The sequence below is a fragment of the Acanthochromis polyacanthus genome, chromosome 1 (genome assembly GCF_021347895.1).
Source record: "Acanthochromis polyacanthus isolate Apoly-LR-REF ecotype Palm Island chromosome 1, KAUST_Apoly_ChrSc, whole genome shotgun sequence".
NCBI classification, from domain to species: Eukaryota; Metazoa; Chordata; class Actinopteri; family Pomacentridae; genus Acanthochromis; species Acanthochromis polyacanthus.
This window is the reverse complement of record NC_067113.1, coordinates 40,548,984-41,019,404: the sequence shown is the minus strand read 5'-3', so window position 1 is coordinate 41,019,404 and position 470,421 is coordinate 40,548,984. Positions and strand designations below refer to the sequence as shown.

The 470,421-nt window shown below is 41.0% G+C and overlaps 5 protein-coding genes and 1 long non-coding RNA gene across 11 annotated transcripts; 3 read left to right on the top strand and 3 right to left on the bottom strand.

Annotated features, from left to right (window-relative positions):
• The first annotated feature begins 16,378 nt into the window (after positions 1–16,378).
• magi2a (membrane associated guanylate kinase, WW and PDZ domain containing 2a) lies at positions 16,379–330,250 on the top strand. Of its 6 annotated transcripts, none has more exons than XM_051952786.1 (23): positions 16,379–16,891; positions 119,377–119,493; positions 225,462–225,581; positions 232,640–232,855; positions 236,115–236,325; positions 243,201–243,280; positions 267,980–268,037; positions 269,128–269,249; positions 271,849–272,031; positions 280,876–281,559; positions 295,342–295,373; positions 298,663–298,870; positions 303,197–303,238; positions 303,339–303,454; positions 303,746–303,938; positions 308,730–308,990; positions 309,999–310,184; positions 312,057–312,276; positions 313,073–313,298; positions 315,454–315,606; positions 320,501–320,639; positions 320,964–321,052; positions 325,760–325,961. In XM_051952786.1, exons 1-23 carry the CDS (start codon positions 16,591–16,593, stop codon positions 325,814–325,816), a joined length of 4,014 nt encoding a protein of 1,337 aa, XP_051808746.1. In that variant the 5' UTR covers positions 16,379–16,590; the 3' UTR covers positions 325,817–325,961. The 6 variants fall into 6 exon arrangements, with proteins under 6 accessions (XP_051808746.1, XP_051809175.1, XP_051807476.1 ...); XM_051953215.1 differs by having other exon boundaries at positions 320,942–321,052; positions 325,760–325,884; XM_051951516.1 differs by lacking the exon at positions 320,964–321,052 and having other exon boundaries at positions 313,079–313,298; positions 325,760–330,250.
• Positions 181,644–190,125, bottom strand: LOC127532992 (uncharacterized). The gene is made up of 2 exons (XR_007940605.1): positions 189,462–190,125; positions 181,644–184,003 (listed from the first exon to the last, which is right to left on the bottom strand). It is a non-coding gene; the product is annotated as an uncharacterized LOC127532992 (long non-coding RNA).
• A 7,214-nt stretch (positions 330,251–337,464) lies between the features above and the next one.
• On the top strand, positions 337,465–423,379 carry si:dkey-97m3.1 (fatty acyl-CoA reductase 1). Its single transcript, XM_022203707.2, has 12 exons — positions 337,465–337,675; positions 366,537–366,824; positions 391,814–391,989; positions 401,020–401,199; positions 402,998–403,175; positions 407,244–407,288; positions 407,368–407,486; positions 408,161–408,228; positions 417,229–417,400; positions 417,496–417,625; positions 418,844–418,971; positions 420,348–423,379. The coding sequence occupies exons 1-12, from the start codon at positions 337,667–337,669 to the stop codon at positions 420,508–420,510; spliced, it is 1,656 nt and encodes a 551-aa protein (XP_022059399.1). The 5' UTR covers positions 337,465–337,666; the 3' UTR covers positions 420,511–423,379.
• Positions 423,380–425,093: 1,714 nt separating this feature from the next.
• Positions 425,094–435,276, bottom strand: LOC110957601 (endoplasmic reticulum-Golgi intermediate compartment protein 2-like). Its single transcript, XM_022203708.2, has 14 exons — positions 435,138–435,276; positions 434,219–434,352; positions 434,024–434,132; positions 433,871–433,917; positions 433,705–433,772; positions 433,555–433,595; positions 432,435–432,536; positions 431,154–431,249; positions 430,960–431,015; positions 428,274–428,372; positions 427,922–428,019; positions 427,668–427,830; positions 425,667–425,746; positions 425,094–425,557 (listed from the first exon to the last, which is right to left on the bottom strand). The coding sequence occupies exons 2-14, from the start codon at positions 434,322–434,324 to the stop codon at positions 425,477–425,479; spliced, it is 1,146 nt and encodes a 381-aa protein (XP_022059400.1). The 5' UTR covers positions 434,325–434,352; positions 435,138–435,276; the 3' UTR covers positions 425,094–425,476.
• A 3,108-nt stretch (positions 435,277–438,384) lies between these two features.
• kdm7aa (lysine (K)-specific demethylase 7Aa) lies at positions 438,385–463,044 on the top strand. The gene is made up of 18 exons (XM_022203709.2): positions 438,385–438,526; positions 445,340–445,425; positions 445,923–446,040; positions 446,890–447,050; positions 449,726–449,867; positions 450,672–450,858; positions 451,246–451,408; positions 453,084–453,171; positions 453,269–453,375; positions 454,413–454,504; positions 454,685–454,771; positions 455,435–455,680; positions 455,846–455,973; positions 456,599–456,738; positions 456,818–456,912; positions 457,398–457,579; positions 457,660–458,009; positions 460,414–463,044. Exons 1-18 carry the CDS (start codon positions 438,429–438,431, stop codon positions 460,500–460,502), a joined length of 2,559 nt encoding a protein of 852 aa, XP_022059401.1. The 5' UTR covers positions 438,385–438,428; the 3' UTR covers positions 460,503–463,044.
• A 101-nt stretch (positions 463,045–463,145) lies between these two features.
• Positions 463,146–465,802, bottom strand: ndufb2 (NADH:ubiquinone oxidoreductase subunit B2). Its single transcript, XM_022203710.2, has 4 exons — positions 465,590–465,802; positions 465,267–465,411; positions 464,484–464,559; positions 463,146–463,229 (listed from the first exon to the last, which is right to left on the bottom strand). The coding sequence occupies exons 1-3, from the start codon at positions 465,673–465,675 to the stop codon at positions 464,485–464,487; spliced, it is 306 nt and encodes a 101-aa protein (XP_022059402.1). The 5' UTR covers positions 465,676–465,802; the 3' UTR covers positions 463,146–463,229; position 464,484.
• Between the last annotated feature and the right edge of the window lie 4,619 nt (positions 465,803–470,421).

The following is a 470,421-nucleotide window of genomic DNA, read 5'->3' as shown; positions in this document are numbered from 1 at the left end:
CAAGAAAAAACAAGCCCAACATGCTTCTACCAAACTGCTAGCTGGTCACGGCAGGAAACGTCTTTCTACCCACCAGATGATCGTCACTCATCCGTTCCTGTCAGGAATCATCCTCAGACCTCCAAGGACCTTTAAAAACGAGTGGGCGCTGTGGAGAATTGTGACTTGTTCGGTGAGGACAGTTGGAAAGCGACTTCTTGAAGCTGATCTGAAGTCACACAGAGCAGGAAGAAGCCCTTCATAAACAAGGAAAGCCTGGTTACTCTTTGCTGGGGATCACAAGGATTGGACTGTTGATGACTGGGCTCAGGTTCTCTTCAGTGATGAATCCAGTTTGCACTTGATGTCCACTCCAGCCAACTTTTTGTTGTGTTCATTGTGTTTGTCCGAACAAATGCATCTTTAGTTGTACCAGGCATTAAAGCCCGTTGCGCTTCACCGGCCCGCCCACGGGACTCTTTGAGATCTGGATAAGCATTTCCTTAAATGTCTGAAGCTGCAAACGCGATTATACAAACATTATACACCCATGGAAAGCTTAGATTCTCATGAATTCGCCGGTATAAACCACTTTCAGATGTGATTACCACAGCGGGTAATATAAACACATTTGTCCGACAAACAACAAATAACGTAAACAGCACAACTCACCTTTGAAGGCTCATAACTAGTCACAGATGAAAATATTCCACAAAAAACGGCCATAATCCAACCTTGGAGATCCAGACAAAACAACCCAGTAAAATATTTTGTCCAAAACATGTCTTGAAATCAGTAAACAATCCACAAATAGCTAGTTTTCGTGAACGTGCACCTCGCGCTGCGCGTCACATATTTGGGATAGGCTACAGCACCCCCCGCAACCCCAGTGAGGATAAAGCGGTGTATAGAGAATGGATGGATGGATATTAGCGAACTTCAGTAGAAACTTAAGGCGGAATTGACTGCAGTGTGTAGGGCTACAATGAACAAGAATGGAAGAGAACGAGGTTGGTCTAATCATTTTTTCGATGACTGTATATGGAAGCCTGTTAAGCTGTGCGTTAGTAATCAATTATTCTACTGAATGAATACAGCAGACAAACCATATACATTGCATTTCACTGAGAACCCACGTGCATTCACTGGTGATGCACAAAATCTATAAATATGCATTAATGCTTTGTCCTGAATTACCAAGTTCATTTACACCGCTGGTACTGCAGTTAATAGAACACTGATTAGTCAATTTGTATTTATCACATAGAATATTAGATCAGTAACATTAATTTCACTGTAATTTGGCTAAAACCTAAAGTAATTTCCACGTCTGCTGTATTATGGGACAGTGTCAGACCTAAATGCACTTGTTGGGTGTCATGTTTGATTGAATGAGGTTTAAAGTTTAAGAGCTTTAATGAGCAGCTTTCACTTTGGATATTAGTGGATGCACTGAGTGGTAAAATAAATATATTAACTTACACCATTAGCAATTTCCCACCAGCATTTCTCTCCTGCATCATTTGCAGTAGATGGGCTTTATATCGTGCGAAAATTTTTGACATTCTTCATAGCCCTCTGCTGCTTCGGAGTTCCTCTAAACTAAATTAGGTGAAACGTCCATCCATCCATTTTCTACCACTTATCTGGGACCAGGTTGTGGAGGCAGCAGGTGAAGTATGCCGTTCCAGACGTCCCTCCCCCAAGCAACGCTTTCCAGCTCTTCCTGGGGGATCCCGAGGCTTTCCCAGGCCAGATGAGATATATAATCCATCCAGTGAGTTCTGGATCTGCCCTGGGGTCTCCTCCCAGCCAGAAAAAACCTCCATGGGAAATAGAGAGCTTCGCCTTGCAGCTCAGTTCCCTCTATACCATGATGGTTTGATAAACTGCCGGCATTACTGCTGCTGCCGCATCAATCCCCCTGTCCATCTCTTGCTCCATTTTCCCATTGCTTGTGAACAAGATCCCGTCAAACAACATCGTCCTATTTTGTGGAGAAGACGAGTCAAATGACGGAGGAGCACCAACAGCCTGAAGAAGAAAATAAGGTGTTTTAGGATTTGTCAAGCCAGCTAACACAAAGAAAGCCTGGCTGTGTATGTTGAACCGCCTTTGTTGTATCATATCCCTCATGACTGAGATCCACTAGGATCCACAATTACAATACAAACAGAACAAGTAGGGATGCACAATAATAGTGGCCTATCCACAAATTAACAACCTGCCCAAAATGAACACTGACGGGCAGAAAACGCGTGTCGAGCTAAAAATTTACAATTTAGTTTAAATGGTTACATAAAAATAAATATGGCATGTTTAAACAGTAAGTTGAGGTAGTTGTCTTATTTTGTGCAGTGAATATGTTAATTTGAAAAGCATTGTATTTTATGTCTGCACCTGCCGGTGGGTGATCGGGGGAACAGCAGGCATAATCATATGTTAATCCCACTACAGGAGAGACTGCACTCTGCAATTAAAAATATGTGCATGCATATGGCATTGGCAGCCAGCCAGAATGAAACAGATATCGGCAAAAATCCAAAATCTGGAATCCCTGCAAAACACTCAGTAAAGCTCTATACTGTATTTACAGTACATATAAGATGGGCTGTATATGGCTTATGTGTTAACAAGCATTGCTGTGCATAATCATCTACTTGCGACCAAGAAACTGAAGACACGACACATCTTACATGCATGCAACATGCGTGAATAAAATGCACATGCAATTTACAATGACATTAGAAAATGACGGCAACATGCGCAGTCCATTAGCTCAGTGTCCTTCACAGTCATACAGGTTTTTGTTTGACTTTCTGCCCTGCAGCTTTATCCAAAAGTTTTGTTCCAGTTCCTGTTGTGACTTTGAAACTGACCCTCAACTGAAATTTCTTAGACGCTTTGTAACATTCTGTAAGTTGAAGTTGTTTAACAGTTTTCACTTGTAGCAGTAATGAGTCTAAAGAAGAACTGACTTTAACTCTTTGATGTGCAGTGTGGACCAGGAAATACCCATTTTCCATTTAGTTTGTGCATGAAAGGGTTAAAATTAGTTATAAAGGGGGGTCCTCAACTTACCTCGGAGTTCCGCTCCTACGGTGTGACCCAAGTCATTTTTGGAACTCCTGTGAAAATGAAAACAAAGTTGCTGCATGCATCATGATATCGATCAGTTGACGTATTTGTACACCTACAGTAACAAAAGCGGTCATTAGCTCACAGTAAAACAACTCGGTAGAAAAATACCGGTGAAAATGTAAACCAAGCCCTTACTTGCGTCACATATCAGTCAGTTTACTTGTACAACTACAGTAACAAAAACAGTCATTAGCTCAAACTAAAACACAACAAGAGTCTGACTTACGCTTGGGAGCCATTATGAAGTGAGCAAACATAGCATAATCCAATGTGGCGGCAAATGTAAACAAAGTCGTCTCATAGCGCCGCGTGACTACTGTACATACAATATTCATCCCCTCCGCTCACCAACTAGTTCCACTGAACCAGTTTCGATGTAATCACGAAACGCCATACGTTAAACCGAGGACTGCTCCGTAATCAGTTCTGACGTAACGGCGAAATGATGTAAGTCGAGGACGTCGTAAATCGAGGACCGCCTGTGTAGTTACATCAATGTAGCTATATTTACTTTGTTTCAATTTAATGATCATGTCTTTTTTGCTGATGGATGCCATGACTGTTGCATAAAACCGCACATTTACATCTAACAGCATTATTCCGACCATAGCTGCAGTGGAGTTGGAGAGATTAGCATGCCTAATACAACAGAGAAATACTGAGGACTAAAAGTTAACTAATGAAGGACACGACAAAGACATATATAGAGAAGTGGGACGTAGGAGCTAAATCAGTCACAAAAGGATCAACGTGACCCAACTTCTCATTAGAGTTTCTTATTTCACAGATGCTCAACTTATAGGAAAGTCTGGCCTCCTGTTTATCCCCATATGATGTTCAGGCATAAAGAGCATTATATAGTCACTTACTGTGCTGCCATAAGGATGTTAAAGTGTGCCAGGTTTTCAGAATAGCAGTCTGACAGCATAAATGTGCCCACATGTACGGCAGAGATAAGGAACCTTATGTATAAATGTATGTGCAGATTGGACAAGGTAGAAAGCAGATTAACTAATGCTTTGGTAAATCCAACCAGAGCTGTGCGTGATGTACTTCAAAGATGTGATAATTCTGCTGCAGAAAAAAACTGAGAAGGTGTGGTGTTTTTCAATCACAAACCATTTGAAGCTGTGGGATGTTGAAATTGTAGTTTTTGTTTTTCGTGAGTGAGTGGCCCGATATTAACCACTTCTTGAGTGATCAAAGTTACATATAAGATAAAGACAAAAAATGCAACATAAAGTACTGTATTGCCACAATCTTCACGTTAAGACTTCTTATTGTCAAACCTCATCCGGATCAAACAGCAAGTCAATCTGCATCCAGCCCATACCTTGTGTAATGACAATTCAGAGTTCTGTCCCGAGACGGATTTGGTTTTTAATGGCATTTATTTCCCCCTTTGCTGACATTGTTTCCATGGAAATGTTCACTCCGGTAAAGAGTGTTGTTGCTTCCGAGTTGTTGCATTATTGTTAGACCAGACAATTTTATTATCACTACTTAAATCGCAAGAACAGAATGTGTCCTCCGGTGCATAATGTCTACAACTAATGGAGAAGTAAAAATACGTCAGAGATAAATATGGACTAACTGTCTGACTTGTGTCTAAAGCTGCTTTGTGCTGACATTTGACATCTGCTGTGATCACATATCCAAGGACTGACAAACAATGTAATTTATTGTATAAGGCTCGTATGTGTTTTATCCGTCTTTGAATTTCAATGGATGTTGCTTGGAAATAATAAGTAAGTTACTTAAATGTTACTTTGTGATCATCCCTCGTTCCACACCTTTGACTCTGATAAAAGTCCATCCATTTTCATCCATTTATCCAGGATAAGGTTGCAGTGGCAGCAGGCTAAGGTGGTCATTCTAGACGTCCCTCTCCACCAGTGCTTTCCAAATCCTCATAGGAGATCCTGAGGCATTCCCAGGCCACATGAGATACGTCAGCCCTCCCAGGTCTACCCTGAGGTGTCTTCACAGCTGGGAGTGCCTGGAATACCTTCAAAGAAAGACGCCCTGGAGGCATCTTATCAGATGCCTAAACCGTCTCTGCTGGTTTCTTTCAACATGAAGGAGCAGCAACTCTGCTCCCAGCTCCTCACGGTTTTTAAGACTGAGCCCAGCCCATGGAGGAAGCTCATTCTGGCTGCTTGTATCCATGGTCTCATTATTTCAAACACTACCACAGGTAAGAGTGGGAACATAGACTGACTGGTAAATCAAAGACTTTGCCTTCCAGATCAGCTCCCTCTTCACCATATCTGTCCATTTCACACTCCATTTTCCCGTCATCCCAAGATGATGCTTTCAGTTGAGGCAGCAACTCACCCCAGAGGGAGCAATCAGCCGCTTTGCAGCAGAGAACTGTGGCTTTAGACTTAGAGGTGCTGACTCTCACTTCACACTTTGCTGCAAACCGCCCCGGTGCACACAGAAGGTCACGGTCTGATGAAGTCAACACAACAAAAAGCAAAGACACAACTCAGAATTCTGCAAATGAATATGTGTGTATCTTGGCACATAAACACTGAGATCCAGCATATTCCTGCCCTTGAAGAACATCTAAACTTCTCAACTACTCATGTCCTACAGCACCAATGTCAAACACAGCATGCAGACAAATAAATCTCTCATTATGTAACAAATTTACCAGTTTTATGAGAAGTTAAAGGCACATTTTATTACTACCAATATAGATAAAGAGCTGACTGATTCTGTTTGAGAAGCTATCAGACCTGATCTCTAATAGATTGCTGTCTTCTGGTTTGATGACCTGTCTCTGCTGGTTTGTCAGATTGGCTTTGTGATGGGATATGAGAGGAGGCTTGTGAAAGTCTATCAAGCTGTCAAGCTGTTGATTGCATGGCAATAGTGTCATTGCTCCACCTGCGATGAATGATGGAGCCTGTGAAGACAGATGACTGACTGTGATAACGGGAATGTAACTTCACCCCCAGCGAGAGGGAAGCAGAGGAGCCTGGTGTTTGCAGGACTGAGCGCTCGGACTCTTTGCAGGCGTCGAGGCAGTAAAAAGCCCTCAGTGTGGTAAAAGGTGCTTATCTGAGCTGGTAGGGTGGGAAGAGTGATGAGGGGAAGGGGAGTGCTGGTGCACAGGCCAGGATTTGTGAAGTGACGGTCTCGTGGGAGCCTGACTACACCACGATCCAGCCTAAATCACCCCACGTGAAAGCCCAGAGTCGACATAAATTAGCAATCGGACAGCAGAGCAGAGAAAAGACCAACACAACACCGGTCACAACTGAGGGTAAAACAGCATAAAAATCAAGCAAAGTGCAATCAAATCAAACCCGGTGATGATAGAAGCTCGGAATTTCACTTTGCGGTTCTTTGATTTACGGCTGGTGTTATTAGGTGCATACAGACTAATTCATCAGCTGACAGAAAGCAGCCAGGGGCCCTGCAGTGGACCTAGCTCTCGTTGTGATTTCACAGTGGTTTTGCACTTTGTTTTGTGGCAGGGCTCTTCGTCCTGCAAAAAAAACAAAAACAAAACACAAAACACTGAAAGGTCACTGTGCTGCTATCATTATGCCATAATCTTTTGTTCCTAATCAGCGGTGGGTGCTCATGTTGTGCAGATTTTTTAAAAATAATGACAGAGGGCCACTTTCTAGAACTGTTAAACAAAACCAAATGCAAATCATTGTGAATGGAGGAAGGGATTTAGGGGTGTTCTCTCAGGTATCACTTATATCTCAATTAGATCTCAGTTTTACATTTTTCCCCCAGTGCGACCATTCTTAAATGTAAATGGATATGAATAATAATACTGTTTTGTTCTGGAGCTTGTGGGGCCTTAATTCCCTTCAGAAGCATGCAAGCACTCCTCTACTGAAAGAACATTAATGTTGCATTTAGGAAGGAGCTCCACCACCTTGAGACCTGGTTTATCGATTTTAGAATGAACACTACACTAATGTTTTCAATGGTGTCTTCATTGCAGCAAAAGTTATACAATTTTGATGTCATAAGGTAGCTTACAATAAAAACAAAAAAAACCCAAAACAACTTCCATAAAAGCTCTTCCCACCAGATGAGCGCAAGTTTAAGTCAAGCTAAAAGTCAACGTTCATTTCTGGCTTCTCCCAAGATTGTCCAAGTGAGACTCCTTCATCTAAGTCATTGTGTCATCACATATTGCCCTCACCTTGGACTTTATTGCTATTTAAACAATCTCATCTGATCCCTGCAAAGCCCTGTAACCGGCTAAAATCTCCTGCCACATGTTGAACTGAAATAGCCATCTCTACACAGAGTAAAAGGTCTAGGGCACCATTTACCAAGGATGGGAGGTGAAAGGCTTTCAAGGACCTAAAAGGGTTGCTTTTTACTGAAGCCTTTTAAACTACGACCTGGATGACTGAGAACATACTCCTGTCACATGCTACATCTTGGAAAGCCTGAAAACCAAACGAGGATGGGTTGCAGAAGTAAATTACAACATGCTGAAAAGTTAATATGAATCTTTGCTACTACATTAGCGACCATAGCTGTACGGATAGTCCACTCATTACCATGACTTGAGGCTATTTCATTAGAATGAAGTGGCATAACATGAATATACATGACTAATCATAATGTGAATGTGATTTCTGCCATAGTCAAGCTGGATTGATTTTCATCAGCAAATGGGATGTAGACAGCAACTCCCATGATCCCATGCTACTTCAAGATGCCATCACACCACATCTTTTGCTATTATTTAGATCAAGAGACTCCTAGCAGCAACAACTACATTTAATTGATCAAATAATTGATTAACTGAAAGCACGGCCATCAGATTGAAGAATATAATAAAGTAGAGGAAGCACAAACTGGCACAATACCTCAAAATTGTACTCAAACACTGTACTTGAATGGATGAATATAGTATCTTTTGCAAAAAGAAGTTTAAGGTCAAAAGGTCACAAAAGTACATGGTTATACAAAAAGTTGTGAGAAAAATGTCCCAAAATAAACCTTAAACCTACAATATCTGAAGTGGTGGGTTGAAAACTCAATAAGCTAAAATCCGTACTGAATCCAGTGAGTAGGATAAATGAATAGGTTTTTGCAGGATGTTCTCTTTTACCCACTCATTTTCTAACACCATACAATGCCCCTGGTTTCTCTCCATTTCTCTGCTACTTCCAGCAGAGCCAGAGATGGTTCTGCCAGTGTCTGAGACTGAGCTGCACATCTCTTGGCACCTCTTTGTCTGTGGGGGTCAAGCAACAGCATAGTCTGAGTGACGGACTGAATCTTTCCTGGGCTGCAAGGTCGAGCAGATGGCAGCAAAAACAAACAGGTCAGATGCCTCACATGGAATCAGCCCGAATAAGACAAACATCAGACCACATCGATTGCTTAGAAAGAGGAGCTTCTGTTCAATCATTCAACCTCGTATCGAGCATCAGTGACATTGTGAAACAACCGGCCAAATCGCCAGAAATGATTCTGCGGGAGCTGGAATGACAGCATTCGCTCGAGCGGAGAGGATATTAACTTTCCCTTTCATTGGCAGTGGAAGCCATCATCAGGCAATTATACTTTATTCCTGACCAGCTTTAATTATCTTGCAATGAGGCCTGTCATCAGGCCCGGAGTGGCTAATCGGGAGGACCGGGACAATACCCGGTGGGCCGGTCTGATGTTTGGGCCGTGAGGTCTGGTCTTCAGTCATGGCTCTGGGTTGATCATTCTGCTGCTACTGCTGTTCCTGGGCCGCCTCCACTGACAGCTCTTTTTTTATTTTTTTTTGCAGACCCACCGTGACGTAACACGTCCATGCACACGGTCAGAGGTGTTTGAAAGATGGAAAACGGGAAGAGCAAGGGTGGTGTGGAGAAGACAAGAATTAAAAATGGGAAAGCTCTGGAAACGGACGCAGCCGAATGTGCAGAAATTGGAAACTTTTTCACTAAAGCTCACGGTTTGAAACAACAAATGAGGCCAAGGAAACGGATACGGACTTTGTTGAACTTTGTAAACCACCGTTCAAGTTAATGATCACATCAGTTATAGTCCGTGACAAAAGTCTTGTCGCATAAGGGTATAGTAACCTTAAATGGCACATAACTTTATTTCTAATCAATCAGTTCTCACAAAAAATGGTTCATTTTAATGTCAAGGGCTTTCACATTAATAACTGGGTGCAAATTGACCCCATCATAAAGTGTCCTGATGTTCACGTCTTGGTAAAGCCCATGACATCTGTTTTTGCATGGACAAAAGTCTTGTCATGTCTTTAAATGATTCAGCCAATCACAGATTAGAAGTTCACTTGTGACAAATACTGTAACTGACACATTCCCAGGTGTATATAAAAAGAAACCCAAGACACAAGACCTTCCAACCCGGTCTCACGGCCAACCTGACCCCGACAGCATGCCAAAGATCCAACCACAGACCAAAGTGCTGATCATCAAGACCCTGAAGACCAAGTCTGCTGCTGAGGTGGCAGACACATTTAATTTATCCAGATGTCAAGTAGAAAAGATAAGAAAAAGATCTGAAGAAACTGGTGACGTTCATGACAAGCCCAGGTCAGGCAGACACCTGTTAGAGAAGAGCATTTGTTGCTTCGACAGTCCAGGGCCAGCCCTTTTTCAACTGCAACAGAGTTACACGTGAACTGGTCGCCAGAAATCCCTGTATCTACAAGAACAGTTTGTTAAATTCTCTCACGCTGTGTTCTCCACAGTCAAATTAGTGCAAAGAAACCAGCATTAAACAGAAGACAACAACAAATCGTGTTGCATTTGTCAAGGTCCACAGCTTACAGGAAGGATGGACAATGAAAAGTGGCAGAAGGTTGATTTTTCTGATGAATCATCCATTGAACTGCATCCCAATCAACGCAAATCCAGCAGAAGCCGCACTGACCCAAGATTCACCAAGAAAACAGTCAAGTTTGGAGGAAGAAAAATCATGGTTTGGGGTTACATCCGGTATGGGGGGTACGAGAGCTCTGCAGAGTGGATGGAAACATCAACAGCCTGAAGTATCAAGAAATTCTTTCTGCCCATTACGTCCCAAACTATAAGAGAGGGCAAATTCTGCAGCAGAATGGCGTTCCTTCTCATACTTCAGCCTCCACATCAAAGTTCCTGAAAGGTCCAGGAGCTCCAGGATTGGCCAGCTCAGTCACCAGACATGAACATTATTGAGCATGTCTGGGGTAAAATGAAGGAGAAGGCTTGGAAGATGAAACCGAAGAATCTTGATGCACTCTGGGAGCCCTGCAAGACTGTTTTCTTTGCCATTTAAGATGACTTTATCAATAAGTTATTTGAGTCATTGGTGAGACGTATGGATGCAGTCCTCCAAACTCTGGAAGTCATACACAATATTAATTCTTTTTTGCAAGACACCATGACTTAATGTTCTGATGTTTTTATAGCATACAGTATTTGTGTATGCAGAATGAAATATATGTGTAATTTCAACATTATTTTTGTATGTGACAAGACTTTTGTCCAAGCAAAATCTGACCTTTCTGTCCTAATTAAATGCTAAAACTCAATGAATGACACAAAACTTTATTTTGGCATAGTAAATATAGAGGGATTTGTCATTCATATGAGCCATTTCTGATTCCAATTGATCAACTACAAGTCCAGTTATTTGTTGTTCCTACAACTTATGAGAAGCGACAAGACTTTTGTCTGTAGGTGTGAATGTGAGAGTGATTGTCTGTCTGTATATGTAGCCCTGTGACAGACTGGTGACCTGTCCAGGGTGTCCCCTGCCTTCGTCCAAGTCAGCTGGGATAGACTCCATCACCCCCCATGACCCTAGTGAGGATAAAGCGGTGTATAGAGAATGGATGGATGGACACTGAATTACATGATTGTAATAGTAATAGGTTGTGATCTAAAGTGGGCCGGTCTGAGGCATGAAAATCCAGGGCTGAAAATGAGTCCCACTCCGATCCTGCCTGTCATAACCGTTACATCATGTAGCAGAGCGGTGTAGCAATCCCAGGGGCAGCATCAATGGCTGAGCCAATGAACTCCCATCTGGTTGTGTGGATGTGACTGATTGCTGACCGGAGTGATTTCCTGCAATCTGAATCTGCAGAGAAGAATGAAAGCTGTTGTTTGCATACCGCGTGTCATGTCTCCGAGAAAAATGAGAGCTATACGAACAGGAATTTTGAAAATGCTGCTTTCTAAACATATATATTATGTTTATTGGTCGTAAAAGACATTCTCATCAAGCCACCCTTATGGGCTCATTGCGCCAGCCTGGAGCCCACCCAGCGAATCTCGCACAGTTTAATCCCACACTGTTTTTCCAGTCCTTTTCATTCCCTGAACTGTTGATGTTCGGATCTCCTCCCCAGCACTTATTGTGCCACGCGCAGAGCATTCCTGTCCCTGTTCAAACACTGCCTCCAGAATTCCTGCCCTTGTTCAAATACTCCCCTTCCCTTTTGCGTCGTTTCTCTTTTTTTAATTTTCTCCCACTGCTGGAATGCAGAGGCACTTCTCCAAATCCCGTCAAGAGAAGAAAATGATGCATTGTCTGTCGCTTTGTTATTGTCATGACTCAAGAACAGCAAAATCTGTTTTGTGGAGAAGCTCAGTCTGGATATCTGTGTGTCTCTCAATGCTCAGTCACTAGACTCATTAAAAAGCTGTAGTTATTACTCAGGACACTCAAATTATTGGTATGTTCCTTATAATTTGGGGCAACCTGCAGGACTTTATCTCCCATAGTACTTAACTGAAAGGTTGGCTCCAGTAATTTTACATTGAAAGAGCAAGACATTTTGGAACATATTTACTGTTTTGCTGATGGGTAAATGAGAAGATCAATACCACTCTCATGTCCGCAGGATAGATATGAAGCCACAGTCAGCAGTCAGTTTGCTTCACTCAGCTTTGCAAAGACTAAAGACTGGAGGAAACGGCGAGTCTGTCTCTACCCAAAGGCAACAAAATCCTCCTACTACTACTAAAGTTCACAGTTTAAGTGTTATATGCGGTGTGATTAAACCATACAAACAGTGTAATGTGTAAAAACAGAGCTATGCTGTTTTATGCTTAGCTTATTTTCAATATTTAGCATTGAGACAAAAGAGCAGCATCAGTCTTCTCAGTGAACTCTTGAGTGAATGAGCGAATTACGTTTGTGAGAAAAAAATGTATTGAGCTTTAAGTGCTTTTGTTACTTTCTTGAACCATTTTATCTTTTAAGTTACTTCTTTGGCCTTTTTTGTCGGCTTTATCAGATAGGTTAGTCGATAGGCAGACAGGATAGTAGGGGGAAGAATGGGGGGGAAGACCAGCAGCAAAGGGCCGTGAACCGGAACTGAATCCAGGCTGCTGCGGACTATAGCCCCGTTTATGGGTTGCCTGGTCAATCAGTTAAGCTACCTGGATACCTGAAACCATTTTATCTTTTAACTGTTTAATATGTGACACAAGTTTTCCTCCTGAAACCTCAACTAACTCACAGACGACTGAGCTAACTCTGCAGATGAGGTGTGGTTGATAGCTAATGAAACTGATCTTGCATTGGGAATATTTAGTCAGTTCAGTAATGAACTTTGGCATCTACAGCAGGATTCTTGCAGTGGAAATATATTGTCCCTTCATCTTGCCACACCTTAGACTTAGGGATTGTTCTGATCGAGCACCTGTAGGATGTGGTGGAAAACATGTCTGATACACTGCAACTTCCACGACTTTAAGGATCTTTTGCTAAGATCTTAGTGCCTGGTACCACAAGACACCATCAGAGGTTTGTGGAGTCCAAGTCTTAAAGGGTTGGAACTGTTTTGGTGCTACAAGAAGGACCTACACAACATGGGGTGGTTGTATACAAGCAGCCAACACTTCTGTATGAACAGAATGTCCCATGCTGATCCTGAGTGCAGAAAAAAAGTCTGGTTGAGTGTCAATGCAGACAACAAGAACCATTTCTGTCTATCCTCTTAGTGTCCTTATCAAGTGGCAGTCTTTCCTGTCTTACGTCGCCATCAATGTAAAGTTTGCCAAATATCAAACCTCTGTTCTTTAGTTTCCTAGGTTCTCACGGACCTAGAGTGATGGAGCATCCAGTAGTTCACCTGGTTGACCAAAGACCCATCTACCAGAGCTTGAGTTCCTACTGCATCAGCCTCGGTTTGAGTCCGACTCGTGAGTCTGGAAATATGCTCAGTAAGTATTAGTTGATGTTGTTTGGGTTCTCACAGCTATTTTCACAGTCAAAGAGGCAGCATTCTACACTGTAAGGGAAACTGAGAGGCTGAAAAGGCTGATTACGGGGCCGTTTGTGTAAAAGTTTGCACCAAAGTTGGAAAGCCGGCTATAAAGCTGAGCTTGCAACACTGATTTTGTTTGGGGAATTTTCTCTTTAAAAGATGGAATAAAGGACATAATGATACATATACAAGCCTCTGAGTGTGGGAAACAAGTGCACCTATCTTCTCATTGCTGGAATTCTTTGTTTTGTTATGAGAAAAAATGTATGATAAAGCTTTGAAAAGGATGAACAATGCATAGCACAGCAATTATCATTGTTTATCTGTACAGTTTTGGCAGGAAAGTAGCAAACTATCATTAAGGAATGTTTAAGGAGAGATGTTAGAAGAAACTGCGTCACAAAGACCATTGAAAGTTTTAAAATTGTCAGCCCATGAAGGAAAAACCCACGTTTTCTTGTTTTTTTCCCCCCCTTTTTTGAAGATGGATTATTCTCCCCTTGCTTGATGTCCTTTCTCTCTATTTGAGATAAACACAAGGGGATTTTCCCTTTAGAGCCATTTCTTCTGGCGCATGACAAAACTATTTCACTCAAACTGACTGCTGTGTGTATAATAAACGCTGTTAGACGGAACAAAGAGGCTTCAGAAATCCGAGTACTATTAATGAGGAGAAATTCTCCGCTGATAAATACTCGCGCGTGGTCCTTGAAAGTGGTTTATAAAATGCAAACTTCGCGGAAGACCTTGAGGCGGTTGAAAGCGATAATATCTGGCAGTCAAGTTCACCTGGAAATAGACTTTGAAGAAATAATAAAATAACTTTTAAAGGGAGTAAAATGTTTGACTCGGGTAACCTTTTGCAGTCCAGGAATAGATTGAAAACTTCCATTCAAGGGGAAATAAATGACAATGCGGCTGGAAACAAGCAGCTGAGTTGAGTCTGCGGATGTAATTTTTTTACGTTATGGTCTGATGCTCTGACTGACACTTCTTTTACCAACTATAACACTTGAAGTGTCTGGAATCATATGTGAAAAAGATAATACATATTTGTGGTATGTAAAAAAACCCAAAACAAAACAAAACCCTCATCATCGCTGTTCTTCTGAAATACCAGTGGAAATACAGCTGCTCTGCCTCTCGCTCTCTCCCTTTTCTTTTCCTTTCCTTTCCTTTTTTTTTCCCATGGAAAGCTGAATTTGGGAAAACCCTGTTCCTCTCTCCTCCTCCTCCTCCTCCAGCCTTCACATCCGGGTCAGTTGGGTTGGTTGGAGCTGGATGATGCCTTCAAATACCCCTTGTAAACTTGCAAACTTGGAAGTTTGGAAGTTGTGAACGGGTCTGAGTGATGCAGTTAGAAATTAGCTCAAAATTCGGATGAGAAAGACATTTAAAAATAATGTAAATTTGTGTTGCTTAATTCATTTGTTCATAAACTTCAGTGATGCATTCGCATGCTGTTTGAGAGGTTAAATGCTCTTTAAAGTGTGTAAAAGTACATTTTCAAATGAGAATTAGTGATTGCAAATAATTTGAAAGTCTTCTTTCGTGTATTTTATGGATAAATGTCCAAATTTTTTCTTTATTAAATAATAAAAATGTTGTTTTTGACTCATTTTTAACGTTTGGTGGTCTTTTTGAATGTTTTATTGTTGCTATTTGCTGTAAAGAAGAAAATCTTCATTTATTAACTTAAGTGATGCATTCAAATGCTATTAGAAGGTTAAAGGGAACTTAGAAATATGCAAAAGTACATTTTCAAATGAGAATTAGTATCTGCAAGTAATTTGAAAGTCTTGTTTAGTGTATTTTATGGATAAATGTCACATATTTTTCTTTTGAAAGAATTTTAAAAATGTGTTTATTGCTCCCTTTTTGACAATTAATGGTCTGTTTAAATGTTTATTGTTACTCTTTGAATGTCTTGTTGCTTTTTGCTGGATGGATGTCAAACATTTTGCTTTAGTAAGCAATAAAAAGTAGTTCATTGCTCATTTTTAACATCTATCTTTTTGAACTTTCTATTGTTGCTTTTTAATGTTTTATTTTTTCCTTTTGAACATCTTGGTGCTTTTTGCTGTACGTTTTATGGATGGAGGTCACACATTCTTGTTTAGTAAGCAATAAAAAAGTAGCTTTGTGCTCATTTTTTATCATTTAACCATTTTTTAAAAATGATTGTTAATGCTTTATTGTTGCTTTTTGCTCAAGACTCCAGTTGTGGAAGATGTTATCTGAATAGAGTTTATCTTCATCATTGTTTGGCTTTATTAATTGCTCCATGAAGGAACCGCAGAGTTATGTGACGATTTGCATATGTCGACTGACTGTCTGTCTGTTCGCAACATTGCTCAAAAATGGAACAATGGATTTGGAAGAAATTTTCAGAGAAGGTCAGAAATGACAAATGGACCATGTGATCAGATTTTGGCAGTGATGCAGCTTATAGTCTGGATGCACATATTTGTTAAAGATTACTGTATCATTGCGAGATAGCTGCACAACGTCACTGTAACTACGCCTGCTGCCTGCTGACAATCACATGATTGTGATTCTACTACAAATTGACCACTACAGACTTATCAGAAATGACGCAGGGAACAACTGTGGAGGTGTTTCCGAGTCCCATCTATTCCTGCCTCCTGAAACATATGCTCTTGCGTGATTTAGTATCTGTACATAATGTACAGAGGCATAACACACACCTGTGCTCAGTGCAAGGTAATTTTTTTGTGGGTACTTCTATATTATTAAATGTCTGCATTCTATGGTGCCGCAATGTCTGCCATGATTTTGTTTTCAAGATTTTAGCCAGAAGAAACAATACATGCTTATTAAGACAGCTATGAATCCAAGAAAAGTCAACTTTAATGTTTTTGTGCTGAAAATGTAGTGGCTGCTTTCTTACTCTGTTACAGTTCTGTACCAGTCGTGGGTTTTTTTTTCGTGCAATGAGGTTTGTGTACACGGAAGCTGTCAATTCCGATGATTGGGGCGGCCCGTGAAGGCACCACAAGTTGGGCAGCTCTCAGTTATTCCAAAGGCAGACTGATGATCCAGCTGCTGAGTGTGTTCGCTGACATGGATACAACTGGCGTTTCGCTCTGAAACTGGACTCATTACCGGCTCACGGAGACACCGGGAGGCTTCAGACCAGCGACTAAACTTCTTCCACGGCCGCACTCATGTGATTTCACCCCCCCTACCCTCCCACCCGCCCGCCTGCCTCACTTTGTTTTGGAGCCATGTCCAAGAGCCTGAAGAAGAGGAAGAACCACTGGACCAACAAAGTCCACGAGAGTGTGCTTTGCAGGGACGAGGAGGGGGAGCTGGGGCTGGAGCTGAAGGGCGGCGCGGAGAATGGACACTTCCCGGTTATCGGCGAGCTTCTGCCGGGCAGAGCGGCGTGCCACAGCGGCAAACTCTTCCCGGAGGAACTCCTGCTGGAAGTCAACGATACTCCCGTGGCCGGACTCACCACCAGGGACGTGCACGCTGTGGTCAAACACAGCAAAGACCCCGTCCGACTCAAGTGTGTCAAACAAGGTGAGCTTTTGCAACTTTTCCTGCGCGTGCCGTAGTTTTTTGTTTCTTTTTCTTTCCTTGAAAACCGTTAGAATCTTAAAGGGCTTTTGTGTTTTGACAGCACTGCTATTGTCTCCAAAACTGATACTCTGCCCCTGCGCTCGGTATTTCAAGCCAACCATGTGAAGAAGTGTGAAAATATTTGTTATTTTTGTTGTACTTTTATTTGTCAATAGTTCTTTGTGGTTGCAAAGAGGTGTTTTGGTGCTGCTGCTCTGTTTTGGCTCTTCAGGGGGTGTGTTACAGTTGTGGCAGACAGAAAATACACATTCCACTGTTACCCATATTCAACCGTTATTTTCATGCTCCCCCCCCATATAATTCATTAGAGACTTACTGTAATATTTGTAAATGCCATGCAGCCACATGCCAATCCAATATTCTCACTACATTCCCACTCATATCTGAACGTTGGAGCAGATTTGACTTTACTTTCCTGCAAAAAATTCCAAAAATCTCAATGCAAATCAATTTGCAGCAGGTATGGCATTCAAACATGCACTTTCTGGCTTTTATGCATCAAATTTGCACATAGTGTATGATGAATTGATGTAGATATGTTAATAAATTAGCAAAACATTAACAAAATTTAAAGCAAAAGTTCTTTAGTTTCCGTTTCTAAATTATAATTAAATGTTTTTCTCTTCCACTGAATACATTTGGATGTTGTATCGTTGTTTAACCATAACAAGACGTCTGATTATGCCACTTTTCCAAGTGTTTTTTTCTTGCATAAAGGATTTTCCCCTAAAATTGTGAAGAAAAAATGCATTTTTGCTAGCTTATGCTATTTAAGGTTTCATTTATTTAAGCATTTTTAGTCATCAAATGATCAGAAATAACAGGTACATGCATAGATTTCTCAGATAAGGCAACACATACCAACTGCCTTTCACTCTACGCAGTAAAAATCTATAAAAATAAGTATTAACTGTGTGTTTTAATGTCTAAACCTGTGATTTTAGTTCTGCCATCTACCCACATGGAACCTCTTGAGTTTACTTTCTTTCCCCAATACTAGAAAATTGCACCACATTTTCAGTTTAACCTTTTGAAGCGCATATATAACTTCTTTTATTTATTTATTTTTTTGCACAGCAGACACTTAAGCATGCAATATTTATTATCCAATTTGTGCTACATTGAGTGGACTAAATTGGATTTGGAAAGGATATTGTATAAATATTACAGCAACTCCCCAAGTCCCTATTTCAACATTATAGTGGTGTCACGGAAAATGAAAAATACCATAAAGCACAATAAGGTCGCCGTTAGCTCAGGAGTCCTGGAGGGAGGCGTTCGAGTGGGAAGTAACGTGGATTGCTTAAGTGAGCGTTGTGGTCGGAGGCGCTTGAGGACGTGATTGTGCCGTTTGCTTAGTAGCCAGAGCACGCGTGGTGTTGACTCTCGCATGTGGGAAAAAGTCGTTTAAATTTCGTCCAACTCGCCCAAACTCCACTCCGTCTTAATTCTCGTCAGCTCAGAAACTCGGCGTCTTGTGTTGAGACCGGGATCTGTTGGATCTCATTTTGGGGTGAAAAATCAGCCCTGTAAGAGGCTTTGGATCAAAGTCTTAGGTCGTGTGTGTGTGTGTGCATGTTCAGCGTCACATCAGGGATTTATTCAAAAGGCAGCCGAGCCTATATCAAACTAATGTGTTACTTTTTTTTTTTCATGAAATATTTATATCCCCCAGCGATTGCCCAAGTGATTGATATTCTCCCCCATCTCGGCTCGTGTTTGCTCCATCGCTTGTTTACAGTGTCAAGCTGTTTTTAATGTGATTGATAAGTACATTAAATAAATATTATGGAGGAAAAACATACTTCTTTTCCTTGCCCTTGCAACTGTGTGTTCAATAATGGATATTTTTCACCAGGAGCAGAAGCGTATTAGCTCCTGTAATCTGTCTCAATAGAGTCCTTATTGGGGAGAGCGGTTCAGTCCACTAGTTCTCATGCTAATATGAGTGTGTAATTAAGAAATCTGTCTTTATCCTAAGCAGGTTATGGCTTAATTTTATTTAATTTTATTTTTTTTATTTACTTCGGAGCTAGTTTTCCTTCATGCTCTGGAGTCACAGAAATATTTGAAGAACTTTACTTTGCGACCTGAAATGATCCATCCAGAATACACAGTAGAGCTAGAAGCACTCAATGTTTCTATAAGCAAACAACCAACAAACAAACAGCAAGGCAGGGTGTTTTCGTGGACGTTTTTTTAAGGTCCAGTGACAATGAATAGTAATCAGGTAGACTGATAACTTGGTATTTGAAAGTAATGCAGTAAAATGAAAATCTTTATCATCATTTTTGTTCTGCATATGTTTCATTAAAGTTCCCTGATGGTTTTATTGTGTTCTGTATGTCCTAAAAGCTACAATAAAAGCTGTAAGAATATGATGGCACTTACGACTGCCGTTCTTCAAGCTTCTCTTCAAATAGATGGCCACCCAGCTTTACAAGTCACGTGGAATTATTTCAGGTTTAACGTAGAAACTGACAAACCAATCGTTGTTGAGCTGCAGCCTTACTGTCCACTGCTTCCACTGAGAACAAGAAAAGCACTCAGAGAGCAAAGTACTCCACCAAGGCTGCTTGGTCGTTGCAGTGTTTCCGACAGCTGAAATCTTGAAAAAAAAAAAATCGTGGCAGAAGTCACAGCACTATAGAATGTGTCCATTTCATATAGATGTACCCACAAACAGCATGACCTTGCGCTGAGCACAGGCGTGTGTTATGCATGTGCACGTTATGTACAGATACCGAATCGCACGACCTAAATATGTAGCGGGCGGCGGGAATTGATGGGACTCAGAAACACCCCCACAATTTAATCAGTTGTTCCTTGTATCATTTCCAACAGATAAGTCCCGATAAGTCCACAACTTTCGATTAGGGATGCACCGATCCACATTTTTTCACTTCCGATCTGATCCCATTACCTGAATTTGGATATCTTCCGATATGATTCCGATACCAGAGCTCTGTTTGCTTTAATTTTATTATTATAATTATTGTTGATATTATAGGAGGCTGAGCTGCACAGTGCAGTAGTGGTTAGCACTTTCGCCTTGCAGCAAGAACATCCCCGGTTCAAATCCCGGCCTGGGCCTGGGATCTTTCTGCATGGAGTTTGCATGTTCGCTTCCCTCTCTTAGCTCCACTCTCCTCACCCTAACTTCTTCCTTTCTCCTGATGCTCCCACACTCCAGAGGTCTCTTGCTTTACTTCTCTTAAGTGTAAATGCCGTTTTTCCTGTGGAAGAACTTGCTCTTACTGTAGCATGCACAGCTCCTTCTAGCAGGTTTCCTATTCAATCATAACCTTCAATGCTTGAAAAGCTACAGATAGATCAGAGCCATTAGATGAACAATGTTGGGGATGTTTTTCACCATCAAACAAACTCCTGGGGTTCTTCAGCTACATGTAGTTTATAAAACAGGGCTTCATTAATGTAATTACTGCAAGTGAATTTAAACACAGACACCTCTGATCTAGTAAAGTTTTATTTTCTTAGAAATGGCCAGTTTCTTGTTGTCTTTTTTGTCTTTCTAAGAAAGACCAAAAACATGCTGAGGTTAATTGGTTACTCTAAATTGTCCGTAGGTGTAAATGTGAGTGTGATTGTGTGTCTGTATATGTAGCCCTGTGACAGACTGGTGACCTGTCCAGGGTGTCCCCTGCCTTCACCCGAGTCAGCTGGGATAGACTCCAGCACCCCCCATGACCCCAGTGAGAAGAAAGCGGAGTATAGAGAGAATGGATGGATTATAGGAGGCTGTAATAAACTCCTTTACATTCAAGTATGATATTGATTTGTTGATGCTAGAAGAGCCAGTGTACTTAATTTGTGCTGATCAGATTTTATTTTGTTTGGAGACAGGTAGTGTGAGAGAAGTTCACGCTTTGTGCATGTCTGTCTGGGATTTAATAAATATTGACAGTCAATTTGAAATCCTAAAGGTACTACATGCATTTTTCTTGCATGTAAAGGCACTGCATCTGAACATCGCCTGCATGTGGGCGGTCACTAGTGGACCACTAAGTTGACAGACAGACAGACAAACGTACAACGATTGTCACTTACCTCCACCTCCTTGGCGGAGTAATGAACAGCTTCTTTTCCAGAGCTCCTTCTCTTAACTCTGAAAAGTCTTGGCCGTGAGAATAACACACCAAATGTTCTGCTGTTGGCTGAGAGAGTGAACACAAGAGTCTTCCTGCACCTCCAGCACCCGAGGAACTAATGATCCAGTGCATTTCGTATGTTTTTGATGGCTATGTTCCTGTATCAAAAGGAAAACCCTAGTCGATGTGTAGCTAATGTGGTTAACATGGCCACCAGCATTCAAATGTTCGTCTACAGATCAGAATTCTGTGAAACTGTAAAGCTGAGGAACATTCAAAGACGTCAGAAACTTGTAGGCTACTGTCTTGTCATGTCACGGGTTGAGCTTCAGTGAAAACCACACAAAACAGTTTTTATTTATATGTCTGTTTCTGTTGTCAGACAATGAGATGAATATGAAATCGTGACTGAAACGCCGCTTACTAAGAGTTCATTTTTCAAGTTGTGCCTCTGCAAAGCTAAACTACTGATTTTATAAGCGAAAACCGTTGTCTAATAAACTCACAAAACACACAGGTTAAGAGCAACGGTAGCGCTGTAAGTTCTGTAATATTTCCATGCCAAACGATTGCTCATAAAGTTAACAGTGATGTCTGTTAGCTGCCGAGTGTTCAACTGGATGGAACTTGGATGGAAAGTATTCATCAGCGTTTTCTGTTTTTAGAGGCAAAACCATCATTTAATCAAATAAGTACTCAGCAGATAATTGATAATGATAATCGTGGTTATTTGCACTCTGTGTGACCATTGCACAACACTACATAATATTGGAAAGCTTTCATGGCAAAAAAGCAGCTGCAGAACACATCTGAATTTGAGTTGCAGCTTACGACCATCAACAGAGCTTTATCTCTGCTGTGCGTGGACTTAATGCTGCTTCCTCCTCAGATTTATAGTCCTCCACAAGTCACTTGGGAAATATTATGAGCAGAAAAATGCAATTTTCTCTTTCAGTACTGGGTTTATTTAAAAATTGTTGCATTTAAAAGCACAAATATGACTCAAGTGTGAATAACATCCGGCGCTAATGATAGCGTACTAGTCCTCTTTCAGATTTGGACGGTGCACTTGAGGATAAGCGAAGGTTTTGGTCAGACTTGGCTGTAAGCAAAACCTTTGCTCTCACAAACAGCTGCACGGTATTTTGGGGGTTTGAGTTGATCCGGGGCGACCAGAAGGACGACGTGTTCACCTGTGCACGACTTCTATTCGAGGACTTTGTGCTCATTGAAGAACATTTCAGACATTATAGCCGTCCTTAAGCGAAACTTCTATTTTATTCTTTAAAAAGAAGAGCAGCTCCGAGCAGACAAAGTGCCAGCAATTAAACTCTAAACCCTCTCAGATATTGGTTTACAATAGACCAGTTACTTCACAGTGAAACACTCATAAATTGCTCTTTGTTTAGCTTCCTTTTTACCCTCCAGTCAAGGAGCAGGGTCGCTGACCGGCTTATGGTCGATCTCCAAAGGACGTTCCTGGCCTTTCTGAATAATACATCAAATTCTGTTTTGCAGTGGTCGGCTGCTTTGCTAATGCCACAACTCTGAAAGTGCTGTCCCTTTCTCTTGGGATATCTTGTCTAGATTGCAAACTTCCATCATAATCCTCTCTGTAATTAAACGTCCACTTCCTGATTCGTACTTTTCCTGTTCTAGTGAAGATGAATCATGTTTATGCACTTTGGCAGTTCATTTTTTTTTCAGCACAATGTAATATGACTTTAATTTCTCATGTCATCTGAAATCCTAGGGCATGGTCCCGTGTTACGCTCAAGCACACGTCTAATGCTGTCCTTTATTAGTCTCGGAGGTGAGGATTAGATGAGTTTGCCATCAGCAACCAGGTTTTCCCTATAGGACATAATTAGGATCTCCTCAAAACACTAATGGGGGTAAAAGAGAACATAGGGCACAATTACACTCCCAGAGACGTGATGAGTTGTGCTTGGAGCGAGACATTATGGCTAATATAAGGATGGTATTGAGACTAAGTCCTGTGGCTACCGAGGCCCCTGTGGATTTGATGCCAGGAAGGGATAATGATGCAGTTTTTCATGGAGCGTCTCCAGAAAGACACTCATGTTGTTGCAGTAGGTATTTCACAGTCACGTTAACAGAATCGGATGTTTAAAAAATGAACAATCTTTGTCACTTCCACCTGGCTGGACGACGCAATAGCAAAAATTTGATGTCATACCTGCCTAAATATGCCGATACTGAAACAATACCACAGGAAAAACCTAAAACATCAGTACAAAATGCAGTGCTTTCAATTGTTTTGTATCCATCCAGCAGCGCATTTTCATTTCCAGCCACCTTTGCATTTCACACTGCTGCTTGTAAAAGCTTAAATCATTGCAGAGATGAGCTGAAGCAGTACTCCAGTGCACGTTTTCATTACCGACTTTCACCCTTTCTGCAGGAATTCGGAAGATAATTGATTACGTTTGTGTTGTTAATTTGCATAAATGTGAGCGGCTAATTTTCAGCAGCGAGGAAGTTACCAGTGTGACCTCCGTGTTTGCGTGTTGCCACGTCGGTAAATTAGCTAAAAAGATAAATTAAACAATTATCACTGCCGGTAATTCGCTAATCAAACTGAAATGGAGAAAAAAAGTTCACATTTGCACTTTTCATCGCCTTGACTGTCATCTGTAAGTGAAATAACAGCATAATTAACTTCATGTGCTGCCAAGTTATTTGTATTTGCAACCGTGCTTCTCGTTTTGTCACCATGAAAGCAGCAGTGTGCTTACAGGAGTGGAAAAAAAACCCCGGATTTGTACGCCCACTATGCCTACAGGGAGCTGAAGCATGGTGCTGCACACACATTACTCTGCTGCTGCACATCGAAGCAACTCGTAGACACGGCGCCTCTTAAAGCGCTGTCATTCTTAAAGAACCGGTAAATAAAATAGTGGATAGTACTGCTTTTAATGGCAGCTGTTAAGAAATGGAATACTGTTTGCTGAAAAGAACTCTCAAGTCAACGTGAATGTTTTACTTACTGCAAGAAGGCAATGTGAACAGAATAGTCTGAACAAGTGACTGACAATATGTGGAAACAGTTTAGCTTTTATACCAGCACATAAACAAATTACATTACCAAGAGTTACAGGATTTTTTGGGTTTTTTTGCAGTGGTATTATCAGTTTCTTAGCAGCCAGTTTCAACCAGCTCCTTGCAAGACCAACTTGTCATATCTTCATAGCCAAAGTTAATCATTTAATGTACTGAGTGCGTCATAAAGATAATTTCTTCATAACATTATTATAATTTTATATCAGCAGTGTGTTGTGATGCCTTTCTAGTGTGGCTATAGCATGCAACTCGACTGGCTATCGTGGCAGAAAGTGGCAAAGAATTTCGAATCATTTCAGAAATTACTTTAATGGTCAAACTCATCCGTTCCAATCCAATGCCAAAGAGGTGCTTTTCTGAAGCTATGCCACTGTCCAACAAGCACTTCAGAAGGAGAACACCGGTCCCTGAAGGCACAGCTCAGGCACTGCATGAAATGAAACTCCCTTATGTCCAAAACCATCCTAGAAGACGCACCTCGAAACCTGCAAGACCAGCGTATGAACCCGAGGAAACGGGTCAGTAACAGTCCACGAGCAACAGTAATAAGATTTTTTTTTTTTTTTGAAGCAAGGAGCGTGTTGGAGGTGTTGCTTGGAGCTCACATAACCACCACATTGTTGTTTCTTCCTTCACTGCTACTTCTTGCATTATTTATAGCGGATCCCTGATAAAAATGGGCTTATTGCCTTCATAAAGTAGGAGCGAAACAAAGCAGTGATGCATGCTGAAAGTAGAAGAGCTTTGAATTAACACAGCAGATGTAACCAGTGAATCTGGATTGGTAGGTTGGTCGCCTCAGTGCTGTAGTAACCCCTTTGTGATTGTCGCCGTTACATTTATACGAGGCACAACCAGACATCAGAATATTTTCCCGATGATTCAACCATCATCTGTTGCTCCTTGTACTTCTTTTATAATCCTGCAGGTATGTAAACAATGCCCCTCATATCGCAGCTGCAAGCAGAAATGATAAAAAAAGGCACGTATCTGCATCACAATCCATCCTTCCTTCACTTACCTAAGGTAACACCGAGTAATTCAGAAATGCAGCTGCTAAAGCATCAAGATAAATTAGCTTTACTTCATATTGAATGCTCCTTCCCCTCCATCTCCCACTCACACACACACTTCTTGCCCCAGTTCGGTTTCCTATTTCAGCTCCAGTCAAGGATTAATGCAGGCTGTCGCTGCATCTTTCACTGCCACTACAGTGAGAAGCTCTTACAGTAGCTATACTCCAGCGTGGCTGAGAACCGTATGCTGATTGAGCTTCGCTGAGTGGTGTTGGGTGCAGGTGAGAGCAGACGTTTGCAGGTCAGCCGAAGGCAATCAGTGTGCTCGATGGGTGCCCACTTAGTGCTTGCTGGTGTTGGGGAAAGTCATTACAGCGTCCGGAGCTCAGGCAGCCTCAGCAAGGCGGAAATGGCAGCCAGCATGGCAGCAGCTTTCTACATTTAAATGGTTGTTTCAGCCTGACTGCCTGACTCCGGGCACGGCGGTGTTGGCCGGTTCTCTCAGCCCAACACTTAAGTTCTCAGCGAAATATCTCGGCAAGGATGAATCGCCATGAAATTAGGTTAGACGTTAATTGCTCCAAGAGGATGCACCGGAATTAGCTTTGATGATCCCCTGACTGACTTGGCAAATATAAATATGTTTCAGGTTCAAAGTTCATTTTGAAGATTACACAAAACAAACAACAATAGACAAATCAATCTGTAGTTCTTTATGATTAACATTCTGGCTTATTGTATGATCCTCCATTTTTGACAGGTTCAGTTTTCATGAAAATAATATGATAAAAATATTCTTTTCTCTGAACATTCAAAGAACGTCTTGACTGTGAAGTTGAGGCTGAAAATCATTTTAGTTTTTACACCAAGTTATTAAACATGACTGCATGCTTTGTATTCATTTTATTTCAAGATATATTTTTTGCTATTTGCATAAAGTACAAAAGGAAAATAATGGGATTTATGGCTTTTAGATAGATGTATATGTTTATCTATAATATAATTATATATATGTGGCTTTTAAGATGTATTTTTCATTAGTTAAAGTACAAAAGGAAAATATTGAGATTAATGGCTTTTAGGGATCAAAAGTCCTCATCAGCATGTGCTCTAAATGACATTAATTCCCAAAATATATTTATAGAAACACTAATAAGCCTGTAGTTGGTTAGAAATCAACTTTATAGAGCTGATCAATGTGTGACCTGTGTTCAACTCATTTTGGAAGAGGTCAACTGCGACAGTGTAGTGAAAGATCATTTAAACGCACTCAGAGAGCCAGAAGGGAGAATCATAACATGACAGTTTTGTGTTTCCCTGAACCGAGTCTCTACGACACTTTTCCTGTGTCGAGCACTTTGTAGAGATTCTATATGTGGCGAAAAAAATTCAGTTCTGTTCCATTCTATCTCTATACAACGCTTTATCCTCACGAGGGTCATGGGGGGTGCTGGAGTCTATCCCAGCTGACTCGGGTGAAGGCAGGGGACACCCTGGACAGGTCACCAGTCTGTCACAGGGCTACATATACAGACACACAATCACACTAACATTCACAACTACGGGCAATTTAGAGTAACCAATTAACCTCAGCATGTTTTTGGACTGTGGGAGGAAGCCGGAGTACCCGGAGAAAACCCACGCATGCACAGGGAGAACATGCAAACTCCATGCAGAAAGACCCCAGGCCCAGGTCGGGATTTGAACCGGGGATCTTCTTGCTGCAAGGTGAAAGTGCTAACCACTACCGCACTGTGCAGCCCCAGTTCTGTTCCTGCACAGTGAAATCGGAGCTCCTGTGTAAAATTCAGACAGGCTTTATTGCTGACATTTCAACCAAATCTGGTCTCCCTCAAGTGTTTGCCTGAGGATTTGGTTTGAAACATTGCTAATAAAGTCTAACACCGTGTCTACACAAACGTGGGAGCAGCATGTTAGTAGAGCAGCAGTTTCAGTCTCCATCTGTGTCTGCAAAGGATGCATCAAGGCACAATTAGTGCTGCTATGTTCATAAACCAGAAGAAAATCCACTCAATGCTTAAAAATACACTACTGTAGGCAATTTCATGCTATCCATGAAAACTCACGCTTTTATCCATGTGCTAACATAACTGCATAAGGGTTTTCTAATCATCAATGTCTAGACTGGATTTCTGATTCATTGAAAAAAACTGCTTTTCTTTCAAAAATAAGAACATTTCTAAGTGATTCCAAACTTTTGAACGGTAATGTGTCCTTCTGGTCACATATAGATGCATAAACTGTGAGTAAATGGGTAATACACTGCAAAAACTCCAAATCTTACCAATCTGTTTGTTTTATTGTTAGTCAGAATGTCTCATCGCACTTCATTTATCATAAATTAACTTAAGTGGCATTTCAGCAAGACGGAAGGACTTGTTTTAAGAAAAAATAAATATCTTGTTAAGTCAAACATTCTTGAAATCATCTTGTTTTGAGTTGAATTTTACAAGAAAACTCAAAGTAAGTTTAATACATCTCAAATTAGGAGGTTACATGAAAGCAAAAATCTATTTGTGAAAATAAAACTGCTATTTCTTTTTTTTTTTTTTAGCATGTCTAGCTTATTTTAAGACACTTAAGCTTGACAATTCTGGTAAAATGTAGCTAAAAATAAGTTTTCCCAGCTAATTTTGAGATCTAAATATTCTAAATATCATGTCTTATTTCAAGAAATCTTACCAAGCCATTTTTCACTTGTTCTATTGGCAGATTTTTCACTTATTTCAAGGTAAAAAGTTCCTTGACATAAGTTTTTCTCTTGTTTTTCGAGGGGCATTTTTTGCAGTGTATGATCTGGGAAAAAATTGGAGAATATCTGTTCTACCAGATGCCTGTGAGTCAAACAACAGGGCTGAAATGCTTTGGGTGATGGATTGACCTTCCCCATTTTACTCATCATGCTCTGATCTTTGAATCCAGCACCTGTCTCTAAAGGATTTCTGGTATGACTATGTTTGTGTGCGCCAACACAAAAGTTGAGCATCAGCCAACTGTGCTCAAAGCGGAGATGGTTTAGTTATTGAAAGATGTGTTTTTGCATTAAAATCTTGACATTCTTGTTTTGGTCACATGCTGTTTTATTCATTCTGCTTCTGGCTAAACAAGGATAGCACATGACCCCAACACTTGCATAATGATGTCTCACCTCCTCATACTTACTGTACAGTGGTTGAGTCACTGTCCTCAGCTCTGCATAAGCTCCATGCTGCATAGCGGGAAGCCGTGCGTTCTGTAGGATAATGTTATTTGTATAACATGAGCCGTTTTCGGCAGACACGGAAGGCTGAGGGCGGCTCGCTGCGGAGAATCTCCAGCATTAAAATCCATCCAGAGAAGCTCATTCCAGGACACCACGCGGGCTATCCAGTGACGCTCAAGGGAAAGCCAGTATGTTATGACACCATCTAGTCAATGGCGCGTGCCCAAGTAATGAAATGACTGATGTGAGCGATGATGAGTCTGGACTGGTCACTGGTCTGCTAGGGTTTTGAAAGATGGGATGGGGGGGGGGTAATCCCTGAGAAGTTGTGTTGAGTCAGAGAGACACACTGTTGTTGGGAGTGCGGTAACGATCGTCAGCGCAGTCGGACTCATCAGTCTTGTTGTCAGGGTCCCATTGAGAGTGTAAAGTTGCACCGGCAAGTGCAATGCAGAAAGTGTGATACACATACGGACACATGCACTCATAAAGAGCTGCTATCTCCGACTGTGTGTGTGTGTGTGTGTGTGTATGAGACCATCCCCGGGGCCTTAGCACCACTTACCACATCCTGTCCAATCATGCTTGACAGAGGTTTGGTGGAGAGATCCTGTTGTCGTTGCCTCTGTTACACTGTCTGGCTGCCAGGCTCACCTCTGGGGACAGGTAATAAGGTACATACACACACACGCATGCACGCACATGCACATGCTCACTCACACATATAACTGTCTCTCCCTCCTTGTCAACATCAACCATCTGTTGTGGCAAGGTGAAGTATTCCAAGGGCTGAGCAGCAGGAAGGCTGTAAACTTTTGTGAGTGCACTGTACATGTGTGGTGCTGTGCATACCAAACGAGTCTGGGGTTTGTGTGTGTCAGTGCCTGTGCAGAGTCAAATTAACATTAACTGGATGCATCAAGGGGAGTGTGAATCTGTCTCTGCGAGTGTTGAAAGAGGGCAGAAGGAATGTTTAGGACGTCAGATGCTAATATATGGATTAGTATATTGGTTTGTTGTCATCTAGCACGGAACCCAAAATACAAGGGATGCAGGGAGCGGCTGATGGAAATGTCATTAGGAAACAAGTCTCACACCAAAATGTGTAGAAGCTACAGTGGTCCACGGTGCAAAACGGATGTGTTTCACGATACAGGGGGTCCTCGGTTTACAACGTCCTCGACCTATAGCATTTCGTCGCTACATTGGGACTGATTACGAGGAATTAGTTGACTACCAGAGCAGACAAATATGTCGTCATGCGCAATAAGACAGCTTTGTTTACATTCACCAGTTGTTGGATTGTGCTACATTCGCTAACTTTTTGTCCTTCATTATGGCTCGCAAGCCTAAGTCAGACTTTTCTGATTGCAGTGCTTTGAAGAAAAGGAAAGCCATCTCCATGGAAGTGAAATTAGATACAATAACACGCTGGGAACAGGGCGAAACACCGACAAACATTGGTCAAGATGTAAAAACAGTGCAACATATTGTAGGCACCCCCTGTGATGAATGAGTGAGACTACCAACATAACTACAAAACCCTATAACGTAGCTCCAGAATTAGCTATCGGTCCCAGCTCTCTGTCAACACAAACACCGCCACCGAGCAACACACACTACTGCTGACTCTCAACCAATCAGAGATGAGCTAACTAAACATGGCACGTTCACTAGGGATGTCCCAAATGATGCATCGATGCATCGTCTGAGCACGACACGTCATCAAAAGCAGACGTGAGTGCGCAATGCAACAGAAATCACCGGCCGACTGGAGCACGAAACACGGCCGGACATCTGCGCTGCATCGTGCACATATTATGTTTGCACGATGCAGCGCTGATGTCCGCGTTTAGATACAGCTGTATAGTAAACGCTGACATCCGCGTTTATGATAGATCACAGGTGTCCGCGCTGCATCGTGCGTACATAATACATGCACGATGCAGCACAGACGTCCGGCCGTGTTTCGCGCTCCAGTTGGCCGCTGATTTCTGTTGCATTGCGCGCTCACTTCCGCTTTTGATGACGTGTCGTGCTCAGACGATGCATCGATGCATCATTTGGGACATCCCTAACGTTCACTGACGTTAGGTAAATCTTGAACTGAACAAAACACATTGAAACCTCAACATCGACAACAATATCAGTCCATTTCAATATTCTGTTGTCTTCTTGGAAAGCGACTCATACTTGCGTGAAAGTGGTTGGTATTCATGAGTTTTATGAAGAACTCATCAATATCGTGATGCACGGAACGGCTTTGTACGCAGCTCACGATTTTCCAGACTTTTTAATGAAAATACTACTTTCTGCACTGTGAAACAACATAGCTGTTGCACAGTTTAGTTTACGACTGGGCTGCCTTTAGTTTTGCAGGTATTTAATTAAAAATAACTGATAATGGCTCAATATAAAACATTAGGAGTGTACCAGACTCATTGCAATTCATCTTGAGGGTGAATAAATTAAAATTTCATGGCAGTCCGTCCAACAGTTGTGATATTTCAAATCAAAGTGTGGACTCGCTAGACCTGAAAACTGAATTAACATTGCCATTCCAGGAGCCATACCTCTAGAAAGCCTCTGTAATTGCGAGCTATACCCGAAGAAATGGAGCATCTTTACTTGAAACTCTGGGTAGGCAGTATTTTATGACAACATTTTCACAAGAGACTTCTCTAGCTTCTTTTGGCTTTGGGATCAGATTTCGACCAGATTGGCTTTATCAGAGAGGAAGTGTTGTTCCTCGTGGTTATTTTACAGAAGCAGATGCTTGTGTTTCTGACTTTAGATGGTAGGTGATTCAGTGGTGCAATGAGTGCTCAGAAAATCTGCTGTTCCAGCACCGGAAATGGTTGCCTACATTGCAAAGCACCTTAAATTAAGGAAACTAATCTGATAAATGCACTAAAGCACGTCAACATTGCCAAAATGTACTTGTACAACCACTATATTCTGTTCTTCTCCTGGACTGATCAGCTGCTAACTTCATTTTCCTGTAATATCTATATATCTTCTAGTGGTTGGTCAGGTTGTGTCTACCAGCTGGTGATGAGTGGTTGTTGGTAAATGCTGCTAGTCTCATCTGCTAACTGTAGCTTAAGGACCACGACTGCAGCAGTGGCTAATCCAATTTCATGTTCACGATCATGCGTGTGCGAGTTTTCCAGATTTCTGCCTATCCTATCAGCGCATAAGTCAAATTCATTTTCTCTTGTTTGCCTTCGAAGTTCATTAACTAACAGGTGGATTTAGTGCTGTAAACAGGTGTAATCTTCTCCAGAAGGCCCAACATATTTCGCTGCGTGTCTCTTTGAACTAATGATTCTGGCATTCTTGGCTCTCTAATTAAAGGAGGGTTAAATTCTGTGCACCTTAAACACACCTAAAACCCTTCCAGAGCAGCACTAGTAATCATGTGCCAGCCAAAATTAAAGTGGGAGCAGGAGGATGCGTGTTTATCTGTGCAGATGTGGTGGGAGAGAGAGAGAGGGAGCTTGCGGAGGATGATCACTGATTATTTTGGCAATCCAACAATTAACGAGGCTGCTCTTGCAATGAGAGTCTTTGAATTTTAATGAATAGTCGACACAGCCAGTACAAGTCTGTTTACTAGAGAGGTTGTATCCTGTTAGCTTTTTGTCTCTGACATTGACACCAAAGCTGTAAGTGTATTGTACAGTATTGAGCTCTAGGTAGTGAATGATGTATGCGCTTCATACTGTATATATACACAGATCTGCTTTGAGAGACACTAGACATGTGCCATTTGCTTTACGGGAAAGCTCATTTGTCAAAAAATATCTGCCCGTGATGTTTGTCGTCAAATCTCGGTGACACCTCTTTTGTCCCAGGGATTCTTCTCATCTTTGCAGCAAATCACTGCTGTCATCTAACGCAGAGGAGGCTTATTTTCAGCCTCTTTTGAATCTCTTTTTTTCCCTATCAAAAGCCACCCAAATTCACAAAATGAAATAGTGCAAGCCCAGCAGCCCCGTAGGCAGATGATGAACCAGAAGAGGAAACATCAGATTGTGATTGTGAAGCTGTGATGAATCACGAACCGGCTATGGATTACTGTTGCGCAACCTGCGAAATGTGATAGATTTCCCCTCCGGATACCGTACGAAATTTGCAGAGGGAGATATTGTAAGTTTTCACATTTCATGTTGGGGAAAAGTTCACATTTTGATACTCTCAGACTGCCAGTGGGATGAATATAAACGAGATCTAAATGGGATATTTTGGAGCGAAGGCATTGGGGAGGGTGGAATTGACTGACCTGCTCACTGACAGAAGGGAATATTAAGCAAACTCCTCAGCCCACACCAGTTGTTGCTGATTCACCAAAAAATAGAGAACAATCAATACGAAGCGATTAAAGCCTCTCCAAGAGCCTCGGCGGTTGGTTCGTCCTTCCCTGCCCATCTCTTGGCAACGATCAAATGAGTCTTGTCTTATTCTTCTACTCGAGTGCATGTTTTGTGTGTGTGAAAGTGTTTGCATTTGTGTCTATCTCAGATTGACCCTTTTTTTGTGGATTGTGGCTGGACCAGGATAGATTCTTTTTAAGTTGCTCACAGTGGAAACCTGCTTTTTTTTGGGTGGTGGAACAACACTAAAGCTTGTTGTTTGGTGACGTTACGTCCAGTTACTGTTGCTAAGGCCTGGTAATCTAGCAACGCAGTTTCTGAAAAATTTTCGGGTCATTCCCATTTGGTTTGCTTTGCTGTAACCCAGAAAATGGAGGAGAAGCTTCAAATATGTAGTGAAAGTATTGTATTTTACACAAAAACATGGTTATTTTCCCAAAATAATGTTGGTGCCTCACCTTCTAAAACTAGTTCTTGTGTCAATCAAACCTCGCCACGTAGTTTCAGGGCTTAAACTTAACCAAAAGTAAACTTTGACAGTAACATCAGTTGTACTTTACTAAAGGCAAAACCTGGTCTCATGGATGGTTTTTGGCCGCTTGCTTACTCCTCCATCCTCCCTTCTTACCACCTTATGCGAACTTTATGCCTCTTTCCAACTGCATGCTTTTCTTACAGTGATACAGGTGAGAAAGTGCATTTATTTCTAAACTGAATTACCTCAGAATCTAACTGAGAATGCAGTTTAGTTGCATAGGAACATCATTTTGTGGAGATTTACTCGGTATAAGATGGTGTCATTTACTTGTAGATTGACCACTTAATGGGAACTGGAAACCGTGATCCTTGACTTTAAGATTAAAAGAAATTAAAAATAGAGGAAAAATAGGCTGTTTTGAATTTGTTGGTGGCCACTGATTTGGCTCACTTTTGCCTTTGGGTTATTTTATTAGCTGTAGCTTGCTCGCTATAGTCATTAGCAGTAGCTAATGGTTAATGGAAATAGCAAAAATTGAAGGGATGGGGTCCAAACATAGGGTTAGGATTCTAACATAAATCCCTTACTTTACAGCAGATGAATGCATTGTCGGTCCATTCATTTATAATTTTTCACTAGAATTTTTGATTTATACAGGCAGTTGAAACAAAAAGGTAGAAACCTTCCAACTTTTTGAGTCCAGTCTATCACTCTATGTCAAATCTACTGGACACTGATTTGGCATGTTTAGAAATCCAAAGTTAAACAGACCTGTCAATTAGCAGATGACTGGACTCCCTACATTTTAGGAAATAAGCTTATTTGCTTTCTTATGCAGAGATCGATGGGAAAAGCACCACAATCTCCTGTGCTTTTTCAGCATTAAAGATAGACGAAAAAGACAAAATTTGATTTGATTAATTATTGAGGATAAGAGGTGGTTGTGAGCATGTTTGGAGCTTGACAGAATCCGGGTAGGTGTACATGTTTCCAGCCTTGATGTGAGGTGAAGCTATTCACCTTCTGACAGATCATACAGGAGAATGATTTTGATGTTCTTAATAGGGCTGGACCCGAATATCCGAATATTCATTCGCTACGGCACTATCCAGATATTAATTTGGAATCCGAATATCCCCGGTTTACACTGGGTTCAATCTGTCATCAGGAAATGGTGCCCAGAACTGTCTAAAAATGAGAAAGGATCCGAATTTTTGGGCCGTCTCTGCCACAAGCCGCCGCTGCCGCACCGCACCCCCCGTCGGACGTTACGGGGCGGAACGAATATTCGGATATTCGTCTTTAATAGGGCCCAAATATTCGAAGGCCAGAAACCACTATTCAGGCCAGCCCTAGTTCTTAACAAGAAAACAGGGAAATGTCTTTCCCAAAATGTTGGAATAATTCCTTTAAACAGCATTAAACCAAGACATTATGGAATCTAATAAAGATCCCCCTCTGGTAGGAAGTATTGATTGACCATGCCGTGCGTATGTGATCAAGGAAATGACACCGTAGCCATGTGAGCAGTGCCTGACGAAGAGTACATACACAATACAGAAGACAAAGCTCCTGGACGTCTGCCTGATGTATTGATCTCACTGTGTACAGTGCAAGAATTGCAGTCGAAAACTGACAGAGCAGCAGTTTCTGACAAGATAAAGAGTCTGCAATAAGACTGGTAACAAGACATTGATTTAGCGCCGCGCTGTATAGATTCTACAAGGAACGACGAGACACTTTATTAGCATGCGCATTCAATAACTGTCTCTGTGTTGTAACAGTCTAGCAAGTCTATGTATGGACCACATCTGTCTTACTCTGTTCTCTCCGAGGATTCCTGATCTTAAGGACAGAGCTGTCTGAAGATATTTTTTTTGGGATTCCTGTCAAGCTTCATACTAGCCTTTACCTCTCCTTTAGCAGCCCTCTTCTTGCCCGACCCGTCATGTTAGTTTTGCCTGGAGGGAGGTCACCTCCAGCTGCTTTAAGCCAGCTCACATCATCACTCTTGGGAGGTCATTACATATGCAACGCCGTCTCTCTCAGCTTTTCTCTCTCCCACCCTCCTTTTCTCCGTCTCCCTCCCTTCCCATTCATACACTCATTTCATCCCGCTCTCCGCTGGGACCCGAGAGAGAGGCGCGTTTAAATGGGTTCAGGAGATGAACAGACTGGCTGCTCGGCTCGCTCTGTCTGTCCCTGTGCTCGTAGACATTACTCATGCCCTCCGAACTGTCAGCAAGAAGAGCGTGGGTTCTTCTGAAAGACAGGTTGGCCATAAGAGAGACAAACACCTGATGCTCAGTAGATGCAGAGGAACCACGAGGAAAGAGAGAGGACACGGAGTTGACAGACAGTGAGAGGAGAAGGCCTGGCGCTCTGCTTTTCACACTATTCTGGCGTAATTCGACTGACAACCACTGTGCGGTTTTCTGTGTTTTGTTTCGTCTCAATCCGTTGCATGAAGGACACATCTTTGGGCTTATACACCAGATCCTCCAGCAGCTTTTCTTCCTTTTACATCTTTTCTTTCTCTTCACCTGAGTAGAAGTACCATTGCATTTTAACTCACTCTAAAAAGAAAGGATACAGTAATCCAAATATCTGTTTGACAGATGGTGCATGGTTTTTGTGCACTGAAAAACAATAAAAACTCCCTATTGTTGGATTTTTTTGCCCTGATCCGTCAGAAAAACTGAAATGAGATTAAGTTGTCTCACTAACAGACAATAAGACTCGGGTGACAAGTTGAAAGGGAGCCAAGACTTATTTTTCGTTGATAGCTTTAATCCGTTTTCTGGCTTGTTTGTGTCATTTTTGCATCGAAGTCATTTGGCGTACTACAACACGCACATGCATCAATCCCAGATACTGCACATTGTATATTCTAATTCAGTTCTATGCAGGGAAGATGGGGTTTGTGGCCTTGGCACTGAGTCAGAGAGATCATCTTTTGCTATTTAACAAGCAGCTGGATGACTAATCCTTCAAATGTGTCACATCTGTACCGCACTCAGACCCTTTATTCTACATAGATCTTCAATTTTTCCCAAACGCTCGGCGCTCTTGACTACTTGAGGGAAATGACGCATTAACGATTCCTACGCATGTCACGGGTTGTAAGGATTGATGCATTGTGATTAGATTGGTCATAGCTTTGGTAAAACTTTTTTTATTATCCAACTAAAAGCATGAGAAACAAGTTGGAAATAGATGAATCGCTGTCATCACAAACATCGTCAGCAGGTTGCCCTTGGTTATCGTGATTACGTCCGTTCCTTTGGGGCTGCAAAGGCCACTGTGATTGCTCTGCGTTCGAGTGCAAGCGTGAACGGTTGTATGTCCAAGAATTCCAAGCAGAACTGCAGCAATAAATTCATTAATGGTCAATAGGGATCAACTAATATGTGTTTTTATTTTTCACGGCCAATGGTGATATTGATTAGTCGAGATCAAGAAAGGCCAATTATTGATATTCGGAACCAATATACATTCATTAGGTGATTTATTCACAGCATGTGATAGCAGGTAATACGTTATTATCCCCCGCCTCCACAAAGTGGAAAAAGGGGATATAGGTTTGGCCTCCGTCCGTGCGTCCGTCCGTCCGTCCGTGCGTGCGTCCGTCCGAGATGAAGGGGACAGCTTTTGTCGGAAACTATTACAGCTAGGATTACGAAATTTAGTGTGTAGCTTCACACCATGGACACCTTGATCAAGTTCGAAAATGAGACCTGTGCGATTATATTTAACAGAGTTATGGCCCTTGATCACTATCTTGGATATAGACACATAGACATCACATGTGGCGGGGGATATTGATGACCATGTCGTCTTGTTCATAACTAGCTTTGTTCATTAATAGGGATAGCTATTACTTAATAATACTACTCATAATTAATACCACTAAATTGTACATGTGTAATTTAAATGTTATATATTCATAGCATGTAACAACAGGAAGCCTGTCATTCATAACTAGATTACTCTAGCCAAAGTCGTGCATTTAGCTGATTTTGCGATAATCGGTCAATGAAAATTAGAGCTGTCCGATAATATTGGCCCACCGATATTATCAGCCCGATATTGGCATAAAAATGTAATATCAGTCAATATCGTTTTTTTTTTTTTTTTTTTTTTTAACCTATCATAAAAATCAATAAAATAATGCCTTGATTTTGCCGGCATTTACAGGATTCTTAAACGGAAGGAGAGTGTGAACTGTACAAAAAAATTAAAAAGGCATAAATTTGACATTTTTTCCATAACTTAAGTTAACCCTTTAAGCTTCAGTCAATTCCAGCCGTTTTCAGTACAAAAAATCGCTAATATTCTATTTTTAAATAAAAAAATTACGAAAAATACGGGGAATATTGGACGGGCATCACGAGGTGCATTTCCTTGAAAACGACCGATTCGGGGATTTTATACGACTTCAGGACATGTTTTGGACAAAACAGTTTACTGGCTTGTGTCGTCTGGATGTAAAAGGTTGGATTATGGCCGTTTTTTGTGGTATCTTTTTTTTGTGTGTAGTAATGAACCCGGAAATGTGAGTCGCGCTGTGTGCGTTGAAGCCGTGTATAGAGAACGGATGGATGAATATTCGTTTTTGTCGGACAAATGTGTTTTTCTCGCCCGCTGTAGTAATCGCATCTGAAAGTGGTTTATACCGGCGGATTCATGAGAATCTAAGCTTTCCATCGGCGTATAGTGTTTGTATAATCGTGTTTGCAGCCGTCGGACATTCTTGAAATTCCTATGCAAATTAGTAGGTGTACCGCCGGCGGTACACCTACGACGCACTGAAGCGTAAAGGGTTAAAGTACTTTTCTTGATTTGCACAGACAGTGTTTACATTTGAAAAGCCTTGTTGCATTTGAGAATGCATCCAGTGAGGTGCCACAATAAAATTGGACATGATGCATTAATTCCTTTACAGGAAAATTGTGGTGTTGCCTGCAATTGGTTTTCGGTATTGGTTGATATCGGAATTGGAAATGGAGAGCTGGAAAATATCGGCATATTGGTTGTTGGGGAAAAAAGCCAATATGGGACAGATATCCCTAATCAATAGAATGATACCAATAATTGTAAAAATGCCAAATATCGGCCTCAATAATCGCTCTGTCCCTAGCTGTCACCCATTAAATGAAAAACCAACTCTTTACCTGCTTTATTTAACAAGTTTGAGTGTTTTTTTAAAGCAATAAAAGCAACATTCTCTGATTCCAGCTGCTTTAAATGGAATATTTCCTGTTTTTTTTTTACTCGTATATAACAGTAAGCTAAATATCTTTGGGTTGTGGACAGAACAAGATATTCAAGGCCATCTCCTTTGACTCTCTGAAACACTGATCAACATTTTCTTTTGCCATTTTCTGACATTTTCTAAAGCAAGCAATTAATGAATAATTAAAAAAGTGACAAGAATATATCAACAGCTTCATGGTCAAGGAAAATAATTGTTAGAGCAAGTTAATGAAACCAATTTGACTGTCTGGAAAATGACTGCAAATTTAAATATTGTGTGATCTTCTATGATTCATTATATTTGTGTTGTTATAAATTGATTATCCTTGGGTTTTGGAGTGTAGCTATGGCAATTAAAAATAATAATATGATTACATAACTTGGAATGGAGTTTAGTGAATGGCATTTTATTTCTTTTGCAGTTCATTTTCAGGAACTCCAATCATCTCTAATGTTCACTGGAGCTTTTCAAATGAAAGAATTATTAATATGGCTGATTAATGGGAAGTTTAGTTTTACTATGGGTGCCTGAATGGCGCTCACTGTGTCTGTATGAAAAGATAGTTAATTATTTAGTGAGTTCTATGCTTTCTGCTACATTGTGGTTGGGAATAGTTAATGTGAAATTTGTTTCTTTTTGGTCTACTCTTATGCTTCAAGTTGGTGCACATTCAGAGGTTAAAATGGATCGTTTGTATTAGATGGCTGTCTTGGTTGTCCTGATGCCAGAGCAAAATGTGCAAGACTCTTTGGGCTATCGGCCATGCAGCACCATGGCCGTGCACTGTTCTAAATAACCCATGGCCTTTGGCTGTTATTTTCTCCTCTGTGCTTTTCTTTTTGAAACATTTATTTTCGGCTTCAGGAGCTTCACACACACTGAAAATATGCTATCCAAAATGTGCCCTGTATGACATCATCCTCGCAGCGTTGTTGAGTCAGACGTTCTGAGTTCGGTAGCAGAAACTTAGACCCAAGTGTTGATTGAAAACTCACCGCTCTCAAGCCTACAGCGAGAATTGAATGTTAACAATTCGTGTCTCTGCATTCGATACCAGGGAAAAGCGTGCCTTTGCAGCTTGCGACGAGCAGAGTGGAGAATGTAGAGCAGATAGATGCACACTTGCGCATGCATTCTCCCCACAAGTTGCCATTGCCCCGGGGCAGCAGAGACATGCTGTGCTGCTTTTTGAACCACAGGGAGGTACGGAGGGGACTAGGCAGCCGTCTGGCATCGCATAGTCCTCCTCTCTGCTACAGTCTCTGCAGAATTGCTGTTATTCACCACAAGGTATGCAGTAATTAGACCGAGGTCACGGGAGTGTTTGGCCTCTCGCCCTCCTGTACCAGTGCAACATACTTTAGAAGTTGATGGCAAGTGCTGCCTGACTTCCTTGAACAATTAGCAAAAAAACAAACAAAAAACACTCTGGGTTTCACTCCTTTCTCTCCTGCCCTGCTGTTTGCACTCCACCTTGATTAATATCCCTTTCTCCAGCCCCCTCACCCTGATTTCTCATTCTGCTGTTCCTTTTGATTATTTTCTTTGCGTGTAAAGGCAGTGGGGAAAACACATTTTAATGAGATGAAGAGAATGAAAAGAAAATTGAAGCCACAATCATCCTCCCTCTGTTGAAGCTATTGAGTTCATACTCCTTCGGCATAAATATGGGATTTGGACCTTTTTGTCTTTTCATTGGAACTGTATTGAAAGGTCACCGTTGACAACTCTCCTGTTGCTCATGTAGAATTAATCCTTTTCTAACCTAAACATTTGAAAATGACTTTGGGAACTGACCGCAGAAGTGGCTGGAGTTCGTGCTCTGAATAACAAGCTTTTTCCATTATCTTCTCAGGAAGCGTTATTTCTCGGACTTTTTTAATGAGCTTTTTGTTCACTCTCTCTGTACGCTCGCTTTCTTGCGGATTCTTTTGTCCCTGGAATCGAGAAGACTTTCCTCTTATGTTACCACGAGGATGCATGATCCTGTTTGCGTACTTCCTGTGCAGCGTTTGATTCAGATTGTGCAACATTTCTGCTCTAAAAGATCTGTTTAAATTAAGCTGAACTGACATTTGAATTCCCCTCACGAATTAAAATGATGTCACGGTTGTACTTGTTATTCAAAAGAGGCTGAGAAAGTTTTTGGCGTGGGCGTTTCCCATGACAGCAGCTGATTGACATTTGAAGGCTTAAGGTTCTAGCTGACGCACTGTCAGCTACTATGGTGGATGGTGCATAGACTGAATTTTGTTTTTTTAGTTAGTGTGTTTTTTGGGGAAGAGGATAGACTAAGGATGTCACAAAACCAGAAATTTCATTGTCTAAGCAAATTCCTTTTGAAATTCTTTAATTTTTAGGCCAAATTTGATCGCAAGAATAATACATCAATCAACCAGAATAGAAACTCTTTCATCAAAAAACAAAGGAAAGAGGGTTCATAAATGTGTTTTGATGCTGTAATACCAATGGCTGGGGCTCATAAATGCTGCTGCAAAAACAAAATTACAACTTTAATAACTGTCTTAATTTATCGATACCAATATGGAAACAATACCACAGCAAAAGCGCAAAACACCATTAAAGGTAATGTAATAATATGTGACAAAGCAGATGTAATAATAAGACATAAAACAGCAGGAGTGAATTATTGCACCACAGGGTGTTCATACATTTTCATATCCAACCAGAACAGGACAAACTCTTCACTAAAATCAGCTTTTTAACACTTTCATGTGTTTACATGTTGTATCATTGCCAGTGCTATAGTTTAAGTGCACAGTTTAATGTCGCACTTTCGCTCATTCTGCAGGGATTCAGTTGATCATTTGTAGCTTGTGTTGCTAATCATGATAGATATTTCTTTTTTGGCAATATGTCAAATTTTATATGGAAAATAACAACTTGTGTCACTTTCAACTAAGTTCCCCATTCCAAAAACACCTCAAGGACGTGTGTTAATTCCAGATCACATGACCTGCTCCACATGATGTCATTTCCTCCTGAAGAAAAGACTGGAAAGACTCCAAGGCTTTCTGAGTTATTTCATATAAAATAGTCAACAGGTTTACTACAATATCTTTATAAATAACTTTCAATTTTACTCAATTGTACATATAATATTTAGAAGAGTCTTTGTGTAAAAATGCCATGTGGTGTTTGGTTATAGGCGGGCATGTTGATTTTCGGCCTGAAAACAGCAAAAATGTCTACTATGATACCTGCCAGCTATGTTACAAATAGCCTTGCAATTATATATTAATCCGGTTCATGTTTTCAGTGTGAATGGTGCATTTGCATATGGAGATTTTTGCCACACTAGTAGGTAAGCTGAAACAGTAAAGCTAAATTAAACTGTTGTTATTGCACTTAGCTGTCTCAAGGTTCTCTGTCACATTTGCTAATCCGTCACTCTTTAAAATCTTCAGTCAGTGAGATGCTTTGCAAAGTCGGACATGTCGACTCCTATAGCCTGCGTGGATGAATGATCTTTTTACAGATGGGCTCTGTAGTGTCCGTCTCTCCCAGAGCTGGCTTTATGTCAAATAATGCCACATTTTGTCTCATGGGAGTGCTTTGTGGACAATCTGAGGACGTTAGATTTTTGCAGTCACTTGTTTTGTAATCATGAAAGCTACAGCACGCGCACGAGAGAAGAAAAAGCCTTTGACATGGCCACTACATGTGCAGAGTGGAAGCAGAGTCCCGCTTTAACACTGCCCTGCTGTCGCACATCAAGGAAATAAAGCTTCTAATACAATGCTGTCATTCTTAAAGCACCATTAATGATCAAGTGTGGAATGGTGTCGTTGGTAATGGCAAAGCATTGCAGTAGCTTTCGAGTGTTGGTACACCGTACAGCACTACTACTGCTGATATTAGAACAATGAATGACAGGGAGAAACGAGACGAATGATGCCTTCATCAGCTTTCCAGCCGTGGTATCTGGGAGAGACGAACTGTGTACTTGCACTGCGGTCCTTTGATAGAAGCTCAGAATAACCTGGAGGGAGCTTCAATAATGAAACTGGTGTTCAAACAGACATATACAGTGATTTAATGGCATGAATCTGTAGCCCCCAGTTCAACCCGGTGGACAGAGGGTTAGTTACACTGGAAAAAATACCCCTCTCAAAACAAGAAAAAAAAAACTTATTTCAAAGAACTTTTACCTAGAAATAAGTGAAAAATCTGCCAGTAGAACATGCGAAAAATGCCTTGGTAAGATTTCTTGAAATAAGATATGATTTAATATTGAGATCTTAAAATTAGCTGGGAATTTTTTTAAGCTTTATTTTACCAGGATTGTCAAGCTTAGGTGTCTTAACCCTCCTGTTGTCCTCATTTACAGCACCAAAAAATATTGTTGCCTTTTCTGAAAAAAAAATCCGAAAATTCAGCAAAAAATTCCCGAAATTAATAAAAAATTAAAAAATCTTCAGGAAGAAAATTCTTTACAAGTTTTCCTTAAACCTTTTATTTAAAAAAAATAATTTGGCAAGAAATAAAAATTGTAGAAAAAAATTAAAAATGAGTAAAAAAAATCTTCCAAAAATTTTTAAAAAAATATCCAATGTTATTACATATTTATCAGTAAAACTTCTAATATTTTCTTTCAGAACATTAGGGAAAAAAATGAACCAAAATCCAGCGAAATTCGCTGGATTTTGGTTCATTTTTTCCCCCGAATGTTCTTAAAGAAACTTTTTTTTAACATTTCTTTTATCCCATCAAAAAATGTCCAAAAAAATTTCCAAAAAAATGTTGAAAATGTGGAAGTTTTCACTGTTAAAATATTTTTTTCCCACATTTTCAAATTTTAAAATGGGTCAATTTGACCCACAGGACGACACGAGGGTTAAAACAAGATCGTCTTAAAACAAGTGCCTCCATGTTGCTGAAATGTCAGTTGTCACTTGTTAAATCAAGTGGGATGAGACATTTTGACTAAAAATAAGACAAACAGACCTGGTAAGATTTTGAGTTTTTGCAGTGTATAAGCTATGTTTGCCTAAACAGGATAATGTTAACCTGTGTGTATCAACAATGCCTGCTGAGTGATGGGAATTATGTGCAATGAATCGATGAATTTCTTGAAGGAAAATATAAAACTGTCCAAACAAAATGAAACCAAAGAGTTGTCTGAAGTGTCTAATGCTGATGGACTTCTCGAAGCTGGTCTACGTCTTGCTTCGTGGGCTTTCTTAAAAGTGAAACCTGACTGCTGTGGTGGAATTTAACGCTGCGCTCTTGTAACTCTAAGCTCGTTAAAACGTCCCGTAGCCTCTGGCTTCAGTCCAGTGGCCCAGACCGTTGCCTCTATTAGCCGCTGCTTCAATCCACGGGCTGACTACTCTGTGAGCCTCCGCTGGCTCATGTGGCAGACTGTATGGGTTTAGCCCGGGCCAGGCCGAGCTTCTAGCCATTATGATGAGTGATGGCTCTCTATTATTCCAACATGAAAGCCCCCATTGTTATTCTAATTAGGCGTGGCAAATGAGGGCTGCATTGCTAAGCTTCCTTTCTGCCTCTCCGCTCGTTTTTCTCTCGGCCGCTCTCCGGCTCTCCGCTCATTTCGCTCCCCTGCCTCTCTTCCTGTGCCAGTCTGCATTGTAGGTGTTGTCGTCCGGTCGCTGCAACACCCGGACGTCATGCAGAGAGGAGCTGTGTGGTGTTTTTCTGTATCTGTGCTGCAGGAAAAGCCTTTTGCGCTGAATTAGTCCCAAATGGGAGCACACGTTGCTACTGCCATAGCCGCACTAGATACCAACTTGTTTAAATTTTTTTCTATCACACTTTCTCCCCCAACCTCGGTTTCCAGTCAACTTTTCTGCCTCTGATCTGCTTAAATATTGAGTATCTGTCAATACAGATAGGTATGATGTACTGTAGTTATCTAAAATATCTTCTATCTGTGAAGTGTCTGATTTAGAAAGTGTCAAATACAGCCTTCAACCAACAACTGCACTTAGTGGTGTGTAAGTGTCACCGAAACGCACACAAGAACACTTTGTGTATCCATAACAGCTGCGTTTGCAAAGCTGAGCGAGGCAAGCTGTCATGTAATCAGTGTTCTGGGGATTCACAGGTCACTTGTTGGATCACTCACATTGTAGTTGCGATGTTTTAACTTTAGTAGAGTTCAAAGCTGGCCTAATCCTAAGCAGAAATGACAAAAGAATCAGAAAATGGCTGTGGCTTTGGGTCAACTTGGTGCATCCTTAATTCTGGGCCTGATTTAGTGGAAGTTTTTAACAGCGGGGTGACAACTCTGGGTGAATGCCGGTAGCTTAATTGGGTACCGGGGTTAAATTGGACTGTTGTTCACTGCGCGGTGGCCCTGAGCCGGCAGCTGGGGCCCCCAGAGGAGAATGGAATCGGTAAAGTATTTTAGAGGACGCTATCAGACAGCGGCCCTGTAAATGGATCCACTCGGTAGGGCATTGCTGAGCACAACATCTACAAAGCAGAGTGACAGTTGATGGCGACTGCATTGAGAACGATTCTGTGTCGCATTTGCCTTGAGCTCGCTTTACTGCTAAACAACTTCCCTCCTCGGCGTGGACACAACACTGTAGTGGAGGCCTTTGATGTGGTTCCAGGTCCTTCACAGAAAATTAGCTTTCGGGCATGTTAATGACTCCGTATCACTTTCAAAGACACTTGGCTTGGAGTTCTTACTATTCACAGACGTTGAATCTCCTCCTTCAAAATCCATGAATATGAAATACAGCCGACAATGCAGCGCTTCTGGCCTACTGTACCTGCATTTCCACTTCCTCAAGGATGTCAGAGCCAGTTTGGCCTCCTCTGTTGCACCGACCTGTATCAACCTGACGGCGACACACTGAATGTGCCCTCTCCTGTTAAGTCGTACGCTGACCGCCTGTGCAGAAAGGCACTGAGACATTTCTAAACACTCGGAAACAGAACGCTCTCTTCTCCGCATTGGATCGCTGACGGATGAATAGGAGTCCTGGCCTCTTGTCGTCACGCGTTAGTCTCGCGGTTACAGTTTCGCTGGCTGGTGAGGGAGATGTGGTACATGTGCAGGTTTCATGCGTAAAGAGTGCTTCATGGAAGAGTTGTTGTGCTTGTTTTTTTTTAGTTTTCATTTGATGAAACAAGCGAAAGAAAATGCAGTCCCTGGAATAATTTGCATGCGCTTCTATTCCCCGCTATCAGTGCATGCTTTGCCTGGGCACGGTCACAGTTATTCCTACGTTTTTACATGTTGGATGCTGCGTGTAGCGTGTGTGTGTGGGTTATTTTTGCTGCTTAGTTTCTCATTCTCCTGCTCTAACATCCAAATCCTCTCATCTTACAACTGCGGTGCCCTTATCAACATGCCAACAGTGAAAGTTAATCCCTGTGCAAATAAACACACACTGTCTCTCTATCCCCTCTATCCTCCTTTTTCGCAGCCGCCTCCTAATTCATTCCAGCAAACGAGCTTCCTTCTAGTGTGTATAAAGTAGTGGGGAGAGTACAGACTTGGCACATGGACAGTGCGGCCCTGGCCCGCGGTGCTAATGAGGTCAAACAGATATACACAGTTCCCTAAACAGCTCTGTCCAAGACATTCCAACGCAGCCACTGTGCAGCCTGGAGGCATTTCTCCTTGTTGTAGGAAGCCATGTTTACTGTAGTTCGGCAAATTATCATAGCAGCTTGGCCTAAGGCATGTGGAGATTTTTTGCCTTAACTCTGCTGGGAAAGATGAGAATTTAGTGTCGTTGAGTAACTTATCAGACCCTCCTCCTACTACAGCCGCAGGGCGGAGAAAGGGCCACTCTATGCACATAAAACTCTTCATACGGGAACCGTGCTACACCGTTTACAGCCAGCTGATATTGACTACAGCTCCCAGTCATTGGTGGTGGTTATCACGGGCTTGAAAATATGTAGACAGGCTTGCTGCTGGTTGTAGCTAGCAGATATTTATGCTGAGAGGCTGTCGTTTAACATAGTAATGTTTTGACCTTTTTTGTATGTTGGTAAATCAAGATGCCACAAAGTTGTAGAGTTTTATGAAATGCGTATTAAATCACATACACACGTGGACAAAATTGTTGGTACCCCTCAGTTAAAGAAGGAAAAACCCACAATTCTCACTGAAATCACTTGAAACTCACAAAAGTAACAATAAATAAAAATTTATTAAAAATTAAATAATCAAAATCAGCCATCACTTTTGAATTGTTGATTAACATAATTATTTAAAAAAACAAACTAATGAAACAGGCCTGGACAAAAATGATGGTACCGCTATAAAAGATTGAAAACTATTTGACCAGAGTGACATGATTAACTCAGGTGTGTCATTTAATTGACATCACAGGTGTTTCCAAACTCATAATCAGTCAGTCTGCCTATTTAAAGGGAGACAAGTAGTCACCCTGCTGTTTGGTGAAAAGGTGTGTACCACACTGAACATGGACAACAGAAAGCGAAGGAGAGAATTGTCCCAGGACATCCGAAAAAAAATTATAGACAAACATCTTAAAGGTAAAGGCTATAAGACCATCTCTAAACAGCTTGAAGTTCCTGTGACAACAGTGGCTCATATTATTCAGAAGTTCAAGACCCACGGGACAGTAGCCAACCTCCCTGGACGTGGCCGCAAGAGGAAAATTGATGACAAATTGAAGAGACGGATCGTTGGAATTGTATCCAAAGAGCCCAGAGCAACCTCCAAAGAAATTAAAGGTGAACTCCAAGGCCAAGGTACATCGGTGTCAGATCGCACCATTCGTCGTTGTTTGAGCCAAAGTGGACTTCATGGGAGACGACCAAGGAGGACACCACTGCTGAAAAAAACTCATAAAAAAGCGAGACTGGAATTTGCTAAAATGCATGTTGACAAGCCACAAAGCTTCTGGGAGAATGTCCTTTGGACAGATGAGACCAAACTGGAGCTTTTTGGTAAGGCACATCAACTCTATGTTCATAGACTCAAAAACCAAGCATACGAAGAAAAGAACACTGTCCCTACGGTGAAACATGGAGGAGGCTCAGTAATGTTTTGGGGCTGCTTTGCTGCATCTGGCACAGGGTGTCTTGAAAGTGTGCAAGGTACGATGAAATCTGAAGACTATCAAGGCATTCTGGAGAGAAATGTGCTGCCTAGTGTCAGAAAGCTTGGTCTCAGTCGCAGGTCATGGGTCTTCCAACAGGACAACGATCCAAAACACACAGCCAAAAACACCCAAGAATGGCTGAGAGAAAAGCGTTGGACTATTCTAAAGTGGCCTTCTATGAGCCCAGATCTGAATCCCATTGAACATATGTGGAAGGAGCTGAAACATGCCATTTGGAGAAGACACCCATCAAACCTGAGACAACTGGAGCTGTTTGCTCATGAGGAGTGGGCCAAAATACCTGTTGACAGCTGCAGAACGCTCATTGACAAATACAGAAATCGTTTAATTGCAGTGATTGCCTCAAAAGGTTGTGCAACAAAATATTAGGTTATGGGTACCATCATTTTTGTCCAGCCCTATTTCATTAGTTTGTTTGTTTAAATAATTATGTTAATCAACAATTCAAAAGTGATGGCTGATTTTGATTATTTAATTTTCAATAAATTTTTATTTATTGTTACTTTTGTGAGTTTCAAGTGATTTCAGTGAGAATTGTGGGTTTTTCCTTCTTTAACTGAGGGGTACCAACAATTTTGTCCACGTGTGTACATAGATGCTCTCATCTAGTGAAATATTATTCAGATCAGTTTAGTTTCTTTTTGTTTGTGTTTAACCCTGTAAGATCCAAATATAGTAAAAAAATAAGAAAAATAGCAAGAAATATGTATAGAAACTCAAATATAGAAAGAAAAGCAAAAAGAGACATATGTATAAATCCGAATATAAAAAAAATAGCAACAATTTTATGTATCTATCTAGCTGTCCGTCTGTCCATCCATCCATCTGAGAAAAATTGTGTATATATATATATATACAGTGCCTTGTGAAAGTATTCGGCCCCCTTGAACTTTTCAACCTTTTGCCACATTTCAGGCTTCAAACATAAAGATACAAAATTGTAATTTTTTGTCAAGAATCAACAACAAGTGGGACACAATCGTGAAGTGGAACGAAATTTATTGGATATTTTAAACTTTTTTAACAAATAAAAACCTGAAAAGTGGGGCATGCAATATTATTCGGCCCCCTTGCATTAATACTTTGTAGCGCCACCTTTTGCTGCAGTTACAGCTGCAAGTCGCTTGGGGTATGTCTCTATCAGTTTTGCACATGGAGAGACTGAAATTCTTGCCCATTCTTCCTTGTAAAACAGCTCGAGCTCAGTGAGGTTGGATGAGAGCGTTTGTGAACAGCAGTCTTCAGCTCTGCCCACAGATTCTCGATTGGATTCAGGTCTGGACTTTGACTTGGCCATTCTAACACCTGGATACGTTTATTTGTGAACCATTCCATTGTAGATTTGGCTTTATGTTTTGGATCATTGTCCTGTTGGAAGATAAATCTCCGTCCCAGTCTCAGGTCTTTTGCAGACTCCAACAGGTTTTCTTCCAGAATGGTCCTGTATTTGGCTCCATTCATCTTCCCATCAATTTGAACCATCTTCCCTGTCCCTGCTGAAGAAAAGCAGGCCCAAACCATGAGGCTGCCACCACCATGTTTGACAGTGGGGATGGTGTGTTCAGGGTGATGAGCTGTATTGCTTTTACGCCAAACATATCGTTTTGCATTGTGGCCAAAAAGTTCGATTTTGGTTCCATCTGACCAGAGCACCTTCTTCCACATGTTTGGTGTGTCTCCCAGGTGGCTTGTGGCAAACTTCAAACGAGACTTTTTATGGATATCTTTGAGAAATGGCTTTCTTCTTGCCACTCTTCCATAAAGGCCAGATTTGTGCAGTGTACGACTGATTGTTGTCCTATGGACAGACTCTCCCACCTCAGCTGTAGATCTCTGCAGTTCATCCAGAGTGATCATGGGCCTCTTGGCTGCATCTCTGATCAGTCTTCTCCTTGTTGGAGGTGAAAGTTTAGAGGGACGGCCGGGTCTTGGTAGATTTGCAGTGGTCTGATACTCCTTCCATTTCAATATGATTGCTTGCACAGTGCTCCTTGAGATGTTTAAAGCTTGGGAAATCTTTTTGTATCCAAATCCGGCTTTAAACTTCTCCACAACAGTATCTGGGACCTGCCTGGTGTGTTCCTTGGTCTTCATGATGCTCTCTGCACTTTAAACAGAACCCTGAGACTATCACAGAGCAGGTGCATTTATACGGAGACTTGATTACACACAGGTGGATTCTATTTATCATCATCAGTCATTTAGGACAACATTGGATCATTCAGAGAACCTCACTGAACTTCTGGAGTGAGTTTGCTGCACTGAAAGTAAAGGGGCCGAATAATATTGCACACCCCACTTTTCAGTTTTTTATTTGTTAAAAAAGTATAAAATATCCAATAAATTTCGTTCCACTTCACGATTGTGTCCCAACTGTTGTTGATTCTTGACAAAAAATTACAATTTTATATCTTTATGTTTGAAGCCTGAAATGTGGCGAAAGGTTGAAAAGTTCAAGGGGGCAGAATACTTTCGCAAGGCACTGTATATATACACATAAATAATAAAACTGTTGTATTTCTGCAACAGTGGGTTTTACGTTTCTTTGAATTTTTATTGTTTTTTGTTACTAACATATACGGAACCATGTGTGGTAACTTTACTGACCTTGAATCTCAACATTAAAATTGAAAATTTTGAAAAATCACAAAAGTAAAACGGTCTTCTGTCCTCCAATAACGCTCTAGGGTAGAAATTTAAGAATTTTGAAGCATTTCAATGAGTGCTGTTCGAAGGATTAAAAGAAATAACCATACAGATAACTGGGAAAATGCTACATTTTTGCTCTGATAATCTGTCAGGTTGGTAATCAGTTGAATCCTACCGTCTAGCGACTTGCCCTCAGATTCACGGTAAACATGTTGCGTATGGTTTTACTGTGGAAGGAATCCAGATCATACCAAGGAATCTCATGCAGTCACGGGGAGAAAACTCCACACAGAATTCCTGTTGTGAAAAATATTTATAGAGTTGTGAAATTTGAGATGTCTTTTTGTATTTGCAGCATCTAGCGGGCCCTGGGTTGGCCTCATCTTCTCTGGTCGGCTCTTTTAGTTCCAGGAAGTGGAGGGTGGGTCAGTGTAGTCTGGGCTCTGGAGCCTATAAATCAGACCTGCTCCTCTCCTTGACTTTACCTGACCTACCAGCTGACATGTTCTTTTTGTTGGCGCTTTGAGTTTCTCAAACATGCACTCAAAGTCTCCATACCTCTTTGCCAGACCGACTATCCCGCTGACATTCTCCATTTCTATTAGATATATTAAAGCTGCTGTCCGGAGTTTGAATCGCAGCGTCTCCCAAAACGCTGTTGGTCCCTCCCTCTGATTTCACCCCTTTATTTGTGCACGCGCGCAGTGCATGAGAGAAGTGCCCGGAGTGCTGCAGCATCTCGCCTGTTTTGCTGTTTTCCCCTCTTCTACATTTAGTACATTTAGTAAATAATAAAGGAATTACGTTAGAATGCTGTATTGAGTCTAACTTGTCCTAATACCAAAATAACATGAATCTGCTAGGACGAACTAGTAAAGTTTCAATATGTGATTACACTCGTGTATCCCTCTCGATGACGTTGTTTATCAAACTTAGTGCATTTACGCGTGTATATGTGTTACATTGTTTATTTATTTCTATCTAGAGTTCAGAATTGCATGACTCCTCTGACGAAGAGTATGTCCCAGACGCCCCAACATCTTCCTCCAGAGGTCGGGCATCTAAACGAAGCCGTCAGGCGGGCTATGGAGGCCGTGGTCGGGGAGCGACGCGAGCACCCCGAGCCAAAAAACGTCCTGCAGTCTCTTGGCCTGACGAGCCGTGGGATTGGTAACTTTTCTGGAAGTTGCTGAGCCCTGATGCTCTCTCCTCCACAAGCAAAACAAATGTGCGCGCGGTTGCGTAGTGCGGAGCTCGCCCACCTCTGCATGGGCTTGCTTGCTGTGCGCGTAACCGTTGATTGACAGCATGACAAAGCTGAAGCTTGAACTTGATTGGTCGGCAGCAACCGGCGCTTTTTGGAATGGTAGTGTCTACGGATACGGGTCCGTATCCGTAGCCCACAGGCTACGGGTACGGCACTTTCCATTTGCCAGACAGATACGGACCCGTACGCGAGTCTCGCGAGTCAAGAAGCTGCTAACCACTGCAAACTGTTGAAAGGTAAGCAAAGGTTAAGGTTAGGGTTAGTGTTAGGGTCAGGTTTAGGGTCCGTACCTGTCGTACCGATGCTACAGGTCCATACAGCTAGCGTCTACCGGGAGTAACGTGACCAGATCTCGCGTATCTGATTGGCAAATGGCAAGTGCCGTATCCGTAGTCCACAGGCTACGGGTACGGGTCCGTACCTCTAGCAACAACCTTTTGGAATAACATGGGGGTCTATGAGAGGAAGGCGGAGCTCAGGAATAAATTTTCATATCGCGTTATACTAACTTTATATTATAGTATCGAACTAGACTAACACATTTAAGCTTTGTTAAAAAATGATACATAAATTGAAAACAAACGGAAACTCCGGACAGCAGCTTTAAATTAAAGCATTTTGAGCTTTGCCATCTACCCGTGACAGCATTTTGATGAGCTTTCAGTCACACTTTCATTTAGTAAAGGCATCGTCATGTAGCCTAAATGTACTTTCATCAGATCCTAAACTGTTATTTGTGGAGGTGAAATTATAACTTGCCAGGAGTCAACACACTGAAGTCATGTAATAACACCTTTGTCAGCTGCACTTGCTGAGATGCACTTGGGAGTATTTTTCATATTTGCTGTCTCCTCATGGTTGCAGAAGTTCAGGCCACTTCTGCCCTACTAAGCTTCTCTTTTCTTTTTTTTTGCATGCAAATATGATCTGCTGACCTCATACATTCACAAAGCTTCAGAAAAGAAGTTCCCGGCATCTTCTTCACACTCCAGCGTATTCCTCACAGCTTCTCACCCCAAACCTTAACAGGAGAGAGGCTGTGAAGCACCTCTGGTTGAGGTCAACAGCATACCCTTAACCGACAGTTTTAAAGAGCTCGAGCTGTTGCTGAATGACGCTTGAGGATGAGCTTTAAAACAAGTACACAGAGCGAGCCTGGAGGAGTGTCCTGTCCCCTCTTCCCTCCTTTCTGGAGCCGAAGGGAGTCGCAGCCGCAGGAATGTAAAGTATGCAACTGGAACGAAAACAATGGAAAGTAAGGGCTTATGACAGATGTGCAACCTCATCTAAGTGGTAGAGAAAACCACTCATTGTTTCACTCCTCTTTCCAAAGAGTAGGTCTGAGGAGGCTTTACATGACGGCAGCGGTGCCACAAGTGCCTGCAGCAGCGCTACGCTGAGGCTAAACGACAATTACTCTGTAGCATCTTTGAACTGAACTTATGTTCTTAGAAGTAAGGAAAAAAATATTTCAGCCTCTGAAGCAGCTTTTATATTTTCAGATTTTCTGCCGCTTTGTGACTTTAAGTCTTCCAGTAATGAATCTCTAAAATCAGGTCTCCCAGCCAGGAGGTAATGATGAGTCATTTTTTAACAGACTGTTGAGATTTAATGAGGTTTAACAGATTGCACGTTGAATGAAAGTTTTTTTTTTTTTAAACCTTACTGAGTCTTTCATAATAATGATCTGACCTGAAATTGAACAGTATCATATCTCCATTTGAGTGCTGATGTTTAAATGGCATCTAGGCGTGCGATGAGCTCCCCGTGTCTTTAGATGTACAGTTACAGAGGCTGCCTCAGTCTTTACGCAATCTGTAATACTTAAAAAAGTGATGCTGAGGACACTAGTTGAGAGAATCATCATTAGGTTAATTATTAGTGGAAAGGTGCTATTGTTGACATCATTAGACTAATTGGAAGTCATCCATGTCATAATGGAACCACTGCTGCCATTTCATTCTTTCGTAGCTGGACTGGATTTTATGGTCAATACTGAATTTTAGCAAGTGAAAAATTCAGATAAAGACATACAGTACAGTTGATGCATTGGGGTAATAAATGAGAGGAAGCATCAGGTGCCTTAGTTAGTCGTTGGTGTGGCGTTGATTCTCCAAGTCTCTGGAGCTCTCCTAAAGAGATGGAATATCATCGGTTCACAAGATTGTTTTCTCTCATTTGGTGTTGTCATGATGATGTTGGTGAGCGCTGTCTAACATGCCTGTCCAAAATGATTAATATTTGTGATGAATTGAGTAACTGCTTGGTCTGTAAAATGTCCAAAAATGGTGAAACATGTCCATCAACGTTTCCCAAAGCTCAACATGTCAAAAAACAATATCTTGTTTTTTCCGCAATGTAAAGATATTCAGTTTGCTGTCATAAATGAATAAAGAAACGAAAAAATATTCACATTTAAGGGAAAAAAAAATCAATTTTTCCATAAAAAATTATTTAAACTGATAAATCTATCATCAAAATAGTTGGCGACTCATTTTAAAGTTGACAACTAATCAATTATTTGCCACAGCATCTTTGTAATATTTTGCTGTGCCTTAAACGGGGCCCCTACAGCATAACAGAATAAATGATATTTTCCTTTAATTTGCCACCTACATGTACACACAGTATAAATGTTAGTTTGGAAAGAAAGGATGATGGACTCATGAAACTGGTTTACTCATACTGCTTATGTTTCCTGCACTGTCTGCTCAGCTGTTTTGTGTTCTCTGCTACATGTGCTGCACACAGCACTGAGAGTGTTACAAGCAATGGAGTCACCACCAACTATGTGACGACGACATCTTTTCTTCGTCATGTCTTGTGTAGAAAATAAGTTTTTCTATCGGTGCTTTTTGGACGACATATATGTCAATACAGTTCAATCTGTGACGGGCTCAAGCTGCCAGGCTGCTGATTCACTTCTTAGTGCCACAACAATCCCTGTGCATTGTTCATAAGTACTCACAGTCTGGATGCTCATGACTGATCAGGTGGCCACGTGGGATCAAGCTTGTGGCTTGCTTATGACTGATTAGCTCTCTTCTGGCCCAGATGGCCTCACCAGGGTAAGCAAGTGGCAAAAAGCCCTGAGACCTAAGACTGATCAATTCTGCCTCCACTACCCCCAGATGGGCAGATTAATCACCAGCAGAAAACTAGAGGGTGTAAAGTCGTTAATAAGTTGTGGGAACAGCAAACCAGTCACCTTACTTGCTGTCCCTGCTCTTTTGTTCGCTTCTTTGTATGTTTGTGTTAAATTCCGGTGGTGTTGACTTTGTTCCCGGAGTCTCAAAGCTCTAGACGTGCGAGACTGACTACATTGATTCAGACTGAGCAATTGTCGTCCTGGGAGCAGCTGTATCAAAATATGAATTTGCTCGCTCAACTTTATCTCCCTTCTCATTCTCAGTGCTGTGACCTCCCTATCTGCTGTTTTCACCCAGGAGAGAAACAATGAGACGGTCTCTGGGATTTAGCTGCGAGGAAATCTGTGTGAGCAGGAGGGTTTGTTTTGCTGTTTAGCCTGGGAAGCGGCACAGAAGCCATTCATTCCCCACCTCGCGTTTTCTTATTGGCTTAAAGCAATTAAAATGTCTTTGCAGCAGGAACAGCTCTGTCCAATTCAAGTCTGAGAGAATAGAGACAAAGGACTGTGCCTTACTGTCTGGTAGTAAATAAGGACTTACCTATGGAGCAAGGCAAACGGTATGAATGCAAAATACTCTTCATTTCTGTCTGCTTAGAACTGCTTAGTAGTCACTTCATGAGCTGCTAGTTCAGCTTAAATGAGCCTGAACTTATCTTTTAAATATCTTAAAATGTTGAAAGATGGCAACACAGTTCTTCTACGTGAGATTTTGCCTGTGTTTGCGTGTTGATAATGATGATAGAACATGCTGTCCCAGCTGAAAAAGCTGTCCTTGGCATATGGTTTCCATCACCTTATGTCATTATTTTTTGTGCTCATTAAATCATTCACTGACACAAAATATCATGCCCTTTGGATTGGATATTTCAATCTGTGAACGGAATAGACTGTTCCCGTCAAAATGAATACACTTCACTGTGGAATGAGGGCAAGTTGTCACTATGTGTTTGAATTATTAGGCATTCACCATTCCTGTGGAGGGGTTGTACGGACTGAAAGCACATTAAGATGCGCCCTGAAATTTTAGAAGATGATTAATTTTTTGGTGGTTGGTTGGGTTTGGTTGGGTATACAAAAGGTATCCACCCAAGTATAGTGCAGATTGACAGACCTGTCAGAAGAAAATGTTATCAAGAACCTTTGAGACTTGATCTCTAAAAAATACAAGTCCCTTAGAGTCATCTATAGGGATACAGCGCTCCCAGTGTTCCTGCCACATTTGGAAAGATCGCTGGAAGAGCTGTCTGACCACTTGCAGGTTTGTATTGGGATTTCACCATGGACCGCAAACATCAAAGTAGGGCTGAGCGATATGGCCAAAAAATAAAATCTCAATTTTTTATTTTTATTTTTTTAGTCATCTTGGACGATTACGATTTTAATCGTTTTTTGTTGTTTCTTTGCGGTCTGTTTGCTATGACTAGTGCTAGCCATGCTGCACTCCTGTAGCTGTGAGCACTCTTCCCATTCTTTAGGATGCCTCTGCTGGAGGTGCTGAAAGAGGTTAGTTGTGCTGCTACTCTTCGCTTTCAGAGTACTTTTGCAAACCTTGCACATGACTGTAGTTTGCTCTGTGTCAGTCTTGTCAAAGCCGAACCACTTCCATATAATCGATGTAACATGAGGCCCTTTTCTCGCGACCAACTCTTCATCTGCTGTTCTGTCCGCCATGACGGGGGTGTGAGTGTTTTGGCGGAAGGAGATGAGAGGCGGAAGCAAACGCCAGTGCACAAGTCGTGAAAGGCAGAAGAAGAATCTGTATTGTTATATATTTAAGCTCGCCACGATTTTATGATTTGGCAAATTTTCAAATCGTCAGGTTTTAAAAAGGCGAATTAATCAAACTAATTCGATTTATCGCCCAGCCCTACATCAAAGTCTACGTCAAACTGGCCCAACCTTCACGTTGAGGATCAGTGACCGGAGATGGATCTATGGCTATGACCCAGAGGCCAAACTCTCTTCAGCAGGAGAGTGTGCAGTTTTTTAAACTGAAGAAGGAAATGAAGCTTTAGTTAAAGGGTCACTGTTGACACAATGAAGGAGATCCAGCATGTGTCACAGATTGTGTTTGATGCACTTAGCTTCCCTGGAGTGCGCTATATGTAGCAGGAGCACTTGAAGCAGTATATTGCTGTACAAGGTGACTACTCGGGTTTTTGCTACCTGTCGGCACAGAAAGACTGAGATGCAATCAAGAAGTCTTGGAACTTCTGAGTGCATGTTGTATTAGCAGTTTGTTTGGTAGGATAAAATGGATAGTGGTGCCAATTGTCCAGTCTTGTGCGAATTAACTATAACACAAAGAGGGTGCAATGACATAATGCAATTGAAAAGCTGGAAGCCAAATGTTAGAAAATAGTTTGAAAAATGCACAGGAGACGTCTGCAACTTTTATTAAATTGTTTGAGGAACCTCCTCCGTATTTCCTCCTTCCATTGTCCCTTAAAATGATGTCAGTAACTGCACACAGCACTCCCTTCACACATATTTTACCAGCTTTTGACAGTTTGTCATGATTTGTACTCAAAGATGGCAAAACAATGACAGTGATAAGAGATTTAATATTGGTAAGTCCAACCTGTTTCTGGAAGAACAGTCCAGGAGACAGTTTTGTTTTTCATGTCAGAGTTTTAAATTGTCCTCTTTCTGTGTACACAGTTTCCTGCCAGTGTCCAGAGGAGAATTCATTTGGGAAAATATATACCTGTCAGTATTACCTGTGAGGCTCTATCATAGCTGGAGACTGAGGCTGAGAAATAGAAAAAAACTCACAGATTGTCACACGATCAAAGAAAATTAAATGTGAATGTTGTAATCCTTGTTCATTTATAAAACGGTGAATCACCGCAGAGAACCTGCAGTTGCTGTTCCCCTGACAGTGCTGTGAGTAGAGGTAATTATCATGCTGCCAAGCAGTGAGAGGAGCTCAGGTTCAGGATTGTTATTACTGACCTCTAAAGCGATCTGCACAAAATGTGTTGGTTTTATGGTGTTTCAAGTTCTACATTTAGCTCACATCTTGTGTTTTATGTGTCTTCAGAATGTTGATAACCATCCCGTCTTTTTTTTCCCTCTTTTACAACCTTGAAGGTTGGGGTATGAATCTCAGGTTATGCTGATTCCTGCAGGTTTTCCTTTTGTAATCACCTTCTACGCATTTCCATTACTGTTAATGTGACAGGTATGCAAATAGATCAAATCTATGGAGCTTCAATTAGGCAGGGGAAGATGATCTTCTCTGTTGAAGCTGCTCTTTGTGATTAAGGCTGATGAGGCAGGCCTATTGTAGCTTAAAATCCACAAGGATCTTTTTAGCTGTACTCGCAGCATGGCTCTGTGGATAATGATGGCAGTTGGACAGTTGGCCCAACAAGCACTTTGGTCCAGACTGAAATATCTGTGTAAATACTGAGTGGAAGACCATGTAAATCTCACAGAAATCCATGGCTCTGTGAATCCTACTTTGGTGATCCCCGGGTTTTTTCTGTAGCACCACCAACAGGTCAAAGTTTTTGCAGACTTTTTTTTAAATGTGATGCATCCTGTGGACTTTGGTGATCCCTATCTTTAGTTCAACTTTCATTTATAATAGGGATCTTAAGGATTTTGCCATGAATATTTCAACTGATTTGAAAATGTAGTTAACAGATAAGGAAGAAAACAATGGACATGCATGCCAGAATGTCAAACAGGTGTTGTACAAAAAATCCAACAAAAACAAGACAAAATATTGCAAAAAATCAGACGCAAAATGACAAAAAATGAGACAAACGACGCGAGACAAAAGACACAAAAATGTTACAAAGCAACCAAAAAAATGGACAAACGACAAAAAATATTACAGTGACACAAACAAAACCATAAATGACAAAAGCGAGAAACAAAGCAACAAAAAAATAGACTAACAACACAAGCGAGACAGAAAAATACTCAAAATGACAAAAAATCGAATAATGCAAAACACAAAATGACAAAAATAATACAAAAAACACAAGTGAGGCAAAAAAAGAAACACAAAACAAAAAGAGAGAGAAATAAAACAAGAAAAACCTGAGACAAACGACAAAGCAACAAAAACAAGACAAAAATTACAAAAATGAGACACAAAGGGACAAAAGAACAAAAATGAGCAATCTTGTATTTTACTTTGTGATGAAAACAACTTGTCGTGGTCAGGAAATTATTTTAAATGTATAGTTTTACTAATGTACAATCTGCAGATAATGTCGTCTCTGTAATTTTTACACTTTGCAAAGTCGTCCCACGGTCTGGATTGGACCCTCTGGCGGGCTGGTTTTGGCCCTCGGGCCGCATGTTTGACACCCCTATGCCAAACTAAGATAATGAACGAAATCACGATTCTACCTCCTGAATATTATCATGTTGCAAAAAGCCTTCTGTGGCTCAGTACAGCCTCACAGAGCCACAAGCATGATTGGAGACTCTTCATCTTGTTTTTGCTTCTATTGATCTAAATAATGTTGATGGAGCTTGCTCCTTTTTTACATTTAAAAAAAAATCTCAAAACCCAGTTTCACATTCACACCTGGGAGACGGCCAGTAAGGTAATGCACTCGAGCTGCTGGCCTCGCTCCATCTGTGGCACAGTTGTGTCCTTTGGAACGAAAATTTGGTTTGAATTCAATCAAGTCGAGGTGCTGTTCTCAGCACATCCGATTAAGAGAAAGCAGTGCATTCCAAAGTTTGTCTGACACACAGAGAAAAGGTAGGCAGGCAGGAATGCAGAGCTCGGCTCTGAAGAAAGTGAAAATGAAGGTTGACGTTTTTCAGGACTCTCACAGTTCAGAATAAGTTTTCTGAGTAATGTCAGATGGCTGCGGGCTGTTATCTTTCCATGAATACTACATTTTTGTAACCTTTGCTGTGGCCACTGTTTTGCTGGGTTGAAGGAAGGTCACACTCCCAAAAGCTGTCTTTGTGAGGAAGACTTGGTTTCTTACTTCACCCATGCACACACTCACAGTTAGAAGCATTACTATCCCTTGATGTCAAACTCTGCAAAGTGGGCAGGACATACCTGAGGCCATCCAGGGTTCTCTCTTGCCCCCTTTCCTCCTCTTAAAAGATAACTATTCCTTTATGTTTACGGTTTCTACTGTTGGTAAAGCATTCGATGTGTTTGCTTCCCCTCCCTATCGAGTAAATCTCTTGTAATCCAGGAAATAATATCTTCTTTTAAAGGCCAGCATACAGAACACTTTCATGAAGCAGTTTTGGGTGCATATGCCGGTGATGCAATTGTATTATATATATATATACATATATATATATATATATATATATATATATATATATATATATTTGAATCTTTTCTGATATGACTCCTAGCATCTTTCTTGGAAACACATGCTGCATATAGCGGGGGTGAGACTGTATTGTAATGCTTAGGAAATATGTTTTTTTTCACAATGAAACATCCACTTTCTGAGTCACCAAGCAGCTGGCGCCATCACTCAACTGCTTCTGGCCCATGTCATAGCAAGGCATGGCTAATTATTTTAACTCGCTGGTAGACAAGTTTTTTTAAAGTAAAAAACAGATGGGCGTTAAACACATGCACACACTTACAGATTTATGCAGACTCACACTCGCCCACTCCGTCTCCGTGGATGATCACACGGCAGACCTGGGAGCCACAACCCTAACTCGACCCCATCTCCACACTACAGAGCCAGGCAAAAAGCCATCAGACCTTCACTTCCATACCGGTAGGAGTAGAAATCACAAGCCTTCTGTAAGAACAAGGCCTTCTTGGCATATTTCTTCTTTCACTTTGTTGAAAAGAATCCATTCCTTTCACTTATTCCTTTGCTGCTGTGAAAAGCTTTTATTTGACTGCTGAAAAAAATGTCTTTGTGTGCCGTACACCAATCACGCTGCCTTTAGAAATTCACAGTGATGGTCTCCTTTTGCGTGATTTGCACTCACCTATAGTAATTTTTTGATGTTAGAATTCCACACACGTCACCATTTGAATGCGATGGAAATGTACTTTTCAGAAAAAAATCCTGCTTTCATTTTGTCATCTTGGATGTAAAATCATTCATACAAAGACAAGGAATAATGTATACATTTGCCCCTACACACTATCTGTATTCAAATTTGGCCCTAAGCTCCTCAGAATTCATATTCCATCCGCACCAGTCAGAGTGCTGTCATCTGATGTATTGCGTGCTTTGACACAAACACAAACTCATATTTCCTTCGTGTCACATGACATTACGCAGCTATTTATTCTTTTCCTAGTGACTTACACTACTCTTTACTATAATCGCTGCTTGCCTAAACCTAATTGCCCGAATGTTAACGTATCTCCAACCTAATCTAACCTTAAAACAAGTCTTAGAAATAAATTATTTACACAATGGAGGCTTTTTTTGTCCTTAAAAAGGAGACAAGTCACTACATTAACTTACAATACACACACACAAACACACGTATGTGTTAAATTACTATGCTTTCAGTGGTGATGTTTTGTTGGGAACATAACACTTCAATATTTGCTTTGCTCTCCAACCATAACTGCTCCCTTGAGCCTGCCTGAGGCATCCGAATCTGAATGTATAATGTCTCACTGTGCGCCGCCGCCTCTTGCATACAGCATGGTCAGCCGGATCCATGCATTTCCATAATCTCCCCGCTTTGTCTGTCAGCATGTTTGTACATATATCACCACATCATCTGTGAGAGCTGTGGGAGTTAGAAGCGATAAGAGGCTTGTATCGCTTCTTGATTCCGTAAGTAGTCTCCCGCAGAGTTGCTACAAGACGCCATTCAAATATATCCAACTGTTTCCCATGTGTGTGCGGTGTGTGTGTGTGTGTGTTTATTACAGTGTGTGTGATGGATGTTGAGTCGCTCCAGATGTTATCATTTGCATAGCTGCTAATGGACCGTTATAGTTGATGTTTGGGTAACAAGAGGCTTTTAGCCCGCAGTGGTTTATGAAGTGGCATTAACATTTTATATTCACTTTTGCATTAGAATGTGAATGCAGTGGGTTCATGCATGCGACCATGATTGTGTGGAGGTGCACGTTTTCATGGGTTTGTCAGCTGTGTGCATCAAAATACACCAAAGTTGCAATTCAAATGTTATTTTTTTCCTGTTAGTTAATCTGAATTTTAGCTTTTATTAATGCTGGTGTGACTAAGCCACAAACGCCACAGCGGCAGGAGATAACAGAGGCAGAAAGGTATTTTATTTTTTATATGAGTCCATATTGAGCGCTATGCAAATGTGTTAAGCATCAAAAGTGAAATGATTGTTCAGGTAATCCCATACTCAATCACTGATGTTCAGATCTGGGCTCTGTTAGGGCCATTTTTTATTTTTATTTTTACCACAGAATGACTTAAAGACCCCTTCACTGTAGTTTCTGATGCATCAGGACTGAATTAAGCAATCAGTACCATGAGTGATCACTTCCACCTCGAAGTTAATATGGACTGGTATCAAAAATATGGATTCAGAGACAGGTTTCAAATGTGGCAAGCTTAAGGAACCAATCATGTCAACCTGCAGTGCGTGTCTTTCTGTATTACAAACTGTTCTTAGAATCAGTTTGCAGTTCAGTTGTCTAAATTAACCCGATATTACAATTTGTTAATCTATGCTTGCACTAGGAATTTGAAATGAAGAGCAACTGTGGCTCACTCATAAGAATAACAATGAGCTAGCCTAGCTGCGCTAGACAACCCACGGCAACGAATTTAATTCTCTGCCAGGGTGGGTCTAGTTACCCTCCATAAGGCTCGAGGCTGGATTCTCCTAAAACTGGCCGGACCAATCACCATGAAGTGTAGAGTCAGAAGGCGGGCGTAACGAAGTGACGACAGAGGCGTGACGATTCTGACAGAAACAACTGGCGCACAATAAACAGTTATCTTTTGACTCGGCTTTGGCCACAGCTCTTAAAGATTTGAAGCTAAAATTCAACTTGAAAGTAAACAAAGGACGGCACTGAAGTGTTTCATTGAGAAGAAAGATGTATTTGGACTTATGCCGACGGGATATGGCAAATCCTTAATATACCAGTTGGCTCCGCTGGTTGGGAAGCTAATGGGACTTAGCCACAATCCGCCGGCGCTCTAGGAACTACGTCAACCTATTCGTTGCACTGATTGGTTGTATACCTACCCAATTGCTGCAGAGTGATTTGATAGACAACCTTTTAGCCCGCCTCCCTCCCTGCCGAGCGGTCCTAGACCCTTGTGTCTTCAGAACATGGGTCTAGCGCGGCTAGGCTAACAATGAGCCACAAAAAGCCACAAATGTCTGTGTCAGTGACAGCGGAAAAAATGGAGTCTTGCAGGCTGGTTTGCTACATGTTGCAATTAAAGTATTTAAAAACATATATGTGAATGTTTGGGGGGGGGTCGTCAAACCCCCCCCCCCCCCCGACACACACACACACACACACACACACACACACACACACACACACACACAACGTGAAACGTTTAAGTCTAAGTCCTGAATATAAATATCATCACAAAGTGTGAGTCTATGTCATTTTGCTAAACCGTCAGATCCAAATTTAATGTTCTTTTCGTAAAAACAGGCAGTCGGGTGAAGACACATTCCCATGTATATATGCATTCGGCCATTTAAGAACCTGAAACATGTTCATGATCAAAACTTTTTGACCCATAAAAATATTAATTTCATGTCAAATTTACATTCTTTTCATCCAATTCTTCAACCCTCGCTATGTACCATATCTCACAACTGTAGCAAAAACTCGACAAAAACCTCCTCTTTCTTGCTTTTCCTGACTCGCCTTGTGGCACACCGTTCAGAGATTTCACGCAGTAAAAATAGCATGCTTATCTGTGATTAGCCGAGAGCAGGTCATGACCCGGGAGCGTGATCAAGATTCAGGTCACTCCGACCATTTCCGACGCCTGCCCAGAGAAAAAGTTTGTTTTTCTTATATTATCGCTCAGGCGTTTCGAAGAAAGAGTAAGTCGAACCCTTTTTTGTTGCTTTTTACAAGAAAAATAAAGCACCACTGTGGCTCACATGGTTCAGAATGACTGCACCATCAAGCAAAACGATGCACCAATGGTGCTGCGGCGATCGGCTGGCGCAAGCATAGTTAATATGTGGCGTAGTGTCGTTTTGCAGTGTTTGAGCAGCGTTGCAGGTGAGCTGGTGTGCTCCAGCTGCAGTATTGTAGGAGTGGGTGGAAAGAGACGGAGGGTCTACACAGATCTGTACATTTTAAAAGCAATTTTGAAGCATGGATTATTTTTATAGGCTTAATCGAGGACTGCAGAGGGACTTCAAGGACCAAATTATGTATCTTTGTGATGGATGAGAGTCCTAACTTCTACATTTGCATAGCACTATGTACTTGCCACAAAGTCCAAATTTAGACGGACGGTACTGACCTTGTAACTGAAATGCTCAACAGAACAGTTTTTGAATGAAAAATGCATCTTTGACAGCTCTTTAAAAGCTGGCTTGTGCATCGCTGAGCCTCGTCTGCTATCGTCGTTGAAGATATTTTAATTACTAAAAACTGTGTTTGAAGCACTTTGTCAGGTGTTTGCTTCGATTGATGAGCCAAAAACAGACACGACCATTGCTATTTTTAGGGCTCCAATTTGATTTTATAATTTAGTTTTAATCTCCCGGTGTTTTTCTCAATTAGTCGTTTGGTGTAGAAATTGTCAAAAATGATCACCATTCTCCAGAGCCCACGAAGAAATGATTGTCGGTGGTGTTGTTTTTCACCAATGAACCACCCAAAACTCCAATGTATCTAATATTGGTGTCAAATCAGACAAGAAAAATCAGCAAACATTTGCATTTAAGACACTGGAGGAGTTCTGTGACTCCACTTACCAGGTACTTGTGATGCAGTCTTGAAATCTCCCACAGGAAATTTGACCATCAGTGATGTGGCGTTGATAATATATATCTTTGACTCACCATTAATCAATCACTTGGATAAAAGCTGAAATGTCATCAAGTACCAAAAAAGAGAAGTCCAACTGTGTTTTACTGAAGCTGTAATGACTGCCATGATGTGTAGACTTCCTGTTGCAGTCTCAGATCTTCTCAGGGTTTTTCCACTGAAATTCCATTAAATTTAGTGTCTAATGACAAATAAAATAATTGCATGTGCATAAATGAAGATTTTACAGTCTGACCCACCTTCTGTAGTTTTTGAGGAAAATGGGTTCAAAGTTTTGTCTTTTCAAGAATAGTCTAACATTAGAAACGCCACTATCACGCTGGATTTGGGTTGTGGCTTAGAGTACTTTGCCAATAAAATCTACAGAAATTATATTAAACTCACTTTGGATTTTTTGTGAGTTACACCACTCTGCTTCTCACACTTCTAAACTTGGATTTTAAATTTTTTTTGTATTGAATCAACTTCGATCAAAGCCTTACAACATCAGATGACATCATTTTGATCCCTACAGTGAAAGTTCTGTTGTAACTGCAGCTCAAAAGCATAATAAGATAATAGTCAGGTAATGAATATTGCACCCACCTGTCACACACACAGATTTGACCTGTAGCAGGAAAACACACATGTTGTACAGCATTATAATGAGATATTAGACTGGAAATTAAATTATTGTGCACACAAAAGATATAGTCTTCCTGTTCAACTACTGTTAGTAAGTATGGCTGACATTCTGATGGACGGTACCTCTTCCTTTTTACAAAAGAAGCTGCGACAGGCTCAGTCTCATGCAAGGCTCGAGAGGTGTTGTCTAATGTTGATGATGGCTTGGCAAACACAACCCACCTCCTATATGGAATCTAGAGGACATTTTAGGACAGATTTAGCCCTCTGAACTAAGCAATTTCACCTTTTTCTCCCCTCTGCAGACCACTGTTTAGAAGCTTTCTGTGTCAAATCTGTTTACCGATTCAGATTCAGATTGTATCCACCTAAATTGGCACCGTATTATGTGAGACTAGCAGATCAACGCTCCTAGTTTTGTTTGTTTTTGTGCGTATGCTTGGCCTCCTCCTTCAGATGAATGCTCGCGCCGCTCTCATTGCCATGGTTACTACCTGGGGGGAGAAATGGAAGGGAGGGGAAGGGGTCTCATCATCTTTGTGAGTAATTAATCACCCAGTAGGATGAATCCTGGTCATCTAATTACAGACAAATTAGATGGAAGTAATGCCTGAGAGGGATACGAAGGCTTGTGACTGGCTAATATGATTTCTTGTGATCTCTGTTGCAATCTGCTGCCTGTGTTTTAATCCAGAGAGTACAATGCAGTGTGCTATTTCTGTGTAAGCCTCATCCAGATATTAAGTATTAGTACCTCAAACAGGACAATTTCAGAAAGAAACGGCTAATCTTGCAGCTAATTTCTTTATTCTTTTCTGTGAAGAATGACATGTTCATACAAATTGATGCCTGGTTTGAATGAAGTGGCATTATTGACGCGTTGGCCGAGTGCTTTTTGTTGTGGTACCTGAGATAAAAAAGAACAATAATAAGTGTTCTCAGTATTGATCAATTCTTCCGTTTTTCTCGTGGTTGCATTTACTTCTTTTTTCTGTACAGGAAATGTTTTCGGTCATTTCAACCTTTGTGTCGGAAATGGGAGCAATTCATATTTTATTTTTCGTGACATTTCAAAAGCTGGTTGTAAAATGAGCTTGACAGTAAGGCGAGAAGCAAAAGTGGAATAAGTTCAGTCTTTCCCTCCAGGTGCTTTCCTACTTTTCTTTGACTGGCTCACACATTTTTCTTTCATACTCGCATTCGCTAATGTTTCTTTCCTCTCTTTCTGCAATAGCTGTTTCTACATTGGAGCTCATCTGGAATCTTCTTTTCTCTCACTTTTCATGTTCCTACATCCTGCCATCCCTTTCTGCCCGTATGGAAGAATTTCCTGGGAGCACAGGAGGGAATTTACTCATTGCCAGCGTTTAATAATCAAATTAATGCACCAAGGAGTCTGTCAAAGACTGTGCTTGTGTAGCAAAGGCACCGGCAATTACAGCAGATCCTCAGCCTTGACTACTCCTCCCAGAGAGAGAGTGTGTGTATAGTGTGTTTGGGATTGTGTGAATAGATGCTGTGCTTTTGTTTGTAGATATGTGTTTGTTTGCGTCTCAGCGTGTGTGCATGTGCATTTATCATGCCAGACACTCTATGCTGTGCTCATCCCACTATGAAAGCCCTGCAGAAACAGGGCAAGACGCCCACTCTTCCACTAAGAATAGTTAGCAGCTTCAATAATGTGCCATGCATTTAGTGTACAGTTGTTTCTCAGTGCACAGAGGAAATAAAACTTGATGCTTTGGCATCTGTGTCTATTACGGCAGCGGTTGTTCATGCTGTTGGTTGTGTTTAGTTCTGCCTTGCGGTTTTGGTTGTTACAATGGCTATTAAATGTGGAATACACAAAATGCTGAGGGCAAACTTACAGTGACACAGGAGACAGATGTTCACATCCTATCTTCTATGGCTGTAACTTGGCTTTTATCCATCCATCCATCCATCCATCCATCCATCCATCCATCCATCTTCTTCCGCTCATCTGGGACCTTGTCATGGAGACAGCAGACGAAGCAGGTCATTCCAGACCTCCCTCCCACCAACAATGCCTTCCACTTCTTCCTGAGGGATCCCGAGGCCTTCCCCAGCTAGGCGAGATACGCAATCCTTCCAGCGGGTTCTGGGTCTGCCCTGGGGGTCTCTTCCCAGATGGACATGTTCAGAAAACCTCCAGAGGAAGTCTCCCCAGAGGTATCGGACTCAGATGTCCAATCTACCTTAACTGGCTCCTTTTGAGCAGCGACTCTACTCCGAGCTCCTTCCAGATGTCTGAGCTTCTCACCCTATCTCTAAGGCAGAGCGCAGCCACCCTGCAGAAGAAGCTCATTTCAGTCGCTTGTATCTACGATCTTGTTCTTTCGGTCATGACCCAGAGCTCATGACCATAGGTGAGGGTTGGGACATAGATGGATTGGTAAATTGACCCTCTTCACTACGATGGTTCGGTACAACACCCTGCATTACTGCTGATGCTGCACCAATCCACCTGTCCATCTCAAACTCCATTTTCCCATCACTCGTGAACAAGATCCCAAAATACTTAAACTCCCTCACTTGGGGAAGTAATTTCTAGCCATGCTGGCAGCGTAACTGTAAGGATAAGTCAGTCCGTTGTTTGGTCAGTCAACAATTTGATCTAGAATGAAATACCTCAACAACTATTGAACAGATTAAGATGGCATTTATTACAGACTAGGAATAGTAATCATAGTCTGTAAATGATTAATTGCCATTAAAAATTTAACAAATGAAAATATATTAACCAACAAGGCATCTGGTAGTACCTGGTTGATCCACCAGGTAGAGTCTTTTAAAGAAATGGAAGCTGTAGCTTGATTGTGAATAGCACTGCAGGGAAATTAGCAAGCATTGAAGAGATTTAGCTAGCAATGAGCCACCATGACAGAGACTTCTGTGGCAGGTAATGGCTTCTAGCCGGATCTCATACTTTGAAAACATGCCGAAGAACACCAGGATTTTTTTTTTTTTTTTTTTTGTCGAATGCCTAATTTAGTTTAATGCAGTATGTTGTTGTTACAGGTGCATTAATGTTAAAGCAGGATTTTTGTGTTTTACAAACTCTATCTGCCTGCCTCTGTTAGAAAATGCAAAAAAAAGAAGAAAAAGAAAATCCTCAGCTGCAGTTTGAATTCAGGGTTCTGGTCATTAGCAAATACAATTGTCCTCCACCACTAGGTTAAGATGGAGAACATAGTAACGTTACACCTGCTAAACATTAGCATGTCGCCATTGTTATTTTGGCTTCATGTTTTCATGCTGATGTTAGCATTTAGCTCAAAGCATTGCAATGCCAAAATACAGAAGCATAGAGGATCTTGCTGTTGTCTTCTTGACGAGTGACCGCAACCTTTTTCTAATCTTAGTTCTAGTTGCATTGATGTAAATAAATAACTGGCTGTTCAGATCGTGGTCTGTGACGGTTTTGGATGTTACCCTGCCGGTAGGGTCATCAGATGACTACTAATGTGTCTTTTTGAAGGAAAATGACAAAAGGATGTGTTTTGTCAGTTGTTTCCCTCTCTTTGATTATTAAAGTTCGATAATTATTCTATTGATGCTCCAAAAGTTGTTGCATCCTTCTGCTGCTGCACAACACAGAAGTAAACAAACTCCTCTTCCAACAAGCAAATCACAGAGAGTCTTCTGGGAATAGAATCTGAAGAGCAAAAAGGGAAGGGAAGGAATGCATATAAACTCTTCATGCACTATGAGTCCTTATAGCAAAGGTCGATAATTCAGTTGAAAAAGTCAAGCTATAGAGAGGCTATAAATAGTGTTTCTGAAATCAGTTTTCAATCACATTATATTACAGTCCTGCTTTCTTTCATAAACAGTGTGTAGTAAATGTTTTAACCAATCATTTTCAACACCTTGATAAAAGAAACGAAAACTCAATAAATCACTTAAATTTGAACACAGTCTCCAGAAAGATGAAGGTAAGAACAAAAGACTGCTTGAGTTCCTTGTCTGTAGAAAAGGGACAGAAATTTCCAAAGCTGTCAACTGTTGTTCCTCCCCTCTGTCTTCCATTGACACTTTCACAAACAAATTTGGCTAATTTCCAATGAAGCAGTATAATTGAATTTCTCAGTGCATGTCTGTCATTCTTCCGCTCTGTTGTATCGAGCAGGGCTTCCTTTATCCAAATAGATAATTATTCTCGCACTATAACATCTGACTTCTCGGTCCTCGCCAAATCTAAATGACAAATAGATGTCATTATTCCGCTAATGCTGAAATTGAAAACTGAGAGGATGTGGAAAATTGTCTCGCTCCGTAGACTGAGGCAGACATATCAATGTGTCCCAGTAGTCAGGTGAATATATTAGTATGATTTTTTTTTTTTTCCTTTTTAGATCTGAGAGTTCTTATTGCCTCCAGCATCCGTCTTAGTGGAAATTAAGCTGATTTGTTTTCCGGAGAAAAATGCGTACGCTCGCTCACCACCGAAGAAACTCACTTTCTGCTTAACGAGAGTTTGGGATATGAAGCGCTGTCAAAGAGAATGTTGGCCGTCATTTGTCTGGAATATACACACTGCCTACCTTAGCAGTGATGAACAACGCAGCCGTAACTCCTCTCAGACCATCAGACGAGATTCCCTCTTCTGCAGTCTGCTCAGGTGGAGAATTTGGGGCTTATGGAGGCTCTGTGTTGTAGACTGTTGGCTTGTGTGGGAATGAATCAGAGAGACACTTCACTTTTGAAGGTGACCTGAGAAAAACAACAGCTACTTCAGCAAAGCTTAAGTATTTACAGGCTGACACAATAGCCGTGTCTAAATCTTTCCGTGAAAGTGGTCAGTTTTTCCTGAAACTGTTGAATTGGCCACCCTTTACCTGCTCTCCTTATTAGCCTACATGAATTATTAATAAATTCAAATAGTAAGTCATTACAGCAAGGTTGTTTTATAGTGAAATAATGGCTTTGACGAGCAGCCTCTGATCTGATCAGCAAGCACCTGCCGTGTTCATATTAGAGCATTTCACCTGGCGATCCCAGCACGGGAACTACTATAACACAAAGAAGTTTACATATTCCTTTTTGATGGGATGCCATGTGGTTTGTTCAGCTGTGATAGGCAAATTACTTTTTGCAAAGTTTTCACTTGACTGTTTGACCGTCGTTTTAACAAAATACAGATGCACCAGCGTCTTCTTTAACATAGTGTCAGTTTGACAGTAAATTATCAGGTGCAAATGTGCATATTAAACACTTTTCTTAACTGATAAATGGCTTAGTATCAACCAGTAATTGATTAATTAATTAACACGATTTTAACCATGTACACGTGAGCTTTCAAGTAAAACGCCTTGGTGACATTGAACAGTTGACCTAAGAAATGTGAAGCTGCACCGAGAAGCTGCTTTACCGTCATTTAGCATTGGTATACCACAGACTTGTGGGCTGCAGTGACCTCTGGCGTCAGCGTTAGGGGCTCGACACACGGGGAGCAACAGTTGAGGGGAGAATGCGAAAGTCATCGCAACAGGAGATAGATTCAACACACGGTGCACGATACTTGGCAGTGGCAGGCGACACACGGCGCGCTGTGCAAAAGCACAGATAGCTTGTCTCCCTCACTTCTGATTGGCTGTGAAATTGGAGGGATTTGTTTATGTTTTCAAAGAGTTTCATGACAGAAAAGCATAAACATGATGAGACAGAAGATATTGCTTGATTTAGCTGAAATTTTACTCTTGACATTGGCTTATAAAAGAAAGAAACGACCCTGGGTCCATGCCATATTGCAAACTTGGAAAGAGCATGGAGAATACCACCATTTGATGCCAGATCTCAGAAAAGATCCAGAAAAATTCCGGGCCTACTTTCGCCTTAGCCCAGAACTTTTTCCAAAGCGGACTGTACTGTGTAACATGCTGTAAGCTCATTGGTCAGTGAGTGAAACCTTCGCTGATTGGTTGAAGCTCCAGACGACAGCGACAAAAGTTGAACATTTTTCACCTTTCTTTTATCGCATCGCAAGCCAGCGGGTCCACGTCTACGTGAATGCACGCGAAATTTCACATGCACAAATGTCGCCGTCGCGTTGTTGGGAGGGGGGAAAGCGATGTTTGTCACGTCGCACAGCAGCCATAGAAAATGAATGGAGCGCGACTGTTGTCGCCTCCCGTGTGTCGAGCCCCTTACATTTCATTGGCCAGTTGCTTGGCTGTATCACGCAGACCTCCCAACTCTGGCGTCACGCTTCACTTCGCCCGTGTTTGAACACAGAAATGCCGAAGATGAAGATATTCACGCTAACATGCTAATGCTAATGCTGTCAGACTCCGATGACGAACACCTCCTCCTCCCTCCCTTATTCTGTTATTATTCAATTAACATCCCTACTTTCAGCAAAAGTAGCCTAAAATTTACACGTGCCAGTCACCGTAAGATTGAGCAAGCTTTAAGTTGTTAAAATGCATGAATCTTCAAGGTTAGTCTGTTCCTTCTGCTACCCAAAATAATAGATTATCACTGGAAGGCTGTGGATGTAGCACTTCTGTCCTTATGAAAGTAACACCAGTTATCGTATGACCATTGAGAATATATTTACAGGAGAGCATATCGGCCAACTTGGAGTTGACTTGGAGACTTCAGCTTTGCCTTTTGGCCTCATCTTTTGCATCGACTTAGAAAACTCTTATCTGCTGATGAAGGCCACAGCTGACATTTTGTGCCTGGTTATCTCCTCTCTGTTACAAATACAGCCACAGTTAGCATTTTCTGAGCTGCTGTGTTTTGTTTTTTACTTATTTTTTTGCTGGAAAAGCAAAATGGTGGCTTTCCAGGGACTGAAAACACCGCAACTCGGATGAAAAGTGATTTAAAATATCCATGTATGTGTGTGCATGTATTTACAGTTCACCTGTTATGTGGTTCTAAAGCCGTTTATTGAATGGCGTGTATCAGTGTGTGTATATCGGCAGAAATGTATGCAGCCTTCAGATTGAGTATAAAATCTGCTTTCTATAAATTCTATGGGCGCAGTTTAGTGTGTGTCGTCCAGTTGTGTAAACCTGTCATGAGCTTGTGCACGTAGATGTAAAATTTGACACACATTCAGTTCATGACGATATGATTTCTTCTGTGTTTTGGGGAGTTCAGAGGTTATCTGGCTGACGAGGTGAGTGCTGAGCAAGTGTCTCATAGCTTTTCTCCGCTGCCTCTGGGGGATGAATAATCTCACCGCTGTGAGGCTGCGAATGTAAGCTGCTCATTTGTGAACTAATTGCGCCGTCACTGCCGAAAACCGAGCCTGGGAGAGTCGAGCAGTGACTGTTTATGAGCAATTAGGATACAGATGTCACATCACCACTGGAAAACACTTGCTTCAGGTAATTGAACGCGACAAGTTTGACACAAAAGGAAATGGAGACTGCGTCTGGGATCTTGGGGTCAGATTGAGATGTAGCGCCTGCAAATAACTCACGCGTTTATAAGTGTCTGTCTTTTTCCAGTAGAAGGATTTTATGCTATATTCGCTATACGGCCCATTGACTTTGAAAGGAGGACACCTGAGAGATGTTGCCTGCAGTGACAAGAAGGGAGTTACTTGTATTTCCTAGGCTGAGTCCTGCTCATACACATGTATACCTGAGCACAGCTGATACAGCTGAGAAAGTAAGTGTGGAGAGTGATGATAAAGCTGAAGAGGAGACATCAATAGCAGACTTGTGAGAAGAGAGAGTCTTATTTTTATCAGAAGTGATTATTTCACTATTATAAATTCCTTTTTTTTTTCACAGACATCGGTATGAAATAATCTCTCATTTTTCCTTTGGATAAGAAAAAGACATCAAAGTCTTTTCGGGGATGGAGAGAAGGGCTCTGCATTATCACGTCTGCTATGTTTTACTCAATAAAGACCCCGCTTTTAGAGCTCCTGAATAATTAAGAATGTCTAAGAGTAGCTCTCTAATAAAAGGTAGAAGTCTTCTCTGGATGAGTGAAACAGCTCTCTGAACTTCCCCTACACTTCTCAACTTCGAGGCTTAGCAGGCCATCCTAATGGACATGTTCAGGCTTTTGTTAAGTTCTGCAATCGCACCGCCACCGCCCATTTACAGGGCAAGTCTTGCAGTTATTCTGCAGTAACAGTTGATGTTTTGATTAAAATTGCTGTATTTATGGAGAGTGAGACATTGTTTCGTGTGCTGCATTTGACAGACGGTGATTACTGTCTTTAGCGCTGGCCTTATTAGAAATGACTCAAGAGGTAATCCTTAAGTAATGAGAAATGGACACAGGGTGGCTTAATAAAATGGTCTTCTCGGCGACACTTGTGCAAATGTACTCATCTAAAATCAAGTCACAGCTATGGTTTTCCTGCTCACGGATTCGAATTAAAAACGAGCCGTTGGTTTCTCTCCGTAGTTCAGATATCTGGAAGTTTTTTGGGTTTGTTTCTTCCCCCCCTCAAAAAAAATCCGACTTCCAAAAGTAGCATGACTTTGTAAATTTGGACTTTCATGTTATCCTTTGAAGAAAGCGCTGTTTATTCCTTTCTGTGAGACTCTCAGATTCAGCGCTGAAAATTGTGTTTCAGATCATGGCCCGGCTCTCAAAGCCAAACTGACCGTTGCCTGTGGTGGTTTTATATTTCCAGTCAAATGATTTCCTTTGATTGTGCCATGCAAGTGTGCAAGGTGTTTTAAGACTGTGAATATGCTCCACTCTCTTGAATGTTTTATGTCTCTCTTATACCTGTTCAAAGCTGCAGTTTGATCTTTTTTTTTTTAACTTTTACTGAGATGAAATTAAGAATCTTTGGCTTTTTTTTTTTTTATCCATGATCATTTGTTGGTTCCATTAGCATATCATCATGTTGTTGACAATCAAATAAGAAACTCTCAATTTTGAAAAATTTGAGGTAGATGTGGAAGATGTGCACCAATCTGTTGCTGTTTTGAGGTCTTATTGACTCATTTAACCCTTCATTATACTCATCTTGTTCTTTAGAATATCAAATAAGTGTGATCAAAACTCTCAGAACCTTGCAGTTTCTTTTACCTACTAGCTGGATCTCATCATCTGTCAGTCCCCATAGATGGCAGTCTCGAGCTGCAGTCAGTTACCCCCCCCATCCCTGCCTTGCAACAGGAAGACACAGATATGATGTAGACTTTGAACACAGAAACACACACACACACACACTCCGTCTCCCGTGCTTACACAGCCTTCTTTTACACAAGCACACACCTGCATGCAAAAATAGCGTTCACCTAAAAACGGAAAGAAATGGGACGTGAAACATGAAGCGGAAGAATTGCCTTGCCTCTACTAATTCACTGGCCAAAATCAGAGAAGCAGAGTGGCTCAAAGCTCGAGCAGAGTCTCAGTCTTGCATAAATGTTTAATCGTGTGTGCTCACAACTTGTATTAATACGTGATTGGTCACTATAAAAGGAAACAGCAGTGACAGGCTTAATCAATCCTTGTGAATAAAGCTCATTGTGGAACGTATTTTGCTGTTTTACAACAAACAAATGAGTCCTCTGGCCTCTGTTGTAGCTTTTATGAGAAGAGGTTATATAAAAAAATGGTGATTTTTCCCTGATGACCCGACAAACATCTGCACCCTGCTGACGCGTCCTTGAACGTGACATTGAAACATGCATACTGACTCTGGGGTGCTGTTCTTCTTCTTTAATTTGAGCTGTGGAGCCGGTCAGGCAAAACAAAAAAGACAAATCTCCTCTCCAGAGGATCAATAGTGTGTTACAGAAGCAGAGAATTTCCCAGTTATTTAATATGTGAAATAGGGCTGGCCCGAATAGTGGTTTCTGGCCTCCGAATATTCGGGCCCCAATAAAGACGAATATCCGAATATTCGTTCCGCCCCGTAACGTCCGACGGAGGAGGGGGGGGGCGGTAGTGGTGGCGGCGGCTGCTTGTGACACAGACGGCCCGAAAATTCGGATCCTTTTTCATTTTTAGAAAGTTCTGGCCAACATTTCCTGATGACAGATTGAACCCAGCGTAAACCGACCTTCGTTCCCTTCGTTTTGTCTTTAGCAGAGGTCTTCGGCATCTTGTCTTGTGTTTATGCAACGAAGTGAAGCGCGACGTCAGTCGGCAGCCACCCGGCCATTCGGGTGGTGTTTACAAACACGAATGGAGGAGCCGAGATGAGCCGAAGAACACGGCGGGATGAGCCGAAGTGGGCCGAAGGCGCAGGGAAGAGGCGAGCTCCGAATATTTTCGTCTGGGGGCAGGAGGGAGTGATCACATCGACATATGTGTATATGTTATAGACATATGTGTATATGTTTATGTGATCACATGATGAGATGAGCCGATAAGTGTCGATGTGGGCCGAAGGCGGAGGGAAGACATTAACGTGGCATATTCTTTCCGCCCGGTAACGTCCGACGGGTGGGTGGGGCAAATATTCGGATACCAAATTAATATCTGGATAGTGCCGTAGCGAACGAATATCCGGATATTCGGGATATTCGGGTCCAGCCCTAATGTGAAACAAGGGGGTTTTTAGTAAAATTGGGCTTCGACAAAAAGGCAGAATCATGTAAAATGTGAATCCAGTTAAGGAGGGAATTTAACGTACATTTATAAAAAGCCTTCTGATCTCTTCTTAGTTTCAGAAGGTGAAGCAGTGCTGTCGCCTCACTTAGTTCAGTTACATATGTGGCTATGAGCCAAACACATAACTGAATACGTTCATAAGTAAAACATTTGGCTTAATAACGAAAAGACACTTTTCAATGTCCAGATCAGATAGATTTTCACTTCACTGATAGCTACTTTCCCTGGAAACACAATGAGTAGCATCAGCCTTTTTAGCCAGCTGTTTGGCTGCAGCTAACTGTCAGCGTGGCTAACTCCATCAGCATTTTCTTTTCCTTCCAAAACACTTAAATTGCTGTTACAGATTTTATATAGTTTATGGTACAGCGGTATTCGATCAAGAAAAAATTGCATTAGTAATTAAAATGACCCTTTCTGCTGCTTTCAGGAAGAAAACTCTCTCTGCTTGTGTCATTGACAGCCTAGAGGAAGTCAGTTGAATGCATGGCAGCTGTCATAGACGTGAATGAGTGTGTTTTCTAATGATTGCTTGACATGGAAATATCTCCAACTTCACCGCACAGCTCTTGTTTTTAACTATACATGTGTGCACAGTGAGTTTTGTCAGACATCAACGCGATTATAAAATCTGCAGGTTAGTGACTGCTTTGTAATAGATCTAAGTGATTGCTGGCTGACACGTAGTCTTAAAGGGCTGCATTTCATTCACCATTTCATACTCAATAGAAACAGAAAAATATGTAAATGACAACAAATTTATTGGGAATTCAGTGATATTAAAATACAGTATATATATATATATATATATATATAAGCACAGAGAGCAGGAGAGATGCAAACATCATGCATGTTTAAGTCCACATCTAGTTCTTATTTATTGGTTTCAAATTGGTTGGAAAGTTACCACCATCTCTGAATGTCCCTCAGCTCGACAACTTCAGCAGAGCTTTCACTTGTGGCTATACGGTCAAAGCAAACGTCAATGTTAGCGACGTTAGCCACACAATGTGCAACACTAACAGCTTTCTTGTTGTTGTGTTGACGTCGCCATCAAAAACAAAAGTATTCCACCGGATCTTCAGTTCCTCAGATGCTGTAATTGCATGAAGACTCTTGCGTTCACTCTTACAGCCAACAGCAGAACATTTGGTGAGCTTTGTTCATCTTGTTCATTCTTCATCTTTGTGGCTGAGACATTTAAGAGTCAGCAGAAGCAGCTCTAGAAAGTAATAAAACCTGGTGGCTCACCTCACAGGCAGCTGATGGCGAGATGGCAGGATTCTACTGATTTTTAGCTCGGTGACTTTTGGTCCTTCAATTCTGATACATTTGTAAAGTTGGGAAGCCATGTGGTTGAGCAGGGAAGCTTAAGAATGAAAGAAGTAAGCATCTTCATTTCTTCACAGCTTTTTAAAATTTTTACGGCATGCAAAAAAGTCAAATAAAATTAGATTTTGAGTGGCACGATGTCACCTCACAGTTTAAGGTCCCAGATTAGGATCTTTGCATGTTCTTTGGTGATTCTAGATGGTCTGTCGGTGTGAATGTGAGCGTGCTTGGTTCACCGTCTGTGCAGCCCTGTGATGGACTGGTTACCTTTCACCCTAAATCAGCTGAGAGAGACTCTGCCATGTATAAATAATAGATGGATGGATGGCAATCAATATGTGTATATCATACATTAAAATGCTTACATTTAATTTAAGAATCAGCAGTTACATTTAATATATTCTATGGACACGCAACACTGTTATTTCTTGGCAGTGATGCTCCGATAGATTATGCTGAAACGGCCCGTTGGTACCGTAGTTGATTGTGTTTTATTGTTTCCTGGCAACCGATCTGCACATTTCAATTGTATCTATTAGCGAATGCATTTTATAATGTTCGATTTAGTATATCATTACTTTTGAAACAAACAAGTATTCATCAAGAACTTATGTAGCGTTTATGTACAAACTTAAGCTTGCTTAATTGTAATAATCTTAACCCAGGAAATTCAACTTAGTTTCATAGAAGCCAGTTGATTTAAAAAGGTTTTCTGAAAGTATACTTGTAAAGTACAGCTGTCCTTTTACCCTCCCCTTTATTTATTTAGCTAACAGTTATTAATAATAGATCTGTTGTTATATTTTTGACTCCTGTTAACCTTTCACTGCCTTTTGTTGGCTTCAGGGCTCCATTAAACATATCCAGCCAATGAAATATTGCTTTCAGCTCTATAAATGGCACGCAGCGTTTTTCCCTCTTTATTTGCAGCCGTTGACACTGTGACCACCCCGCGGGGGGCTTGTACTCCCACCGTGGTGCTATTGCAAGCATGTGTCGGTGGCATTCACGCTAATGTAATGTGATTGGTTCCTTCTAATGAGGTGAAATGAGATGACATTTTGCTTGACAATCAATCACGAGCCAGATACCCATTTGTAAGGCTGTCTGAGAGCCCATGTGTCGACGGTTAACAACAGACGGCTAGTTAATGATGCAGTCGAACGCAGAGTCCGATGATGACATGTTGAAAACTAATTTATAAGGCCTAAAAGTCACTGCAGCAGAATTAATAAACAAATATTTATTTCATTCTTATTGGATTTGATTGTTTAAACACTTTTCAATCTTGTCCTTCTGTGATTTTTCAGGTTGTTCTTCATCTGCAAAACCGCTGATATGGTGGTAGTCGTGGCCTCCACTAATGCCTGTCTTCATAATAATTAATGACTTGTTTATTCCAAGAGAAAATACGTGTTTCAGCATTACTGCAGAGTTTAGCAACACACAGCTTGATTCATCATCAAACATGCTAATGCCCGTTGAAACGTGGCAAAGTTAAATCTTCTCTAACCACCCGTGTCTTTTTGCCTTACTGAAGTTTTATAACCACCATTTTAAAAACTTGTAACTATCAATTAAGTTGTAATTATGGCTGGGGAGAAAGCTCAGGGAAATCACTTTGCGCTTAATTATATTGAAGGCCTGCAAACCAAACAAACATAAGATCAGATTCCATCTTTCAAGCTGAACTATTTTGTTTGAGATTGTTGATTGATATTGGTTGAACATACGACACTCATTTTGTTCTTTACATGACAAATCTGCAATTTTAATATCCTCTTGAATCACGCTGAGCTTGCCAGACATCTCAACATTCCATCTCAGATGGATTCCTCTTCATCATATGGTAAATTTATATTTTTCAAAGCATATAAACATGCTGCTGGAAAGACAGTGCATGAGTGGTAACGCCCTTCCACCCACGTCGACCCGATGGCAAGAAACAACATTTGTCCGGGAGGCTGAGGGTCCTCTTGGGCTGCCTAGGTCCTGGGCAGTTGAGAGGGGCTTGGGATTGGAGGATGCTGGTAGACCTTGACCAAAAGTTCTGCTTTCCACCTGAGATTGCATCCACCAAGCTGTGACCAGACCTAGTGGTTTGGACAGCTTTGCTTAAGTCTACGTCATCGAGCTCATAGTGCCCTGGGATAGTTCTGTTGAGGTGGTATATGAGTGCAAGAGGCTGAGATATACAGAGCTTGCCACTGATGCAAAACAGGGAGGCTGGAAGGTGAGGATCCGACCAGTCGAAGTAGGCTGCAGGGGCTTTGTAGCCACCTCGACATCCAGGCTTCTCCAGGAGATGGGAGTGCACGGGAAGGCCCACCGGCAGACAATCAAGGACCTCCCCAGAGCCGCTAAGAAGGGAAGTCAGTAGCTGTGGATGAAGAGCACGGACTCCACCTGGGTCTTCAGGTGAGTAGACGGCATCTAGGGGGTGAACCTGATTCACTACTGAACCTTCTTGGAGGTGTTGTGGACCTATCAACGAAACACTGATGAAGGGGGGCGCCCACTTGATAACTCAGAGGATTTTTTTTTAAGTCATCTTGGACATTTACGATTTTAATCGATTTTTGTTGTTTCTTTGCGGTCTGTTTGCTATGGCTAGTGCTAGCCATGCCGCACTCCCGTAGCTGCCGGCACTCTTCCCATTCTTTAGGATGCCTCTGCCGTAGGTGCTGAAAGAGGTTAGTTGTGCTGCTCCTCTTGGTTTTCACAGTACTTTTGCAAACCTTGCACATGACTGTAGTTTGCTCTGTGTCAGTCTTGTCAAAGCCGAACCACTTCCATATAATTGATGTAACATGAGGCCCTTTTTTCGCGACCAACTCTTCGTCTGCTGTTCTGTCCGCCATGACGGGGGTGTGAGTGTTTTGGCGGAAGGAGATGAGAGGTGGAAGCAAACGCCAGTGCACAAGTCGTGAAAAGCAGAAGATGAATCTGTATTGTTATATATTTAAGCTCGCCTCGATTTTATGATTTGGCACATTTTCAAATCGTCAGGCTTTAAAAACGTGAATAAATCGAATTAATTCGATTTATCGCCCAGCCCTAGTCCTACACAACACATTCAAAAATGCATATTTTGAATGTAACAAGTAACTTTTTTTGCTTGCAAACAAGGCTGTGATCTCGAATGTGTTTTTAGTGAGCCTCTTATAGACTTATTGACTCTTCAGCATTTTTTCGTTAGCTCTGTTTCGAAACCCTGATTATCTCTTTGTCAAACATGTCCACTGCCATATTATCTATGCTGTGTCGTGTCCTGTCATTGTCATGCGTTTCACTTGGCGTTGGAGGAGTGCTGGTTTGAACAAGCCACTTTGTGTGTGTGTGTGTGTGTGTGAAGTGGAGTGTGTAGGGTTAAACGACGCTGGGGTTGATTCTGTCTGCCCCGAGTGGGCCCGGCTCTCCACTCTCCTCTGTCCACTGAAGCTGAAAATAGGACTGGAGCTTGAGGCTCTCTCCCTCTGCACAGCTCACTGCTGGAGCGCAGCACGGGACGGCTCTGGATTCTCCACATAACGGCACACTCCCACTGCTGTAGATGCGCATCATCTACCGAGATCAAAAATTTAAAAAGTGATGTAAGTGGTGAGGTCTTAAGGCTGCTGATCCATGTGTCACTCACTTTGTGCTGCTGGATTTGCGTCACGCCGTATTTTTCTATTTGAAATAAATTGTAAGAGTAGTGGCAAAAAAGTGCTTTTTCTGTATTTGATAAAAGAATGAGCGGTTCCTCGTTCTATGAAGGACATGGGCCACTCAGTACTCATTTATCTTGACAGTTTCTCCTAGAAACAGTTAAAGGCCAAGAAATGCAGCAATGTGCCAGAAAAACGTCAAGAAAAAAGAAGAGTTTTAGCTGAAGCAAAATACAGAAATAACAAGAATTTGCAAATGCTTTAGGACTTACACGCTTGAAGCACGTACGGTTGGTTTTCAGTGAGAAAAACTTGATTAGAGCCTCACTGTCTCGGTTTACATGACGGCGTCGCAAGCTTCGTATAAAACTGTTAATTAATTATAGAATTTCTTGCCAGCTAATTTCCAGACAGTCAACTAATTATGCCGGCGTCTGCACAGTTCATCGTCACAAATGTCTCGTTCAGACCAGAACAGGTTAATAGATAAACAGGTTATTAAAACAGAACGGCGCACAGCATCCCTATTATGCGAGTGACTTTCACAAATAGCAGCTCTGGAGACTTTTCACATGTCAGGAGACGTTGTTGCTCCGGCTGAAAAAGATTTTTACAGCAGCAGCAGCAGAGTGTGTTGTGTCAGCGCCACACACAACAATATTGTGACAGCTCAGATGACTGATCCCAAATCAACAGGAACTCTCCCTCTCACTATTCTGTTGTTTTTCTATAGCCTGTGTCTGTGGCGCTTGAGCGTATGTAAAACGAAAGCATATGTTCCCCCTCTTCGTTTGAAATGTATTAACTCTGTTATTACGGTGACAGCAGCCAGCTAGAGCCAGGCTAATTAACGTCCCTCTAGGTTTACGAGCTAATGATAGTCACCTGCAGGCTGGTGGTGATTTGATCACGGGCCTGATAGCAAGCTACATGTCCGCACAGCAGACAGTCCTTTGGATAATTAGACAGGTAATTCAGTTTGAAGAGGGCAATAATCAGAATGATCTGCAGACATAAAGTATAATGTCAAATCTGAAAATTAATCTTTGATCCTAGTTGGAATGCTGAAAATATGCATTTATCAATAGAGCTCTATATTAGTCCACTAAATCCATTTTATTCCATTTTGTGGTTGTTGTAAATTTGGAATCATGAAGTAAAAGCTGCTAAGATATGAAGATGTTTACTTCTGCCGTTCCGAAAGAGCAGGTGTCAGCAGTCCATCAGGTTTATTTACTTTCTAGAACTTCTTCTGGTAAATTCTAAACTATCTAGTCCTCGAGCAAAACACACCAAATGGCTGCAAGAGCGACCATAAGAGTCTTCGTGCAGGAAATGAAGATTCAATGGATTTCCTTTAATATTGTTGACAAAGTCCAAACAACAGTAGGGAAGTCCTTGTTGTTAGCATTTAGTGTGGCTAGTGGCTAATGTCATCATTGGCTTTAATCATATGTCTGCAGATCAGAATTATGTGGAAATAGTTAAGCTGAGAGACATTTAAACTGATTTGAAATCAATAAAAAAAAAGGGGCTGGGACGGTTGTACTTCACTGCAACCTACACTCAGCCTGTGTTTACATCTGTTTGCTTCTCTCCTGTTTTTATGGCCACATATGTGTCATTTTAATACAGCAGAAGTACTAATTAAGCTGCTTTCATTTACATATGTCTCTGTTTCTATCGTCAGACAACAGAACAAGTATTAAATAGTGACTGAAAAACAGCCCACTAAGATGGCATGTTAACCAAAAGTCATTTCAGAGTAATTTCTTTAATTTCCTTTAAAAAAAAAGTGTTTCCCTTTATTGGACAGACAGTTAAAGATATAGACAGGAAAGCAGTAAACAAAAAGATAGCAAAACTACACTATTTTCTGTAAAACTCTCTGTACACATACGTTATGGTGAATGACTTTTGCAATATGCTCATTTAATATGTTCCTTCAGAGAGAAAGTTAGAAGCAACATAAAGTCGCGGTCTTACGGTTATTCCCATTTGTGTAGACCGGTGTGTGGTCAGATGTTTTGTTGTGCTCTATCAAACACAGAAACAGAGAGAGTCTTCTTCCTGAAAGGGCCGTGGACAGCTGCAGTTCGCCAGCAATATATTCAGATCTCAGAATAAATATTCGGATACCACCTTCACTGCCGAATATTCGGGTACTCGGCCCTAATAGGAAGTAGCTGAGTCACAAGTACCATAAGAATGTTGTCCGTTGAATTAGTTCCAAACTCAAGGTAGAGTGGAGGTTTTTGCAGACTTTTGGTTAGAATAAATGATCATCAAGATGAATTCCTTGTCTGACTGATATGAACATGTGGATCAAATTTTCTGGTAATCATCCATCGTTGTCGTAGAGATATTTCAGGAGTGGCATCCAAACATGCAAGAGGTTTAATACACAAAATGATCACGACGAAAAAAAAATTACTTGCAGCTGTAAAGGCGTTCTACTTTATTATTTGGTGCACATGCTTCATCCCAGCAGGACGGCAGGGCTTTGAGATCTATTATCTGTATTCTCCACACGCCCGGCCTTTCCGTGAATCATCTCTCTGTTCTTGTCCGTACGTCACTTCACTTCATTTGTTTGCGCTGTTTCAAGAGACTGTGTCGTGCTGTCCGTCTGTCCGCTCACTTTAAGCGCTTGCGCCGGCTTTGCTTTGTCTGCATCAAGTCATATCAGCGAGCAAGCCTCCTGCCAATAGTCATACCTAGCGCAAGTGATACAAGAAGGCTGGCATCAATTAGGCAAAACACGACAAGAGCCTGGCAGCGCATCAATATTTATTTCATCTGCATATAAATGAGATTGGGTTTTAGGGAGCCATTTGCTGATGAACCTCTCCCCCTCCAGAGTTGTCTGCCGACACCGCTCTTGTTTTGACAGGGAGGGTGGGGGTAAGACGGTGGGAGAGCAACAGGAGGAGGAGGAGGAGAAAAGAGCCGGCGTATAATAAGATTCAAGGCGAATGTCTGTGAAGATTCTCAGTCATCCAGGTCATGATATATTTAACTGCTAAAATAAAGGCAGCTGGACTGGCTTGAGTTGCTTGACGAGAGGTCAGACGTTTTAAAGGAGCTCGATTTATTTTAGCACTTAGGCAAGATTAAGAGAGGAATAAATTTCAGTGCTAAAGGTGTTTATTTCTCTCTTGCACATTAGGCTTTGTTTAATTTTCACTGAAACAGACCCAACATTTCTGAAGAAGATACTAATTTGGAGAGGTCAGAGGTCACTTCCTGGCAGCTCACACTGGAAGTGATGTCAGGGGTTTGACATTGAAGCTGATGAACTGTGGAGCAAGAAGTCACGTCTGTGGAGGGCTCCGGGCTGGAGACTCAATCGCATGTCGTGCTGCGTGCTCCCGCTGGGCCCCGGGGGTGACTGGGGCCGCGGTCGAAGCCAGCATGGGGTGTCTCTGCAAGACTGCATGGATTTGTGCGTCTGGCTGAGACTGCAAGAGGAGGAAAGACAAAAGAGTTGTTTGTTCGGAGAGGAATGGCGGTAAACCAGTTGATGGAGCTGTCTGAGGAAGTTCCAGTCCTCTGCAGCCTTCAGCTACTTGGACTACGTGAACCAGCATGCAACAGTGATGGGACGTGACAGGTGGAATATCCCCTAGTGGTGCCCAGAAAGGAACAAAGAAACAGAATATATACAAGGAAACGCATGCAAGCAGGCTTTTCATAAAGTAATGATCATTTTCTGGGGATGCACTATATTGGATTTTTGATGATACGCAGTGTTTTCCAACTCATTTTTGCTGATTGCCAATATCGATGTCGCACATATTTTTTTTTCATCTAATTGCCGAGAACATCAGTGGAATGAACGTATTATTATGCATATTGTTATTATGCCGACCCATTGGCAGGTGCAGATGGAAATTACAATGTTTTGCAAATGTACACATTCCCTATGCAATGGAGGAAAATTTCTCCCACTGTTCAGGTAAAACAGAAATAGAAACTTTTAGCCTGGCAGTCATTATTTGCCTGTCAGCGTTTAAATCGTGGCAATGCAGATACTTAATTTCAAAGCTTACAGCCTTCATATTGAAACGAAATAATTCTGTTCGGTCTCATTTTTTAAAAAAAAGTGAGATACTCCAGATAAGAGACAAGTATGGAAACAAAATAACAAACGAGTGGTGAAATGTCTGTAATATGTTGAGAACTGACATATTGAAAATATCAAGAGTTTATTTTTGTTAGTTTTTCTTGTAAACAGTACAGAAAAAGAATATCATTTGTATTTGTTTGCGTCTGTCTAATGCAGTCACATCTTTTGAAACACGACAAAATATTTCAAGCTAATATTTGAGATTGTGTAAAATTTTAAGGGTGTCCGTAAATGTTTTTCCATCGCTGCACAGGTTTTTGATTTGGACACGATGTGCACTTTAACCTTTTTATTACAGTCAATGTGTAAATTAACACTTTGTTTCAGTGATTTCATTGGATGTTTTATGTGATTTAACAAAATAAGGAAAACCCGTCAAATTAAAAGTAAATTGTTTAAAAAAATACAGTAAAATACATGCTTAAAAAACATGCAATTTTCACAGTGTTGACCCAGTAATTACTGCTTCCAATGAGCTAAAATCAGCCCAAAAAATCCTGATGGGAGCTTTCTTAGTTGTTCTATCTGTTTAACATTTACACATCAGTCCTTTAACAAACGTGTTTTCCTGCAGTATCAAAGCGTGTATTTCTGCTTCTTGTCATGGTGAACCCTCTGTCTGAATAGTGCTGTGCAGCATCAAATGGGACTGAGAACATGGGAAACATGCAAGGCTCATATGGAAGACGAGCTTTGAAAGCAGCTCCATATCGAGCTCCTTTCTCCCCTGCTCTTGAAGTCATGAAAGCCTTTATGTCGAGTGCCGTTTGCCAAAATACCCTCTCCTGCAAGAGCAAAATCAAGCACTTACACAGTAAACGGCTAGTATAGATCAGTGGCGGAAAAACACAGTGTTTCTTTTTCCAACAACTGCCCTGCTGTAGTCCTTCAAATGGAGTTCGGTTTCTTGTGCCAGCCGAATTGACCTCAAGTTTATGGGATGAAAAACTTCTCATGCTTTTTTTTCCTTCCACACAGTGTTATCCAGCCTTTCATCATCGCCCACAGACGAATGAATGGTGTTGACCACTTTTGAGATTGTAATTAACCTCACACGCCGAAAAATCAATGAGATGCTCTGCACAGTCAGTATTGGAAAAATAGACCATGCAACACAGCCCTGTTTAAATGGAGATTTTTCTTTAGTCGACCACACTCAGTATTTGAGGGCTTTATGGGTAATTGTTTTGTACTCAGAGTAAAAAGCCTCAACTGATGAAGTGGTTTTCCAGTTCTGTTTATTACTTGGATTCCTTACATGACGCTTTACACTCAGGACATTACAAGTCGAAGTGCTTCATGTGAGTTAAAAAATGAACTAATATCGGAAGTAAGTTACGGATACAATCCAAATAAGACTCATTTTCACAGATTTTTCCAGGAATCAACATAAGTCTGATAGAAATATGCGAATCCAGAAACTGGATCTTAAACATATAAGACAGTTTCCAAAAATGTGAAATTGCAATAATTAAGAATGCTCAAAATGCCCAAAATAAGGCTCAAAATGACCAAAATATGATGCAAAATGACCAAAAGAAGACGCAAAATGACCAAAATATGATGCAAAATGACCAAAATAAGGCGCAAAATGACCAAAAGAAGGTACAAAGTGACCAAAATATGATGCAAAATGACCAAAATAAGGCGCAAAATGACCAAAAGAAGGTACAAAGTGACCAAAATATGATGCAAAATGACCAAAATAAGGCGCAAAATGACCAAAAGAAGGTACAAAGTGACCAAAATATGATGCAAAATGACCAAAATAGGATGCAAAATGACCAAAATAAGGCGCAAAATGACCAAAATAAGATGCAAAATGACCAAAATAAGGCACAACATGACTAAAATATGGCACAAAATGACCAAAACAATATGCAAAATGACCAAAAAAAGACGCAAAATGACCAAAATAAGACAACATGACTAAAATATGGCACAAAATGACCAAAACAATATGCAAATGACCAAAATAAGACGCAAAATGACCAAAATATGGCACAAAATGACCAAAAGAAGATGCAAAATGACCAAAATAAGGCGCAAAATGACCAAAATATGGCACAAAATGACCAAAAGAAGATGCAAAATGACCAAAATAAGGCGCAAAATGACCAAAACAATATGCAAAATGACCAAAAAAAGACGCAAAATGACCAAAATAAGACAACATGACTAAAATATGGCACAAAATGACCAAAACAATATGCAAAATGACCAAAAAAAGACGCAAAATGACCAAAATAAGACAACATGACTAAAATATGGCACAAAATGACCAAAACAATATGCAAATGACCAAAATAAGACGCAAAATGACCAAAATATGGCACAAAATGACCAAAAGAAGATGCAAAATGACCAAAATAAGGCGCAAAATGACCAAAACAATATGCAAAATGACCAAAATAAGACGCAAAATGACCAAAATAAGACAACATGACCAAAATAAGACAACATGACTAAAATATGGCACAAAATGACCAAAACAATATGCAAAATGACCAAAATATGGCACAAAATGACCAACATATGGCACAAAATGACCAAAATAAGACACAACATGACTAAAATATTGCACAAAATGACCAAAATAAGATGCAAAATGACCAAAATAAGGCGCAAAATGACCAAAACAATATGCAAAATGACCAAAATAAGACGCAAAATGACCAAAATAAGACAACATGACTAAAATATGGCACAAAATGACCCAAACAATATGCAAATGACCAAAATAAGACGCAAAATGACCAAAATATGGCACAAAATGACCAAAAGAAGATGCAAAATGACCAAAATAAGGCGCAAAATGACCAAAACAATATGCAAAATGACCAAAATAAGACGCAAAATGACCAAAATAAGACAACATGACTAAAATATGGCACAAAATGACCAAAACAATATGCAAAATGACCAAAATATGGCACAAAATGACCAACATATGGCACAAAATGACCAAAATAAGACACAACATGACTAAAATATTGCACAAAATGACCAAAATAAGATGCAAAATGACCAAAATAAGGCGCAAAATGACCAAAACAATATGCAAAATGACCAAAATAAGACGCAAAATGACCAAAATAAGACAACATGACTAAAATATGGCACAAAATGACCAAAACAATATGCAAAATGACCAAAATATGGCACAAAATGACCAACATATGGCACAAAATGACCAAAATAAGACACAACATGACTAAAATATGGCACAAAATGACCAAAACAAGATGCAAAATGACCAAAATAAGGCGCAAAATGACCAAAACAAGATGCAAAATGACCAAAATAAGACGCAAAATGGCCAAAACAATATGCAGGTTAGAATAAATGTCAGGCGCAAAATGACCAAAACAATATGCAAAATGACCAAAATAAGACAACATGACTAAAATATGGCACAAAATGACCAAAACAATATGCAAAATGACCAAAATATGGCACAAAATGACCAACATATGACACAAAATGACCAAAATAAGACACAACATGACTAAAATATTGCACAAAATGACCAAAATAAGATGCAAAATGACCAAAATAAGGCGCAAAATGACCAAAACAATATGCAAAATGACCAAAATAAGACGCAAAATGACCAAAATAAGACAACATGACTAAAGTATGGCACAAAATGACCAAAACAATATGCAAATGACCAAAATATGGCACAAAATGACCAAAACAAGATGCAAAATGACCAAAATAAGGCGCAAAATGACCAAAACAATATGCAAAATGACCAAAATAAGACGCAAAATGACCAAAATAAGACAACATGACTAAAATATGGCACAAAATGACCAAAACAATATGCAAATTGACCAAAATATGGCACAAAATGACCAACATATGGCACAAAATGACCAAAATAAGACACAACATGACTAAAATATTGCACAAAATGACCAAAACAAGATGCAAAATGACCAAAATAAGGCGCAAAATGACCAAAACAAGATGCAAAATGACCAAAATAAGACGCAAAATGGCCAAAACAATATGCAGGTTAGAATAAATGTCAGGTAGGAGGAAGCAACAAAGTCTACTAAGACAAGTGACAGAGCAGCAGCCACAGGAAGCTGTAGAAAAAGCCAGAAGCAGATGTGATTGTTTGTTGGATAAGAACTCTGTGTGAGAAATACTCAGCGCATTGACTCTGCTGTCTTCATTGGACTGAGTGAATTGCTGGACTGTGTCTTTGGGTTGTTTGAGCCACAGTTTTATGTGAGCCAGAGCCGGCGCTTTGAATCGAGCGCAGACGGCCATGGGCAGCCAGTTGTGGGGATGTATCCAGAGGGGTCTGACATGGGAGAATTTGAGACGGTTGACCAGTTGTGGCTGAGTTGTGGAGGCTGACCTGGATGAGGCCGTAGAGCTTTTCTTGTGATGTTGAAAGATAATAGTGTCCAGACACAAAGTTTTGAATCTGTCTAAGGGGTATTGAAGTTAAAATGAAATGTCACTGGATAATCTGTAATTAATTTCTAATTGGAAAACAATTATGAATAACTTTGTGTTCTTCCTGAAATTAAAAACCGTTTCAGGCTGTCAGAGTTAAAAAAAAAAAAAACAAAGAAGCATTTAAACATGTTATTTTTTTTTGGTTATTGGCAATTTCCTTTGTTTTTTTTTTCGCTTTCTTTCGAGAAGCAAAAACTGAAGTCACGTGAGCGGTTTTTCGTTTTTTTTTTTTGTTTGTTTTTGAACCATCGATGAAATACAAAAGTACATAGTGTATGATTAGGTTTTTGATCCTAGTAGAAAATTTTGAAAACAAAGCTGGAAAAAAAAGCTCAAAGTTTTTTTCACCAATTCTTTTGAAAAATGTTTCATTTGGGACAGATGGTAAAATAGGAAACTGAAGTGTAAATATGTCATCATAAGTCTATACAAACAAGTGTTTTTTTGATTTAAAATTAATATACAAAAATCCTCAAATAACATCTACTTTTGTTTTTCAGACAAAGTTAAAATTCAGCATGACTGATTGTGTCTTTTTTTTATTCTAACACCTGAGTCTGCTTATTTTTTGGTTACAAATAAATTATGTGATAATGCCAGACCTGTAACCTACACTTACTTTAACTGAGTTTGATTTGAATTAGAGCCTAAACGAACAATCTATAATGGATTAGCTGACTGATACAATATTAGTTGGCAACAAATGTGTAATATTTGACATCTTTAGGTTATTTGTTTAGGATTTATTTGACCTTTTTATGACTAAGAGACGAAAACAGTGAGATAAAACATAGATTTTAAGACACTATAAAGAAACAGGATGTGCTAGTTGGACAAAACAAACAGTTTGACTGTATAAATTTGGGCGTCATTAAACTGGCGAGGCCCATTTTTCATGAAAATAGATTAGGAAATCAAAGGCAAAAGTCTTGTAAACGTGATCTCAAAAAATAATGTTGCTCAAATCAGAACATGTTCGGCTGAACACTGGCATATTTACACATTTAACAGGCATGGAGCAATATTAGCATTCATTTGAAGTGTTCCTTAATAACTAAATTTTAGCATTTGATCTCCACAAACTCTTTTATCTTATCTGCCTCTGTCTGTTTAAATGCTACACTGTGTTCACCACTGAGTTAGTGTTTGGTGCTGGGCAGTAGCATAAAGTCACTTTACCTGAGCTGCCTGCAGGGTCTGGAAAATGTTTCAGCCGATTGGGACTGCGGTGTTGATAAATCTTGATGTTTTGGTAATCTAAAAAAATGAAGGCTGCAGCTTTGATTTTTCCAGCAGCTAACGTTAATACAACTATGTCAAAGTATGTCCACTACAAATGTTGTGCCGAGTTAAGACCAAACTTGAACATAACTTCATTCCTATGCAAATGTGAAGCAGCTGATTTGCATGCCGCGTCTTCAGAGTATGCAGATGACCTTTTACACGGGACCACGTCCCAGATTCTGGCTGCTTAATAAAGCACTGAAGGCATTCAGGCTTCGGAACGCATTTCCCTCGCAAAACTTCCCCTGCACACCGAAATGACTGCTCATTGAGTGGTCCCTGTACAACTGTGAGGAGCTTTAGACGGATTCGTGCTGAAGTCCTGTTGAGATCTGACCTGACAAGGGTCCCTCTTGGAGTTTGATTACCTCGGATGATGCACACTCACTTCATCTTCCACACCAAATGTTTTTATCCAGAGGGTGCAGGGCTTGTGTCGTCTTGTTTGTGTTCCTTGTGCTTGTATTTGTGTGCTTCCCCCCCCCCTGTGAACTCTCTGTTGCATCTCCGTTTTCTTGCATGTATCGGTTTATCCATAAAAGGCATTCTGCCGGGGGATGTTAACTCAGAAACAGTTCTCCACTTTGCTCAGTAAGCTGTGATACGGAGTCGGGCTGCCAAATGCAATTGGGCGAAAAGGCTTTTGAAGTGCGCCATGACTGGCTGTGTGTGGCGACTGTTTTGACAGCGCAGGTTGTGACGGCGCTGTTGAAGCAACAGTAACTCCGTGGGTCAGACTGGGCCAGCTTCCCATAAATCTCAGATATATACTTGTGTGTGTGTGTCTGAATGTCAGAGAGAAAGGCCTAGTAAATCACTCTAAAGCTGAGTGTGTGTATATGTGTGAGAAAGGTTTGATGGATTGCTTTCAGCTCTTGTGAATGCAGCATGTTTCTGGCTGCGCGTGTGAAATCAGACAGACAACATCTCTGAGCATCTTCTCACCGCCCTCCTACAGTTCCCCCTCTTTAAAATTAAATTTCAAGCAAATGTTTCATCGACATTTCCCCTCTGAGCCTCACATTGTCACAGTTCATTAAAACATAATTGAACGGAATATTCAACGGCTCACTTTGCTCGTACACCACTTTACCCCGTTACACTTGCTAAAGAAACATTTACATAGAATATCATCTCAGCTCTGTTTGCTCTCAGAAAGCTGCACGAGCCGCTTACACTGCTGCCTTATCATTTCCCATAATTCATCTCTGCCAGCGCAAATAAACATAGCAGGGAATGTGGGATATGCAAAGCGTGATTCAGCAGCAATGTTTTTAATCTTTCTTCCATCAGCTTCTATTACCAGCGCTGCTGAGATCAGCAGACCGAAGCGCTCCTGGTCTCTGATTGGGTTAGTTCAATTAAACCAGCCCCAGCCAGGTGTAATGAGAACTGTGCTGTATCAGTGACAATGCGTAGGAGTAAACCCAGTGGCGGCCATTATGGCTAGGCTATTAGCTAGTGACCCATTAATATCAATAAGCCCTGTTTTCGTGCAATTGCGTTGGAGTCACCCTGACTCTGCCATCATTCAGGGCTAACAGACACGTCACAGTGTTGGTCAAGCTTCAGTGAGATGGTAATGTACAACACCATAAACTACGGCCTTGTGTTCAGGTCACATTCAGAGAAATAAAAGCTGCAAAGATGTAAGTAAATGACTTGTGGGGATATTGTGTGCGAGAGTTCCCCTCTGGTGAATTGCAACTTATATCTTGTTTTCATAGTGTTGGCCATTGCCTTACCAGTTTAACTCAAACTAAGCAGCAAAGTTTTCCCCGAAGAGCTGTGAGAGAAATGAGCAGTGAGGTGATGAGACAGGTTATAGACCAGCTAAACCTTCAGCTTGATTATCTGGAGCCCTTCATCTGGTGGGAGAAATGAGTGGACTTCACTTCAAGTTTCATTTTAACTGAAGCAGAAGAAATGTGTAGTCTGTGAGTAATATTTACTATAGACAGGTGAGATATGAATGTCAGTGTGTTAATCTACGTTTTCTCCTTCACATAAGGTTGGCTAACTTGCTCCTTACCAGCATCAGTCAGGCTCTAGCCCGACTGATGCCGGGTTTCTTGGGTTGATACAGATTTTAAGGAAAAAACAGTTCTGATATCTATATATCGGCCAAGATTGTGTAGATATAGAGTTGTATTGAAAAGGGAAACTGATGGGGTCATTGTTTAGTAACTTTCCAGCAAAATATTTAAAGTAACTCGAAGGGCCAACCTCCTCAAAGACTAATGACGCTTTTCTACTAGCACCTACTCAGCTCGACTCGGTTTGTGAGGTTTTCCGGTAGGACGTAGTACCTGGTACCAGATACTATTTTGGTGCCCGAGTCGAGCCGATAATGTGACGTCTACAGAGTGCAGACCACTGATTGGACAGGGAGCGAATGAAGAGGTCGAGACTGTGGTGGCGGACCAAAGAATACAGACGGAGCTGGACGCCACAACTCGCAACAAGCAGTGTTGGGAGAAGCTGAAAAAGCTCAAAAATGACTATGGGACCGATCGAGGACCACAACAGCTGGAGAGGGTCAAACCAGAGGTGTTGGAAGTGATTTAGCCAAATAGATGTCATTTGCGGGCACCGACCGGTGAGTAACGGGAGGGAGAGTGGCCTCGACTCCACCGGTGCATTATTCAAGACCATGTTCGAGGACGGTGAGTGTTTTGTGACTCCACCCAGAATGACGCGATACTAAAGTGCAATGGAAAACGACCTTAACTGAGTTGAGTCAAGCTGAGGAGGTGCAAGTGTAAAAGTGCCTTAATACCATGTCTTGCTATTTTTATTAAGAAAGGGATCCAGACCTTTCCAGACATAGGAAAAAAGTCTGATGAGTAAATGTCACTAAGCATATCTCCACTGCCAGGTGTGCAGTTGTAATTTCAGCATAGGCCTCAAAATGAGAGAACACATCACATCTGTGTCCGTCAACAAGGCCGGGATGAGCCAACCTTCCTGTCAAGGATTCCATTAGTGATCACAAGGCTGTGCAAGAACAGCAAGTCACTATAACAAAAAAACCATTCCTTTTCATTGGAGATCATTCTGGTTACAAGAGTTGGGTCTACGACTACAGCGGTCATATGGCAGCCTTTGCGGTCTAAGTATCTGGAGAAGGTGTATCAGTTCAGAAACACACCAAGAGCATGCTCGTAATATTTTTTTTTGACATTCATTTAGTTGTTCACCAGGATCAGATTGTCAATGTTCTGACACTCTTAGTTGTCTGACAGACAACTAAGAGTCCACACCACCTAAACTATAACATGGTGGTATTAGGTGCTTCTTTGCAAATTGCTCATGGCTCACTGAACACATCTCTCCACCAACCCTACTCACCAGATTTGGCTGTTTGCTGCTATTTCCTTTTCCCCAAAATACAATTCAAGTTCAAGGATCGTCATTTGGAAACAGTGGAACAGATCTATCATGTGTTGCATCTGGTGCTTGTCCTGACAGAACGAGACTTCCAGACAGCATTCAAAGTGTGGCTGGACTGTTGGGAGCAGTATAATGCTGCACAAAGTGTCTGTTTTCATGGGGATGGCGACAAAATTTATATGAGGCCCGGTTCTTACTTTTTAGTGGAGTCTCTGAACTTTTTGATCGTACCTCATATAACTTTTTATTGCTACGTAGACCACAGTTACAAGCTTGTGCTTTAATCTGTGTAATGTAAAACACCACTCTGGTCAGAAAAATCACAATAAAATCATCAAAAGCCCTCCACCTCGTCTCTTTATGGATTTTCACATAATTAACTTCACTTGAACTGGTGTATCGTGGGATATCGCTGATTAATAGATGCTGGTCCTGCCCCTAAATTAAACCCCAAAGACGAAAGAAAATATCGATCTCTTTTGGTTCCTTTTCCTCCCAGGCCTTTGTATCTCTCAGAGGGAAATACCTCTGGCCAACCATGAAATTTTCTTTTTGTCTAATTTATTTTTATGTCCCTTTTTGGGACAAGGAGGGAGAGAATAAAACTGGTCTTTTCAGCACAAATCACCCCCAAACAGGCCCTCAATGCTGGGGTACATTTTTATGTTTTCGTATAGCTGCTACAGATACAGCTACCACTATGGAGACTGAGACGTTTGGATCACTGGGTCTGTTAGTGCTGTTTACTATGATAGAGGTGATGTTGTTGTCAAGGCAAACACAATGTGAGGCATTGAGTTTGTTCGGTTGACCTTGCTGCCACTTCGTCCACTGCCACGTGCCGTAAAGACTCTTAGTGGGGATGACTTATTTTATTTCTTCAAACCGTGAAGCTGTTGCAGGCAAATTACTTGTTTTTTAAGGCAGTAGTTTAACAGGAGACAACAGGAGGGGCGAGATTGTCATATTAAGTGAAGGGAGTTTTCCTCTCGAGTGAGCTACTGGCACAGTGACATTAGCATGTTCAGCTGGGATTCCACTCTTCACCTGGCCGACCAAGGTGAGGCTATTTCACACTCTCCTAGACATCGTTTAGGAGTCGTTTCGATGTTCTCGCTCTGTTTGCACTGCATCCCTGTTGTTGATTGCTCTCCGGAACGGCACACCCAATGGCAGTTGGTATCCCATTTTGAAATAATTTTATCTCGATCGATTTTATTGACTTTGTTGTTCATCTGAAACCCTTTAAGATGAAATCTGCTATTCTGGAGACAGCCTGCTGATGTCCAGCTAGCAAATTTAGATTAGTTAGAATGTGCCCAACTGTCTGAGGAGGACTAACTGTGTTTGGATGATGTAACGCAGGTAGAAACGCTTGTCTGTTTTGGAGTGTCTGGCTCAGTTCCGACAGACAGACATTATTGCTTTATTAATCCTGAGGGAAATTCAAGAAATTCTACACTCTGAGGCTTAAACACTATGAGTCAAGATATTATCAACCTGGCTGATCATTAGATCGAATTTTCTTCATTTGCAGATTGTCGATGTTGTTATTTTATTTTTTAAACCAATTATTAATATTGTAAATTTGGACTTGAGGAATGTCCCTCACACAGCATCTATCTAATTATTTACATATCACGAGTAATTATCGAACAAAACTGAGGGATACATGTTGAATATTCTCTTCAAATCAAACATGTGAAAAATATAAATAAACATACGGCACTCTTAAAAGTTTTGTGGTGTAGTTTGTAGGATTTTGACTGCAAATATTTAACAGTTCCAGATATGTTAGCAGTCTCCTTAATTAGACCCAAGACCCACTAAGTACTAAACCCCAGCTGCTTATGGTAGTTCATGAGGGCATAAATGGTATAAAAAAAAAAAAGAGGAATGGGACATACAATAGCGAGAGCACACGTGGCTTGGAAACAAAGAGGAGGAGATTTGGTGATTAGCTGCTGAGATGATTACTCTCTGTTCATGACGTTTGAGTGGTTTTACATTTTTGCAAACTACTAAAAGTTAGAAAATCAACAACGAACATCCAAAACTTGACTGAAAATACAAACAATGCTACAAATATGCAGTAGAAAGCCACAACAGTGAGGAGAACCAAACGTTTCTATCCATGCAAAGTGGATGCTTGGTTTGCGTACACTTAACGGGATGCAGGACAACCGTACTTATTCATCACCAGTTTCACTGTAAACTGTTAGCAAGTCCATCATCAAGAGCATATTGTAGTGTTGAAAAGACTGCATCAGAGCCTTCATGCACTTGATTTGACAGTGACACAGGCCTGTATCCTCAGAGTTTACAAAACTCAAGACTCAAGCTGATTTATTTTGCCCTTTTAAATTTATCTTATTTTGGAGAAACATTTTGCATGCATCATACGTTACAGAAGGATTTTGACATACCTATCTATGTTATCTTCATTTTCATCGTCACTTTTCAAACCAGTTTTCATCAACTTAACCTGGCAAACAAAGACCTTCCAGTTGCTTCTTGAAAGTGCTGATACCACACACGAATAAGTAACACAGTTTGAGGATTATTATGTTTCCTCTACAAATATAGAATCCAGGGGAAAGGGGAGAAGGGAGAAAACGGGAGGTGCATGGGAAGAAAAATTGCCTGAAAGAGGAGAAGGTGAAGAGGGCAGGAGAAATGAAGAGGGTAGCAGAGAGGACTAAAAGGAAGCAGAGAGACAAGTGAAAGTCATTACACAGTCGTGTTCAAACGGTGACTGGTTTTGAAGTTTAATTCTGTTTAATGCATTATTGGCCGGCCACACAGCAGTAATTTTCGGCTGCCGGAGAAGTTAAGGCAGTTAATAGCCTGGGCAAGTGGCCTGATGCAGTTTGTAAGTGATAAGGAGCAGTTCTAGCACTTAAAACACAACCGGAGCAGAGCGAATTCAAGCTTCTATCGCCGGCTTAAAGTCGCTGGAAACTCACCGTTGTGCATTTGTAGCTAAAGGGGGGGTTAATGGTGTCTTGTTATTTGTTATTACCATTTAATCATCTCCATTTTCAGCTATTTGAAATGAAGTCGTCGGAGCATTAGGGGTGTTGGATACATTGGACGGGCCATGGGGCTTTATGCAGTCGACTGCAGTGTAGAAGGGAAAAAATAGCTGTTGAGATTCAGAGGCAAGAACATGCACCTATAGTAGATGTGCAAAACAGTCTGTTAACAAATGAAGAGTAAGTGGATGATTTAAAAAAAAAAAACAAAAGAAGCTCAGCTAGAGTAAAGTGTGGGATATGAGGGTAGGTAGGGATGCCTTTAAATCTGTTAATCTACAAACTAGTTTATGTATTAGTCTGTTAATCTAACTTTCGTTCACAAAGTAAACTGAGTCTTTAATGTAAATTCCTCATTTTATTTTTGAGTTTGAAGCTTGGAATGTATTTTACAGCTACAATGACTAAAGTTATCAAAAAGCTCTCCGTATACAGCATTTAATCTAATCTGAGTCATTTAATACTTAGTACCTTCCAAACATTTTGCTAGATTTGCCACATCTTGTTGATTAACTGGAGTACCTGGTTGCACCACCTCTGACAAAGACTTTAGTGATGGTTAATGTCCTCTGACTAGGGCTGTTTTTGTTGTTTCTTTGCGGTCTGTTTGCTATGGCTAGTGCTAGCCATGCCGCACTCCCGTAGCTGCCGGCACTCTTCCCATTCTTTAGGATGCCTCTGCCGGAGCTGCTGAAAGAGGTTAGTTGTGCTGCTACTCTTCGTTTTCACAGTACTTTTGCAAACCTTGCACATGACTGTAGTTTGCTCTGTGTCAGTCTTGTCAAAGCCGAACCACTTCCATATAATCGATGTAACATGAGGCCCTTTTCTAGCGACCAACTCTTCGTCTGCTGTTCTGTCCGCCATGACGGGGATGTGAGTGTTTTGGCGGAAGGAGATGAGAGGTGGAAGCAAATGCCAGTGCACAAGACGTGAAAGACAGAAGAAGAATCTGTATTGTTATATATTTAAGCTCGCCTCGATTTTATGATTTGGCAAATTGTCAAATCGTCAGGTTTTAAAAAGATGAAATAATTGAAATAATTCAATTTATCGCCCAGCCCTACCTCCGACCAGAGCTCAGTGTTTGGGAAAAGCTAGGATTTACTACTACAATGTCTTATTGTCCCAGTGGCATAAGTAACTAAGCTCAATTTGTGCTAGCAATCAGCTATTGATTGATTATTGAGTTACTTTGCTTCCCGAGTGTCTTGCCAGCAACCATGGTTGTGAACATGCGTTTAGGTAATTCTATTAAAAAAAACTGCAGGATCAACTTTGATTTTTCAGATTAGATTGAGACATCCAGAGTGAGTTACTAAGAAGTTTGCCAAATAAATTTCTAGAAATTTGATAATCACCTCCTCCTTTAGTTCCCTTATTCTAACAAACAATGAATGTAAATAAATGATATTGGCTGATTTGTGAATATCAGAATGTTTGGCTCTCTTAAACTCAGTATCGGCATCAGCCCCCAAAATCCAGAAACGCTCAGGCTCTACTTTGCACTGTGTACAAACCACTTTTTTGGGATAATTTGAAGTACACTCATATTTTGAAGACTCAGGACTTTGGAAACTTTTGCACTGAATGGAATTGGACTACCATTTTCTAAAAGTGTGTGATGGGGAAGAAAAACTAAAGCATTACAAAAAGAAAACTATTTAATGAAAAACGTGTTAACTTAAAATACTGATTTCAACGCATTTTGAGCATCATCGGTTACGCCGACTGTTTTTGGCAGCTTTTAGCTTTCGTAGTCCAGAAATGGCACGTGCATTGTGTTTGGGCAAAACTTCTCTTGTGTGTGAAATTAGCCTTTTTAAGGGTGGCGCAGTTGGAGGCCTGACAACGTTTTTAAGCGCTTCACAGCAGCCAGGCACTTGTAGGTAAACCTGCCACTCAAGTCAATGTGGGCAGCCAAATTTATCAGCCGGTAGAGACAGTGTCGATATGTGCTCAGTTTAACCTGCCAGATATCTCGTCTCTGTTTGCGAAAGGGTGGGATTCAGAGGTACTGAGGCTCAAATTGAGTTTAGCGCTGGAATGGAGAGTGCTGCTACCTGTTTGATGGTTCAGGTGATTCATGATAGCTCAGCCTGATGTCTGCTGCAGAGGCCAGTGACGGGTCAATACATCATTTAACATTAGCGTACGGCTTCGGCAGGAATTCTCACCCGACCTCTGGCACATATCACAGTGTGTATTGATTTGCTATAAATTACAGGCTTCCCTGTGGTGCAGCAAAGTCTAACTAAAGAAAGCTTTGGGGCATGTACTTGTACTTAGAATAAGCATGAATGCAACATTTCTCCATTGTTTTAAAGATCTATGTAAATGAAAACAAAAACAGCCGCAGTTACTTTTGAATGATTCCAGGGATAAGCAGTGCTGGATGTGTGCTGCTTTTACAATGCAAATGGGCATAAATCCATAAAAAATCATGAAATCCTATGAATTTAGTGCATGGTCCACACTGCATACCTGATCTGTGTCTGAATATCATTATCACTGGAGTTTCATGTGTATCCGCAAACAAACAGAAAACGCAAACATTGTCTTTCTGACGACATGCAAATTCCAGCTGTGGTTTGCCTCATTAATGCTGCAGCAGGCACATCGTCGGCGCTCATCTATTTCTGAGCCTGCATGCAAATCACAGCTGGTTCTCGCCCAATAGCGTTCATGCATGCAAATAATTTGCTCAGTGGAGGTAGAGCACTTTGTGTAATCACATGCTTTTATGCAAAATCAGGTTCAAACCGAGTTCAGCCAACTTTGTAGTTCGCCATTGTCGCACCAGCAAGAGCACATTTCCATAGGTACAAACGGAGCCGTATGTGCTTGAATGTGCGCCGGGTTCAGAAATGTGAGGCAGCACTCTGCTCTGCCACGCTGCTCCTCATCAATCCGCTGCATGACGGCACGTGAAGAACGCATTCCATTTCCTGCTCCAGCAGCACTATCGGCGTCCCGTTCCCAGGTTAAAATAGACCGGGCCCTCCCTGCCAAGAGACGGATGCTGCACATCAGAAAGGCACACATGCTCGCACACAGGAAGGCAGCTGGTGGGCCGAGTGAATTTTCCACGGCGATGGGGTGAACTGGGGCTGGTCAGCATAAAGCAGCGGAAAGAAGGTACACCACGTAATCACCTGTGAGGCTCGGAGACACTGTGTGGGGCTGGAGCTCATCCTGGTGTCCTGTAATTTCAGGAAATGAGCACAGTGTGCTATTAGGCAAATATTGTGTGTGTTTATCTGCGTTAAAATTTCACAAGGGAGGCACATTAGTGTAGTTTATATGGTATCTTTGTTTAAAGCTCTTATCAGAAATACTGAGCCTGCTTGGGCTCCTCATTTCAAGCAGCAATCCCTCCAAATAAACAACAACAGAAAAGTATTTCCCACCACCTGTGCCACGACACACAGGTGTTTTCTTCTCTGAGGCTGATTTCATTTGTCAGTTCTTTTCAAATCACTGCTGGTGTTGGACATATAAATCTGCTTTATGATGTGGCAGTGCTGTGGTTATGGTTTGGTTATGGTCTGTCCATCCAACCTGAATCCCTCTTTATCTGAAATTTGTGGCTCTGTAATACCATCATTCTGCTTCCACCTGTGCTTCACCACAAGGATTTATTGCCGCAGCACCAACACATGCTGGTTTTTTGGTGATGGGCTGGGCTTTTTTTGTTGTTTTTGTTTTGGTTTGCTTGGTTTCTTCCAAAGCCATGACTAAAGACACCTTAAAATCTCTGTGGTTTGTAGCCAATTTAATACAATACAGCTAATCTTTTTGCAAACTGCGTTGCTGTATTTTGGAATTTTGGTTGTTGCAGCTACAGGTTCAACCGGTGGACGTGCTAAAATAAAGAGGATGTCGTTGAACAGCATGATGCCTTGGTGGTGACTTCTGTTTATAGTAACAAGTAGTGGTTGACAGATATGGGTTTTTCAACTGGCAATGCTGATATTTCGAGAGCAGGGCAGCCAGTGACTGAACTTGAAATAATCATTGTCAACCAGTGCTGATTCTGCCAAAATGGCATCTTGTAGTTCACTTTTGCTTCTAATAAGAAAAATAGAAAAAAAAAATCAATCGGAGTGACACAGCAAAAGCAACAGGACCACATGCAACTAATATATATGGAATAAGTGGAATACCAAACAGTTATTTAAGCATGCAGGCCGGCCATGAGCGATAGAAACACCTGTAAGTCAAAGCTCAGGGCACGTAGCGGAGCACTCAGAGCAGATTGGCAATCTGCAATGTAAAGCAGATTACAGGTAGTGAAAATAGCACTGCATACTCGCACAGAAAGAGCGAAATGCTTGTGTTCTGGCAGCACTGCCTCTACAAAATCACATTCCGATCCAACGATCCTTCTTTTTTTTTTGTCTGCAAGTCCGCTCAAAAATGACACCAACCACTCATGGTGTCATTGCTTAAGCTTCATGTGCAATTTTTTTTTCTTCTTTGTGACTGTGACCATCACCGGCCCTCATGGCAAATTAACCTATCATGTTTATTTCAAGCTGTTTCCTACATTATGCCATTGAGGGCTGTGCACACCCAAGTGAAACATAAAACAAACACAGGACAGACAGAAAGGTGAGGCATAGACAGTGTTCTAAGAGAAAAGGTGCATTTTATTTGTTTGTACTCTTTAATTCACACCTTAAAACCATTTACAAATCTAAAACCCTTCACAAACGCCTAATACGACAAAGTCCCAACTGGATCAATCATGAAGATGTCAGGAGGCCACAAGAAGGATAGATAGAGCAGAGTGAGATCCACAGACACTAACCCAGCAACCTCCACTGACTCAGCAACCGGAGGAACACACTCTATTGAGTTTTGGTAGGTGCCGGTGTGGTGGGTCTGGCTGCATGAAAACCTCCACCAAAAGGAGGGAGCTGTCCCCTCCAGCCCAAGGAGGTCGACCCAGCCCCCCCGCAGGAGCCACCAAGCGGAGACCCAGCCCAGGAGCCCGGAGCGACCCCCACCGACACAGCCAGAGCCCCAAGGCCCGCGCAGCAGGACGGGCCATAGCGGACCCCCACGGCGCCCCACCGGCCCACAGCCCCACTTCCCCCACGACCACCCGCCCCCCCACCCTCCCCCACAACCCGGCCCCCCCCGCCCCCCAGACCCCAAACCCCCGCCCCCCCCCACCGTCCCACCCCCCGCCACCCACCCACGCGCCACCCCATGTGTATATTTACAAGTTGTGTTGTGCGAAGCTTGTGAAGTGAATTAAGAGGAGCGATCAACGGGGCCCCACCCAGCCAGGCGGAGGGAGGTGCGCGCGCGCCCAGTGCCCCCCCATACACCCCCCCACCCCAATCCCCAACCCCCCACCCCCCCCCAGCCCCGGCGTCCCAGCGGGCAGACGGCGCAGGCCAGGCCAGAACGCCCCCGCGCACCGCACCCGGTCCCCCTCCCCCTACCCTCCTCCCCCTCAGCCCGGGGGAGGAGGGTAGGGGGAGGGGGATATCCCCGGTGTTCCCGATTACCCAGCACACCACCCAGGGTGTGCATTTCCATCTGACAATGGCTGTGGTCTCCATCCCCCCCACTTTTAAAAACAAACTGACGCCCTTGGTTTTAACCCTAACCATAGAATATTCTTAAATATAACCAAAGAACAAAGGAAAATGGCATGTAAACACAGAGTGGAAATGAAGCAGTTGTATAGGACTGACTGTGGCAACATTTCTATGCGATGGAACGCAGTAGAAACGTGTCACTTCATGCAAATTTCTTATCAGCCGCTTTGCGTGGCAGGAACAAAGATGTCGTCCCAGCATTATTTAATTCGAGTCTTTGTGTGCATGTGCATGTAGCTCCATCTGAAAGCCAGTTGGTGTTTAAGCATTCCAGCGCTTTCACCGCAGAGTTGGCATCGCATGCGTTCATTGAAGACTAATCAACAGAGCGCAGTGTGTGTCTGGTGAAACTGGCAAAGTTTTAAGCCCATCCTGATCATTTAATTAGTCTGATTATCCAAACAGCTGTCTGCTGGCGCTCTCTCTGACTTTAATTCACAAACACACACACTCGCGCACACAGTGTGATAATGCTACATATGTGACTGCTGACGGATGCCCTCGGAGCGGCTGTGATAAATATTGTCAGCAAGGCTCTGATGATGCCGCCCCGAGCTGACTGGCTGTCACCACAGCCTCCACAAGTTTTTAAGGCATCTGCAGGAGACTTTGGAGACTTTACTGTCACAGTGCTGCTCGAGTATTTGTTCAGCGCTCTGTGTGAATTTTAGATGTGCGTGTGATGCATCGAGTCCAGCATGATGACCTTGTGGGCTTGTCTTGTGTGAATTACTAACCGTGGAGCTCCACTGTTTCCCTGCATGAACTGTTGACACAATCAAGTGTAAATTGGTTTACTTTTATGGCCTCTGTTTACGAGCTCTACTCTATAGCCGCGGTAAATCATTCCATGTTGTAACACTGAAGCACCATAGCTTTACCTTTGAGGTGGAAGCATGTGTCCACCAGCTACAGATATTAGGAGTTGGGAGGATTGAGATAAACAATCCTCTCAATCGAACATGTAAACCATGTACTCCAGGTCGATGAAGGGGTCGTTGATGGCGACGATCCGAACCTTCTTGGAGGTGAAGGCAGCCCGAGTCACCGAATCCCTTGATTCCGACTTTGACCATTTTGTCCGGTTGTTCTGTCCTCTTCAGCTAAACCAGCATTTAAAGCAAGAAAATGAAGCAAAGACAATTAGTTTGAGCTTTCTGAGCACATGGCTGAATCAGACATCAGACTGGGTGCTGTCAAACCAACAGAAGAACCCAATGACATGGGAAAAAGATCCAAAAGAACTTAAAATGATTAAAAATATGACATTTGTACAAAATATGTATGTATGTTTTCTTCAAGTGCTGTTATTTCTCAGCTGTCCACTGGAACAGAAGCTCAGTAGATGTTTCATGCGTGTCGGCATTCGTTACTCCGCCAGGGAACGTGGAGGAATTATGTGACAATACGTTTGTTCTTCTGTGAATCTGTTTGTCTGTCAGCAGCATTACTCAAAAACAGACTCACGGATCTGGATGAAATTTTCAGGGAAGGTCAGAAATGACACAAGGACCACCTCATTAGATTTTAGCAGTGATGTGGCTTTTAGTCTGGATCCACGGATTTGTTAAAGATTTCTGTGTCATTGCGAGATAGCAGTACGACATCACCTGTATTCACCGTAAGGTAATTTTTTATTAATTTATTTAGTTTGTGGGTACATCTATATTAAATTGCCATATTCTATGTTGCCATGATTTCTGAATGCACAAATTGAGGAATAAACAGCCTAGGCAAAGTATTGCGCTGTCTAAGTGCTTTTCTTGTTACATTTTGCTGTAATCAGCCAAGTGTAGAGACATTTTACAGTAGTTTGACTATGTTTTGTATTTGTCGTGCTTCCGCTCAGATTTTTTTATGCGCACACTAAAAATGAGCATAAAACAGGTGGACAGAGAGGGAGTTGTTTTGACATGTGAGAAATTTTCTGTGGCTGCGTTTCCATTACCCTTAGATATGCGCAAAATGTAAATAGTGCAATAAAAAACTGGTAATGGAAACATCTGAATTTCGAAAAAGGACTAAAATATCGCTAAAAAGTTTTTACGCTCTCATGAGGTGGTTTTTCAGACGTTTCCATATTGAAAAATATCACAAAAGCGCAACGGAAACACTTTTTCCGCAATTATACGTCACCGGACGTGACGTATCTGGTCACATGACCAGTTCTCTCGGAGTAAACATGGCGCGGTACGTGAGCACAGAAGAGGAGACCGAGACTTTTCTTGCCATTATTCTTGAGAAAAACATCACTGCCATACTAGACAGGCAACCGCAGTCGATGTAAACATAACACCTACACGCAACAGGTTTTGGGCGTCCATCTTCCTGCAGTGAAATCTCGCGGGATGATATTTTACGAGAGTTACGATGCTTCTGCCCAGAACAACCTTCAATGGAAACACGTTCAAAGCGCAAATATACTTTGTCGAAATTTTACAAATATCGCTTTTATTTTGCGAAAAACTGTAATGGAAACCCAGCTTCTGACTGTTGCACCGAATTCAGCTGCTCTGTTCTCAGAGGAACAAGATGGACCTAATGTGGCCGTAGAGAAGTTGCCTGAAGTGTGACCAGCTGTTACCAGCATGAGTATGAAGTGTTAATAAGCAGCCAGGGATGAAAGCAGTTGTTTACAGTTACCGTCATTACTGCAACAGAACTGACTTCACTTAAACTTTAACACTGTTATTTTCCTTTTGTTTATTTCAACACAATTAAAAGTGCCTCTGTTACAGTGTAGAAAATAGTCTGTGATCTCCTAACGCCAAGACAGCAAATCAGTTGTTCATTCAGTGCCAGGTGGGCAAGATGAAAGACCAGTGGAAAAAAAAAATGGGCAAACAAGATTGAAAAGCAGACCTGAATTAACCTGATTCCCAGTCACACATGTTCATTTGAAGCTGTGGCTGAGCATGAAGAGAATTTGAGGTACCAATTTAGCTTTAAAGCGAAGCAGTGTGACCGTTTTGTTGTGTTGGTGTCGCGGGACATGCTCAAAATGTGGAGAGAGCCTCTGACAAAATAATCAGTTTGGATCCAAAATCTTGCATGCATCCTACACGAGCATGTGCAGGAAGTTAACTGATCGTCACCTCTTAATTTCAAGCGCATCTGTGATAATAACCAGCAGCATTGCAGATGTTAGTACGCAGGGGATTGGTAGCAAATCTTTCATGTTTCTGTAAAGCTGACGACTTGCTTAATCTATATCCACACCAGAGATAGAAGAGGTGCGTGCTGCATTCAAGAAAATAACATTTTAGACAACGCAATTTAATCTTTTTTGGCTTTTTATAGCTATGACTTGCTCAAGTTTTTAGTAGAGCAAAGAAACTGCAGGTCTTCATGCAGTACAAAGCTCATAGAGTGACATTTAGAGACGTGAGCACCGTGGCAATCTCACTGATTGTCATCATTCATTCTCCACGAGAATACAAAAAGCACTGTGTTGCCTAGCAATGTAGCTCTCCGTTTGCTTAAAAGTTTTTGCTTATGAACTGCATCTCTGTGTTGTCTTGCCTTAGTGACAGTCGCAGCTGTTTATTCTGCTGTAAATGATGTGCATGTGGCTGGTTATGCAGCTGAATATTACTACATAAAGTCTAGGACCACCTGCTTTGGTGTCGTAGTTTGTTCAGGTTAGATAAATTGTTTGCACGGGTAAGGCAAATAATATGCTGTTGTTTTGGACAGAAAGGCTCATTTTGGCTCACCCAAAATCTTGTGATGTAATATTCTACAAGAATATCCAATTTTGTTACACTGATATTTAAATGCATTTTATTTTCTCGGCTGAAAGTGTTCCTTAGAGTTAAGGCATTATTACCACTGTATAGCAACGTTTAATATAATCTTTTAAAAGTGTAACAGCAACATTTCCTCAAAGTACATTTTAACTGACCTACTTTTTTTTTCTTTTATGAATAATAATATTTAAATAGTAGCAGTACTTGGGTACTAAGTACACCGCATAGTATATAGGTACAATTTTCTACACTGTAAAAAAAATTGTTGCTTTTACGCAGCTGTGGTTACCGTTAAGTTACAGTGTAACATTTTCTGAATTTACTGTAAAGAAATGTATTTATTGTTGATTTTAGGGTGAAAAAATTGTGCTTCATTTCATAATTTACCATAAAAAAACAGTTTTTACCTTTAAAAATGTTAAGATTTACGTGAAAATAAAGTTCATATGACTTATCATTACAGCATTTTTCAATTATCAGCACAACAATTAGTGTATTTAATATTTGATGTGTATTTTTAGCAAAAATAATGGTTAAAGCTGTCATAAATATTAAAGCATGTCCGTTATTTACGCAAAAGTAGATCAGTCTGATCAGTACAAACTGCATTATTTACATGTAGTAAATGCAGAATTTGCCACATCGCCTGTTACAAATGTTTCCATTATCAGCACAACAATATGCACATTTAACTGTGAAAAACTGTATTCTCTTCAAGAAATAAATGCAAAAAAATACAGTATTGTTATACATATTATTAGTCCATGAGCCAGGGGCGATATCGGTACCATTTTGAGGGATTAATTTTCATAGTGATTTTTATGAAGGTACATATCTCTGGTGTTGGGAAATGTGTGATAGCCTTCAATCCACGGTAGTTTTCAGGAGCTATCACCACTTTAATAGAAGAAAGTCAGCTCAGTCGGATACGGGCCTGAGACCACCTCTTGTCTGACATTTTTGTCAATATCTCAGGAACAGAAGGTGATAGCCACTCACTTCTTTTTATTTCAGAAACTACACAATTAGACCTTTACAACAAGCTCTCCCACTACCTTCTACGCCTCCTGGGCGCTGTACACGACTGCTGTGAATATCTGTCAACTTTTTCAAAATCAAAAAAAAGTGCAAAATGTTTTATGACTTTAAGTATATCTTAGAAACAGAATATGGTAGACACTTATAGTTTTCTCTTTTGAATTCTATGGGTTTCTAGCTTTCAATCAAGCCCACCCATGACCCCCTACCCCACTGGGAGGCTGTTCAAGACTGCATTGAAAAATTGTTCGGAGGCGAAATTTAAAAAAACTAAAAATACAAACGTTTTCAAATCCAAAGATTTTTGGTTGAAATTTTGCAGAAGATTAATGATTTAAGTAGGAATAAATTATGTTTTAATTATTTTGTCATGGCTTAAATACCAAAATAAGAAATTGTAGGTCCAAAATTTCCAAAATTCCCTGCATTTTCATTTAACATATTTTAATTGCATAATGTAGTCACAAAGGTATATAATTTTATTATGTTATTGAGTAGGAATGTTTAAGAACAAAAGCAATAGCATTTATTCACACTTTTTATTTAGAAAATACATGAACTTAACCCTTAACACACGGGATGCAAACTGAGCAAAAATGCCATGAACAAACATTGTTTAAGTCCAATCTAATCTGTGCTTTGTGGCATAGGATACATCTAGGAATCACTCTCCATGTCTTCTTCATCCCCGTTCTCATCATCATCATCATCATTATCAGTGTCAGAAGTGCATGCCTGATTTTCACAATCTGGCAGCCGACACATGTCTGTGCATTTAACTCCATTTGCCACACAAACACATTTAACAGCTGACACACACTGCCGAGGACAGTTGCAGGCCAACAGATCTAAAAGAGCTTCAGGTGCTGGTTGGCCATCCATCCAATGAACTACAAGCTGGTCAACTCCACCAACAGACTCCATCTTCCATCCATAACCAACGGGATTGGGTGCCTGTGGGTTCCTTTCCAAACATCTTCTCCATATGGCAGCCTGGTAGTTAGCTCTTTGGGCATGCTTTTCCAGGCAGTCTCTGCAAGGTGGAAGCTGATGACTCTCTATTTCACCCTTCTTAGCACAAAAAAGGCGGTACCTCAGGTCATTGACCTTAGTCACTGGGGATTTGGGAGAGTATAACTGGCAGGTGAAAGCTTCCAGTTTATCCATTAAATCTGATGGAAGATCCCAGTTTTTGCCAAGCTCTTGAAATGAGTCTTGTACATCTCTGTTTGTGGTCAAGCATTTTAAAGCGCTGGCTTTCCCTCTCCCTGCAAAAGCACTGACTGTGTCACATCTTGTATATGCATGCATTCCTATTAGAGCTTTGCAGATTCCAGTACCAAATGAGGCTGCCACTCTCCTAATGTCAGTCAACTTTGTTCTGGTTCTTGCTCCACTTTTTTGGAACAGAGGTGCCACAATTGTGTCATGGAAAGCAAGGCACATGATGAAAACATCGGTGTCCTCCGAGCAGATGACAACAGCTTTATAACCTTCTTCTGCAGCATGGTTGGCATGGAGAAGAAGACGACCGTCTGCTTCTTCTTGTTGGCACTGGAGTGTTGGGAATAATTCGCTGCCCTGAGCTGTGATCTTAAAGCACTTATCACCTGCAGTTGCAAAAAGAGTTTTCTCTTTGAGAAGTTGTCTGTTTTTGGACTTTCTCCACTCCTCCACTAAGAATGAAATAAGATTAGTTTTGTTACTGACTTGTGCCAGAAATCTCCTCCACTGTCTCACTAGCTGTGTATCAGTGATACTCACCAAATGATGTCCTGTCTCCTCACCCCTCAAGGATCTTTCATTATTCTTGATAGAGTTCTCCATGTATGTGTCAAAAACAACATCGATTCGGCAACTCTGTTTACCTTCACTCAGTGCCATATACAAGATTGTTTTGGCAACATCTCCAAATGTAGCTTCATCACCTTTAACTCTTTGTACCAAGTTCATTCCATCTATAACTGTTGCAGAGTTTTCTGGGAATTGTTCTGTCACTGGCACATTTTTTTGTAAAGCGGTGGCAAGTGCAGCTTTGTTTGTCTTTCTCAATTGCCCATCTGGCGTGGAAAGGGCCCAAGGCAATGGCCCAAGGGGATGGGAGAAAACCTCTTCCATCTGAAGGCTGCGGCTCTGAGCCATGACAATGATTCTTCCGAATAGAGCTCTGTCTGCTTTCAGGATAATAGTTCTCCCACTTGACTTGACTTCTTTCTTTTTGCACATAGTGCTGAACGTTTTCAGCTTATTGGCTTTTATTGGTTCATGGAACTTCTTCAGTGGTGGGTCAGCTTCAAGTCTTTCTTCTTTAAAAGAGGTGTAGATTTTCTCCCCTATCTCAGATGCCTTCATGAGGTCTGACGCTATGTCCTTTGGGACAGCCTTAGCAGTAGAGATGCTGATAAGGTCTTGGCTACCAGCAAAGGGGTTCACCCATCCCAGAATGAGACTAAGAATTGCTGACACTGCTTCTTCATCCTTTTTCATTCTTGATTGCTGCAGCTCTGCATGTTGAAGTTGTGACCTGTTACCTTGGATCATGTCTCTCAGTTGACCGAGGAAAGCACTACGGTGTTCTGCGGTTAAGTAGTATCTTTTGATAGCTCCTGCTTTCAGGCTGAATCCAGATGTGCCCCCAGGAGTTTGAGTGTCTTTATTGACAGTGACCTCTATAGTTTGATCTACAGGGATTTTGCCAAAGGGGTTGCTGCTGGATAGTTGCAGTGAAAACTGCCCAGCCTGGAAAGCATGATAGACTTCAGGATATTTCTCTGGGAGATTTGTCATCTCAGCATAGTATGAGGAGAGATATCGAGCATAGTTCACCTTGTCATATGCGAAACACCATGGTAGAAGTGCTCTAATGGCATGAAGATGCAAAATCCAATTGCCCTCACGCGAGGATCGTAAAAGACCAAGGATTACATCTTCCACAAAATCCACGTATGACATCCAGTAAGCTGAGAGATCACCATTGCTGTGTCGGAGGTGCTCTAAGAATTCCTGCCACATGGTCCATAGCTCTGACAAAAATGGGTTGTTCAAAACACTGTTGAATGTCTCCTGGTTTATATTGCTGGCCAAAGCAACTGTTTGCTCTAAAAAAGAGCTGACCTCATTCATCTTAGTTGAATTGTGGGTCTCTAAATGATTTGTGAATTCTGACCATGCCAGTCTCATCATCGCTTCATAGATGCACTTGTGCACTCTGACTGCGCGGTTGTAGTGCCTCCCATCCATCAGCAACGATCCCTGCTTCCATGCAGATATCTCTCAGCCCACCATCCTGAAATCTCTTGCCAAGAATAGACAAAGCATTGCAGATGGTGTGAAATGTCCCCATTCTTAAGATGACACCACAGAATTGTTCTTTATCCTTCCAAGCAATTTCAGCAGCTTTGGCATACAAGGCTTGGTCCAGTACAACGACTACTGAGTCCAGCTGTAACTCCTGACGAATAAGGTTTGACTGCTTGAGAATCTCATATACAGTGCTCATTTCTGTTGCCGGTGCATTTATAGTGGGAAGGTATGCTACAACATCCTTTGAGATTTGTAGTTTGTCACGTGTCTTAATGTTAAAACCAGTCCAGCTGGGGACAATTTGATCTACAGCTTGTGACTGTCTTGTAAGAATCCACACCATGTTTTTCAATGAGGCATTCTGTTTTGATCCTGTCATCTCTTGCACATGGTCATTCTTGGTCATGAGGAGATGTGGTCCAACACGTGTCCCACCCAAATAAACATCTAAAGCAGCAGGTTCAACCTCAAGTGACCTCTGCTTTAACTTTTCAACCCGTGGAAGATCAGCACCAGGCAAATGGGGTCCATGAACCTTTGCCTGCACTGCAATGCCATTAATTCGATGTGATGTCCCTTTTCCAGTGAGCGTCTCCTCTAGTCGATCAATATTGTCCCATGCAAGGTTGGTAAAGACATGGGCTTTAATAGATGCTGGAATCACTGCCTTTTGATTAATTCCTGCACATAGCTTTTGAATACACAAGGCCGTATCGTTCTCTTCAAGTATTGTGTAGGACACTCCATGTCCAAGGTGGTTCAAGATCTGAATAACCTCTGTGCTGCCAGTTAGTGTTTTAACAGCACTTGTAAGTAACATATGCTTTGGGGTTTTTTTCTTACCTCCTGTGACTGCATATATAATGTCCTGGCTAAAAGACTGCACAAGTGTAGCAGTCTTTGATGTCTGAGTTTTTGTGTCTGGGTTTCCTGTCAGTAGACCCACAAGAAACCTTTCCAGGTTACTTGGTATGGAAATGAACCCAGAGTTTTCAATATCAGATGGATGTATTGGCCATGGTGTAGGCACTGCTTCTTCTGTAATGGCTGATCTGATGTATGATGATGCCTGATCTATTATCTTGTTTATAAGTGATGACTTGCTTTTCCATACATTAAGTTCTTCACGCATAGTCTGGTTTTCGATAATAACACTCTGAAAAGACACACTCTCAGGAACCATCAGTAGCTTGCCTTTATCATCAGGGAATATAAGAACTGAATCTTGGAACTCAATTTCCAGAATACGGCGCAGGTGTTTCTTTGTGGACTCTCTCAGAGTAACAGATTGCATAAATGACTCCAACTTTGTTGCGAGGTCAGTAACTGGAGTAATAATCTTGTTAGGAATAATTTCACTCCTGATGAAATGAAAGAAATTTGCAAATGCCTCTTTTTCAGCTTTTTGGTACATGTCATCAAGTTCACTGACACTTGTTGGAACATATTCTGGCCTCTGTCTTGTGTAATCTTTGTAGCATGATGCATGATAGTGGGCTTCAGCAGCAACAATGTCTCTACTTGTTACTGCCATTATTTTTGTATCCCTTTTCTGCGTTGCACACTCTCTCAGTCTTTGGTCTGCCCTCAGTTCCACGGCCTTAACAAGTTTTTCACGGGTTTTAGTCACCTTCAGAAATTTCTCCTTGTTACAAAAGATACATATTGGCTCATATACCCTTGATTCTCCTTCGATCGACAATCTAGTCGGCCTTTTGCTGAGAGAAGAACTACATTGGGGATTGTCATTGGTGCTTTCTTTCTTTCTGATGGTCTCTAAATCTTTTTTCATTGTAAACAAACTCCTGCATTTCCGATGATAGTAAATGTTTGGAATCTCTTTCTCTCCAAGGGATTGTGCTACATCTAGGACTGCCGTATGATTCCTTACTTTTGCGGCTTCTAGTAAGGATAGCCATGATTCATAAGTCTGAGGACAAACTAGATGAGTATCAGAGTCTGAGGAAGCATGGTGTATGATACACTTGTCTTTTGGCATCACCTTCTTCTTTTCCATAATGAAAGGGAAACTGGCACTCTACATATATTGTACTTTGATGTAGCATGACCACCACAAATCCTGAAACAAAATATAGCATTTGATCACATCTACAATAGAGAATTTACACAATATTGCTTGTAAAATATAAGAAATACTCTTTTATTTATACACTTATGTAGTAGTGCTATTCTTAGCAAGCCCTTTTCTTATATGCATTTTGCGTTAAGCTTCAAATTGTATCTTTCTTTTAATGTCATTACTTACTGCAGGTGTGGGACATGGGAGCTTCCCGTGCTTAATTAGGCCAACGCGGGAAAGGAGCCGTGCGGGAGAAGAGAAGGAGAAGGAGGGGGGCTGAGGGGGGAACATTGCAATGACAGCAAATAAGGTTTTTTTTTTTCTTCTTTTTTTTAGCAAAAATCAATAGGAAATGCATATATAATAATGTGTTATGTAAAAGATAGATTCCCAAAAGAAAAACTGTAGGTTTTCAAAGCACAAACGTTTTTTTTTTGTTTTTCTTTAATTTCGCCTCCTAACAATTTTTCAATGCAGTCTTGAACAGCCTCCCAGTGGGGTAGGGGGTCATGGGTGGGCTTGATTGAAAGCTAGAAACCCATAGAATTTAAAAGAGAAAACTATAAGTGTCTACCATATTCTGTTTCTAAGATATACTTAAAGTCATAAAACATTTTGCACTTTTTTTCAATTTTGAAAAGTTGACAAATATTCACAGCAGTCGTGTACAGCGCCCAGGAGGCGTAGAAGGTAGTGGGAGAGCTTGTTGTAAAGGTCTAATTGTGTAGTTTCTGAAATAAAAAGAAGTGAGTGGCTATCACCTTCTGTTCCTGAGATATTGACAAAAATGTCAGACAAGAGGTGGTCTCAGGCCCGTATCCGACTGAGCTGACTTTCTTCTATTAAAGTGGTGATAGCTCCTGAAAACTACCGTGGATTGAAGGCTATCACACATTTCCCAACACTAGAGATATGTACCTTCATAAAAATCACTATGAAAATTAATCCCTCAAAATGGTACCGATAGGCCAAATTTGGGCCCTCGGCTCATGGACTATATGGCATGTTTCCCTTAAAAACTGTGCACTATTTTGGAAATGTATTTTTTCAAGAGAAAAAATCTACAAAAACACTTTTGTCCAGATTAACCTACTTGCAGTCATTCAGTATTATATAAACTGCATCAAACTGTTTTCACAGATTTCTATCACAGTTTCTCATCATAAAATGTACAAACATTTTTTACAGTGTAGTACTGTTCCCATCCCTGTTAGCAGCCATACTCAACTCAAAAAAGCTGATATTCTCTAAAAACTTACAAGGAGACCAAACTAAGTAATTAATTACAGGTATAATATCAGTTCTTGAAAGCAAATGAACAGAAAGACCCTACACGTTGTGTTCAGAGCTGCCATCTTCTTAGAAGTGGGTGCTGCTCCTGTACGCTTCGCCTCCACCTTCTCATCTCGCTGTGAAAGTCGGAGCTCCTCGGTGAGCTCGACTGGTTTCTGTCTGGGTAGGAGGCAGTTAGCTGTTGGAGCACCTCTATCCTCTGGAGGAACCAGCTGCTCCCTTGTTTTTTGACTCTCCACAGGCTGTTCTTTCTCTCCCTGCAGCCTCCCAGGGGATTTACATGACACCTGCTGAGCCTAAATGGGGGATTCTCCTCTTCTTCAGAGCAACAACAATTTTCGTTCACCCATCTGTTTAGGAAACAGTTATGATGCCTGCTTTTGACTCTAAACATGCCAGAAATGCTGCCTAAACTGCAAGCATGAGTCTCTTTCATCTCACATCTTGTGAAGATGTCTTTTTATGTCTTATATGGATGGTGTCATTTGTTACCGTTCCTCAAGGTTGAGTAGCAGCAGTAACAGAGGAATGGGAGTGAATGCATAAATTATCCATTCCTTTAGGACTGTGCTCGTGTTTAGCTGATTGGCTCATGCACCAGCGAGTGGATTTTCCCCAGGTACCGTCAGTCCGAGGCCTTCTTCTTTCTCCACCTCCATCCTGTCTTCTCTGTTCTACCTCCATCATTCACCTTTCCCCGTTGGCAGTGTCACGTAGCGGCGATAACATCTCTGTCAGAGCAGGAGGAGCTGGCGAGGACCCACCTGGAGAGGCAAACGTGTCCGCATCACATCTGTTCAAATGACCTCCTTCGGCCTCGCACACCTCACTGACTCCAAACCAGCAGAGCTGTTGCTGGAATTGAACCCCTGTGCACTGTTGCATGTGCACTCAATCTATTTTTAGATCTGTTTTTCCAAATATTGGGCCATATTGCAGAGGGGTGCAGTCACCAGTGTTTGCTGTGAGTGTTATTACTAAATCTGAGCTCCTCTGATGGTCGCCTTCAGAATTGGATTCATTACTATGATAGCAGTACTAATTAGGGCTGGGACTTGAATGCATTAATTTCTGTTAATTACAGAAAAAAATAACGCATTAAAAACATAACACATTTAATCGCACCTTTCACCAGTCACACTGATGAACACTCCAGCCCTGTAGGTGGCGGTAAAGAACCTAAAATCTGTTTACCAGCCATGAAGAAGATACACAGGACGCACTGTAGTGGGCTGCTAGCTGGTCACATGACAGTGCTTTAGCTTTAGTCTGGTAGAAATGTCGGCTCAACACGGCGACTTGTTGCTCTTTTATGGCACAAATACTTTAGCAAAAAGTATTTCTGAAAGCATTTTAGGTGAGAAATAAATTGTACAGTTGCTAAATCTGTCCTTATTTTAGTTCAGCGACGGCTAATTAAGACGTTTAACGAATATTTCACGATAGGTCGGACCTCTGCTGCTCACACCGAATTTGCATCAAGTCTGCTTCATGCAAATGAGCTCCGGAGAGAGCACCGGATCGCAGCTCAAAACGTGCTGCAGCGCAACCAGCATGCAATGCGGTGCGTTTCACACGGACAATGAACGGGATGCAAGAAATTGACGATCCTGTGGGCACACTAGCTACGACAGTCGTGGTATGTCAAAATTAATATCCAGATACCGCCGTAGCGAACGAATATTCGGATATTCGGAATTTTCGGGTCCAGCCCGACTGGATAGCTCAGTTCGCTGGGCGGCGACCCGTGAACAACCCATGTTACCCGTCTCTCTCGCCCTGTCTTGTCTATTAAAGGCAAAAAATAACATTTGAAACGTGCTTTAGTTTCGAAAAAGTCTTAAAATGTTGAATATAACAGCTACAATCTGTGAATGTAGCAGACAGATTAAAAATGCAGATAAATATAAATGCAGCATAAACGTTTCTGTCGTTTAAGTTCACGCATATTCATCGATTAGTCATCAACCATAATTTATTTGAATTGTAAAACTTTGTTTATTGTCTCAAATATTGCTATTTGACAAAATGTGATTGTGTTTAATTAACTACAAAGCCGGTAATTATTTAGATTGATTTTCTTAATTGCATCTCAACACTACTGCTAAAATAATAAGAAGCCAGTGTGTATAAGCAGGAGGAAAACCGTTCCAGTTCATGAGCAACAGTTTTAATCTGATTCCTTTAAATTCAACAGTGGTAAAGAATTAACACACATTTTTCGTTTTGGTAAAAGTACTAATTCCACACTGTTAAAATGTTATGACAGCTTTCGAGTAGAATTATGCTCGACCAACAAACTTGTTTGCTGTATCATACAGTTTCCTCTACAATCAGGTATTTGTTATTACCTCTCTTAACCATCTAAAGTTGACCAAACATGAATTTAGGAGAGGGAACTTGAAATCCTGACCTCAAGCTCAAAATAAAATGAAGTTATCAAGACCATTTTCCCCATTTATGTTAATTTTAATGTAATTTTCAATCAACAAATCCAAAAATTTAGGTTTAAATTACATACAGTATGAAGTTGATGCAAATATGTCAACTCAAGCCATCAACGTAATGTTTGCAACTGAAAATAATAGTATTGATGAATCAGATTTGTTTAGTTTGCAATCATGCATTTAATGGTGGTGGGAATATGTCCCTTGAATTACTTTTGAATGTGTTGCATGTAAAGTTTCACATGAAAATGTGTCAAACTATATACATGTTTGCATGAAAATACACTTTCAAAAAAAGTAAAAAAAAGAGAAACAGTATATCATTATTTGCAAAAATTCTGAAAATGGTGAGCAATACTGTCACTACTGCTGTCATATTTTCAGTTTTTATTGCTTTAAAGCCAAAAACGGATCGACTTTGAATTGTTGCTGCTATTAAAGTCAAACTGTGTTTGTTTGCTGTAAAATCAACACACAGATGTCAGAGAGAAAGAAAGAGAAGCCGAGGGAACAGATGAAAAGGTTGCACGACCAAAAATGGCCGGTTTCTCCACACACAGTGAACAGACAACAACTTAATTACTGTTCTGCGGGAGCATCGTGTTTGGCTTCACCACGTGGCTGCTGACGGTGGAAGCGGGAGAAGGTCACGGCCGGGCCATGCGAATGCTTTAAGCCGAGCGGGGAGTGAGAAGCGGCAGGAGATGGTTTATAATCTGAGACAGGCTCGTGAAGCGGGTGCAGTGCTCCGTGCTGCAGACGGGGGGCATTGTAGGACCTGAGAATCTGAAGGGATCCGGCAGAAACGGTGTGATAAGGTCCCCGCCGCCAGAGCTTCAGCGGTCGCTCTCCCTCACGCTCACTTCTTCCCATCTCTCCTCAGCCGCTCGTTCCGCCGCGCTCTCCTCTTCCATCTCTGCTCCGTGGAGTGCTCAGAGAAGTGATTCGGCTCGTGGGCTGGCTGGCTGGCTGGCTGGCTGGCTGTCAGTGTCTAGATTGGGCAAACAGAGGCAGAGTTGAGGACCTGAGGGACAGGACAGTTCTGTATGTGTTGGTGGGGGGATTCCAGCGGGGAAGATCCGGCGCAAGATTTCCTTCAGCGGAGAGTATTTGCATCACAAAACCTGTGGAAAGAGGACTCTGACACTGTACTGGCTGCACAACCGCTGTCCGCGCAAGAGGTGCCATTTAGTGTGTTAATTTACTGTGTGTGTGTGTGTGTGTGTGTGTGTGTGTGGCTTTGAGTGTTCTCACCTTTTCAGTATGCAGATTCATTGGCTTGGCTTCTTTTCTCATGCAAATGCAAATTGGCAGGTTGCGCTGCTCCACAGCTTTGACAGACACAGATGCAGCTGGTGTCTGCAGTTCAGGTTTGCATGATTATAATGCAACGCTCAGTGAATTAGTTTAGGATTAATGCATGTCGCTGGGTGTTTGTGTGTGTTTCCAGAACACATGAGCGAGGAAGCAGAATGTCCTAAATAATTGATCCCCCTCAGTATGACAGAAAACTTCCAAACTGGGTTATTGTTGAATTAATGCCCCGCTCATTACGGATCCTACAGTTTCACCCGCCTTCTGTCTCGAGTGCCTTTCCAGTCAATCGCATGTTTGCATGCGTGTGTCTCTACATGTGTGTGTTGTTGGCATGTACGCGAACCAACATGTCATTGCCTAAGGATTTCATGGGGAAAAAGGAGGAGGATTGGGTGGGTGGGTGGAGGGGGGCTAAATGCTGCGTGGCATGGAGCCAAGTTGCTGATTCAAACAGGATATTGAAGGTGAGACGAACGTCTCTCCAGCCTGGGCACACACTCCGTCTGCCTCCCTGCTTCTTTACTTCTATGCAGAGGAGTAGCGAGAAGCACAGCTGTGTTGGTTAAAGCAGGAATCCCTTAAGTAACATCAGTCAAGAAGCCCCCCACCTCCTCCTCCTCCTCTCATCCGTCCTGTCCTGCCTCCATTTCAAATGTGATTATATGAGTTTGTGGTAGAATAGATGGATGGGGTATTTGTTGAGAGGGGGGGTGGAGCTGGTGCTTGTTTTAGCTTGCCCCTTTCTACTCCCCCGTGGGATTTGCCCCGGCCTTCCGTCTCTCTTATCCCTCGCCTCCATTTCTCTGTCATCCCTCCATCAGTTTTTTTTTTTTATCCTTTATCGTGCTGAGGCAGCGAGATTTACTGGTTTTAAGGGGAAGTCTATTCACAGAACTGGGACTGCTGGAGAGACTTGAGGGAGGGAGGGGGTGAGGCCACTCAGGTGAGGGTGAGGAGGAAGGATGTAAAAACAGCCCCCCGAGGGGAGGAAGGGGGGGGGGGGGCTGTGGGTGATTTATGCGTAGACATTTCTCCGCACGTGTTTGGCCACTGCTCCAATTAACACCTCCACCAATCCGTGGCTGCGCTTGACAGATGCTCAATCTGAGAGAGCGCTGAGTCTGTTCATTAGCGTTGGCTGTTTGTTTGTAGGATTTGAGAGAATTCTAATTGTTTACTGTGGTTTTTCTGAGATTCTGGGTCATTTTGTCGCCGCAGCGTTTGGATCTTCCTCTGCTTCTTGCAAAGTTTGGAAAAAACAGCAGTTCTTCTCTGGATAATTCACAAACACATCCAGCTGTCCCCGTTCGGAACGAGGACTGATGAGGCTCTTTAATTCTTCAGGAATATACATTTTCCATTACTGTCAGAGGGAGTGATTTGGATTTGATGGTCAGATGCTGATTGCTGGTCTTTGTGTTCCTCCAGGGGGCGTGATAGACAAGGACCTGCGCCACTACCTCAACCTGCGCTTCCAGAAAGGCTCCGTGGACCACGAGCTGCAGCAGATCATCCGGGACAACCTCTACCTCCGCACCGTCCCCTGTGAGTTCCCTTGTCCTTACTTGCCCTCCTTTTGTCCCCCCTTATCTCTGCTCACCTCCTTGAGTGAGACGCTATTATTTCTCCTTTTGCCAAGGCTGGATTATCAATAAAGCCGTGTGTGCAATTACAAAGAAGGTCCATAGACTCCAGGGGTGCTCAGAGCTCCTGTGAGGCAGATTGATTGTAGTGATTTGATTAATGACCAAAAGACACATAAAGGAACAAACGGTGTTAATCGAAGCAGCAAAGGCCAAGATATGAAGATATTAAGGATCTTCTGTTTCACAGAAAGCAGCATCTTTCTTTCCACCCTCTCTTCCTCATAAATCCCCACTTCTGGTAAACCACACACCTCCACTTTGGGCTTTCTGCCATAAATTATGGCGCCTATGATACTTCTAACGTTGCTGCGGCATCTTCAGGGTTATATTTTAAAAATTTGAAAAGCCCCCACTGGAGCTCCAGAACACAGAGTGATTCTCCTCGCCACAAATAAAATGAGGCAAGAGAATGCAAACAAATAAACTTAAGCTGGGCTCACACTACAGGAGCTTTAAATCCTAACAGATTTCAAACTCAAATTACATCTTGCACATGAGGAGAAAGTTAGCCGATATTCTTCTCTGTAATCTCAGATATGCACACAAGATTTGAAGATAATGATACTCCACACACTGCAGGATATTATTCTAATTACGGTGCCTCGGGGAGCAGAGCACCACATGATCTCATGGGGAAGCAGATGTAAACATAATGGAGACTGTGTTTCCAGCAACCTGCAGTGAGAAAAAACAACAGCACGAGCATAAACAAGTGTAGATGAGGAAATGTTTGGGATAAAGCAGCAAAGATGGATGTTTATTATTCAGTAGAACCAGAGGTGAGATCTTAGCTACCAGTATCTGTAGCTAATGATACCCTCAAGAGCCAGAATGTTTAGCATGATAATCATAACTATCCTGATTTTAACTTGTAATTAGCTAATGTGTTTGCTATTATCAGGGTGGCTGCAATGATCTGGGGAGGTTTAAGACTGAGTTAGTAAACCCCTCACATTACTAAATAATGCGCGCCAAACATTGGATCAGACCTCCACGCCCGACTTCCCTTTCGATTGTCTGAAGGGGTGGTTTAAATCAGTCAGAAACTCCTGTAGTGTCCAGCTTTTGTGCTGAACAGAATGGAATGGTTAAATATCCACTGTGATCTGCTGATTAGCACAGTCTGATGTGGTCAAAAACATGCAACTGAGTGAACTTTGGGTTGATGCTGTCAGGCTCAACCTGTTGGCACATTTTCCAGTCAAATCGCCACTCACTGACATAAATCAAGCATTTTGGTTGGTTTCTCCATAAAAACATAAACTGGTAAGTTGCTGTGTGCACTGACTAGAACTCGAAGGCAGCAAGTACAAATACAAGCACAGACGTTGGGAGGACTATGGCATCCTGACGGGTGGATCCAGACACGCTTCCTGCTTGTTTTCCTTTGTTTTCGATGCTCAGGATTACTTGAATACACTAAACTTTTCATCCAATCAGAGTCTGTGATGTGACGTTTTCTTTCCCTCTTTGCTTTGTCCTGTTGTTTCCAGTTTCAGAGCTTCCAACTATCTGCCTGTGTGCTGGTCGATCAGCTGCTGGGAGTGTTAGTTCAGCCGGAATCAGTCTTGTCTGGAGGTTTCGACTCTTTAAAATCAAGTGTTGACTGCAGCTCTCTGTCTCTAATTAGCTGCATTAACTGCCTTACAAGAGCACACAATTGTTACTGAGCGCTGTGTAGACAATCAAAGATAAGACTTGGAGGACTTTAAGCTATCGATGCTTGGTGTTTTTAGTTCGCATTTCAAACTGAATGCTTATCTAGGTCTTGGGTGCTGCGTGTGTGTGTGTGGTTTGGCCTTTATCAAGCTTATTAATCCCTGCAAGTGCTTCTACTGACTCAGACATGCAGATGTTTAATCCATACTCTTGTGATTCCTATTTGCCATTTATTTGCTGAATATATGCTCATTGCCGTCGGTCAATAAGTTGTGATATTTAAGGGTATCCGTCTGTGTGTGTACAAGCTCTTATCTGTGTGTAGTGTGTGTTAGCCTAGCTGTGCCATTAGGCCCAGCTGTCTGGTGGCTAACTCTCCCCTGAATCCCTAATGGAGGTGCATTCTTCAAGGCCAGGAGCGGGCAGAAATCCTCTCTCTGAACAGAATACAGCAGGAGAAACAAACAACAACAAAAAAACAAGCTATTTATTTGCAACACAAGCATAATTTTCTCTGATAACCACTCATGGAGCCGCTGCCGGTGAAGCACTGAAGATAGAGGAAGAGGTGAAGAGTAAAGGATGAGAACAAATAGGAGAACAAACAGAGGTAGAGGAACACAAAAGGGAATTGGAGGGGGGGAATGGGATGAGGAAGCACGATGATAGGGACACCGACTATAATAACCATGAGTAAATGGACTGCAGATAAACCATTGCAAAGAAAGAGAGAACGAGAGGTAAAGGAAGGTTAACTGGTGCATTAATGAAGCCTCAACAATGAGCCTCAGTGCTGCCGAGAGGAACAGGCTTAGTCATGACTGAGCTGGGCTTCTTATATATGGATGGATGGATGGATGGATGCATGGATGGATGCATGGATGGATGGATGCATGGATGGATGCATGGATGGATGGATGGCCAAAACGAATGCTTGAGCACTGTACACAAAGTGCATTGTGAGTATGATAACAAATCAATCAAATTGGACAGACGACATCTACACATTGGGTCTCAAGTATAATTCCAGTTTCTACAGCACTATCATCTTCCAATAAATAAATTCTTCAGATTTCACCTCAGTCTGACTGAATACCATTGTCCAGATTAGGCATTACAGGAGGTCCTCGGTTTACAGCGTCCTCGACCTACAGCGTTTTGTCGTTACGCCAGAACTGGTTACGTGGAACTAGTTGGCGAGTGGAGCGGACGAATGCATCATCATATGGTGCTATAAAGACGACTTTGCTTGCATTCTGTGGTTGTACGCCACCTTGGATTGTTCTACATTTGCTAACTTTTTGTGCTTCGAAATTGTAAGTCAGACTCTTCTGATGGTAACGAAAATGGTGATGGTAAAAGCTGCAGCTGTGCAACCAGTTAAACTCCTGCTTGCAAAATGAATCGAGAGTCATAGCAAACTTGATTTCTGTAATGTGGCTTGTGGTACTCGTTACAGAGTGGAAACTGCAACAAAAACAGATTACAACAACATAAATACATGTAAATAAATCCTTTTTACTTAACCAGTCAGTGTAAAAACAAACTTAATTACATACGACATTGCCTCTGTGGTGTTTACAGAGTAGAAAGTCATGCATCTAGAAAAGCATGTACGTGTGCATAGCTAAACATCTAAATAATGGACAGGAAGTGACGACTGTAAACGGACAACTTCAAAATAAAGACATTTTGAAAATAAAAGTATATAGATAATTCTGCCTTAAGGGCAACACACCATGGAAGTGAAATTAGATTCAATAAAACACTCAGAACAAGGCGAAACACTGACAAACATCAGCATCATTAGATCACGTTATGAAAACAGTGCAACTTGTTCTTTTGTCTTCTTGTAAAATGGCTCATACGTGCATGAAAGTCATTGGTGTTCCTGTCTTTTATGAGAAACTGATCGATACTGTGATACTCGTAGTGGCTTTGTTTACATTTTGTCTGGAGTTCCGACTTACGGTGAAAATTGACTCATCAATCTGTAGGAACGGAACTCCAACGTAAGTTGAAGACCCCCTGTAATGACTAATTGTGAATCAATTAATTGCTCTTTGTAATTTCATCAATAAAAGCTATATTATCCAGTACTCGTTTGCACCACTAGGTGGAGTCTCTTACTGTATAATGAGATGGAGTTACAGGTGTGTTGCTGACCGCCTGTAAGGGTCCATAAAACAAGCACACCTCCCTGCTGTCTAACCACTGCCTGGTGACTGGTGACTAATCTAGCTATCTTGGGCTCATGCTAATGCTAAACTTCCCAACGCTAACACAGGCTGGGAGCTGAGCTGCTAGTTGCTAACACGGCGAACGCTCGGCAGCAGCAGGGCTCCGATTACTTGCTTCCAAGAACAATAAAGCTACGACGCTTAAGTGTACAAGCGACACCCTCTTCTGAGTTTAAATGCATTCTTGAGGCGGCTCTAAATACTGACAGATTTGTCGGACTGATACAGTTGCTGTAACAGTATTTGTTGACATCTGTTGCAGCTGAGCATCTGTTTCCAGCAGCTGGACTAACGCTAAGTACAGTGAACAAGTCACTCCATCATATAGATCAGGTGTGGGGATTATTTTTAAGTAGAAACATTATGACTCAAGTGAGCTGTGAAGTGATAATTAGCATTTACTGTGAAAGACTGCTCTGTCTAACCCGGTGTTTACTTTATTTCTTCTTCACAGTCTGAATGCAACCAGGCTGAGGCTGTGGTGAACATTGTCAGTGGTTGAAGCAGCTTTATCAGCATATGGAAACACACATTTTAACCATGAATTATTTACTGATTGTTCAGAAAACTGACTGTCAGTTCAGGAGATTATTTAAAATTTGCATCTTTATTCTAGACAAAGTGTCCTAATAGTGATTGCACGTGAGGCTTTGGTTTCGATGACTCACACATGACGTGGATTTTCAGTAACAACACCAGACTGACCCACAGCAAGTTAAAACACATCTCTTAAATTGATAAAGAAAGGGCTACATTGGAGCATGCTGACATGTATAAGTGATAAATCTAACGGAAGCTAAGGAGCGAGAGGGAAAAGAGAATTATAAGTGATAGACATGAAGTGCTTCATCATAGCAATTTAAACATAACCCTTGAGTGGTAAAGAAAAGACATTGTTTGGGGGGGAGGTGGCTGACGGACAGACAGCAGAGAGTTACTGCCACTCATACCAATCGTGAAGCTTGGAGTCAGTGAGGGCAGCTAAGGCTGTGCCAGCTCTTAGACAAATTGCCTGGTTGGAATCCAAGGTCAGAGCGTTAATAGCCTGAGCCCATGTGAAATCAGGCCTATCGTCTGGTAATCCACATAGATTTGATGGGGGAGATAGAGAGCGCCGCGAAATAAGTGTGTGTGAACCACTCGCGATACCTATGCGGGTTCCACTGATCCGAAATGGTGCAACAGTTTAGATAGAATTGAACTAAAAAGACGGCAAAAACCGTCAAAACCATTTAAAATATTTGAAGTAACTGTAAAGCATTTAAACATTTAAAGTAAATAAGTCGAAGGTCAATTGATAGATTAAAAAAAATAAAAGTTAAATTCTTTCCTCAAATACTAAATCTAATTTAAACGTGTGCAGCGCCTCCGCTTGCAGGGAAATAAAAATAAAAATATGAAGGTCATTAGGATTATATGACTCATTTCCCAAAAGAGTCTTTCATTTACTCAATATGTTTGCTCCTTTGTTGTTGTCCCTCGCTTGCCTATTTTTCTCATCTCCTTCTTCTCTCAGTTCTCGCTTCACACAAGCGAACACACACATATTCTTATCGCCGTCGTGCTCCGCCTTGCCTCTTAGCTCCGTCGACACAGCAAAGCACTTAGTGACGAGCGAGTGGGATGTCTTTGACAGGCTCTGAATAATAGAGCTGATGATCGGGAGACCAAACGCAGGTAAAAAGGTGAAGAGGGGCTCTGTCACTTTCTTTCTTTCAACTAAGTCTCCCTGTATGTAAATAAGAAGACTGGCATGGCCCCTTAAAGGAACAATGTGCAGTTTCTTCCACTATGGATCATTTAATCAAAACAGAAGGCATAGCTTGAGAGCACCTTGAAGTAGCATTGGATTATGGGAGATGGTGTCTTTGTTGCATTGCACAAGAAAGTCTCTCCAGTGTGATATAAATAATGCTCACAGATCGGGCCATGCATTAAAGCTTTATTGAATGCTATGTCATTTCTTTCTAATGTGATAGGTGCAAGTAATGTCAGCTAATGTAACTGCTAACTTACAATTACACGAGTCGACTACCTTTCACGCTATGGAGCTAAAAGTATGTGGCAAATTCAGTCAGAATAGCCTACCTTGTGTTCAAAAGACTCTTAAGAAAATAACCCGCAATGACTGGTCAATACAATAGAATACAGGGTGATATGAAACTATTGACAGGCAGCTATTTGTTGGAAACATTAGGGTTGATCTAAATCCAGTATATTACACAGATCCAGTCGTTTTCAGACATTTCATGAGTAAAAAATTACATATTATCACATTGAAACCGCACCATTGCATGTACATTTGACAAAATTTTGGAAATTTGAAAATCTTGATATGCATGAAATTATCCAAAAAATCACAAGTAAAGCAAAGAGAGTCTGAAAACTTCTGCTTTCCACTCCTGTTGCTAAACTCTCAGTCCCTCCTTTGACACTTACCACCCCCTGGAAAGGTCTAAACTGCTGTTTATTATGTAGGAACAGTGAGAGGATCAATGAGGGAGCAATTTCGGACGCGGCGTACGGCTGTAATAGGTTGTGATTTATGGTATCGACTGTGCTAAATGTAAAAAACAGTGAGTGCTATGAATGAGAACTTCCACAGTGTCAATATAGTAAATTTGCTGAAAGCTCTACTGATACATATTCCAGTCATATTAAAGTCATTTGTCAAACTGATGCAGAAATCCTGTGAATCCACAGTTTCCAAAAAACATAGGTTGCAAGTGTTTTAACCCTCCTGTTGTCCTCATTTACGGGCACTACAAAATATTGCTTCCTTGTCTGAATTTTTTTTTTTAAAATCAGCAAAAAAATTCCACAAATTTCTGAAAATTTGCAAAAATCTTCAGGAAGAAAATTCCAATAATTCCTTAAAAGTTTCCCTGAAAATTTTTATTTTAAAAAATTCCCCAAATGTGGCAACAACATTCTTGCAAATATTTTCAGAAAATGAGTACAAATCTTCCAAAAAAAAAAAAATCCTAAACATATCTAAAGTGATTGCATATATATCAGTGAAACTTCTAATATACTCTTGAAGGACATTCACAAAAAGGTTTTTGCGAATGTTCTTGAGAAACATTTTTCTTTTTTCTTTTTTTACCAAAAATGTTCAGAAATTTCCCAAAAATGTTGAAAATATATATATTTTTTCTACATTTTCCAACTTTAAAACAGGTCAATTTACCCCCATGACAACATGAGGATTAATGCAACCCTTAGGATGCAGGATGGTTTTGTGTGGCAAAATCTGAGCCATTTCACCATATATTACACGGGACTGCTGGCTCTGTTGACCATAGCTTGACTACCATGTAAAGAACACAAACAGTGAGATGAACCCCTTAAGCAGAACATCCCAGTGAACATAAGCTAATAGAGATGTAAAGTTTATGAAGGGTTTCCACATCTGTCTTTAAAGTGTGCGAGTGCATGTCTGCTCTTAGCGTTTATGTGCTCTGCCCTTTACATACATGCACAAACAACATATGCTTAAATGGCAGGAAGTAGTGGTTGAGACTGCGAGTTAATGGGGAGTTTGATGCCCACAGGGACACTGAGTTTGTGTTAATGGCTGGGGCAACCGTGCACAATGCTTCTGCCGTTTACTAATGAGAGAGAGACGGGGAGACTTCAAGTCCATCTGTCTATCTGCAGTTGTTGCTTTTTGTCATCATGAAGTCTCGCAGCACAGCAGAAAGTATGAATCCCTGCCTCTCCTCTCTCTTTCTACCCCGCTGCTCTGCTGCACTGTCCTTATCTTTACTTCCTTCGTTCATTATCAGTTTTCCTCCCCGCGCCCGATTTTTCTTCTTTTGCTAATTACTTATCTGCCAGGTATCTGCGATTGGCCTTACCCTCTTTCCTTAGGTTGTCACATGCTTGGGTTTCTGTTTAATCGCCTGATGTCTGATGGATGACAGCAATAATCAGGATAATAAAAAGACAAACAGCTCCCCTGTGCCCCACCATTCATTATTTAGCATCTCTGTGAGAAACCCAGTAAACGACAGGGCCTCATGGAGGAACCCAGAGAGAGAGAGGCCTCACTGCGGAGCTCTGAGCTGAGGCCCAGCATGGTGATGAATGAGGAGCAGATTGAGGCTTTTAATATATAGCTGGACTGGAGGTGATCCCGCATTGTAAGCTGTTTTTGTGTTGTTTATGAGGAGCGGGAACACCTGCTGTTTGTTTGCGTACTGGTTTATTTCTCTTTCCGAGAGAGGTTAGGCAGATCAGACAAATACCTTTAGTCAAAAGCTGACTTTCTCTCATCCTTCCATTTACACGGCTGCCTTTTTTCCTCCCCTCACTTACTCATTGACTCATTGGAGGCAGGGTGGGGTTTCCATGGCAACCATTTCCACTCCCCGTCTGCGTCAAAGGCTCAACTCCTCCTAAAAAAAAAAAAAAATCTCAGCCCCGCTTTCTTTCCCTCGCCTTCCATATTACCCCTCCTCTTCGACGCCCCTCTCATGACTTCTTCCTACTTCCTGCAAATTGAGACTGCAGGTCAGAACAGTCTGGTAACACGGGGTCAACGCCCGGCGCGCAGTTTGTTAGAAATAGGCACGCACTGGTGACACTTATTAATCTAATAAGATGGAGTGCAGCGTCATCCGTATAATCTGTGACTCTTGCATATGGAGGATGGAGGAGTGTGTGCGTTGGGTGAAGGTGAGGGATCCTGGGAGGCGCTGACTGACAAGGCGGGACACAGATGTGGATGCGCCGCGTGGTGAGCGCGACTCAATGCTCGACGCTCGCCGGCAGATGTGGCCGCGAGATGCGAAGGGGGAGAGGTGTGAAATTTGCTCACTAATTGGCCTTCATCAACACAACTCTCCCCCCCGACACTCACCCCCTCTACTCCTGCTGAGCATATCCTGCCCTTGACTGTACAGTAACAGTGTCAGAAAGACAAATCCATCAGGTGTTCCGCCTGCGGTTACCTCACAGTGACGCTCGCTTCAGAGCTTCCGGCGTCGTCTTCGGTATAATGATCTCAGTCCTTTGGGGAAATGAGAGAGAAGGCAATGTGAAACCCTCTCAAGAGAGGTAAAGAGTTGACAACACACCTGTAATAGTATCACCTATTATTGACAAACTTCTCTTTACCTAAAGCCATTCTCAACACCTTTCTGCTTGCATGCCACTGCAGTAATTTAACAGCTTATTTGTCATACTAATAGAGAACTAAAGCGGCTCAGAGGTGGGAACTCAGTCCCTCTGCAACTCATCGCTGCCCTGACATGTGACAGCCCGCTGGATGTTTCTGGAATATATCTGTGAGCGGCTAATGATTGAATATGACAGCTTCTTGAAGTCGGAAACTGGAGATAATCAAAACTGGTGGGTAAGACAGTAAAAATGGACCTCGGCTCACTTAATTGTGTCCACAAGGAGTAGTCTAAGTATGTCTTATTCGCACAGCGCTGTCACCAAAGAGCCCTTGGCGCAACTAGGCAGGATTTAGCTCGGTCAATCAGAGGTGAGACAGATCTTTGGAATATGCTCTGCCCAATCACAAATTGGGCAGAGTTTAATTGATCAAGGGCTGCACAGTGGTTTATTGGTTAGCACTAGGGATGGGAATCTTTATGCACCTCATGATTTGATAACAGGTATGATTCAGGGGCTACGATTCGATTATAAATTGAATATTGATGCATCTTTAATTCATGTATATTGTAGCGTGTCGGGATAGACATGTCGGTGAAATAGCATCAGGATGGGATGGTGTATCTGGTGCATACATCATATATATAACGTGGCTCTTGTCCAGTTCGCTTCCACCGAAAACGTTGTAGAAGCCAAAGTGTTTCCACACATTTGCTTTTAACTTAGAAGGAGCTGTTCGAGTCTCATGGACAGCTCAGCCGGGTTTCTTTTCCTCTCTGTGAATGTTGGCGGTTCCGCTTCAGGTGCGCATCCCAAAGTGTCCTGGGGATGATGCTTACCGCGCTTCTTAAGCTTGGTTTATGCTTGCCACGTCTGGATAATTGATCAAAAAAGACATGATTTAGTAGTTTTACTGAAAATATTTAACTAATTCTCTTGACACTGCAACAGAATAATACAGTACATCTTGACAACAAATGGTCCCTAGGACTAGACAGTACTGGTGCATATCTGAAACGTTTGAACTTTCCCTGCTCTGCTGTCGGCTAACTGCACTTATTGCCTCCATCCTTATTACCCACCTGTCGAAAGAAGCCATCGAACCAGCACATAGAGGAATCCTTTTCATTAAATGTGCTGTGTTTTTAGTCCAGCCACTAAAAAGAGCTGAAGGTCCAACTGGATTCTTCTTCACTGTCTTTCCTCTAAACACTCGGTATCCTTTTTTACAGCGCAGAGAGCAGTACTGTTGTTCACCACTGAGCTAAGAGTTCTCTGGTCTTATCTTTGGGAAAGTAAATGGAGCTGCAAACCCTGGGCTATACTTTAAACCCAATCTTTAGTTGACAAAACACTCCTCTCCTCCTTTTTTTTTTTAAACAATGACATCTCACAGATAAAAATTTAGGGTATTTATCAGGAACAGCTCGCAAGTTCTGGTACGTCTGCGATCAATAAATCTTGAACGCCAGCAGAAATGTGTGCACAGTGTGCGTTGATAATGCTACTGGCACTGAAAAATAGGAAATGAAGAGAGGCTTTTTAGTCTCACTTATGCTCCCCTAAAGTGGAGGGGAGATGTGATTTTTTTTTTTTCTTTCATCAAGCACACAAAAAAACTGCCACACATGAGAAATGAATGGGAAAGAGACTATGGCAGTGGAAACTTCTGAACAGTGTTTGCTGCTGTTTTCTCTGTCTGCTTACAGGTGTGTTGGGCTGAGTGGTGTGAAGGTTGATAACAGCACAGAGAAATGATGGTTAATTCCCACCTTTCCTTAGTTACTGTTGCTATGACTGCCAAGCTTTCTGTTTTACAGCATGTGTGTGGTTAACTCAAAGCTTTCAAGGCTTTCTCTGACAAAAAATGGCAACTGTAACTACTGGATTTTATCAGCTGTGGCTTGCTAATTAAGCTAGTAGTGAATTAAGCTAGCTCCATGAACTGAAAACACTGTCTACTACAGCGTCATTTTAAATGAAAATCTTGTAAAACGGTGAACTTCTAGTTGATGGCGTCTTACCTTCTACTGTGATAGAAAACTGATGCTAAAGCTGCATATCTTTGACAAATATCTGGCCGCTAATGGATAAGACATGCAATGCTAAAGAAACAACAGACTGTTATTCATCCTTAGATCGCTCTGTTTGGGTGGTTATCTTACACACAGGTTCATATTTTAAGAACACTGACTTGTGTCTGCCATGTTACCTCTGGAGGTGTCCTGTTGCGTCTGGCACCGGGATGTTGGCAGTGGATCATTTGCGTCCTGTCGTTTGTGGGACTTCCATTGATCAGGCTCGTTGTTTTTGAGAATTTGGAGGCTCTTCGTCATGTCCCTCAAGCCGTTCCTGTGCAGCTTTTATGGTCTTGCTGAGGAAGGTTGCTAGTGTTGGGGACTAGTGTTTCCAAAGTGGGTACAGTCAATGTTTAGGTATGTGTCAAAGTAGCATCCACATGCATCCAGGAACCAAGATTTACGAGCGTAGCATCACATTTTGACACAATAATCACTTTACCTGTCAGAAGTTTTAATGTTGTGGCTGATTGGTGTGTGTTGTCATTTCTAACTACACAAGAGAAAAGACTTAGCGATGAGAACTAAGTGAGGTATATGATTATCTCTGTCAGCGTTGGCAGCTGTTTCCATAATGTTAAGTTCACATAACAGAGCTGCTATCGTGAACCCACTCACAGCTTCTAGGAAAAGCTTCGAAATATTGCCTAAAGTATGCGCTCATGAGTTTGCCTTTGTATTTTTGAGATCAGCAATTCCACAAACGTCGAGGTAAGGCAGGATTACAGCTAATGTTTGCAGCCTCCGTCAGAGCAGATGAACACACAGTTTAATCCATTTCTTCTACATTTGCTCTTGTGTTTTTTGGAAAGGCTAACAAACAGACACCGCCTTCCACACTCTTTGTTCTTCGAGCTTCTTACTATGGCCTCACGCACACTGCTTCAGCATATGGAGAAACTCGAAGCTTGGCGGGAGGTACAGTTGCTTTGCCATGACTGTACAGGGTTCAGCAAACGGTCATTTAAATTTTGAATCTCGAGACAGGTGCGCCAACTATTCCACTTTTCTAGGCTTAAATGAAGTCCTCATGCTTTCAAAACTCATAGTCAAAGAGCAACCCAGCATGTGTGTCGTTGGAGATGCCTGTCAACCTTTTTCCACCCCTGTATGGCTGCTGGTTCAGGTCGCTGCCTGCAGACTGAGGACAGCGAGGTGTGTTTGATTTGGTCCACAGAGCAGCTTGGGGACACGCCGACCCACAGTCTTAATATTCATGGCCAGAGCCTTTGTGGCCAAAAGGACTTCTATTTGGGCCGACCGTGGACCAAATCTCTCCCTCTTCAGAGCTGCTACACACACACACAGACACACACAGCCTGATAACAGTTATTCCATATTTACTTTCACTCCTGTAATTTTATTATGACCAGAGGAAGGGAGTACTCTAAATTACAGCAACTGTCAAATAAACATCTTAATCATGTTATCCCACTCATATCAAGGTCATAATCAGAGGAAGCATAACTCGATTACCGGATCTGGGTTATTCATCAATATGTAGGATTCATCCTGTCGCTAAACAGCTCAGTCTCAGTGTTGTCTGTCAGTATTTTGATTCTTGAAAGGGCGTACAACAAAAAAGAGCATCTATTTTGATGAAAGTAACAAAAAATGATAAAGTCGGTTCAGTAAGATGTTTAATACATTTGAAAGTGCACCAACAATTCACCTCTTTTCATCTATATTTCTTTTAAAGCTTGTTGCGATGATTATTACATGATTCTAATATTTGTGAGTGATCTTTTTTGAGGACATTTTTTACTAACTGTGAGCTCATTTTTACTGCACTATAAAATCCTGCACCTCTTTGGAAACAGCACAACCATGGCTAGAAGTAGACTAAACTCAAACATGTCTTTTATGTAGTACAATGTAGTTATAATGGCAAAAACAAGCTGGAATCAACACGTACGAGGTATTTCAACGTTTTGCCAACACTGGGAACAATATGGTCACTGTATATAATGTACAGGGGGTTTACGTCGTCATCAACTTATGTTGTTTTGCTGTTTCGTTGGAATTGGTTATGGGGCAGTCTTCAGTTTAATGTACGGCATTTCGTCATTACGTTGGAACTGGTTATATGGAACTAGTTGATGACCGGAGCTGATGAAAAGATGGATTTGTTTACATTCGCTGGTTGCATGCCACCTTGGATTGTGCTACATTTGCTAGCTTTTTGCCCTTCATTATGGCTCGCAAGCCTAAGTTAGAATCTTCTGTTGGCATCTCCATGGAAGTAAAATTAGATATAATAATAAAACACTCGGAGCAGGATGAAACGCCAACACACGGTCAAGTCGTAAAAACATATTGCAGTGACCCTCTGTGATGAATGAGTGAGACTTTATCTCATTCTCAGGTCGTGTATTGAACCTTCACACAGGCTATGTGTCTGGGCCGTAGCCAACGCCAAAATAACTACCAAAAAACCCGATAACTTAGCTCCAGAATTAGCCACCGTTCCCAGCTCTCTCTACTGCTGACTGTCAGCCAATCAGAGGTGAGCTAGGTAAACATGGCACGTTCACTGACATTAGGTAAATCTGGAACTGAACAATAAACATTGAAACCTCACCATCAACAACAATATCAGTCCATTACAATATTCTGTTATCTTCTTGTGAAATGACTCATGCATGCATTAAAGTCATCCGATTTTTTTGTTTTTTTTTATTCTTGTTTTTTATGCTTATGTACAGCACCTTGGGTCAACTGTGGTTGTTTTAAAAGTGCTTTATAAATAAATCTGATTTGATTTTGATTTTTGATTTGATCCGGTATTCATGACTTTTTCAAAGAAATGATCATAACGTGATGCATGTAATGGCTTTGTTTGCATTTTTGTTCCGAGTTATCGCAAAAATCGACTTGCATCACGCTGTAAGATCGAAACTCCGACGTAAGTCGAGGACCCCCTGTATGTATTTTACTGTTTGAGTCTTTACAACCTCTGCAAACAACAGCATTTTTCCTTCACTCACTTCAACTTTAGAAAGATGTTTCACCAAGTTGAATGTCTCCTCCAACAACTTGCTCCTCTTTGCATTGTTTTTGAATTAGCTGCATTTACTATAATTAATTTAGTAGACTTTATTTTCCTGTCAATCTCTCTGATTTGTTTCAGTCCTTTAACTGTCTGCTCTGAGTAACCACAGCCTGCAGTTCAGCCAGATATTCACAGAATTTTTGCCATGTAAATGTTGGTCACAGCTGAGCCAATAATCTTGCGGAGGAGCGAAGAATCTGTTCAGCTCTAGTTGTTTATTTTTGCCAGATTTTTAAATGAGGAATGTAGAATAAAGTGGTTTTGCTGACATATTTTCAGCTCGGATTTGGTTCATTTTCCTAATGCAACAGAAAGTTGAATCTAATTAGTTTGAGGACTGCTGGAAAGTTAAAAATCCAACGATTGTTCCGATTTTTCAAACCCAAAGGCGAATTCTTGGTTTCAACGGTTTATTAAAACACGGAGAGCATGATCAGCGTGGCGCAGCAACATTTTGTGTTCTCTTTTGTAAACCGCTCTCAGTAAACATCTGCTTCCGTGGAAATTCCTTCATAAAATGGGATGCTTCTGTCACTGCCACCCACTCGCTTTCCCGCTGTTGTACGCGGGGCTTCAAAATGACACAGCTTCTGTTGTAGCGATTAGCGCCATCCATCGCAGGGACCGGAGCAGCCGACGAGGCCAGAGCCGAGAGAAGAAGAGAATCCCCAGAGTCTGTCTCATTAGAGACAGTTTCTCTGTCACAATTCTCCAGTCGTAGCAGCATTAAGCTTCGCCATCCCTCATGTTAATTACTGGGACTGAATGAATAATTGGCTCCTCTTGGATGCTAAAGCTAAGGAAGAGGATGGGACTGAGGAGGAGAGGAACAGAGTAGAATCCATGCTTGATTTTTTTTCCCCTCCAAAACCATGACCAGGTTTCAGTGCTTGAGGCAAAGATTAGGGATCAATCTTTCTCATATCGAGGTTCTCACAATAGGAAAAAATACCTTGGTGATTACTTTTTGAAGATAATATTTGTTCTGTTCTTCATCTACCATCCCCTGTGTTTTTCCATCAGGTCTGGCCAAATGAGCTGGGATGCTGCAGAAAGGTGTGCAGTCACCCTGGCTGACCGCGAACGATGTCCAGCGGCTCGTCTGAGATGGCGTCATGCAGCTTGGGCCGATTTTGGCCGTCATGTCCCCCGTAATATTCAAACAATAATTTCGCCTGGGAGGTCTGTGCAATCAGAGATCCAATCTGTGCAGCCTCTGCTCTCCGTGGCTTTAAGTAATAGCGAGACAACTGCTTAGTCTGCTGAGCCGGCCTGCTCACACAGACATATCAAAGCACTCATTCTGTTTATCCAAGCCCCTAATGAAATATTCCATCTTTGCCACATCAGTGGGATGGGGAATTGAATGTGCCGAGGCCGCTACGCTATCTGAAATTGTGACCTGCTGAATGAGGGAAAAGCCATCACAATGTCAGATTGTCTGTATCATTATTTGCTGCGATCAGCGCGTGTAAGCTCGACACTACAAGTATTCAATTTGAAAGGTAATGGTATTACGGCGGAAAGTGTATGCACTCAATTCATCTCAAATAGCAACATTATGCGATGATGTGGACAGATTGAAACAAGGTGCAACCTATTTGATGTCGAAGCCGAGGTCTCGACTGACACCGATACAGTCAGGCGTTAAATGTGGCAGATTTTCTACGTGAGGTGCAGGTGTGTTTCATTCTAAAGTGTGTGGTGCAATGCAGCAAACGTCTCGGTCAAGCAATCCTCAGTGGGTACAAAACCATCCGACACACAGATGGCAAACATTTTTTGCTCTCTTTGGTTACTTTTTCATGCTGTCTTAGTGCTTTTTATTTGCTTTATAATCAAGCACATCCCAGTTTTTGCTTCTGAAATGGCCCGCTTCCCCGACAGGGGCGATTAAATTTTCATTTACTCTTCAAACAAGATTACAACATACAGTAGATCTCCCACAGGTTGAAGTGCTAATTCAGGTACAGCAAGTTAATAAAGCTACCAGTGAACTCTTTTACTTACTTTTGTCGGTGCATATTCTCAGGGGAAAGGATGAGAGTAAACAAAGTGTTAGTTTGATAGCTGTTTTTGTTTACTCATTATGGTGACGCATAGCAAGAGGGATTTTGCAGACGTCTTTACTTGTAGGTGGCAAACAGACGGGCTCGGTGTTATCACTTCTGATCCGTTTCATAGCGAAAGTGTCTTGAAAAGAGGCAGGATGTAGTTTCAGATGCTGAAACAGAGCCGTCAATGGAAACAAATAAGGTGCAACAAGTGATTCTGGTGGGAGTTTGGGTTGAAACAGGCTGAGCTGCTCGTTTTGGAGTTTTTGATGCTTTAAAAAAGAATCTTACCATCCGATGCTGGTTTGAGATTTTGCTCGCTTTCATGTTTCAGTGCTCAGATTTGTCTAATATCACATACTCATGCAGAAGCACAGAAATGGATATAACCTTTTTTATTTTCTTCGACTTTTTTCATCTGTAGGTTAAAGAGGGCAGATGAGCATGTCAGAGGCAATGCACTTCCAGTGAAGACGACTCAGCCTGTGTATAAGAAGTCTTCTCTGTTGGAGCTTTTTCTAAAATCTGGTAAAAATATACTCAAATTGCCTCACTTGAATAATATCATGTTTGCTGAGGTGCCTTATAGGAAGTGTAGGATCCAGCTTGGTCCACAAAAGGGACTAATTTCAACATATGTTTGCTTTCGCTTCATCAAGTCCGACTTGTTTCAACATAATCTGTCGCCTACAAAGTATTCAGAAAAAGGAGACTTTTGGTTTCCTTCAGCACGGTGTGTTGTGTCTGCACTTGTTGCCTCTGTAGTAGAGATTCTGAGAAACAGCAGTTTACTGGTTGGTAATTAGCATGAGCTCCCTGCAGCTAAATGTTTGTTTTGGAGTCTGACAAAAAATTAGCCACTTAGAACAGACATTTTCCAAACTGTATTAACTTTTACTTACTGTACTGAGCATTTGGTCTGAGGGCTGTTGGGATTCCAGTTGATTTTGTGGTAAAACACTGTCTGCAGGACAGCAATATTTATAAAAGATGCAGGTTTATTTGTTTCAGTTGGGATTCACCCGTTGACACAAAAACAGATTCTACTCTTTACAGAGACAGTTTTCATCCTCAGTCGGTAGCAGAGCATTGAGCACAGGAACACCAGTCGTTTACCAAGATCCAGGGGGTCCTCGTTTTACGATGTCCTCAACTTACAGCGTTTCGTTGTTACGTCGGAACTGGTTATGTGGAACTAGTCGGCAAGCGGAGCGGACGAATACATCGTCACATGGTGCTTTAAGACGAATTTGTTTGCATTCGCCATTTGTACGCCACCTTGGATCGTGCTACATTTGCTAACTTTTTGCTCTTCATTATGGCACCCAGGCATAAGTCAGACTCTTCTGATGACAAAGAAAATGGTGATGGTAAAAGCTGCAGCTGTCCAACCAGTTAAACTCGTGCTTGCAAAATGAATCGTGAACAGTAGCAAACTTGACTTCTTTGTCATGGCTTAACAAACGGAACTAAACAACATAAATACATGTAAATAAATCCTTTTAACTAGGGCTGAACCCGAATATCCCGAATATCCGAATGTTCGTTCGCTACGGCACTATCCGGATATTAATTTTGGTATCCGAATATTCGCCCCCCCCCCACACACACACACCCCACACCCCACACCCCACCCCCCACCCCCGCCGTCGGACGTCACCGGGCGGAAAGAATATGCAGCGTTACTGTCTTCCCTCCGCCTTCGACCCACATCGGCTCATCTCGTCCTGTGATCACATAAACATATACACATATGTCTATGTGATCACCCCCTCCTCCCCCCAGATGAAAATATTCTGGGCTCGTCTCTTCCCTGCGCCTTCGGCCCATTTCGGCTCCTCCATTCGTGTTTGTAAACACCATCCGAATGGCCGGGTGGCTGCCGACTCTAAAGTCACGCTTCACTTCGTTGCATAAACACAAGACAAGATGCTGAAGACCTCCGCTGTTTGGGAATTCTTCAGTTTAACTAAAGACTAAATGAGGGCAAAATGTGGACCCGGGAGACCAGATGAACGGATCCGACTATTCGGGCCGTCTCCACCGCCGCCGCCGCACAAACCACATGAACGAATATTCGTCCTGTCGCGCCCCCCCCCCCTCCCCCCCCCCCCCCCCCCCCCCTCCCCCCCCCCCCGGCCCGGTCGGACGTTACGGGGCGGAACGAATATCCGGATATTCGTCTTTATAGGGCCCGAATATTCGGAGGCCAGAAACCACTATTTGGGCCAGCCCTACTTTTAACTTAATTAGTAAGTTCAAAAATGAAGTTAATTACTTATGTCATTGCCATCGTGGCATTAGAGAGCCGTGCATCAGTGCTTCAGCCGTCAGGATTCATGTTCTGCTCAGGATTCAGTAGCTCAAAGGAGGCTTTGTGGTTCCAGACTTTCAGATAATCTCCTCACCCCGCTATCCCAGGTGCACGAGCAAATCCAAACGCACCAAACGAGTTATGGTGCTTATTCACTAATATGATGTTCCAGACCTCAGATACCTCATAGATATGTCATAGTTTATGCCTTTGTTGAAGAGCATCCAAAGCTGAAGGATCAATTTTTCTCACTGTGTACGGCAAATTATCTCTCAGTAGGGTTTTTGTTTAGCTATTTTTCCCCCCGCTTCACACTGTTCTGCTGTGATCCTGCCCTGCCCTAGAATCTTTTCACTGTACGATATTAAAAGGCAGGCAGCTGTTGAATTTACATGTTATCAATTCTTTAAAATGCAAGCCAGCACTTGTACAGTTCTCACACTCACAAGTGAAATTTGCTGTCTTTTTGTTGTTGTGATAAACTACACATTCTCCCACCTTAGTAAAGCTTCTTTTCCTTTTCTAGTGGTCAGTTTACCAAAAAGGAGGGGGGGAAAGCATTCTATTTTATTTGAATCAGTCCTCTTTTACCTCCCTCCCTTACTCTCTCCCTCCTCTTCTTCTTCCGTGCCTCCGTTGTGTTTACTTTGTATTGCAATTCGCTTCGGTGCACAGGAAGATGCTGTGGTTGCTCAAGGTTAGATTGTTATACTGATCAACAAAGAGCAAGCACTTGTTTCCTTTTGTTTGACATGAGCAGCACACCTCCCCAGACATGCAGAGAGTAAACTCACCTACAGACATGCACACAAATGCGTAACAGACAAATGCAGACACACTCGTGGTTTTTAGAGCACTATTTGGATGCTATAGCTTGGTAAAACTATGATATGCTAAAGAGATTAAAACCCCTTCCGTTAATTTGTCACACCTAAAATGTGTCGGCTTCAAGTCTGAACGAGCTCCCTGGTCACTTTTCTGTCCTCGGTCGAAACTAGTAGGATTTACGTATCACTTTGAACACAGCACATGTCTAAACTGCAGGCATGCTGAAGCAATTTTGGCGTCTATATCCAAATTTCAGCACCCATACTAGTCCAAGAACATCAGGGCAGCAAGCATTTTTACAAGCGAAAATTACAAAAAAAAGAAAAAGAAAAAACACAAAACACCTTTCTCAATCACATTTCCCTTCAGTTTCTAAACAAATTGAAGTGTCTGTCAAAAAACAGCTTTACTGCTATGAAGACAGAGTCAGCAGGTCGGATTAATTCAGATTCACTTGTACAGTATAAAGTTATAAAATTCAACCAAAAAACTGAGGAGGCAACACTTACTGTGGGACGCTTCTTCCAGTTTATTTTAGGAATGTGGATAAAGGTCTGCAACACACCCTCATTCAGGAGTGCAGGGAAGTCATTATGATGTGTGATGCAGACAGAAGCTGGCAAGCTGGCCTCCTCATCAATTGAAAGGTCTTGCATCTGTGGCTTGATGAGATCCCATTCTCATCTCACCCTCTGTCGGCATTATTTCGCACTTGAAACAAGTACACCACCATTTATCAGTCACCCGGTGTCTCACGGCTCCAGCTGTGGCTCCAACTTCAACTTGTTCCACTTCTCTGTCCACCCTCTCTCTCTCTCTCTGCCCGTTCTAACTCCATCTGGTGAATTTCGGCTTCAGTATATTCGGGTTCATAAAGATATCCCCTTGGCTGAATGCTGAAGTCAATATATTCATCGTCGCTGTCGTAGTCAGACATGTTGATGTTAACTTTACGAGCAGTAAACAAAGTGAAACCTGCCAGCTGGAGGCAGCGTGGAGTGATATGAAGGGAGAGAAAATAGTGCCAAGCGTTTACGAGGTCTGACTTTTTCGTGGACAACGGTTTTGTAATGCAAATATATCACTCTTTTGAACACATATTGGTTTGAGAAGAAAACGCTTTATTTTCGTGACCCCAGCAAACTTGCCGGACTACTTTCGTCTGGACCAAAACCGGACAGGATCTCTGCTCACTGGACGCTGTCGGCAGTAAGTCTGTGTGAATGAACAACACTGCTGACGGGGATGCCATACAGATTCATGTCAAAAATCCCGAACTATCCCTTTAAAGGGGAACTTCATTTTTTTTCAACCTGGGGTCTGTTTTTCATATGTCATTTCATACATGTCAGTGATGGAGAAATGAATTTTCGACATAGCTCCAGTATTTAGCCAGGCAGGCAACTTAGCAGCTCAGCTAGCGAAACGTATGGGGCAACTTGCCCCCTACGAAATTGCGCGATAGCTCATGCCAAAACTGGTGAGCTATCACGCGATTTCAGAACGAGATTTGCTTTCTAACGTCCTGAGATTTGGATACAGACCACAACAAATAGCGATCGCCAAGTAATGTGGAGGTTTTCGTTCACTTCTCATCTCTAGTAGGTTGTGGGACACTCGTTGAGACTATCCGAGCCGGTCAGTGTGGGGAAAAAAGCACATTGGGGCAGACTTTGATGCGGGGGGGCAAGTTGCCCCATACTTTTCGCTAGCTGAGCTGCTAAGCTGCCTGCCTGGCTAAATACTGGAGCTATGTCGAAAATTCATTTCTCCATCACTCACATGTATGAAATGACATATGAAAACAGACCCCAGGTTGAAAAAAAAACAAAGTTCCCCTTTAAGGCTGCATTCTCCAGGGAATGGGAGGCCTACCCCAAGGAGGATATCAGGAGGGCCTGTGCCTCTTTCAGAGGCTGTGTCGAGGACTTCATCATGGCTGATGGAGGACATATTGAATAAACATGTTCTGAAAGCTTTAAATTTGTGTTCTTCAAGAAATCAGTTCAAAATTCCAAAGAATAAAAAAGTTATACCCATTTATAGTTGTTTTTACCTGACAGGACATTTTTGCTTCCCCACCCTGTAAACAAAAATATAAACGCAACACTTTTGTTTTTGCTCCCCCTATTTTTTATGAGATGAACTCAAAGATCTAAAACTTTTTCCACATACACAATATCACAATTTCCCTCAAATATTGTTCACAAATCTGTCTAAATCGGTGATAGTGAACACTTTTCCTTTGCTGAGATAATCCATCCCACCTCACAGGTGTGCCTTAGACTGCCCTGACATGGAGACAGGATAGATCAGGATCTTTCGGAGAGTCACGCTGTGCATTTTTCTTCACTTTAGGCAGACGAGCCACTGTTTATAAGCTACAGTCAAAACCTTTCTCACCCAGCAGGTTTAGATTTATTCTGTTAGTGCATCATTATGCATCATGTCACTTCATGTACCGTCCAGTCTTGCGTAAATGAAAAATATCGCTCACCTGCTGTGGCCCTCTGTCACTTTCATGGGTATCTCTGAATGATGCTGTAAGGAACATTACCGTCAAAGCGACCTATGTCTGAATGACAGAATGCCGTCACTTTGACAGATGGATGAAGCCAACAGTGTCGACATACCTATCATATCTTGAGCTACTCATCTGCGCATATTTCCAGTTTTATTTACAGGTAGTGAACGTCACTCAACTGCGGTTCTGCCTTCACTTAAGAAAGTCTGAACAGATTGCACAAAAGATTTGGATTTCATAGTCAGACTAGAATCGGATTCATTGCTGCATCCTGCTGCTGGAGCACTCGTGTGTTAAGTGGCCAACGTTTCTGCTTCAGCGGCCATGTTAGCGCTCCGAAACAGAAAGCCCAGCTCCCCGAGGCAACGCGCATCTGTCACAGGAGTGAGGTGTACATGTCTGGTTTCATTAGTCCTTTGTCACACACCCACCTGCTCACATGCATCCCAACACGCGGGTGCACGTTCATACGGGCACGCTGTCGCAGAAGTGATTGAATTCTGTCACCGCCGCTCTTCCAAATCTTATTTTTGGGATACGTGGGCAGATGTCTGTTTCTGGAGCGTGCGGCAAGTGTTCGTCTCAGCACATTATTTCATCGTGGCCTGTTTTCCGGATAATAGCGTGACTTTTAGCGAGATTGTAATTCGCTGTGTGTCGCACGCGTTGTTGTGTGCGCGACGGACTGTTTCTCCCCCCTGTAACAGCAAGAGATTAGACCAAACCTGTATCGTCTCTCTGCAGGGAGACTGAGCCAGTGTTTCAGATGTCTGGCAGTCATGTTGAGGCTTGACTGATGGCATCTGTAGGGACGTGATGAGAGCCAATTATGAGCCAATTATGCTGATTAATGGGATTATAGCTAGTACCTCTCTTGATAGATACTCACAAATGCAAATAGGTCCCTTCCTCCTCAAACTTGAGCAGATTGAGGACTGTGAATGAAATAAACATGTTTGGCGAGCGTGAAGCCGGCACACAGGAAGGCTTAAATGATCCGTAAGCGACTTGTGGCTGTTTTCCATCGAGCCGTTTGACTTTGGAACGATTCACAAAAACCCTAAAAGTAGTCTGATGAGCATTAGAGGCTCAGCTCACGTTTGGAAGCTCTGTGACAGAGAAACAAGGACAGCAGAGAGTGGCCCTGTCCTCACATCTCCTCCATCCACTCCCTCTCCCCGGGGTCTGCTTGAGAGAAATGAGCTCTCGACGGTGCATCGCCTCCCTCACACACAGAGACCTCTAGTGACGTCCTACCTGCCTGTTTGCGCTTATGCGGGTTGCGTGGACATGTTGGTCAAATGTGTCCTTCATTTCTGTCGTGCCAGTGAGTGAGAGCGCATACAGACCAGTGATATGTGGCCTGTTCCGCTGCCAAGCCACGGCGGCTCTGCCAACAGTCATGTGTCTGTCAACCAACATCTAAAGCTCTTTTGCATGCGCTGCCTCCTCCAATATTTATGAGGCAAAAACAGTACAAGAAATAAATAAATAAAGCGCACGCTTAATGTGTGTGTGAGCGGCTTTTGTGCGTCTGTTTCGAGTGTGACCCGAGCTGTATTCAGTGTGTGTGTGCTTATCCCCGAACGCAGCACATGAAGGAAATTCTCCCATCTTGCAACAACCCCGCAGCCCCTTTTTTTGTTTTTGAAATTTGGCACCGCAAGCAGTTATGCATCGATTCTGCTTTTCCTCCCCCAATTCTACAAGCTAAACTCGCCGTATTGATTGATACAGGTTCAATGCCGCAGCTACTTTGTCTCTCCCACTTGAGTAGCTGGTATATTTTAGTATTTTGAGCCGATCAATTGTCAGGATACTATACCCATATATTAGAATTTATTTTAAAGTAGAAATGGATGTACTCGTTCAAAAATTACCCCTGAGCCAAGGATTAGTAATTGCAGTCTCATTAGATAGCGAGCAGGGGCTTTTAAAGTCGAAAATATAAATGTGAGGTTTTATTTGTCTCGTGGTTTTTTTTCTCGGTCCCACTATTTACCCTTTATAGGCAGAACTGAAGCATATGAACAAGTGCTTTATAGCACTCTAAAAAAAAATGTTGCAGACTGATCATAACAAGAAACATTAGCAATGCACTTGGCAATGACAATAACTGACTTTAATAGTGTAGAATATGTCTTCATAGGAGAAATTTTATCTGTTTTACAAATGCTTCACATTAGTGGGCACTTAAAATGTCCTTACAGCTGATTCACAGCTGCATTACAGTTCATTAAAAGACTTTTATTAATATATATTGCTTAGGGCTGAGCAGCAAAGCAGAAACATTTAGTTGACTGATGATTATTGATTGACTTTTTAATATATATGTTTTAGAAATACAGGTAAAAAAAACCCTTAAGTTTGAGGTCAACCGCTCTAGAGTGTTTATCAAGGTGCACAGGCACTAATTTTAATGTTAATACAACAATCGAAAACACAAATTTAAGAATATATACACAATGAATTGCACTTGGGTGTATTTGGATATGATGGTTTGCTATCATTAAGTGACTGACTGTCATTATGATCTCTAATTGATGCACTTTAAATAAAACCCAGGGATGCTTGAAGGGGACCAGGGCAAAGCTGCAGCACCGTGTTGAAGTTATTTGGCAGGAAACACAAGATGGAGAACCACACATCCAAATGGCATCCATGCTGATGTGAAGCTGTCAGCCTCCAGAGCATGGTGGGGGTGTCACTTAAGTATGCATGGGGGTGGAGACAGCATGAAGCTGGCCGGCAGTAAACTAGCACGCCTAGGGAGACCTGCAGGAAAGCCATGAGGAAAGTGTGAAGGGACTCCATTATCAAAGTATGATAGGCTGTTCTGAGCCAAGGAGGGAGCACACTTGGGGTTTGTTGATTCTAAGTAACTTATAATGTGCTTCCATGGTGCTTTGCATCATTTAAATGAAAGTATCGAACATTCCATTGAACAGTTTTCTTATTGTCTGTTGTTGGTACATATTGGCCTAGGGTCGCTTCTGAATGCTACATTAGGAACTTAAACACAGTGTTGCATTTCGTCACTAATCTGTAGGTTTGCTTTTGTGACACTAAACAGTCATCTACTCTTTGAAATCCAATAACAGTGTAAAATGTGCCATAATTACCAATTTGCCTACCTCATCTGATGCTAGTTTTGTCATAAGGCTCTGAAAGCTAATATTAGACCCTCCAGAAAAACGCGGGCTAAAATCCTTGATTATGCGAATAAATATGCAGAGGTTTTATGCCATTTTATGCGGGGAAATTGCGGAAAGTTGCAAAGTATGCGAATAGTTTAAAGCAGCAAAAATATGCACGATTCACCAGCCGTCTGGCCGCAGAGTGATGTGTCCTCTAATCAGACACTGGGACTGCTGCGGGGTTACTGGACTGACAGTCTGTGCTCTGGGAGGGGGAGAAGCTCACAGCAGCACCTGCTGCTTGTTGAGGACAGTAACTGTAGAATGATCCCAGTTTTCCTGTCAGTCTCCAAAACGGCAGAAAAGTCGCTAGATTTGTGGCGAGTTGCTTTTGACAAAAAAAGTCGCTAGGACGCTTTGGAAAGTCGCTAGATTTAGCGAGAAAGTCGCTAAGTTGGCAACACTGGCGCCGCGCTCCGCATTAGCTCGTGCTTCTAGTGTGTGTGTGTGTGTGTGTGTGTGTGTGTGTGTGTGTGTGTGTGTGTGAATGCGTGAACTGATGACGTCAGGCCGGGCGTCACGTAAAAACTCACTCACAACTCCATTTATATCGGTTATAGTTTTCTCATTTTATGTGGAAATTGTGAAATCAAGCGGGACCCGCATATTTCTCGTGGAAATGTGAGATTCTTGCGGGAATTATGCGCTGTTTTGCGGGGATTATGCAGCCTTTTAGGAAATAATTGACCCCCGCATAATCAGCGGCGTTTTGGTGATTAATGCCGGAATTCATGCGATCGCATAATCGCGTTTTTCTGGAGGGTCTATAATATAATAAATTTACAGTGATATTAAAGAGACAAACCCAGCAAATCCTCCCTTATGAGAGGCTGGAACCAGAACATGCCTGCCGCTTTTGTATGATTAATGACCTGAGTAATATAAACCGATTATCAAAATCATTGCAGATTAATTTCCTACTAACTGATTGTGTAATAAGCCGCTGTCATTGTTTCAGCTCTTATCCAGACGCTCGTGCACCAGCACTAGTTAGAGGCTTCTGAAAACTTTACAACCAGGTGACCAACACGTAATATTTCATGCGAATCATCTGGCCAGTACTCAACTTGTTGGATAAGGTTGTTATCGTTGCTCGTGCGTCACATCTGCGCATCGCTGATTGTGACGGTGCATTTTTAGTCCCTTAATTAATCAATCATCGTGTCTTGCGATAGCTGATTTTTTTTTTAAAGAGCTAAGAGATCAAGCTTGAGAAGGATTGCTGATGCGCTTCTTTAATACTGCATTATGAGCCAACAGCAGAACAGCGTAGTAGTAGTGTCAGAGGCATTGTGAACAACATAACTGGGTGTTTAGCTCCGGGCTGCATTCATTATTGATACTTACATGAGGGCAGGACGTCTCTCCGCTCCAGTCAGGTAGACTCAGGTGAGCGAGTGCAACTCTGGAGCACAGCTTTGCAAGGGGGTTGACGGGAGTGTTTCAGAATGTGACATCAGAAACCTCGAAGTCTACACCTTATGCCGGCTAATTTCGTGGCGAGTCTAGCTTTGTGTATGTGTGTGGGCGTGTTCCATCTATCCCCTTTGAGAGACGTTCTACCCACAGCGTGACTCATTTAGGTGCTGGGCAGCTCAGAGAACACCCCCCCCCTAATCTCCATGCTCCCCAGAGCAGAGAAAATGGCTGCAGTTAGCCAATTAGAGCTGTGGGACTGGATTAGGTGGACGAGCGTTGTGCCTGGAAAGAAGCAGCATTGATAGAAGATGTACGTCTGTGTACAAGAAGTCTCACAGCAAACATTTGTACGACTATCTAGACACATGCACGGCGTATACTATTCATGCACCCACACTGAGAAGCAATGCATAAAGCTGCCTAAAGTGCAACAACTCTGTATAGAAGGAGGTGTTGTTTTATAAAGAAAGGCTAACAAAGCAGCTGAATCAATAGCTCGATGCTTCTGGAAGTGCACAAGCAGAAGAAGAGACAGCCTGCGGAGGACACTTTGATGAACAAGTGTTTGGTGTGGTAAACAGGTACAATACAGCCTCCATCTGCTGAATTCAACATTCTCTCCCAAAAATGGAAACATAATGCTTCAGATGCCGTTAGCCGCCTGCGAAAACAAAAAAGAAGAAGAGAGCGAGACGGAGAACAGGTGAAGAAGTGGAAGCAGGGAGAATGTGCTGCAGTCAAATAGCATACGACACCAACCAGGCCACCGTCTTCTGTCGGGGTTGCTTGCTCAGCTAGCTAATTAAGCCACCTCCTTTTTTCCTTTGCCTTGCTTTCCCCTTGTCTCCTTCTTCTCCACCTCTCACTTTTTTGTGGAAAACGTGGATTTAATTCGCACTGAACCCAACCAGAAAGCGCTTTGATAATTCTGCCTCCTCCGCTTCTGTCTCTGCTCCCCGTCTCTCCCCCCCGATGCCTATATTTAGATGGGTGACTTTACCAAGCAAATAGGTCAAAGCTGTTGAGAAATACACAAGAAGATCACATTGTGCGGGATTCCTCACGACTCTTCTGGAGGCTTAAGCCAAGCCTGAATGGCTGGCCTCATTCCCCCCCCCCCCCCCCCCCCCCCCCCCTCAGCATAGCATGTGTCACGGCTCTTGTGTGGATACATTCAGGTTGAATCCGAGGTCCAAACATAAATCTCACTGTATCTCTAGTTCAATCTCTGTTATTAAATCCTTTTTTATTAACAGCTGCCAAGATTCATAGTCAAATCCAGCCAGAAATGAACTGACAAAAGGAAGATCAGTATCCTGAAATGGCCCAGACTTAAATCCTGTGGAGGAATCCGTGACGCTCTGCAATGCTGAAAAATATTTACGTCTGTGATAAATGTTGCTGATCTGCCGCGTGAAGCTCCCACCATCCACATCCACACACCCGCTTGGATAACAGATATATGGACGGGGTGCATTGGCGTCAGTTTCTTCACGTGCTGCAAACCCCCTCATCGCCACCGAGACAAAATGAACCACCTATAGCTGCAAATGAGGGGAGAGTGTTCATACCAGAGGAGAACAAAGTAATATCTTTGAAAATGGAATCGACAATTGAAGTCCTGCAGCCTGCTGTGCAGCCGGTGGTCTTCAGACATTCAGATGTGTCCTGAATATGTATTATGGCAGCATGCTGAATTCATAGTGTGTTGTTTTATGAGCTCAGTTGCTCATTCACTCAGCCTCAATCCCTCAGGTCTGACTGTTTGACAAGGTTGATTCTATATGACTGTGTGTGATAAACTTAGCTTTTATACTTGGACCAGCATGACAAAGGCTGAATGCATGCTTTATTGTGGCTATTTTCAGCTTAACCTTACTCAGGTGTTACTAGCTGCGTTTCTGTATTTTTATTAGCATTTTTGAAACTCCTGCATAGGAAAAAAATGTTCATGAAAGCAGCAAAATCTGAAAGAACTTCCTCAATTTAGCAAAAAAATTTTTTTTACTTGATGTCAGTTTTGAATTTAGCAAAAAAAAAAGTTTCTGCGCTTTATGGGAGGAGGAAAGCCTTTCTCTGAATTAGTTATGACGTAGTGAACCTCACATTACCTTTGGTTCAGCACCATGGAACACGTCCATAAAGAGTGATTCAAAATTGCCTGATTGGAAATAATTCCTGAAGGCTTTTGTTCAGTTTTTTTTTCTTGTAAATGGTACATTTTTATTTGTTTCTTGCCCTTCGGCTAGCCACATTGAATGTCCCAAGATCCCAGCACAAACATAAAGTTGTTTAAGCCTTTGAAGTAGCTGCTTCTAATCTCTGGAATGCAGAACTATTACAACTTCAGAAAGTTTTAAATCTATGGACTCGCCTCGTCTTGTTGGTGTTTGTTTGAACTAAAGCTTGACAACGTGACCTCCTCTCTTAATTATTTAATGCCATTTTAATTCAGATTTGTCCTTTGGTCACTGTTTTTTGTTGTGTTTCATGGCCTGAGTATTTTAAATTTCACAGCACCTCGGTTCAGCTGTTGTAGTATTTAAATGTGCCTTATAAATAACTTTTCTTCCAGGTGTTATGGTGGCTGAAAAAAAGGTTTTGATTCCAGCGTCTTCTACTTTATTACAGCCATGCAAGATTTGTCTTGCATGGCCGGTTTGTCTGATGAAGGTCTAGTACCGAAACGTCACAACAATAAAGGATATATTGCAAGTTGGACAGCGTGCGGTGGCCTCTTTTTGCAACTTTATGGTCTGTTTTTCCTCTACGCACCTGTTTTTTTGATAGATGTGCGAAGTGTTTACCTTGTATTGAAGCCACGCAAGATTTAACATGGCATTTCCAAAGCTTGCTTAAATTCACCTGACACTTGTATAAAACTATGACTACTGTCTCTCAACTTTTCAATGAACAAAGAAGCGCTGCCATCGTTATCCAAAGCTTAGCATCCACCACCAGCCATCTATTATGCAGTGGTTGTTGCAGCTGCTAACCCCACCGAGTATGAAATGTAACTCAGCTTTAGAAGCAATGCCAGGCTAGATTTTTACTGTTCATAGAAAGCTAGTTCCCAGAACTCCTATTTAATTCATTCTTGCCATTTTTAACCTTGTACTTTCTGTATTTGGAAAAGGAAAGCAGCATACTGCAAACTTGGAATGTAAAATCTAAGCACCTTGTCTAACCGATAGTCCGGTAATCGTTTAACCGTTGTCATCAGTGGAGCTATTTTAAACCACAGATTTGCTACGAAGGTGGCACAGCTCATACTAGCATAGGCATTTCCCCCTGTCCTAGACGACCACGCCTCATTCAGACTGCAAAAGCTCTGATCAGAAGTGATTAATCGTCACACAAGCCTTTGTCATGGTGGCCTGATGGTAGCTAAACCTATTAACCCTTAGTTATTAACATCTCTACCTTTTCAGTGTCTCTCTTACCCTCACATTCACTGCTTCACCATGAGGAGTAATCAAAGGCTTTCCAGACCTGCTGTGCCTGGTTTGAGTTTCTATATTATCAAAGGACCACAGGATAGGATAGCAGTCTAGCAAATGGTCGGTTATTTTGTGCGGATTTAATTAGACTGACTTCTCAGGGGAACTGCTGTAGAGCTGCTGTAAATTCACTAGAACAGTTATCGGCTGTCAGGTATACTCAGTGCAGAGCCGCAGGTTCATCTAGAGATGACGGTCTCCTCCTTGAGTGGTTCTAGAAGAACCAGAAAAGTAGGAGAAATGTTTGTTTTTGCTTTTTGTTTTTGTATTTGAGTGGCTCGCTGAAACGATCAAAGATTCTCATTGAATAGATTAAAGTGATGGATGTTATGTCATAGGCAAAGGAAGTTGGCCCTGTTGATATTCATAACTGAAAACTTTACTAAGTTTCTGCTTCTGGAAGTTGACATTTACAGCGTATGCAAAGGCTGCGCTCAGTCAATAATATTGTTCACTTGCTCTGAGACATATTGCACAGCTACTAAAAGTAATACAACACCAGATTTGTTTACCTCTGATGTTTGTGTTTTGAAACCAGATTCTGCTTCATCTAAGGACATTTTTCTCGAATATCCCCGAGCTTCAGTATTTCCTGTCCTTTATGCATTCAGCTCCAACCCACACAAAATACAAAAAAGAAATCATCAGGCTGCGTATGAGTGGCGAGGGTCATTGTTTCTTATAATTATTGGGCTGGAATTGAAAGAAAGGCCCTTGAAAATTTAATGAGCTTCAACTTTTTCTGCAAAGATGAATCGACACGATACCGATATTCGTAGCCCGTGTTTTTAGTATAAAAAGACTTTCTGGTTAATTAACTTGAGGCCGGAGGAAGGTGAGGTTTAGTGCGTTTGAAGGGTTTTGAAATGACCCTCAGAGGAGTTTTTTTCCCCCCCACTCACAGTTGTGACACAAAGCAACTCATTTTGTGACCTGAGAAGAGGTTATCATATTCATCTGTTGTTTCTTTTCCACCCGTCCCTCTCTCTGCTCGCTCATCCGGCGGCTGTCGGCTCTCTGTGGAGGGAGCAGTCTCCAGCTTTAGTCCAATAGGCTTTAATGTCACCGTTGGCTCCGGTGACATTTGTGCTCAAAGGCTATTTTTCACTTGATACCGTCTGTTGACAAAACTGAGAGAGACACCGTGGCAGTGAGCATGCCACTGACTGGTGTGTGTGTGTGTGTGTGTGCACGTGCTCGCCTGTCCATCTATAGCCCCCGATATTAGTATTCAGAGCCGCTAGCTTCCTGACACTATGTTCCTTCACGCCTCTCCTAGAGGATTTCCGACACTCTCTTTCTCTGTCTGTCTCCCTCTATCTCTGTCTATCCTCCTATCCTCACGCGCTTTGCTTCCAGATACCAGCAGCCTACGTTTCTTCCACATCGCCATGGAGACAGACGTGATGTCAGCGCTGGTCTGCGGAGGTTTGTCAGACTATAAACTCATTCCCCCTCCGTAATCAGCGTCGCCCTAAAGATTATTAAAGCACGCATTACCTGGACCACCTGCTGCAGAAATAGAGCCTTTTCTCAAGGACAATCGATAAACTCCCAGGTGGGATAAAGCATCTTATTTGCTGCGAGGGGAGCCAGGCGTCGGAGACGTAGAGGAAAGGGGCGATTAGCAAACAGGACAAGCGGTAGAACACTATTATGCTTGATGCTGAGGGACAGAAATCAGAGCAGATGCAACAAGACTGAGCGGAGACTTTTTGATTTCTAGTCTTATGAAGCGACACACACAACTAACAAGAAGTTGGATTTGGAGAATAAACAATTGTAAATGAGTGGGATTTGGAACACACACATATCTATACACTGGCTTTAATAAAAGATTTGATTTTACATGCCATATTGTCACTAAATCTGGGAGCTCCTTAAACAATGAACACTGCATATTAAGGCATTTTAAGTAAATTCCTGGAAAAAAGTTGTTTTAATTCCAGCTAGCGCTCTTCTTAAGCACCCTTTATATTAGATTAAATACATAAACATCCCAAAAATCTTTGTCATACTGGTGTCAAGAATCAGTTTAATCCCAAAACTTAAAACTGCCACAGTAGTTAAGACTATAAGTGTGTGAGGTACTAAACTGCAACTAAAATTGGAATTCAAAAGACTCATTTGCAAATTTTGCTCAATTTAAAGTCTGTCTTGTGTTTAAAAGTATCCCAGCCTTAATTCTGCCATTACGGTTTGATTCGTCAATAGTGACACAGAGAATATCACTTTAAAATACACTCAAGTGTGGCTTTTGAACAGCAACAGCTATTTCATGTATTTGTTTGCAGAAAAATGGGAGTTATTATAAAAAACAGAACTCAATAGGAATATAAGAGAGACCCAGTGCACCAAAAGTGAATACAGGGGGTCCTTGATTTACGACGTCCTCGACCTTCGGACACATTGGAACTGCTTATGTGGAACTAGTTAGCGAGTGGTGTGGACGGATACATCGTAATGCGGCCCTGTCAGACGGCTTTGTTTACATTAGTCAGTTGTACTCCACCTTTTTATTGTGCTACATTCGCTAACTTTTTCCCCTCCATTATGGCTCCCAAGTGTAAGTCTGACTCTTCTGATGCTTCCAAGAAAAGTTAAGCCATCTCCATCTAACTAGTTAAACTCGTGCTTGCAAAATGAATCGTAGCAAACTTGACTTCTTTACTGTGGCTCCTGATACACATTACAAACAGTGAAAACTGCAACAAAAACAGAACAAAACAACATAAATACATGTAAATAAATCCTTTTTACTTAACCAGTAAGTCCATTAATGAAGCTAATTATTTATGACGTTGCCTCTGTAGCGTTTACAAAGTAGAGAGCCGTGCATCCAGAAAAGCACGTATGTGTGTAAAGCTACACATCAAAATAGCAGACAGGAAGTGACAGCTGTCAACAGACAACTTCACAATAAAGGCTTTTTCAAACTAAAAGTACATAGATAATTATGCCTTGAGTGCAACACACCATGGAAGTGACATTAGATTTAATAAATCGCTAAGAACAGGGAGAAACACTGACAAGCATCGACATTATTAGATGAAGTATTAAAAACAGTGCAACATGTTCTTTTATCTTCTTGTAGAATGATTCATACTTGAATGAAAGCCGTTGGTATTCATGACTTTTATGAAGAACTGATCAATCTGTAGGAACGGAACTCCAGCGTAAGTCAAGGACCCTCTTCATACCTGTGATCACTGACATACAAGTTAATTAAGTCCACCTGTGATTTCCAGTTTGTTTTAATTGCATGAACATGATTCTAAAATTACCTATGGCCCCACAACTTGTTCATTCTTGAAATTACTGTTTAGTCTATCTGCATGCCAGCATCACGGCTTCACGTGGAAAGAATTTCCAGAGAAATTGAAAAATCTGATTGAAATGCTTCACAAAGATGGCAAAGGATACAGGAAGAATGGAGACCTAAAAATGAATTGGTAATCACAAGGTATAGAAAGAGCCATAGTTTGACTAATCAGAGCTGCAGAATGACACCACAGACAGTACAGTATCAAGCTCCAAAAACCAAAGGAAAGTGCTTCAGACTTGACGAAGGGGTCGTCAGTGGAAATAAGGGTTTCTGTGACAGTTTAGACTGTGTGAGGGGCATTTCATAACAGTAACTGCTATGGTCATCATACAAGGAAACATGCTTGTTATTCATTCAGTAGAAAACTGCAAGATTAACTTCACTAAAAACATGAAAAGAAGCCTGATAAATATCGGGAGCACATTCTTTGGTTGAATGAAACCAAGATAAATGAGCTTTTCTCAGGAGGGATCCAGCATGTTTGTCGTGAAACTCATCAGGACTACCACAGTGAATGCAGAGGCCCAACAGTGAAGCACTGAGCTGGGAGTGTGACGATATGGAGCTGCATAGTGCAAAAGATGTTGGAGGGGATGACATTTGTGCATTTCTATCTGTGGATGTGAGAAAACACTGCTGACAAGATGACTCCCAGTGTGCTGAATCTTGGCAGAAGAAGAATATCCAATCATGATAACGATCCAGAACTACACAAGAGTTCCTAAAGACAAAAAAAGGGTAAGATTTAGTCTGGCCAAGTGTGTCGGATGACTTCAGGCCAACAGAATATATGTTTGGGGTGTTTTAAAGAGACGGGCAGAGCAACACAACACCTCCAATCATCAAGTCTGCCATCAAAAATATAGGTGGATATGTGACGTAAAAAATAAAAAAAAAATCAAAGATTGGAATCTCAGTAATAGAATAGAAGTTTTTCCTTTTTCTACGACCTGGATTTTTAATCTAGAAAGCATAAACTGGTTTTAATCTTACATTAGAGCAAATGGTCTATGATTCTACTTAGAGGCAATGCAATTACTTTAAGTGATAGAATTTGGAATCATTTTACATTTAAGTAATATTGTACAAGGGCATAAGCACCTCTGTTTAAAGCTATTCCATGTACGTATAATAGTGCTAGTTAATTTGCAACACCTATCCTTGGAAGGGCTTTTATGAGACTAAGTGATGAATACAACAGAAAAAAAAGGAAAGGAGTGTAAGAGGAAACAAAAAGGCACATATTTTAAAGACATTCTAGTTTTCTAGCTCTTGGTCTTTGGAGCGACTGCATTTTTTCGTGTCATTTTTGCTTACCTGATTGAAAAACATCTCAGTACAATGGGATATTTTGCTTTTTAGTCAGAGAGTAATGCGTTTTTCTTGACCCACTTCCTACTCTTGTCTTAGGATTTATCGAGCCATTGCCCAGCTTACAGTGAAGGAGCACATCTTGTCCATATAAAAATAAATCATGTGTCAAGCCGGCTTCCGCACACCTCACATTGGTCCGTATGTCTGGCTCTGAACCTCCACCGCTTCTGTGTGATTTTTAAAATTAGCCTAAATGTCATGGAAAGTCTCCTCGGCCTCAGAAGAGGTAATTGCACATTCTACCGTTAAGTCCCAGATGCCGAGGTAAAGATGTTATCTCAATCAAAAAGCGGACTCTCTGAACTTCAAACTAAATCAGGAGACCGGTGCCACGTGTTGGAAAAATGCCTCCAATAAAGAAGAGCTCGTCATACTGTCATATGGCGGTTTGGGAACATTTCTTCTACGTGTTTTTGGGTATTTCTCCTGAATTTTCCACCAAACCAGTTGAATAGGTTTAGCTGAACGTAGCAAATTTCCACACCTTTGTTTTGACCCCGAGATGATATTTAACCTGTGCACGTTCTCCTCTTTTCAGACTGATAAAAGCCCAGCGCAGTGACACTGTCCTCAGTCTGCTTTGTGTCAGAGAGCTTTTAGATCAACCTTTTAGAGCTTTCTTGTAAATATTTCTGAAGGTAAACTAATTAGACAACAAGTGGCATTTTCACTGCTGAGGAATGCGCATTGAAATTGTAAATACCCCTCCAAGGCACGCTTAAAATGTGCATAATATCTAAGCGCACTGCAGTCGCAATCAGTTTTAATAACGCGCGCAGGCAGCCTAGCCATGGAGTGTCAGAGATGCTGTTGTTTCTTGTGTTTGTTTAATGGGATCACAGGTTCAAAGCAGCAGTAGAAGCTGCATTGTTAACTAAACAAGACAATACACACGATACATAATGAGTATGAACTCGCGCAGCAAACAATAATGGGCTGACGCTGTTTCTCTCCGGAGAAACAACAGCATTAGCAGCTTGTTTAAATGCTCGCAATAACCTGCGTTTCCGTTCGGGAGCACAGCTGGAAGTGTGCGTAGCCCCCAGTTTGTGCCACTCATCTGCCGCTATCGCATTCAAATCAGAGGATGAGCTTCTGTTCTTTCAGAAACATGGAAGGTCGCCTACTGGTGAGGGTGTTCTCACAATCTTCAAAGACTTCTCTAATCATCACGATGAAAAAAAGCACTCCGTTTCCTGCATAATTAGAAAAAAAAGATTTTTAACCGAAAAACCCCTTCCAGAGAAAGTTGATGATGTGAAAAGCATGAATCAAAACCAAAGACACTCTGTATGCTTGATTTAATATCATTTGCACACACAATAATGCTTTCATAGCTGAATAAAACTTGTCATTTAAGAGTCAAATAACTTAAAGTATACTTCTTTGGAATGGTGGACGGTCACAAAGAGAAGAACTAACTACACACTTAGACACTTAGACCTACACTTAGAGTCAAAACCAACAGACTCAAAAACAGCTTTTATCCCCAAGCTGCCAAACGTCTGCTCCCTCCCCACTGAGTGACAATATCACATACCTACAAGTGCAATATTTATGTCAGTGCAATTCACATTATGTGCAAAAATCATGTGTAGAGCAGGTCTCTAGCCACAAACCATTTCCATACTGTGTATTTGCTCTTACGAGGGGTGATTGATAAGTTTTGAGCCTGACCTGAAGAAAAAAGTAAAAGTAAATTTAAACAATGCTTTATTTCTCAACATAACCCCCTTGCAAGTCCACACATTTCTTCCAGCGTCTCTGTAGTGCCTTGATCCCGATCTCATAGAAGGTCTTGTCCTGCTCCTGTAGGAAGTCGTTTACCGCCGCTATGACGTCATTTGTGGCGTAGCGGATCCCAGCAAGGTGCCGTTTAATGTTTGGGAAAAGATGAAAGTCAGACGGAGCCAAATCTGGGGAATAAGGTGGATGCTGCACGAGTTCAAAGCCACATTCGTGAATGGCAGCCATGGCGACAACTGACTTGTGAACCGGAGCATCGTCCTGGTGGAACAGGACACCACGTCTGAGCATTCCACGGCGCTTTTCTTTAATTTTCTCCCTCAGATGACGTACCAGGGGAGCATAATATTGCCCATTGATGGTCAACTGATGGATCACAGCACGGTCACCAATTCGGTCCATTTTGCTTGAATGACCGACCTCACTCTACTTTACTCTGGTATCATACACGCATTGAACTCAAACTCTTCTGACATGTTGCTCTCTCAGAGAACAAAAGGTTTTCATTAACAAAGTGTCTTTTCCTGGTCAGGCTCAGAACTTATCAATCACCCTTCGTATGTTGTATTTTTGTAGGTTGTCATATAGTTTATTTCTAACGCTGCTATTCGGAGAGCACCAAACCATTTTTCATTGTTTTCTGTAACAGTGACAATAAAGATCTGTTCTATTCTACTCTATTCTACACGTCACATGTCCGTACATCTACTCTCACTGAGGAGGAATTTAGGCCATTGCCATAGTGATGTGGATGTCTGGCTGACAGAAGATGGCTCTAAAGGGTCTGTAATGATTAGCGCTCAGAGAAGGTCTCTCTGATGACAGTGTTTGCAGGATGGTGGGGGTGCAGGCATTGTGTGTAGTTGTGTGTCTGTTCCCGACTAGAAGCTAATGATGAATATATGCCGCTCTTCACGACTCCCGTGAGTTGATTCAACCGGCTGCTGTTCTTTGATGAGCCCACACACACTTTCAGTGTTTGTCTCTCTCTCACACACACATTATTTTAAACACTTGAAGACTTTGCAGCACTCTCAGGCATTACACACTGATTGGCACACGCTCAAACGCAAACTAAAAACGACTGCAGACAGGTGGATATGACGGGTGTAGAAACCCACACGTGCGGTAGAATAGACTGAATACTGCAGAATCTTCAGCGCTATCTGTAACTGGTCTTGTTCAATTAATGAGAAAAGCGCTTCAGAAAGGGATGTATGGAAGACTACGTTCCATTTACATTTCTCATTCACCTGCTGAAAACGTTATCGTATGATTTAATAAGGGCTATTATAGCTCATCGTAGGGAGCTCCTTCACCTTCTCCATTATCACCCTACTCAGTGGCGTATTAGCTGTGATTTTCCACATACAAAATAAATCAACGCACTCTAAAGAGTTGAATCTGAGTCCTGTCTCGGACCAAATTGTAGTACATTTTCTTCACCAACCTTGCAACCTTGTTAAAATGATTGTAGCCCAGTGGACATTTCTCCATGTGTTGACTAAGCCATTTGTAACTGCAGACACTTGAGTTCATTGTATAATCAACTCAGTTATATTGGCCACACAGCTGCAGAAATGCTGTCCCAGTGGATTTTCACTTGTATTCTGCACAGTAACGCTGGCCAGAATCCATCAACTGCTACAGAAATCTCCGTCTTGGTGAACTCTTACTAGCTAAACCCTCACCAAAAACTGCCTTCCACAACAATCAAAATGCAAACACAACAATCAAACATACTCGTTTAGCATTTTGGATTTGAGCATTATCATTCCCAGAGTTCTTTGCACCAACACAGAACCAGTCCAACAACAATTAAACATTGTTACTCCTGATTATTACTATAGTGGTATTTTCTGGCTCAGGTTTCATTTTGTTATGCTGTTTTCCAGTCACTGTTTGGTTAAATTTAGCTACCAAAACTACTTGGATAGTTTTACAAAAGGATTTGGATTCAAATATGCCCTGTTGCTAAGTTCACCACATTACCAATATCTGTTTAGTAAATTTCCAGGGTGACACCTCCTCCATAGATTTTATAGACACCTATTGACACAACTGCAAAAGGTCACCTGTGGTTCCACTCTGTGTATCAGCGAGCAGAGTGGATGATGATGTGTCCTGGCCCACATATATGGGAAAGACGTGCAATGATAATGGCTATTTAATGGGCTAATAACGTCTGAATTGGATGTCTCATTACAGAAGAGACTGTAATCATTCATCTTCATCTCTGATATGACAAATTATAAAATCATAAATCCATTTATAATAGTGGCACTAGTGACAGAGACATGAAGCAATGACTGAGTAATTCATCATTTTACACTGAAATTGATATTTGACAGAGTACAACCTTTGGGATGCACCAACTACTGTCATAACTAATACATATATGGTGATATCTGACATGTTGTTTTGACTACTGGTGAGTTTTCAGTACCTCCCAATCAGACTGTTTAGGATGTCCTTGGCAGAATCTTATCTTTTTTAATCCAAGTAAACCACAAACCACCAGTTGTTCAATTCATAGTAAATAATCTTGATCTAAATCGCAATTAAAAAAAGAGACAGGTTGGGATATTTTCCTTCAGACAGGCAGTGTACAAATCGGGTTTACCAAACTCTTCCATCCTCAAGAACAGAAGTGATGGTAAACGTTGCTGCTCGTTCTCGCCCTCAACAATCACAAAATCTGTTTTCTTGCTGCGGAGAATCCTGGAAACCAAACACGACCTTGATGTCCAGTGCGCTCGTCAGCCTTTTGCTTGATAGCAATCTAAAACAGAGAAAACAAGACTTTTCTTTTCACCGCACCAAACTGTTGTGCAAACAGAGGAGAAAAGCTTAGAGGGAAAGCAAACAAACTCAAGGATATCATGATTTTCGGGACACTTCCACTTTGATCTGAAGTTTTCAGATCAATTCTGAGATTGAAGCAGTCCATTATGTGCACCTGATAGTCTGAATCCAGCATGCCTCAGGACTGTAGCTTAGCTGAAACTCATCCACAGGCAACATCTTACAAATTCACCCTAATTTATGCAGTAAAAGTTACCCCATTTGATTAGAAGTTATTCAGCCCTGCTCTGCTTTCATTTGAGCTGAGCCTGTTTATTATGGGGATGGTCCTTAATTCAGTCTCCAATTAAAAACCAGGCTCGCCCCACAGTAGCAGAGATTGCATAACCGCCCGGCTCTGTCATTATGTAATACAATGCAGATGAAACGGAGAGCTACACTGTTTGACGTGATTGCTGGCACAGATGCCTCGCTGCATCATGCATGGTCATGAGTCCAAGATCACAACGGCTCCACGCTTTTCATCAAGCGCTCCAACACAGAATGCAATTCATGCTTTTATTTTCTGGCACGTTTACACATTTCTGCCTTTGATTCTCAGATTGAAAAGTTTCATGGACCTCTTTCTGCCACAATATTTTAGATTCTCTCACAATCAATAACTCAATCATTTCAAAGGAAGGGTTTTTTTTTGTCTATTCCTTCACTTCTTTTTATCTGTATCACCTTCACTGATGTTTTTTAATAAGGGAGATCGATATCGTATCACATTTTTTGACATTTACATTCAGTTGGCATTGTTCAGTTGATTTTATTGCTTTTTTTTTAGGGTGGAAATGTTGCGCTTTGAACAGGAAGCCAGGCTGAAATAATCAGCAAACCCCCTCTAGCTGTTCTTCACAGAGCCGTTTGACTTTCTGCCGCCTCCCAGCATTTTAAAAACCTTCAAGGAAGTCTTGGTTTTGCTGGCATTAGCCGCTCAGCTCACGTTTGACAGAGAAACAAGGACAGCAGAGAGTGGCCCTGTCCTCACATCTCCTCCATCCACTCCCTCTCCCCGGGGTCTGCTTGAGAGAAATGAGCTCTCCACAGCGCTTCACACACAACACAGGGACCTCTAGTGGCATCTTACCTGTCTCTTCTTTGTCTCTGTGACTTACGTAGGTTGCGCCGACATGTTGGTCAAGTCCGTCCCGCATTTCCAAAGTAAATCTGTGCCAGTGAGAGCATCGCATCCTGATACAGACCAGCGATATGTTGCCTGTTATCCTGCCAAACCACAGCAGCTCTGCCAATACTTATGTGCCTGTCAAACAACATCCAAAACTGGCCTGCATGAGCTGCCCACTCCAATATTTGAGAGAAAAGGATCCTTGTAGAAACTGTTTGTATTAGCCGTGGCATATGTGCGCAACAAAACAAAACATGGGATTGGAAATGCTGAGCACAAATATGAGTGGTCGAGTTATCGTTGCTGATTTTTCTGTCTTCCTTATCCAACCGCCAGTGGAAATACTGTTGTTGTTGTTTACTCTCCTGGAGTTGACTGTAAGAGCTCTTTAGTGTAAGTATTTAACTGAAATTAGATGAGGTGCTCCAATCCAGATTTGATTTCCCAGCTTTTGACAAAGCTAACTTTGTATCGTACTGTAACACCCTCGTTTTACAAGACGATCCACATTGTTGCACAAAACAGAAATGAATTCTTCAGAGAAAGAATCAGTCCAAATAGTAATGTTCAGTGTTCACAATGCAGGAGTGCTGCAACTAATGATTGTTTTCATTACTCAATAATGTCAGTTGGGTTTATTTTTGGCATTTCTTTCAAATGTCACAAAGTAATGAAAACAATCCCATCACACCAGGGTCCAAAGTTTTGATTAAAGTGCGACTTAGCAGCTAATTGTTCTGGCTGGTAGCAACGTTAAAAGTGACATTTCTGCCACTAAAGCAGATTCTCTTGCTGTGCCTGAATAATAATAAAAAAAAACAAAACTCGTGTATGACCAGTTAAGCTAAAGCGAATTTAATCCAGTTCATTTAATTAGCAAAGTTATTGGACATTTTCTGCATAATGCTTCTCATGTATATTTAAAAAGCTTTGAAGCTGCCCCTGCAATTATTTTTGTAGTCACAATGGATCAAATCACAGTGTTCTCATTTAAAAAGTTTACACCAAACTTTGCAGTTCCTCTGAGCTGTACAGAGCTTGTTAGCCGTTGCACAGCTGCGACGGTTTGTCTTTTTTCCACAGAGTCTGGTTCCTCATCAACCCTGTTTCTAGTAGAAAAGGTTTTACTGGTAAATTTGTGATGCGTCTGGTGGAGACGAATAAATGGTAATGTTGGTCTGTATGTGCTTATTACGACGCAGCTCTCTAGGGTCCACGGCATGTGACAACAAACCAGACGCTACTGGTTGGGTAAAGCAAATTTAACAAAAAAAATAAAGCAGTCATACTACCACTAAGGAAATAGGAAGGCTAACACAGCTACATGAAACCATCCAAAACAACTGAACTCTGTAGCCAAACTTAAACACAATAGCATCACCCGCAGCTAAAAGAAGAAACTAAACGAGTGCCTCAAAACACATACCAGCAAGAGACAATGAGTGCCTTTTACACTAAGTCAACAGTTGCTAACCGAAGCTACAGAGATCACAAAGATGCGAGAGGTACCGACTCGAGGCGAACTGTTCACAATAAATTCCAGCTTAACTGTGAGGTTGGCTGTAGATTTATTCTCCAGGTTTGATTGGATGAAGACGGAGGGAACTGGGTGGCAGTGGTTGAAGACATTTCACTCTTAGTTCTTCCAAGTTTGCTGTAGTGGGGTGTTTATTGGTAGATAATGAGTCTGTGATGGTGATCCGACCAAGAACATTTGCAGAGTTCACAGTTTATGGGGATGGTCAGAGAGTAGTGGTTAATTTGCATACGTTTCCTAATCAGTAACGGAGGGTGAAACATCAAAAACAAAAGGCTTTCGAATCAAGAGGTCTGACAGACAACAAAAGGTAAGAAGTGAGAAGTAGGCCTGGCCCGAAAAGCGGCTGTGGCGGAGACGGCCCGAATATTCGGATCCGTTCGTCTGGTCTCCCGGGTCCAAATTTTGCCTTTGTTTTGTCTTCAGTTAAACTGAAGAATTCCCAAACAGCGGAGGTCTTCAGCATCTTGTCTTGTGTTTATGCAACGAATTGAAGCGTGACGTCAGAGTCGGCAGCCACCGGCCATTCGGGTGGTGGTAAGAAACACGAATGGATGAGCCGAACACGGCGGGATGAGCCGAAGTGGGCCGAAGGCGAAGGGAAGAGACGAGCCCAGAATATTTTCATCTGGGGGAGGAAGGGGTGATCACATAGACATATGTATATGTTGTGATCACAGGACGGGATGAGCCGATATGAGCCGATGTGGACTGAAGGCTGAGGGAAGACAGTAACGGCGCATATTCTTTCCACCCGGTAACGTCCGACCGGGGGGGGCCGAATATTCGGATACCAAAATTAATATCCGGATACTGCCGTAGCGAACGAATATTCGGGACATTCGGGTCCAGCCCTAGTGAGAGGTCTGACAAACAGTAGCAAATAGCAAAGGTGCGACAACACAAGGTAAGAGGGTCTGACAGACGGTAGCAAACAACAACAGATGAAAGAATTGTGGATAGTCATGGGAAATGGATTAAAGGAGTGACACTTGAAGGTATTGCTAGCAAAAGGTGTGCTATTTTCTTCAGCGTGGTCCAATTAGGTACAGCAGGTGGGGAGAACAAGTGCTGGAGTGCAAGTCGTCTCTCCACACAGAGGCCACAAAAGATCCGCCACCGCAGAAGATGGCACGCAAACCCCAGGGGCTCTAACAGTGCTAAATGTGAAGCAACATACTTTTTAACACATTTGCCATAGCAACTTTATAATGCAGTAAGATGTCAGATTCTATTTCATCGTCTGCGAGCGTCAAAAACAATCAATTAATGCAACTTTAGTTAAGCCTTAGAACCCAACTGATGCATTCGACATCCAGTTTCACATCCATACTTCACTGAATCGCTTTCAAACTTCTCATTACAGTGAAGTGCAACGCATATCAAAGAAAACTTCACGACCTGGCCTTTTCAACAATTCTAGTTGCCGTCTTGTGCAGCTAACAATTGGTGAGACAAATTGTTGTAAATTTACATTAGATTTAATCGTAGTTCATCAAACATTTGCCTGCTTTGCACCCTCTACAAAAATGTGCACACTTCATTGAATAAAATAATGATAGTTATTTCCATAGGGCTCAAAACAATCTCTCTCACACAATTATGAAAAGCTATCTCTACTGCCAGCATTTTGCGGTAAGATGTATTTAAATACATTATAATATTTCATAATACGATGTATTTTTCTCCCTTGACAGAAGATAAGAGGTTTAAAATAATAGCAGGGAAATGATCCTGAAAATATCTGCAGGTTCACAGGGGTAGGCCTTCAAAAGTTTCTGTTTTTTTGTTTGTTTGTTTTTCAGAGAATAGAAATGAGAAGCATCTTTTTCTTAACATGAATTTTGTGCATTTTTGATGTGCATTGTGCTGCACACCAGCTAAAAGGGTTTTTGAGTTGAGACCTGTCTTATGGTAGATTGAGGGCCACCGCTGTTTTGGTTCCTCTCATGATTAGATATTCTTCTCAGAGGCGTCTACATTTTGCTCAATGACTCCCAAGGTTGGAACCAACAACGTAAAGGGACACTACTGCGAGGACTATAAATACCGCCATACCGAGAACTGTTGTAGGAGTTTCTGTGAAATCCCTTCTTTCTTTCCTTTTTTCCTTCCTTCCTCCCCTTCATCTGTTTCTGTCTGTTTTGCACGACGTTCACCTACTCATCTCTCGCTGTCGGATTCAAATGAAAAGAGCATCAGCCATCAGGGACTGTGAACAAAGTGCAACATGAACATGTGTTCCTGTCCTGTGAAGACAGACGCACATATGCAGTCTGTGACCCTCAGCACAGGGTAAACAGGTCTGTTTAATAGCAGCTCCCAGATGAAACTGAGGCAGTGACTCATTTGTCTGAGGCCCAGGTTGGTTCCCACAAGGTCAGCTGCTGTGCGTAAACCAATACCGTCTGTGTTAAGGGACGGAGAACAGAACGGAGACACGAATGCGTCTTGATTCCCTGCTGAGGCTCGGAGCCAATAAGCTGCTGCTCAGGATGTATGGGAGCATTGCTGCCGCACACGGACAAAACAAAGGCACTCAGCTGGTGTGTCCATGTGCTCTGCTATCTATTTATGTACTTAAGTGTCGCTTTTGTGTGCGTCTATTTGTTTATGTGCGAGATTCTTTGATTAATCCTTTTATTTTGGCAAAATTACAAAGAACGATCCTTGTGTATTCGTAAGAATTCACAAGCGGATAACGCTACGTAATGCAGACTGGCTGACAGTGAGGAGGACAAAGAAAAAGAAAAGCAGCACAGAATTGGACAGTCATATCAATCTAAACAAATCAAGAGAAGAGATGACATATTTCTCATAAACGGGCATTTATGTTTCTCTTAAGCTACTGGTGCCGTGAACTGTGAAAAAATAAATGAGCATATTGTTTTGATAGTTTGCTGTAGCTCATTCAGATTGGTAGGTGAATAAATGTAGAACTGCATTTTGCTTTTGTTCTGCTGATGACAGTATATTTCGGTAAGTGATTATTTTTCAGAATATAGAGCTGTAGTGGTGTGGTAATGTCTGCCGCGGTACTGAGCAGTTGACAGAGCAGATCTCTGCCCACATCTCAGAAAGAAAATGTGGCAAACAATGGCTTGATTTGATATTAAAATATAAAACCTAAAGAGACCCAGAGGAACTGTAAAGAATATCATCGGAAAGTGCAACTTCTGGTTCGACAACTGTATGGGTCTTTTATAAAACGCATGTACACCAATCAGCCATGCCATTAAAACCATCTGCCTAACATTTTCTAGCTCCTGTTTGTGTCGCCAGACCAGCTCTGACCTGTTGAAGCAGAGATGCGACTCCTTTGAGAATAGGGCTGCAACTAACGGCGCGTCGACGAGTCGTCTGAGCACGATACGTCATCAAAAGCAGAAGTGAGCGCGCAATGCAACAGAAATCACCGTCCGACCGGAGCGCGTAACACAGACGGACGTCGGCGCTGCATCGTGCATATATTATGTATGCACGATGCAGCACGGACGTCCGCGTTTAGATACAGCTGTATAGCAAACGCTGACATCCATGTTTAAGATAGAACGCGGACGTCCGCGCTGCATCGTGCATACATAATACATGCACGATCCTCCGACATCCGTCCGTGTTCCGCGCTCCGGTCGGAAGGTGATTTCTGTTGCATTGCGCGCTCACTTCCGCTTTTGATGACGTATCGTGCTCAGACGACTCGTCGACGCGTCGTTAGTTGCAGCCCTATTTGGGAATCCTGTGCTGTCTCGATCTGTAGCGGCAGATCTGTTTGCGAGGTAGGGCCTCCATGGATCAGGCTTGTTCTGGTATCTCACACAGATGCTTGATTTGATTGAGACGTTGGGAATTTGGAGATTGGATCAGCACCTCGGATGCTTTGTTGACCCATCTTAGCAGTTTTTTGCGATATAACGGGTCATATTGACCTATTTGGAGACTCCACATGGATTCCAGTAACCAGTGTGGTCACAGCAGAACAAAATGATCAATGTGCTCTTCAAAGCTGCTTTTATCCAATATGTTTTGTATGAAATGTAATTTCTGCTCATCAGCAAGTGTGATGTTCCTACAGTGCTTTTCAAAAAATGGAAAATACTGTTGTGGACTCAACATAATAAGCAGAAATGTGGTTACAGCTGAGCTAATCATCGTGGCGGCTAAGTGTGATGTGAGCCCACAGAGAATTATCACTCCGCTCTACAGTTCCTCTCTGCTCTATGTAGCACTTTAGCATCTTTCCGCTAATTGTTTTGGTTTTATGGAGCCTGACTTTACTGCTTTGGTTCAGCCTCACTGCTGACACTAAGGCAGCTGCTTACAGTTAGAAGCTGACGAACAAAGCTAGCGACCACAATGGAGCATTTATTAGCTAAAGAGCCAGATATTTCCCTCAGGATTCGGTGGAAGCAGCACACAGAGGTGAACGGACTTGACTTTATCTTGTAGCCAGAGAGACGACACCAAGATAAGATAATGCTTTATTAATCTCACAGTGGGGAAATTTGCAGGGGATGGTGCAAAAATTTGGGACATCAATACATAAACTAAATTAAACAATAAATAGATATAAGCGCTGCTGATATTGTACAGATTCCTCCAAATTTGGAAAATAATGATATTGCACTGGGTTATTCTGCACGTAGAAAAGCACTGAAAAGCAACAAAATATCCTTAATGCACAGGTTTCAATGCACTGATGTTGCTCCAGAGTGAAATGTGACAGTTTTCCTGTCTGGCCTACTGGGTATGGTGCTGGTTGTAAAATTTAAAGTTAAAGAAAGAGGTTGTGTGGATTGGCTTAAATATTGAGAAAGTCTTTCCCCAACTTCACTTTCTTAAACAGAATTTCAAACTTGAAAAACTTAATAATTTACTTACTTTTCAATTTATGTCGACACACTTGAGCTCCCAGGACAAAAAAGGAGTACGAGCTTCACCCAGAATGTTTTGGCATTTTTAGATGTCGGTCATCAGTTTTAACGTCGTCGTAGGGTTAACGCCCTAAAAGCTAGAACTTTGGACAACATGTACGATGTGTTAACACACACTGTACATTGATTTTAGGTTTTAACCAGCCTTCCAGATTCTGTAACTTCTTCACTCACACAGCATAGATTCATTTTTTGGCACATGTTAAGAGATTTTAGCTTCTCATTTTGCTAATTTCATTTTCATTTGCCCAAGTTTGATCCAGCTTTGTTTGTCAGATGGTTCAAAATACCAAGAAATGCGTACTTCTATCCATTCATTTTGCATTTATGAATGCTTCATGAACCAATCGGTTTACAGTTGCGTGTCTGGATACCAAACACCCAACTGATTTGTCCAGTGGCAGTTTGAATGCATTTGTACGAGCAAGATGCAAAGGTAGCCTTACCTTGTGTAAAGCTAAAAGTGCGCTGCTGGCTTCAGTAGTCAATTAAAGTTAATTATGAATGTGTTGCACTTGTCTTAATGGACATTTATGTATTCTATATTTGAGAGTAAACAGCTCTTAGTCCTCTCTTTCTGAAAGTCTTAACTGTTCCACTAAGCCGGCACTTTTGAATACTTTCATGTTTTTGAAAGCAAGTGGGGGAAAAAATGAGGGTTGTTGTTTTCCTGCTTCACGGAAAGCAGTCCAAACCACGCGGTTGGTACCAGACTCTGAATTTTGTCTTTTGTCTGGTATTATTTTAAAGGAGGCATTATATTTTCTCAAAGTGGTGTTTGCTTATTTATGTAAAATCCAAATTTTCATTTCGCTTTTGTGAGCAATCCTGCTCTCTGTTGGTACATGATAATTTATATTCTAAAAGAGTGCATTTGCCACTTAAAGGTTACGTGATGAATGAGATCCAGGTTGTTGTGTATCTTTGGTGTTTGCCTTCTTTCTCTTAAGCTAACAAGGCCATCCGTCACAGTGATCAGATATCAGTCTGCTCACCACTTGAGTGACTCTCAGATTGACTGGACTGCTGAGAATGATGCTGTGTGAGTGAGTGTCCAGATTTGTGTGTTTGTTTTGAACCGGAGAGGACTGAGTAAAGCTGGAAATGCAACAAGGGAGATACTAGATGGCAAATGAAGCGAGCAAGAAGGTAGGTTAGCTGGCAGCAGGGAGGAAGTAAAAGGCCGGAAATCCATTGAAGAGAAGGATGAAGGAAAGGCTTTTAGAGAGAGGAACAGAGCCAGAAATGTGAACTAAACATTTTTAATGCAGGTTACAGGGGACCCACGATTAAATGCTCCTTGTTGTGGGTTCCTAAGCATTCGTTATGGCTCTTTCATCTGCAACCAATAGAGGACCAAACCTGATGTTCATCTGCCATCTACAGAAGCAGCTTGGGGATGACTGACTCTACTTTTGGATAGTATAGACCAAGTGCATCGAACATGCGGCACGTGGACCAAAACCGGCCCTCCAGAGGGTCCCATCCGGCATGTGGGACATCTTTGCAAAATGTAAAAATTACAGAGATGGCATTAACTGCAGATTGTAAACTTGTAAAACTATAAATTTAAAATAATTTCGAGACCATGAAAAATTGTAATATCAAAGTAAAATACTGGATTGCTCTTTTGTCATTTTGTGTCTCAGTTTTCTCATATTTTGTCTTTTTTTTGTCTGACTTTGGTCATTTGTGTCGTGTTTTTTGTCATTTTATTTGTCTTTTTTGTCTTTTTGTGTTCCCTTTTTGTCTCGCTTGTGTTTTTTGTCTTATTTTTGTCATCTTGTGTTTTGCCTTATTCAATATTTTGTCGTTTTGCGCTTTTTTTTGTCTCGCTCGTGCTGTCTACTTTTTTATCGTTTTGTTTCTCGCTTTTATCATTTCTGGTCTTGTTTGTGTCATTTGTCCATTTTTCCTCACTTTATAGCTTTTTTTGTCTCATTTTTGTCTGTTTTTGTTTTTTCCTGTCGTTAGTCTAATTTTTTTGTCATTTTGCATCTGATTTTTGTAATAGTTTGTCTTGTTTTTGTTGTTTTTTTGGTCTTTTTTGTCTGATTTTTGTCATTTTGATCATAAAGTAAAATACTGTGTCATTCAGTTCCAGACAGCTGTGACTAAATGTTGTGTTCCTTTGTAGACACTGTGATCTGGAAGTTTTAATGTGTAAATGATAAACTGAGGCATAATATTACTGAAATTTAACTTATTTTTCTTAAGAAATTTCAGGTCGTTCATGATGTTTTTAAAAAGATAATTCCATAGATATGAACCTTTTCAGAATGTACTTTTTTTGCACTAAAACAAAGGAAAATATTGGAGTTATTATGCTGTGATTTTACTGGTCCGGCCCACTTGAGATCAAATTGGGCTGAATGTGGCCCCTGCACTAAAATGAATTTGACACCCCTGATATAGAGTATACTGTGCAAATATTTAGGCACTTCAGATGTCCAACCATTCACAGCATTACTTAAAAAGCAACCTGCCTTCTAGTGCCTAACACTTTTGCACAGTAGGTGAGTACAGCTATGCTAAGCTTATCTACGTCTGCCTGTACGGTGGGAGCAAGAAAAGAAAGAGTGGGACTAAAACAGACCAGCACTGAGGACCTTGCATTATTTATATCGACAGCCTGGGGAACTGGGAGCATTGTGTGAAACGATGTTTGGACGCTCCATGCTATAAACGAGCTTGGCCCACTGATTGGCCCAGATAAAGGTGGCAGATTAACACCAGCAGACAGCCCCGGATCAATTGGCTGTGTGGAAGATAAAGCTGGGCACAAATTTTCTCTTGGGCTGCAGGATAAAGATTTTTTTTCCTCCAAAAGAAATGAGTCACTTTGCTGATGAGGCTTTTTTTTTAAGCATTTTTGGCTGCATTTTATGCCTTTAATAAACAGCCGACAGTAGAAAGATGACATGAAATGAGGGGGATGATGGGAATGACATTCCATAAAGGTTAAGTTTGGACTTGAATTTGAGTATTTTGAAAGGTTGACTGACTCAATATTTTGCCCTCTTGAAGCCTTAACCTGACACAAGGTTTACATCACATCAACCTTTGAACTGGAAATACCATCGGAGCATTGTACTTGTGACCTCACTGTGGAAATCACCAATAAATCCCAGAGCTCTGCAATATGTTGGGACCAGTACTATTCATCTTGTTGTGACCGCTGTCATTTGTGCATTTGCAATTTGGCTATGAACTTGCAGAAGCCGCACTGTGTGAAAGTCTGCGTCACAGTTGGCGTCAGTAGACTCCGGATGACCTAACCTTCCTGTCAAAGGCCAACCCTGCAAGCAAGCAAGCAAAGTTTATTTATATAGCACCTTTCACAGAAAGGAAATTCACAAGGTTGTTGCTAGAGGTACGGACCCGTACCCGTAGCCTGTGGACTACGGATACGGCACTTGCCATTTGCCAATCAGATACGCGAGATCTGGTCACGTGACTCCCGGTAGACGCTAGCGGTACGGACCTGTAGCATCGGTACGACAGTTACGGACCCTAAACCTGACCCTAACACTAACCCTAACCTTAACCTTTGCTTACCTTGCAACAGTTTGCAGTGGTTAGCAGCTTCTTGACTCGCGAGACTCGCGTACGGGTCCGTATCTGTGTGGCAAATGGAAAGTGCCGTATCCGTAGCCCACAGGCTACGGGTACGGGTCTGTATCTGTAGACACTACCAATTCACAAAGTGCTTCACAATAAAATCAAGAGGAAAAAAAAAAAAAATCAGCAGTGAACAACAGGGAGTGACACAGCCATGTGCACAAACACAATAACAGCAAACAAGTTATCACAACACCACCACCTAAATAAAAGCCGGACTGAAAAGCCAGGTCTTTAGCTGTGATTTAAAGGACTCCACAGAGACTGAAGTGCGCAGAGACAGTGGCAAAGCATTCCAAAGCCTAGGAGCCACTACTTGAAAGGCTCGATCCCCTCTACTCTTCAAATGGGTCTGGGGAATGACCAGCAAACCTTGGCCTGAGGATCTCAAAGAATGTTTAGGATAGTAGCGTTTTAAAATGTCTGAGCAATATAACTGGATGTCATCTGCATACAGATAGGAAATGTCAATAAACTGACTAATTAATTTCTCGAGAGGGAGAATGTACAGTAAAAACAAAATTGGTCCTGAAACCGAGCCCTGTGGAACCCCACAAGTCAAGCGTGCTGTTTCAGAGAGAATCTGATTAGCAAGGACACTAAAGCTTCTGTCAGAAAGGTAAGATGAAAACCATTTTATGACAGAACCAGATAACCCTACCAGAGAACCCTGGAGTTGTGTCTCCGGCTATGACCCAGAGACCAAACCGTTGTCTTTGCAGTGGAAGAGCCTGAAGTCCTCCAAAAGGACAGCAGCCAAATTTTAATCAAATACAGGTTTTGCTTTTTAAGGGCACAGTCTCTGAACTTTTTGACTGCACCTGCACTGAACAAATATTGAGGTCAAAAACACAAAAGATGTCTCTGACTGTTATAAAAAAAAAAAAGGAACTGTAACTGAAAACATACACTACCGTTCAAACATTTGTGATCACTTATAAATGTCCATATTTTTTGACAGTTTTTTTTTTCCTATGAAGTCAACATTAAATGAATCAGAAATCCAGTGTAGATATTTTTAATGTGGTAAATGACTATTCTATCTGGAAACAGCTGATTTTTAATGGAATATCTACATGAGGGTACAGGGAAATGCCATTTGGAGTGATTGTGGAAACAAGACTCACCTCTAAGTGTTTTCTGTCTTCATGTATCTACAAATGCTTTTCCAGGGAGAGCTGTAGGGAATGGGGAGGTCATCTTATAATTAGGGCTCTTATATTTAATCCAGACTGGTGGAAGGCCTATTCATTGAAAGAACCTGAGCATACTATCAGCACAGCTTTTTAAAGTGTCATTAATAAAGGTTACTGCTCAGACCTAAAACTTGTATCTTGAGTTTGGAGTTGCTCCAAGAGACTCTGTGAATTTAGGATTGAACTGAGCGTTTCAAATAATCCCTCTAGAATCTTTTTGGGTCACATTGCAGGCTCAGTGTCCATGTCTTTCTAGTATCTAGGCGCTCTCCTTTCCGTATCTAATTATCCTTGTCTGTTTACTGACTGCTGTGTGGCTTGCCTGCTGATTTTCTCACATTTGATGCAGTGTAGCTGGTTTTTGGCGAAGCAGTGCTTTGCTGAGCAAATCTATTGTGATGAAAAGGTCTGTGAAGTTCTTACAAGCACTGTATGACCCAGTATGTGAATGCTTCCATCAGCAGGGAGAGAGAGGGGAAGCAGAAGTGAGAACTGGAGAATGGAAATTGACAGAAAATAGGAAAGGAGATGAAAAAGTGAGCGAGCAAGATAAAGGAACGAGAGTGAGCATGGAAATGAGCGAGGGAGGTTATTACACCTGGCTGCTTGCCCCATCTGAATCCATTTAAAGACAGTCAGTCAGTCAGTCAGATATCTGATGAATGATAGGGGGAATGAGAGGAAAGAGCAACTGGAGGATGAACTCTTGCATCTCGAGATCCAAACAGCATGTTTTGGCGCTGTTTTGATGTCTGTTGATACTGGCGTCTGAGGTAAAATTGGTCTTTTTAGAAGTGGAGATGAGAGAAAACCTTCATCAACATGCCGCCTGTGCCTCCACCTCCTGTGCTACGCTCTGATTGCACCCAGGATGGGATCGCTTAGGCTGGGATGTCCTCGCTCCTGCTCCCATGCAACAGTCCGCCACTGCAGAACTGACATGCTCCCCTGCTATTCTGCCCACATCAGGAGGGAAGAGCAGCAAGGAGGGAAAGTCCATCCAAATGTCAAGTAGTTTGTGCTTGTGTGGAAAAATGCATGTCAAGCCTAGTCTCTGCTGAATGCAGCCCTGGCATTGGTTCCGGTTATGTCTCTTGACAACTGAATCCGCTACTCCCTAACACTCTCTGACTCACACTCTTTTCTGCTTTGCCTGTGACAGCGGCAGCTCAGGCCCAGTAAACTCTCAGTATGAACTGATTGTGGAAACGCAGGGCCGTAGAGCCAGTCACATCACAAGAGAAAGATGAAAGAAGTGGCAATGATGCAGTGTAGTGTAGCAGGGTGGAGGACTGGGGGAGGAGGAGAGCATTGAAATCTTGGGCTGAGTCTCCTCTGGACAGTTTAATATAATAGTTTTTGCAGAAAAGTTATGGTCGTATTTTATGACTCTTGTGAGGAAGATCAATGAGCCTCATTAACCAAATAACTTCTTTAAGGGTCCTGTCCTGGCATTTGCTCATGAAAATTGGGCTTTCTTACTGTTGCTTGAAGATGTCATGATTTTAAAAAGGTCATTAAATTGTCTTTTTTGGCAGTATTTAGAATGGAAATGTCACAGACAGATATGTAACAGCCGGTGCTTGGGCTTGAATTCGGCTCATAATGCATTTTGAATTTTGCTTAGTGATTACTTGGTGTTGCTAAAAACTAGACTTGAAAAGATGAATTGATTTAGTTCTAGCAAATGTCAAACCTTCCCTGTTCGCAGCTTCCCAAATGTGAGGATTTGATGTTTTTCCCTTGTCATATGAAACAGTGATGGACCGATTACCGTGGCAGATATTTAGCATTGATGCTGGTAAATTATTGATCGATTATTGATAAATTTAATGGGCTACTTTGGGTCGGATGCAGCCTCCTCTCTCTGAACCAGAAATAAAAGCTGTTGCCACAAACCAGGACATTAGCTCCTCTCACAGTGGCTAAAGCTATGCTAATGGCTAGCAGCTAAAGTAGAAGGCAGTCGCAGATTAACCTGAAACAGCAATAACAAATAGTACAATAAGATATGGGCCTTAGCGGACAATAAAAGTAATATAGCAGTGAAAAATCAGGAAAACAGAAGGACCGCTGCTGTAACTGCAGAAAACAGACTGATCGATCTCAATCGATCCCACATAAACACAGAAAAGTGACCTAATTTAATCTCTCTTGTTTTTATTTTACATTTTCAGTTATAATTATGAAGAAGCGTAGTTATGAATCATAGGTTATCTGCTGTCACATGCTGTTAAAATGTCACAGGTAATGTATATCTAATTATCAGTTATCAGCCTTTATTGATTACCAATAATTGCCATTGGTATCGGCCCTTTAAAAACACAGAAAAAAAAATCCAGCAGCAACAACCACATCCATATGATCGATCCCTACTGCAGAAAGCAACAATTTAAATATGCTATTTTTTAAATTTTAGACCAAATGATCAATTAGCAGATTGCAGCCCAAGGAGGAACCAATCCTCTTACATTTCCAATACTGCTTTATTTTAAACTTTACTTTCAGTGGAAATGCCCATTAGTGCTGCTCCTGATCTTTGTAATGTTAAACGTGTATGCGTTCTCATTTTAAGCCGTCAGAGTGACTGCTCATTATTTCATTTGTGAGGATATTTTGGAGAGGTTTGGATTTGAATAAATGCCAAATTAAAAAATGAAGTCATGCTCTTGGAGTGATTCCAGCGATGAAGCAGAATTTGTTAAAATGATAAAGTAGCAAAAATGCGAAATGATAATATTTTAATAGATTTGGCTCCCCTCGTAACCCAAATGGCAAGATGACTAATGAGAGAGGCTGATCAGCAGTTTCAGGTGCTACTTTCCTCTGAAACAACAGTCTACCTCACGCTGACAACGTGCCAGTGATGCACTCATCTGTTCCTGAGCTCTTATTTAGCATTCTGGAGCCTCCTTCTGAGGTGTATTGTTTTGCCTGCATGTCATTTTGTTCCTTTCAAGACTAACGTCAAAACCGTTTTAGCTTCACCTCTTGTACACTGTAATTTGTGACCTCGTTTTTATCTTGAAGCACAGCAGAAACCTCAGTTTTCAGGCTGCTAAATTCTCCCTTTTTTTTTTGCTTATTCGTGGTTGCGGTAGCTCTTTTTGATTCATGGTTTGATCAGTATTTATTCATAAATGTGTATAACCAACGTCATGTCTCTGTTTTTGTTGTATTCACGATAAAAGGGGGCACTGCCATGTCCAGATTTTTTTCTTTCTTTTTTGTTTGTGCTGTGTGATCTTTCACTTTAATCAAAAGCACTTTGGCCTTGTCACTCACTCCGTCCTTTGTGTTTTTGAAGAGATTTCCGATCTCTTTTATCTGGTGTGTATTGCGGCATGTTCATCAGACCATCGCATAACAGTTATGAAAACATGGCTCGTTTGATCAACGCTGTCGGGGGAGGAAGTGAACTGAAACACACGAGCTAACAGTTTCGGCTCGTGTTGCTTTTAACGTTTGCTCGTGTGGAAAGAAACCGTCTCCAGAAGAGTAATTGTGATATTAGTTTAACAAGCACTTTTGGCTTTCATCCATTTTCAACCTTTGAATCTGAAGGAAAGAGAAGTGAAGGGCCAATAAAGAAGGAAAGTGTCTGCAGAGACTCCATCAAAAGAAGTTTGCGTGTACAGGCCCGTCTGATCAACTACGACCGATTGCTTCCTTTGTTTTTAGCTCAATGCTACGTCTTCATCTTGTTCTCGGCTGTATCTGGGTTGCTCAACATGTGCCAGATGGATGTTGATTTACCCTGTGGTTGGTTGTGAGAATGGTATTAGAGGTAGTGTTGTGCTGCATTATACTGAAAAGTGTTTTTGACGTTGTGTCCATCTCATGAATGTAAATCGGGGCCCAGAAGCGTTTAATATTCTGTCCTGATTGGGTCGGTGCTGAACAAACAATGTTAGTCCACTTACATCTTCTTGCCTGCCATGACTCCTTAGAAAAGAGAACTTGATTGGAATTTTGATATGAATACTGTACTATATGTAGACTCCAGCGTATTGTCGGTAAGAAATAACAGGAAAAAGTCCACTAACCTTGATCATCCCCTGACTTTTCCTCTAGTGAACACCGGCAGCTCGGTATTTCTGGTTGTATTAATGTATTGCCAACTATCGGGTGGATTGTTGTAACAGAATTGACTACAGGATGAGCTGGGTCAACAAATAATTGTTGGACTTTTTGTATCTTAGTTGACTTTTTTGCTATTTTCAGGCCTAAAATCAACATGGCCGCCTATAACCAAACACCACATGGCATTTTTACACAAAGATTCTTCTAAATATTATATATACACTTGAGTAAAATAGAAATTGAAAGTTTGTGTTCAGTAGTAATTATGCTAACATATGTAACTAAGATGACCAACATGGTGAATCTTATTTTGAATTGTTAGTGTGTTGACCATTTAGCTCAAAGCGTTGCTATTGTATGTTCCTTAGACTGGTATGAGATTAAGTTTAGTAGATTTATTCATTTTGCTTTTCTTTTTGGACATCCTAGCTGCTGTTTGATGTACCACTATGATGGTAGACTGGAAGAGACAGTAGAGAATATCAAGCAAATGGTCCAGTATGCGCCCATATGGTCTGTGCTTTAAACAGTTGGCAGCCAGAATGGACAGGAGGCAAAATTACAAAGAGCAGCAACTCTTGTAATGTACAGCGCATACTGGCATTAAGTTACCCCTCCCCTGGGTGTTTTTTTTGCTCTTCACTGTGGGCTCATTTTTCACTGCAGTGTAAAGTCCTGCACCTCTATGGAAACACTACCATGACTAGAAAGTAGAGCGAACTCAAAATGTCTTTTACATACCCAATTGTAATGCCATGAATAGTAAAAAGAAAAATCTAAGTTGAATATCTATGATTGAGTATTTTACAATATTATAAAAAATATATCTAAATTATTACCTCCGCCAAGGAGGTTATGTGACACCTGGCGTCCGTCTGTCCGTCTGCCTGTCTGTATGTTAGCAAGATAACTCAAAAGCGCCTGGGCAGATTCACATGAAATTTTGAGGGGATGTAGACTATGGTAAGAGGAAGAGCTGATTTAATTTTGGTGGCAATCCGGAAAGGATCCTGGATTCTGGATCACTTTGGATTTTTTAGTATGTTGTAGTATGTGGTCCAAAATATGACGAAAACATCACAGGTTAGTATGTCATCCAACAAATTAGGCCAAGGTGTCCAGATAGCTCAACTGGTTAAGAAGGTGATTCCTAAACAGAACTGTGTCAGAGACGCAGGTTCAATTCCAGCTCATGATCCTTTAATGCATGAGTTTCCTGTTTTCCTCTCTATCCTTGGTGGAGGTCTGCACTCTCTGAGTGCTTTTCTAGTTTACCATTATGTTCCAGGTGTCAGCAGATGTTCCTGCAGTTCAACCAAAGAGTCCCTGAATTCTTCTCACATAATTACAGGCCACTAATGGCTTCCCAGTTCATTTTTGCAGAATCAGACACAAACAAGTTTTTTTGGGGCAGATTTTTAACTGAGATGTGAAATACAGTGATTGTGAAAGCTCAGATCTGGTTAATTTTCTGGTTAATTTTCCTAATAAAGCCAAAAGTCATACATGATAAGTTCGAAGTCGAGCAGAAACTTAAAAATCTGATATCTGTTTTTACAATTCCTGCCTCTGATAAACGGTTTTTAAAAGTAAATGCCTTTTAAACCCACCAGCAGGGGAATCAGAGGGTGAAGATACACTTGAAAAAATATGAATCCATCCTCAAAAGTGCAAATAACACAGAAAATATTTTTATTTTTAAAGCAAAAAGACAAAAATAGAAAAAAAAAGTACTTCGATTGTCAGGGTTCCAGTGTTATGATACACTTAGTTGTACTGAACAGTACCTGAAAATGTCACACTCGACCTGATCATTCATTTGAGCTATCCATAGACATTCTGTGTGTTATTGATTAGTTCCAGTGTTCAACTGCACTGCAGTATACATTATGCATTAGATGCACAGTGACTCATAGTGACTGGCTTTTATTAGATTTGTAATAACAGCTCCATATTGATCTAAATCCTCTGAGCAGACTGTCGTCGATCAACACGCTCAACATGCTGCCGTGTAAATAACTGCATTATTAAAGCTGTGATATTTATCAAGCAATCTAAGGCCGGCAGGAGCTCCATTAACCAGTCATGAGGAATAACCTTGGGTGTATCTCGTAAATTAGCATCGTTAGTAAATAGGAGTCACCGCCTGTAAAATTCAAGTGTATATTCAGTTGTCAAATACAGCACGCCTAATACGGATTGTTTCCTGTGTAATTATTTGTCATTGTTTCATCCCGGATGCCTTGGGGTGGAACTAGCCTTAACACTGGATATCAATCCTGTCTGGACTTTGTAATGGAAAAGTCATATTTCTTCTCCCGGGGCCTTTTGCTTTTCTGACCAACAATTTCAAACCTGACGGTGATGAGACTGTCGCAGTGGCAGCGACGGAGTCGGCTTATATCACACTGAGGCCGAGGGGTGAATCGGTAGCCCAGCAGGTGAATTATTCAGGTGATGAGATGTAGACCTTCAGCTCTGAGACCTGGCCAAGGCTAACATTCATTTAGACCTGTCAGCCTCTATTCAGCTGTGCAGCACTCTCACAAGCTGCTCCCTGCATCTTTTTTGCTGCCTTTTTTTTCCCCTGGAATAGGAGCTTATTAAATTGTTATTTTTTGCTTTCTCACCTTCTGATCCGCCACCTTACCTCCTTGCGCTCTCCTCAAGAGCTGTATTGTGGAAAAGGGCCAATCTTTCCCGTGAGTTTTTGCTGTAAATTGGGCTCGGACTGCAACGTGATGCGTGATCGCCATGCATCAGCTACCTGCAGAGCTTGAACTGTGTTTTACCTTCAGGTTATGTCTGCCTTAAAGAAACGGATTGTTGCAGATTGTCAGTCAAACACGTCAACGGAGAGCTTTCTTCTTGCTTCTTGAATAGCTCTAATGATCCGTCTGCTTTTTTGCTGACTACTAAATAATCACCTAACAACGCAAAACTTTTGCTTTTCACTTTTCGAGGGGATGCGAGGTAAGAGCAAGAGCACGGAAATGTTTGGCTTGATATTTGAAACCATCTGGCTCGCCGCAGCAGAAGGTCAGAAGTGTGGAAAATTCAATAATCGTTATCAAGTTCTGTCTGCAGGTGTAAGAGCCTGCCAGATTTAGCTAATGAAATCAATGACACAAACCTGTGGTGTGACAGTGTGTCTTTGGACATGAGCTTAAAACTATGGACAGCCATTTCTGAAATGGTTAGAGTGGGAATTAGCTTGGCAGAACAGATTACGGCTTCTTTCAGGCTTATTTAAAAGACTGCCAAATGTTCTATAACCGCACTGGAACGTACTAATTTGCAAATATTGTATTCTGAGACGTCTTGAATTTGGGTTTCCATAATTAAATGAAGTTGATCGACTGTGATATTGATGTTTAAAATGCTCTGCTCTTAGAGAACTCCCCTTCACTTGGTTTCAACTTGGGTAAATCTGACACAAGAACGCCTTAATTCAGTCTTATTTAACGGAGTTTTGTGTACTGCATGCATTCAGTGGAGACTAGAGGCTTGTCTGTGCATAGCTGACTAACTAGCATCTTCCCAAGTGTGCATATGAGGCATTTAGGGAACATTCGTAAACTAGAGTGTCTGTCATTGAGGTTCTTTAGCAAGTAGTGCTTTTTGGGTAGAATTATGAAAAATATAGAAAGCTATAGCCATTTTGCTCTACTAAATGTGTTAATTTTTCTGCTACACAATATGTTACTAGTCTACACACTAGCTCTTACAGAAAGTTAGGGCTGGGCCCGAATATCCAAATATTCGGTCATTGCGGTGGCATCCAAATATAATTTTGAGATCTGAATACGCTCACGTCACGCTTCACTTCTCCTGTGTTAGTAAGCAGTAGACAAAAGACGAAGATGGCGATATCCATGCTAATGCTATGCTAACGTTGGACACTGAAGCAAGATTGAACTTCCCTCCGCCACGCTCCACTCAGCAGCCAATGAGCAGTGGGGAGGGGGAATCGAATATTCGGCATTAATTGGGACCGAATATCCGGATTCCAAAAATTGCTATTCGGATCAGCCCCACTTTCAACACCATTAGTCCTACAGAAAGTAAGAATGAAATACCCCGTTTAGAGACAGACCATGTCTGGAGAAGCTGAATACTAAGCATGTGAGAGAAAATGTTTGCCAGCGAGTTCATTGACTGTAGCATCCTGGCTCTGCTCTTATTGAGGGTATTAGTTTTCATGGAACATGAGAGACTTGGTATAATTGTGATTTAGGGGCTAGTTACCACACAAGCATGACACTGACAAAAATAAAACTGCATTCATTTGCAGTAATCAAACCAAAACCATGGATATTGCACTGTGCTGAGGGGTTTGTACGACTTTCAGACCTCACCATTCTGGGACATTCGTTAACCCTGCCCCGATTCAGTTTCGCTCCTCACCTGCAGAAGTAAAAGTTAAAGCAACACAATGAAATCTTTTTTAATTTAACGCCCCATTCCTTTTTAAAATAATAATTCTGAGTGTTTTGCCAATGAATTCTTACTTTAACAAAGTATTTGTCACCCTCTACTTCATCTTCAAGTTCCTCCCCACTAATTTCTCAGTCAGTCAGAGTTGACATGTATGTCATCAGTCTTTTTTTTTCCTGACGCCTTTAGTGTTAGATATATGGAGACAGGCAAAAGAGACTATCTAGAGAAGTTGAATGAAAGATGTAGTACGGGGTTCTTTTCCTGCAGCTTAATAAGCTCATGTATATGGTAGTTGCCTCAGTCGCATCGCTTCAAACCTGAGATTAGTTTAACTTGGTGTTCACTCACTCCTTGTTGCTGTCACTGCTCCATAGTGCCAGATTTAATTGACATTCCACAGTCTCTGATCACTGCATTGCTGCTCGTCTTTTCCTTTGTTTACATACCTTAATGCATACCTTTTCATCTTGTACTTGTTTAAAACTACTTTCCAATACAGGCACTGTGGTTTAACACAAATCGTGATTGCTGGAAATCATGAAAGGAAGGAATCCTCTCGTTATACAGTAACTCTGCTATTGTGGGCGTGAAAAGCATACCATCCTTCAAATGCGCCTGCTCTTTTATTTTGACTGCATCAGAAGTTATTTGATGCAGTCGTCTCTCACGGTGAATCTCAATTTTTACACGTTTCCTTCTATGTGTTTTTATTTTTCATCCTCTATCTCCCCCCCTGTCTCGTCCCTGACACGTCTCCTGCAGGGATTGCAGGAGGCTCGGATTGATCTACGACTCTCGCTGCGTGGTCAGCCCCATAGGAAATGTTTGTGTAATGGTTTCTATATGAGCGCTGTCAAAGCAGATGAGGATCCGGGGCTCTCGGCGGCCAGCGTGAACACTGTGTCGACAAGCCCCAGCAGGAAGCGATAAGCCCCCTTTTAACCCTTGCCGCTTTGCCACATCCATTGGGCCTTCTCATTAATTCAACATGACTGTGTGCTGTTCGTACGGTGAATCATGAGTTTTAAGTTGACAGATGATGTAGGTCTGGATTTAAGCGCGGATGTAACCCCTAAAATATGCATGTGAGGGTATTTAGGCCATGGCTTATGTATGAGAGCTATGTTTGTAACTGCTCCTATGAATGATTTAAATATAAAGCTAATAGTTTCCCAGCAGCCGCCCTCTTTTCACAAACATGTTTTTTTTTTTGTCTTCTCGAGGCTGGTGTCATCTTTGTCTTCCTTCCTTCTCCTCGATCTCCTGTTTTCAACGCCGACGCTGTGTGTTTACAACTCGATTCCCTGTTTATTTTTTTGTTTTATTCCTTTCCCCCCCTCACATCCAATGTTGAGATGCAGAAATCTTCAACGCCCGGCTGCTTGCTTGCCATGCTGAATCATTTTCTGCTGTGAAAAGGCTGAAAACAAGACATAAAAATACTTATTGCAAGCAATGTTTCCTCTCCTGTCATCTTCTTATCTCGGGTGTTTCTCATCTGCTATGCATCTATCTCAAAGACTTCCTCTCTTTTTGTAATTCCCTCCACGATATTTATTTTCTTCATCTTGGTTCCTTCCCCCTGTTTTCTTTCCCCTTTCCTGTCTTTTCGAAGTCGATGGTAATATGCCAGTGTAGTCTTGCCTTGGCCCTGTCCATCACTCCACATCAAAGCCTCACTTGTTCCCCAGCTCTCTCTTCTTCATGGTCTATTACTCTAGCCTCTCTTGTTGACAGGGAGATGCTGTTTAGTGTGTGTGGTGTGTGTGCGTTTGCATACTTAAAGGGACTTCTCTGTCTTCATTTGCATCCCTTGAAGGACTAGTCCCCAGGCTCTCGAGATGTTTTATTTCCATAGCTTACTGTGGACTTAGTGTGCAGGCAAAATGGCATCAGTCAATACTGCATTTCAGCCTTTGATTAGCATCCATTCACTCCGAATGAAAGAGGAGAAGCAAAGTTATGGTATAGAATTAGCAGCCGGAACAGCTCCTGCGCTTTGTTGATGTCGTCCTTCCAACATAATTCATGCTTAGTGGAATCTAGGACATAATCTTTCCACTCGTTTCATCCCCCAGCTGTACAGATAGCAGAGTATTTACAGCGGTGGAAATCAGGAGTTACAATAGTCTGCTGCCTTGTTGCCTCTGTCCAGAACATCACGTCTGGTCTCAACACTTTTTCTAAGAAACAAGAGTTTTTTTTCCATCTATGTCACAAACTGAGCCTCACATCATCACTAATGAACCTTCCCAAAATCCTGTCAGCTTCACATACACAACCGAATGGAAATATCCTGACTTTTAAACACACATTGACAGTTAAATTTAGTTCATAGAGTCTATGATGCAAGGCCGAGCGAATGAATGACACACGGAATACATGATGACTAGATTTTCCGTATCTCCATAAATTGTACATTCAGCTTGAGGTGACACATCATTTGTCTCTGGTAATGTATTTCTGAAATATTTGCACATATTCCCACCCTACCCGTCTGGATTTTCCCACTAGTGGAAGTCAGTCTGGCGTCTTATCTTTATTTAGTGAGACATTTTCATCATGTGTCGTCGTGAATGGCAGAGCCTTATAAAAGAGACGACATGAATATTGTGACTTGCTGTGAAGAGAAGGATCGAGATTCAAAGGATTCGTCATCACACCCTGACTGTTTGTTTCCACTTCTCCCCAAACTGTGGTATAATCTGCCTCGAAGAATGAAAATCAAGGAAGCGCATTTAGATGTGCTCCCATTGACACAGCGTTCGTCAAGCTCTCGTGTAAATGCCTTCTTAAAATCAGGTCCTTTTCTGATCTCTTTCAAGATTTTTAAGAGCGGAAATTTCACATTTTGTGACCTACAGCGTTTCACAGCATACAATGGTGCAATGTAAGTCTATCTGTCACCTATTCAAGTGATCATTATTAATGGTTCAGGTCATGGTGTCTTGTTTTTGATGTCAAAAAGTAGTTTCAAGACAACCTGTCTTCGCCCTCGTCACTTCACTACTAAATTTAGTTTGATGATGACAGCTGTCTTATCTGTCATATTGCAGCTCAGTCTCACATCGAAATGTGTAAGAACTCCATTGGTCCACAGGGAAAATGTATGGTTTCCACAAAAACTGCTGTAGAAGTTGTTAGGGGCTGTTCTTGTGATGGTACCATCCATCATCTAGCAAGACATTTCATATGTACCTGACTCATGTTTTCAACTTCAATTGTTGGACCAAAAAATGGATTCTTCAAATGGTAACATGCAACTGAATTAAGTTTATCTAAAGTAATTACAATCAACATTAATACCACCAGTTTAAGTAAGCTCTACTTAAATCATTTGATCGCTATCCAAATAAATAGTTTGCGTTGGAGCAAACATAATTCTTGAAACTTTTGTCATTTCCAACTTAAGTATTTACCCAATGTAGAATGTAAAACATGATCGTGTCATCAGCCTTACTGTCGTTTCCTTTTCTTTACTCTCTAGTCGTACTCGAAGAAAACTGTTTTAGCTGCAGCCAAAGCATTTGGAAGAACGTTGACACTAAAGCAGTAGTAAATCCAATTCCAAACAGTACTTTCCTTCAACTACACACTTAATGGTCTACTCCCGGTTGGACGTGCCTGGAAAGCCTCTAAAGGAAGGCAACCAGGAGGCACCCTGTTCTGATGCCTCAACTGCCTCATTTGGCTTGATTCAACTACTACTTTAACTGCAAGTTCACTCCGGGTGTTTGATCTCTACACTCGTTCTTTAGGGTTGAGCCCAGCCATCCTACAGAAGAGGCTATTTTTGGCTGTTTGTAGACACAGTCGCATTCTTACAGTCATTACCAAGAGCTTCTGGCGATAGGTGAGGGTTAGAACGTAGATCCACTGGTGAACTGAGAGTTTCAGCTCCTTCTTCACCAGAACAGTCCGGTATGCCCACATTACTGCTGACGCTGCACCAATCCATCTGTCCTCCTCACGCTTCATTTCCCATCGTTAATGACCAGTGATCCCGAGATACTTGAACTTTGCTTAGGGCAGCAACTGAACCCCAACCCAGAGGGAGCAATCCACCATTTTCTGGCAGAGAACCATGACTTCAGACTTTGGGATATTGACTCCAGTCCCATCCGTTTGGTGCACAGATCCCCAATGCATACTGAGGGTCAGAGTTTGACGAAGCCAATAGAACCATATCATCTGCAAAAAGAAGAAAAGCAAATCTAAGGTTCCCAAATCAAACAAATGGTCCCACATGGAATTTGTACTTAAATCTTGGTGAAACTCCAGTGTTGGGTTAATGCTGCCACCTCTCAAGCCGCTTCACTTACTATATGTGCAAAGTGAAAGGAATTCAGAAAACACCAGATCAAACCAGGTCAAAAAATGGTGGTATCCCGCAACTTTACAGCCTTTATTGTGAAACTATTACGTCTTGTGCTGTGGACTAAAGCAGCTGTGGCACATTTTAGTGTGAGACTGTATTCAAGCTGTGGTTTGAACTGAATTAAACTGTCAGTACGTGTTTCAAGGTCAAGATATCACCAGCTTATTGTAGGGCTGCACAGAAAGCTGTGAAAATGGTGGGAACGTTTTTGTGCAGGTTCCTTCGGTGTCATCAGAAGCTCTACGAAAATCTGTGAAGAGAAGAAGGATTTTGAAATATTTGGTCACACATGCACTTGAGGTTTTAAATAAATATGCAACTTCAATATTTGTCATTTTGTAGTATCTCTTTGTAAACTTTGGTCAGGGTTGCAAATTAATACTAACATAAAGATTTAAATGAAGATTTCTACTATAGTCTAATGTTTTAATAAATCGATCATGTTGTTTACATCCCATATATGTCGTCTGTAGCCTGTTCTATTATTATAGTGATAGTTGTTTGATGTCACCCACACTTAACTGTGATTCTGCGTGTGTTGTCTGCAACATATTTAGAACTGAAAACTCTATCCTGTGACTCATCAAGACTGATCTTGCTGTGACATTTTGGTATAAAATGTATTTATTCACACCGGTGGCAGGTTTGGGTTTATGCTACACCTGTAACTGTTTAAAATTGCCCCTCAGTGACAGATGAAGCCAAATAACAGGTAATGGGCATCCATCTGTTAGACCTCAGACTTTAGCCCCCACTGAGGTAATGGCCACACTATATTACAACCTAGAGGGCTGTAATAAGGTTAAACACCACGCCTTAGAAAATAACCCCACATGGCATTGTCCCCAGTAGTCCACCAATGGAAGCTAATTGGCTAATATGGGTCTATTTGCCTCCAGGGTGCATTTTGCTCCTTTATCATCTAATGTCACAGAACTCTCTTTGTCCCCTTCTGTGTGGATAGTTTGACCCATGTGGGCTGAATGGGCTCAGCGCTCCATAATCGCTACTCAGCCGAGCATCAAAGATGGTCCATCAAGACATTTAAAGTGTTACATCATTTGCGACGGATCACAAAAAGCCAAAGCACCTCGCCTCTCCCCCTCTCCGCTCTCAGTTAATGTTACATCCGTCGTCCAGAAGTCATCCAGCCTGATGACTTTGGGAAAAACTCTTCACCTGCACTTGATGCTGACTCCACCTGCGTTCTTATACTTTTCAGAAAAGAGGCACTCTGCAAAATGGCATGCTGGCCCCTTGGCTCCTGGAGTGCTTTTGCATAATTTGCTCTCTTCTTTGAAAGCAGATACTCATCAAAGAGAGGCAGATAATGAACAATGGCCTTGTCAACCATCAAAGCTCAAGCCCACCCTTCTCTTTGATTCTTATGTCTTATTTAATGCAGCGCACCAGGGTGATGCGCTGCAAGCAAAGAACAAAGTTCCCATCTTTTTCTTCCCACCTGTCCGTCTTCAATGCATCTCCTATAGGATTCATACATTTCTTTGTAAGCCCATATAAGTGTCTGCTCATATATCAGCGCTGCTATTGATGGTTTCTTCCTCTTGTTTGTGGGATTTTGGAGGTTTTAACAACCTGTGAAATGGTCAGTCAGTAGAAGATAAATCTAACAAAAATGCTAAAAGAAAAATTGCAGCCCAAATACAAGAATATTTCTGGCTTTCTTTGGATTTTGTGATGATGAACTCTTCTTTATTTTTCAGTTTTGAAAGTGCAAACAAATATTCCTTTCAGTTAATTAGACAAAAACATTTTAAAAAAGGTTTCTCGAAATTCACGTATTTTTTATAGACAAAGTTTTGAACAGATGAATTGATTTTGACAATAATAGTCAGTTCTGGCTCTAAAAAATACACTTTGTGCCATTTCAAGACTGCTAATTGTTTTCCTTCGTCTTACAAGCTTTAAATATCTAAATGAAAATTAAAATCACTCATCCAAAGAGCTTCAGTGAAGAGAAAAGAGATTTTTGTTTTTCGTGCTCTTATCCAAGAGGCCTCTTCAGTTCTCTTCGGCTCAGCTGTAGAACTGAAAGAACCTCTGGGTTGAGAGGTGAAGCATCTTCAAGAACTGAAAAGAAATTGCTTTTAACCCTCATCAGTACACGTGGCAAAGCCTCCTTCACCTGTAAACTTGGGGTCCAGCTGGACCCCAGTAATCTTTCATCTATTTCACATTTCTGTACCTGTCCATGTACTCTCAATGTATAATTCCCTAAAACGTGTGTCGTCTCTAGATCTAAATATGCTATTGATGGTTACTGACGTGTATTGCATACATTATTAGTATAAGAACTCCTGAATTGAAATGCAACTGAAGCAGTCATCACAAGAGCAACACAACACAAACATGCATAAATAAAAGAAGCGCAGTCCGCCTGGGGTCTGACTGGGGTCCACATGTACCCCAAATGATTTTTCTATATATACACCACAAGCCTGGTTGGAATCAAATAAGCTTTGGTCTATGGGATGGCAACTATGTGGGTGACAGCTGCCTAAAAAGACTGGAAAATCCAACTTAAAATAAAAAAAATATGACAAGTCGTATACCCCTGGTGATGAGGGTTAGCTAAACTCTTAGGGTGACTGTGAATCTACATTGACCATAATAAATGCTTTACAGTGTGGAACAGTTTAGATCAACTTTTAAAATAATGAAGAATTAGAAAACGGCTCTACTTGTCGACTAGTTATTAAAACACTTTGGGGTTGGTGGAGTTTGGATTTCTGACGCCAGTGTTTCTAAAACCCTGAGTTCATTGGAATCAAAGTAGCTGACCTTCACTTGTACACTCCCACTCGACCTGTGGATGATTTTTTTCAATGCGACGGCAGCCTGTAAAATGCCACCGTATTTCAATGTCTTTAATGAGACGAGCAGAGCGGGCAGTAGCTGCTCCACCAAATGAAGGACTTAGTGGCAGAAGGGCTCTAAAAGAGATGGATTAGAAATACATGATGGAGGTTTATTTCATCATTTTAATCTCAGACTTTACTAGAAGTGTGCAGCTAAATATTCTTTTCAATATCAGTTAATCAGACAGAAACCGCTTTGGTCCAGACGTGAATGTCTCAACAAATATCACGTTTATTGTCAGGACATTTCATGACTGCCCCTGACTTTTCATGACGCCATAAGACTAACGTTTGTGGTTTCAAGTGAAAAGCTTCAGCAACTATGACACCGGTTGCTATGAAATTCAGATCAGACATTTATGTTCCCTTCAGAATGAGTTCTAATCGCATTAGTGACCCCTTACCTTTTCATTCTGAGCCAGCATTAGATCTGAATTTCCTTTTACTGCTGAGGCCAGAGTCATTCTGATAAGTGTTGACTGTACTCATGTATTTACACTTATGGAATTATGTTGTAAACAAAAAAAGGGTTAATCCGCCATATTAATCTACAATGTAGAAAATAATGTAAATAAATGAAAAGCACTGAATGAGAAAGTGTGTCCAAACTTTCGACTAGTTGTGTATATCCCAATTTTGTGAACAGAACTGAGGATGAACTGATTAGATTTCCATGATCAAAGGTTGCTGTGACCTTCCAGGAGAGTTTTTGGTCATAACTCATGAATATAAACAGTAATTATGAGAACATTTCACGGAAATATCTATGAGGATAAAATGATTAAAGGGAGGCTTTTTATATCAAAAAGGTCAAGTTCACTGTGACACCATAATGTTCTGCAAAAACATTATCCTGGCAATTAAACAACACCATAGCTGAGAAACTGAATGTTAGATGGATGATGTAATCTTCATTGATAAAGGCTAGAATTCTAGTTTCTTTGGTTTATGCTCCAATTCTTGGACGATGGATAATGTTTCCATCAGCCTGAAGGGGTCTTTAATGTTATGAACACTAGATTTGGTCAATATGAACATGTTTGCATTGTTATTGTGAGTAGGTTAGCATGTTGATGTTAGCATTTAGCTCATAGCATTGCTGTGCATGCTCACTGAGACACTAGCAGGGCTGCAGACATTTAGTTCTTTCACTGCATGTGTTGATTATTCCATCTACAAAATGCGCATTCCGCACTAATACTTTCACGTTTTTAGTCCAGGTAACAGTCCAACAACATTTTCAGCAATAAGCTTCAGGTTTGCAAAGATAGAAATTGTTGCTTTTTGTAGTTTTCTGACATTTTTAAACAATAAAATCAACTTTTGACTATATTTTATTCATAATTTACTTAATATTGAAGCACTTATCAAAATCTATCAATCAGATACAGGAAGTCCTCGGTTTACAACGTCCTTGACTTATGTCGTTTTGCCGATGTGTCGGAACTGATTACGGGTCGGTCATCGGTTTAACATGCAGCGTTTCATCGTTACGTCGGAACTGGTTCAGTGGAAGTAGTTGTCGAGCGGAGTGGATGAATACTGTGTGTAGAGTAGTCACATGGTGCTAAATGACGGCTTTGTTTCCGTTTGCCGCCTCATTGGATTGTGCTGCATTCGCTAACTTCATTATGGCTCCCAAGCTTAAGTCAGACTCTTGTCTGATTGTTTTCGTTACTGTAGTTGTACAGTGCAAATATGTAAACTGATTAATATTGTGATGCAATAACGGCTTTGTTTATGTTTTTGCTCATATTTTTTCTCCCGAATTGTGTGTCAGTGTGAGCTAGTGACTGTTTGTGTTACTGTAGTTGTACAAATATGTAAACTAATCGATGTCGTGATGCGCGTAACGGCTTAGTTTACATTTTCACCAGAGTTCCGACTTACGACGAAATCGATTTACATTACATCGTAGGAACAGAACTCTGACTTAAGTCGAGGACCTGGTGTATATGAAAACTAAAATACAAAACAATACAGAAAGCATTCAGTGGACTGTGCTTATCTTCTGTCTGCCAAATCTAATGAACTCCATTTTTAAGTATCAACCGTTGTTCGCTGGTCTGGTGGCCGAGACAGCTGCCAAAACGTTCCCAAATGTGTACTCAGCATCCTGTGGTTTTCTTTTTTTCCCTCACAAGCTCAGTAACACTTACATAAAAGTACACAAAAGCTCTCTAACACACACACATTTGAGCATATTCCTCCCAAAGCTGGAGACATCCACACATCTTTGCTGGCAGACTAGATAGCAGAAGCAGACGGGTGAAGAGGACTTGTGTAACTTTCCCGATAAAGCCGCGCAGCATGTCGGAAGCACGAGCTTTATTCACGCAACAAGACTGCGCACACTCACCACATATGCTTCCACACATGTACACACACTTACTAAATAATCATGGCAGAAGCAGACCCACGCTGACACAGCATGGTAAAGTAGCGATGACAGATGCTCTCCCTGGAGTAGACATCATGGTATAGTACAAATGAAGACCAGCGTAGTGTGAAAGCCCCTGAAAGCACAGCAGCGCCTGCCTCGTTTGCAGGAGGTCGGGATGGAAAGAGCGCTCGGCTCGGTGGTGGTTGCAGGATGGATTAGACTGTAGTGAAACTGGGTCGGAGTGAGATGCGTGATAGCTTTGGAACAGATACGTCTCTCTGTCTTTCTCCACGTCGTGTTCGCTCGCTCCTCGTCTCCCGTTTCCTCGCTCAAATTCACACACATCTTCTGCTCTATAAGAGATCAAAAGGAGGGGAAGTGATGATAAACCAGTTCTCCTCCCCTTGTTGTCTCCCCCTCTCTCTCTCCCACCTCTCTCCAGTGTTGTTTGCGTATCTCTCCTTGGCAGTGTTTGAGTAGCCTCTCCCATGACGCAGAATGTCTCTTACAAAGCATTTAGCCTGAAGTAGATTAATGGAAGATAATGAGGGGGGGCACTGAATATGCATTGCATTCTAGCTGCAATAAGCTTAATGGTTTTTCCCTTTATTTAGACACAAACGTCCAAAAATAGCATCTAAAACATCTTGTTCTTCAGAGTAGGTCTTTTGGAAATTCAACAGCAGTTGTTTTGATAGTCAATTAATTGTTCTAGTTTTTTTTTTTATCAAGATAAAACTCCAGTCATCTGCTGATTCCATCTGCTCAAATGTGACTGTTTTTGTATCTTTGTGAAACTAAATAACATTTGGACTGTGGGCCTGGATAAAGCAAGCAAATAGAAGACAACCTCTAACGCTCTTGGAATTTATGATGGACATTTGTCACTATTTACAGACATTTAGTAGATTTAAAGATTAATCATGAGGTGAATATCATAGTTTAAATGAGGAACGTGCTGACTAAAATTCAGTGGTTGAGGAAGAAGAAAAATAAACCAATTCAACAGATTACAAATTCTCTCCCTCCTCCAGATGATCACCAGAATAACAAGACATTGGGTGGCATTTGTTGACTTTGATTGTATGTTTCAACCCACTAGACGGTTTTCTATGAATTTTTAATGTAATACTGTGTGATAAAATCACAGTGATAGAGATTTCATTCAGAAAACTGTTTGATAGAATGTTTTAGAGTTTACAAACTCCCAAGAAAGCACAGAATGAAAAGTCTTTTGACTTGAGCGAACTCAAAGCGTGCCGTTTCCCTGAATCATAAACTGCCTCTGTCGCTGTCCCCGTGGCTTCAGTACAGGTCTCCCAAGGTATGCTAGTCTAAGGTTCACTTCTGTTTACAGCCCCAGACCTCCCCAGCTAAAGACTGTAGCCACACAGTCAAAAAAATGGCCGCTGCGATCCGTTCTCCAACATCTGTCCATAAGTGATGCACATAATAAACCTCTTTGCACCTCCCGGATTTACTTTCTTCTTTGTTTAATGAATATTCAGGCAATATTAGTATTTTAGCCCCTTTAGTAGGGCTGGGACTTGAACGCGGATTTTCTCAGTTCCCTAATTTCTGGCACACCAGTAACACTGATGCGCTCTCCAGCCCAGTAGGTGGCGGTAAAGTCTGTTTGCCAGACGTGAAGAAGATTCACAGGAGTGACGTCAGCGCAGAAGAAAGTTTGGTGAACAGGAAAGGAAGACGAGACCGCATTGAGCTTGTCGGGTGGAAAGTTTTCCTTTAAACAACCTCCCGATGGCAGCTTGGATAAAAGCCTGGTTGTGTGCAAATTGTGTAACAAAGAGTTTTCTGAGCACCGCAGCGTTTCAAGCCGTCACCTCAGTGCAAAACATGTTGCTGTTAGCAGCAGAGCTAGCAGTTCTGGTAACGGCTAATGGTGTAGCCATCCCATGATAGATCACTTTTCAAGACCTTGAAAGTGCTCGAGTTTACAAAAAAATGTTAGATTATTGAATATAATCGCTATAATTGCACTTTGAGTTTGCAGTAATCTGTGAATGCAGCAGAAAATGAAAAATCCTGATAAATATAAATGAAACAAACACTTCTAATTTTATTGGAACTGAGATGTTCATTAACCTCTTCAACAAAATCTGCAAAAAATATCTAAATAAATAATTTGCCATAGAATTGAGAGTTTTCTGCCATACAAAGCACAGAACCTCAGGAAGAGTTTGTGGTTAAGTTTAACTACAAATTAATTTCTTTCTATGTTTAGAAATGTAGCACTTTTTCCACTGGCAGCTTTTTCACGAGACTACAGCATTAACTAGCAAAGCTGTAACCATGAAAAGCAAGAGCGGATGTTGCAGAGAAAGCTAATGAAGTGCACGGTCAGTGAGCGCTGAGCAAAGTAGCATGAACATCTTTTCATTATGTCAGAAAGCCTGTACATGTTTGCCGTTGCAAATTTATACATCATGAGTTTGTAAGAGACACTTTAGTTGTGCTATTTTATAGATGAAATGCTTCCTCTGTTTAAACGATGACAGATTTACTGAAATGAAGTGAAGTGTTGGTGAGTTCGTAGTCGCTGTAAATAATTACTTGCATATTGTGAGTCTGCTGCATTAAAGTACTCCTAATACATATTTGTCAGTTGTGTTTTCTCTTCTATTTTATCTGTGAACTTGCACTAGCCGGAAGCCAAAGTTTCAGGCTCACTGTACACTTCTGCATAAGGTACAGTGACAATTTATTTGAATTGGATTGGATCAAATTAAATATCCACTTCAGCTTTTCTCCAGCGCTCACATGCTTCCTCTTCTCTTTCATCTCCCTGTGTATTTCCCAGAATTTGTCCTAATTAGTCTCCGCTGTTATTCTGGCCTTTTGTATGAGTTTTTTTGTTGGAAAAAGATCAGTGCAGCAGAGAGACTAGGAGGCACCCACAGGAAATAAAGACACACACACACATACACAAGAAAACAATGGAAAAAAACATCAAGGCCAAGATTTCCAACATCAAGGGCACAAGATGCTAACAGGCTGAGCGCGAAATAAATCTCATGCACATGCTTTCATGAATCCGAGTGCTCTTCATGCATGGTGTGTCCTCCTTTTAGTTTATCCATTTTCTTTATTTTGTTCAACTGTGCTTATTTATGTGAGCAAATATCTATGCATTCACTTTGACAATATGCACACTTTACGTGTATTTTTGAAGCATGCTTTTCTTTGCAATTTGCCTGACAAAGATTTGTTTCATCTCCATATAAATTGCAGATATATTCACCACACTAGCCAGTAAAGTCAACTAGTTTTCATCAGTGGGAAGAGTCTGAGCTTGATTGAAGTAACTTTACAACGTTGTTTATGAGATGTTCCATTAATAATGCAGGAAGTAATGGTACATTTCATGATGGAGAGATCCCTGTTATCATCTGACTGTTTTACTGCACAACATCAGTTTGGCTGCCCTGTAGACGGATGTCAGGGCTGACAAAAATTACACATAAAAACCACAAAAAGTTTGAAAATTACAGAAAATGAGATGAGAAAAACAACAAAACGAGATTAAAAATGACTGAAAATTACATGAAAAACAACAAAAAATAGATTAAATTGACAAAAAATTTGACAAAAACCACAAAAAGTTTGAAAATGATAGAAAATGTGGTGAGAAAGCAACAAAAAGAGATTAAAAATGACTGAAAATGACACTGAATAAACAACAAAAACAGATTAAATTGACAAAAAATTTGACAAAAACCACAAAAAGTTTGAAAATTACAGAATATGAGACAAAAAAACAACAAAACAGATTAAAAATGACTGAAAATGACACGGAAAAACAGCATAAAGTAATTAAATTGACAAGAAAATTGACATAATGACCATAAAAAGTTTGAAAATTGCAGAAAATGAGACAAAACAACAACAAAAGTGATTAAAGATGACAGAAAGTGAGACAATAAAACAGCAAAAACAGATTAAATTGACCAAAAATTAAACATGAAAACAACAAAAATTTTGAAAATTACAGAAAATGGGACGAAAAATAACAGACATTCAAGATAAAAGAAAATTAGATGGAAAAAATGATTAAATTGACAAAAAACTTGACATAAATACAACAAAAAGTTTGAAAACGACAGAAAATGAGATGAAAAAACAAGAAAAAGAGATTACATTGACAAAAAATAGACATAAAAGCAGCAAAAAGGTTGAAAATGACAGAAAAAGAGACGATAAAAAGTGAGGAGTCCCATCAATTCCCACCGCTCGCTAAATATTTAGGCCACACGATTCAGTATCCACACATAACGTACACATGCATAACACACACCTGTGCTCAGCGCAACGTCATTTTGTGTTTACATCTGTATTAAATGGACACATTCTATAGTGGCGTGACTTCTGATCATCAATAACTAATAAAACATGCTGCATTTCTGACATTGCCATACGGGGGAATGCGGGAACGCTTCTTCTCATTCTTGGCGCTACTTTCCTGAAGAGAAAACCTTGAGCGCTCAACTTTAAACTCACCCAACTTAATGCAGACTGTTTGGTCCAACTTATTCAATGTTTATATGGGCTGAATGTTTTCTTTTCTTTGAGTAGCTGTTCTATTGCATTTCTTTTCTCAATGCGTAGTTCCCGTGCTATTAACCCTCCGAACCTGCATTTCTCTCACTTTAGGCTTGTTCTTCACTGCAAGATGAATTCCTCCACTTTATTGAAAACAGCACAACCATGGCCAGAAATTAAAAAAAGAAAGAAAGAGGACGAAAAAATGTCTAGAAATACTGGAATCAACCTGTAAGTGCCTGCAGTTGTTAAGCAATCATGGAAAACAGTGGTGGCTCTACATACTATAAATATTTTAGTTCTTGCTTAATTTCTTCGGTGTCAACACGCTTTACAGTTTAGAAATTTAACAAAACTTTCAAATGAGACATGTAGAATCGACAGATTTTGATGAAATATATTAATGTTAGGCATAGATTTGGTTATTTTACACACAGAAAGTGGAAAGTCTGATGTTTCATCCTGTTATTACATTTTCTGACTCTGAACAATTGTTTATTTCTGCAGATTTATTAAAAGCAACATTCTCTTCATACAAGTTTGCTGTTTATTCTGTTAATCTGTGACTTTAAACCCTCTCAATCAGTTTGACTCGTGCCAAGTTACATGCCTGTTTCTGATTTTAAAGCCTTTTTATTGACGCTTGTGCAGTGAATTGTGCTTTCACATCAGGCTTTTGACAGGACAGGCTATAGACATTAATTCCACAAATGTACCTTGAAATAAAAAGGGATTACTTGTCAACAATATTTGTGAGTTCAAGGCTTTTTGTTACTAATACAAGAGGACCAGCAACATTTTAACAATCATCGTAATGCATATATCATGTTATAGCCGCTTGTCAGTCAGTGAAGAGGTCTCCCAAAAGGCTCATGGATGCACCTCATGTGTTTGTGTTAACTGTAGCTGGTATTGTAACTGTAATTTCCAAGGTTTCCGTTTAACTGCTTTTTATGCCTGTCAGCCTGCAGGATCTCTGGGGATTACAGTTCAGCTATTTTTCCCACCTATCCGTCAGTTTTTTTAAAGCCATTCCCATCTGTCATTCAAACAGACAGCCACCCATCATGATGCGCTGTCAGACTCCTCCGACCTGGTTTATATTCTCTGGATAATCAGGCCAGGTGTGCAGGATGTTGTATTTTCACGCCCTGCCTGCACCTCTCCATCACTTCCCTACATCCATCACTGGAGATTTGTCTGAGAGGAAGAGTGTTTTGGCATTTACAGAAGTGCTTCTTTTTTTCATTAGAACACTATTTTTTAGACCAATCAGTATATAACTGAGGGATTTTTGAAGTCCATGGAATACATCTTGCAATCCCTTTTTCTTAATTTTTTTTTTTTTTAAATCTTCATTATGATCATGTCTTTACAAATTCTATAATTATTTATTACGGAAACAGTCACTTATTAATAAAAGAAATGACTGGATATTAGTAAAAAGTCAACTAAATAACCGTCGGAATTTCACAACAACCACCTTCTAATTAGCTCAACAATAATAAAATGTGTTTATTCAAACATTGTTTTGATTGTTTTCTTTTTATTAAGTTGAGATAATCACAACAGAGATTTCTTTTTTGGCAAAATATCAAATTTGATATGGAAAATAACAGATGGTATCACTTTTAAATAAGTTACCCATCACAGAAACACCTCTCCAGGAAGTGTGTTAATTCCAGATCACATGACCTGCTCCACATGATGTCATTTCCTCCTGAAGAAAAGACTGGCAAGACTCCAAGTCTTTCTGACTTATTTAATATGAAGTAGCGTGTGAGTCAAGTGTGGATTTATGGCATGTCAACAGGTTTACTGCAATATCTTTTTAAATAACTTTCAATTTTACTCAGTTGTATATAGAGTATTTAGAAGAATCTTTGTATAAAAGTTTATAAGCTGTATCTATACCAAACTGTAAAAGCAACAAGTTGTAGTGTTACACTGACTGCTTTTTTATTAACTTGAGTATCTTGGGTATGATCGAGTTTTGGGATTAGGATGCTTTTGTGCTTGGTTTTAAAAAGCTAGATAAGTCTGTAACCTGGTTTTGATCAACCAGACCATGCTAGGTGGAACACTCTAAAAGAAACTGTGATACTGTTGCGTGTATACACCTTATCCTGCTTTATGACTAGAAAAACAAACCAAGCGGCATTTTCCACAACTTGCCAAACTATACCACACTATGGCCGCTCGTACTGTTGTTTTCTCTGGTCTTGTGAACAGTTTAACAGGAAGTTCACTATAGGGTGCTGAGCTCTATTACGGTGACCCCGTTCCACCTATCATGGCTACGTACCTTCATCCACCATTCCCCTGTCACATGTGGTGGCAGCGCCAGCCTGCCTTCGGTCAAAGTGACATTTAATATTTCTTGTCACTCTCCTATAGCTGGCAGTAAGGTGGATGAGCCAAATCCGCACCGCAATGCTGGCATTTAATCATGCTAAGCCCGCTATAAGCTTAAGTGACCTCATTTTCAATAGCCACATTCAAATTAATTTTAAACATCAGGCTAACAGGCAGGGCCGGCCGCTGGCATAAACACTGTATGCCATTGTTTATAGCCACATCCACTAGAGGGGGCCACACCACAATAAGTGTGTGATTCGCATTTTGTCCCTGTCTTTGTTCCAATAAAACATAAATCTGTTAATGCTGTTAATCATGTGCATGTGTGTTTTAACCCAATTACAAGCTGTGCATGTGATTTTGGTAGTTGCCCTGTGCATGTTTTGGGGCCACAAAAAAAATCTTGCTTAGGGCCACCAAAGTCCTAGGGCCGGCCCTGCTAACAGGTACAGGAATGTCAGATTGGGCTGCAAACATTGCAGGCACCTGTACAAACAGTAATTATTAAGTAGAATACTGTTAGTTATCATGCATACAGGGCTGTGAATGACCATGAAAATACCATATCCAGAATATGTTTAAAAGTAGGATAAGCCTCATAACCGGGATAGTGGAGGAAGAAATAGTCAGACACATAGACATTAGTAAAACTGCAAGTTATGTAGACATTTCAGCTATTCTACTGATTAAACAAACAAAATACACGATGCCAGTTTGTGGCACTTGGAGCCACTGGTTGGAAGTTTCATTATCGCTGGATGCTTATTATGCTAATGCAATAGGTTGTGTCTTCATATTTACCATGCAAACCTGCGAATGACATCAATCTTATTGAGGTTTAAATGTGAATCTGTTTTTTTTTTCCCACTAAAAGTCCTGTTCTAAGTACAATTTTTTAAATAACTGACTGAAGAAATCAATCAGGTAAATAATCAGTTTATTTTACCCATCAGTTCATGAACTCATCCTCACAGCATCATTTATTGTGATTTATTGTGGTTTTCCTCTATCCCTCGACCTGTCATTCCTTTAAAGGCTGCTAATGTCAAAACCACTCAGGCAAACCATCAGAACTGAGGACTGTTTTGTAGCCACCGCATCATCTCTTCCTCTTCTTTTCGTCGTTCGAGCTCTGGGGTGGAAACGAGCCGTCTGGTCCGCGGGGACTCGGGAAGAACACGTCCCACGATTCTCAGCTCTATACCGCCTTCCCCGTGGGATTATGAGCAACAAAGAAAATGCCTGACTGACCTCGCTTTATTCTGCCGCTCGCACACATGAGAACACTGCAGTTCCATCCGTGCATTGACTGTCTTCAGACCCCATCCTTGCATGAAGACAGTCTGAGGCTTTTTAAGCTCCCTCGGCAGGCATTTATCACCATTTTCTTCTTCCTTCTATTATAGGAATTCTGCTTTTTTTTATTATCCTGCTCCTTTTCAAGCTCCAGCTCCTCCTTGGCTTCCGAGCACCTTCCATTACCAGCTGGTAATAACTTCATTGTCTACCAAAAACCAAGACTGATCATTGCTCTCCACTGCTCGTCTTCCGCTCCGTCTTTCTACATTTTTCACCCGTCCAGGACATTAAGGTCGAGGGAGACACTCTCATAAACAAACAACAATGGATGGCACATCGGCACTGAAGAAATATCAGTATCTCAGAGGGGGGACCTCTTTTTTTTTTTATTCCTTTGCTGCATATTTTATTTATTTTCGCCTCACTTTTCTGCGAGCAGTTTGAGTTGAGGGATGGGGGGCTCTGAGGGTCGGTGATAAGGGGCTTCCATCGGCTCCACGCAGGGACAGGCTAGATAAGTGAACACTAAGCTGCACACTGCATGGTTATCTGCCTGCAGACACACATACATGGGCCACGTTTTCATGCACACATGCACTTTGAGACACACATGAGCTCACAAATGTACAGTTTCACAGCGGTAAGGACTCATATCAGATTTCATTGTTTACGTTTGATGATAATTTTTGATTTTTAAGAGTACAGTTCGCAGCAAACCCAACCTCTGTCCTCCTACTCATCCATCACTTCCTGAGGCTCTTATTTTATATCTCCAAAATAAATGTGGAGAGTTTTCTTCATACCAGACCGCTGCTCAAATACAGAAGGCATGTTCAGTCCAACACAAGCATGAGCAGATGATGATCTTTACAATAAATGGACTAAAGCTATAATTTAGACTTCACAACTCTGTATGAATTCTAACTAAGGCTACAACTACTTATTATTTTCATTTGTCAATGAATCGATTAGTTGTTAAGTCTGTAAAATGTCAAAAAATGGTGAGAAATGTCCATCAGCATTTCCCAAAGCCCAAGATAACGTCCTCAAATGTCTTTTTTCAACTACAACGCAAAGATAGTCAGTTTACTCTACCAGAAGGGGACAGAAAATATGCTTATTCTAGGAGCTGGAGTCAGAGGATTTTGACTTTTTGTCAATTAATTGATCACCAAAACATTTGGTGATTCATTCATTCAAAACTACATGGATATTTGATTAATTGTTGCAGCTTCAACACATCAGATCATTTTGTTCTATTCTTTTGCTTCATTTCTCATTAACTGTGCTTTTTATATGTGAAAACCGCAGCAGTCGCGGCAGCATGATTTGAACACGCTGGGAATTGCAATTTATGTTCAAAAACATGTTAAAAAGTCATCACAAGTATGTAAGTCAACATCTGTGAATGTAACACTTTTAAAACTTGACATTTGAGTAAATTTATAAAGACCCTCTGGCGTAAAGTCCATTTTTACCGTGGAATCATATCCATATCTAGAAAACACTGCATGTTCAAAACTGCAATGACGGTCTTAAAAACACAGATTCAGATTTCCAGGGTTTGATACACCAAACCAAAGGAACATATCCAGTCAAAATGCAGGATGGTATTTTTCTTATCAAAGGACAATTTGTTTTCAGTCGCAAAAGGAGAAATTGTAAACCTTCATCTAACGTTAGCTACTTGTTATTAGCTGTTTTGCTAACACAGACAAAGCACAGGCTCATGTTATCGTTCACCGTTACTTTACTACTATTGTATAGAGCAATACATGGGTTATATTATTTTTCTGATACATAGATTGTAGGCGGTCCTGTACAATTCGCTGTGGCTGAATTTCTCAGATATTACAGTTTGCCTTTGGGTAGTTTAGGGTAGTTTTACAAACTTTGAGCAGAGTCGAAGGTGAACAGACGTGCTGGAGCTGCAGAAGAGCCAATGACTCGATATTCTCCAGATATTAGTGGCGGTAAAAGTGGAGAGTTACATCTGAGCCATTTTTAACCAGTAATGAACTATTTTCGAGGAAAAAAGAACCTTCAAAATATGTAACTTTCATACACAGAAATGAGTTTTTAGGAGTTGAATCAATGTCAGGAGAAGGACTCTAAACAAGTAGAAGTTATTAAGCTGCAAAATCCAATTCAGGCAAGGAAGAATAAATAAGTTTTGAGTGACGTTTTAAAACCCTCAAGAAGCAGGAAGGTGCCCCTGGAAGGTTTGTGGCTTTGTCCTTTGCAGAGGATGGCAGCAGTAGATCCTCTTCACACCAGAAAGTGGCACAGCCAAATTCATTCACCATCATCCGTGTGAAATACTTGGTACTGCCAGCTTGGTGATGCACCGACTTCTGACCGAACAAGGTGAAACAAATGTATTTGTGGCCTTCAAATCCCGTCTTGCTTCTGACTTCAAACCACGCTGCTCTCTTTCGGGAAGCGCTTTCCACAGCAGCAGAGCAAAGTTGTGTAAAAGTGGATGGTGAGACACGGGTAATGTGATAGCTGTTCTTTGCATCTTCTTCCCTTTAAAGGTCAGCACTGTTTGCATTTGGGGTTTTTTGATGCTAAGCTCGGTGGCAAAGTTCACCAAAGTCGAATCCCTTCCAAATAGCTCTGCTCTGATTTACTTTGACTCCACAAGCAAGTCCACTGATTGAGGTCATTCTAGGGAAATTAATTAATTGTGTCTGAACTTTTTGCTGTGTGTGACTGGCCCCGAGTGCGTGACTTGGCAGCAGATTGGCTCAGAATCAGATTTTAAAGGATGTTCGTAGATCTCTGCAACTTAATTCACATTTCCACAGTTCATTAAAATGTTCAATATGTTGTAAAAAGTCTCGACTTCATCATATTTTATATAGAGATCAGCGATTGTGAAGGATTATGCACAAAGTATAACATTTATTCTGTATGTATACACAGGGTTATTCAAAAGGAATGAACTGATTTCATTACACAGTATTTTAATGAGGAAAGGCAATGGAAAACTCCAGCCAAGTCACAAGTATTTTACTCGCAATCAATTTTGAATAAGCCTGTTTTTATATACAGAGGGCTCTCGGTTGATGATGTCCTTGATCTACAGCGTTGTGTCGTTGCGTCAGAGCTGGTTACGTGGAACTAGTTGGTTGCCATCATGCGTCACTGTAAGACGGCTTTGTTTACATTTGCCCATTGTACGCCACCTTGGATTGTGCCACATTCTCTAACTTTTTGCCCTTCATTATGGCTCCCAAGCGTAAATCAGACTCTTCCGATGGCAGTGTTTCGAAGAAAAGGAAAACCACCTCCACAGAAATGAGATTAGATGAAATGAAACGCTTGGAACAGGGCAAAACACCAACAAGCATCGACCGGTTGCTTGGCCCGATCAGAAAAACACACAAAGGGACAGTATGAGATCAAGCTGTAAAACCAGTGCAACATATTCTGTTCTCTTCTTGTAAAATGACTCATACGTGCATGAAAGCCGTTGGTGTTCATGACTTTTCCAAAGAACTGATCGATATCGTGATGCACGTAACGGCTTTGTTTACACTTTCGCTGGAGTACCGTCTTAAGATGAAAATCGACTTACGAACTCCGATGTAAGCCGAGGATCCGCTGTATATATATCCTAGCTGTAATACACTTTTGCAGCCATTCTTGTCCACACTCTCTCACACCGTCCCGTTTATGAGCTACTCATACCTTCATTCTGCTCACCTTCTATTCACAAATGTGTGTTTCACAGCCTCAACACGCCTGCTCTCCATTCAGCCATCATTAGCTCCTACACAAGGAGGCAGATTAATTTGTGAGGTTTTTCAGCAGGTGGGAAGAGGGAGAAAGGTTAACATAACAGGAGTGATGAATGAATCACTTTGAGCGCCATTGTTTCGTCATACTCCACTGTTGTGGCGCTAATGATTTTTCGGTGCCGCTCAGAAATTGTCCTTTAGTCTTAATCAAAATGGATTTTATTTTTGTCTCGCCCGCCCTGCTAAAGCGCTGTGGCATATGAATGTGTTGCATATGTTGAATGTGATTAAGTGTATTTAATTAAGCCGCAGCCAGATGGTCCTGCTGGTGATTTTATGCTGCTGCATGTTTTATAGTATATATTATAAGACCATAATGCTGTGGCAGAAGGGTGACTGTAAAGTGTGTCATATGAAAAGACAGTCCTTTTACCTTATTGCCATTTCGCTTCTTTTCCAGCCTTGCTTTTTCTCTTTCTTCTCCAGATTTCTTCTTACGTCTCTATTAAAAATGCCACACAGCATCAATTAGGTGATTGAAATACACAGGTGATCTAGAATTCTCCGGTCTAACTCCCACAGAGACACATATGTTCTGATGGAGTCATTACTCAGCCTCCCTTCTCCCTCAGATATACTCTGCAACTGCTGCTTTGAAGTTTTTCCTTCTTCAGATTTTGCATGTGGAGCTGATTGTGGCTGAGACTAACGCTTACTTTCATTTGATCTTCGAGATTAATCGCAAAAGATGCCTACACTTCTGACTTTTCCAATCAACAATCAAAGGGTTTGCATTCAGTTTGCTGCGATATAAAACAAAGAAAAGCAGAATGTCATTAAAACTGAGAAGCAGGAACAAGGGGATGTGCTCCATTTTTATCCTGCTGCACTCACCTGTAGTGTCAAAGTCTTTCATGATAACCTGCAGGTGTTAATATTATCAAACAGTTTAGTAAGGTGGCATCATTGCAGACTTTGTCATCTGAGAGTTTAAAAATAGCTAGTTTGGTGAACTAGGCATTATATTGATTGAATTATTGTTTTAATATCTTGAACACTGAGATCAGGCACTCATCTGTGTCTACTTACTTAGGCAGTTGTGTATTATTTAAAGAGCATCGTAAACCCCAGCTACAAAGTATGTTTTTATTGAACTGTAGCCGTTGTTGTTTTAACTAAACTGAAGTGCAGAAGTTATTCTTCCTCTGGTGTTTTTGCCATCAAACTTTTTTTTAGTTGCACTTTTAACGGGAGAATAGTTATTTGATTGTTAACTATTAAATTAATCATCAACAACTTTAATAGTCGGTTTCCAGCGTCTTCTTTCTCCAATTTCTTTTGTTTTCTATGACAGCAAACTGAATGTCTTCAGGTTATGCACAAACCAAGATGTTTCAGGATGTTAACTTGGGCTCTGGGAAACATTGATCGACATTTTCCACTGCTTTCAGACTTTTTAAAGATTAAACTTTTTTTTGCAAAAACCGCCTCCGGTGAGCATAACAACTTTTTTGTGCAAAATCGGACAACTCTTTCATTAAACTTTTATGAATGTAGTCCTTTAAAATGTCATCCATGCTAGTTAGCTTAAATGTGAGAGGCTGACTTTCTAGATACTGCAGTTAGATGCACAAATGGGTTACCATAGAGACCATTAAAAGGATGACAGTAGGTCTTCTCAGTGTAATTGTCGGTGGCCTTTGTTGGACTGGAACGATGGAGGCAGAGGCAGAAAGAGAACAGGGCAGTCTTGGAAGACTTGGAGGGTGGTGCTGTTCCTGCATTTTGTGCTTTGCTGCTAACTGAGGAGGAAAATAGTTGCTGCAATGACTGGGACCTGCCAGACTCAGAAAATCTCCATTTGTCTCATATTTGAGACTAATTCTCTCTGTGGGAATACTGGTAATGAATCTGCATGTTAGATGGAGATGATGTTTCACCTTTCCATAATCAAATGGAAGCAAAGACTCCATGTGACAGGTAAGCCTGCGTGGTGCTTATCTTGCCTCGTTTGATACTACCTCTCTATGGAGTCACAGGAGTGCCACAAAATATAAATAAATTAATTAATTAATTAAATTAATGTGGAAATATAAAGATAAATAAATAAATAAATGTGGAAATACAAAGAGAAATAAATAAATAAAAAGAAAATTTTGTCTTTGATTTTACCTTTTCTGTTTTTCCTTTTATTTATTTATTTATTTATGTATTTATTTCTCTTTATATTTCCACATTTATTTATTTATTTATTTATTTCGCTTTATATTTCCATATTCATTTATTTATTTATCCATTTATGTATGTATGTATGTATTTCTTTATTTATGTATTTATTTCTCTTTATATTTCCACATTTATTTATTTACTTATTTATTTATTTCGCTTTATATTTCCTTATTTATTTATTTATTTCTCTTTATATTTCCACATTTATTTATGTATGTATTTATTTATTTCTCTTTATATTTCCCCATTTATTTATTTATTTATTTATTTCACTTTATATTTCCCCATTTATTTATTTATGTATTTATGTATGTATTTATTTATTTCTCTTTATATTTCCACATTTATTTATTTATTTATTTGTCTTTATATTTCCACATTTATTTTTTATGTATTTATGTATGTATATATGTATTTATTTATTTATCTATCTATGATGTGGCACTCCTGTGACTCCATACCTTTCCAGTGCAATCAGACACTAAAATAAAGCTGTCCACAACATGACACATAGCAAATAAAGCGGCACGTGTTGAAGAATATGTTGTTGATTAGGTCAACTGGCAAGTATGCTGGATGGAGATCCCCAATGAGCTGACAAAATGCCCATTCCAGGTGGCTAATTTCTTTTATTACGTTTAGAGAGGCTTAAAAAAATAAACATTTGAAGTGATTTATGAGAAATCAGCTCTTTTGGAAAACTCATTCTAATGGTCCCCACGTTTGTGCAACTGCACATTTACCCTGAAACAACAGAGGTGAATACTTAGCGAGTCACAATGGCCACGCCATTAGGAAATACTCTAAGTTGGAGTACAACAAAATCCTAATGACTACCATTGGAGATGTGGCCTCGTGGGTGGTAATGGCTTGGACTGCGGCCATTTTTAAGGGCAAGATGATCAGTCTTCTCGAGGAAAACAGTTTGGAATCGACTTCTGGGTGTAAACAAATACTCTTGGCTTCCCTTTGAGATATGACCTGTCAGAACAGTCACGTAGAATTACTGAAAGTCCTTTCTCACCTGGACAGGTGAGTGACCTATCCCTCTACTGTACATCCATGGTGCCTTATTTTTTACCCCCTTCTCACTCTCCTCTCCACTTTTGTCAGTTTTCTTTGTCTCTCCAGAGGGGTGTCTCTTTGTGTTTATTGTTATTAAGCTGCTTACTGTTCTCCCGTCATCCACTCATCCGTCCATCCCTGCGACTGTGCCACTGCCTTTTGATAAAGCGCTTATAAATATATTATTCATTTGATTGACTCCCTCTAATCGCCTCACAAGTGGAAGAAATGAATCATTCCAGAAATCCCGTCATTTGCATTCTGTTCGGGGAGTTTTGGCGACGGCGTTTGGGGAACGTTGCATTCACCAGGGGAGCTGGTTGGAAAGGTGCAAGAAAAGAGAATCACTGAGACCAAGGGAAGACCACTTTTCTCACAGCCAAAAAATCAATGAGGCTGGATATTCAACACTAGTCTATGGTTTTTATGGTGGCCCATAAAAACCCCATTGAAAAAGTATATATGGCATGAGATGATTTCTCTGTGGGTGAAATTGGATTAAGCCTAGTGTAAAACGGAGAGTCTGGCCCTTTTTTCTTCTTCTGCCTCTCTCTCTCTCTTGCTTGACTTACCCAACTCACAACCATTAAACCCTATAGGAAGAGAAACCTAATTACATGGCTGAGAGTGGCCATAGTGAGCACTATTAAAAGGATCCAATTAAAGTTTGTGCGGAGCTGGCAGCAGCATTCTGGTGAGGGATTATTTGTGGAGGTGGAATTTGATCTGTCGCACGCAGAGTCATACATTGGCTGAGCGCTCTGAGATGGATGGCTGATGGGAGGGGCTTAGAGCAGTCCAAGTAATTGGATCCGGAATTAATGGACACTTGTATCAAAGAGGGAATGAAATAACGTGACAGTGAAAGAGAAAAGGGGAGGCAAGATGGTATGGAAAGGGAAGGCGGACCACGTGAATTCACTGAGAAGATGCTATGTCTTTATCCTCTGAGGGTCAGTTTGTTGAGGAGATTCTGTTCTGTTTCTCCGGAGAAAGCTGCTTTGTGTTGGACTTGTGATTCCAGCAGCATTTCTTGGTGGATTATCGTAAAAATTAGTTGAACAGATTGAAAATTGTTGCTTTTGGTGGTGGCCCAGGCTGCATCTTGGGCCGTTAAACAATTACAGCTTTACAGGCAACATGTGAGACGGAGAGATTAAAAAAAAAAAGAAACTTTACTGGCCACGTGGGTTTTGTTGGTATCAATTCAATTTAACACTAATTGCCAAATTAGGATCTGGGAACACACTCCTGCAACAGCGTCTATATCAGTAAGAAACAACAGTGTTCAACTAATTAAATAACGAGCTAAAAGTTCAGTCAGGCGATCCTCTGCATGCTAATTGTGCACTTTGAATTCATATCCACTCTAGCCCAAGCACAGCAGGGTAGAGTTAAACTTTAAAGCAGCTGTTGGACTTTTTGAAACAATTTCTTTCTTTTTTTGGGGGGGGGGCTAGAGTTGAATAAGTTAATCACTGTACAGTATTTTTGTTTTGAAACTTGTGTAGTAACAGTGGCTGTGTTACAAAAAGATCAACACCAAGCTTAATCTGGCTTAAAATAAACCAAAGTGAACAACTCACCGCAGCACGTTTTAAAAAGAAAAAGCACATTATAAAAACACTACAGTCCAATCAGTTCATACTGAGGATTAGCCAAACCTATACTGAAAAGAGAGAGGAGATAATATACTGTATATTACTGTTGCAATCTATGCTGTGCTTTTATACTGTATCAATTTTTCCATCTTTTCAAAATTTAAAAAGTGCCTTTATATGTGCTATTTATAGCCCCAATTAAGCTCTTCTTTTCCACTTAAATGTTTTCAGTTGTTTCTTTTGGCAATGTTTTCTGAAATAAGATCTTAAAACTTAAATCTTAAATCTTTACATATTAAATTACAACCAGAAGATGATCTGTCTTAACTTGTGAACTCGATTTTTAAAAAAGATCCATAAGAAACTTCATATTATTGAAGTGCCAAGCAGCCGCTACATCAGTGAAAGGTGATTGTTTATTGGGTCAATATATAATTGAGGGGACTTTTGAAGTCCGTTTTTACTAAAAGTAAAAAATGAAGCTAGTGTTTTTTATGTTCACTATGATCATGTTTTTACGAATTCCATAATTATTTATCATGGAAGCAATCATTTATTAATAAAAAATGACTCGATATCACAAAAATGTCAACCAAATAACCATCTGAATTTTATAACAACCACATTCTAATTAGCTAAACAATAATAACATGAGCTGATTCAGAAATAGCTTTTTTTAAATTTTTTGTTCTTTTTATTTCTTTTTTAACAATATATCAAATTTTGTATGGAAAATAATAAATTGTATCACTTTCAACTAAGTTCCCCATTACAAAAACACCTCTCAATGAAGTTTAATTCCAGATCACATGACCTGCTCCACATGATGTCATTTCCTCCTGAGGAAAAGACTGGAAAGACTCCAAGGCTTTCTGAGTTATTTAATATAAAATAGTGTGTGAGTCAAGTGTGGATTTATGGCATGTCAACAGGTTTACTACAATATCTTTATAAATAACTTTCAATTTCAATTTTACTCAACTGTATATATAATATTTAGAAGAATCTTTGTGCCAAAATGCCATGTGGTGTTTGGTTATAGGCGGCCATGTTGGTTTTAGGCCTGAAAACAGCAAAAGGTCAACTATGATAGAAAAAGTCCCACAATTATATATCGACTCAGCTCATCCTGCGATTCAGTTGTTACAGCAATCCATCCGATAGTTGGCAATACGAGCATTAATATAACCAGAAATACTGAGCTGCCAGCGTTCAACTATACCTGTCAACTTTGTTACAAGAAGTCCCTTCAATTATATATTGACTCTGTTATAATTAAGCACAATTTTTAGTGAATATTGTGCTATATTGTGTTGTACTATCAATGCAATATTTTTAACATTGGCACGACTAAATCTGCAATTAGAAAACTGTCTTAAGTTGTTAAGCATGAGGCTCTCTAATGGCTATAATCACGACCTGAAAGTAACATTATTGGTGCAAAGAGTACTCAGTGTTGTCAAAAAGAAGGGCGGTGTATGTGCTTGACTAGTATTTTTCCATAAACGGTGATTGTCACGAGTTTTTGCTGGTTTTCTGGGAACCGAGTGGTGACACCAAGAGCCCAGGTTAGCTACCCTGACTGATTCGTGGCTGTACTTTGATGTTAAGGAAATAAATATATTTCCCAGAGCTGTTCCTGTGACTGATGTTTACAGCCAACAGTTCAGGTAATTACTGCTTCATTAGGCGAAGTTGTGGGAGTAATTTAAAACCTGTATGATCATCCAGCTGCTCGTTTGCTGCTCCGTCGCACTTGTTTTTAGTGATGCTACTTGCACAGATCTAAACCGTGAACTTCTCATCTATATTGTTGCTGATGAAGTAGGAATGACGGTGATAAGTGCAAAATAATAATATCAAACCAAAATTTCAAAGTAAACATGTAAAAGGCAAAAAAAAAATAAATTAAAAAGTGTGTTGATTTTACAATGTAGCACATGGAGAAAGCTGCAGCTCTGATAACTAGTTTTCTAGTGTGGCGGTTCATTTAATTACAGAATAACCATGTAGAGATATGCAGTCTTCGTGCTGAGTAAATTCATTGGTGTAATCTGTTATAAAGACTCCACAAGTCAAGTTTATTTATATCGCACATTTATTGTGTATGTTTAATAATTCCAAGAAAACATCATTATTCTGTATGGAAGAGCTCATTTCTGTCCTTTCTGCACTTCACAGATCCTCTTTGTCCTTCTGTCCACCTTCAGAGTGGTGAGATTATCTAAACACAACCTTCATTATTATTTATAGAAACATTTTCCGCAAACCATTATTTACCCTGAGCGTGGCATGTTCTCCGGAAGCTTCCAGGAACATTTTTTCCTCTTTTTTTTTTGTTATTTGTGTGCCTTGAGCAACTAACAGAAAGAAAGATAGAATTCATGAATAATTTGCAATCATTTTTTAAAACTTAATATTCATTATTCATGGTTTTGTATTAGCTTGGATACTTAAACAATCCTTTTGGACAAGTTTGGAGTGGATTTTAGTTGAAGCATGAAAAACCCCCGATGCCTTAAATGCAACACTGACGGAAAAAAATCAATGCTTGTTCTTTTTAAAGGGTCAGCTTTGTTCCCCATAAAGCCACATGAATTTTTATTCTTTCATTTATCACAAGTGCTGTTCTTAGGACTTTTTTTTTGCAAGTCTCACTCAGTGTACACAAACGGCACTGGCAGTTGAGAAGGAGGGTTTAGAGAAAATATTTGTCAGGGGCTGAGGTCATGCTCTTCACTGTCGCACATTAATTGCGATGCAGGGGAGGCTTCCAGTGACAGATCTACAGACTTTGTGTTTTTAGTCACTGCTGCCGGTCACAGTTATGTGTCCTTGAGGGGAGTCACCCTTAGCAATTACAATCTGATTGATGTAATCTGTATCTAAATCCCGTGTGTGCTCTTCAGAGTTACGACTAAGTCAAACAACAACGCACAGACATAATACACAAAAACCAGACATGAAACAACAAAACCGATTCACAAAACAAGAGCGAGACACGAAACAGCAAAATTGATCCACAAAATGACAAAAGCGAGACACAAAATGACAAAAACGAGACAGAAAACAACAAAACTGATACATAAAATGACAAAACAAGACAGAAAACAACAAAAACTGTTCACAAAACGACAAAAACTAGATACGAAACAACAAAATTGAGACACAAAATGACAAAAGCAAGACACAAAACGATAAAACAAGACAGGAAACAACAAAAACGAGACACAAAGTGACAAAAACAAGAAACAAAATGACAAAATGAGTCAAGAAACAAGAAAATCGAGACACAAAATGCCAAAAATGAGACAGAATATGACAAGACAGAAATGCAGGAATTATCACAAACTATTTTATCCGCAAATTTCAGGTTTTTGTTCAAGGGACATTTAGAATTATGATCTATAAATTAAATTAGAAATCATCTTTTACAAATTTAGTTATGCTTTGTCTTGTGTGTCACAGTACAGTATTTCAGTATCTACTTCATTATGACTTCATGTGTTTTAAATTGCCAAAAGCTTTTTCTTATTATCAGAAACGGCTGGAATATGTTAGTTCGCCAAAATCTGACTCAAGGAAAGAAATTCAAACTTGCATCTTTCATTTCTCAAGTGATTTGAATTGGACTGGTGTTTGTTGGGCCAGCAGTGGTCTGTACTGTCACCTCACAGCAAGAAGGTTCTGGGTAGAAGCTGCTGGTCAGCTGGTGGCCGTTTTATGTGGAGTTTGTTCTCCCTGTGCCTGCATGGGTTTTATGCAAGTTTTTCCATCCACAATTTAAATGTGTGTTTGGTTATTTAGTGATTCGAAGAGATCTGTTTGTGTTAGCCCTGTGATGGATGGATGGATGGATGGATGGATGGATGGATGGATGGATGGATGGATGGATCATCAATAAACACCATCCAGTGAACACCATCCATACATCCTTCAATGGATGGATGGTGTTTATTGAATTCTCACAGTTTTAGGTAAGAATAGCAGACATAATTTTCCCATGTAGCTAGCAAGCTAAGCTAGTTATATCACTGATATATGAAGAGCTGATAAAGTACTGCCACTCAGCCTTGATGCCGGTTTGTCCCAGTGGTCACTCATGGTATTGCAACAAAAAGAACAGAACTGAATCGTCTGCAAAACAGTTGACAGAGTTTGCTTTTACTCTAAATTCATTAACTTTCAAAACATAAGGGTTTCATTTTTTGTAAATCTCCCCATGTGCATAGAAAAATAAGTGTTATTATGATGGCATGTTAAGTGTGTGGAAGCAAACATAGAGACTAGAAAACCTTATTGGCTTGTGTATAACCACAGGACAGCCACTTTTATTTTGATTGTTATTTGTTCAACTGTGTGTCTTTAAGTCTCATGTCCAGTGTTCTCCAAGGCCTTGACTGTACTCCTATGTGGATCAGACATCTAGTTATTATTTTACTACTTTCCGGTTCGCTTGTTATCCACTGGCAGGACTCCATTCCACATATGTGCGGTCGGTTAACATCTGCATGTTTAGTGCATGAACACTACTGCTCTTGTAGCCCAGTCATAAATGTTGGACGCCTGTGGAGGTATCTGCACTGATTCTTGCAGACTTGGGGAGATGACATAAATGTGGAAAGTGTAACACTGGTTCCAGATATCTAAGGGCTACGTCCATCCATGCAGCAGCAAAATGGTAAAAGTTCAGACTTAAACACATTTTTTGTTCGAGTCATTCTGACTTGAACTAGCATTTCCTGTCAAGATGCGAAGAGATTAATCCCTAAGCCTCTAAGTGAAACAACAGCGTGGGAGTCAGAGGGTTAAACAAATTAATGATAGTGTGTGTGTCGGGGGGGAAAACACGGCCAAGCTTTTAAACTCCAACTGAAGCGGCGAGGCTTTGAAAGCGTTTCTACACATCTCGCTCTCACATGCTGAGCCGCCGTACGTTCAATAGCAGGAAAGGGGCAGAGGTGATGGCAGTGTGAGATAGCTTAGCCTCTGGTATTAAAAGACCAAGAGGTCCCAGTGTGAGATGATTATCACCATGCGGAGTGTGATGATTATTCCCGCCTCTGCGACCCACCGTCCTGTCGGTCCCAATCCCTCGCCTGATCTGCAGAGGTAACCGGAAACACACAAATTGGCTCGCCTGACGTCGGAGCTGTTGACGCTGGAGGACTCAGAGGGTAGATGGTGCGGGATAAGGAGGGGGGTTGAAATGGGGGTTGATGGGTTACATATTGGGCCGGTCTGAGCCTTGGGGCTAAGCAGTCATGACGGGGCATTATGAATGAATAAAAGCAGCACGGGCCGTCCTGACAAACAGATTGTGTCATTGAGTGGTAATGTGCTGGAGCCAGCGCAGCCCTGGCTGGGGGGATTAGGCTGACGCAGCAGCACGTTCACATCCCTGATCGCCACACATGCACACCCTGAAAACAGCCACCCCAGGGCCACACTTCCAAATGGATGACATCAGCTTTCCCTTAATCTCTCTATATCTCTGCCCTCTTTTTCCTCTTTCTTCTTTTTCCTCTTCTCATTGTTGGCTCTGTGCGTGCATGAGGGCCGCGACGCTCCCCGGATTCAACCGAAACACCGGAGTAGCTGCGAAGAAATTAAATCGACCTTCTTGTTGTTTTCTTTGATATTTTTTCGGGATCTCCCCAGATTAAAGTTGGTCGTCGTGAACTCACGCTCAGCCGCTGTCTGTCAAGGGTCTCCTCCACAGCTCTGAATTATTATTAGGGTGTTCTTTTTCCTCCTTTTTCTCCTATTTTTTTTCTTCATTTCAACATTCTCCACCCACTGCAAATGCGAAAGCTTTGATCCTCGTGGAAGTTGAGATGCACAGCAAGACCAAAGGAGATCTCTTTTAGTGGATGGAGGAGCAAGAAGGAATAGAGGGAGCTTGAGATGCAATGAAAGGATCCATTCACATCTTCCCACGAGAGAAACCGGGATAGAGGAGCTTTCTCTGATTCACTTCTCAATGATAACAGCTTTCGTGATGACATCCCTGTGTAGGGGTAGGTTGTCTTTACACTTTGTGTGTTTATTTTTCCTTCATAGTGTTTGACACATGTGGGAAAGTCTTTCAGGTACTTGCATATGTTACATCCTGAATGTCAGGCTTTATTTGTCGGTGCCAACTTTAGAGATTCGCTGCTTGTCTCCAATGTGTTTGATGCAGCACTTAATCAATACCAAGAGCTGTTCAGCATGAAAAGACGATACGTCACTGTCACGGACTCTGTAGTAGTTTATGACTAGCTTAAGTGTTTCTACGTGCACTGAGCTGGTTCTCTCACAGCATCAAGAGAACAGGAGTTAGGCGTCAGTATTGACCATTCACAAGAATATGCTGGGTGTTTTTCACCCCATGTGTCGTCGTCTGCATGTGTTGGTGTCAAGTGTAGAGCTACAAGTCACTACTCTTTGGGTTACTGACAAATGGGTAGATTTTCTCAATGGTTCTATTAATTATTTTATCAATAAAGTGTTGGAAAAATAGTGCCATGTGAGTCCCAAGTGTAAGTCAGGCTGTTATGTTAAACCGATGACCAACCCGTAATCACAGGGCTCCAGACTGCGACTAAATTTGAGCGAGTGCGAGTAAATTTGTGCGACCAGTAAATTTGCCGACTTTTTAAATTACTATTGAGTATTTTTTGTTGCTTACAAATTTCTGCTCCACACTTCAGCCCAGTATACAGTAATGTACAAATGAACCGGTTTAACTGACATTAACTCCAAAAGAAGAAGAAAGAAGACGAACACCAAAGAAGAAGAAGGAAAGCCAACATGTGTGAGAGCGGGGGAAGAATGACGGTGAAGCTCCTGATGTTTCACAAAGCCTCTATTTATGTTCAGCCTTATTTTGAACACAAATTCACCTTCCTTTCCTTCCCTCCTTTCTTGTCTCCATTCCAGCTGCTTCTAAGTTTAGACACATCCTTTGCTAGACAGCAACAGCGTGGAACCATTTTCTTTTGTCTTTACGTGGATTTTCTTTGTCATGTCAAGAAACCTCTTCTTAGAGAACCACTTCCTGTGCGCTGAATTGTTCACAAAATAAAAGCCCGTAGCATTAAGAATACACCTTCAAAATAAAAGCCTGAAGGGAACAGTTATTTTAATTGCTGCACTATAAAATGTTAATTGAAAACATAGTTTCTGCATTTATTGTGCAAGTATTTATCAGTAATACAGTGAAAATGAGAGGAAATGTGAATATTTGCTTTGCAAGTCGATTTTGGTGTGCACCCCTAAACTTTCTGCTTGCACTCCTAAAATTTTATGTTCGGGGCCACTGTGCTCCTAGGAAAAAAAGTTAGTCTGGTGCCCGTAATCAGTTCCGACACAACAGCAAAGGGACATAAGTCAAAGACGTCGTAAACTGAGGACCTCCTGTATAGTGTGTTTAATCAATGTTTTTGTATTTTTGTTTGGCTAGGCCTTGAATATTACAGACTCTTGTGTAACAGCTTTTAGTGTGAAATTCAAATGTTTTCTTTGACTTCTTTCTATCAAACTGTTCGTACAAACGTCAGATCTGCTGAACACGTAGTCGGTGCTCGGCGTACTAATACATCACATCATTTAACCGCATTAATGCATTTTAAACCCATCTGCAGGGAAATCTTATCACAATTTGACAGAGTATTACATTATCTGATGTTACGACCTGCCCGAACTTGATGTAGTCTGGCAGGATTTTGAAGCTTGTGCTCCGGCTTGGCGCTGACATGTGTGATTGAATAAATTAGATCTCAAGCAGCCCTCCTTGATCTTCTCACAGGAGCTCGCAGCAACTGTGTGTCTGTGATTTTTGAAATTATAATCGCCTTCGCAGCTTCGGAGCAGCATTTGTTGAGTCTATACATGAACGTTCCGTATTTACAGCGGTACTCAGGAGGGGATGCTCTTTTGAATATGTGAGCTATGTTAATTCAGTTTTGAAAATGCCCACTGAGAGGTTTTTTGGTGGAACACAAAGTATTATTACTGTGTTTGTAAAGCGGCGAACGTTGGATACTGCAGGTTGACAAGCAACAAGAAACAGTTGCAGAGGGAATATCATGCAAAGTGCTTTGCAGAGAACAAAACCCAAGTGACCGTTTACTCAGAGGAAACATGAATAAATATGATTTGTTAAGAACTAAGTGCTTCTCTTATGATTTCACCCCCTTCTGCTGCTTTATCTCTTTAATCTCTTGCAAAATATATGATTTAAAGGATGCTTGTTAGATTTAAAATGTTGATGCATCCCCCCCCTTGAGTGGTTCTACAGTTATGTCGCGATAATTATATTTAACTTATAATATACCGGCCTCTATAATTATTCTCTCCATGCGTTCCCTCCTTTATCTCTTTATCAGCCCTCTCCAGTCCTCTCTCCTCTCCTTTGGGGGGAGGATGCAGCCATCAATATCTCTGGCTGTGTTACAGGCGGTCCACCGAGCACCTCCTGGAGGGCAGAGCTATTAATGGAATTCAAGGGAGGGCAGCAGAGGGCCAACAGGCCGGGGAGTGTGGTTCAGTGCCTGGCTTTCTCCAATCTATCCCACATTACTGGCTGTCAATAAGCCCACAGTCATCCTCACTGAACTTGACTGAACTCGAATGAACCTGAAATCTCATTAAGTGCACTATAGGACAAAAAAAAACAAACAAACAAAAAAAACTAATCTTTGGACAAGTACTCTAAGTGAATTTTTTGTATCTGCACTTTTCTGGCGAACCAAAACGCTCAATATGATTAAATGGCGAAGCAGCTCAGTCGGCTTTATTACCGCTTAAATGATACGTAATCACACTTTATTAACACTCTGCTCAGTGAAAACAGTGAATAAGCGCATCGCCACGTTCACCGTCTCTGCAGGCAAAGTGCAGTGAAAGCAGCTTTGGGTGGCGTTGTGCAGCCGCTCACTGTCCTCCATCAGTCCATTTGCCCAGAGGCGGCAGGCAGGCGCTGAATGGGAAACTAATCCATCCTCCTAATGCAAGGGCATTACAGCTGCCCGTCACTTCCTAATTGGCTAATGGCTAGATTAGGATGGTTACAATGGGCCATGCTGACACTGTCTTGGCTGCTCGTCACAGAGGGGTTTAAAGGGCAGGACCTGCCTCATACGTCCGGCCTGAGGCTATTGTCCACTAAACTGTCCTGTTATGACAATATAAAGACCTGGTGGACACTACTGGAGGCTATAAACTACCTAATCCTGTCTTTAGCCCTGACCTCTAAACATGAGTGCACCTGACCTTGTTAGTTTTTCTTTTTGAGCAGAATCATGAACACAAAATGTTCTAGCTGTAGCTGTTATCTCATCTGCACCAAAGTTTTAGGGGCATTGCTTCTTTGGCCTTTCTTTGAAAGTTACAAATAAACCCACAGAGATAAGTTACAGAGTGATTTTCAAGCTTTGACACAGTGAGATTGTGCAGAAGAGGCTGGATGAAATTGCTGTTAGTTTGTGCATTTGAAATTTTTGTGAGTAGAAAATGAAATGAACAAGAGGGACAATGGAACGAGAGGAGAGACTGTAGCCAAGATGGTGCAGTAGATAAATGAATAATCTTATTATATTTTTTACGTCCTCGCGGTCTATCACCTCGCTGTCATTGCTACCTAGACTCCATATTTTCTCCTACACCACATAGAAATTGACTCAGCAGCATTCAGATACGGTGCACCAAATTGATTCAAGACGAGCGCTCAGTGAGCGGCTAACAAGGCCTGTGTTTTACTGTGCCTTTTTTGTATTTAAACCAGAGGGAAGGAGATGGACCCATTAACATTTATGTCCACTGAAAGCTACTGTAATAACAGTAAAACATTAGTGGTGCTGCAGTTGTGTAATTAAACTGTACTACCACTGCCACCGCTTTTCACTACGTTACGGAGAGCAGTCACATTTTCATTTTAATTATAGCTTCACAGATGTCGGCAAGTCAACCGTCTCTCAAGCTAGCTAGCTTATGAATCAATCAGTCAGACTAGCATGTTAACAGTGTTAACAAGCTGATACAGTAACATTTACTGTATTGTATGGGCATTTGCTAACTACATAAAGAACAGTGAAAATAGTTTTGCATTTGATCATAAATCAGAACATTAAAGGAGTGAAAATTTGGATCTGATATGTTCAAGATGAGGATATTAACGACTGCCTCCACCCTCCCCTAAAAACGCCCCCCAGAGGCCCCTTTTACTGCCCCAAGTGCCAGAAGAAGGTATTGCACTGGTTGTAGCTACAGAAATACTTTCAAACACACACCTCATGTATGTAGCTGCAGCCTGCTGCAAATTAGCTTAGCATAAAGACTAAAAACGGTAACAACAAAAACATTTAGCTGTGTTGAAGAAGCTATGCTAGCTGGCTGATTTCAGCTGTACTGAATAGATGTGTGAGTGGTTTCAGTTTGAACATCTGTCTCTGAGCTGAAGTCAAGCTGTGGTTAGCTTAGCTTAGCATAAGGGCTGGAAACAAAGGAAACCACTAGCATCAGTGTTAGAAGTGTGTCAAGACAACAATTAGCTGCTTTTAAGAAGCTAAGTGCCTGTTAATCACCTTACTCTATGGAACAAATTTTGTCTCTGAGCTGAAGTCGAGCTGTGGTTAGCTTAGCATAAGGGCTGGAAACTAGAGGATCTGATAGCCTGGATCAATGAAAGAGTGTAAAAACAGCAGTTACAAAGAAGCTAGGACGCTAATAGGCTGTTTATTCCATTTCTACTTTTCTGTCTCTATTCCATCATGAATTATGTGTAAATTGAGGCTATTAGTGACAAACAATTTATGCATGAGGGTGTTTCATCACTAATTCACCTCAACAAAGTCACCAGCTTGCTGTTTTTGCCGAGCAACTTCGTTTTCTTTCTTGCCTTTTTGAAACTGAGAATACAATAATTAACCGTTGTATGAACTGTAGCACTCATGAATACGAAGGTGTACTTGCTCGAATGCATCACTCCTCCAAAAAACCGAGGAAAACAAACTTATAGATCATCCACGAGATCAACTGGTTCCATTCAGCAAACTGAGATCGGTACAGGTGAAATTACTTCCTGTATTGATTCAGAAGCTCCACCCACATGGGAAGCACTTAAGAGCAAATCAAAAGAAAGATTTAGAAATGCCTCTCCCTTACGTATGCATCAACATTTTAAATCTAACAAGCTTCTTAGGACCCCAGAAATGAAGACATAGAGAGACGCTGCTGACCCAATTTTAGTTTGAAAACTCCAAGGCGGTGTTGTCGTCTGGACGGCCAGAGATAGAAACTCATGGAAACAATGATGCATGTTGGATTTTTCACACTTCTATCATGTGACCATTTTCCAATAGCCTTGATTATCAGAAGCTAATTCAACACAGATAATGAATTACGGCCGTTGCTGACTTTGATGTCTATGCTAGCAGCTGTTGTCTTGCTTTGATCTTACTTTCCACCATTGTTCTTCTTCTTCTTCTGTACTATTTTTTTCTGTAACTTGACAACCATTCCTCTGCTTTATGTTTACACCGCCTTGAATGAAACTGAGCTACAATGCTTATCTGGATGTAGATAAATTTGTGTTAAAATTTTATCATAAAAGTGTATTAATGTGGATGTTCTCTGCATGAAAGACACACGGCATTGATCTGTTTTCTTATTTGTATTAATTCATGCTTTTGATAACGAGAAATAAAAGCTCAATCAAGTGCTGACTACAAAAATGTACGCTTGCTTAAAATCGATAATATAGTTCACACACCGGGCAAGGTGGAAAGTGAGAAAAGATGTTAGAGTTCACTGTGAATCCATCCAATAGTTGCCAGGATATTAAACCAGAATGTGAACATGGATGAGAATTCGCCCTACTGAATCCAATAGTTGTTGAGATATTTTAGTTTGAATCAAAGTGCGTTGCTACCTGGCTAAAAACAACCTTTTTGACAAGGGGATGGTTGGCATGGCCACCAAAAATTGCAGATTTTAAGTTTCTTTTGGCATCCTTTTACGTCCAGATTGAGCCGTTCCAGGTTCTAAAAAAAGCCACGGTGTCATATATTACCAGAGGAGCCACATTTGGTCCCATTTCTTCCTCAGAACGTCTCTTTTTTCCTTAATTTTCTCCCTAAAATAACAAACACTTACCTTTCAGCCCATGAAAGTGCACTTACATCATATTTCTCCTTATTAGACATGCATTATTTATTCACTGCTTGCATCTATATTTAGTCAGAGGACATTACACTACAGGTTCTCCTGTTTGCACTCAGAATAAAAGCATTAAAAAGTTCCAGTGCTCTTTTTAAAACCCCGCCTCCCCCATGTTACTGTATGGAAATGATTAGTTTGAATGCTCATGGAATAATCTTTTCCTGCGGCTGTGCACACACGCCATGATAAACACACAGTACAATCTCTCCCGCTGATGCTTTAGGACATTCTCGGGATATAAATCCTTTTGTTTCAAATAGAGGCCAATGTTTCTGCTTTCCAGAGATTGTCTGGGTCCCTGTTGAGCCTTTTTTTCATTTTGCCTACAGTTAAGTTCAAATTGCGCTCAGGTTATAGTGATTTTACTTTTCAATGTGCAGCCGTGGAGCAGAACGCAGAGGTCGTGGGTTTAATCTGGTGTATTTTATTAAGGTACAGTTAGCTCAGAGCGATGTTAATGTGTTCTGTAGGAGCACTCGTCCCGGTATGAAACCACTACGGGTGTTTTCGCTGTAACCGGGGCTTCCGGTAATGGTGCTCAGGCTGCACCAAGTGAGAGCTGGGCTCGTGGCCCGTGGAGTTGAAATCTGGCTCGAGAACGTACCGGAGAGCAGCAGGGTGGCTGTAGGCTACATGAGCTTCAGCCCACGCTACAACTTAAGCCGCTCTCTCATCCGTTCCTCTCTTCATACACCTGTACTCACTTCCCATTCTCACTCAGCCCACTCCTACCACCACCATCTCAATGAGACACAGCCCTCTATATCCTTTCCTGTCCCATTTCTGCTTTTTTCTCCCAAGAGGAGAGACCGTGAATATTTTCTACGTGCCACACTTCTCCATTTGCATCGTCTGTTTGTGTTAGTTTGCCGTCTTTGAAGACTCTTACAAGGTGCCCTGAAGTTTAAAGGTGAATCGGTGCTTGTGTTCAGATTCCTCGGGTGTAGGAATTAATTAAAGCTTCATGCCATGTTTATTCTGCGTACAGCACCACTGAACTGTGCCATGTATTATCATGCTTTAATTATACAGTATACCTCAAAGTTCAAATTGTGATCACATCACTAACTGCTGTAAGCCAAACAATTGCAATGAAATTAATAATGGCTGCAGTCGTGATGCACTTCTTCCAAAAACAACGGGCGTGTTTACAGTTCTGATCATGCTGGTTTTCTTAAAATGCTTCTAAGGAACATAGAGGTGAGAAGTAAACAAGAGCAAGTAAACTTTATAAGGAGGGAAACCCCGAATCGATCTTTTTTTGTGTGTTTTGTGCCAAACCCCAAGGTTGCATTTTCAATTTGGCAACACCAGCTGTTACTACCGGTAGTAGAAATATTAATCAGTAACTGGGGGCATGAAGTGTGCTTGGAGCTTGGATCATATTTTCTGATAAACGTGACGTCCTCTTTGTAAATGACTGTAAACCGCTGCTTATACCAACACAAATACATTTACTTTGCAGCTTTCCAGAGGCAGGAGAAATGTACGGATCAAGTGTTGCATTGTGGGTGTGTGATTTGTTGACTGCAAATCTCCTCCTTTGAATAAAGACTGGTGGGACCTTTCACTGACAATGCAAAGAGATGCAACCAATTAGTGAGCAGAGTAGATTCTGTCAAGGCTGCAAATTTGCAAACAGGTGTCTGTTTTCTGTAACTGACTATGACAACAGTCAATAACCAATTCATCATTAAATTAAATGCAATGGACATTCATCCCTTTTTAGCCATTTACACTGAATGTTCTTTGTCAAATAGGCTCAATTGTAATACAAATTCTTTTTTTTAAAAATCACTGAACTGAAATTGCTGTTCAGTAATCTGCCTGACAAAATCCAAAATATTAAAAATACCAAACAAGCAGCAGTCTTCCACAGTTAATGAATGGAAACTTTATTAATCTCCTCACAGTGGTTTGATATCAAAATAATCCTCACATCTAAGCTACATGATGGAGAGACTAGTTCACTGTAGTCAGGCCGGCTGCCAAAAACAGCTGCAACAGATGTCCACAAACACTGTTGCAGTGACTTTATCAGCCCAGAAAATGTGTAAGTATTTACCGTCACCTCTAAGATGTATTAATACTCAGAGCAGAGCATCTCAGATACATTTCATCTCTTTATTTTGGATGTTGTTGGAAGCATTCTAATAGAACCCTGATGCTCCAGAATATTAGCAGTGTTAGCAGCTGACAAATACTCTGCTTCCAGCCCATGTTAGCATCTGAAAAAGTCTAAGGAAGAATGTTTTTACGAAATATTATGAACAACCTGAAATTTTTTAAGAAAAGCACATTCAATTTCAGCAGCATTATGCCTCAGTTTATCATTTAAACTGACAGATCCCAGAGTGTCTGCAAAGGAACACATTTAGTCACAGCTATCTGGAAGTGAATGATACAGTATTTTACTTTAAAAAGACAAGAAAACAACAAAAAGAAGACAAAATATTACAAAACTGAGACACAAAATGACAAAAGAGAGAAACAAAATGACAAAAGAAATCGACAAAAACCACAAGCGGGACCAAAAAAAGCACAAAACAACACAAATGATGCACAAACCAATGGAAAAAGTGAAATACAAAATGACAAAAATGAAACAAAAAAACACAAGCAAGACAAAAAGGAAACATAGAACAACAAAAAAGCATGAGACAAACCACAAAAGTCAGACAAAAAAACAAGACAAAATGTTACAAAAGTGATGACAAAAGAGCAATGAGCAATCTAGTGTTTTACTTTGTGATCAAAACAACTTTTTAGGGTCAAGAAATTATTTGAAATTTATAGTTTTACAACTTTACAATCTGCAGTTAATGTTTTCTCTGTAATTTTTACGCTTTACAAAGTCATCTCGTGGGCCAGATTGGACCTTCTGGCGGGCCGGTTTTGGCCCGTGTGCCGCATATTTGACACACCTGCATTAAACAGTAAAAACTCCACCTAGTGGGGCTATGAGGTACTGCAGCAAATCTGCAGTATATTGTCTGACATGCAAGTCCCCCGTAATCTTCCTCATCGGTTAATAAATGTTTAATTAGTTAAATTATTACGAGTAAGTCATGAATCAACAATTAATCATTAATGTTCCTAACACTGACCATAAGTAATTCCAAAAAAAATCGTTTAAATTTGATTATGACGACAGTAAGAACTTTAAAAGCTTGTAAAGAACTGAAGTTGTTTTCGTGATACTGTGATTATTTGGTATTTATTAGCTGTCTGTTCTCCTATATGCTCTCAACATCAGAGCATCTCCTGGTGCTGAAGCAGTCCTGTTTATTTCCTTTGATGTCTGCATCAAAGTATTTTAGGTCCGGTGTTACTCAAAATGCTAAAATAATTAACCGATGTCTTCAATATGACAAGAACGGCGTCCGTCACCATTCTGAAGTCTGTCGTCTCCTCGTGGATTCTCTGTAGCTGCTGTAGCCTTGTTGTGCAGTTCTGTTTTGGAGGAGGTTCTCTTCAGCTCCAGCATGCACAGGCTTGAGGCCGTGACCTCCAGTAAATCTGGCTTAATGCTGAAGAAGATCTAGGTTATCTGGCAAGGGCTATCGCTCTTTGTTTATTTCTGTTTTATCTTGTGTCCCAACTGAGCAGGAACTTGGCAGATAGAGAGGATGTCTGTGCTATTTAAAAAAAGAAAATACAACAATGCAGTTGTATACAAAAGTTTGGACATTTTTTTGCTTGTTGTGCCAATGAACTTCTGAGACTTTACGGAGTAGAAAGGCGTCCGAACTTTTCCACATGCCACATGAAGTTTAGAACTTCAGAATCTGAAGGGGCTGTAGCTGTTTGCAGTTTGTTTGTGCACACGTTATTGGATACAGCGATGCCTATTTTTAGCGAGAGCTTCCCACACGTCTGAATTGGCCCAGAAACACACCTGAGGGGATTTGAGAATTCACGCTTTGGTAAACCGACAAAATGATAGACACACTATTTAACCTCAGTCCTGCTTAATTACGGTATTGTAACTAAGGATTGCATATCTTGTTTTGAAAAAATTATTTCACACTTCCGAGAGTTTGCTCTATTTTTCGCGGATCTGCGCTACAGGATCATGACCCACATACAAAGGATTGAAAATCGAGCGGCATTATGGTTGCCTTCTTTTCGAAATTGTCACCCCAGAGAAGTCCCCACCAGAAGATGCTGCTAAATATAGTTCAGCAACATCAAAGGTCCTCTTTGAAATGTGTGTGTGTGCTGCTCCGTCAGTAGCGCTGCCTCTGAGGGAGGCTAATCTGACGGGTACACAAGCCCCCATGCAGACAGACACAATCAAGAAGCTCTCCTCTGGAGGTGCGAAACAAACACACAGACGCACAAACATGTTCGACACAACTGTTGCGATCCCTGCTGCTCATTTGCTCTTATAAGCTTTTACAAATTACTCCGTCAGCAGGTTCCAGTTCGATGTTTGAGCTTTGAAGGTTGTTGATAGTAAATTTCTGTGTATTTGAGAATTTGAGAGGGTGCCACTTTGTTTCATATGATGGTCGAGATCGTGTGCTGGAGAAATAAAACGGCTCTTCTTACACGAGCAAAGAAACGCTGCTTCATTCTCCATTAGAAGAGGTGATCACAAAGCTTTTTTTCTGGGTTAAAAAATCCACAAATTAAGCAACATATTAACAAGAAAGAACCCCTTAATGACCTATTTTGGATTCATTCCAGTGCATTGTTTAATGCTGTCCACAGAAACTGTCTGAATGCTTTAAATTAATCTACATTTGTGGGGATTTAATGTCTTTATTTGACAAGAACATTAAAGAAATTAAAGATAATAGGGCCGGAAAGAGGCTGGGGTAGAAGTGGAAGCTAGGGTAAGTGTGGGAGTTTACATAGAAATCCATTACACGCCAAACAACTTCACACAATGCTGGTTAAACCTGTCAGCGCCAGGTGTATCTCTCTATATTTTGCAATAAACCAGAGTTTTTAATGTGATTTCTGTGGCAACGTTCCCGTGGCTGGTGCACCGGTAGCGATTCAGTTCACATTAACAAACAACAATTGGTTTGGCAAAGCTGAACAGCTGGCAACCATAGCAACGGAGACAGAGTGGGCTACAGCAGCTTGTAGTTTGGTGGGATCTATAGTGGAAATACGAAGGAAGCGTCCAAGAAAAATTGTGATGATTGAAGACAAGACGCTCAACATTTAGAGTGGGGATTAGAGTTTGAAATAGAACTGAATGGATGGCGAGGTCTACGTTATAAGGATGTTTTGATACTGACTGTGTCCGTCTTTAACCCGTCAACAAAATGTCAGGAAGATTATTCCCTTTAGACTTGATACCTGGAAGCTTTTTCAATTTAGAACTCTAAAATATGAGAATAAAACAATCAAAATCTGAGACGTTTGATTTATGTTTAACTGACGATCTGAATCATGCTGCCTAAAAACGACACATCAAAGATATAAACAAACTCATTTAGCTCATATGCCCCTTGGAGGTGGATGTAAAACTTGACATGAGCTAGTTTTAATGATGCCCTGCTACATCTGAAGGCAAAGTTTGAATCTGACCCAAATCGCTGCACTTCAACATAGAGATGGCGGTTTGCACTTTGGATAGTTTCTCCTTCAAGGCATTCATGGTGTTGCGCTTGTTTGTACGTAAGAAGAGCGATGGAAAAATGAAAATAGATGACTGCCCGGTGCTTAAACAAATGCTCAAAGTCACAAATCTGTGATGGGGGAAGTTTCATACTTAGCATAGGTTAGCATCTCTGCAAACCTCGTGCAAATATGCCTAAAAGTCTCCTGTTAATGTTCGCCAACTTGCAGTCTGAAGAACTTCAACACTTTCCCAGCCTTTAATATAAAGTATACCGAACCCTGTAGGGATGGTAAGATGAAGAGAGCGTGCCGATCCCGTCCCCCTTTCTTCTCATTTTTGAAGTGAACCAAGGAAAACGAACAATTTCATCCTCCCGGGCTCTTAAATGTACCCGTTTCCCCCTCTGGGTAGTTTTAAGAGCAGCTCGTTTCACTGATGTAGAACTGTTTGTACAGTTAAAAGAGCGGTAATCAGTAGTTTATGGAAATGGAAACCTGCACCAAAACACGGACGCTGTCGCTTTTGGCCTGCATCCACGCCTGTGTAGCGATGCAGAGGCGATGTCAGCTGGCCCTATATAAAGTCAAACCAAGCAGACACCACCTACCAGGACTGATCAGTGGCACATTGTTCCCCTGCTAACTTTAAAACACACAGATGGATACTTTACATGCCGTAATGAGGGTCTAACAAGTGTGTTTTACAGGCTCTGCTTTTCAGTGTGAACTACGCTCTCTCAGATGTGAAAACCCATTCGGCCCCTCAGGGGTAGAGTGCTGCGTGTTATCACAGCTGGGATCACTTTTAACAAGTCTAATTAGCACGCAGCCATAAGAAAGTATTTACCAAGTCATTTGTACCTCACTTTAGCATTGTAAACACTTTGACACACTTTTGTTTTAGTAGCTGGAGCAGAGATGACGGTGGCGTCAGCGAATGGGACTGGATGTGCCGCTGCGACAGGGGAGAAAATTTTCATCACTCCTGTTTAGCTGGCAGGACCGCTGCTCCTGTCAGGGAGTCCTCGACATGCTGTCAACTCCATGCAAATTGACTTGATTTCTCCTCTTGGTGTCCAAATTGCATCACTTAGCTCCTGAAATGGTACCTTGCCACTCCTCCCCCTTGAAAGCGCACTGCTCAAATATTCCGCCTCAGCTGTGCAGCAGGGGAAAATGACACAAAGGAATAAAGAGGGCACCTAATGAACACAGCCGGGTTGGGGTCAGCGTGTTTCCACCTCGGCGTGTTCTGATCTTTTCCTAAAACACTGACAAAGACTCGCTCTTACTTTTGAATCTCTTTCGGCAGTAACGAGGCGTTCGAATCTCCGGCAGCTCTAACTCTTCTCCCTTATCTCCTGCAGGCACGACCAGGCAGCCCAAGGAAGGAGAGGTCCCAGGGGTGGATTATAATTTCGTGACCGTTGACCGGTTTATGGAATTGGAGAAAAGTGGAGCCCTGCTAGAGAGCGGAACATATGAAGGTAAGGATTTAGTCCAGTCATGCTTAACAACGCCTATGATTGCGGTCATTCTTCTTAGTGATATTTCTCAGTTTTTAAGGCGTGTATACTTCATTGTGACACACACATTTGTCTTAATGAGTGACAGCAGTTTGAATAAACGCTGAGACATCGCTCCATACTCTGCACCCATTAGCAGGCTTCCGTCCATCCATCTTCTGCTTCTGCAGAGATGAGAGTGCCATCAGTCTTGAAGGACATCTTCTGTTATTTCTGAATGACGGAAAAAAAAAACAGCACATATAGGCACACTTGCACATGCTGCTCGTTCACGTTGGTTTGCTCTTGGCTCAGTCCTTGAGTCGGAGCTGCAGTGGATCCTCAGCCGCCTAATCAAAACAAACAGACACTCTCTGTCCAATCTCTCCTGTGGTCAGACGGGCCCCAGGCTTGGATTTTAAAGCACTCACAAAGTGCAGCCGTGGTCCGTCTGGCCACCTCCAACTCTCAAGAGACCCCTGCCATTATATAGATAACACATAGCAGCTAACTTTCTTCTCTCCCACCTGGCTCCGGTCTCAGTCAGCCTGCTGCCACTGCAGGAAAGAGGAAAAGATTGAAATTGCAGATGGCCAATTTAATGGTCGGTTGCCAGAAGCGGCGCTGGATCCTTTTGGTGATGCGAGCCGCGTTCCACGGGGAGACGGGGGGCACTAGAGTTTCTTCTGCGTGGTCGCTCGGCCATCGTTCGGCGTTTTATGTATTTTAATAATTTAATGGCCAATTAGAGGGAGAAGTGAAGAAGGAATGAAATTTAAAGAGCAGGTTACAGTGAGGATCAGCTGGCTGGTGCACCGGCAGAAAGGTGTGAGTCGCTCTAACAAAGAAGTGGAAACTGTCAGGTTCAAGTCTGAAGACAAGCTTCCAGGAGAGATACAATGAACTCCTGACTTCTCTCTGCTGTCCTTTGGATTCAAGAAAACTGCTATTTTTTTTTCTCTCACTTTCGGTTTTCCATTCAGGTTGTTCTCTACAGTACAGACACGCTTGCTCTTCAGCTTCTAAACTTATCAACACAGCAGCCTGGGTGGTAAAAGCTACAGCAATGAATTTTAATGACTTTATCTTAATGTCTACGAAATCTTTTTTGATTCTGGCTCTAAATTCTATAATGACCATAAGCCTCAGCTGCCAATGCTGATAAACCCTGATCCGAGTTGATTGTACGGTCTGCTTTAACTGCTAAGTTTTAACTAATTACTTGCAACTAATTGTTCACTGCAACATCTCTACTTGTGCTAGAACTCAACTAAGTTAACCATAATCTAATTATTGTTGCAGAGCGTGATGTGTAGAGTGAAGCGTTTGGACAAAATGTGAGACAAAGTTATGTAAGTTAAGATTACAAATGACAAATGTCTTGCAAAAGGTTATCTCTGCTATTGCTCTGCAACCAGCCATTGCAACTGATCTTTATCATCTCCACAATGCTCTCAACCCCATGGAGTTTCTTTGTATTTATGCTCCTGTCACATTTTCACTCACTGTTGGCTAATTTTCACTGACGTATAAAGTCCTGTACCTCTGTTGAAACAGCGCAACCATGACCCGAGTGCCCACCGGTGTTACCAACACTGGAAAAAAATGAAGCTACCACATAGTGTTATTAATCGTTTTACAGTTTGCAAAGGTAATGATGATGTATCATGTCACAAATGAGTTGTTCAAGTGCTGTCAGAAAGTTGAAAATCCACTGATTCCTTCTTTTTCCGCAGCTGTGTTTCAAACCTGCTAACAAGTTGTTGGGTTCAGAGGAAAATGATAGTTTCACCACATGCAAATAAATAATAATGTCAACAATAGTCTGAAATACTTTAGTTGACATTTTAGTGATGTCAATTTTTTATTAATAAATGATTGTTTCCGTAATAAATCATTTTGAAATTTGTACAGACATGACCATAATGAACATAAACAACCTTGTTTTTTTTAAATTTTAATATTAATGTATGCAAGATATATCCCATGAACTTCAAAAGTCCCTAAATTATATCTTTACCCTATGATATGATGTTAGATTTGTTGATATCTTCCCCGGCTATGAACACATGCGTTGTGATTGGTCTCGAGCAATGTCACAGCACAAGAAATAGCGAATCAGCATTGAAGGATAAATGCTGAGACTTTCACTTTTATTTAAACCTATGTAAATCATAAATAAGCACATATTCAACGAGCTTTTGTATTGGAGTTTGTTTTGACTCGTTTTATCTGGGATTTGCAAATGTATGGCAGTTCCAGATATTCACGATTACTAATAATCTGGGTCAGTACCTGCCCTGCAAAATGCACACAGATGAACCCCTGCTTTACATCCTCCACTGTAGCTGTTTTTATATTGCAATTTACAGTTTGCACTTTCATTTAGCAGACGCTTTTATCCAACGACACACACATTCTTTCACTCACAAAGTGGCAGTGAGCTGCAAAGGTTAATAGCAGTGGAGTTGCATATACAGTTATTTCATCTGAACAAGGGAGTACCGCTGAGCAGAAGATTAGCAGTGTCATCACTTTGTTGCTTTAAAGCAGACGACTACTGAGACTTAACTTTCCTTAATGTTGTCTTCACTCCTACCAAACTCCGCGGCTCCAGAAACCTCTAAGAGAGAAGCCGAGGGAGCCGAATGCAGCTCTTTTAACGCCTAAATGGTATCTCCGTTGACTCCTTGCTCATGTGGCTGCACTTTTAAAGAGGCAGAAGTCAGCAGCGGCGTAGCTCACAGCGTAACCTCAGAGGCTGTGCACATAGCAGCCGTAGGTACAGCATCGCCTCTGAACACAGAAGTATGAATTCAGCTTGTCATCAGATTTCTGCTCAGCACCATCTTCAGCGTCACCTCCTGTTGGGAAGCGCTGTTCTTTAGTCTTTTAAGTCTGCTCATCTTTTTTTTTTTCTCCTTTTCATTCTCCACTAAAACCCAAGTCAGCTATTTTGTGAAAAGCCCAGCGGATCAGTGCACCGGGCCAATTTAACAGCCAGTATTTGCTCATAGCACATATGTTGATGTCTGTTTAAATTCACGCTGATAGTAAAAAGATTTTGCACGAAAACTGACATCGGAAATGTCGGCGAGAGTGTGGAGAACTTGATCACTCACTCAGGTTTTTTTAGAAATAAATGCATTTTGGGAAACCGTATGTGAAGAGCGACAGCAAATAATGGGTTATAAGATCCCTTTGAGTTGCAGTGTGCTTTATCATTGTAATTTCTCTAAAGAGAGTGTGATGGGAAATGACAGATATTTAGTCAAAACACTGCTAGTGGCATTTTAAAAAAGCCATAACGAGAACCTGGAGGAAAACAGGACCACCAACAAAGGAGCAATGGTTGAAAATTACTGAGGAAATCCACATAATGGAGAAACTAACTCACAAACTGAGACTACAGGAAGCACAAATGGACAGAAAATAGACAGAACACGGGACTTGAAATGTCGTCGTTGGAGGGGAACAAGGGGAAAATGATGATTAACAGGACTGAAGGATGATGTGGATGCTCTGTTGCTGCCCAGGCTTTGTTCAGTTGTTTTGTTTGTCTTTGATGTTCAGTTTAATTCTACTTCTCACTGTAGAAGAAACTTCAACTTCCCAGAAATAGCTTCTGCTCCGTTGAGCAATAACAACTCATGACCCTAAATGTTCGAAAATGCCATTCCCATCATGATTCGGCGTTTCCTCTGAAGGTTTCATCTTCCCAAGAATTAGTTTGTTAATTGAGACGGTTTTATCAGGATATACGTGAAATCAGCACGGCTGTCGGACGTGACAGCAATTCCACCACTTGCTCAAACTTCAAAGCGCAGGTTTGTGTGATCCCGCGGGTTATTTAGGTTCACGCATGGAGCAGACTTTCTTCTCGCGGGCAAATATTCAGCTCGTTAAGGCTCCAGGATTTGTGTCTGTGGTTCCAGGGGCTGTAATCCCGACAGTCCTCGTAATCTTGTTACAACTGCTCTCCTCTACTTTTCATCGCCAGCCTTCATGTTTCCCTCAGCGCGAACATGATGTTTCAATATGTCTTCCCAACGCACAAGGAGACACCAGGTGATGTATTTTATTTTAAAACGCATCTACGACTATTCTTCACGCTCTCCCGCCGTCTGTGTTTGTCTCTAATGCCGGAACCAGCTGCATTAAAATAATCTCTGTGGATTTCCGCACACGTCTCATGTATGATCTTTCTACCAGGGACGCTCGACTGGAGCCGAGGAGATAAACTAATCTAATAGCAAACCTTCCAGGACAAAACTGCGCCTGATGTCTTTCTCTGGATTTGGTTTCCTTCACGCTCTCAGATTTAAAAAAGAAGAAGAAAAGAAAAGAAAGAAAAGCCTCCCAGCGAGCACTGTCTGATCTTTTAAAAGATGTATCTCTCAGACTGTGGACTTAGATGATCTTGCATCTCACTCCCACATCTGTTTGTTGTGTGAAAACCTCTAGTTATTCCGCTTAGTTTGAAAATGTTCTTTAAACTTGAGAGTCATAGCTTGTCCTTAAGCCACAGCCACTTTCTAAATCAAATGGTCAGTTCACTCCTACGAAACAGAGCACAAAGTCACTTTTAGCTGCTCAGGTTTTGAGATACCGTCCGCATAAATTACCCTACATAAGCTACACTTAACTAGCAGCAGCGTTCAGCATTTTCTACCTGCTTGGTTCGTAAAAATGCAATCTTAACAGCGCACCAAATCCCGAAACATGAAGTTATGAGGGTTTCACGCTGACTGATGGAGGCTGTCAGAGACACTGGACGGCTGCCAGTATTCAAATCGAATGACAGTAAAATACAAAATCAACTTCGTAGACTGTGGAAGGGGCCGCTGGGTCAGAGCCAAGCGAAAAACTGCAGCTCCCAGAGGTGTGTAGTTGGCTCGGACCATACACTGAAGCTGAGACGGAGATGTGGTTATTATTCAGTCCGAGCCACACGCAAACGGCCGCTTACATGCCAGGGAAATCCAATCATGGTCTGCTAAGTGATTGATGCGCCGAGGAGAAGGTGGACGAACTTGGCAACGGCACACGTTCTCAGAAATGGTTGAAATTAGCTTGTGGTGTCGTGTGTTCGTGTCGAGATGTCTTTGTTTTTCGTGAAGCAAAGTGTTGTCATATTCTAAGACTTGATGTGATCTTGAGCTCCCAGCTTGTGTGCTCGTTGGATTTGCTGGATTTGACACGGAGCAGCATGACAAATGCACAAAAACCACCTCAACCAGCCTGTGGATGTTACCGCGGTGTCACATCATCCTTCAGCCCACTAGTCCCATTTCACTCATCCCTACTTTCCTCACTCTGTGGGCGTCTTTGCTGTATTTTTCTCTCCGTTTCTTTCAGTCTTTGACTCTTTCTCGGCCTCCTTGCATTTACATGGACATTATGAGCATGGGGGTTATTTTGAGTGCGATTTCCCTTTATTAAAATTTTATGGAAATGCAACTTTTATTAAAAAATCTCACATATCATTGTTGCCTCTTGGGGTTGTCATAAGCTGAAATATTGACTTTTGACACACCAGAGTACCAGAAGCGAGTCTAAGAGTCGACAGAGAGTACTTTTGCCAAACGGTGCTTTGAGCTAAATGCTAACATGCTAACATGTCCACAACATGACAGTGTCAACAAACTTTGTAGCATGAGTAGTTCTCAGCATTCAGCTTGTTTGTTTATCATGATCTCACTCCCAGAATCCATGAAGCTACTGTGAGATAGATAGGAATCTAAAGTCCATGCTAACTGATGCTACACAGCTAGCCTGCTCTGGAGGAGGTTAATATCTTCACAGTTTTGTGATATAAACCAGCTGTAAGATGAACCATCCCTTCATAATTATTTTCCTGATCATGTTCTCTATGAGCAATACAGATTCTCAGCTAAGGAAATGTGTTATATCTGTACACCTGTTGACTTGTAAGTTGCTAAAACCACCGAGTGAAGCCGTGTGTCATTGTTTTGCCACGGAAAACTGCAAAAAGGATAAATATGCTTCAGTGCGTGGTCCTGATTTGCTGCCAAGTCTGATAGAAGACAGAGTAGGAAATGTATTGCCTTAATGGCATCTCTCACAGAGAATATTCAATCAATAACATTCACTTAACTTTGATGTGGCCAAAAGCTAAAGTGATTTTCTCACATCCTTCATTAGGGGACAGTGTCAGACCGAAGTGTTCTTGTTGGGTATCATGTTTAAATGAAGTTGAAGAGCTCTCGTATGCAGCGCCTTGTTAGAAATAAGCAGCTGTTTTAACAGTGGAAAAGTACAGATGAACTTAGTGAACACTACTCACAATTTTGTGTCATCATTCCTCTTTGCAGCAACAGTGCTATTTTTGCTCACAGTTCTCATTTTACAACCTATACCTGCTGACCTTGTGAAGAAAAACCAGTTGGCAAAGAAAGTTGATGAGTATTGTTGAGAAATTTCTCTCCTCGTCCTTCAGAGTTTTCTGAAGTGGGGTGTTTATTGGTTTTCCGGCATACGGTGGGGTTATCAACACAGAGCACGAGTCTGTGAAGGTAAGCCGACCAAGAACGACTGCCACAATTGATAGAGATTGTCAGAGAGTAGGCTGGGGGCCATGTGTAAATACAAGGGCGAATAGTGGTTAATTTGCGTATGGTTGCTAATCAGTAACAGAGGGTAATGGAACAAAGAACAAATGGTGGTTGAATCAAGGGGTCTGGCAGACAGATGCAAGTAGCAAAGGTGCAACAACGAAAGGTAAGAGGAGGTCTGACAGACAGTAGCAAATAACAGAAGATAAAAGAACTGTGGATAACTGGGAAATGGAATGAAGGAGTGACACAAGAAAGCATCAATAGCAAAAGGTGTGCTATTTTATCTGTGATGGTTTTGAGGCGTTTTTAGGCCATCTAACACAAAAACAAGCCTGGCTATGCTGAACTTGCTTCATAGTGCAGCCTTCAGTGCATCCATGCTACTAGTGTGACTTTACAATACAAGAATGCAGCATATTCTAAAGCTTTGGTGAACATTTCTGTCCGTTCTTTTTGTTCCAGATAACTTCTACGGCACTCCGAAGCCTCCGGCCGAGCCCAACGCTCTGCTGCTAAATGTAACGGACCAGCTGCTGCCGGGCGCCAGACCCAGCTCCGAGGGCAAGAGGAAACGCAACAAGTCAGTCAGCAACATGGAAAAAGCCAGCATCGAGCCCCCCGAGGAGGAGGAGGAGGAGAGACCCATCGTCAATGGCAACGGCATCGCTGTCACCCCAGGTCAGACCCCGACAACCACCCCCGCAGACGCTGAGGCAGAGTTCACTTGAACCCGAGGCTTCATCACGACAGCCAGGTTTAGGGTCACGCCTGTACGATCCGCAGGAGGTGATGGTCTTTGTTTAAGTTACAGCGAGACTGTCTTCCAGAGTGGTTGCCTGGCAACAGGGGAAGTAACAGATTGCTTTTACATGGCATTCTTGGAAAATGATTTTATGGCAGATTATCACTTTTAATTGGGTACACAGATATCTTTATATCCAATTTAGTGGTACGATATACAAACTGTGAATTCTAATTTCCAGTGATTAGTCCGAGCAGTTTATCATTAAAGCATTAGTGCTGTTGCTCTCCAGAATTCGTCATTCATTAAGCATCATTATTAAACAGTGTTTCAGAGCGGATAGCCAGGGGGCATACTCATACTGTACGCTGCTCTCCAGTCCAACACGAGCCTGCAGGCTGTTTTAAAATCAAGAAGGACATTTTATTTAATGCTTTATCTCTTGTGTGAATCATCCCTTTTCAAACCATTGTTGTTGTTCTCTCTGTAAATTCAGAAAATTGGTAGAAAAGGGTTTATGGTGTGCAACAAGGTCAAACTAGAGGCTGTTCTTATTCATAAAATATATTAAAGAAAGGCATTTCTTTGTGCAGATATTAGCTTTCAAAAACGCTATTATAAGTAAGACACTTCTGAGTGTATGTCTTAGATTGCGTGCACTTTGTGTGACAAATTGGCACAAACACTTCAGTGTGCGTACACGCTTCCACACACACACAGAAACCATTGAATGCATCCCATGATCACATGAAAAGACGAACATAAAAGAGGCATTATGACTTTGATTTTTGCGATACCAAATCCAAAACCACGCATCGGTCCTGTGACTGTCTAAGCTGTTTTATGGCTTCAGGAAAGTCTTTCACAGTTCAGCATCAGTCAGAACGGCACAGAGACTCAGGGAGCCGGGCGCTGCACCCAGCCGACGCCTGCAGATACTTGCGTTTTTGATCAGCTGCTTTATTTTACACATACGTGAAAGGCTTTGTTTAGAAAGAGGAAGGCTGGCTGAAGGATGAGATTCTGGTTTTCCTACCACAAGGAGCTCAAACAAGGTAGGACTCTCTAATTTGCAAAAGTAACGTAGAAAAATTTATCACGGCGGCATATTGTAAACTTCACAAGAAATCTTGGTTTTAAACGGCACATTTAATAATGTTCAGGGGACTACAAGACTGAATTTAATTGCAGGAAATAAAATAGATAAAGAAGATAAACCTTAAAAACATTTTAATAAAAGTAATCAAATAGAACTAATTACAAAACATGGCAAATATAGCAAAGTGTTGCACTAATAAAATGGGGTTTTTGCAGAGTATTGAGCTCTTGTGTTTGTTTTAGAGTGGCTTTACTTCCTCTTTGTGTGTAAAATGTAAATAATAATCATTTCTGACATCATTACAAACACCAGAAATCTACTCAAATTTAGAACAGCTACAAATAACACGTTAAATCCATAATTGTTGCAAAAGATACTCCTACTCCAAGTACTAGAATTTACACCTGGAGATCACTGTGACTCGACGTATTTTGCTAGTAATCTGTACTTGATTAATAATAGAATAACATTGCAGATCTTGGGAATGCTGTATTTGGACAAACCTGATTGTGAGTATAACTTTTATTTCAACCACCTCAGGGGATAGTGAAGGTTTGCGAGTCTCTGGGACAGTTATTTTACTGGTCAGAGGGGTGCAAAGTTCAAGAACCAATCGTCTAAGTGTGGAAGTTTTGTCAGCACCAATTGCAAATATGTAACATGAAAATTAGCTGTATTTGATAATTTTAACAGTTAAAGACGGCATTATTTCAATAGCAGATGTTGAAATTGTCCTAATTTGATGTTTATAAGGCAACATGTATCAAGCTGGACAGACATGTAAGGTATGTTTTTCAAGCTCCTGAAGACAGTTTCTGGACCGTAAAACAACAAAAATGGAGTTATAAGTTGACATTAGACAGTTTTCAGCTACATTAACTCCAGTCAGGCGTGAGACTGTCTTCGGAAATAGCCTCCAGATAGTCTCTTTCGGCCTGTTTGTGTTGCTTGTGTGCAGGATTTGACAGCTTCTACTGCAGGGTTCATTCTGAGTGCAACAACACAAAGGGAAGTAGTAGTTATTGTCCACTTCTATGAGCATGTAAGGAATCAAGCAAATGAAATTAACAGCAGAAGTGCTACTTGATTTAAAAAAAAAAAGCCATTTGTTGAGTTTAATCAATAAGCATCAACCCTCTTACAGCGGTTTCTTCAGTGCTAAGTACCTGCCTTGAAGGAGGTGCTATTTCTCCCTGACTTGACCTCCTCAGCTGGTTTATTCCAACACCCCTTGGGGCCCTCGTGGCAAAAACAAAATCACTTTTGCTGTTTACACTCAATTCTGAATGTACTTGAGAGGTTTTGTATAAGGATGAAAAGTCTCACAATGAATTGGTTTCAAGTTCTGCATAGTTTCAAGGAAAAAACTTCAGTGTGATGCAAATTCTCTGAGCGATGCAGATGGCGCCGGGCGTACTCCTGTGAGCTAACAGACACTGCAGGGAGAGGGAATATTTTCCTATCAGCCGTCTAGAGATGCTCGATAACTGGAGGCTCTGGGCTGCACACTGAGGCGTGCTGGATGTTAAAGTGGGGCTGCTGCTCTCAGCTCAGGAGGAGTTTTGTCTCTGCGGATGGACAGAGTGTGGGCTGACCAGGAGAGCTGAGGGGGAATCAATAGAGCACAGCAGGCTGTGTGATCTAAGCAGATCACTGCCTCGCTCTTTCCCTCCCATAGATTATCTCTCAATCCCCTGCTTTCATTTGTCCCCTCTTCACTTCCCTCCTCCAGCTCACACTTGCCATCTCTTCCTCTTTCCTCCCATTTTTCTCTCCCTAGCTCATTCACACGCTGCCACAACTCAAAGTAGGGCATCGCCGCCTGCTTCAATCTCTATTGTCTCCTCTGCTTTATTCGTCTTTCTGTCTTGTTAACCTCAATCACTCCCTCTCTTCTTTTCAACTCACTCCTCTCTTTCCCTTGAGTCACCACTTCCTCACACCTTCTTCTAATCACTCCTTCCTGTGTTTTTTTTTTTTCCGCCTCTATCCTAGCCCTGACACTCAGTCAGTCTCTTCTCCTTTTCCTCGCTTCACCTCCTCTCCTCTGATGATAATGCCATGCCTGACTCATCCGGCCCTGTTTGTCCCCTCAGAGTCGAGCGAACATGAGGATAAGAGCACAGACGCTTCGGGGGACATGGCCCCACAAATCAACCCGGCGGAGCCCCCAGCTGAGGGACCCAAAGAAGAAGGACAGTCCCCGAAGATGGCAGTGCCCAAACCAGAGGAGAATGATGAGCTAGGGCCCCTGCCAGACAACTGGGAGATGGCGTACACTGAGAAAGGAGAAGTCTACTTCATCGAGTAAGTTTGGTGATTATATCTGACCCTGATCCGGGGACACGTATTCCAGGCATGTTCACTTATTCCTACGATTTAGAAAATGGAGAACCAAGAGAAGGTGTGCAATCTCGCTAGAATGTAACAAAGCGACAAAGTAGCAAAACAAGAAATACAGTCAGAGAGCGCAGTACCCCACCAAGGCTGTTCAGTCCCCCATACGGCATTGTCAGAAATGCAGCATATTTCTGTAAAAATGCAGCTTTTTTAATTATCATTATTATAGATAATCAGAAATCACCGCACTATAGAATGTGGCCATTTAATATAGATGTACCCACAAACAAAACGACCTTGCAGTGAGCACAGTCGTGTGTTATGCACATGTACGTTATGTACGGATACAGAATTGCTTGACCTACGTACGTGTAAATTACTCTTATAAAGGTCTGTTGATCAGTTCATCACTTTTTGCAAGGCTTTGTTTTGCTAGTGTTAAAATAACCTCTGCCTCCATGCTTTTATTTTGAAGGTGTATTCTTTTAATGTTAAAAGCTTTTATTGTTTGCACCATTCAAGCGGCACAGGAAACGTTTATCTAAGGAACGGTTTCTTGACATGAGGAAGACGCTGCCGAAAAGTCCGAAAATTCCCGCAATGTTTATCCACTAGATGCGTTGTCTCGTAAACGCGCCGCATCTGAAATTAGCCTGCTTGGTGGGCGTGTACTTGAGGCCAGTATCCAGTGTTCAACTCCTGCCGACCTTCTTCTCCAACTATCCTGCCTGCTCCTGATTGGACAAAAGCATCGACTCGGACAGGAGCTGTCTGCTCCTGGATTTCAAGCCGGACCAACATGGCGGCTCGGTCGCAAATTTCTCTTTTATTCTGAAAACAATTCAGCGACAAGTATTTCTGAAATCATCTGAGGCGAGAAATAAGCTGAGTCTGTCCTCGTTTTAGTTCGACGATGGTTGGCTTAGACGTTTGACGAAAGTTTCGCGATGCGTCGGATCTCTGCATGAATTTGAATTTGTATAAAGTAGAAGCCAAGTCTGCTTTATGCAAATGAGCTGCGACGCGCTCCAGGGAGACGCACCGGATTGCAGAAATTGCCGGATCTGGACACGTACCTTAAGGATGGAATCTCGTGTCTCATAATTGGAAATCCTTAACAAATCCGTGAAAACAGACATTTCTTATCTTCGGTGAAAATTTCCTCCAAATCTGTTTGTCCATTTTTAAGTAATGCTGCTAACGGACAAACGTACACTGATCGTCACATAACTTCACGGCATTCCTTGGAAGAGTAATAATTACTTCAACAGAGAGAATCTTCGTCTGTTAAAGCACTGAAAGCGAATTACACTTAATGAGCTGTCATTTCCAGCTCCGTTTTTTGTCCCTTAACACAGCAGGACCTAATGATTTGATTTTAATGTCAGTGCCAAAGCAGGTAATTATGAGAGAAATGGCATAAAGCCCCCGAGTAAATTAGAATATACCGCTTCATGAGTATGTATGCAAACATCTCTTGTAGTTAATCAGATGATGAATATTCTGGTATCACATAGTTTTGCTTGAAGTTCTTTAATGTGTCGGATTATTACCGTGCAAAAGATTTTCCACCAGCTCTGTTCAGAAGGTCCAGCTCAAAAACTGTCAGATAATGAGCAGCTTGGTGACACTGTAAAGAAGCAGAAAGACAAAAAAAACTCATTTCCAAGTATCAATTCTGACTTTAATATGCGCTAATGAGCATCTATTAAAAAATGAAGCTAAAAGAGCCAAACTGATAGCAGCTGTGGTCTGGAAAATAACAGTTCAGTAACAGCTTTTAGTAGGTCTAGATGGATATTTTTTTACTCATTTTTAATGATGGATTTGTGCTTCTGTCTGAGTAAACTATTTCTTCATAATTTTATATTTTCCTCGCATATTTTTTTGTGCTGGGAAGATTTCCAATCATCCAGAAAGATTTTTTTTTTTTTTTTAGCACTGTGCACCGGTAAGAAAATCTGTTTTAAAAAACAGTAATATGCCAGCATCTGTGGTGTCAAAGCAATACGGTAAAATAACAGAAAATAAAGACTTAAGAATAAAAAAATTGATAATAACCAAAATAATTTTCTAGATTTAAATTAACATGAGATCACAGGTATTTTGGGGCTTTTTTCTTGTTTAGTAAAGGACATTTCTATGCATAAAAACAATACCATACATAGAATATATAACAATACTCTATATATATAATGAAATAGAATCATTTAACATTTTTATTGTAAAAACTTGTACACAAATCCAACAAAAATGACACAACCAATACTTATTTTTTTAAGTATATATTTAATATTAAATATAAATTTAGTATATTTGCTATTTTTATAGCTTGAAATTTCTGAATTTGTAAAATCTAAATTTTATGATGTCTTTTTTATTTTTAAAAAAATCATTTTTTTAGTTCAATTTCTATATTTTTACTGTATTTTTTGTGCATTTAAAAAAATCTGTAACATAAAATGATAAAACTTAGTAAAAGTACAGATTTTTTTTCTTTTTTTGGACACATTTTCTAATCCTTTCGTGTTGAAACACGCACACAGACCGTAACTGATGCATGGTGGTTTAATGAGATTTAAAGGTCCCCAGAAACACCTCAGCTACATAGAAGCCTGTTGTAAAAGCTCTAAAGTTTAATTCATTGGCGTTGTTAGCGTTTTACAGCGGCAGTAAAACCGTGGAGGTGAGTCTTCATTACATGATGGAGTTGCGCTGTGTTTGTAGCGGAGGGAATTGTACGTAGACGTGGTTTCCTGGACGGCATCGTCTAATGCAGCCTAACAGGAAATTATTTTGCTGATACCAAAAGTTTCATTGCATCAACGGATCATTTCAGTCTTGAAGCATTGATTGAATCCCAGCCTGCTAACTGCTGGAAGCCGCAGAGCATCACCAGACTAAGGAAAGAGACGGCGCTGTCATCCAGCCAGGCACGTGTTGCCTTTTAAGTCTATTTGCCACAGAGGCAAACTTTTAATTCCCTCCACTGCAGACGACTCACCATATGTCTCCTCCCCCAAACAGAGAAACCTCATGCTCCCACATCCATCAGACCCAACTAATTCACTTAGCCTACTGAATTTGTAGCTTCAGGTTTTTCTTCTTTTTTTTTTTTTTCCCAAGCCGCAAGTGATGCCGTGCCAAAGTGATAGCGGTTGCCAAGAGAGGATGCTTGGCTTTGATTGGCTTCCATACGACATCAATTCATTTACCTACAACCCTTGATGTGAGGCAGCTGTAGAGAGGAGCAGACGACGGAGGAGGGAGGCGCAAGGAGAGGCGAGTGATATGATTAAAAATAGTGAAGACTAAAAAGTGAGAGGGTGAGGGAGAGGACAAGAAAGGGAGAGAGGTAATACTGTTTTTAATACTATTAATAGTAATAGATGGCAATAGAAGAAAAGAAGACCAGGGAAAAGGGTAAGAAGAGGACAGGAGACAGAAAAAGGAGGGCGAATGGAAAAGAATCAAAAGGAAAGTAAAAGAGACTTTACCTTAGCCTGAAGTGCACTTCATTTGGCTCTGTAATTGGTGTGGGCCTATCATCTCCTGCAATTATCTTCTTTTATGTGTCTCCATCTTATGCTCAATATTCTGTTTTTAGCTCTGGGGACATCAGTCAGCTCTCGGTCAGCCCAGCAGCTCTACAACTCTTGAGTGAATTGGCGCAAAATGTTTTTGGCGATCTGCTGATCTCTGGTGCCAGCACGGGTCAAAGTTTTCACTTAACCTGTGAAATGAATATTTTCAATCTCGACTGTCTCAAATGCGTTACTCCCATCAGCTTCAGATAGACTGTGTGTTTAATGCAAATTTGCACAAGATAGCACGCTAACACTGAGAAAGACTGTACCTGACTGTGTGCGTGTGTTAGCTTACCGACATTAGCATTTAGCTGAAAGCAATACTGAGGACACAGAGAAGACAAAACTCCAGACAGATAGATTAAACTTTTATTGATGTCACAGTGAGGGAAATTTGCAGTGTTACAGCAGCAAAGACAGAAAAAAGGAGTACAAAAAAGAGCAGCACACAGTGCACAGATATAAATAGATACTTTGATTTGATTTGATTTGATTTTTGAAAGTTTATTTTAAACATTTCAACAAAGAAAAGAAAGAAAACAACAACAAAAGACAATAACTTGCTGAAAAAGGAGTGGGAAGAAGTCTAAATTTATATAATCCCACCCCTTCTTCCTACATAAATGATGGTAAATCTATTCTTCCTACTTAAATATTACTATTTCTAAACAAGAATAATAATAATAAAAAAATAATAATGATGATGAACATGATTTCTAATGTCCATCTACAAGTGCTTGAGTTTGCGAAAAGTCATAAAATGTTGAATATGAATGTTTTTGAACCGAACTGAATTGATCATATGCAGACTCTAATAAGATATCAGGTTACATCAGCATATATCACACAAATTCAAGTTAGACATTATGATGTTCTGGACCTTTGCTTTCATGCATTTTCTCTGACTGGACCTCTTTGAATTTTAACTGAATACCCCTGCCATGTAGGAAAGATTCCCAACAGTTTGGTTTCAAAAACAAATCTTCACAATATAAAAAGAAAAAAAAATGGATTTTTTTTTAAAGCATTTTGTTATTTTCATGCATACATGTCTCTACTATCACCCTAATCATTCTAGAATGATTAATTCTTTCCAAATAAAGTTGTGCAACTTATCTGCTGAAAATGCACGTTTTTTTCATATTGCAATATTGCAGAAAACAGTACATTGCAATCTCAGTTTTTCCAGTAAATGCTTGGAGAGTGAATGAGATTAGAGGAAAGGGTCTCTCAGTGCATCATGGGAAGTCGTCCAGCAGCAGCCTCGTCCTGGAGCAGCGTAACTGTCAGTCCAACTTTGGTTCTGTCACCAAAAGGAACCGTTGAATTTGTCGGGTTTCCCTTTTATAATATATTGCTGTAAGGCCTTCGCCTTCCTTTGAAGTGCCCTGAGATGACTGATGTCGTGAATTGGCTCTATACTAATAAAACTGAATTGTGCTGACCTGAATGCGGCGCTTCTTGCACGCTATTTTTCCAGTTTTTAGGTGCATCCATGTTTTTAAAGCTACACATCGTATTAGATTATTAAATAAGTTTGTGTATCTTTAGTCCTCCTGTTGTCTTCATTCACGGGCACCAAAAAAAAGTTGTTGTCTTGTCTGAAAAAAAATCCCAAAACTCAGAAAAAAATTCCCCAAATTTATGTCACTTTGCAAAATCTTCAGGAAGAAAATTCCAAAAATTCCTTAAAAGTTTGCCTTAAAAGTTATGTTTTTTTTTTTAATCCCAAATTTGGCAAAAAATAAAAATTTAAAAAATAAAAAAAATGCAAAAACGGAAATATTTTCAAGAAATGAATAAAAATCTTCCAAAAAAATTCTTAAAATGTCTAAAGTGATTCCATATGCCGGTAAAAGTTCTGATATTTTCTTTAAGAACATCAGACAAATAGGTTGAGCAAAACTGAGCGAATTTCGCTGGATTTTGGTTGATTTTTTTCTGAATGTTCTTAAAGAAACATTTTTTTAAGCATCTCTTTTTTTGCACCAAAAAATGTTCAAAAATTTCCCCAAAAAGTTTGAAAATATGGAAGTTTTCACTGTGAAAATATGATTTTTTTCCCCCCACATTTTCAAACTTTAACACGGGTCAATTTGACCTGCAGGACGATGGGGGGGTTAAAGGTGTCTCTCAGTGACAAACACAGAATCAACTTATTGAATTTTTTATCCTATTTTAAGCTGTTTTAACTTGTTGTCTTGGCTTTGTGCTCTCTTCTGTAACAGGCAGCTGTTTTCAGCTTAAAGCTCTTATCAGCCAACTCTAATTGTCCAGCTCCAAATGGCAAGCTGGCAGAGTTAGCATCAGGCTGGCAGCTAATGAGCCAAATATTTTACTCAGGAGTTAGTAGAAAGAGCAGAACAGAGCTAAAGGGGAGTAAACATCGCACTTCAATTAACCAGCTGTCAAAAACATGACTCGAGTGGGATGATAATCCTGCTCATTGTTTGTTAGAAGTGTAAATAGTCTATTGTGTGCTTTTAGTTTGTTCTTCTGCTCCTGAGAGGCCAAACAAAAATCAATACACGCGACTTTATCACAGACTTTATGTTTTGACTAAACACTGTTGTTCTACCTACATGTGTTGAACGCCCAGTTGCAAACACGGCCTCCTTTGGGAAACAAAAAAAATAGCTGGATAGAACAAAAGCAAACAAAGAGGCCTTTTGCTGCATCCTCTTCCGTTATCTTCTCACCTCGGTGGATTTTTTTAAAATTTATCGTAGGCACTTTGTACACCTCCCCGGCCCTCCCCCTCCCTACTGTTGCTCCGTCATCATGAAGGGAGGCCATTGTAGCTCCAGAGCTTCAGACGAGGCGTGTAGATGCATCAAGTTTCCCTGGCACATCATCATATCTGATCTAGATCCAGCTCTGTGCCTGGAGGCTCTGGAGGAATCTGCCAAGCCCACAGCTGTTCCTCCCCATCACTCCCCTCAGTCACCCCTCTATCCTTTTCTGCCCATTCTCCTCCCCTTCTCCCCTTCCTCTCCTGCCTGCTAATGAGAGACAGTAAGCAAATTAAAAGTATTGATTGCCGTTTTGTTACCCGAAAGCTTTTTTTTTTTCCCCCGTCTCTCTTGTCACCTTTTCGGAGGCAGGCGCGCAAGGGAGCCTCATCTTTCGTGTCTGAAATGATTCTCTGGCTGAATTAAGAATCCACCAACCTCCTCCTCTCTCTTTGTGCCAAGTCTCCTCTCTCTCGCTATCTATCACACTCCCTCTCACACTCTCTCTGTCTCTTCTTCACAGCCACAACACTAAGACAACATCGTGGCTGGACCCGAGGCTAGCCAAGAAGGCGAAGCCGCCCGAGGAATGCAAAGAGGATGGTGAGTGCTGCATATCTACCTTCTATTTCCTTCTCCTCTTTCACGCTTTTCTGCCTCTCACGCTCACTGATGTTAATTACATAGTGTAAGTTGCTCACAGCATCGATTTTACAAATTTAAATCTCGCCTGTTGATCTGTCGAGAAGCATAGTGAGATGATTTTGTTTGAAGTGTATGTACCGGTTTAGGTTTTTTATTATTCTTTTAGGAGTTGTGTGGTGATGGTGTTTATATGTGCTGCAGCCCTGGTTGCTCTGAATAGGAAGTCCCGTGATATGTGCTTTTAAAACCGCGGTCCAGAGAGACCGAAGGTTACAAAGACTTCTTTATGCTCAACTGTGACAGATCTGAAGTGTCCCTTACCCTCCCACACACTCGATAAACGCACAACAAAAACCAAAGCAGAAGGATGAACGTCAGAGCATCGAGTGTTTATGGACAAGCATACATAAAAAAAATACACGAGGGTGCCCTCCCTCATTTTCCCTCCTCCCCACTTGCCCATTCATCGTTTCTTTATGTCCAAGAAGAGATTTATCAAGCAGAGTCACGGGCGGCGAGGTGGTGAAGCCGAATAAAAGGACCGGAGCTGAAGATGGACGGAGACTACATATGAGAAATGACAGTCGGCGCTTTTTTTGAGTGTGTGCCTGTTCATGGTGGGAGGGTAGCGCTTTTTTTTGTGTGTGTGTGCATATTCCTGGAAGCACATCACCACGAGGATAGTTTCCTCTAAAAATACATTCAGGACTCTCACATAGAAACACGCAGTCAGAGATGGATGAATAAGTGCACTACTGGGTCAAATAGTGTTTTCTAAATAACTTTTAGGGTTTCTTTTAACGTGCCTCGTGTGCGCGTTATGTAGAACCTTAGGGCAGTGCTGTGAGCAGAGCTGCTGGTTTTTATTAGCAGTTATTCTTTCGGTTTTTGGTTTATTGTTCAATCTATAAAATGTGGCAAAAGACCCAACAGTGATAGTGTCAAAGCGGTTATTAAATCATAGCAACAGTCCAAGAGCCCGGATGATTCGATTTCTAGTTATAGGAAACAAAGTTGGGCCAAAATCAGAGAATGAAATGCCTCAGCTGTTCTATGTGTTGATATGTGGTTCCCTGACTTTCTGAAATTTAGGGTGGAAGATCCTTTGTCCTGGTCCAACGTCTAATTTGTTAAGGATTAATTATTAATTGGTTAAAAACTTGTACTATACTTGCACTTTGTTTTCGTGTTGCAGTGGTATTGATTGAATTCAGTTACCATATAAATTATATTAACTGATACAACAGAAGACAAAGAGCATGCAGGTTTAAAAATGTATTGTATATTAGTTGGGCTACCAGGTTGAGCCTTTTGCAGTTAGCTTAAATGGAAAACTGCACCTTGTTTATTTTGTTTAATATTGGAGCAATCCAAGGAGGTTGTCCCACGGGAATGGTTGGTTTAGTGTTAGAGCAGAGTGCAGTAGTCTTGCTTCGCCAGCTCATTCTGTAGTACAGAAATCTGCTAAACCAGGGGAAAAAACATGGTGGCTTGTATTTCTATAAAACAATCACAGTCGTGGGCAGAGCTAAGCGAAAGATGCCGTCGTAGTGAAATTGTTTTGATGGAACATTTGTGTGCAGGGAGATAATATATCAAATCAATCCAATCCCATAATAAATAAAACGGTAATACAGGGGGTCCTCGACTTACACCTCCAGTATTGTTCCCACGGTGTGACGTAAATTGATTTTCCCCGTAAGTCGGAACTCCAGTGAAAATGTAAACAAAGCCGCTATGTGCATCACCATGTCCATCAATTTACAGTATTTGTACAACTACAGTAATGAAAACAGTCAGTAGCTCACACTGAAACATAACTCAGTAGGAAAATACCAGCGAAAATGTAAACTGTAAGTCTGATTTACGCTTGGGAGCCATAATGAAATTAGCAAATGTAACTTAATCCAATGTGGTAGCAAATGTAAACAAAGCATCTTATAGCACTGCGTGACTACTGTACATACAGTATTCATCTGCTCAGTTCACCAACTAGTTCTAATGAACCAGCTACAACATAACGACAAAACAGCGTATGTTAAACCAAAGACCGGCCCGTAATCAGTTCCGACGTAACGATGAAACGAAATGTAAGTCGAGAACGTTGTAAACAATCCTGTATACAGATTGTGGAAGGGAAATACAAAGTGACCAGAAGTGAACAGCCAACCGCCACCTTATAATCCATCCTACATCTGGTGAGTCAGACCAGGACAGCATTGTGGGGCTTTAACTAACAATGGGCCACCATGACAGAGACTTCTGTGTCGCTTAATGGTTTCCAGTTAGCGCTCACAGATTGAAGAACAGCCAAATGATTCGCATCCGGGTTTAAAAATGGCTTCATTAGCATGTATTACTTCACTCATGTTGACAATTAATTGAGTATTGATTAATATAATGGTTGACTGTTGTTAAGAAAATCGCTTACCCTAGCTTAGCTAACTATTAGCATGTTAGCATTAGCTTTGTTCACTATCACCTCTGCATTACCTCCAGTAACTAACACTTGCAAAAATAATGGCATGTTAGCAATGTTATTGTAAGAATGTTAGCCTCAAATATTGATAAATCATTTAGTGCATACCAGAAAGTTCAACAGCATAAACCAGAAAGCAGTTTGTCAAAGTCGAGCACAGAGTACTTCAGAGTGCTTGAACTCCTGTGCATGTCTGTCACTGTGAGCAGAGTTAAACAAATATTACCAGATATTTGCAGATACGACTTGACTCCAGCAAGATGAAAGAAGTGAAGAAGAACCTCCTCCATAAAAACATTTGCACTGTGCTGGCATTAAACATGAGAACTGCATCTTGCTTGATGACATCTTGCATGTTTTATCCTTCCAAAAACATTACCATTCTGATCCTGCGTCTTATTTAAAAGGACCCCCATGTAGTCCCTTTTCTCTCCCAGTGTTCAGACATTAAAGGCAGAAAGATCTCCACGATGATGAAATGACACAGAAACAAAGACAGAGGCGCCTGTGAGGAATTAGTCAATATGTGATTGCACTTTTATCTCCAGCACTTTCAATCCTGTTTATCCACCAAGGACGCTTCACATGAGGAGACGCGCTGATATTTGTGAGAACTGCTATTGATCTTATTGGGCGTCTCATCCAGTCAGTCCCAGTTGGACAAATCAAAGTGGGGCAAGGGAGTGTGTCACTATCCAGTGTGAGTCTCAGAATAGCCAGCCAAACAAAAGGTTGTGAAAGGGTGCATGCATGACTCACATTGGGTAGAACTTTTTGGAGGTCAGAGCAGTTGAATAGAGATAGCTACGACTCTATGTAACAACTCTGAGCTCAACAGACGGAATTGGAAAAATAACATTTAGGCTGTCAGCAGAGCAGACTACTTCATATATTGATTTAGCGTGTATATACCCAGCTTAATAGGGATTTATGTGAATTGCTGCTACAACACTGCAATTTCCAATACCCAGCTCAATCATGTAAGTAATTCATATGGAGGTTACATTCATGGGGATTTGTTATTCTAAAGCAGTGACTATGCATTTCACACATTTTTGGGGTATTTTATTTGAAAAATAGAGCTTGCTTTGAGTGGCACCCTATCACAGAGGTGACAGATTTGTGCCCATTGTGTAGTCCATCAGTACTTGGCACATTTTGTGTAGTGAGGTCCAACTCTTTGCCAGTGACAACTATAAAACTGTTCAAATGTCAGATTTGCATTGCTTTGCTTTTAGCATTTTTTAAAATGCTGTTTTCAACATCATTTGTGGACTCCGTGTTTCTGGTTAGTGATTAACCTAGCGACCTGCGGTTTATTCTCCCACATGATCCAAATCCCAATGCAGTCCTCAAAATATCACAAACGAACTCCCTTGGAGCATTTTGCTGGCTGCAGGTCTGTGAAGGGGAGAACATGTGACAGTTATTGGTCCACGCTGAAGTACCATGACTCCGCTGCATGAATAATAGCAGACAAAAGGAAAATATCATTCTTCATGTGATGTTTGGTGGATGCTCGGTGGTTAGCACTTTGAGGATCATCGGGTCGCGTCCCGCCCTTCTTGGGATTTTTCTGCATGGAGTTTGCATGTTCCCCTTGTGCAGGCGTGGGTTTTCTCCAGATGCTCCGGCTTCCTCCCACAGTCCAAAAACATGCTGAGGTTAGTTGGTAATTCTAAATTGTCCATAGGTGTGAATGTGAGTGTGATTGTGTGTCTGTATATGTAGCCCTGTGACAGACTGGTGACCTGTCCAGGGTGTCTTCTGTCTTCACCCTAAGTCAGCTGGGATAGACTCCAGCACCCCCGTGAGTCACGACCCTAATGAGGATTAAACGGTGTTTAGATGATGAATGGACGGATCGATGGATGTGGGCTTTGGGAGATTGTATTCTTTAGCCTTTTGCCTAATTCACTTCTGAGGTGAAATGCAGTTTCTTGGTGCAAATTGCTGTAAAAGGCTCAATATTTTTAGCTGTGGATCACAGGTTGGCAATTCTTTTAAATCACTTCTTAAAACCCAATTTTATAGACTCGCATTCCAGTAAAGTTCTCCTTTATTTCTCATCTATCACTATGTTCTACCTGTCAAATCATTTTGTAAATGTTCTTCTGAAAGGTGTTGTACAAATAAACTTATTATTATATTGTCGTTATAATTCTGGTTTAATCCACCGCTTTATTATATCACCATATAGCACTGAATCATTGCACGTTCTGACACCTCACTGGTAGTCTTTTGACTTTTCATTTAGTCTAGCATCACCATGAGGTTAATATTTGTGTCTTTGTGTAAATTAACAAAAGCTAATACTTCACCAACTGTTCCCACGAGAAGCAATTTTGGTATCTTTGGTCATATCTTATGTCACACAGCACCATCAAATGAATAATGTCATTTAAAAGAGCTTCGCACTTTAAGAATAAATACTTGCAACGCTATTAATACAAATGAGCAAATGGTGTAGTGCCAACAGCCCAAACTAAGACAGGAAACGTTGTATCTGCCAAACGTGAGTGTGTTTGCAGCCTCACAAAGCTGCTGTGACTGTCTCAGGCCTTCAAACTTTATTTATAGAGCACAACAAGGCAAATGAAACTCAGTGATTTATCGGTGGTTGATGTGAAAATAGAGTTAGAGATTAATGCACACCAAAACAACAAAACTGACAAAATATATGATATAAATAAGATTAGAAAACCAATAAAATACTAATAAAGATTGCGATGAAATATGGCACAAAATACATAGATTATAAAACAGTAAAGTCTCAATCTAGACTTGATTTTTTTGTTTGAGTCGTGTTATTTTGTGCCTTCAGTGGTTTGTTAGAGACACATTTGTCATTTACTCTCTTATCTTCTATACTAAGTCTTTTTTTCAGATACGTTTTCTTTTGACTACCAGATCTATCAGGGGGAAAAGCAGACATGAATGGGGTGTCTTTGCCTTTGTAGGTTTTTAATAACTTAAAGTGTGTTTCCGTCTTAATGGCTCCGTGTAGTTCAGTCCAAACCTCGGCAGCCCGGTGACACCAGCCACCCCTGAGAGCTGAGCTCAGTTAGGAGAGAAAAAGCCGCCTCTGTAAATTTGGTATTGATTGGTGCAAAGGCGTGTGTATGTATGTGTGTGTGTGTGTGTGTGTCCACGTTTGAACCTGAGCCTTGCTCTGATAAGCACTAACAGGATCACAGGGTGGAGTCTGTGAGGTGTGACGAGACAACAGGCTGAGAGGAGGAGGAGGAGGAGGAAGAGGAGGACAGTAATAAGTGGAGCTTTGAGAGTGGAGAACGTACACAGTGAAGACGAGACGCATTTAGACGCTTTACTGAAGAAAAAGTGGCACTACAATGAGCTAAACAGGGCCGGCTTTCAGTATTTAAGTGTGGATCTGCACTTTATTGCTGCAGAATAAACACTGCAAAATAATAATGTTTTGCTGAAGTGATTAGCAAAAAAATTACCCAGCACAAAAGTTGTGATTAATTGCCGCTGATTTCCGTAGCTGTGGGTATCATTTCTGTGGAACAAAAGAGACAGAACAGAAAGCCAGGATGAGTGGCCAAAGGATCAGACAGGTTGCGAACAAGCCAACACTTAATTTAATTTATCCTTATTATTAGTAAGAGTAATTCCCCCTATGGGTGTCATCACTGGCACCTACTTCACTCTTCAGTTTTAAGACCTGCCAGACAAAGTCAGACTCTGAGGTGGTTTCTGGTGTTATATGTGACCTTATCTGAGAGAATGCAAGAGAAAGGTTTATACAGGAGCCTGTCTGTAAACTTGAATTAACATGATTCATGAAACTTAAAAAAAAAAAAAAGGCAAAGCTGTAGTAAAGCCGTTTAATTGTATTTGCTGAACGTTTACTGCCTAATGATGTATGGGTCAATATATAACTGCAGGACTTTTTCTATCATAGTTGACTTTTTTGCTGTTTTCAGGCCTAAAACCAACATGGCCGCCTATAACCAAACACCACATGGCATTTTTAGACAAAGATTCTTCTAAATATTATATATACAACTGAGTAAAATTGAAATTGAAAGTTATTTATAAAGATACTGTAGTAAACCTGTTGACATGCCATAAATCCACACTATCCTCACACACTACTTTATATTAAATAAGTCAGAAAGCCTTGGAGTCTTTTCTTCAGGAGGAAATGACATCATATGGAGCAGGTCATGTGATCTGGCATTAACACACTTCCTTGAGAGGCATTTTTGTAACGGGGAACTTAGTTGAAAGTGATACAATTTGTTGTTTATCATGTAAAATTTGATATATTGCCAAAACAGAAATATGTGTCATGATTATCCCAACTTAATAAAAAGAACGCAATCTAAACTATTTTTGAATAATCTCATTTTATTATCTTTTAGCTCATTAGAAAGTGGTTGTGATTAAATTCAGATGGTTATTTGGTTGGCATTTTAGTGATATCCAGTCATTTTTTTCAAATCAGTGATTGTTTCCATAATAAATAATTGTGTAATTTGTAAAGACAAGATCATAATGAACAGAAAAAAATATTTTTTTTAACGTTTAATAAAAATGTATACAAGATACATCCCATGGTTTTCAAAAGTCATTCAATTATATATTGACCCACATGTGTATATATGATTAAATGGCAATATCCATGACTGTGTAATGCCTTTTATGAGATGTCCATACTTCATAAATAATGATTTTCAGGAGGTCACGTGTGTTTTTTTTTATCCTTCCATTGTTTTTTCACTTCCTCTGGTGATGCTTTTCCACATGGAACCATGGTGCAGACATGCGAACAGACTCAAGCCCATAAATCCAAAGCTGAGAATGTTAACAGCTGATTTCACCATGCTCATGTAGTAAGACTAATTGGTAATTGCAGGTTCACTCAATTTAGTTTCAGGGATCGCAGGTTTTCTAAGCTGTGCGTGTGTGATCACAGGTGAATTGAGCTTCTACTATATTTTCAGTGTCGTCTCCCTGAAGTGTTTGTTTCTGACTGTTCACCTTAGAAAAAAATGGAGTTATTGACAGGAGATGCAGTTTGGAGGTGATATTGTACATCTATGTGCTTTTTTTTTTGCTGTTTACTGTAAATGTCCGGTAGTAAAAAGTCCAATAAATGTTCTGGAGTGGACATGTATGGTGCTATAAACCGGAAATACTCACTTAAAGCACCCCAGCACTGTACCTAACAGTCATAGTTGCGTAAATGTTTTCACCTCTGGTAAAGACAGCTTGTTCCCTCTTATGTTTAAAGTCGGTGGCAACACATACAACCACATTCTGTCAAAATATGCAGAGAAATGCGTGTTCGGTTTAGCGCGTTCATCCCTGCATGTTCAAAGCGGCGTCGGCTCCAGTGAAGACGGAGCAGTTGACATCACAGGCACCTTGTAGTTACGTAACTCGCTCTATATTCTCGCTCCCTCTCTCTGCCTCCATTTTTTCTCACCTCCCTCTACCTCTATAACCATCTTTGTCCCCTCTCTCCTCCCTCCCTGCCTCCCACCTGTCCTCGTGTCTCCTTTTTGTTTCGGTAAAAAGAACTAGGACAGGCTCTTTACAGAATCTCACTGTTTGCTTTAATTCCCTTCTCTTAAAGTTGTCCCCCCCCCCCCCCCCCCCCCACCACCACCACCACCACCACCAATCCTGCCAAATATTTGTTGGCTGTGAGAAAGGCAACTGAGCAGGCCCCCGCTGTTGTCTCACTTGATTCTTTACTTATTCAGCCTGTTTTTCACCCCGCGAACGCCAACCCAGGTAGAGAGAATCCCCCTGATAAGTAAATTAAAAACAGACAAAACTGTAAGATGTTGTTCGTCACTATTTCAGCGTGTTTCATCAGACGGCAGCGTGTCCTAGCTGCAGAAGCGAAGCACGTACAAAACCAGACGTACAGTATGTGAATGAACACAAACACAGAGAGGGATTAGAACTCTCGTGACGTTCAGGTTTAAAGGAATTTAATTGCGTTACGGCGCCTCTTTGTCTTTTGTCTTTATGAATCCCAGCAGACACCATTCGTCTGCATATAGAAGGAACCAAACCTAGACTAGTAATTACATTCTGGTCATATGAGGAGCTTCACGGGTAAAGAGACAAAGTTATTATCATGTCTCACAGGCTGGCATTGGACTCCCTTCCTGTCCTCTCTCCGGGGGAAAAATAGCAGGACTCCTGTTTTACTTGCTTTTCTCGCATCTGCAGTTAAGGAGGAGAAGAAAAAGCCATCCGGTGTGTGTTTGCATGTTCCACCGATACTTCATCACTCCTGTCCAGATGGGCGTAGCGAGGCAAAGCTCCTCCTGCCTGGAAAATGTCCTCTGTCCTATTCATTGTCTTATCCTTTTAGCGTCTCAGTGGGGCTTCGGGTATAGATTTTCCAGGATGCAGGATGTTTTTTTTAGGGGACACTGAATGTGAACATCGTGCATAGATGGAGAGACGCAGCACCCTCCTTCACCTTGAGCCTCCTGCAGCAGTCAGGAGTGGAGTGGCGGGGAGGGGCAGGCGTAGCTGTCTGCAGCATGATTGATGGGTGTATTTTTGAGAACATCCCCGGCAGAGCATGCCTGAGGCCTGGAGATTGGACGCAGAATTCGCAGGACTCTGTGTGGCAGGTGTATGTGTGACAGGTGGCTGCTGAAGTAACTGGCAGTGTGTGTGGAAGTCTAAAGTCGACTAATAAACCAAGCAAAGTGGGCACCACAAATCAGTCTATTATTGATATCATGTTTTTCAAGGTTTTAGGTCTGTGTTATGGTTATAGGATATGAAGGGCGATCAAAAAGTTCCAAGACTGCGTCTGTGACAAGCAAGAATACCACCTGATTTACACCCCCTGTCAAAAGTGTTAGGACACTGTCTCATTCAAATAGGTAGTGTCTACAGATACGGACCCGTATCCGTAGCCTGTGGCCTACGGATACGGCACTTTCCATTTGCCAGACAGATACGGACCCGTACGCGAGTCAAGAAGCTGCTAACCACTGCAAACTGTTGAAAGGTAAGCAAAAGTTAAGGTTAGGGTTAGTGTTAGGGTCAGGTTTAGGGTCCGTACCTGTAGTACCGATGCTACGGTCCGTGCCGCTAGCGTCTACCGGGAGTCACGTGACCAGATCTCGCGTATCTGATTGGCAAATGGCAAGTGCCGTATCCGTAGTCCACAGGCTACGGGTACGGGTCCGTACCTCTAGCAACAACCATTCAAATAAAGTAGAACCTGTCCTACAACTTTTGACAGGGGGTGTATTTCATCATATGGATGTGATCAGGGCAGGACTCTGGTCATACATGTAAAGTTTCAGGCAGATTGGAGCATGTGCAGGGCATTTACACAGCATTTGAAATTTCATGGTGAAGGATCAAAATTCCAGAGGCCACCACGGACACGCCCTTTGACTTTGGAAAAAGATTTTAATAACTTTGGATCATTAAGGCCTCCTGTATGTACTGGCCCAATTTGAGGGGAATTGGAGTTTCCCCCTAGGAGGAGTTCGCTCTAGAAAAAAATGAAAAATGGGCAAAATCTGACATTCAACGCAAAATAGCTCACTTCCTGTTGGGTTTGGAATGTGGCTGTCACTGACTTTTTTGTTCAGCCTGATGTGCTGCATATGTGTACCAAATTTGGTAGATACACCCCCTGTCAAAAGTTGTAGGACAGGTTCTACTTTATTTGAATGAGAAAGTGTCCTAAAACTTTTCACAGAGGATGTATATTTGGCCGGTTCCCCTTTGAAGTAGTCTTTTTGTGCAGCGGCGTACTTCTCTCAGTGCTCCTGTTATGCTCTCTAAAACTTCTTGTTCTGTCAATGCATGTTCTTGTGTTGCAAACATATGAGTTAGACGTGGCCATCCAACAGGCCCGGGGGGGTCTGGCACCGTCTACTTCCTAGAGCACCTCCTCTTTTTGCATTCTTCATATAGGATGGAAATAAAGTAACGTTGGTTTAGCACGTCCATGAAAGGCCTGTAGGTGTAAAGCAGGAAGCTTTCCACAATGAGGAGGTGAGTCTCCTCCTCCTCCTTCGGGACGTTCTCTGTGTCCAGGGTGTTATTAACGCCATGAGACTTCTCAAACTTCACCGGGTTCTCCAGCCACGTGTAGATCCTCCTCATCATGGCGTCCATGTCCAGAGCAGTGACGACATCGTACTGCTTAAAGCCATCTTCACCAACTTCAATCTGATTTTGGGGCTTGAGGAACTCACCCTGAGTTGGACAGAGTTCTTGATCAGTCGGTTGGTGAGGGTGGTTTTCCATCCATTGGTTAAACTGCAAGTGCAATTTACGACGCATGAAGTACATTCTGCATTGTCAAAACTGTGACCCTTTGACTTGAATTTCCTTTCGGGGTGGAAGAAGGAGTCACAGAAAGCAAAATCTGGCAAGTAGGGTGAGTGGAGAACAAGAAACTCAGTAATTTTCAATATGCTGTAAGTGGCCCATATTGGTACAGTGGAACAGTGTAGGCTGTTCGCTGTGATCATTCTCCTTTAGAAGCCTCAGGACATTAATACCAGGAATCTGGGTCAGCATTGTGAACCTCAGGGACAAATTGATGATACACAACCCTGTGAATGTCAAACAAAACAAGGAACGGTTGTGCTGCTCACCTAATGCGCCTCCTTCAGACTTGAAGTCTGCCTTTTAGCCTCTGGATAATGGCTGAAGACCCAACTCTCATCATCTGATTTGGTCGTTTAATATGAAGGTTTGGTCAGTTTGACGCAGAAGTTGGCATTCGGTGCGACACAACTTTAAGGTGCATGGTGAAATCACAAATGCACACTTGGGAGTTGTTCAGAACAGGACTTCCAGAGAGAGTTGTGAATGTGGCAGGAGCACTGGGAGCAGAGTGTCGGTGGTGTTTGCTTTTCTAGTTGCAGTCTTGGGCACTTGTTTTTTTCATTACTCAGCAAATCCAGTGAGAAGGCAAAAATCAACAATGACTTAATCCTTCTAATAAATATTTACCAGAAACTGCTATTCTGCAGTGCCGTAGAGCTTCACTGCTGTCCAAAATCTATCAAAAATAATTGCAATCAACAGGTCACATCAATGTGTCTTTGCATGATGAACGCTGTTACTGTGGTTAATTAAGCACTAGAATCAGACCATCCGGCTGCAGGAAATGCTCACTAGAGCAACATATGCATGTTACTGCACAGCTAAAAATAGCTCTGAACAAACGCACTGTTTGCTTCTGTTTGAGTAGCACATGCTACAAACTAGAGTGCTCAGCTCAAATGAAGTGAGATTATATTAATATATCTGTTTGTGAGTATTTTCTAGAAATGTACATCTTCAGTAGAAACCTTTGGGTTTTGGTTCTGGAAGTGTTGGAGATAAACTAAGAGATTGTCTATTTTTTTTCACGCTATTAGTTTGATATTTCATATGATGACTAATCTTACTTTAGTGTTCTTTCTCTATGAAGAATTAACAGTAAATGTGAGACTTATTAATGTCATGTTCATAATTATTCATTAGATAGCATCTCTTTCTATTTTCTAATTCGCTGTGATTTGACTGATTTGGATATCTAGTTGTTAATAATTTGATAAATACCAACAACTACTAACAGCTATTACCATATTGATTAATATGAAAGCTGTTTTCTGAATATACAGTAAATGTATTCACCATTAAACTAAATAAAAAATAGACATTGTAGATTAGCAGATCACCAGTAGTCCTGTCCAATCAACAGTTAATTTTCCTATTATAGGAAAATAAATGCAAGCTATTTAGGATCAAGTTATGTGAATTAATCTACACTGAATGCTATAGTTGCTTTTTACAACCTTGGTTAAATATTTGATGGATATTTTCATCTTTTTTTTTTAAACATTTTTGTGTCTGTATGGCCTCCAATTGAAATTAGTTGAATCTAGTTAACCTTAATACATAATTTCATCTAATCAGCGTCATCCAGGAGTTTATTATGAACGACGCTGCTCTACATAATTACCCAATTTCGCACCGAACAAAAGGGTCTCGCAAAATAACACTTTCTCTGACCTCAGAGGGATGGGGAGGCAGTTTAATACTGCAGTGGCAAGAAGAAAAAGAGCGTTTTTCCACAAAGACCGAGCCAAATAAACCAGAACTTTGCAGGGAAAGAGGAGAGAGTAGTACCAGGTCACAGTTCAGTGCGTCTCTTCCTGTCCCTGGAATGTCGTGATAAGCTACAAGCTTGTGAATTCGGTTTTTCTTCCTCATTTTCATTCTGTCGCTTAACTGTTGTCTGCTCGCTCGGCGTCAGAGACTTTACGCAGGTGCATTTAACGGGAGCACAAGCTGTGGAAAAACAGAAGCTCATTGAAATGGAGAATAATACACCAGAGGAGAGCACTGCAGCCAGCAAGTGACACAATTAACTGATTTGTTGTCAAAGCCATGGCTGCTGCTTTGACTTTTCCTGTCACTGTGGAGATATGTTGGTTTATTAATCATCTTCTAAAAGATGAAATCAAGAATCTTTGCCCAGTTGAAAAAAAAGTGTATGCACAGCCGCTGTCAGTTTCTCTGTGAAGTGAAAATATGGCGGTGAATCTCAGCACATCAATCTCTGTCAAACTCCTGTGTGGTTCTATCACACTCTGAACACACTCGGCTGTACGATTACCTGACAGCTGTTAGTATGGCTGAGCTCGTGCGCTTTTCCTCAGGGAACCACGGCACGTTGATCGTGTACTTATAGTAACATATGCGCATACTGAGCATGTGGACCTCATGTCAAATCAATACATTTACAGTCATGCCAAGTCTTCGTTGGTACACTACACGTTTTACCCCAGGCAGATTTCTGAATGCTTACTACTAAAATGACACATTATTGCAATTTTCACTCTCATAGCCGTGTTAACAGTATATTGCACTGCACTGGTAGTCTAGGGCCCAATAAATATAAATATTTAAGGACCTCCTCCACTTAAAATCAAGTTTGTTGGGTTTGTTAAGCCACAATAGCATGTCCCTATGGTGTGTATGCTAAGCAGCATATCACGACTGAAATAAACAGTTCATAGCATGGTATATCCACCACGAAGCTCTATGTAGCGATGATAGCCTCAGGATTCAGACTTCCAGGGTTTCACTTGTGACAATCCTGTTAACTTGCGGACTGGCGCTTTTTGTGTCGGTAGTGCCTACAGATACGGACCCGTACACGTAGCCTGTGGCCTACGGATAAGGCACTTTCCATTTGCCAGACAGATACGGAACCGTACGCGAGTCAAGAAGCTGCTAACCACTGCAAACTGTTGAAAGGTAAGCAAAGGTTAGGGTTAGTGTTAGGGTCAGGTTTAGGGTCCGTACCTGTAGTACCGATGCTACGGGTCCGTACCGCGAGCGTCTACCGGGAGTCACGTGACCAGATCTCGCGTATCTGATTGGCAAATGGCAAGTGCCGTATCCGTAGTCCACAGGCTACCGGTACGGGTCCGTACCTCTCGCAACAACCTTTTGTGTCCTTCTTCTTCTGAATCGTTTTCCAAGGTCAAACATATGCTAGCGTTGCTTCAATGCTACAACTTTGCTTTATGTATCGTGGAGTACATCGAGTTCTAGTTGAACTGATGAGCTGGAACTGCAGCAAGTAGTCGAAGGGTGGAGATAAAGGATGCAGCAGATCTGGGCATTCTAGAAAAAGCAACAATGGGTTTATTTTTTTAACCCGTTTTAGACATGAAGGGGATTGTTTCATTGAAACAAAAACTTCTAAAAATGAAATTTTGATACAAGTAGATGAACTTTTGAGGTTTCTTCAGTGACAAGAGAGAAACATTGATGTACACACCCCCTGTCAAATGTTTGAGGACACTGTCTCATTCAAATAAAGTAGAACCTGTCCTACAACTCTTTACAGGGGGTGTATTTCATCATGTGGATGTGATCAGGGCAGGACTCTGGTCATACATGTAAAGTTTCAGGCAGATTGGAGCATGTTCAGGGCATTTACACAGCATTTGAAATTTCATGGCGAAGGATCAAAATTCCAGAGACCGCCACGGACACGCCCTTTGACTTTGGAAAAAGCTTTTAGTAACTTTGGATCATTAAGGCCTCCTGTATGTACTGGCCCAATTTGAGGTGAATTGGAGTTTCCCCCTAGCAGGAGTTCGCTCTAGAAAAAGATGAAAAATGGGCAAAATCTGACATTCAATGCAAAATAGTTCACTTCCTGTTGGGTTTGGAATGTGGCTGTCACTGACTTTTTTGTTCAGTCTGATGTGCTGCATATGTGTACCAAATCTGGTAGATACACCCCCTGTCAAAAGTTGCAGGACAGGTTCTACTTTATTTGAATGAGAACGTGTCCTAAAACTTTTGACAGGGGATGTAAGTCTATTAGGAGCATTGCTATATACATGTATTGATGATTGTCATGCTACTGAAAAGGTGAAATATTCTTCTTAGGTGTCTTGCGTAATCGTGTTGACAACCATACCTTTCCGCTTTTCTCTGTCATACATTACACATAGTACAGTGTTGATGTTGTGAATATATTTCATTCTCTGGCGTCATTTTGCTTTCTTCCCGTCTATTTTGCCTGTTATTACAAGATTCTCTATACTATTCCTCCTCATCACATGCCCTAGGAATGAATTTCTTCTCGATTTGACAGCTGCCATCATGGTTCTTTTCACATTTGCTCTCGTAAGCATCTCTTCATTGGTTGATCTTTCTACCTAGAATATCTTTAGCATTCTTCGTTGGAGCCACAATTCCATTGCCTGGAGTCTACTCTGCATATTGTTTGATATTGTCCACGTTTCGCATCCATATATCTGAGGATTCTTCGTTTTGTCGGCATGCTGATGTGTCCATTCATAAGGATGGTCTTTTTTTAACCTGTTCAAAGCATCTTTGGCTGTGGCAACACGCCTCTTGATCTGCCATCTGTGAATAAAGCTAATGAAAAACAGTGTCGGCCACAATGTTAAATCTTATTTTTCTTCATTTACAAAGCGGTAGCAGTGCAGATTGATGCTTTCTAATAACACTGCAGTCCCACAATTCACCTAATGTGTTTTTGCTTAAGAAAATCCATTGCGTGTTTGCTTGAGAGTTAACAAATACCTTTAATGCCTTCCTTTCCTCATAACACATTTGCAGTGCTCAGTTTTATTCTTTGTGCTTTTGTTGGCACATTGGTGTATTTCCTGGCACATTATCGCCACACTTCATGATGAAGGGAAAAGAATTAGTCAGCAGCCTCCGCACACAAGATAATCGAACCCTGCTGTTCCAGCCTCTTTTCCTTAAACTATCTTTTATTCTCCGCCGCGCTCGCTCTGTAGTGAAACAGAAGATGGTAAATTGCCCTTGTCTTCCAGGTGAGACTTTCTCTTCAAAGTCATGTTTACCCATCAACAAGCCCAGCATGACTCAGATAAATTTGTACCTGACGGGGCCAGTGAGCATCCTTCAAAGCACACAGCATCCTTCCTATGACTTTGATTGTGCTTTTGATGATTATGACAGACAGGGTGGTGATTATCGCTACAAAAAGCGGAGAATGTTTCACTGTTGATTGGAGAGGCAGCCGAGTTTATGAATTATAGGTTAGAAGGATTGAGGAAATATCGAGTCTGAGTTCATCATCACCTGCAGATCTTCTGGAAATATCATGTCTGAGTAATTTTAGCTCTCTTTGTTTTGTTATACAAGAATCCAGGGAAGAATACTGACAGTGATGAGTATAAAAAGGTAGAAGATTCAAAGAGAGCTTCAGGAAGCACTTTGTTTCTTTACGGTTGAACAAGTGAGGGTTTTTTTTTTTTTTAGATGTTTCAGAATTGAGGTTTTCACCACCGAGCTTTCTGCTGATTTGCACAGCAGACCTAGAACCTCGGGTAATCTTAAAACAAATAGCTTCATTTTTCTGCAAACACCACTATTTATCATTTTGAACATGGTGGGAGTTGAATTCACAGGTGGTCTGAGTGTATTAATGCTCAGTTGAGCAAGTGGGCAGCAGGTTCATTCTCTGCTCAGGGAACACATAATGCCTCAACTAATACCTTTTCTCACCTGGTGGCATTTGCTGGTTTTATAGACCTTTGGATGCTTCCCCCCCCCCCCGTATCACCTAATATCACTGTATTTACATTTCGTATTCACTGAGTGGAGAGCGCCATCCCTCACTGGATTCAAGTTTCCTACTGAGGCACAAGGGAATCATAGGAAATGAAGCAGAATGTAATAGAGCTTTATTGTTTGTAACTTTATCTCGCTGATATCAGTGTTTACTGTTGGCTCTCCTACAGCGGCATCAGAGCTGGATTACTGCTGCTGCCTCACATTAAAAACATTCAGCTGATAAAAGAGGCGACAGAAAATGCAATGCGTTAGTCGTTGAGCTGCTCGTTCATCTAAAATGGATCTAAAAACAAGTAAACTGTGATTTTCTGATTTGTTTTTTGTCCATGGACAAGTTTCAAACGTTGCTAGCTAAACAGGAATGAATACTTGCACATCTCATTGGACATTAAGAAGACCAAATTTACTTTGTTTTGCTGTTGTGTGAAAAACCTCATGAACCTCACCCAAGTCAGGCTGTCGCTTGTTTCCATAATGAAAAAGGACCAATCTTTATTAAACCAGTGCCAATTTATTTGCTCCTGGATGGTATTCAGGATAGATGAACCCTCCATGACGTCACCTACGATGCTCAGTGGTCCCTGACTCCATCTAACTCTTGGCTAATCCAAAAATTAGCAAAGAGGTGGAGTTGAGCGAAGGCAGGTCATGAACTGTCCTGTGACAGCATCAAAGCTGCCACGCACCCAGTCATGAATAATCTTATGCCTTAATACAACTGAAACTGTTAGGTTATATAACAGTTCACTCCTTGAAGAGTTGGTGTTAATGGGAACATAAGCTATAGAGACTAAAGCCGTTATTTTTTACCAGGCTGTAAACGGCTTAATTTATGATGTAAAGCTTAAGATTTTAACATGGGCGTCTATGGGGAATGACTCACGTTTGGAGCCAGCCTCAAGTGGACATTCAAGGAAGTGCAGTTTATAGTGCTTCCATGTTGGCTCTATGTTTTAACCCCAGATGGTGCTACTTGGTTACACAGTACTGTAAAGACGCATGACCAAATAGTTGCTCTAAAATTGCCTGCATTTTTAAATTTTATTTTGAAGTACACCTAAGATTCAGTTAAACTAACGAACTATTGAAATTGAAAATGTAAACTTAAATACACCTAATGTCGCCTTGCCGCAAGAAGATCCCTGGTTCAAGTCCCGGCCTGGGCCTGGGATCTTTCTGCATGGAGTTTGCATGTTCTCCCTGTGCATGCGTGGGTTTTCTCCGGGTACTCCGGCTTCCTCCCACAGTCCAAAAATATGCTGAAGTTAATTGATAACTCTAAATTGCCCGTAGGTGTGAATGCGAGTGTGATTGTTTGTCTGTATATGTAGCCCTGTGACAGACTGGCGACCTGTCCAGGGTGTCCCCTGCCTTCACCAGAGTCAGCTGGGATAGACTCCAGCACCCACGCAACCCTAGTGAGGATAAAGCAGTGTATAGAGAATGGATGGATGGATGGAATGTGCAGAATTCTAAATAGAAGAATACTCATTATTTGCTGTGGTCACTTTTTGCTTTTAAAACAGCACGAGTCCACCTCCATGCACTTGCGTACACTTCTTCAGGTATTTGGTAGGTGAGATCAGGGCTCTGTCAGAACTATGCTGTCTGTTACAGGACTTCCTCTTCTTGTCCCTAAACATAGTATTTAAAGAGTTGTTCTGGAGAAAAATCGAGCTTTTTACCTTGTTGACATGTCCATGTGGTATATTTGTACGTTAAAAGATACATAATGAAGAAATTAAACAGTTAACACCATGGCTAAACTGCAATGTCTTGCAGTGTACAGGGTTTCATACACAGCGATCTGAGCGGTAGGTGAGCTGGTGTGCTTGAGATACAGTAAGTATGGAGCGTTGAGTGGAGAAATGGACAAGAACTTTATCAATCTGCCCATTCTAAAGGGAAAAAAACAGTGTGGTGTAGTACATTGAAGCTATTTTAAATAACAAAGGGATTATTCACAAAAAATCGGAAGCCTAAAAATACGACTTTGATGCACTGAGATGAGTTTTCTTTGTTAAATCAACTTTAATCAGAGAGGTACTTTGTTATTTGTGGTCACTGTTATATTGCACAATAAATTTAGGCTCAGTCAGAAGCCTCCCTGATGTTACTGTGAGATTGATAACACCCAAAGCACTTAACTCCAGAACAATGTGTCTGTGAATACAATGACATTTCAGAACAGAAAGATAATTAAAGGCAGTATTGTAACTCAGTGACAGCTTCTTTTGTCCACGGTGGCATTTCAGAAACTTTCCAGCTCAGGTTTGAAGTTTAGATAATTGAGGTTGGACTGTACTTATAAAGAATTGTATCTGCAGTAGGCCAGTATGAACCCGTCACAACAACAGCCCGCTGAACTCCATTTATTCCTTCAGAAGCCTATACAGTAGATTTTATATCTCATTGAACTGTGCAGCCAATTGAGCGCTCCCAAAGCCTTATTTTTTCAAAATCGTATCTTCATTCAGTAGCTTTTTTTGTGCCCGTGTTGACCAGTAGAAACTTTAATAAATCAGCGGAGAGAAGTTTTTCTCATTGCTTGAATGTGGGCTGCATTCACTGGTGGCATGATAAATGAAGCCCGGCGCGGTGCACTATCCAGCAGGAAGGGACTTTAATTTTTGGTGACTACAAAGGGCTCGAGGCACCGAAAATGATTCGGTTCAGCCTGTTTGCTTTTCAAAAGGTGGAAGAAATGAAAGAAAAGGGGGGAAAATGGAAACGGGACACGGGTAAGTCTCTGCAGTGTCTGAGGGCTGTGCGGTTCGCCACCCTGGTCCGAAGACCGAATTAGAAAAAGCAGAATAAAAAATGCAAAAGAGAGTGAGCATGAAACTCCACTTCCAAAAAAAAAAAAAAGGCCTTTTCAGAAATCCTGCATATGAGAATGTGGGATGAGAGGCCACTTTAGGGATGACGAGATGGAAACACGGGGAAATAAGGTGCCGGAGAGAGATATTGAGTGCTACTGGTGGGAGAAAATGTGGGGAAGATGCCAGGATGCCTCCTGCTGGTGGTAAGAGGCCCTCCACCTGTGACTGCAGGGTGGATGCTGTGGCACGACGAGAAGTCGTAAACATTTTCCCGCTCGCTTCAGGGCCCCATCATAAGAGCTCCTACCTGAAAAATCCACGCCGGCTTGACATTTCCTTCACGGACGCATGCAGCATGGCAGCGATAAGCGGCGTCGGCTTTGTACGGCACACATACACACTCTTTCTCGCCTCGTCCCTGGGAGTTAGTACTCCATTGCAGGCTGCTGACAGAGAGGTTATGGACTGCTCTCAGTGGAGCCAGACAAAAGAGAGCGAGCAAAGAGACAATCCTCCTAAGTTCAGCATTTATCAACACACTGCTCAGTGAAAGAAACGCCATTGTAGTGTGTGTGTTTATGTGTAGGTGAGGCACTGCAGCCATTGCACCAGTGAAACATCTTAAGGTAATAGTAAATACACGACAGTAACAATGCAGAAAAATGATTAACACAGATTTTACCAACACGTCCTTGAACTACTGGTCAAATCAGATTAGTAAAGGCTGTATCAGTAAAGCGCATTATTATCATTATTGCTCATGAAGTCTATTTTGTAGTAATGAAACAATAGCGCCCTGTCAGAAATGGTTCCAGAGAAGTAAGACATCGTTTTGCCCTTCGTTTTTATCAGTTATTATATTTTATCGGCCTACTGAAAATGGTTTGTCCTTTTGGGAAATGCTCAAAGATCGATAACGCTGTCATGTCATTCTCTTACAGCAAGCGGCCTCATTAAAGTGAGAGCATGTAACTCCTGAAAGAGCGTTCATTTTCTCAGAAATAAGCAGCTAACCCGGTGCTGCCTGATAACGGAGAGGTTGGGCTGCAAATCATGCGGGCATCAGAGTTCAGTTCCCAGCTGACTTGACCATTTGTTGCGTGTCACGCTCCTACTCTCTTTTGCTGTCTTTTACTCTCCGCAGTTCATATTAAACATCTTACAAATGCAAAATAAACATCTGAATTCAAAACCAACTACTTTCACACAACATTTCCGAGGTTTTCATTATTCTTCAGTCGTCATTTGTGGTTTTTCTGATTAATGTCACATTTTCATTCAATGTGAAAGACAGCCTAATATGCAGTGAATAAGAAAAATGACTCTTTTTGCACACACAGTGCATTCAGACTCAGAAAGTGGATATTTGACTGATCAGGTGCATTGACACCATTTAACCCAGCAGGTGAAGCCCCGGCTAGCATTCAGTTACCCTCAGATTAATTAATGTCATTTTGGTGGCGGCTGCTAGAAAGGAGCGAGGAGGATATAAAGAAATGTTTTGTTAAACTGAAGAGAAAATATTTTAAAGCGATCGGAGGGAATTAAATTCAATGTCTTATTTAAATTACTATTATTTTCAACCGGTTGGGCTTTCACAGTACAGTTTGTTTAATTAAAGCATGTTTGAAATCATTTCTTTGTTCAGGAGGAATTGATTATTGTGTATCTATTTAGCTGAACGACAGAGGGTAGTAGCTGTATAGTGAATTCACTTTTATATTTCTATATCGTGGTATTGTTATTGCAGTATTGAACATTCGTGTCACACATTGCAGATTTTCCTCAGATCGTGCAGCCACTGTTCAGTGGTAATTAGCTTAGCTTAGCATTAAGTCTAGCATTAACTCACACCTGTAAATGAGCTAGCATGCTAATCACCTCCTAGCTTTAGCTCCATACACAACGGGGTATCAGTCTTTTTCACAAAATCTTGAACGGTTTCTCTAACTGAGGTTCGGAAACATAGCAGTTTTGCTCAAAAAAATAAAGCATCAAGGCAAGAAACATAAGCAATCGAGGTTTGAAAGATTTATTGTCAACATCTGATTCTTTCCAGTTATTCCAATCTGTCTGATCATCTGACCACTTGTGTCTTTTATTCGCTAGACTTTTAGCTTTTGATTTGATGAGCGCACCGTTAACTGGCAGAAATTACAGTCGAAAGGATGAAAATGAGACCAGAGTTGTTATAAAGTGCAATTACCCTTAAAGAGGGTGTTTTATAGAGTCCATCTGCGTCCTTCTTGTTACTGAAAGCAGAGGAATTTCAGGCTTCCTGCGGCTCTTTTTTTTTTTTTTTTGGACGTTTTAATAGAAAAGCTTTTCATTAGAAGACTGCTGAGATACATGACAGCCCTTTGATCTGCTGTATTTGTGTGTGTGTGTGTGTGTGTGTGCATATGCAAAGTGATAGAGGAGGGGTTAGTGCGCGTGAAAAGTAAGTACCATAATCTGTATGTATGTGCATGTGTGTGTAGCACCCTGTAAAGGTGAGAACATGAAACATTCTCTTTCATATTTAATGAGTGGAGATGGGCTAAGGAATGTTGCAGTGTTCACAGGAGGTATTCCCGTGGGCTGTCAAGCTGCTCGCAGCACTCTGTTATATCACTCACAACCATATGTGTGTGCGTGTGTGTGTGTGTGTGTGTGCGCGTGGGGCAAATATGCATTTTAGTGAGTGTGCAGGCAAAAAATAGTGCATCCTACTGAAACTTTAATCGTTTGTTTTGAGGGGATGGGGGCAGGGGTTCAGAGCAGCATACGGCACGTGCACAAACGGTACACCAGCATTGTTGCTATCTTCCCCCTCTCGCATGGGAGGACCAGGAGGGTTGGGATGCTGCACTGTTGAGTCTGTAAACTAGGTCAAGGAGTATTATTAAATAGATGACCACACAGGGCATTGTGTCTCTCTCACAAGCTGCAGCTGTGATCTTCAAGCAGCCGCAGGGTCTTCAGGAGCCCGAGGTGCTTCAGCGCTCCCTCTGGTTGCTTCCCTTTCTGATTGGAAGCGTTTTCTTCGCTGTTATCTCTGCTCTCATCCTGATTAACTTTGCATTGTCACCAATCAAAGCTAGTCTGAGGCTAAGCCAAGCAGCACTTGAACGCACCGTCCCTGAGCTCTGTGCTAGATGCAGCTTAGATGCTATTTCAGCTGCAGCCTCTCACAGTATGCGCCCAACTTAGCTTTGAATGATTACACTATTATGCTAAAACACTACATGTGGGAATTTGCCTTAAGTGCTAATTGCTCATATCCTGGAAAGCAAAGGGAAAACTCCTAGATATGTTTCTTTCTTTCTTCTTCTTTTTTTTAAAAGCTGTGTTCTGAGCTGGAGGCAGAGGAAAGAGGAGAGGGCAACTTTGACAGTCCAGTCCAGGATGACTGATGACTGTCAGGGTTTGGAGAAGGATGAGCTGTGATCACTGAGAACAAAAGTAGCACATACTGCAGTACCATCCACATACAGAAAGGAGCTGAGGTAGCAGAAATACCTGCGACTTTGCAGTCAGACAGAGCTGTTGAAAAGTTCCAGGCTACTTTGTGGGATAAGTTAAAGCTCTTTACTGTGGCAGGTAGTTGTAGGTTAGTGAGAGAATTCATCACTTTGGTTCAAAGTAAAATGTCCCAAAATCTCATTGATGGATTACTAAGGAATTTTATACATCTGTTCATTGCTTGAGAGCGATATTCCTCAACAACTATTAGATGGATTACTATGACATTTGGCAAAGATTCATACTCGTATAAATTATAAAATCTTTGGTGCTTCCCTGGTCTTTCATCTAAGTGACATTGCCAGATCAAAATTTCAATTTGTCTTATGCTGTGGTTCACAACCTATTTGCTGATTAGCATGCTAACGGGCTGACATTATGTTGGTATATACGACAGCTTAGCATTAATATGTTTGCATTGCAATTGAGAGCATACTCTGAACCTGGCTTTAGTCTTTATTTGAAGGCGGTAGTGTGGTGCACAGACCAAGAATCTTTTACTAATCGATTGGTTGAGGAGAAGAAAATCTGCATCTTTTCCCCATATCAACAAAAATGGTCATGTTGCACTGAATTCACTCTGTGTGCTAGCCACAAGTCATGCACCAGCGGTTGTTTGACCTGAGAGAATTTGGTCAGATGAGAACAAATCAACCAATCAGTTGGCCTGAAAACTGCAACCCTCATGCTAAACCGCTCCCGTTTGTGAAGCAATTTAGTTACCATGAAGTACTCCTGTGACAGAAGCATGACCAAAAACAGACTGTGACATTTGCAGGATTTTTCAAAACTAGTCTTCCTACTTTTTTAGCAGTTTGACAGATCGAAGGCTGGCATTTGCTTGACAAATGTGGATAAATTATATTTATTTGCAACTGTCTTCCCAAAAAGCATGCCAATCCGTCCCGATTCAGTGTCATGACAGAAATCAAGTCATGATATTAGTGATTATATGCAAATATTTGACTCATTTTGTTCAAGGATTGGAGTGAAAAGTGCTTTTTGCACACATAGACTCTCTATGTCGTTGTGCACACTTAATTTTGGACTTTATTTCAAGCTCTGTCATTTGTACTTGGATGTGTCAATCAGATTCCCATCTCAAGTGTTGTGTTGTTTCATGTGTCTGTCACTGCCAGTCATGTGCTATTTACTGTTGGAAACTTGGAGACGAACTGTAAAACCAGCAGAAACATGTACGAGTTGAGGCTGTGAAGTTAATCTATGCAAAGTTCCCACATCAAAACCCAATATTTACAGCTCGGAGAGGATGCAGGGCATGAATATTTTATTGATTTAAATTCTGCCACTAGATCTATCAATATTTGGGGTTATTTTGCGGCGCTTTCTCGGCGAAGGCCCGCGTTTGATGCGCAGCTTTAAAGAGCCAATAGCCTCTTTAAATCAATCAGTGTCGCAAGTTGCCGAGAAGACTCGGTTGTTTTATTTATCTCGTGTCGTGTTGCCATTAATTTTTTACAAAAGATGAGATTTTTAAAAAAAAAACACTCCCGAGTCTGAACGCACAGCCTGCTGAGAAGGAACAACAATCCTTCCAGTCAACATGTTAACAGTACAAATCTAATTCTCGGTAATTACCGACAGTAAAATGATCCCGTAAACTAATCCCGCCGCGAAGATGTTTTCATGCCAGATCAATATACTGCTGCAAGTTCATTGAATAAACAAGCTCTTCATTATTGTTCTCTCCCTGCTGTTGTTTTCTTGCAGAGCTTCCGTACGGCTGGGAGAAAATCGATGACCCCATTTACGGCAGCTACTATGTCGAGTAAGTTGGGTGCATCTTTAATATCTAATGACTTGCTTTTGATTTTCAGCGTAGCCTGCCGGTGCTGTATTAATCATCTTTATTAGGAGCACGCTTCCGATGTAGCCTGGAAGGAGTCACTTCTAATGTCTGCCTGCCATGTGCTTGTCCATATTTTCCCAAAGTGTCATCTATATCCGCTCAGAAGAAAACATGTCAGTTCCTCTCTGTCCATGCATGTGTGTCAGTGCTGCAGTGGTCTGTCCTCTCTATTGAACTGCATGTCCCCTCCCTGTTCAGAGGTGTCATTTGTTTTTTGGCTGGATGCTCTCTACTCTGGGGCGAAGGGACGTGGCTCTATTTTTAGATGGGCAGGGGGGTGTCATTTGGCTCGACATTGCTTAAGAAAACCTGCAGAATGACACTCGACGGCACGCCGCCTCATATACAGAACTTCCCTCTCTCGACACGCTCTCATTGTGGGTCTTTGTCGTCATGTAAATATCATTAAAAAAAATTTAAAAAGTTGCCAGACCTTGAAATTATGTAACAATGTAAAAATAGTCAAGCTGTTTAGTAATTAGCCCTGATACTGGGGTGTTCATTAAAAGATAAGGAGAGGAGAGAAAAGATGGTGTGTGTGTGTGTGTGTTAGTGCACAATGGAGTTTCAAAGAGTGAGAAAAATATCTAATGATGACTAATTATTTCACACTGGCAAATTACAGTATTTGTAGTCATTGACTATCTCCCCTCTTACAAACTAAATTAAGAACAACGTGGGACGTTAAAGAAAATCGCTGCTCTGCGTGCAGGTTTCCTCTCCCAGCGTCTGATTCACATAATTCTGGCTATAAGACACTCTGAATTGCAGAAGAAAAGCCCAGAATCAATCGTTTGTTCCTTTTTTTTACTCGGCAAAGCCATTCTGCGGCTGTTACGCAATCTGTGGACCGGCCGTTTAATTAATCATCACAGGAATAGCTGCTGGAGTGCCAGGTCTATTAGATGTGATGTTAGCCGAGAGGGGGGCTAAGCTAAGTGTAGCAGGGTGGTGTGAAAGCTGAAGTCTCTTCTCTGTGTGTGTGTGTGTGTTTTTTCGACCATCGTAGTCATATAAATAGAAGGACCCAGTTTGAGAATCCAGTCCTGGAGGCTAAGAGGAGACTCCAGCAGCAGCAGCAGATGCAAAGCCAGGGTCTGTCCTCACTGCCCCTCCCCACCATCTACAGAGGTAAGAACACCTGGCTGCTCTCTTGCCTTCTTGCCTGTGTGTTTTAGAGAGCATTCTTGCAGTACATGTTGTTATACCCTCTAGTTCCTTTTCAAAAGCAATGTTTTCACATCTAATTACAGATGCAGGTGCAGAATAAGTGCCGTTTGAAAATGAAACGTTTGTAGCGAGTAATGTGAATCTTAATTGAGACTAAAAGTGAAGTCAAAGGGCAGCAGAATGCTTCAGCTAAATCAGTACTTGCCTTTAAACCAGCACCGATTCTCTGAGGTACAGTTGCACGCGGTGCTTGGCTGGTGGTTTTAGTCTCAACCGTCTTTGAGGACACGGTTGTAGGATTTAGGTTATCTCAGTTGCTTCTGTCTCTTCATGGAATCCCAGACTGATTCCACGATGTTGAGATGAGAGCTCTGTGGAAGCCAGGCCATCTGTTGCAGGACTTCTAGTGGGTTTTTTATCTCCTAACTGATGATAGTTGGGGGATTTTCACTTTGGCTGTATCGTGAAGAGTGAATCTGATGCCTCTCTGACTTCCAAAGCAAACCCGACTTTTGTACGTTAAGTATGTTCTTTAACAGTTCTGATGTGGGCTGACAGATTTTTTTGTTGTTTTTTAATAGAATCTGGTTCGTGCAAATCTTTTATTTTAAACAAATTTTTAATAAGACATGTAGAAAATTGTAATTTTGATGAAATAGCCCAATTTTTTGGGGTTAGATTAGCAGTGTTTTTCCCTGCAGAATGGCATGTGACACCTGAGTATTACAAGGAAAGAAAACAGTTTCTGTACAATAAGCTCTGATAAATAGTCTAATTCGGGCTATTAGAAAATAGCATGCCCTTTCAACCTGTGTGAGGGCAAGGAAATTGATCTTTCCATATTTTCCAGGGTTTTGAGACAGCTAATGACTGAACATTTCCTTTTTGATCATGTGTACCAGAATACATCAGGGTTCTGTTTAGCTAAAAGACAAAAGACACAAACTTGATGTTCCAAGCAGGGGTACAAAGAAGCACATGACTCTTGTGCAGAACAGAATTATTGTCATGCTCGTGTAAGATGCATCAGTCAGTTCACACGTAGGCCTCATTAAAACAGTGAGCGGAAAGCTGGCATTTTGGTGATGATCATACTTATCGGTCGTATAAATAGAAGCAAACATGTGGCTTTAAATGTGATTCACTGTTTTGTTTAATGACTGGTTTGCTGATTCCAGTTCTCACTCTCTACCAGTTTGTAGCAGAAGGATGTGCTGCTCGAAAAAAAAAACTGTCTGGACTGGTGAAGGTTTGTTTCCGTAGTAACGTAGTAGCCCACAGCTCTGAGTCGAGAGACTGTCTCCGTGGTTACGCTGTGTGTACATTCCATTGAGGCTCTCTCTCCTCCTCTCTCCCTCCTCCTCCTCCTCCTTTTCCCTTCAAACTTTGATGCCAGTGGAGGATGCCAGCCCCTCTGCCACCCTCCCCAGATCCCCCCTCGCTCAGGTCGGCCTGGTGCCCGAGCGCTGCCACAGCCTCAGCGACCTCTCCCGCTCGCCAACTCTTGGTCGCAGGGCCGCTGCGTGTGCTACATCCTCCTCCGCCAATGCCTCCCCGCTCCGGCGTGTTCTGACTCGGCGGATGAATATGTGCCCCCATCAGCAGCAGCAGCAGCAGCAGCAGCAGCCACTTCACACCTCCGCCTGCACTGTGGTGCTTGAGCAGCCTGTCTGTAGCCCCTTCTCCCTGTGGCACTTTGTCAGTAAGTAGGCCAAGAAAGAAGCAAAGGAGGCCGACTGTCCTTCTCATGGCTGCCTGCGCTGGTTTGACTTACTGTAAGCATGCTAACTCGCAAGCAAGCTTCTCCCCCGCGGCAACTGAAGGATTTGTGCGGCGGCCGTGCACTCTGACCTGCCTTAGCACCAGGCATAAGCAGGCAGGGAGGGTAATCACTCAGTATAAGTCTGGACCGGTGACGGCAAACAAAGGATGTAAACGAGCACGCTAGCCATGTCTCCTTTCCAAGGTGAAAAGATGGGAGACTTGGCTGAGTGTGACTAAGCTTGTTGGCTGCGATTCTCTCATTCCTACTCGTGGCGCTCCTCCTGCAGACATTTCCCAGCTCTCTCTCCTTCACAAACCTCCCACTTCTTCCCTAACCCTCCCGACCACCTTCTCTGGGAGCTGATCCCTGATTGACAGCATGACATTTGCTGATTTTGCTGCTTCCTTGGTGGGACTGAAGAACTGCACCGCTGGTGCTGTCTGCACCCCCTCTGCCCACCATACCCCAGCATGGGAGGAGAGGAACAGATAGTTTCCTGTGTTTGGGGGTGCTAGGAGGGATTTTGCCTTTGTTCCTTGCCAAATCTATTGAACCACACCTGCATCTTTCAGCACCACCGCCCCACTTGTGTCCAAGTTTGGTGTTTTTGCTACTGAAATTCATGCCCTGCCAGTTTTTTCCTGTGGCTACACCCATATTTTAACGGATAAGCTTTGCCCATGCCCCCACCCTGTCAGCACTGCCCCACACCAGCTTTGAGGTCCTTTCAGTGATTGCTATGAAGCACTTTTGAGGATTGCGTTTGGTCAACCTGTTTGTTTGTGTCCTTTGTAGAAAAGCCGCTGTTCACGCGGGACCCCACTCAGCTGAAAGGCAGTTTCTTGTCCACGTCGCTCCAAAAGAGCAACATGGGCTTCGGCTTCACTATCATCGGAGGCGACGAGCCCGACGAGTTCCTCCAGGTCAAGAGCGTTATCCCCGACGGGCCCGCTGCAGCTGACGGGAAAATGGCCACAGGTAAGCCCGAGGCATGTCTGACACACCACCTGAGACTCGGTCAAACTGAGCCACTCGTACAAAACAAAACAAAAAAAACATTTCTCTGCCTTTATCTCACTGGGAGGTCTCCTGAGATAGCTGGCGGTGTGAAGCACCAAACACATTCACACACAGCCGACGAACAATAAGCTTCACTCAAGAGAGAAAAGTTATCCTCGCATATTAATACAATCCTCATGACTGGCATGCATTTGAATTGTATCACACTTTCTGATAGTGCAGATACATGCAGAGCTGCTGTTTCTTCTTGCATCCATATATCGACAAAGAGCCAAAAAATGATGCATGTTTCCAAGACCCACATTTTTCCACATTGGCCCTTTTTTTTTCTTGCAGTGTTCCCACATGACACTAGAATGGTGTGGTCCGATCAAAAGCAGACACCTCTGAGTACATGAGTTCATACCTGGCATTGGAATGCATCTCGAGTGACAGTTTATTATCGAATCTTACGTCCCATGTCCCAGATGTGCACACAGTACAGTGTTGAGCTCACATAGAGATATACAGGGTTATTCAAAAAGAATGAACCGATTTCATTACACAGTATTTTGATAAGGCAAAGCAGTAGAAAACTCCAGTCAAGTCACAAGTACTCTACTCACAATCAACTTTTATTTCCTCTTACAAGTGTTCGATGTGGCCTCCACCCGCAGCACGGAAACATGAATGCGATAAGAGAATTCCTCCCTGACGAGTATCAGCATATCACCATCCACTGAGTTGATTGCTGTTTTTATTCATTGTCCTTCGATGACCTTAAACATCAAATAAAAGTTGATTGCGAGTAGAATACTTGTGGCTTGGCTGAATTTTTTTATTGCCTTTCCTTATTAAAACATTGCGTAATGAAATCAGTTCATTCTTTTTGTATAATCCTGTATAAAGCCTCCGTATCATATCCACAAGTGCGCCACATTTTCTATCTCTTTCCACTGTCACAGGTAAATAAAGGCAAAAATGCCAAATAATATAAATCTTCTGTTTTTGTTCATGTTTGCAGGTGCAACTTGCATAGTGTTAGCTCTAGACTCATGCACGTCTGTGCACCAACTGCGGAGTTTTGTTCCTTCCATTAATCATGAAGGGGACTTTACGAGCCCCATAACTCCTGGCTGTGGTCACATGGGGGTGGAACTGCAGCACACATGCACTAATACACTCACACACACACACACCGAGACAAACCATCTGCACTAAAGGTCAAGGGAATAGAAGCAGCAGGCTTGTTGGCGCTCTGGCTATGCAATGATATGTCTATCTGTATACGCCGGAGCAAACACGCAGCTTATAGTGGTCATTTATCACACGTAAAGTAAGCTGGTCAGGGAGTTTCCTGTGTAGTAATTCTAGTCCTCTCCAAAACACTTTTACTTACTAGTGCTTTAACAGATTTCTGTCAGAACACTGAGTCATAAATGTCCCCATGTTTTTTACAAACGTGTGGGTGCATCAGCCCAAAATAGATCCCTTGGTGACTAATAAAGCTCGTCCTGACAATTCTGCGTATAAAGCGTTTTGGGGTTCTGTCTTCTCATCCCAGCCTCCTCCTTTGTTTTAGAATTCCCCCTTTTTTTGTGCATTCATTCCCCAGAAATAACAGCAAACTCTCTCCCACTTCTCCACTATCCCACCGCTTTCTCCCTTCAGCTCATCTCCATTCCTATCTCACCATCCACGCTCCTTCCCCCACTTTGCCTCCCCAGACTTTGTGTCCTACTTCTGCAGCAGCAGCAGCAGAGCTGCTAACAGTAACTCAGAGCTCACACGGAACAAACCCAGGCCTGCAGAGGTGTGAAATTCATAATTTCAGATAGTTAATTTTTTTCCCGCTTTCTCCTCATGACCCCTCCTGGCTGTCTCCACTGCTTCATTGCACAACCAGGGAAAACATGTATAGATAAAAGTTCTATTTGTTTTATTCATTTATTTTTTCATATCTGATTTATAATTGCAAGGCAGAATGCAGTGCTGTTGTGTGCAGTCAAGACAAAAGGGGTTTTTTGTATGAAATGCATTTTTCCTCTCAAGAAAATTATATTTTTCTGTTTATGTAAAATGCAGAGTTATTTTAACTTAAAGCCGACAGGCCTATTTATGTGCCAGAGGCATTTAGAATGTAAAACTAAGTAGGTCTGTTGGTACAGTGAGCTTAAAACTGGGGTGTCTAACTGCTGGAACACTCATTCAGCACCAGAGGGTATATTCTGCTGAACTACATCCACATAATATAGTATGTGTTCTTTTTGGATAAAACTGACATTTTCACTGATTCAGAGCCATAAATTATTTTACTGTACAGTCTGTATCTAAAGCACACGCAAAAAAATAGCAAAGATGAGTAAGTTCTTCCAATGGATTTAATGCACCGGCATTTGAAGGGTTTGATCTGGAGCAGTCCATCTACTTTAAAGGACCAAAAAAGAGCTCTGAGGTCTTCCTATCAGCGGCTGCTAGAAGTGTCCACGTCTGAATATAAAGTTGGGGTGACCGGGCGTTCTCTGTAGCTGCACCCAGGCTCTGTTACAGGCTCCCACACGACATGCACCATCACTGACCTGGATCTATTTAAATCAAAATGCAAAACCTTCATGTTTAATGTGGCTTTTAATATTTAGCGCCATATTGACATTTTATTACTTTTGCTTCTTTTAGATGTTATATTTTATTGCTGTTTTATTGCTGTTTATTTTATTGTTTTATTGTATTTTTTTACCGGCTGCACAGTGGAGTGGTGGTTAGCACTTTCACCTTGCAACCAGAAGATCCCTGGTTCGCGTCCCGGCCTTCCCAGGGTTTTTCTGCGTGGAGTTTGCATGTTCTCCCTGTGCATGCGTGGGTTTTCTCAGGGTACTCCCACAGTCCAAAAATGTGCTGAGGTTAATTTATAATTCTGAATTTGCCCATAGGTAAGATTGTTTATCCTGTTTTTAACTTACTGTTTTAAAGTTTTTCTCTTGTTTTTCACCGTGAAGCACTTTGGTCACCCTTTGGGCTGTTGTGAAGAGCTAAAGAAATAAATTTTGATTGATTGATTAGTTGCATCCATTTCATCCTGCAGGGAGCCTGTATCCCAGCTTACATTGGGTGAGAGGCAGTGCACAGGTCACCAGTCCATCACAGTGGCAACGCAAACATAGACTGTATATAAAGATGGACGTAGCATCTGGCTCCAAAAATGAAGCCCACCCGGAAGTGTCAAAAACTTGCAATATCACACCGTCCGCTAGGGTTGGCTTCAAAAAGCTTTTTCTCCATAGACCCCAATTCATTTTTGGAAAAAATAAAATTTGATAGACTGATGTTCTACAGCTCAGGATTTTTTTCCTGTTAGTTTTCATGGTCAGAATGAGAGATCAGGTGGCCGATCTTAAAATAAATCAATACTGAATTTTAAATAAATCATTAAAGTTGGCGGAGCCAGGGGGCGTGGCTATACTTGATTGACAGTCTTGTCTCGAATGATAAGAGATTAGAGAGTTTTCAGCTCTCAGTCTGGCCCGCCCACAGACTGGTCCTGTAGTTGCTCTCCGGTCCAGCCTGTTTGATGACGCTTTTTACGTCACTGGCTCCAAAAAACCCAAAATGGCGACCAGGAAGTAGCAAAATCCTGGCTTCATTTTCTCGGCGTTGAAACCAACGGGTGACGTCACGGTTAGTTCACGCTTGAACGCAAAGAGACAGACAACCATGCAAACCTACAGCCAATTTAGAACCACCAATTAACCTACAATACATGTCTTTGCAGCCATTGCACCCAAAGTTGAAAGAGAGAGAAGGGCTTTTCGGATTTGTCATGTGTTTGCAAGATAACTAATTCTTTTATTCAGAATTTGGAGAGCAAGTGACAGTAGTCCACATTCAAACCATGAATAGGCCTTTTTGTGTGTCAGCTGTCCCTACAAACAGATCCAGTTAGCCAGTCAAAATGCCCCATGGCTCCACTGAAGTAATGCCAGGTTACTTTAGCATTGTAGTCAGTCAGACACGCTTACAACTCAAGCTGTTGTGTTGTTGGAAAAACTTAAATAAGCCATCATCCTGCTCTCACTGCAGCCCCTTGCCTGCCACTTCAACTTGTTTTTACAAGCCTGAAAGCCCCACTCTTCCTACTTATGGCTTATTAGACAGTCAGTTACATTATGTGCCTTCTATCATTAAAGTTCTTTATTGGTTTTGTTTGCAAAATGGCTAAAATGCCCTTTTGACTACAGGTCACCTCAGTCACACTCGAAGCACCCTGAGAACAACCTGCACCCTGCTGAGAGTCCAAACTGCTCCATTATCACACCTTAATCTTCTCAGAGGGTTCACAAAGTCTCCTTGTTATGTTGGCAGACTCTTGAAGTCACCATTAGATGAAAATGTCGTCAGGAATACGTAGGGTTGGACGGTGAAAGACGAAGCAGCGAGGAGCTCAGGCCTTGATCCCGGTGAGAGTGGTGTGAGGTCAGTGTGATCTGGAGAACACACGGGGCTGCAGGAGCTTTTATGGTGGATGGAGAGAGGGCTGTTGGATGGCTGGCAGTCTGTTGATGCATCCATTTCGCTTCCCTTTTATCCATCCTCATGATGACCATGCGTGCTCATTTGGGGTTGTTTTACTGAAATTACGAAATGACATATTTTTCTTCTGGTCCCTATTAGTATGTAGCCAGGAGTGTTTTCTGAGTAAATTTCAGTTGGATTTAATTTGTGGTGCTCGCAGTAATGGGAAATTGCTTTCTTTTTTTCACAAAATCAACACTTCGATCTTGAGGCGTTTAATAAGGTAGCAAGATAGAAAAAAAAATAGTTTTGTTACTTGAAATTACATTTTGTTTTAAGAAAACTTTCTAGTCTTTCTCTTTTTTTTTCTTGTGGAAAAACTGGATAGATTTACCTCCTCGGGCCTCTGAGAATGATTCAAATTAAACATGTGAAGGTTAATTTAAGTGCTCAGTTCACTGAAATTCTTAGTTATGTTTGAAACAATGGGTTCTTGACTTCATTTACTTCTCATTTTGCCAACTGAAATGATTTCATTAACTGCATTTTTGTTTTAGCGGAACACAAATGCCCAGAGGGCTGCACAGTGACTCGATGGGTCAGACTGTCACCTTGCAGCTAGAAGATCCACATTTAGCGTCACGACCTGGGATTTTTCTGCAAGGAGTTTGCATGTGGATGGATGGATGGATGGATGGATGGATGGATGGATGCATGGATGGATGGATGGATGCATGGATGCATGGATGGATGCATGGATGCATGGATGGATGGATGGATGGATGGATGGATGGATGGCTGCATGATGGATGGATGGATGGATGGATGGATGGATGGATGCATGGATGGATGGATGGATGGATGGATGGATGGATGCATGGATGGATGGATGGATGGCTGCATGATGGATGGATGGATGGATGCATGGATGCATGATGGATGGATGGATGGATGCATGGATGGATGGATGGATGGATGGATGGATGGATAAATGCTAAGGAGAATTGAGCAGATTAATCTCCAGGAGGTTCCATAAAGCCCATATTAGTAGTGAACTGCATGGTAAGGGTTACTTTCTCAGTGATCCCACAAAGACAGAGCCATAGAACGACTGAGGCTACTTTCTTTTGTTTGCTCTGTTTTACCAACCACTCGAGTTGCAGTTTACATGCATCTCCTATTAGATATGTGTGTCAAGCTTTGTCATAGTTGGATGAATGAACTTATGCACAAACATGTGTTTTGTAAGGTGACAGTGACCTTTTAGAACCACCAAAATTAAAGTAAGTACACTGAGTGAAAAATGCCGTTAATTGTAAGGAAACTCTCCTCACAGATATTGTTTTCATGAGAACGAGACGTGCGGATGGACAGACAGCCTGAAACTATCTTGCCTCTAACCCTGGCTGTCAACAGCATGGAGGGATAAAAGCACCTAAATGACTGCTCTTATACACAACATTTATCCAGCACAAAGCTAAAAGGAGTTTATCATCTAAAGCTGCAGTGGGTGGCCGATTAAGCTCTCCAGGTGACTTTTCAATTTCAGCTCACTTCGTTTGAAACTAGAACTTCCCAATTCTTGTGAACATAATTTGTTTTTTGAACAACTTAAGGGACGTTCTTCAGTTTTCACTCAAGCTTTTAAGAATAAACGAGTCAGAATTGGGTCTTTAAAGGTTACTATGACCTCACAAAAATCCACTTTTGGCCATAACACAATAATTTATGCTTTAGTTATTGCAAACCCAGACACAGGTGTCTAATAAGATGAAAAGGTGAAGTTGTGACATTTCAAATCCAGAAGGTGACATGGATGGAAACTGGAACTTGACTGGTTGGCAGAAGCATCCAAACACAATGCAGTGATGCTAGATGTGCTGTACTGAATTCCTCCTTTTCAGCCCTCAGAAACCGATTAATTCAGTTCAGTTATATTTATATAGCACCAATCCACAAGAGAAGTCATCTCATGACACGATGCATAGCAAGGTGACGACCTTACAATATTAGATTAGAGAGAGAAGTCCAGCAAATGCAAATATTCCCATGAGCGGCTCTTTGGTGACGGTTGAAAGAAAAAACTTGCCTTCAAGAGGAAGAACCAGGCTCATGGAGGTCAGCCGTCTGCCTTGACTGGTTAGAGTGGGGTTAAAGGGGAGAGAGAAGAGGATAGTGGGTAAGAAATCTGATAAGAAATGCAAAGTAAATGAGCAACAATAGGTCCTAGAAACATGTAACTTTTGATCTGGAGTCATGAGTGGCATATAAGTTATTTTAAAGGATTGCCAGCCATAATGTTTGAATGAACAGTGATCCAGAGTAACAGGGGAAATCTATACTTCTTTTGTAATTCTTAAATTCTGCTACTATGACAATTTGTATTCATATTGTTCTCAGCGAAGGTGGCTGAAGTTTCCGAGGTAGACATCACTAAACTGTGGCCCGTTGGAAAAAACAGTGTGAAGCAAACCCTTTAGGTATAAGTACGCAAGGTGGATCATTTGTCTATATGCCAGTTCATAGCATTCCGTTGATGCTCCCAGTCTCTGTGCATTTCCTCTCCAATCATAAAGAATGAGATACATGGGCACAGCCAAGGTGCTCTGAGGTCACGGCACCATCATTTGTTTTCTGCCGGTGTGCTCAACTATTGATTCTGACACCGGCGCTCAAGGCAAATGTCGGCCACGTTTACCCGGATTAATTAAAAAGTCCCTCACGTCACGTTGCCTCGAGGTGTGAGCTCGCTCTGTCAATACCAACGGAGCGTTAAAAGTCGGAAAGCGTTTATGTGCAACACAGCTTACAATAGGAGGGAACATTTCGGTGATATCTTAACTTCCATTTACCTTGGGTGCCGTGGTACGGAGGAGTCAACTGCACTCCAGCAGTCAGTCCAGGAAATCAATGTGAATTGCCTTGTTGTTCTCGAAAAACGCGTCAGCAACCGAGCCATTAGTGCCGTTATAGCGTCCAGCTCACGTTTTAAGAGAAGTGGATGGCGTGGAGCTAGCGGTTAGCAAGGTTAGAGGCAATCTCTACAAGCACATGCGTTGCTTATTAATCACAGAGGATCCTTGTTTTGCATGCTTTCCCTCTGCAGTCTCACCCTGCCCTCTCCCCCAAAAGAGCACGACAATCATGTATGCAATTAGAAAATAATTGTTTTCATTATCAACCCAGGTGATGCTGTTTGTCAGACTTTAATGTAGATCGTGCCTGGTGTTCCCAGAGTTTTAAGAACCCGCGTGGCGCCTCCACGGTGGAGCACAAATCACTATATTTAGTAATCCGGTTGAGACAAAGATAAGCCTGGATGTGGAGTGCTTTTGTGTGGGAACATTTAATTGTCAGCCAGGTTTTATCTATAGTGCAGCAAGCAAATAAAAGCACTTGGGCCCATAGAAGGCAAACATTTTAGCCACTTGTCATCCGCACAGTTTTACACTGTGGTTCTGATTATCTATAGAGGAGATTGTTTATGACATTAAGGGGAATCTGAGGAGAGACAGTGATGATATCAAGTACAGTTGATTGAATATTTGAACAGGTGTTGGATCTTAATATCAAATCTGGACCGGCTGCTCCTCCTACAGCATTTGTACCAAAGTTGTTCAGTTAAAGGCTTCTTTCATTAATTTTCGGGAAAAAATATGACATCTTTCTCTCCACGAAACAAATATGTTGTTATCTTCCATCATTTGCAATCCAATTTGAATTTACAAAACTACAGCTTGCGTTCAATGTTTACATTTCATTAGTCCGTTTATGATAAATTATGCCCTGTAATGGTTGATTCTCCTTCATCTGTAATATCCAGCCACAACGTTTCCTTTCTTCTGTCTTTATTGCTATCATACTGACATCTGACAAGCTGTTTTCTGTTCACTTGTAGGAAATGTTGTCTCTCCAAGGCTGTGTGAATCAGAACCATTAAAGGAAAAAAAAGTGCATTACATTGTTATTCTGCCCAGTTAGATAAATAGATTGAATCGCACAAGTTGAGCAAGGTTGTGGCGCTAAAAATACTTGCTGAAGAGAGTCTGCACGTTGTTGCTCAGCTTTGCCTCCTTCTGTTTCTGGTATTTTGATTAAGTGCAATTTTATTTTAATTGTAATTTCATGTACCATTACAGCACAGTATGAAATCTCACGATAAAAGCCTTACCGTGGGTTCTGCCCATTACCTGATCTGGAGGTTAATCGCTTCTAGTCGCCCATGTCTGAGCCATTATTCCTGATGTTCCAGCCATTACACCTGACCATTATGTGTCTGTTTGTCTGTCTGTCTGTCTGTCCTTTTCTCTGCAGGTGATGTCATTGTCTACATCAACGACGTGTGCGTCCTGGGTACCACCCACGCCGATGTGGTCAAACTCTTCCAGTCGGTTCCCATCGGCCAGAGCGTGACCCTGGTGTTGTGCCGTGGCTACCCTTTGCCCTACGACCCGGAGGAAGCTGCCAACACCAACAACAACACCACCACCACCATCATCTCCCCGCTGGGCATCATGGAGCAGCGGCCCATCATGGTGAACGGCAGGACGGGCTACGACAACTACCTGGACTATCTGACCCGCACGGCGCGCTTCGTCACGGACCCCAGCCAGGACCAGGTCAACGCCCAGCAGCAGCTGCTCACCGCCCACCCAGGCGACACCCACTTGGACGGCTCGCTTCCACCCACCACTGGGACCACGCCTCCCGACAGCGTCTCCATGGCGTCGTCGGGGGCGACCCAAGGGGAGCTGCTGACCCTGACCATGGTGAAGGGCGTGGATGGTTTTGGCTTCACGATTGCGGACAGCGCGACGGGCCAGCGGGTTAAACAGGTCCTGGAACCTCAGGGCTGCCCGGGTCTGTGCGAGGGCGACTTGATCGTGGAGATTAACAAGCAGCCCGTGCAGGGATTCCCACACACACAGGTGGTGGAGCTGCTGAAGGAGTGTGCGGTGGGAGCTGAGACCAGCCTGGTGGTTCAGAGGGGTGGAACAGGTAAGACCAGCGGCTGCAGGTAGGGATGGCGTTGAAGATTGCTGAGCTCAGCAGGAGCGCTCGAATCTCTCCACCATGTCTGTCCTTCCAGCTGCATCTGTCTGCCTATTCATCTCTGTCGTCTTTTGCTGCTGTAGCTAAGCGTGTCTGTATGTGTGGTCCTGCAGACACCGACAGTCCTGCAGTGCATAGCAATGGCTGACTGATGCACAGCTCCTCTCAAGTGCCCTTTCTAGTCCTCTATACTCTTAGCTCTTTCCTGCTGGCCAGCTTCCTTTCACTTAAGTGGACACCACTCTGCTCACTGAGCCATACCTCAGAGCAGTCAACAATACCGTCTGATTGAAGTGTGTGCTTTTTTGCAGGGCTGAGTTATTTTCAAAGTCACTTTATGATTTTTTTCTTATCACGTCATTCTCATATGTATGGAGAATTTTACCGTCTTTTGTGAGCCCCAAATAAAAGCCCCTGAATCAAAGCGTGTCAAAAGTAGCGCCGTTTTTCCTTGAAATACTGGTAAATGGCTCTGAAGTGCTTTCAACCCTGTGTTTTTCAGAATGTGAAGCCCTCTGACAATCATAATTATGCACTGCACTCTGTCGTGAGTCACACACAGGGCTGTTATTTGCAGAATCAACAGGTAGCTGACTGTTTTCTGCACTTTGAGTGCGTCTGCAGCATTGTGGGGACGTTGTGCATCAAGTGTGTGCAAACGTCTGCAGAGCCACAACCCTTCAGACAGCTTACTTCTAATAGCAATGCGTTTGACACTGAAAGAAAAAGAGGAAAGAGCCACAGTGTTGCTTCTATAAATGTATACTGAAATGGCTAAACATAAGCTGAGTGTAAGCCTGCCTACAAACTGTAACTGCCTCCTTATTGAACAGTGGAGGTAGCGCATCTGTCAGCAGTGACTCAGCCAAAGCTCTGACGTTGAAGATTAAAACGTTAGCGATTTTAATTAAATCTAGAAACAGCAACAGTGGCTCTTCATCAAAAGAGCAGATAGGATCTGCCTTTGGAGCCTTGTTGTTGAATGTTGTTAAATGACTCCTGTCTTTGCGTCTACCTGTCCTTGATTTATCTTGGCATCCTCTAAGTGACGGCACATGAACTTTAGCGCTCGCTCATTCGCAGTGTGAGCTGGAAGCCGAGCCAGCTGGGTTGGAAAACCAATCCTGCTGTTGCTTTTGTGAGCGACCAATTTGTAGTTCTGTATTTTTGCCCCTTTGTGTCGCGTAATGTCGCATACCAATCATAATGCCAACTGCCTGTTTGCCACAGACACCGCTGAGACTCACCCACAAAGGTCAGCAGCGCCCTCTGAATAGATTTATCGCCATTTAATTCTTTATTAGGCTGCCCGTGTTCCTGTCAGTGCAGTGAGCAGGAAGCCAACACACTGGGAGAGGAGGAAAAGAGGGGAAGTTCTAGGAGTGGAAATGAAGATTATTATCTAAGTCAGAGAGGCTACAAAAAAAAAAAAAAAACACCACCATCTCATAAAAACACTGTCTCCTATCTAACGGTAAAGTGCTCCCTCCATCTGTCCGGGTTCTGCTCTCACAGCAGAGTTTTAGAAAGCAGAAACAATTGCTCCCATCTAAAAAAAAAAAAAAGGCCTCTGAAGGCAATGGCATCCTTGCTTACATGCTGTATTTCATCTCATTATTCTAAATCTGGATGTGGTTCAGCTCCACTGCACTGCAGTACGTCAGGGCTCGGTGTCACATCTGTTGGTGTTGATTTCTTGTGACATGACAAGCTGTGGGCACGAGTGGGGGACAGTAAATGTCAGTGCTACCGAGCCTCGTCTTACAGTAGAATGACCGCATGTGGCACACAGAAGGGTAGGAATGAGTACGGCTAAGAAAAGGTGCAGTTTTAGGTCACCTGGGTCTCTTGAGGGTATTTTTCAGTAACCCCTTACAGCCTTTGTCATTTTCCTTTTTATTTTTGGACTATTTTCATTGTAATGAGGATGAATTGAGCTAAGTTAACCAAAGCTAACCATCTTTAGTTCTTCATTTATTTGACCTTCATTTTCCCAGGTAAAAATGTTTGAGAACCGGTTCTCATTTGCACACACGACCTGGCCAAGAGGCACCAGCAGGAACAAATACACATGTAAACTACAGACACAAATAGAGGTGTAAGCACGACAAAGAAAAACAAGTGAACAAATAAGAAGCATGGGAGCGTATGCATGTGAGTGAAAAAAAAAATGTGCACGAGGTGTAGAAAGTGTATGTTTAAGTAAAGTCCAAAGTGATCAGCGGGAGCAACAGTCAACGAGGGCGGTGAGTGGAGGCAAAATCTTTGCAACTGACTGTCAACAAAATAGGACAGAGTTCTTGACTTGGCTAGCATGTTAACCCCTTAAAGCTGCTGTCCGGAGTTTCCATTTGTTTTCAATTTATGTATCATTTTTTAACAAAGCTTAAATGTGTTAGTCTAGTTTGATACTATAATATAAAGTTAGTATAACGCGATATGAAAATTTATTCCTGAGCTCCGCCTTCCTCTCATAGACCCCCATGTTATTCCAAAAAGCGCCGGTCGCTGCCGACCAATCAAGTTCGAGCTTCAGCTTTGTCACGCTGTCAATCAACGGTTACGCGCACAGCAAGCAAGCCCATGCAGAGGTGGGCGAGCTACGCACTACGCAACCGCACGCACATTTGTTTTGCTTGTGGAGGAGAGAGCATGAGGGATCAGCAACTTCCAGAAAAGTTACCGATCCCACGGCTCGTCAGGCCAAGAGACTGCAGGACGTTTTTTGGCTCGGGGTGCTCGCGTCGCTCCCCGACCACGGCCTCCATAGCCCGCCTGACGGCTTCGTTTAGATGCCCGACCTCTGGAGGAAGATGTTGGGGCGTCTGGGACATACTCTTCGTCAGAGGAGTCGTGCAATTCTGAACTCTAGATAGAAATAAATAAACAATGTAACACATATACACGCGTAAATGCACTAAGTTTGATAAACAACGTCATCCAGAGGGATACACGAGTGTAATCACATATTGAAACTTTACTCGTTCGTCCTAGCAGATTCATGTTATTTTGGTATTAGGACAAGTTAGACTCAATACAGCATTCTAACGTAATTCCTTTATTATTTACTAAATGTACTAAATGTAGAAGAGGGGAAAACAGCAAAACAGGCGAGATGCTGCAGCACTCCGGGCACTTATCTCATGTACTGCGCGCGTGCACAAATAAAGGGGCGAAATCAGAGGGAGGGACCAACAGTGTTTTGGGAGACGCTGCGATTCAAACTCCGGACACGAGCTTTAACGCCTATTGTGGCAAATTCACATCATACCACTTTCATTCAGATTGCAGCCGAGATAAAGTATCCATTCCCCCAATGCCGGTTTGAGCATATTCAATACGTACCTCAGAACCTTCTGCAAGCACCGGTTTCTCGTGGGTCCGGTCAGAGTGGGACTTAATTATTATCCATCTGCTATTATTATGATGTATCTATGTATCTATGCTCTATGTGACACAGATAAATTAGCGATCTCCACTTATTTAGCATCCATTGGAAAGCAAAAACACACACAAAAAAGTGTTTTATTTAATTGTAAATAAATCCAGGCATCAAGGGGTTAACTGGTGATCACAGTTGGTTCCTACTTGTGGTCGCCCCTGATAGGACTCCTGTAGTACAAGATGAACCAAGTGGGTCAGACGATTAGGTCAGTCAGGAGTTGAAGCACGTTATTATGCTCCTGTTGCAGAGTTTTTTCTAGTCTTTGCTTCTCTTGTGTGAAATCCAGTGTGGTTTAACCTCTTCAGGCATCTTGAAATGAGCTGAAAAGGGAAAATCAAAACCTACAACTCTGCCCTGAGGGAGATCAGCAATGAAGTATTATTGAATATTAAGTGGTTATCCCCCCCAAAAAAAGATGCACAGAAGTAGAGAATGATGCTTTGAGTAGTGAGTTACTACAACCCTGTGCTTGTGCCGGACCAGTTAGAAGACTAATTGGCAATGATCTGACCCCCTTCTGCAAATAAGAGTGTCTGCCCTCTCGCTTTTATTATATCAAATACAATATCTTCTTTGGTGCCGGACTGTTTAGTCAGACAAAAACAAAGTATTTCCAGATGTCACGCTGTGCTCTGAAAAATTGTGATGGGCATTATTTTTCCTTTGAAATTCTTTTGAAAGGGGTTTCCATGCTTGTGTTAGGCCTCCAACCTAGAAGTGAATGAATAAATGAGTCTCCTGTCAGAGCCCTGTGGTTCACAGGCAGCACTTTAACCCCTGCTTGAATCCCCTTAATGGCTCATGTGTATGTAGCTCCATGCTAATAGGCAGCTACCAGGTGTATATCCTCGTGCACTTTGCTTTAGTGAGGGTCATTTTATTTCATTCAGAGATTCGGCTCCGTGTGTGAGGTGAAAATTGATGTGTGAATCGGTTTAACCCTCCTGAACCCCAAACAGTTTGTGGGCATTTTATTTGCTTCTGTCACATTTTTATTCATTCATCACTGCAATATAAAGTCCTGCACCTTGATGGAAGCAGCACAACTATGACTAGAGGTAGAGAGGACTCAGAAAAGGCCTTTTTGGGGAGTATAACTATGGTATAATGTGTTAAATTTTAAAAAGGAAAAAAAAGAAAGAATGCTGAATTTCAGAAAATGACAAAAAAAAAAAAAGATTTGACAAGCACAGTGCTCAGGTGTTATCAGCATTGGTGGAAAATGATGACTCCACTTATATTTTTCATTTGTTTCCTGCCTTTTCTGTGTAAACACTGCCTGCAGTTCAGCTGATTTCTGCCAAAAAGTCCCTGAAGCTGAGTTGAATGACTGCTGGTCGAAGCTGAGTCTCTAATGGCTTCATGGTTGCATTTTTTTTTCAGAATCATGTGCAAACGGGCTGTATTTGGCACATTTTAAATGAGGCAAGCAGGATACAGTCATTTGGATTCAGTGTGGTGCATATGAGTGGCTCAAGAGCTGTCAGAAATGTGTAAATCAAAAGATTGGTTCTGCAAGTTTGTTGGTCGTCATACGATTATTTTACGTACATAACTTTACATTTTGTATTGTTTGTAAAGCTGATTTCATGGCATTCGGACAGGGGAATTGGTGTGATAAGTATTTGTGTTCCTTCTCGCAATTTTCACCAATATAAATGTGGCAAATTTAAGATTCCCAGCACCGACTGTGACATTCGAAGTGCAGCCGAGTCTCTTTTCCTACCCAACTTCTTCAAAAAAGACGAGCCCCAAACATTTAGCCAGGCTATTACCCGTCAAAATAAAACTGTCGCCACATTGCTGGAATCATGCTCTTCCTCTTAGCACACCACAGTCTGGCCTACACCTCAGGACCACTGGACACCGGCCACACACAGTAATTGAACTGGCCGTTTCTGTTGTTCAGGACCACTAGGCAGACTAGAGAGCAGCCACTGACTGATGTCTGTCACCAAACAACTGTCATGCTTCAGTCTCTGGCACATTCTCCAAATATTTACCAGTTCAGGAGCAGGCACACAGCTCATCACTTTGACTGAAAACACGCTAATCTAAAGCAGAGGATTGAATGAGCGCCACAAGCCGGCTGAGTTTAAACGTATGCAAGTGTGCGATTTTTTTATTTTATTTTTTAATGATCGTGCAGACAGAGCTCCCACCTCTTTGCATCCGATCTCGAGGAGAACACACGCGCACAGTCAAACAGAGGTGGGATTGACAGCTTTTATGCTTTCTTAACTCCCACATATTTCGCAAACTCCCACCACCGCCATCCAGCAACACTGTTATTTTACGGTGCAGTTACTATGACAACACGCTCCTGATGTCCTACATCAGAGATCACAAATGACTAGCAAGGCAAGGAAGGTTCACAGACTCAGCTTCATCAATAATTAAAGGTCTCTCTCTCACACGCACACACACACACACACACACACATCCTGTTTGTGGCTCAGTGTTTTAGCTGCACAGAGACACTGAAAGCAGGTAGAAGTCTGGGAAAGTGACTCAGTGATGTCGAAACATGAAGGAGCAGAGAAGAAAATATGTCACCACACAGTAAGAATTAAGAACAAAGAAAGTCAGCGTGCTGTATAGTCTCTTTTCGGCGAGCCTTGTTTTGCTTGGCTTGGTGTTGTCATGGACACAGTAGAAAAGCCAAAGAGTGCAGCAGTGAGCTATTGTTGTAACGCAGAGCGTGCACGTGCTCGTCTTGCATCGATAAGTCATTACCACAATCATTTGGAGACATTATCACCCCCAACAAAAGAGACAACCATCAGGAAAAGCAACTCCCTCTGCTGTCACCGATGCTGCTTTTTACATTCAAAGCATCAGATTCAGGACAAAAATCCGGAGATTTGCTAAGAATAAGAGGATTTAGCAAGGTTTTAAGTCTCTTCATTCAAAAAAGAATGAACCTTGATGGACTACCTATGAGTCCTATTAGATCCTCAGCTATGAGCTCATTTTATTGTTAAGGGTCTTATTTATTTTTTCCCATGCATTTGTTCTACCAAAACCATTTTTTTAATATGTTTTAGCAGTTGGTAGCAGCAGTTAACTCAATGCGCTACATGTTGATGAAAAAACTGTTGCTTGTGAGCCGTAATTTTATTATTATATTGTATGTCAGCTTACAATATAGAATGCTGCATTGATTTCGTTAACAACTGCTGCTGATTTTACTCCGCCAAGGAATGTGGCTGAGCTATGTGAGAATCGGCGTACGTTTGTCTGTCTGACTGTTAGCAGCTTCACTCAGAAACGGACCAACGGATTTGGATTAAATTTTCAGGGAAGGTCAGAAATGACACAAGGACCAAGTGATCAGATTTTGGCAGTGATGCAGCTTATCGTCTGTGTTAACAAATTTGTTAAAGATTTCTGTATCATTGCGAGATGGCGGCACGACGTCACTGTAACTATGGCAACAAGTAAAGTCTGCATAACCTGCCTGCTGACGATCACACGATTGCGATCCTACAACAAATCTACTGCTGCTGACTTATCGGGAGTGCTTTTCTTGTTTGTACGCATCACACTAGCTGGTAGGTGGATATGTAGGAAGATGACATTTCTTGATCTCGTCAGATTTGTCCAAAAGTCGGATGTCGGCATCATTAGCACAGCTCTGTTTGGATTGCTGAAGAAATCTTAGATAATCAGAGTACTTACAGACTATCAAAATAGTTTTCGGTTTCTATTTATTTGTTGTTGTCGTGTTTTTTTTATTTACTTAAGTGAGTATTGTCATCACTGTGAGGTTGCCAGCAAACCGCCAGGGACTTCAGGAAGTTATTAGCACATAAACATTCATTGCAAAATACAGTTTACATGTTTTTCCCCTGTTCGAATGCCATGAAATCAGCAAGCAGGATTACTTGATTATCCCTATTTCCAGTCTTGGTGCAGAGCTATGCAAATGCAATGTATGTTATATAGCATTGTAGCTAGCAGACATAACCAGTATTGCCATGTAACTGTTGGCAAGAACGCAAACAAGAACATACACTTGCCATATAATTATCCTTTAAGGACGGCGTTTTGTGTTCTCTAAATCTGTAAGCTGTAGGCATATAGCTCCGCTAAATACGATTATGTTTGAAATCTTGTGCGTTTTATTGTTCATGACACTCAAAAAACTCACCATCAAAAAGCGAGATGCTTTAAGCACACTTGCCACCAACTCCCCATGCCAAAATGAGGCCATTTAGAATCAAACCTTCCAGTCAATTAAGCCTCATCACCTTGAAAAAGCCCACACTCATAATATAGTTATGATATTTAGTCATCCCTTAAATTCGAGTTTGACTCCCGAGCTGTTTTGGCCCAACAAATGGACACTCTGCCTCTCATCACCAGTAATTATTGTGTCTCTGTGTGTGTGTGTGTGTGTGTGTGCGCGTGTGCGTGTGTGTATGCATGGCAGACAGCCTCATTAGTAGCCATCCGGACCATTAAAAGTCTGTGTCCTCGTTGCAACAGCGGCAGAGATGCAGGGCTGTAATTAGCGGCGGAGACTTTCAGCTCTTTTGCATGTACGTGCTACCATTTAACTTCCACTAACACGCCGCATTCTTCCCCACAGCCACCCACCCACACTCTCACACCACATGGTTTGATTCACACAGGTTGCGCGCACACCTACACGACAGCCAGACATACACTTTCCTCGTCTTTATTTCGCTCACTTCCCAAAGGCAGACTTCTGCACACAAGCCTCCACACACTTACATAAAGTCCCCTCTCTAGTACTATCATGGGTAAATCGTCCGTTATGAATCAGCTGCTGGGTTTGACCTTTCACCTGACACGACCCGAGGCGGCTTTAGAAACCATGCAGACCTCAGGTGAAGGTCTGCTTTGTGGAGAAGGAAAAGAAGGAGGGTTTGATTCACTGAGCCTTCTCCAGCCTCCCGGGGAAACGGTGTGCAACTAGACAGTGATTCATTGGCTGTGTGTGTACAAGATAGAATAGTTGGAAACAAAAGAGAGAAAGGGAAGGGGAGGAAGGAGCAAGAGAGTGATGAGTTCGGCTCTCTGCCAGTGGACCACAGACTGTCGGCCATGTTCACACTTGCAGCTCTTTCCCTACCAGCTCCAAAGCTGCTGAGGTGCTCGCCAGGGATCGATATCGAGTCCTATCAGCCCCCTGGGAAGACAGCCAGGGGCTCTGAGCGATACCGAGGTCAAATCATAGTCATAAGAGAAGGGGTTAAACAGAACGGGTGGTGTTTAGCTTTAGTGCCATCAGAATTAGATCAGAGAGCTAAAAGTTGTGCAGTTTGCATCACCTCCCTGTGTGTGGGAGGAGTGGAATTACTAACCTTGGTTGCCTCTTAAACAAATCAGGCACTCCTGTTTGGGATTTAATGGGATGGAGTGATTACCCGGTGATTGCGTGAGCGTGGTTAAATAAATTGTGCTGTTTTGAGCTTTAATATCACGCACATTCAACCGTGTACCTTGCAAATAATTAGTTCCTACACACAGCTACAATGAGGCTGATTTTTGAGAACGTCGAGCGAACACGGAACGGGCATTTCAGTAGAGGTGGATAGAATCCGTTTTCTGCTGCGGTTGTTGTGTGACGCTGCCAGCCCTCCTTGGTGAGATGCATATTCATAGAGGGCCAGAAGATTCACACACACACACTGTCATCCATTCTAGTGTCGCCTCATTTAAACAACAGAAGGACTAGTGTTAGCCTCTTATTACAAAATTAAACAGATCTGGTTTTGTGTTGTTAATGAGCCCTTGTGTGTGTCCAGTGGTTAGATGTATGTGCGCGCCTTTGGCAATTTTGTGTGTTTTTAAATGCTTGTTGGCTTTTTTCTTCCCCCACGTGTTGATATTTGATGAATTTGTTCATTATGATGTACAAAAAAAACATATTAGTATCTGTGAACATTATTAAATTGATTAGATTTGAACTGACAGAACTCACTGAAGACAGTGTGTGTGTGTGTGTGTGTGTGTGTGTGTGTGTGTGTGTGTGTGTGTGTGTGTGTGTGTGTGTGTGTGTGTGTGTGTGTGTGTGTGTGTGTGTGTGTGTGTGTGTGTGTGTGCGCGTGTGTTTTTACACTTTCCAGTTTTTCTCCTCTTCTATTGTGACTGTATGCAGATTTATAAAGCCCCAGGATATACACACTTTTTGAGGCAGGTGCAGATGCATCTTTGTGTCAGTTTGTGCTCCTCCAGGTAAATTTCCATTTAACCCCTTAAGAACCCAACGCAACAACACAATGGCACCAGTATAAACAGAAATGTGGTAAATCTTAAAGGGGTTAGTTAATCCCATCTTTCTATTGGCTTGCCTCTAAATTCATTTGCATTTCTTGAGCACGCAGTAGAACTTAAAGTCCCCAATAAGTTTTGTTTGTTTTATGGCATTCAGCCAGTTATTTTTTTTTTTCCCGTAAGAATCCTATTCTGACACCAGTAGATTTTAATATGAGCCCACATGCCAGATATAATTTGGTGCTTTTGAGAACTAGTGCTTTCTGTGAATTCCCTGCCAGAAATCTCCAGCATCTCTGGAACTGTTTCCAATTCCGAACTGTTTAATTGGAGGTTTGACCAGAAACTGAAAATGAGGCACAGCTTCATGCAGTCTCATTCTGCATTAGCTCAAGCTGTGCCAGGACTGGAAGGTGAAACATGTATGAGCGAATACATTGCACACAGAAGAACTTCTTATTGTGAAACTCCAAAAAGTGAGATACTTCTCGTTAGTGGTGTTATACTGGTCTTGCCTGCATCAGTAAATAATGCTACTTACAGTAGGACAGAGTACTGGTTAGCTCAGAACTTCACTTGGACACTGCAGGGTTCATGTAGATCTCTGCTGTAACGCTGACAACTCTGATTAGCACTCGATCCGGGAGCTTTCAGCACCACGGACAGCTCCTTTTGCCCTCCTTCTCACTCTCTCTCTTTCTCCCTGTCTTGTTCTCTGTTGCTCGCCCAACTTTAAGCCAAGGGGCAATCTGACACCCATGTCCAACTAAATGTCCGGTATGCCTGAGTTAACAGTGGTTTTACCCGGTGTATCACCTCGGTCAGTGATGCCCTGTAGCGCTCCTCCCTTCTGTCTGTCCGGCTCAGCTCAGGTTCTGTCACCCACTTTGCTCTGTCGTTTCCTCCTTCGCTCACTGTGTCCTTCACACCGGCTCAGACTTAGATATTCTGGAAAGCTTTTCATTGATCGACCGTCCTTGGAAAAAAAATCCAAAATAAGTAAATAAAAAATAACTAAAAAGTCCTCTGTGTCCTTTGCAGTTATCATACTTCTCAATAATCTTTCTCGTTTTGGTGCGATAAAATATTCCCGTGTGCATTGAAAGTGAAATTGGTATTGAGTTTTAGATAAGCCGCTGCAACTGTTTTGTTTCTAAAAGAAAAAAAAATATATTCTTATTTGATGTGTTTTGACTGAGAGAAGCTCTGAGAAACGTTGCTGGATTTCTTCATGTGGCTTTTGTTTATTTCCACGTTGTCACCGTTCCACTGGCGGCTCAGTGAGACGGAGGTTTTTACAGTGTGATTGGAGCCTCGCCAGGCCAAGACTAGGAAGGCTGGCGCATAATGCGAGCAGTCACCCCATAATTTGATCCCTCCATTTGCATACGGTTGTAGCTTCCCAGAGGGGAGACGGTGGCAGCACTTGAAAGACAAGAAGGAGAGAAATTGAATCAGAACGATAGAGCATGCACCTCTTTCACATGCTCCTCTGAACCTGACTAAAGAAATACTGCTTCATTACTGTGTGTGAGCGAACGCATATATGCATGTCAGCTGCTGTTGTGCTTTTTAATGATCGCTTTCTTTCATCGCACAAGATAGATTTGTGGTTGTTGCGCTTGAACAATGTTGTAAGCAGCAGAAATGTGTGGAGTACCTTTTTAAAGGTCAAACCGAGATGAATTGGAAAGTCAAAGAAGGATGTGTGCCCTTTACCTTGCTACACTGTATTACAAAGTGAAACCACTTCATTGTAACGTGCAACAATACGGCAGCCTCTTCATTGCTGAGGACCTTGACAGATTCGTAAATAGCTACAGTATGCTAGTGATGAAGCGTTGAAGTGTGTTGAAACCAGATGGGAGATCTTAACAATGCCATATTCAAAACTTTAAACAAGGATAAAGGATTGATTTAGCAGGAAACAACTATCTGCTATGTAAAGATATCAAAGTCAATTGCATCCAATGAAATCGGTGACGTGAATAAAGTTCTTCCTCCAGCTCCTACTGTCCGGCATTGCAGTCAAAAGTTCTTAGCTTTCAAGTGTCTTCTTCTAGCACCTTCCTTAATGTTGTGCTAGGCCTGTCATCCCTTCCTCGGGTTTCCATACCGGTACTCGACCAGCTGCTTCTTGTGTCTCACCGCATGTCCATCCAGGGCTAGTCTACGTTGCCTAATGATGGTTGACAAGCGTGGATGTGGACCATATAGAGACTTCTTGGTGAGGTGCAATTTCCAGGAGATGTTTTGTACCATCCGTAGCATTCTGGTGTAAGTTCCATCAATTCTTTTTGAGAGAGTTTTTGATAGTGACCAGGAGTCAGATCCATAGAGTAAGATGGGTTCCACTGATGCCTTGAATTCTCTCATTTTGGTTGTTGTTTTTCATTGGAGATACTCATATTTTTGACAGGGAGTTTAATGCTCCCCAAGCTTCATCAATTTTTGTTTCTATATCATGTGCTGTGTTGGTGTAGCCTCTAAGATATAGGAAGTTGTCAACTTTTTTCGATTTCAGACCCATCTAGTCCATGCAATGTCTCTTCGGACTTCTGCGCGTGCTGTGATCTGAGCTCTGTTCTGTATATTTTGGAATGTGCATGTGAATCCCTCCTGTTGAAACCGTTAGCCATCGCTGCTTTTATAAACAGGCTGAGTGAGCTCCCACATTGCACTGGAAAAGTAAAAGTGCAGTCAAGCGTTCAGCCGAAGCCCTAAGATTCCAAATACAGGGAGTCTTCGGTTTACGATGTCGTCGAGCAGCGGCGTTTTTGTTGTTACGTCGAAGCTGGTTACATGGAACTAGTTGACGAGCAGAGCGGACGAATACGTCATCACGTGTCGCTATAAGACGACTTACATTCTCTGGTTGTACGCCACCTTGGATTGTGCCACATTCACTAACTTTTTGCCCTTCGTTATTGTTCCCAAGCATCCGTCAGACTCTTCTGATCGCAGTGCTTCGAAGAAAAGGAAAGTCACCTCCATGGAAGTGAAATTAGATAGAATAAAACGTTCAGAACAGTTTGAAACACTGATAAACATCGATCAAGTTGCAAAAACAGGTCAACATATTGTACCAACTCTCTGTATTTTATAGTGCTAGTGGTTGTAGCTATATTATTTTTTATTTCTTCTTATGTAAACGCTCCTTCTGGTTGTAAATGAAAGTGAAGGAAGTGGAAAGGCGCCACGGTTCAGTTTGGGCTGAGATGCTGGTGCTCCAGCAACATCCAGTGGTTCTCAAAGGTTTTTTTTCTTCGGGTCACGTTAAAACTGAAACAGTTAATTGATGCTAAAGCTGCATTTTTCATCTAAACCACAGCCTGCATGACTGTTTGCTTGACGTAATTTTCGCTTAACTGTGCAGTTCCCCTCACCTTTACAAAGAATTTTACTGTCTTTGTTTCTTTCTTTCTTTATAACCCACAACTTCACTATTTAGGTTCACTGCTTTCATCAGCAGTGTTTCCAGCAGCGTTTTCAGCAAAACACCTCTGTGCACAACCTGCTCACAGTGGAGCATTTAGCAGCTAAAGAGGCTGGTCTTACCTTTGGGAGTGCTTGATAGGTAAAAGATAAGGTGTTAAAATGTGAGTGTTGTGTTTACAGTTTGTTTCCCAAGTGACCAGAAATCTAATAATGCGGATTTAGGATGATACTATTTATTTTAATGCTTTTTTGCTAATTGATTGTCCACTGATTTCCCTAAGTAATAGCAGAAATAATTAATTAGGGCATGTTTATTTTAATTTCACTCTACTTTTACAGCAACTCCATGTAGATATTTATTTGCCATTTCTGCTTTTATCCCGTCTTTCTCTGCCCTTTTCTTTGTCCTTTCTCCCATTCACAAACACTGTCTTCATGTCACATTATTATCCTCATTTGACTTCTACGTAATTTGGATGTTTTTTTTTTATTTTATTAGCTTGAAATATAAACAGGCTTAAACCAAACCTCACATCTCATGTTTAGTTTCTTCCATCTTTTTCAGTCTAAAACATCTTTTTGTTCTCTCAACATTACAGGTCACTATTCACCCTGGAAGACCCCTAAGCAGGTAACACGCATCAGCCTCAGAAGTCTGGGCTGTCCTCATTTTTTCAGCTTTGTAATCATTAGTGAACAGTAGATTTTCACTCTAGCACCAGTGGCTGCAGTGTGCAAACTCTATGTGCTAACCGGAATGACTCTAATCTTGTTTTGTACGCGTTTTTACAATTTAGAAATGACTTTCCTCCCCATTGTTTGTGATACTAACTCTACTGATGGCTCACTGTAAGTCAGAGGCTTTTGCAGCGGCGAGCCTTTGATATTCCTTATTGTTATGAGATGGCAAAAAGTCCAAGTGGCCCACTCATAACAGCGCTAGACTTTGATCCTGCAAGTCAGACTGGATTTATAGCCTGATTCTGTGCCATAAGGGTAATTTACACTCGGGGCATTTGCTTTATGCTATAGTGCTGCTATCCATCTGTAATCAGGCTGCTTTGGCATGGCCCAGATGCATTTCATTCTCTTTTATCTTCATTTCATAACATTTGCTCATTCTGATATTTTAAAAAAAAGCTTTTCTGCACTTTCATACCGTCCCTTTCCTCCTTGGTCATTTATCATTCACCTTATCTGTAATTTTATGCATTTCTTTCCACATTAGAGCAAAAACCTTCATGTTGTATCCCTTTAGCTTATTCTGTTATTATTATGTTTACGCTGCCATCGTCCACCAAACACCCTCTTAGATCAGATTCTCTTGGTCCTGTGTGTGTTGCTCACACTCACATGCCTGCACACATGTGTTCCTCTGCACCTCCCTTTGTTTCTCTCTGTGCGACTCTGTGTGTAAAATCCATTTCATGCCTCAGCATCCTCCCAGCGATGCTCTGACCAGCCGCTGTCCTCGGCTCATGTTGTCCCCATTCCAGATCCACACTAACAACAGAGGAAAACCTCCACTGTGTAGCTCTTAAGACACTCTGTCCCCTGAAATCCCTTCATTGTTCGTCATTTCCACTCCCTCTCGACATAATCAGTCTCCTCCATCTCTCTCGGCATAATTGTAATTCTAAGCTCTGAGCTTTGAACATCATAAAGCAGCAGTCAGCATGCAGGGCCTCCCTCTCACTTGTCTCGTCTGTTCTCCATCTCTTTCTACATCCCGTTGTTCATTTGTCGGATGCCCCACCCTGACCTGCCCTCCTCCCCCAGCTGCTGAACCCCCACACACCAGAGTTCAGTCTCAGTTTAATTGGGTATCATTCGTTACAGGAAGACTTCCTCAGCTCAGAGAATGAAATATGAAGGAATCTGACTAATAAGGGAAGAACGGAGACTCGCCTAATTGTCATATCGACCTACAGTCCAGTTGAAGCTCAGCCAGCACCTCCCCAGAGCTTTTTTTCGCAAATGAGCTTATTGAGATTTGTCTGTCAAATCCAGTCAATACTGTAGATAACAGCTACTTCATGATGCCGCATGTGCAGGTGTTTGTATTCACTCATACTATTTTAAAAACGCTGCCAGCCTGCGGCGTTCTCGGTTCATGTGACCAGCTAGATCATCGGCAGAGCGGGCTTCTTCAGCAGTCTTAATCACAGACAGAAAGAGACAGAGTGAAAGAGAGATCAGGATGCAGTCGTCTACGCCCAGCCTTAACAAGGTCCCCAGTCTCAGCAGCCCGCCCTGTGCAGACGTGCTTCACATCAATAGCAGACACGACTGGAACCACAAAGAGTGGAAACGCTTTCCCTTCCTGCCCAGAGCTTTTATGAAGCTGATATTTATTCTGGGTACATCTTGAACCGGATGCCCTGTATTTCTCAATATTAAAGTGTAGCATATGCATCCAGTCTCGCCATCTATATCAAAAAGCCTGTCGCTCCCTTCAGATCCATCTCTCACTCTTTGTGACATGTCAACATGTCATCTTGGCTATCGGCTTAGTGTCGCGCCATGACTGGCACATCAAGGCTGACGCTCTGACTGACTGGTGTTGTCAAAACTGCCGATGTCACCTCAAACACTTGCCAGCGCACTTCCAAATGTGTTGTTGGATGAGCTCAATGCAAATTAGGTATTATATAGCACTCTGTACCTCAGAAATACAGAGTCGCTTCTGCTCTGACTGACGGAAATAAACGTCTTCTACTCATTTATAATACACCAGATTGACTTCCCATCCTGCGTTCTTCTACATGTTTTCCTCTGTGCACACATCCTTGATGAACACTTTAAACAGACATAGCTGGAAATGCTTTTTTCAACTACTAACCTCACTAACTGTTTGACGTCTTGCTTGAATTGACAGTTTGCTAAACACCACCGTCCAAACAGTGATTATTCCTAACTGTACGTAGGTGCAGCAGACCTGTCAAGCTTTGGATTTCTCCACAGGCTGAAGCGTGAACACAGAGTACTAATTAGAGCGATGCTTTGTATGTAATGAGGGTGGAGTCTGTTGTTTTCTCACCTCACCAGAACCAGGAGTAGAAGAGCAAAGGTGTTAGGAATGCATTCCTCTGTGCTTATCTGCTTTAGCATAAGCTGCCCACTGTAGACTGTCTGTAGCATTAAAGATTATGTCTGAAAAATACAGATAGAAGAGGAATCTATGCAATTTATGCAGCTCCAGCAAAATTTGTGTTTTGCAGGGTCACGTTTTCCGGACCCATTGATTATTTCTAAACCTTTTTGTCTGTTGTTGATCACAGAAATAAATATTGCATAAATTAGTCAGCTTTTTTAAACTGTTTTTTATTTTTTAACGTAGCACTGAACTATAATGCCAGATCTAACCAGTTCTGCTCTGAGCTTTTACACAAATCATCAACTTGTGATGGCTGATTGTTGCCATTTCAGCAGAGCTAAAGACAAGTACAAGTTGTTTTCCAGTATTTTATATTTGTGGCAAACATTTAAGCATTTAAGCCATTTTTTCTACCTTTTTTAAAAGATAATCAATTGGAAATGTAATCAATTCAGACTTAGATAGAATTTACGGTTCTAAAAATTTGTATTTTTTATTATTTTTGGCTGGAAAGGAAGAGTTTGCTACATACACCCCCTGTCAAAAGTTTTGAGACGCTTTCTCATTCAAATAAATGAGAACCTGTCTCAAAACTTTTGACAGGGGGTGTATTTTGCGTCATGACTGTAGACTGCATGTACAAAGCTTGACAGGTGTGATTACCATAACACGGTGAGGTGGGGTTTAGCAGTCAAAACTCAGTCAAGCAAATTGTGTTTGGGTTTTTACTGTTGTTGCCATGGTTTCCGAGCTTAAATCGAATGTCAGGATTGGGCGAGCTGGAGAGGAAAATACTGACCCCTCATGCCGCTGTGCTTTGCAGGTTCTGGAACAGTGGGAGTCCCAGCAGGGCCAGAGCAGCCCCGCTCAGACCAGCCTGTCGGCTCCCGTTATAACCCACAGCGCCCCCTTCCCAACACACCATCTTCACAGGGCCTCGGTCCCAGACTCAGCCTCCGAGGCCTTGGCCCTGGCTAAACCTGACCCCTATGACCTTTATGAGAAGTCCAGGGCTATCTATGAGAGTAGGCGTAAGTACCAGTGCTGATATTGCAGCTGTAGTGCTGTAAAAACACACACACACACACACACACACACACACTCCTCTCATGCAGTGAAGCAAGACGGGTTCCACACAGGAAGGTGGAGTTATGGAGATTCATCACTTGCTCTTTTTTCGCACAGACAAAGGAGATTAATTTTGCAGTTCCGCAGAAAACCTAAAAAGTTTGCTGGAATTAGCTGACCTCTTTCTATCAAACTGAAAGATCTGTTGCTGAATTTTCAGCGCAAACACCTCAGCTTTAAACGATCATCAGAAGCTTTTCAGATATCTTCCCCCATTAAGCATTTGCAGCAGCTAATTGCTCATATTATCTCTTTTGATCTTCCCTCCTTAAACGCTCACACAAGCCGACACAAATGAAAATCTCTCATCGCCTGACAGGTTTTCTTTATACTACCTCAAAAGATCTTTACATCCAGACGCTGACATTCTGCCAGCTCATATCATAAACTGAGACGCGTCCATGAATAAACACTCCACATGGCGGCTCATCTTTTTACTATGGGGACATAATGCTTCAGTGCAGCAATATTTCCGTTTTCTGGCTTGTCAGATGTCAAATAGACAGATTTTCTCGTTATGATATCATCAGAATGCATCATCGCACTTGTGTCCAATGGGAATTTTGTGGAGAAAAAAACAGGAAACATGACTTCTATGTGCATCATTAGTCCATGTCAGCAAAATGCTCTCAGATTAGACAATTAAAATAAGTAGGTCTTTACATTTTTTCATATTTTTTTCATGTATTATTAATAGCTTTGTGCAGCCAAGCAGTTTTTGTTTGTTTGTTTTTTCTCACTGTGGGTTCATTTCATTCTCAGAAATATAAACTCTGGTGCCTCTATCGAAACACCACAACCTTAACTAGAAGGAGAGAGGATTCGGAAATGTTTTTGTGCAGTATTAAAAAGTTATAATCTTTCTAAAACAAAAGATGAATTTTGTTGATTATTAATTTCTGCAAAAATGTAAAAGCCAGGCATAAACATGTACAACATTTTCCTTATGCCCACAGATATTACCAGTTCTGGGGGAAAAAAATGTAGGCTCTACTGATATGTTCCTTTTTACCTTTTTAATTTGTTTCCATGCTCGTGTCCTCTGTGCTCCGTGTAAACACAGTCTGCAGTTCAGTCCAGTTCAAGTCCTTTTTATTTTTTACTAAACTGTGGCTCACAGCTCATTCAGTCATGGTTTTATGGTTCGGCAAGGGCTGCAGAATTGTTTTGCTTTTTAGAAAATGTAATTAGAGACTAAAGTTTCCTGATTAAACAGCGTGTCAAGGATAAGTAGTTCAGCAGCTGTCAGAATCATGATGTAATTTTGGTGATTTTTTTAACGGTGACATGCCTTTTGAGCTCACAGGTGGGTTTAGGGGTTCTGAGGGGTAAACTATTGTAACTTTAAATCTTTTCTTCCCATATGATGGCCTTAATGAAATAATTCCCTAACTATAGACTGTCTATTAAAGATAGATGTAATACAGATGTGTCTTAAACCTGCATTCTCTCCAATGACCATCAGGGGGCGCCTCCACTGTTGCAAAAACAAACCAGATTGTACAGAAGTCGATGACAAAAAGACCCTGCTTCTCATTTCACTTTTTATCTCAGTAAACATTGTCTGAATTACTGTATGGTCTCAATCACTAGTTTAATATCTACTTCAATACAGCATGAGGCTCATTTTGTACATTATGGTCTGTTTTAGAGTAAAATAGACAATAAAGCCCAAATTTAGGGCTTGAAATGACTTTCTGCTGATTATCCTTCTGTTCTTATTCAGATCCTTCTCTCGCTTGATGTCCAAATTCCAAACTCGAGGCCTCCAAGCGGTAGTGAAAAAAACAAATGTTGGCATTGTTGTGGCGACGTCCATCTTTTATTTGCAGTTTATGATTTCAAGGCCACTCACCTCTGGCTGCGTTCTTGTTAGTGTTTTATTTCTCAGTCCAAAATGAATCTTAATTCATATACTGTAATCAAAATCCTAGCTGCGTGTAAACTTTTAACAGTATAATTTAGATTTTCCACAAGTTCCTAAAACTAGTATGTTATCAGAAAATAGTGACAAAATTGCCCTAAGTGTTACAGTGAATATGAAGTAGTTATTCTGAACATGTAAGCTCCTGCAATCATCCTGTCAGATCCCCCAAATAAGGAAGCTTTTAACTGAATTAATCTTGCATAAAGCCTCTAAATTCACAGAGACAGGTCCTGTTGTTCAACAGAATGAATATTTAGTTGTCTTTTAAAGCGTTCTTGGCGTGGTTGTGGTAATTATCCTTCCTCTGGATTCTCTGAAGCCGCCTTTGCTAACACAAGATAATAAAGATTTCACTGTGAGGGCTGATCATTCTTATATAAGGCACCTGTTATTCAAGAGAACGTGGCTGTCAGAAAGTCTCCTTTTCAAACCCTCTTTGTCTTTCTGCGTCTCTCTCTCGTCTCCAGTGGTGGACACAGCGATCAGCGTTGCATTCGCTGTCGCCTTCCTCTCAGTAAAGGTCAGGGGTTGGGTCTGGTGAGGCTCAGCGGGGAAAAGGCACGGACAGATTTTAGCAATGCTCCATTTGCCCCTCTCACTAGTGTCGGTGAAGTAGGGTGTGACCTTTTCTGCAGCGTTACAACCCCACACCATTTCCCTCCCGGCATTCACCGCGTGCGCGCTCTGCAAGCGCCGGTTAAATTTAGTTTTCTTTGACCCTTATTAAATTGATGCCAGCAATTATGCAAACGGATCAGGGTCAGGTCAACCAAACACGGGAGCATTTCTTCTCACTTACTCCTGTTAAAGTCTCACAGAAGACGTGGACCACAACAGGAGCACCGTTTCTGGAGAGAGGTTGCTGTTTTTAAATCCATTTTGTCAGTGAGCAGTGCAAACAAATCTATTCTTCTCTGCTCTAGCGTTTTGGAAGCAGACATTTCAAAATCAGATGTCTTAAATCCTGAGCAAATAAAACCAAAACAATGTGCCTGGCTGGAGATCACGAGAGGTTTTGCATTTGTGTGTTTTTTTTTTTTGTCTCTTTGATGAAAATCATGTAGATTGAAACATACACAGATGCACTGGCAGTGAGAGTTTTTTTAAGCCAACATACACAAAACAACCTGTTAAAACGAGAGAATGAGCACCTGTAAATCTTGGCAATTGACCAATCTACCCCTGGTACTTTAGTTTTGGAATCATTTCTTGCTTTCTGGGTGTTTTTTGAGTCCTGCTCCTCTCTGAAAACAGCATGGACAGAAATAGAAAATGCTGAAAATGTCTTTTATGCAGTCAGATACAGTTATTACAGAATAAATAATCGTATTTTTGAATTGGTAACAACATAAACAACATTTTATCCAAGTGTCTACAGGTGATACCAACACTGGAGAAAAATGATTGCATTAGATATTTACTAATTTGTTCACACAACCTGCAGTTCAACCTAGTCCAGCAGAATGATCTCTGCTGGTTGCAGCTTCTCTGTTTAGTTTTTTTTTTTTTTACAGAATGTGACGCAAACTGTTTCTTTTTAATGACTTCTTGATTGAGACTGATACAGAATAAAGTGATTTTGATAAATGATCATGATTTAAGCTTAGATTTAGTTATTTTCCCAACAGAACTGAGCATCACATAATTAGCTCAATTACTGCCAGAAAATCTCAATTCTCTTGGTTTTTACTGTTTCTAGCTCTATTAAATGGTGCAATTTTGGCAATTCTTTTTAAAGATAATGTGCCTTTCAACGCCGCTGGCAGGTTTCAGGCTTCAGAGAGTTAATTACCAAAACAGATGATCTTATATTAGTTTAAAATACAACATGTGTGAACTGTGTGTGATGATTGTGGTTACAGCTGAAGTCATTATTCTCTTTTCGTCATCATCCCTGCTGAGCTCCAGCAGAGCGTTCACTGTGATTAAAGCTGTTGCAATTGGAATCAATTCTTCATCCGCAGCCACTTGTCGGCGGTTAGCTTCATTTCGCTACTTGCAGATCACGGCGTCGTGTGAACCCCTGATTGCAGATCAGCGCTCGCATCCCACCTCACACTGTAAATAAGCGACGGGTTTATTACACGCTGTAAGCACTTCCTGACTTTTATGGATGATGCTGAAATTCTGCAGTGACAGTAATGCTGAGCCAGATCCTTTCTGCCTTGTTGTGGCCTTTATAGGAGCGTCTGTGTTTGCCGCTGTGCTGTCCACCTTTGTGTGCATTTGTGGATGTCTGCGTGTGAGCACTGTTTGTACAGTCTGCATTGTTTATGGGGGCTTTCTGTCTCTTTCTATCCAGAACCTGGCCAGCCAAGGACTGTTTTTTCTGTGGACTCTTCAGGTAAACACATAATCTCTGGTGGGACGCTTTGAGGAAACAAACTGTTCTTCGACTCCAGACACACAGGACAAGACTTGAATTCTTTTTTCTGTGTTTTCAGGAACAGAGTACCAGGACATGGAGGTCCATCTGCGCAGACAGAAGTCTGGGTTTGGTTTCCGGGTGCTGGGCGGTGATGAGGCCGGGCAGCCTGTGAGTCCGGAGACGCGTGAGAAGGCTCGTATGGCGATGGGCGTGGAACCCTGTCATCTTCTCCTCTCTAACCCACTGCACACACACTGAACACCTAACCCTGCCCTCTGAACCCTGAGAGAGTGCTGGCTCTGGCTGCTTTGGTGTTTCTTTGCCGTCTGTTGAAGTAACACAACAAATTCAATCATATTATCGAGCTATTTACATAACAGCATAACACCCACCTTAACACACACTGCATGCGCCGCTAGTCAACATCTAAAACCTCTTGTTCCTCCTGCTTCCTGTGTGTAACGACAGTGTGTTTAAAAACAGATCCTAATCGGGGCGATCATCGAGAAGAGTCCGGCAGATGTAGACGGGAGGTTGCGGCCCGGCGATGAGCTGCTGTTTGTGGACGGGATCCCGGTGGTGGGGAAGCCGCACAGATACGTCATCGACCTGATGCACGGAGCGGCACGCAACGGCCAAGTGAACCTGGTGATCAGGAGGAGGGTTCAGGCAGCAGGTGGGAAAGCATGAACGCTCTGTTTCTGTCGAACTTCAAACAGCACAGCCATGGACAGAAGTAGAGGGAAATTCTTTTTTTTTTTTTCAAGCACTCACTAATGTTGCAGTGCTGTTAGAAATGGTGACTCGACATGCTTTAGGTACTTATCTACTTACATTTTTAATTTGTTTCTATACTTGTGTAAACACAGCCTGCAGTTCAACCCAGTTCAGTCAAAAAGTCCAAGAATTATTTGTCACAGCTGAATCAGTCACTGAAGAACACAGAAGGTTTTTCTGTTTGTTTTTTCTTCAGAATCTGGTCAAACAGTTCATTAAAGGCATTAAGGAGATTAAATATTACGATTTTAAGCTTAGATTTGGTTAATTTTGCTGATGGAATGAGAGGTCACATATGATTGCTTCAATGACTGTTTGAAGGTTGAAAATTCAACATTTTTTTCTGTTTTTACAGTTTCCAGTTCTGATAATAAAATATAACGTGCCTTTCAAACCCACCAAAGTAATAAATGCTGAAGAAATATATCTAATTTTTGACTGAAATGCAGAAATGTCAGACATTTTCCTGCTTACCAAGTGTGAGACTTAGCTGCTGTTTTAGAAGGTTTTGCACTATTGACCAGACAAAACAAGGCACTCAAAGATGCCACCTTTGCCCCCCCCCTCCCTGGTTTTAAAGGGCACGGTTAATGCAGCACAAAGCAACTTTAAAACACTTTACTGAGTTGCAAAATAAGTTTGCAGGGTTACCTTTCTTCTATTCCTCTGTCATCTCCCCTTGTTTCTCTCTTGCCTCTCCTGTTCACTGCTCCCATTCTTGTCCTGTAATGATTCAGGAAACAGGTTTAATCAGTCAGAAAACTGAAGCACTAATCTCTGAGTAATTACACTGAGGCCTCCTCAGAAAACACACTCTTTGCTGTTGCTCTCTGCTCCGTGTTCGGGATGCTTTACCTTTGTAGCCGCGAGCCTGCAGAGTGGGACGGCGCTTCCTTGTGTGAACGGCGGCCTCCCTGCTCTCATTATTACCGCCTCCCCACACACACACACTCACACACACACACACACACACACACACACACACACACACACACACACACACGTGCACAAGCTTTTCTCACCAATCCAATTCTTCCCACTCTATTCCGCCCTCTCTGTCAATTTCCTCTCACCAAAGGCTACTGTCTGACTCATGCCTGGCCTCTTCTGCAGCCCTTACTTCCATCCTAATTGTCTGACTCCCACTGGCACTTTACGAAGTGTCAGACTCTGCTCTCTGCTCTGAGCTCATACTTCTGCCTGCACCCAGTGCCCCACATTTTACACAATTCCTTTTTCTTTTTTTTGACTGTTTTTTGTTCTTCTCATGAGATAACAATTTGTGCACTTGTTGGTGTAAGGAAATGCCGCGCTGGCATGCTTCCTATCGCTGTGGGAAACCTCGCTGTAGCTTCACATTAGCAAACCAAAGTTGCAGTTTAAATTCCTGCCTGTTAAACAAGAGCAAGACGGCTTACCTGTGAGCTATCAAAGCAACACAGGGTTTGATCGCTCAGTATGCCACAGAGCATATACACACACGTAAAGCTGGAGTTGCAGGAAGCAGCTTTCGCTGTGGTTGGATTGACGTGATGCTGCATTTTAATGACGCGTTTCACCACATTGTGACTGCTCCTGAGCTTTATTCCGCTTTTGAGTCGTCGTGTTGCGTTCGCTTCGATGTTTCAAGGGCGGAGCTGCGTCTCCAGCTCGTCACATTTTAGTGAGGGTGATAAAAAATAAAAAGTATGTTGCCTGAAAACTTGATTGTTTTTGCTCACGCAGAATAAACTGAATTCTACCGGAGTAACTAAGCAACACATGGATCATTTTCAGAGTGTTAGGAGGCTTTAATTTCCTTAATTTATAAATGAAAAGATGTAGTACTGACAAGCTGTGTTTTATCTGCTAAAAAAGCAGCTTACTTGCAGTGAAAAATGTAAATTTGCTGTTTAAAAATGCAATTAACTGGAGCATTTCCAAGTTGACGTAGGACAAGAAGCAACACTTTTAGGACTGACACAAAGAGGCAGACAATCATGCACGCTCCCATTCACACCTACAGTACAGTTTAATTAGTAGCTAACCTATCTTGGATCAGCCAGGCATGGGGAGAACATGCAAACTCCACACAGAGCAGCTTCATGCCCCAATGTGAGGCAACCGCTGCCCCGCTGTGCTGCTCTGTGTCACCACATGTCACAGATTATTAGTGTATTCTTCACTGTGCCGCTATGATTTGACAGCCTCAGAGTGAGCAGTTACTTCACACATTTATAAAGCACATATTGTGCTCTTTTGAAATGCAGCACATAGTTAAATATTAAATGGATTATTCACTTTTTCGATTCAGAAGTCTGAGTTGTTTGCTTCTAGTTGCTAAACTTCTTCATGGCTTTGAAGGTCCAATAATGTGTGCTTTTCAGTAAATTATTGAAGAAAAAAGTCTCGCATGTCCCCATAATGTGTCTTATTTTCACTCCGTGAACCACAAAGACAAGACAAAAAAGACAAACGAACAATAAGCAATTTAGTATTTTACTTTACGAACTAAACAACCTGTCAAGGGCTAGAAATTATTTTAAATTTGGTTTTACGGATTGCAGTTAACAGTTAATGTCTTCTCTGTAATTTCTACACTTGACAAAGTCGTCCCGCGGGCCGTTTGTTTGATACCCTTGCTCTAAATTGTCTGTCAGTGTGAATGTGAGTGTGACTGTTTGTATACACACGTGGACAAAATTGTTGGTACCCCTCAGTTAAAGAAGGAAAAACCCACAATTCTCACTGAAATCACTTGAAACTCACAAAAGTAACAATAAATAAAAATTTATTGAAAATTAATCAAAAACAGCCATCACTTTTGAATTGTTGATTAACATAATTATTTAAAAAAACAAACTAATGAAACAGGCCTGGACAAAAATGATGGTACCTCTATAAAAGATTGAAAACTATTTGACCAGAGTGACATGATTAACTCAGGTGTGTCATTTAATTGACATCACAGGTGTTTCCAAACTCATAATCAGTCAGTCTGCCTATTTAAAGGGAGACAAGTAGTCACCCTGCTGTTTGGTGAAAAGGTGTGTACCACACTGAACATGGACAACAGAAAGCGAAGGAGAGAATTGTCCCAGGACATCCGAAAAAAATTATAGACAAACATCTTAAAGGTAAAGGCTATAAGACCATCTCTAAACAGCTTGAAGTTCCTGTGACAACAGTGGCTCATATTATTCAGAAGTTCAAGACCCACGGGACAGTAGCCAACCTCCCTGGACGTGGCCGCAAGAGGAAAATTGATGACAAATTGAAGAGACGGATCGTTGGAATTGTATCCAAAGAGCCCAGAGCAACCTCCAAAGAAATTAAAGGTGAACTCCAAGGCCAAGGTACATCAGTGTCAGATCGCACCATTCGTCGTTGTTTGAGCCAAAGTGGACTTCATGGGAGACGACCAAGGAGGACACCACTGCTGAAAAAAACTCATAAAAAAGCCAGACTGGAATTTGCAAAAATGCATGTTGACAAGCCACAAAGCTTCTGGGAGAATGTCCTTTGGACAGATGAGACCAAACTGGAGCTTTTTGGTAAGGCACATCAACTCTATGTTCATAGACTCAAAAACCAAGCATACGAAGAAAAGAACACTGTCCCTACGGTGAAACATGGAGGAGGCTCAGTAATGTTTTGGGGCTGCTTTGCTGCATCTGGCACAGGGTGTCTTGAAAGTGTGCAAGGTACGATGAAATCTGAAGACTATCAAGGCATTCTGGAGAGAAATGTGCTGCCTCGTGTCAGAAAGCTTGGTCTCAGTCGCAGGTCATGGGTCTTCCAACAGGACAACGATCCAAAACACACAGCCAAAAACACCCAAGAATGGCTGAGAGAAAAGCGTTGGACTATTCTAAAGTGGCCTTCTATGAGCCCAGATCTGAATCCCATTGAACATATGTGGAAGGAGCTGAAACATGCCATTTGGAGAAGACACCCATCAAACCTGAGACAACTGGAGCTGTTTGCTCATGAGGAGTGGGCCAAAATACCTGTTGACAGCTGCAGAACGCTCATTGACAAATACAGAAATCGTTTAATTGCAGTGATTGCCTCAAAAGGTTGTGCAACAAAATATTAAGTTATGGGTACCATCATTTTTGTCCAGCCCTATTTCATTAGTTTGTTTTTTTAAATAATTATGTTAATCAACAATTCAAAAGTGATGGCTGATTTTGATTATTTAATTTTCAATAAATTTTTATTTATTGTTACTTTTGTGAGTTTCAAGTGATTTCAGTGAGAATTGTGGGTTTTTCCTTCTTTAACTGAGGGGTACCAACAATTTTGTCCACGTGTGTATGTAATCCTGTGATAGACTGGTGACCTGTCCAGGGTGTCTCCTGCCTCCACCCTAAGTCAGCTTAGACAGGCTCCATGTTGACGCAGCCATGCTTTGTGTAAGAGTTGGAATAGCCGGTAAAACGGAGGAAAAACACAACACTCAGCCGACATTACTCTTGGCCTGCATGCTCTGGTTTTGTGAATGAGCTGCAGCCATTTATTGTAAATTGTGTGTAGCCCCGCCCACACCCAAAAGTAGGTCAGTTGAGGACAAATAGATCAATATCACAACACTCCAACTCCCTTGCAACCCTGATGAGGATTTAACGGTGTACAGATAATGGATTTATAGAATGTGAATATCACCTGTCAGTAGATGTGCAGCTCAGCTCTCCACCTCCCTCTACAGGTGAGTCTTGTCCGGAGAACGGCCGCAGCCCGGGATCCGTCTCCACGCAGCACAGCTCCCCACGCAGCGACTTCACTTACGGCAACAGCACCAGCACAAGCCAGCCCCCCAGCGCCGGCATGGGCAACGCCGCCGCCGCAGACGGGACGCTGACCCCCAACACGCAGCCCAGCGACGTCATCATCAACCGGAAGGAGAGCGAAGGCTTCGGCTTCGTCATCATCAGCTCGCTCAACCGGCCCGAGGCGGCCGCAACCAACAGTGAGTTGTTGTTTATGCGTCATCAGTCACCCTCCACTCTGCATAACAGCCGCTACAAGTGCTAGATCTGGTGTTGAACCTCACAGGTGCATGTAAGCCATCAGGTAGTCTCCATAAAGAGTCAAGATTAGGGCCTAGCTTAACCCTCGTGTCGTCCTGCAGGTCAAAATTGACCCGTTTTAAAGCTTGAAAATGTGAGAAAAAAATATATTTTGACAGTGAAGCTTCTGATGTCCACATTTTTAACATTTTTGGAAGATCTTTGAACATTTTTTGGTGGGGAAAAAAATGCCAAAATATCTCTTAAGAACATTCACATAAAAATCAACCAAAATCCAGCGAAATTCGCTGGATTTTGGTTGATTTTTATGTGAATGTTCTTAAAGAAAATATTACAAGTTTTACTGATATATATGTAATCACTTTAGATATTTTTAGGATTTTTTCTGGAAGATTTTTACTCATTTTTTAAAAAATATTTACAAGAATTTTCTTGCCAAATTTGGGGGATTTTTTAAAATAAAACTTTTAAGGGAAACTTTGAAGGAATTATTGGAATTTTCTTCCTGAAAGTTTTGCAAATTTTCAGAAATTTGTGGAATTTTTTTTTTTTGCTGAATTCTTGGATTTTTTTCAGACAAGGAAACTATATCTTTTGGTGCCCGTAAATGAGGACAACAGGAGGGTTAAGGTAGTTAAGGTCACAGCTTACTAAAAAGTCTTATTGTAGCTACTCAATTATACATGCCCTCCCACAGCACGTCAGTCTCACACGTCTCTGTTAGGCTGCTGTGAGCATCAGTGCATCGCCCACACATATGAAAAAAAAAAAAAAAAAAAACCTGGATGCCTTACGTAAGCCTGGGGTGAATAGCAAAATGAGAGAGACAGAGACACATCCAGTCAGTCAGTCAGTGAGTGTTGTGTGAGCACAGACAGGCGTAATCCTCCAATCTGCTGCTGAGCGCATCTTCACCTGCAGCGTGTTGCGTCTGAATCCTCCAACAGCTGTGCCCCATAAAATCGGCCGCATCATTGAGGGCAGCCCGGCCGACCGCTGCGGGAAGCTGAAGGTGGGAGACCGGATCCTGGCGGTGAACAGTCAGTCCATCGTCAGCATGCCGCACGCCGACATCGTCAAACTGATCAAAGATGCGGGCCTTAGTGTCACCCTGAGGATCATACCGCAGGAAGGTGAGAAAAACACGCTGCACGTGGACACGACAGGGCTTCAAACCGCATCACTCTGTGGAGACGGTGATTTACGACGGTATTTAAATTGGCTCTGTCAAAATGAAAGTTTTATTGCAAGTTTATCAAATGTGATTCTTCTTGAGATTGACTCCGGTTTGTCATATTCACAAAAGCAGGTCTGCAAATCCTCCTGCAAATGCTCGTCTCTTATTATAGTAACACCGGATAGGCAGGGGATGGTAACGCAAACCTGTGTGCTTCTGTTTCCTCCTGATCAAATGCTGCAATCATGGCCGCATCGCTTTCGAAAACGAGATTTTATTCCCCAAGAGACTTTTGCTTGGTCATCTAGAACAGATGCTCTTAATAGGCTTAAAATTACGACGGCAATCAAGGCCGACTTCATTACAAAGAACAAGGAAAGGCCTGTGTTATGCATTAGCAGACGGACAAAATGCCTCCTCCTTTCAGTCGTATTCTTTGCCTTTAATAGACATTTATAATCTCATTATTTGGCGATACAACAAAGATACCCTGTGGAGTTTTGGGATATTAGTAGTGCTACAGAGCCTTACAAGCGAGCCGATGTTTAATTTGTGTTGTGCGCTTGAAACGCACGACTGCCGTCCCGCTGAAAGCCTCACGCTGTTTCTCTGGTCAGAAGTTGGTGGCAGTAGTGTCTGAACAAAGGCAGTAAAGAAATGAGAAGTCACAGAGATGTAGTACCGATAAAAGAAATGGGGAAAGCAGCACATACTCTCTCCAGGAAGAAAATTATAAAGTTAGTTTAGAGAGACAAGACTGAATCCACCACTGCTGCCCGAACGCAGCACGAAGCATTAGAGAATGTAAGGTAGTCATAAGTTTATAGAAATAGTTTGTCTTGTTCTATTTAACCCTCATGTTGTCCTCATTTACTGGCACCAAAACATATAGTTTCCTTGTCTGAAAAAAATCCAAAAATTCAGCAAAAAAATTCCCCAAATTTCTGAAAATTTGCAAAACATTCAGAAGGAAAATTCCAATAATTCCTTAAAAGTTTCCCTTAAAATTTTATTTGAAAAAAATCGCCTGAATTTGGCAAGAAAATTCTTGTAAATATTTTCAATAAATGAGTAAAAATCTTCCAAAAAAATCCTAAAAAATATATAAAATGATTACATATATATCAGTAAAACTTCTAATATTTTCTTTACGAACGATTTTTATGTGAATGTTCTTAATGAACTTTTTTTTAAAAAAATATTTCCACCAAAAAATGTTCAAAGATTTCCCAAAATATTGAAAATGCAGACATCAGAAATTTTTTTTTCCTCCCACATTTTCAAACTTTAAAACAGGTCAGTTTTGACCCGCAGGACAACACGAGGGTTAAATCTAAAAATAAGGCTGTACTGATCAATATTTGTAGGTTAAAAATGAACAAAACTGCTACTTGTGTGTGAACTGCTGCAAACCTTAGAGTTCCATCAAGCTTCAGGAGCTGTTTGAACCCCTTTCAGCTTTGGTTTCACAGCTTTACCATTGTGGTTCTTATCAGCAAAATAAAACTTCTCGATAAACCTGCCCAGCAACAAACAAACAAAGTCAGCAACTTTCTGCTGGATATAATGAATCGCCTAAGAGTTCTTAAAGTTGTTGTCGAAAACCTCCTTTAAGGTTGAATATTGGATTTCCTTAGATCTAAATTGTTGCTGCAGCAGATCAATTTTATAATGAGACAATAAGTTTGCTGTGCTGCCCTCAAGTGGCCAAAAAATCAATTAATGCAAATTCAAGCATCAAAACAACGGATTTGCCGGGGTAAATAGAGACCTTAAGTGCTCGCTTTGCTTTTGTTTCTAATAATTTTGTGTTCTTTCTGCATCCCAGAGATCAGCAACCCTCCGTCAGCCCCCAGCTCAGAGAAGCAGAGCCCCATGGCCCAGCAGCACAGCCCCAAGACCCAACCCAACGCTGCAGCCTCCCAGTCTAACCAGGCAGCGACGGAACCAAACCCGTCTGTGGCCCAGCCCAACCCGATGCCCCACCAGAGCCCCGTGACCCAGCTCCCCGCCCCTCCTCCTCCTCAGACCTACACCCACGAGGGCAGGTAAGACTCGGCTGGCGAGCTGTTCTAATAAAACCCGCTCCGTCCTCGCGCTGTGTTAAACACCGGTTTGCAGCTGTCTTCATTTTCTGATGCAGTGAAGCATTTTTATAGACCAGCCCTCTATCTGTCTCTGGGGCAAAACACTGATCCACTGGGAACACAGGTAGGAGTGAGTCATATATACCCATCCCCACATCCCCATTCTCTCTCCCTCTGCTACACTTTTTATTTCTCTACATCTCCTCTTAGTCTATTCCTCTCCTCCTTTCTCCACTATTGTCCTTTTCTCTGTCACTGTTTCGCCTCTTCTCTCCCTCACACTCTCCCTCTCTCCCCAGTTTATTGTATAACATCACTTAACTCTTATGGACTGTTAAATTATTTACCTAAATTGCTTCTTTACAGAGATCTGTTTAATATTTTACCAAGAACTGCAGGGGTCCAAAATCCAAAGTGTCATTGCCGTTCCCTGCGCTTTCCACAGCATCCGCATGTCTTTGTGCTCAGCGCCAGCCTCTGAGAGAGCTTGTTTTTATTATAAACATTTTATGTGATGTGCGGGGAAAAACAGTTTAATTTCCACACTTAAGTCGTGTTTAATGGTTGTCAGTGCCAACTAAAACAAGCCATTTCTGTCAGCACCGGGTGACCCAGCGGTTTGTCAGAAAGCATTATTTTCACAGCGCACTAAGTGCTCCGAAAAATAACACGAGTCATTTTTTCATTTCCAAGCGCAGCTGTGACCGTAATAGAATTCCTCCTAGAAGTTCTTTCGTCACTCTGATTGTTCTGTTAGTTACAGGTCTGAAGTGAAGGCGAGGCAAGATGTGAAACCAGACATCCGACAGCCGCCGTTCACAGACTACCGGCAGCCACCGGTGGATTACCGGCACCCTCCTGTGGCGGACTACCGGCAGCCGCCCACGTTGGACTACAGACACCCACCGCTGCTCGACTACAGACAGTTGGCTACTGATGCCAGACAGTTTGCCATCCCAGACTACCGAATGCCACCAGTTCAGGTACATTTCAGTGTTCTTTCACAGACTTTTATCTAAAAGCCGACTGATAGCAGGGTCATTTCATGTGGTTTCAAAAATGGGTGTTGCTGCACCATCTAGAAATTGGCTACATTTTCTTGTGATGGAAGAAAGACACAAAACAACTTTCCATGCAAAAAATTAGAGCTCTATTAGTTCCAAACTTATGGAGTGTATGGTTGACCATGAAGGAGGAAATAAGCCAAACCGGAATTTTGTAGGCTTGTAGTAGCATGATGGAAGATATTTTATACAAATTTATAGATCTCTACCACCTGTGCCACATCGCCTTCCGGCCTCGCCAAAATTGGTCACTTTTTGTGGGGTCCATACTTTAGCAGCTCATATCTTTCTATATGATACCCCCAGAAGTGTCCAACTTTGTAAGTTATCATACAATTTTGTTTAGAATAGGACAGAGCGGTCCTTGGGTCAACATTTATAACATTTCTAGTTATTTTAGACCCATAAAACCTACTGGTGAGTGTGTTTTTCTTAATTTTTAGCATTTTTAGAAGGCTCCTGTAGTCTGTAGAGAGTAGCTAGGAGGCTGTGAGGCTACATGTGACATCAGATGGTTGCTGTGAGCCTGTCTGCCAAATTTCAGCCATCAATAATGTCTAGAAGCTGAGAAATAAGCAGTTAAATAGTGCAACATCCTAGGCGAGGATTTAGGGGGTGGGTTTAGGTCCAAATTCCAGAAATTTGAAGAGGTCATAACTTTGGAACTAGTAGAGATAGAGACCTATAATTTTGCATGGAAAGTTCTATTGTAAGTATCTTTCAGCACATAAAACCCTGAGAAAATTGTCAATGGTGCAGCAACTACTTTTCTGAAAGTTGTGTGTTTTCACATGAAATGACCCAGTAGTTTTGGAGGCCATTTAAGACTAAGAAGACAATAATCCCTTAAAGCTGGACTCATCAAGAGTTGATGAGTAGAGTTTTAGCTCATTGTTTTGGTTTTTTTACAGCCTTGATTCAGTTTGATTCAGTCTCAGGACTCTCATCATTGCCAAACCCAACAGACAGCTCTGTATGTTTTCTGCCAGACACAAAGTAGAACACTATCTGTGGCAGTTCGTAGCTGGATGCTAGCTGGTGTCTATTTAAAGGAGCATTTTGGCATCTTAAGAGCTGCATGTTTTCCTCAGGAGCTGGTGGAAGCCAAAACGGAGCAAAAAGAAGAGCAATCATTGGACTTAACACTTGCCAAATGGTCAATAATGTGCCTCAAAATAGCTCATACTTGTCCACATATGCGAGATTTGTGAATCTGTTTGTTAACAAGTCAGCTTTAAAATGGATCATATGTCAATTTCCAGCTCAGCATCGGGTGGTTTTAAACAATTTTTTTGCCAAGTAACAGTAATTCTTTTCAAATGTGTTACTTTTTTGATAATTTTTGGCTGCCTGACACTGTCTGTGGACATTTTAAGGTTAAATATTCACAGTTGTGCTCTCTGCTGGAACAACGGTGTGATGCCTACATTATTAATTGTGTTTTTGAACTGTAGTTTCTTCGCTGGCCGACTTTTATACAAATAGAAAATATCCGGGATGAGGTTTTGATCTTATATTGTTAACCAACTGCTGCGTATTTACAGATTACACGTTTGTGAAGTTTGGAATTTTCCATTCTTCACTCCAAAGTCGATGTTTAAATATTATTACGGCATAATTGCTTTCGTATAACCGGAAGCTTGTTTGCAAAATTTGCGACATCAATCTTATTTCTCTACAGTCGAGCACTTTGACTCAGCAGCTGTCGGAGCAGTGACTAGGTTTAGGATTGGGATCTTTCATACAAATTTATGACAACAGTTTTTCAGTTTCTGCACAGATGTAATCCAAATATTTGTGTCTATGAGGTTATTTCCTAACTAACAAAGAGTCATGCATGAAAAGTAAAATGTTGGACTCATCAGCATACATTTAATTTTGCATCAGCAGTTCCTGTGTTTCTTTCTAAAGGCTTTCATACAGTTCTCGGTTGTATTATATTTACCTTGCATTTGCAAAATTTTCATTCACTGCTTTTTCTTTGCTGAGTCCTGTGACTATTTTCTGCTGTAACAGGGTCTTTTGTCCTCCAATATCTCTCAATCTAATCGTGTCTGATCTCTGCTTGTCTCAGCTTTCACAGGACTTCGACTTCTTCACAGTGGAGCTGGAGAAAAGCGTGAAAGGCTTTGGTTTTAGCATCCGCGGAGGGCGGGAGTACAAGATGGACCTGTTCGTCCTGCGACTGGCGGAGGACGGACCCGCCATCCGCAACGGGAGGATGAGGGTAGGTTTCATGACGCTGTTTCCTTAAAGGAATCGGCTACACGCCCTTTAAAGGTTAAGCTGCTTTCTATCTTTCTGGATTACATGGCAGACGCTCACTGTAATTGTATGATGTTATCAAAGCTTGCAACAGCAACTTTTTCTGAGCCGGCTGAGACGTAATCTGTCAAAATAACTTAGGAGATGGTTCGTCCTTTTGACGTTGGGAGTTTTTCAGAAGTTTGTCTGCTCCCAAGTTCCCAAAACTCATCTCTCCCATGTATTTAGTAACAGATGATATTCAGCAAGACAAAGATAGAGAATTCTTAAAGTGGGCCAACTTAAATTGTACTTAAGTGTTTGCACAGCTGTGCCCCCCTCCAGCTATAGCCACTTAAAAAAAGCAAAGCAGCTCACATATTTTCTGAATTTCTAAAGATGTAATAAAAATACTATTGAAAATTAAAACAGAGCGCTTGACTTGGCTCCTCCGACTCGTCGCTGCTGTGTAAATTGTGGGTGATTTGCTGCTCGTAAAATAAATTCCAGAGCAGCTTTTCTGTATTTGTCAGTCCTCTCGATCCTCCACTTTCTTTTTCTCTTTCCTGTACATTCTCCGAGCTTTAAGTCTGGGGCTGATAGCCTCAGTATGCTCTACATTGCTTATCTGTAATGAACCTGTCAAAGATAATGTGTGCAAAATGCCCCTGGGGGAGGTATTACTTTCTCTGCTCGCTGGTGTAGTCGATGGAGTCCAGTGGGCCCAGACGCAGGTGGAAGAGGAGGAGGGAATCCCACTTGAGCTCTACTTAAATTCAGTGTATAAGCTTCTGTGAAGTCTGATTACTGCTGGAAATGTATGCTGTAGAAAAAGAAAGTAGAAAATTAGTAGTAAAAATTCTGCACTCGGAGTCTAACTTTAAAGGTCCCATATCGTGCCCCTTTTTCAGCAAAATAAAGGCATGTATCCAGAATGTGTCTTTCACTTTTTCAGCTCAAAATACCATAAAAGCGGCTCATTTCACCATAACTGTATAACCCCTGGTGCTAGTTCTGTTCTAAATAAGCTGTTTCGGTGTTTGTAGCTTTAAATTAACCTGAGCTGCTGCTGCTGTGCTTGCTACCTTCAGGAAGAAAACTCTCTCTGCATCTGTGATTGACAGCAGAGAAAACCACATGGCAGCTGACATATGAGGGAATGAGCATGAGACCAGGACTTTCTATCTCTCTGAGCGGTCCTTTAACCTGGAAAATTTGCAGAATTTACAGCATAGGCATTGTTTTAAATCGTGTATATACAGTGTGTTTGTCAGACGATTTTGAAATCAGTAGTTTAACGGTGCACAGCAGCAGCCTGAATATGACTGTGAAATGACTTCTGGTTAATATTTATCTTATTGGGCTCTGTTTCAGTCGCAATTGGTGGACGACAGAAACACAAAATATGGAATTGAGCTTTACTTAAAATGGGAACTGACGTGTTAGAATGCAGTATACGTGAGCACAGAGAGCAGGAGAGAACCACGCAAATGTAAACACGAGCCGAGTTTAGCACAGTAAACCACCCAATTATTTTGAGTTTAAGTCTCCACCATCTCTTAATGTCCTGTAATGTCCTCTCTTAAGGTTTACAGTTTCCACAGAGCTCCGACCTGTGAGCATACGATGAAAAACAACGGTCAAATTAGCCACATGAGCACACAACATGCCACCACTAAGGATTTTCCTGTTGTGCTGACATTGTCGTCATTAATAAAAGTAATTCATTGGTAGGCCTTTAGTTCCTGTGATGCTGGGAGTGCATGAATACCTGATGTTCACTCTTGCAGCCAACAGTAGAACATCAGGTGTGGTTTGCTTGAGACAATTTAGATTAAGCAGAAGCAGCACTAGAAAACAAAAAGAAGAAAAAAACTCAGGCATTTGTGGTTCCTCGGCTGGAATATAGAACCTAAATTCTTACTAACTTTTAAAGCTGTGAATTAGTCTAGTTGGGTAGGGGGCTTGAGGAAAGGCATGGGTGATTATCTTTATATCTGGAGAAGTTTTGCTTTACATCTCCAAATTTGTAACCACACAACGCACAAAAAAACGCACAAAAAAAAGACTTTCACCACAGGGGCATTTAGAAGTCATGGCAAAGTGCATGTAAAAGATCAAATGTACATTTTTTTTGCACTACAGTAAATGATTCCTGTACCTAAATAATTATTTTACATTCTGTAATGAAGTATTTTACAGTTTTTTACTGTTGAGGTGGAGCTAGTTTTAACCCTGTTGGTCCCAAAAACCTGGAAGTAGTGTCTGTAAACGTTCAGATAATTATAGTGAAGTAAAAGCTGCAATAGTTCCCAGTGTGTGAATTAAATGTTTGAAGTAAAAGCGCATAGAGTTAGTTAAGTTAAGCCCAACTGCTTTAGAATTGTACTTTAGTAAATGCGCTTAATTACATTCCTCCCTTGAGTCTAATTTGTCGCAGATGAATGGCCAGACAGTAACACAGTTGCTAGCATATCGAAATCAACTCGACACCGTTTTCTTGAGGAAGCCACAGAGAGCACTTTGATCCCTCCTCCAACAATCCTCGATCCATACTGCTGGGAGCAGAGAAGAATCAATCTGCATTTAGCTTAAGTAAATGTGAGACATTGGCTCAAAAGCGTTTGTGACATGGCTGTCACTTTGGATTTGAGTGCTGCTTTAACACACACTAAGGTGCAGAAACCAAAAAGCCCACTTGCGCTGCGACTCCCCGCAGTCACTCTGACATTTTGAGTTTCAGTCAAGTCATTTCTCCTCAAACAGGCACTTTGAAGCATCTCTGCAAAAAAAAGAAAGCCTGTTTTTGACTGTAATAGCTAGAAAGTAATCAGCAACAAGGAGCGCTAACACATTCTAACAAGTGTCTTTTCGGTTCAAGTGCAGAGGCTTTTAAGGAAACCATATGAAGTGATTGGTTATTACAGATAATCATTTTGCCCATTTAATTAACTTTCGAGGATTTAAACTGTTTAAAACAGTTTTGCATAAGCATCAGGTGCAGGAGAAACAACTCTATCTCCAGCTCAGGCTCTCTGGGCTCAGCAGTCACGTGCCGTCCATTCAACTTCAGGTGCCTCTTTATTAACGATGAAAATGGAGATGGCTCTCCTCCGCTGTTAGGAGGTGAGGATTAATGAGCAAACCGTCTTGCCTTCCACCTCTCTTCAGACCACTGTAATGACACCTAATGACTCCCCCTCTGTTGATTCGAGTCCGCTCCTGACTTTCAAATTACCTCCACCGTTACTGGAGGACTTCTCCATTTGTTAGCGTAATTGGCCGGCACGTTTCGTCCTGTTCCCCACCAATCCTCGCCATTAGTCAACCTCGGAGGCGACTCTTGAAGGGCGGATAAGTGTCTTATATTTGACTCAAGCTCATGTGTGTCAGGGAGCGGTCCACTTAGGATTTACGTGCTTCACCCCATTATAATTGTGGTCTGAACAACCTCAGTGTAGGGCGATATTTCTTAGAGATTGCATCACGTAGGACTGACGTGCACAGGTGATGATGCACCACTGCTTTAGGTGTTACGTTCAGTTCTAGAAGTCATTCTACAAGAGCTGCAGTCCATCCTGTGATTGTGTCAGGAAGGCAGCTGGTCAAGATTCCATTTAGTTTTCTGTTTAAAATGGAAAACAAATGTGTATATTCACCAAACTTCTATAAAGGTTGCATTTTGGATCAAATATTGGTTAGTTTTGCCTGACTTCGTTGAAAAAAATGGTTCGAAATTTAAAGTTAATGCACCATCCGTGAACACCAGACGTTAACTGAGCTACGTTTGAGGTTGCTTTATACCTGCAGGACGCTGGTATTCATTGGGGTGTAATTATAAGAACTTCAGCAGCCTCCTGACAAGCAGTCGGCCGTAATTCCATCCAAATGACATTACTGCCAAAATGAATCATATCTGACACCAGTTTATGGCCGGTAATGCTCATTAATGCTTGCAGAAGCTTAGAGGAAAGTCAATGAATTATAGATCTGTATTGATCCTAGTAAATCACAGAGCAAAAGTCTCATCGAATTGCTTTTCCTATATACATCCATTTCCTTTTTATCGTTTTGCTCCAGATGTACATCGGGAACATTAGCCCTCTTGGTTTTAGTTTCCTCCCATGCTTCACAGCCACTGGTCAAAGAGCTTTATTGACACTTTAAAATCTACAAACACAGCCTCGGTACCGATTCACTGCTCGCTGTACGTGGCTGCTCTCAACTCACAAAGTATTTATCGGTCTCTGAATAAAGCTGCCCAAAGTTTGGGGTTGAAAAAAGGCTATTTATTCCCTACCAGACAATGTTTTGTGGAATGGTTTAGAAAGGAGTCATTTCTGGACTCAAAACAATTGCATCTCGAAAATTTAGAGCGATTTACCTGACTTCCATATCGCACAGTAATATTACACATCCTGACTTTGATTTATTTCCATTTTATGTGGACGTTAATTTAAACACAAGACGCTTGTGCTCCAAACAACAAAGATGCACACTCAGTGAAGGACCTAGGATCCCTGAGCAATGATTCCTAACACGTCTCTGGGGGTCATCAGGTGGAAGCCTCCCTTCAGCTGTGTTTCACCTGTTTAGTCCCACAACACCTCCAGGAGGCGAGGTGATGAACTCTGGCGTCCCAGATTCACCCCCTCTAGTTCACACTGCTCCTACACAACCCAAACAGCACCGCCACGTTCAACTGACCCAGGAGATTGAACAACAAGGACACATGTACGTGAAATGAACTGGGAGCTTCTGATTGATTCTACTTTCACAGGCAGCTCCAAACTGTTCCTCAAACCTTCCAAGCACCCCGTCGTCCCTCCTCATTTTCTTCCCAGACAGATGTTTACAACTTCTTTTTTGTCTTCCAGGTCGGGGACCAAATCATTGAGATCAATGGAGAGAGCACTCGGGACATGACACACGCCAGAGCCATCGAGTTAATCAAGTCTGGAGGCCGGCGTGTTCGTCTCCTCCTGAAGAGGGGTACAGGGCAGGTCCCGGAGTACGGTAAGTATCTCCTCTTTTACGTTCAACGGCAGCTTTCTTCTTTGTCTTTACAATCATTTCTCTCTTAACACTTAAACTGTAATTTCTTCACTGTTACCTTCAACTCTTGATAACATTAATCTGGCATGCGTTTATATTCACGTTATATCTTTATTCTCTTCATGCTCTTGTATTCTTTAAACTCTTTAATCTGAATTTCACGATGCTGTTAAAAACAACTAATTGTTTGTCTCTTCTATCTTGACTAACACTAGTTTATCTTCTGTCCATTTCAGTGATCTATCACTAATTGATTGGTCTAGGTTGTTACTTCCCCTTCTATAGGAATGGTATCTTCCAGTCTCTCCATGTGCATGAAAAGTGACAAGCATGGCTCCCCCTATTTCTTCCTAATGGGCCACTCTAAAGACACGGTTTGTGATCATACGAATGTTTTTTTCTCTTCACGTAACCCTGGCTTTCTGTGTTGTGGTTTTGTGTGTTTTGTTTTTGCGTGTGTGTAACCACTTGATCTCGAGATGCACAAACAACTTGTTTTATAACCTTGAACAAGCCAAACTGTTGGAAGATTTTGTCTTTTTTTTTTTGCTTGTGGAATAATCACCCCCCAAAAAAATCACTTCAAGCTGCGGGAGGTTGTAAAATTAGTCAGCATAACTCTCTCCCCGTCGGAAAGATAAATCAACCCCCAACAGCTACCTACAGGCCCGAAAATATCGCAACACGAGCATCCACCCCGAGTCAGCCGAGGGGAGATGAACGTGAAATATTGCGGCTGATTTTTTTTTTTTTTTTTTAACCTGCAAAATCTCGGCGCAGCGCGAATCAAGCCTGGAAGGGGACATTTATTTGTGTGACACCGCGGGTAATAAAACTCTGAGGCGTCTCCGGCTCCTGTGCTGCTTGAGAGACAGTCGTTTTCCCCATTAGACCCCACCGGTGACACATATTGATCAGCATATGGCCTCAGCGGTCACCCTCCAGCCCTTAAACACAGGAAATAGAGGCTAATGTCCTTCCCCCGTGGCAGCCCTTGTCTGCCATCCCCCTTCCAGCCAGGGATTTAATCTCTGTCTGTGTGGAGAGCTTTTGTAATACTTGCCTTGAGGTGGTTCTCCAGCCTTGAAATGTGCACACATGGAGGCTTAGTGTGGTCAGCCAGTCACCACAGCGCTCCATCATTACAGATCTGCTCCTGTGTTCTCCTCTCTGCAGTCTCGAGGCTGAAGCAGCATTTTAACCCGCATGCTCTCGTCCGTGTGGGTTTTGATTCAGCATTTCATCACTCGTAGTTTACAGGCGCTTTATTTGCATACTAGGAGGTTATGCAAATCGTGCACGGTGATTAACTTGGCTGTTTTGCGACATTAGCATGCTAATGTTCAAAGGAGCGAGCTATTTTCGTCTCGGGTCGTTGCGCGCTTTGTAGGCAGAGCTCAATGCAAAATGATAATCAAGATTATAAACCGAGTTGTGTTGATGTAATATCGTTGTGGTGCATGAATGCTGCTTTGTGCTTGCCTGTGTGTGTTGTTTTTTGACATGTTGAGTCCCTCTATGTAGCTTAGTTACACTCAGGAATCTTTCTAAAAGCTAATTAGGAGTACAAGTTAGAATAAAGCGACGCTACGGCAAACCAAAATAATAAACTATAGACATGCTGAGAGAGGAAGACTTGTGGATCAGATGTTATAAAGGTGAGACTCCATAAATCAGGATAGCAGCAGTAACACAACTGACCCAAGTAACTAGCAGTCAGTCACGTTGTTGCGCTGATGCATAACAACAAATGTGAACTGTAAAAATAACCAGCAAGACATTACCTGCAAATTATGCAACATTAAAACTATAAATTAAGAATAACTTCTAGATCATGATACGTTGTTTCTATCATAAAGTCAAATACGAGATTGCACATTGCTCTTATGTCGTTTTGTCTCATTTTTGTAATATTTTGTCTTGTTTTTGTTGTTTTTGTCTGACTGTTGTCATTTGTCTCATATTTTTGTTGTTTTGTTTCCTTTTTGTCTCACTTGTTGTTTTTTGTCTATTTTTGTCGTTTTGTTTTTTGCATTATTTGTTGTATTTTTGTCTCACTTCTGTTTGTCTACTTTTTTGGCATTTTGTTCCTGGCTTTTGTAATTTTTGATCTCATTTGTGTGTTTTGTGTAATTTTTTGTCAAATTTTTGTCTCTTTTTTGTTTTATTTCATGTCGTTAGTCTCATTTCTGTTGTTTTTGTGTCATTTTTATAATGTTTTGTCTTGTTTTTGTTGTTTTTTGTCATTTTGATCAATCCTATTCCAAATACCTGCGAGTATAGGTTTTGTGTTTTTGTGTTTTGGAGTAAAGTCACCAAATTTGCGAAGTTTTTTTAATCAGATTTTACTGGTGACATTTAAAACTGCAGTTATGACTCTCTCCCTCTTCATTTAGCCTTGTTAGTGCATATTTACACATAAAATCCTTACATTTTCTCATCTGGGTGTTTTTCTTTAAAAGTTTATATAATTTTTATGGTTTAACTTTCTAATTCCTGAACTCACTTTCCGAGCATTGTTGCTTTTGTCTCATTTTGAAATATGAAAGTCCAGCAATTCTCTGTTTTTATAGTTTCTTCTATGATAAACAGTGTCATATGGATTTTTTCTCCCTTTTTTTGTGTTTTTTTTTTTTTTTTTTTTTTTTGCATTTTACGTCTTCCAAACCCACTGGTGGTGTTTTGGAGTTGAGAGGATTAAAGCCAGTTTTAAATATCTCCAGTAGCAATTTAATTTATACTCTTCAAATACTCTTGAAATTTTGGCCTGCAAGAGGGATTAACTAAAGATTGATCAGAATCGATGCAGTGAAAACCAAAATAACCTGTTTTAAGCACTTTTAGTCCCTCTGAATCAGACCTAGATAGCACTAAATACACGTCCTATCATGCAGCTTTCACTTTTCATTACATCCTATCTGCCTGATAAACATATTTATGACTCTACACTCATGTTTGCTCGGATCTCCTTGGTTTTTTAAATGACTTTCAGGGCTTTTCAAAGTTGAACGAGCTCCTTCAGAGGGACAGAGAACATTATAGATACTGTTTTTATTGGCTGAATAACACTCCCTCTGAAAAAGTCCCAAAAAAATCACTGTGTTCTACCTGCTCAGCAGTAAACTCCACAGATGAAGTTAGTAACTGGCTGGTGAACACAGTGTGTGTTTAGCAGCTAAAGAGCCAGATATTTCCCTCAGGAGTAGCAGACAGTCAGCCGGCGCTAAAAATGTACCACAGGGTTTTCCTGCATGGATGAAAGAGGTTTTAAGCAGCGCCAAAATGATAAAAAACCGAGAATAAAGTAAAAGTTTCACTAGGTTTAGTATTGGGGTTTCATTCCCTTAAGCATAATAGACATTTTTGTCAGGAAAATGCACAGATTTCTGTCTGAGTAGGTAGAACAGACTGACTGCATGCTCACTGCTGTGCATAGTCACCCCCCGAGGGCCCTTTCTGAGCCAGGAAAACCCTGCACCATATCTGTGTGCTAACAAGTCAGACACATCAACTTAAAAAACGACCATTTGTCCGCACTGTATCTCCAGCTTGTTCCTGCTGCCGCCAAGCAGCCAAAAATAAGCTCCATGTGTCCTCTCATATAGAACAAGATTCCATATTTTACCTTAAAACGTGTTTGGATGACTCAGCAGAAATGTGAGGCCACCACAGCTTCAACTGAGCTGACAGTAGGCATTAGCACAGCATGTGATAATCGCAGTTTCCTCACACACACAGAGCTTCTTTACGGGGCGAGTGTCACCTCATTGCAGCAGGCGTGCTGCAGGTAAAGCACTGTGAAGTTCCAGTGTACTTAGAAAGGCCTCCTTCTCCCTCTCGGCGCTGCATCTAATGTGCTCCAGCGCTGCAGGAGAGTCTCCTTATAATTGGGCCTCATGGCGCTTGTATAGCCTTGCTAGCCTCTGCCCCCTGCCTGGACCACTGGAAATGACTGATGGCCGAGGGACCGGGGCTCATCGGTGCAGAAACGGAAGCTAACAGTCCGTGAGAGTGGAGAGTTTCGTGGAGGAGCGAGCCTCAGATTCACTGCTGCACCGGATGCACACTTTCTCAGGCTTAAAAGAGAGAGAGAGAGAGAGAGAGAGAGAGAGAGAGAGAGAGAGAGAGAGAGAGAGAGAGAGAGAGAGAGAGAGAGAGAGCAGCTCGGCCCCTGAGGTTTTCATTCTCGCTAAAGCACCACCCTATTGGGCACATCATCCATTTCATTAAACCCGTTTTCGATTTTCCGTCAAGGTTTTAGATTGGCCGAGGCATTAAAGAGAGCTATGGGAGGCAGATTGATGTTGTCTAAAAGCAGAGTTGCGATGTGACACGTTGGGAAGTAGGTTATAGTGCTGCTCGGATATTTACTTTAATGCTTCTGGCTTGTAGAATAGGACTGATTGCTGTGACGATTATTGTGTTTATTTTTTTCGTGTTTGCTTGTGCAGTGGTGTGTGAGTGTTTAACCCTCGTGTCGTCCTGCGGGTCAAAATTGATCCATTTTAAAGTATGAAAATGGAGGAAAATATATTTATTTTGATGGTGAAACTTGTAATGTCAACATTTTCAACATTTCTGGGAAATCTTTGAACATTTTCTGGTGGGAAAAAAGAAATGTTAAAAATGTTTCTTAAGAACATTCACAAAAACATCAACCAAGATCCAGTGAATTTCGCTGGATTTTGGTTGATTTTTGTGTGATTGCTCTTAAAGAAAATATTAGAAGTTTTACTGATATATTTATATGGAATCACTTTAGATGTTTTTAGGGGGGGTTTTGGAAGATTTTTCCTCATTTTTTGAAAAATATTTATGAGAATTTTCTTGCCAAATTTGGGGGATTTTTTAAAAATAAAACTTTTAATGAATTATTGGAATTTTCTTCCTGAAGGTTTTTCAGAAATTTGTGGATTTTTTTTGCTGATTATTTGGATTTTTTTCCAACGAGGAAATAGTATTTTTTGTTGCCCGTAAATGAGGACAACAGGAGGGTTAAGCGGTGTGTGTGTGTGTGTGTGTGTGCGCGCGTGTGTGTGTGTGTGTGTGTGTGTTACTGACTGTGTATCTGTGTGTTCCAGACAATGCCGCCCCATGGGATGCTCGCCCTTCAGCCTCCCCAAGCCTGTCGGAAGTAGCCCCTCCCATCGACAGCCTTTCCATGTCATCGCCTTCATCTCATCTGGCCCCGGCCCCCGACCCTCCTCACCTGCCACCTCAGGACGTCCCTCGAGACCCGGTGGCACGAGACAGCAGGACGGAGCGTCCCAAGAGCCCCCAGAAAGCCGAGCTGCTGAACCCAGATCCCACCGGCCCGGGGAGGAGAGTGGCGACGCCCGGCGGGAGCGGCAGAGCCAAGAAGGAGGGTGGCAGGTCCACCCACAAGGGGCACCGGATGCAGCCCGCCACCGACGGGGAAGGGGGCAAGGAGGGGCAGAGCGGAGAGCCCAAACCTTCCAGGAGCACCAGAGGAAGGTCCAAGGAGAGGAACACTGGGGACGCCAACGAATCCACCCACTCTCCCAGCGGCTCCAAGCTCCCGCACACCAACGGGAACAGCAGGGAAGACGCGGAGCGCTGGAGCGGCGGGAAGCAGCTGGAGCCGGAGCAGAGCAAACCCAGGCACAGGGAGCCGGACAGGGGCCAGGGAGAGAGCCGGCCCAGCCTGCCCAGCAAGAGCACCAGCGGCGGCATGGCAGCGGGGAGGAAGGTGACGGTCTCCCCTGGGCCTTGGAAGATCCCCGGATCGGACAAGCTGCCCAGCACGCTGCGCACGGGCACGTCCAGGCTGAGCAGATAACACCGCAGCTCCAGCAGAACACGGTGGCCGCGCTCATCTGGACCCAACCACCGACCACCTCCATCCGGACGACATCCTCACACCATCCTGTGCTCCGACAACACCCCCCACCTCCACCCCACGAGAGTCCAAACCGAGAGGGGGCATGGTGATCTGGACCACGTGTTTTTAAAGTTTTATTTATGATACTGTGTTTTAAATTATTTTGAGAAATATTTTACACCCACCACCTTAAGAACTGGAAAAATCATCCACTTTAAAATGGAAAAAAGAAAATAAAATAAAAAGGAAGAGCAAATCTTTGTGTAGCGCGGCGGGGAATCATTTGGGAGGTTTGAATGAATTATAAAGACTATTTTAAGTTCTCCCCCAAGCACAATTTGGGGGACAAACATGCAAATATTCACGATTCGACAGGACGCAACTGTTGGTTGGATTTTTTTATATATATATCTACACAGTGGAGTCTATTTTATGAAATGGAATGTCAAACAGATGCCTGTTTTTGATGGAAGTGAATGGATCAAAGAGATGAAATCTGCTCATCAACAGAACATTGCCTTAACAGAGACAGTGTGGGCCTGAATGATCTATCAGATGATTATAGACAAAGATATATTATAATGAATATGAATATGTGGGAACATTTTGTAAATAAGATCATCTTTAAGTGAACAGAACCTTATAGTGAAGCCGCTGGAAATTCTAGTCCGCCAATAAGCGAGTAAAGCGGCGCGACGTGGGCCAGAACTTCCAGCAACTTCTCCCTCCCGTTCAGCCCTGTGATTGCAGTTTGGGAGGCGGAGTTTCAGCGGCAATTCCTGCCGCGGTTGACTCTCTGTTTGGAGTTCAGTGAGGCTGTCTCGCCAATCCGTTTCTTTCTCGTTTTTGCGCTTAACGGACACGGCAGTCTGCGACGGAAGGAGCTCGCGTGAATCCGACCGAGGGGCGGAGTGCCTTAGACTGACACAGAGGTTGGCTTTTTAACTCCAAAACACTTCAGAGGGTTCAAAACAGGCTGCTATACAACACCGACTTCACAGATCGAAATATAAACTGTATTTTTTCAGTGTGATGTGGTGAAATATATAATTTATTTCACAAGCTTATGTATGAAAACTAGTCCATCACCAGAGGTGTTGACGGTCCTTATTTGTGCAAGTGGTGCATTCGGGGTCACGATGCTTTCATTTCTGATTCTTTAATGAGGTCTGACACTAATAATTTCCATGCAGGATCACTTTTGTGAGACGGTGCAATCAGATGGCAGCACTCGGCAGGACTTTGCACCCAAACCAAACCAAATTAGTCAAACCTGGAGTCATCGGAGAATCGGTCTGCTCCCGGGCTGAAAGAGGAACGTTTGTGTCTGAATTTGATTTGTTTTCGGTGATTCTGTCGACACTGTGTGATAATGAGACGTACATATCCATGCCAAAGCTGCTTGTAGGTTTTCTCATTTTTCTCCCACCCGACCCAGAGTTTCAAGGCTTTGAAGGCTGTTCTCTTGTACATTTTTTTATATAATAACCTAACACCTGACTGTTTGCTAAGCCCTGCCACCCTTAGTTACTGTTGCTGCTCCCGTCAAGCTTTCCGTTTGCAGTTTACTGTGATTAAACCGAGACAACAGAGGGTCCTTGAGTTTAGACCGAGGTGCTTCACCCTCCTGTTGTCTTCATTCACCAAAAAATATTGTTTCCTTGTCTGAAAGAAATCCAAAAATTCAGCAAAAAAAATCCACAAATTTCTCAAAGTTTGCCAAAGCTTCCTTCAGTATTTCGCTTCAAATTTTTATTTTTAAAAAATCCCCCCAAATTTGGCAAGAAAAATCTTGTTAATATCAAAAAATGAGCACAGATCTTCCAAAAAAAATCCTAAAAATATCTAATGTGGTTACATATATATCAGTAAAACGCCTCATATTTTCTTTAACCCTCGTGTCGTCCTGCAGGTCAAATTGACCCGTTTTAAAGTTTAAAAATGGGGGGAAAAAAAAATATATGTATTTTCACAGTGAAACTTCTGATGTCCGCATTTTCAACATTTTTGGGAAATCGCTGAACATTAACGCAAAAAATCTACCAAAATCCAGTGAAATTCAATGGATTTGGTTGATTTTTTGTGAGTGTACCTAAGAAACATTCACAAACTGATATATATGTGATCATATTAGATATTTTTAAGATTTTTACTCATTTTTTGAAAATATTTGCAAGAATATTTTTGCCACATTTGGGAGATTTTAAAGAAAAAAACTTTGAAGGGAAACTTTTCAGGAATTATTTGAATTTTCTTCCTGAAGGTTTTGCAAATTTTCACAAATTTGGGGATTTTTTTTTTTAATTGAATTTTTGGATTTGTTTCAGACAAAGAGAATATTTTTTTGGTGCCAGTGAATGAAGACAACAGGAGGGTTAAGAACATTCACAAATTATTTGTGTGTGTGTGAATGTTCTTAAGAAATATTTTTAACTTTTTTTTTCATCAAAAATGTTCAGAAATTTCCCAAAATTTTTGAAAATGTGGACATCAGAAGTTTCACTGTGAAAATATATATATTTTTCCACATTGTCAAACTTTCAAACTGGTCAGTTTTGACCTGCAGGACGACACGAGGGTTAAAAGCAGCTTCTCATTTCACTTTTAAAGGCTTTTAGGATGAGCGCTGACAGATGTGTCTCATCGGCTGAGGTTGGTGGAGTATAAACTTCCCACATCTAATTAAAATCCCCACTAATGTTGCAAACATTAGAGCAGATAAACACACACGAATCCAAACCTGTTTAAAGTTCTGAGGTGAAAATGAATCGACGGTTTCCAAACTCGTCCTCCTGCCAAACGTACAAGACGTCAACAACGGCATAAATCCAAAGCTTGACAGGCCTGCAGGTGCTTAATGTGATTGAATGGCTCTTCAGGGGAGGAGTTTAGCAAATGGTCAATTTTCAGGTCTACAAATCTCTTCACAGCATCTAAATCCACATGCAGATGCTGTTAAACTTCTGAGTGGTCGTTTTTCCTCCAAATAAGCCAACGTCAATGAAAAACATGTCCTCCTTTCCTCTGCTAACAGTGTTTAAAAGAGCAAAGGGAGACAAGTCATTATGTTTGCAGCTGTAATCCGTAATTACACAAAGACTCAGCAGACAGACTTTAAAACACAATCCAACACAGAGGGACTGGGGTTTGAATCATTGTGACGGGAAATAGAAAAATTCATCAGCCCGGCGCAAACGGCTCAGTCATTCGTAGACGGTGTGTGGGGTGATTAAAACGACGTCCTGTATCATCATCATCATCATCGTGCCCATTTGGCCCGACTGCTCCTTTATTTTCTTATCGAGGCAGAAACTAAAAATACGTGCGTACTCTTTGCTCATCCTTTGCACAACCCACGTCTGAGCTGTCTCCGTCGAGCCAAACTGTAAGTAGTTTTCTAAGGAAATCAAAAACAAGAAAAAAGATCATGCAGAGGTGTGTTTGCAGAGCGTGTGTGTTGAAACGCGCACGGCGGCAGCATCCAGTCCAGCACCAGGCGGCTCAGTATCACTGTGTAGTGCTATAGCAGTGTGTAGACCCTGAACAGATATCTCTATAAATATGACTCGGTGTACTATTGATGGTCACAAAGACTGTAAGCGGAGCAACTATTTTTATGAAATGCAACATTATGGATATATTAACTTTTGCAGAAATCTTGTTTACCTGTATGATATTCTGAAACGCTGTCAAAATAAAAGAAAAATCTTGACACAACATGAAAAATTGATTTAGGACACGCTGCTGTGTGGTTTATTGCTGTGTTTATGGCATCAGTTTACTTTCATTTCTTGTTTAAGCAGTATCTAAACACCGAATGCATCGTTTGTAGCTAACTATAATCTGCAGGCAGGTGACAAATTAAAGGGAAAAACAGCAGAGAATGTCTTTGTAAGGAGTTGGGGTGCCACAGCAGATTTAATGCTGCATGACATTTATTACACCGCACAGGAACATGGCGGAGTTATGTGACGATTGGTGTACGTTTGTCTGTCCGTCTGTCTGTCTGTTAGCAGCATCATTCAAAAACGGACTAACGGGTTTGGGTGAAATTTTCAGGGAAGGTCAGAAATGACACAAGGACCATGTGATTATAATTTGGCAGTGATGAGGCTTATAGTCTGGGTCCACGGATTTGTTAAAGATTCCTGTACTGTGAGATAGCTGCACATGTCACTGTAACCATGACAACAAGTGGACAGCTGCCTGCTGACAGTCACATGACTGCAATCCTGCTATAAATCAGCCACTACGGATTTATCAGGACTTATCCGTCGGAAATGATGCAAGGCACAATTGATTAAATTGTGGGGGTGTTTCTGAGTCCCATCAATTCCAGCCCACCGCTACATATTCAGGTCACGCGATTCAGTATCCGTATAGAACATATGTCAAGCTCTACTGGAGGGATGAACACCACGCTTTCAAAATATGTCCCCTCATTTAGTGCTTTGATGATGCTGGTAGAAAGCACTGACTTACTTGTTGCTTCAAAAATCTCCTTGGATGTTCAGTTGGGTTGAGGTCTGATGACTGTGGACCCAAAATGTCCTCACAGCTTCACAGAGCCACCAGATGCCCTCCCTGTAGAGGTCAAAGGCTCAGGTTTTGCCTTTATTTTGTCACCCGTGTGCAGTTGTGTGTAAAACAGTTGTCATCTGTGCACTTCTTGCACATTTCTCACCTTCAGTTTGTAGCTTTTTTTGTCATCAGCCTCCTCAACGACAAACTCCTCCAGTGTCAAACCTTACACAGCTGTTTTTACAGGCTGACATGTATGTAAAATACGTGCTATGTCCCTTTAATCACGCCTGATTTCTTCTGGAGATTGTTGTCATTTCAATCAGCAACATTAAGGGCTGAAGCTAACAGTTATTCTCACTATTAATTAATCTGATGCTGATTTTCCCAGGTAGCTAATTAAGCAGACTACATGAAGTCAAACATCTATGGATTTTTGCTTAAAAAGATCTGTTGGTTTCTAAATTCATAGAAATGAATCCCACAGCTTACCAGAGGATGAGACAGCTCATTTTAACCCCGTAGATTCAGTAAATATTCACTGTGCGGAGGCTGCGAGCAGTGCAGTTTAAGCCTCCTTTCATTAAATTCCCGGATAATTAAGTGATTTTCATAGTTGCTTGATTGTTTTAGCTCTTTTAGCTGTAGTAAATAGAAAACACCATATTCAGATGCTTCAACAATAATATTCTATCATCGTTTATTACACATTCTTGTTCGCTTGCTGCTCATATATCGTTCTGTACGCGGTGTCAAACAATATGTGCGTGTTATATATGCGACTGACTCCACAGGCCTCTAATCGAGATGCTTTTATCACTGCAGTGTCTCTGTTTGGCCACATGGAGGCGACTAATTAATGACTTACATTCTGCACACACTACTATATATATTTTTTTTTTTTAAACACTGTGCTGATAATGATTTTAAACGATCATTCTAATACATGCAAGTGATCCATATTTACTAATTCTTCATTTTCTTTCCCTGCTTGGCTGATAAAGGAAGCTTTTCTCCCCGGTGTGCACGTTCCTCATGTGTCCACTAGATGTCAGCACAGACCAGGCCTGTGTTTTCAAGCTGCTTGGTTTCATAATTGTTGAACTTACATAAAGTTATTAATCAGACGTTTCCTATTATAAAATGTTATGAGGACTTTATCTTCCAGTGAGATTATATACTGTGGATTGAGACGCTGCTGAACGTCACGTTATGTCTCTCATGATCAGAGGAGTTGAGTATTCTTGGTCTGTTTTCTGAGGTCAACCTCTTCCTCTGTTTGATATTGTGGTTTTCACCCATGCATCCTGCGGAAACTCTGACGAAAAACATCAGAAGTAAACAGACACATGGTGCAAACAGGTGCTTGTATCGTCACATTAATAGGGCGTCTACATGTGCGTGGATGTGCAGGGTGTAAATAAAGTCGATTTATAGTTTTAAGAATTTATTACAAAGGCAGTTGATCAGATATCTTAGCCCTCTTGTTGTCCTGTGGGTCAAAATTGATTAATTTTGAAGTCTGAAAATGTGTTTTCACAGTGAAAACTTCCACATTTTCAGAAATTTTTTTGAACACTTTTTGGTGGGAAAAAAAAAGAAATGTAAAAAAAAATAGTTGATTTTTTTCTGAATGTTCTGAAAGAAAATATTAGAGCTTTTACTGGCATACATAGAATCACTTTTTTAGTATTTTTGGGAGAAGATTTTAATATTTTTTGAAAATATTTACAATTTTAAATGTATAATTTTTAACATTTTTATTTAATGCCAAATTTTATTTTATTTTAAGAAAAAATTTAAGGGCAATTTTTAAGCAATTATTGGAATTTTCTTCCTAAAGATTTTTTATTTATTTGGGGATTTTTTTTTTTTTTTTTTTTTTTGCTGAATTTTGGGATTTTTTTTTCATATAAGGAAGCAATATTTTTGGTGCCCATAAATGAAGACAGCAGGAGGGTTAGTTGGGTGTCTACATGTGCATAGATATACACTTAGATCAATGCATCATGCAGACAGGAAAGAGGCTCAAAGGAGGGAGAAACGTCGCACTGCAGGAGCAGAACAACGAGCTCTCCTGCCGAGTCGGAGCTGCTCGAGGCTGCGTGCTGCCGGCTGGTGCCTGTACTCTCCACAGGAGCAAATCAATCCAGAGCTGCACTCATGTCTCCACCGGGAGAACAACCGGCTTAGCGGAAGCCTCGACAGCCTGCTCCGGTTCATCCTGAGGAGGCACCGAGGACATTAGAGCTGGAAAGTTTCTCAAACAGCACTTTGCACGCTGTTAGTCTCAGATCATTAGTGTTCAGAGGAGAGCCCATCCAGTCAGACAACGCAGTCATTTAGACCTGAAAGTATTCATTTAACACCCGTGTTGACCTGCGGGTCAAACCGACCCGTTTTAAAATTTAAAAATGTGGAAAAAAAATATTTTTATGTCCACATTTTCAACATTTTTGGGAAATTTTTTGAACATTTTTTGAGGGGAAAAAAAAAGAAATGTTTAAAAAAATGTAACTTTAACCCTCCTGTTGTCCTCATTTACAGGCACCATAAAATACTTCTTCCTTGTCTGAAAAACACCAAAAAATTCAGCAAAAAAAAATCTACAAATTTCTGAAGGTTTTCAATACCTTGGCTTTGGTTGTTTTTTGTAATGAATGTTCTCAAGAAATATTTTCAACATTTCTTTTTTCCAACAAAAAATTCCCAAAAATGTTGAAAATGTGGACATCAGAAGTTTCACCGTGGTAATATAGAGTTTTTACACATTTTCAAAATTCAAAACGGGTCAATTTTGACCTGCAGGACCAGACGAGGGTTAAAAACATTCTTAACAAATCAACCAAAATCCAGCGAAATTTGATGGATTTTTTTGTGAAAGTTTTCAAAGAAAATATCAGAAGTTTTACTGATATGTATGTAATCACCTTAGATATTTTTAGGATTGTTTTTGGAAGATTATTGCAATTTTTTTTTGAAACTACAAGAATTTTCTAGCCAAATTTGGGGGATTTTTAAAAAATAAAACTTTTAAGGAATTACTAGTATTTTCTTCTTGAAAGTTTTGCAAATTTTCAGAAATTTGGGGATTTTTTTGCTGAATTTTTTGGATTTTTTTCAGACAGGGAAACAATATTTTTCGGTAAATGAAGACAACGGGAGGGTTGAGCTACAGATGACTGTTTACCAGCAGGGCTTAGATCTCCACACACTGCTCTGATGTGTATCCGACACACACACACTAATGTAATTGACAGCAGCGATGACTCAGATTTTAGCAGCAGGGTTTGATGGATGGTTTTACCTCCTCCACCTCTTCATTCCGTAGCATCTCATCGGCAATGGAATGATTGCAGTGCAAAGACAAGTGCAACGAGTTCATCCTTCATGAAAACTTAAACAGCATCACTTCATTCATACTGGTGTTGTTTGGCTCATTAAAAGCAGCTTCCTCCTTTATCTCACCCCTTTCATAGGAATCCAGAGAGGCAGACTCACAAAACAGGAAAGGTCTGCTCCCTCCATGTTAGGTGGGGCAGTTTTTCCAGGAGCAGTAGGAAAAACAAGCAGCTCGTTTGGGAGAAAAACGTCCAACCCTGGAAAGTCCTGAGCATGCACCACGCCGTGAGATCTATTCCAGCAGCATCTGTAAAACATCAGCAAAAAGCAACGGCCCGGATCACTGCAGAGAGCTGGCCTCTGAGGAAAACACAGAAAAAGAGAATAGGTTGCACAACAAGGATTACCAGAGGCAGATAAAGGTTGTCCTGCTCCTGTGCGCCTTTTATTTTGAAAGAAAAGAGGCTGACTATCCTGTCACTCAGCCTCCCCTGTCAGCATGTTCGGGCCACTATGAGGTTTGTGGGTCAAAGCCCAGTTTGCAGGCTGCTCTTATTCATCCTGACACAGTGTCTTTAACCCTCCTGTTGTCTTCACTTACGGGCACCAAAAAATATTGTTTCCTTGTCTGAAAAAAAAAATCCCCCAAATTTCTGAAAATTTGCAAAATCAAATAATTCCTTAAAAGTTTCCCTTAAAAGTTTTATTTTAAAAATCCCCCGAATTTGGCAAGAAAATTCTTGTAAATATTTCAAAAAATGAGCAAAAATCTTCCAAAAAAATCCTAAAAATATCTAAAGTGATTCCAAATATGTCAGTAAAAAGTCTAACATTTTCTTTAAGAACATTCACAAAAAAATCAACCGAATTCCATGTGATTTTTTGTGAATGTTCTTAAGAAACTTTTTTTAAACGTGTCCTTTCTTCCATCCAAAAATGTTCAGAAATTTCCCACAAATGTCGAAAATGTGGACATCAGAAGTTTCATTGTGAAAACAGTGTTTTTTTCCCCACATTTTCATTTTGACCCGCAGGACGACACGAGGGATAAGTCGCTTTGTCTTCACATTTTCGCACATATCACACATTCCCAGGACTGTCTGCTCTGCCCTTTGTCGCTCTGCTTTTGTACTTTCACTATTAAACCAAGATTTACTAGCACAGCCTATTGTAAAGCGTGTGCCGGGGAACACACACAATCATAGCTGTAAGATGTTCAATGATGGCTCGAGCTGCCATTATTCCTGCAGCAACAGGCTGGATGTAAGGGCTGACATGGTGATATTTGATGCCTGGTACTTGATAACTTTAATTATACATAAGGGTTTGGTTACCAACTTCCCCTGCGTATCAATAATAAGGGCCTGTGTTGACATGATGAACACTGGGTTTGTTTTAAGGAGGATCAATGAACCTCTTGTTTCAGCAGATAGAACAAGTCGTGTCGTGTTTCAAATCATTTTGCAGATGCTTGAACTTTATCACGGCATTGACCGGACATGAATGAAATTCGTGACGCAAAGGATTGACTTGGAAATAGTTCATGGATATTTCTGAGATGCGTCATTTCCCAACCAAACCACTGTTATCTGAGTTGTTTCTTTACGAAATAAGGAGTGACTTTAAACCAGTGTACCAAATTCATCAAACCTATGGCCAGATGTTTTGCCGTTTAATAGCTAGACTGAATTTGAAAAACTAAACTTTTCAGATCTCCTTAGAAACTTTCAGGGAACATTTCCTTATAGGTTCCCTGAATGTCACATTTAATGTCAGAATAAATTTAGGGGAACTTCCAGGGAATGTTCAGGTTTACTTAGGAGAAAAGTAGCTGTAACAAAACACAAATCCCTGAAGGTTCCCTCAGTGTTTTCTTAAGGTTCTCCAAAAGTTACTGTTGGCTGAGGGGGGTGAGGAAATGGAAAAGCAGCTAACAAACACATTTTCCTTGAAAACAAAGATTAATTTTCAGGGAACTTTGAGTCTTTAAACTGCTACAAACCTAACCGTAAACAAACCACAGTTCCCCGAATGTTCCCCGAATTTTCCCCGGAGTTTCCCTGATAGTTATTATTCGCTGGGAAGTGCAAAAACACAATTAGCTGTAACAATACACTGTTCCCTGATCAGTTCCCTTAAGATTCCCAGAAGGATCCCTGGAGGTTATTCTTGGCTGAGAAAGCTTTAAAGTGCTGTATTTAACAAATAATAATAATAATAATAATGATAATAAGGGAACTTTCAAGTCACTCTTCCCTGAATAGTTCCCTGAAGGTTCCTGTTTGCTTAGGATATTTTAAAGCTGTAACAAAACATTGTTCCCTGAATGTTCCCCGAAGTTTCCCTGACAGTTATTATTTGTTAGGAAGACTTGAAAATGCTAAAAAAGAAAAAAAAAAAGGGAACTTTCAAAACGCTGTTCCCTGAATGGTTCCCTAAAGGTTCCCTGAATGAGCAAATATTAACTTGAATAATAACCTCCAGCAAATGTTAACCTTTAGGTAGGATCCTCATGAAGGATATAAAGTGCTAAAACAACAACAACAAGGAAAACCCAGAAACAGTTCCCTGAAGGCTACCTTTTGCTGCCATAATGTTTACCATTCGTGTGTTTGGAGTTTCTTATTACAGATGTTAAAATCCAGCTGCTCAGATCCACACTTCTTACTTCCACTTTCAACTGAATGATGATTCCAGCTTGTGTCATCTACAGTTTAATTCTGGCCTTTCATAATTCTAGTGAAGGATGACTTTATTTCCTTTCTGAGCTGTTCAGAATGACCTTGTAGATTTCTGTGGTGTTCTCTAAATGTTAACACAAACCAACATCCTCATTTTAAGCGTTGGTCAGAAGGGAATAAACTGTTCTGTGTGTGGTGTTTGCCGAATTTACTATTTTGATCATTCTGGTGAAAAGTTCAACTTCCCATTTGTAAACAAAGAGCGGCATTTCACGTGTGAAGCGACCCGCGCAGACTTCCCATATTTTTGAATGAAGTCCGGCGTGGCGCTCCGGTAGAACGGCATGTACCGGCGGAGGGGGGCTGTGGGGGCGGAGTCTCGGGCCGCCGACGGTCTCATATCTGTGCGGCATCGTCGAGCTGCCGGAGTCTGCAGACGTCGGGCAGGCGGCTGCGCTGGAGCCGGGCTTTTTCAGTCGGTGGAAGTATACCGAGCAGCCAGAGCCCAGGGGCGGCCGGTGGGAGGAGGCAAAGACACCGCAGCTGCTGCACCGTACAGCCTCTCAGACAGCCGCAGGAGGAAGGACCGGCCGCATCGACCCATGTCTACGGTAGGGCGATGTTTCTGTCTCTCTCTCTTTTTTTCTTCAAAATGAGCATTTTTCGTTTCTCGGCTTTTGAATTTGGATTCAGTGAGTCGAGGCAGCATCTTCCTCCGGTTTTGTCGGAGGGAGGCTGAGCATCCACACACTGAAAGGCTCCCCCGCCCGGTAACGGCGCTTTGGCGTTTTTTTTTTTTTAATTATTTTTTATTTTATTGCTTCGTTTTGTTTTCGTGTAAACGTAGGAGTGTAGGAGGTAGTAGGAGGGGGAGTTAGCACGGAGCTGTAGCCGCCTCCGATAGCAGGGCGGCGGGCAGCGGGACGGAGGGAGCCGCAGTCAGCGTGGAGCAGCGACGGGCAAGTTGGCGGCGATTAGAGCAGAGGAGAGCGGAAATAGAAACAGCCGCCTTCAAAATAATAACATAAAATAATGCTTTTAAAATAAATGAGCTTTAAATTATTTTTTAAAAAGTAATACTTTATAATCACTGCAATCATATATTTATACTGCTGTGTTTCAATCCATTCTGCCATGATCAGTACCTCAAGGAAAACTGCAAATATGATTAAAGTTCATGTAAAAACTGAAGGTGTTTACATTTTATTGAAGATTTAAGTACAACCTTTAATCTTACGTGGGCTATGATGGTACATGGCCTTTAATCCTGAACTTATCTTTAGACTACACTCAGGCCTATTGGATTAATGAGTATTTGGAAACTACCATGGATACATTTGTAAATTGCTTGAGTGTACCATGTTAGTTTTAGAATCTTTGAGTGATTCATCATTTGGAGAGGCCGTTTTTAATACTGTCACTCACTGTAATTTTCAGCTTTTCAAAACCTTAAAAATAAAAAAATAAAAGTACATCGTACTGCTCTCTAGAATAAGTAAAATTCTACCTGCAAATGTGTGTTTGTGGAGGATTTGCTCCTTTGTGTTTTAATTATTTTAATATTTTTGTGGCTGTGAGCCGTTTGTTAGTTTCTGGATATTATGATAGTGATTCTCTCTTTTTCTTTTTTCCCACAACAAACCACCACTTGTTGAAGAAAAGAGGCCTTAGTCGTTTCCCGTTATTTGGGAGAGCCCCTACGCTTTTATTTTGAAAAGCATCACCTGAAGTGGCACATCCGTATTGTTTGTGAATTGACGGAGCTAAATGGGGGAGAAAAAAACGTTTGTACGGATTTGTGAAGATGTAAAATTGTTTTCTAACTGTCGCGGCCATAAACACCGGCGGCTGTGTGGAAAGAGGAGCCGGTGGTGCTGAGAGGAGAGCCGGTAAGAGCACCGAACCGCCGCTTTCACATGTGCCTCTGCGGTTTGCCATGTGGAGGCGAACCGTTTGAATGAGCTGCTGGGTCTGACTGAGATGACGGGAAGCCCAGCTGACTGTGGCGACCATGCATGTGCAAGTGGGGCTGCAGCTTGTGTTCACATCAGACCTTGATTTCTTTTTGCTGTTGAAGGAGCCATGAGGATGCACACAATTAACCCAGGAATGAATTTAATTGAGATTTAGAACCTAAATCTAAAAAACAAAATATTTAAAATGGACAGCTCGGTCTTGTATCTGCTCACCTATCTCCTATTGCACATAGTGACAGTCAGACTATGGGATTATAAAAGGCTCTATATGGTAAAAATCCATTTTTATTATTGCATTTTGTGGTTGTTATAAACTTGGAGGTGCAAAAGAAAAGCTGTTAAGACATAAAAACGTTTACTTCTGCCTTTCCTCAAGCCTCCCTGGCCTGTCAGCTTTACAAGCCAGTAAGATTTTGACAACGTTACCACCACGAACCAATACCCGAACAGCTCTGTTTATTGCTGCCCCCTCACTACTTCCAAATAAACCGTTGACATGTGCTGCTTCTGCTGACTCTAAAATGTCTCAAAGTGCATCAGATGTTCTGCTGTTGGCCGTGAGACAGCGTAACACAAAAGTCTTCATGCACTCCCAGCATCCGAGGACCTGAAAACCCAGTGGATTGCTTTTGTTTTTGATAGCAAAGTGCACACTTGCTACCGTTAGTTTTGATTTCTCTCCTGCTCTCTGTGCTCACATAAACGGCATTTTACTACAGCCAAGTTCCCCATAAATCCTTCCTCGTTTAGATAAGTTTCTCTTTGTGTTGTCAGACAAGAGAACAAGAGTAAAATAGTGACTGAAATGCAGTTTGTTTTGGACGATACGTCAACCAGCAGGCACTTCAGAGCTGCAGTCAAGCCTGAAATTATTCATACGCCTAGCAAACATTGACTTAAAGTTACTTTTATTCAACCAGCAAATTTTTGTTTTTGATTGGAAATGATACAGGTGCTTCCCAAAAATTAATAAGATCATATACAAGAGGCATCATTGTGGAAAATATACATTTCTCAGCTTTTTATTTACATTTAAAAGTAACTTTAAGTCAAAATTTGATAGGGGTATGGATAATTTCAGGCTTGACCGCTGCTCTGCTTTACAAAACTACTGAAACTCACCACAATTCAGTAATATTTGCATGTCAGATGATCACTCGGATAAAGTCCTGGTCTCACACACTCAGACTCAACTGATTTCCTCTACTGTTAATCATAGACACATAGAGAGTTTTCTTCCTGAAGGAGGCGTGGACAGCTGCATTTAAAGCTTCAGATGCTGACACAGCCTGATCAGAACAAGAGGTTATACAGTCATGGTGAAGTTAAGCATTTGTATAGCGTTTTGAGCCGAAAGATTTAAAAGACATGTCCAGGAATTATGTGAGATTAATTTACTGTGAAGAGGCACAACATGAGACCTTTAATGGAGCATCCTCATGGGGGGAAAAACATGTTCTAGTGATTTGTATCGATAAATTAGACAACTTTTACACTGAATTTAATCAGAGGCAGCTGTGAGAAGCAATCAGAGGTTATGGGATTATAGTTTGTTACTGTTTGATTTAGAAATAGCTCAACATAAAACACACTCATGGGAATGTGTTTTGATTTTCTACCTTGTGAATGTCACAGTCTCGGATATGAGACGAAACGAGAGGTGCCGACGCTAAATCGGGATCACAAAAAGAGCTCTAATTATCATCAGGGGATGGCCTATATTTCGTTCTTATCAGTGCCATCTAAGTGTTCGCGACTGTGTGCTCATTTGTGTACGTTTGGTTGGCTTCACAAAGCGATCAGATGCCGCCTCAATGTGTTTTACTTCTGACCTGAAGTCGCACGCGGCTGCTTTCGTTTTCTTTTGCCGCTCATCCTCTGACGTGTTGATGTGTTTCGTAACAAGGAAGGTTTAGAAAGTCCCTCTTCTGACTTCTGTGTTCTTACACCTGCCTTGGCAACATGCTTACAGCCACAACTGCAACCTTTTCCTTTTCTTCGCGCCCCTGCGTGTTTTTACCGTTGTTTTTACACGTGCTTCCTTCCTTCCTTCCTCTTGTCTCCTGTTGCAGGTCTCTATAAATCTTTAAATGCTCAGAAGATGTGCTTCTGCTCTTTGCAGTCGTCCTCCTCCTCCTCCTCCGTTTACGTCCGTAACACAGACTAGTAGTATGGCTCTGTAAGTGCAGAGGCATGATGGGAGGGCAGCGTGGGAGCTGTGCCTTCCCTGAATCTCTCTCTTTCTGCAGTTTCAGGCACTTTGAGGAGGCTGTGATATAAAGACGTGGTCTGAGGCGAGGGGATTGCTGTATGCTTCCTTCTCAGCAGATAAACAGCCGCTGCAAGGATGTAAATCTCTTTATATTGTTGATGTTGTCAGTCAGTGTGTGGAGGAGAGAGAGGGAGTCCAGCTGAGCACCTCTACCTTCGGCTGTGTTTTCCACAAATGTTAGCCTTTGATTTTATCGCTTGATCCCGTTGAACTGTTGTAAAATGTAATATATCATGCATACAACTCGGCTTGGACGTTTTGAGACGTACAGTATGGAGTCCTGCTATTGATTTGCCTCCTCGGGGGGACAATAAATCACACTCACAGGTTTGCTGGAAATAGTGATTGGTGGCTTACGTGGCTGAGTTGTAACTTCACCATTCAGCACACATGCTAATTATGTGTATAATCTTCCATTGCTATAAGTACAGCTGAGGCTATTTTCAGATGTGGATTCTGCAGGGTTTTTTTTTTATGAATTGCATTTAAAAGGATTTAAAATTATTTAGCTTGTTATAAAGAAGTGGTAAGTGAAACCAGTAGAGATGTGCCATTGACTGCATTAAAAGGTGGACACATAGCAACCAGTTCTGAAAAGTGAAGCTAATGTGGAAGTGCCTTAAAGTGTGATACCACCGAGTGCCACTAGGGGCTGGCGGCAAAAAGCTCCCTTTGATTCATTCAGAAACAGGAAAAGCACTCCCAAGAGGGCAGTACTCTACCAAAGCAACGGATGAAATCTTAAATAAAATATTACCTTCCGCTGAGCACAAATGTGTACGTTATGCACGGATACCGAATTACGTGGCCTAAATATGTAGCGGGCAGCGGGAATTGATGGGGCTCTGAAACACCCCCACAATTTAATCTATCGTTCCTTGTATCATTTCCAACAAAGTCTCCAAGTCCACAGCGGTGGATTTGTAGTAGGATCACAATCATGTGATCATCAGCAGGCAGCTGACGTAGTGTTCACTTGTCGTCATAGTTACAGTGACGTCATGCCGCTATCTCACAAGGAGACAGAAATCTTTAACAAATCCGTGGATTCAGATTATAAGCCACATCTCTGCCACAATCACTTGGTCTTTGTGAAATTTCTGACCTTCCCTGAAAATTTCATCTAAATCCGTTCGTCCGTTTTTGAGTAATGTTGCAAACAGACAGACGGACAGGCAGACAGACATGCAACAATCGTCACATATCCCCGCCGCATACCTTGTTGAAGCAATTATCGTTCCTTTCTTCTTGACGAGGATCCCAAACAGCAGTCCACAAAGTAGCGGGAGACGTCAGAGTGGCCATGTCCGTATTTGATGAAAGATTGCAGTTCCTTGAATGACCACTAGAGTCTGGTACCAAAAGCGAGTCATTCCCTGTAGACCCCCATGTTAAAATGAACAACTTTACAACAGAAATAAAGGTGTTTACAGCCTTTTGTAGCCAGTTTAGTTCCCCTGTTTAAGAGAAATGTACCTGTGGTAGATTTTGATAACTCACCAGTTTGAGTGGCACTAAGACCTAAAGCTGGGCATGGCTGTTCTGAATGAATGTTTAATGTTCAGTCAGTGGATAAACATAAGAAAATCTTTCAGTTAATCCTTAGGAGAGTATGAAAGTAAGCGCTACATTTCTTCGCCATCTACTCAATGCTTGTCAAGAAAGTTAATTAAAACCACAAATAAGCCAGCTAATCACCAGATTCCTGCATTGTCAGGGAGCCATGGATGTCTGTACAAGCTTTTGACAGTCCATTTATTAGATTTGGAGCCATTTCTCAGCATAAATGGGACATTTTGCTTGTGTGGGTGCCACTAAATCAAAAGTTCTCTGAGTTTTTTTTTTTTCTTGGAATCACTGATATCTGAACAAACTTTTCTGGCAGTCCTTTTAAGTCTGTACCAAACTGACAGACAGTAATAAAGTAAAAAGACATGGTGTCCAAGTACTTTCTGCTGTCATAAGAAAAGGTCATGTTATTGGCAGACGTAGTGATTGTCATTCCATCCGCACTGATTCATGTTACCTGCCCAGTCTGACATCATCACTTCACACCAACAACAACAACAACAGGGTGAAACATAAACACAAATTAGATGCTTCATCTTAATTTGAATGTGCAGAACTTTCCGGAATGCTCCTCCTTGACTGTCTGTAGCGTCTTCTCCCAGCAGGATGCTCCTCTCTGCGTTAGTCTTGTAGTCATACCAGTCAAACGAGTGCGAGAGCCGACATAGACCTAAATGGCCCTCGAACAGAAGTGATGAATGTTGCAGGAGCAAACACAGACGAAGCCTTGCAGAGTAAGTGCAGGTGTCTATCTTAAGCCCGGTCGGCCCACGGGTGAGCCGAAGAAATCCCGGCGTTTTTTTTCTGAAAATATGGCCAGGGCTTAAGAGGTTAAAAAAAGAAACTGCTTGAAGATACGGAAACTAAATCGGCTAAAAGTAGCACACGGAGTAGCTGTCGGCGCGGCCAGGCTTAATGAAGCAGCGGCGTCCCTGCACCTGTGGTTGGATGTTTCTCTGGGGAGGACCCGGATAGGTTTGAATCAGCATTTGGTGCCAAGGCTTTGGATGGAGGAGGATAAATGAGCAGGAGAAAGGGGCCAGGGCCACCAGGGGGAGGGAGGAAGTGGAGCTGAGGATCCCTCTTTCACCTGGAGGACAGTCTTTTTATTAAGGAAGGTGTGATGAGTTCAGTTATGGCTTTAGAATGCTTTCTGGAGGCCTGAATAGATGAATGATTAAAAGATGGAATAGATGAGAGGCGGGTCAGACGTTTATGTACATATTGCCTTGCAAAAATGCTTTCTGTTCGTCTCTCCTGTTAATCATCCTCAGGTTTGTCTTGTGATGTCTTGATCTGCTCCCAACCTCCACTTTATTACATAACTAGTCATATGCTAGTACTTCAATCAAAACCAACTTATGTTTGTAGCACAGAAGAGCCAAAGCTTAAGGATTCCTTATCTTGTTGACTTATTTTTCAGTCAAGTAGTTCTGAATTTAAATCATGATTTTGTTTAGATTAGAAGTGTCAAACTCATTTTAAATTCAGCCCAATTTGATCTCCAGTGCGCCTAACCAGTAAAATCAAAGCGTAATAACCGATAAATAACCACAACTCCAAATCATTCCTTTGTTTTAGCGTAAAAAAAGGACATTCTGAAAATATCCACATTAAATGAATTATCTAAAACATTAAGAACAACCTGAAATTTCTGAAGAAAAATAAATTCAATTTCAACATTATGCTTCAGATTCTCATTTACACATTAAAAGTTACAGATCAGTGTTTCTACAAAGGCACAAAACATTTAGTCACAGAACTGCACAATCTAGTATTTTACTTTATGATCAAAACAACAAAAGTCAGGCAAAAAAAAGATTAAAAAAAACAAGATAGAGTATTACAAACATCAGACACAAAATGACAAAAGCAAGAAGCAAAATGACAGAAAGAGACAAACGAAAAAAAACAAAGAGAAAATATTTGTCAAAAAAGTAGCAAAAACAATGAATAAAGCAACACATGATGACACAAAACAAACTACAACAAAAAAGTACAATCTGTGGTTAATGTCTTCTCTGTAATTTAACCCTCTGGATGGCCAGTTTTGGCCCGTGGGCTGCATGTTTAACACCCCTGCTCTAGAGCCTTGAGAGGTTTTTGCAGTCCAACACTAAATTCCTGCTCAACTCTTTGAATTGCCAGAAATTTTATAGCACAAAATATGGATGTTTGCAAAGATATTTGTGAAATATCAGCTTGACATGTTCAACACTTTGCCAGATAAAATGTTTGTAAAAATCCCCATTGACCCTTTTCCAGCATGTTGCTTTTCACACACTGAAATTTGATGCTATGTTTGAATGACAATATGTTAAGAAATGTTAAAGATAAGAGCCTCACTGTTGTTGTTGATGAAACAGTCTCTGATTATGGGTGAATTGAAAGATGTGAGGAAAAAATGAAGCCGTCACATCTTTGGGCACACATTGTGGAAAAAATAATAATGCTGAAGTCAACTAGTGATATTTTCTGTACCACACTGTGTGATAAACTTTTTTTTTTTTGCATTTTTATTCAACAATTAGATGCATTATTCCAGTGGGTTCAAGTCTGGCTCTAATAGAAGGCAAATTTTAACACAAAAATTCAGCTTAGGCCTGCGACCTTAACGGTTCCAACCCTTTGGTTTACTTTAGAAGGCATCTCAGAGTGGTCTTCTGTTCAGAATGCCTCCTTCATGTGCACTGGAACCATTCATCAACACAGGGAGACGCGGAGGCAGAAAAAGCCTTTAAATCCTTTCTATTACCTCCAGTGACATGCTGTGAGCAGAGCACCCAGGTCCATGTGGGGTTCAGCATCACACCCACCTCTGGAGGCCCACAGATGGAGAGGGAGTGGCAAGGTGACCCACGCTCATTTACAACCATAGACTGTATATATAGTGGACGTAGCATCTGGCTCCAGAATTGAAGCCCACCTGGAAGTGTCAAAAACTTGCAATATCACACCGTCTGCTAGGGTTGGCTCCAAGAAGCTTTTTCTCCATAGACCCCAATTCATTTTTGGAAAAAATAAAATTTGATAGACTGATGTTCTACAGCTCAGGATTTTTTTCCCGTTAGTTTTCATGGTCAAAATGAGAGATCAGGTGGCCGATCTCAAAATAAATCAATATTGAATTTTAAATAAATTGTTAAAGTTGGCGGAGCCAGGGGGCGTGGCTATACTTGATAGACAGCAACAGAAGCCTCTGCGGTAAAATGTGGGCGGGATAAGAGAGTCCTCAGCCAATCCTGCCCCTCGTTGCTCTCCGGTCCAGCCTGTTTGATGACGCTTTTTACGTCACTGGCTCCAAAAAATCCAAAACGGCGACCAGGAAGTAGCAAAATCCGGGCTTCATTTTCTCGGCGTTGAAACCAACGGGTGACGTCACGATTAGTTTACACCTGTTTACAACATCTGCTTGAGCCTTCAATTTGGAAAAGGATCACAGTAGCGGCGCTGCAGGTTTAGACCTTTACAACGCATTCATGTATCAATTTCTGTGAAGCACTGTGGAAAACAGCAGCTTGGGTTTGTATGAAAATCCTGATCAGAATCCTAAAGAAGCCTGGATATAGTCTGAATTTCTCCTCAAGTAGTGTCCAAACCATTTTAGATTTCACAACAATACATGTTTTCTTTTTTTTATTAACCCATTTTTTGTTGGAAAAAGGAAGCCAAAACTGTTACCATACTAAGGGGAGGAATTAAAGGGCACCATCACGATGCGCTGCCTGCGATGATATTCAGATCACAGGACAATGATTCTGCGATACAGCGCAGGACAGCTATTTACAAAACACCAAAACATCTGCAAGATAGAATGAAAAAAGACCCCTAAAAGGCAAAACAAGCAGGAATTCTGGATTTGCTTTCGAGGAATCTGTTTAGAGTCGATACTTTGTCCCACATCTACTTCGTACAAGAACGCTGTCTAAACCAGGGGTGTCCAACATGAGGCCCGCGGGCCAAAACCGGCCCTCAAAGTGTAAAATATTACAGAGAAGATATTAACTGCAGATTGTACATTAGTAAAACTATATATTTTTAAAACATTTTTAGACCGTGACAAGTTGTTTTGATCATAAAGTGAAATACTAGATTGATCGTTGTGCTTTTGTTTTGTTTGTTTGTCATTTTATTATTTTGTCTTGTTTTTGTCCGTTTCCTTTTTGCTTGTGTTTTTTGTCTTATTTTTGTCATTTTGTGTTTTGTTGAATTCTATGTTTTGGATCGTTTTTGTCATTTCGTGTTTTTTTTGTTTTGTTTTTGTTAGTCTATTTTTTTGTTTCAGGTTTTATCATTTTTTGGTGCAATTTTTTGTCTTGCTTTTGTCATTTGTCCTTTTTTATGTCGCTTTGTAACTTTTTTATCTAATTTTTGTTTTTTTGTTTTGTTTCGTGTTTGTCTCATTTTTTGTTTTTGTGTTTCATTTTTGTCATTTTGCGTCTAATTTTCGTGTTTTTTTGTTTTGTTTTTGTTAGTCTATTTTTTTGTTTCAGGTTTTATCATTTTTTGGTGCAATTTTTTGTCTTGCTTTTGTCATTTGTCCTTTTTTATGTCGCTTTGTAACTTTTTTATCTAATTTTTGTTTTTTTGTTTTGTTTCGTGTTTGTCTCATTTTTTGTTTTTGTGTTTCATTTTTGTCATTTTGTATCTAATTTTCAAAATATTTTGTCGTGCTTTTGTTGAATTTTTTTTGTTGTTTTTTGCCTGACTGTTGTCATTTTGATCATAAAATAAAATTCTGTTTTACAGTTCCAGATACCTGTGGCTAAATGTTTTGTTCCCTTGTAGATCTAATGTGTCAGTCATAAACTGAGGCATAATGTTGCTGAAATAGAACTTATTCTTCTTAAGAAATTTCAGGTTGTTCATGATGTTTTGTTAAAAGATGATTCCTTTAATGTGAACAATTTCAGAATGTAATTTATTGCACTAAAACAAAGGAAAAATTTGGAGTTATGGTTATTTATAGGCTATTATGCTGCGATTTTACTGATGCGGTTCACTGGAAATCAAATGAATGTAGCCCTTGAACTAAAAAGAGTTTGACAGCCCTGCTCTAGAGCCTATAGTGATTGAAATTAAATTTTAATAACATGTAGAGCTTCTGAAACAAAATCAGAACAGACAGTGAACAAAAGCAGAGCCTCATTCTGTAAAATGTTTTTAAATGTCGAGTCTAAAATGTTTCTGAGAAGAAAAAAAACTAACTTCAGACCTAGTTTGCATGACTGACCTTATCTGCTGATCAAAATTCTTCTGTTCGCTGATTGCGTCAGCCTCAAGAATTTCTCCAAAGTGAGTTTTGTCACGCGTGTGCAAATGTTGCAGTGTTACTTTCTCAGTCGCATACGTCCGTTGTCGCGGGCGTGGTTGTGTCTGCAGAAACCTGACACTGCAGGTGAAGTGAGTGAACGCGACTCGCTGCACAGATAAATCCGCGCTAAGACCTCGGGGCTGTAATTTGTGTTCGAGCTTGTCTAAACAAACCTTAATATATGAGCAGTGACTGTTTAAGAAGTGACTCAACTGTTGAGTAACTGAGCAAGAAGAAGAAGAAGAAGCAAGATCAGACTGGGATAAGACTGCAACAATTCAGAAAATGAGACAGAAAAATGCCTACCTGAATGTGTTGTGCAATAGGTTGAATGTTTTATCTTGATCTGTGTGTTCTAGACACATTTCAGCAAACACAAAAGCTCAGAACAGTTGATCACATTTTTTATTCCAACGCTCCAGATTCTCTCTACTGAATGGTGGGCCAGATTATATTTCAAAGCACCTTATTGCTGAGAGGAAACTTTAACAGGATAGTAGGTTGGGCAGTAAACACAATAAGGGATTGTTCTAATCTCTAAACCAGCGGAAATATCGTTTAGGGGAGAAGCTGTTTAAGGAGGAGAGTAGCGTTTCTACATGTCTACTTGCACAGCATTAAACCAGGAGATGGACTGATGCTTGGAAAATGAAAGTGTTCGATCCATATTTGCTGTTTTCAGGAGCATTTAGAAACGTCCCTTAGAGGCTTTTTGACCCCTGTTGAGTGTTTCTGAAGAAGGTTTGCTAACAGCAAATGCTTCTCTGGAAATTATGTCGTTCAGTCGGTACACAGAAAATGGGCAATTTCCTGGTTAACGTTTTAAATTTTTTCAGGTTTTTAGGCTTTACCAAAAACATGCTGCTAAACTGTGGTTGTGTTTTCTTTGTAATTCTGTTCTGACATTTTATGAACGAAACATCTAATAGATTAATTAACTGTTATTCTCTTACATTTCTGTCTGCATCAGCCTGGTTTTAAGTGAGCTGGGTCTTGTTTTTTTTTTTATTGTATGTTGCTCAGATATGGATGGATGCACAAATACATTTGACTTTGATTGCTGCTGTGGCTTCAACTAACAATTATTTTCGTTACTGAGAATCGGCGAGCTTTTCCTGAATTATTTTTTAATGATTTTGTCTTTAAAATGGTCAGCATTCCATTACAGTTCCCAGGGTGTTTTATTTTTTTAAGCTTAAATAAGACAGTTATTGTGAATAATTATTGACTTGCCATTTCCTGTCTAGTTAATTGGCACTTCCCCCCCCCAAAAAAAGTGAGTTTCCTTGGAAGTGAGCAACACGAGGAAAAAAGTTGACTGGATCGGTTATCTGGATTCACAACGTAACTCTATAGATAACAACAGATCACAAATAAGCACCTTGACTTTATGCAGTATATAACCTTCTGGCATTAAAGTGTCTTTTACAGATGCCTGTTAAATGTAGCATCAACAAGTCCTTCCCCTGAACACAAACTTCCTCATTTTAAGCCCAAGCAGTTAAACTGTTCAGTGTTTTATCGTTAACCTCAAAAGATGAGCAAGTTTTTCCATCAGATGAAGCTAAGAATGCTGAACTAACACGGGATCATGTCCTTTAGTTCTTTTAAGTTGTTCCACTAACTCCCTACAGTACACCTTAAATCACAATGCATGCTTTTGTCTTCTTGCGAGAGTAAACAGATTTATCCTGTAGCGCTAGTTTGGAGTGATGTTCGTCCATCAGTGTCAGGGTGGCACGACCCAGCTGTTGTGTTTGGGACTCTTTGGAAGAACGCCCAGCCTCCTGTGCAAGGACGGCGCGGCTGGCAGCCAAAACTTTACTCCTCTTACAGTTGGTTCTTTTCTGTCCCTGAGACTTGAACGTCATCGTCCAGCAGCGTGTTTCCTCTCCTTCGCTGTGATTCGTCAAACAAAAATGAGGAGCTTATTGTTGAGGCTTCCTCCACTCAGGCAGAACAATGCGTTGCGGTAGTGGCTGAGTGATGAGCTGATAAAAACGGCCACTCCCTGGACTGCATCGAAGGGAAGCAGTCTGTCATGGTAAGGACTCAGATCAAAGAAAGTAAAAGCCCAGTTTTTCTGGTGTTTATTAAATCCCTCTAGCAGCCGGTATTGACCGTGTGGCCTTTTATTCTGCCCATGAGTTTACTGAGCTTGTCAAAGCCATTACTTTTGCTTTTAGTTTGATGTAGTGAAACACTTCAATCAATTAGTGCTACTGTTTTGATCGATGTACTGTTTTAGACATTCGTCAAGCAAAAACAGAATAGTTGCTGGTTCCAGTGGTGAGGATTTTCTTTCTTTCTTTTTTTTTTAAGTGTAATTCCAAATTAACTATAAGCCCAGATCTGGCCTTGTTATTGTGGCCGCTCTCCTCGTATAAAATTCACTTCTGGTAATAACAGATGCAGACTTGCTATTCAAAATTGGTTGAGGGGCTCTTGATTTCAGGCAGACGTGAGAGAAAAGGTTAAATAAATAGAAAGACCCCTGATTGTAATGATGGTTTTTAAGAGCAATTTAAAGCCTGTTTTAAGTTTGTCTGCAAGGGTCCACCTTACGTTGATTTCATCATCTGCTCAAGTCTTCATAGCACACGGTGCCCTCTGTGGATGTCCACATGTAGACTAGAAAGTTGATCACTGAAAGTGACTGTGAAAGTGCCAGGAAAACAAATGATACTCACTAGGAACCCTTGTTTTAAAGGGGAGACTCTGTGATGAGATTCTCCGTTGCCCACGCCTTTTAAATATGTCATTTTATTGTAATTACTTCTGGAACATGTGTTAATTTGTTGCTACATGCCCAAACACAATGGGAAGTTCTACGTTCTCCAGTTATCCCGTGCTGTGTCCGCTATTGTAAGCACACCAAATATCAAATTGAAATGGCGAGACAAAACATGTGCCCATCTGCTGTATCCTGTAAAAAAAGCAAACGTCAGACCATCTGCAGCACGTTTAACTGTTGTATGAATCGAACCTCATCCACTGTCCATGTAGAAAGTACACATCGATGACCGCATGGGCATGTGGAAACCATGAACTGGCCTTTCCCAAGTCCAAGAGATGGACAAAGTTGACAAGATAGTGCTATTCTGAACTTTGATATCGTCCAAAGCTTGACGGCATTGATAGGTCTTGTTGTGGTTGCTTTCTGGGGGTCTTGTTTTAGAGGTTTAGATTGTCGTTTTGACGAACAGTATAAACCGATGTGTTCGACTCCTTGTTGCTTTACCACCGTGGTTAAACTGTGGTAATGGTATCGCCTATCCAAACATTTTCCAGTATCTTGAAACTTGGAGAGATGCCACATTTACCAAAATGAGAATCTAAAGTGCACCGCAGTCACCTTTTCCCATCAGTTCTGCACCACATCCGTTTTTCTGGCAGCGAGGTTCGGCTCTAAGTGGCCCCTCCGAGACCACATACTCGCTCCAGTCCAAGGAAGAGCACAGCATTACTTTTAATCTGTCCGCGTAGTCTTATACCCAGCAGACATCTAAAGCTGAGTGCATCCTCTTTTCCCTGAAACACTCAAATGCACACACGAGCATCATCAACAACAACAACAGTCCTGTTCTTCTGGCCCAGATAGGTTTGCTTTCCATTCACAGAAACTGGCATCAAGCAATTGTTGTTATAATAACTATTTTTTATAGGTTGCTCATCTCATCTAGAGAGAAGTTCGTCTTTACCCTTCAGATACAATCCCACCGGTGTTCCCTTGTGCCACGTTCAAAGATAAAAAGATTACGTTTGCATTCCTGTAACCTAATCTGTCCACTAGCAGCATAAATCTGAAATAATCTGCGGATGTTTATGCCTGTCGTGTGCAAAACCAGCAGTTTTAGGTGCTGTTCACCTCGACTTTAATCTGCATATTGGATGGATGGGTGGGCGGATTGGATGGGAGAATAGATGGACAGATGAGATACTCAAACGGCTCATCAACATACGCCAGAGCTCCCTTGTAATTAATTAGAAACCTGACTGGCATCAACAGAGCAACTCTTAGCGTTGTGTGTCCGTTGTAATCCATCTTTACACCGGATACTTGATTTAATCACTTGGTCACAGATATTGGTTTCCATGCGAGTGAGCTGTGTGGTGGACGAGTCATTAAATACAAGATGCGATCAAACCATCGCATGCTGTCGAAGGTTCACTTTTACACTCATGCATAATATAAATGTCCACATTAGGATATCTGTAGGCAGTGGGTTTTATTCACTTAACAAAATTCAATCAAATTCTATAGATATTGCAGTGTACTCGTATGCAGAAGTCGCATCGAAGGAAGTGCGATAGTTGTACAAGTTTTTTTTGTTGTTGTTGTTTTATACCAAAAGAAAATTGCCTTTTTATAGTCAATCTACAAGAGAAGAATTGACAGGACATTGTTTACTCTGATTCAAGGCTTCTCTTAAACTGCGTTTGCTTACGTGCAGATGTTAAATGTGCACAGCAAAATGAATGAGGAACAGGAGAGAAGCGCTAAACGGAAAGATTTAGTTACAAAAACAAATGGAAAATCAGTTGCATGGAAATATTTAGCCAACAGAAAGGACGACGCTGACCAAAAACAGTCACTCTGTTGCCGGCTTCTTGCAATTTTTGACACCAAGTGAGGCAACACGGCAAATTATTTCCACCATTTAAATTGGCACTGCAAAGTTCTGTGGAAGGGATTCAAAGCCAGAATTTGAATGCCTTCCAAAGAAAAAAAAGCACTGTTTTGGATGTCTTTTCCAGTGTGTCACCATCTGAGAAAAACTTTTGTTATTATTATTAATCTTCTTTACAGATGCTGTCAGCTACAAAATCGCCCCAATCATTTTGAGATGAGTAATTATTTTTGAATAATGTTAAGTCATCTGTAGCAATTTTTTTATATATGCGTTTATTTTTTTGGCCTTTTTGCAGCTTTATTTGACAGTCATAGTGAGAGGAAGACAGGAAAGTGGCAAGAAGAATAGGGAAATGACCTGCAGTAGGGCTGGGCGATATGGCCAAAAAATAAAATCTCTTTTTTTTTCTTTTTAAGTCATCTTGGACGATTGTTTCTTTGCGGTCTGTTTGCTATGGCTAGTGCTAGCCATGCCGCACTCCCGTAGCTGCCAGCACTCTTCCCATTCTTTAGGATGCCTCTGCCGGAGGTGCTGAAAGAGGTTAGTTGTGCTGCTACTCTTCGTTTTCACAGTACTTTTGCAAACCTTGCACATGACTGTAGTTTGCTCTGTGTCAGTCTTGTCAAAGCCTAAAGGCAGAAGAAGAATCTGTATTGTTATATATTTAAGCTCGCCTCGATTTTACGATTTGGCAAATTTTCAAATCGTCAGGCTTTAAAAACGCAAATTAATCTAATTAATTCGATTCATCGCCCAGCCCTAACCTGCAGCAAAGGGCAATGGGCGGGAATTGAACCCGTGACCGCTGCATGGACACTACAGCCCCAGTAACCTATAGAGCTACCCAGGCACCCCTATCTGCAGCAAATTTTGGTGTCCAATATATAATCAGAAACATAAGAAGTCTTTTTACATTTTGTTTTTATATTATATATATATATATATATATATATATATATATATATATATATATATATATATATTATATATTTATATTTTTATTTATATTTTTTTTTATATTTGTCAAATCTAAATCAGCAACTGCACACAGAATAAAACCTCACTGGGAGACATGTTGTCTGATGATGGACCAGTTTTAGCCAAAATTTTTACTCAAGAGCTTATTTGAATATCATCATCTTGGATATTACACTATATTACACTGCATAGGTTTGTTATGTGATGCCGTGTTGTCATCCAGGCAGCCCAGATGAACCCTCTGAGCTCCAGTGATGTCCTGCTCTGCGCCTCTAAGAACATGAGCCTGCTGGATAAGTGACGGGGCAGCTGTGGCCTCTGCACTTGTCCGTTTCTGCGATAAGGTTGTTGAAACCGCTGCACCAGTTCAGGCCTTTCCCCGTCGTCGCTGCACGTCTACACGTGTTAGCTGGACCGGCTGCTGAAAGCGAGGGGGGGGCCTTTTCTCAGCCTTCGCGATAGTGCTTGTCTCAGATGGATCATCAAGCACCTCTGCAGCTGAGCCTCTGTGGGTATTTAATGTCAGCTCACAGAACTGGATAGCCAAACTGTACTTCCAAGTTCATGCCGGGTGAAAATCAAACCAATCCAAGGCTGCATCTCGAATCACTCGTTCGCTTCCCCTTTTCATAATAAACACTAAGAGGTTTTGGAGACTTGAGGGATGAGTCATGTTTTTGCAGAACCACCAACAGGCGTGGTGTCAGACCGGAGGAATTTAGGCAGACCGTTGCATTGTGGGATTTACAACAAAAACTAACACTCAGCAGCTGAGGCTTGAAGCTACTGGTCAGAAGGTCGGGAGTTCAAGTCCCAGCACGCCGAGCTGCATGGCCCTTGAGCAAGGCCTTTAACCCCATCTGCTCTGTGCTCTGACCCCAGCCTCCTAACAAGCTGGGACATGTGGGATGAATAATGTCCATATAATACAAGAAAAATGGAGCAAAAATACGATAATTTGTCACCTGTTCTTTTTTTAAAATTGCTGATATGATTTGAGTTTATAAAATAATTGCCACTATCTGCCGTCGGAAACGCCTAAAATCCCTCTTTTTAAAGTCTTACAAAAAGAAACGCTAGCAAACAAAGCTCCACCGTAGTAGGGATGTGCAGCAAAATCGAGACGGTTCACCTTAAAGTTGTGAAGTGAAAAGCGTATTTTCGTCGTGGGTCAGTTGATTTCCAAAACAGAGAATCTCGTTCTGTTGAGATCACAAACAGCAGGGGAAATTACAGGCTGCTAATTGATCCATGACTCTTACCGATGAGGTGAAAAAGTCTTGTTTGTTGCTTGAAAAGCGGCGTGTGAGGTTCATACAGTAACGAACGCACGGAGCAGGTTCATGACCTCAGAGTAGGATCGCTGGTTTGGGTCTGAGCCAGGAGTAAACGGACACCACAGCACTGAGAGCCTCTGTCACTCAGAGCCGGCTGGTGTAATTACAGAATCCTTCCAATGCACGTGAACACAGGGAAACATAAGCTCACTCTCCTGTGGCTAGTTATCTGGCAGAGAGCAGAGACCTTCGTGTGTAGATTTGAAACTGGCTCATGGTTTCAGAAAGCAGATTAAATTAAAGAGACAGTGCTTGAATCCTTGAAGCCCACGGCTAATATAATTAATTCTAAGTAGATTAGCATTTAGCTGCATCAGAAAAAAAGGAAACAGAGGAGTAGACCTGCTGTTTTTGTATTTGGATAAGGGCCTTTAAAAGTGGGTTTGTGTCAGAGATGGATTCAAAATGTCCAGTTGAGTTTAGATGGAGGATGCTAGAAACCATGTTAAACCCTTGTCTTGTCCTGTGGGTCAGAATTGACCCGTTTTAAAGTTTGAAAATGTGGAAAAAAATATTTTCACAGTGAAACTTCTGATGTCCACATTTTCAACATTTTTGTGAAATCTTTGAGCATTTTTTGGTGGAAAAAAAGAGATATTAAAAGAACATTCACCAAAAAAATCTACAAAATCCAGCGAAATTCATTGGATTTTTATTGATTTTTTTTTTCTTTTTTTGTGAATGTTCTTCAGGAAGATATTACAAGTTTCAGTGATATATGTAATCACTAGATGTTTTTAGGATTTTTTTTGAAGATTTTTACTCTTTTTTTAAAATTTTTCTTGCCAAATTTGGGGGATTTTTTAAAAATAAAACTTTGAAGGGAATTCTTGAATTTTTTTCCTGAAGGTTTTGCAAATTTTCAGAAATTTGTGGATTTTTTTGCTGAATTTTTGGATTTTTTTTTCAGACAAGGAAACAATATTCAATGGACTTTGATTGATTTTTTTTTTGTGAGTGTACCTAAGAAACATCCACAAACTGATATATATGTAATCATATTAGATATTTTTAAGATTTTTTGGAAGATTTTTACTCATTTTTTTTAAAAAATATTTGCAAGAATTTTTTGCCACATTTGGGAGATTTTTAAAAAAAAATACAACTTTGAAGGGAAACTTTTAGGGAATTATTGGAATTTTCATCCTGAAGGTTTTGCAAATTTTCAAAAATTTGTGGATTTTTTTGCTGAATTTTTGGATGTTTTTTCAGACAGGGAAGCAATATTTTTGGGGCCCATAAATGAGGACAAGAGGAGGGTTAACAGTGATGCATGGCTTTTTGTAGAATTTGGATTAAAGTGTGTATTTAACTGCTCTGACATATGGAAAGCTGCAACTGGAAAAAATAAAGCTCTACTCATTACTAGCACATTCAACATGTAGCGTTCACCCGCTGTGGGGAAACCCACGCTGAGTGTTGTCACAGTTTAGGTTCAAGTCTGTTAGTTTGGGGAAGTTTACACTCGAGCATCCCCAGTCACCGTTGCCAAGACGGTATTAGGATTTTACCAAGCCCATCAGCCTAAAGCCCCAAACATAAACCCCTTCTGCTCCTGTGACAGTTTTACTCACTGTAGGTTCATTTGTTTTTTTGTAGTTTAAAGTCTTGCCCTTCTGTGGAAAGCATGCAACCATGCCTGGATGGTTGAAAGAACTGAAAAATGTCTTCTGTGTAGTTATGATGCCAAAATCAGGAAGACAGAAAAAGTAAAGTCTGAAACCTAAAATCAAGATGCACAACATTTTCCCCAGTTTTAAAAAAGGTGTTGCTAGTAATAGAAAAAACTCTACACTAGATATTTAACTGCTTGTATTTTAAATTTGTTTGTCTTCTGTCTGCTCTGTGTTACACTGCCTGCAGTACAATCGAGAATTTCCTTAATATCTCTCAAGCAAATTTTGGTTGCAGTTGAGTCCCTAATGGCTTCTTAAGCTGCTGAGGAGCGCAGAATTGTTGGAGAATTTTAAGCAAATTATATACTTCACCATTTTAAGCTTAGATTTGATTTTTCTGACTGAACTGAAGTCAGATTTTAAAGATAAACCTGTTAGTGGATTCCGGGATTCGAGGGTTGAAACTGAAAGCTTTTTGTAGGTTAAGCAGCCAAAGAAGATGATATTTGAATGAAATATAGCTGATCTTATATATTCCTTACTGGCTCTACAATAACACAAACGAGCAATGCTGTTGCTGTATTTGCATGTCTTCTGCATGATCATCAGGTGGTTAGGACTCTGACTTTTTGTCTGAGGTGTGCAGTGTTAGTCTCACTCTGTTGATGCTGCCATTATAATCCCTGTAAACTGTGTGTGTTTTGTGCTGAAGTGCAGCTTTGCGTTAGTGGCAGCAGTAACTGGAGGATGCTGGGTTTGCAGAGTGGTCTGTTTAATATGACATTTTATCACATTTTCAAGTGCTGCCTTTTTTTCCATGGGAGCTAATAGATTTTATTCATCTTATTTTCTGATCGGGTCATTACCCCGCCTCCGTCCTCTCCCTCTGGGTAAAAAGAAGAGTCGCTCATTTCCTCTCTTGAGATTGTCACAGAGACAAGAACCAGAAATTGCCTTAACCGTCATGACGAGCATGCCGCTGCTAAAGTTAGAAACGTCATCGTTTAGGGCCGGAGCTGTGATGAGCGTCGTGTCTTCTTTGTTGATTAAGACTTGTTGGAAATGTCTGCCGTGGAGATGCAACACATGTTGACTTGTGTGTCTCTTCTAAATCCAGGATGGTGGATCAGATGAGATTTGTCTCCTGGCTCGAGTTCATCAGCTGGACCTCGTCTTTTCAGAGGTCTTCATGTTGGCACAGCGATGTGAAGCCTGCAGTAGTTGTGGACTTAACGGAGCTTTTCAGGATTTCTTTTTTTACTGTTGGCACTGTGTTATTCAGTGAAAGGGCCTAACTTTTCCTTTGTGTCGCCTGGCTCTGGCATTCAAGTTGACTAATGCTGCCTTAATTATTGGCTGCATTTTGCAGCATTTTGCTCTTTCTATCTTTCCCACACTCCCCCCTCCCTCCCTCTGCCGGCTTTTGTCCATTTATAATGGCCTCAGCCAGTGTGCAGCTGTAGAGCTCGATTTTTGCCTGTGTCTCCAGCAGCATTCAGCTGACCCACTAATGGAGGGGTTGTGTGAAGAAAGGCCGGAGGCTGAAGGACTGCAGAGCTGCGGCTTAAAACAACCCTCCTCCGACAAACAGTGTGGACCTCCCGGGGAAAGGAGCTTTGAGTCAAAACACAGAAAAACCTTCAGTCAGAAGAAAGAGAAACATGAAATGAGGCCAGAGTGCAGCAGCATTAGCCGTGGACCACAGTAAACCTCTGCATCTGAAGCTGTTTTCTTATGCCTTGAGCATCTCCTAACTTTATTTCTGAAGTGACCCTGAGTGACTTTGGGCATGACGCGGTACTTTGTCAAGATGGCATCATAACCTGAGAAGCTGGTCCCTTAAGCTTTTAGTGCTCGTCCTTGCTGCCCACTGCTTTGACTTTTCCTTTCAAGTCGTACTGTAGACTCTTAAAAAAGGACACTGCCTTATTCCTCAGTGATGAGACAACAAGGTTAATGCTGACAGACATCATCTGAGCCTTACTGTGCTTGTCGTTCATAATCTGTACGACTGACGAGGACAGGTGGAGGATTTGGAAGAAAATTAACCCTCTGAACCCCAACCAGTTTCTGGGTGTATCCTTTGCTTCCTCTCGCTTTTTTTACTTGCTGTGCGCTCATATTTCACTGCAGTAAAAAGTCCAGCATCTCTGTGGAAACGGCATGGCCAAATGTAGAAAGAATTCAAAAATAGTTTGTGTGCAGTAAGGCAAAATCATAATCCCACAGATTATTTAAAAAAATGTACAGCAGCGATGTCTGATACTGTTTTTTTTTTTTTTTGCCAAAAACCAATAAGTCGATATTGTCCAATTCCGATATCAACCGATACCGATACCAACCGATACTGATATATATGGGCTTTGAAATATTTCCAAACCACATACATGTTGTTAGTCACCCACAGCAAGCTTGTTACTGCGGCCACTCGACTTTTTTATACGCTTCAGGACACAGTTTGATGTGATCATTTGCGCTCCAGGCATTATTTTATCGGTTTTCATGATAGACAAAAAAAACAAAACGATAACGACATTGAACAATATTACACTTTTAGGCCAATATCGGGCCGATGATATCTGTGTGCCGATAATATCCACCATCCCTAATATATAGTATTAATATGTGGAAAAAACAGAAATCAACATGAACAATTTTCAAAATGCCCACACGTTTTCAACAAAAAAAAGGAGCTCCACATTCCACCGATATTTTACTACTTAGAGCTTTAATTAGTTTCCATTCTTGTCTCTTATCTGCTGCAGGTCAGCCTAGTTCAGCTTTAAAACTACTGTTTTTCTTCTCACATGACTGTTGGTTGCAGCAGAGACGTTAATGGTTTCATTCTTGTGTAGAGAAGCCCAGAACTTTTGGATTGAACTGAATATTTTTACAGTATTTTATGTCGGACATAGTGATATATCGCATTTTTAACTTAGATTTGGGTATTTTTTCCAACAAAACAGCAAGTGGTTCAAATCCCATTGGAAGGTTGTTTTAAAAACCCAGAATTTTGTTGTTTTTACACTTTCCGCATCCAATAAATGGCGTAATTTTGGCATTTTGATTAAAAAATAGCATGCATTCAAACCCACCGGTCAATTTTACTCAGGGTTAATTCATTTGTATCACAACTAAAACAAACAAACACAACAGGCGGACTTCCCCAGGACCCAGAACTGTTAAGAACGCATTCATGCGTGTTGAGACACTGCATATAAATTTGTTGCTCAATATGCTGTTTTGAGGCCACACTTCACCTCCTACTGGTATAATGTTTTGGTGTGACTTGGTGGTTCTTAACCGTCTTTGCGTGTGAACCCTTGATTATAAAGTGACCCGTACTTGCTTCCCAGCATCCCAGTAAGCAGAATTAGACCACCTTTTGTGGATAATTCCTGCAGGCCTAGGCATATATGCATTGGGATCTTTGGTTTCTGACATTGTGTTGGCATAACGATGAACTGGCTAATCATTTAAATGATGAGCTGTTATTGCTAATATTACAGCTTTGTGCCAAATTCACATGTTTTCTGCCCCCCCAGTATTGAAAAACTGAAACTTTATCCAGCCCCATTTGGCGTTGAGATGTCCAGTTTAGCTCCTGTTTCTGCGTTGGGACAGACAGAAGCTGGACACCATCAGACCTGTCAGGCGACAGGAGAAGCAGGAGGTGGAGTTTTGTAACCTGAAAAGAATGCACCAGTGCGTGTGTGCAGTATCATGAATCTGGGATATGCAAGTTCATTCCAACACTTTCCAGGCTACAGGAACATTTCCATTGTCAGGCGTTAATCCGTAGTGACTTTCAGGCCCTCTGCCCTTGTCCTCGTGTCCACAGGGAATCTGTGTAGCACAAAGCTGGAATGTTGGAGGCCTCTGCAAAGGACCTTGACTATGACCTTTATTTAGTTTATGCGTACGCAGCAGCAAATCTGTAGATATTAGCTTGTCTTTAAGTTATAGATCCAGGACAAACCGATTAGCATAATCTGACAAAACTGCAGGCTTTGCTTTCAACTCTTTGGCTTTATTTTCCCGTGACACCTCCAGACCAGTGCAGGAATAAACCAGACACACACCTCTTTTTCCATTTGTTTGTGTGCAAGGGGGAGCGTAATTCAATATTGCATGCACAGACAGTAGAATGGAAGGCAAGCGAGTAAATACAAGATTGTTTTGTTATCTGGGCCACGTTTGGCTCAGGAGGATTTGGTTTCCGTCTTCTGTCTTTGGGCAGACATGCTGGGAATCTGCAGCCCAGGAGAGAGGATGAAAGAAGCAGAGGGAGGGAGGCAACTCATCTCCTGTACAAATCACAGCCCTGCTGAATCACAGAAAAGTGCTGATCAGGCTCTGGTCTTGGCTAAATGTTGTGCACATTGTTGCCAAGTGGAAATTTTAAAGTAGGCAGCTTATTAGCCATGCTTTTTTTTTTTTTTTTTTAAACATCCTGGTTGGCAAATGTTAGCCCGAGCTGAATGTGCCACTGCTGCTGCCCCTGCTCTGTGATTGGCCGGGAAGCCGTCATGCCATATTTAAGAAGCTTGTGCTGTATCGGCGCGTCGTTGTCGTGGCAACACACAAATGAACAGCAACATTGACAGTGTGGTTTGTGAGCTTTTTAGCCCACACATTGACACAATGCTTTGATCAGATAGACGCATAGCTGCAGCCGGCCCGCCTGAGTCGCAGGGAGAACAGGCTCAGGTTGCTGTCGATTACCGTCTGAAGGTAACACGGTCGACGTTTGGCGGTGAACCGTAGTCGTCAAATAAAACCAAAAAGTGCAGTAAAACCCAGAGTCACGCCGTTTTTCTGCATCAATTATAAAGCCAAGCGGTTAAAGATAAGCTGTGGCTTTTACAGCTTCATACCAGAGTGGCTCGTTAGTGTCCAACTTCACACCTCGCTTTTTTTTAATATGCTAAAGAATATTTTGAATTGCACATCATAAATCATACTGGCGTTGCTTTGAACTACCCCAGATGCTTGAGGAAATATTTACACAGGAAAGCATTAGCTGCTGATCTCGTGTATTAATCCTGCAGTGTTTCTTAAAGATATGACAGTAATGTTCTCGTGTTTGTCTGCAGCACTCAGCACAATAATACTAAAATAAACCATTAACTCTCTCTCATGAATACCGCTCACATTTACACGACACTGTTCTGCCTCCAAAGTCCAGCTGTAATAAACTTCCCCTGCTCTCGCTCAGTTCCTCAAGCGCTTTTGTCGTATTGTTGTCCGCGTGGGATTCGACGAGCCCCTCCCATCCATCCACAGTCTCGTTCAGCCAAGGGCGCCTTCAGCAAATACCGAAAACAAACAAGAATTCAAGGTCCTCAAAAGACAGAAAATGACTTTTCTCTGGAGCAAAGTGTCGTTTCAGAACACTGCCCCAAATACTGGGGATAAGCCGTGAGAGGTTTTGATCAACGGAAAAACTTTGATTGATGTCAGTCATGTTTCAATTAAAGATGTTTGTCACGTAAAACAAGAGATATGAACTCTGGGAAACTAGAATGGACGATTTTTACTCTTCTTTGGTGCATTAAGTGATTTCTTTTTTCCAGTAATTGAATGAATGCACAAATAAATAGATAATAAATGAGCATTTGTTGCTGCTAATTGAAAATTTAACTTGTCACAGTGGTTAAATAGGTGCTAAATTTCAGGAAAAACCCAAACACTTCCCCCCTTAGAGTGAAGGCTCACTGCAAATCAGTACAAAGCTGTTGTAAGTGATCACGGTCATGCTGTGGTGGAAATTTCTATTCTGGATGGCGTCGTTTCTTCCATGATGACGGCGTCTTTGTCCGCTCAATGGTAGCAAAATGTTGCAGAAATAACCTCGTTCAAGGAACCAAACGATGTAGGATAAAAGTAGGGCTGCAACTATCAATGAATCGATTAATCATCTTGGCATGTTACGGCATAAAAAGCAGAAGTGATCCCGCTCTGAAGCAGAAATAACCATCCGATAAAAGTATAGGCTGCAACACACCCAATGGTAGAAACTAGACTTTGTGGTCAAAGTTGCACTCATTAATTTAGGGATATCAATCTTGGCTTGCCTGAGAAAATTGGTATCAATCAATCTGGTGTCAGAGTCCGAGTCCAGATCGTCACTGGCGATGCTGCTTTTCCTTAATGTTCTGAAACTGTTCAGCTCATTCCTGCATACCAAGTTCTGTGTGTTGGGTTGGGAGGTCAAGAGGCCACCATGAAGAATGCTAATCCTCTTCTGCAGAGGTGTGGTTTTCCTCACAGCTGACACTTTACGACCCTTGTCAGATTCTGGTGGAGGTAGGAGGCATCCTGTTGCCTCAACGAGGGTTGTTAGTGGTCCTTTAGTAGTAAACATCCCATCAGCAGATGTTCCATTTGAATGTGAGTTTTAGGCGAGCTGTCTTCTGAAATGGTTTCTTACCAAATTTACAGCTTTGGGAAAGGGTCTTTGGATCTTTGGGGTGTCAAACTCATTTTATTTCAGGGGTCACATTCAGCCCAATTTGATCTCAAGTGAGCAGTAAAATCGCAGCATAATAACCTCTAAATGAACACAAATCCACATGTTTCCTTTGTTTTAGTGCAAAAAGGTACATTCTGAATATGTTCACATTTAAAGAATTATCTTTTTACAAAACATGAACAACCTGACATTTCCTAAGAAAAATAAGTTTCAGTTTATCATTTACACATTACAGCTTACAGATGACAGCTTACAAAGAAACAAAACATTTACAGAACATTGAAATGACATGGTCGCTCTCCATTATCGTCATCAAAACACTAAATGAGGGAAAAAAGGTGTTCATCCCTGCAGTAGAATTAAAGAGGTAATGGAAAATCCATATTAAACTGAGTTAAATCTGTTCTGGTGGCATACAATGGCAGGATGGATCAGTGGGTAGAGTGGCCGTTTTGTAACTGGAAGGTTGCTGGTTCGATCCTCGGCCCATCGAGCTCTGGTCAACCCTTATTTGCTCATGGTGGTTGTGGTTAGCGCCTTGCATGGCAGCTTCCACCATCAGTGTGTGAATGTGACGTATCATGTAAAGCACTTTGGATAAAAGCGCTATATAAATACAACCGTTTACTTTACATTGGTTTTTCCTTTCATTTGTCACCTGTCTATCGTGAAAACTCACCTTGGCAAGATGCTGCTACGGGAACTGTCGGCGTTTTTACAGCACTCGCAAACACAGTGGTAAAAGTGCTTCAAATAAATGCAAATTGAATGCAAAAACTGACGAAAATAAGTCAAGGCTTATGGATAAAAGTACATCTTGAGCTCAGATTTAAAACTCTTGACCCCTTTAATCTTCAATAGACAGAAAACCGAGGTCGCACAGGGATAAAATAATGATGAGCCAGTGCGTTTTGTACCTTAAAGTAATTAAAAGAACCTTGTAATCAATTTTAAATCGAACAGGAAGAGCTCAAATCTGCTTTCTGTGGTTAAAATTCGGATTTCTGCACCGTCTGTAGCCGATTTATGTTGTTCTTTTCAGCCACATAAAAAGGCTGTTAGAGTAATTGAGGCATGATGGGATGAAAGCATTTGCAATTTTTGTGTGTTTAACATAAAACAGAAGACCTCGGAGTCCGTGTGTTTTGTGATCTTGATGATCGGTCGCAGATAGAAAACAACGAATATGCAAAGAGGAAACTGTTGCTTCTGCTGCTGTAAACATGGAGGCTGGAGTCGGTACTGAAGCTAACGGCCACTATCTGACCCCGAGGATGTCGGGAGCGACCTCAACTCTTCTGCCTGGTGTTTTTGTCGTAATCGGGACCCCACAGGAGCTGGTTGGCCGCCTGCCACCGCTAAAGCAGCAGACACAGCTCCTAATTTATTGTATCGAGTTGGCCCAAATAAGCAGACACAGTCCATTACACCGCCGCCATTAGAGCAGCGATTGATCCAATTAAGCTGCCATACAATGAGGGGCGGAGGGACATCCAGAAACACGTCAAAATCCATTGAAAGAATGACACACAGGGCGAGCCGGTGTCACTTTATCTCGGATCGGTGCGCGTCTGAGTGGTTTAAAGCAGGTGTATGAGTCACTCTTCATTTCGCCTGCCTTTCTGTGCGTGCACGTTGTTGTGTGCACGTTGTGACTAAACGGGGCTTCCAGCTAATAGATCTGTCGCCATGTAAATCTCCACGGATAACTCCGAGTCAACACGACAAGCTGTGTTCTGAGAAACTCCACTCCCGCACCGCTGAGACCTTGCAGGACGAGACGATTAAAGCTCATGATGTCATCCAGTGTTTTCACATCAAGGTTAAAGTGTTCTTCGTGTCGTTTTGGGTGAAGATAGAAGAAAGTTCGGTTTTGTGATTTCCGGTGCTGGCTGGTGATCGGGTTTTCTGTCAGTACACATGATAATTCCATTTACTGGTGATGCAAATATGGAGTAGGGAGAGTGCCAAATGACAAAAATAATCTATAAAAGAATAAGCAAATAAAAATGGAAATATAAAGATGAATAAATACCATTTAAAAATAGTAATGTTGCTTTATAAAGCAATAAAAATAAAAAAAAAAACGTAAAAGAAAAGGCTAATGAAAGAATAAATATAAACACAAATAAATAAAATTGAAAAAAATAAAAAATGTTTTTATAATAAAGTAAATAATGTGACAATATAAAGGTATTAATCAAAAATGTATCAATAAAAGAAAAGGCAAACAAAAGTAGAAATATAAAGACAAATATAATATTTAAAAAAAATAAGAAGAAATGTGCTTATAAATGAAATAAAAATAATCATGTTACATGTGTGTTGCTACAATACAATATGACATTATAATGTTATGTCGCTTTTAAAGCAAAAGAAAAGCACATTTCTTCTTATTATTTTTGATTATTTTATTTATTTGTTTTAATGTTTAGACTTTTATATACTTTTATTTTTAGGGATTCATTATTGATTAAGTTTGCTTTACATTGCCATTTTTATTTTCTTTAAGCACATTTCTTCTTACTATTTTTTAAATTATTTTATTTAGTTGTCTTAATATTCATACTTTTACAAGCCTTTATGGATTTATTTTTTGATTAATTTCTTTATATGCCAATATTATTAATTTTTTATTTGTCTTCATGTGTCCTTTTTTATTGTATTATTATTCGATAGATTTTTTTTTTCGCAATTTGGCACTCTCACTCCTCCATACAGGTAAAGTTAATGCTTGATACAATGAACTGCTTCCCTGTCATCTGTTACATTTGATTAACTGTATTAAATAAAACAAATTGCTAGTTTGCTAGTTTGTAATAGCCTAAAATAACACAAAACTATTATTTTCATAGTTGCTGACCTATGTTTTCACCAAGCGTCCTCTGAAAACGCCACACAAACACACAGATGCACAAATACATAAAAGCTGATGTCAGACTGCCCTCTCACTATCTCACATTATGAATATTCATATAATTAGCATACTAGTTCCGTGCTTCTTGTGGTGCTATGAAGGTCAGAAAGGAGAGATAACGCCACTGATTCATGCTCTAAATTGGCTAAAATGTGCTTTTCCTGCCACAACGTATCAAAGTGACGGACTTAAAAATTGTACGTTCACTCGTCACTTCGCTGTTCTTCAACTGGCCTCGTTTTAGTGCGATAAACACGTCAGATTTAGCTTCTTGCTGCATGTTTCGCTGCTAAAACTCGCACGCCGGCTTTACAAATGTGTCCTGACACAGTATTCAAAGTTTGTGGCTGCCCGTCCTCATGTTCGTCTTCTCCCTCTCTGCAGGAGCTGTCTGAAGCCGGGAACCTCGACGGGTCATTAGAGCAGGCAGCAGACGGACAGACCGGACTGACGGACATCTGCAGTGGCACAGCGGGCAGCAGAATGGCGTCCGTAGCGGAGTACTACGCCGGCAAGAACGTGCTGATCACAGGAGCCACGGGCTTCATGGGGAAAGTGTTGGTGGAGAAGCTGCTGAGGTCCTGCCCTGAAGTCAAAGCCCTCTACATCCTGGTGAGGCCCAAAGCAGGCCAGTCCATGCAGCAGAGGGTCAGCGACATGATGAAGTGCAAGGTGAGAGCCAAGTGTGCTCATTTTATTTGTATCCAGGGGGTCCTCAGCTTAAGGTAGAGTGCTGTTCCGACACGTTGATGTAGGTCGGGAAATGTAAACAAAGCCGTTAGGAGCATCATGATATCGTGAATAATAGCAACTTTCATGCATGTATGAATCCTTTTACTAGAAGATAACAGAATATATTCCACTGTTTTTGCAACGTGATCTAACAATGCCGATGTTCGCCAGTGTTTCGCTCAGTTTCCGAGTGTTTTATTAACCCTCCAGTCGCTCTCATTTATGGGCATCAAAAAACATAGTTTCCTTCTCTGAAAAAAATCCAAAAAATCAGCAAAAAAATTCCCCAAATTTCTGAAAATTTGCAAAACCTTCAGGAAGAAAATTCCAAGAAGTCCTTAAAAGATTTCCTTGAAAGTTTTATTTTAAAAAAATCCCCCAAATTTGTAAATATTTTTAAAAAAGGAGTAAAAATCTTCCCAAAAATTCCTAAAAATAACTAAAATGATTCCATACATATCAGTAAAACTTCTAATATTTTCTTTAAAAACATTCACAAAGAAATCAGCCAAAATCCAGCAAAATTCTCTGGATTTTAGTTAATTTTTTTTTTTTTGTGAATGTTCTCGAGAAACATATTTAACGTTTCCTTTTTTCCATCAAAAAATGTCGTAAACCAAGGACCCCCTGTATGTGGTTTCACCGTTACCACAAAGCAATTTGAATTTGGTAGCTTTAGTCTCATTTTCCCCTCTGATTAGCTTTTTCTTCATTGCAGCCCCTCATTGTGACATATTTAAAGCAATCTGTCATCCAAAAAGCGTCTCATAAACCAGAATTTCTCAGTCATAAACGTGCTTTATATTACTATTAAATGGAACTCCTGCTAGCTGCCTCTGCAGTATGTCAAAGTTGTGAGATTTATAAAAAAAATAGAAGAATAAGTTGAATTGCTTTTGATTGTTTATTTTACAAAAGAAAAAAGAATCAACATTTTGCTCCAGGTGTTGGCGGTGTGTCAGTGGCTCTGCATGCCACAGATTTTATCACTGACATTTCTAATTTGGCTTCATTCTTGTCATACCTATCTGCTCTGTGTAAACACATCCTGCAGTTCAGCTGAAAAGCCCCAGAGTTTTTGTTAGACTAGCATTCACTTGTAACAAAAGCTCATTGTTCGTCTCATGTGAGCTAGCGATGGCTTCTTCTCCACTCAAGAGTGTGAGAATTTTTAGTATTTTACAGAAAGTGATTCCTGCAAACAGTTAGATTTTTGCACATTTAAAAGAAGCCACTTAGAATAAAATGACTTTGATGAAATATCACAATTTGTAACTGAGTTTTGATTGATTTTTTTTTTCCACCAAAACTGAAAATTATGCTTGCAATTTCTGTTTTTCACAGTTTCCGACTCTGAAGTGGTATAATTTTGGTGATTTTCTTCCTTTTTTTTAAGTATTTTACACAATCTGATTGCTGCAAATGGTTTATTTTTTGCACATTTAAAATAAATCACTGAGAATAAAGTGATGTTGATGAAATATCATAATTTTAAGCTTAGATTTGGTTGATTTTTCCACCAAAACTCAAAGTTACACTTGCGTTCTTCTGGTTTTTATGGTTTCCAGCTCTGGTAAATTGTATTATTTTAGTGGTTTGATTTTTTTTTTAAGAGAATTTGTAGTATTTTACAGAATCCGATTACTGCAAACGCTTCATTTTTTTTGCATGTTTAAAAGAAATCCCTTAGAATAAAATGACTGATGAAATATCACAATTTAAAGTTTAGATTTGGTTGATTTTTTTTTTTTTTCCCACCGAAACTCAAAGTTACACTTGCGTTCTTCTGGTTTTTATGGTTTCCAGCTCTGATAAATGGTGTATTTTTTTTTTAACCCCACTGATGGGTTTTGAGTGAACATATTTCCTTGCATACCTGTCACCTGAACCACACTGAAACTGTATTCCAAAGCACTTGCCAAGTCCCATGAGTACTCTTATTTTATTGCTTGATTCATCTGCTATCCAGCACCGTCATATCTTCTGTCATCTTCTCTGCAGTTTGAGGAGGAAAGCAGCAGATTCTAAATGCTAAAACCGTCTCATCTTGCACCTCATGAGCACTACAGGTGATCTTGAATGCTTTAAATAAACACTGCGTGCAGCTAATGAAGAAAAGCAGCGGCTATATTCTCAGAGAAAACACTCCTGTCAAACAGGTGACGTTCAGCTTATCTGGATGCTGCTCATTCAAATCATCATTCAAAACCACGGTGGCAGCTCAGAGCCTTCGCCGTTGTACGTGCGTTTACAGAGCAATAGGAATTTGCCTGTAAGTTATAGCAGCAGCTTCTGTTGCCGTGGTGAAATGAGCTTAATGACCCCAGAAGAGTCCAATAGTTCATCTGTGAGCTTCAGCAGAGGCACGACGAGTCAGAGAGCAAAATGAAGAGTCAGATTATCAAGACTGAAGTGGATGTTGTTTCGCTATGTTCTCTCCTCCTCCTCCTCCTCCTCCTCCTCCTCCTCCTCCCGGGTATTTTCAGGAGGTGGATAAGAAAGACGGGGAGGTTTTAGGCCGGAGGAGGTGATGGAAGGACAGGAGAAGGTGGAGGAGCGAGATGAGGAAGAGGTGTGAGGTTGAACTCCAGATATGCGGCGTCAGCTGTATCAGGCTGGGCAGCAAAACATGACTCGACAAAAACCTCCAAACTACGGCAGACTTAATGAGGACCGGAGGATTGACACGGTGTGCGTATTGATGCGCTCACAAACAGCTGCTGCGTGCTCGCGCTGCTGTTGGCCTCAAACTGTCAGCACACCTAAGAAAATCACACTTTCTCTGTATTCCTCTCTCTGTCTCCCTCTAATAGCATCTATTTTTACTGCTCTCATTGAACTCTCTACAGCATTCGTTATTCTACTCGCTGCCGCTGTGATGGCAGCGGAGCAGCAGTCGGAGCATTTGCACTTTAATTTTGCCGAGCGCTCGGCTTTTTCTTCTTTCTTTCATTCCTCCCTGCTCTTGTCAAGGTGAGCGTGATGCCTCCAGCCCTCTGCGATTCACAGAATACCTCTCGCCATGTAATTAGTTCGCTCTGACACAACAGTGCTGTAAAAGTGCCAGTTAACAACACCCTGTAATTTCTGCTCAGCAGAGACGAGGAGAGTGGGCGACATGGAGAGATCTTTTTTTTTTTCTCCTAAACACATTTCCAAATGCATGTTCCTCCTCTGCTGTGGCTTTTAGAGAAGAAAAGAAGCAGCGATGATCAAACTGTTTCATTGAACCCGCGTCGATTTCTGCTGACATGTCAGCAAGAGGACAGGTGAGTTTAAAGAGCTTTGTAAATTCATTTTAGAGCAATATTTTTAAGATTCGGTGATCAGTGTGGCAGCTGGAAAAGTTACATATCAACAAAAAATGAGCAAATGAGACCAAAAAAAGGACAAAAGCGTATAACAAAACGATACACAAAACATTTAGTCAAAGGTTTCTGGAACTGAACAACATAGTATTTTACTTTAAAAACACACAAAAAACAACAAAATCAAGGCAAAATATTGCAAAAATGGTGCACAAACCGACAAAAACAAGAGAGAAAATGACAAAAAATTAGACAAACGACACGAAACGAACAAAAAAAGAGACAAAAAAAGTTAGAAATGGACAAAAAATGGACAAATGACACCAAGAAGACCAAAAAAATGACAAAAGCATATAACAAAACAACAAAAACGATACATAAAACATTTAGTCAAAGGTATCTGGAACTGAACAGCATAATATTTTACTTTAAAAACAGACAAAAAACAACCGAATTAAGACAAAATGGGAAATGTTTCAAAAATGGGGCACAAAGCGACAAAAGCAAGAGAGAAAATCACAAAAATTAGACAAACGACACAAAACGAACAAAAAAGTTAGACAAAAAAGTTAGAAATCGACAAAAAAAATGGACAAACGACACCAATAAGACCAAAAAAATGACAAAAGCGTATTATTACTTTAAAAACAGACCAAAAAAAACCCAACAGAGTTAAGACAAAATGGAAAATGTTACAAAATGGGGCACAAACCGACAAAAGCAAGAGAGAAAACAAAACAAAAAAGAGGCAAAAAATTATACAAAAAGGTTAGAAATTGACAAAAAATGGACAAATGAGACAAAAAAAAATGACAAAAGCGTGGAACAAAGCAACAAATCCTGAGAATAATAGAAATAATTGACAGTATAGGCAGATATAGAGAGAAGAAGAAAACAGTGATCAGTAGAAACCATAGTAATAACTTAGAACAGAAATCGATCAATATATGGAGAAATCATTTAAAACAGCAGTGCATCGTTTAGTGTAATTCCATGTGGGATCATTAGAACAGATCATTCTTTTGTTAGCAGATTCAAACCACCTGAAGGCAAATAAACAAACGGCAGCATTTTAAACTGTATTAGTTTGAAGGATTGGGAAGCCTCAGTAAACCAAAAGCAGCTCTGTGTCACACAGCAGAGCCATGCAGATGAGTACAAAATCAATAGACTCAACACGGGTCAATTTTCCCGCTCACACACACACAAAAAATAAATAAAAAATAAAACAATTTGTAATTCCCGTTGCACATCAGTTAATCTCTATCGAAGTGTTTATCCCACTTCATCTGCACAGATAACGACGTACAGTTTATCTTCTGCTAGTGTTTGCAGGATTTTCCCCCCTCAACAATTTTCCATCGGATTTGGCATCGCTCTAATAGTGTCCGCTATCAGGTCGCTGCTTGATGCTCTGCCAAGCTCAGGCTCGCTCGTGCTCGTTCCGCGCTCGGTGATGTCATTAAATTTCCATGACCGAGCCTCAAGTACTAATTGGTATTCATGCGAGTCCTCAGGTCAGTGTTATTCTGCTCAGAACGGGGATAATTCATGAAGGAGAACCGTGGCTTTTGTCTCTCAAGTAGCCTCTCCTCTTATCCCTCGAGCCGGGCCAGTGTCTTTCTTGCCACCTGTTGCTAGGTAACGACCAATAGATCTGCCCCACGTAGGATGCAATCAGGGGAGCTGCCCCGAGCAGGAAAAGGACAAGCCGATAGGAATCTCATTGTCTCCGTGCATCTCCGCTGACATTTAAGAAGCGTCCGTCTCTCTGTGTGGAGGCTACCTTTGATTCAGGGGAAATGTTTAGATGGCCGCGGTGTTTGCTGTGGTGCCAGCAGCCGAACGGCCCGTCAGGCCCTTGATAAGTAGGCCTCCGGGTGCACAGGGCCTCTGCTCTGTTGCATGCTGTTCCCGCCCACTGGCAGGCTGTCGAACCCAGTGGTAGCGTTTTGAGGCTGTGCAGCGTCTTCTGACTGTGAGGGATGGCGGCTGACGAGGTGGGAAGTGGAATGCTTTGGGTGGGAAGAGGGGATCTTGTGGAATTTGGCCCATGATGCAGGATCCTGTGGAGAGGAGCCGCTTTGCTCTGTGTTACTGTAGACTCATCTTAGTTCAGGGGCCAAATACAGCCCAATTTGACCTCAAGTAAGCAGTAAAATCACAGCAGAATAGCCTATAAATAACCACAGCTCCTAATGTTTCCATTTGTTTTAGTGCAAAAAAGTACATTCTGAAAATGTTCACTGTTAAGTAATAATCTTTCTACAAAACATAACAAACAAACTGAAATTTCTTAAGACCACAGAGTGTCTGCAAAGGCATCTAACATTTGGTACAGCTATTTTACTTTTAAAAAAAGACAAAAACAAGACAGAATATTACAAAAATGAGGCACAAAACGACAAAAGCAAGAGACAAAATGGCAAAAAATGAGACAAACGACACGAAACAAAACAAAAAGACAAAAAATTAGACAAAAACATTATAAATTGACAAAAAAATGGACAAACGACACGACAAAAAGAAATCATTGCCATTTGCAGCCCTATTAAAAGCACATTTCTGCACAGTTTTCATGTTTGGCTGAATAGGAGCAGCTTTAGACTCTGCATTCCACTGTCTAAACAAAGCCTGCCTGTTTTACATGCTGTTATTAATGTACCGTCACTCGCTGCAAGTCGGTGTATTTGCTCTCCGTGTTTGTTCAGATATGTTATTTTAATGGGTTGAAACGCAGCCGAGCAGCGAGTTATTGGACAAGACGTTTGATAAACCAATACTGTTGTGTTTACTTCAGTTGGTTCCACTTCGCTCTGCTTTGTTTCAGCTCCTGTGTTTTATGAATCCCCGTTTTGGAGGAGGCCATCATTCAGTTCAGATTATTTTTTTAGCTTCCCCAGAAGGCAAAAAGCATAAATGATCAACTAAAATAATACATTAAATTGAGCCTGAAGTTGCTGAGATTATTCGTTCCCATCCAATCTGTGCTTGGTTCGTTCTTTGGTTTTTCAAAATAAAATGAGAAAACAACAAATAATCGTTTCGTTTATTTTGTTTTTCGGTTAAAATTTTAATTGGAAAAACGCTGCATTTTCACCAATTTTAAGGTTTAAACAAAAAAAGACTTTTCCTTTTCGGCTACCAGACGAACCGGAAATCAAATGAGCTCCATGGTGACGCAAAGTGTCGCTGATTTCTGTGTGGGGTTTTCCACTCTTAAAAAGCTCGCGAATGAAATTGGAAAAGGGCTCAAGTACAGCCATTCTAGATATGTTTATGGTCCAGACCAGCTCTAAACTGTTCCTCCTCGGCAGCTTCCTGTCACGATCTGAGGAGGGCTGGACCCGAGCAGAGAGCCACACCACCAAGGCTGGTTGGAATGAAGGGTTTTATTGCTGGGGGGTGAAATGGTGGCTAGATGGGGGAAAACCAGAGTGCAGGAACGGCTGGTGTAGTGGGGGGTTTTGACCAGGAACGGGGGGTCCAGGCAGGGACAGAAGGGGTCCAGGCAGGAATGGGGGTCCAGGCATGAGCAGGGGGGTTTAGGCATGAGCAGAGGGGTCCAGGAGGAGAAAACCGGTGATGGGTTGGGGAGAGCCGGAGGGAAGGAGGACAGCAGGGATCCCGGACAGCTGAGTCTGGCAGAGGCAGAAGGAAAAAAACAATGTAAAAAACAAGGCAGGAACTCAAAACAGAACTAGTAAGAGGCTAGAGAGCAAAACTGAACTGCATGGTTCTTGTTTAATACTCTGGCAGGGAGTGGAAGGCTGAGCCGGTACTTATTGTTGAGGTGAGTCATTAGTGAGATGATCGTCAGCTGTCCGGGAGCCGTGGAGGTGGTTGATTGCCTGAGTGGAGTCAGCTGAGAAGTTAGACTCCACTCAGGCACCGAGCTGCGGGGGAAAGATACAGGGCAGAGGAGTGGATGGGAGACAGGCAAGACAGACAGGGCAGAGGAGAAGGGAGCTGTGACACTTCCGGCACTTCTGGTGTTGCAACAAAATAAAACAGCAGCCGTATTTTGCATTTCGAGTTTAGAAAGCTCGAGTAAAAATCCAACACTGTGGGGGTTTTTATTAGCTAAATAACACGTTTCTACATTTAGGTTTCAAAAACTAAAAACCGAAATAACACGGTTTATTGATATTTTTTGGGGGGGGATTTTATTTTGAAACAGAAAAACCAAAGAACAAACCATACACGGATTAAATCATTTTGGTTCTTAGTAATTATTCATTTTTTGTATTTGTAAACTTGGTTGACTCTGGGTGATTTATTCTTCTGTGTTCCTGGATCTCTTGATAGTTGGCACGATGTTAATCCCCCATAAATAGTTCAAGATCTGTCCAGATATCAGGATAAGGAGGTCAGGAGGTCATGGTTCTGTATCACGCTTTTAAAGAGCTTGATATCCAACAAGATATCCAGAGCTTAGCACAGGTCAAGCCATGGACTCACAGCTGTAACAGAAAATAAATTACACCTGAATCCTCTGTGTTCATGGAGAAAAATCTGGCTGTATTTGTGATTATAAATATCAAATATTTATTGCTCTCACAGAAACAGATGCCATCTGAATCCTGAAGTACATGCAGACACTTATATTCTTCCTGAAATGTCACTTTGTAGTTGCAACAGTTAGTAAAGAAGACTGATACATTTTAGAGACACATGGAAAACACTCGCAGCGTTTATTCTGCAGCTTTAAATGCTAAATAAGCAATTAACCCTCCTCTTGTCCTCATTTACAGGCACAAAAAATATTGTTTCCTCGTCTGAAAAAAAATCTAAAAAAATTCCACAAATCTCTGAAAATTTGCAAAACCTTCAGGAAGAAAATTCCAATAATTCCTTAAAAGTTTTATTATAAAAAAATCCCCAAATTTGGCAAGAAAATTCTTGTAAATATTTTTTAAAAATGAGTAAAAATCTTCCGAAGAAATCCTAAAATATCTAAAGTGATTATATACGTATGAGTAAAGCTTCTAATATTTTCTTTAAGAACATTCACACACAAAAAATCAGTCAAAATCCAGCGAATTTCGCTGGATTTTGACTGATTTTTTTGTGTGTGAATGTTCTTAAGAAACATGTTTAGCATTTCTTTTTTTCCACCAAAAAAAATTTCAAAGATTTCACAAAAATGTTGACATCAGAAGATTCACTGTCAAATTTTTTTTAAAACCGGGTCGATTTGATACTGAATCCTAATGTGAGAACAGCTCTCCGTTGTCCCTGTCGTTACAGATGGGTTGAGTTCACAGAGCACACTATTCTCCAAACACTCGCTCTGTATTGTGCTGCAGCCGCTCTGCTTTGTTGTTGTCAGTCTTTTACCCGTTTATCACACTCGGATCCAATATGACAGCATTGTTGTATCGATTTCCTCTGCTTGCATCCACAGCCAGGTGATCTTTCAGCGGTATAAATATTCAAGATTTATTGATTCCTGACAGGCAGCCTCCTCTTTCTTTCCACTTGTGGAGCTGATCAGATTCCAGCCTGAATCGTTAATGGCGGCTGTCGACACACCTGAAGCGTCTCACCCCATGAAGGAAGAACGGCGTCTCCGTTCGCTGCTTCCCACCGTTCTTCTCTGATTCAGCCCTCGTAAGCTAAATCCCAGCTAATGTGTGCCGTGGTGCGTGGCAGTGTGTCTAAGGCGTGTCAAGCTCTGTTAGAACAGCAACTTAGGGATGAGCGGTGCGACTCGAGGCAGGACTCTGAGGGGGAGAGGTTGAGGCTGCCGGTCTGGCACGTCGCAAAGCATTCGCTAATCTGAGGTTGCTTGGCATGCGATGGGCTGAAAGGCGACTAATAACCCGACCACTCCTCCCCAGAGAGAGGGGCGAGAGGGAGCTGATGATTTTGCATATAATTAGGCTGCAGTTTGAGACAAATTAGAACGTTGAATGTTGCTGTTGAAGTCATTAGGGCAGTGCAGACATGCGTACTGGAAACTGTGGACCGTTGCAGCCGTGCCCAGCGCCTCCTCAGAGTGCTGAGCATCTGCCAGCCAGCTTCATGTGGGTTCACAGATATCTGTGGCAGGAGGCCCTGTGAGATGTAATGTGGTGGTTCCTGAGGCCACAGTGCCCTGAGCATCACACATCAGCTACATGAAAATCTATAAGAGGTGAGGCACATACTCTTTTATGTCTGTCATCTCAGACTGTATTTTACGTCATTGTAGAGCAGGGGTGTCAAACATGCGGCCCACGAGCCAACAGCGGTCCTCCAGAGGGTCCAATCCGGCCCTGAAAGTGTAAAAATTACAGAGAAGACATTAACTGCAGATTGTAAATTAGTAAAACCATAAATTTAAAATAATTTCTAGACCATGACAAGTTGTTTAGATCATAAAGTAAAGTACAGGATTGTTCTTTTGTCGTTTTGTCTCATTTTTGTAATATTTTGTCTCCTTTTTGTTGTTTTTCTGTCTGACTTTTATTCTTTTTTTTTTGCTTTATAGCGTTTTTTTCAAATATTTTTGTCTCCTGTTTTGTGTCTCATTTTTTGTCATTTTGTTTCTCATTTTCCGCCGTTTTGTGTTGTATTTTTGTTATATTCTGTCTCGTTTTTGTTGGTTTTTGTCTGACTTTTATTCATTTTTGTTGCTTTGTAGCGTTTTTTTTTTCAAATATTTGTCTCCTGTCATTTTGTTTCTCATTTTTTGTTGTTTTGTGTCTTATTTTTGTAATATTTTGTCTCATTTTTGTTGTTTTTTGTCTGACTTTTGTCCATTCTTTTGTTGCTCAATAGCGTTTTTTCAAATATTTTTGTCTCCTGTTTTGTTTCTCATTTTGTGTCTCATTTTTTGTCATTTAGTTTCTCATTTTTTGTCGTTTTGTGTTTTATTTTTGTAATATTCTGTCTCGTTTTTGTTGTTTTTGTCTGGCTTTTATCATTTGTCTCATGCTTTTGTCATTTTGCATTTCTTTTTTGTCACACTTGTGTTTTTTGTCTATTTTGTCATTTTTTCTTTTTTTGTATTTTTTCTCATTTGTGTCATTTGTATAATCTTTTGTCTTGTTTTTGTCCAGTTTGTCATTTTGTTGCTTTTTTCTCTTTTTTGTCTCTTTTTTGTTTTGTTTTGTGTTGTTTCATGTTTTTGTCATTTTGTTCCTCGTTTTGTGTCTCATTTTTGTAATATTTTGTCTTGTTTTTGTTGTTTTTTTTGTCTGATTTTTGTCATTTTGATTATAAAATAAAATTCTACAACACAAAACGGACATTTCTGTGCAAAATTCTCGACTTTGAGGCGCCTTTTCTTTCTCTGTTTTGCTCCAAGGATGTTAAATATTATACGAGCAGCTAAAAGAAACCAACCAATGGACCCAAACTATTGGAAATCTGTGGTTTCAGATACATTTGGGTCAAGATGAATGAAACCAAGTTTATTTTCGTCTGAAAAGGGGCAAAGCTTTGTTGGAGGCAGCACAGAGGAGAAGCTGCTCCCTTTATCAGAGAGGGTCATGTTTATCAAGATTACAAGCCAGAGCAACTCCATCTGCAGATAAGCAGAAGCTCCGAAAATCTTTGTTGCCTTGAGACATAATTCTTGTCAGGACAGTCGGCATAGTGGTAGATGGAGATGGGTGACGCACTTCTTAGTGGGTGGACAAGAACATTTCTTTGCCACAGATTCTCCCAGGCTGCTGCAGCATAAAAAATAGAATCGGAGCTTTGTGTGTAATCTTTGGTGTGATTGTTGGGTTTTCTCATTCATGCGCTGCATCATCAAGGTTCCTAATTTGAATTTCAGCAACACTTCAGTGCCCGTCAGTCGTCCTCATAGCACTAGACGGGGTTCTCACCAGGATTGTTTTACAGCGTAACGGCAGGTCCTGCCCAGATGTCAGCCAATGAGCGTCACGCAGATGCTCCAAATGCTCGTGATTGAGGTCACTATTCACCATACATGGCATCATGGAAACAACCGAGACATGCTAATTGTAACCCCGAGACTGGAAGCGACTCTTAATTTTAGACGGGAACGGGTCAATCGACAGGAAGGTACGGCTGAGGTGGGGAGACATAAATTAACCTAGATAGGAACCCAGTCGATAAAAACAAACGCACGTGGCGTTATCTGTCAAAATAACAGCGTAGCGGCCCTAATCACAGTGTTAACCCTTCCTGTTCGGCCCCCGACTGTGGTCAGGAAGCCCAGGGTTAACCCCCTTCACTTCACGTAACGGGCCGTTACGCTGTCGTAACGGGCCGTTACGCTGAAATGCGCTAGCGAGAACCCTGCTAGATGGGGAACCAACAGCTGGAGTCAGACTTCAAAAGTGAAGACTTAAAAGTTTTAGATCCCATATGGTGAGAGTATTTGGATGTTTTGGTCCAGCCCTGGTAGCTGTACAAGACAGTAGGAGCTTCACTGAGCTGCTAGCCAGTGTTTGCATCTGTTTGCTTCTCTCCTGCTCCCTGTGCTCGCTTATACTGCAGTATAATGCAGCCGAATTCCCAGTAAAGCTATTCTCGTTTGCATATTTTTCTGTTTCTGTTCTCAACAAACAGTACAAGGATGAAATAGAGACTGAATCGCATGGCATTAAGATGATGCAACATGTTAACGAGGAGTGACCAGTTAGCCGTTTTCAAGCTACTGCACTGCTGAAATGCTGACTTCATGAACTTTTTCAGCAAACTCACCAAACACTTGTGAATTCTGCGATATTTCCATGGAAAGTTAGAAGTGATGGTAAGTCCTGTTTTCACTGATGCAGAGAGAGTCTTCTTCCTGAAGCCGGCATGGACAGCAGCAGCTTGGCATTTAAAGCTACAAACACTAAAACAGGCCATTTAGAACAGGACCGAAACCGGGGTTTGTACAGTTATGTTGAGTGAAACATCTTTGTGGCATTCTGAGCTAAACGCTTTAACCTAATTCAATAAAATACAATTATTGACTTGAGACCGGAAAGCAAAATATTATTTTGTTGTTTTTTTTTAAACTGCAAGGACAAAGAAACTGAACAGATGGCATCAGATGAACCTTGGACATCTGTATAGCAAGACTACTGTAAATTCTCAAATCATAGCTGGTATTCAAACAATGGCACAGAGTGTTCTGTTGACAGCACAAACAAATCAAGGCCTGAAAAATAACCTGCAACGACTCTCAGTAAACTCACATAATCTATATCAGAGATAAGATAAAACTTAATTAATCCTGGAGGAAACTGTTGCTCATTCTGACTTGAACCAATAAGAGTTTCTGACAGCAAAGAGAATCCACTAATTCTTTGTGGTGTTTAATGGGAGCACAAAGGCTTGCAGCGCATATTATAATCTCCATCTTAGTTCCATTCGTCTGCTCTTGGAGGAGAAATAAAATTCTCCTCGGCTCAGCGTGAGGTCATTGTTTAAAAGACTGGAATGCCAAGCCCAGAAACTGTACATTTGCTGTCGCTGTAAACCTTATTACTCTCTTCATATCGATCTTTTCAATTGAGTTGTGTACAGCGATGGCCCGGAGCCAGACACAAGAAAACCCTCCATTTTCATTAGTTTGCTTTGATGAGCCGTTCCCTGCAATCCGTGATCAGTCCTCTAAGCTCTTAAGAAGCTGTGGGATTCGGGGCTGAAAGAGTTGAATGGAGAGAGTGGGCATTGTCTCTGCTAAGTGGACCAGTCGTGAAATGTAATGCTATTTGGAGGAGGTATTTACTGTAAGATAAACCAGAGCACTTGGTTCCACTTGCAAATCAAGTTGTGTGCTTTCCGTTGCTTTTTCCCCCCTTACATTTATCAAGTTTTCTTGGTACCCAATGTGTAAGAGAGGCTCACCATTTGTTAGCTAGTTAGTAATAAATCAGTGCAGCTCAGCAGCTAGTGAGGGTTTTGCTCAGGAGTTTTAAATGTGTAGTGACACAAGACGGTTAAATCTGTGCTTTTACGCCACTGGGAGGCTCTAAGGGAGGCAAGAACTAGCCTAGCTTAGCTAGACTGTATTCCCGTTATAAGGGATATACGGGAATACGGTCTAGCCCTCCTCCATTGACACATTTTGACAGGTTTTCAAGCTCCGATCAGATCAGACCGAACCGATCAGAGCACCAGAGGCGGGAGTTAACGATGCGTCATCTTCAGGGCCGAGATTACCCCGCAACAGAGCGAGGTTTCTCTCGTGCGCTTTCCTCTGTTTTGCACGGGCTGAATTTGTCCTTAAAACCTCAACAAGAAGCAGCTGTTAAAGCTTTTCTTTTTAAAAAGGATGTATTTTTAATTCCGGCAGGCTGTACGATAGAATGCGTAATGCTGCCCTCCACTGTTGAAAGGGAGAGCTTAGATTTTCCTCAGGACCCCTGTACGGCGAAGGAAGCTGTTAAAACTACAAAACATCATGGCGGAAAGGCAATTGTTAGGTCGCTTAGTGATTGCGTCACACATGTGTTACGCTGATTGGCTCTCTCCAGTTCAAGCTGTGATCGGTAGTCCCGCCTCTGGGCTAGATTTGGTTCAATGGAGCAGTTCCAGACTGACTTTATGTGTATTTGTAATACACAATATAAAGGCTGTCTGGTCCCCAGGCAAGGCAAGAACAGGGGTGGATTGAAGACAGGATGGAGAGGAACCCTTCCTCTCCTTAATATGCTGCCAGCCCCGGGGGTTAGCCATGTCCGTCCGTCTTCACAGCTTCCCATGTGTCCTCGCATTTCTGACTTCTCCCAAGGCTTAGCATTTCCTTCTTAGCATGGGGCCCAGTCAGCTTCACAGACAGGAGACAAAACCTCCTTTGCATCTGAGCAAAAATGATGATCTGCATCGTCCACCTGATTCAGAACCTTCTGTGCAGATCGGCGCTGTCGACGGTGCCGGAGGAGTTCTGGTTTTTACAGTGTCTTTTTTGGAAAAGAAACACTTGTCCTTTCTCCGTAGTGCATCTCACATCCTATTATTCGGCTAATTTAGACGGTGCTCGTCAGGAAATGGAGGTCAGCGCTGAGGGTACCCACGTTAATTGCTTCTTTCTGACACACTTTGGCAGACATCGCCTGGCTACTGTAAATTTTCCGACTCCACTCGGCGCCGTCCGGTGCGCCCAGCAGGGGAAGGTGCAGACGGAAGCTGAATTTCAGATTACGATGTTAAAAACGAGCAGAAAAGGGGGGGGGAAACTGGCTGTGCTTTTCAAAATACAAGCACATACTGCATTGTCAGGAAGCCGTTTCATGTGTTGATGTGCTTTGGGGTCAAGATGATGAACCTGATTACTGATTAAGAGTGCTGTAGCAAGAGAAGAGAGGCAGTTCGAGGGGTAATTGTGCTCCCTGTTGGAGCAGCGGACCCTTTTAACTATGAACCCCAGATAGAGTGTGGGCGTTTATTGCTCAGAGTGGGCACATTTTCTCACTGCGATATTACAATCCAGCACATTTATGGAAGATAGAATTAAAGTTAAAGAGAACTTAAGTGTATTTGTGCAGAAATTTTTAAAAAAAATAAAACAAAAGCTTTTTTTTAAGTGATTTATTTTACAATAATGAAATTATACCCAAGTGCTCACAGGTTTTTCCCATGTGGGGACAAATGGAGACTCCAGATTTTATACTACCTACTCGCTTTTGCTACTTACTTACTTTTTTTTGTATGTTTCTGATCTGCTCTGTGTGGACACTGCCTGCAGTTCAGCCTGGTTTAGCAGAAAAGTTTGAATTTTTGTCATGCGGCTGCTGGTTGCAGATGAGTCACTCCAAGCTTCATAGTGGCATCAGGGAGCACAGAATTTTTTGTTTTTAACAGAATTTGGTTAAGGCAAAAGGTTAATTTTTGGCCATTTTTGATATTGAGATTCTATTAATTTTCCGTGTAAACGTTGTTTCACAGATAAGTAGACTGTTGGAATGGTTTCACCACTAATGTTGCTGTGGTTGTTTTCGTGAGAAATGCTGTCATTTTGATGTTGTTTTTTTAAGATAATTTGTCCTTATAACCTGCCAGACAGTTTTGGGTAGTGTTTCATACATCTGTGTGCACCAGCAGAGATGAAGACGTCGCATGAAGTGGCACTTTCATAAAGTTCTAGAAATTACACCCCAGCTCCAGTGTATGAAAGAAATGGAGGCAGGGGCCGCTTTGTGGAGAGTATATTGAACCTTATGTGTCTCGAGTGTCCAGCAGGGATCACCAGACTGTCAAAGACGTTTTTCTACACCTCAGTTTGAGTGTGAACAGCTCGGCCATCATTCACGTGTCCCATTGTGACCCGGCATTTCGCCACCGTAACCTTCTCCGACAAAGAAAACGCTCTCCTCCCAAGTTTCTCACAACTCTGGAGCCTCCTTTACTTTTATCCTGCTCTCTCTTTTTGTCGTCTCTTTGCTCCGGGGAAAAGGTCTGCGTGGAGGGAGCCGTGAAAAGAGTGGAGCCCAGTTAAAGGGCAGTTAGCGAGAAGAGAGGCCGTTTAAATGGCATCTCAGGTTGCTGGGCTGAAAGGAAAGTGCCATTAGTGTTGGGTTTCTGTGAAAGTCCACAGAGCGGCTGCTTCAAGCACTCTTGATGGAAGATTTATTGCCCTCGGAGTCTTAAAATTGGCAGTGTCCGGCGCTGAGGAAGGACAAATGGGGACCACTTGCGACCTTTACAGGTTAAACTAAAGGAAAGTCACTTTGTAGCTGAAGGCCGTGACTCTGTCTCCGTCTGACTGACCGCAACATGCACTAGTAGTAAACCTCTTGTGGTTCCGCTGCAGCAGTGGATGTGGGGATGCTTTTTGCTCCCGCTCGGCGTTGCAGACTGAACTATTGTCCTCCTGTACAAGGCCGTTTGCTCGCTGACACCCGTGGGTCGGAGGAGGGCGCGGCGGTAAATGCGAGCGGTGGAAGGCTGGCACAAGACCACTCATCATCCAAAGAGCCTTTTACAAAACAACGCCACAGTGCCGTTCTCCGCCTGTGCCCGTAACAAAGAGCTCTCTGAAGCCCACATTGTACAGCCTCATTCACCCCCTCTGACCCTGATGCACTTTCTCCATTCTGGGTCGTTTTTATAATTTAACTGTGGCTCAGCGGTTCAGAAATATCTTTTTCACACGTAGATAGAATACTCATGCTAGGATTTTAGAGCGAGTTGTCGTCACAGAACACACTAAAAAGTTGTTTAATTTTTTGATCTTTCATTCGTGTGGTAGATGATAGAAACTCGGTCCTCATTCGCTGCACAGTCCTGCGTGTTGTAGCAGGTGTAGATTTTCACAACTCGCTGAAGCAACCGACGAGAGCGAAGCGAGAAGGCTGGAGAGGAATGAGAACGTCTCGCTCTTGCCTGCCACAAGTTAAAAGGCAGAAGAGGGAGTTTTTTGGATGTCGTTTGTGTTTTTCTGCCTTTCAAAAGGAGAATCTCTTCAACACTTTGCAGAAGGATGACACCAGTGAATTGCTAAATTGTCGCTAAACTTCCTGTATCTGGTTCACTCTGGTAAAGAACGGCTTTACCAAATAGTCTCAAAGCTCGCCCAACGTGACACTTGTCTATTTCGATATTTTGCGCAACATTACGGGGAAGCATAGTAAAGACTGTGCGGGAAAGATGTGATGAAAATGCTGCAGAGCTCTTTCTAAAAGCTTTACAGGCTTTTTTTCACTTGAGATTTTAAGACTTGAAGTGTAGATCTCAGACCAGGACTTAATATTGCCAGATGTTCTTGGTCTTTATTCGTTATTTTTTTCATTTGTGTGTCTTATTGAATTGTCAAGGCACATACGTGAAAAAAAATGAAGCTGGTTGCATTTAGAATCAGCATTTTTTCACCTGCTCTTTATTTGAAATCTTAAAATTAATAAAAATAATAAAATTATTGTGTTTTTGCAAAAAATAATTCTTGATATCCACTTATATAAAACATCTGATTGCGATGCATTTTCAGCTATTCCTCCAGGTATTGATGAGGATTTTTGACTTTTTTACTAACAAAATAGCATTTAATTTTAACATTTATTTATATATATGTTATAGCCATAGAAATATAGATATAGATTTAGATAGATATACAATTTTTTTTAAATAGCAAAAAAGAAATAAAACAAAAAAGAAAAACTAAATATCTACACATGTACATAACAATAATTTTAATTCCTGATGTATTTTTGCAACAGTGGGTTTTACAGAGTAAAGTAGATCTTTTTTTTTTTTTTAGAAATATTGATTAAAAATATCTTTACACAGCAGTCATGAAACTAAGCTTTGTTTAAAAACTTACAAATGAATGAAAGTCTCAGCGTGCCTAACAACTGCGTCTGTAAATATTTTGTGTCTTTATTTTGGTTGCCAATGCATTGCCTTTATCTTAGCTCACATGCATCTTTGAGAACAACCCATTTTCTGCAGAAACTGGACATGCTGTTCCAGATCCACTCAGCCCTTATTAGCCGTTCGCCTGCTGCACAGCCAATGCCAAATATCCCCAACTGGCACTTAATCGGCCTAATTAATCTGCCAACTAATCGGTCTATCACTACTATGAGTCAGTTCCCCTTCGATCCATCATTTCTATCTGGCTGCAGTAGTTAGGAGGTTCTTCATTCGGCTGTTTCTGAAGTGGTTTTCTCCAAACCTCATGAATGACGGTATCACTGCCGGTGTGATGTGTCACCACGTTTGAGCGTTTGTGAAAACAGATGAGGTGAGGTTTCCCTGACGACTGCCCTCGTGCGCTGTCACAGTCTAACACAGGGGTGTCAAACATACGGCCCGCGGGGCCAAAACCGGCCCGCCAGAGGGTCCAATCCGGCCCGCAGCATGACTTTGTAAAGTGGAAAAATCACAGAAAAGACATTAACTGCAAATTAGTAAAAGTATAAATTTAAAGTAATTTCTAGGCCATGACAAGTTGTTTAGATCATAAAGTAAAATACTAGATTGTTCTTTTGTTGTTTTGTGTCTCATTTTTGTAACTTTTTGGCTTCTTCTGTCTCATGTTTTCGTTGTTATTTTGTTTCTCATTTTTGTTGTTTAATTGTTTTCTTTTGGTCTCGTTTGTGTTTTATGTCTTATTTTTGTCAGTTTGTGCTTTGCTTTATTCGTCGTTTTGTGTGTCATTTTTGCAGTTTTGTGTTTTTTTTGTCTTCCTTGTGTTTGTCTATTTTTTGGCCGTTTTGTTTCTTTTTTGTCATTTTCATCTTGTTTGTGTCATTTAAGCAATTTCTTCTTGTGTTTGTCCTGTTTTTTTGGCGCTTTGTAACTTTTTTATCAAACTTTTTTGTCTCTTTTTTTGTTTGGTTTCATGTCATTTGTATATTTATTTGTCATTTTGTATCTCATTTTTGTAACATTTTGTCTGTTTTTGGCTTCTTTTGTCTCATGTTTTGTTGTTATTTTGTTTCTCATTTTTGTCGTTTATTGTTTTCTTTTGGTCTCGTTTGTGTTTTGTGTCTTATTTTTGTCAATTTGTGCTTTGCTTTATTCATCGTTTTGTGTCTCATTTTTGCCGTTTTGTGTTTTTTTTGTCTTGTTGGTATTGTTTGTCTATTTTTTGGCCGTTTTGTTTCTTTTTTGTCATTTAAGCAATTTTTTCTTGTTTTTGTCCATTTTTTTGTCGTTTTGTAACTTTTTTATCAAACTTTTTTGTCTCTTTTTTTGGTTTCGTGTCATTTGTCTATTTATTTGTCATTTTGTGTCCCATTTTTGTAACATTTTGTCTGTTTTTGGCTTCTTTTGTCTCATGTTTTTGTTATTTTGTTTCTCATTTTTGTCTTTTATTGTTTTCTTTTGGTCTCGTTTGTGTTTTTTGTCTTATTTTTGTCAATTTGTGCTTTGCTTTATTCGTCGTTTTGTGTCTCATTTTTGCAGTTTTGTGGGGGTTTTTTTGGTCTTGCTTGTGTTGTTTGTCTATTTTTTGGCCGTTTTGTTTCTTTTTTAGTCATTTAAGCAATTTTTTTTCTTGTTTTTGTCCATTTTTTTGTCACTTTGTAACTTTTTTATCAAACTTTTTTGTCTCTCTTTCTGGTTTCGTGTCATTTGTCTATTTTTTTGTCATTTTGGGTCTCATTTTTGTAATATGTTGTCTTGCTTTGTTGGAGTTCTTTTTGCCTTTTGTGTCTGACTTTTGTTGTTTTGATCATAAAGTAAAATACTGCATTGTTCATTTCCAGACACCTGAGACTAAATGTTTTGTGTGTTTGTAGAAACTCTGTGATCTCTGTTGTACTAAATGATAAACTGAGGCTGAATATTGTTTAAATTGAACTAATTTTTCTTAAGAAATTTCTGTTTGTTCATGATGTTTTGTAAAAAGACAATTCCTTAAATGTACGCAGTTTCAGAATGTACTTTTGGCACCAAAACAAAGGAAAAATTTGGAGTTGTAATTGTTTTTTATAGGTCATTATGCTTTGATTTTACTGGTGCAGCCCACTTGAGATCAAATCAGGCTGAATTAAAATGAGTTTGACGCCCCTGGTCTGGTACATTACAGGACACAAGGCCATAAGAAGAGTTTACTTCTGTTTTCAGTCAGATTTTTTCTGAAGGCTTGTGGTACTTGTGGGGAAATTTGACGAAGCCTCTGCTACAGTCTGAGTGGTTTGTTGTTGCTGCCAAGCTGCACACCCTAAAGAGGAAGTTGAACCGAGGTCACTGCATGACATCAACCGCTCCGTGAATCATACAGTAACGAGGGAACAGTCCATGCAGTGAAACACATTCTGGTTTGGTATTTCTGAAAGAAAGCTGCACATTAAATCTCTTCTTCTGCTGCTGCTCTCTGCCGACTCCCTGCTGCTGACACTGCCAGCTGTTGGCCTGGAGCAGAGGGAGGGAAACACTGTTATTTTCTGCGTTACATAATATTAACAGCGCTACACTGTCACGCAGAAAGCATTGCTCACATCGCGCTCCACCACTTAGGAATGGTTTTCTGGCATTTGCATACTGTACATCAGGACCTGTGCCTAATATGGGCAGCGTGGCGTTACAAAGCAGAAGATTGATGAGGACACAGAACATGAATATAAACAGCTGTTAGGAGCTGTTTAATTCAACATCTGTCCTCCTCAGCAAGGGAGCACTGCATGCTGGGGCAGCTGACACGTACACGGCAGCAATTTCATAACGGATAGCACGCACTTTGATGGCCATCCCTTCACTTGATCTCTCACTCCCCCTCTTTTTTTTTCCTTCTCACGCTATCCTTTACCGTCTCTGTAAATATATCTGTGCACAGCCGCCAGAAATATCAGCCATGTTGGCGGCAATGCAGTCCTGATAAGAGCTGCACTGGGAAGAAAAAAAAAAAAGCATGACGCAATATGACATCCGACTCCTCTGCCTGTTGGATAGCATCTCCTGGAACTACATGCACGCTCCTGCAGGGACTCTGGTGCAGCACTCGGCTCTCTGCAGGGCGTCAGGCAGCCAGACACGAGCCGGTAAATCTAGACGAGAGTTCACATAATCCCCCCTCCATGTTGGAATGTGGACCGCGGCCCTCAGTTAGCAAACAGCAGTATAAACAGGTGGGATAATATCACACAAGCAGGGCTTTGTGTCGGGTTACACATGTGTGGCGGCGAGTGAGCAGAGGGACAAATGTTCAGGCTTTCACTGTCAGATAGGGGTCAGAGGTGCTTTGTGAGAACTGATAATGTTATATATACAACTGGGAGTGCATGTCTTCCTTCAAAGAGGCGATTAGTTTTCCAAGCTGAGTCAGAAGCAGGCGTGTTTGCATTAAGACATTTATCAGGAAACACTCCTCAGTGTGACTCATAGTACAAATGAATCAAACTTGCAGCAGCTCAGTCCAGCACCTGCAGCCCGTGTAAATGTTAGCACAGCTATATCTCCTTTTAGTCGAAGCAGCTAATTAGTCAGAAGGCTTTGATCAATATGTGCAGTTGCTTTATTGTCTAGTTGTCTTGACATACCAGGTCTTGCAGTTGATGCTTTTCTGACGCTGATTTGAATCAGAAAGTCTCTATTGCCAAGCGCGCACACACAGGAATTTGATTTAGTGTGTGGAGAGCAGCGCCTAGCAACAACAGCAGACGGTAAAATAATACATAAACAAATCTAAATCTGTGTGTTCTAAATAAGAAATCTGAAAGTGTAAGTATAAGAGGTAGTGTGTAAAAGTTGGTAAATAAATTAGAATATTTGTAAATTATAATATTTAGTACATGAGGTTTTAATACTGTACATGTATTGAGTTGTTGTTTTTTTTTGCAAAAACAGAACTCCGTTTTTATAAATTTTCTGAAAACTTTTTTTATTGTTTACTTGAGATAATATCAATCAAACTGAAGTTGAGTGGATTTGAATCAGTAGAAAATACATGACAAAATAGAGAAAAAATAAATTATTATTATTTCAAGTAAACAATAAAATAATAAGTTTTCTGAAAATTTATAAAAATCTGTTTTTGCAAATAAATTCTTTGTTCGTGCTTCTTTTTTAAATTGGGTCCTGCTTTTGTGTCTCCATGTTTAGATGTTTTAGTTGCAGCCAGTGGTGCTGGGGAATATAACGATATGCGTTCAGTTACACAGGAAAAAGTGCCCCTCCCAAAACAAGAAAAAAAACTTATTTCAAAAGAAGTTTTACCTTGAAATAAGTGAAAAAATCTGCCAATAGAACAAGTGAAAATGCCTTGGTAAGATTCTTGTAATAAGTTGTGATATTTAGAATATTGAGCTCTTAAAATTAGCTGGGAAAACTTATTTTAAGCTGTATTTTACCAGGATTATCAAACTTAAGTGTCTTAACCCTCCTGTTGTCCTCATTTACAGGCACCAGAAAACATTGTTTCCTTTTCTTAAAAAACAAAAATCCAAAAATTCAGCAAACAAATCAAGAAAAAAATCCTTAAAAGTTTCCCTTAAAAGTTGTATTGATAAAAATAAAAATAAAAAAGATCTAAAAATTGTAAATATTTTCAAAAAACGAGTAGAAATCTTCCAAAAAAAATCCTAAAAATATCTAAAGTGATTTCATATGTATTAGTAAAAGTAAAATATTTTCTTTAAGAAAATTCGGGGGGAAAATAGATTTTTTTTCTCCCGAATTTTCTTAAAGAACCTTTTTTTTTTTTTTTTACATTTCTTTTTTCCACCAAAAAATGTTCAAAAATCTCCCAAAAATTTTTGAAAATGTCAAAGTTTTCACTGTGAAAATATATATACTTTTCCACATTTTTAAACTTTAACACGGGTCAATTTGACCTGCAGGATGACACGAGGGTTAAAACGAGATAATTTCAAGATTGTTTGACTTAACAAGATATTTAAGATGCGTTGTCTTAAAACACGTCCCTTCAGTTTGCTGAAATGTCACTTGTGAAGTGAATTTATATTAAATCAAGTGGGATGAGACATTCTGACTAAAAATAAGACAAACAGACTTGGTAAGATTGAGTTTTTTGCAGTGTAGTGTAAGTAATATCATCAGTGCATACAGCAGAATCACAGCTTGAAACGACGGCAATCTACATTTTGCAGCGTCCCCAGTAACAGGTAACTCAGCAGATTTTGCACATTTTGACTCACTGTGGGCTCATTTCTGATTGTAATATAAGAAGATATAAATCAACAGCAGGTAGTTTGAAGCATTAAAAAATGATCATGCCTTAAATGATATTCACAACAAAAGCTCTTTGATTATCTGTTCAACAAAACTTGGAAGAACCTGAAATTGGCATTTACTGTCCACAGATGTCATCAAAACAGGAGGAAAAAAAGGCGCTGTGGATATTTGCGTCTTACATTTACAGTGCATGTCTCCTGCCTGTGTTGTATAAACACAGCCGGCTGTTAACCCGACAAGTCCCAGACGTTTTGTTGGTTCCAGCTGGTTCATAGAATTTAGCTTTTTCATTACAGAATCTGGTTTGAGCAGATGATTTGTTTTTGCTGAATTTTTAAATTGAGGTTTGATAAAGTTTGATAAAACATGTCCCAGGCGATGAGTTCAAGGACTGTTGAAAGGCTAAAAATTCAACAACTGTTCTGTTTTTAAAGTTTGTGCCTCTGATGAATGGCATCATTTTGCTTTCTGGAGATGTAAATAAATGGGTCAATATATACACCCCCTGTCAAAAGTTTTGAGACACTTTCTCATTCAAATAAATGAGAACCCGTCTCAAAACTTTTGACAGGGGGTGTAATTGTGGGATTTTTTGTATCATAGTTGACATTTTTGCTGTTTTCAGACCTAAAACCAACATGGCCGCCTACAACCAAACACCACATGGCATTTTAGAGAAAGATTCTTCTAAATATTATATATACAATTGAGTAAAACGGAAATTGTAAGTTATTTCTAAAGATATTGTAAAACTGTTGACATGCCATAAATCCACACTTTACTCACACACTACTTTATATCAAACTTTCCGTTTCACAGTAAATATTAATCTGTAGTCTAACTTTTAAAAATTTCTCTATTAAATTACTTAAAAAGCCTTCGATTCTGGCCAGTCTTTTCTTAAAGATATAAAATTATATATAAAATTTGATATATTGCCAAAAAGAAATATCTGTCATGATTTTCTCAATTTAATAAAAAGAACACAATCACAACAAATGTTTGACGAAGCTAATTTTATTGTTGTTTACCTCATTAGAAGGTGGTGGTTGTTAAATTTGGACTGTTATTTAGTTGGAATTTCAGTGACATCCAGTTATTTTTTATTAATAAATGACTGTTTCCATAATAAATAATTATGGAATTTGTAAAGACACGATCATAATGAACATAGAAAACATTAGTTTTTATTTTTAATAAAAATACAAGCAAGATATATCCCATGGACTTCAAAAATCAATCAATTATGTACTCACCCATATATTTATAGGGAACGCTTTGAACTGTATGGTCATGATACTGCATCACATTTTACATTTTACAGCGAATATTAATCTGTAGTCTTTAAACATTTCTCTTCAAATGGAAATATCCACCAGAAAATTGGTAATGGGTATTTTCTCTAATCGTTATGCAGTCAGTCGCCAGTTATTAACTCCAACAAGTTAAACTATTCCACCCTAATACAGCCAAAGCGGAGGTTTGGACTCACAGGGGGGGGGGTTGCAGTATGATTACCAGCAATCAAATCAAATGGAGAAGGGATTAAAAATGACATATTTTCGCCGTAATTGTTATAAAAGATGTAAAAACCTGTCAGTCTGCTGCTCCTGCATTCGGTTTGTTTCTACCTAATTTTCTGCTCTCTCAGTGAGATGTGGGTGTCTGGGTTTGGTCGTCAGACGTGGCGACCTTGTGAGAGAAGGCCGTACATTTTCATTTGCTGCCAGCAGCCTAAACATGGCGGCCGACCGACCCTCATGTATTATATCATCCGTGTTTGTTGTTTTCAGGAAATAAAAACACTGAGATTCTTCAGATCAGAAACAAATCTGGTGACGATATAGAACCTAACGGGGTTGCATTACTCCTCGGGGCGACTATGCAAAGCAGCATGTTTGGTGTATCTGCTCGCTTGAGATGATTTGCATTCATTGTCGTGCTATTTCAACGCTCAGCTGTCGCAGTTTCAATCACTTTTAACTGTCCTCCAGCTATTGTGCTTGACGAGTCGAATTGTAGCTGCGTGTTTATTGTCCTGCGTTATTCTGCCGATGAATTCTTTAACGTATCTTATTTGTTTTCCGGCAGCTTTTCGACCGAGTCAGGGAGGACAACCCCGACTTCCACCAGAAGATCATCCCGATCAGCAGCGAGCTGATGCAGCCCGGCCTGGCCATCAGCCCGGAGGACGTGGAGAAGCTCACGGCCTGCATCAACATCGTCTTCCACTGCGCCGCCACCATCCGCTTCGACGAGCCGCTCAAGTGAGAATCGCGCATAGTACATGAATGCAAACACACTCTGCGCTAAAAATAGATCCACAGATTCACTGCTGCGCTTCAATGCAGCGTTTTGACATATCACCACGCCGAATAATTAACCACAGACAGAAGCAGCATCTCTTCACTGTTGGGTTGAAGTTCCTCGTAGCAGGAGCTTCCTATTGTGAGGCTGCAGTCAGAGGAAATGCAGCTCATTGAGCCAACAAAATAGTTTTATTGGTTTAACCTTCGTGTCGTCCTGCTGGGTCAAAATTGACCCGTTTTAAAGTCTGAAAATGTGGGGGGAAATATTTTCACATTTTCAGCATTTTTGGGAAATTTTTGAACATTTTTTGTTGGGAAAAAAGAGATGTAAAAAAATGTTTCTTTAAGAACATTCAGAAAAAAATCAACCAATTTGCTGGATTTTGGTTGATTTTTTTTTTCTGACTGTTCTTAAAGAAAATATTAGAACTTTTACTGATATATATGAAATCGCTTTAGATTTTTTTTTTTTTGGAAGATTTTAATTCATTTTTTGAAAATATTTAAAAAAAATTTCATTTCTTGCCAAATTTCTGGATTTTTTTAAAATAAAACTTTTAAGGGAAACTTAAGAAATTATTGGAATTTTCTCCCATCAGATTTTGCAAATTTTTAGAAATTTGTGGGGTTGTTTTGCTGAATTTTTGGGAGTTTTTTTTCACACAAGGGAACAATATTTTTGGTGCCCTTACATGAAGACAACAGGAGGGTTAAAGTAAAGGGGAAGTACAGCAGGATGAGGATGTTGAGAAAGATACCGTTGTAAAAAAAAAAAAAAAAATCGCCCACAGTGCAGAGTTGTCCACAGTTTGCATCAAATCAGAAGATATTGAATTTTCCAGTAATAATAGGACTTATAAGTGTTTGGATCACCCAGGTAGAGTCAGTGCTGTGGTCCTTATTGGTGCTGCTGGCATGCAGGAGCTCATTCAGATGCTGAATCCTCGTTATTGAGTGCTGTTTCCATCCAGCGAGTCGGTTTGTGTGAATGGACGGTGATGTGTTCAGAGGTTCCTACATGCCTGACTGAACCCGGTGCACTGAGTGGACCTCAGGCGGCTGCACCGTTATCGAATTCTGTTGGGTTCAGTGTATTATATTGTGTTATGGTGACCCAGTTATTTTGCTCTTTTGTGGCTGATGTGCTGATGCTCGTTTCCAGCTGATCGGTCCTGGAATACGCTGTCAGAACCAGCATCGCTCTATCCTGTCCTCAGTGTCACATAGTTTGTGCTATGGGATGGCTGCCAGTGGTGTTTTATTTCATTGTGTGCATGTCTTTCAGATGCCCACCTGCATCAATGGGGAAATCCTTAGAATTTATAAATGACAGAAAATGAAGAGTAATCCAGGAACACACACAGTCTGTGAGACTTCAAGGTGACAGCGTGTGGTGTGAATGATGCAAAGACACGTTTTCAAATGAAACCACACCAGAGGAAAAAGCATCAGAGGCTGAATCGGCCACAGATGATGATGTTTGCGTGCTGCAAATCCACTGCCCCAAAAAATGTGTCATGGGCTGAAGTTATGCTTCACAACACAACACAATCTGACCACCAGACAGAACGTTTACCACAAAAGGGTTCACGATCCTCCCCGTCTGGCAGAAAGTCTCAAAACTGTTTTGACTGAATTTGAACAAACAGGCAGTTTGTTAAAGGTCCCATATTGTTCCCTTTTTAGCAGAGTAATCAAAGTCTTATGTCATCTCATTTTAAAATACTGCAAAGATGGTTCTTTTCACCTAAACTGTGTGACTCCTGGTTTTAGTCCTGTTCTAAATGCCCTCTTTCAGTCTCTAGCTTTAAATGCATCTGAGCTGCTGGGTCAATGTATAATTGAGGGACTTTTGAAGTCGATGGGACGTATCTTACATGCATTTTTATGAAAAGTAAAAAAAATAATGTTTTTATGGTCATTGTGATCATGTTTTTTTTTCATTTCCATCCTTATTTATTACAGAAACAATCACTTATTCATAAAAAATGACTGGATATCACTAAAATGCCAACTAAATAACCGTCCAAATTTAACAACAACCACCTTATAATAAGCTAAACAATAATAATATGAGCTGATTCAAAAATAGTTTTGATTGTGTTCTTTTTATTAAGTTGAGAAAATCATGACAGATATTTCTGTTTTGGCACTGTATCAAATTTTAAATGGAAAATATCAAATTGTATCACTTTCAACTAAATTCCCCGTTACAAAAACTCCTCTCCAGGAAGTGTGTTAATTCCAGATCACATGACCTGCTCCACATGATGTCATTTCCTCCTGAAGAAAAGACTGGCCAGACTCCAAGGCTTTCTTAGTTATTTAATATAAAATAGTCAACAGGTTTACTACAATATCTTTATAAATAACTTTCAATTTCAGTTTTACTCAGTTATATTTATAATATTTAGAAGAATCTTTGTGTAAAAATGCCATGTGGTGTTTGGTTCTAGGCGGCCATGTTGGTTTTAGGCCTGAAAACGGCTAAAATGTCGACTATGATGTGAAATCTGCCGTCCAGACCTGCTTCAGGAAGAAAACTCTCTCTGCATCTATGATTGACAGCACAGAACATTTCAACTGACTGCATGGCAGATGGCACAGACAGGAATGAGTGTTTGAGAGGAGGAATTTCTGTTGCTTTTAACTTTCTGTCTTCATTTGATATGAAAATACCACAGCATTCACCGCAGTTGTTTTTTAACCTAATGCGTTAGGTGAATTTGCTCAAATACATCACAGTTCTAGAAATATCAGTAGTTTAGCGATGCAGGGCTGCAGCTTGGAAATGGCTCTGAAGGGACATTTGAATCTCTACTTCATTTTTATTCCATCGTCTAACAGATGCAAAAAACAGGAATTATCTTTTCTTATTATTTATTAGAGGTTTATTATTTATTGTATTATATTTTTATTATTTTTGTTATATACATATATATATATATATATATATATATATTGTTTATTTTTTATCTATTATTTTTGCAAAAATATTTTCTATATTTGAGCTTTGCATGGTCGGTGACCAAAGCTCGCTAACTTTCATTATTTACTGGGGGACACGCATCAGGTCGGATTTAGAGCATTTTAATACTTGTTTTGCGTTAAATCTGCAAATTTTTACAAAGATTTACCAGATAATGCTTTCCTATTTAAACAGCAGTTTCCTACATAAAAGAACAAGTGATGCATCAAAGAGTCGGCTGACATTATTACCGGGCTGTGTGTGAATTCTCAAGAAACTTTCGGCACATTTCGCCAAGTGCATTTAACTGTCATCAATAATCCAGTCGCTGTCTGCTTTGGCTCTCTGTCATCAGGCCCAGCAGGCAAAAGATTAAAGAGAAGCGAACCATCCCTGACCTTACTTTTAATATTTTAATAATGTACTTCTCTGGGAATATTGCCTTTGGACAGCGCTAGCAGCCCACACTGAAGTCTGGTGGAATATCCAAACAAGTTCTGCTTGTTTGCCTCGCAGCTTAAATACCCAGATTGGGCATGCTCCTTCATGTAGATGAATTCGATGCAATTTTTGCTAGTTTTGAAGGGTGCAGAAAGAAATGACATTTCTGCTCGGAGTCCTGAAGAGTTCAGAAGGCGTTCACAATTTGGCTTCCTTGTTTCCTTAAATGGAACATTCCAGTCAGTTTCTAGGCTTCAGGTTCTTCCAGTAATTACATTTTTCATTGAACTTTATAGTCCTTAACTGCCCAAACATGGCTAGAAGTAGAGAGAGCTCAAAAATGTATTCAATGTTAGTAGTTAAATGTTAGAACTAGCTCATAAAAAATATTTTCTTTGACTGTTTATTTCATGAAAAACAAGAAACTGGAAACATTGTTTCCAACATCTTTCCAAAAATGTTGCCAATGCTAGAAAAAACTGTGACTTGATATTGTCGATACTTTACCGCTTCCATTCTTGTCTACTTGTCTCCGTCTTCTTTGTTAGGACGCACAAAAAGTTACCGAAGTAGCTGAAGGACCTAAAACATGACAAGCAGATCTTTTCATCGAAATTCAATTCAGGAGAAAGAATGCGACTTCACCCTGCTGGTTTTTCTGTGCCCGTGACTTCAGCTTTAGGAATTTAACAACGGACAACAGCAGCAAGTAGATTTGATCTCTCGTGTCTGATTTTAGAACATTTCATCAAAAGAAACTTAAATTAGGAAGCATAATTAGTGTGTGACAGCTGCTTACTTGATAAATCCCTAGATCCATTTTATCACTAGATCCACCTGTTACGGATTTCAGTCACGAAATTCGATATCCGTACATACACATTACACACACCTGTGCTCATCGCAAGATAATTTTTATATTTACTCGTTTAGTTTGTGGGTAGATCTGTATTAAATGGCCAGATTCTGTGTACACTGGAAAAAATGCCCCTCTCAAAACAAGGGGAAAAAACTTATTTCAAAGAACTTTTACCTTGAAATAAGTGGAAAAAAAATCTGCCAATAGAACAAATGAAAAATGTCTTGGTAAGATTTCTTGAAATAAGATGTGATATTAAAAATATTGAAATCTCAAAATTATCTGGGAAAACTTATTTTATGCTCTATTTTACCAGGATTGTCAAACTTAGGTGTCTTAACCCTCCTGTTGTCCTCATTTACGGCACCAAAAAATATTGTTGCCCTGTCTGAAAAAAATCCAAATTTAGCAAAAAAAATTCCCCAAATTTATAAAACATTTGCATAATTTTCCTCAAGAAAATTCCTTAAATTTCCCTTAAAAAATTTTTTAGAGCCCCAAATTTGGCAAGAAATAAAAAATAAAAAAATTTAAAAATATATAACAATTGTAAATATTTTCAAAAAATGAATGAAAGTCTTCCAAAAAATGTCCTAAAAATATCCAAAGTGACTCCATATTTATCAGTAGAAGTTGTAATATTTCCTTTAAGAATAGTCCCCCCCCCGAATGTTCTTAAAGAATATTTTTTTTAACATTTCTTTTTTACACCAAAAAATGTCAAAGAATTTTCCAAAAATGTTGAAAACGTTAAAGTTTTCACTGTGAATTATTTTTTTCCCCACATTTTCAAACGTAAAACAGGTCAATTTGACCCGCAGGACGACACAAGGGTTAAAACAAGATAATTTCAAGATTTCTTGACTTAACAAGATATTTAAGATGCGTTGTCTTAAAACACGTCCCTCCATCTGCTGAAATGTCACTTGTTAAGTGAATTTACCTCAAATCAAGTGGGATGAGACATTCTGACTAAAAACAGGACTAGTAGACTTGGTAAGATTTTGACTTTTTGCAGTGGAGCCGTGAAAACACAAATTGAGGGATGAACTGCCTTGGAGTGCTGCGCTCTCTGAGATGCTCTCATCCAGTCTTCTACTAATCACATTTCAGCCCACGTTGAACTGCCTCAGATCCCTACGCTAAACCGTTTTCCTGCTTCGAACATCTGCCTAACGACGCTGAAAGCTGCCTGTCTGTGGGTTTCATGTTGTGTCTGATCGGTGTATACATTTGCTTAAAAAAACACCGTGATTCACAGGGGCGTATTTCTGTAAAACAAGCCGTCAACACGCAGCCGCGAGTGAATGCAGATGATTTATGCGTGAGGCGGCATTGAGCTGCTCTTAAAGAAGAGGGTGTTTTGGAGGCGTGGCGCTCTGAGTGGCAGCTCAGTCGGGATAAAGCTGCTGCTCTGCTCTCCACACAGATTTCTATTGATCTGTTCCTGCTTTCGTGTCTCCCGCTGTGGCTTTCTGACAGACTCTCCCATCTCTGTGTGCTGCTCCACCTTCCATCTCTCTCTGAGTGGCCTTCGTCTGTCTTTGTTCTTCTTTCTTCATCTGTCTTTCAGTCCCATGTTCACCGTTTCCCTCGTAGCGGCCGGCAGCCTTGTAAGCAGTGCGGGGCGATAAATCAGACGGCTGAAAGTTTGAGGCTTCTCAGGCTGACACCACCTCGGTTGGTCTTCATCTCTGGCACGTCTTTATCCACCCTTACAGGATCAATTCTGTTTATTAACATGCGGAGAGGATTTTGTGTAGCTTTGGCTCTTTGCTCTTCTGTCTGTAACACTATTACTGTGTCACTGAAGTAATCGCTGAGATTTGTGACTGGAGCAAGAAGCGTGGCAGATTTTATAGAAATCAGGCTTAACTGGAGTGAAAACGAAGATTTAAAGTGGTAAAAGCAGGGCTGTTTTTTCAAGTCCTGCTTACTCTAATCACACATTTCTAAATGGACCGTTTTGTTTGTCTAAATTTAGGAATAACTGAGTGATTATTCAGTAAATCTTGGCCGTGTTGTCCATGCTGACCTTCTGTCATGCTTTAATGCTGTCAACAGTGGAATCATAAATCAGATATTGTATTGGATTTATGTTGTATCGAATGGCAGCCTGCCCCAAATACTAGTTTTTGGGCTCTGTAGCTCACACCCGTGGATGAGTAGTAAGCATCGCAGACGGCGTAGTAAAACTCCACCTTTTTCTGTAACGTTGCTCATATGCAAAGCAATCAACTTCATAATAGCATCTGTTCTCTCTGTCTTTGTTTTTGTTTTTTATGTGGTAGCTGACTGTAATGTCTGGGGATGGATGAGTTATTGTACATTTTCCTAATGCCAATAACTGCCTTCAGCCCTCAGTGCTCCCACATTCTCCTTCTGTTTCATTCGTTAGTATGATTTCTACTGCTACCCCCAATCTTATTCTTTAGTTCCTCTATTGTTATGATTGCTAATCTAGCTAATTATTCATTAAACTTATTATCATTTTTACTGTTTATTTCAATTGACTGCTCTGATTTTCTGTGTTGCATGTGTGGACTGTCAGAGCACGCTGTTCTTAAGGGTGCCATATAAATAAAGTTATTACTGTATGTGTATTGGTGTGATTTTACTGTCTGAATCTTTGTATTAGCAGCACAAACCCAGTATCGGTTGGGCTCTAATGTTTAGACAGGAATGGTGGCTAAAAGTATCAATTAAGACGTAATTGAAAAATAGGGATGCTTTGTTTTAGATCAGAGCTTTACAGGTTTGTTAGATACGAATCGGCAAAGCCAAAGACAGATGGCTGGTGAGTCAGGTGTATCCATCTTTCCCTTGCATATGGACCCAGAAGGTGGCGGGAAGATGAGACGCCCACGCAGAGCCCATCCTCCCATCCCCATCCTCATCATCGTCATCCTGCTGTCACAGCTTCGCTCGCTCCACGCTGCTGCAAACAACCTGACCACACCTGACTCACGCTGCCCACAACTCACCGACACGCTCCGTACGTCTGCCTCCGCCTCTCACTTTTTCTGTCGCAAACTCGCCTCCTGAGCGCCGCCCACGCCCAGCCAGAGAAGCAGCATATCTTGCAGCGTGTGGCTCCGCTGACCCTCGGTTTCTCTGGCTGTCGCCTCGGGCCGGATGGATGTTGTTGCAGTACTGCAGCAGAGCTGACACAGATCCACTGCTGAGGTTTATCAAGCGAAATGCGTCGGTGTGTGGCCTGCTGGAGGCTTGTCGGAAGCATGGGAGTTCATCATTCTGGAAAACAATGACGTTTTGTGTCTCTCTTACTGAGGTTAGGATTTTGTTTTTGCAGTTGTGAAGGGAAGGCAGTTTATAACGATGAATGCTGCCGTTGTCAATCTTATTTTTGTCCAGGCAAGAGCAGAACAAATGCGCTTCCTCCACCAAACTGTGAATTGGTCAAACCAGAGAAAACCGTTGATGGGTATTTCTCACTGCTTTTTGGGCTGTTTTTCCTGTTTTCAGTGGAACAAATCTCATTATTTCTAGCCCCTCTGCTTATGCACGCTTCATCACTTGCTGTAATGCAGTCTTATCATTTATTGATGCCATTAGTGTGGAAATTGGCAGCGCTCGGTTGGATGCAGCAGCTGAGACAAATGTGGCAGAATCGTCAAGTCATGCGATTGCAAAGGTTTGTTTTCGATGTGTTTAAAGTGTCAAGAGTGAGCAGCACCCTCTGTTTCACCCTGCCGGTCAAATTGACCGGGCGATTGTTTTAAAGTGGAGGAAAAGAAAATGTGGAGGAAAAAAAATGTATTTTCACAGTGAAACTTCCGATGTCCACATTTTCAACATTTTTTTTTTAAATTATAAAAAAGTTTTTGGTGGAAGAAAAATGTGAAAAGAAGTTTTTTTTTCAGAATATTTACCCAAAAAAAATCAACCAAAATCCAGCGAAATTTGCTGGATTTTGTTTGATTTTTTTGTCTAAATGTTCTTAATGAAAATATTAGAAGTTTTACTGATATTTATGTCCTCACTTTAGATATTTTAAAGATATTTTTTGGAAGATTCTTTCTTATTTTTTTCAGTATTTACAAGAATTTTCCTTCCAGATTTGTGTGATTTCTTTAAATGCTATTTTTAATGGAAATTTTTAAGGAATTATTGGAGTTTTCTTCTGAAGGTTTTGCAAGTTTTCAGAAATTTGGGGATTTTTTTTTGTAGAATTTTAAAAAAAACTTCAGACAAGAAACTCTCATTTTTGGTGCCCGTAAATGAAGACAACAGGAAGGAGAAATGACAAACTGGCACAAAAAAACAAGCAGCAGAATTGATTGTGCAGCCATGGAGATGCTCGTAGCTCCATTAGCGTTAACGGGGCAATCAGTGAAAATGATGAAACCAACACATTGGAGACGAGGAGCAGGTGTTTGCTCTTTTTATTTCTCTCTGGTTCTGCCTCGTTCTCGCTCCCCCTCCTCTGTTTGGTTTCACCATCCAGTCGTGTCATCCTGCATTCTCCGGCTTAAAATCATTTCCTGCAAATTCTCATTAGAAAGGAACACTCGGCGGTCGGCAAACAGACGTTCACGCGTGCAGATGCTCGGAGATATTACAAAGCCTCTTCTCCACGCACGCTTAATCCAAAGCACACAAACTTTAACCTCACACACACACACACGCTCTCATTGGCACACCCTTCCCTCCCACTCACACACGGTCTTGAACGCTGTATCTCTGCTCTCTCCTGCAGACACGCCCTGCAGCTGAACGTGATCGCCACGCAGCAGCTCCTCGGCCTGGCCCAGCAGATGCACCACCTCGAGGCCTTCATTCACATCTCCACCGCCTATGCAAACTGCAACCGCAAGTACATCGACGAGGTCATCTACCCGCCGCCCGTCGAGCCCAAGAAGCTCATCGAGTCCCTAGAGTGAGTGAACGGAGGGCGAGCTTTTGTTCCCCCCAGAGACGACTAAATAAGTTCCTGTCCAGTAAGAAAGTCTTGTCTTCTGCCACACCAGCTACAGCCTTCATGATAGGGTTTGTACTAAAGATCAGTATGGCTGCATTTCTGCCCTGTTGAGGACCAGTAATTAAAGGAATTAATAGGGGTAAAGGATGCATGGTGTAAAACATTTTATGGAGGCACCTCTGCCTGTTTCACAAGAAATTATTTTTTATTTTTTATCAAATATGACGTTTATGAACCAAAAATTTATCCAAAAGGGTTTGAAAGTCGTCCTATTTAAACAAAAATCACCAAAGTAAGAGCATTTATCTGAGCCAGAAGCTATAAAAACAGAAATATTCACCTGATTTTCAAGTTTCTGGTGGTTATTGAACTTCTTATCTACACGTTTCATTTAACAATTCACCATAAATAATCTGTTGACATTAGCAGGGTTCTTTAAAAAAGAATAAACATTTAATTCTCCATTCTTGAGAGAACCCATGACTGACAGTCCTGTGATAAGTCAGGGTTTAACTTCACTTAGATAAAGAGCTAATTGTTTATATCTAAAGTGATTACATATTTATCAGTAAAACGTCTTATATTTTCTTTAAGAACATTCACAAAAAAATCTACCAAAATCCAGCGGAATTTCGCTGCTGATTTTTTTTTTTTTTGTGAATGTTCTTAAGAAACATTTTTAACTTTTCTTTTTTTTTCCACCAAAAAATTTTCCGAGATTTCCCAAAAATGTTGAAAATGTGGACATCAGAAGTTTCACTGTGAAAATATATATTTATATTTATTTAACAACAAATTTCTGAAAATTTGCAAAACCTTCAGGAAGAAAATTCCAATAGTTCCTTAAAAGTTGTATTCAAAAAATATTATTTATTTAAAAAAATCCCCCAAATTTGGCAAGAAAATTCTTGTAAATATTTTCAAAAAATGAGTAAAAATCTTCCAAAAAAATCCAAAAAAAGTGATTCCATATGTATCGGTAAAATTTATATTTTCTTTAAGAACATTCACACAAAAATCAACCAAAATCCAGCAAAATTCGCTGGATTTTGGTTGATTTTTTTGTGAATTTTTTTAAGAAGCATTTTTAACATTTCTTTTTTTTCCATCAAAAAATGTTTAAAGATTTCCCAAAAATGTTGAAAATGTGGACATCAGAAGTTTCACTGTGAAAATATATATTTATATTTATTTAACAACAAATTTCTGAAAATTTGCAAAACCTTCAGGAAGAAAATTCCAATAATTTCTTTAAAAAAATCCCTTAAAAGTTTTATTTAAAAAAAATATTATTTATTTTTTTAAAAATCCCCCAAATTTGGCAAGAAAATTCTTGTAAATATTTTCAAAAAATGAGTAAAAATCTTCCCAAAAATCCCAAAAAAGTGATTCCATATGTATCGGTAAAACTTATATTTTCTTTAAGAACATTCACACAAAAATCAACCAAAATCCAGCAAAATTCGCTGGATTTTGGTTGATTTTTTGTGAATTTTTTTAAGAAGCATTTTTAACATTTCTTTTTTTCCATCAAAAAATGTTTAAAGATTTCCCAAAAATGTTGAAAATGTGGACATCAGAAGTTTCACTGTGAAAGTATCTTTTTTCCCACATTTTCAAACTTAAAAATTCTGACCCGTAGGACGATGCGAGGGTTGATAAACGGTGCCGATATTTCTGCTCGTCTGTCGATTAAAAGGTGACTCGGTGCTTTGGTGTTTTTTTCTCTGACTGAGCTCTCCATTCCTGACTCCAGGTGGATGGATGACGGCATCGTGCGGGACATCACGCCGCGGCTCATCGGCAACAGGCCCAACACGTACACCTACACCAAAGCCCTGGCCGAGTACGTGGTGCAGCAGGAGCAGGACAAGCTCAACATCGGCATCATCAGACCCTCCATAGTGGGAGCCAGCTGGCAGGAGCCGTTTCCTGTGAGTACCCAGATATCCCCTCCTTCCTCCTCATGTGAACGGTGATGAATGTTAACCAAAATGTTTGACACCCGTGAATGATCCAGTCGTGATTTCTGGATCCCCCGCTCATCGTGTGTGACAGCAAAGCGAATGGAAATGAGATACTGATCGATGTAACCCCGCGCAGGTCAGCGCCGCTCCCCTGTGGCTTTTATCTTAAGTGGCTCGGGATTAAAGCAAATTGGTTAATATCTGTTTCTCCGACCGAGTCACCTTCAAACAAACAGCTGCTGGGATGGGAGAGGTTTTGGGAGAGGCGGGGAGTCCATAAATGTGACAGCAGAGAGAGGGGAGGAGGGGAGGTTGAAGAGTGCAGAGAAGTTCAACTGAAGGCGACTCAGAGTTCAGAACAGTGAATTGCTTCCGTGTTTAAGCTGCTTTCAGCCGACCAGCTGCTGCAGGCGTTCCAGCATCTTCAACATTTGCATTTCACACGGAGGATTTAAGTCGCATTCTGCAGCCGCTGCAGCTGTGGGGCATTTCAAACCTGCCTTTAAATGTCACTGAAATAGCAGCCAGTGCTTTTTTTCTGGTACCGCTTACCTGTTAAAGGCTTAATCTGCAAGTTTTAGACCCTAAAAATTACAAGCATACCATTAAAAAGGCTTGTCTTATAAAAGAAGATGGATAGATATTTTATTAATCCCGAGGAAAATTCAACTATCTTGTGTTTTCCTTTGGCTAGCATGGTTTAGAATGCAGCTCTGCCTCAATACTGATTCTACAGAATTAGAAAATATGAATTGGTTTGATTCTTTGTACGTCAGTCAATTAAAAACTGATGTTAATTTCTAATTTGTGCAGAAATATTCAGCCGACACAAGGCAAGAACACATTGCTCAATAATTCTCACTATAAATTATTATTTCTCCTCATCCAGAGTGTGACATATAAGGATTTTTTTTTCTTTTGTCTGTTTTGTTCTTGTGTATTGCATTAGTGGATTATTTTGACTATTTATTTTCCACATTTATTCAGGTTTATTGATCACTTTTTGTCCAAGATTTCTGGTAACAAAAGCTCAACTCATGCTGGCGTTTCCCACAACTTTTATTCTCATCGCACGGAGCAAAGTCTGTCTGCTGCAAGATGGTTAAATAACACTGAAAAAAGCGGCAAAAATTGTAAGATTTTTTCAGCTACTGTCTCCAAGTTCAGGAATGAACTTTCTTGGACCAAAAGTTTGAGTCTCCAGATGATTGTGTCTCCCTTAGATGAAGCTGGAGCCATTGAGTGGGTGCAATTTTTCCTTTAAAACTAAGATAATAATAATGAGAACGCCTGATAACTAGGTGGTTAGAATTCATAACAAATGGAATCATGTCGCTTTCCTTCTTTCTTCATTGTGCAATCAAACAGTTGAATAGGCCAAAAATAGTGTGACTCTTTGCACTTTATCCTGTTTTCTTTTTGCATCTATTGCACTTATTTTGCCTTTTTTCCATCCTGTAATGTGTGCAGCAGTTTGGTAGGCTTCAGTTGTTTTAAAATTTGCTGATGTAAGAAGATTTTCTGTTTTCTAACACTTTCATTCCCAGCTTGTTTACCATTCCGTGCAGCCAGACGAGAGGTGCACTAGAGATCAGAAAGGCTCCGAGATGAAGCCACATGAATAAAATAGCAGAAAAACACAGGAAAGTCCTTGTTGATGTGGCGTCAGGAAATGTAGGCCTCGTGTGGACTGTGACGCCGGTTCCTGGCTCGGCGCTCGGCCTGCAGTTGTAAGCTCGGCCTGGCAGCGACTCTCCAAACGGCCTCACTCACGCTTGGCCATGCAATCGCCTTGGCAGCCCCTGCCAGTAGGCGCTGTGGGGCGAGGGGATAGGGGACGGCTTATTTATGTGTTTGTGAGTTGCATGTATGTTCTGTCGTTTTGACTCCGTGTCTCTCCCGTTTAACCAACACGTGATGCCAAATATCGGTTCAAAGATGAGTCTCCTTGTCGTGCTCGAGCAGCGGTGTCAGATTCGTTTTAATTTAGGAGCCACATTCAGAACAAATTGATCTCAAGTGAGCCGGACCAGTAAAATCACAGCATAATAATAAATAAAAATAACCACAACTCCAACTGTTTCCTTTGTTTTAGTGCAAAAAAGTACATTCTGAAACTGTTCTTATTTAGGGATTTATCTTTATAAAAAGCATCATGAACAACCTGAAATTTATTAAGAAAAATAAATTCAATTTGAGCAACATTCATCCTCAGTTTATCATTTCCACATTAAAACTTCCAGATCAGAGTGTCAACAAAGAAACGCATTTAGTCACAGCTGTTTGAAAGTGAACAATACAGTATTTTACTTTATGATCAAAAAACAAAAGTTAGATTACAAAAAAGACAAAAAACGACAAAATATTTTTTAAAAATGAGACAAAACGGCAAAAACGAGACAAACAAAACAAAAACGGAGACAGAAAATTAGACCAAAAGTCACAAAGGGCAAAGAAAATGGACAAATGACACAAGCAAGACAAACAAAAATACAAAATGACAAAAACACTACACAAAACAGCAAAAAAGTGACTAAAATAACACAAGTGTGACAAAAACGAGAAACAAAGCGACGAAAAAAGAGAGAAATGACAAAAGCGAGACAAAAAAACAAAAACAAGACAAAGTATTACAAAAATGAGACACAACAACAGTGAGCAATCTGGTATTTTACTTTTTGATCAAAACAACTTGTCATGATCTAGAAATTATTTAAAATTTATAGTCTCTGTTGGTTTTACTCTTTACAAAGTCGACCGGATTGGACCCTCTGGAGGTCCAGTTTTGGCCCCTGGGCCACATGTTTGACCCCCCTGTAATAGAGTCTCCTCTGGCCCCTGCTAGTGTTCTCTGCACCTTATCTGCACCGGAGCTAATTATTAGCCTCAGATAAGCCTCGGCACTGACCACATAATGGCTCTCCAGTCCCTCACATTAGAAACTACAGCAGTCTATTAGCAGCGGTTTCATGCATTTTTAATGGCGTCTAATTGAAGTCGACAATCATTGCTGCCCAGCCTCCCCCATTTTCCCCCCACAGGAGGTAACACGACCCCGACCAGCTGACTCGGCACACACAGTCCATAAGGTGATGTCGCTTCAGTGCCACACAGATGCAATCAGCTCTCTGAGGATTAACGGTTTTCTGTGCATCGTCTCGTGTCATTTTTTCTGTTTTATGATATTATAACTTTGTCATGCTGCACAATAGACATTTTTGAGTTCTCTCTACATCTAGCCGTGGTTGTGTCGTTTCCACAGAAGTGCAGGACTTTATATTGCAGTAAAAAATGAGACCTCAGTCGCAAAAAACATGCAGAAGCTTAGGGTTATGAGGGATTTGTCTGTCAGTGCAGGTAGAATATGCTCAGAAATAAACCGTTTTTCGATTTCACGATCAGCTCATTCTCACATTGCCCTTTCATTTCTTCACCCTCCTGTTATCTTCGTTGACGGACACCAAAAATATTGTTTCCTTGTCGGGAAAAAATCCAAAAATTCAGCAAAAAATTCCCCAAATTTCTGAAAATTTGCAAAACCTTCAGGAAGAAAATTCCAATAATTCCTTAAAAGTTTCCCTTAAAAGTTTATTTAAAAAAATATTATTTATTTTTTTAAAAATCCCCCAAATTTGGCGAGATAATTCTTGTAAATATTTTCCAAAAAATGAGTAAAATCTTCCAAAAAAATCCCCAAAAAAGTGATTCCAAAACTTTTATTTTCTTTAAGAACATTCACACAAAAATCAACCAGAATTCAGTGAAATTCGCTGGATTTTGGTTGATTTTTATCTGACTTTTTTAAGAAGCATTTTTAACATTTTTTTTTTCCATCAAAAAAATGTTCAAAAATTTCCCAAAAATGTTGAAAATGTGGACACTAGAAGTTTCACTGTAAAAATGTATCTTTTTTCCACATTTTCAAACTTCAAAACGGGCCAATTTTGACCCGCGTGACGACACGAGGGTTAAACACTCTTGCAGGAAATGCGTCTGAATCCTCTCATTGACGGCTTTCTGTGTCTCGTTCCTCAGGGTTGGATCGACAACTTCAACGGGCCGAGCGGCGTCTTCATAGCCGTGAGTAAAAATGCTCCTAAACCTCTTAATCGCACAGATCTGTTCTGGAGTCCTAAGACGGTGTCGTCCCTGTTCTCAGGCGGGGAAGGGGATCCTGCGCACCATGAGAGCCAACAACGACGCGGTGGCCGATCTGATCCCTGTGGACGTGGTCATCAACCTGACCCTGGCTGCTGGCTGGTACACGGCCGTGCACAGGTGAGGAAAAACAGCCACAGCTCTGTAGCTTTGTCCCTCATCTTAAGCCCTTTTCAGACACGGCATGCAGGACGATACAGGCTTCACAGACACTTTTCCAGATATAAAAGTGATGGAGAGAGCTACGGGACGCACGTGGTATTTGTTATTCAAGTGATGCAATTAAAACAAAACACTAAACTAATAGCTGCTTTTCCAAATGTCCAAACACATAACAGTCTGGTTCATTTCTGATTTCCTGAGTGGTAAAACTGCAGCTGATGTGACTCTGTGTTTGCCTGTCTGAGGTGAAGAAAAATACAGAAAAAAGTAAGAAAAAATGTTAGTTACTGTACTCAGAAATTCAGCTTTGAGGATTTTTTCTCCTGTTTTTATGACATAACTTTCTTATGCTGCACAAAAGATATTTTTGAGTTCTCTCTACTTCTAGCCATGCTTGTTGTTTCCACAGAGGTGCAGGATTTTATATTGCCGTTACAAATAAGCCCAAAAAACACGCAGAAACTTAAAGTTCAGAGGGTTCATTGATTTATCTGTCAGTTCAGGTAAAATGCATTTTTAATTTCAAGATCAGCTCGTTCTAGCGCTGCCCTTTCAGAGCTTAAATACACTCCCAGGAAATGCATATTTGTGTAATAGACCTTATCATGACCTTGATCTCCTGTACTTTACAGACCGAAAACAGCTCTGGTGTACAACTGCACAACTGGCGGCATCAACCCGTTCCACTGGGGGGAGATCGGTACGTACGCTGTTTGTCTCGCTTGAAAGATAACAGAAACCTGCCGGTGCAGGTGGATATTTGTGGAGTTGTTTTGTCTGCACCTGCTGGCATCCGGCAATGTCGTCGTCCCGGTTTGCTTCCATCATCACAAATCAATAGTCCAGCGCTGTGACATAATGCTTCTGTGATGTAGTCTGGTTGTGCCGTGGGGCTTCATGTGGGGAAGGTCTGCCACCTGCTGGAAGGAGGCAGAAGATGGAGGTTATTCCTGGAGACTGAAGGATGTAAATGGTAACTCAATTTAAGAAAGGCTTTCCAAATGAAACAAATTGCTTTTAAAGTAAATCTTGGAGGACATTTTACGTCCCACCCATCAAATTTCAAATAGTCCACGTAGAAAATACTAAAACAAGAAGTTGTTGTGTAAGTTTACTTGTCCTGAGAGCAAATCTAAAACAACTAGGAGTAAAGAATGTTTGAAAGTATTTTTAAGATACCAAATAAGTCTGGAGTTCCCCCTAAAATGCCATTTTTCTCTTGTCCCACCCCTCTGATAACCAAATGAAGTCTCAAATAAACAGTTATAATGAAATTTAGATCTCTTTTTTTCAATGATGTCTTCTCGTAATTGTGGGAACATTTTTAAATCAACATAATATTTTAAATAATAATTATCATGTACAGAACGTGTGTTCCACAACAACCCTGTTAGCATAGCCTTTTTAGCTGGTAGAAGAAGGAAACAGTGCATCACATGACAGAACATTGTGAGCCTTGTTTCGTTTGTCTCACTCTACCTCATATTATCAGGATCAGACTAATTCTTCTGACTGTTTTCCATCAGTCAGTTTGTCCTCTTGGTCAGCAGTAACAGCTAGCTAAATGTCTAGCTTCTACTGCTGAGAGAAAGCTAACGTTAGCATGGATTAGCAACCCTGTTAGCATAGCCTTTTTAGCTGGTAGAAGAAGGAAACAGTGCATCACATGACAGAACATTGTGAGCCTTGTTTCGTTTGTCTCACTCTACCTCATATTATCAGGATCAGACTAATTCTTCTGACTGTTTTCCATCAGTCAGTTTGTCCTCTTGGTCAGCAGTAACAGCTAGCTAAATATCTAGCTTCTACTGCTGAGAAAAAGCTAACGTTAGCATGGATTAGCAACCCTGTTACTGTGATTAGAGTAGGGTTAGCAAACAACAAATAAAACATGGAGTAAAAATGCTACCATTGATGTGTAAGCTGAGCCAATCAAGCCTTTGATACTTTATTACCTATTATTGATGAATATGGAGCAGAAAATTAGAATAGAATGTGCTTTATTGTCATTATTCAGTGTATAATGAGACTGGAGAGCTTCTCCTTTTCAGTGCAAAGAAATCTTAAAGATAGTGCAACCAGTCTATTTACCAAAACACAGTATAAATAACAGAGTGAATATAACTATGAAAGAGGAGGTTAATTTTTGTCCTCCAGTTCTGGAATGACCCACACACTTTAATAGTGATAAGTGTTGTGATCTAAGTGATACACAGGACGCTCATTTTATATTGACTACTTGTGTGGCAGTAATTTGAAAACAGATGGTTTTACATTTACAAAAACATTTTGTGATTGAGGAAAAAGTGCCACGAAACAGGATGTGATTGTGCATTTCTTAACTATAAAACTCCATCTGACACCACAGATGGCGACACTGCATGTGCTCTGTTCAGAAAGCATTCAGACCATGTCTTGTTTTGCACAAATTATTGTTGCAGTTTTAATTTTAATTGGATTAAAGTCCCATTTTTTTCCACCCAATCTGCTGTCATAAAACCCATTATGAGAGTGGAAACACATTTTTAGAAATTTTGGCAGCTGAAGTTGAAAGGAGGGCTGAATATGTTCTGAACTGACTTTAGTTTGTTTTTGTAATTAACTCTCTTGTTGTCCTGCGGGTCAAATTGATCCATTGTAAGGTTTGAAAATGTGGGAAAAATATATTTTCACAGTGAAACGTCTGATGTTCACATTTTCAACATTTTTGGGAAATTTTTTGAACATTTTTTGGTGGAAAAAGAAATGTTAAAAATGTTTCTTAAGAACATTCACCAAAAAATCAACCGTTGATTTTTTTGTGTGAATGTTCTTAAAGTAAATATTAGAAGTTTTACTGATATATAGATTCACTTTAGATATTTTTACTCATTTTTTGCAGAATTTTTACTCATTTTTAAAAAAAAATATTTACAAGAATTTTCTTGACAAATTTGGGGGATTTTTTAAAAATAAATTGTATTTTTTTTTAGATATTTTTAGGATTTTTTGGAAGATTTTTATTCATTTTTTGAAAATATTTACAAGAATTTTTTTTGACAAATTTGGGGGCTTTTTAAAAAATAAATAACTTTTTTTTTTTAAATAAAACTTTTAAGGGAAACTTTTAAGGAATTATTGAAATTTTCTTCCTGAAGGTTTTGCAAATTTTCAGAAATTTGTTGATTTTTTATTTTTATTTTTTATTTTTTGCTGAATTTTTGGATTTTTTTTCCAGACAAGGAAACAATATTTTTTTGGTGCCCGTAAATGAGGACAACAGGAGGGTTAAGAACAGGAGATCATTGTTTTGTTTTTTTTAAATTGCTTGTGTCTGACCTGTAAGTTTGCAAAAAAAAAAAAAATTATCATATATTGACAGTTTGTTTTTAAACTTGAAAAATTGAACATGCACATTTTTGTTATTTGATATTATTTCATGTCACTAATATTACCATTATTCATAACGCACAGGGATGATGCTTCAGTGCTTCACTGTGCAGCACATGTTGAGCTCATAATACAGACTTTAATGTTACGTCATCATCATCCCTCTCCACCAATACGACGCTGCAGCTGATGTGCATTAGCGCTCGTGCTGATTTGTTGCTTCTCATATCGAGGTCACGGCAGCAGCGACGGGCATCGATGTAAAGCGTGGAAACTGTCTTTGTCTCCCTCGTGCCGTGGAGGATGTCCGTCGCTGGCAGGATGTCATGGGACCCTCAGATTAGCAAACACGCTCCCTTCACCAAGGAAATTGCTAGCAGATGGCTCGTGGCAGGATTAGGCCTCATCGCTGCAACTCGCCGTTACGAAACGGGAGCCTCTGAGCGAGGAATGAAGCTAATTTGACACAAAAAAATAGATCTAACAGCACAACAGGCGAGAGGTTTTCTGGAATATGAAATTTTAGAAAATGATTAGAGGACCACATTGCAAAAAAAAAAAAAAATGCTCCTCTCAAAACAAGAACAGAAAACATATTTCAAAGAACTTCTACCTTGAAATAAGTGAGAAAAAATATGATGTTTAGAATTTTGAGATCTTAAAATTAGCTGGGAGAACTTATTTTAAGCTAGATTACCAGGATTGTCAAGCTTAGGTGTCTTAACCCTCCTGTTGTCTTCATTTAGGGGACCAAAAAATATTGTTTCCTTGTCTGAAAAAAAATCCAAAAATTCAGGAAAAAAAATCCCCCAAATTTATCCAAAAAAAATTGTAAAATCTTCAAGAAAATTCCTTAAAAGTTTTTTTTTTTAAATCCCCAAATTTGGCAAGAAGTAAAAATTTAAAAAATTTAAATTGTAAATATTTTTTAAAAATGAATATAAATCTTCCAAAAAAAAATCCTAACATTATCTAAAGTGATTACATATATATCAGTAAAATTTTCTAATATATTTTTTAAGAACATTCACAAAAAAAATCAACCAAAATCCAGCGAAATTGTTCTTAAAGTAACATTTTTTTTTTAATATTTCTATTTTCCACCAAAAAATGTTCCAAAAATGTTGAAAATGTGGAAGTTTTCACTGTGAAAATATGTATTTTTTTCCACATTTTTAAACTTTAAAACGGGTCAATTTGACTCGCAGGACGACAGGAGGGTTAAAACAAGAAAATTTCAAAATTTCTTTGACTTTACAAGATATTTAAGATGCATTGTCTTGAAACATGTCCTTCCATCTTGAGTGAATTTCTCTTAATGACTAAAAATAAGACAAACAGACTTGGTGTGATTTTGAGTTTTTGCAGTGTATGTAATCATCTGGCTGCTTGTTGCTTGCAAGGAATTGTGGGTACTTTAGCCTGGTATTTTTTTCTTCTGCTTCGTTACAACCGTCAGACCTCGGAGAGCAGATCGAGGTTAGCGGCGGCGCTCCCAACCAGGCTGCGGGGAGGCCGGCCACAGCTGGCTGTCACCTCGGATCTGGTCACCCCGGCCCCTTGCAACCGCCACACACCCGTTGCCATGGAGACCAGCCTCGCAGGATCCAGTTTGCGTGACGTGTGTGATGTAATGTTTGTAGTCACGTGGCTGCTTCTGTGGACGGTTGTTGGTCTCCGGGAGGAGGAGGAGGAGGGAAGTTAGCGAGAGGCCGCTTTCTGCCCGTTTCTTTGCCCCGAGATGCCGAGCTGAAAAATCCGGTCGTGATTAAGGTTCCTGGAAGTCCTGATCCTTGCACAGAAGCTTCAATCTGCGTGTGTTCACCTGATTTTTTTGTGGCTGGTGGATATTGTTGATCTGGCTTGTGCTTCGCTGCATCATGAGAGCCTCACTTTTCTGCTAACAGCCCCACTTTTCGAGCCACGGAGCTTAGTGTGGGATTATCTGAGCAGGGAGAGATTTGACACAGCTTTCTGAGTTTTGCAAACGGTCTTTTAATATAAAGGCACGTTCGGATTAAAATTCTGTGTAGTTATATTCTCTCTGCTGCGACACTTTTTAAACCTAAACAGAGATCGTAGCTAAAAATGACACAAACCAAAAAAATGCAAGTTATATGATTTTATTATTATTGTGTGTTGTTTCTTTCACATTAGTTTGCTTGTTATCACAGAGGATGAGCACACTTGGGATTTGAGAAATGGATCAAAAATGTTTTGATTTTTTTTTTAGTTTATTTTGAGCATTTTGACATTAAAAGAAAACCTCAACAGCAAAAACAATGAGTAAGTTGCTCAAAAAGGAGTGAGAAGACCCCCTTCTTTTTACACAAATGATGGTAAATCTACGCATTCTGCTTCTTCAGAATAGTACCATTTATAAACAATAATAATAATAACAACAATAGTGAACATGGTTTGGAATGAATATACACCAATATGCTAATTTACATTTAAACAAAAGGACCTAAGAACAGCCAAACACGACAGGGAGAAAAGACCCAACTAATAATACACATAAAAAATAAAGAAATCAAATCATTAAAGAAAGGGAGAAATAATAGCAGTAACCTGTAACACCCTCACTTCATCCCTGTATTCTGTGAAAACTTTATCTGCAACTGAATAATATAGTATTTTACTTTATGATCAATATGACCAAGTCAGACAAAAAACAACAACAAAAGACAAAATATTATAAAAATGAGACACAAAACACCAAAAATGAGACACAAAACGACAAAAATGAGACACTAAACGACAAAAATGAGACAAAACAATGAAAACATGAGACAAACAACAAAATTCAGATAATAAAAGACAGCAAAACAACAACAAGAAGACAAACTATTACAAAAATGAGACACAAAATGACGAAAGAACAATGAGCGATCTTGTATTTTACTTTATGATGACAACAACTTGTCATGGTCTAGAAATGATTTTAAATTTATAGTTTTACTAATTTACAATCTGCAGTTAATGTCTTCTCTGTAATTTTTACACTTTGAGGACCGGATTGGACCCTCTGGAGGGCCGGTTTTTGCCCACGGGCCTCATGTTGGACACATCTGATCTGAAAGACTGTTTGTTCTGTAAGACCTGAGCTGAATACTGGCTTGTAAAAATGTCAGCGTTTGCACTTAAATCATTTTGACTGAAGAAACATCGCATTATGTTTAGAGTTTGTTTTGAACTGTTGCATGTCACCAGAACACAGGTAATCTCGTACCCATGCTATCTATGTAATATGCCAGAAAACTAATGTAGTAGGCTACCAGGATGTTCCTCTACATCCGGTGTGCTTTCTGACCCACAATCCTCTGGAGTGTTGCACTAGTGTGGACAAGCTTGAGTCGGCGAGAAGACAGATGACGGCTCAATTTGCGCTGCAGACTGCAGCGGTCAAAGTTTAGGGCGCGTTACTGTGACAAAGCTGTGTTTCCCAGTTGTGTTCATACTGCGGTTATGTGTGTGCAAAGTAAAAAATACTAAGTATGCGATTTGAAACCATCGCTCAGATCCTGAACCCCTTGACCTCTATTGTCACCAATTAACATCATACCACTTCCATTCAGACTGCAGCCAGTTTAGCGTATCCATTCCCCCAGTAACGTTCTGTGCAGATTCAATACAAACCTCGGAACCTTTTGCGAGCACTGGTTTCTCGTAGGACCAGTCTGTGTGGGACCTAATTATTATATATCTGTTGTTATCATTATATACACACGTGGACAAAATTGTTGGTACCCCTCAGTTAAAGAAGGAAAAACCCACAATTCTCACTGAAATCACTTGAAACTCACAAAAGTAACAATAAATAAAAATTTATTGAAAATTAAATCATCAAAAACAGCCATTACTTTTGAATTGTTGATTAACATAATTATTTAAAAAAACAAACTAATGAAACAGGCCTGGACAAAAATGATGGTACCTCTATAAAAGATTGAAAACTATTTGACCAGAGTGACATGATTAACTCAGGTGTGTCATTTAATTGACATCACAGGTGTTTCCAAACTCATAATCAGTCAGTCTGCCTATTTAAAGGGAGACAAGTAGTCACCCTGCTGTTTGGTGAAAAGGTGTGTACCACACTGAACATGGACAACAGAAAGCGAAGGAGAGAATTGTCCCAGGACATCCGAAAAAAAATGATAGACAAACATCTTAAAGGTAAAGGCTATAAGACCATCTCTAAACAGCTTGAAGTTCCTGTGACAACAGTGGCTCATATTATTCAGAAGTTCAAGACCCACGGGACAGTAGCCAACCTCCCTGGACGTGGCCGCAAGAGGAAAATTGATGACAAATTGAAGAGACGGATCGTTGGAATTGTATCCAAAGAGCCCAGAGCAACCTCCAAAGAAATTAAAGGTGAACTCCAAGGCCAAGGTACATCAGTGTCAGATCGCACCATTCGTCGTTGTTTGAGCCAAAGTGGACTTCATGGGAGACGACCAAGGAGGACACCACTGCTGAAAAAACTCATAAAAAAGCCAGACTGGAATTTGCAAAAATGCATGTTGACAAGCCACAAAGCTTCTGGGAGAATGTCCTTTGGACAGATGAGACCAAACTGGAGCTTTTTGGTAAGGCACATCAACTCTATGTTCATAGACTCAAAAACCAAGCATACGAAGAAAAGAACACTGTCCCTACGGTGAAACATGGAGGAGGCTCAGTAATGTTTTGGGGCTGCTTTGCTGCATCTGGCACAGGGTGTCTTGAAAGTGTGCAAGGTACGATGAAATCTGAAGACTATCAAGGCATTCTGGAGAGAAATGTGCTGCCTAGTGTCAGAAAGCTTGGTCTCAGTCGCAGGTCATGGGTCTTCCAACAGGACAACGATCCAAAACACACAGCCAAAAACACCCAAGAATGGCTGAGAGAAAAGCGTTGGACTATTCTAAAGTGGCCTTCTATGAGCCCAGATCTGAATCCCATTGAACATATGTGGAAGGAGCTGAAACATGCCATTTGGAGAAGACACCCATCAAACCTGAGACAACTGGAGCTGTTTGCTCATGAGGAGTGGGCCAAAATACCTGTTGACAGCTGCAGAACGCTCATTGACAAATACAGAAATCGTTTAATTGCAGTGATTGCCTCAAAAGGTTGTGCAACAAAATATTAAGTTATGGGTACCATCATTTTTGTCCAGCCCTATTTCATTAGTTTGTTTTTTTAAATAATTATGTTAATCAACAATTCAAAAGTGATGGCTGATTTTGATTATTTAATTTTCAATAAATTTTTATTTATTGTTACTTTTGTGAGTTTCAAGTGATTTCAGTGAGAATTGTGGGTTTTTCCTTCTTTAATTGAGGGGTACCAACAATTTTGTCCACGTGTGTATTTATCTGTGTTCTATGTGTAATAGACACATTTACAATCTCCACTTATTTTAGCATCAGCTGGAAAGCAAAAAACACACAAAAAAATTGTTTTTATTTAACCTTCCTGTCGTCCTGCGGGTCAAATTGACCAGTTTTAAAGTTTGAAAATATGGAAAAAAAATATATATTTTCACAGTGAAACTTCTGATGCCCACATTTTCAACATTTTGGGAAACATTTAAACATTTTTTGATGGGACGGGAAAAAAAGAAATGTTAAAAATGTTTAAGAACATTCACAAAAAATCAACCAAAATCCATTTTGATTGATTTTTATGTGAATGTTCTTAAATAAAATATTTAAAGTTTTACTGATATATATGTAATCACTTTAAGATTATTTTTTGGAAAATTTTTACTCATTTTTTGAAAATATTTATAAGAATTTTCTTGACAAATTTGTTTTTTTTTTAAATAAAACTTTTAAGGGAAAATTTTAAGGAATTATTGGAATTTTCTTCCTGAAGGTTTTGCAAATTTTTAGAAATTTGAGTATTTTTTAATTGATTTTTTAGATTTTTTTTTTTCGCACAAGGAAACAATCATTTTTGATGCCCGTAAATGAAGACAGGGTTAATTGTAAATAAATTCAGGCGTAAAGGCGTTAAAATGCAGGACATACCCATGATCCATCAGCTTTCTGAACAATAACATACAGTGCCACTTTTAATAATGCTGCTTATCTCCTGCTCATATTTATTCTATTTCATTGTTTATTTTATTTAATTTCCTCCTCACTGTACTGTATGTCTTCCCTCTTTTGCCTATGTCGGAATCCTTATTCTAGTTTTGTTTTATATGATTAGATTTTTTTAAATTCGTTGTCGTTAATTTAGCTTGTTTCAATGCCCCGTCCACTTGCAGCCACTTATATTTTCATCATGCCCCCATGTGTGATGACAATATCTGTTTCTTCATGTTGATTTTCAGAGCATCATGTGATGTCGTCCTTCAAGAGGAACCCCTTGGAGCAGGCGTTCCGCAGGCCCAACGCCAACATCACCTCCAACTACCTGATCAACCAGTACTGGATCCTGGTCAGCCACAAGTTCCCCGCCCTCATCTACGACCTCTTCCTGCGTCTGTCTGGGCAGAAGCCTCAGTGAGACTCGCAGCCACATCTGCCACACTTTCAATCCAGAGAAGAGCTCCTTCTTGTCACGACCTCAGACTTCTTTCTTTCTTGTCTCGCTGCAGAATGATGCGCATCTTCAATCGTCTGCATAAGGCCATCAGCCTGCTGGAGTACTTCAGCAGCCAGGACTGGGAGTGGAACTCTGAGAACATGAGCATGCTGATGAGCCAGCTCACCTCCGAGGACAGGAAGGTAGGATTATCCATGTCCACGCTGCCACTTTGGCAGCCTTCTCGGATAACCTACAGCGACCAGATGGTTTGGATCCATCACACAAAAATACTTCTCATTCGATGCTGTCTGAATGATCAGAATCAGCCTTTTCACTTTTGAAAAATAACTGCTTAACCTCCTTGTTGCCTTCATTTACAGGCACCAAAAAATATTGTTTTCTTGACTGAAAAAAATCAAAAAATTCAGCAAAAAATTCCACACATTTCTGAAAATTTGCAAAAGCTTCAGGAAGAAAATTCCAAGAATTCCTTAAAAGTTTACCTTAAAAAATTTATTTAAAAAAATAATCAAGCCCCCAAATTTCGCAAGAAAATTCTTGTAAATATTTTCAAAAATGAGTAAAAATCTTCCAAAAAAATCTTAAAAATATCTAAAGTGATTACATATATATGTCAGTAACACTACTAATATTTTCTTTCAGAACATTCACAAAAAAATCAAACAAAATCCAGCGAAATTCGCTGGATTTTGGTTGTTTTTTTGTGAATGTTCTTAAGAAACATTTTTTTAACATTCCTTTTTTTCCACCGAAAATTTCCCCAAAATGATTAAATTGTGGGGATGATAAAGTTCACTGTCTATTCTTTTTTTTTTTTCCCACATTTTCAAACTTTAAAACGGCTGAATTTGACCCGCAGGACGACAGGAGAGTTTAGCGTCATATTTTCATGAAGCAAAGTGGCTCAAAGTTCTGACTGTGTGATTCTTTTTTTAATGCACGTTCACTCTATTTCTCAGCAAATTGTTACTCTTTTTACCCTGCTACATTTTAAAGGTTTAGTTACTTTTCAGATTAAGATTCCTCATACGAAGTGCAGTGTCTGAGCAGCTTGTAAAATGTGAATTTCCATAACCAGAACAGTAACATTGGCTCCATTTTGATCAAATACATCAATAAAAAGTTATTTTTATTGTGTCTAAACGCAAACATTATGTCTAAAGCAGCCGCTCTGCACAATCAAGTTTTTACTTTGACTTTTTAGTGCATTTAATGGACTTTTAAGTAACTTTTGTACAATATAGCTCTTCTTTTTTTCACATCTAAAGAAATATTTGCTTCTACTATTTCACTGGGCATGTAGTGTTATAAAGGGAGCCTATTGCTCCACCTACTGGGTGTAAATGGGACTTCACATCCACCTTTAATTACAAACTATTCTCCAACTTATCTTGCAGACGTTTAACTTCGATGTGCGTCAGCTGAACTGGCCTGAGTACATTGAGAATTACTGCATCGGCACCAAGAAGTACGTCCTGAACGAAGACATGTCTGACATTCCTGCTGCCAGGCAGCACCTGAGGAAGTAAGTCGACAAAAACACGATTACAGAATCCGCTTATCTGCCAAATGTTGTTTTTCGGCTGTCAAACGAGAGTTTTGGAACCTCCCAATTCTGTTTTTTTATGTGATAAAAGGAATTAAAGACCAGGGTTCTCGCCAGCGCATTTCAGCGTAACGGCCCGTTACGCTGTCATAACGGCCCGTTACACTGTCTAACGGGCCGTTACGCAGTCTTAACGGCCCGTTACGCTCAGTTTAAAAGATTACGCTGTGATTAGGGTCGCTACGCCAGCGCATTTCAAAGATTACGCTTCACTCAATTCTTTGTGTTTTTACAGATTCTCGCTCTGATAAATGTGGTAATTTTGGCATTTTTAAAGGATAAATTGCCTTTCAAACTTGGTTTTGGCATTGAGAGGGTTGATAGATCATCTAAAATGATTTTATTCTGTCAGACTGGACCTGAATGCTCGTTTGCAAAAATGTCAACGTTTGCACTTTGATCATTTTAATTGAAGAAACATCAGAAAATTGCTGGAGTTTTATTCATAACTCAAAAATTTTCATCTAGGAGACATTCTTAACCCTGAAAGACCCAAATCTGGAAAAAAATGGCAAAAAAGAAATAACTCAAACAACAAAAAAAATTATATATACATACATAGAAACCCAAATCTAAACATAAAACGATGTATACATATACATGTATATGTGTACATACAGCGCCCTCCATAATTATTGCCACCCCTGGTTAAGATGTGTTAAAAGCCTTAAAATAAATTCAATTTTTATTGCAGAAGCAAACTCTCACACTGGAAATTGCAGAAAAATTTATTATAGGAGAAGATTAGGTGCAGTTTTGTTGGCAAAAGGGGGCTGTACAAAATATTACCATCAGTCATGCTAATAACTGTGGCACACATGATTTGATGTAAAAGAATTATTTCTTAATGTGTGATTTTTTTTCCCCCCCCCACTGAATAAACGCTCTTGAATTAAAGGTTGGATTTCCCTATTTTTTCCATTGTGGTCCTATTTTATTTAGAAATAAAACTGAATTTATTAGAAGCTAAAGAACACATCTTAACCAGGGGTGCCAATAATTATGTAGGGTGCTGTATATGTGTGTATATATAAATAATAGAAAACAATGATAACAATAATAAAGCTGATGTTGTATTTCTGCAGCAGTGGGTTTCCAGGGTTAAGCGTACTCTCTGCTGTTGAGGATCCATCATGGGGTTGAGTCGTATTCATAAGCTGCTTTCTGTGTAATCTCATGTACATGTTTAAGCTTTACTGCACAGACTAGCATGTAGGAGTCCTGCGTTTAATACTTTATCAGTATCTTTGTTTTCTAAACCCTCATTCCTCCTCCTCCTCCTCCCCCTTTCCCAGGCTGAGGAACATCCGCTACACCTTCAACACTCTGCTGGTCGTTTTCATCTGGAGGGTGTTTATCGCCCGCTCCCAGATGGCCAGAAACATCTGGTACTTTGTGGTCAGCCTCTGTTTCAAATTCCTCTCCTACTTCCGCGCATCCAGCACCTTAACCAACTGAGTCTTCCTCGCCGCCTCAAGCCAGAGACAGCAGCCCTCGCCTTCAGCTGTCAGCAGGAACCAAACATCTGAGACATCCACTGAGGATGCTCCGAATCCTTCTTAATGCGGACAAGCAGGGCTCTCTACAGGTGGGGGCTGCAGTTGAGTGAAGCACTCAGAAGGAGGGGGGAAAAAAGAGGTCTACTAGCCATGAATTATTCGTTTAGTTTGGAAATCTGTCATCCGTACCTGCACTGTTCAGTCACCAAACCCTGTCCAAAAAAAAAGTGTTGTCATTCATTTTGTACCTCCTGTTTTCTTCTTAAAGTGGCCAATTATATATGCAACAATAAGCCTTTTGTGTGACTTCCATTCTCCTTTCCGCCCTCTTGAATCTAGGTACATTGCCTTGCCTTGTGATGATTTTTTTTCATACTTGAAATACGGCAGTGCGTCAGTGGAGGACAATTTCTATAAGATTATTTTGGTTGTCTGTTTTTTACCGTGGGGATCTCCGGCTCCTCTCTTTAATACGCAGGTGATTTGGATATATCTGTATGTCTTGCATTACGTGTATCTACTGCCTTTCTAAGATCACACACACAAAACTCGCTGGTGGTTATCTGTTCTCGAGGCCAATCCGCGGATCGATGAGACCAGTACTAAAGCTCAAATCCGACCACAGCTACCAAAACATACAGATCTGCCATCTTTCCTGCTGTCGAGGTCGTCACGTATTTATGATCACAAACGATAGCGTCAGTATGTCTTTGAACATAAACCGTGTTTGTTTGAATGCTCATCCACTTTTTGCCTGTTTGTACAGCAGTTTGTACTGAAACTAAGTTTACTACTTTTACATCTTTATACTTGCGTCAAAGGCTAGTCCGATTCTATGTGGTAGACCTTGGCAGTGTAGTATATATAAATAAGAGTACATCAGAGTGAAGTTTATTTGTATAGCCCAGTACATACTGTAAAATGTTTCTCAACAGTTCCAGATTTGTAAGAAGATAACCCTCCAATAAAAAATTAAGGAAAGACTTTTTAAAGAGAACCTCCTCTTCTCGGATAGCTGGGGGTGAAATAGGAGCCATAAGTTGGACAAATTACACATTTATATTGCATTATAATGGTTAGAAATGCCAAATGAAGGATTATGATGCTTATGAAGTAAAGCCAAACTTTAAAAGTCCAAGGAATGTGTCCAGTTAAACTCGTCCAGTATCAGTGACTCGCTTGTCTAGAAGTTCTCAGCTTGGAGAAGTTGGTTTAGTGAAGTCAGAAGTCGAGTCTTCGGATTGTGATTGAGGGCCTTATTTAGTGCCTCTTGGGTATTTGACGTTACATTCAAGTGGAAAAGTGATGTTCTGCGAGCTGCTCAGAAGCTATTTCCAGTATCCTTGAACACTTTTCGATCCATCTAGACCGAAAAAAAATGACACAATTCTGTTTCTAAATCCAAATATAGATAAATGCCCACCAGCTCCATCAATAGGAAATGGAGTCACAATGGTTGGAAAGGTTCAAAAAGGCTTTTTATTGCCCTTTTTTTCCCCCCTCATCAAGATCCTTAAGACTCTGTAAGGTTTCTAAAAATACACTGGCTAATGTTCCAGAGCTGTTCAAACTTGGCTTAGCACTGAGACTTGAATGCAATGTCAACACATAAGAGGCACACGTCTGAGGATTTTGAGTCTTTGAGGCAGGTCAGGTCTCCTTCAAATGCGAGATTTCAGTCTGAAGGGACTCTGTGGTTAAATAAAGGTTAGAGGCTTGTGAGGTTTGTTAGGAGAGGCACTTTAAAACCGTCCTTAACATGAATCTAAAGCTGCTGCAGAGGCTAAGACTGATCGGTTTGTTAAATTGTGTTGTAAATTGGGGTTCTTGTCCGGCCTTTGAATGCTAGTAAACAGGACAGAGCAGGGAGCAATCATTAGAACTGATTTATTTCATGCCCTAAAAGCAAATGATTCCACCGAACGAGAAAATCAATGGACCAAGTATAAAGCCATGAGGGACGCCACACCTTACAGAATGGAGGGACGGACTTCTGTTTTTTTCTAACAAGACAAACTGACTGATTTGATCCTGTCCAGATTAAAATCAGCGTTAACTTAAGGACCCTCCTGGCATTACATCCTCGATCCCAGTTTTGGAACATCTGTAAATAGATGAACTTACACATTATTCTTATCGACTACCAAAAACTTGTGTTTGACTGTTGATTTTTTTCTTTTTCTTTTTTTTTTTTGCTTGAGTGTCTTCACAGGACCACAGAGCTTCCCACAGAGTCTACCAAAAGTATTAAGTGTGTCAGGCAAGTCTGATTTTTACTAAACAAGTGAGAAATCTGTGTACAGTATTGTATATGTTGCAAGGTTTGGCAGAATAAAAATACATAACAGCGAAGAGCCTTTTATGGGAGAAAAAGGGACAAAACTAAATAAATGTTTATGCAAAAGCCCATGTCTGGTGTAACCGTGGTAACTGTGCTCCTAATCGCAGATGGAGATAATGAACCAAAATGTGTGCGTCGTACAGAGCCTGCATGATGAAGCGGTTTCGTCAGATTGTTCTCTAAGAGCTACAGGGCTACTTTAATGGTGTCGTCAGTTTGAGGTTTTTCTCTTCTGTGTGTCTGTTTGCCAACAAAGCGCTGTCTTTGCTGTTTGCCGACCAAATGCGAAGCACTGTTGGTCCCACAAACCCCCAGGTTGGAGCTGCTGCCGTTACCGTATGTGACAAACGGCGACGCGCAACGAGCGATTTCATCTTATTCTTTCTGGTGTCATTTGCGAAATGTTTGACCACCTGTATTCCCTGCTCTGACAACACTTCAAGTCTGCTTGGCAAAACTGAAATAAACTAGAAGAGAAAAAGTGTAAGAGTGCTGCTGTCCGTTAAACTTGCTTCCTACCTCACTGTTTGGGGTTTTTCCACACAGATTTGCATACCCAAATCAATTGTCACTTGGAATACCACTCAGACAGTGGTCCTTTTGTTTGTTCCGCTTTCCAAAGTTGGTGAATGTAAGCTGCAACATTATCTCAACTTGGGCTCTCAGAGTACAAACGTATAGCAGACAGCCTGTTACTGACAGATGGTGTTTAAAAGTCTGATTTTTAGTCACTTCTTTAACAAAAAAAAACTCAGCTTTGACAAGTACCCCTTTAAACCATCATGCAGTGCAGGGCATTAGCTGCTTTTTCTCTCATTATGTACCTTCATAATTGACTTTCTGTCATCTTCCAGCTCTGTTTGTAAAGTTTTATGGTTCAGCTGCTTTGAAAATCATCTGGTTGTTCTTCACTTTAAAACTGTGAAACAAAGCAGCTGAGATAATGGCCTTTGGAATTTATGGGTATTTAAACTTTAATGTAAGCGGAGCAACAACCAAACAATCAGAAGCATTTGCTGCGGCAGGAAATAAAACCGAGAGAATACGACATTTAAAAGGTGCTATAACAAGATCAACACGTGTCTGTGAAGGTTCCCAGTCATCCAGGTCATCTTAAGGTGAAGGGTTTAGTTTCATTTGAGCTGTGATATTTAACCCTCGTGTCGTCCCACAGGTTCAAGTGACCTGTTTTAAAGTTTATAAAAATGTGGAAAAAATATATTTACACATTGAAACTTCTGATGTCCACATTTTCAATATTTTTGGAAGATTTTTGAACATTTTTTAGTGAAAAAAAACATGTTAAAGATGTTTCTTAAGAACATTCACCAAAAAATCAACCAAAATCCAGCAATTTCACTGGATTTTGGATTTTTTTGCGAATGTTCTTGAAGAAAATGTCAGACATTTTACTAATATATATATATGTAATCCGTTTAGGTATTTTTAGGGGGTTTTTTTTAAAGAATTTTACTCATTTTTTGAAAATATTTACATGAATTTTCTTGCCAAAATGGAGGCATTTTATTGGTGGAAAAAGATGTTAAAAAGGATGTGCATTCACAAAAGAAAAATCAACCAAAATCCAGCAAAATTCGCTGGATTTTTTTTTATGAATATTCTCAAAGAAAATATTAAAAGTTTTACTGATATATGTGTAATCATGTTAGATATTTTTAGGATTTTTTGGAAGATTTTTTTACTGAATTTTCTTGCCAAATTTGGTGGGGGGGGTAAAAATAAAACTTTTAAGGGAAACTTTTAAGGAATTATGTGAATTTTCTTTCTGAAGGTTTTGCAAAGTTTCTGAAATTTGGGGAATTTTTTTGCAGAATTTTTGGATTTTTTTCAGACAAGGAAACTATATTTTTTGCCCGTAAATGAAGACAGCGGGAGGGTTAAATAAGTACCGCAGGGTTTCATAGGCAGCTTCGCCTCTTTCAGTAAGTAAACACAATTTAATGACCTATGGGGCTCTTTTCATTTTGGTAATTTGCACATCCTCGTCTTCTCCATTTTCTGTTCTGTGACCCGGAAACCGACCTCAGAGCGCCATCATGAAGGACGTCTTAATTCCTAAAATGCATCTGGAGAGAGGAGGCTTGCCGGATGCAGAAGGGTATCCTTTATGGCAGTGTTTCTGACAGCCCCGACACATAAAAAAGTGACCATTATGCACAGCAGGAGGCAGACTCAACAACTGTAAGTTTTCTTTTTGTATTCTTGAGGTTGATGTGTATTTAAAATGTATCGCAGCCGCACATTCTGCACTCATTCGTCACATTATAGCATGTTGTGAGTTGAATTAAGGTAAACATAGGTCACCGAGAAGATAAAATAGACTTTCTGAGAACACTTTCAATACTGTAATTGTCACATGTCAGGAGGGAGACACAAGGAGGAAAGGCGAGGACGTATGAACATCTTCAATAAACACAATATCATTTGATGGACTGATTGAAGCCATCTGTCCCACTGGGATGAGTAAGCACTGACATTGTTCATTTATTGTCTGGTGGCTTCTTTACCATCAAACGGTTCAGGAGGAGGAGAGTCCGATGATGACTGACTGACTGACTGGCAGCTATTCCTGAGGGGCTTCATCAGCCAGCAGAGGAGGCCGGTGATGGTTCAGATTGTTCGCCTGGTCGTGTAGCTGCACATCCTGCAACAGATTCAGTGCTTGCTGTTAGACAGCGGAGCAATTTCCCTCTGGTGTTAAGTAAAAATGGTCGCAACAGGAATGGAGAAGAATAAACGTGGCCAAAACTCACCTCTCTGGGCCGATAGACTCCGAGTTTGAAGCGACAGCAGACGACGTCAAAACAGAAGCCGACAAGACCGTGAAGCATTCCTTTGAAGAAAAAGAGGGTGAGAACTGTTTGAATTTATGTTTTTTGGCGTTTTTCTGGCTTTATTGACAGACAGCAGTGAGAAAGAGAGAGAGAGACAGGAAAGTGAGGAGGGGGAAAGACCTGCAGCAAAGGGCTGGATTCAAACTCATGACTATAAGCTCTGTTGATGTGTCGCCCATTCAACCAGTTGAGCTACCGAGGCGCCCCAACGGTTTGATTTTTAGCTACAAATTTTCAGTTAGAAGCAGTGCTGTGAAACGCCAAAAAACTTTTTGATCAGATTAATCACAGGGTTGCTGTGGATTAATTTAGATTAATCAAGATTAAATATCGTTCTTCTTAATCTGTATTAATCGCGTTTCATTTTGCATGAGCAAACAAACTCAAGAAAGAAGGGGAAGCTCATGAAGTTTCTTTGCAATTTTAAGAATTTATTACAAAGGCAGTTGATAAGATTTCTTAACCAGATTTGTTTTATTGCAATCAGTGTTTAGTAAAGTTTGTAATTAGGGCTGACCCGAATAGTGGTTTCTGGCCTCCGAATATTCGGACCCTATTAAAGACGAATATCCAAATATTCGTTCCGCCCCGTAACGTCCGACGGGGTGGCGGAGACGGCCCGAATATTCGGATCCGTTCATCTGGTCTCTCGGCTCCAAATTTTGCCTTCGTTTTGTCTTCAGTTAAACTGAAGAATTCCCAAACAGCGGAGGTCTTCAGCATCTTGTCTTGTGTTTATGCAACGAAGTGAAGCGTGACGTCAGAGTCGGCAGCAACCTGGCCAATCGGGTGATGTTTACAAACACGAATGGAGGAGCCGAAATGAACCGAAGAGGGCCGAAGGCGAAGGGAAGAGACGAGCTCCAAATATTTTCGTGTGGGGGGAGGAAGGGGTGATCACATAGACATATGTGTATATGTTTATGTGATTACACGACGAGATGAGCCGATGTGGGCCGAAGGCGGAGGGAAGACAGGAAGACAGTCACGCTGCATATTCTTTCCGCCCGGTAACGTCCAACCAGCGGGGGGGGGCGAATATTCGGATACCGCCATAGCGAACGAATATTCGGGATATTCGGGTCCAGCCTTATTTGTAATCACATCGAAATTGTGTGTTTCAGGTGTCCTGTTGGTGAAAGAGGTACTATTAAATGAAACCCTAAAAAACGGCTACTCCTAAAGAGAAGGCACAATGTGTATCATGGTTTATTGAGACAAAATCCGACGTGCAGACTCGACACGAAACTACAAAACTAAGTATGGAAGAGAGCCACCATCACATCCTTCAATTTGTGTATGGCACAAGAAATTTATGGAGACAGGGACAGTGTCAGATGTTCTTGGTCGCCCACTCCTCCTTTTATCCAGCATATTCGGATTAATCATGATGATGGATTAATCCGTGTTAATGCGTTAATTTGACAGCCCAAGTTTGAAGATAGCACTAGATTAAATGGCTCAGTATATAATGTAAAGACAGGAAAGTCACTGAAATGCAGTCCCTTAAGTCTAGATGATAACCAGAGTCAGCATACACAAGTTAAAAACTACGCGCTGTGAATTTTGTGGTATTTCTGTGTAAAATTATTGCTCGGAGAGCAAGTTAGAAGCAACAGAAAGTCCTGGTTTCACACTCATTCACGTCTGTGTGAGCTGTGTTATTCTGCTACAAACACAGAGAGAGTCTTCTTCCTGAAGGGGGTGTGGACAGCAGCGGACACTGAAACAGCCAGTTCAGAACAGGACTAAAACCAGGAGTCATACATTTGTGGAAAGGAACCATCTTTGCAGTATTTTCAGCTAAAAAAAAAAAGACACTTTGAATTGATTTGCTAAAAAGGGGCACAGTATGGGACCTTTAAAATCACGCCTGATTTACCTCTGATTGAATTGTATTGCAGGTGAAAGCAGACTTGCCTGTGGTGGAGAATATGCCTCCGATTATGCCACACAGTCGCACCAGGAACTGCCAAAGCGGCATGTGCTGCTCGCTGACGGTCACCATCAAAGAGCTGGTGTCGTACTTGACGAAGATGCCAGAAACGCCGTGACTGCCTGCTGCGTGGTTGATGACTCGCTCCTTAAAAACAGAGAGCATGGAGATTAATTCCTCTAAAATTCTTGGTCCTCGTTGATTTGTTGAAACGAGACTGAGCCGGGGTTTTACTCACTCGCTCGGTCACAGAGAACTGGTGTGTGTCTGCAGATATCTTGTATGTGTTGAGCTTGGTGGGCACCACTGTAATGAAGTACTGGAACATCTGGTTATCTGAGGTACAAAAATGGAATAATATGTGGAAGAAATAAAGAGATATAAGTAAGAAACCCAAAATGACACTCTCTGTCTAATCAGTCATTGCACTTTCTGAATAATCTGTATTCCAATAAGATGTACAAGTTGACTTAAGGACAGTGAGACTGAACCTGTAATGCAAAAAGATCCGGTAGAAAACCCGATTCAAATGTACTCTAGTTGGAAGCTACTCCATCATGTGCTTTATCCTCTGGTTTGCAGTAACTTACTGTTATAGGTGATTTTCTCCGTGCCGTCCAGAGGATTAATGATGCCTGGAATCTCCTCCCCGAAAGATAAATGGTCTATTCGATGGGAGAAGTTGTACGCTGTAGTGCAAAAATGAGAGGAGGCTCAGGTTCAATCAAGGCTACGGGGAATCACTGTAAGCGCTCGAAGTAAATCTGGAAAATAAAAATGTTATCTGCTGGATTTCATAGGATTAGAAATAGAAATCATCCACCCAAATGCGGCTCTTTCGGAAGAACAAAGCCGAGCAGTTCAGCAAAAAAGCATAACATTTCTAACACTAGACAATTCCCGCTCGCGGAAATCGTGGGAGGGGCTCGGGATGTGTGCATGTCCGGAGCTGGGCAGGAGAGGGTTATTTTTTGGTCCGTCATAGGCTTTTATTTTGAAATTGTGCTGTGCTTTTATTTTGAAAGGCAGAGACAAGAAGATCTCACCTGGTCAAAATTTGGATTGGAGTTACTGTAAAGGCTGTGTGAAGCTGAGAGGTTTAACTGGCATTTTTTGGTCTGTTGCAGGCTTTTATTTAGAAATTGTGCTGTGCTTTTATTTTGAAAGGCAGAGACAGGAAGATCAGACCTGGTTAAACTTTGGATTGGAGTAAAGGCTGTGTGAAGCTGAGAGGTTTAACTGGTGTTTTCAGGCCCATCGCAGGCTTTTATTTAGAAATTGTGCTGTGCTTTTATTTTGAAAGGCAGAGACAGGGAGATCTCACCTGGTCAAAATTTGGATTGGAGTTATTGTAAAGGCTGTGTGAAGCTGAGAGGTTTAACTGGTGTTTTCAGGCCCATCACAGGCTTTTATTTTGAAATTGTGCTGTGCTTTTATTTTGAAAGGGAAAGACATGAAGATCTCACCTGGTCAACATTTGGATTGGAGTTACTCTAAAGCAGGGGTGTCAAACTCAGTTCCTCGAGGTCCACTATCCTCTATGTTTTAGATGTTTCCCTCTTCCAACACACCTGATTCAAATAATCAGCTCATCATTAAGCTCAGCAGAAGCCTGATAACGAGCCTGATCATTTGAATCAGGTGTGTTTCAACTGAGTTTGACACCCCTGCTCTCAAGGCTGTGTGAAGCTGAGAGGTTTCAGTGATTTTCAGGCTGAAATGCAGCTCCTGTGGAGGTATTGGGTGTGAAGGTGGGTGTGGCACACCAATGAGTCTGTGTGTGTGCGTGCGAGCATGCCTGCGCGTGTGTAAGGGCGGTTGCTATGGGCCCCCATAGCAACGGTGCCTGCCACAGACAGCAGAAAAGTGCTTCTCAGCAGCACCGCGCAACGTCTCGTTCTGGCGCTAATTGTGGGCTAACCGTGAATGCTAGCTGAAAACCGAAATGACCGTGAGCGAGAGGAAGGCTGTGGCTAACCATAAATGTAATTATTTTCCAAATATTGTGAGAAATGACCAAGTTACAGCGATTTAAAAAACACTGTCCCTCCATGAGGCAGATGATTCAGTTTACATTGGTTCCTATGGAGAGAACGGTGCGACTTTGGTCTAAACTGCTGCCTGCCATTTCACTTCAGAAAGAGCTAGATCTTCTACCTTGGATTCATTTGAATCCCAGGAAAATTGTTTACAATCTGACCAAATTTCATTCTCCTAACATTTATCGTTTGGTCGTGAGGACGATGCGATCGTGAAATTTTCAGGCGGATTTTTCTCCTCTCCTCCACTCTACCAACTGACATGCCGCACTCTAACCAGAGCAGATTTTGAGAATTTTCACTTTTTTGAGGACTCACTGACGAAAAACTATAAATCTCAGCCTGACATAAAATACATTCCTGTGGAGACAAGAAAAATCCCTGCGTTTTGATGGTTAAATGAAGTTTCTAGGTGAACGTATGACGAAGCAGTGGCGTTTGGAAAAAAGTGGATTTTTTCTGGCGATTTTTTTCACTCCCCATTCATTTTCTATGGGACTTTTTTCGCAGTTTTTTGCGAATAATTCTGCGAAAAAATGACGAATGTCTTAGAAAAGTCATAGCACACTATTCCCGATGAAGCCGCACGTTTTGATATATAATTTGTTTTGGTTTTCTCAAAGGCCTAGGACGAGTTACGAATCGAAAAACGGCGGAAACGTGAAGAAAAGACTATAATAAACGCAGCAGGAGAACAATAGTGGCTCGGGCTGCATGCTGCAGCCCCGAGCCCCTAATAATAATAATAATAATATGTTCAATTTATATAGCGCCTTTCACAAACCCAAGGTCGCTTACATAAACAAAGAGAACAACAAAACAAAACTACAAAGAGGAGGAGGCAAAATGATTATTGAAAAGATGAGTTTTGAGCAGAGATTTGAAAGTAGAGGAGTGACAATCATGGAGGGATTGGGGGAGTGAGTTCCAGAGCTTTGGGGCCACAGCACTGAAAGACCGCCCCCCCACAGTGGAGAGTTTGGTTTGAGGGATGGAGAGGAGGTTGGAGCTGGAGGACCGGAGAGAGCGAGAGGGTGAGTAGGGGGTCAGAAGTTCATTGAGGTACGGAGGGGCCAGATCATGGAGAGCTTTGAAAGTGAGGAGGAGAGTTTTGAATATGATGCGGGACTGAACATAAAGTCAATGTTAATATAAAAGCTCACAAATCTTCAGTTTTTTGTGCATTTAATCTCTGTAAAAGATGCGAGCATAATTAGACAAACAGCGTTTAACTTACTCTCATGGCTCACAAAAGCTGCAATGTGTGCATGGCCCTGAGGGTGATGAATAGGCCTGAAAACACGAAGCATTAGAATACGAGTGTCAGAAACGGCTCTCTGTAGAGATATTTCCATATTTACACACTCTGTGGCTGGAGCAGAAACAGCCTCTAGCCATGTCTGTCAGCACCTTTCTGACTCTGTTTCTTACTTTCCCACGGTGATGTGAAGGTTTCCTGCCACCTTGTTGACGTAAACGTGTCCATGTATCCTGCAAGCGGTGAGCGGCTCCACAGACGCATCTTCCCTGCAAAAAAACAACCCACAGCAAGCCACTGATCACCTCTTATGGGTTATGTTACTGTTTTGTTTTGAGTTTTTTCTGCAGAGTTGATAATTCCCGTGACAGTTCTGATAATATTTAGCATTTCAAGCAAACACCATCATGTGCTTTCTTTCTACACTTGCTGATCTGTAATGCAAACACTTTCCTAATGCTTCTGATGCTCTTCATTGGTGGTTTTCCTGATTTATAAGCAGACACCACACTGATTCCAAGTGTAATCTCAGATGCATTTACAGAAATCTATTTTGGATTAATTTCTTTTACACATTTTCCAAAACTGGGGGTGTGGGGGGGGCGAATATTCGGATCCGTTCGTGTGGTTCGTCCGGCGGCGCGGCAGCGGCGGCGGAGACTGCCCGAATAGTCGGATCCGTTTGTCTGGTCTCCCGGGTCCACATTTTGCCCTCGTTCAGTCTTTAGTTAAACTGAAGAATTCCAAAACACTGGTCTTCAGCATCTTGTCTTGTGTTTATGCAACGAAGAAGCGTGGCTTCAGAGTCGGCAGCCACCCGGCCATTAGGGTGGTGTTTACAAACACAAATGGAGGAACCGAAATGAGCCGAAACGGGCCAAAGGCGCAGGGAAGAGACGAGCTCCGAATATTTTCGTGTGGGGGGAGGAGGGGGTGATCACATAGACAAATGTGTATATGTTATAGACATATGTGTATATGTTTATGTGATCACAGGACGAGATGAGCCGATGTGGGCCGAAGGCGGAGGGAAGACAGTAACCTGCATATTCTTTCTGCCCGGTGACTCCGTGGGCGGGCGGGGGGGAAGGGGGGGGGGATATTCGGATACCAAAATTAATATCCGAATAGTGCCGTAGCAAACGAATATTCGGATATTCGGGTCCAGCCCTACTGCATACATGATAATACCACAGCGAAACAATAGAAAATTCAAAGAAAGAAACAATATTGTGTTTATATGGTCAGTGTTAAGCTTCAGCAAGCTGTCTTGACCACGTCTACATGTCTAAATGCACTGAGTTGCGGCCATGTGATCAGCCAATTAGCGATTTGTGTTAAGAAACAATTGAGCAGGTGTGCCTAATAAAGTGGCCGGTGAGTGTATAGTGCGTAGAACAACACAGCATAGGAAAGATGCTGCTTAATCCTGTGCAGATTGTTGTGACACTAACCGTGGTGGCAGAGCAGTAGGAGCTCCTTTGAGGAGAGTTTTGTAGAGGACTTCTTGTAGAGCATGTTCCTCCCTCAGCCTGCCCTGAATGAGATGCAGCGTCCTGGAGGCCAAAGAACAGATCGCAAAACTCTCTTTTTACACCTGTGTGCAGAAACTGCACTTGGAATGCAGATATGTCAGATTTTTTGAATTGCAGACACCTGAGCATCTGAGAAAGTACTTCAAAAGCTGCCTTTGTAAGAAGAACCGAGCCAAACCGGGTCACACATTCCAGTTTTTCTACATGTTTTCAAGTCAACTCTCCATTGTTACAAAGTCAGAATATCTTTTTTCAGTGAGCCTGCTAGGTTCATGACCTTAAATATACTTTAAAAAGATTCATTTCTGGCATGTTCTGGCATATTATTTTAAGAAGCGGTAGGGAGGGAGAGAAAATGTGGGAAAGGGTGCAGGGAAATGACATGAAGTGAGGATCAAGCCAGCTGGGAAACATGCCAGAAACTCACTGTTCTGCAGCATTTGCACCCATATGGGATGCACAGTAGAGCTTCAGCTATCAGGGTGGCTCTTAAATAGACTTTTTAAGAAGATAGATAGATAGACAGATACTTTAAGTTTTAAGTCAAGTTATAATCCCAATAAAATGCTACATTAAACCGATTTTGTCTTTCTAAATGTGCTCAATTGCTTTGATTTTGTAACAGAGAACACGTTTTGAAAAGCTTAAACCTGTGTGATAATGACGAATGCCTTTTTAAGACATAATCCTTTCTCTGAATGTTGGGTTTCTTTATCTGGAGCATTAGAAACTTTTCTAAGATGCTTCCTTTGTTCCTCGACCAAACCACACTCCGAGCTGCTGTAGTCTCCACTGTCTCCGTTGCTATGGTAGCCCACTTTTCCAATCACTGCAAGTCGATTTAAAATGAGACCATAGAATTAAAAATCCTGGTATCCTGCGAGATTTACCTGGTGCTGACAGGCTTTATCAGTACTGTGTGAATTAATTTGGCTACAGCCTGAATATAGCAGACGTTAATTCATATGTAAAACTCCCCCACTTTAGCTCTAGCGATTTAGACTTCTTCCTGCTGTTGTTTTCCTTCATGAGAGCTTACCTTTGCCACAGTCTTTGTTGTGGAGTCAGTTCAAAAATAACCTGATCAAACACAGAAACAGGAGAACAACGTAAGAAAAGAAAAATCTCTAAATGCCAGGGAGAAAACCGCAGTTTAACACAAAGCTAAACATGACCGAAAGACACTAACAGGCTCATACTGCAGGCCGCTGGATGTGATCATGGTCTCAGCAAGGTCCAGGATATCTGCTCCCACATCTGCAGTCAGAAGCATGATGACATTAACTGACACATATTTACTTCTGGAATGTAACTGAATGTATCTCAGTTAAAGACAGGGAAGCTGGGACACTCACGCTGGCATTTCATGGCGACTGTAATGTCAATGTTTATTCTCAATTTACTGCAATGAAGGGAAAATTACAACAATGATATCTTCTCCTCTGCCCTGGCTTTAAACAATAAGCTCCAAATAATTAGCATTCAATAAATAAATATTAATAACTCACCTGGAAAAATCCTTGTCGACTGTGTATTCATACTTCATCCAAGTATCCCGATAAACAAAGAACTCTAAGACGGCCAAAAGTGCCATGGCGCTAAAAGCTATAAGTGACACTGTGGAGGAGACACATGAGCAGATAACGTGACTGTTCTGTCTTCTTACTGTTGTTGTTGTTTTTTCTCCCAGAGGAATACCCCACCTGTTCCTCCTGACGCTGACGTCTCCACGTAGCTCTCTGACACTTTGGGGAAGGCGTCCAGCTCCTTCACCAGGCTCAGGGCCTTCTTTCTGGACAGACGCCTCATCTTCAGGTTCAGCTCCCTTCTCCACCTCCTACATCGCAAAACACAAGTCATCACTGTTGCATTCAGGACTCTCATCTGTAATCTTTGGCTTTTTGATGATTTTAGTAACCAATAACACAAGTATTATTATATAAAAACAAACCACAGCAAGCCAGTGATCACCTCTTACGGTTATGTTACTGTTTTGTTTTGATTTTTTTCTGCAGAGTTGATAGTTCCCATGACAGGTTATGATAATATTTAGCATTTCAAGCAAACACCATCATGTGCTTTCTTTCTACACATGGTATTCACTTGCTGATCTGTAATGCAAACACTTTCCTAATGCTTCTGATGCTCTTCATTGGTGGTTTTCCTGATTTATAAGCAGACACCACACTGATTCCAAGTGTAATCTCAGATGCATTTACAGAAATCTATTTTGGATTTTTTTTTTTTACACATTTTCCAAAACTCGTGTATTATTATACATTATATTATTCAAAATCATGCCTATATAGCACAGCAGTCATGTTCATATTCTTCCATAAACGTATACATCAAATACTATTAATGTTCATTCATTTGAATGGCATAAACACACACGACAACTACATAATAACACGATAATACCACAGAGAAGCAATAGAAAATTCAAAGAAAGAAACAATATTGTGTCTATACAGTCAGTGTTAAGTGTGCCAGCTATACTACCAACTATAAAACAATATTTAGATATTTATGTACTGACAGTTCACCGTTTTCCTAAACCCAAACAGCTCTCCTGCCGTTATAACACCATTCAATATTTATCTATTTTTCTATTTATCTTACCTTTTTATCGTCTAGTTGAATCGTCAGTGTCCCTGGAAGCCGTAGTCAACCAGCAGATTGCTGTTTGACCGATTTCTGAATTTCAATGCACCGACATCCATGATGCTAACGCACAGGTGGGCGGGGCTCTGCGTGCTCGCCGCTTTTTCCTCATGCGGTGCGTCGTTACGTCAACCTGTGCGTAGCGTGCACGCTCGACACACCATGAACGCGCAGCCGGCAATTTTGCTTTTGAGACAGGAGGTGGCACTTTAACACTAAAAAGCCGCCACATTTTGGAGAATCAAGGAAATTTATGAATCTGAAAACAGATGATAAAACACATTATGGACGTTTATTGATTTTAAATATGTAAAATGTATATTGGCTTACTTTATATGATCAAATAAAAAACATAATGTCCACTCATTAAAAATGTTGAGAAAATGCAGTCATTTTACACAGACCAGACAAAAACTGTTTTATAATAAATATATTTGATATTTATATTGTTTCCTTTTTTTAAAAAAAAAAAAAAGTTTTTAAGCCTATTTAAATTTACTTTCATTGTCTCTTTTGTAGAAAGAATAGTATTTTCTCACTTTCCACTAATCATGCCTCCTGTTCTTTATATATTGTACTCTAATATATACATGTTAAAATGGTTATGCAATGCTTTTATATCACATTTTCAATTGACATTTACGTAATACAGTCAGGTTGTTGTATGCTTTTACTTAGCAGTCCAGTTTAGGAATAATTACTGTGAAATCATATCACAACAAATCCAGTTTATTTATATTGCATGGTATATTGTCCGTTTAAAACAACCGGGGCTGACTCAAGGGCTGTGCAATTTATCAGCCAGGCTGTAACAGAAATATGTGCAAAAGCAAGACAAGATACTGACTTTTAAAGAACTTGTGCAATCAATTTGTAAAATTAAATAAAATGGTATAAAATAATAAGTGAAGCAAAACAGGACAGTCATTTATTTTTCAAATAAAGTAAATATTAAATAATAAAATATTATGATAATTTAAAGCAACCAGAAACCACTGAAGTCTTGACGTTTTAATTTTTCATTTATTTGTCTCTCTTACTCACCAGTTTGCAGACTATAACGGTAAAGAGCACTTTGAGGATCTCAGAGGTCTTCAAGTATGATAAAGGCAGAGAAAAACTTTAAAATCTATTCTGTATTTGACAGGTTAGTCTGTGTTAGTATAGGTGCAATGCTTTCTATTTTTCCAGCTAGGAGCCCTGCAGCATCATTCTGCACTAGCGCAGATTAATATAGACATCTGTGTAAATAATCTAAATGCAGCTCACTTTCACTTCCTATATTTTTATATGAAAATGCTGTAATTTGCCTTTATTTACATTTTCTGGTATGGTAAGTAAGCCTATTACACCTTGTTCTTCTCAGAAGTTGTTCATGGACATCCATCAGCAGTAACACCAACCCATCTTAAGAGGCACTAACCTCCACTCACAAGTGATAATCAGCTTCCAGGAGGAGTGTTTACATGCCTGCTGTGGATCTGCACACCAGACACGAAGTTGCAGCACTGACACTGGACTGACGAGAGAGAAAACCTAATGTGAAGACATGATAATGATCCACTACAAGCAAGTGGTGAGGCTGTAACTATCATCCTGTGAACAAAGGAGATGTTTACATCTTGCTGCAGGCTGAAAATGCACCAAAGAAAAACAACATTTCAGTCTGAGGTCTGTAGACGAACCAAGTGCATCACATGTGTCTTCTGTGCAGAGTGCTCAGGAGCCTGTGCATGCACCAGGGCTGCTTGACTATGCAGAGCAGCACAGATGGGCGTGTGGGGGGATGGGTGCTGTCAGCTCACAGATCAAGCTGTGGGTCGGTGGTCCCATTGCTATTCACCACACAAGCACGTAGGGCATGTCAGACACGCTCCATGGAGACATACCAGGGGTTGGATATTGTGTTTTGCGTTTTTGTTTTTTTTATGTGTCCCTCAACTGCTTGAGTTGAAAATGTTCGCTGAAGAAGTCGCTCTTTGATGTCGAGACGTGTGAGAATGCAAGGAAGATAAGAGTCTGCAACTGTGCAAACGTTCAGTGGTGGACTGTGTGACACATTTAGCCTTTCTTCTCTTTGCATTATATCAGCTGCTTATAGGTTGCTGATAGGTCAGTGCTGGAGCTAGACATGTAGTTACTTAATGTGAGTCAAGTCAGCATTATTTACATAACACATTTAAAGCAACAGCCATTGCACCAAAGTGCTTTCTACTAGAAATATAGGTTGGAGTTACAAATTAACCTAATAAGTATAAAACCTTGTGGTATTTATTATGTGAAAGAAAAAGTTAATTTAAATATTAGGGATAAAACCCTACAAAAATTAGGCAAAATATAGCCTAGAATCGAGAACAAGGCTTTGAGTTTTATCAGTTATAGATTTAACCTTGTTTATTTAAATAATAAGGCTCAGGCACTACAGTCATATGGGTTATGGAGAATAATATGACTCATAACTAAAGTTCTGACCCAGCAAACGTATACAAGAGAACAAGAGTACAAGATTGGATTCCCAATGAGCAAGCTATTCTTTCTCTTATACATAGATAAATACATTTATATTGACAGACAGACAGACAGACAGACAGACAGACAGACAGACAGACAGACATAGTCATATCTGGATGTTTTGTGAAGGTTTGGGGTTCAGGTAAAGAATTTATGATAAGCTTATTGTTATATTTTTTTTAATATGTAAAATATGTATAAAAATAAATGCCTGTCTCTCTCAACTTACATAATAAAATCTGAAATTAATATTAAAAATATATTAACATAAAATATACAACTCAATCTTCAAGGTATAATAGGCTAAATGTTTTTGTTATTAAGTATATTTTATCATATCATTCCAAATCTTTATTCCACTTAATTAATTCTATTCAGAAGGGTCCTTGATGCTTTGGGAATATTATTAACTTGATATTAGTGCCAATAAACCAAACTGAATTGTGAATATAGTCTACACATCCTGAGATTCTGCTGAGTGAAAGTCTCAGACTGTTAACTTGACAAAATGCTCAAAACGGTACCATTATGTAATTCCTTTGTTGGAAAAAGTTTGTGTCTATTGTTGGTGTGCCTACACAAACAGATGGAAATGAATAATTTGGAAACTGACGTCAGAGGTGGGATTGCCTCGAATGGCGGCTCTCGGGTGCGCTCGGCTCTCACGTCGGGTATTTCCGGACGATGTGTTAAATCCCCGCCCGCTTCATTCCTGCGTTGTTTGGGGACAGTAGGAAGATGGCGGCGGCCCCGCTGTACTGTGTCTGCCGGCAGCCCTACGATGTGAGCCGGTTTATGATCGAGTGCGACATCTGTAAAGACTGGTTTCACGGCAGGTACGTGGGTTGTAACGTCTTTAACGCATGTTGTCCATTGGAAGCGACAAACACTGAGTGTTTATTGAGGAAAGGCGACGATTCTGTAAGCGGTGTAGACTGGTAGCTAAGTTAGCTTGCTAACGCTAGCGGTGGGCGACGGGGGTTTTAAACCGTCTATTGACACGACTTTACGAGAGAAAGTGAGATTTCGTTCTCTTAAAAATCGTCTTGAATTCATGTAATTGCCTCGTAAATTGCTTTAAAACACACGACTTTTATCTGCTCTTTGTAATTATGTTGATAATAAAAGGCATGGACTTAAATACAGCCCCGTAGCAAGTAGTTTTATGTAGCTACTAATATGCGGATCTGTGAGGGTAGTAGAGCTGTGTCAGTGATCAAAAGCTTGGCAGGGTCATCGTGACACACGGAGCCTGAACGCTTGTTCTTCCTTTAAGTAATTTAAGACGTACTATTATTATTGGTTTTGCCGTGAATTCATGGATTAAGAGCCTGTTAAACCCGTCCTGGAGTATCAGTGTATGAGTCCAGTCTGGCTCACTAAGTCAGGTTATCAAGGTAATGCTAATCGCAGCCAATATATGAGTTGTACTTTAAACTTAGTTACATAACCTTACATTTTTACACATCTTATCTTGTTTAGGCGCTACCTGCTTTTCCTTATTATAAAAATCTAATAAGTTATTATTATCATCGTTTCTGTTTAATGCTGATTTGATGCTGTGCATGTAACTTGATTGTTTTGTGTTTTTTTGCATGCTGTTGTATTTGGAGTACTTTACTTTTCTTGAAAGTGAATGGTTGAGAACAAGGAGCTTGTTATGGTTGGGCTTTTGATTGACAGCTTGAGAAATTTAAATCCCCCTTTCAGGCAGAGGAGGCACATGGCAGAGGACCCCTAGTGGTGGACAGGAGTACTATTTAAAGGCATCATGCAGGCACATGTCCCTAAATAGCTTAGGTTTTTCTTCTTTTTTTTCTGTTTCCTCCTTTGCTAATGTCCTATCCTCATAAGTGATTGGCCTTTTTGTGATTCATACTGTGTGTGGGTGTAGGATATCAAAATCTCAATGGGAATTTTATTGTTGTGTAATGCAATTCTTTGGTGTGTCTCTGCATGCGTTGCGTCAAAAGGCAGATTTTAGTCATATATGTTGTAGTCCGCCCCGGATATTGTGATGAACACAGTATGCTTTGGTTTGGGGTCAAGGCTTTCAGGGTGGCTAAGTGACCTAGTTAATTGTACAAGCTATATTTTGAATTGAACATTCAGGCTCAGCAACTGCGAGAGACAGTATAAAGTTTACTAAAGTTAATATTGTCACACAGGGGGCTGTAAAGTCAGATTTTTTCCATGCAGACCACTACTGTCAGGCACAGGTATCTAGCAACTCCCGCTTTTGTGCCGCAGTCTTTCTTTCGTCTGTGTGGCGCCAAGTCCACAGGCTGTCCTAGACAAATCTTGCACATGTCCTGTTCTTCAGTCCTTCGAATCAGCCTGTGTGGGCGCATCTCCACGGCAACTGTTTATGAATACAATAATCTGTTTTTGCTCGTGTTGAAATGACGGAAGCCATTGCGTAACCACATTAAGCGTGCTGCCAAAAAACTTGGCAGCCAGAATTTCTGGCGTACCAGAGCCAAAAAAGGCTAGCTGTGTGTCATGTGCCAGCAAGAAAAGGAACAAATGTTGGAGCTTCCCCCATTGATGACTAATACACATACACACACACACACACACACACACACACACCAGAGCTCCAAAAGCAGCCACATCTCCAGCCTCTTTCCCACGAGGCTGGCCAGAAGGAAAGGGATATTCTCTGGCTGTGGATGATGGCACGCCAATGGAGTGGAAAGGAGAGGAGCTCAGCTTCCCGGTGCCTGTTTGTCAGTGTGCTAGCTGAGTTTGTGGTTGTGTAGGGGACTTTTGTCTTCCTGCCTCAGTTTCTGGAGAGCGTCCTGTTTTCTGTCACCTGTATCTCTTAGAATCTGAGTACACAATGGAGCCCAGGCCTTTAATGGGATAAGGACTGAAGCAATCAGAACTCTGTGTGGTTTGTCAGCATCAGATTAGTGAAAAGGGGGTTACAAGGAACGAGAAAAGTGTGTATCTGTCTTGATAAGAATCTTTTATATGGGCAGACCTGCCTCTCTGCTATAGTCTTATATTACAGGACCAACTTTATGAAGACACATTCTGGTTCTTTCAGGGCCTGACTTTTTTTTTAATGAATCCTGCAGTTGTCTCATTGGAAAGTTTTCTTAAAGGCTTCAGAGATGTGAGGAAAAATACAAATAAGTGTTTGTAAAAGAACTGTTTTTGAGTGTCTGCTATCCTGTTACTCACCTCCTGACCCCTCCTGGTTTATTTTGCTGCCCCTTTGGGGATGTATTGGCTCTCAGGTTGGGTAGCATTGCCCTGAAGGTCTCCAGATTGCAGTAAAACCCACTATTAGACCCAGTGGTTCATATTACAAATGTCAGTTTGAACTCTACCATTTAGAACCTCTTTAGAACCTCTGCTTCTGTAAATGCATTGTATCCACGGTTTCTTAAATGTCAATTGACACTAGTTCTGTGGATGTTAAAGTGCTGGAAAACCTTAGTAGGTCAAGTCAGATCACAGTGTAGGTGTCAGGCACTCCAGTAAGCCCATTGTCTGATTTAGGTATGGACAGTGGGGGTGACGATAGACCAGTGGTGCTCGATGGGACAGAGGGAATGATTGATGGGAGCTCCGGCGAGCCAAGTTCAATGCACGATCAGTCAATGTCACACAGAGTGTGAGCACACTAAAGAGAGATGGATAGCCTCTACAGAGTGCCTTTTCAGTGTTTACGCTAAGTGGATGGATGGATGAGAGGAAGGAATTGGTCTTTTTTCGCCACTATTGTCCATAATGGCAATGTTTCAGATCATCTGTTTCGATGTCTGATAAGTTAATTGGCCAAAGTAAAGAGAAGCATTATAGATCTTATCAGAGCTACGTTTACATTTATTAGCAGGACTGTCTCTTGGGGGTAGGGAAACTGTGTTATTTTTAGCTTGATCAATGTTGATTAGGGGTCAACAGAGTTGTGTATTGATTAGCAGTCAGTTTGAATTACGACATTTAAAATATAGTTCTTCCATACAGTTCACAGTTGGCTTAGACAATCACTCAGCGTCATGTCATGGTAGCCTGTTAACTATGGCTGCAATATAAAATTGACAGCTCAGAATTGCTGCCACTCAGGTGATATGAAATTTCCAGTCTACTTTGGTAGTTGTGTTATGTTCAGAACAATATTCGCTTAGTAATCCATGATTTGCATCAAATTGCTTATCAACAAGACATAGAAAGAGGGTTGTATGCACAAGCCACTCTGTAAGTTCAGAAAGAGTTTGTTTTGTGATGATTTTCAGCAGCAGACAGTCACAAGACTGATGACTTTGTCGGTTTTACGGGGGCACCGGGGGACAACCATGTTGAAGACGTGTGAAAGCAGAGCCCCAGTGCTAGGAGCCTTTAGGCAGCTCAACCTGCGCCAAAAACAATTAAGTTGTTAAAACTCCCCGGGGCTCCCTGACGCCCCATAAACAACAAAGTGATCCCCTTTTGTTGTTTACCAGCTGACTACAGAGAGGCCTACTGTCTCCTTCAAGCTCTAACCACTGCAAGGATGTTATGTTGCTTTTTGTGGCTAGCCAGCTGAAATGATTTGACCAGTAAGACCAAAATGACAGATTCTTATCTATCTGTCAGGCCTCAGTGTCTCTCGCTGCTGTCCAAGTCAAGCGCTGCTTATGTAAGCATTGGCTGAGTGCATCAGGAAAAGGGCCGGAGGAGTCAGGTGCTCCTCTGGGGTAGATAAAGATAGCCAGGTGTGTTTAACTGCCCTCATCTCCTCTCTGTCTCTATCTCCTAACACCCATCCATTAGGGATCTGACAGTTCCCTAATGTAGGCGTGTCGCCGCCCCATGCAGAGCGGTTATTTAGAGCTTAAAATAATGGTGATGCCCGCCTCCAGCCTTTGTGTTTCTGCACTGATCACTGGGGACAATGAACCCCTCACAGTGCATGGACTAATGAATAAGCCCTCTCAGTCACACAGGAAGGAGGCCCTTGATGAGAGGAAGTGGAGGGAGAGGGGCTGTTGATGGCAAGGCTTTAGCCAAGTACACACATCTCCTCTCATTCAGGAAGGGATGTTTAGTTTGGTAATCTGCTGCAATGCTGTCAGAGAGCAACTCTCTTGTCTGAGTAAGTCGTGGTTTTTGTTCTGTATCTGTATGGGGACATATTGGCTGTTCTCTTTTTGGCCTTCTATTGTCCTCCTACGTACGATAGCGCTATCTCATTAAGCATGAAGATGACGTATGTTCATTCTTCTTCAATCTGATCCTCGTACTGATTGCTTTCTGAGCAAAAGAGGGTTACATTAGTTCAGGAGCTGTTTGCACACTCACCAGCCACGCGGTGATGCAATACATCATCAAGCCTGAGCAAGGCAGGAAATACTTGGCTGTCTTTCTCTTTCAGCTGTGTTTCCTCCCCCTTTTACATTCTAAGTCTCAAGTCCACATACTTTCACAGGCCTGGGTGCCTTGTTAAGTAATGATCATTACAGGTGACACATAAGCTGACTCAGGCCGACCTTTGTGGCACAGTGCCCTTATTTCCTGCTGTGGCATTGCATAAAGGAAAGCACCAAATGAGACGAGGGGAAGAGGGTCACCTCGGCTGAGCGCACGTCGGTCCCACACATCTCAGCGAACCTGGCGGCACAGAGCTGTGACTCACGCTTTCCCCCAGCGAACAGCCACATGTTTGAACAAAGATTCCTGATACATGAGCTAGGTCGAGTAACACAGCCAAGTACTGTACAGTGTTATTGTTGGTCATCCGCTCGCTCACGTGCAGGAGCAGGAGTGCTTTTTTGTTTTTTGTGTGGCTCTTGAAGGCAAAAAAGTAACATGCAAAACATATTTCTGACATAGCAGAGCAAATGTACCATCAGTTAGTGATTAAAGCTACTAATGTATTTGTTTAGTGACTCCCTCAGGTCATTGTGGCAGCTAGATGCATATTATGGCCCTTAAGCAAAACTCTTGACAGTTTAATGCTGGTCTGCGTTGCAGATTGCACCCTTTTCAACAAAGTAAATGTTTGCTGTGCAGCCAGTAACAGCATTGGGTTGTATGTGGTAAACGAGTGAGAGGGAGCTACTGTTGATGCACCGGGGTGATTGGGGCCAGCATTCACACAAACCCACCACTTCCTGATGAGTTAATGGCCCTCTGCTTTATTTCCTTTACAGTTTCCTTCAATTCCTTGTAGATCAAAGCTGATAGCAGGCTGCAGTCAGCTACATCTCTCCTGCAGGCTTTAACCTTTAAAAGCAGGGGTCATATCAGCAACAAATCTCTTTACACCCCTCTTCACTTTGCTGTGGCTAGCCACTCACAGGAAGCCAATCACAACAGCCTGAGGGATGAAGCTGGTGTTTTGAATCTCTGTACTTGCAGTTTGGATTTTTTCTGTAATTACTGAGCTGGCTCCTGAAATGCTAAAGGTGCGTAGTGGCTAGGGCTAGCAGGTTTCCTCCTCCAAGTTATTTAACTCTGCATTTTTATTTGGCTTTAGACCAAAGAGTGTTAACAGAGTTCTGATGGGGTTTGACTTTGCAGCTCGATTCATGACATTAATCTCAAGTTTTTAACCTCGAGATAAACACTTGGTGCTATTAAACCATCATAGCAGAAGAAGAGAGCAATGGTGGAAATAGTGACTGAAATATGACATGTCCCTTGGTTTCATCCAGCTGTTTTTGTAGAGCTTAATGGAGATTATTGTAATGATCATGAAAAAGGATCCCAATCGGCTCGAATAATTGTAATCGGCCGATTATGTAATAATTGTGACGGGCCTATTAGTGGCTTGTTTCCTAATTTAGAACAAGCCAAGGAAGTGAAATAATTGCGTTGGCCTCAAATGTGCGAGACGTCAGAGTAGCTCAGGCAGCCTGGTGAGTTGGTAAAATGTTGTTTTGTGCTATTACTCCAGACATGTTGCCCACAATCCAAACTGAGTTGCTGCGAAGCCCATGCTGCTCTGGAATGACGCTGTGGTATGCAACGAAGGAATGCATGTGTGCTGCTGCCTGCGGTTTGACTGCTGCAGGATAGTCAGGGGTAGTGGTGTGAGGGATGCTGATCCATCAGTTGTATTACTATTATTATAATACATTTTGCTTTGACAAAACTGCATGAATGCAGTCTGCATTGCATAAGATTGTAGCATAAGTGTAAAAACAAAGCCGTGCTAGTCTGTAAATTATTATTGCTCAGAGGTTTTCAATGTGTCCTTGCAGCGTTCCTAAAATGATTGAAACTGCTGTTGTGCTGTTGTAGATCATTTGCTGAAGGAGTAGAAAAAGGCAAAGGTGATTTTTCCAGATCCAAACTGTACATTGCTTTCTTGCAGTATGTTTATCTGAGACCTGTAACCTTTGCCATCTCCTCTGGTAACATATACAGTACTTGACAGTATTTCACATGTGAACTCTGTTACCTTCTCCAGACCAAATGAAAAATACAATAATACTGTCAGATTTTATCATGTTTTGAATCAGGATTTGTGTTAATCATGTGCAGTGCAGCAATTTAAATCTGTTTGATCCTAGAAATCTGCTGCTATTGCAATAATTGGCCATTTTTTTGAAGTCATACAGCAAAAAATTCCAGCTCCTCTGGTTGTCTTTACGATTGGAAACTGCCTCTCTGTCTTCTTTGTTTCTAACTCTGTGACTCTTGTCCCTCGCCAGCTGTGTACAGGTAGAAGAGCATCATGCTGTGGATATCGATGTTTACCACTGTCCCAACTGTGATGTCGTACACGGACCCTCCCTGAGTGAGTGATGCCCTCTCCTGAGTGGCTTTTTTTTTTTTTTTGCTTCTTTCTCTGTTTGCCTCCTTTCCTCAGATCTGAACCGTGTCCCATTTATCAGACACTGTTGTCTGTTTCTTCGCCTTCAATTGTCTCACCCATCCATGTCTCTGTATGTTGGACTGGTCCCAGGGGGGAAGGCCACTGTCTGCATCGATAGTCGGGTCCGATTTTTTTTAAAGGAAGGAGTTAACCTCACAGCGCCCTGAGGGCAGACATTAACAGGCTAATTGAATGGTGTTGTAAACCCTCCACTTTGATTGGACAAACCCTTCAATCTCCATCTCTTTGCATGGGGGCTGAATGGTGAATTAATGTCCTTACAAAAAGTGATTGTGACCTGCATAATTTACCACTTTGCTGGAAGAATTTGCTTCCAGAGGGCAATGATGTTATAAAATTAGAGCTGTCAAACTCAAATGCCTCTTTTCTTAATTTGATTTTTTATTTTTTTTTTGCAGTGAAAAAACGCAACAACTGGCACAGGCACGACTACACAGAACCAGACGATGGGTCGAAGCCGGTGCAAGCTGGCACCTCAGTGTTTGTCAAGGAGCTCCAGACTAGGACCTTCCCCAGGTACACTTTCCAAATAAATATTTCTTTCAGTTAAGCTAATGAAGTGTTACTCTGTGATTTAAAAAAAAAAAAAAAACTCAAGAGTGTTTTGAAACCAACTGGATCATTTGAAAAACGGAAACAAAATGTGAAACAGGTCCTGAAAATGCTGCATCTTCTGCAAAAATTTGGATGGTTCATTGAAATGACACTAAAATATTTTCTCCCTTGCCTCTTGTTATTTCCTGCCAGGGAAAAAGTTTGTGTTACTTTCACCAGTTTAGAATTATCTGTCTCTGGAACGAGTCTCTCCAGACCGATATTTAATAGGGACCATTTGTTCAGAAGAAAGTAGTTCCACTGAAAAAATGCATTGTTATTTATTATGTCGTATGACAGAACTACTGATTCTGCAGAAACCATGTGGCTTTTGAATATTTTTACTCATGCAAACAGTGTAGCTCCAAGGATGATAATAGGTCCAGAGTAAATCTCAATGATAAGTGAAGATAAAAAGTACCGACTGACTCCTCGGACTTTTCCTCTCGTGCAGACATGAGGTTCCCCTCAGGATTAAATGGATAAAATGTGGTAACTCGGATGATGCTCTTAGTGTTCCTAATCGCAGCCTCACAGAGCTGCTGAGCTCTTGTTTAAAGTCATTTTTAAAATCCTCTTACCCCCACAAACAAATTCCATAAATAAATAAAGAAAGCCCAAACTGTCTGAACACCACTATGAGGAAGTGTTTTATTGTGAAAGACTGAGCCCATCCATTGAAAATCATTTTGTGGAGCATTTCAGAGCACGTGACTCCTTTGAAATGGCAACTGATTGGGTTTTCTGAACTTGCTGTGATGTGGTTTTCAGTGGCGAGGAGATTCTGATCCGGATGAAAGGTGAGCAGGTGACAACCAGGTACTTGGAGAGACATGACTTCAACTACCCCATAGTGGTCACTGAGATGGAGGGCCTGGGCCTGAAACTACCCCCACCTACTTTCTCTGTCAAAGATGTGGAGCAGTATGTGGGTAAGAACGCCTCGTAATAAACAGTCTTCATTCTGCAGCGTAAAACAGTAGCCATCAGCTGTATCAAATGTACAACAACACATTAGTGTTTATCCTCTGGGAAGGATGTCAGCCCTGCGATTGGAGTACACCGTGGCCGTAGTCTGCTTAAAAGCTAATGAAACCACCCATCTCCGGCCAGCTAAGTGGCCATTGCTGAGCAGGCGCCATCTGTGTGTCCATGTGAACAGGTTTCCAGGTTCATGGGGTTTTAACCCACTTATCAGGCATCGTGTGACGGCTGAACGAGTTCTAAATGAGTGACGGCTAAGCTTTCACTGCCCTCTCTATGACACTATGCTTCCTTACTGAAGCAGCCTGCCACTTCCCGGCTCCTCTTACAAGCCCATTACCAAGCCCACCGGTGTCTTTAATCATTAAGTTCAGATTACAGACTCCCTCTCTCACTTCATCTCTCTCTCTCCCATGCCCTATTGAGCATTAAGCCAAGGCACAGGTGTTGTGACCAGGGACCGAGTGTCGGGTTGCATTTCTTACAGTATGAAGACAATGGGACAACTGGAGTAAGCGCTGATGTCTTCTGAGGCTCAGCAGGGTCTCCAAACAGTTGTGAAGCCAACTTGGTGTGTGGTCAAAGATTGGTCCCAGTGTTGGAGTGTTAATGAATGCTTAGTGGAGCATGGAGGATCTGTCAGTGCGGCTTTGTTTTAGCATAAAATCTTTGTTTTCTATCCTGCTATCAAAGTATATAGTGACATGGCTGACATGCTGGTATCTGGGCATTCATGTGTTCTTATAAACATACAACAAATCAAGACAAGAAATGCCTTAGCTTGCATTTAGTTTGCATGAATTGGATTGTCAGTTGGTTGGTTGAGCCTAAAGAGCAAAGTACAGTGACAAAAACTACATAAAAAACATTAAATCCAAACATTTTTGCAGTTAAGTATGAAATAAGTAAATAACAAAATGCTTTAATGCACTTCCAGGTAAAATCAAGGTAAAATTAAAACATTTAACGGACTTTTCAGCATCTTATAATGTCTAATCTTGTTTTAGTGACATATGTCCAAGTTTGAAAAGTTGATATAATTAACCCCCTTTGTGAGCTCTGCACTGCATGTTTAAATTTCTTACTCGGCCACATTCAAAAATCTTCATGCAAACATTTGCAGGAGGTTTATTACCTGCATTTCAGGAGTCAGTTTACCTTGAAAGGTATTTTTGTGAGTCCCCAGATGTCTACTTTTTGCTCAGAATGATAAAATGCTTACAAAAACCAACCTTTAAAACCCAACATCTGCACGGTTCGCCTGCCACCGACTTATCCTATGTCGAATAAACTTTGGCTGTTGAAATATTGGACGTAGAGTTTGGTTTTGCCCTGGAGAGATAGCAGACCTCTGTGACACTGTGAAGATAAGTTTTGAAAGAAATGGTGCTTGGACTTGTCCCTGAAGTTTATATATGGAAGGCTGTGTGACCAAATTGTCAGACGGAGTTATGTTATATCACACTGTACAGCCAAGGTAGTACAAAAGTAAGCTATTGCCTTTATCCATCCCAGTGTTTAGCAGTAAGAATAATAAATCCTGCACTGTGCTGTAGCAAAAAAAAAAAAATCATGTTGATCTACACAGAAAGCATGTAGCTTCATAAATTGATGATTAATGAGGAAAGGATTTTCTTAACTGATTTCATTTAACACAGTGAGAGAAGAGTTCCGGGTTCAAGCATGTTGACAAAGACATATTTCCAACAATTAGCTTAATTAATGAGCTCTTTAACATTATTGGGTGTTGTAATATATCATTCAGGTTACGGTAGGAAAAAGCTCAGCGCCTCTTGAGCTGCTTTAGGGCTGTAGATTGTGGACATTTGTACTGTTTTTTTCCCCTCTTCCTGTCGGGTTTGTGAAGCTGGTGTTTGAGCTTTGCGTTGTGGGATTTGCAGGCAGCTCGGTCTCTCACTGTGTGACTGAGTGCCTTTACTCCAGCTGTTCTCTGTCATCAGACGCTGGCCAGCTGGGCCTTCAGAAGTGTCTGTGAGTGCAAGTGCATGTTTCTGTGTGTGTGTGTGGGAGAGAACATGCAAAGGGGTAATAAAAAAAAAAAAAAAAGGTGTGTGGGAGGGGTGTGGGGAAAATACAACAACCAGCTGTCTTGCTGCACCGACTTCCGGCCCCATGTGTCACCCGAGTGTGATTTGTAGTGTCCCAACTGTTAGCTGTTTTCTGCTAGTCTCTGCTTTGACTCGTTTTTTTTCTCTCCCGTTTTAGCGTCCGTTTTCCATCTCGTAAACGCACACATGCAGCATTTGTGCTCTCCCCCTCTCACATCTGTACACATATTTTCTCCCACGCACACATAGGCATCAGACGCAGCAGCCCTCTCACCTCCACCCACTCCCACTCCTCAGGGGACTGGTTTTCTGGACAGACTGACAGATTGTCTCGCTTGCATCCCCTACAACCCCTCCCCGCGCCGCCACATCGATGCCAGTTTCCCCGAGGGCTCGATCTCTAAAAGCAAATGGAGATGCCAGCAGGCTGTTGACCCCCGTGAACCCCTCGCCCACTCTGCAGCCAATTAAAAAGTTTCCCATTCAAGAGTGTGTGACTGAAGAAGCCCCAATCCGATGTTGCTCAAACTAAAGGATGCTCTGTTCCCGTCTAGGTGGTGACAAAGTTATCGATGTGATAGATGTGGCGCGACAGGCGGACAGCAAGATGAAGCTCAGTGAATTTATCAAGTATTTCACCAAGCCCCATCGACCCAAGGTCCTCAACCTCATCAGCCTGGAGTTCTCTGACACCAAGTAAGCTTTGCTGCGGTTCAGTGCTCAGAAACTCAGATATAAAAAGCCAGAAGAAATATCCCATGGCAAAATTAACCAGACTGAAGCTTTGCCAGCTTTTTTAGAACTATTTTCAACTGCATCAAGTAGACCATAAGTTACTTTCTTTACTGTTGCAAAGGCCAACTGTATAAATATAAAACTGTCCATATGCATTTAAAATTTGAGGTTGCAGGCAGAGTTACATTTGTATTTAAAAAGTCAATTTCTGTTAAGTGGAGAAATCTTTAGAGCTGACATTCACAGTCAACACAACACGTCTGGAACTTCTAGGTGGTTTTAAAATGTACACTAACACTGCTGTCAATATTAACTGTACAGCCATGGCCATAAGTTTGGACACAAGTACCATGGCGCTTGTGAATCTTAGAAAATACCACAAAATACTGAAGTGTTTGGGCGATAATACACAACTCCTGAGAACTATTTTAAGTTTCATATTTAAAAAAACATCAAAAGAGTTTGGTGTCATTTTGTTATTCTTACCAAATTCGGTTGTGAAAGTACTGCATTTTTTTGTTATTTTCTTCTGATGTATGTTTTGGGAACAAAGTTGTTCCAATTGTTGGAATTTATTGATAATATTATATCCCTTGTTGATTTGTCGACTAATTAAACTGGTGCTGTCAAAAAATATTAGTTATGTTCTGTAATAGACATCAAAACAGACATAAGTCATGTTGTGTCCAAACTTATGGCCATGGCTGTAATATAACCTCCTGACATTTCTATGGCTTTGTTTCTTGCCCAACTAACCACCTACAGGATGTCGGAGTTGGTGGAGGTTCCTGACGTAGCTCAGAAGATGTCCTGGGTAGAGAACTACTGGCCGGATGACTCCTTCTTTCCCAAGCCCTTTGTCCAGAAGTACTGCCTCATGGGGGTCAAGGACAGCTACACAGATTTCCACATAGACTTCGGAGGCACCTCTGTCTGGTATCATGTTCTCTGGGTGAGTGTGTGCATTAAAAACGGCTAAAACCGGGGAAGAGTCTCACAAGAGCTGATAAGAACTGACCGTATTGTTTTTTTTTTTTAATATAAGACCATGCTATCTTCCATCGAGCTCAGTGGTTTTCAGTGTTTCTCTGCACACTGAGGTATTTAGGGCAGGCTGCTGAAAGGTCACCCTGCTTCTCACATCACATCTCCTCATCTAGGAGCTCTTGGGGCAGCGCTGTGGTGCCTATAGTGACGATCTCACCCTCCCACTTCTGTAAACTGAAGCTGACATTAGTTTCAGATTGTCATTCGGCCGACTGGGTGTCGACGTCCTCACAGCTGCAGCTCTGAAAGTGCAGCAACTGTTGCCTCCAACGACTTTTCGTCTGATTTGCAGGGTGAGAAGATCTTCTACCTGATCAAGCCCACCCCTACCAACCTTGCACTATACGAGGCATGGAGCTCCTCGCCCAATCAGAGCGAAGTGTTCTTTGGGGAGAAAGTGGAAAAGTGCTACAAGTGTGTTGTACCCCAAGGAACCACCCTGCTCATCCCTACAGGTCTGTGGTTTCTCTGACACGTTTCATAAAGGACTTTTAATTCAGTCTAGTTTTGTTCCTTAGATCCAGCCCAAGGGAATAAAGATAGATGAGTCAGTTTTCTGTCATGACTTCTCCTGTTGTAAACTGTTTGTTCTCTGGTGCCACAGTGAGCTCACAAATAAATACTTATTAATATTATTAGGTTGTAAATAGACCCATGAATCATGACAAACAGGTTGAGACAGGTCTAAAAAAGGCGTGTATTATGATGGAATCACTCCGTCATGCTTTTTTTTTTTCTTTTTTTTTTGTCTACATATCCGCTCACAAATGACACCAACCACCCACGGTGTCATTGCTTAAGCTTCATGCAATTTTTTTTCTTATTTGTGACTGTGACCATCACCTGCCCTCATGGCATGCTATCTCTCCATGCTTTTTAATGGACTTAATGAACTAACTTGGATGAGTACTTGGAGTCGGATACGAGCATCAGACCTGCTCCTTAGACTTTTGATTTTTATTGACGGCTTTCACACCAACCCAAACAAGCTGCGCTAACCAGGCAAACACACCCAGACATCATCAGAACAAAACTAAACAGGTTAGGCAGGAAGGCGTTCTTTGGTCTCCTAGCACAACAAACTCCAGACATGCAGCTGTTTGCGTCGCTGATGTTCTGTCATTGTAGCCGGTTCCTGCCTAACTGTTTTGCACCAACTCTGCTGACCTGTTTGTTTTTTTCACATGCGTCGAAAAAGTTAAAATAATCACGTTTCCCATGGCTGCTGCCAGGAAAATACAGGCTTCTTGAAGGACCCTATCATTGCCAAGGGAAAATAACAGAGGGAATTTCTTCCTGAGCAACAAACCAAACAGCTCTCAGTAGTCATAATTACAATGGAAAGCTGAAGAGAAACAGGACTCTAATGTGATGTGATGAAAGAAGCATTGATGGTATAGATAACAGCTTTTGTCTGCGTGTGACTTTACAATTCCTTAAACTATAACTGAACATGACATGCTTCTGCTCACTGAAGTGAAACTAATGCGTCCAGTCGTATGATTATTCATCCATCAGTCTCTGAATGGACTTTTTTTTAAGCCGATAGAGTTCCGTCGCTCTGCCCCCTGCACCCCGACACACAAAGCTCGGTTCAGCCCGTCAACTGCTGGACGTTCTCAGTCAGTCTTCCGGCCATGCTTTCTCGGCGGGCTGAAGCAGCGTTGTGAAAGAGAGCTTTTGGCAGAAAGGGCGTGGAGAGGTAGGAATTAAATGGGGGTCAGAGAGCACAGTAGGTCAGTCAGCCAGCGCATTATCAGGCCTGTCTATCAGCCTTACTCCAACCCCCCAGACCCTGCTTTCTCTCACTTTGGGTTCAATCAAGAGTGCTGTTTATCTGCGGTGAAACCCGTTATTTTAATAGACGACCTTATCTCCCGCTCAGTCCCACCGCGGGCGGATTAGAAGTTTATTTTGGTACTTGCACATGTGAGCATTTTGAGGTGAGATTTTTCTGCACCAATCATCTCACTAAGTAAACATCTCCTCATGCAGACTAGTCTGGCTTAGAACTCCCTTTATTACGTCGCGTTAAGGTGTGAGTTGGCTGTCCTGCTGTAAGGATTTAACTAGTAGAAGTCAGTAATTGGACAAACTGACAAACCGTCTGTGCTCTGGCGCCCTCTACAGGCTGGATCCACGCTGTTCTCACCTCTCAGGATTGCATGGCATTTGGAGGGAACTTCCTTCACAACCTCAATATTGGCATGCAGCTCAGGTAAACTGCTTAGACGGTGCTTTTTGGTCGTTTGAATTTCTTATTTGCTGCTTTATCGCTAAACTATGTGGTGTTTGATGCATCTGTTTATTTGTAGGTGTTATGAAATGGAGCGCCGTCTGAAAACCCCAGACCTCTTTAAGTTTCCATACTTTGAGGCCATCTGTTGGTATGTGGCCAAAAACCTCCTGGAAATGCTAAAAGGTGAGCATTTGATGCTAACGAATTCAAACCAAAGAGAGAATTCACAACATTACATGCGAGATTAACCCTCGTGCTGTCCTGCGGTTCAAAATTGACCCGTTTTAAGGTTTGAAAATGTGGAGAAAAAAAATATTTTCGCAGTGAAACTTCTGATGTCCACATTTTCAACACTTTTGGGAAATGTTTGAGCATTTTTTTGTGGATAAAAGAAATGTTAAAAATGTTTCTTAAGAACATTCACATAAAAATCAACCAAAATCCAGCGAAATTCGCTGGATTTTGGTTGATTTTTTTTTGTGAATGTTCTTAAAGAAAATATTAGAAGTTTTACTGAAATCTATGTAATCACTTTAGGATTTTTTTTTTGGAAAATTTTTACTCATTTTTTTACAAAATATTTTATTGCCAAATTAGGTTTTTTAAAATAAAAGTTTTAAGGAATTATGTGAATTTTCTTTCTGAAGGTTTTGCAAATTTTCAGAAATTTGTGGAATTTTTTTTGCAGAATTTTTGGATTTTTTTAAAAAGATTTTTACTCATTTTTTTTATTATTGTCTTCCCAAATTAGATTTTTAATAAAACTTTTAAGGGAAACTTTTAAGGAATTATGTGAATTTTCTTCCTGAAGGTTTTGCAAATGTTCGAAATTTGTGGAATTTTTTTGCAGAATTTTTGGATTTTTTTTGAAAGATTTTTACTCTTTTTTTGTATATTTTCTTGCCCAATTGTTTTTTGAAAATAAAACTTTTAAGGGAAACTTTTAAGGAATTATGTGAATTTTCTTCCTGAAGGTTTTGCACATTTTCAGAAATTTGTGGAATTTTTTTGCTGAATTTCTGGATTTTTTTTTTTTTAGACAAAGAAACAAAATTTTTTGGTGCTTGTAAATGAGAACGACCGAGGGGGTTAAAGGGAATTGTTTTACATATAAAGCTTGAAAAAAATGAGCTAATAATGTATTAGAAAAACATAGGGATAAGAGTTTATTTTCTGGTTTGAATCTTTCATGATGATTTCTATTCTGTTCATTTCCTCAGAGCTACGTGAGGACAACTGTCCGCCACCAACCTACCTAGTGGAGGGAGTAAAGGCTTTAATCAGTGCACTGAAGACATGGTTGAAAAGAGAGGTGAGGCTTTACATCTGCAGCTGTACATCTGCTTTTAGTGCCTCCGGTCCCCATGGTTCCTGATGAGCTCCAGCAGGAGACGTCGCTGTTCGTTCTTATCTCGTGGAAGCATGTCTGTGGCAAACAACAGACTTTCTGTTCGCTTCTCTGGTTTGAATGCAGTCTGTTGTGGCTTTGCAGGTGACTGAGCCCACCAGTGAGGTACCGGACAATATCAGGCCGAACCATCTCATTAAGGAGCTGACCAAGGAAATCCGCTACCTGGAGGTAAAAAAGGACGAGTAGGACAGGAAATATTAGACTGTCTGACCTTTTACACTTCATGCAGGTGTTGCTGTCAGCTGGGAGAAAACCTGAGGTCTTTGTGGTGTTTTAAATAGATATATAGATTTTTTTTAAACCAAAGGTGACGTTTATGTAGCTGTGTGTGTATAAAAAAATCAAGATCTTACTTGAATGTTTGCATTTTCTTATTTGCAATATTTGACAGCTTTTCTCTCGTATTCAAAAAGAAATGTACATTACTGACACACATGAATAGCAGCCTTATGTCTTCTTTTTCATTAGATTACATTATTATACTTTTTCAGATTTATAGAAACAACAGGTTAAAAACTGACATTTTTGTCACAGGTCATTTTTATCCTGCTGACAGGATATTGAGCTTTATTTGTGCAGCTTTTAGCTTATTCTCGTCTTGTTTTGTTTGTTTGTTTGCCTGACTTTCTCTGCATAAACAGGACATCCATACTAACCTCTGACTACTAGGCAGCTTTAAGATGTTTTTATCCAAAAATAGCACTAGAAAAGATTGTTTGAATGTCCATTTTTTGCAAATAATGAATAAACTTGCTGTTTGATTTCCATCTTGAGCTCCCGTTTATTGCTGGCCTCAGTCGACACTTGATGCGTTTCACGTGTGCTCTACAGGAGGAACCAGTGAGTGGAAGCAAGCCAGTGAAATCTCAGGGATGTGGGATGCTGTCTGGGACGAATGGCTGTCCGTCCACTCGCTCCACGCTGGAGAGGCTGTGCCAGGCGCGGCGGGCGAGACGGGCCGCCCGGCGGTTAAGGGAGCAGCAGCGGCAGGCTCCGAAGTTGCCCTCCAACCTGGACATCCTGGAGCAGCACACCAAGGAGGTGCTGAAGAGGCTGGAGGTGGGACCGCTGGAGGAGGTGAGCTTCAGACGAGTATGTTTAAATTTAGACGAGCTACTGACTCAGTATCAGCAAGAGGTGCGGCTTCACAGACTTCTCTTTCCTCTAAAACGAAACAATGTGGGAAATGTGGACTAAAGATGAAATTAGTGATACATGCTGACTGTGATCTCGTACCACCAGGATCCTGCGTTTTGTGCCAAGGTTCACGGGAAACTCAACAAAGTGTCAACGGCTTCAGCAGCTGCTGCTGCAGAGTCCTTAGAGGACAACCACCTACGGCTAATGCTGGTCAACGGCAGAATAATCAGGTGAGACGGTCAGCGCTAGTCGTCCATCTGTGTGCAGCGCTGTACGGCACAACAAATCAGCTTTAATGCCCAATTACTTACACAACACACAAGGAGTTTGGTTTCAGCTGTTGGTGGAATGTGGAAGAGAAAACTAAAAATAAAGAACTATAGAAAGAGGAACAGGGAGGGAAGAAATAGTAGTAATAAAATGAAATATAACTCAATATATACAGGAATTTACATCCAGAAAGCAATATATAAACACAGTAATTCCTAGGGAGCACAGTGCAACAACAAATCAGTCAAAGTAACGTATGGAAATGTATTTTATTTACCTGCATAACATATACATCTGTGAATGGACTGAATTAAGGAAAACTTTAGATTTGAAGTAGTACTGAGGCATATTGGAATTGGATGTCTGTCCTTCAAAGTACCAGCTCACCATAAACCTCACAACTGACAGAGAACATCATCAACCTCTTATAAAATTGGCGATAATGAAGATAATTAAACATAGAGGAAATAATTTTAGATGGATAAACCCTCAGAAAATGATAGGAGAGGCAGTAATTTGGAGAATTTTGCAGCTTGGTGTCATTTATTTTTCTTTTTTTTTTTCTTTTTTTATTTGTGTGTACAGAGACTTGAGGCGACCAGGCAGCAGCCCGGTAAAGACGGAGGCTGAACGGTCATCGGTCGGCCACGGCCCGCCAAAGAGCTGCGTGGATGTGAAGCTGGAGAGGACACAGGACAGTACGGTGGACAAACCCACACTCCTCAGTAAGTTCACGCTGACCGTCCACATTTTAGCAGAGAAACACGCCGTTCTCAGCTGATCGTGTGCTCCTTTGTGCCTCAGGGGGTCTGGAGCGGGTGAAGACTGAACTCAGGGAAGAAGTCTCAGGACACTCCAGTGTGTCGGACATGGAGTCAGACAGCGACTCTCCCACAGAGGTAGACGATGTGCACGATTTATGGGATGCTTTGGTGCCAGTGTGGAAAGCTGAGATGTTAAAGAACATTAAATATCAATTCAGTGATTTTTCAGCTTTGAAAGTGTTTTAGTCTGAATATTTTCTTAACGGAGAGGTTTTACGTTGATTTATTCATGTCGTGAGTGAATAAATGTTACAAAATCACCCCCAAAAATGTAAGAAGTAAAATACAATGACGACCCTGTTTCATTGTTGCTCTTTTAAATCTAAAAATAAACATAAACTACACAGAGGTATTTCACAGTAACTGCTACGCATACAGATCCAGAACATCAGCTGGAGAGTAATAGATTAAATGCGTGGCGTAGGACTGCAGAGTTATAAACGCACTCGGTGCCACGCTGTGCAGTAATGAAACAGATTCCCTCCTTCTACAGAACTGCATGCTGATTATTCATGCTGTGATTGCTGATGCATCCCTTTGAAACTGCTCTGTCGATGCAGCATAAAGCGTCGTCGTCGTCGTCTTCTTCTGATGAGGATTCAGAGAGTTCCCAAGAGGAGGAGGAGGAGGAGGAGGAGGAGGATTCAGAGAGGGGCTCGTCTCCACAGACAGGCTCAGGGCACACCATAGATCTGGACCAGTCCGGCCAGAAACTCAGGCACAAACACAAACCACTCAAACGGTGAGAGAAACGTGCATCATTTAAAACGTGTCTGTTTGTGTAAGTGCTGAGGTAACGAGCGTCCTTCCTGTCGCCCGCAGAGAACGTCCTACCTCACCCAGCACAGAAGAGGCCATTCAGGGGATGCTGTCTATGGCTGGTCTGCTGTGCACCTCCAAGCCGGAGAAGGTAGCCTCCTCCCAGGAGCCCTGGTGGTCCAGCCCCGGCCAGTGCTCGCCGCAGGAGCTGGCGCAGCACCAGCGGCGACTGCAGGTGGAGAAGAGCCCGATGGACAGTCAGGGCAACAGCAGCAGCGAGGCCTGGGACAATCAGGGGCTGCCCAGCCCAGAGACGGACTACCAGTACTGTGACCCCTCGCTGTCTCCACCGCTACACCCTTCCAAGAGGCACGCCCCCAACCCCCCACCCATCAGCAATCAGGCCACAAAAGGTAAGAAAGCCTCTGCTCCACCTGCTTTCACCCTCCTGTCGTCCTGCGGCTCACTCGTTTTAAAGTTTGAAAATGTGGAAATAAAAAAAGATTCACAGTGAAACTTCTGATGTCCACATTTTCAACATTTTTGGGAAATCTCTGAATTTATTTGGTGAAAAAAAAAAGTTTCTTAAGAACATTCACAAAACAATCCACCAAAATCCAGCAAAATTCACTGTATTTTGGTTGATTTTTATGCGAATGTTCTTAAAGAAAATATTAGAAATTTTTATGATATATATATATATATATATATATATATATATATATATATGGAATCACTTCAGATATTTTTAGTATTTTTTTGGAAGGTTTTTACTAATTTTTTTGAACATATTTACAAGAATTTTCTTGCTAAATTGGGGTGATTTTTTTTTTTTTGGTGGAAAAAGGAAATGTTAAAAACGATGTTTCTTAAGAACATTCGCAAAAAAAACTGACCAAAATCTGGCGAATTTTGCTGGATTTTGGTTGATTTTTTTTGTGAATGTTCATAAGGGAAATATCGAAAGTTTTTACTGATATATATGTAATCACTTTAGATATTTTTAGGATTTTTTTTAACATTTTTATTCATTTTTAAAAAATATTTACAAGACTTTTCTTGCCAAATTTGGATCTTTTTTAAAAAAATAAAACTTTCAATGGAAACTTTTAAGGAATTATTAGAATTTTCTTCCACATTTTCAGAAATTTGGGGATTCTTTTGCTGATTTTTTTTTTGTGTTTTTTTTTAGACTCGGAAACTATATTTTTTGGTGCCTGTAAATAAAGACAACAGGAGGGTTAAAATCACAGTTCAACACAAAATCCAGGCTTATGTTGAGCATTTTAGGACTACTTAAGCTTAATGGAAACAGCAGAATCTGATAAAACTTCCTCCATTTTGCAAGTTTTTTTGCTCGACTGAGGTGATTTTTGCCTTTAAAATCTTTTTTAATTTATTTTATTTCTTCATTTAGCCTTTATTTAACCAGGTCGGTCACATTGAAATACAACGAGCTCTTTTTCAGGGGAAGCCCAGCCAAGACAGCAGCCTGAAAAACAATAAAAGTGCAACAATTTTACAACAGCCAGCACCAACTCACTCAACAAAATAAATAAAATGCATGCTAGATTAAAGCACAGGATTAAGAATTTACATTAAAACAAGAACAAGTGGTAAAAGTAGCTGCTGCGACATCTTTCATACGGTTTTTAAAAGTTCCAGTAGCGATGAAATCCTTCAGATTCAGTGTTTTCTGCAGTGAGTTCCAGGTGCAGAGAACTTTAAACTGTTTCCCAAACTCAGAATGCACCTTTGGCATGTTTAATAAGTATAAATCATTGGAACCTAAACAGTAATTGCTGCGGGTTTTTTGAAATGTAGTCACATAAATCATGTGGAATTCCTGCACGTTGGGAAATAAGTTCTGACAAAACCAACATTTAGCTCGTGACTGACCAGCTGTTTGTGCTTCTTTCATTGGTTTCCTCTTCAGACGACATGAAAAGTAACTATTTTGAAACACTGTGACAGATGCAGGAAAAGTGATTTAGATGCAGGAAAAATGATTTTAGATGCAGGAAAAGTGATTTTGATGCAGGAAAAGTGATTTTAGATGCAGGAAAAATGATTTTAGCTGCAGGAAAAGTGATTTTGATGCAGGAAAAGTGATTTTGATGCAGGAAAAGTGATTTTAGATGCAGGAAAAGTGATTTTAGATGCAGGAAAAGTGATTTTTAGATGCAGGACAAGTGATTTTAGATGCAGGACAAGTGATTTTAGATGCAGGACAAGTGATTTTAGATGCAGGACAAGTGATTTTAGATGCAGGACAAATGATTTTAGATGCAGTAAAGCCACAAAAACCCCACAATGAACACACTGGACAGTATGAGGCTTCTTGTGCAGAGCACTCAGACTTTTCTAATGAAAAATGTTTGCTTATTTATAGGTTCCAGATTATAATTCATTTTTAATTAGTTTTTTTTTCTCATCAAGTCAAACTATCTGACCCAAATTAATATTAGTTATCACAGCACTTATGTATGTCAAGCGTGTCTGGAGGGTTTCTTGACTTTAAAAACTCTGTTACATTCACTTTTTTCTCTCTGTTTCTTAATACACAAAAACATATCAGTTGTAGATCACATGATTGATTAATTTGAAGTAATTATTGACAAACTACTTCCAGATAAAAGCAATGTTTATTTAGTTTTTTCCTATCGAAGTTGCGACTCCCTGACTTTGTTGTTTGTGTTATGTATGTTTAACTACGTTTGTGACAGTAGATTTGCTCAGTAAAACATTCACACATTTTATTGGCGAGTCACACTAACATGTGCTCTGATTTGTTTTGCTTTTTCTGCCCCCTTCCAGGCAAAAGGCCCAAAAAAGGAATGGCCACAGCCAAGCAGAGACTGGGGAAGATCTTGAAACTCAACAGACACAGTCGCGTCTTCGTGTAACACTCCCAAACTCCCGAGGTAAAAACGATGAGCTGGGGTGTAGAGAGAGGGGAAAAAAGAAGAAGAAACATTTGTGTATTTGTTACCAGACACTTTTGTGCTGTAGAAATGGGGGGTAAGCAAAAAAAAACGTAAAAAAAACGAACACACTGCCTGGAGACGACCGTAACCGAACGAACCTTTGACACGTACAACACGCTCACTGTGCATGCTTAGGAGACAGGGTATTGGATTTGAAATAAGCAAGCGCACGACTTCACTACAAGCACACTAAGAACAAAACAGTTTTTTTTTCTAAAAAAAAAAAAAAAAAAAGGAGCTACGCGAAGCGGGGAAGACGAGCATGTCGCTGCAGGGAAAGGTGGACTGAAGCTCCTGCGGGCATTCGAATGGACAAAGGAAATGTAGGAGGTCTACCAAAACACAACGACAACAAAAATGCTTGCTTTGCCACGGAGATTGCGAGATATCTTCTGCTTCGGATGCCAAGATCCATCCGCATCACATTTTGCTACTATTTCCCCTCTCCCGCTTTTACTCCCTCCACGATTTTCGCTTCTTCACGGCGATCTGCGACGAACTGAACGGGACGGAGGAGCGGCAGGAAGTGAGACGTATCTCCAAACAGGGTCTGTTTTTTTTTTCTTCTCCTTCCTGTGGCCCTGAGGGGGAAACGCGGTGCTAAGAGGAGGCGGTGGACTAAAATTTCAAAATGGTGCTTATTGTTTGTACTTTACTCCACTCACGCTTCGGCCCTCCCTCCCCGACTCCCCCACCCACCCAGCCCCTTCCACACCTTTATCTCAATCACACCAGCAATAATGACTTTGAGGAGAGAGCGAGAGGCAGCACTTTGGCGCATTCTTCTGTTCGCAGGATGAAATCTGAACGGACGCGTTACGGACTGGCACAGTTCGGTGCAAAAATCTCCCCTCAAATCTGCACTATGTCGTTTGATAGCTGGAGGGGGAATTAAACAAAGTTGCCCCAAGTGCTGCCTCTCTGTGAATTTTGTTTTGAATAGGAATTACGAGTCGCTCACCCAAAGCGGCTCGCATGATATCCTGCTTAATTTATTTCTCGTTTTATCTGTGATGTTGATTTTTTTTATGTGTTATTTTTATGGATTCTGAATGACGTATTTATTAATTGAAAGAGGTAATGATTTTATTATATTTTGACCCTAAAGCCTCAGCTATTCTGAGTGTTTTTTTTCCTTTATTCGGAGGGGTTTCTCTTTTTTATCTTTAACACATACGTTTTGTAAATGTGGATGTTTTTAGAGTTCATGTGATCATCTGTTGAGTAGCAGTTTACCTACAAATCTTTAATTACCTTCTCTTGTCACACATCAGTTGAATAGAGCCTGTGTTGATTCTCGTCTGTTCTGGTTTCCTCTTCTTCCTGTAGCCAGAGGTGTTGGGCTATGTGCGAATAGAGACTAGGTTAGGTTAAGAAATGTCCGCTTCCATATCTACACCTGAGCGTTCTCAACTAGTGCCACTTTTCATTTAGCAAAAAAAAAAAAGTATTCTGAGCCACTGTGGTCGATCCAAAGTAGTTGATGTATTCAGAAGTCAACGATTGATTGAGGAACTTCAATGGGATGAGTGAGGTTTTTCCTTTTTAAAAAAAACAAAACTAGCAGTGCTGATGTGAGATGTGTGTTTTGTTCGGGGTGCGCAGTTCTTCACTCTCAGGGAATGATGCCATGGACATAACCTTCGATTAACCACCAGCCCCATCATGGACGCAGACAGGATGTTCTCAGCGCTCGCTCTAAGAATCACCTCCTGCTTTGGAGATGCTGAGGTTTGTTTGTTTCTGTTTCTCATAGCTCAAAAAGGAATTATTTCATGGCTGTGGTTTTCCAGTTGTAAGGACACGCCGTGCTTTGGTGTTTACCAGTCAGTCATTGTATCTTTAGGCTACGTTTACAACTCCTGCTAACATGGATTTGGTGTTGTCCCTAATGCTTCCTAACACGTCCTGCTCAGTGTTACACAGAAAAACCCTTGACTATAAGCTGTTTCACCCATGTAAATGACACCAAGGCAAAGTGTTGCCAAGTAGCTTTAAGACCACTCTTTGAACAGCGTGAGACTTTGAAAGCTTTGCTCAGGTTGACTTGTGATCGCTCACTCGACCCTGATGAGGTGTTCAAAATAATCCCAACACAAAGAACCAACCTACGAAATTGGTGTTAATCACATTGCCAGATTGATTTCCTCCTCCTCTTTTGTTTTTCTTACACTACACCTTAACCTTTTGAACTCTTTGCATGTCAAGTCATTGAAAAACAGGAGCTGGCCCGCAGGTAGGGTTTGTTACAAGCTGTCGTATTCATCGTACAGGTTCTGTCCCCTTTTTTGCTTTGAAATGCAGCTCTCTTGGCATTTGTGTTACGTGTGTTGGTTTTTTCCAGATTTAAATGGCTTATGATTTGAAATATACAAACACTGGCTAACTGTGACACTGTTAATGCGTTGCATTTTGTTTCTGCATTTCAGAAATTGCGTGTAAATAAAACTAATGAAATACACTGGTGTTTTGTGAACTCAACTAATTTGCCCCAATAACAAATAAATTCACAGAGCACATGTTAGATGTTGTGATGGTTACACTGCAATGACAAGACAGCGGTTTAACTTAAAGATAGTTTTATTGGTCTATGTACAACGACGACTTTCAGAGACACACAGAGCAGCTTGAATCCCTCTTGGTGATCTGCAAACAGAAGAAATTCATATTTACAAGTGTGGACAAAAGCACAAAGTGAAGTCAGCTGCCAGCTAAGTTAAAACTAATGCTGACAAATCCTCAATGTTCAGTTTGTGTTTAAATGTGGATGTGGTGATTGAGCTGTTTGATCACTGTGAGGCTCCATTTCTCAGTTCAGTGCGGCTGAGCGACAAACGCTTCTCTGGATCATGTAGTTCAAAAGCACCTCAGTCTACATCCTTCAAATGATCCTGCAGCTCAGTCAGCACCTCAGGAAACGTCTGGACAAAAGCTGAACATTATAAGGAGGATTTGTTGCTGGACCGGTGGATTAGACTGCATCTGGAAGCCGAGTGTGTCTCCTGTGATCTGACCGCAGCCGTCAGATTAACGTTCACACATGGAAGCAATTACCCAGAATCCAATTTTCAACCACCTCCAGGACACTGCTTCTTGTGTTGCAACTTAAAAGGATACATACAGCAAAGAAAAGGACCTTTTATAAATTAATAAAATGATCTAAGGTATAAAAATGTGTCCTGAAAGTGAACTTCATGAACTTAAACCTCAGCTGAACCTGGCCTGGAGCAGGTAAACCTAAGAAACACTGACCTCTACAGGAGATGACTTCTACATGACACGTCAACCAGGTTCACAATAAACAGCGTGTGCCATTTAAAAAGGTTTAAACTCAGCCAACACTTTAAACTGTAGCTCAGCTACTCACACAGCAACAAGTCAAAAGCATCTGCAGCAACAGAAGGGAATTTCTCCAAGTAAGTGACCCTATAGAGCTGCTACAAAAATGTTTTAGTGGGGACTAAATTAGAAATGTACTGCTGGTATATTTTTGAATTAAAGAAAAACAGAATCGAAACAAACGGCTTTTACGATAATCTTTCCCAAGAGTTATACGCAAATGTTTTGGCATCTATGGATGAGATGAACTACACCAGAAAACACAAGCTGAAGCTGTTGGAATGTGGCTCAAAAGCCTGAAAAGTACGGCCCAAAGTTTAGCACACGCCATAATTACAATTATTTTAAGCTCCAAAAATAGGGGATGAAAAACCGATGCTTGGAAAAAAGAAAAGAAAAAAGGGCCTTCTACAATGTTTGCTGTGGGAGCTGACATCTTCCGCTAGACTAAAAGACAATTCTGTGACAGTGGGATGAGACTCTTCTTTGCATGCAAAACTGGTTGTCCTGATTGGCGAGTGCACCAGTTGTCATTTAGGCAAAGGAAACTGAAGAAGTCACCTTATTCCTCATCATCTGGTGGGATACCAAGCTCTTCATCTGTCCATTCAGAGGCATCCGGCCAGGGGAAGTGACCCTACAGGAAACGGACGAACAGTCAGCGTCATAACGAACAATGATCTGCTGCTGTCAGGTCTGAGCACAACAGAGGAACTGTAGAAACTCCACATGGACTAAATGACCACATTATCAAGAACGGAAAACTATGCTGAACAAAAATATAAATGCAGCGTGTGCTACACTGATTCCTTTGGACATATGGAAACAAATATCCGCTGTTCATCTCTTCAAAAGAATGAATGTCATGGAACTAATAAGTAAACAGTGGAAGTGAGAATGATGCAGCCACAGATTTCCCATCAACCAGTAAGTTTCTGTGTGCAGACCTGCTGTTCACAAGATGTTACTTTTTTCTGCATAATTCTGAGTAAATTCTAGAAGCCCAGCAGTTTTAGAAATCCTCAAACCAGCCTGCCTTTCTTGTTTAATGTTAAAATTAACTATAGCTCCTTCTCTGTACCTGCATGATTACGTGTATGCTTTGCTGCCTCGTGATTGGCTGATTGAATAATTGCATGGATAAGCAGGTGCACAGGTATCCCTTTAAAATAAAGTGCTTTGAGAGTGTGTTTAAATATACACTCAGTAGGTCTGGGGCTTGTTCTATTTTACCAGTGTGTGTTTTCACAGCTCTGACTATCAATGCCTTCCTCTTGCTTTTAGAAGTCACTCCTCCTGATAACAGCGGCTATGCAGGTGGTGTATAAAACGCGTCTTACTCACCAACACCGCATCTGGATCATGCCAGCAGTGCCAAAGGATCCAAAACCACATGGCACCGCTGATGAACTCCGCCTCAAATTTCTGTTTCTTGGTGAGCTGTGGATATTGCCTGTACTGTGGCTCAATGTGTGGTCCGCCGCTCGCCCTGAAACATAAAACAGCGTTCAGAAGACACACATTAAGTCAAAGGGAGTAATGCGGAATGTAAAGTTAGATGTAGGACGGCGTTTTAAGAAATACTGCATTGATTGTTTAGAATCTACCAATTCATTGGGGAGCAACTGCTTCAGCTAACGCATTAGCCAAGATGCTAGCGGCCTTACTTTCTGCTCGTTATCCTCCGTGGACCCCGGCTCAGCAGCTGAGTTCCGGCCCGAAGGACTCCGAACACCCTCCCAAAAGAAGACATGGTCGCTTATTTAGCAAAACCCCACTTTTTGGTGGGTTATACGTTAAGATTTCTACCACACAGCACTTCGGTAGGCGAGAAGTCACCTTCTCTCCTTGTCAATAAGCGACCTCCCAACAAGATCAGCCGTGATTGGACAGAGAGTGACGACCTCTTTCGTTCCACGATGCTAATTGGCTGAAAGAAAAATACACTGATATATTAGAGCGCCCCCTTCTGCTGTGGACCGGACTGTGAAATGCTCAGTCTCATGTAAAGTTTACTCTTCCAAATTTTGAAATGTAAACTAATGACTTATTGTATCTTTGCATATTGCGTTTGAAAACATTACATAAATTATGTATATTTTTTTAATGAATTAGAAAATGTGAACATGCAAAACAAAAATGGTTAAATAGACTAAACACACAAGGTCATTTGTGTCGTAATTAATGATTATTTGCACAATATTGATGGAAAAATGCGCTCATAAATGTAAAGAATGGTAGATTAATTACAGCAGCAACAGCAAAAAATGGCAGAACAAATTAAAGCCCAGGCAATTAGGGATGATTTGAAAAGTAAAAGACCTTTATTTCAGAAACATTAAAAGAACACACCAACATGTTTTGCCTTTGAGGGTGTGGAGATGTTAAGGACAGTATTTACGTGTATGAATATATTGCATTAAATAAAACACTATCTTGGTGAGGGATGGTGCAGACAAAGGCGGATAAAATCTACAATTGGAAGCAAGTATTTACATCAGCATTAGTGAATAACATAAAATTTAAAAAACAAATTGAGGAACACACTCAAGCAATATCAATTTACATTATCTTCAATTATTAAACTGCATTGAGTAAACTCCAGGGCATTTTAAAAGTGCAAAAAACGTTTTGGAAATAATAATAATTTTAAAAAAAACAAGAGCCTTAATTTGCAACCCAGGTAATGATTATAATAAAGATGAAAGGTCAAAATTTGGATGGAGACCAGAGTAACCAGTGATCTTAAGGGCATGACTAACATGTGCTTCTCTTTCTTGAGGTATTTTATTTGATACACACCGCTGACATCAAAGTAAATAACTTCTGCATCCAGCATTCCCACGGCTGAATCACTCTCGCGTTGTGCCTCCGGCTGCTGCACAAAATGAGTCGAATTTCAGTTTATGAAACTGGTGATTGGATAGTCTTTGACTCAGTGCAGCCAAGTGTTAGGTTCAGGAGTGGAAAGGAAACTGGTGACTATTTTATTTTTGATCGCTGGGACTCTCTTGAAGCTGATTCCTGCGAGTTCAGAGAATATCGCCCGTAAAGAAGAGTCACCCTCAGTGATATCGCAATTTATGTTTGATCTGGACAGCTTCTTTGCTATAGCGTATGACAAAGTACTTTCCCAGCGTTACAGGCAGGTAACATCACAACCTCTTCCAACTTCTGCCTTCTGATAGGTGCTACAGAGCTCTGAATGCCAAAACAACCAGACAGGAGGACAGTTTCTTTATCCAGACCATCATTCTGATGAACAATTAAATCTGTGTATAATGCCAGTAACAACTCTTTTGAATCCTCACCTGAACCACTATATAAAGTGTGTATCACAAACTTGTTGATGCAAATTTTGTTAATAACTGTATTCCTTTCTATGGTCAGTATCTGCAAAGTTTTTGCATTTAATTTGACTGTAACTTGAGCTCCACTGTAAATATGCTCTTTTGCACATATGTATAACTGTAATTAGTAGTTAAACACTTACAATTTTTTAAATCTGCTGCTAAAATGTATGTGTTGAGTATGTATTTTTGAGTCAGTGAGTCCTTTGTGTAAACATACTTGGCTGATGAATCTTTAGACTGTAAGGTGCATCCCCTTAGTATTTGATTTTAAAGAAATGTTTAAGCTGTTCGAAACACGTTCCATGAAAGCTAACATAAACATGTAAGTTTTTTAAAAGTATTCATTATGTAATTTCCACACGACAAACTGGAAAGCCAAATTAAAGGGGAATTAAAAAGTCTTCAACAGTGAAATTTAACTGCATAGTCCACTAGATGGGGTCAAAAGCTTAACAAAGCCTCCAACGTACAAACCAGTTCAGCTGCTGGATTGTTTTTGTATTGTACATGAAATTTTATCCTCTTCCTGACATAAGCTGTTCATTGGTGTAAAAAAAAAAGTGGCAGCGGGACATTGAGTGGTTGTGCAACTTGTGTAACACGCAAATGAACTGGTTTCTGTCGAGGGATCGTGTCACATTTCCGTGGAAAATGTGGTTTAGTCTGCCAGCACAGCTGAGACTGGCACAAATGTAAACCCGTAAACACACGGGTCACCTCTCGGTTTGCTGCTGCTGCGGCTGTGAATTAAACAAGAACTTTCCAGGATATGAAAACAGGAAATAATAACATGGTGGCGAGAACGCGCACGGCGCCGCCGCCCAAAAGTGCTCGAACAGAGCACAATCGGAAAAAAAATCCTCGACGCCATCTTGTTCCCAGTCGACAACAACGGTGACCGATTTCATTAAATGACAGGAAGCTGCTGCTTGTCGCTTGACACAGATAGTCCATTGGCTTGCACAGAAACCGGCGTGCTACGGTCGTTCGTTTCGCTTTTACCCATCGGGAAGCTTCTTTACACAACACACACAGTAGTTTTGCATTGTTACCTAATGGCGCCTGGTCGTAGCTGCTCTCCGGTTGCGCCCCTCTCCCCTCGCAGCTCAGAGCCCGCCCACAAATACTAACTGCATGATGTCATCATAAACCAACCATTTCTCAAAAATGACCTTTTTCATCAATTGGCCAATTATTAATCTCCCACCAAACTGTGCGCCACGGTCTTAACACAGAAGACATCAGATCATCTTCACACCGAAAACACGGTGGGCACAGCAGCCATTGATAAACGTTATCCTCTCCGAAAAACCGACAGTTTGATGGTTGCATCCTCCACAGCCGTTTTTTTCCATCGTGAAGAGAGTGAAAGAGGCTCGACGGGCCCAAGCTTTTTATTATTATGATTTTAACCTCCGTGCTCCACCAAGTTTAATTCTACGAAGCTGGCTGCCCGGACACCAGCAGTTGCAGCGCTGCTGGGGCACTGCGCATGCGCGAGGGGATGCGGTTTAGGGTGGGGGAGGGTCGATGAATGGAAACGATGAGAACATGCTCTCTGAACATATGATGTCAAAGGGATTTCTACAGACATGTTTCTGGATAGGTGACAGTAACCGATTTACCACAATAATAAAGCTGTTGGGAAATTGCGGGAATTATTTTGTGTGTCACTGTCAAAGACATCTCAGCTTACCTACAGTGATAAATAAATCATAAAGGGTTGTACAGTGCAACTTAGGTGATTGATTATAGGGCAGGAAACTGACATTCAGCACATAATATTTCGTTGCTTACAGTTGTGGCGAGTGTGATTAAACTTCTGCAAGCCTAAAAATGTGAGCGAATTGAGTTTATTTCACACAGTATGTTCGATCAGTACATAATTATGAAGTGCATTGCAATACTTAAAGAAAAAAATGGTTTTACAGTGTGATTTCTTTCAAATGCAATGATGTTGTAACCTCTGAATGCTGTCCTGCATCTTGTGTATTCTTAGGGTATGATTTAATCTTATTGGTCAGTGTTTCATTGGCTACTCCTTCCTAATATCAGTTCAATATACAAAACACTGCTCTTGTGTAAGGGGTTATATAACAGCTTAGTTGCCTCCTACTGTGTTGGGTGGCGGATTTGGGTGCTCCTTTGCAGCTATTCCAGAGTGCTAAACGAAAGGATTTTGGTATAGGTGAATGTCACAAGCATTCCTGTGGCAGTAATAATATGTGTACTGGCCTATTCAGACATTTCGAGTGTGCAAAGTTTACTTTAGTGTTTCTGAATGGAACAAATGTGTTGAAACAGACATAAGTGTAATAAATCTGAAGTATTGTAGAGATTACATTTCATATAAACTTGCTATTTTAAGGCAAAATTCCTGAGATTGTCTCCTGTTACTATTCACTCTGAGAGGAAAACAAGGGAGGAAACTGCAATTCATTAAAACAAAACCTCATAACAAAAACATTCCCTCTGCAGATTTCTCCGAAAAAAGATGATCACTGAGACAACTTGAACATTAACAAACTGATATTGCACAAAGACCTGATACGTAAAACTGATGGTGTGCTTCTCTACAAGGCTGCTGTTGTCTGGATCAAACTGTTATAACATGCAATAGGCCACACAGAACTTTGTCTGTGTTTAAAAAAGTGAGTGAAACTTGAGCTTTTCTTGTAACCAAATAATTGTGGCAAAAGAAATGTGATAGCATAATAAGAGCTAACATTTAGCACAATTATTGGCAATATTTCACATAAGTATGTATTCAATATTGCCTGGTTAGACTACATGTGCTTGGAATGCCTAAAATCCTTGATTAAACTATAATTAGAATTTTACAGATGCATTTCATATATCAAATAAAGGCATTACTTCTTTTGCAATTAAGTGTGATTATAATTATTTTTCAAAGATATATATTTTTTTACTTACAGAAAAAACAAGCCATTTTGATGTAGTAATTACATTATATAAGACAAATTGGACCCTTTGAGCTATTTAAATCAATAAAAACATCTGTTGGTTATCATGCAGCACAAAGCAGGTAAAAACTGCACTGACAAAAGAGAATATTGCTCTCGCGGACCACAGTTTTTGGCACAAGATCACATTTTGAAGGCTTTGTATTGCGCAATGTTTTTGAC

Excerpts from the sequence above, each read along its gene's own strand:
- magi2a (XM_051951162.1), top strand. The coding sequence starts at position 16,591 with ATGTCCAAGAGCCTGAAGAAGAGGAAGAACCACTGGACCAACAAAGTC. Across the intron at positions 243,281-267,979 it reads CGAGGAATGCAAAGAGGATG|AGCTTCCGTACGGCTGGGAG; the intron begins GTGAGTGCTGCA and ends GTTTTCTTGCAG. Across the intron at positions 303,239-303,338 it reads TTTTTCTGTGGACTCTTCAG|GAACAGAGTACCAGGACATG; the intron begins GTAAACACATAA and ends CTGTGTTTTCAG.
- si:dkey-97m3.1 (XM_022203707.2), top strand. Across the intron at positions 366,825-391,813 it reads GCGACATGATGAAGTGCAAG|CTTTTCGACCGAGTCAGGGA; the intron begins GTGAGAGCCAAG and ends GTTTTCCGGCAG. Across the intron at positions 408,229-417,228 it reads GTTCCACTGGGGGGAGATCG|AGCATCATGTGATGTCGTCC; the intron begins GTACGTACGCTG and ends GTTGATTTTCAG.
- LOC110957601 (XM_022203708.2), bottom strand. The coding sequence starts at position 434,324 with ATGAGGCGTCTGTCCAGAAAGAAGGCCCTGAGCCTGGTGAAGGAGCTG. Across the intron at positions 433,773-433,870 it reads AGTCGCCATGAAATGCCAGC|ATGTGGGAGCAGATATCCTG; the intron begins GTGAGTGTCCCA and ends TTCTGACTGCAG. Across the intron at positions 425,558-425,666 it reads GAGTCTATCGGCCCAGAGAG|GATGTGCAGCTACACGACCA; the intron begins GTGAGTTTTGGC and ends AATCTGTTGCAG.
- kdm7aa (XM_022203709.2), top strand. The coding sequence starts at position 438,429 with ATGGCGGCGGCCCCGCTGTACTGTGTCTGCCGGCAGCCCTACGATGTG. Across the intron at positions 447,051-449,725 it reads AGATGTGGAGCAGTATGTGG|GTGGTGACAAAGTTATCGAT; the intron begins GTAAGAACGCCT and ends GTTCCCGTCTAG. Across the intron at positions 458,010-460,413 it reads CAGCAATCAGGCCACAAAAG|GCAAAAGGCCCAAAAAAGGA; the intron begins GTAAGAAAGCCT and ends GCCCCCTTCCAG.
- ndufb2 (XM_022203710.2), bottom strand. The coding sequence starts at position 465,675 with ATGTCTTCTTTTGGGAGGGTGTTCGGAGTCCTTCGGGCCGGAACTCAG. Across the intron at positions 465,412-465,589 it reads CGGAGGATAACGAGCAGAAA|GGCGAGCGGCGGACCACACA; the intron begins GTAAGGCCGCTA and ends TTTATGTTTCAG. Across the intron at positions 464,560-465,266 it reads ATGATCCAGATGCGGTGTTG|GGTCACTTCCCCTGGCCGGA; the intron begins GTGAGTAAGACG and ends CGTTTCCTGTAG.